Below are 478,158 nucleotides of genomic sequence, written 5' to 3' on the forward strand. Positions count from 1 at the left end.
AAATGGCAAATAAGCATATAAAAAAATGTTCAACCAATCATTACGGTAATGCAAAGTAAAATCATAGTGAGACACTGCTACACACCCACTAGAATGGCTAAAATTAAAAAGACTGACCACATCAAGTGTTTTTAAGGATGTGGAGCAACCAGAAATCTCATACACTACTGGTATGTAAAATTGTTCAACCTCTTTGAGAAGTAGTACACATATGCACAGTCATATGAAAATGTTACATAGGCAACTGTCCTATACATTGAAGTTAATAAAAGATCTGAACACTTAGGAAAATAGGACTGAATAATCAATCAGGTATTTTTTTTTTCTTTTCCTGCAGGTAACATTTCTCAGGATCAAAAAAATCTCTAACAACATCATAAAGGAAAATGCTTTTTCAACAATTTTTCTTCTGTGAATTCACTTTTCAGTTCACACTTCTGGAGAAAAAAACTGAGTGAAAAATTGATGAAAAAAATGTTCATCTAAATGGCAAAATATTCTAAGCTAAGCAAAAAGCATTTTTTACATGCCAGTGATTGAGTTGCCAAGAGTGGGTATTGGCTGTGTACGCCCAGGAGGTCCTGGCTAGGAGAATATCACTGCTGACTCCATCATATGCTGGGATTGTTGGGTTTGCCTGAGAGCAGCGGGGAGAGTTTCATTTTAGAGCACCTCTCTCTCCCCACCCCAGTCTTTTTGTGATCAATAGAATATATTAAAACGACAGCTTGCAAACTATGAAAAAGAGCTTGCAAACCTCACAGAAGAGAAGTCTTTAAAAACTACTTAAAATTTTAAAGACACAGGGTCTTTCCATGTTGCTTAGGCTGGTCCCAAATTCCTGGGCTTAGGTGATCATCCCGCTGTGGCCTCTGTGTAGCTAGTGTGCCATCGTGCATGGTGAAGAGAAGTTTTTAAAATTATTATTTTTGTTTTATTATACAAGTAGTACGAGTTCTTCGGGAAATCAGTTTAAAAGCATATTTCACTATCCAAATAAACATAAAAATATGCACATATATTTATTTTTATTTTTATTTTTTTGAGATAGAGTCTCACTCTGTTGCCCAGGCTGGAGTGCAGTGACGCAATCTCAGCTCACTTACAAACTCTCCTTCCCGGGTTTAAGCGATTATCATGCCTCAGCCTCCGGAGTAGCTGGGATTACAGGCGTGCGCCACCACATCTGGCTAATTTTTGTATTTTTAATAGAGACAGGGTTTCACCATGTTGGCCAGGCTGGTCTCAAACTCCCGACTTCAGGTGATCCAACTGCCTCGACTTCCTAAAGTGCTGGGATTACAGGCGTGAGCCACCATGCCTGGACTACATATTATTTTTTTAACATATAGATATCCATATATTTTCTAAAATATAAGAATCAATATATACATATAGATTTATCCTTAAACTTGTTTTATAACATACAATTTTCCATGTACTTAAATATTCAAAATCACATTTATTAATATTTTATAACATTATTTCATCTGTATATAATTATTTAGTCAATTCCGTATATTTAACAATTAGGTTTTTCCAATTTACAACATTACCAGGATTGTGGAGATTGATATTTTGGTGTTTATTTAATAGATTATTTTTCCATAATAAATTCTCAGAAATGAAAATATTGCTGAAGGATCAAAACACTTTTGAGATTTTTGCACGTGTTGACAAATTTTGACCTAATAGATGGCTAGTAGCAGTGAGTGAGGGTACTCATTTCATCACATACCTGACAGCAGTGAGTATTATTTTAAAAGACATATAAACCCGTCTCTACTAAAAATACAAAAAACTAGCCGGGCGAGGTGGTGGGCGCCTGTAGTCCCAGCTACTCGGGAGGCTGAGGCAGGAGAATGGCGTAAACCCGGGAGGCGGAGCTTGCAGTGAGCCGAGATCCGGCCACTGCACTCCAGCCTGGGTGACAGAGCGAGACTCCGTCTCAAAAAAAAAAAAAAAAAAAAAAAAAAAAAGACATATATGCCAAGTTGATGGAATAAAGTGTTATCTCTGCTTCGTCTTTCATTCCTTTAATTACCAGTCATGTGAGACTTTTAAAACAGAAATGTTTTAATGGTCATTTCTATTTATTCTTTTGTAAATGATCATTCTTTTATTTGATCAATACTTATTGATTGCCCACTATGTGTGAAGCACTGCAGAAGGTGTAACATTCAGCAGCAAGTGAGAGAGAGACAGCCCCTGCCCTAATGCAACATAAAGTTTTTTTTTTTTTGAGGACAGAGTCTCACTCTGTTGCCCAGGCTAGAGTGCAGTGGCGTGATCTCGGGTCAATGCAACCTCAGCCACCTGGGTTCAAGTGATTCTCGTGCCTCAGCCTCCAGAGTAGCTGGGATTACAGGTGTGTGCCACCACATCCGGCTAATTTTTGTATTTTTAGTAGAGACAAGGTTTCACCATGTTGGCGAGGGTGGTCTTGAACTCCTGACCTCAGGTGATTTGCCTGTCTTGGCCTTCCAAAGTGCTGAGATTACAGATGTGAGCCACTGCCCCAGGCCTCTTATGCTGGTTTTCGATGTGAGTAAGTGATATACAAAAATGTAGGAAAATTGGTCTCCCTCTGTCTCTGGTTTATTTCTTCCTTTATCATTGATTAGAAAGATATTTGAAATTCTAGATTATAAATTTACTTGTATTTATTATTTCTTCTGGGTCTCCTGAGTGTCGTTTTAACACCTAATAATTAAATCCATCCAAAATGTACATTATTGTATCTTGTAAGACAGTGATTTATCTTCCCACGGAAACAGTTAACTCTATTTTAGCACCATTTATGAAATAATCCTTCCTCCTCTTGAATGATTAGTAATGCCACCTTTATCATATACTAAGTTCTTTTTGAGTAGATATATATTAGGATCCATTTCTAGGCTATTTGTTTCTACCATCAATTTTTATGTGTGTACTACGTTATTGTAGTGTCATAATATGTTTTATTATCTGGTAATGTAAGTTCACTTAATTTATGTGAGAATCATTAATTAAACTGGTTTTAGTAGCTGTTGGAGTTCAGCCTGACTGATGAGATTGTATGGTTTTTATGATGTCATATAAAGATATGTAAGAGCAAAACCTTTTCTTTTTTTTCATATGGACTTTTTTCCTTTGACTATAATGTAGCACATGTTGTAAAACTTTGGATCGTCCAGAAAAACACAAAGGAGAAGATAAACATCACCCAATTCTGTCACCAGAGATAGCCTTTTAAAATATTTTGAATCATGTACCTCTGGCCTTTTAGAGATGCACATGATACATATTATTTTACATTATCCTGCAGAGATTGTACTTTCTTTTTCTAATGATATCTCAGTGGAGCACTTTCTATGTCATTAAATACTCAGTCTTTTAAAACATTAATTTAATGATTTCATATGACACGTAGAATGTATCATACTATATTTAACCATCCTTAGGTTTATTTGTAGTCTCTATTTTAAATAGTGCCACAATGAACATTCTTAAGGAGTAGGTTGGAGGTATTTGGTCTCCGTTTCACTCCTTATTTTTCTTCTTTCTCCATCCTTTTAGGAAAGAGTTATTTTGGTAAACTGGAGAACAGTGATAGCTTTGATATGCTAAACGCTTCAGACTTATCCCAAGGAAACCCGTTTATATGGTTTGGCTGTGTCCCACCCAAATCTCATCTTGAATTGTAACTCCCACAATTCCCACGTGTGGTGGGAGGAGCCTGGTGGGGTAATTAAATCACAGGGGCGGGACTTTCCCTTGCTGTTCTCTTGCTAGTGACTAAGTCTCACGAGATCTGATGGTTTTAAATACTGGAGTTTTCGCGCCCAAACCCTTTCTTTGCCTGCCGCTGTGGAGGTAAAATGTGACTTGCGCCTCTTAGCCTTCTGCTGTGATTCTGAGGCCTCCCAGCCACGTGGAACTGTAAGTCCATTGAACCTTTTTCCTGTATAAATTATCTAGAGTTGGGTATGTCTTTATCAGCAGCATGAAAATGGACTAATACACCTATTAAGAGTAGCAAGGAATGATGCTGTGAGTAAAAGATGGAGTTAGGCGGGGTCAGTGGCTCAGCCTGTAATCCCAGCACTTTGGGAGGCCGAGGCGGGCGGATCACCTGAGGTCCGGAGTTCGAGACCACCCCGACCAACATGGAGAAACCCCGTCTGTACTAAAAATACAAAATTAACCAGGTGTGGGGGCGCATGCCTGTAATCACAGCTACTCAGGAGGCTGAGGGAGGAGAATCGCTTGCACCTGGGAGGCAGAGGTTGTGGTGAGCCTAGATTGCGCCCTTGCATTCCAGCCTCAGCAACAAGAGTGAAACTCCGACTGAAAAAAAAAAAAAAAGGAATTAGCAGCCGAGTGTGGTGGCTCACACCTGTAATCTGTAATCCCAGCACTTTGGGAGGCCGAGATGGGTGGATCACAAGGTCAGGAGTTTAAGACCAGCCTGACCAATATGATGAAACCCCATCTCTACTAAAAATACAAATATTAGGCAGTAATCAGAAGTTAAAGCATTCATTAATTAATCTATTCATCAAATGGCTAAGAAGTTTCTAAAGTGCTCTCTTCTATGGAATATGAAGATAAATGAGATTTGACCCCTAACTTCAAAGAACCATGATCAAAATTTGTGTCTATGTGTGCCTGTGTGTTTGCGTGTGAATGAGGGAGATACACAACAGGTAATTATGATATAACACGATAACTGATATACAGAAACATGAACATTTTGCTTGATCCGTAATTGATCCAACTTTTTTTTTTTTTTATTTTTTTTTTTTTTTTTTTTTTTTTTTTTTTTTTTTTTTTTTTTTTTTTTTTTATCCCTAATCTCAGTCTCCTGTTTTTACCCACTATTCCATGCTCCTAATAAAAATAACATTTGCAAATATCAACAGGGATATCTAAATAGATACACATTCATGTCCTATGTTTTACAGTATGGTGTGCATCCTACATGTACAGGGTCGATTTTTCTACCTCCCTGAGATAAGCTCCCACGTTTATTTGCTACGGTGCAAGTTTCCTCCCTTTTTCAATGATTCAAAGAATAACAAGCCAGACATCCTTGGCAACTCAAGTCATTTCCATGTATTAAAATCAAAAGATGTACTGGTTAGCTATGGACTGCTGTCTCTTACCCCATTCAGAAAGATGAGGGTCACCAGCAACATTTCTTTCATTTTACATTGTTGATATTACATTGTTATTACATTGTTTTAATCCGTAGTCCTTGTGGAAGGTGGCTGTTGCCTGTTCTACCTTGTGAGGGAGCTTAGCTAATCAACCCTTATTAATTAGTCACTAATATGGACTATGTACCGACAACTGTTTTCACTAAGTGGTGGCAGCACTAATTGATGGGGCATAATGAGCCCCTCCCGAATTACAAAGAAACACTGCTCCGTACCCTCTGTAGATGATCCCTTATAGATGAAGGGCTACCAAGGGAAGGCTGGAACAGGCATGGGATGGCAGGGTCTAATTTGTTTTTAACCTGCTCTTAAGAAGTTGCTTAATTAATATGGGATTAGCACATTTGAAGGCTTGAACAGGTGCAAACACACGCTTGTAACCAGCTGTGTAATTAACCGCAGTGCAACAAGCCAGGGCTGAGCATGCAGACCTCACTAATCACCTGCTAACCTCCTATCTATGGCTGTAAAAAGACCTGTTCTTTCTAGTGCGGGATTCCCTGAATCTGTCTGGAAGGCCATGTGTGTTGGGATGAGTTGACATTTTTGTGTTTTGAGCAAACCTTTGTAAATGGGTTCGTCTCCACATATGATACCCCAGAAACATTGCTGCTCCCCTTTTCTTGGTTTGTTTTTGTGGCCTTACTAAAAATCTGGGGAATCTTGTGGATGTTGTACAGATGCTCCTTGCCTTCGAAGGAGTTATATCTCAATAAACCCATTGCAAATTGAAACTATTATAAGGAAAAAATGCATTTAATACACCTATAGGTTTATCAAATGTCATAGGTTAACCTAGCTGACTTTCAGCATACTCAGAACACTTACGTTAGCCTGCAGCTGGGCAAAATCATGTAACACAAAGCCCAATTTACAATAAAGTGTTGAATATCTCATGTAATTTATTAAATAACATACTGAAAGTGAAAAAACGAATGGCTGTATGAGTACTCAAAGTATGGTTTTTACTGAATGTGTACTGCTTTTGCACCATTAAAAGTGAAAAAAATTGTAAGACAAACCATTGTAGTTGGGGATCATCTGTATATGCTGTGGGTAAATAGGTCTCCAGGCTTAGATCTCAAAGAATTCCAGTGTTCTTGGAGCCTTTAGGAATAGCTACCTAGTCCAGGGGTTGGCAAACTGCAGTGTGGAGCCAATTCAACCTATGACTTGTGTTTAGAAACCAAATTTTATTGGAAAACAGCCATGCTCATTTATGTACTTATCCATGCTGCTTTTGTGTTACAATGGCAGAGGTGAGTAGTTGTGTCATTGAGTATATGACTCCCGGGTTTGCGCCATTCTCCTGCCTCAGTCTCCCGAGTAGCTGGGACTACAGGCGCCCGCCACCTCGCCCGGCTAGTTTTTTGTGTTTTTTTTTTTAGTAGAGACGGGGTTTCACCGTGTTAGCCAGGATGGTCTCGATCTCCTAAAATTATTGGCTATCTGGCTCTATATAGAAAAAGTTCCCTGACCCTTGAGATCAAGGGTCCAATCCATACTATATTTTTCAGCTTTTGAAGTAAAATTAAGTAAATTGCCCTTTAAAAAAGTGTTTTCAAGGAGCTTACTGTCTAGCAGAGATGAATATCCAAAATGTGTATAAATTCCTTCCAAATTGCTATTTTTTCTTACGTGAAATCTGATTTTTCAAAACTTCACTTCTCATTATTTTTTATTTTCCTGCACAATAGATTGGGATCTAGGCTTAAATCTAGTTCCTATTCAGTCTGTGTCACCATACCTAGCATCAGTGTACCACATATTTGTTAATTTGTTTATTATCTGTCTTCCTCTATCACAATGCAAGCTTCACATATTTCTTTTTTTTTTTTCTTTTTTCTTTTTTGTTGAGACAGAGTCTCACTTTGTCACCCAGGCTGGAGTGCAGTGGCCGGATCTCAGCTCACTGCAAGCTCCGCCTCCCGGGTTTGCGCCATTCTCCTGCCTCAGTCTCCCGAGTAGCTGGGACTACAGGCGCCCGCCACCTCGCCCGGCTAGTTTTTTGTGTTTTTTTTTTAGTAGAGACGGGGTTTCACCGTGTTAGCCAGGATGGTCTCGATCTCCTAACCTCGTGATCCGCCCGTCTCGGCCTCCCAAAGTGCTGGGATTACAGGCTTGAGCCACCGCGCCCGGCCGAAAAACTTTATATTTCTTATTCACATATCCCTAGGGCCTAAAATAGCAATCTGAAATATGAAGCCCATTCTCTCTTCTTTCCTGTTAATACCGCCTCCTCTTCTTCCCCTTTTCTTACTACGTAGTCCTACTTGCATCTTCTTTCCTCGTCAATTCAAGGCTTTCAATCGGTCTTAGTAAGACATCTCTTTCTAGATTTAGACAAGAACACACACAAAAATGTGTTTTATGGAATATAAGAAGCCATCAGTTGTAAGCTGTTCCATTATTTTATATACCACTAAGAAAGAAAAAGCACTGGCAATTAATCTATAACACATGCTGAGTCTCCTTGATTGAAAAATACATCCTTGTTCCAGAATTGTTAAAATGTGAAACAATATGCACCTTAAAAGAAATGAAGGAGGAGAATTGTCAAGTAGGTGGGAGAGTGAAGGAGAATTGTCAAGTTGGTGGTGATTTTTGATTTTCAAAGCTTATGATTTTATGATTATGATTTTCAAGGCTTAGCTAACATTTCATCTCAAACCAAATCACAAACATTTATTGAGTAATTGCTTTGTGCAATATTCTGGCCTGGTGCTTCCTCCAAATCATCCCTTACCATAGCACCTCGGGGAACTCCTCGGCGTGCATCCCCCAAGCTATAGAGACTCAGAGTCTGACGAGCCAATTTAGGACTTAATTATATACTCCTTTTATTGATCACCATTGTTTCTAATGACATAGTCTTTTCTCCACAACTAATTTATAAGCCCCTTGAGCACAGGAACTGGTTTTTGAAAAACGATGTATTCTTCACAGTGCTTTCCCTTTCTATTGCCCAGGGAGAACATGGCAATATAAGGGCTCGTGGGATTGAATCTTAAGTACAGAGAAAACCAAAGAATGCTTTTAGATAGACAGATAAGAGACCAGTGGAGAAGAACAGATTGAAGGTGTGTGTGAGAAACGTTTTGTAATGAAAAGAAAATTGATGACATATGCTTCCAGAGGGTGCTGGCGAGATTGATTCAAAAGCATAGGGCTAGGGGACTGAGTAAGGAGAAAGACGTTGCAGATGAAGGATAAATGGACAGGAACAAGAAAGGCCCTCATCATTTAAGAATCTGAAAGAGATAAGGTAAGGAGGGGGCTAAATGGGAAGAAAGGAAGAAAACAAACCTCTTCTAATTTTGTTAGCTTCACTCTTCCAATGTCCTCCCCACCTCTTCTCAAGTCTCCAGAGAATTCGTCTCCAAATGAAGCCCATTCTCTCTTTCCTGTTAATACTGCCTCCTCTTCTCTCCCTCTTCTTACTACTTTCCCTCCTTAGGCCTACTTGCATCTTCTTTCCTTGTCAATTCAAGGCTTTCAGTCGGTCTTAGTAAGACATCTCTTTCTAGATTTAGACATATTTTAGGAATTATGAGGACAGAAAGGCAATGCAGGGGAATATGGGGAAGAAGAAAAAGCCTGTAATTTATGAATCACTTTTTTTTTTTTTGCATCTCCTAGGATCTTTACCTGGACCTTTCATTTAATCACCGGCACCTTCCTTTAAAATTTTAGATACCTGTCCAAGGGTTCACTAACAAAGCTATTGCATAAATTCCAGTCTCTCTGGTTTCAGAACCCATGCCCCATGCTGACTTTTTTATTTGTATAACATCATGTTGCCTTTTTATAGAGATAGTTCCTTCTTCTAATTATGAAAGGTTTGTGCTTATGGGTATTCTTATGTTTAATACCTAGTTTTCATTACTTGAAGAGATTTTGGGAAGATTTAGTACTTTTTAAACATATTTAATTGCACAAGTAATACAGGTCCTCAGGAAAAACAGTCAAACAATAGTGATAGGCAAAATGAAGAAAATGAAAAATTATTCACCATCCTTTGTGCATGGCTTTCAAAATCAGTAAGATGAAAACTAATCCTCCTTCATTACAAAGTATTTTGAATAAGAATATAAGCTTAAGTGCTCATTCAGCAGTAGACAGACATGGACCAATAGCTCAATGGCCTAACATTTCATCCCTGGACCAAAGCATTAGTTTGAGGCCTTCTTGTGTGGGATCTGTGAATTGTTTTTATTTTCTTTCCTAATGAGCAATTGGACTAAAGGATCAGGTTTAATTATAACTAGAGTCCCTTTCTGTTTGTACATCACTGCAGACCTAATTGTAGGCTGGCATCCCTGCTGCGGCCTGAGTGGTCATTAGCTTGCTGATAATGAACTATGCTTGTCAACATGGCCTCATTAACCATTGTTTTTTTTCCAGCAACATGGTTGTAAGGGTTTGAACTTGTGATTGAGGATGTGCTGGACTCATCATGCTGAGAGAAACTTGTCCAGTTACGTGGCTAGAACCAAAGAATTTTGGCTCAGACAAGTGATGCCATCCAAGGATAACTGGATCTATGCTGCAGCCTCAGGAATGTGATGTGTCAGGAAGAACCCTGACCTGAGAGTTAGAGAGTGAGATTCCTATCCCAGCTTTGTAGCTGTGTAGCCCTGTGACTTTGGGCTAATTGTATCACTTTCTGTCCTCCAGTTTTCTCACCTGAAAATAAGAAAGTTCTACTCAATGATTGGTGAGATAACTTTTTGTCAATAAAAATAATTTTGCAAACATTTTTTTCCTTTTTTTAAATCAGTGATTTTATCTTCTTAGGTTATACACTAGAGGGCAGTGGTACATTAATATTATAAACTATGAATGCACTTGGTACTGCACTCAGCTGAAAGTCACAGACATTTAAATTAGGAAGGGATCTTATCTAATTCTCATTCAAAATATAGGAAGCTGTTCTGTAGTGTCCCCAACAGGTATTCTTCATGACACTGTTGAACATTCCTAGTGTTGGGAATTTTGCTACTTCACAAGGCAGCTTTTTTTCTTGTTAGTTCTAGTTATTAGAAAGTTCTTTCTTCAATTAGCGAAAAACCTGCTTTCCTATAACTTTTATCTGCTGGTCTTGCAACATGGCAGAAAACTGTATCGCCTTCTTGTAATGGCATTTCAAATCTTTTATAGAGTCACATTACTGAATAACTATTCTTACCATTTATTGGTAATTAGTAACTGTAAATTGTAATTTATTGAGTATCAACTATGTATCAGCATTGTACCAGGCATCTTATTTCCATTATTTTATTTAATTCTCACAATAAGCTCTGAGGGAAGTTTCATCTTTATCTGTATTTTACAAAGGCTCAGATCAAAACCACATAACTAGTAAGCCATGTAGGTTGGATTTGAACCTAAGTCTGATGAAAACCCCCGTTGCTCATAAAATAACACGTCCTTTTTTAGAGGTGAAGTCAAGACCCAGAGAAGGGAAGCCACCTGCCTGAGATCACACAGTAAATAGGAACAGAATAGGAACCAGATTCTAGATCTTTGGAGAACACATTCAGTTTTTCTTTGCCCTACAGCACAGTGCACTCAAGACCATTGTCATTTACTTCCCAAGTCCTCTTTTCTATATGTTAAATGTTCCTGTTTCCCCTCATTGTTATTCCAATGGTTTCTTTGCTGTCCTGTCATGTCCTCTGAGCGTACTCTTAGTTTGCTGCATCCTTTCTTTTCTTTTCTTTCTTTTTTTTTCTTTTGAGACAGGGTCTCACTCTGTCACCCAAGATGGAGTGCAGTGGTGCGATTTTGGCTTATTGCAGCCTCGACCTCCCAGATTTAAGGTGATTCTCCCACCTCAGCCTCTCAAGTAGCTGGGACCACAGGTGCACTCCACCACGCCTGACTAATTTTTGTTGTTGTTGTTGTTTGAGACAGAGTCTCACTCTGTCACCAGGCTAGAGTGCAGTGGTACAATCTTGGCTCACTGCAATCTCTGTCTCCCGAGTTCAAGGGATTCTCCTGCCTCAGCCTCCCGAGTCGCTGGGACTACAGGCACGCCAGCACGCCCGGCTAATTTTCATATATTTTGTAGAGATGGGGTTTTGCCGTGTTGCCTAGGCTGGTTTTGAACTCTTGAGCTCAAGCGATCCGCCCACCTCAGCCTCCCAAAGTGCTGGGATTACAGGCATGAGCCCATCCTTTCTAAATTATAAAACTCAGAATTCAAAACAGTGATCTGTTTGAACAGGAGAGAAATCACTGAGACTGTATTTCCTGTCATTTGGACTTAATTTTCTATTATTGTCTAAGGTTGCACTAATATTTTAATATAATGTTGGCTTATTTCAAGTATAAGGTCAAAAATACCTCTTGTTCCTTTTAGTTTTACTTTAAATTTTTTTTTTTTTTTTTTTGAGACAGAGTCTTGCTCTGTCGCCCAGGCTGGAGTGCGGTGGCGCCATCTTGGCTCACTGCAAGCTCCGCCTCCCGGGTTCACGCCATTCTCCTGCCTCGGCCTCCCGAGTAGCTGGGACTACAGGCGCCCGCCACAGCGCCCGGCTAATGTTTTGTATTTTCAGTAGAGACGGGGTTTCACCGTGTTAGCCAGGATGGTCTCGATCTCCTGACCTCGTGATCTGCCCGCCTCGGCCTCCCACAGTGCTGGGATTACAGGCTTGAGCCACCGCACCCGGCCTAGTTTTATTTTAATTTTTATGAAATATAGGAACAAGACAGAGTGATCCTGTTATGTTCCTATTGATAGAAAAAAATCCTCCCGATCTGATGAGTCTTTCTGAATTGATAATAACGTAGAATAAATTTCTGAGTTCTTAAGATATTCAAGGCATATGAACATGAAAATACTTGCATTTCTGGGATGATGATTGGATTCATTTTATATGTCAACATCCATTGTTTTTGCTTTCCTATCAGAAATGCTTGCTTGCTGTGTGTTGTGGACATTCATTGCTGTTTCCTTCCTGCCTATTATCTTTTGTCGTAGCATGACTTTGACATCATTTAAAAAAGGATATGTGTAGCCCAAGAGGAGCTGTTGATCAAAAGGGCCCTGTCCTTGTCTAGCCAAGAGTTGGGCAGGCGAAGCAATGCTCTCTGCCCCAGGACTAGAAATCCTGATTCTAGTGGTACGGGGTGGAAAATTAGCAGTGACTGATTCATCCTGGTAATACCAGTGCCTCTGAACAGCCTGGTGACCTGACTTTTCAACATTTCCTTTGATCTGTGAGCCAATAACTTTTTAATAAATATGTACATATATATGTATAATTTCAAAAGTTAGAATCAGTTTCTGATGATTGCAGCCAAAGCAATCCTCACTCATACATTAATATTTGGGATATATTTACTTTTTTTGAAATAGCCTTATCAGAAAGTTCTACCTTTTCATGACATGGCAGAATAGCTCATCTATCCAACAGAGTTTGTTGATGTAATATATCTATTATAGAAACTTTTGTAACAATTTTTGGGATGACAGTTTTTAAAATATGTTTTCCACATCTAACACAATAGATGTGTTCCGAAAAACTAGTGAGAAGTGAAATTTCATAAATTGACTTTACTAAGGGCAATTGCCAGTCAAAAAAAAAAATCAATGTTGACATCCAGTGTTGACTCATTTTGTATGCTAATCATCCATCTGTTTTATAAATTTAAAATTTGATGAATTTAGCTTTTTTTTCCAAGAGGGAAACATTCTTATGTTTTCAATTAAATGCTAATTCATGTTTGAAACCTATTAATATATAATTTTGGTGGTGATATTATATCTTTATTTAAGCAGTGTTTTCTGTATCATAGACATTAAACCATCATAGCAATGGGACCTTTTCAATTCTATTTTTCTTACTGTGTTCTTATCTGCACACTGGGCATCTCTTTCATGTGGGAAAATTCCAAATTCATTTATAGTTTTATTCTTGACTTTCTGAGCTTCAGATTCACATTCTCAACTTTTTGCAGGAAATATTTATTGGATTTTTCTAAAGGCACATACAGTTCCATGTGACATCCTCAAACCAAATTATTTATCTCAAAGTTCAGTATTGAGAATATCATTTGCTACATTCTAAATCACCTCTTTGATGGTCCTAGGTGAAATTTTCTCTCTGTTTTCAGTACAGAGAAGAAATAAGCTTTTCCTAAGTCACTGACTTGCTCTGCTCTCACGGACCCTGTGGCTCTTCCAGAGTTTTGATTATTAATACAAAGACTCATGGCCTCTCTGGCCCACTTGTGGCTTCCACTTACTTTTCTATCCTTGTTTTTCTCTGGCTTCATTGTTTTCTTTCTTTTAAAAATTTTTATCTTGTTATTTTACCTTACTGTATAGTATGCATTTTTGGAAACTTCTGTATATCTTTTTTTCCCCCCATTGGATAGTAAAAACTAAACACATGAATTGGTGCCTTTTTTCCACCTGTCTTTTTCTGTTGCTTAAAATTCATCTCTTTGTTAAAGGCATCTTTAAGCTGCCTGCCTCTGAGGCTTAAAACTTGGAGTCATTTAAAGTGCTTTCTATCCTCCATTCTCTGTGTCTGGTTGTCCTGTCCTGAGAAGTTGTTCAGTTGTGCTTCCATAATATCTCTTGCAAACTGGAGAAAAAATGGAAAGGTGGTCATCTGTTTGGAAAATTAGGGAACAGAAATTGAAGAGATTTAATGATCTCCATCCTTCAGATCACTGATCTTTTGGTAAAATCAGCTGCTTTCCCCCCAGTCTGTTCTATCTTTTACCTTCTTACTATGATTATTCTATCTGGATTAATTAATTCTTCATTACCAGTCATCTGGATGACTAAAATTATTACATAATTGATTTTTTTTTTTTTTTTTTTGTCTTTAGATCAGTAGTTCTCAAACTGGAGTAGGCATCCACATTCCCTGAAGGACTTGTTAAAACACAGATTTCTGGGCCACACTTCCAGAGTTTCTGATTCAGGACATCTGGGGTGGGGCCTATGGATGTGCATTTCTGGCATGTTCCTGGGTGCTGCTGCTACCCTGGGGACCACACTTTGAGAACCACTGCTCTAGACTGTCCCCTTCTCTGTGCTACACACTGCTCCCAGGGTATAGTTCTTGGAGGAGTGCTACTTCTCTCAAAAGTTTTCATTGCCCCTGCATTGTTTATTTTATTTATTTTCACATGTCAAATGTCCTGCCTTGTATTCAAGATCCTGAATGATCTAAATGCAACTTGTCACTTTCATTTCCTGATATTTCTCCCTAGTCTTGTAATACTTCTTCTCTTCCTTTCCTAATCTCTGCTTATTGATGATGCACTCATTCTCTTAGGTCTCTGCTCAAATCACATCTACTTCATGAAGCCTTGTCTGATATTGCCATTTGCCCACTGAAGGTCAGCCTTCTTTTATTCTCTTACAGTGTTTTCAGCATTATGCCTTTAATTATTAGTGTAGTTGTCTTCTCTCTTCTACTGAATTTAACAAACTCCAAAACAAGAAGCAGGGACCTCATGCCTTATACATGGAAGGTCTTTAATTAATTCACTTGAATAGCTACTGTATGGAGGTTTTGGGGTGGGGACATAGAAGATGAATGTTATTATAAAACAGTTGTAGAGTTTTCCTGAGATCAGTGGTAAAAATTATATCATTGCCCACTGTCAGTAATATAAGTGAAATATTTCACGAAACATACAATAAGCAATCAAGACTTAAAGACTCCAAATTATCTCATCATATCATGAGATTTCAACTGAATAGGAATTTTTGTCTCATCTTGATTATTGCCAAAGTTTATTAATTAAATATTATGACCAGTTTATGGACCAAATTATATAGATGAAAGTCTGTCATAGGAGTATACCCTACACTTGCCAGTTTGTACATAATAAAAAGTTATCTTTATATCCAGAAAAGTGAATAACTATATTAAAATAGCCTGGCCCCAAAACACTGTTTCTGGTGTATTAATAAGTGCTGTATGTATAAGGGGGTTTTCTATTACATCAAATACTTTTAGAAAGTTTTAGATTAAGCTATGTTAAATCTTATTGAAGAATCCTCAGAATCCATATGTGCTAATATGTTGTAGAAGGGGGCATATAATATTTACCATTTTTTTAAAAGTTCTTTTTTTGTTCTAATTATTTTATATTACGTGGTTTTTTTTTTTTTTTTTTTTTTTTCCTTTTTGAGTGATGAGGCCTTGCTATGTTGCCCAGACTGGTCTCAAACTCCTGGCCTCAAGTGATCCTCTCACCTTGGCTTCCCAAAGTGCTGGAATTACAGGTGTGAACCACTGCACCCAGCCTATTTTATTTTAATTTGCAGAAAAGCTCATCATGATAACTTCTCTTACATCACATTTTGGGAAGCTAGGTACAAAACTGTTTGTTTGGAAAAGAGGCAATTGCCATTGCAACGATCTGAAACTAGTAGCACTGAGCCTTAGATGTGTACATGCCTTCACCCACGATGAAAATGAATCCCATGGTAACAACCTTGGAAGCAGTTAGTGTATTTCTTTTTTCTTTTCTCTTTCTTTTTTTTTTTTTTTTTTTAACTGAGACGGTGTCTCGCTCTGTCACCCCGGCTGGAGTGCAGTGGCCTGATCTTGGCTTACTGCAAGCTCCGCCTCCTGGGTTTATGCCATTCTCCTGCCTCAGCCTCCCGAGTAGCTGGGACTATAGGCGCCCGCCACCTCGCCCAGCTAGTTTTTTGTATTTTTAGTAGAGACGGGGTTTCACCACGTTAGCCAGGATGGTCTCGATCTCCTGACCTCATGATCCGCCCGCCTCAGCCTCCCAAAGTGCTGGGATTGCAAGCATGAGCCACCGCGCCCGGCCAGTTAGTGGATTTCTTTTGTAATTTCTCTGGTTCTTCTAAGTCACTGGGCAAGAGTTTTGTTGAGGATGGGCCAGGGAGTTGCTGGACAAAAGACCCAGTTGGTTATTTCATTTGACCGCAATGAGCTCTTGCTGCCAGTTCAGGATTCTACTCAACCTCATTGTCTGAGCCGGATCCACATCCTTGACAGAGCTCCAGCAAGACGTCTCCTTTCACAGGTCTTTCTGGAAGATACTGTGTTCAGATGTGTTGATAGCAATTTAAAGCCAAGTGCTAAGATTACTACTATAAGAAGTTAAAGCAAGGACCTGGGAAACCAAGGATTGCTCTGCCATGCAGTTTGTTTGTGGGACCCGAGAGTATGTTGTTCCTGAAGTCATTCCCTGCATTCCTTTGGGGGGTGGGATGGTAGGAAGGTGGGTATGTGGATTGGTATTAATACAGTAATGCATGTCTTTAGCCATTTCCTACTGATTTTCTGGATTATCTACTCTGCACCTAGATTATCTACTGTACACCTCATCTCCTTCTCTTTTCTGACTGTCAAAGAGAAGAAAAATGCTTTTGCATGCTTTGTGAATCTTTGATTAAGAGGGCAGCAACAAATTCTAATCTTTGATCTCTTTACCTTTAACCAGTCTTTTTGGCAGCATTTTCTGCATCTGGTAGCATCTTCTCCCTTTTAAATCTACAGGTTGAGTATCTCTTATCTCAAAGACTTGGGACCAGAAGTATTTCAGATTTCTGTTTTTTTCAGAGTCTGAATACTTGCATATGTATAATGTGATAGCTTGGGGATGGAATCCATGTCTAAATACAAAATGTTTCCTGTACACCTTATACACATAGCCTGACAGTAATTTTGTACAACATGTTAAATAATTTTGTGCATGAAACAAAGTTTTGACTGCATTTTGACTGCAACCTGTCACATGAGGTGAAGTGTGGAATTATCCCCTGTGGCATCAGTGTTGGTGTTCAAAAAGCTTCAGGTTTTGGAGCATTTTGGACTTTGGATTTTCCTCTTTCTTCCTTTCTTCCTTCCTTGACTTTGGATTTTTCCCTCCCTCCCTCCCTCCCTCCCTCCCTCCCTCCCTTCCTCCCTTCCTCCCTTCCTCCCTTCCTCCCTTCCTCCCTTCCTTCCTTCCTTCCTTCCTTCCTTCCTTCCTTCCTGTCTCACTCTGTCACCCAGGCTGGGGTGCAGTGGTACGATCTCAGCTCACTGCAACCTCCGCCTCCTGGGTTCAAGCCATTCTCCTGTCTCAGCCTCCCGAGTAGCTGGGATTACAGGTGTGCACCACCACACCTAGCTAATTTTTGTATTTTTAGTAGAGACTGGCTTCACCATGTTGGCCAGGCTAGAACTCCTGACCTCAAGTGATCTACCCACTTCAGTCTTTCAAAGTGCTAGGATTACAGGTGTGAGCCACCATACCCGGCCTGGATTCTGGATTTTCAAATTAGGGACACTCAACTTGTACCAACGTCTTCTTTGATGTTGATTTGCTTCCAGTTTGGATCTGACATTTACTTTACCATTGCCTACTTTACCTGGATTTTGGATTTTCAAATTAGGGATACTCAACTTGTACCAACATCTTCTTTGATGTTGACTTGCTTCCAGTTTGGATCTGGAATTTACTTTATCATTGTCTTAAAATAAAATGTAGTGTGGTGAAATATTTTTCAGCTACTTGTTGTCTGAGTACCCAGGAATGATATTATGTCTCTTTCCAGGAATATTGTCTCACAATTTTGCTAATTTATTATCCTATATCCCCTTACCATTGCTGTATTTGACTCAGATATTTTCTTTCTGAATCCTACAATCAATGTCCAGATGACCACTACGATGTATCTGTTTCCCTTCATCATGGGGCTGAGAAGCATTTATGAAAGTTTTATAATTATTTCTTCTGACTTAGACATGACGTCCTCTTTTATCCATGTTCCAGCTGCTTTTTCTCTTGTTGGGGGCACACACACTCGTCTTACTGACTGATATTTGAAGCCCTAGGCATTAAATGTCCATAGTGAGCACTTTCTTCCAGTTTGATGGAAAATGACCAAACATTCTTGAACTCTGCTTGTAAATCCATGTCCTAGCCATAGTCTGAGTTTTAAAATTGCTCAACTGGGGATTAAAAACTCCACCAGATTCTCATTTTCCTTTCAGATTTTTGTAAGGTTCAAATGATCTGGTAAATGTGAAGCTACCTGGAGATCTCATATGCTTTTCCCCAATATTCTTGGTCTCACTTAGCCTTTATTCTTGGTCCTTACCTTTGGGTGCTTAACTTTGCAGCCTGACAAACTAACTTCAAAGTAGATCTGCCTCTTGCTCCATTTCCTAACGATGATAAAATAGTGGATGGGCATCAAAATGATGGAAGATTTTTCTGTCCAAAACTGGAAACAACACTGAACCTGTCAAAGTGTGGCTAACGTGTCGTTGTCTTCATGACTTACACTTTCAGAGTTGACAGATTATTTGATACTTGACTAAATAGCATAATCTCTTAGTTTAGGGAGATTTGATTTCTTCAGGTCATTTCGTAAGAAAGAAAAGGTACAGTATTCATTCATAATTTTATTTACTAAAGTCAGCACTAACCTTAGCCTACTCCAAAAAATACTATTCAATTTGGAGTGAGAGGTAGAGAAACTCTCCCTCTGTCTATAGCTCTTCTAAGAACAACAAAACATGATGCTCCAGGAAAGCTACTTCTGCATCTTTCCTAAGAAAACCTCCTTCTTGCTCTAGTTTCTCCCAGATTATCCTCTGCTTCTCCTGAAGGAGAAGGTGATACCACCCAGGATGCTTCCTGAGTAAGGTGTGTTCCTCAGAGGTTAAAAAAAAAGAAAAAAAAAAAAAAAAAAAAAGGCCCCAAATCCCCAAAACCAAAAAGTCAAGACAGCTCCTGTGGAGAAGCTTTTGGGAACTTGCTGGGGCAGGTGAGGTCGTCCAAAGCTTAAATCAGCAGAGCGGTGAGACGCTCGCTCTCTAGAAACTCAGGTCATAGCCACCCCTCTGAGATATTCTTCCCTCCGCTGATGTCATGTGGTGTGGAAACCCTCTTCTCGTGGCTGCAAACAATCCCAAAGAAAGTCAGCCTCATCTGGGAAGGGGGTGCAGCGGGGGAGAATGGGGGAATGTCCCTGGCCAGGAGGCCGGAGGTGCCCCAGGAAGCTGTTTCCTCTGAATAGTTAAATGGCTGCCTCTCAACTTACACAATGTCACATTGAATTTGAAACAGGGAACTTTTTATATTTTTCCCCTGATTGTGCTGGCACCTGGCAGATGCCTATTTACCACAGGCATCAATACACATAGTAATCAAAGGAAATCAGAGGCACAGATTAGCAACAGCTGCAAGTCATTAGTGACAGACACGGGAAAGCACAATTCTGCACCCAACTTTGAAATAACCAATATGAGTATTTCAGAGCACGAGGGTTACCGCAGGGCACTCGCTAACATGAGAGCAGCCAAACAATAGCTGGGCTTGTCTCTTCAGAGAACACACTTCTCAAAGGCAGCACCACACACTCCGTATTATAAACCAATCAATCACATGATATTGGTCCATTGAACGTTAGCCCTTTGCAGCGTCCATGTGCTGATCTGATCTTCTGACCAAAGGTTGTTGAACTGAAAAATAACCTCTGGCCAGTGGAAAACTTTGTTATCGCCTGTCATAATTTTAGTGGTGGGAGTTTGAGTGTATTTCTGATGACTTAATTATATGATTGACCTAGTTGGAAAGGGGCATATAGAGGGGAAAACAAGACATTCCCCTTTCGCATTTAATCTCATTTTCCCCCACATTTCTATTTAAAAATCAGCTATGATTGATAGCCGTTCTCTTGATAGTTACATATTTTCATTGGCAACACTAACCTTAGCCTACTCCAAAAAATACTATTCAATTTTTAGCTTTTCCCTAATCAATTCATTCAGTGCCTCAGTGGAATACAAGTCGGTCATTTAAAAATTTCTAGCTGTTGCCCGATATGTCCCAAAACAAATTTAGCCAGCATGGGTTTCTATTTTAGACCATCTCTGGAAATGCAGATTTACTGTACAACTGGGTAATGGCTTAGAGATAAACAGACACAGTGAGCTGCTGTCTGATTAGCAGGACTGGGCGAAATTTAGCATTATATATATACTGCAATAATTGGACCGTTGCACCATAGGATGTAAAGTAAATTGTTCTCAGTGCCACACATGGGCTCTTCTTCTTTTACTTGATATTAAGGTTGGATTATTTCATTCTGTTTTAGAAATTTCTCCTTTTCCCTGCTCCCCCTACTCAAAATTTATCTTCTGAAGGTTTTTCTAAAAATTCTTCTAAGTAAATTGTTTTGGAGATTAGGATAAGAAGGGGGAAAAAGCTGCCTTTTATCTGGTGCAAAGCCAGCCATTAAATATCAGCTCTTTAACAACAAGCGAAGAGCTATTATTTTAGAAGAAAGCTGCCAGAGAACATGGATCCCATAGGGCATCTGCCACATCATAGGCATTCGGATGCATGTTGTAATAGTCATATATGCTGTTTCTTTCCACTTTGAGAGTCGACAGATTATTTTATACTTGACTAAATACCATAATCTCTTAGTTTAGGGAGACTTGATTTCTTCAGGTCATTTTGTAAGAAAGAAAAGGCAGGGTATTCATTCATAATTTTATTTACCAAAGTCAGCACATATTTTTGGAATGTCTGCTATGTCTCAGGGAATGTTTTAGGCACTGTGGATACAGTAGCAATTTTTTCTTTCTTTTTTTTTTTTTTTGGAGACAGTGTCTTGCTTTGTTGCCCAGGCTGGAGTGCAGTGGCTTAACCTTGGCTCACTGCAACATCTGCCTTCCAGGTTCAAGCGATTCTTGTGCCTCAGCCTCCCGAGTAGCTGGGACATAGGTGCATGCCACCATGCTTGGCTAATTTTTTGTGTTTTTTTTAGTAGAGATGGGGTTTCACCATGTTGGCCAGGCTGGTCTGTAACTCCTGACCTCAAGTGATCCACCCACCTTGGCCTCCCAAAGTGCTATAGCAGCAAAATTAAGGAATAACTTGGTTGTAATGTGCTCAACTGATGGTGAGGATATAGGCAACTTACATATGAGGTGATAGTTTGACTACAATTGTTCACTGCTTAAATCTTCTTTCCCTCCCTCCCTCCTTCTCTCCATTTTTCTCTTTCTCCCTCCCTTCCCTCCCTCCCTTTCTTTGCCTTGTCTCTCTCTTTCCTTCCCTGTTTTTTTTCCTCCTCCTCCTCTCTTTCTTCTCCTTTATTGGTACTTTGTGATTTAGACCTCAGAGGGACAAGGACAACCATCGTTGGTTACACAGGATTATTTAATTAAATAAAATATACAGTTTTGAGAATCTATCTAGTTAGGCTAAAGCTTCTGTAACAGATAAAGCCCTAGATTTTGGTGACAACACAGTAGAAGTCTATTCCTTGCTCATATGAGGAAGGAATAATGAGGGCGTCTAATGAGGGTGTCTTCTGCTGAAGGAGGCTTTTGTCCATGCAGTAACTCACGGTCTTCGACTCCTTCCACGTTGTGGCCTTTCCAGGACTTGGAATCCTCTACTTCCCATTGGTGCAAAGGGAAACAGAGTGTGGAAAAGGCACAGCCATTCTTAACCAACTTGGCCTGAAAGAGGCAAGCATCACTTCTGTTCTTATTCTGTGGGAGAGCTGCCTAGATGGCCCTACCTAGATGATAGGGGGTTTGGGAAATTCTTAGTCTTGTGTTGAACAGACACTTTAAGGTGATGATTTTATGCCATGGAAGCAGAGGACAGGTTTGAATGGACACAGTTATGAGTCAGACATCCTGCTAATTTCAGGAGAAAAAAAAAGTGGGCAAATCATCATCCTTGAGGGGCTTGAGAACCACATAGGTACTCAACTAACCAAACATGATATTCAAGTACCAAATTAAGCCATATGTAAGCACAGACATAGGAGCAAATAATTCACTCAGAAATGAAGTCAGAGCAGAAGCTGTTGAAGGAAAGTAGAGAGGAGGAAGGAGAGAGTGTCCAACCTGAGCAAAGGCATGAAGCTCAGAAGATGTCTAATATATCCCGAGACTGGTGAGCTTCTCGATGTGTCAGGTGACCAAAAGTTTGGGGATAGATGGGACTAGAATAGAGAGGGCCTTGTGGGCTATGCCGTGTGCAGCAAGAACTAGAATTGAAATGATAATGTGTATTGTGAATTGAGGCTGCAAACACAGGTCTTCTGACCCCCCTCCTTTCTTTGGATATTTCATTCCGTATGTGGAAGGATACTGATTTGTAAAACTCGAAAAAGTCATATGTGACTTTTTATGCCCAAAGATGTTTGGTCTCTCACTGTATGTTCTCACTTATGAGTAGGAGCTGAAAAATGAGAACACGTGGACACAGGGAGGGGAACAACACACACTGGGGCCTATTCAGAGGGTAACGGAGGGAAGGGAGAGCATCAGGAAAAATAGCTAATGCATGCTGGGTTTAATACCTAGGTGATGGGTAGCTAGGTGCAGCAAACCACCATGGCACGTGTTTACCTATGTAACAAACCTTCACATCCCACCCTTGTATCCAGGAACTTAAAAAAAAGGTATTTGGTTTCTAAGAACAAAAATATATTCCTGGCAGCCATGTTATTTACTGGGTAAGAATGTGTCATCTTATAAAAGAGGCACATTAAAATGTATTAATTCCCTCATCTGATTTCAAGGTTAATATTTCATCACATATTTAAGTTTCCTCTCCTTTCCTCCCAATAGTTGTAGTAGTGAGTGTGCTTTCTTATGTCAGAGAGAATTTGAAGTTCCAGGTACCAAAAGAGGCTGAGGTTGTCTCAGTTGTTGCAGATGGAGATCACCTTGCACCATTCTGAGTAAGCCTGGCCTGGGAGATGGACCAAAAACTGTGTCATTAGAGGATGAAGGTGGGTGACCAGTGGCAGGACATACACGTTGCCTTCCCCCAAAGTTTTAATAACCACAATTAGGGGCCTGGGAGAAGTTACATTGTTTTGATGTTCCTGTATCCATGACTTATGCTGGTCTATAGCATCATTAATTTTGTAATAAATATTTGCTTTCCTTTTTCTCTAGGTGGTCTCAAGCTAGTTAGCCAGTATGATCACTCTTTCCTATACTAATTTATTTTATTTTATTTTTGGAGACAGAGTCTTGCTCTGTCACCCAGGCTGGAGTGCAGTAGTGCGATTGTAGCTCACTGCAGCTTTGCCCTTCTGGGCTCAAGCAACCCTCTTGCCTCAGCCTCCCGAGTAGCTGAGACTGTGGGCATGTGCCTTCATGCCCAGCTAAATTTGAATTCCTGGCCTCAAGGGATCTTCCTACCTTGAACTCCCAAAGTATTGGGATTATAGGCATGAGCCACCACACTGGCCTATAGTCACTTTTATATAAAGAGAGAGCAGCATAGTGAAGTAAATTTATATGCTTTATTTATTAACCTAAGAAATATTTAATGAACGTCTATTAAAAATTGAGACTCTATCTGGGCCTTGGGGTGGAGATGAGAGAGAGAGAAATATGAGTAAACTGAGGTTTTTGCCTACATCTGGTAGAGAAGAATACAGCTGTATATAAATCATTCCTAATACCACAAAGAGTATGAATATTTCATAAGAAGGAGTGAATAGAAGGGAAAAATGGTTGCTGGAGAAAATCAGGAAAGGTTTAATGGAGTAGGTGCCCTGGGAACTGGGTCTGAACTTCTGGTGGAAGGATGTTAATCTAGAAAGAGAGGCTGGAACTGGAGCATGGAGATGCATACGTATAGGAGGGAGTGTTTGTGGGTCAGGAGTCAGGGCTGCATTACAGGGGGCAGGAGGAGGAGGGAGAAGAGGCAAGGGCTGTCCTCAGTGTTGACATTGGGACCAGACTGTGTAGGGTCTTGAACGCATGGTTAGGAAGCTTGGATCTAAAATGGGAAAGGTCTCCCTCCAAGCTTTCAAGCAGAGAAGGCATTACCCAGATTTTATTGGCAAGGGTTCTGAACCTTAGAGAAGTTACTGGAGGTAGGTCCAAGGTTACCTGGCCAGTTACAGCATGAGGAAGGAATGGTTCAGAAGAAGTGGCTCATTATGAAATGAATGGGGTTTATGACACTGGTCATAGAGAAGGTTTGAAGACAAAGGCCAGAGGACATGAGCCCTTGGCTTTGTACAAGGACAGCACATTTTTCCCAGTGTAAGTCAGCCAAGTGTGAACACATTTAGGGCTCTTTGAAAAAAGAGATGCCCCCACCCCCTCCAGACCCCCAACACAAAGCTTTGGCTTCTGGTCTTTGTTTGTTGTGTTTTTCTTCTGTAAATGCAGGTCCAATTATCCTTATTACTTTGAGCATCAGAGAGAGTTATATGGGTTAGAAGGACTGCTTGTAAAATATAAACACAAGTGATGACTATCAGAAGAAACCTTTTGAGAGAATGAAGAGGCAAAATTTACTATAGCTTCAAATGGATAAGTGCTGTCCAACTGGCATTTTATTTTTTTAAGCTTGAAAAATATAGAATAGGAAATGCTGGAAGATTTCCTTTTTAGAACTTGGTAAAAATTATAGCAGATGAACACTAGGCAAAATCAAGGGGGGATTTTGCTCACATATGAAAGTTTCTAAGAAATCTAGTTGAGTCTGGTTTCAGTATTTGCTGAAGTTTGTGGCTGTGTCAACAAAGATGGGTTAAAGTAAGCATATTTTAGATCCTAAACAGAGCAGCCTCATAGTCTGGAATAGAGAGTAGCTTTAAAATGCTTTAAAATGGGTTTCCTTTTCTTTCCTTCCAGCTGTGCCTAGAGCTAGGGGGAGATAAACTGGCATGTTCTTTGTTACATAGCAACATCTATGTCGCTATCTCCACTACACCAGGCTAGGGAGGTGCATAAGAGCACTAAGTCCTTTCAATCAGTTGTAGTGGACTTGAGGAAAACAGATTGGGAGAAGCTGTGTAACTGTTCAATATGGCACTTTAATACCTGAAACATTTTAGCCAAATTTTCCATAATAGAACTGACAGTCTCATTGGTAAAAGTGGACCAATAAAATGGAGCAGTAATTAAAGTACCCTCACTGACATTTGCCCCTGAATCTTTTGGTCTAACTTGGCTACTGCTATTTTTCTAATACTCTGAATATTTGAATAGCGTGGGGAAGGGCATTAATAGCCATGAACGTCTTCATGTTACTTTTGTGCCTTCTTGATTTTGCTTATCACTCTCTACCCTGATAAGAATGGTCTTTATGTTATGTATTTGATTAGTCTTCTGAGTACCTAGGACCACGTGACCCTTTGATAATCCAATATACCTTTGTTATACATCTGTTTTCTTCCTGATGCAAATTACATTTTCTAATGACTAGAGAAGAATTTCGATCTTCTCTTGATAAAGTGCTTTGCATTTATTGTGCTTAACCATTATTGTAATATAAATTATTTATGAGCTGAAATCTAAGACTGAAGTTTTCTTGAAATGTTTTATGTTTGTTGTCTTCTCCATCCTTATGGTTTGAATTAGAGGAATTTTGTAAAAAATATTTCAGGTTCCATAAGAACAAAGCCTATGCTTTCAAAGCAAAGGATTTTCAAATAGTCTTAGTAGTAGGAAAACTTATTAACATTAACATAAAAGTTAATTTCACAGAATTCTGGGAAGACAATGGTGTAGGAAGGACCAGGAATCTGTCTTCATCTATACAACAACCGCCCTGGCAGAATCTGTCTGATGTAACTATTTTGGAACTCTGGAGTCTTTGAAAGGCTTGCAACTTCCAAGAGAAGGCATGGATAGTAAATTGTGGTTAATTTCAGCCAATTTTATCTCTTAGCACAGTAGCAGCTACCCATCCTGCACACCCAGCCCCATGGCAGGCAGCCATACACTAGTTCCTGAAGGGGCTTGTACACAGCTTATAGGAGCCAGGGATGGCAAAGAGGACACTGTCTTCTAAAACTCAGGAATTTGTGCTCTGATTTCTGATTGCTGCTTCTGATCATATAGGTGCAGACTAAGAGACAACAGCCATTGTTGTTACACCTTCCCGCATTGTTGCAAGCCTCTCCCTCGCTAGCTGAAATGACTTCAGAGCCCTTTCTTTCCTTTTCATTTTTTTTCTTTTCCCCGTTTGGAGCCAGACATTAAAGAATAAGACATTTCAAAGTAACTATGTATACAGGAGAAGTCTAGAAAGTGACCATGCATACTCGGGGGAAGGTACAGGCTCAGAAACGACCTGAGACCTGAGAAAACTTTAAATTTACACCTCAGGCTGATCCTTGGCACAGAGACAGCCTACAATAATACAGACAAAACCAAAAATAACAACAGCCATCAAACCCTGGGGAAGAGGGATAATCTGATTTCCAGAGGTACCACATTATTAGATCCAAATGTCCAGTTTTCAACAAAAAAGTCACAAGGCATGTAAAGAAATAGGAACATACTTTTCATTCAAAGAAAAAAAAGTAAACCAATGGACGCTGTCCCTGAACTAGACCTAGTGGTGGATCTACTAGACAAAAATTTTAAAATAACTATCTTAAAGATGCTCAAAAAGCTAAAGGAAGACATGGAGAAAGTAAAACGGCAACAACAACAAAAACAACGCCTGAACAAAATGAAAATATAAAGAGAATATAAAAAGAAACCAAGAAATTCTGGAGCTGAAAAAAACAATAACTGAAATAAAAAATTCATTAGAGGGTTCAAAGGCAGATTTGAACAGGCAGAAGAAAGAATTAGCAAAATTGAAGAAAGGACAAATGAAATGATTGTGTCTCAGAAAAGGAAAGATTAAAGAAGCATGAGCAGAGCACAGGAACTGTGAGACACCTGTAAGTGGACCAGCATACACATGAAAGTCTCAGAAGGAGAAGAGAGAGAAAAAGGGGAAGAGAGAAGAGCTGAAGAAATAGTGGACAAAAACTTCCCAAATTTGATGAAAGCTATGGACATAAACATCCAAGAAGCTCAACAAACTACAAATGGGGTGAATTCAGAGAGACCCACATTGAGACACATCTTTTAAAAAATCTTTTATTTTGGCCAGGCGCAGTGGCTCACGCTGGTAATCCCAGCACTTTGGGAGGCTGAGGTGGGCGGATCATGAGGTCAGGAGATCGAGACCATCCTGGCTAATATGGTGAAATCCAGTCTCTACTAAAAATTAAAAAAATTAGCCGGGAGTGGTGGCAGACACCTGTATTCCAGCTACTTGGGAGGCTGAGGCACGGGAATTCCTTAAACCTGGGAGGTGGAGGTTGCAGTGAGCTGAGATCGTGCCGCTGCACCACTGCACTTCAGCCTGGGTGACAGAGTGAGATGCTATCTCAAAAAAAATCTTTTAAGTTTGGAGGTACATGTAAAGCTTTGTTACATAGTTAAACACGTCTCTTGGGGGTTTGTACAGATGATTTCATCGCTCAGGAATCAAGACCAGTACTCAATAGTTATCTTTTTTGTTCCTTTCACTCCTCCCACACTCAAGTAGACCTCAGTGTCTGTTGTTTCCTTCTTTGCGTTCGTAAGTTCTTATCATTTAGCTCCTACTTATAAGTGAGAACATGCTGTATTTGGTTTTCTGTTCCTGTGTTAGTTTGCTAAGGATAACATCCTCCAGCTTTATCCAAGTTCCCACAAAGTACATGATCTCATTCTTTTTTTTATGACTCCATAGTATTCCTTGGTGTATATGCACCACACTTTCTTTATCCATTCCGTCATTGATGGGCATTTAGGTTGATTCTATGTCTTTGCTATTATGAATAGTGCTGCAGTGAACATTCACGTGCATGTGTCTTTATGGTAGGATGATTTATATATATTCCTCTGGGTACATACCCAGTAATGGGATTGCTGGGCTGAATGGTAGTTCTGCTTTTAGCTCTTTGAGGCATTGCCATACTGCTTTCCACAATGGTTGAATTAATTTACACCTCCATCAACAGTGTGTAAGTGTTCCCTTTTTTTCTGCAACCTCACCAACATCTGTTACTTTTTGACCTTTTAATAATAGCCATTCTGACTAGAGTGAGATGGTATCTCGTTGTGGTTTTGATTTGCATTTCTCTAATTATCAGTGATATTAAGCCTTCTAAAGTATGCTTGTTGGCTCCATGTATGTCTTCTTTTGAGAAGTGTCTATTCATGTTCTTTGTCCACTTTTTAATGAGTTTTTTTTCTTGTAAATTTGTTTAAGTTCCTTTTAGGTGCTAGATATTTAGACCTTTGTCAGATGCATAGGAATAGGCAAAGATTTCATGACAAAGACACCAAAAGCAATTGCAACAAAAGCAAAAATTGACAAGTGGGATCTAATTAAACTTAAGAGCTTCTGCACAGAAAAAAAAAAAAAAATTCTATCAACAGAGTAAACAGACAACCTACAGAATGGGAGAAAATATTTGCAAACTATGCATCGGAGACAAATTTTATCTAAACTTTTGAAAGCCAAAGACAAAAAAAAGTCTTGAAAGCAGCAAGGGAAGTGACTCATCACAAGCAAGGGAACAATAACAAGATTATCAGCATATTCCTCATCAGAAACTTTAAAGGCCAAAATGCAGTGGGCTGATGTATTCAAAGGGCAAAAAGAAAAAACAAGACTAATTTATCCAGCCATATTGTCCTACAAAAATGAAAGAGAAATTAAGACATTTCCAGATAAACAAAAGTTGAGGGAGTTCATTACCGCTAGAACTGCCCTGCAAGAAATGCTAAAGGGAGTCCTGCAGGTTGAGATGAAAGGACATTAGACAGTAACTTGAAGCCATATGAAGAAATAAAAGTCTCAGTAAAGGTAAAGAGGGGCAATTATAAAAGCTGGTGTTATTGTAACAATGGTTTGTAACTCTGCTTTTTGTTTCCTCCATGCTGTAAGAGACTGATAAATTTTTTAAAAGCAATTATTATTCTAAAAGCTAGTAATGTTATAATTTTGGTTTGTAATTCAACATTTTGTTTCTCTATAATTTAAGAAGTTAATGCATTAAAATTATTAGTTTATGTTTTTGACACACAATATATAAATATATAATTATGTGACATGAAAAATTGAAAGGAGAGTGGACAGAGATGTAAAGGAGCCCCGTTTTTATGTTATTGAAGTTAAGTTGGTATGAATCCCAATTAGAATATATAACTTCAGGGTATTAAATGCAATCCCTATGGTGACTACCAAGAAAATAGAACATATGCAAAAGGAAATGTAAAAGGAAACTATATAAAATTTCACTATAATAAATCAACTAAACACAAAAGATAATAATGCAGGAAATGAAGGTAAAAAAATCTATAAGGTATGTAGAAAACAAACAGCAAAATGACACAGGGAAGTGCCCCCTTATCCATCCACCTTAAGAAGGAAGGAAATTTTGACCTATGCTACAACAGGAATGAACTTTTAGGACACTATGCTAAGTGAAATTTTCCAGTCACATAAAGATAAATACTATATGATTTTATTAATATGAGGAAGTTAGAGTAGTCAAAATCACAGAAACTGAAAGTAGAATGGTGGGGGCCTGAAAGTAAAATGCTGCTGCAGGGGACAAATGGGGAGTTAATGCTTAAAGGGTTTAGAGTTTCAGTTTTGCAAGATAAAAAGAGATCTGAAGATGGATGGTGGTGATGGTTGTACAACAATATGAACATACTTAATACCACTGAACTGTACTCTTAAAATGGTTAAGACAATAAATTTGATATATGTATTTTACCACAATACAAAAAATTGGAAAAAAAGCTAATGTATTAACGTATTGTTTAGGGTCTAACATTTTCCAAGTGCTTCTCTATCTCTGCCCTATGTGAGGGCAGGAGCCTTGCCTCATGTATCTTAGAGATGTGTCCACAGTGCCTGCACAGGGCCAGGTGTTGTGACAGACAATTAAAAATAATTGTTAAATATTGCTGAATGAGTATATTTTCTTATTTAAGTATTACAACTGCCTTATGGGACCATATAGAACATAACTAGTTCTATGTTCTATAAAGTCACCGGGAATACTGAATTAGTGAATAGTGAATACCAAATGCTTGCTCTTAGGGTAAATACAGGGTGAGGTTTCTTTGAGCCTCTGGTCACAACATTTTCATCAATTAATAAATAACCTTGTGCATTTCTGTTTAAAGATGCCTTATTTAACATATATTGTTGATTCATGGACATCGAACTCACAGCCAGCAGCGCTATAACTCATGCCTGAATGAAGCTTATCTAACACAGGCGTTTTCTCTGTAGGGCACATCACAGCCTTCTTGTGCTTAGAGACAGTAGACAACACTTCAGTGCTATGGTTGGGGGTCATTTTAAATAGCAAAATCACCAAGAAAAAGCACAAAAATGTGAAAAAGGTGGCACTAAATAGACCACAAAAAGTATATCTCTTTTCAGTATCAGGGCTAAAGGCAAAAAGCACAGTGTCACCTTGTTCTCCCTCAGCTGAGCACATTCATGTCAGATGACTTTGATTTTTTGCCTCTCTGCATATCTGTGAATGACCATGAAAGCGCGGTGAGTATTGATTTTTTTTTTGGGGGGGGCGTTTATAAATAAATATTAGGGAGCAAGGGAACATGCAGATACAGAATTTGAGAGTGATGATTTCCTGCATTAATAGGTCCTTTTTGCGTGCTTAGAAAATCCAGAAAGAAAAGTTTTTCAAGTTCAAAAAGATTTGTCTGAGGTCATACGAGTAGAACTGAAACCTAAGCCTTCTGATTCTAGGTCAACATCCATGCCAATATCCAATGTTGCTTTCTTAAGAAGTGGAGGGGGGCTTATGGTCAAACTCATGAGCACACAGATAGCACCTATTTTTGAGCAGTAGGTAGTATCTGTGCTTAAAGTTATCAAGTTCTATAATTTGAAATTGCATTGACATTCCTACAAATTATCTATCTTGTAACTTATGTTACCCATTTATAATAAAAACATTTATAAATAGTCACTGAATCCTACCATGACTGTAAAAGGAAAAGTAATTGGGGCTTATTCTTCTCAGATGTGCATTGCACCAGTGCAATGGGAACATTGTGACTCACTGCCTTGTTTGTGGGGGACTGCCAGCCAGTGCTTGTTATATACAAGGTTCCAGTTCTAGGAGGAGGCTGAAGAAAGAAGATAAAGAGGAGATGGGCAACTGCCTTCAAAAGTATCTTGGGGTTATTCTGTGTTGTTTTGGTGCTTTCATCTTCTATAGAGGCCGGCTAAGTCAGGGTGCTCAGCTCTTAAGTACAAAACCTAAATTGGTTAGATTAAGTCTTTAATTTCTTTTTCCATTTTTTCCAGCTTTATTGAGGTATGATTAATAAATAAGAGTTTTACATATTTATGGTGTACAACTGATGTTTTGATACATGCATATATTGTGAAATGATTATCGTGATCAAGCTCATTAACATATCCATCAACTCACATAGTTACCCTTTTTGGTGTGTATGCGGTGAGAACATTTAAGATCTACTTTCTTAGAAAATTACAAGTATACCGTACAGTCTTATTAATGATAGTCATTGTGGATGATTTAGTTTGCCATCCCAAGATGGCAAAACACAGCTGTGTATTCTAATGTTGGGTATGAGAAGGTAATAACTATTCCTTTTGGAATATTAATTGGATGATACTCCACATATTTTCCCAAAGACACTTTCCAAATTGTATTCTGTAGGACATTAGTATTCCATGAGATCTTAAAAGATACACTGTAAAAAAAAAAAGTGTTTAAGGTGAAGAGAGTTTGGTAAACATTGGGTTAAATGAAGTTAAGCAGTTTTCTTTAATGCAGGTTTCTTGGAACCACTAATAAGCTTGTATGTGTGTTCACTCCATCAGAGCAGGTAACTGTGGGACACCCAGAAATGTCTCTTGTTCTGCAGATCATGGTTTGGAAAATGCTGTTGTGCAATATTGTGTACAAAATTCCAGGGAAAGTGAGAGAAGAGAGAGTTAAAGTTTTCATTCTGCTGAGATGGAAAAGTCAGGTGAGATTGAGTTATGTTCTCTACCTTACACTACTGGAGAATCCTAGCAGGTGAAACTACACCTCCAGCAGCAGTTCTCTTTGTGGAGAGACAATGTCCGTCTGCCCCATGCAGTGTATAGTGGGTAAATCTAGTGAATTTCTTTCCTGAACCTAGGGGGTACTGTGGAGGCTGCAGGAAAGATTTCCTCTACAACCAAGAGTCAAGCAAGGACTCTTAGGAGTGTGGGGCTTGTAGTGGTTTGAATGGTGGTCTCCCTTAACCCCAAATTATATGTCTAACTAGAACCTGTGAATGCAACCTTATTTGGAAACAGGGTCTTTGCAGATGTGTTTAAGTAAAGGATCTGAGATGAGACCATCTTGAACTTCTTGAAACCAAGAAGAGGAAAACAGTGTTCTACATGCAAATTTTCTAACATAAGAAAGAAGTTATCTAGATGGACACTAAATCCAAGGATAGGCATCTTTATAAAAGAACAGGCAAAGGGGGATTTGAGACAGAGAGAAGAGGGTGTGAAGATAGAGGCAGAGATTGAAATTATGTGGCTACAAACCAACGAGCTCCTGGAGCCACCAGAGGGTGGAAAAAGCAAGGAATGGATTCTCCTCTAGAGGCTTTAGAGGGAGCACGGTCCTAGTACTGTGGGAGAACTGAAGGAAAGGTGAACATGGACTGTCTGGAGAGCAAGGCCACCACGGTGGGCAGGATGCTCTACTGCATGGTAAAGGGTTAGAATAGGCCACTTCTGGGAGAGTACTCCAGCAAGGAAATAAAATAAATTTCCCTTGCCTTGTAGAAATCAGTTGGGAATCTTTGGAATGGGTGCAGAGTGAAGGCAGCACAAAGCAAGTGTGATCTCTGACCGCTGCTGACTCCCACGTCTTTCACGACAGTGGAGCACTCTTGGGACACTGCAGTATGAGTTTCAGGAAAATGCACCCTAGTGAAAAGACATTGCACATATTCAGCCATTGCAAATGAAGCAGAAAAAGTTGCTAACCAAAAAAAAAAAAAAAAAAAAAAAAAGTGTTACTGTTTCTACCTTCTAGGAGAATGGCATAATGTATTATTTCCAAGGTAATGATTCTATTGCTTTGAAATAGCCCTGATGGGACTTTTGATTGAGAAAAACAAAACTTTCCTGGGCATACTGAGGACAAGTCAGGATGAGACAGAGCTAATGTTTTACTGCTCTGCATAATAAAGTAAAATAGATAGAGGGGGCTAAGGTCTGTGAATGGAAAGGGAAGCGGGGGGTGTGAGGAGGATGGAGTAAGAGTGACAGGTCCTAAGAACATGGAGGGAGGCTGTGTGTGATTGATGGAGAAATATGGTCCTGGGAGATTTCTTGTAGTCAAGAATGGTCCATACAATACCTTTAGTTGGTATTGGAAGGAAGTTGTTTCCTGCTCTGTGCTATAAGTACTGTCTATTACTCTCAAGATGTCAGCAAAATTCTATACACAGCAATCTTGTGTTAGAGATGCTTTAGGAGTTGCAGAAAAACCATGCTATCAAGTGGTGGGGAAGTGGGAGGCAAGAGGATGTCTGTCACAGAAACTGGCGATAGAGGGGCTGGCAATGGCAGAGATGCAGGGTGGAGTGGACTGATTCAGGGGAGGCAGAGGCAGACCTGAGGGAGGTGCTAGGCCTCCTGCTATGTGTGGCCTGGGAGCTTTATCTAGATATTAAAAAGAAGTTTCGGCCAGGCACAGTGGCTCACGCCTATAATCCCAGCACTTTGGAAGGCTGAGGAGGGCAGGTCATGAGGTCAGGAGTTCGAGACCAGCCAGACCAACATGGTGAAACCTCGTCTCTACTAAAAATAAAAAAATTAGCTGGGCATGTAGTCCCAGCTACTCAGGAGGCTGAGGCAGGAGAATCACATGAACCCAGGAGGCAGAGATTGCAGTAAACTGAGATTGTGCCGCTGCACTCCAGGCTGGGTGACAGCGAGACTCCATCTGAAAACAAACAAAAATCCCAGAGGGTTCATCACAGAAAAATGGGGGTCATTCAGATTGAGGGTGTCTGGGCTTCTGAGTAAAGTCAGACGGGCTCAGGATTGGGGCGTGGGAGGGTAGGATTTGGGTGTACTTAATTGAGGCAGATTTGTGAGCTTATTATACAAACCAGAGTTCATTGCTATATTATTTGAACTTAATATAACTCTTTGGTAAAGCACCTGCCCTATATTTAGAATATTCTCATGAGGCTGTGTGTGTCTATGTTTGGAGGGTGGATATTAAGGATGGGGAAAGTGGAAGGAAACTATGCCAATTAATAAATGCCATGAAACCAATGCCCTGTGGAAAACTATGCAAGAAGACTGTTCCTGGTGGTGCAGAAATATGATCTCACTTGAACAAGGAACAGATAAATGGAAAGGCAGAGTAACAAAGGTATTTGTTCAGTGGGAACCACTGACCATGATTGCAGAAGGAAAAGAAAGTTTTAGGCCAGGCACGGTGGCTCACGCCTGTAATCCCAGCACTCTGGGAGGCCAAGGTGGGCAGATCACGAGGTCAGGAGATCGAGACCATCCTGGCTAACACGGTGAAACCTGTCTCTACTAAAAATGCAAAAAATTAGCCGGGCGTGGTGGCGGGTGCCTGTAGTCTCAGCTACTCGGGAGGCTGAGGCCGGAGAATGGTGTGAACCCAGGAGGCGGAGCTTGCAGTGAGCCGAGATCGCACCACTGCACTCCAGCCTGGGCCACAGAGTGAGACTCCATCTCAAAAAAAAAAAGTTTTAACCTAGGAATATCCCATTCAATATTGTATCTGAAGTCATTTTAAGAAGAAGAAAGTGATTGGTTTGAATCTACTTGCTAAAAACTAATCAAAGTGATAATTGATGTTGTTATGTGTGTTCAGTCTGCCATATTGCCATACTTACTATTCTTAGATATAAAGGTTTTAAATATCCAATAATAGGTAAGGGTGAAATATCATCCAAGACCGAGATTCCGTTTCACCCCAGGCTGTCAAATTTGTGGGAGCATAAATTAACACGAAATTAAATATTGTTGCTTTAGCGATTATAATGATATGCTAAACAAGGGCTACTTTGGGAAAAAAAAGAGCCTGCTTGTATATAGAGTACTTTATTATGTCTTCCCACATGATTAGGTTGATGTCTGGGTTTCCGATTCTTTCTGAGGCCTGAGATACGATTAGATCACTCATTCCCAACTGGTCATTTCTCTCTGTGGATGGGAGAATCAGTGCTAATTGATACTTTTTATATTTAATTACACTTAATTACTTCTGTCTGGCTGCCCTGAAACCAAGAAGAGGAAAACAGTGTTCTACATGCAGATCTTCTAACGTAAACATTTCTTAACCTTATTTGCTTCAAGATTGGTCCAAATATAGAATCTTTAAGATAAAAGCTGTTTAAAGTGGTTACTTATCTGTATTTTGGTCCTGTCTCTGGAGCCCGTCTTTCTGGAAACCATTTGTGAGATTTCTGTGATAGGGAATTTGCTCATTTTCTACCTCCCTGGCACCCACTCTTCTGTGTTAGGTCTTAATATATTCATTTTCCAGTCTTTTTGTTAGCTTGCCTAAACTACATCCATAACCTTTAAGTCCATCTTTCTACCTCTGAACCATCAGACACAGGTCTTTGGTCACAGTGCTCTTCCCAATGGCTTTGAGAATATCACCACCCCTCTTTCAAAAGGAAAATGCTTTTTGTTTTTTTTTTTCCTTTTCCTGGATAAAATTCCCTACCTGATCCTAGTGTACTGTTCTAGTTTCCTGCTATTCCCCTGTGCCAGTCAAGCTGTTTTATTTGCCCTCTCCTGATGTCCTGCATTTTACCCATCTGGAACTCACTCTTTTACTCTTCTCTGTCTCTCTGAATCCTGACACCTCTCAAGGGGCAGATCCCATCTCTCCTGCTCTGGATGCCTCCCCTGACCACCCCAAGTCTGATGAAATTTTTGCCGCCTTTAATATCCTAGGAGTTTATTGTCAAGTGCATTGATTTGGAAATCTAGAGAGTCAACTAGGGAGTTCAACAGAAGGAGGCCTTGGAGGCTGGGGTGGGGGGAGAGGGGGTGAGGCGGGGAAAAAAAAAGAATTCCGGTAAAAACTCTGCTACTTACAGGTATAAAGAGTTCAGGTAAGTTTACTAATCTTCATTGATTCTCCTTTTTTTTTATTGCTAAAATGGAGACAGACTACTCTGTCTACTCTTTGTGGTCATGAGGATTAATAAATGTCATGTATATGTAAAAGTCCTTGTAATCTGGAAAGGGCTATACAAGTGTAAATTATGATATATGCTGTTAGAGATCTCTGTTATTGAACTGACTCACTGTCAAAACCTTCCTTTATTATTTAATGCCTCCCATATCTATGTTTAATCAGTATAATCCACTTCACCAGCCAGGGTACAAATACAGTAACATCACATAGTATTTTTCTAATTAATTACTTAACTTACTCTCTACCTACTCCCCTACCATGTCTACCATGATTAACAGGAAGTCTGTTACCTCCCTCTCAGAATTCCCCAATACCCACCTTCTCCAATTGTTTAAGAACTAAGGGTTTACTCAGCCCCCAAAGGCAAATCTTGTTTTTAAAAGAAAGGCAGAGAGAGAGAGGACTAGAAGTTCCAGTGAGTCCACGGTTGAACACTGGTTTCTCCCGGTTTGGTAGATACTTCTGCATTCAGAAATAATCCTCTTGGCTGAGTGCAGTGGCTCATGCCTGTAATCCCAGCACTTTGAAATGCTGAGGCAAGAGGGTCACTTGAGGAGTTTGAGACCAGCCTGACCAATTAGCACTGATTCTCTCATCCACAGAGAGAAATGACCAGTTGGGAATGAGTGATCTAATCGTATCTGAGGCCTCAGAAGGAATCGGAAACCCAGACATCAACCTAATCATGTGGGAAGACATAATAAAGTACTCTATATACAAGCAGGCTCGTATACATGGTGAAACACCATCTCTACTAAAAGTACAAAACTTAGCTGGGCGTGGTGGCATGTGCCTGTAATCCCAGCTTCTTGGGAGGCTGAGGCAGGAGAATCACTTGAACTGGGAGGCAGAAGTTGTAGTGAGCCCAGGTTGTGCCATTGCACTCCAGCCTGGGTGATGGAGCAAGACTGTCTCAAACAACAGAAAAGAAATAATCCTCTTGCAGGCCCTGATGCCAATATATGTGGAAGCTGTGAGTCCCCCATTGTGGCAGCATGGCATTCTGCCAGTGTCTCTGGCAGCCATGGAGGTGACAGCTCAGATCTCCCTCCAGGAGAACATGCTGCAGGCAGCAGAGCTGACTGAGGGCCTCCACTATCTCACCTTTAGATGGGGTGGAGGTGGGAGTAGGAGGCAGTAACCAGAATCAGGACATTTCTGCCTAATGCAGGTGCTTCTAGCAGGCAACTTCGACTCAGACATTTCCCATGAACCTGGCAGAGACTTCTTCAGAGCTTCTCTGTGCTCTGGGGCTCTTCCCGCCTTATCCACCTTGCTTCCCCCTCTCCTTTCACAGTGTCTGTCCTGCAGCATGGTCTGAAGACTCCCCACATCATCATCATCATCATCATCATCTCTTTTTTTTTTTTTTTTTTGACATGGAGTCTTGCTCTGTCTCCCAAGCCTGAGTGCAGTGGCATGATCTTGGCTCACTGCAACCTCCACCTCCTGGGTTCAAACAATTCTCCTGCCTCAGCCTCCTGAGTAGCTGGGATTACAGGCATGTGCCACCACGCCCAGCTGATTTTTGTATTTTTAATAGAGACGGGGTTTCACCATGTTGGTCAGGCTGGTCTCAAATTCCTGGCCTTGTGATCTGCCCACCTTGACCTCCCAAAGTGCTGGGATTACAGGTGTGAACCACCATGCCCGGCCTCACATCTTCTTTTTTCCCCCCTCCCCTTTTTCTTCTATAGGAGCATTCTCCTGACAAATCTCTTCCATCTCTAATCCTGCCTTGGTATCTATTTTTAGGAAGGTCTGAAATGACACAGAAGGGGTCTCCAGCCTCACTCCATACTCACCAGAAAGGGGCTTCGTGCCCCTTCTTTCCGGGATAGCTCCTCTCGGGGACTCGCCTTTCCTGTCAGTGGACCTTGGCAATGTCTACTCTGGTCATTCTTCACAGATGTTCCATCGTGAATCTCAGGGAGCTGGGGTTGCGTTTCCCAAAGAATCCTCAGAAGACTTCAGATTTCTTTGTGCAGATTTTCTCACCCCATCCACAGAGCTGAGCAACACAGGAGAGCCATCTTTTGTGTCTACCTCCAGTACATAGGTCTTGTTCTACGCTCTCCAGAGCAAGGGGGTGCCCATTACCCCAGCATTTTACAATTCAAGGCAGAAGCAGTTTAAATTATTTTTTTCTAAAAATGAACAAACAGAAAACAAAAAGCTGCCCCAGGTGACTTGCTATTTCCACCCTTAGATTATTTAATAGAGGCTCACATGGTTTTAGGCATTCCTCAGACAACATCCTTTTCATATATTTTGTCTTCACTGTATTGCAAGCTTCTTGAGAACTGCTTTTTGGGTTGCAGATTGTTCATTTGTAAAACCGAGGGCTAGATTACATTTAAAGATCCCTTTCAGTTGTGTGATTTCCAAGGAAGATATAATACTAGAGATGGGCTAGTAAATGATTTTCTTCCATTAGATACTGTGTTTATTCTGTTTGATAATCTACCTGACACATAGCATTTTCTAATTTACTCACAGGCATTGCATTGTTTGATCCACATACTTGCCTTGTGAAATGGCAGAGTAAATATCCACTGCCTTTTACATATTAGAAACATGAGACTTGTTGAAGTTAAAGGACAAGTCCTAGATCCTGGAGGAGGCTCTGGGTTTGGTGCCTGTTGTCTGACTAATCCTCTAATTGAAATGCCTTATGATTTTATTTTCATGTCCTGTCCTATAACTATACACACAGCACTCTTCATGCAGCACCTTTATATTTCGCTTATTCTCAACCCTCTATACTTGGAGGCAAGGGGCAAGTAAAGGTATTACAGATCCAAATACCTGAAAGAGCCAGGCAGGATAAGATAGTGAAGCAGGATTAGGCTCCTGCAACAAGAGGGCAGGGGACTCTGGCCAACTGAAGAGCACAGGTTCTGTCTAAAAGGGACAGTCTCTGTTAGCCCTACCGCACTGTTGACACTCAGGAATGCTGGCCCAAGGTTGCCAAATTTTTAGTGCTTCAGGGAAGCTGGAAATATATATATCTTAATGTGAAATTTGCATTTTAAGATATCAAAAAATTTTAATTTTTTTTGTTTTGTTTTTTAATTTTTTATTTTAAAGACAGGGTCGTGCCGTGTTGCCCAGGCTGGAGTGCAATGGCATGATTATAGCTCATTGTAGCCTGGATCTCCTGGGCTCAAGCGACCCTCCTGCCTCAACCTCCTGAGCAGCTACCACAGGCATGCATCACCACATCTGACTAAGTTTTCTACCTTTTGCAAAGATGAGGTCTTGCTATGTTGCCCAGGATGGTATCAAACTCCTGGCCTCAGGTGATCCTCCCACCTCAGCCTCTCAAAGTATTGGGATTACAGACGTGAGCCACTGTACCTGGACAAAATAATTTTAAAAATATTTTAAACCCTGTGAGTCTCAAACACACACACACATATAGATGGTGTTTGGTTCCATAGATATCCAACTTAGATACAACTGCTTTGGAAGAAAGAACTATGTTTAATTGACTTGAGGGGGCTGAGGCAGGAGGATTGCTTGAGCCTAGGAATTCAAGACCAGCCTGGGCAACATAGGTAGACCTTGTCTCTACAAAATATAAATTAGCCAGGCATGGTGGTGTGTGCCATGATCCCGGCTACCCGGGAAGCTAAGCTGGGAGGATTGCTTGAGCCTAGATGCTTGGGTTGCAGTGAGTCAAGATTGCACCACTACACTCCAGCCTGGGTGACAGAGACCCTGTCTCAAAATCAATAAAGAAAAACAAACAAACAAACTAACTTGGCAAGTTTCCCTCCAAAACATCCTATGAAATGATTTGATGAGTTTTGCTTTTATTAAAAGTTTTATATAAACAGCAACAAATAAGAATAGCTGCCGATTGTTGGATGCCTGCTGTGTTCCGGCGAGTATGCTTGATGCTTGACACACATCATTCAGAATTCTTCTAGTGACCTTCTGAGGTGTCTATGATTATCCTTATTTTACAGACAAGGAAGCTGAGGCCCAGAGCTGACCTAATATGTTAAGGGCACAAAGTCAGTAAACCCAGATTTCTGGCTTTTTATTTAGTGTGTTCTTCTTTTTTATTTATTACATCATATTTCCAATATCCTCAGAGAAGAGAAAAAGAGTGAAATGAAACATGTGGCAATGCCCCTATTTTGAAACAAATCAAAGTGGTTTCTATATGAACAACTTAAAAGACAGAGTCTTCTTTTTTGAGATAGAAGAGACATCCTTATCTTTGGGAAAGGCGGAGGAAGGGGAAAGAAAAGGAGATACCTCACAATGTGATGAGCTCTTCTTTCTTTCCAAAACTCTAAGCTAGGAATAGACAAGGCCCCCAGTCAGTTAGTGTCTGGCTGTTGTGTTCAGACTCTCCGTTTGCTTTGACCATAATGTTCTGTGAGATGTCCACTGGCTTACTCCTACTATCTTTTCCTTCTATTTCCAGAAAGCAAACCTCAGAAGGAAAAAAAAAAAAACAACTTTGTTTAGGGTCTGAAGTCAAGTCCAAGTATAACAGGATCCCAATAAGTTCCCCCACCCGCTAGGGTTTCAAACCACATTCCCTCTGCCCAGATGGCTGCTGCAGAAAGATGCAGCATTCACCCACTGCTTCCTCCTCTTGTTGACTGCCCCCTGATTACAGCTAATGACTCCCAGCTGTAGTGCCTCCAAAGACTTGGGAAAGATGAATCTTTAAAAAATAATCGAATAACTAGACTCCTCCAGGGATGGGCGGGGTTGATGCCAATCCCATTGGAGCACTGCCTCATTCAGAATCTAGCTGGGTGGTGTGGTGTGTGCCTTGGAAAGAGAGGAGAGTTGCTCTGTGCATTGTGAAGACCTCTCGATGTTCCCTGTAAGAATGTCGTTGACTCTATTTTCTCACCTTAGTTGAAAAAAAAACTTCGAATACTTAAAAAAAAATTTAATGTGCGTAACATAGACTTTGGCTCCTATACAGAGAATCTGAGGAAACGTCTTTTAGAGCCATGACTATCCAAATTGGGTGTACTTTAGGATCAGTATCAAGGAGAATTTTTCAACATGGTTTTATCATATAAATAAGTAGATGTCTATGAAGTTTTAAAACTTGGCATTCTGGAGTTTCCATTTGTCTTTGAAATGCCAGGTTCTCTGAAAAGTTGACTTTGAATACAGGGATCCATCAGAAAGAAACAAATCAAAACTCAAATGACATCAGTTATGAAAACTATCTGGAATAGCTTGGTAGAGATTGATAGGTATTTTCTTTCTTCTATTTCCCTGATTCCTATTTTTCTTCCTCCTCCTCCTCTTCTTTGTTCTTTTCTTCCTCTTTTTTCCTCTTTCTCTTTCCTCCTTTTCTTTTTTTTTCAACAACAAAAATAACAACCTGAAATGCTGGGTGAGAAAGGCGGGGAGTGAAATTTACCAACCTGAAATTTGATAGTTTTTCTCAAACCATTTTTCTAGAAGTGTTTGATGAAGTTGTCCCCTAAGACTGCAGATATAATTTATTCCATAAGCCCACATTGAACGTCTCCTGTGAACTAAGCCAGGTGCTGAAGTTAGATACATAAATAACTCATTGGTTTCTTCATGTTCTTTCAGAGTAATGATTGAATAAATCACATTCTTGAGCAACTTATGACTCTGTTGTCTAGTTCTGTAATGATTTCTTTGTGGAACACCGTATCTTCCTGGAAGGTCATGTAGTTCACTAAAAAGAGAGTGAGCTTTGGAGTCAGAGCTAAGCTTGAATTGTGACACTGCCCCTTACTGAAACTTTCTTTCCTTTTCTTTCTTTTTTTTTTTTTTTGAGATGGAGTTTTTGTTCTTGTCATCCAGGTTGGAGTACAGTGGCACAATCTGGGCTCACTGCAACCTCCACCTCCCAGGTTCAAGTGATTCTCCTGCTTCAGCCTCCCAAGTAACTGGGGTTACAGGCATGCACCACCACACCCAGCTAATTTTTGTACTTTTAGTAAAGACGGGGTTTCATTATGTTATCCAGGCTGGTCTCGAACTTCTCAGGTTATCGACCCTTCTCCGCCTCCCAAAGTGCTGGGATTACAGACGTGAGCCACCGCTCCCGGCCCCTTACTGAAACTTTCTGAGCTTTACTTTCATCATCTGTAAAATGGAACTTGCAAGATTGCTGTGAGGAACAGCATTCTGTTGCGGTCCTGGCAGGCTGTTGAAGTGCATCCTATAGCCCTCCTTTTAAAAACCTCCATGTGTTGCTTGATGATGGGTGTGTGTCCTGAGAAATGCATCTTTAGATTATTTTATCATTGTGCGAACATCATAGAGTGTACTTATGCAGACCTGGATCATATAGCCAGTTACTATATAGCTAGGCTACATGATACAGCCTTTTGCCCCAGGCTGCAAACCTGTATGGCAGGTTACTGTACTGAATACTGTAGGCAATGGGAACACAATGGTATTTGTGCATCAAACATATCTAAACACAGAAAAGGTAGAGTAAAAATACAGTATTATAATCTTATGGGACCACTTTTATATACATGGTTCGTTATTGACAAACATCATTACGTGGTCCATGACTGTACTTTTATTATGGTCTTCATTATTATACACCCTATTCATTCTGGATTTTCTACCACAGCCCCAATTTTAGTTAAAATGTTTTATAGGGGCAATTTGTTACAAATACTATCTAAAATTAATTATTAATAAATAGGTATGTAAAGAGGAAAAGTAAAATTCACCTGACGTGTACCCTGGTTTTTGATTCAGAAAATATGATGATAGTATTTAGCACAGTTTGTTTTATATTATATTACAATATAATATGGTATGATTATTTAATATAGTTGTATACTTATTTAACAGAATACTACTACAATTCTAACTCAGACCATGTTCCCTAGTCTATTAGGAAATGCAAGAATATTTCATTGCGCTTAAAGATCCCTGTGATTGTCAATGGCTGACATAGTATTTTACTCAAACAAGATGCTCAATAAATATATGTTAAATTGAGTTGAATTTGTGAATTGATTTATCAGCCTATTTCCAGGCAGCAATGGACTCTTTTTTGGGATTCTTTAACCTGAGAATTAATTGCCCCCTGGGAGCTTAGCTTCATTTTATCTAAAACATACACATACTTGAGTTAAGACTTTGTGGCAATGAGCTTCATTCACCTCTTTTTCAAGGGATTTCAGTGACACACACAGTGTAAACAACTTGTCCTAATTTATCCAGAACTTTTCCAGTTTTAGCATGAAAAGTCCTACTTCTTAGGAACCCCCTCAGTTCCAGACAAATTGAGATATTTGGTCATCTCAGTGTAAAGTGAACTTGCTTTTCTTGAAGATATGCTGAGATTGTCAGGGAAAGTGAAATACCATGTTAGGATTAATTATCCTGCAACTACAGGGGACAAGGATTGTTATTTCTGATTTGTAACTAACATAGACTTTTTTTTAAAAAGAAACACCAAGGTGAAGCAGAGTCTTGAGATTTATTATATACATATATAAAAACTTTCTACGTATATACACATCTCTCTCTATAAAACACACTTTCTTTTACTGATTTTATATATATGTATAAAATATATATCAACATATAAGAATGTTTCTATATTGGGAGGCTGAGGCAGGGCGACCACGAGGTCAGGAGATTGAGACCATCCTGGCTAACAAGGTGAAACCCCATCTCTACTAAAAATACAAAAAATTAGCTGGGCGTGATGGCAGGTGCCTGTAGTCCCAGCTACTTGGGAGGCTGAGGTAGCAGAATCGCTTGAACCGGGAAGCAGAGCTTGCAGTGAGCCGAGATCGCGCCCCTGTACTCTAGCCTGGGCGACAAGAGTGAGACTCTGTCTCAGAAAGAAAAAAAAAAGACTGTTTCTATAAATAGGAATATATTAATAGAGACATCTATACTTATATATTATAAATTTATATAAGTATATATTTATATATGTATAATTATATATATGAAATCATTCAAAGGAAGTTTTTATAGTGCTGTCAACTGCCTTAAGGGAAAAAAGATAGGGGAATGTAGAATTTCATTATAAAGTGCTTTCAGTTTTAACCTTAATTTAATTTAATTTAATTTTTTACTTATTTTTTAAATTTTTATTTCATCTTAATCTTCACAGTAATCATGAGAGATAGATACCATTACATTATTTTAAAGACAGGAATTATGATTTTAAAAGCTGTGGCTTGGAAGGCATAAGTCCTTTCCAAGGATCAATACCTTTGGAAGATCTTCCATTGTTTTCATTTTATATAAATGATTAGAAGCCTACAAATTTGAAAAATTGGTCTTCCAGAATTTCTCTTTCAGCTTTGAAATGTCAGATATTTTGAAAGGCTGGTTTCCAGCACTTGACAGACTCAGTGTTCTGCTCCGTTCTAGAATACACTTGAGCATGCATAGTGTAGGCTAATGCACAGGGTCAGCTGAAAAGGCCTGCTGCTGCTTTACAGTTCCTACCAAGGCTCAACCCTTAGAATGCTGAGAAAATCTTCAGCCTGATTCAAGGGACGGCTCTTCTGGGAACGAGTTCAATGAAACCAAAAGAGAACTTACTATGAGAAATTTATTTAAGATTCTGACTTCAATGGAATCTCTTCTTTCTAAATGTGTTATAAAATCCAGAGAAAAATGTTGCATAGTATTATGAATGGCTACTATTTTTGCCAGCTTACTAAAGGGACAGATACAGAACTCAGCAATTCCTTTACACGAGTAGTTTCCTGCCTCCCTTTCTCCCTCCCTCTCTCATTCTCTCCCCAATTCCTCCTTTCCCCACTTCCCCATTCCCTCACTTCCTCCCTTTCTTCCTTTCTCTTTTCCTCCTTCCCTCCCTTCCTTCTTTCCTTTCTCCCTTTCTTCCTTCCCCCTTTTCTTCCTCCCTCCCTTTTTTCATTTATCTCTTTCTTCCTCTCTCCCTCCCTCTCTTCCTTCCTTCCTTCTTTCCTTTCTTCCTTCTTCCCTTCCTCTCTCCTTCCCTTCTTCCTTTTCTTCCTTCCTTCCTTCTTCCCTCCCTCCCTTCCTTCCCTCCTTTTTCCCTCCCTTTCTCCTTTTTCCCTCCTTCCCTTCCACTTCCTTCCTTCCTCCCTCTCTTCCTTCCTTCTTTCCTTTCTTCCTTCTTCCTTTCCTCCCTTTTTTCCTCCCTCCCTCCCTTCTTCCTTTTCTTTCTTCCTTCCTTCTTCCCTCCCTTCCTTCATTCCTTCCTCCCTCCCTCCCTTCATTCCTTCCTCCCTCCCTCCCTTCCTTCTTCCTTCCCTCCCTTTCCTCCTTCCTTTGCCCTTCTCCCTCCTTCCTTCCTTCCTTCTTCCCCTCCTTGCTTTCTTCCTCCCTTCTTCCTTTTCTTCCTTACTCCCTTCCTTCCCCCCTTCCTCCCTCCCTCCTTCCCTCCCTTCTTTCCTCCATCTCTTTCCTTTCTCCCTCCTTCCCTTCCTTCCTTCTTTCCTCCCTCCCTTTCCTCCTTTCTCCCTCCTTCCCTTCCCTCCCTCCCTTCTTCCCTCCATCCCTTTCCTTTCTCCCTCCTTCCCTTCCTTCCTTCTTCCCTCCCTCCCTTTCCTCCTTTCTCCCTCCTTCCCTTCCCTTTCCTTCCTTCCTTCTTTCCTTCCTTCCTGCCTTCCTTTCTTCTTCCTTCCTTCCCTCCCTTTTTTCATTTCTCTTTCTTCCTCCCTCCCTCTCTTCCTTCCTTCCTTGTCTCCTTTCTTCCTTCTTCCCTTCCTCCCATCCTTCCTTCCGTCCTTCCTTCCCTCCCTCCCTCCCCGCTCCCTCCCTCCCTCCCCTCCCCCCCCCTCCCTTCCTCTCTTCCTTTCTCCCTCCCTCCCTCTCTTCCTTTCTCATTTTCTTCCTCCCTCCTCATTCCCTACTCCCTTGCTCCTTCCAGCCCCATCTTTCTTCCTTTTTTCTTTTTTCTTTTTCTTTTTTATTTGGGAGGGTTGTGTGCCTCACACACCCCTTCTGTGATTAAAATCTACTCCTTGATTTTAGGGGGTGTGGGCATGTGATCTAGATTAGGCCAGTCAGATTCTTCAAACAGGAATTTAAATATTGACATCAGGGACAAAAAGCAACTGGAGCTGGGTCGTGGGTGGCTGGGCCGTGGGTGGGTGGTTTATGGAAGAGCTTCTATGCTGACCCTTGGAACTGCCCATGTTTTATGTACCTCCTAAGTTCTAGTGGTCACATTGTCCATAATTTGGTGAGATATCTTTCCACTACATTAATTGCTTTGCTTACCATTAGCCAAAGTTAATTTATGTTGCTTAAACTAACTCAAAGAACCTAAACTGACTAGACATGCATTATCTATCTTAGCCTCTGCTCTAATCCTACATAGTAGGCATTATTTTTCACATTTTACAGATGAGAAAATGAAGCTTTGTGAGGTTAACTGTATGATCTTAATATGTTCAAGATCATATAGTTAGAAAGAGGCAGAACCGGTTGGTGGTCATGTTCAACTTAACCTGATACCTCAAAGCAATATTGCATCTACTATGCTTTAATGGCTTAAAATGGAAAGAAAATGAACAGTTGGAAAAAACATTCACAATATTTGAGACAATTAACAAAGCTTAATAACCATAAAATATAAAGAGTCTTTAGGAATCAATAATAAAAAATTTAACATGCTAATGGCAAAAATGGGCAAAGGACATGAATATCTATTTTCAAATAATTACTAATAATTTCTCGTGAAAAATGTTTAACCTCACCAATAATACAAAAAGGCAAATTAAAACAACTGCATATCATTTTCAACTATCTTATTGATAAAAACAATTGTAAAACCAAGTTTTCACAAAAATTTAGTGATTTAGTGAAAACTTTTATTATATAGGTCAAAGTAGAAAATGGTGCAAACTTTAGAGGGAAAAATTTGTTTAAATACATTTAGAGTCCCAAATTTGTTCAAAGCCTTTGATTTAGACACTTATTCTAAGAAAATAATCAAGAATATACAGAAAGATTTATGTATAAGGGCACTTATCATGTTATTTATAATAGCAAAAGTTAGAAGTAAACTAAATGTCTAATGTAGAAATGAGAATAATTTGGAAAAGCTTATGATGTTACATTTCTAAAAAGTCAATATTTCACTTTCACCTTCCTCCTCCTCTTTTCCTTCCAGCCTCTAGTAACCACCATTTTACTCCCTACTTCTCTAAGTCAGCGTTTTTAGATTCCACATACAAGTAAGATCATGTAGTATTTGTCTTTCTGTGCTGGCTTATTACACTTAACATAATGTCCTCCATGTTCATCCACGTTATTGCAAATGATAGAATGTCCTTCTTTTTAAAGGCTGAATAGTATTTCATTGTATATATACCACTGTTTTTTTTTTTTTTTTTTTTTTTTTGAGATGGACTCTTACTCTGTCACCCAGGCCGGAGTGCAGTGGCTAAATCTGGGCTCGTTGCAACCTCTGCCTCCCGGGTTCAAGTGATTCTCCTGTCCCAGTCTCCCACCCCACTCAGCTGATTTTTTGTATTTTTAGTAGAGACAGGGTTTTGCCATGTTGGCCAGGCTGGTCTCGGACTCCTGACCTTAGGTGATCTGCCTGCCTTAGTCTCCCAAAGTGCTGGGATTACAGGCGTGAGCTACCATGCCCGCCCCCATTGTATATATGCCACATTTTATTTATCCACTCATCTGCTGATAGACACTTAGGTTGCAGTGTCCATGCTTTCATATCTTGGCTGTTGTGAATAGTGCTGCAATGAACATGTGAGTGCAGGTTATCTCTTTGACATGCTGACTTCAATTCTTTTGGATCCATACCTACAAGTAGGATTGCTGGGTCATATGGTAATCTTATTTTTAATTAGCTTGATTTAATCCTTCTCGATTGTATACATATATCAAAACATCACGTTGTATGCCATGAATTTTTTTTAATTGTATCAATGTAAAAAATGAAAAATGTTTAACCTCACCAATTACACAAAAAAGCAAATTAAAACAATTGCATATTACTTGCATCTTACAGATTTAAAAACTATAAAATCAAGTTTTTGCAAAATTTAGTGAAAACTATTATATAGGTCAAAGTAAAAAACTGTGCAAACTTTAGAGGGAGAGGTCTTTAGCTGCCCAAAAGACCGCTTACACACTGGCCTTTCATCCTTACATTGTATCAATTAAAAAAATAAATGAAGAGGAGTTTTTACAAAGTTTTAAGAAGCAAGAGGCTCAAATATTCACTCACTCATTCAAGAATTATTGATTTAGCACGTACAATGCAGAAGGCATCATTCTAGGCATTGGAGAGACTGCAGTGAACAGTATACACAAATACATTTGTGATGTAGGAATTATGATCCCGACTGTGCATACATATAAAGTAGAGTCTAAGGGATAGAAAGGGATGCAAAGGAGGTGGCACATGAACCAAGATCTGCATGCAGTGCAAGAGTAAACTATGAAAACAGACAAGATTCCATTCATGAAGTATTGCCATAATAATACTTGGTAGTGAACCACCCCCAAACCCAGAGGTTTAAGATAAATTAACTCATTATCTCCACATAATTTATTCTCTCTGAGGAAGGTAGGCAGGGTTTAGTTGATTCAACCTGGGCTTGGCTGGGCTGGATACGAAGTTGAAAATTGTGCCCAGGCCTGACCATGTAAATCTTAACACCAGCAGGTCAGTGGGGCATGTTCCTTTTGATGATTGCAGAGGAGGAACAAGAGGGCACATCTCACCACATAAGCATATTGCCAGCTGTTATTTGTGTCACGTTTGCTAACATCCCATTGAACAACATAAGTTGCATGGACAAACCCAATATCATTGGGACAGGGAAGTATATTTCACCCAGAGTAAGAGAAGTAAGGAAGTGAATATTTGGTGAACCATAATCCAAGCAGGTCACACGAGGGAAGAGCATCTCAGGTAGAGAGAAGTGCATGTGCAAAGGTACTATGCTGGAAGCAAGCTTGACCCAACAAGATGGCTGGTGGTGTTAATACAGAATAGGCAAGGAAGAGCGTGAGAGATGAAGCAGGCAGGTCTGGCTCACACAGAGTCTCTGAGGCCAAAGTTAGGGAAGGAGTTTAGATTCTATGGGAGGGTAGTGGGAAGCCACTGGAGGTTTTCAGTAAACACATGATAATCTCATTTACATGTGAGGAACATGATCCTAATTTTACGTAAAGAGATGTACCTGCATAGAAAAAAGAAAAACTGAAAGAATATATACCCAGATAGAAATGGTGGTTATCTCTCAGAAAAGTGACTATGTATAATTTTATATTGCATTGTTTATACTTTGTTGTAGTTTCCAAATATTGATAACAATCGTGAATTTATTTTACCAATAAGAACAAGTATTATCTTAAAATAAAAAGAAGATTCTTATAGGGATCCCATAGAGAATTAATTAGCAAGACACATCAGTGGCCTAATAATCTAGTTTCGGCTCTAATTTCTCCAGTCTGTGGAAGAGCTGATAGGTTAAAGTCAAAATAAATCTGACCATGTTTTGGTGCACACACATATGTTGGTACATATATATACACACATGTACATCTTTCATTTTATTATGTAATATTTCACATACAGAAAAATATAGACACCAATATAACAAAAAATCATGTATGAATCACCCAGCTCAGACATGATTTTGCCTTATTTGCTGCAGATCTATCTCCCTCCCTCCCTTCTCCTTTCCAAATAAAATTCTTTTTTTTTTGAGACAGAGTCTCACTCTATCGCCCAGGGTGGAGTGTAGTGGTGCAATCTTGGCTCACTGCAACTCCGCCTCCTGGGTTCAATCAAATTCTTCTGCCTCAGCCTCCTGAATAGCTGGGACTACAGGCATGCGCCACCACACCCGGCTAATTTTTGTATTTTCAGTAGAGATGGGGTTTCACCATATTGGTCAGGCTGGTCTCAAACTCCTGACCTCATGATCCGCCCGCCTTGGCCTCCCAAAGTGCTGGGATTACAGGCGTGAGCCACCACGCCTGGCTCCAAATAAAATTCTTATCAATATAGTTGAAGCCTCAATAACCAACTAGATCTCATTCCTGTTCTGTCATCCACAGAGGTAACAACTATCTGGAATTAGGAGTTTTAATTCCTGTGAATACTTTACATTTATATTTATATGTATTCATAAACAATTTATAGTGTTGCTTTACCTTGCTTTTCATCTTTACTACATGATACATTCTATGCTTCTCTAACTTCTCATTTTCAAGGCTATTACGGAGCTGAGGGTGGGACAGTAGGGATAGGGGAAGTAGAAATGATATAGAGCTTGCAGTTCTTACTGTTTTTCTTGAATAAGTGCTCCCTGGATTGCTGAAAACCTTTGGCTCACTTCCAGCATTCGGAAAAAGTTGAATCTGAAAATTTTGCCAGTGGTCTTGTTGCATTTATGGAGGAGAGAATTTTCAGAAGTTCTTCCCAACTATTTTCACTCCTGTAACCCTTTGGCTCATAAAAATTTTAATGGTAAAATCTAAATCAAGTATTAACAGGTAAGATGAAGTCACAGAATTTTTTTTTATCCCTTTTTTATGCAATGTCAAAAAATTAATGTTAACTCTGTCATTTAGAGGAAAAACATTTTTTTCACCATTCATGCAATGTCAAAAAATTAATGTTAGCTCTGTCATTCAGAGGAAAAACATTGTTTTTCACCATGTAAAATGAATAATGCTACTCATATGTATTTGGAATTCCAGCCCACTGTGAAAATGAAAGCCAATAGTGATAGACAACTTTTGATGCAACCAGGCAAAGAAATTTGATGAAGAAACTCTATCATTTACAGAGTGCATAGAGGATGAGTACCAGGAAAGGAGACTGAGATGTATTGGTCAAGAAACTAAGTTAGCAGATTGTTAAGTCAAGGAGGCAAGGAGGATCTTTTGGTAAGCGGGAAAAACAATGCTGCATGTTTTGAGATGTCAAAATAAAAATTAAGGGTCCATTGGATTTGATACCATGGAAATCATTGATCACCTTACAGAATTGTTTGGGCATAGGTGAGTAGTGCATGTGAGAGATAAGTCAGACTGGAGTGGATGAGAATTTTAGGACATGAAAGTATAGGGACTTTGACTCTAGACAATCCTTGGAGAAGTTTGCCCAGAAGAGAGGAGACAGTAATAGTCTTTAGTTAGAATGGGGAGAAAGCATGTGAGAGAAAATCTGGAGATATCTGAACATGGTTGAATCTAGTAGAAAAGTAGTTGACCATACAGGAAGATACACTCAATAAACACAGTCCTTGACCATACCAGAGGATGGTATCTGGGATGCAAGTGAAAGAAATGTTGATGTACGTAGGGATGAAAGACAGTTGTGTAAGTGGTCTTTTGGGAAGCTGATGGAGTTACTGTCTGATGGTTTCTGCTTCTCCAAGAGGTCATCTGCTAGATGGTAGAGGAAAGATTGATGGTAGTGAGATTTGGGAATACTTGAGAATCTGTGAAATTGAAGTGGAGAATGGGAGAATTTGGTGATAGGGATGATAATGTTTTGGGGCAAATTTCAGGGGCCGAGTGAAGTTATTAACCATAAATTTATGGTGATTACAGTCAGCCTGGTTGGGCAAATTCCTCTGGTAATACTTAGCAACTTGTGAGACATTCATTGAGATGTAGGATATTGAATTCATATAGATTTGGGATTTTGTTAGGTAGGTGCAGCTAGAAATAGTGGAGCAAGAAAGTTCCTGAAGACTAGCAAGAGAGTGGTTGATATTATTAACCACAGAATTGTAGATAAAAAAAGGAAGGAAATGAAGCCTAGAAGGTGTGGAAAAGGAGAAAGTAAAGTAGGAAGTGCTCCAGAGGTTTCTATAGGACTGATGACATGTGTGTTGAGAATAACTTAGGGTATAGGTGGAACAGCAGTGGCTTGTGGTCAAAACTGCCTTATGCTTACATTAATAAGTAGCTCCAGAGATGGTGCAGTTCAGCAGTTCTGAGTGATGTCAAGTATGGGAGGGTGGCTGGGTGCAGTGGCTCATGACTGTAATCCCAGCTACTCTGGGGCTGAGGAGGGAGGACCTCTTGAATCCAGGAGTTCCAGGCTACAGATCATACCACTGTACTCCAGTCTGAGTGACAGAGCCAGACCCCATCTCTTAAAAAAATTTGGGAGGGTGCTATAGACTGAATGTTTGTGTTCCCCTAAAGTTTATATTTTGAAATCTTAACCCCCAATATGATGGTATTAAGTGGAGGGATTTTTGGTAGTTAATGAGGTCATGAGAGGGGAGCCCTCATGAGTGGGATTAATACCCTTATAAGAGATGCCAAGCTAGGTGCAGTGGCTGACACCTGTCATTCCAGCACTTTGGGAGGCCAAGGAGAGAGAACTGCTTGAAACCAGGAATTCGAGACCAGCTTGGGCAACATAGTGAGACCCCGTCTCCACACACACACACACACACACACACACACACACACACACACAAAAAAAAAAATTAGCTAGATGCAGTGGGTTGCATCTGTAGTCCCAGCTACTCAGGAGGCTAAGGTGGGAGGGTCACCTGAGCCTGGGAGGTTGAGTCTTCAGCGACCTATGACAGTGCCACTGCAGTACAGCCTGGGTGGCAGAATGAAACTCTGTCTCTAGGAAAAAAATAAAAAATAAAAAAAATAAAAAGAAAGATACCCTGGAGAATCCTTTGCTTCTTCTGACATGTGAGGAACACAGTGAGAAGATTGTGAGCCAAAGCGGGCTCTCACCAAACGTCAAACCTGCTGGTGCTTTGATCCCAGACTCCCAACCTCCAAAACTTGAGAAATATTTTTTTCTTATTCGTAAGCTACGCAGATTATAGTATTTTGTTATGGCAGCCAGAATGGACTGAGACAGAGGAGGTAGCCAAAGTGGAGTGGAAGAGGAAGTTTCTGAAGCCATGAAGTGAGATTGGCTGTGAAGATAATAAAGTCACTTAGAATTTAGGGTCAAGAGAAAAACTGCAAGCCAGTTGCCAAAGAAGTCAATGAATACAGCCAATACAGTGAAAAACATGTTGAAATTTGAGTCTGGAGTTCTGGACTATAAATTCTCCAACCATACTCAGTACTGCCGTGATCTTCCTATGTTTACCACCATGAATTATATGATGATAATTTTTAGAGTTTCTCCTTTAACTGATTATAAGCTCCTTTAGGTTCAAAGGTGGTGCCTTGTTTATCATGTATAAATCAGATTACTTGATGCCAGATATGCAATACATTTTATCTTGGTTAAATGAATAGGAGAAAATTAAACAAATAGGTGCCATTTTGGAGGATAGACATTCCTATTTCTCTGATTGCAGTTTTAGACTACGACAGACCTCGTTCTCCTCCTCTCCTTAACTCCAGTGTAATCAGTTAGGCACATATGTTTAAAAAACTAGAACATTTAGAGACTTTGATGAAAATTAATAAAATAAAACAAAACAAGGCCTTCCTTTTATTTACCTTTGATTCCTTGCTTCTCATTTGCTCTGCCACCTGTCAGCATTGTAACTCAGAGTTTCTTAGTATCAAGTATAAAACTGTCAAACAGGATTTAGGGTGGACTCAGATTTTAAAAGCCTCATCTTGGATTCAGTGTTCATTCCCCCTGAAAGCCAAGAGGTGACTAAGAAAGAACAAAATCAGTAAAGAGAAACATTAAAGTCTGCTTCATCTGAGTTTTTTTTTTTTGTTTTGTTTTTTTTGTTTTTTTGTTTTTCTTTTTACAATGCATCGATCTTCAAAGTTTGTCCATATGATGATTAAGCTTTTTAAGGACGAAAATTGTTTTTCATATGGTCTGATTGGTCATTTCCTTAGCATCTTTGCTCATTTAACAAAAGCGATATTAATGTTTTGTACTTAAGAAAATTGTGAAATGGAGAATGACACAGACATACACACATCAATCATATGAGGTCTTACAGCATTTGTAAATACAAGTTTTCTTCCTTAAATTTGAAGGCTAGAGAAAACAAGAAGATGAAGAGGGAGTAAACTGAGTGAGGAAAAGGCAACACATTGTGGCCTAAAGATACAACCAGGGCTTGATTTCTATTGGATGAATTGTGTTCATACTTGACATAGTCTCATACTCCTTTCTGGGATAAAAGAGTAAGTTGGCTTTGACAACCGTCACCACATTGGCCTCTGAGGATGACCTTTCTGGACAGGGGAATGTGCCTCTCTTTCTTTGCTATTCATCTGTGTGCCTCCTGAAACTGCATGTTCTGTTGAAGAGGATAGCCTTTAATTCAATGTTTGGTTCAGTGCATACAAATAACTCAACACACCAGTCAATATTTCTCATACCTTCCTCTGTCTGCTGGTACCTTGGCCCTCCCTTCTCCCAGGTTTTCAGGATTCCTTTATAAACCTTTGGCTTCTCGAAGTCCAGTGTTTGGATGCTTCATGAAGTCTTTCTCTTCTCCAGCATACTCCATGCTTTGCATGTAATTATCTCATTCCCTTCCAAGCCCTCCCGTAAAATTTCCCTTTTCTTGTGATCAATGAATTGACATATGTTAAGTACTTGCTCTGGATTATCAATTTGGCTCCAATGCTTAAAGAACCTATTCTTTTGAGTCAGAGTTTACCTGCATAAACAATCACAAAAAGGCAATTATGGGTCAAATTACATCACCCATAGAAGTAATTTTTTATAGAAAAAAGAAGTCAATGTAGGCTAGTGTAGTTAGAGAAAGGTTAATGGAATCCAAATGCACCAGTATCTGGAGATAAAGGGTTAATGTTTTATTTCCCTACTGAGTAAGTTATTGGAATAGTTAGAACTTAGTGAAATTAATATTTATGCACTCCAGGGAGGTATTAAGTTGGTGCAAAAGTAATTGTGGTTTTTTGCCATTGAAAGTAATGACAATACTGGCAATTACTTTTCCTCCAAACCTGATATTTTTGGTAATAGCTACATATGTCCTTCAAATCACTTAGCTTCCTAAATGGTGCAGTTTCCTTCTATAAGCTGAATCCTTGCAACCCCCAATCTCTTCCAGTTTATGGGGGCACTATGCAGAAGCTGAGAGCTAACATGCACACTGGGGGGTCTGTGAGGGTCGACTGAAGACGAAGATGATTCTGACGATACCATCCCGACCTGAGTCTTTGGATGCCTTGTGTCTGTAATTTGGGAAGGGGCTATGGGCTAACGCTTTTCAAATGCTTGGAGCTTCTCTGATTTTAATAGTTTTTCAGTGACATGAAGAAACAGACTTTCTGCAAACCATTTTCCAAGAATTAGACCGCATACTTCTGTTCCCTCTGGCAGACCAGTTATCCTGCCACTCTCCTCTCTCTCTCTCTCTCTCTCTCTCTCTGTTTTTTAACCTAAATTTGATTTTTGAAGGATTTAATCTCATTCCCTATCACAACATTATTTTTCATAACAGCAGGAAGAAATTTGATAAACCATTCTAGTTTCTTACATTTGTGAATTTAATTCCCACTTCGTCCAAATGGGCTCCTGTCGAGAGAGGAAACCAGATGTACCAAGTTGTTGGAGTCTTAAATGTCTCTCCAGCTTGTTGAAGCAATTGCATTAAAAAATCTTAATAAATATAGTTGCTGACTTTCTTGCTCCCTCTGTGTTCCTGCTGCAGTTATACTATTTACACTTGAGTTTGTGCCACAGCTGGTTCGAACTCAATGATTGTCTGCTCCACTCTGCCTGTTTTAAGTTATTATCCCCCTCAAGGTTTCTCTTCCATGCATGGAGCTTGTTGTGATTCCTTTCTTTGATTGAAAAGAGATGGAGTGGTGTAGCAAGAAGAGTATTGGTGTTGCCCCAGAGATGCCCAGGGTTTGCATCCTAGTTCTGGCATTTATTTGATGCATGATCTTGAGTATTTTCACTTTTTTGACACTCATACTTACCTTGGAGAGTTGTTAGGATTAAATAACCCACACAACAGCATCTGCCACAACAACTTGCATAGAGGAGCATTTACTCTGTTTCTTATACTTATCTTCATGAATTTGGCTATAATCAAGAAACAGAAATTTTGTATTCAGAGGAGGGCTATTCTGAACCTAGTGTTGTATTCCATTTGCACCATATACAGGCTGTTATTTATTTTTCATTCTGATTTTTTAGTGTGCCTATAGTTTAATATTAGTAGTTTATATCGGTATAGTACTTGAGGCTTATAATGTGCTCTTGTGCATCATTCTCTGTGGGGTATTACATACATGGTCTGCTTATGCTGAGCGCCATAATTGTAACTGCAGAGTTTACTTGGTTAAGAAAGTCAATTATAACAGAAGTAGAGCTCTTCAAACTGGAGCTCCATGAAGACAACTGAACACATCTATTGAGCTCCAAGGAAACATGGTAGTGGCTTAGTCTGAATTGTGCCACTTCTCCTCTTGGAAATTATGCAGAACAGTAAATCAAATTTTACAAATCTACAAATTCCATTTTTAGTGAAACTAGGAGACCCAGAATATTCTTGAACTCCAGATTATGTGTACATGCTGCCCCAAACACGTGAGGCCAATGGAAGCTGGCAAGAAGCTGCATGGTAAATGGTGATGGACGATGGAAAGGAGGTGAGGACGCAGCAGCTGTGGCGGGAGTCTCAGAAAACACAGCAGTGTTCACTTCCAGAGCAGAGGGCCCCATCTGGGGTGGTAACTCCCATGAGCAGAGATGAAATCAGAGTGACCAACTCTTCCTAGTTGCCTGGAACTTTACTGGTTTTAGCACTGAAAGTCCTCTGTCCTAGGAACCTCCCCAAACCTGGGCAAACTGGGATGCTGCTCACCCTAGAGGAACTGGAACAGAGTGTGCCACCAAAGGGAGGTGGCAAAGGCCTGGGACCACATGGGTGGCAGAGTACAAAAAGTACAAGTGAAAATAGATCAACAAAAAGGATACTCCCGTGGAAGGTAAGAGATATGTCCCAGGTGGCTGTGGCTTATAAAGATACTGTGACATCACACGGGAAGAAGCCATTCTGAATCTTTTTAAATTTCTTCTTTCTTTTAAAAAATTTCTAATTTTTAATTCTTATGGGTATATAGCAGTTGTATATATTTATAGGGTACAAGAAATATTTTGATATAGGCATGCAATGCATAATCACATCACGGAGAATAGGGTATTCATCTACTGAAGCAATTACACTTTGTGTTATAAACAATCCAATTATACTCTTTTAGTTATTTTAAAATGTAGTTACTATTGACTACAGTTACCCTGTTGTGCTGTAAAATAGTAGGTCTTATTCATTCTTCTTATTTTTTTGTACCCATTAACTGTATCTGCTTCCCTCTCAACCACCCACTACCCTTACCAGCCTCTGGTAACCATCCTTCTACTTTCTATGTCCATGAAGTTAACTGTTTTGACTGTTAGAGCCCACAAATAAGTGAGAACATGTGATGTTTGTCTTTCTGTGCCTGACTTATTTTACTTAACATAATGATCTCCAGTTCCATCCATGTCGTGGCAAATTACAGGATCTCATTCTTTTTTATGGCTAAATAGTACTCCATTATGTATATGTACCATATTTGCTTTATCCATTCATCCATTGATGAATACAGGTTGCTTCCAAATGTTGGCTATTGTGGACAGTACTGCAACAAACATGGGAGTGCAGATACCTCTTCGATATACTGATTTCCTTTCTTTTGGGTATATATTCAGCAGTGGGATTGCTGGATTATATGGTAGCTCAATTTTTAGTTTTCTGAGGAACCTCTAAACTGTTCTTCATAGTGGTCTGACTAATTTACATTCCCATCAACAGTGTACAAGTGTTTACTTTTCTCCATATTCCACCAGCATTTGTTATTGCCTATCTTTTGGATATAAGCCATTTTAACTGGGGTGAGATGACATCTCATTGTAGTATTGTTTTGCATTTCTCTGATGCAATGATATTGAGTACTTTTTCATATGGCTGTTTGCCATTTGTATGTCTTCTTTTGAGGAATGTCTATTCAAATCTTTTTCCCATTTTTGGATGGGATTATTAGATTTTTTTCCCATAGAGTTGTTTGAGCTCTAAACTGTAGAGCAGTTTGCAAATATTCTCTCCCATCCTGTGGATTGGCTTTTCACTTTGTTGATCGTTTCCTTTGCTATGCAGAAGCTTTTTAACATGATGTAATCCCATTTGTCCATTTTTGCTTTGGTTGCCTGTGCAACCAAACTAATGTCCTGGAGATTTTCCTCAATTTTTTTTTTTTTTTTGGAGTGGTTTCATAGTCCGAGGCCTTAGCTTTAAGTCCTTAATCCATTTTGATTTGATTTTTGTTCATGGTGAGAGATAGGGGTCTAGTGTTTATTATTCTGCATATGGATATTCAGCTTTCCCAGCATCATTTCATGAAGAGACTGTTTTCTCCCCAGTATATATGTTCTTGGCACCTTTGTCCAAAATGAGTTCACTGTAGGCGTGTGGATTTGTTTCTGGGTTCTCTATTCTGTTCCATTGGTCTATGTGTTTTTATGCCAGTGTATGCTGTTTTGGTGACTATAGCTCTATAGTATAATTTGAAGTCAGCTAATGTGATTCCTCCAGCTTTGTTCTTTTGAACATTAAAGGCAAAGAGAATGTGGTTGCACAGAGGCATGATTTTTAAAGGAAACAGTCTGTTGTAACAGAGGAGGATGCCCATTATCTGTGAAGCTTAGAACCCTGGATGTCCTCAGTCCTTCCCTTCTGTGCCCTAGTATTCTTTGTCTAGCTGGTTCAGGAAAATCAAACTCATTCAAATATGAGTAAACAAAAAAAGAGCTGGCATACAGAGATCTATTAAGTTGCAGAAAATAATAGAAAAAGTTCCTATAGAAGAACGAAATGCACCAGAAAACTATTGCCGAGATGCAGATAAAGCTTGTAACTTAATGTCCCATGAATTAAAAATAAAAAACTTAATGGAGTAATAACTGTTATTATTTTTAAATTTAATTAAATTTAATTTAAAGTTCTGGGATACATGTGCAGGACATGCAGGTTTGTTACATAGGTAAATGTGTGCCATAGTGGTTTTCTGCACCTATCACCTAGGTATTAAGGCCCACATGCATGAACTATTTATCCTGATGCTCTCTCCCTTACCCACCCCACCAACAGGCCCCAGCGTGTGTTGTTCCTCTCCATGTGTCCATGTGTTCTCATTGTTCAGCTCCCACTTATAAGTGAGAACATGCAGTGTTTGGTTTTCTGTCCCTGTGTTAGTTTGCTGAGGATAATGGCTTTCAGCTCCATCCATGTCTCTGCAAAGAACATGATCTCATTCCTTTTTATGGCTGTATAGTATTCCATGGTATATATGTACCACATTTTCTTTATTCAGTCTATCATTGATGAGAATTTGGGTTGATTACATGTCTTTGCTATTGTGACTAGTGTGGCAGTGTACATATGTGTGCATGTATCTTTATAATAAAATGATTTATATTCCTTTGGACATATACCTAGTAATGGGATTGCTGGGTCAAATAGTATTTCTGGTTCTAGGTCTTTGAGGAATTGCCACACAATAACAGTTATTTTAATGAAAGTATACAAAGCAGAAATATGAGGACTCAGGACTGGACAACAGAAAATGAGGAACAAATTAAAGGAGAAGGTGAAATGGGATTTGGTAGAAATCATGAAAGAAATAAAAAGAACAAATCAAAATTATTTCAGAAGTAAAGACTAATAAATTAGATTCAGCACAAGGAAGAGTAGACACCATAGAAAGTACAGTGAGGGACAAAGGAGATAGACATGACAACAGCAAATGAAATGAACAAGAAGAAATATAGAGATAAAGAGGATTAGAGACAAAATTATAGGAATAAAGCACAAGCAAAGGAGATCAAATACATTCACATAAAGTCTACCAAGAGAAAACCAAAACAAAAAAACAGAACAAATATTTAAAAATACAATATTTAAAAATACAATTCAAGAAAACTTTTCAAATATAGAATAAGGCGTGTATCTGCATATTTAAAGGGCTTACAGTGGACCAGAAAAAAATGCTCTAGAGAAGTCAAGACAAATCCTAAAATGATTAGAATAGAGAATGAATATTTTGAATGAGGCTGTAAAAATACCAAGTCACTCATGATGGGATGAAGTTGGGCAGGAGTCAGACTTCTTTAAAGATATGAATCTACCCTTAGAAGATTTTTTTTTTTTTTTAAAGAATGAGCCAAAGATTTTATATGTGGTTAAAATATCTTTTACATCTGAAAGAGTCTAGAAAAACAGATTGCAATGTGCAAGAACACAGGAGACATTATTCATGTCAGCCCATTTTGAGGAAATGATTAGAGGATGAACTCCCGCCAACCAAGCAATGGCTGGGGAAATGTCGGTGAAACTGGCAGTAAGCATTAAGGCAGTAGATTTAAGTCCCAAAGCAAAGAAAGGGAAAACCCAAGGGGCAAAGTCTGAAAGCAGTGAAGGGAGTAAGCCCCAGAATATATCTGAAAGGGCCGAACCTTGATTGGCGATGACATGCCTCCTTCATTGGACAAAAGGAAGTAGGAAAAGCTGATTAGATGAAGGAAGACAGTTTCTATTTTCTCTGTGATGTTAAGGTTAAGTCTGTTCACCAAAATAAGTGGCTAGGACTGGGGTAAGGGTCAACAATGTAAAGAAAAAAAATGTATGGAAGAGAGTGAGAGATCAAGCTTCCAGAGAATTATAGTAGAAATATGTATAAGTAGACTTTGTTGCTTAAAGAAAATCTGTAATGAATCTCTTAGTTACAGCATACTATTTATTATGAGGTATTTGAATTTATTTATCCTGTCAATTGGATGTTGAATAGTGTGCAGAAGTTTAAAGTAGAATTGTGTATTATTTTGCATCTGTAGATATATTTCTTTCCATTTTAAAGTGCAAATCCATTCACTTAGTTTCATTTTTCTACTGTATTACGATGCACTGAGGATAAGGGATATCTTTTTATGGCACCCATCTCAGTACTGTGGCCACTTCATGTGTTCATTCAGTAAATATTTGGTAAATTAATAAATGAAACACACCTATAGTATTTCATTCTGCTTAATATTTATTTTCTAACACTCGTCCTTAAAGATCCACATGAAATGAGTCTTACTTTTAATAATAATTTAATTTTCAGGCTCTGAGAAAGTAATGTATAAACTTGAAAGTCCTGGTGAAGGTTAGAATAAAATTGCAGTGAAATTATAAATGCTAAGTTGCATAGACTTCTCACTTGATTTGCTTGATAGATTAAGGTATATATGTGTCTCAATATCCCTCATCCAGAAAGTCTGGTGTTTTTTTTTTTTTTTTTTTTTTTTGACAAAGTCCCACTCTGTTGCCTAGGCCGGAGTGCAGAGGTGCAATCTCAGCTTACTGCAACCTCTGCCTCCCAGGTTCAAGTGATTCTCATGCCTCAGCCTCCCGAGTATCCGGGACTACAGGCGCACACCACAATGCTCGGCTAATTTTTGTATTTTTAGTAAAGAGGGGGTTTCGCCATGTTGGCCAGGCTGGACTCGAACTCCTGACCTTGAGTGATCCACCTCAGCCTCCCAAAGTGCTGGGATTACAGGCATGAGCTACCACGCTTGGCCTGAATTTTTGAATAAAACAAAAAGTCAAGTATGGACTTTATATACAAAAAGTATGTGAAGCACTGTGTTCATATAAGAACTGTTTCAGATGAGCCAGCCAGGGAGGGATTCAGTAGCAGCTATGAATTAAAAAAGGCCATTTGCCTGGTAATTTCAGGATTGTTAAACAATCAAGCACCACACAACCGTAGGACTACACTATCCAAGGGTGAGAATAGGAATTATTTTCTCGGGGACCTTTAGATGAACTGTGATTGAATTGTTTGCTTACTGGTGTGGCCAAAGCATTTCCAAGTCTTCCTTTCCAGTTTCCCACGGACCCAAAGAAGATTTTCCAAAGATATTCTCTCAATCCAACTGCAATCAAACCAACGTATACTAGACGCTATTTTTCTTACAAAATTTGTAGTATACATTTTATTTTGTTGTTAATTTACTTTGAAAATGTCATTATTCAATAAAGCACACTATTCACAATTTTGTGTGAAAGAGAAAACACTGGAGGATTAAGCAACATCAAAGATAATTTACGGCTACCAAATTATTACTTACATAAGTAAAAGGAAGGCTGAGATGGCGAAAAGTAAGCAATACAGGGAAGAACTGAAGAAAGTGTGGATATGCATTGTGTAATTTATGTCTTTAGTGAGGAAAATTTCAGAATGATAATTCAGAACATCTGGAACAATAGCTATGGCTTGGTATAGAAGGATTCCAAAGCTCAAGAGAAAAGGATGGTCTGATTCAACATGAGACGGCCCTTTCACCTTGACATCTTGTTATTTGACTCTTTAAGAAGAGCCCCAGATCTACTATCCACAGCTTTAATCACTGCATGTTTTGGGGAACAAGACTGTGTTGTAGTTGAAAGAGAACAGATTTTGGAACCAAGAAGAACTGGGTCCCAGTCTTCTCTGCAGTGTATACTAACCATGAGGCCAGAATTTGACAATACTTTCTCTACAGAAGTGTTATTTAATATTACCAATAATGTGAGCAAAGCACTTAGCAGAGTACTGGGCACATAGGAAGTCTGGGATGAATGGTAACTACTATTATTACTCTTACATGGAGAGAAATTGTATTAGGGTTAAAAAAAAGCTCAGAGTAACTAAACATCCACAAATCTCAAACAGCCATCTGTTTTGAGCAACATTCATATTATGAAACTCCAACTCACTGAAATGATTTAGACGCCCTCTTAAAACTCACCATAATGAGATTTGGCCTGCACCAGAGAAAAGTCATTAATGACCTAATTGTCAAATCTGATGGCCTGTTTTCAGTCATCTTTTTATTTATCTCCTCTGTGGCATATGATGCTATTGACTATTCTTAATTCATTCATTTGGATTCCTTAACAATGGTCTCTCCTGGTTTTTCTCTGATTTCAGGCTCCTTTCCTGGGGCTAAGATTTCACAGAGGACTTTTCTCCACTTCCTGATCTCATTTTCTGTGAAGACTTTACTTAGGTTTGCTGGGCAGAGTCAACACAGTTCAACAAACTTTTATTCAGTAGCTGCTACATCCTTGCCTTTCTTTTAGGTATTGGAGTAACAATGACAAATGAGACTGGAGTGATGGAGACTTCCTATGCTCAGTCATAATGAATTCTTCTCTCCTTCCTGAACACACTGGAAGGTTGTGCCTCTCAGCCCCTTGCAGGAGATGAGGCCATGCAGCTAGTTCTAGCATGAAACGTGAATGCAATGATATGAATGCAAATCCTGGGCAGAGACATTAAGAGCTACGGTGCTGCTTTCTCACTCTCTCACCCATGGCACCATGACTGCAGAAATGATGTGTTGAGCTAACAGTGTCACAGTGTAGAGGGAGCCTGGACCTAGGATTGCCAGATGGAGGGAATTCCTACCGACTTGCATCCAATTTTGCATGATTGAAAAATAACTTGCACTAAGCTGCTGAAATTCAGTTTGTTACCACACTCTATTCTACCCTATCTGCTCCTAAACTGCTCAAATACAACATACTTGGAGGAAATGTGTATATGTGTATAAGCAGATACTACCAAGAAAATGTGCTACAGGCTATCACGGAGTGATCACAGGATATTTCTGGAACATTGAGAAGGTGCAGTGAGCTTGTTTGAGGGAGAGTGTTTAGGGAAGGTGTGACTTCTTGGTTCTAACTCACCCCTTTCTTCCCATTTTCCCATCCCTGAACCCAACTTAGAGCAGATGTCAGGGGAGGGAGGGCCATTCTGGGTAGCAGTTTGCCTAGATTATTGTGAGCCAGAAACCTAAGCCTGAGCATCCATTTTTTCTCAGTGCAGGTTCCTGATACCTGAGGCTTTCTTACAGGCATGATGACTGAAGAAACTGGATGAGATAGTGAGGATATGGAGCTTCATGACTTTTTACTTAGCACTGCCCAGTCCAAAGTCAGCCAGAGAAACAACATTGAGCTGAATCTGAAAACTCTCTTGAATACACAGTCTTTATGGATGGCTTATTCTTTTAATTTGTTTCTGCATTCTTCATCTGTGTTCCTAATTCCTCACAAATTTCCCTCCAGATCTTCCCCTATGGTAGAGCTAATTGGAAAATGTGTGACTTGTAGCTATCCTGTATTCATTTACACGGATTTTTTCTTGTTATAATGCCATCACTATAAGGTTTGGATCCGACAGCCAGGGAAAATCTTAGTTTAAACCCTAACCTAATTTATACCTCATTCTATAGTAATGATTTTTCTGTTTGTTCATTATCTTTTTCTCTCCTCAAGGTGTGTCCTTTTCTTTTCTTTTCTTCTTTTTCTTTGTCTCACTCTGTCACCCAGGCTGGAGTGCAGTGACACAATCTCAGCTCACCGCAACCTCTGCCTCCCAGGCTCAAGCGATTCTCCTGGTGCAGCCTCCCAAGTAGCTGGGATTACAGGTGTGTGCCACTACTGCCCAGCTAATTTTTGTGTTTTTAGTAGAGATGGTGTTTCATCATATTGGCCAGGCTGGTCTTGAACTCCTGACCTCAAATGATCCACCCACCTCGGCCTCCCAAAGTGCTGGGATTATAGGCGTGAGCCACTGCGCCTGGCCTGTTCTCTAGTTTCTACTGAATTTATTAGTGAAATTCTTCAGTGTCTTCCCCACTTCCTAAAGCTACAAGTTATATGGGTGAGGGGACACCTGAGATGAATTTGGAAGACCCAGCATTATTTAGCCAGGTGAACAAGGGTTAAAATACCAATTCAGACAGAGTGTGGGCATGAAATACTATGGAGGTATTAACCCTTTTTTCCATTTAGAAAAAAAAAAGTGCATCTCATTGCCAGCTCTCATTTAGTTTTGCATAAACACGCTCTTTGAGGCTGAAGCAAATCTGACTGATTTTCAATGTAAAAATAAAATATAAAAACTGTTCTTGGAGTTATTTCTAAACAGAACACACAGAATTGTCTGAATCATCGAGATCGTCTATTTCGGAAAAATCAGATTCATCAAATGAATATTCGGCCGACAACCATTTGAGAACAATGTTAACATCACATGTAGGAACGTTACGTTTTCTAGGAGTTGACATTTTCAGCGATTGAGAATTACTATATTTTGTAATGGAAATACTACTACTAAAACCAGAATGCTGTAAATAGAATGATGTCTTTTGTTGCCAAAGTCAATATACTAGAGCGAAGTGAAAATAATAATAAAGGTGAGATAGTTCATGGCAAAGTTATCTCGGAGTAAATGCTGCAGCCGCCATGCCACCAGTGACTCTGGGAACATGGGAAGAGTAAGGGAGATACAGGTAACTTGATATGGAGAGAGTGTATATTAGGACTGGAGGTATCGTAAGGGCTCACTCCTGAGTGCTGAGGCTGCTTTCCTTGGCTGTTGGTTGAGTCACAACCTGGAATTGAATTGTAAGGGTGTCTAAGAATTAGTGTAGGATGTTCATTCCCAAAGCAAACAAAAAGTCCAAGAACTGGGGATTAAGCTAAGTCAAAGTCGGTTAGAAGAAAGTCTAGGTTTAACAGAAAGATAGACTCTAGATACCAGACTCAGAAGGCCTGAATTTGGATCAGGTTGGAGTCATAGAGCCAGGGGAAGAGGAAAATGGAGCAGAGTCAGGTATGGATCAGGCAACAGGGCTGGGGTTCATCCAGAGGGAGAGCTCTAGAACCCAGCGGGTATTTGTGGCTTGTCTTTATGAACTGGTGCGTTCAAAAAAGGACGGTGGTGGCTGGGTGTGGTGGTTCGCACCTGTAATCCCATCACTTTGGGAGGCCAAGGCGGGTGGATCATCTGAAGTCAGGAGTTCGAGACCAGGCTGGCCAACATGGTGAAACCCTGTCTCTACTAAAAATATAAAAATTAGCCGGGCATGGTGGCACTCACCTGTAATCCCAGCTACTCGGGAGGCTGAGGCACAAGAATTGCTTGAACCCAGGAGGTGGAGGTTGCAGTGAGTCCAGATCACGCACTCTAGCCTGGGCGACAGAGTGAGACTCCGTCTCACAAAAAAAAAAAAAAAAAAAAAAAAAAAAAAAAAAGACCATGGTGGGATTAGGTTGTGTTACTGGCCTACGGCAGGGATATAGGAGATAAGACTGGTAAGAGAGCTAAAGATCACACCATGGAGAAGTTTTAGCTAAGGGACTTACAACTTATTTTACAGGCCATGCATATAGAGTAAGTAAAGGATCTTAAACAGGAATGAGGAACGGTCTGATTTACATGGATGGTAGCCTTCAAGCAAGAGTAGGGAGACTGGACTGGAGGATAATGAGACAGGAGGCAGGACAATCTGCTGGAGAAGAGGCCATTGCAGTTGTGCAGGTGAGAGAAGAAGGAGCCAGCCCAGGGCAGGTTGTGGGAGAATGAGCATTGATCATTTACTCGAGCAGGGGGAATTGAGATGGTAGATTCAAAGGCATCTTTGTCTCGTTGTGTGTATGGTGTGAAGGGAAAGCCGACTAGCAGATTTCTAGGTGGTTGGTGTTATCAGTAGCAGAGACAGAGAAGTCCAAGGGGGAGAAGTTTTCCTGAGGAAGATGTTGAGTTTCGCTTTGGACATGATACTTTTGTGGCTCCCACAGGATAGTGAGGTGCAGAGATTGGCAGATCACTGGACTACAAGTCAAAAATGACAATAGAGGAGAACACAGACATACGATTTGATGATGCTGTCAGAGAAGAGATGCTCTAATCCAGAGAGAACATAGTAAAAAGCAAGGTAAAGATGAATCCCAAAGAGGAGAGTGTTTAGTGTTATTAACCCTGATTTTAGGTTAAAGATATGAGAGAAAACATCTGGAAAGAAGGAGAGGCGATGGCACCAAGGGCCAGAATGGACGAATTGGTCTTGAATGGGAGAGGAAGCACCTTTATCTACTTGGTCTACATAGGCATAGATGGCAACAGAAACAGGTATAGACTTTTTAATAGGTGCTGGGTCAAAATGTTGAGGGAACTCATCACATAAGTGAGAAATACTGTTTTTTACTATTCACTAAAATAGGGGTAAGCAAACTGTTTTTCTGAAAAGCTGGATAGCCAATAGTTTAGGCTTTGTGGGCCCTAGAGACTCATTCACAACTTACTATTCTCATTATAGCATAAAAGCAGCCATATACATTAAACAAATGGTGTGTTCTAATAAAACTTTATTTAAAACAGGTGGTGGGCTAAATTTAGCCTGCAAGTCATAGTGTGTTGACCCCGTATAAGACGGTTGAGACCTGGGCTGAAGATTTGAAGTGAGTGTCAGAGGTTTGGCTTTGTCTTTGCAAAAAAAACAGGAGAGGGCGAGTGCCAATCAGAGATAAAGAAGAGGATAGGGTGGAATGACCGCGTGACTTTAGAAAGAATGGGTGGGCTGGGGCTACACTTACATTGCTTTGCTAGTCTCCAGTGATCCAGAGTTACTCCCTCTCTGTGATCCCAGAGTGTTGCTTATATTTCTGGCTAATCAGGGGGTGTCCCTCCCCCTAAACTGTGGGCATTTTGAGAGCAAGGTCCTTGTTTTACGTATTTTTTAAGTAGCCTGATTTTCCTCATTTTCCAGCTTAAAGATCATTTTCTTTAACTGTAGACATTTGTCCCTCACTTCCCTGGGACACAGTGAGAGCCATTTCCCAAACCTGGACTGCAAATGCCAGGCCTGTCTCACTTCGTGTTGAGTCCACCCAGGCTTGTGTCACCCTTTGAGGGCTGGTGACTAATGTGGTAACTTAGCCAGTCAGAGAAGCTGAAGTCATGTAGCAATTATGGCTCTCCACACACACACACCCACTGTTTTATCTGTCCCCCTCTATCTCCCCCCATCTTCCTGTCATTGGAACAAAAAAATTCTCTGACTTCACATGGCCAACACAGCTGTCCAACTGACTGAACACACAGAAGCAAATGAAGTCAGTGGAAGAATGAGTCACTACACAGCAGTGTCTTTTACACTCGCCTCCAGCCTCCCCCACCTGCTCCTGACTTGGGGTTGACTGCTCCGGAACCAGCACTTCACCCCCTCTCCAAGGGCAATGTGCACGGAAGAGCCCTTTTGAGACAGGAAGTAACTCACTTGGCAAATTTGTTGTTCATTCCTGGTCCACCTAGTTCAATAACATCATTAAGATCCAATGAGGAGATAGTGGGGCTTAAGGGGCATAGACAATTGAGCAGCCTACTGGTGTTTAAATATTTTCTAGAAAAAAGACAGACAATATACAATTTAAGAACCGCATCCATACATTTAGTTATAGCCTGATAATGTTTCTTGAGTCATCACGCGGAGTGAATCTATAACCAGGAAAACACATAGGAACCAATGCTAATCTTATTCCTGAAGCTGTTGTCCATATGAATTCACGAGAAGTCCTGAAAGTAAGCATCTTGCAGGGCAGATGGTACTGCCTGATCATCTAAGTTGAGGTTGGTAGTTTTCGTAATGATGGTTTTATCTGGATCAGTGTTGGCATGGATTTAAAATCTATGAGTCTAGATCTTCAATAATAATATCAATGATATGATCAACAAGCAATTTCTTTTCTTGCCGTGATCCCTGTTTTTCTGTTGTGAATTTCTCCTATCTTGAGGATGATGTGATCACAAAATGGGAAGGTGAGACTGGTTGATATTTGTCTTATTCTCATGTCGACTACATTTTCTCCTTTTTTGTGCCGTTGGTCAACCATCTGGATCTCCCTTGGATCATAACCCTTGGATCTCCCTCTTTCAAAGTTCTCTTTCTTCTTCTTTGTAGCAGGCCTCCCAGGGGACATGCTTAGATTCTTAGGCCAAGGAGGAGAGAAATATACAAGACTGAAGCTGGAGGAGCAGCTGCTGGTTTACCCGCTGCCAAGACTTGGCAGCAGGTTCCTGGGGAAGCAGTAGGCACCTGGTTCACACAGGACCAGCACAGCTGGTCCAGGTTTTGACTGGCAGAGCGTGGCTTCCTTTGTCACCAAAGTGACTGGCCCTATGATTTTGCTACAGCCTGCAGAAACCGAGAGGGACACAGTGAAAGCCGTACACCTCCACGAAGCAGGTGCAAGTCACATTTCACTAATGAACAATGGGCACTTTGCACACAGGAGGCTTTTATCTGAGTGCTAAAAAGCCCTTCTGTTGGACAGGCTGTTGGCTGAGGTAGGCAGCAGTGAGAAGCTTTGGGAAGGATTCTCTATCCAAGAAAGTTGGTGCAAGAGCTGTCATCAAATAATTCTTGCAGAAGCAAACATTCTCATTCTCAGGAATCTTCTTGGAGGAAAGCAATGTGTTTATGGGGGTAAAATGTTCATGAAACCATAGATGCCCATGATTGACAGATGTAGTCCAGACCTCCATTTCTGCCCTGACCACCTGTGACCACCATATCAGTACGATCTGTTTGCTTACCCCATGCTTAAATATTTCTGATAAACATAGATCCTGGTAATTCTATTAGTCCCTCAATCAATGGATTCTATATTTGGACCATCCCCCAAATGAATAAAATATTTCTTCCATATTAAACTTAAGTCTGTCTTCTACCTATTAGTTTTAGTTTTGTCTTATGGAGAGATATGGGACAACTGATCTTGAGAAAGAGGGCATCCCTGTGGGAGCCTTTCATGTATTTGAAAGCCACTCTCATGTCTTCCAGCAAATATTAATAGGGTATCTTTTAATAAATTAAAAGAACAAAATTAAGTAAATACATTTTTACATAAAAATAAGATAAATGGCTACTTTTGTGTACTAAATGGTACCTTTCCCCTCCACAGTGATTTCAAAGGCTCCATCCAAATACATTGTCTCCTCCCCTAAAAAATCAGCATAATTGCAGGCTTTTTATAATGCAAAAGATCTTAGAGATCCTCTTGTCTAAGCCTTCATTTCACGGATAGGGACACAGAGGTTTATCAAGGTAACAGCAATTTAGAGTTGGGACAAGAGGCCAAGCCAGTGTGGGGTTGTTTCTGTAGGTCTTGTTGCCCTGATGAGGTCTGCGATCAAGTGCGAGAGTGACTCTGATTCCATATGCAAATTGTCCATCCCACTCTTTAAGCACATAGGACTTCCATTGTCTCACTCTTCTTTCTCTACAGCCTGCTCTCAGAGGATAATCTGATCTGAGGCATCATGTGAATTTCAGCCCATGGGTTTCTATTCTTGTGAATATTTGAATTATTTCCTTTCACTTTTCATTGAGAAGCATAGAGTGTTGAGTAAGGGATTTGAGGCCTCATAAAGCAGATGAGGGAGGGGCATTTAGGGAGAGAGTAAGGTGGGTATGTCTGCAGGAGGATTAGGTCTTCTTGGGGCAAGGACTAGGGTATTTCCGAGTCTGTAAGGACATGTTTCGTATTGCCAATGCCAGATAAACAGGAGCATATTCTGTCCATATGAATCCTATGGCCACAACTGATGAGTCTAGAGGCAAACCCCAAAGAAGGACTAGCACAAGCAAAATATTGTTCAAAAGCTGACTATGGGTCTGGTGCGGTGGCTCATGCCTGTAATCCCAGCACTTTGGGAGGCCGAGGTGGGTGGATCACGAGGTCAGGAGATTGAGACCATCCTGGTCAACATGAAGAAACCCTGTCTCTACCAAAAATACAAAAATTAGCCGGGCGTGGTGACAGGCACCTGTAGTCCCAGATACTCAGGGGGCTGAGGCAGGAGAATGGCTTGAACCTGGGAGGCAGATGTTGCAGTGAGCCGAGATCGCGCCACTGCACTCCAGCCTGGGTGACAGAGAGAGACTCCATCTCAAAAAAACCAAACCAAAACAAAAAAACTGACTATGCTGGAGCCAGAGAGGTTCAAGGCAGTGAGAATAGAATCACATGGTCACTGTCCATGGAGTTGTATAATAGAGCGACATGGCTGCAGACACTGCACCTGAGCGGAGTAAGTATGCCAGGGGCAGAGGAAAAGGAGGAAAAGGTCTAACTGGACATGTGCAGTTGAGAGAGGGTTATTCAGTATTGAGGCTTACAAGGAGAAGGGTGTGTGTGTGGAATAGGAAGGGGTACATGAAGATCCCCTGAAGGAAAGAGAGAGAGACATGGGTTCAAAGCCTCATATGGGAAGGTTTTGAGCCATTGTGTGAGCAAGGATCTTTGTGCCTGGGAAGGCTTTCTGTATTGCCATTCTCGGGTAGGCCCAGAACAAGTGGGAATATAACGTTGCAGAGACAAAACCATCACTGTTTTCCAATCCTGGATCAAATCTTGGAAGATAAACTTGTTTGGGTGGATAGTCTACAGTAGATAGACTGACTCCCATGGTTACTCTACCACCTAATGAGCTTCCTCTCCTTGTTGGAGCTGGCTCAGGACCCAAACAGCGTCAAACCTGGGGCTATCAGGTCTTTGAGAATTTAGCTGAACAGGGTCTAGGAAATGCAGGGAATGATATTACAGGTGTTGGCAGCTGCACATTTTCTTATTTTTCTCTTTTTCTCACCTTATCAAAACAGATCTGTCCTATGCATCATATTCCCTGGACCTAGCTGTTTGTTAAGGAACTAATCAATTAATTTTGCAGGAACATTATGACTAATTAGAGTATAATGTCATTATCAGAACACATTTGGCATAGATGTGGGAATGGAAATGAGAAGTGAATTTACTCAGAGGAATGGGCAAACTGGGGATCAGGGTGTATGTGAGTGTGCGTGTATGTCTATGAGAGGCAGAGAGAGAGGGAGAGGGAGAATTAATAAACCTAAGAAAATGATTCCTCCATAAGAACTGGAGTTCTGAGTTCTAAGACTGAAGATACATTACAGATCTCTCTCTGTCTCTTCAGGCTCTGCACTCTTCTTTACCCCCCAGACATTATTGCTCTCCGGTGGTTTGCCATTTCCCCACTGCTAATAGGTTTCAAGACCGCCCTACTCCTTAGCAATGTTGTTTTGCCTAATCAATTACATTTGATCGGGGGAATATATATATATAAAATTTTTTTTTGTTTGTTTGAAATTGCCATTTTGAATTCAGTTGATATTTGCCTCCATTTAAAAAAGAAGTTTTTGGCCTGGCATGATGGCTCATGCCTGTAATCCCAGCACTTTGGGAGGCCGGGGCAGGTAGATCATTTGAGTCCAGGAGTTTGAGACCAGCGAGGGTGACATGGCGAAACCCTGTCTCTACCAAAAATACAGATTAGTCAGCTGTGGTGGTGCACATCCGTGGTCCCAGCTACTTGAGAGGCTGAGGTGGGAGGATCACTTGAGCCCAGGAGCTGAGATTGCACCACTGCACTGCAGCCTGGGTGACAGAGTGAGATCCTGTCTTGAAGTAAAAGTAAATAAATAAACAAATATTAAGGAGAAAAATTTGAGGCCGTAAACCTTCCCTTCGCTAGTTTTAGCACTTTAAAAATGCATAACTGAGTTGGCAGTGTGCAGTTTTGTTGTTTCCTTTTATTTTTGGAGTGAACTCTGCTCTTCATTCAAAATTGTCATAGTAGATTTGGGCCCATGAACTCCTAAATATCTCTGCCTTTCTGCCTCCTGGTGAGCCACATGCACCGCTTTCTTAGACTTTAAGTTGATGAATGCCAATTCTTTTTCTCCTGGTTTTCTCAGAGAGGTTGGGAGGGGGTGGAAATGGTGTTTAGATGTACTCACAGATTTTACTTTTACTGCTAAACTTTTTATTTCAAAATTTTCTGCCACTTGACATTACTTCATCCATTTTTAGGGGGTCTCTTTCTCAATTATTTTATTTATTTCTGCTTTGCTATTGTTGGAAGGTTTGCAGGGGGATTTTCGACCTTTATCCTGACATTTTGCAATTTGTATTTTTATATCATTTTGCAATTTGTAATTCGAGTTTTGTTGCAATCCCAAGTTGCGTAAATGGCATCCAGCCCTCAGGATTGAGGTTTATAAATCATGTAGATTCATGTTTTGAGCCAGTTCACCTTCATTTTCATCAGAGAGCCCATGGGTTCAGGTGGGGAAGCAGATGAATGTCCCCAAAAGCCTTCCTCATTCATTTTGGACTCACTGGTCAGTTTCTCATTCTTCCTTCAACATGGTTCTGCTTGGCTCTGGTTGCCCTGACAGAGAATTTGGGGACAATTAGAGAAGAGCCTTGAATTCATCACATGATGGAAGCAAAATTCCAGGAAGAGCATATTTCATTTTCATGGTAAAGTGGGGAGTGGGTGAAGGGAGTCAGAGTAGAGTGAGGTCTCTTGTCCACCCACTGAGCTCTAGTCTCATGTTGTACATAAAATTGTTCTCGAGTTTTTGAGCTTTGAGGTGCCTCCCACCCCAGAATCCCTCTAGCATTTATTGCCCATTTCTTTCCTCTGTTAATTGGAATGTTTTCTGTATTCTAGGCTCCAATCAGCTTAAAGTCCTTGCAAAGAAAGAAATTGTGCCCTGTCTCTCAGCATTGACCACAGCAGAGAGCCTAGGATGTGAATGGGTGTCAATATTCATCTGCTGAATGAATAGGTAAATATTTTTTTGTCCCCAATGCAATATATGGTAGGCATTCAATAAACATTTATTAACAATTACTAATAACATATTTAAAATCACTGGCCATTTATATAGCTCCACACTTTTTTGTTCTGTGTGAAGCCTGCTGATTTTTCCTTGATTATTGGTAATTCTTGATTTTGTTTTTTGGAAACAAAAAACAACTGGGATTGTTCATTTTTTTTTTTTTTTTTTTTTTTGAGCAGAGCTTATGAGAGCTGGACTGATAGACTTAATACCACATTGGGAATGTATTTAGTAACAAACTTGGCTAAGATAAATATTAGTTCTGAGACTGTTAGGAGGAAGATGGAAAGTCATCAGTTTATTGTATCTGTGCCAAGAATCAGCTGACCTTGAAACTTTCTCTGTTGCGGTCCCGTTGATTGATCAGTAAATCAAGAAGCTCACTGCTAGAATTTCTGTTTCACTTCATGTTATGTAGACGCAGAAAAGGTATGTTTTCTTGCCCATCTTGATAGTAGATAATTCAGGCCAACTCAGTGCTATCCTTGAAAATATCACCATCACTAGAATAGAAAATCGTAAAATGAGTACTTTATCTGAGGTTCCCAAGAATTAATTGTTTACTTGAAGCTAGAGGGCGTAAAATGCAATGCTTTTGGATAATTCTGTTATGAGGTAATCTCCTGGTGTTTCAAATGGTGGCACAGCTGCTGTTCTTATCTTTTAGTGTACGTGTCTCCCTTTTTCATTTTGTGTCCCCACCTTCCCCAGTCAAATACTCTTTCAACCAAAACCTGAAACATGGCTGTCGTCATCTTGGATGAATTTGAAATTCAATTGTAAATTATATCAGTAGGCATATCTGCAGAATTTTGGGTTGTGAGAATAATGAAGAAATAATAAAGAAGTACTCTGAGTACCTGGCACATAGTAGGTGTGCAATAGCTGTGAGCTTTGTAAATGAATATTCGTGCTTGAAACACAACTATAGAAACATAGGCAGCAGCCAAGAATCGTTACTTGTGGACCGAATTCAAGTGCCTCAGTGACACGAAGCATTAGAGGTGATAAAATGCTGTGTGTAGGAAGTAATCCCAGATTGATGCAGGCAGCCCTTCGGAAACCCAGAGAGAATCTTCCAGAATACATGGAGCTAAGTGGACTCCATATGAACTTTAAGTAAGTAGTGGTTATGGCTGGAACCAGGCAAAGGACACTCTGGCCTCAAAGTCTTGTTCATCTTTTTTGGCCAGGCTTTTATTTTTATTTATATTAAATGTTTTATTTCTTGAGGAGTGGAAAAGCAATATTTTTCAGGAAAATGAGCACTGAAACTAAAGCATTAACCAAGGATCTCCTCAATTTTCTAACGGTCTCATTGTGCTCACACATTGCATCTAGGTTTTTTTTTTTTTCTGTTGTTGCTGCTGTTTTTCTCTAGATTATTTAAAACTCAAGAGAAAAACAAACTTTGCTTTTTTTAGGGGGAAAGGAATGAATCTCTCATTCTGATGTTATATTTCTTCAGTTGATCAGTGGAAGATGCTCTCACTCTCCTGCCCACCAGTTTCACTCAAAACCAGTCTTCGCCGTTGCTAAATAACAAGTATCCTCATTGTGATCGTAGAGCCAGATAGAAAGATTGGGTCTTGACCTTGTGCCCGAGGACCAATAAAGTTGCAGTCATTCAGAAACATTTCCAGAGCCAAAGCTTCCCTATTTAAAGTGCCTACATCCAATTCTTTAGAGATTCAGCTTGGTATCAAGTTGAGCCTTCCTGTCACCTCTTAAGGGACAGTGGCAAGCTCTTATGTAGCACTTGTCCTAATTTTCTTGCTGATATCCATGTCCCCAAAACATTCCCTTCAGTTGTGTGGGAAGGTACTTCTTTCTTTGTTCTGCCTGTAGTTCCTGGAATGATTTGAATGTTTGTTGCATGCACAGTATGGGCTTTCTTCTAAATCAGGCTTTTCACTCTGACTTTGTTCTTAATTTTTTTTTTTTTTTTTGAGATGGAGTCTTGCTTTGTTGCCCAGGCTGTAGTGCAGTGGTGTGATCTCGGCTCACTGCAACCTTGACCTCCCGGGTTCAAGTGATTCTCCTGCCTCAGCCTCCTGGGTAGCTGGGATTACAGGCACGCGCCACCACTCCCGGCTAATTTTTGTACTTTTAGTAGACCCGGAGTTTTGCCACATTGGTCAGGCTGGTCTCGAACTCCTGACCTCAGGTGATCCACCTGCCTCAGCCTCCCAAAGTGCTAGGATTACAGGCGTGAGCCACCACGCCTGGCCTGTCCTTCATTTTAAGCAGTGGCTACAGAACACTATACAAATAGATTGAAACATTCAGCCTGATTCCAAAATTACTTGACCATTCTCACTTCCCATTATTCCCTTTCAAGCAGGACTGTTTTTTCCTGTCTATGCCTCTCAAATCCCCTATGAATTGGAGCCTTTGCTCACGTGGTTAGCTCTGTCTGGAAGTCTTCCTCCAACTTTGCATGTTTAAGTTTCTAAACATTCTTCAGTGATCAGCTACTGGCCCACCTTCCCCATGAAATCCTTCTGGATGTTTGTAGCTGGAGACACACTCTCCCTTCTTTGCACCATCACATCTATTCTACAGCATGTTGTGCCAATAGTGTTTATGTCTTGGTGGACCTAGGCTGTCACATTTTTGGAGGCGGGACTTTGCTTTCTTGAGGTTGGTTTCCAACCAAGAACCCTCTTAGAGAAGTTGCTCATAAAGGTTTATTCAGGCCAGGCGTGGTGGCTTATGCCTGTAATCCCAGCACTTTGGGAGGCTGAGGCTGGCGGATCACCGGAGGTCAGGAGTACCAGATCAACCTGGCCAACATGGTGAAACCCTGTCTCTACTGAAAATACAGAAATTAGCAGGGCGTGGTGGCGGGTGCCTGTAGTCCCAGCTACTTGGGAGGCTGAGGGGGAGAATTGCTTGAACCCGGGAGGTGGAAGTTGCAGTGAGCTGAGACCAGGCCACTGCACTACAGCCTGGGTGACAGAGTGAGACTCCTTCTCAAAAAAAAAAAAAAAAAAAAAAAAAATTGTTTGTTCAATGGATACATAAATGCATGTTGGAATAAAATGATCTGTTTGCTAGACTATTTTCATCTAAATTTTGGAAGTACATGGACACAGCAACAGTAAAGGTAAAGTGATTTTCCTCATTCCCAAGGCCGGATGCATAAACCAAAGTATAAAGAAACAAGTGTGTTTGTAGGTGCATTTCTGTGCTTTGGAGAAAACGTAAGTTGAAGTTAAAGTATGAAGCAGGTGTGTGGCCAGCTGCGGTGGCTCACTCCTGTAATCCTAGCACTTTGGGAGGCCGAGGTGAGCAGATCACCTGAGGTCAGAAGTTCAAGACCAGCCTGGCCTACATGGTGAAACTCTGTCTCTACAAAAAATACAAAAATTAGCCGGGCATGATGGCAGGTGCCTGTAATCCCAGCTACTTGGGAGGTTGAGGTAGGAGAATCACTTGAACCCGGGAGGCAGAGGTTACACTGAGCTGAGATTGAGCCACTGCACTCCAACCTGGGTGACAGAGCGAGACTCTTGTCTCAGGAAAAAAAAAGCAGCAGATATGTTTGTGGGTGTATGTCTGTGCTTTGGAGAAAACATAAGTTGAAGTTTTGGAAACTGGTTTAAAAAATAACAGTAACTTCATAGTATATGTAGTCAGTTATTTCTGGCAAAGTATTCCATGTCCTGGGAATAGATGTCTTGGTGTTCTCCAAAACCTGAGAGATGTGTCGCCCCTCTAAGTTTGGCTTCAATTCAAATTTCCTAGAGTTACAACTCTAGGCCCCTCAGGAGCTGATTCATGATTACTGTTCACCCTTATTAATTTTTCTAGCACCGAAGCATGTACTTTGACTTTTTTTTTTTGTTTCTTAACATAGTCACATCAGAGAACTTTCTCCAACTTCTTTCCCCTCAGTATGCACTATTCCAAAGTATTTTCATAGTGGAAGGCAGCAGTTTTATACCCTCAGAGTTAAATTTAATTGCTACTTTATAAACTTCCAATGCAATTCTCTTTTCTTCTTTGGAAACAGGGAATCTTTATGGCACAAACCTTTCTAGTGATTAGCAAAATTTCAGTAGTAAATTTACAAATAAATAAATTTGATTCAGAAAAGCCATGCACTGCACATAATGAAGTTACTTATAATAGGAAAATCTAAAGAACTAAAATACAGACTCTGCCCTCAAGGAACTCAAGGCAGCAACTATGACAGATACATTTTAAAAAAAGAAACATAGTCCTATGTCATATGTATACAATATAGCTATTAATAAAGAATATACAAAATGAAGCATTTAAGAGTCTCACAAGGATACTGTCATAATTAGTGAGATAATGTGGAGATACCTTGATGAAACTGAAGGTCCATTTCTGTTTAGTGGGGATATCAATGGCAGTTGCATAGTAGGTCTATTTTATGGAATAAATGAGTTAACAGGGCTAAGGCCTTTAAATACTGGCTGGTACATGTTAAGCTGTCAATATGTGCTAGCTATTTTCAATGGTCATTTCTCTTTGCTATGAAAAGAGCTATTGCAAAGCTCTTCATAAACAGATGATAATGCCACCATTTCCCAAGTAGGGAGAAAGACTTGGTAATAATAGTTATTCAAAGCATATAGAATATGTTGCAATAAAGGATTATGCCACTTAGAACTGTAGAGTTATCACTATTGAGAAAAAGAAATCCTGGTCTTTTTTTCCCCATTACAACTCAATTAAAAAAGGAGACCCTTAGCGTCAAACACGTAGCCTGCACACAGAAACATGTCTGATTGACTTTCAAAGACTCACATAAATTAAACAGCTCTTGGATAACATCAAACCTAACCAGTTAGTTCCCAGGTCTCTATATAAATTGCCACATAACTTTATGCCAAAATGAATGATGGTGGCTATGTCTCCTGGATGACCAAAATCAGACTTAAGGAGTGAAAAAATAAACACAGCACATTCTTTATGGCCACATCAACAAAATGAAACAAAATGATTACTTATTTTTTTGGATTATGTTGATGATAGATATTGTAGGCATATCCACTCACTCTCAATTTTATTTTTAGTCACCCAGTACAGTCAGGGTTACACAGTGAGGAAAAGTCCAGCTGAGTGACCTCGGAACAGTTGCTATCAGTGCTGGACATCAATCTCACCCTCTCAGATCAGAATATACCTCTCTTGTTCCTTCTGGAACTAAAAAGCTACCACCCAAAGAATATAATTATATTGTGGATACAATGATTTGGCATTCATTTCAAAGTTTCTTTTAAAGGAATAGTTTAAAGTGTGTGTGTTACAAAGTGCAGAGCATTGCTCAATGTTGATTTGTCAAAAGATGACAATTTAGCCCTTGAAATAAACGTTTCCCAAAATAGCAGCATTTGGGAAACTTTGAGCTCTGTTTCAGTCCTTTCACAGAAACTAAGAGGTCTTTCACATTCTCAAGGCAGAATACTGAGCAATAGAAGAAACGAGAAGTCCTCTGTCTCCATCCCTCTGCCTGGGGACCCACTGGACTATTATTAGCATGGGATACAAAATAGATTTGGTAAACATTGGAAAAGTCTTGCCAAGCAGTGTCTCAAAGACATAAGGTCTTTTGTAAGTGCCATGATCATTATAAACAAGCAAGATGTTCTAATTAAGGAAAAGTCTTTGTAAGGCAACTTGTTCTACAACTTAGCATTGAGGTTCCAAAATAGATAGGCAAAACTTTGGGGGTTGGGTAACCCCTATTCCTTCTTCAGCCGGACTCTTAAGACTGAACCGGAGAGCTGCCATCTCTACTTTGACCACTAGAGGGAGGGCAACTACGTGAAATTGCTCAGTGAGGCGGCGGTTTCTCCAATCCACGCGGTCACGCTTGCCTTCTCTCCTCGGTCTTCGCAACAAATCAACCAGTGGTGGAAACTGATCTTTAGCTTTTTGAGAGAAGGGGAATGTAAGGAATGTGCTTCATCAATGCATAACAGCCCTCTCTTTCAACTTTAGTTGGGCTTATAGTGTGGGTATTACTTTTTCATTTTTACAAACCTCTGTAAACAAAGCACAGATTTGGTGGAATGAGGGAGTAAATGGCCAGTCTTCTAAGTCCTGCCTTGTGGAGTGTGCCTGGATTTTCTACTATAAAATGATCTCTTTTGGGTTGTCATTAATCTTTATAATGATTTCATGGGATAGAGGTTGGACTGGAAGAACTTTGCTAACTCTTGGAAGCCCAAAATTCTGATTCTGTATCCTTCAACTGGGGTATGAACTTGTCAAGGGTGAGTAAGGAAGTATGACTTACTTACAACACCTACTGCCAAGGCCAATCCCTTAGCAGATGCTCACTAAGGAGTCGATGATTGATGAGACTGGTTGGTTTATATGATTACCTGCCATCTAGAAGCACCCATAAAGAATGGGACACAGTTTTTGTGCCCAAGATGTATATTGTCTCAAAATTGTTTTGACTTGTTGAAACTTAGGACAGTAGTGGCTACACAAAATTCTTATAAACAGTATTCCTTTTCTTCTCTCTGTAACCTCCTCCCTCAACATATGTACAAATATATACCCATCACAGGCAATAAACCCCACACACCAAATACACACACATGAGCACACACACATTCAAGTTTTAAGGCAAAAATCTTTCCCAAAAGACAGTATGCTAGAAAACAAGCAATTGTGGGAACGAAAGTCTTCCTTATCCTCCTAAAGCAATAAGGAGTACAATAAATAAGAAAACAGAACTATTTATGATTCACTGCAGAAAGAGGTATTTATAGGTCTTTTATAGCACCATATAATTATAATCATAAAAGGTAGAGACTTAGAAATAATTCAGAGATGATAGCGATGTTAGAAATCAGCCTTCCTCTTTGGATTCTTTTTTCTTTGAGACAGGATCTTGTTCTGTCACTCAGGCTGAAGTGCAGTGCTGTGACCCTAGTTCACTGCAGCCTTGACCTCCCAGGCTCAAGCAATCCTCCCACCTCAGCCTCCCAAGTAGCTAGGACCACAGGTGTGCACCACCATGCCCTGCTAATTTTTGTATGTTTAGTACAGACAGGATCACACCATGTTGTCCAATATGGTATTGATTGAACTCCTGGGCTTAAGTGATCCTCCTGCCTGGGCCTCCCAAAGTGCTGGGATTACAGGTATGAACCACTATGCTGGCCTTTTTTTTTTTTTCTTCCCAAAGCAGTAAACTGATGCTGAGGAGCTATAAAGGTAGTTATTGGTGTGTGGGGACCACGATGTAGGTCTTTTTGCTCCAAGTCCATTCTGTTATATCTTGCAGTAGAAATATCTGTGCAAGGCCAGGGGCAGTGGCTCATGCCTGTAATCCCAACACTTTGGGAGGCCGAGGCGGGCAGATCAGGAGGTCAAGAGATCGAGACCATCCTGCCCAACATGGTGAAACCCTGTCTCTATTAAAAATACAAAAATTAGCTGAGTGTGGTAGTGCGAGCCTATAGTCCCAGCCACTTGGGAGGCTGAGGCAGGATAATTGCTTGAATCCTGGAGGTGGAGGTTACAGTGAGCCGAGATCGTGCCACTGCACTCCAACTTGGTGACACAGCGAGACTCCATCTCAAAAAAAAAAAAAAAAAAAAAAAAAAAAAAATCTGTGCAAGCTGTCCCTAGCATTGAGAAGCTGATCTTTCTATTAGGTTATGAAAGCCAAACTACATAAGTAACAAGAATCTGGAAAGGAAGTGGAAAATATTGCCAAATAAAAAATGAACTAGGACACAAAAAGTAAGCCTTCCCTAAAGAGAAGAATTCTAATAGGAACAAAAAATGCCTAAAAATAAACTATGAAATGGAAGGCTGTATTGTTACTAATTTAGAGGCATTAATAACAAACATGTAGACACTAAGTAAATGCATGGTTTATATCTTGCTTTTGATTGAGCCACAGGAAGAACTATGAATGAGGATACAGAATAGACTTAAGGCTGCTGTGTCTTTAATTTGATACTGCCCCTTTAATATAAAGAATGTAAAAATATCAAAACCTACCACAGTAATCTGAATAGTAATAATAGAGTTGCTGTCTGTGTTTGGTGAGACTACAAATTCAATTAATTCCAATGCTGGTTCCAATAAGCTCTTTATGAGTCTAAAGGGATTATTAACACTGCAAAGTTTGAAAGATTGAATCACAATAACAATTTCTTGCAAGATTTCTGAAGCTTTGAGCAGGCTTGCTTTCATGGAAATAATCATCTATTAACCTAAAGTAGTAGAAGGAGCAAGCAGGAAGAGAGGGAGCAAAGGAATGAGGGATAAAAGGTGGAGAGGGGAATCACATGTCTCATTCTTACTCATCTGCCAAGTCAAAGACTGAGCTCAGTGCCAACGTCAGGTTTGTTGGTTGGTTGGTTGGTTGGTTGGTTTTTTGGATGACTCCAAAAGACCCCAAAGGATGAGTTTTGTTTAGGATCCATTTTGTAAGACTGGGATATTTGACAAGACTGAATAAGGCTGGGACCTTTTTGAAGTCGACATACGCAACATAAATAAACTGCCTTGGTCTCTGTCTAGGCACCTAGACTGGGCAACGTGTCTAATTGGCAGACGTGGTGCTGCTGGTGGTGGTGCTAGTGGGAGCAGGGAAGCGTCACTCCATAATCTGGCACAGAAAAAAAAAATAACAGGGCTAGGCCTGGTGGCTCACGCCTGTAATCCCAGCACTTTGGGAGGCTGAAGTGGGCGGATCACGAGGTCAGGAGGGACCATCCTGGCTAACACGGTGAAACCCCGTCTCCACTAAAAATACAAAAAATTAGCCGGGCGTGGTGGCGGGCGCCTGTAGTCCCAGCTATTTGGGAGGCTGAGGCAGGAGAATGGCTCGAACCCGGGATGGGGAGCTTGCAGTGAGCTGAGATCCGGCCACTGCACTCCAGTCTGGGCGACAGAGCAAGACTCCATCTCAGAAAACAAAACAAAACAAACAAAAAAAGCCAAAACAAATTATTTGAGAACACCCTTCAAAAGAAGTAGGAGCTAAGTCCCTACTGGTTTGTTAAATGATTAATTTAGGTCTAAATATTACATTATCATGGACAAAATACTTCCACGCAGTTAGGGTTCAACACAGTCTTCACTCATGGATGGCTAGAGGCAAACCTCATCCTTAGCCTGAGTCTCTACTTTTGTTTTATTTAAAATGCATTCAAGTCTTTAATAAATTCAAGGCCTGAATTGAATGACTCTTCTATTTCATGAGAAGTTATGGAGGCCCATATTTTTCCAGTGTCTTATTATGTGGTGTTAGGGTCGTGCTATCTTTGCTATAAAAATGCCTTCTCAGCCGGGCACGGTGGCTAACGCCTGTAATACCAACACTTTGGGAGGCTGAGGCTGCTGGATCACCTGAGGTCAGGAGTTTGAGACCAGCCTGGCCAACATGGTGAAACCCCATCTCTACTAAAAATACAAAATTAGCCAGGTGTGGTGGCACACGCCTGTAATCCCAGCTACTAGGCTAGGGCAGGAGAATTGCTTGAACCCGGGAGACGGAGGTTGCAGTGAGCTGAGTTGAGATCATGTCATTGCACTATAGCCTGGGCAAAAATAGCAAAACTCAAAAAAAAAAAAAAAAAAAAAAAAAAAAAAAAAAAAAAAAAAACCAAAAAACCAGAAACAAACAAAACCAAACCAAAAAACCAAAGAAAGAAAATGCCTTCTGCAACACATTTCCTTCTCTCAGCCTTTGCAGGTGTATAAATCACATCGCCCTGGACTGGGATGGGGTTCTCCCGGTCTACTTTTATAGGAGTCTGAGCTATTTCTTCAGCCTCCTGTTCCCAAGGACAGGTCTCAGACATGCCTCCACTCTGGCTGACTGCCCACGTACTGATGTAGTCATTGGTCCTGTCTATCTTTTCTGGACTTGATAAACTCTCCAGGCTTCTCTACCAATACTACCAATTTGCCACACACCAATTAACCTGTGCCCAGGGTTGGGATGACCCCTCATCTGCTGCTCTGTGGACGTCTCATGTGTCATCTTTTCTGATCCACAATGTCTGGGAACTGCTCCTCCGCCCATTGGAAAGTGCTGGGAGTTTCCTCCCCTAGTGAGAGAAGGGATGGCAGAGCCTGCAGGCAGCAAGCTATTAGAATGACCGTTTCTTAAATACAACAAGCCCTTTCTTTAAGCCCTTTCCTGTTTCTCCGCTTCCCAAAGACTCCTTTGCTGTATCTATCCAGGATGAAAGTGTTGCCTCAGGCACCTCAAAGATCATTAAAGTGAAAAGCCGGGGAGGGGAGGGGGCCTTTGAAAATCCTATTGCTCCACCCTTCCCTCTGGTCAGTACTGTGGGTCACACAGACCTCACTGATGTCCCTGTGTTTTCTCTCCCATCATCTGTCTTTCTTCCTGGCATGGGGCAATCATGGAGCTGGGTGGGTCCGCCAGAGGGAGTAGGAAAGCATTCATTGCCCAAATGTGGAACCGCTTTCTTACAATGCCTTTATTTTGAGCCATAGGGAGGGTTATGGGAATTAAAAATACCCACTATCCCTTGTAATGTAGAAATGTTATATTTGGGCAAGTTTGACAAATGATGAGAAGAGAAAATGGAAGTGGGGGTAGTAAGAAAACAGACTTCTTGGCACTAAGATTTCGTGGGTCTTGGGCAGCGCAGTTAGATCAATCTGCTTTGCTAGGCTGTGGGCCTGCTGGTTTGCCATAGGAGAGTCAGCTTTTATCACTGCATTTTCATTCTGGTCCCAGGAATCAGAGAATGGAGAAGGAGAATTGCTCACATGCCAGGTAGGCTCCCTCATTTTCACCTGGAAACAGTTGTAGGAGCCATTTCAGCATCTCCTGGCTATTGTTCGTTCAAAGTCCTAGGAAGAGAAGAGGGAGGAATACAAAACCAGAGGGAGAGACTCTGTTTACCCCCAGAGGCTGCCTGCCTACAGAAGGCTGTCCCATGGGCAATGCCATCCATGAGTGATCTCTGCACCCTGAATTCAAAGATCCTGGAGTTGAAAAGACCCCAGCATCATGATTGTTGGGAGAAACATGAACTTTTAAAGTGTCCAGAAGGCCAGGGGAATAGGTGAACTATGTGAACAATAAAGTCAAGAAATAGAGAATTAAAGCAAAAACTGCTTAGGCCATCCCTGAAACCCACCTTCAAAAAAGTGATTACCTGGAATGACTTGACTCCCCATTGCTCTCTACCTGGTCTTGAGCTGGAGTTGCTCTCAGTGAGCCAGGAAAAGAAATAACCTTAAATGTGGGGCAGAGGAGAAGTTGTGTGCTTGGTCTCAGCCTGACTGGTGGTTCCAGTGGCCAAGAGGACAGGATAGAGTTTGGAAGAGAGGAAGAGTGCCGAGTAGGATGGGGTGCCAAGGAGATGCTGCTGGCGATGGAGCAGCTGGCATCCTGCTCTCACTGAGATTGGCTGGCCCAGGAGGATCCTAATTACAGCACAACTGCTGCCTCCATAATCACTGTGACAGGAGCAGTGTGGGCCGGAAGGAGATGTGAGATGGAGTTGGTGGCTGCTGAAGAGGATGTTGGAATCATTGTTCTTTGCCGAGGCTTCATAGGGGGCTGCTGCCAGCTGCCTGCTAAGGTTTAAACAGCTGCCACCAAAAAAGGGGCCAGCCCTTCCTGCCTCATCTCCAGAGGATGCACCAGCCCCAGCCTGCAGGTCTGCCTCCGGGCGCTCTGGCTAGAGGGGGATGGCAGGCTTCCAGGTAGGCCTTTTGAGTAGTTCTGTTTATGGGAGGCTACAGGGAGAATTCAACAGGATGGTGAGGGGGTTCCTGAGAGTTGGCTGGGAAATGAACCCAGGTTAACAAACAACAAAATAATACACTTCTGTGGAATTATCATCAAATCAAAGGAAAGAACTGTGAAATTAATTATTTGAAGATACTGTTTAGGTGATCTCCTGGAGTCGTGTCATCAAGGAAAAATAAATCCCATCCTCAGCCCTCATGCTTCACCTGAGAGATTTTGTTTCTTTGTTTGTCTGGACAAAGTCCCAGGTTTAAGGGTGAAAAGTCTCTTGAATGGTGACTAACAGTATGCTTAGGCCACCTTTCCAATGGAGTATGAGAATTAGCTGGGGGCTTCAGAGATAAACCAGGGGTGTCAGAACCAGGGTGAAATGCGTGTGAATGGGAAGGGGGGCACCTGTGGATAGGGATGTATGCCTTGCTTTGATTTGCTTGTGTTTTGCTTGGCTCTCAGAAAAATACTAAGACTGACCCCTTACAGGGACTTCCAATAAGGCAGTGTTGTTCTCTGCAAGCCTTTTACCAGGTTTTCTGACTTTTGATACTAAGGAAACTTCTGGAAGAAGAAAAGGCATAATGCGTTTGTTGGCCAGTCATGTTCCCCTTGGGAGACAGGCATCTGGTTACAGTGGCACTGACATGTGGCAAGGTGACCTGGTGATGCTCAGAATGGGCTCGCTGGGGGAGAATCTCTGCGCAGTCCAAGAATTTAATAGCTTCTTCCTCCACTTTATTCAGCATAGCACCCATTTTATTGAGCCTCCGGCTCCAATGCATTACATAATCATACTATTTCCCATTGCAGTATGTTGGGCCTTCAGGCTCCTACGTGTCAAGCCAGTCACTCTCATGCAGTCTTTTCAGGATCCAGGATTTAGCTCTAGATTATGGCTCCTTTTCAGTTGCTTCACTAGATAATAGAACAAAAGTGGTGAAGCTGGGAGGCTGAGATGTCCACATCCTAATTCTTTGTATAAAAAGCCACTTTATATTTTGAGGGAAGAAACTTTTGTTTCCCAGGCTTTTCTGTTTATTCCTTACAAATCCTTTTCACTTAGTTTATAAAACCAAATGAGACTCTAATAACCATTCCCCTTGAAAAGCAGCCAGTGACAGCATCTCTCACATGTTGTGATCAGAGACTGCAATTTCACTGTGAACTTTTAGTTGAGCCTTTGCAGAACATTGGGAAGAAAAGGGGACTCAAGTTTCTTTTCCACACTTCTAGCAGTGTTGTAGACCCTGATGACATTCGCAGTAGCCATAAGAGAGATTTGGGCTTTGGATAGGAAGGTGGAATTGGAATTTGGAATTTGGTAGAAGAACCATTTTAATGCAGAACTTTTAAGAAGAGGAGCAGGAATTTCTCTTCTGCTAGTGTGTGCTACATTGTAAATAACCATCCCACCTCCTCATCTTAATGCGCTGTCACTGCTATAACATTTCATGTATCTTTCAGCTTTAAAAATTACAGAATCATTAGAATGATGATGTATTAGGCGAACTGGGCATGGTTTAACCGCAATATGTTTGGCTGCATGGCAGCTGGTTTTTCTCTTAAATGATAATCCAAACAAAGAATTTCAAAGAAGACAAGAATAGAATGGCTGTTGGCACTTTAATGAGTATCATTTTGGAAACAATAATTAGAATCATGTATTCAGGCGACAAAGATTAATTAATTAAGTAACACCATATACATATATATAGTTTATGGCTGGCCCCAGTGCACCATGAATCAGCTACTATGTGTTCACACATGGAATCATTTATGGCCCTTCGAGTAGGTGGAATGGAAACCACGCAGCCTGGATGGTGCGCTGTTGACATTAACCACTGGAAAGTGTTATTTTCTTCCTCTGGGTATTAGAATCTCCCCACCCCCACACTAGCCCAGTATGGTTTTGGCATTGACTACTAGGAATGGGATTGAAGTTAGAGGTGGAAGTCTCCCTGTTCCCCAGATTCACCTACAGACCACTCAGACTAATTTAGTTCCCTATAACTTCAAAACTCTGTTTTCCATGTAGGCTAAATAAATTATGTAAAGAATTATGTGATTACTTACTGTGTTGTTCTGTTGTACTTTAATTGGCTTTGTACATACGTTTTAAACGTGCGTATACATATTTTTATCATAGCTGATCAAACAGTTGATTTAGTATGGTGTTAACTTGATATTTATATATCAAAGTGTTGAATAACAGGTGAAGTTATGTAAACTAGTGTATATACGTGTGGATTAATATATAGACATTACTAATATTTATGAATGCAAAAATTCTCAATATATGACATTAAGTACCAAGATGATCAGGAACATACCACTATTAGAAAATGGTTTCTAAAAAAAGTATGGTCTGAGGATATTTTTACTTTCATTGCCTTCTGTAGGCACATAATCTGCCAGGAATTGGAGGCCTGCCAGGGGGCTTAATAAATGAGGTTTATAAGCCTTTCTTCCATTCATATTGGTAGCAGTTCCTTACTAAGATGTAAATACCATGGCTGGTGAAGTGGAGCCATTAGCATTGCGGAGCAGGTTGAGGGATTTGAAGAAAGGGTTAGGAGAACCATCATGGGCTATGATTGCAGGTCAAATGCAGGTCAAAGGCAGGAGATGCTCTTTCCTCCATCCTCTGAAAAGATAGGAAATATTAGCTGGTCATAGGTGGAGAGGAGAAAATCCTCTTGCTTTAAGAGCTGACCGCAGAATGTCTTTTGTAGGAAAGTGCTATTGTTTGGCTTGACCATTTTGGTTGGGTAAAGAAAGCTGTTATAGCCAGGATGATCTAAGCAAGAGAAAAGTCTTAGCTGAATGACTCTCAGAATCAGATGGGACATTTGGAGTATAGGAGCAAGTGGAGTACAGAGGAGAGAGAAGGAGGAGGAGGTTAGGGGTGTGGGTATGGTTAGCAATGGAGAGTCTTAATAGAAGACAAAAAATTCTGTAGTCATGATAGAGTGATGGTGATATATGACAGCTGCAAGGCTTTTAAGAAGAGCAGGAATTTCTCTTCTGCTAATGTGTGCTACATTGTAAATAACCATCCCACCACCTCAGCCAATGTGACCTAGAATTTTCAGTAAAGAGTCTGCTGTGTGCCATGGCCATGTGTCAGTATTCCTTTTGCAAAATAAAAAAGAAGATGTTGCATCCCATGAATGAGCTGACATAAAAAAAGAGAGAGGGGAATGACCACAAGAAGAGAGACATTAGGATTTTGGTATAGAATTGGAGCCAAAGATGTCAATATAAAACATAAGCCTCCCAAGAATCCCCAGAAATACTGAGAGGCTTGCTGGGCTCCCTGCTGCATTTAGAATAAGGTTTGAAACAATTTGATCAGAATCTCAAAGGCAGAATCACCCCAGTTGACATCTGTGTTACATTTGCACTTTTGCAAAAGCAAATATTTCATAGTTAATACTTTCAGGTTAATTGACTAATTGATTTTGGCTAACCAAATGCCTAGTTCAGGAAAAACTCAGTCCAAAGTTTGGACATTTATCAGGTCCACGTAGGTTTAGTCTTTCTCTGCTTGGTTTAAGTGATACAATTTGTAGTTGAGACTTGCAACTGTCAATTATCTGTTCTCCTGGCAATATTTTAAAAAGTAGGCATGGGAAGAAAATAACCATAAAGACATTTAATCAGTTAGAAGAATGGGGCTTATTTCTCCCTACCGGGTGATGTTTTCCAAAAAGTCTTCAGAGAGTTTAAGCTGATTAATATTCGTCACATCAAAACCACATAATTGCATTTCAGCCGATTAGAATGCCCATATCTTATGGCACAGGGCACAGCAATCAACTTGTCACCAAAATTCCATTTGTTTATTACTCAAACAAGTAAAAGAGCAGAATTGAATATTATGCCTGCTAGTAGTGATTTTTGGGACTCTTATTTTTCCCTGAGTAATTGAAGTGTTAGATCCGGGATATTTCCAAGTGTAAAAGCCAAATCCGTGAGTATGGTAATGGAACACATCCTGGCTATCAGCTATTAATCAAGGTACTGAAAAGTGATGGTGAGAGACCTCATTTTGGACACTTCAGTTTCTTATTCATGAGTTCAGAGGATTTTCTTTTTTTAAATGTCTTTTCCCCCCCTCTGTTCTCTGTTTTTTATTAGATGATCTCATTTTATTGGGACCAACTAGGAAAAATGAGTACATAGGGATTATCTGAGTTTAAGAATGCACATTTATGGAAGTGTAATTTCAGGTTGAAGTATTATTAGACAAACTAAATATGGCATACTAAAAAAGGAGTAGAGAGTAGGAGGTTTGGCTTTAGTTTATGCTTTAGTTTTTACTTTAGTTCTTGCCAGCTCTGGGATGTTGGGCAAGTCACTTAGCTTTTCAGTCACTCACTTATCTAATCTACTGGATGGGGATAATGATACATGTCCTACCTGCAGACAACCTTCCTGCCCTATCTATATAGCACTTTCCCTCCACAGCCCCTTACCCCACTTTATTTTTATTCATAGCATTTATCACTGCCTGACCTTTCACTAAGTATATGCTTGATTTTTTATTATCTGTTGATCCAAATAGAAAGTCAGCTCCATGAAAACAGAGCTCTCTCTGTGTTATTGCCAGTACTAGGACAGTGACTCGCATGTAGTGTATGATCAATAAATATTTGCTGGAAAGACAAATTCTAACTCTAAGATCTAGGATTATAAAACAGAAAAGAGAATCTTGTGTAGTCTGGTGGTTAAACTCAGTTGTCAAGATGCCATAGTTCAAATCTCAGCTCCATCATTTCTGGTTGTGTGACCTTGGGTAAATTAATTAGCTATTTAGGGCTTCAATTTTAGCTTTTGTTACAGGTAAGATGGACCTAATAATATGCCGCATGACTCAAAATTGTTAAATAAATACAATAATTCGTGTAAAGTAATCAGCACAGGATCTGAGTTTAGGTCAGTTGTTGCTATGAGTGTCTGGGTTCACAGAGCATGGACTCACCTTTTCCAAGCTAGGATGAAAAAATTCAGTGGTGTCCCAGAGAAGACTTACAATGACAAATGTTTGCTGTTGTCTTATAATGACACCATCTCCTAGTAATTCAATTTTTAAGATGTAGTTATGTTTGCACTTTTGAGTTGGGAGAACAGACTGAAAGTTCTTTTACCGGATGACCTCCTGTCACTATCTTATTGTCTTACCGCATGGTTAGTTAAAGTGACAATCAGGATGGGGACAGGCCAAGTTGAAGTAGGTTATGAATTATTTTGAGGTCTGTTGGCTGTTCTTGCATTGCTATAAAAAATACCTGAGACTGGGTAATTTATAGAGAAAACAGGTTTACTTGGCTCAGGATTCTGCAGGCTCTACAGGAAGCACAGTGTTGGCATCTGCTTCTGGAGAGGCATCAGGAAGCTTACAATCATGGAGGAAGGCGAAGGGGGAGCAGGCATCTCACATGGCAAGAGAGGGAGCAAGAGAGAAAGAAGGGAGAAGGGGAGGTACCACATACTTATAAACAACCAGATCTTGCAATAACTCACCACCAAGGAGATGGGCTAAGCCATTCATGAGGGATATGCTCCCATGATCCACTCACCTCCCACCTGGCCCCACTTCCAATACTGGGGATTACAATTCAACATGAGATTGGTGGGGACAACATCCAGATGATATCATTCTGTCCCTGGCCCCACAAATCTCACTTCCTTCTCACATTCCAAAATACCATCATCCTTTTCCAATAGTTCCCCAAAGGCCTCAGCTTTTTTCAGCATCACTTAAAAGTCCAAAGTCCAAAGTCTCATCTGAGACAAGGCAAGTCCCCTTGCACCTACAAGCCTGTGAAATAAAAAAACAAGTTGTTTACTTCCAAGATACAATGGGGGTACAGACATTTGGGAAACATTCCCATTTCAAAAGGCAGAAATTGGCTAAAAGAAAGGGTCTACAGTACCCACACAAGTCTAGAACCCAGCCGGGCAGTCATTAACTCTAAAGCTCCAAAGTAATCTCCTTTGACTCCGTGTCCCATATCCAGGGCACAGTAGTGTGAGGGGTGGGCTCCCATGGCCTTGGGCAGCTCTGCCTCTGTGACTTTTCCATGCTGAGGTTGCAAGCTGTTGGTAAATCTACCACTCTGCGGTCTGGAAGGCAGCAGTCCCTTTTCCACAGCTCCACTAGGCAGTGCCCCAGTTGGGGAGTCTATATGAGGGCTCCAGCCCCACACTTCCCCTTGGCACTGCTCTTATAGTGTTTCTCTGTGAGAGTTTTTCCCCTGCAACAGGCTTCTCCCTGGCCACCCATGCTTTCTCATACATTCTCTAAAATCTAGCTGGAGACTGCCAAGCCTCCTTCACTCTTGCAGTCCGTGCACCTGAAGGCTTAACACCACATGGAAGCCATCAAGGCTTATGGCTTGCACCCTTTGTAGTGGAGCGTAGGCCTGAGCTCCTCTGAGCTGCTTCTGGAGCTGGAGCAACTGGGATGTGGGGAGCAGTGTCCTGAGGCTGTGTAGAGCAGTGGGGACCTGGGCCTGCCCTCTGAAATCGTTCAGTTCTGCTAGGCCTCTGGGACTGTACTGAGCATGACTGCCTCTTAGATCTCTGAAATGCCTTCCAGGTCTTTTCCCCATTGTCTTGGATATTAACAGTTGGCTCCCTTTTAGTTAAATAAATCTCTCTTACAAGTGATTGCTCCATGACCTGCTTGAGTTCCCCTGGCAATAATGCTTTTTCTTTTCCACATAGCTAGGCTGCAAGTTTTCCAATTGTAGGCTCTGCTTCCCCTTTAAATATAACTTCCAACTGTAGATCATTTATTTGATCCCGTATCTGAGCATAGGCTGTTAGAAGCAGCCAGACCACATCTTGAATGCTTTGGATTCAAGGATTGATTGAAGATCAAGTCAGATGGCCCTGAGCTTGTACAGGACTTAGCAGGATGAAGCTGTGCTTCTGCTCAGACCCAATTTTATTCCTCTGCTGTCTTGAACCCACGGAAACCCCAATAGCTGAAGGAGATTAGGGAGGAATAAGAAAGGCAGGAAAGTAACTTAGCACCCCTATTTGTCAGTTACTGTTCATCATTTTAAAAAGTGATTATCTCATCTAGTCTTTATAATAATTCTTAAAATAAGAATTTTATTTATTTAATAAAGACCTGAGGCTGAGGAAGGTTAAATAACTCGCTCAGCATCAATAGCAAGTAGAGACTTGTATAGAAGTTTGAATTTAGACTTTTCTGACTCAAAAGACTGTGCTCTTTCAATGTAAGAGTCTGATCTCCATAGAGAGGGACAGGACCAGGTGGGCTCAGCACTTAGATCTAGAGGAACTCATGCAGAGCATATGCAGCAATGGGGAACACTGAGCCAACCTGCTTTTTAGGTGGGTCTTCCATATTTCCCTCCAGCTTAACATCTGAACTGGACATAGCCTTAAGGTAAAATCATATAGGCTGATGGAGAAGCAGAGTTTAAACTCTGACTTGTCCTGGCCCCTCACTCCCTAAGACTATGCAGATTTAGGTACTTTTCCTGTGCACTCCCATATGGTACTTTGTGAATGCACCCAGCTCTGTACTTGACTCATTGTTTTCTATCTTCTTACGTGTCTGTCATCTGCTCTAGTATGTGATATCCTTGAGTGCAGGGGCAGTAGCTTAGTCATCATTTTGTCCTTTCTACCTAATACATTGCCTGGCACAGAGTTGGTATTCACGGCTACTGAAGCTTTGAGTGAAGAGAGTGGATGGGAGTCATAGTTGGAGTTGGCCCTGAAAATGTCAGCAGCTGTTGCTTTGCTTCTGTTATGATGACTCTGTTTTAGTATCTTTAGTTCCATGATCTTCCCTCCTGCCTCTACTCTTTCTTCCTGCAGACAGGAATAAAATTGGCAGCAGTGGTTCTAGAAGCAAGGGCACTGTTCTCTCTGTGGGAGAGTGCGGGAAGAAGCTGGTGGTGATAAGCCAAGGCTGTTCCATGCACAATTTGTCTGTCCTGGGCTAGGTCAAGAAGTTATGCCTTGACTAGGAATGGTTTGCCAGAGTTGAAAAATACTATAGAAGTCACTGATTGGAGAGATGCAGGGTATATAAAAAACCACAGATGGTACCCATGGGAAGGAAACCTATTATGGTGTTGTCTTTGGTCAAGCATCATATTTTAATTGAATACCAGCAATTTTTATGTGTACAATGTAAACTTCTGCCCTGAAGCTAGAGAGGCAGTTTAGTGGAGTAGTTATATGAATGGACTCTGGACCTAGTCTGCATTTGAACCTTGTTCTCATACTTACTGGCTCTTCTTCTGGTAAATGTCGGTAAGCTCCATGTTTTAGTTACCTCATCTGTAAAACGGCAATGTTTAGAGGATTACATAATTTATATGACACCCTTAGAAGTATGTCTGCCACTTTGGAAGCATTATTGAGTACATTATTATTATGGGATTTTTCAAAACTTCATAGAAGGATTGTCATACAGATTTCAAAACTTTGAGGATTTGCCTGTCAAACTGGACAGTGTGCATTGATGCTCACTTTATGCTACAGTTTTCAGTACTAAAAAATGAAAGAAGCAAATGATGGATAAATAACTTAAGTGTAGTGGAACAATCAGTAGAATCCACTAGATTCAGAGTTGAAAGTCCTGCCACTAATAGCAGCATGATCTTGAAAAAGTCCCTTGATCTTTTGGTCTCAATGTTCTTTTCTTTTATTTGAAATGAAACTGTTGAATTAGATCTGAGATGGCAAATAAGTACAAGTCAGTTGCTAGTTCACCCACCTGTGGCCATGGAAGGCATGGCTAATAGATATCATCTCACTTTCCTGCTGCGTGTAATGTGACTCTAGACTGCAGGCCAGGAAGCCATTACCAGTTGATTGGTGTGGGCAAATAAAAAGACGGATTTTCCACTCATCATATCATATGTTCTTGAAGGTCCCTTCTTGTCCTATATGTCTGATTTAATGACTCAAAAATGAGTGAATATGTTAGAGGTGGATTTTTACAGATTTCGTATAGCTAGCATTGGGAGATTTCCAGAAGGCTGAAGGGTTCAGGGAGATTGTAAAGCTTTCTTCAAAGTCAGGATAAGAAAATGTTCCCTGATTGTTTACCATGATTCTTATGTTTAAAGGGGAAATCTTCAGAGGTAAAGGAAGACCCATAAGGAGGAAGTCTGGATGTTCAAAATTGTTTCTTTCTGGTATTGCCCAAACCTGCTTTTTGGAAAGGACTGCATTTGGTTTCAGGTAGGCAAGATGCAGGCACTTTGCCCTTCTGACTGAAGACATTTGAGGGTACTAATGATAGATTTTGATGCATTTAAAATGGAGAACTTCCCATGAACAGGGCTGGCTTCAGATCTGTGAGTTGAAAACAAACCAACACAGGGGAGTAATCAGAGGCCAACCATCTTTCCTAGTTTCTCTATATGCTTTCTACGGATTTCTTAATCAGATTTTTGACAAGCAACTGATCACTGTGGGTAGAGCCTGGCTTTGTGACAAGGTGCTGTTTATTTGGAATTCAAGTTTGGGACTCTAGCCTATTTGTATAATTATATTTCAAAAAAGTGATGATGTGGACATCTTTCAGAGAATGGTGTACATTTCAGAAATGGCTTCGTTGTTGAGTTCCCCTCTAACTCACATATTGCTGAACTCTCATTTCTCCTCTGGTTTTGGAGGAAACCTCTGGTGCACACATTCCTGTTCTTGTAATTTCTGAGCTAACAGTTTCTGCATATCTGAGACTGGTAAATAGCAACTGCTGAGAAATCAAGAAATGTAGAACTGAAGAAAGTCACTGTCATAGTGCATTTGGGCTGCTACAACAGAATACCTTAAGCTTCATATTATAAATGACAGACATTTATTGTTCACAGTTCTTTGATCTGTGAAGTCCAAAATCAAGATGTCAGTAGATTTGGTGTTTAGTGAAGGTCATTCTCTGCTTCCTAAATGATACTTTCTTTTTAAATTTTTTTCTAAATGACACTTTCTTACTGTGTCCTTGCATGTTGGAAGGGGCAAACAAGCTCCTTCAGGCCTCTTTTATAAGGGCACTAATCCTATTCATGAGGGCACCTCCCAAAGGCCTAAGCTTTTAATACCAACACACTGGGGATTCGATTTTAACACACGAATTTTGCAATGACACCCACTTTTACACAGTTGTGCATGAAGAATTTCCATCATCCAGATTACCTCCTTACTAAATCTTATTTTAATCACTTGGAAATTTTCTTCCTTTAAGAGTAAGATTCCCATATACATAAGAAATAGATTGAATTTACTTGCTCTGAATGGGTAAAACACTAATTTCAGCTCTCTGTTGACTCAGAGAGAAATGTTTTATGAGGGATCTGGGTCTACAGTGATGTGTTTTGGAACTTGTGCCTTTGCAGTTTCACATCCATCAAGAATCTCCCCAAATAGATAGCTCTTGACTCCTCTGTGTGAGAGCAATGAGTGGAAGACAATTGTTACCTGAGAGTCAAGGTATTCTTTTTTAAATTTCAGTGTAACTTCATTGCCTCCAAAGAAATTTCTCATGCTCATATTATTTATACCATTTATGATTTTGTATTTTCTTTGCCAATTCTGAAAAAGACCAATTTTCTCTATACCAACCTGAAGCTGCAAAGAATCCTCTAGTACTGCTGGAGCAGTTTTGGGCTTTCCTGAAATTTACATCTGTGGATTCCTCTCACTTGTGTGTGTTTTTTAAATAGAAAAGTCTTTTCTCTTTGTGTTTCTTTGAGATGATTGGTGAAACTAGAGCTGAAAATGGTATAAGGAGAAATAGATAAAGTGAACCCACTATTGGAAGGTGGGGATGGTAGAATAAGATAAGTGAAGTGTGTTTTGGGGTCTTTCTAGTTCCATCAGTTTTGTGAACAAAACTGAATGTTAGCATTTTTGTGTGTCCTCATCGCTAACTTTGTCAAACCTTTGCTTTCTTACTGGCTCTAAAATATAAGAGACTGGTTAATCTTAAAATGTCTCCTTGCTTGGACAACATCCTCTTTATTATTCTGCAATCACTCTGGGAGTGGTTAGCAACCACGATAATCACACCCACAGTGAACACTTTCTGATCACTCATTACATGTTAGGTGCTGTTCCAAGCACTTTCCATGCTGTCTCTTACATCCTCCCGCCACTTCCTTATGTGTTTGGTATAAACGCTCATTACTGTCTTATAGATGGAGCTTGTGAGGGCTATCAGATAACTTGCCTGGGCTCACGTAGTTAATACATGGTGGAGCTGGGATTTCAACCAATGCACTATCAATAATGTTCCAGAAATTGTTCTCAGGATATCACCTGATCAGGGTTGTTTGATGACATAATGAAATGTTGCAATTGGCAAGGAGAAAGTGAAGGTGGCTAAATATTTTGTTTGGACCATAAATGAATTATAACCTGTGTGCTTGGCCTTCTGCTTTCAATGGGTTCTCCTTGCAAATGTGGTAAGACGTCTGAGAACAAAGCAGCCATGGAGGAGAGAGGAAATCATGGTAGGCTGACAGTGAGTGTGGAAATAAAACAAATATTGGGGTGTCCTTAAAGTCTAATCACTAGTCTTATACTCTAAAGGGCAACTTTGATACCAAGCATGAAGAATTTAACCCTCTTCATCATTCTGTATACTGGGCATATAATTTGTGTGGGGATTACAACCTGAATCTTCTTAGGTACCTCCGGTTTCTGACACAGCAGCAGTCTTTGAATCACGGAGTGTTTTTGCGCTGCCACCTAATCTTTGTAGCAGCCAATTTATAGACGGGAGGAGTTTTTACTTTATCTGTGCCAACCACACTTCCACTTTATACCTTTGTACTGGGAAGCAGCCTTGGTTCTCTGTGGCTCAGTGTAGGTGTGCCAGTGTGAGTGCACTTTCGTGTATGTGTATCTGGATATTCCTAAAGATGTTGGAAATAATGGTGAACAAGTAAGGGAGGGCGAGGACCTTTATTGTGTAACAAACTGAAGGCACCAAGGAGGCTCCATTTATTGTGAGTCAAAAGGTTTATACAAAGATTTTCTTAGTAATGTCTAAGATTTTAATAGGGTAATTAATCTTTCTAAGTGTTAGTGCCAGATTATGGGATCAGCTATTATCCCTGGTTGCAGAGTGGTCCTTTGTGTGTTGCTATGAACAGGGCTAAGTGAAGAGAATACTCAGGTTGCCAAACAAAGATATGGATGCAGCTAGCTTGTTTAGGTTTTAAAATGTATTTTCTTGTGCAGTTAAAAGAATTCCTGTTTCCGTGGGACTATCATTGCTCTTTAATAGCCATTGAGTTGGAGGGAGAGAGAGAGAAATAAAATACAGGCTTTGTGCTTTTTACTTCTTAACAACCAATTATTATTATTTTTAAAATAACGATGGGTATCTTCATTCGAGACCTTATTTTAAGTCAGGAAACACAATTTAACAGAAAGAAAGCTCTAAAAGAATAGGAGCAAAAGGTTTTCATCTGATTTAAAAGTTCGACCTGTTTCTCTCTTCTTAACCTAAGTTCAGTGAAAATTGTCAAGCAATCCAGCAAGCCAACAAAAATCGAAGGGAAAACACAGCAGCTAATGAGACTTGGCTGTGGCCTTTAAGCAAGAGTGATTATTTAATATAGCTTATCAAAATATTGATTAAAAATAGATGGCTTGTTTCTTTCAAGTCCATATGAAATAAAAAAAGTTGAGAACATACTGCATCATGTAAAAACCATATAGGTATAATGATACTGTTGCAACCCAGCCATGACCTCTGCTCTGGCTTTGCTTAAACTACCCCTTGGCTTTGACTTGGATTTCTGCTCTGGCTGTCTAAAAGAGGCAGTTTGTCAGAACCACATGTCTGTTGGTTTGGCAATTGATTGTAGTTACTGCTTATTTTCCAAACTGCTCCAACTATTTTGTTTACATGAACTATTGTGATTCTCAGCTGCTAAATACTGCTCTAGACAAGGTTTCTCTTTTGAATTGTAGCTCTTTCCCTGTCCATGGGGCCACACCCTTTGTCTTAGCTCCTTTATTGTAACCAGCTGTGTACCATAGGAAAGCTTCCTAGGTTCGCCCCTTCCTCCCTCCTTTCCTTCCTCCCTCCCTCCCTCCCTCCCTCCCTCCCTCCCTCCCTCCCTCCCTCCCTCCCTCCCTCCCTTCCTTCCTTCCTTCCTTCCTTCCTTCCTTCCTTCCTTCCTTCCTTCCTTCCTTCCTTCCTTCCTTCCTTCCTTCCTTCCTTCCTTCCTTCCTTCCTTCCTTCTTATTCTTTCTCTTTCTGCCTTTCCTTGCCTTTCCTTTCCTTTTCTTTCTCCCTTCCTTTCTCCCTCCCTCCCTCCCTCCCTTCCTCCCTTCCTTCCCTCCCTCCCTCTCTCCCTTCCCTCCCTCCCTCCCTCCCTCCCTCCCTCCCTCCTTCCTTCCTTCCTTCCTTCCTCCCTCCCTCCCTTCCTCCCTCCCTCCCCTCCTCCCTCCCTCCCTCCCTCCCTCCCTCCCTCCTTCCCTCCTTCCCTCCCTCCCTCCTTCCCTCCCTCCTTCCTTCCCTCCCTCCCTCCCTCCCTCCCTCCCTCCTTCCTTCCTTCCTTCCTTCCTTCCTTCTTTCCTTCCTTCCTTCCAAGTCTCGCTCTGTTGCCAGGCTGAAGTGCAGTAGTGCAATCTCGGCTCACTGCAATCTCCACCTCCCTCAGGCTCCCAAGTAGCTGGGGCTACAGGTGTGTGCCACCATACCCAGATAATTTTTGTATTTTTAGTAGAGATGGAGTTTCACCATGTTGGCCAGGATTATCTTGATCTCTTGACCTTGTGATCCTTCCACCTTGGCCTCCAAAGTGCTGGGATTACAGGCATGAGCCACCTTGCCTGGCTGGTTTGTTCTTTCTTGAATAACATCTGTATTTGGGGCATTACGTTATAGTTACGTTTGAGGTATGCCAGAGGTTGCTGGTGGACAGTGGGAAGACATTGTGTAATTTTCTTGCCTTTTATATTGAAGTGATATGAGAATGATGACTTACACAAGATGTACTCAAGTGTTCTCCTGTGTAGAGCAGAGTGATGTGTTTTATGGAAAGTTTTAAGGAGTAAGGAAGAACTTGAACTGAATGTTTTGGTGGTCTTAGAGTCATATTAGTGCCTTAGACATATCTCTAAAGCAGCGGTCAGTCATCTCTTCCTGTCAAACTTACAGTACCTGAGCTGGTGGGAGGAGGGCCAGAGGAAGAGGGAAAGATGCTCATGAGAGTAAGAGGATGGTTGAGATGCAGGGGCATGTCAGACAGCCTACGTGCCAAAAAAATGGGTTATGCAGCAGCCTGGGGTTGGGGTGCATGCCAGTGTAGCCCATATATATTAGGTGATACTTGCAAGTGATATTCCCAGACTGTTGCTGCTCTTGAGGGAATATTATGCAGAGACTTTCATAATATTATTCAATGATGGTCAAGTAAGAAATTATGTTTCTCAAGAAAAGGGGTTTAAAAATGTTCTTCTCATTGTCACACCTTGCGGAATATTGATTATGCTGGACAGGTGAATCTACATAGTACATGCAAAAAAGTGTGTGAGTGGCTGCGACATCTGGCAGTCATTCTTGTTAATAAGTAAAAGTAACTGCTAACATTTTGCACATTTTGCACATCTAATTGGTGGGAGAAAAGCATCCTAGATAAATCAATAATACTGATTCAGGATTTAAAGTGAGTATTAGCCTTTGTGGATGAAAAACCCAAGCTTTTAGGGCAATTCTTAGGGATGAGCATGCTGAAGCTATTCAAGAGACAGGAAGAGGGTCAGCACTGCCTGGAAGAATCCCAGGTGGAGAAGAGGAGAGACAATTTGCTAGATGAGGAGGAAGTGGATATTGAAGTTAGGAAACACTGTATACTTCCTATTAGTGGTTTTACATTAGTGTGTGCACGTGGGTTTTATTTCAGTGTATGGCTTGTAACACATCCTTTTGTTTTACTAAAACTCTGAATGTTGTTGAGTACCTGGTTGGGTGGACTGTTCTTGATTTTTCCGGGCAAGATTCTGGGTCCAATGTCGGCTCAAATGGAGAAGTAGGAGCTCAGATAGAAAGCTGCCTTGTTAAGCCTTACTTCTGAGTGAGAGTGCTCAGTACCAGCATAAGTGAATAGTCACAATGGTAAAGTAAATAAAAAAATCCTCATTTAGATTGCATTTGAAATGTTGCTAAGGACATGCTGTCAATGTGGATAGGTAGAAATCTTTTTATGGCTTTTTGTTTGTTTTGCTAGCCATTGTAGAGGTGAAAAAAATTGAGGGGAAGAAGTGATAAGGTGAGATTGAGAGAGAAGGTGAGCTTCAGTTCCCTCAATGGATAGCAGGTGCATAGAGTAATACTTTATTCTGCTACGGCCATTTATCTTGTTAGGTCAAGTATCCACAGGTTGGAACTCAAACTTTTCTTTTCCTGTGCTTTTCTTTAACAGCTCCAGCACAGGTCACCAGGAATAGCGAAAAGCAAGCAGAAATCAACCTGTTGGTGGGAAGAATGACTACACTTTCATGTAATTTATCATAGTTTCTCATGTTCCAGAAAATTCCAGATACAGAATTATTTTATGGATGTCAATATATTTATCAACTCAGTTTATGAGAGTCCTAGAGGTTTTTTTCACATCAAGCAGAGGGAAATAATAAATCTCTTTTATGTAGAGAGTTTATTTTCTTTTTAATATCTTCAGTTGTTTTTAAGGATAATTCATGGCCATGGCCAAAAAATCAGAATTAACAAAATCATATAGTTAGATATAGCTAAATACTAAGAGTTTTTTTATTTAAATGTTTTTTTGGCAGAGTTTGTGTTGCCCTCTTGCATTTTCTAAATAAATAGAAATCACAAATATATTATTGGAAATATATATTTCCAAGCTTTTAATTTGGAAGCTTCTTCTTTTGCTGTGTTTTATTTTTATTTCAAAGCTCAAATGTATTGGTTAAATTGATTTACTTATTAATGGTCTTAGAAACTTTTCTGTGATCTTGGAAAATGTCCATCAGGTGAAGTTGGAGTTTGGGGCCTAATGGGAGTTTGTGTTAGGCTGTTCCTGGCATTGATATAGTGAAATACCTGAGACTAGGTAATTTATAAGAAAAGACGTTTAATTGGCTCACACTTCTGCAGGCTACACAGGAAGCACAACACTGGTATCTGCTTCTGGGGAGGCCTCAAGACGCCTACAATCATGGTGGAAGGTGAAGGGCGTGCAGATGTCTCACATGGTGGGAACAGGAAGGTGCAAGAGAGAGAGAGAGAGAAGTGCCACACACTTTTAAACAACCAGATCTTGCATGAAGTCACTGACTTTTTCAAGGATAGTATCAAAGAGATGTTGCTAAAGCACTCATAGAAACCCACCCCCATGATTCAATCACCTCCCACCAGGCCTCACCTCCCATCTTGGGGATTACAATTCAATGTGATACTTGGGTAGGGACAAATATCCAAATCATATCATTCTGCCCTGATCCTCCAAAATCTCTCATTTCTCCCATTTTAAAGTACAGTCATCCCTTCCCAACAGTCCCCCCAAGTCTTAACTCATTACAGCATTATTTTTAAAGTCCAAAGTCCTCTGTCTCATCTGAGACAAGGCAAGTCCCTTCCACCTATGAGCCTGTAAAATAAAATACAAGTTATTTACTTCCAAGATATAATGAGGGTCTAGGCATTGGGTAAACATTCCCTTTTCAAAAGGAAAAAAATCAGCCAAAAGAAAGGGGCTACAGGCCCCACTCAAGTTTAAGACCCAGCAGGGCAATCATTAAATCTTAAAGCTCCAAAGTAATCTCCTTTGATTCCGTGTCCCACGTCCAGGGCACACTAGTGTGAAGAGTGGGCTCTCAAGGCTTTAGGCAGCTCTTCTCCTGTGGCTTTGCAGGGTTCAGCCCCTGCAACTGCTCTCACAGTGTTGGGTGTCTGCAGATTTTCTAGGTGTAGGGTGCAAGCTGTTGGTGGGTCTACCATTCTGGGGTCTGGAGGATGGTGGCCTTCTCACAGCTCTACTAGGCAGTGCCCAAGTGGGGACTCTGTGTGGGAGTTCCAATCCCACATTTCCATACCACATTGCCCTTGTAGAGTTCCTCTGTGAGGGCTCTTCCCCTGCAACAGGCTTCTGCCTGGACACCAAGGCTTTTCCATATATCCTCTGAAATCTAGGCAGAGACTCTGTGGCCAGGAAGCACAGAGCAGTGTCTTGAGGCTGCACAAGGCAGCAGGGTGTGGGGTCTGGCCCACAAAACCATTCTTCCCTTCTAAGCTTCTGGGCTTATGATGGGAGGCATGACATGAAGGTCTCTAAAATGCCTTTGAGACCTTTCTCTGATTGTCTTTTCTGTTAGCATATGGCTTCTTTTTGGTTATGCAAATCTTAGCTAGTAAGTGGTTGCTCCACAGCCTGCTTGGATTCCTCTCTGCAAAAAGCTTTTCCTTCTTTGCCACATGAGCAGGCTGCACATTTTCCAAGCTTTTATGCTGTGCTTCCCTTTTAAATACAAGTTCCAACTTCAAGCCATTCCTTTGCTTCCACATCTTCACATAGGCTGTTAGAAGAAGCCAGGCCACCACTGCTGCTTAGAAACAACTTCTGCCACGTACCCTACATTATCACTCTCAAGCTCCAACTTCCACAGATCCCTAAGGCATAGACACAATTTAGCCAAGTTACTTCGTAAGGCATAACAAAAGTGACTTTTGCTCCAGTTCCCGATAAGTTCCTCATTTCTATCTGAGACCTCATTAGCCTGGACTTCACTATCTGTATCACTATCAACATTTTGGTCACAACCATTTAATCATTCTCTAAGAAGTTTGAAACTTTTTCTCATCTTGTTGTCTTCTGTTGAGTTCTCCAAACTCTTCCAACTTCTGCCTGTTACTCAGTTCTGAAGTTACTTCCATATTTTTAGGTATCTTTATAGCAATGCCCCACTCCTGGTTCCAAGTTTTTTGAGTTAGGCCATTCTTGCATTGCTATAAAGAAATTCTTGAGAGTGGGTAATTTATAAGAAAAGAGGTTTAATTGGCTTATGGTTTTGCAGGTTGTACAGGAAGCATAACAGTGGTATCTGCTTCTGGTGAGACCTCAGAAAGTTTATAATCATAGTGGAAGGCTAAGGGGCAGCAGGTGTCTCACATGGTGGGATTAGGAAGAAGCAAGAGAGAGAGAGAGAGAGAGAGAGAGAGAGAAAGCAAGGTACCACACACTTTTAAAAACAAGCAGATTTTGAAAGAAGTCACTGGCTTTCAAGAGGACAGCAACAACGGGGGCAAAGGGTGCTAAACCATTCCCATTCATGAGAAATCCACCTCCATGATTCTATCACCTCCCACCAAGCCCCAACTCCAATACCGGGGATTACAATTCAACATGAGATTTGGGCAGGGACATATAGTCAGACTATCAGCAATGTCTGGGTCATGGGGATGGATCCCTCATGAACAGATTAATGCCCTCCCTAAGGGAGGGGAAGTGAGTGAGTTCTCACTCTATTGGTTCTCATGAGAGCTGGTTGTTAAAAAAAAAAAAAAAAACCTGGCATCTCCCCCTGCCTCTTGCTTCTTTTCTTACCATGTGATCTCTGCACACATTGGCTACCCTTCACCTTCTGCCATGAGTGGTAACCTAAGCCCTAAGAACTTAGGCTACCTGCCCAGGGTCATCAAAATATGTTTGTCAGAGCCATGTGCAAAATCCAGACTTTGGACACCCTAACCTTTCCCTATTACAACACTGCATCATGTATTTGTTTGCGTGTCTTTTAGCCAACCTGATTTTGAAAATTAAAAACATAGAAAAACAAAGAATGGTACAAATTATGATCAGTAGTATACCAGTATACTCTAGATTAATGGCTAACATTTTGCCACATTTGTTTCTCTCCATATGTATACATATGTATGCATGTTTGTATATATATGTATGCATATGTATATCTTTTTTACACTTTCCTTTTTCTCTAACCTATTTGAAAGGAAGTTGAGCCGTCACCTTTATATAGTTCAACATGTGTCTTCTAAGAATAAAGGCATTTTCGTCTCCATAAGCAAAATAAATGATCACAACCAAGATTTTTAACATTGATACATTGTTATTATTAGATAATATTTAATTTCTATTCTGATTTTTTAGCTCTTCATATAAATCCTTTAGTTTTCCTTTTTCAATTTAGTGATCTGAGTAGGGATCACACCTTACTTTTAGTTGTCACATTTGTTTAGTTTCTGTTAATCTGGAATAATTCTCCTGTCAGCTTTTTAAGGGTCTTTTATAACACATTTTTGAAGAGTTAGGCCCAGTTGTCTGGTTGAATTTGGATTTGTCTGATTGTTTTCCCGTGATTAGATTCAAGATAAGCATTTTAAAGGCAAGAACACCCCATAGGTAATGCTATTTTACTTCCCATTGCATTACATTTACACACATATATTGTTGGATTGCCCCATTATTGGTGAGCATAATATTTACATTTCTTTCTAATAAATCTGTACAAAAAAGACATTTTAGGGCATGAAAAACACTGTGAGAAGAAAATAATCTCACCCAGATAATTCTATATATTTGTAATAGAAAAATCACACAATCAACACAGACTTAGAATTAAATTTTGAGTTACTCAAAGCAGTGTGTCTTGCGTCTAGGGCATTTAAATCTGATGACTGTTGCTGTCATCCAAATGTCGTGAACTCCTCCAAATTTATATGTTGAAACCATAAACCCCCCAAGGTGATGGTGCTGGGAGATGGGACATTTAGGGGGTGATTAGATCATGAGGGCAGAGGCTTCATGAATGGGATTGATGCTCTTATAAAAGAGGACCAAGGGAGCTTTTTTCCCCTTCTACCATGTGAGGACACAATTAGAAGACACCATCTATGAATCAGAAAATGGTCCCTCACCAGACATTGAATCTGCTGGCACCTTGATCTTGGATTTCCCAGCCTCCAGGGCTGTAAGAAACAAATTGCTGCTGTTTACAAGCTATTCAACCTCTGGTATTTTATTATAGCAGCCTGAGCAGACTAAGACAACTGTATTCCAAGATACCGATTTGTCCAAAATTCTCGAATTAGGCATAATTTGAGAACTACACTAAAACTACACTCTCAGCTGTACTAATTCTGGCATTAGCAAAACCCTTCATTAGAGGTTGTCATTCACAGTGGGAAGCAGAGTGGAGTCTGGGGGCAGGGTCCCACAGGAGAAAGATCATGAAGAATTGGGTAGTATTGGAGAAGAGATAGTAGTAAAAGTATTTACACTGGCTCAGGCAATTCATAGGTTTAAAGTTCATCCTTTATTCCTTTGATTCAAATGCAAGTTAACAGTCACTTATCACTCAATCACTGAAAGATGAAATGTAATGAATAGTTCTTTAACATGTGAGTCATGCATTTCAGTTATTTCTCCTAAGCCCAGTCGAAGTCTTTAGGGAATAAAAGAGAAATCCCTCTATATTATGGAAGAAATTGAATGAATGTGCTACCTTTCCTGGAGTCTTCCACATTACCACCTCTAACTTCTGTGCCTCGCTTTGCTTTCCAGACCATGCTGTCCATCAGTCACTTTTTCTTTGACTCATTGGCCAATTCCATGCAAGTTAGCTTTTCCTGTCTTCCATCCTCATTTTACTTCCTTGGCTTGTAGTCCTCTCAGACATCTTTCAGAGAAATCCCCTCTGTGCTAACTTGCCTCTCATATACCTTGCCTCTTCTCATATACCTCTTCCTCTTACAGCCCTTATCTAGCCCTACAGATAGGATCTGGAAAATTGCCTTGGTTTCTAGAAGTGTGGCATCTGGGCTTTAGTCATCTCACTGTCAATATATAATACTTTTATTAATAAATATCAGATGCTGAGATCACAGTGCAATCTGAGTTTCTCTTTTCCTTCCATATAGAAATTGCTTTTGTTTTTACCTCATAACATGGATTTCTACATTTAAAAATATTGAACATCTCATGTCTTTTTATAATTGGATAACTGTAGGAATACTCAAGGATACCTTGAATAAATTATAAACCCCAATTCAGAATGACTGGGCTCATTCATGCTAAGCGCAGAATGGCATTAATCCTGAGAGCATGATTTTAATAAAAGGAATACAAAGTGTTAAGTGTGTATTGATATGTACTGCATTCACATGAATTCTGTGTTCAGAACTCACAGGGATGCATTTCAGAAGTGAAGAGATTGGTTGCTTTACATGTGGTACCTTATCTTTTTCTGTGTCCTGCCCCCAACAAAATTGATCAGTCTTGCAAGCTGAAGACTCTGCTATCAGCTAGCTATGGCTTAATCACTAATTCATAACTGAAAATCTTGAGTGCTAACCTTTTGAGGAGTAATTACAATGTCTTTATGTGTGGCTGCAAAGAACTGGTGGCAGAACACAACTAGGAAGGTTTTTTGTTTTTTGTTTTTTGGTAGGGGAGGTAGACAGGAAGAAGGCTTTGTTTTGTTTTGTTTTGTTTTTGGTCTTATAGATCATGTCATTATCAAATAACCTGTATCTCCCTCCCTCACGTATTTAGAATAGAGAATCTGAAAATGTAATTAGTTTCATGATTTTTCTTGACTATCTAAATGGCTATTACAAAAAAGATGTCCAGACTCTCTTGATTTTGAAGAAAAAGAACTGCTCAACCCCGTTTCAAAAATAAAACCTATTGCTATTCTTTCATTTATAAAAGTCATTCAGACTCTTTATAAGAAATTTTAGAAAATATAGAAAAGCAGAAGGCAGAAGGAATATCATCTAGTCTTTTGCAACCATAATAGTTTTGGTGTATTTGACCTTTTTTTCAGCAAAGAGTTTTGCTGATTTTATTACATAGTTGTTACTATATGGAATATGTACATTTTCTTTTTTAAACAAAAATTATAATTTAAGAATCTATCATAGCAAATTCTTAGTAATTATTATTTCAGTGACTGCATAGCATTCTAGTATAATGATGAGCCATAATTTATTTAATATTCTAGTTTGTAATTATATAGTTGCTATCTAGTCTTAATTATGGGTAAATCTACAATAAAAATCTTTGTAACTAGATATGTTCCTGCATTTTAAACATTTCTTTGGGATGTTGTGAATATTGATACATAGCTTTGCAAAAGAGTAGGGGCAGGTTATATTTCTGTTGTCAATATCTGTCATCACATGATGTATGCATATGTGAATAGATAGGCAATAACTTTACCATCAGCATTGTATATTATGTTTAGAAAAAGGCTTTGCTAATTTGATAGACAAAGCTTCCATAATATTGGAATATTATGAAGTTGTAGCCTTTTCCATGTTCTGTAATCCAGGTGTATTGCCTCTTTCATGAATTATCTATTCATGTCTTTTTCCATTTATCTTTTGGAAGTTTTGATGGTTTGAATATTAAATTTTATGTACTTTTTAATAGAACAAAGACAAAAGTCATTTGTCTATTTTATTTATTATAGACAATACTTTTGTCTTGTTATTTGCCATTTTGCTTCATCCAGTTTTATCTCTATCTTTTCTATGAAGCAGAAAAACATTTTCACTGGAAAGATTGAAACTAACATGAGTGAAAAAGAATTGAAGCTCAGGAAGGTGAGAAGCACTTTGCTTTTTCAAATGAGAGAAACTGTTTGTTCTTTGATCAGGTACTTTGTAAGGTAGTGAAAAAATAAGAAAATAAGTGAAATCAATATGTTGAAGAGATATCTACACATCCATGTTCATTGCAGCAGAATTCACAATAACCAAGAGGGAGAATCAACCTAAGTGTCCATCAGTAGATGAATGGATAAAGACAATGTGGTATGTATACACAATGGAATACTGTCCTGCCACAAAAAGAAGGAAATCCTGTAATTTGTGACAACATGGGTAAACCTGGAAGACATTATGTTAAATGAAATAAGCCAGGCAGAAAAAGACAAATACCTCATGATCTCACTCATATGTGGAATCTAAAAAAGTTGATTTCATAGAAGTAGAGAGTAGAATGGTGATCACCAGAGGCTGGGACAATTGGGAAGAGGTTGGAGAGTTGCAGGTCAAAGGCTACAAAATTACAGTTAAATACAAGAGATCTATTGTACAGCATGGTGACTACAGCTAATCATGATTTATTATATTCTCGAAAAATGCTAAGAGAGTGGGTTTTAGGTGCTCTCACCACAAAAATGATAACTATGTGAGGTATTGGATATGTTTATAAGCTAGAGTTAACTATTCCACTATGCATATATGTACTTCAAAACATCATATTGTATACAATAAATATATACAATTGTATTGTCAATTTAAAATTAATTAACGTAAAAAATTGTAGATGTAATTAAGGAAAGAATATTTCTAATCTTTAAGGAAGAACATTTTAAAAATCACATAAAAACATGAGCTCTAAGCTCAATAAGACAATAATTTGATGGCATTGTGGCAAAATTCTAGGTGAATTGTTTATGAATTGATGAATTGGCTTTGCAAGAGCAAACACTGATGAGTTAGGGGCAGAATCCATCTTTAAACAACAGTTTATGTTAAAGTAACTATTTTTGCATGAGTTATTAGGCTGAAAATAGAAATTTTGTGAACATAAACTATTTTATTTCTGCAGGGCATTCATTGGAAAGTTTTATAATATTCTTGCAGGCAAGATGGAGAAGTATGGGCTGAGTGATAATCCTGTTAGGTGGATTAACAACTGGCTAAATAACTCACACAATGGCATGCAGATTGATGGGAGCCTCAAGTGTGCTCAACAGGGCTCCAATATGAGCTATAGTTTAATGAACATTTTTCTAATTACTAGGATAAAGAGATCAAAGCTTTCTTATCAAATATGTATAAGCCCCAACCTGGAAACCTTAGTGAATATACTAGATGAAGAAAACTTGTTCAAAAATATCTCGATTGATGGAAATCATGGTAGTGGGCATGCATGTAAAGTATAACAAGCTCAGTTTAAAACAATGAATTGAGCAAGTATCAGATGGGGAATCTTCATGGAAGTGAAAGAACTGAATGCCTCCATTGCCTGAGAGCTCCAAGCAAGGAGCATAAGAATGTGACCTATTTTTATTTTGTATGAGTCAGGATTCTCCAGAGAAAAACAGAATCAATAGGTGACACACATATACACACACCTGTACACACACACACACACACACACACACACACGAATTGACTCACAGGATTGTCAAGGATTAAATCAGGCTGACTGGAAATTCTGGCAGGAGTCAATATTGCAGTCTTGAGACTGCAGGCAGTCTGGAGGCAGATATCCTTCCTCTTTTGGGGACCTCAGTCTTTTCTTTTAAGACTTTCAACTGATTGAATGAAACCCACCCACAATATGGAACGTAATTGGCTTCACTCAAAGTCTACCCTTCACAGCAGCATCTAGGCTGGGATTTGACCAAACAGCTGGGCACTGTATCTTAGGCAAGTTGACACATAAATTAACCATCACAATATTATTCATGGACTATTGAGCTGCAGTGGTATAATTATTTTATCCAGGTTAGTAAGGTCAATATTTATTGTACTGCTCAGAGGACATTTTATATTTAGGTCTGGATAACATAGTTCATGAAGCTCATTTCCAGTGGAGCAAGTCAAGAGATGAGATGATTGAGATGGTGAATATCTAGGAATACTTGCCACTTAAAGAATAATTGGAGAAACTGTGATGCTGCTTAGGAAGGATAAGACTGAGACAGGCTCTATTAGTCAGAACTCTTTTGGTTGGAAATGATTCATATTGACTTAAGAGAAAAGGGAAATTGATTGACTTATGTAACTGAAAAAAACAAAAGTAGACCTGACATCAGGATCAAATGATATCCGGATATCAAACCATGTCTTATCTTTTTCTTCTGTCTCTTGGCTTTCACTTACTTGGTTTTATTTTCAGGAAAATAACTCTGCATGAGGTGATGCCTGAAATTCTGAGCTTGTATCATTCTAAAACTTAAACAGTGAATAATAAGAGAGATTCTCTTCCTGAAGGACTTCATAAAAACAACCAGAAATGTCATATTAAAAGGATGATTCACCATGATCAAGTGGGATTTATCCCTGGGATGCAAGGATGGTTCAACATATGTTAGTCAATAAATGTGATACATCACATTAACAGAATGAAGGACAAAAACCATATTATCATTTTAGCAGATATAGAAAAAAAGCATTTGATAACATTTAACATCCTTTTGTGAAAAAAATCCTCATCGAACTAGGTATAGAAGGAATGTATTGCAAAACAATAGATTATATATTATAAGCTCACAGCTAACACTACACTCAGTAGTGAAGAGTCAAAAGCTTTTTCTCCAAGATAAAAAATAAGACACAGATTTCCACTGTCACTACTCTTATTCAGTGTAGTACTGAAAGTCCTAGACACAGCAATTAGAAAAGTGCAAAAAAAAAAAAAAAAAAAAAAAATACAGACAGACTTCCAAATCAGAAAGGAAGAAGTTAAATTGTCTCTGTTTGCAGATGACTTCATGTTATATATCAAAAGCCCCTAAAAATGCCACCAAAAAGCTGTTAGAACTAATAAACAAATTCAGTAAAATTGCAGGATACAAAATCGATATATAAAAATAAGTAGTATTTCTGTATACTAACAATGAACTATCCCCCCAAAAACCTAAGAAAACAATACCATTTACAATAGCATAAAAATATTTAGCAATACATTTAACCAAGGGCATCAAAGACCTATACTCTGAAAACTCTAAAGCCAATAAAACATTCATGAAATAAATTAAAGAAGACACAAATGAATGGAAAGATATCTTGTGTTCATGGTTTGGAAGAACTGATATTGTTAAAATGTCCAAACCACTCAAAGCAATCAACAGATTCAATGCAATCCCAACAAGATTACAATGAAGTTTTTCACAGTAATAGAAAAAAAAATTATTAAATTTGTATGGAAGCACAGAAGACCCTGAATAGTCAATGAAATCTTGAGCAAAACAAAAACAAAAACAAAACAAGACAACAACAACAACAAAGCTGGAAGCATCCCGATGCCCTGATCTCAAAATCTACTAGAAAGCTGTTGTAATAAAGACAGCATGGTACTGGCACAAAAACAGACATGTGGACCGATGGAACAGAATTAACTGCCCAGAAGTAAATCCACACATTTACAGTTAAATGAACTTTGACAACAATACTAGGAATACACAATGGGGATAGGATCGTTTCTTTCTTTAACAAATAGTGTTGAGAAAACTGGGTATCCATATGTAGAAGAATGAAATTGGGCACATCTTACCCATATACAAAAATCAATTCAAAACAGATTAAAGAATGATTTCAGTGTAAGGCTAAAAACTGTAAAACTGCTAGAAGAAAACATAGAAAAAACCTTCTTGACATTGGTCTGGGCAGTGAATTCTTGTATATGACCCCAACAAAAGTAAAAATTGACATATGAGATGGCATCAAACTAAAAAGCTTCTGCACAACACAGAAAACAACAGAATGAAGAAACAGCATACAGAATGGGAGAAAATATTTGCAAACTGTACCTATGATAAGGAGTCAATATCTAAAATATGTAAAAAATCTCAAATGCATAACCTGATTAAAAATGGGCAAAGGACCTGAATAGATATTTCTTAAAAGAAGACATACAAATGGCCAACATGTATGTGAAAAAAATACTCAATATCAGCAATCATCAGGGAAATGCAAATTCAAACCACAATGAGATATAATTGCAAAGTTGTTAGAATGGCATTTATTTAAAACAAAACAAAAGATAACAAGTATTGCCAAGAATATCGAGAAAAAGAAACCCTTGCATACTGTTCATGAGAATGTAAATTAGTGCAGCCATTATGAAAAACAATACGGAGTTTCCTAACAAATATTAAAAATAAAACTACCATATGATCCAGCAATTCTGCTTTTGGGTATATATCCAAAGGAAGTGAAATTAGTATCTTGAAGAGATGAGGTACCTTTACTCCTGTGTTCATTGTAGCATTCTTCTCAACAGCTAAGATATGGAATCAACCTAAGTGTCTTTAAATGGATGAATGGATAAAGAAAATGTGCTGTGCATGTGTGTGCATACACACAGTGGAATACTAATCAGTCTTTAAAAGAAGGAAATCTGTCATTTGAAACAATACAGATGAACCCTAGATGACGTTATGCTAGGTAAAATAATCCAAATACAGAAAGACAAATTCTGCACGTGTACGTAAAATTTTAAAAAGTCGAACTCAGAAGCAGAGTAGACTGATGGTTACCAGGGTCTGGGGTGGATTAGGGGTGGGTGGAAAGAGGGACTGGGGGGCTATTGCTCAAGGGCACAAAGTTTCAGTTAGACAGGAGGAATAAGTTCTAGAGATCTGTTGTACAGTGTGGTAACTATAGTTAATAATACTGTATTATATTCTTGAAAATTACTGAAAGAGTAGATTTTAAATGTTCTAACCACAAAACAAAAAATAAGCATGTGAGGGGTGAGTATGTTAATTAGCTTGAGTCAATCATTCTGCAACGTATACATATATCAGAACATCATGTTATACCCATGTATGTACACAAAATATATATATATATATAACTTATTTTGTCAATTAAAAAACAACAGAACAACATCTCATTGATTTAGCTCTCGTAAGATGCCTAGTTATAAAATAAGTGTTGGGATAGGAAATTTGTATGTATTTCTTGGCAGGCCTGTGTTACATAACCATTCCAGCCATATGAACCCTCAATCCCTGCAAACTACCCCATGGATTAAAGTGAGAAAAGTGTGGCACTAAAGGAAAATTCGATATCATTACCAGTAGGGAGATGAATGGGTTCTGGCTAGGGAAAAATGGCATCGTTCACTAAAAAGGACTTGGTATCTATTTTCAAACATTTGTGGTACTATAGTATATGGAAAAGATTAGGATTTTTCTAGGTACCCCCAAAGGGAAGAGCTGGCATCAATGGGAAGAAGTTAAGGGCACACAGATTTAGTCTGTACCTAAGGAATAATAGTCTCATAGGTATGTGGTGTAAGGTAACCAGTGTCCTGCCCTAGAAGAATTTAAGAAGAAACCTGATGGATATGATAGAGGTTTATTCCTGTTTTGGACGCAATAATTGCTTAGACACATTAGACAATTCCTTCTGTTTCTACAGCTTCTCATTCTGTTCTGCCCACATACATGTGTGTCAAGGCATGCATGCAGCTTTGTGTTTATTAGATACCCTAAGAGGGATATTTACTCCAGTTGCCTGATAAGGGTATTATCTAATGTCAATTGTTGTTGAATTGTTACTTCTGTGCTTGCTGACTTGTCCCCACATTTTTCAGTTCTTGTTAATATAGCCTTACCCAAGACATAAGCAGCTTCAGATGTGGCATGTGAATTTAGTGCTGATTAGGAGAAATGGAGTGGAAAGATAAAGATAGATGGGTGGGGTTCACTTTCTCCCTGTGTACAGGTGAATTCCACAAATGAATACAATATTCAATTTCCATTTTATATTTTAGATCTGGTACCAAACACTGAGAGAATATAGACTATAAGGAAGAAATAACACTAAAGGGAAGCCCTCAAAGATAATTCCATCATCCATAACACTAGGCGCTTCCTGGCATTATGACTAATAAAACTCAGCTAAAAACATGTTCTAAATATTTTTATGTGCAAGAAATAGAAAATTGTAATAAAATAATGGCTGTTATTTTAAACCATGATTATAAAATGCCCCGGGACAAAAATGCCTAATTATGAAATAAAACAACTTTTGTATCCCTCAGGCAATGTTTTCAAACTATTGCTGTCTCTACAGTAGTCACTATAATTAGTCCAATTCCCGTGAAGAAATGAAAAGTGTAGAGGATTTCATTTAGGGCTGTAGTGCAGGGCTGTGTCTTGGATTAGGACCAAATGGACTAGTTAAATGTTAGTGTGAAATAAATGTAACAGTATCAGGGGTCAGAGGAAAACTTCTATCAGGAATTAGCTAATATTTCTTTGAGTCACGATATTCGTATGTTTGCCTTTCAAGCAGGTGAATGGAGAGTTATGAATTCTAGAAGTTGAATGACCTTTGGTGAAAGTTTATTCCCAACACAAGTTAGCTGTGCCATCTCTCCATGCCTCAGCTTTCCCAGCTCACAAATGGGGTTAAAAATGTCTCTGCCTATTTATAAACATGCAGGCTTAAAAAAAATCTAAGAGGCAGAAATTGGAGGGAAACTTTCAAGATTTCTTGTATGTTTCTCCCTGAAATAGCTTACTTACAGTACTATAGTATTAGATGGGGCAAATATTCTAGAATTATGAACATCATTATTAGGATAAATCTTTTAAATTTTGCTACCTGGAATTTATTCCTACTGAATTATTTCTAAAGATGCTTATTTAGAATTATTTTGTGCATTATTTGTTAAAATATATTGTATGATTTTTTTCTATTCTAAAGTCAGGCAGTGCAATCCCACATTTTAAAAATAAGTTGTATACTTTCTAGCTCCCAGAGATCATTGTCATTTTCTCAAGCTAAGATGCTGTGCCTTCTATATGGGTTTCCTTTAGTTGACTTTGGATCTGTGGCTATGTTTCCCTCTTCTTGATTTGTTCTCAGAATGGTAGTTGAATACAGTCTATGTGTTAGTAAACTGGGTAATTCGAACAGATTTTGACAAAGGGACAATTTACAACAGTGTGTTCAGATGATAGAGAAATGACAAGGTACAATCCAGAACGATCGAAAGGAGGAGTTCCAGAGTCCCAAGAGAGAGACTTATATGGAGAGGTTGCATGACAAAAGCTTTGACCTTCAGTCTAGGGACAGAGCTAGCCTGTGGTGACACTGGAGAGAGGGAGCTGGATGAATGAATACTGACCTCCATCTTTTCCTCTCTCTGATTTCCTGTCTACTCTAATGAGCTCTTCTCACTGGAGAACCCAACTGGCCACCTGAGTAGAGGAAGCGTGCTGATGTGGAAATCCGTACAGGTCAGCCTCCCAAGCACCCAGTGGGGAAGAGTGCACGGTGAATTTGGATGGGGCTAGCAGGAAAGGTCCAGTGCTTCTATAGTAACATCCACTTTTCAAAAGCAGAAATGGAATAATAGGCTGCTATCATATTTGACTAGGTTTGAAATGAAACCTCGGAGGTGGCTGTAGGAAAGTTTCATTTTCCTATTAGAGAATAAAACACACATTTAGACCTCTGGTCAAGGGATGCAGCCTGAGAGTTTATCAAGCCATGGCTTGCTGTAGCAAGCCCCCCACAAGATCCAGTGCTCAGTCTTCCTGCTTGCTTCCTTCTGGTTCTTATTTTCATCTTCTGCAACATGAAAGAAATTTGCCTGGATTTAGAAATATCACATATTAGAAAGGTTTGAAAGATAGGTGTCTTAACACTGGTCAATCATCAAAACAGGCTGAACCAGTTTTCAAAAGACTGTGGAGAGGATAAGACGCTGAGAGCACTATAGGTGACAGCTCAGAATATGAGCTGATTTAAAAGGTTACCTATGGCAAGAAGGCATATCCGGGGAGATTTTCCCCTGTCTTTCCCCTCCCCTTAGTGAATCCTATGAAAATGAAACATTTTTAAGAGGATAATACTAAGTCTAGAAAACCAACCATCTTATTCTTTTTTGTTTTAGTCTTTAAAATTAGGTAATTCATTTTTGGAAGGATTTTCTCTACTTCTTAAATATTGGCTTCACTCCGAAAGGGTAATAATTTCAATAATCATTTTCTTTTTCTTATCCTTCTTTGTGTGTGTGTGTGTGTGTGTGTGTGTGTGTGTGTGTGTGCGCGCGCGCGCACGTGATGGAGTCTTGCTCTGTTGCCGAGGCTGGAGTGCAGTGGCGCGATCTCAGTTCACTGCAACCTCCACCTCCTGGGTTCAAGCAATTCTTACGGCTCAGCCTCCCGAGTAGCTGGTACTACAGGTGTGCACCACTACACTCAGCTCAGTTTTGTATTTTTAGTAGAGACGGGGTTTCACCATGTGGCCAGGTTGGTCTCGAACTCCTGACCTTAAGTGATATGCCTGCCTCAGCCTCCCAAAGTACTGGGATTACAGACATGAGCCCCCATGCCTGGCCCAATAATTATTTTATAATTATTATCTGGTTATATTATCTTAACTATTATATCACTTATGTTAATTTTACAAGTAACAAATATCTTCAAATAAAATATCTATTTTAAGGGGTCTCCTTAAACACAAAGCTATATCTGTTATTGTTTTCTTCAAAATTTGTATTTCCTCTCTCTCACGTATCTTAAATCTCAAATCTGGGGGAGATGGTGTTGATTCACCCATGGTTTCAAAGTTTTCGCAATTTACTCTTGAATCACAGATATATTTTGAGAATAAATAAAATCATACCTGTGAAAGTATTCTGAGCCTTGATGGAGAGGAGTTATATGAATTCAAGGTGGCATTGTTAACCAAAGGAGCTATTACTTTCCAAACGCGAGTACAGGCAGAGCATAGGAAGATTCCTGGGAGAATATCATCTTTCAAAACCTGCAGTTCATTTTACAAATAACAAAGTAAATGAGCACTGTCTGAATTGTAGGGTAGATGCCTGCAGATACGAGGGACATCTTGTGTGTGAGGCCTTATTTGACAGAAGGGAACAATATAGAAATGCATCTCTGACTCTGACGTTCTTTCCAAGAAGATAAAATAGGATTTAGTCTACTAGAGTGGACATCTAGTCAGGCTATGATCATGATTTAAACTTTGAGGCTGCCCAGGACTTGTGAATTCAGAGATTAGCCCCCGGGATTGCTCATCAGTTATGAGTCATAGGACTGTGCCCTTTCTCATGTTGTCATGACGGAGAGGTCACAAGAACCAGAAAAATCTAACTGGAGATTAGTCTTAGCCAAATGGAGACTGACAAACTCATCAGGGGAATTGAGATCAATATTTCTCTTCATGTGTTTAGTTCTAAGAGCTTCAGAGAAAAAAGGTTTATTAATATCTCAGAGCATAGTTGGTCTTACGAAAGCTATCAGTACACTGAAAATTGTGGAAGAGAAGTTAATTCAAATTGTGGAAGAGAAGTTAATTCATTTCCCGAAGTTAGCATTCTCTCTTGCTTTACCTAAGTCAGTAGAAAAGTGTGACATTGGGTTGGTATGAAATTTATCTTTCTAATCAGACCAGTTGGGTTATTTTGAAAGCTTTTTTGATGTGATGTGGCATTATTGGAAGAGAATTTTTTTCTGGTTCATTTTCCTTTTTTTCTAGATTTGGAGAGAAGATGCTGAAACTATAAGCTTGTGGCTTAAAGTTTTTTTGAAATTTATACTTGAAGGCAGAGCTCTATCTGTAAGAGATTTATGTGTTTTTAAAAAATAAAAAATAGAATGATTTATAGGGACATGAATGGAAGTGGAGGCCATTATCCTTAGCAAACTGACACAGGAACAGAAAACCAAATACCACATGTTCTCCCTTATAAGTGGAAGCTAAATGATGAGAACACATGGACACATAGAGGGGAACAACAGACACTGGGGCCCGTTGGAAGGGAGGGAGTAGGAGAAAGGAGAGGATCAGGAAAAATAACGAATGGGTACTAGACTTAATACGTGGGGGATGAAATAATCTGCACATCAAACTCCCAAGACACAAGTTTACCTCTGTAACAAACCTGCACATGTACCCCTGAACTTAAAACAAAAGTTAAAAAATTAAAAAAGAATTTTAAAGTGTTCAGCTATCTAGTTTTGAGAAGACGTAAACCTGAGTAAAGAGATCAGGAGTAGGCATGAAAAGGGAGGGGAAGCAGGAGGTATTATAGAAGAGAATTGCCTGAGTGTCCTGGTGGGGAGGGAAATCAGAGATAATTCCAGGGCTATGTGTCTGTGGGTACCTGAGAGAATCCCATTAACATGAATAGAATAAGGAGGTTTGAGGACAACTTGTTTCTAGAGGGTGAAGGTAAGATGGGGAAAGAATGTATAGCAGAATCTTGACATTAACAGATACAACTTTTACAGCATCTATTCCATAATGACATTACAATGTTTCATGATGTATTAGTTTGTAACGGTGATGGTAACTCCCTTACTGAGTTGTGAGGATTAACTGAGACAATGTATATAAAGTGCTTAGGGGTGATGATTATGATCATCATCATGGCAAAATGTTAAGCAAGTATTGAACAACGATTATGTGCCCGATATCGCTGTAGGATTGTTGCACATAACTAATTTAATTTTCCAGTGGCTGTAAGAAGTAGGCACTGATAGTATCTCATTTTACAGATGGGAAGATGGAAGCATAGTGTGAGGTAAAGCAACTTGCTTGAGTTTATATTAAGGAGCAGATCTCAGACTCAATTCAGGTAGTCCGACTCTAGAATTCAGCTCCTAATAGCTCTCTTCTAGAGACTCCTGGGCAGAACTTGAACTGACAATTCTACAAGACTGGAGTTCAGTAGCAGATTTTCAGGAGTAATTCTAGCGAATAGCCCTGCATTCATATCTCAGTTAGTAAACTCATGAATTTGAGGCTGCTCAGAGGATCCTGGGGAAGTCAATGGGCCTATGAACATAAAAGAAAAGGCTTTGGCACTTTGTTTGGTAAATGTATAAAGATACCTAGTCAATTCTTTAAAACACCCAACAATAAAAGTGTTCACAGTAATGTAATCATAATTTGGGCTCTCTTGGTGTTAATTTATTTGACAAATTGTTTTGGAGAAGCACCTGTTGCAGTGCTAAACACTATGGGGCATTTCATGGTAAGGAAGAGCATCCTTTCTCTTAGCGAGCTCACTGTGTAGTGGGAGAGACCGATGAATGCAATGCAAATACAATCTTGTGACGTAATGAGTAGGTGGAAATAAGTAGTCAATTAACTTGGTCTTAGGAGGGTCAAATGTAAAGCTTTCTGGAAGGAATGATGTAAAAATCTGGAACTTGAACAATGAATAAGGGATTAGTGCAGGCAAAATGAGAAGGGAAGTGGGGAGGTGAGACAGAACAGGCTGTGCTGTGCTTTTGAAACTAAATAGTTCACTGTGGCTGAAAGATACAATTTGCTGGGGGTGAGCATCAGATAAAGCTGGAGAAGTGCGCAGCAGCCAGATCACGAAGGCTTTCGAGGATGCGGTGAGGAGTTTGATATCTATCTTGAGAACTAGTAGAAGCTGCTGATGTGATTTAAGCAGAGAAGTGCTATGGTCCAGTAGCATGCTTGCCATATATCCGACACACACATAGATATGCTGGTCTAGTACTAATCTTGCAGGGCCTGTGGAAAGTACATTATTGTTTATTCCAAACTCACACTGAGAACTCTTAACATCTATGAAGAGCTTGTAAACTCTGTGAAGGAAAGAGAAACCTGCACCTAAATCTTAGCATGCAGCATGCCCTCATTTTCTAATCAGCATGTTTTCATTCTGTTGTAAACAGAAGGAAAAATGTGTACAGTCAGATTGTTTCACTGCAAAACCACCAGCTATTTGTCCGGAGAGGTGAGCGAACTTGATTCCTAGCCTTGACTGTGCTCCGTAACGTTGGGACGAGTCAGTTAGCCATCTTAGGCCTTGGTTTTCTTATTTGCAACATGAGAAAGTTGAAGTGAACGACCATGTAAGTTTTCTTTAAATTCTAAAATTCACCTACTGTGGTTTGGAACTTCCCAAACATACAGTCATGTGGAAAGGGAATATTTTTTATAACACGCTACTCTTTTCATTGTTTCTCCCTCTTCCTCTTGGGTGGTTTCAGTGATGGTTCTTGTTGCAGAAAGGAGCTGAAATGACGATAGGATATTCAAGCTAACCATGAATTTAGAGACTCTCTTGTCCATTATTACATGTGATGGACGAGGACACTGAGGCTCCTTAATAATGTGACTTATACAAATTTCAGTAGTATGTCAGCGACAGAGTGAAGTCCAGAACCCCAGAGTCTTCTGACCACTACCCAGTCCTCTTTCAACTCTTGGGGACCACGTTCCTCACCTCTGCCAGTGATGTAGGGTGACACTGCAGGTAATCAACTGGAAATAAAATTGGGTACCATGGATGATTTCAGCTGCTCTTAAGTAGAAGTGACTGTATCACTGCCAGTTAGGGCTGCTGTTCATTTTTCTGGCTTCAAGTTGCCTTAACATTTTTTTTTTTCCTCTCTTAATCTTGATGAATGATTCTTCCTTTTGTCCTGTTATCCTCTCTAGTTTCTCTGAAAGGAATTTTTTCTCCTCCCCCCACCCTCAGTTCTCTTACATCAGCAACAGAACGATCTTCCTTTTAGTTGGGGAAGCTGGCAGCCTCCGATCTGCAGCCTTTAGATAACCAGCTAATTAAGGGGAAAGCAGGTGTGGATGAGTCTATTCAGCCTGTAAATAAGTGCCAAAAATTAAAGTTATTGGTCTGTGAGTGCTAGCAGGTGGAAGCACTGCTTTATACCTTTAATAGACGAGGGAAGAAGAGGGGGTTAGGAGGCCTTAAGTGTAGGGAGGAAAAAAATTACTTTTATGACTAAAAGCTCTTCAAAAGGGAATGTGTCTATTTCTAAATCATTGTCTTGTTTGGGATTAATCCTAAAGACATATAATTGCCTGCCCTAAGAGTATAATGTTCCCTGAGCAGGGCTCCATGAACTGTATGGCTTGAGCAGAAATAATTCATAGTCTCAAGCTGATACTTACTAGCAAACCCCACGATTGACTGCAGACCAAAGTGCCTGTGTTCTTTTTTGATTTCTCTTCCCAATTTCTTACATATGCTCAGATGCCCAAAGTTCCCTATCTGCAAAACCCCTCACTTAAATGTTGAGAAAAAATGATCTACTATTGCATTACTTCATGCATTACTTAATAAAGCAGTTTGAAAATAAAATTTATATGAGGAATTGAGTTCCTGGGAGCATACTTCTCCCTTTGTCATTTCTTTTCTACTCCTGATTTTTTGTCTTTCTTTTTTTTTTCTTCCTTTGTGTTTAATAATTTATTTCAGCTTTTTAAAACAGGAGGACATTTTTCAGTAGGGTGTTATGGCAGAAGACCACCAAAGCATCATATATTACTCATTCAAAATACATTAATATACAACTGAAATGCTAACCCGTACAATAGAATAATTATAGTGTATCTTCATTGAAATTGTACACATGGCTTTGTGATCATGCTCATTAATTTAGATCCAAATGAAGCAAAATTATTCTGCATGGCTGCTGAGTTAATTTATGTGATATAAGTATAAAGTTAAATAAAGTGTGATAGAAAATGAGATTGAGGCTCAGCAATTAGGTTCAGAAGAAGAGGTTCACTCATCTCCCCAGCCTCCCTGGTCCCTCTTTCCTGCAAGGATTATTCACGTTATTGCAAAAATCTGTCCATTTTAATACTGTATCTTAGAATGTCTTGATTGACATTCTGAAGCATCTTCTTCACAGCTAATCTTTTGGGAGGAGGAATAAAGCACCAGTGTGATAGACGCTTTTGCTTGGGACTATTCAAATATCCAGGTAAAAGAACACAATAGTTTTTCTATTGATGTGAGCCTGAACTCCTGGCAGGATAGGGAAAATGCTATGCTATTCTGAGTGTTAATTTTAGGGGCTTGAACAACTTGCAAGTGAAGTACATGTGTGTCTTGTTTCAAATAGACAAAAAATAGGCCGTTTTTTAATTTAAAAAGGAAAACTGTGTCACCATGATTTTCTACTAGTGCAATAATGTATGTAGGACAGGTCTTAGAAAATGCTCACCCATTGCTTTCTATCTTATTCCAGCCCATTTCAAGTGATAACTAGTTTCAATTTTGTAATCAGTGGAAAAATAATTTATCTTACAGGATAGAGGGGTGATGATATTTCTATATATAGAAATAAGACCGATTTTGAATCTAAATACCATTTGAAGGCAGGCATCCACAAAAGCCTCTATCCTTCATTTCTGTGAGAGAAAAGCAGATTTAATTCAATTAGAAAAACTTTAATTGGCCCCAATTCTGGAGATGCAAAGATAAATAAGACATGGCCTGTACCCTCCGGATTGCTTGAGTCTAATAGATCAGAAGAAAAGAAGAGGACATGCAAATAGTGAACAAACTCCTGACATAGCCTGGAGATGGTTCAAGTGACAGTAGAAATAGTCAAAGAGAAATACTTCAGATCTAAGCTGGGTGAGATAAGGACAGGTTTCACGAAGAAAATGACCTTTGGTGTTGACCTCTAAGGATGGCGTGGGCTCTGATAGGCAGATAGGACACACAGACTAGGGACAAGGGTGGTACATAACAAGGCAAAGTCATCAAGAGTCCTGCAAGTTGTTGGAGTACAGGGTCTGGGGTGGCAAAGCAATCATGAGAGGTGATTCTAGGAAGGTAAACTGGGATAGCACTGTGGTGATTCTGAAGGCTGGGTTGAGGCATTTTTATTTGACTTGGAGGCAAGGAAGAGACAGTGAAAGTTTGTGAGTAGGTAGGTACTGTTAGTGATAATGGGGGTGGATTAAAACAATTACTTTGGATGCTGGGAGGTCATTCGGAGATTATAGCAACTCCTCAGGCAAGTGGTGGTGAAGCTAGGAAGATGTCAGTGGGAATGATACCAGGGAAACTGTGGCAGAGGGATTTGCAGACCCAACTGGTTGGATGTTGGGGGAGGGGGAATGAGAAGAAAGGGCTAGATGGCAGTGCTTTAACAGAAATCCAAAGGAGTTGCAGATTGTGGTGAGAAAGTAAATTCAGTTGGAAACATGCTTTCTGAGGTGCTTCTGAAACATTTAGCAAAGATGTATAGGAGTCAGTTGGAAATTAAGGTTTGAGCTACTTTGAGAACTTGAGCCTAGAGGGAGACTTTGGAAGGTCAAACACATAATGATAATGGTCGAAGCCATAGGAATGAATGACATTGCTGTGGGACAAAAAGTAGAGTGAGAGTAAAGTAAGATGTAATGACTTTGGAGAGAGATTAATTCACGTGGGGCAAGAAGCAGAAACGGAAGGACAGAGAGGAGTCATCAGAGACACAGGGGACCTTGAGGATGTTGTAACTTCAGTGAAGTGTGAGAACAGAGTTTCAAGAAGGACAAGGCAAAACAGGGTGGCTGACTAGGAGGACCACAGAGGCAAGACTACTGAATCTGGCATTCCGAAGGTCGTGGTCACTTCAGTGTAACGATGGAGACGGAAAACAGATTGTAAGCTGCTGAGGAGCAGACTGCATGAGGAAGTGGAGCAGTGGCTGCAGGGTGCCACTCTTTCAAGGTGAATAAAGAATGCTGAGATCCACCTAGAAAAAGGGTTCTTTTGGAAAGACTTGATGTAGATCTTTGAGCCTTCCCTAACGGATTTTCCACTGAAGCCCCCTGCTCCTTTGGGCATGGACTCCATCCCATCATTGATTCGCTCATCTTTCACTAAGATTATTCAGAGTAGGGAGGTCGTTTCTCAGTAAGAACCCTCTCCTCTCATATATTGACCATGAACATCTTTCTTATATTTAAAGACTTCATTTTCACATCTACATGTTGCTTTTCTGCTATGTTTCTGCAGAGTCTCCTACCATTGGTAAAGTTGAGGGTGATGATTTTGGAATATGGCAGCTCATACAGGTAGGAGTGCATTTAACTACCACACAAGGATAGAGAGCCAGTTAGCCAAGAACCAAATTTCAAACCGACTCCTACTCTTCCTGGAGTCTTTTTCAAGAGTTTGCCTTCCATTCAATGGGGTTTTATACCTCAGTCTACTTTGGAACTCTTAGATCTGTTCTCTCACAGGGACCAGTTATAAAGCCTATATAACATGTGAGTAATATTTTGGTGAGAGGAATAGGAAGGAAAGAGGAAGAAAGATAATAAGGAAAACAATTAAATGGAATAGAATAAGTACAGATTCCAAATTTATTTGACAAGGCTCTCCTTTCAATTTTTATCATGAATGGAGCAATTGTCCACTGCCTCTTTTGCCTTTTATTTTATCACTCTATTAACAATATTTGTTGTTAATGCTGCTTTACTTAATGTAGAAAATACAATATCAAGGACTCAAAAAAAAAATTGTCAAATCTTTGTTCCCAAGAATCTAAAGATAAATGACAATACTTTCTGGCACTAACTTTTTACTTTAACCTTTTGGAATGTTTTATTTCTCATTCTATTCTGTGCCACATGATTTATTTAATTATTGCCTTGGTTTAAGGCACTTGAAAATAAGGTCCTCTTTTGCATCCCAAGCAGTGTACAAAGTTTCAAGCATTCTCTCAGATATTATGAGATTACTCTGGGGAAAAGTGCTGCCTCAGCAGAAATGTTGTAGCTGTCACTGATTTGTGGAGACATCAAAAGGCAATGAAGGGAGACCAAAGACTGAATAAAGCAGTCATTTCAAGTATAAGTAATCCCAAGAACAAAGTTTTGCTCATTTATAGTTTCTACAATTTTAGAAAGTTAGTGCCTGGGGATTTTCCTTGGCCCCTTCTGTTTGTGTACAATTATCTTGAGATTGATTTTCTGGCAAATGATATGCTCAAAAATGAGAGTAATTCATGAGAATGTATTTATTCAGTGACTCATTAAAACTACATTCACATTTTTACTAAGCTATACAGTTTTGATTTTCTATGTGAGCTGCTTGGCATAGCAAATATATATATATTTTTGCTTTGGAATATTTATATTTAATTCTTATGATACTTTGGCCACTATTTCATTTAAATTATCAGTCTAATTTTAACTTTAAAAAAAAACCTTAATATAACTCCCTTCTTCTATCTCTGTTCCCTTCTTCAATTAGCTCTAGTTCCCTATCCTCCTCTTAGGAATTTAAATGCCTCCTTTAGTAGCCTAAATTTGCCTACAATTAAAAATTCTGCCTCACGAAGCATGGTTTGTGCCCGCTCACAATTCCCTGTTCTGACTTATCACTCTCTTGCATGACCTCTGTACCACCCTATATCTCTAATGTCTTCCTGTGCTGACCTTCCACCCGTGACTCGGATATACTTTGGCTTTAGGTTTGGGGAGTCCATGATAAGTATTTTTTTTCTCTGTTGTGAGCTGAATCACATCTCTTCAAAAGGTATATTCAAATCTTAAGTACCTGTAAATGTAGAAATAGGATCTTTGCATACGCAAGCAAGTTAAGATGACGTTGTACTGGATTGGGGTGAGTCCTAGTCCAGTGATTAGTGTCCTTATAAGAGAAGGAAGTTTGGACATAGACAGACACACAGGGGGAACACTGTGAAACAGAAGAAGAGATTAGAATCATGTACCTACAGGCCAAAGAATGCCAAGAATTGCCAGGAAACCATCAGAAGTTGTTTTTCCTTTCTCCTGGGGAGAGAGGCATGAAGCAGATTCTTCCTTAGAGTCTCCAGAAGGAACCAACCTGGCCAACCCCTTAATTTTATACTTTTAGCATCCAGAGTTGTGAGGGGATACATTTCTTTTGTTTTAAGTGATCCAGTTTATACTACTCCTAGGACAGCAGCCCTAGGAAATGAATACACCTTTCTTTTATACATTTATAACATATTATCTAATGTTAACAAAAATAAAATTAGGCTTCTGGGTATCAAATAATGGAAACTGATGTTTGCCATTTTAACTAGAAATAAAATGTATTGGGATGATAACATTAGCTTATGGAATCAACAGGAAAGCTGGAGAACTGGGCTGGAGACCAGGGCACAGAGGCAAGCCGTGGATCAGTTTTGAGGCATCATGGCTACTGAACATACCCTATGACTGTGGTTGAACTCCTTTGTCTTCACAGTAAAGTCCATCTATGATTTTGCTGACTGCGAACTTGAGTTAACCCTTAAGGAGTTCATCTACCAGTGAGAGTGTTACAGGTTGAGCCCCAGCCATGGGTCTGTGCCTTGGCTGGGAAGGGATAGGGACGCATCTCTTGTGACTCCAAGAGTAGGGAGCAGTTGTTTCTGGTGACTCTTATCTGAACTTGTCTAAGAATCTGTTTAAAAAAAAATTCCCACAGACATTTGTTAAAGATAGCAAGACAGATTTTATTCAAGCTATTGCAGTAGGGGAGAGAGATGTCAGGACTGAACTGAGCTCAACTCTAAATACAACAAGGACAGCTGGGACTTATAGCCAACAAGCAAAGTGAAGGGGTCAGTGGATGAAAAATGACAAGAGGAACTTGATCATATATCAAAAGTGGGGGAACTTACTAAACTGACTTTAACAGGAGTCTTTGCTAAAAGTGAGCTCAACAAGACAAAGTTGAGGCCTGGTTGAGGAGAGAGCTCCAAGGGGCCTGACTAAAGTTTGGCCAAGGGGAGAGTCTTCCTCGCCTGTTCACACCCAAGGGATGTGAATAAGAGGATAATGGCCTAGTTGTCTTGATAGTGATCTATTAGGAACTTGAAAAAAGAGGCAAGCAGCACCTTTTAAAGGGAATCTGCCTTGATTTGAAAATGCGTGTTAAGTGCCACTAGTTGGAGTCTGAAATAACGTTGCTTGATATTATTTACCCAGCATGATTTGGCCCTTACTTAGACTCTCCTGTAATTTGTCTGGTTGTGGGAAATTGTGTTTCTTTTTGATGTTTCCTTTTTCTTTTAAAACTTCCAACCTTCTTCAGCATCTGGAGAAGAAAGGATAAACCTGTCCCCTGTGTGGGTTTTTCTCCATTCGCCCAGACCAGTTCTCTGCCATCTTCTCCCAACTCGATTCTTCAGGAGGCTCCTCTGCCTGGACTGGCTTCCCACTGGGGTTGACCAGTGGGAAACACTGACAAATTGAAGAGCAGAGGAGAGAGAGGTCTTGGCTCTCTACTGTAGGGGGCATGGTTGTGGCAGCAGTTACATCTTCTGTGTCCATGGCTCCTGGCGAGGATCCAGCTTTCACTGGAGCCCCATAACAGCTTCTTCCATTTACTCATTCAGTCTAAGTATGGAAATTATTTCTCTCTGGTTCCCTTAATCCTATCAATAACTCTGCAAGTAATCTCTTTAAAATCTCTTTTGTTGAGCCATCAGATCTCTATCATTTCCTATAAACCCATTGGGAGCTTGGCCCAATTATCTTCATACTTCGCTATTCTCTTCTCTCAACCATTCTTTCTCAAAAATATTGAGAACTATTCTTTCTCAATAGAAAGAACAGAATATTCTTTCCATTCTTCAAAATTTCAGTCAAAACCCATTTTCTCTTTAAAGCCTTCCCAGAAAGCTTTGCTACTTCCAAAAAATTTTCAATGGGTATACTTTCTTTTGAGCTATTTGTATATTATGTACTTTTACTTCCAACTTGCTCAACTCTATAATTAGATTTTAAGTGCCTCAAGATTGGGAACTGTGTATACGGTCTAATTTAAAATGCTCTTTTTAAAAAATACCCTGCCCCATAGGCCTCTACAAGATCTTGCATATGCTGTATGTGGTAGGAAAAATTGACTGAAAAAATCAAGTCCAAGAGTATAAAAAAATCACATTTTTCAATATTGTAGTCATGGAATATGTTGCATTTAATATTTATTATAGGAGATGCTTTGAATTTCTGGAAAGCAAAGTATAGGCAATTATATTCTCAAGTTTTTTATGATTTAAGGAAGCAGGGAAAAAGACAGTTTGTTTGTTCTTAAGTCAACTACTATGCCCCTTTTAACTAGCTACTGTGAGCAAGAATCATGAAAACCTACAATATAAGGAAAAGAAACAGTTACATGGCAGGCAAGTGTCACGCTATTAATAGTACATTAGAAAAAGAAGCCAGAGCTTTGTACTTCTCTCTTAGTGCAAAGACAACTTAGCGTGGTAGAATGTACATAGACCTTGGTATTACATAGACTTGAGTTAGAATCCACTTTCACAGTGTAATACTTAGAAGATTTCCTAACTCTCTGGGCTTCAATTTCCTTACTGGTAAAGGGAGGAAATCCATCTACTTTTCAAGACTGTTATGAGGAATAATGAATCATAACTTAATGTCCATAGACACCTGGCTAATGGAGTGGCTGGCAAATATGTTTCCTTCTCACCTCCTCTTTCTGCCTATGCAACTGGCCTGTATAATTTTTCAGCTGTCTGTGTTGGTCCATTGCATTGGGTCAAGTTCTTTGCAGAATGATTCCTGCTATCTAATAAGTGATGGTGTTATCCACGGACTGGTGCATGTCGAATGACCCTTTTCACTATGGTAGTTGGAAACTCAAAGAGGGGGATGATTATGTAACAGAGCTTCCTCTGAATGTTTGGAGAAGCAATTTTTATGTAGCTTGTTGTACTTTTTCCTTGTTTAGAATCACTATTGAAGTCTCACTAGAAATGGAAAGTTAGCTTGGGATAATGGGGAGAACAATACTTTAAGTCTGAAAGTTTATTTTGAAGATCAAATGGGATCACACACACATATATATACACACACACACATACAGGTTAAGTATCCCTTATCCAAAATGCTTGGGACCTGAGGGGTTTGGGTTTCAGATTTCTTTATTTTTGATTTTGGAATATTTGCATTATACCAGTTCAGCATCCCAAATCCAAAAATCTGAAATCTAAAATTCTCCAATGAGCATTTCTTTTAAGCCTCATGGCAGTGCTGAGAAAGTTTTGGATTTTGGAATATTATGGATTTTGGGTTTTCAGATTATACACACACAAAGTGCCATGTAAGGAACTGAGGAGGGAAACAGCCGACTATGTCAGAATGGCAAGCTTCCTGCCATACATATGAAGATGAAATCCTAAGCTACTAGCAGTGTGACTCTGGGCAAGTCACTTGTCCCCCATGAGACCCTAATGCAGAGTCTTTGCTCATTTGAATTCAACATATATTTATTTAGCAACTGACTCATTTAGGTCACTTAACTAGAATAGGAGCTCTACCTTATGTCAAGGCTTTCGTCCTACCAGGTGGTCTATTGAGTTAATTAGCTATCTTGAATCCTATACAAATGTTTTTAGTGAACTCTTATAAAACAAACAAACAAAAATCCCACTTAGACTGGAACTATGTAACAATAGTTTACTTAAGCATATTCAGATACTTTCTAATTTATGTACTCACTTTTCTTAGCAAAATGAAACAGAACTCTAACTATGTCCTTTAGTTGGATTTCCTTAGTTCCCATAATAGTTGAAGAAATAGTCCCAATCTCAGGAAGCCATGGCCCAAGAAGCTCTACTCAGAATCAATTATCTTGGTTAAGTGGAATTGGTTAGCGCAATCTCCGTCTCCTACTACCACGAGTCATGCTATGGGAAAAGGAAGTTGGCAGATAGACTTGAGGATGCCTCTCTCTGCTGATATGCACATCCTTGTATATTTCCTCCTCTTGAGTGTGGGTGGAAGCTGTGACTTGCTTCTGACCAATAGAATAAAACAAAGATAATGGATGTCACTCCTGCGATTATGTTATAAAAGATTCTGTCTTACTAATAGTCTTTCTCTAGAGACTGTCTCCCCTAGCTGGATTTGAGAAAGTAAGCAACCATGTTGGGAGGTACATGTGGCAAGAAACTGGGGTAGCCTCTACGTGCTGAGGGTAACCTCCAGCTGACCACCAGCAAGAAGCCAGGACCCTCAGTCCTATGGTAAGGAAACAAATTCTGCCAACAATCTGAGTGAACTTGGAAGTGGATTCTTCTCCAGCTGAGTCTCCAGAGGAAACCTCAGCCCCAGCTAACATCTTGAACAGCTAAGACTTTACAGCTCTGTAAGGCCCACAGCAGAGGACCTGCTAAGCCATGCCTAAACTCCTGTTCCACAGAAACCATATGATATAATAATAAGTATGCATTGCTTTAAACCTCTACATTGGTGGTAATTTGTTACCCAGCAGTAGATAACTAATACAAGAAAGTAGGTAGTCTATATTAAGCAATTTGTTATATAGCTATTTACGACCAGAAAAATACATTGGGACTCTACATTTTTTCAATATTTTAAAGCTACTTTCTTTTTAGTATAAGAAGCCAAGAAGAAAATAATAGCTTCTTTGCAAACATTATAAACCACACCTAAAGCACCATGCTTTTAAATCTGTTTTAGTCCTTTAAGGATACAAAACAGTTGTGAGCTAGGAAAAGCATGTTTTATTCTTTATGCATGTAGTCTGATACACAAACATTTGGGATTAGGAGGGAAAGAAGATATTATTAAATGTCCACTGATGAGTGTTATGTTGATTGCATATGACAACTTCCTTTCAGCAAAATATAGTGCATCAACCATTTTGAACTTTATTTAACATTTTTTCTCATTATTGATGCTTTTAGTTTGATAACAGATAAATTGGTAAAAACAGATGGTTTGACAAAAGTCTGGGCTTTTGAGGCCTTATGAGCAAGACACTGCCCTCATACAGCGTCAAAGAGCTTCCGTGGGCAGGAATCTTTTTTTATTGTGATCCACAAGAACCTCCCAGGCTAAGCCCCAGAGATAGGAAGCTGGGGCCCAGGCTAAAGTTTAATGAGTCAGCCATGCAGCAGCAAGGAGAACTAGCTCCTCAGAGGCTGAGAACATTTCTGCTTAATAGCACAAAATCACTTAATAAGAATATGTAAAACTTCCCTTTCCTTTTCTTCAAGAGAATGCACAGAATTTATCAGAATAGGGAATATACACTCAAACTCAAAGTGTTTTTTTTTTTCAAATAGTATATCAATGAATATAACCATTTGCCAGTAGCCATAGTACATTTTATCAATAACAAATACTAGTGTGATATTCAAATCTTGTTAATCTTATGAGATACTGTTGCTCTGGGCATTGCCATAGGAAGTCTTTGAGCACGACATGTAAACCAGTGATTCTCAGTCTTAGCTGCATATCGGAATCTCTGCAGAGCTTTAAACATCTCAATACCCAGGTCACAGAATTACATTAGAATTTCAGGGGGGAGTTGAAGTCATCACAACTTTTTAAAGCTCCCTAGGTGATTTCCAAGGTGATGTAGTATTGAGAACTACAAGAACTTTATAGTTACATTAACACTTTCCCTGTGGTCACACATTTAATGATTTGAACTAAAAGGTAACTTAGGTAAAAACCACAGAGCTCTGTTGTCCAGGCTGGAGTGCAGCGGTGTGATCATGGCTCACTGCAACCTCCACCTCCCCAGGATCAGGTTGATTCTTCCATCTCAGACCACAGGTGTATACCACCACACCTGGCTAATTTTTAACTTTTTAGAGATGGGGTTTCACTATGTTGCTCAGGCTGGTCTCAAACTGCTGGGCTTGAGTGGTCTGCCCACCTTGGCTTCCTAAAGTGTTGGGATTACAGGTGTGAGCCACTGCACCCAGCCTCATGTAGAATTGTTAATCTGCTGACTGATACAGAGAAGTTAATAATTGGAATTTCAATAGTAGAAACATTTTTGCATAAAATATAGGGTGTTGGATAAATGCAAAGGAGAGGAACACAGGGCTAGGGTATGCAAAAGCTTATTGAATTAGTTGACACTTTATCTGAGTCTGAAAAAAAGGAGATTGATGGAGAAGTGTGGACAAGAACTACAGGCTTAGGAAACAGGAGGATACAGATACAATGGCAAGTAAGAACATGGTCCCTGAGGTAGGCCCCTCCCCTGTCTCCTGCAAGATGTCCATATCCCAATCGCTGGAACCTGTGGATATGTTATGTTACATGACAGAGGAGATTGAGTTTCCTGATCAGTTAACCTTAAAATAAAGAGATTATCCTGGATTATTCAGATGGACCCAATATAGTCACCAAAGACCCTTTAAAGTGGAGGAGGGAGACAGGGGAAGGTCAAAGTCAGAGAGAGAAGTAAAATGCTATGCTCCTGTCTTGGAAGACAGGAGAGGGGGCCAGGAGCCAAGGAATACAGGTGGCCTCTAGAAGCTGGAGAAGGCAAGATAATGGATTCTCCTCAAGGGCCTGCAAAAGAAACATAGCCCCACTAACACCTTGGTTATAGACTTCTGACCTCCAGAACTTTGGGATAATATAGTTGTGTCATTTTTAAAGCCATTAAGTTCATAGTAAATTGCTATAGCAGCAATAGGAAGCGAATACAGTTCTGCTCAGGGAAATGCAAGTGAGGATATGTCTGGAATAAAGTATTAGTAAACCATTGAATGACTTTTGGCAGGGAAAGAAATGAAGCAGGATCATATTATAGAAAAGCCCTACTTACAGCAGTAGTGATGACAGTTTGAAATAGGGTCAACTACAGGCCAGGCGCGGTGGCTCATGCCTGTAATCCCAGCACTTTGGGAGGCCCAGGCAGGCGGATCATGAGGTCAGGAGATTGAGACCATCCTGGTAAACATGGTGAAACCCTGTCTCTAGTAAAAATACAAAAAAATTAGCTGGGCATGGTGGTGGGCGCTGGTAGTCCCAGCTACTCAGGAGGCTGAGGCAGGAGAATGACGTGAACCTGGGAGGCGGAGCTTGGAGTGAGCCAAGATCATACCACTGCACTCCAGCCTGGGTGACAGAGCGAGACTCGGTCTCAAAAAAAAAAAAAAAAAAAAGAAAGAAATAGGGTCAACTCCAGAAGGCAGCAGGATATGAGGAAGGAAGATTAGAGAGGAGACTGATGTAGTAATTTGAGTAAGAATATTTAAAAAAAAAGGCAATAGCTGCTTTTTATTGAAGGTTTATGCATAACCCTGTATTTTATAGCTTAAATCTAATCTTTTATTCTTAAAAAAGTCTCAAAGGAAGTATTAATACTCATATTTTACAGAAGAGGTAACTGAGGCTTAGAGAATGTAATGAAGTTCCTCAAGATTATGCAGCTAATTAGTGATGAGCTAGGTTTGGGATCAGGTCTGTTGACCTTAAAGCACGTGTTCTTTCCACTACATCAGTGTGCCTGAAAAGAAAGACAGATAGCAGCTCACTGAGGAGTCAGTGAGAAAAATTTTTAAAGTGCAAGAAATCAGGGCCATTGGAAACAGTCTTCAGTACCACGGAAGCATTTGAAGGTTTCAGAATAATAACCGAAGTTCAAGAAAGTAAGTCTAAGTAATGAAGGAAAACAAAAAGGTTAAATATTGACTTTCTTTTTCTGTTAAATTCTCAAACCCTTTATGACTATGCCAATAACTTTTACCAGTGTATAAAAGATTTGCTGCCATTTGTATCCACAGTGTTTGGTGCTGTCTAATGGGTGAGAACTGAGCTGATACAATTAGTGTAGAGTGGGTGGAACTCTGTATGATAGGTAATAGAGTATAACACCAAATCCAAATCAAGAAAGGTGCTCACTTTCTGGGAAAACGGAACTTTCTGCAGGATACTAAAGGAGATTTGTTGTTGTTGTTGTTGTTTTTTGAGGTGGAGTCTTGCTCTGTCGCCCAGGCTGGGGTGCAGCAGTGGTGTGATCTCGACTCATTGCAACCTCTGCCTCCTGGGTTTAAGTGATTTTCCTGCCTCAGACTCCTGAGTAGATGGGACTACAGGCACACACCAGCATACTCGGCTACTTTTTTTTGTATTTTAGTAGAGACGGGGTTTCACCAGGTTGGCCAGGATGGTCTCGATTTCCTGACCTCATGATCCACCTGCCTGGGCCTCCCAAAGTGCTGGGATTACAGGCGTGAGCCATTGTGCCCAGCTCTAAAAGAGATCTCCATCAGGGATGCTCCTAGCTCTCTACTTAAATATCTACCTAATTCTGAAAGACAACTAAGTGTATAGTGGATAAACTCAACGTCTTAAGTGTGTCATCAACATTCAGATATTCGAAAGTGCTCATCAAAACTCAAAAAGGCTGAGAATTACTGGAATATGCTTTGTTCATCTCTATCTCCTCAGTGCCTAGTCGGGGACATGTTGATATGTATTGACTTGACTAAATGAAACATGTTCAGTTTTCATTTTTCTTGTTATTGTTACTGGTTTGCTTATATATAGTGCCAAGATCTTAGCTCTAATCAATTATAGCTCCTGCCCATTTATTAATGATCTCTAAGGAAAATCCAAATTCTTAGTTGTACTATTAATTCATAATGAGTATCGTCTGAAGTAAGGGTGCCTTTGATTAGGTTTGGATATAATATTTTCTTTTATAATCCAAGAAGATTTTCATTAAATGACTGTTTCAGTGGGATATGGTCTGTGTTATTGCTATGATATTTGGGTTGAATATGGTTTGGCCCACAGGACCACAAATGTTTTCTTTTTAAAAATGATTTATTTATTTTATTTTGAATGTGCCGTATTTTTTGAGCAGTTTCAGGTTTAGGAAAAAAGCTGTGCAGGAAGTTTAGAGAGTTTCCATATATCCCCTCTGCTTTCACCCTCTCGTTTCCAGTATTATTAACATTTTGCATTCCTGTGGTATATTTGTTATAACTGATGAACCAATATTGACACATTAATATCAACCGAGTATACAGTTTACATTAGGGTTCACTCTTAATATTGAACACAATTCAGGTTTGGACAAATGCATAAAGTCGGGTATCTACCGTTACAGTATAATACAGAACAGTTTTGTTGCCCTAAAATTATTCTGCATTCCACCTATTCATTCCCTACTCCCAACCCCAAGCCTCTGCCAACTACTGACGTTTTTCCAGTCTCCACAGTTTATCTTTGTCCAGAATGTCTCGTAAGTCAAATCATACTTTTCAGACTGTCTTCTTTCCCCTAGCAATATGCATTTAAGCTTCCTCCCCATCTTTTCATGTCTTGATAGCTCATTTATTTTAAGTCTGAATAATACACAGCTGTATTCTATGGGGGGTCATAAAAAGAATTAATAAGGAACATCTGAAAGGGGAGAAAAAAGCAAATAGTACTTCACCATTGTGGTCTCAAAACTGAACACACACCAATGTGAAGATGGACAGAGACACAAAATCCCCAGAACCGTAGGAGGAGAGTGAAATCGATGAGCAGACTTAGAAAGTGCAGAGCAAAACAAAACAGTGCAGACTGAAAAATAGAGAAGCTGTCAATAGGTCAGAGGCTGAGAGATGCTGAGTTAAAGAGATATGACACACTACTGGGATGGAGAAATTCTGCTCCCTGATAGCATGGATCAATATGAGAGATGCTGCTAAAATACCTCCTCCATGTCACGTTATCATAAATCTGTCCAAAGAGAGTCTCCCTTCAATCCCCAAGCTGTTCATCTTCATCTTGCAGATGCCAATTTTACTATCAAGCTTAGCTTCTGTCATATTTCCAGTGTATATGCTTTTAGTGTCGGGTTTGCATTAAGGATTTATGAAATGTTGAGATTAATTGAATTCTCTAATTATTTATATTTAGGGCAACTGAATACATTATACCAGTTTCTAGAGGTCCCTTGGTTCAGTGGTCCCCAGATGCTGACTCAGAGATTAACTGTGTCAGAATCCTCTTGAAGGAATATATGAATGATAGCTTTGTAGCTCTTGCCCCTGGAGAGTCTCATTCACTGTGTCTGATGGTGCCCAAGTATCTATGTTTTTATAAAGTGCCTCAGGGAACTCTAATGCAGGGATTTGTGAGCTCAGCTTCTTCTGTAGAGGGCAAGAAAGTAAGTATTTAAGGCATTGGGGCTACATGGTCTTTGTTACCACCACCAAACTCTGCCATCTTAGCATGAAAGCAAACGCAGACAACATATAAACAAATGAGCAGAGCTGTGTTGCAATAAAACTTTATTTATAAAAGCAGACAGCAGGTTCCTTAAAAAGTTAAACAGCCCAGGCTCTGTGGCTTACAACTGTAATCCCAGTACTTTGAGAGGCTGAGGTGGCAGGATCACTTGAGCTCAGGAGTTTGAGACCATCCTGGGCAACACACTGAATCCCTATCTTTACAAAAAGTAGCCGGGCTTGGTGGCACATGCCATGTTGCCAGCTGTTGGGGAGGCTGAGGTGGGAGGATCACTTGAATCCAAGAGGTTGAGGCTGTAGTGAGCCATGTTCGTGCCACTGCATTCCAGCCTGGGTGACAGAGTGAGATCCTTTAAAAAACAACAACATAAAAAGTTAAACATAGACTTACTATATGGTCTAGAAATTCCACTACTAGATATATACCCCCAAATGATTGAAAGCAGGAACTTGAACATATATTTGTACACCAATGTTCATAGCAGCACTATTCACAATAGCCAAAAGGTACAAGCAACACATGTCCATCAGCAGATAAATGGATAAACAAAATATGATATACACATACAATGGGATATTATTCAACCTTGAAAAGGAAAGAAATTCTAATGCATACCACAACATGGATGAACCTTGAGGATAATTGCTAAGTGAAATAAGCCAGACACAAACAGACAAATATTGTATGATTCCACTTATATTAGGTGCCTAGAATTGTCAAATTCATAGTAAGAGAAAGTATAATGATAGTTTCTAGCAGTTGGAGGGAGTGGAGAAGGGGCAGTTGTTTACTGGGTGCAGTTTCAGTTTGGGAGGATGAAAAAGTTCTAGCGATGGATGGTGGTGATGTTTGCATGACAGTCTGAATGTGCTTAATATTACTGAATTGTACACTTGAGGAAGACTAAATGGTAACTTTTTTTGTTGTGTATATTTTACCACAATAAAAAATAAACGAAAAAACACGATTAAGAAGGAGAAAATATAAATGAAAAACAAATGGAAGGAGGCATGAATCTAGCCCATGGATGTAGTTTACTAACCTCTGGTCTAATGAGCAGCCAGGGTATGGAATCACCAGCAAGAGTTTATTTCCTCTTGGAGTTACAATGGCAGCCAAGTCCACCTTTATTTTCTTTTGATTGGGAATTATTTCTGGAGATGGAAATCCCTGATTTTTTTTTTTTGTTGTTGTTGTTCTTGTTTTTGTTTTGTTGCTGTTGAGACGGAGTCTTGTTCTGTCGCCCAGGCTGGAGTGCAGTGACGCAATCTCGGCTCACTGCAAGCTCTGCCTGCCCCTCGTGATCTGCCCACCTTGGCCTCCCAAAGTGCTGGGATTACAGGCGTGAGCCACCATGCCTGGCTGGAAATCCCTGGTGTTTAACAGCATGCATTCTTTGCCAATTTCCATGGAAAACAAGGGACTCTTAGTGTCATATTCCGATCAAATGGCATTCCTTATGATTATGATCTACTTCAGTATGCCAAAATCTACCTGCCACCAAATACCAGATAGGGCTTCTCATGAGGAGGGATTCCAAGTGCATTATTTGCCTTCAGAAGTTTTTTATTCCGTATCACCTCCCTCTCTGTCCCTGTCTCTCTCCCTTGATTCTTGTGTCAGTTAAATTTCTTCTCTTCCACACAGAAAAGCAAATGAGGAGAGACTCAAAAGGTTTTTCTAAAACTACTCCCTGTTGGCTGTGGAACAGAAGTCTCTCATTTGTGGAGACATGAGGAGTTTGGTGACAACCATTCCCCCTTCCAAATGCTATTAATTTACTTATCTTTTCCCAGTGATAGTTTAATGATCAAACCTTAGCAAAGTGCCTAGTCAATTACAAATTTGGAATTAGCAAATTAGTACAAATTAATGAGGCTTTATCATTTATAAAGGGATGACATTACTTTTATATATAAAACTAGAATGATATTTAAAATGAGGCAACCATAGGCATTTTACCTATAGAAGTTTCTTTAATTCAACAAAATTTTGTACTTTCAAGACTGAAGTGAACTAAAACTGGTTTCCTTATTCAGAACAGTGTCCCTTGTCCCCTCAGTTTTCTGATCAGACATCTCAGAGAGTCATAAAATGGCGTGTCCAATCAGCTTGGTAAAATAAATCACTTATTAGCTTGGGCATAGATTAATGCTTAAAGGAATATACTTTTTAGGTTCACAGCAAAACCTCACTTTAAAACTAAAAACTGCTCTAAAAATGAAGTCTACTGAAGAAAAAAAGAGAGATTTTATTGGCTCAATTGATAAGTTTTTATCTTTATCTCATTGCTTGTTAACATATACTAGTTTCTTTTTTCTATTTTTGTTACTGAGGCTTATACACCTCTGGTTCCCTTAAAAAACTGTAGAAGAACAATTAATGGTGGGAGTAAGGAATTAATGGAAGAAGGTGTGTGTGTGTGTGTGCTGAATATGCAGTTGTTGTAAAGCAGCTTAGTGTAAGAGAGGTGGAAATTTACATATCTTTCCATGTATTACATTAAGTAAATTTCTGTACTGCTGTGGTCTGAATGTTTGTGTTTCCCCAAAATTCCTATGTTGAAAACTAATGCTTAATGTGATGGGTATTAGGAGGTGGGACTTTTGGGAGGTAGTTAGATCATGGAGGCACAGCCCACATGGATGGGATTAATGCCCTTATAAGTGGCTGGAAAGACGAGAGATCTTCCCTTTCACCATGGGAGGATCTAGCAAGAAGGCACCGTCTGACAAGAAAGTGGGACCTCGTCAGACACCAAATCTGCTGGTGCCTTAGTCATAAAACTCTCAGCCTCCAAGAACAGTGAGAAATAAATATTTGTTCTTTATAAGCCATCTAGTTTATAGTACTTTGATAGCATTTTGTTATAGCGTCCTGAATAGACTAAGACATCTATCTACCTGGCCTAATCGTGTTCCTACGTCTTATTTCAGTTTCCCTGAGGGATTTTGAAATGGCATACTATTTTACAACTCTCAGGTAGTCCTCCTAGACTTGGCGGTTATTTCAAAACTCCTTTTCCTGAGGGAAATATCTATGGTGGTAGTCAGGCCATCTGAGCAAGCTGTGGTCTACACAAATTTACATGCTTAAGCGCAGGCACTTCATTTGTGCTTCATTTGTTCACATGTTTATGCGACAGCAAGCACTTCCTTTGTCCAAGGAGGCAATGTGGTAGAACTGCCAGGGGTGGGGACACAAAGAAGGCATGATTGCAGGAGTAAAGGCCCTACCCTGGATCAGAGGTGGGGGAAATAAAAAAGAGCAATTGAAATAAGGATTAGAAACCCAGCAATGACCTCACAGATAAGGAGCTCATCTTATTGGCCAATCCCACACAAACTGCTTAACAGACCCACATTCTTTTAGTTCTTTTTTTTTTTTTTTTTTTTTTTATTGTTTTCCTTCGTTTTTTTTTTTTTTTAAATTTATTTATTATTATTATACTTTAAGTTGTAGGGTACATGTGCATAACGTGCAGGTTTGTTACATATGTATACTTGTGCCATGTTGGTGTGCTGCACCCATCAACTCGTCATTTACATCAGGTATAACTCCCAATGCAATCCCTCCCCCCTCCCCCCTCCCCATGATAGGCCCCGGTGTGTGATGTTCCCCTTCCTGAGTCCAAGTGATCTCATTGTTCAGTTCCCACCTATGAGTGAGAACATGCGGTGTTTGGTTTTCTGTTCTTGTGATAGTTTGCTAAGAATGATGGTTTCCAGCTGCATCCATGTCCCTACAAAGGACACAAACTCATCCTTTTTTATGGCTGCATAGTATTCCATGGTGTATATGTGCCACATTTTCTTAATCCAATCTGTCACTGATGGACATTTGGGTTGATTCCAAGTCTTTGCTATTGTGAATAGCACCGCAATAAACATACGTGTGCATGTGTCTTTATAGCAGCATAATTTATAATCCTTTGGGTATATACCCAGTAATGGGATGGCTGGGTCATATGGTACATCTAGTTCTAGATCCTTGAGGAATCGCCATACTGTTTTCCATAATGGTTGAACTAGTTTACAATCCCACCAACAGTGTAAAAGCGTTCCTATTTCTCCACATCCTCTCCAGCACCTGTTGTTTCCTGACTTTTTAATGATCGCCATTCTAACTGGTGTGAGATGGTATCTCATTGTGGTTTTGATTTGCATTTCTCTGATGGCCAGTGATGATGAGCATTTTTTCATGTGTCTGTTGGCTGTATGAATGTCTTGTTTTGAGAAATGTCTGTTCATATCCTTTGCCCACTTTTTGATGGGGTTGTTTGTTTTTTTCTTGTAAATTTGTTTGAGTTCTTTGTAGGTTCTGGATATCTAACATCGCAATTAAAAGAACTAGAGAAGCAAGAGCAAACACATTCGAAAGCTAGCAGAAGGCAAGAAATAACTAAGATCAGAGCAGAACTGAAGGAGATAGAGACACAAAAAACTCTCCAAAAAATCAATGAATCCAGGAGTTGGTTTTTTGAAAAGATCAACAAAATTGACAGACCACTAGCAAGACTAATAAAGAAGAAAAGAGAGAAGAATCAAATCGACGCAATTAAAAATGATAAAGGGGATATCACCACCGACCCCACAGAAATACAAACTACCATCAGAGAATACTATAAACACCTCTACGCAAATAAACTGGAAAATCTAGAAGAAATGGATAATTTCCTGGACACTTACACTCTTCAAAGACTAAACCAGGAAGAAGTTGAATCTTTTAGTTCTTAACAACACCATGCAGGTCCTATAATGCCCATTTTACAGGGAGCATGAATAGCTGTCATTACTGGTAGAACCGGAATTCAAACCCAGTATTTAATTCCAGAGTCTAAGATCTTAATCTTATGCTCTTTAGCAAAATGCTGCCATTGTCTTTATATACTTTGGATGGGCAGAAAAATGCCACTACTGGTGGTGCGGGAGCTAATGCCTTAAAAAAGTGACAGAAAGTGACAACATAAGGGTATCTAGCAAGGCAGTAGAGTGTAGATTGGCTCTATGTCCTAACTCAAGGAAGCTTGTGCTGACATCCGGGTCCATGGGAATATTGCTTAACCCTTCATGTTTCTCATTGCTTAACCTCATGCTCCTCAAGTGTGATTGGATGTCAGCTATATAGTTCATAGGATTATCATAAGAATTAAATGAGATAATACACAAATAGTGCCTTGCTCAGTATGTGGCAGAAAAAATAGGAGTTCAATAGAAACTGCTCTGTTTTGATGGTGATTAAGATGAAGTGTGCCTGGCTAACTCCATACTCCAGAGTTACTCTGCCATTGATTCTGTTTGAGTAAATGATTGGTAATCATTGTTCATCATTTTTTCTATGGGATACTTATTTGTTTGAATAAGGGGCATAGAAGTTGGAAACTGAAATCAAACCCAATACAGTTAAAATGAAAGAAAATCAAACAAATAACGATTGAGTAATCTAACCCATCACTGATTTTTGGTAACAATGGTAGGACATAAAGAGCATACTTAAATTTCATTTCAAGTCATGGCAAATAATTCGTGGTGTTTTAGAGAGCAGATCCCCTTCTCAAAGACTTCTGAGCATGTGGCTGAAATATCTTAAACATTCCTCAAATGAGGTTCAAATTATGGCCATCCTATTTCTCATCTAGTGACTGTGGTGTTCTGGCAAGTCTGTAGTCTACATTTGCTATTTCACTTCATCAAACAAAATAAATAATATTGTTAGACTCTAATGAATGAAGAATATACAATGTGGCAGCTACTTAGTACACATTCAATAGCAGTAAACTTTCACCTTTCCTGTCACCTCAAAATAATATGAAATCCAATAACAAAAACGTTTTCTTGGGTGGGGCCAAGATGGCTGACTACAAACAGTGGTGATCAGAGGCTCCCATTGAAAAGAACCATAGTTAGCATGTGAATCCTTCACCAGCAACCAGGGCATCCAGGTTCTCTCATCAGAACTGACTAGGCGGCTGGCGTGACCCACGGAGAGGAAGGAAGAGCAGTGTGGTGTGATGGCCCACCTCAGAGCCGCACAGGGCAGGGGAGCCCCCACCCTCTAGCTAAGGGAGGTGGTGAGCGAGCATGCTACCTGGCCAGGGGAACCGTGGTTTTTCCACAGAACTGTGCAACTCATAGATCGGAAGATCCTACTCGCAAACCCACGCCACCAGGACCTAGGGTCCCAACCCTGGAGCCGGGCAGATTCTTAACAGCCTCTCAGCTGGAATACGCTTAAGCCTGCCAAGCTCCCGGGGGAGGGGTAACTGGCACCACAGCTGTGGCTACCTGCTGCCTAGACCATTTGAGCTCTTTGGGGGAAGGGCAGCAGCCAGCACTGGGACTCATAATTGCCTAACACGCCAAGCTCCCCGGGCAGGGGAAGGGCGGCATCCATCCACCAGGCTGTGCTTTTCCTCTCCTGGAGCCAGGGAGACTGGGCAGCTTGGTCCCCAAGAGGTGTCCCCCACAGCCCAACACACTGGCTGCGGCAGACTACGGCCAGAGCACCTCTTCAAGCCTGACCCTGACACATCCTTCCTCACTGGATGCGGCTTCCCTGCAGGAACTCCAACAACTCTAGTCAGAGGCTCAGGGACAGAATCTGGATCTCCCTGGGCCTGAACCCCTAGGGGTAGGGGTGGCCGCAGTCTCTGTGGAGCAGTAGACTTAGCCTTTCCTCCTGGTAGTTCTGAGGAATCCGGGCAGCCCAGAAGAGTGGGTTTCCCCCAGCAAAGCACACCCCCTCCACCAAGGGACAGTCAAAGTGCTTTGTTAAATGGGTCCTGTTTCCCATGCAATCCAACTGGTGAGACCCTCCAACAGGGGTTGTCAGACACCCTATACAGGAGTGATACTACTGGCATCAGGTTGGTGCCCCTCAAGTTCAGAGATCCCAGGAGAAGGAGCAGGCACCCATCTTTGCTGCTCTCCAGCCTCTTGAGTGACATCTCCAGGCAGGAGAACAAACCAGATAAACAGGGCCTGAAGTGAACCTCTGGCAAACCGCCACAGTCCTACAGAAGAGGGACCAGATCATTGAAAGAAAAAATAAACAAACAAACAGCAACAACAATAGCATCATCAACAACAAAAATTCTCCACAAAAACCCCATCCAAGGGTCAGCAGCCTCAAAGATCAAGACTAGATAGCCTCATGAAGATGAGAAAGAATCAACAAAAAAAATGTGAAAACTCAAAAGGCCAGAGTGCCTCTTGTTCTCCAAATGACTGCAACACCTCTCCAGCAAGGGCGCAGAACTGAATGGAGGATGAGATGAATGAATTGACAGAAGTAGGCTTCCGAAGATGGGTAATAAAAAGCTCCACTGAGCTAAAGGAGCATGTTCTAAACCCAGTGAAAAGAAGCTAAGAACCTTGGTAAAATGTTAGAAGAGCTGCTGACTAGAATAACCAGTTTAGAGAGAAAGATAAATGACCTGATGGAGCTGAAAACACAACATGAGAACTTCATGAAGCATAACCAAGTATCAATAGCTGAATCGACCAAGCAGAGGAAAGGATATCAGAGTTTGAAGACAATCTTGCTGAAATAAGGCATGCAGACAAGATTAGAGAAAAAACAATGAAAAGGAATGAATAAAGCCTTCAAGAAATATGGGACTTGGTAAAAAGATTGAACCTACAATTGACCTACTTGAAGGAAACAGGGAGAATGGAAACAAGTTGGAAAACAAACTTCAGGATATTATCCAGGAGAACGTCCCCAACCTAGCAAGACAGGCCAACATGCAAATCAGGAAACACAGAGAACATCACTAAGATAATTCATGAGAAGATCAACCCCAAGACACATAATCATCAGATTCTCCAGGGTCAAAATGAAGGAAAAAATGTGAAGAGCAGCGAGAGAGAAAGGCCAGGTCACCAACAAAGGAAAGCCCATCAGACTAACAACAGACCTCTCAGCAGAAACTATCCAAGCCAGAAGAGATTGGGGGCTAATATTCAACATTCTTAAAGAAGAGAATTTTCAACCAGAATTTCATATCCAGCCAAACTAAGCTCCATAAATGAAGGAGAAATAAAATCCTTTCCAGACAAGCAAATGCTGAGGGATTTTGCCACCACCAGGCCTGCCTTGCAAGAGCTTCTGATGGAAGCACTCAATATGGAAAGGAAAAACCAGGCCAGCCACAGCAAAAACACACCAAAATGTAAAGACCAATGACACTGAAGAAACTGCATCAACTAGTATGCAAAATAACCAGATAGCATCATGATGACAGGATCAGATTTACACACAAAAATACTAACCTTAAATGTAAATGGGCTAAATGCCCCAATTAAAAGACAAGGACTGGCAAACTGGATAAAGAGTCACGACCCATTGGTGCGCTGTATTCAGGAGACCCATCTCATGTGCAAAGACACATATAGGATCAAAATAAAGGGATGGAGGAAAATCTACCAAGCAAATGGAAAGTGGGAAAAAAAAAAAGCAGGGGTTGCAATCCTAGTCTCTGGAAAAACAGACTTTAAACCAACAAAGATCAAAAAAGACAGAACAGCATTACATAATGGTAAAGGGAACAATTAAACAAGAACAGCTAACTATTCTAAATATATACGCACCCAATACAAAAGTACCCAGATTCATAAAACAAGTTCTTAGAGACCCACAAAGAGACTTAGACTCCCACACAATAATAGTGGGAGATTTTAACACCCCACTCTCAATATTAGATCAGCAAGACAGAAAATTAACAAGGGTATTCAGGACTTGAACTCAGCTCTGGGTCAAGTGGACCTAGTAGACATCTACAGAACTCTCCACCCCAAATCAACATTATATACATTTTTCTCAGTGCCACATGACACTTATTCTAAAATTGACCACGTAATTGCAAGGAAAACACTCCTCAACAAATGCAAAAGAACCGAAATAATAACAGTCTCTCAGACCACAGTGTAATCAAATTAGAACACAGGATTAAGAAACTCACTCAAAATCACACAATTGCATAGAAATTTAACAACCTGCTCCTCAATGACTCCTGGGTAAATAATGAGATTAAGGCAGAAATCAAGAAGTTCTTTGAAACCAATGAGAACAAAGAGACAACATACTAGAATCTCTGGGACACAGCTAAAGCAGTGTTAAGAGGGAAATTTATAGCACTAAATGCCCACATCAGAAAGCTAGTAAGATCTCAAATCAACACCCTAACATCACAGTTAAAAGAGCTACAGAGGCAAGAGCAAACTAATCCAAAAGGTAGCAGAAGATAAGAAATTACTAAGATCAGAGCAGAATTGAAGAAGATAGAGACACAAAAAACTAGGAGCTGATTTGTTGAAAAAACTTAGCAAAATAGATAGGCCATTAGCTAGAGTAATAAAGAAGAAAAGAGAGAAGAATCAAATAGACACAATAAAAAATGATAAAGGAGATATCACCAGTGACCCCAAAGAAACAGAAACTACCATCAGAGAATGCTATAAACACTTCTATGCAAATAAACTAGAAAATCTAGAAGAAATGGATAAATTCCTGGACACATACAACCTCCCAAGACTAAACCAGGAAGAACTCAAATACCTGAATAGATCAATAACAAGTTCTGAAATTGAGACAGTAATTAATAGCTTACCAACCAAAAAAAGCCCAGGGCTAGATGGATTCACAGCCAAATTCTACTAGAGGTACAAAGAGGAGCTAGTATTATTCATTCTGAAACTATTCCAAACAATTGAAAATGAGGGACTGCTTCATAACTCATTTTATGAAGCCAGCATCATCCTGATATGAAAACCGGACAGAGACACAACAACCACCACAAAAAACTTCAGGCCAATATCCCTGATGAACATCGATGCAAAAGTCCTCAATAAAATACTGGCAAACCGAATCCAGCAGCACATCAAAATCTTATCCACCATGATGAAGTTGATGTCATCCCTGGGATGCAAGGCCGGTTCAACATTAGCAAATCAACAAATGTAATCCATCACATAAACAGAACCAAAGACAAAAGCCACATGACTATCTCAATAAATGCAGAAAAGGCCTTTGATAAAATTCAGTATCCCTTTATGCTAAAAACTCAATAAACTAGGTATTGATTGAACATATCTCAAAATAATAAGAACTATTTATGACAAACCCACAGCCAATATCATATTGAATGGGCAAAAGCTGGAAGCATTCCCTTTGAAAACTTGTACAAGACAAGGATGCTCTGTCTTACCACTCCTATTCAACATAGTATTGGAAGTTCTGAACAGGTCTGTCACGCAAGAGAAAGAAATAAAGGGTATTCAGATAGGAAGACAGAAAGTCAAATTGTCTCTGTTTGCAGATGACATGATTTTATATTTAGAAAAGTCCATCTTCTCAGCCCCAAAACTCCTTAAGCTGATAAACAACTTCAGCAAATTCTCAGGATACAAAATCAATGTGCAAAAATCACAAGTATCCCTTTACACCAACAATAGACAAGCAGAGAGCAAAATCATGAATGAACTCCCATTCACAATTGCTACAAAGAGAATAAAATACCTAAGAATACAGCTAACGAGATGTGAAGGACTTCTTCAAGGAGAACTACAAACCACTGCTGAAGGAAATAAGACAGAACACAAACAAATGGAAAAACATTTCATCCTTATGGATGGGAAGAATCAATATCATGAAAATGGCCATACTGCTCAATTTTAATTTATAGATTAAATGCTGTTCCCATCAAACTATCATTGACATTTTTCACACAATTAGAAAAAAACTATTTTAAATTTCATATGAAATCAAAGACCTCGTATAGCCTAGAGAATCCTAGGCAAAAGGAACAAAGCTGGAGGCATCACGCTACCTGACCTTGAACTATACTGCAAGGCTACAGTAACCAAAACAGCATGGTACTGGTACCAAAATAGACATATAGACCAATGGAAGAGAACATAGACCTCAGAAATAACACCACACATCTACAATCATCTGATCTTCAACAAACCTACAAAAACAAGCAATGAGGAAAGGATCTTCTATTCAATAAATGGTTTTTGGAAAACTGGCTAGCCATATGTAGAAAGCTGAAACTGGACCCCTTCCTTACATCTTATACAAAAATTAACTCAAGATGGATTAAAGACTTAAATGTAAAACCTCAAACCGTAAAAACCCTACAAGAAAACCTAGGCAGTAGCATCAGGGCATAGGCATGGGCAAAGACTTCATGATGAAAATGCCAAAAGCAATTACAGCAAAAGTCAAAATTGACAAATGGGATCTAATTAAAATAAAGAGCTTCTTCACAGCAAAAGAAACTATCATCAGAGTGAACAGGTAACCTACAGAATGGGAGAAAATTTTTGCAATGTACCCATTTGACAAAGGTTTTATGTGCAGAATTTTGCAAGGAACTTAAATTTACAAGAAACAACTCCATCAAAAAGTGGGCAAAGGATATGAACAGACACTTCTCAAAAGAAGACATTTATACAAACATGAAAAGAGCCCAACATCACTGATAATTAGAGAAATGGAAATCAAAACCACAATGAGATACCATATCATGCCAGTCAGAATGGTGATTATTAAGAAGTCAAGAAACAGTAGATGCTGGTGAAGCTGTGGAGAAATAGGAATGCTTTTACACTGTTGGTGGGAATGTAAATTAGTTCAACCATTGTGGAAGACAGTGTGGGGATTCCTCAAGGATCCTGAATCAGAAATAACATTTGACCCAGCAATCCCATTACTGGGTATATACTCAGAGGAATATAAATCATTCTGCTATAAAGACACATGCACTCATATGTTTATTGTGGCACTGTTTACAATAGCAAAGTCATGGATGCCCAGATGCCCACCAATGATAGAATGGATAAAGAAAATGTGGTACATATTCACTATAGAATACTACACAGGCATAAAAAGGAATGAGATCATGTCCTTTGCAGGGACATGGGTGAAGCTGGAAGCCATCATCCTCGGCAAACTAACAGAGGAACAGAAAACCAAACACCGCATGTTCTCACTCATAAGTGGGAGTTGAGAAATGAGAACACATGGACACAGTGAGGGGAACAACACACACCAGGGCCGGGGGTGATGTGGGATGGGGGAAGTGGGGAGGGAACTTAGAGGATGAGTCAGTAGGTGCAGCAAACCATCATGGCACACGTATACCTATGTAACAAACCTGCATGTTCTGCACATGGGTCCTGGAACTTAAAGTAAAATAGAAAAAAAATACAATAAAAAAGTTTTTTTAAGTTCTTTTCACAAAGCAAAAAATGTTATAGAAACCTCAACGTATGAGTCTCTTGCGTGTCATATTGGTCTTGAAGAGACTCTCAAAATACTGCCCAATTGCTTTTTTCAAGATTAGTGTTTCCAGAACCTTAATTAGGAATTTTGCTTATCGATTTTATGATTCTTAGGAAAGGAATGTATTTTCCAGTTGAGAGGAAAAGTGTCTTATAGCCGGTAGCTCAGCTGTACTAGGGAAGGTATTGTTATCTTGCCCAAAGCAAACGTCTAGGTCCGTCTTTGTGTCTTGGGGATGGGATAGCCAATGACTGGAAGCCAGGAAAGCAGAGGTAAGACAAGCTACATTCAGCTTTTTCCAACCCTGGAAATCGGTCAGCCCAGCCCAAGCATATTGTTGGTGTTTTATTAAAAGGGTTGATTTGGGGAATGTTGTGCTTGCCATGCAATGTCATGCCTCAAAGCCTTGGTTTCCAGCCTTTATTTATATGCTTAATTGTTGCTATGGAAATTCAATATTTAAAGAGGTAATTATTGCTGATCTTGTTGCATGTGTCCATTTCTGATGTCCAGCTGTTAGCTCTTTAGCTCCAGTCTAGCAGATTAATTACTGCTATTGATTACTTTGAGCTTCTCTCTTCACACCTGCAGTCTGTGTAATTAGCTGGTGGCCTCCTCTGAAAATTAGGAGCAGTTTCATTCTGGCACTTTGCCATTTCCCAGCCATGTGCACTGCACTGATGAACAAAAGCAAATCTATTTTAAATAGAGATATCTGGGTAATGAACTCTGTGTGTTTTTGAACTATCCGTGGATAATTCAAATTACCCTCTGTTAGCAAATATTGTACCTCATTTGATGACTATCTGCAAAGAAAAAAATTCCAAAACACTGGTTTTTATTCCCATTTCCACCTTGCTGAAATTTGCTCCTGTGTGTGGTTTAAAAAAAATCAAAACAACTTTCTAATTCTGCTGCTGAGAGTATTGGGGTACTGAAATAGGCTTCCTAATGGAGCCCAGTGGAAGCAGCTGAGTTTACACTCTGAGTATTGCAAACATCCAGGTATTAATGTGCATCCCTTCGTTAGATTCACACTCCTAGTTTGAGAGACAAATCGCCATTCTTGGGAGTCACTGATATGCATTGGGAATAAAAAAGTTTCCTATTAAAAATAATTGAGTCAGAGACATGAGAGAGATGGTTGAAGAGGCTTTACATTTTTCTTCCCAACTTTATTCCAGTTAGTAAGATTTTTTTCCCCCTCCTGGCTCATTGGAAACTGAATCTGGCAATGCCAAACATTCAAATCTAGAGTTCTGTGTCTGATGTCCTGTTATCATACTTTCTCATCTGTCATGTGTTACTGCTTAAACACTGAGGAAATACAAGTTGGTGGTAGAATTGGGAGTGGACTTCCCAAGTAATGATATGCAATGATTACTAACATGGCCAGCTGTTCCTTTCCATGCTGACAGGGCCCCACTAATGTTCCCTTTAGCTATTTAACTTGTGTTGAGTTATTATCCTAAGGGTTATTGCTTATTGTAGAAAAAAATAAAGTGTTTTCCTCCTGCCCATGGCATGCATCTGCCAGCTTTCATTTGAAGCTTTAAGTGGGTAAGTATGTCCCAAAGCCCACTCAGCACATGGAAGGAAAAAAGTTCGGACCGTTACCACTTGTCAGAATGATAAAAGTGTCATTCCACTACAACAAGCACAAATGTGTTTGTTGGATCACAGCAACGTGGGAATGTTCGATCAGCTCCAAGACAGCCTCCACAGAAGCAAAGAAACAGGATCTCCTGAGGTTCCAGGCAATCAGGTGGGCGATGGTATGCGGCAGAAAAGAGTAGAGAGAGAAGGGGCACTCACTCATCAACTCAATGAAGCTTTGGGGCATCTAATCGGGAGGCTGAACACCGGCCCTCAGACCAGAAGGTCCCCAGCTGGAATCTCATCATTTCTACTGCTTCCAGATTAAAATTTAAATTGTGTGCTGCCATTTGGAGGCCTTCTGGGCAGGGTCTCACAGAGTCACCAGTTATTAGGAATGCCTCCTATTATCACAACCCTAAAAGCTATTTGAACAGCAGCCTAATGTGATTGTGATTTCCAAGGACCATTTGCTGTTATTGCAGCTCTGCTCGGATGTGAGTGGGAGCGACTAACCAAAGTTGCCTTCTCATAGTACCAGAGAGGAGAATCAGAGGCACCAGAGAAAGATTTAACTGGCCATAAATGTAAATTCATCCCAAGTAAACAATCTTTTGTTTCCCCTATTTGGGCAAGGTCATCTCTCTTTCTGGCAAACAGCAATACTCTTTCCTGTGCAAGAGTGAAAACTTTAGAAATTTATACTAATTATAATTTCAACTCCACTGGAAATATGAAAATTAGGAAAGCATAGTTTTAAAGAGGTACTACAGTAAAATACGAAGCAATAGTTTTGCATAATATTCCATCCTTACGGGTGATAGGGATTTATACATGTATATAGTTTCTCTTTGAAGTCACTGCAAAAATTAAACACACTAACCTTATGAATATATGAGGCCGTGCACAGTATATGCGGTATAATGTCAGACATGTCACAGATCTCTGATGTATGGAGTTACTTCAGTTATTGGTTTTTCACCACCACCAGAGGAGAAATACAAAGTATCTAGTTTAGTTTTTTAAACCTGATTTTTAAAACCAACTAAGCTTTTTTTTTTTTTTTTTTTTTGAGACAGAGTTTTGCGCTTGTTGCTCAGGCTGGAGTGCAATGATGTGATCTCGGCTCATCACAACCTCTGCCTCCCAGGTTCAAGCAATTCTCCTGCCTCAGCCTCCCAAGTAGCTGGGATTACAGGTGCCCACCACTACACCCAGCTAATTTTTTGTATTTTTAGTAGAGACGGGATTTCACCATGTTGGCCGGGCTGGTCTCGAACTCCTGACCTCACGATTCACCTGCCTCAGCCTCCCAAAGTGCTGGGATTACAGGCATGAGCCACTGCGCCTGGCCAAAACCAGATAAGTTTTTAAAAACATGATGAAGAATACGTGTATGTGTGTATGTGTGTGTGTGTTCAAAGTTACTGGGTGTGTATAACCTGTACTCCATTATACCACCATAGGCTGTAATAAAAAGTTACCTGAAATTAGAATTGAGAAATTATCTGGTGAATGATAAAAATAGTGCAGCATATAGGTATGAAGTACATATTATGTGCAAGGTATTGTGCTAAGTGCTTTGAATAAATCACCTATTTTAATCCTCACAGCAAATTATCTGGATTTTACAGAGGAGGGAGGACATTGACAATTAGAGGTTGCATAGCCTGACCATGGTTACATCTAGTAAGTGACTTTTTTTTTTTTTTTTCTAAGCCAGACTTTTGTCTACTTCTGGTCATTTTATTCCAGTTTTTTAGCCTTGATGATGTTTTGTACAGTCTTGATTCATTTATGTGAATTCTGTAATATTTTAATGAAATATCCATTCTAGATGTGGTGTCCTTGGGCCTAATATTATATAAGCCTTAGTCTAAAACTTAGTTTTTTCCTTAATTTATTTTTACTTAGTGCAAGCAGTTGCATAAGGATTTCCAAGGTCCTGTTATCTTGTCTACGAAGAAAGAGTTCATATAACCAAATGGGGAGAGAGCAGAACTGGGCACTTGTGCCACTGTTGCTTGACCAGGGTCAGGAAGAACACTCAGTGACTGTCATCAGTTCTCCCGTGGGGAAGCCTTTTGGCTGGAAGAATACAGATTATTATTGATTCCATTACTGGAAATGCAGGAAAATCTTCTTCCCCCACAGCCTTGCTGCTGTTTCTTTCTTGGTGCATACACTTATTTTTGTTTCACTTGGATGCTTGAAAAATTTATTCCAAGAAAACAACTGAATAATATCTCTATATTTGTATATAACACATATGTACAATATGTTTTACTTTTCTACATATATATGGAAAAGTAAAATCATTTCATATATAAGTATATATAAAAATATATTTACATATATCTGTGTGCATTGCTCTTCCATACACCATGGACACACAAGTGCGTGCATAACACGCATACACACAATTGCAGTTCCATGCAGTGTTTCTAAGATGTTTTCTGGCAAGAGCTTTTGAAAGAATAAAGGGCAGAGCCTCCTCGGTGTCAGTACATGTGTAAATATCTTCAGATTCTATGAAAACATCTTCAGTTTTTCAATCATAGATTGTTTGAAGGGCAGTTTTATGATCTGTAGTACACATTAGATAGCCTTCAAGGAATTCTCCTGCAAAAACAGAGGAAGTCAGAATATTTTAATCTTTTTTTTTCCCTTTCTATGTTCCAAAAATGACCCATCTCCAGAATCAACTCTTGCCCTAATGAGCTGAAACTGCATTAGCGAATCTTAGGCAGATAAATGGATTCAAACCTTGGTTTGATGATCCTACTGAAGACATTCAATTAATTCTGTTTTGCTACAAGCTAATTTATAACTTTGTATTTATTCAAAAAATGTTGAACATACAAAGCAGTGGGAGACAAAGTAATGAATTATTCTACCTTCCTTCATGCGCTCTCCTGTGTTCACTACAGTAAGGGAGGAAGAGAAACAGGAAAGAAATGCTTTTGATGTAAGATATATGGGTATTTTCTTGTCATATGAGGCAGCCTTTCACTGATATAAACACATATACAAACCCTGTAGGAGATGCTAATTAATACAGCAAATGTTATTTTATTAATTGCTGTTACGATTTTCTTTATTTACCCTATAAAGTCTTTTTCTCCTTCCTTTCTTCCTTTCTTGATTCTTTCATTTTTTTTCCTTCCTTCCTTACTCCCTCCCTATCTTCCTTCCTTCTTCCCTCTTTCCATCCCTCCTGTTTCCTTCTTCCCTCCCTCCCTGCCTCCCTCTCTGTCTTTGTTCCTTTTCTTTGTGATAAGACTCGGTTTAACATAGTCATAAAACTTACTTGCTTTATGGTGGATCATGAGTGGCAGCTTAATACAACTGTGATATATTAACAGATACTATGATCCACTTTTCTGAGGCAAAGCTTAATAATTGATTTGTATAATGTGAGAGAGAAGAAAAATCTGAGAGCTTTAAAGTAATTTACAGCCCCATGCCATACTCGGTGTGTTTTTAATGAGCTTCTCTAGATCTACAGGCAGTGAAAGTTTTCTCTGCTGATGTACAGGGCAACTTGTCAAGACATCCTGCAGGGAAGTGTGTTCAAAGAAGGTCAGCCAGGGAATGGAACTGCATGAGGCGATGCTGTGGTACATAATTGACTTCCTGTTTCTCTGGAAAGTGATAGAAGGTGAGGTTGAGAGGAAGCTGCCCCTTCTCAATTCCCTCTCCCTCTTTCTCAGTTTATTAAAACTGCTTTTCTTATCTCCCCTTCTACTATTTATCTTTCCTCTTTGCATTCTGCAACCTAAAACTCTAATTGCAACCCATGTTGCTTTTGTTGCTGAATTAAGAATATGAAATATTTCTTATAAATGACCCCATATTTCCAGACTGCTTTGTTTTAGAAAGCTCACATTTTTCATCTATTTTTCTGAGGGCAAGCAAAAATCATGTTCCTCTCCCCAGCATGACAGGCAACGTTATTGTGTGAGATGAGTTAATCTTGCTATGCTGCAAAAGAGAGTCATATTCTTCGGGACTCTTTGCTGTGACATTTTTTGCTGTCTCCGGTCCTGTACTCTGGAGGACTATCTCCACCTATCTTGACAGACTCCTCCTCACCCTATAATCAATGACCATGCACAAAATATACATTTGTCAAAGACTTTCTGCTTATATCAATATTTCTGCTTATACCAGTTGGAAAAATAAGTGCTTAAAATGAGCATATTTCAGTCAATTTAAAATAAAGTTCGTCTTCATGGTGTGAAAGAAAGTAATTGTGGAATACGTTTCTTTTGTTGCATTTTTAAAATGTAGTCCTAAGTATCTATTATGTTAGACAGCATTCTGTGAAACACCTGCCTTCTTCTCTCCCGAGAAGTTCAGAAAGTGAACTTGGATAGAATCAGTCATAAAATCAATTGCCAGCAGGGTGATATAGGACCTTGATAATGCTGGTAAAAAGTACAGGCAAGTGAAGATAATGCACAAGGATAGCCAAGGAACTGATTTTCCTCCCCTTTACTCTTTGGTGTATGGAGAAGGCTTCCAACGTTCTCTTGCCTGGCTGTGTTGATAGAGGGGCTGTGTGGTGTGCTTGCTGGTCTGGCTTTGTCTTGCATTTTCTTGTTAGGACTTCTGGAATAGAGAGCTTTCCCTGGTTGTTCAGAGGAGGACAGAAACCAAACATTCTTTCAGAGCTGTCCAAGGTGAAAGTGGTGTGGAAGAATAAGAACCTCGGTGCTCGGCATGAATCTGTCTTGTATCACCTTGAAGCTCGCCATGGGAACTGAGTCTCCTATCATACTCCTGGTTTTCCAGTTGATGAAAGAGGAAGTGAATGAGGGGTGTTTCTGATGAGGTCTTAGAAGTCATCAAGACATCAAGGAAGATGTATCTGAACTTTTGGCTCAACATTCCTGATTATCTGGATGTTTAAAACATTGGATGTTTGAAAGATTACTTTATAAAGAAAATGGTGACAAGGGAAAAGAAAACATTTTTTCCTCTAGAGGTTCCCTAAAGGATGTGCACGTGGCTCTGCTCCTCCAGGCTGGATTGCTCTGTGGTCAGTAGAGATAGCATGAGATGGAATGGCAGATGTGGTGCAGGTGCTAGGAGGAGCTAGGACACTGGCATCATTTATCTGTATCTCACTTCCTCATTTTACCCTTCCATAATCACAATGAACAACTAGGTACTCACATTTAGGTGCTGTCTTAGGACTTGGCCAAATTAGAAAAAATAAATTTCCCTTCTAGGAACCAAGACATTAAATTGCTAATACCAGATGAGGCAAACTTTCATGGGCTTCTATATTGGGTAAGTTGTTATGGATCCCTGACTGGCATTCTTCGGCACAGTTGCATTTCATGTGAATCAAGCTATGATGTCTGTGCTACTCTCCAAGTGTATTCAAACTGCTGTTCCTCGCGTAACTCTCTCAGGTCCCACTTTTTGAACCCTGTACTCTGGAGACACTGTTTTGCCTGTTAAGTTGAATAATCAAGATGGACTTTTCTGACTTTCTAGATTCACCTTATATGCTGTTTGATCTTTATTACTTGCAATATGAAGCCGTACTTTATTTTACCATTTAAAATGTAGCCATAGGAATAGATCATATTTTAGTCCTGATGTTAATCTAGACTTATCCATAGAGACAGTATTTTTTTTTTTTTTTTTTTTAAATTTATTTATTATTATTATACTTTAAGTTGTAGGGTACATGTGCATAACATGCAGGTTTGTTACATATGTATACTTGTGCCATGTTGCTGTGCTGCACCCATCAACTCGTCATTTACATCAGGTATAACTCCCAATGCAATCTCTCCCCCCTCCCCCCTCCCCATGATAGGCCCTGGTGTGTGATGTTCCCCTTCCTGAGTCCGAGTGATCTCATTGTTCAGTTCCCACCTATGAGTGAGAACATGCGGTGTTTGGTTTTCTGTTCTTGTGATAGTTTGCTAAGAATGATGGATTCCAGCTGCATCCAAGTCCCTACAAAGGACTCAAACTCATCCTTTTTTATGGCTGCATAGTATTCCATGGTGTATATGTGCCACATTTTCTTAATCCAATCTGTCACTGATGGACATTTGGGTTGATTCCAAGTCTTTGCTATTGTGAATAGTGCTGCAATAAACGTGTGCATGTGAGAGACAGTATTTTTTCTTCATGGGAACTCCTGCCAATTTTCACAGTTGTATTTTTATGCATAATTTTAAAACCCCAAACTTTGAGTTAATGGCTATTCCAGTTATTTCTAGTAAGGAAGATAATGATTATAGTTATAAATTATAGACTGAAAAAAAGTTCATTTTAAGGTGAAACCATGGATGTTATGTGAGTTCTAAAGTGACCTGTTTAAGACTTGGTCTTCAAACTGATATGTCTAAATTTAGTATTATAGTAAACTAGCTATTCTTAAACATGGTCAGGGAATGGATATTTGAGTTGAACAAATCTTGGGCTCTGGAAAGGGCCATGTAGCACGAATGGTGTAATTTTGTGTAGAAGAAAATAATATATTCTTTGTTCTAAATCTATATTAAAAATAATTTAAACCTTTTATTTATAAAGCTTTTTTGGAATTTTGCAATGCTTAACAGTTATTAGACACAATAATTACTATATTGAATTATAGGCAATGTGTGTGGAATATATATTGAAAGTCTTGGGTATTGCTCTATTTAAATAGTTGGGTATTTGCACAAGGCAGTGATGTATAGTGAGAGCCTTTCTTCTTTCCTTCCTTCCCTCCCTCCCTCCCTCCCTCCCTCCCTCCCTCCTTCCCTCCTTCCCTCCTTCCCTCCCTCCCTCCCTCCTTCCCTCCTTCCCTCCTTCCCTTCTTCCTTCCTTCCTTCCTTCCTTCCTTCCTTCCTTCCTTCCTTCCTTCCTTCCTTCCTTCCTTCCTTCCTCCCTCCCTCCCTCCCTCCCTCCCTCCCTCCCTTCCTTCCTTCCTTCCTACCCCCCTCTTCTTCCCTCCCTCCCTTCCTACCCCCCTCTTCCTCCCTCCCTTTCTTCCTTCCTCTATACCTCTCCTCCCATACCCTATCCCACTTTTCCCTCCCCTCCCCTCCCCTCCCCTCCTCTTCCCTTCCCTTCCCTTCCCTTCTCTCCTCCATTCCTTTCAGAAATATCCACCAAATGCCCTCTCTGAGCCAAGCATTATGTTGTGGAGATACACAATTAAGACATGTAAGTCAATTACTATCTGCTTTGTCTCTTAAACCTAGAACATAAAAAGTTAATTCTTAATTCCTTCCCCCGCCTTTTTTTTTTTTTTTTGCTCAGCTTTTATAGCCGTCAGAATGCTTGTTGACTCTACCTCCAAAATATATAACCTGGATCTGTTACACCAAATCAACTGCCGTACCTACCCACCTTAGGGCCGTGCCATCATCACTTTCACCTCATCTATTACAATTGTCACCTAGCTGGTCTCCTGGCATACACGGTTACCTTCCTTATCATTTATCTTCTAGTAGCCACAGTGATGTTTAAAAATATAAATCCTATCATGTCATCTTCCCGCGTTTTGTAACCCTCCAGTAACTTCCAATGCTTTGTATTTCATGATGAGTTCCTAATTCTTTCCTTTGTCCTTACATGGCGTGACTCCTTCCTACCTCCCTGATCTCTTGCTGGTGACTCCCTCTCTCGCACACTACTCTCCAGTGATACTCATGCACTCTTTGATCTTCAGAAAGCTTGTGCCTGCCTCAGAGTCATTGCCCTTGATTTTTCCTCTGTCCAGAGTGATCTTTTCCTCATTGCTATGGCAGGTTTCATTTCTTCATTCATGCCTTAGCTCAGATGCTAGCTTTCTATAGAGACCTCCCATCACCTGGCTCCCCTCTTCATCACTGTCTATCACATTGCCTTACTTTATTACTCATGACACTACTGCTAACCAAAGTTACTTTATTAATTTATTTGTTTGCACAGTTATTATTTATGTTTCTCACTAGAATGCAGTCTGTATGACAGCTGGTCATTTTCTGTTTTGTTCATGACAGCATCCTTATTCATGACTGTATCCCCAATGCTGAGACCAGAGTTTAGCATATTCAAGCAGCTGGTTTCTTATTTTTCTTTCATAAATCTGATGAAGGCTGATGGCTTCTGTTCAAAAAACTTATATTAGTCCTTTTACAAAATTTAAGTCTAATATAACAAGGATGTATCAGTCTGCTTGGGCTGCCATAACAAAATGTCACAGACTGGGAGGCTAGAAGTTCAATATCAAGGTGCTGTTAGGGTTGATTCTTCACGAGGCATCTCTTTCTGGCTTGTAGACAATTGCCTTCTCCCTTTGTTTTCATGTGGCTTCTCTTCTCTGTGCACGCTCAGGATTGCGGGGGGCGGGGAAAGAGAGAGAGAGAGAGAGAGAGATGGATCTATCTCATATCTCTTTCTCTTCTTACAAGAACACTAATCCTATGGGATTGGGGCCCCTTCCTTATGACCTTCTTTAACCTCAGTTACCTCCTAAAGGTCCTGTCTCCAAACACAATCACATTGGGGGTTAGGACTTCAAAATATAAATTGGGAGATGAGGACACAATTCAGTGCATAACAAAGGGTGAGGAGAAAAGTCCTTTTATTTTGGTTGTCTAAACTGTAATGAATTTGTGCAATTCTACACAGGAGCAATCTGAGAATTTGGCATGTATATTTGGGCCAAAGTATCGCTTGACTTGTAGTTAGTATGTCTCAGTGCATGTTATGGCACAAATTGTATATTTTAATGGGATATTTTAGTAAGCTTCTCCTTGATATGCACAGTGGGGCATAAACACGCTGATAATTTAAATTGTGATTTATTTATTTATTTATTTGCTGCAGAAGGGTTTGGCTAGGTAGCATGCTTAATTGTATGGAGCTCTTCTTCTCAGGAGTCTGCCTTCAAAAACTCCTTGAAGCTTTATGCTTTCAATGAGCATTAATATTATGATGTGCAAAACTTTACCATGGGGCAAGCTTAATTCCATAAAGGCCAGATAGAAGGCTTCAAAGAAAGATAAAGAAACAAATTATGAAAAAACTCTTTTTCTTTTCCTCTTTCTTTCTTCTCACCATGTTTTCTCTTTCTCCTCATGCTTTCTTCTTTAGAAGGAGATCCTGGGTGAGAGATGATTTCCTTAATTCACTTTATTGCCTATTTCCCTAGGCATGAATATTTAGGAGGTACCTAAGGATGGTTTCTAGGCAGTGACAGAAATGGAAATTATCTACCCTGGGAACTCTGCATGTATCCTTGTTAACTCATTCTTATACTGTTAAATGAATAACATATTGGTGGGACCAGAAGACTTGGAAGCTCTCCATCATCCACATTCCATTTTTATACTCTGTTTTTAGGGTGACAATCTTGTTTGTTTACCTAAGTTGCAAGATACCCCATATCTTATACAAATGGGAAAATTAACTGGGCAGATTCATGCGTGAATTAAGTTGTTGCCTTGTTTTGTATCCTTTCCGGAATCTCAGGTTAAATAAATGGGCCTGCATGGATAATTAGGAGTTTTCAGTGGCTGAAATTTAAATTTCTTATTGAATGACTCAGTTTTCAGTGGCTACATCATTCAATAATAAATTTAAAACGTTACATAAATATGGTGTGATTATTATGTGCACATCATAAAACCCAGTACATTTTTAGAGTAAGTGAAATTCAGATAAAATTGGAGGGGGTTGCTTAACTACTGAGAAACTGCTAGAGCATTGATTGTAGATTAGAAATTTTGAAAACCTTCACATAGATTGTGATAAACTCGCTGCTCTCCTGTAAATGAGATAATGTGGGGCAAACACTTGATCTTGTTTTCAAATCTGACCTGAGAAGCTATACAAATATTGAGGTGTATAGAGAAATTATCATATGCATATCTAGAGGCATATAACTAAATTTGGTACTGAAAGTGATTTGACTGGGATGTGGTGAAAATGTTCACCAGGTTTGAATTTTCTTAGGAACTTGAAGAAAGAGAACCCTCATGTTTTATGAGATCTAATCTATTTATTTGGGGTGCATCTGAATGAATGAGCATCTTATTTAACTGGGCAATCCTGTGTGTTCCAGCTGCAGATGAAGAGATTGCTTCGCTTCAAACCTCCTGACTGCCATGGAACCATCTGGCACATGCACGTGTGTGGAGAGGTGAGACACCAGCTAACACTAAAGTCTTCAGCTGGTGTAAGTTGTTTCTTATTTACCACTTCATACCACATCTGGGTACAGAGGCAGAATTAAAACTCATCTTGAGTCCCTTCCACCCACCTTAAAGCTCATTCTTTTCTACTTTTTAACTTACAGGAAGCTACCCATTCTTAGATAAAATAGTTGGAATAAAAAAAATTAGCAATTACAGTTGAGGAAATCTAAAGATTTTATTTCATTTCATTCACACTTAGAGGTTTATCCCCAATTATTGCTTTTAATCAAGGGGAAAAATGTTCGCATGTTTTTCCCCTATGTGCTACTTTGAGCAATATTCATATGTTATGTGAAATGATTATGCTAAATGTATGTCAGAACTTGAGTCTTGGTGTGGATATATATTGAGTCTATGGGGCCCAAAAGAGAACAACAGGATGAAGGTAGGAAAGTCAAGGGATTGTGAAAAAATGAAGAACTAGTAAGTGATGGGTAAGTGGGGACTTGAATGAGAAATTGGGTGGTTTGAACAGATTGTGTATATGTTTTCCTCTCTGAGACCCATAAGATTCCTTGTACATTGCATGGGGAAAAATAATCTTTGCCTTCTTTTTTGTCTCTTAACTATGTACTTTCATCATTGCTGTACATTCTTTTAAGCTTAGCTCAGAAAAGAAGGGGTAATATAATACAGAAGCTCAGTTGAAAACTGGCTTTAGATCTCTCCCTAGCCAGGTGAGACACAAAGGAGGTCATTAGTAACACATGTTTTCTTGTTAAACTGGATGTATTACTACAGTTGAAAAGAGTGGTCTAATGCCTAGCACATCATTTTTCCTCTTTTTTATAAATCATTCCACAAAGAGAAACAGCATCTTTAAGAACCGAAGACTGTCTGGACATGTGTCTTATGGTGTAAAATGCAGACAAGCATGGCCCAGGGGCTTCCTCTGTCTGGTTGCTCTTCACCAAAGTGCTGGAAGTGCCTGATTCAATTAGTAATCAGAGATGTCGTCATTGCTATTTTGTGACTTTAAGAGACTTGATTGTGAATTATATTCACAGATTGCAAATTTATTTCTAAATATGGCCCTTTGTATTTGAGTACCTCAAGAGTCTTACGGTCTGTGATAAAATCTAGTTTCCTCCATACATTAGACATCATTGTATTCATCAAGATTTTGGTCAACAGATCCAGGCAAAATCCATGTGTGTGAGTAATGTATTTGCCAATATTTTGTTTGTGAGAATAATTTTGTTAGCTATCCTCCTCCTGCCCTACCCCAGCTGAGATATCTAATGACTAACACATATAATTCCAAAATGGGAACATCTCAGGTTTTAATGTCTGAAGCTAATTAGTCCACAAAAGTTGAGCCTACCTTACTGATGACACTGTGCTGTATGTGATGGGGCAACCAAAAAGATACGGTATGGTACTAGTCCTGAAGGAATTTTCAGTGTTTGGGAGGTCAAGCTGTATACAGATTTAAAAAATAACTAATTTTGAAAGTTGTGTTACTAAAGTGCCAAGTACATGCTACTTATTAAGTAGTTTTTTTTAGGAAGGCTTTTTTTCTGCACTGCAGAGTTTAGTATGAACTTATCCTAAGGTGGATCTAAGTGCTTTTACCATGTAGTTTGAGAGCCATTCTATCTATGAACTGGTACATAAACCATTCTATCTATAAACCAGACAACTATGGAAGGTTGTTAAAAGCAAATACGATATTTTAGATGGACACTGCTGAAAGTTAAAGAGTTATTAAAGACACCATAAGAAGAGTGGATATTTAAGTCTTCCTGTCTAAAAAGACCTAAGTAACAAACACCTAGGTATTTCCACACTCATGGCATCATTGCCATATGGTCTCATCACATGATTTATATTCATAAACACATCAGAAGTTGGGGAAAAGCTGGCAGTTTAACCCTTTATTAAAGTCACTGATTTTGTTCTATCGCATAAGAGAACTTTGCCCATCAGAAAAGCAGTTAAGACAGGTTTTGCCTATTTCTCTCCTCCCAGAAAATTTAGTACATAATTCCCATGCTTAAAAAATGCATCAAAGAGAGAAACACCAGCTTGCTGACACCCTCATAATGGAGTATGGCCAATGCAATTGTTGATCTCTTACAGCTTTTTGAAGCAGTTAAGCTCTGAATAGGTCCACCCTTCTGTTATTTAGCCAGCAATCTGCTCCCTTCCAATGAATGAAATAAAAGCTGAGAGGCAGGATTTCATTTCTGTTCAAATTAGAAACCTGTCTCTTTAGGACCTGAGTCCTTTCCTTCTCCATTAAATCTTCTACTACCAAGGAGAGAGAGAGAGAAAAAAGATTTTGGATATGCAGCATAATGATCATTCCATCAGCTAGCAACTTCACTTTGTGAGGGTTTTTTTTTCTTCTTTAATTGAGTACGAGGAGATCCAAAATGTGAATGCTATAAGCAAATCCATTATTCTTAGTACTGCTACCTATAATTAACACCGCCCAATGGAATTTAAAAAATATTTATAAAAAAGGCAACAGAGTAACAATTACCATTATCCCCAACTAAACTCCTCCTCCTCTATGTTTTCATCAAGAGAGTGGTGTTGTTACTTCAACAGGCACAGTGTTGTGGTGACTTTTGTGATACAAATAAAGCAAGACTAAAATTTTAATTGTGAAATTTAAAAGGAAAGTAATTGCTTAGTGTTGGCTAATTCCATCTTTGTGCGATGACAGCAGCTGCGTTTCCCTGCCTTGTGTATTTTAACAGATGGCATTATTTCTTATGGAGTGTTACAGTAGCGACCGAGGTGACACTGAAGGAAAATTCTGTGACAGTATGTTAAGTAAGATATTACTGACAGCCCTGCTGAGTGGCGATGCAGAACTGCATGTCGTGGATCTATTCTCACCTCTTCAGCCCCCACCAAATGGTCTCCATTTGTGGCATGTGCAAGCAGAATGGAAACATGAATGGAAAATCATGTTCTTTTTTTTGAATTCACTTGTTTGCATTCCATTAATAGGGCTGGGATGGAGGCTCAAATCTGGTATAAAAGATACATTTATCAATCCTGTATCATACTGTTGTACCTTTCTACCAGAGGTAGGAAAATGGAGAGGCACCAATAGGCCTGAGTTCTAGGCCAAGATCTGCCACAAGTCACCTTTCTCCAGGATTGGTTTCCTTTGCATAAAGTACTGGGATTGGACTATGGCAGCACAGTCCCTAGGGCCCTTTTCAGCTCCAACTTTCTGTGATGCTGAAAGTCCTGTGCTTTGTATTTTAATGGCACAGAAGACAAAGCAAAAGTGCTTTGTATTTTAATGGCACAGAAGACAAAGCAAAATGCAGGATGGAAACTAGATTTTGCAGCATAGAGAAAAGATCATTGGGTCACAGGTCAGGATCTCTGGTCATGGTTCAGCCACGAAACAAGTCCCTGAGCCACTCGGTGTCGGCTTCTCCACTTCCTTCACAAGGCTGCAGTCAAGAGCTTATGGGATGCTGCTGCTGAAAGATGCTCATGAATCCAAGAAACATTGCACAGCTGACCTGTGCTAGACACTGTGCCAAGGACTGGGGATTCAAGGGTGGGTAAAGCGGGGTTCTTATTTTGGAGGAGGATATCTAATGAAGGAGACAGGTATGTACATGCGTAATTACAGTAAGTGTATTAGAGGCTTTGATGGGCACAAATACAGGGTGATAGAAAAGGAGGTGCAGCTCACCTGGTAGGAGCCATAGAAGGCTTCCAGAAAGAAATGGGTTCTAATTTAAGGCAAAGCATAAGTAGAGGCAGGAAGAACATGTGCCAGAAGCTTCTTGAGTCAGGGTTCAGAAATCATTATGGTTTGCTTTTCCTTTGCCACTGGTCTTAAAAACAGGAGCCTGCCAGCATCTTGGGTCTTGAAGATCAAGGAGTGCTGTTATTTAGATATTCTGCCTCATTTCTAAAACATTTGGGTTTGAATGTCTGAGGAATGATATTTAAGGGAATATCACCTATGACTTGCAGACTCTAAATGTGAACTTGAAACTTCCTCTCCAGATCTTCCTCTTCACAATTGCTTGTGTGAGGCCCCAAGAGTAGTGGAGTGTGCCTTGAAGGCAGGTAGGATGGAGCGACTTTGACTGGTAGATGGAGAAATGATGGTGGCTTTATATACTATGAAGTTTTGTCTTTTTAAAACAATCTTTTCTGAGACAAGGGCTACCAACTTGCTGCTTAGTGACAGATAAACCTGACTCATATCCTCTCCCTATAGGCTGCTCCTCCTCCATACTAACGTTTGACATTCTACAGTTTAATTAAGATCACCCTCTAAGCAGCATACGTGTAAGAGAATGATGGATTTTCTTCCTGCAATGTGATAGGAATGGCAATTCAACAAGTCTGCCACTGAGCCACTTTCTGTGGAGCCACGTGAAGATGTAAGAGTGACATCCTTGGTGAGAACATGGTCAAGTGGGTGATACGATTTGGACATTTGCCCCTTCTAAACCTCATGTTGAAATGTGATCCCAGTGTTGGAGGTGGGGCCTGGTGGGAGGTGTTTGGATCGTGGAGGTGAATCTCTCATGAATACCTTGGTGCTGTCCTTGCAGTAATGAGTGAATTTTCACTCTATTACTTCATGTAAGATCTGGCTGTTTAAAAGGGCCTGGTGCCTCCTCCTCTCCTTCTTGCTCCCTCTCTTGCCATGTGTCACTGCTGCTCCCCCTTTGCCTTCCACCATGATTGTAAACTTCCTGAGGTCTCACCAGAGGCTGAGCAGGTGTTGGTGCCATGCTTGTACAGCCTGCAGAACTACGAGCCAAATGAACCTCTTTTCTTTATAAATTACCCAAATTTTTGGGGGAGGAGTAAAAACTCACTGTGGGATAATTCTACACCAACTCACTATACCACATAACTACTAATCATGAGGTGGAATCAAAAGGAGCATCATGACTGCGCTACAGCATCTCTAGAAGACATGACTGTGGTAGATTAAAAGTGGCTACAAGTTCTTTATTACAGCTCTCGTCAAGAGCTGATGTGTATTTCCCTGTTCCATGAATCTGAGCTGGCTCTGCAACTGGCTTTAATCAGTAGAACATGGAACTAGAGTTGTTGCAAAATATCTGAGGCTGGGCTTTGAGGGACTTGCAGTTCCCTTTTAGGCTATTTCCTCTTGGAAGCAAGTGGCTTCAGAGCTACTGCTGTTCTCTATCTGAGACCATAATGCTGCAAGTAATCTTAAGCTAGTTACTTGGAGAGAAAGAAAGGCATATAGAGGTGCACTGGGGCACTAGACATGTGAGTGAGGACTTCTTGGACTTTTAGCATAATCCATTCACCAACTGAATGTAGCCAAGGAAATGATTTCAGTCAACATTACCTGGAGTAGAAGAACCACCCAACTGAGCCTTGTTTAAAATATTGACCCATAAAATTATGAGCAAATAAAATGTTTGCTGTTAAGTCACTAAATTTTGTGGTAATTTTTATGATGATGTGAAGGTGAAAGGACGAAGCCACATGGTTCTAGAAAAGATGTTTTCAGTAGTTCTGCTGATATTTGACCATAAATACCATAACTACCCAAAGGTATGATGGACTTTACATGACACAGAATTCATTACTTCTATGATCACTCCAGGATTTTTAGCAAAAATTAGCTGTTGTAATGAAAAAGAGAAAAAAGTAACTGCATCAAGACTTACTACAAAGCTATCATAATCATGGCAATGTGGTATGGGGATAAGAATAGACAAATAGATCAATGGAACAGAATAGGAAACACAGAAATCGATCCACATGAGTGTAACCAACTGTTCTTTAACAAAAAGTGAAGATAATATAATGGAAAAAAGATAGTCTTTTCAACAAATGGTGCTAGAACAACTGAACAGCCACATGCCAAAAAAAAAAAAAAAAAAAAAAAAAAAAATCTAGACACAGACCTTACACCTATCACAAAAATTAACTAAAAATGGATCATAGACCTAAATATAAAACACCAAACCATAAAACTTCTACAAGAAAATATGGGAAAAATCCTAGATGACCTTAGGTGTGATGATGACGTCAGATAAAATACCAAAGCATGATCCATAAAAACATAATTGATAAGCTGGGCTTATTAAAATTAAAAATTTCTGCTCTGCAAAAGACAGTGTCAAGAGAATGAGAAGACAAGCTACAGACTGGGATTAAGTATTTGCAAAAGACATATCAGAAAAACAAATGTAATGCAAAATATACAAAGAACCGTAAACATTCAACAAGAAGAAAACAAGCAATCTGGCTGAAAATATGGGCCAAATTAACAGACACTTCACCAAAGAAGACATATAAATGGCAAATAAGAATATTAAAAGATGCTCTATATCATATATCATTAGAGAAATGCAAATTAAAATACAGTGGCATACTACTACACATCTATTAGAATGGCCCAAATCTGGAGCACTGACAACAGTAAATGCTCAGCAGAATGTGTAGCAAAAGCAACTCTTGTTCATTGCTGGTGGGAAGGCAAAATGGCATGTCCACTTTGCAAGAAAATTTCGCAGTTTCTTACAAAGCTAAACATACTCTTACCCTATGATCCAGCAATTACACTCCTTGGTATTTACCCAAAGGAACTGAAAACTTATGCTCACCCAAAAATCTGCATGCAGATATTTATGGCAGCTTTATTCATGATTGCCAAAACTTAAAAGCAACCAAGATATCCTTCAGCAGGCAAATGGATAAACTGTGGAACATCCAGAAAATGAAATATTAATTAGTGCTAAGAGAAATGACTGTGCAAGCCATGAAAAGACAGAGATAAAACTTAAATACATCTTACTAAGTGAAAGAAGCCAGTCCAAAAGGGCTACATCCTGTATGATTCCAACTACATGACATTTCTTTAAAGGCAAAATTATGAAGATAGTAAAAATGATCAATGGTTGCCAGGGGCTGGGTGGTAAAGAAGAGGAATGAATAAGTGGAGGATAGAGGATTTTTAAGACAGTGAAAATACCCTGTATGATACTATAGCTGTAGACATATATCACTATGTATTTTTCTAAACTCAGAGAATGCACAATACCAAGAGTGAATGTTAATGTGAACTATGGACTTTGTATGAAATGTGTCAATATAGGTTCATCAATTGCCACAGACATGCCCTCTTGTGGGGATGCTCTTGGGGTAGCAATGCATATGTAGGAGTTGTGGGTATATAGGGAATCTCTGTATCATCCTCTCAATTTTGCTGTGAACCTAAAGGTACCCTAAAAAATAAACTGTTAAAAACAACAAACAACAACAACAAAAGTAAACATTATAGTAAAAACTATAGTCCTGATGTTAAGAACCTGTATGACAAAGTGGAAAAAATAATGAATATTAATGTAGTCTTGATGGTTTACTCAGCATATTTCATTTAATTCTTCTGACAGTTCTCTGAGGTAGACCTTTTTTGCATTTCATAGATGGGGAAACTGATTCTCAAGGGCCACATAGATTCTATATTCAAAGCCATGTATTCTTCTTTTATTTGTTGCTTCCTAAGTAAGTTTGAAATCAGTCAAGGCAAGTCTTGAAATATCTCCCTATTAGTAATTTAACAGTTGTTGAACATGGAGTGGCAGGAACTAGGCAAATCTCTCTCAATACTTCACTGAAGCATATCTCCTAATCTATGCTATTGTAATCTGACCCGTTGCTTGAACGAGAAATGGCACAGGTAAAATTGAATCCTTGAACCAAACTAAGTAAATTCAAAACTACTGCCAGTATCTAGCTTGTCTGAAATTTGCGTTCCAAATAATTGGATCAAAAATTCGCAACAGAGGTTTATGATGGAATTAGTTCTTTAAAAGGAAGCCAGTCGTAATCAACAAAATCATCCTTTGAATTTTGAAAGAAATTATGATTTCTTAACCAAGGCTTCTTAGTTACTTTTCATGTTAGAGTAAAACATATCTTTTTTGGATCATGCTCAATAACGTGGCATGTGCAATTCTACTTTATTTTTAGTATTATGATCAATTTCAGATCAAAATATCTTCCCTATCCTAAACTTTGGGATGAACAATTTCTAAGTACATTGCTTATAGTGTGACCTAGATAATGTGATGACAGCCCTTTGGAATGATGTCAAGACTGCTCCATGTGTGTGCCCTTTATGAGCAGGCATTGCAAAATGACAGATTGAATTACACACAGAGTTTTTCTTAGGTTACTATATAGCCAAACATCTCCCAAACCCACTTCAAAACATGGACCAATCTGAGATGTTTCCTGCTTAATTATACAATTTGACCAACTGGGAAAGGCAGTAGTCTTAGATCAAAACTCTGAATGGAGGAGACAAGGCAATAGTACTTGAGAAGTCAAGTAAGCCATCATGTGCAATAGATATGAAGACAGCACTCAATGGCCATTATAAATATGGCACACAATTCAGTCTTCCCTGTGTGCAGCATACAGGAAGTGTTGACTTGTGATCATCAAACATTTTAATGGCATATCCACAAAGAGCACTGTGGAACTTCTTTACCCTATTGATGCCACTATTTGTACACAGTTTGGTTCTGAAAATTGTCATTTTAATGAGAGTTAACATTAATAGATTTTAATGAGAAACATGTAATATCTATATTCAAATTTATCTGGCTTCTTATTGTTTGGACATGTAACATGCATTCATGATTTTAAAAATATTTTTTCTGTTGAAAACAGTGTTATATTAGCATTTGTAAATAAATTTTTATGTCTACCCAAGAATTTCTTTAGTGGAGATTTCTAGAATTAGAATGGCTGGGTGAAAGTGTTAGGCATTTGAAATGCATTGTCATAAACAGTATCTATTTAAAGTGTCTGATATTGTTTAGGATAGTCATTGTCTTCCATATTGGTTAAATTTACGCAGTAGAGAAAATAATCCAGATTACCTTCAATATTTAAGGACAGAGTTATGGCCCAGACACTAATGTAAAAGACAGCTGACCTCCTTGAACTGACATTAGAAATGAAAATAAGACCTCTAGGATATTTGTTAAATCTTAGAGAGATCAGGATTAAGCATTATACAGCGCTTCCTGAGGGAGACAAACCTGGGTCAGTGTTGGAACAAGTCTCTGACAATATTAAGGCACCAATAAATATTTAACTTTAATGCTCATCTCAGTGCCAAATGTTGCACCTGGAGGTAATATCTGACTGGATTTGGACCAAAAGGATAAATGAATGAGCACTGGCTATGAGCATTTGATTTACTTAAATTGTTCTTTTGCACGGTTCCTCCAAATTCATCCTATCCTGTAATTCTTGATTTTGAATTTTCAATTGTTTTCTGTTTTCACCCTTCCCCTTAGCATCTCTCATGGTTTCCATTCCACCTCCTCATGCTCAGTGCTTGTTATCTTGCTTCCGTCTGCCTCTTTCCCTTCCTTTGCATGCCACACTAATGCTTTGCTTGAACACGAGCGATCCTTAAAATATACTGATGTCATATTACTTTTACCTTCTATTTTGTCTCTTTCTAAATATCCAAAAGAATGCTGATCTAAAATGAAATTCAGTTACTAAAACTACTAAAAAGAAAACGAAATAATGGTTTTACATTTGGATTATTATCAAATTCTTCCTGCTTTCTGCTTCTCCTCTGTCTCTTCCAAAGTGAAGAGGGAAAGGAGTAAAGACATTGATCTTAATAGAAAGACAGCTCCAAGAAGACATGTTTTTATGTAATCACTCACATACTATTAAATTCTCATCTCGTTGGATGACTCACATTTAAAAAGTAGCTTTATTGCTTTAAAACTGAGACATGCTCATTATTTTAAAAATTCAAACTATTAGAGAAGTATAAAGGTTAATGTAATAATAATCACATAGAATTTTTTCACTGAGAAATAACCACTGTTAATACACTGGTGAAAACTCTTCTAGATACCTCTTCTGCATGCACACACACACACAGGTGCCTACACACCCAATGTTGTATAATTAGGATCACACTATTCAAACTGTCATATATATATATGACAGTTTATATATATATATACACACACACACACACACACTTATAAATAATGTATATATTTAAACAGATTTTGAATATTCATTCATGACAAAATATTTTACATGATCATTTTAACGGATGCAGGGCATTGCGTTGTTTATTTCACAATTTACTTCCTCTCTCTCTCTCTGCCTTCCCTCTCTCCTTTGTTCACTTTCTTCTCCCTTTTTTTTTTCTCTTTTCTCTCTTCTTTCCTGCTAGGCGCCTACCGAAATGATCTCTAGAACGGGCATATTAATTGAAATTCTCGTTGATAAATCACATGTATCTGATTTTCTGTTCCCTTTTTAATACAGATTTTGATATTATTCACCTTTGCCAATCTACTAATACATATATGGTTGCTTTTATCTGCGTTTCTTTGATTAGAAGAAAGAATATCTTTTTATGATTGCTGACTATTTTAAAGTTTTTCCTTTGGGTAATTGCCTGCTCTTGTCCTATCACATGTTTTAAAATCCCATATAATTTGTTTGACCTCTTTAAATATTAAGGCTAATAATCCTTTGTCATATGTTTTACAAATGTCATTTCCCAGTATGGATTTTTATCTTAAAAATATGTTGAATATGCTTTATTTTCTTCTTACAATGTTTTAAGTTTATAGGATCAACTTATTAGTGTTTTTGCTTTATGCTTCTGAGGTTTTATGATATGCTAAAAGATATTTCACATTTTTTTTTTTTTTTAAGAGTCAGAGTCTTATTTTGTTGTCTAGGTTGGAGTGCAGTGGCGTGATCATAGCTCACTGTGGCCTCTAACTCCTGGGCTCAAACATTCTGCCGCCTCAGCCCCTGAAGTAGTGAGGACTATAGGTGCATGGCGCTGTACCTGGCCAATTTTTAAATATTTTGTAGAATCAGAGGTCTCACTTTGTTGCCCAGGCTGGTCTCAAATTCCTGGGCCCAAGCGATTGCTTATGACCCTAATGACTTTGAACAATAATTGGAAATAGTTTTAAACTCCATTTTGCCAAGTTTTCAAAATTATTAATTTGAAATTTTGAATGGGCATTTGAATACATCCCTAAAAATTTTTAATTGAATTCAATATAGATTGATATAGAAATATTTATGTTTTTATAATGTAATATCTATTCAAGAGAACATTAATTCATTTATTCACATTTTTTTCTGTTGTGTCCTTTAGTGGAATGTTAAAGGCTTGCTGGTAATTTTGTCAATTTATTGAGATGATATCTAGTTGCTTATTTCTTTGATAATAAATGAGAAAGAGCATTGTTGATATTCTTGTTGATCATTTTCTTTTTTTTGTGGACTCAGTAGTTTATGTCCTTTTGAATTAAAAAATAATTTGTAAGAATTATTTGCATATTAAGGTGAGTAATTCATTTTTATATGCTTTGTAAATGTTATTTTCCATTTTAATTTTTGTTCTAAAAATATGTTTATAATGCTTTTAGTTTTCCACTATATGGAAGTGCTTAATTTTATATGGTCAATTTATCAGTCTTTTTTATTTAATGTTTCTTGATTCTTATGACAAAAGAACATTAAGTTTATTCTGTATGGTGAGATCTTTAAATTTCAGCCATCCTAGTGGATATGTAGGGGTATTTTATTGTGACTTTAATTTACAAGTCTCTAATGAATAATAATGCTAAGCGTCTGTTTATGTGTTTATTTCCCATCTGCATATCTTCTTGGTGAAGAGTGTGTTCAAATATTTTGCTCAATTTTTACCAGGTTGTTTGTCTTCTTATGATTGTGTTGTACAACATTATTATACATTCTAGGTTACTAGCCTCTTTGTTGGGTATATATTTTGCAATTTTTTTCCAGTCTGTGCCTTGCCTTTTCCTTTTAATTGCATTATTATTTGAAGAACAAAGGACTTTAAACTCAATTTATCAGTTTTTTTTCCCCATGGTTTGTGACTTTTGATATACTACTTAAAAAATACCTTTGCCAAGCTGAAGGTGTCTAACATAGTGTTTTATTCTATACATTTTATAGTTTTAGTTCTTGCATTTGGTCCTAAGTTCTTATTTGAGTTAATTTTAAATATTTTGAGAGTTCAGAATGAAATTTCATTTCATTTTTGCACATAGCTATCTAATTAATTGTTCGAGCACCATTTGCTGAAAAGATTATCCTTTCCCCCATTACATGTTCGGGACATGTCAAAAATCAATTGATGATTTGTATGTGGGTCTATTTCTGGGTTCTATTGATCTTTGTGTCTATGTTTACACCAACACCATACTGTCTGGATTACTGTAGCTTTTATAGTACATCTTGAAATTAGGTAGTGTAAGTCTTCTAACTTTGTTCATCTTCTTAAAAGTTATTCTAAGACCTTTGCATTGTCATATAAATTTTAGAATCAGCATGTCTGTTTCTCTAAAAAGGCCTGCTAGAATTATACCCGTTCACATATTGTATAACAATCCTACAACCATATACTTCTATTCCTTTCTTCAAGCCTTTGTGCTACTTTTGTAACACACTTACTTTTACATATGTAATGAACTCATATTTTACTATTTTTGCTTTAAACAATTGTCTTTTAAGCTGATTTAGAGAAACACAAAACATCCTTCATATCCACCTTTATATTTACTATTTCTGGTGTTCTTCACTCCTTTGCTTAGATCCAGATTTCCTTATCGTTTTGCCTGAAGGATTTTGACATCGCACCTTTTGCTTGAAGAATTTCCTTTAATATTTTTTATAGTGCTGATCTTGTGGCTATGCACTTTTTCAGCTTTTTTATGTATAAAAATGCCTTTATTTTGCCAATGACTTTGAGGAATATTTTGACTTGAAAAAATGACTTGAAAAGTATTTTCTCTGGGTATACATAGGATTCTAGGTTGACAGGTGTTTTTTTTCAGTACCTTAAAGTTGTTGTTCCACTGTGTTTTGGCTTGCATTGCTTCTGATAAGTCTGATGGTATTCTTTTTCCTCCACAAATAATGCGTCTTTTTTTTTTTCTCTGTATGCCTTTAAGATTTTCATTGTTCCACTTTTTTGAAACAATTTGATTATAATAATCTTTGGTATCATTTTCTTCACCTTCCGTGTGCTTGGGGTTTGTTGAGATTCTGGAAACTGCACATTTGTAGTTTTCATCAAATTTAGAGAATATGTGACCCTCATTTTTTTGAATATTTTGTTTCCTTCCTCTTATCTTTCTGGGACTTCATTTAAATGTGTATTGAAATAATTGAGGTTGTCTTACATTTCTCATGTTCTCACAATTTTTTCCCTATTTTTTTTCTTTTTCATTTCATGTAGTTTATTTTGTCGTGTGCTTAAGCTCACTAATGTTTTCTTCTGGAAGATCTCATCTGCTGTTTATCCCATTTGAAATATTTTTTAATCTTGTACATTGTATTTTTTCATTTTTAGAAGTTTGTTTTGTTTCTTTTATTTTCTGTATTTCTGCTTAGAGCACTTATGCTCTCCTCTCCCTTATTGAACATATGCAGTATATTCATAATTGTAGTTTTATTATATTTTCTACTCATTCTGTTATCTGTGTCATTTCTGGGTCTGTTTATATTGCTTATTTTTTTCTCATCATATGTGTTGTGCTTTCCTACTTCTTTGAGTTCCGGATATTCTTTTTAAAAGCTTTTATTTTTTATCCTTATAAAATTGTACTGACTAGGGTCTTTTTTTCTCTCTCTCTTCTTTTTTCTCTTTTTCTTTTCTTTTCTGTTTTTTTTGAGATGGGGTCTTGCTCTGTCACCCAGGCTGGAGTGCAGTGGGGCGATCTCAGCTCACTGCAATCTCCACCTCCCCATTTCAAGCAATTCTCCCACCTCAGCCTCCCAAGTACCTGGGACTACAGCCATGAGCCATGGGCCCAGTCGCATGCCTGGTAATTTTTATTAGATGTCATATATTGTGAATTTTATGTTATGGGTTCTGATTGTTTTTAAGATATTTTAAAAATATTTTTGGGTTCTTGGACTTAAAATTTAAGTTACTTGCAAAGAGTTTTTGAGGTTTGCTTTTAAGCTTTGTTAATCAGGACCTGCATTTTGACATGAATTCTTTGACACCAAAGGGGTTGTCCTACCGTTCAATCCAATTTTGACACTATGGAATGTAGTGTCACTCTGTGGCTACACATAAGGTCCACAGGCCACCTGAACTTCTTCCTGACTTGGCTACAAATTCAGGGACTGCCACACCTCCAATCCCCCCTCACTCCCAGGATCAATAATTAGGTAGAAAGACATAATTCAGGATAGTGCTATACTTGTCATTACAGTTTTATTAAAAGGGCTACAACTCAGAAATAGCCAAACAGAAGAGACATGTAGGGCAGGATTGTGAGGGAGGGTGGTTCAGAGCTTCCGTGCCCTTTCCTCAGGGAATCAGATGCATCATCTTGCCAGCATATCTATTTGTTAACCAGGAAGCACTCTAGAGCCTTAGTGTCCAAGAATTTTCATCAAGGTTTCATTGCTTAGTTTGTATTTCAGGTAGCTAGGGCTGCTGTAACAACATACTGTGGACTGGGGGCCTTAAGCAACATACATTACTTTCTGACAGTTCTGGGGGCTGGAACATCCAAGATCAATGCGCCAGCAGATTTGGTTTCTTGTGAGAACTCTTTTCTTGTTTTTTTGACAGCTGCCTTCTTGCTAGGTGCTCACATGGCCTTTCCAGGTATGTGTGCCTGGACAGAGGGAAAAATTTATGTTTTTTGTTTTTTCTCATAGTGATACTAATCCCATCATAAGGGTCCCACTGTTTTGATATGAGCTAAAGCTAATCACTTCCCAAAGGCACCACCCCCACACACTATCTCATTGGGGTAACCAATAAATATATCTCATACATTAAATAGAGGAAAGCATAAGTGCTCTAAGTAAAATTATGAAAAATATAAAAAAACAAACTTCTAAAAATGAAAAACACAATGTTTGAGATGACATGATCATAATTTAGTAATGATTCATTAGTTATTTTAGCATACTGCCTCATTTAACTTGCTAATATTTTATTTACATTGCTTTTGCATCAATCTATTAATAGGATAGGGCTTTATCAAATGCTTGATGTATACGTACATAAAAAGTTCATACACAGTACTTTATTGTTAGATAAATTAGCACTCTTCATTCTGTTTCTCTCCCAACCCCAGACCACTGTATTTTAGGCACTGTGTTGAGCAAGAGGCATTCAAAAATAAATACCCTGGTTTCTCTCTTGGAGGAACACACAGTCTAGTAGGAGAGAGAGAAAAGGAAATACATATTTACAAAATCATGTGAAAGTGCAATAATAAAGGCCTGTTCCAGGTGATCTGGGAGTACAGGGAAGGATGTTTTTGGCATAGAAGTTGTTCAATAAATATTTGTTGAACTGAATTCACCTTATTTAGAAGAGGATTTTTAGGAGACATTTCCTAGAGCTATTGACTTTTGATATTATTGATAAATAAAGAAATAGAAGCCAAGTTTTCTCCTCTGAGAAAAGTGAACTCCTTGGAGAAATAGGAGGTAGAGGGACCTGATTTTAATGTATCTTTCTTTATTGTAAGCAATACCTGCAATTTCAAATAGAATCTGATTGTTTTTCTTTCATGAGTTTATCATGAGTCATAGTTAAACGTCTGAATTGTCTCCCAATCCTTTACTAAAATCAACTACACATGGCTATGCCATGAGTTCATCAAAATATTTTGGAAAATCATTTAGTCTTTAAGTAATTTGAATGCCAGAGAAATTTAGCATTGAGATTCTTCTTACCCATTGATTATTGGAAATGATTTAGATTGAAAGAAAATGATTCGCATGTTCTTGATATCATATGCTCATATTTCCTAGGATGTCAGCCTTCATTTCTGCTTTACCTATTTATTTTATTCTTTTTTTCACTGGTCACATTTCACAGGGTAGGAAGAGGGAGAAAATAATGAACATGTCTTGACATGTCTCTTGTGCTCTACATCGCTGGGCAGGTCACAGCATCCCTATGAAGGACATATTCTTGTTATCCTTATTTTCTTAGCTGCACAGAGGCTTTGGGTAGCTTACCCATGGTCATATGACGTAGTTTTGATGAAGCTGAACTTCTAATGCACATGTGTCAGAGTCCAAAGGCTACAGCCTTCCTACTATACCATAGAAAGATTTTTTTTTCAGACTGAAATATGTATTTCTATACATTTATGACATACTTAACCTTTAAAAAATCTGTACAGGTCTAACAACTATTTAGCTGAAATGTAAGACTCACTTGGGGGAATTTGATAGAAATGCATATTACAAGACTTCATCCTCAGAGACTCTGATTCAGTTAATCATCTGTGGTGCCTTGAAATCTGCATTTTAAAGATGTTCCTCTCCTAAAAATCCTCTTCTAAAGTTCCTCAGTTGATTCTGATATCAGGCCAGATATAGAAATGAGAAATTATGCCACTGCCCCCCGTGGTTGAAATTACATTGTGAATCTGAATTCATCAGTGCCTTGCAGCATGATTGCTGCACTGAGAATGATCTATAGAGTTCATCCACGTGAAGCACTGAAACAGAGAAGGTAAATGTCCCTATGAAGGAAGATGTTGACTACTCATGGCACTTGTGGATCTTTGTGGGAGAACCCAATGTAAAGGTGTTATTCCATAGCTGGGACTCCCATTCACCATCTTCTAGGACAGGTCTCTCAACCCAGACTGCACATAAGAATGACAATGCCTGGGCCCCAACCCAGTTCAATTAAATTGGAATCACTGCAGTGGGGCCTGAACAACAACAGTTTTTAAAGCACTCCAAATGATTCTAATGTATAGTCAGGGTTGAGGACACTTTCTCAAGTAGGGTAAAGTGAGTAAGTAACAAACTCTTTCTCTGCTGGAAATTGGAAAAATTCCTACTTAAAAATGCTGACTACTTTCTTCTATTTATTTATATTATTGAAATTTTCAATATTAAAGGAATCAAGGATAAAAGAATGACCAGTAAAGTAATATGTTTGACTGAGCACTTATTCTATCAACTTTACTCATCTGCAATGAACACAAAACCATTCCCATACTTTTATACTTTCCGAGATATGTCTTAGGTTTTTTAAAAGGCAGATTATAGGTAATCCAGAAGTAATTGTGAATGGCTCTATAAGGAAAACGAAGTTTATATCTGCTCATTTAGGCTTAAATTGATCGACTCAGTTTTCCCCCACTTGTGTATTCAACAAATAGCTCATGCCAACTATGAGATAGACACTGCTGGGTCCTGGGGAATGACTGGACACACTGTGCAGTTCCTGTCTTCACTGCTGTCTGATGGGACAGACAGAAATAAATGAGATAAATGTCACAGGAAGGTAACTAGAGGATGCTATGAGGAAACTCAGGAAGAGAACCTCACACGAAGACATTTCAGAAATCTCCAAAAATCTATTATCTTGCATCTTCTGTGCAAAGGCTAGAGAAGGAAAATTAAAGTGAGCATTTCTCTGTGACAAAGGAATAATACGCGCGCGCGCGCGCGCGCACACACACACACACACACACACACCTCTCAATGTATGTGTGTGTACATTCTTGAAAAGTGTCCTGGTAATTAATTTCTCTTTGCTGTGGAAGGAATCTTTGTAATGATTTTTAGAAACTATTTTTTGTTTACCTGTACCATGGTTTAATATGATACGATTTTCATTATTCCTTTTATACAGATAAGGTAAATGAGATGCTAAAATTTGCACTTCTTTTCCTTCCTTTCTCCCCCTTAATCATCTCAAGGGTTGGCAGGTTGGAACTAGAATTCTTATTCTCTGAGTTTCAGAGTTGGGACAAAGCTCACTGTGCTACATTGGCTCACAAAATGCAGTGTTAGGGCCCCATTATTATGTGAATAAATATCATATGTTTATTTTTATGGTGTGTTCTCTTTTATTTCACACCTGCTGACTATCTACACATCAAAGATATGTTGGATCTCTTATATTTTAAGTGGTATTTGAAGATAGCTATACTAAATGATATTTTCTAAGCATTGCAACTATCCTTCCTTTTCTTTCCAAGTAAAGCAATTGCCCTTTGTAACACAAAATTCTCATTAATAACCATTGAAATGTCATTTTTTCTGTAATTATTTTTCTTGGAAGTTTGAGTTCTGCTTATTGATTTAATTTTTTTAATGCCCTGAGGATTTCCCTTTATAATAAAAAAAGAAGACCACATAACAAGGATGGCATTGTCTCTATGAATACCTGTGGCAAAAGAATAAAGTCAGTGTCAGGATTATCATTCCTGCCAATATCCTTTCAGGTATATTTTGTAGGATAAATTGAGAATGAAGGACAAACAAAGGCTGGAAGTCATAAGCACATGTATTCCTTTTTGGCTCAAGATATTTCAAACTAACTAGAGCAGAATTTTATCCTAAAAAATGATTTTTCTGATAATCTCTTTGGGCAAAGATAACCTACCAAATGATACCAAAAAACTTTTTATACTAGATAGGAGTGGAGTTCTAACCAATGCAAAATGAAAGAAAGTATTTTCTCTGAAATGGCCTGCATATGCATACTCTGGAAGTCTATTTGGGTAATCCAGATAAATCTGTATTAATCTTCTTTCTCTTTTTATCAATAGAGATATCATTAAAAATTAAACTGAGAACTTCTGTGGGGAGGAATATTTTGTTGAGTTATGAAAAGTAAAGCCTCACCTCTTCTGATAGGTTTGAGGTAGATGCTTCTAAAATAAAGCATTTTGAATATACACAAGATGCTTAATTGGTTTTGTTACATTGACTTTTAGGATAAAAAGGTATTTATTGGACTCTGTTAAAGAGGAAATAACTGTTAAAAATGTTTGCACCTCCATCCAAAATTATATTTTCAAAAATTATTCGACCCCCAATCATATTTGTTTATTAAAAAATTATCAAATCAATTTGTCTGCTGGCTTAAATCTCCACATGTCTTTTACTTTCATAGCATGATTTTTAAAAAGTACAAGGGGATTTTTTTGTGATGCTGAAACTATGAAATGTTCTACAGTAAGGAGTTATCGATTGTGGCGAGTCATACAGGGACCACTAGGTTATGACTCTTTCCCAGCCTTCCCTGAGACTTCCTTTGATCTGTCCTCATTTAATGGAATGATACCGTCTCAGCATGGACACTGCAGACCAACAGAGGTGGCTACCTTTCCAACCTCTTCCCCTGATTCACACCCTGAAGGGGAACAGAAATGTTGTATAAATAGATCGAACGTCAGAGTTTGCTCTGAGAGAGCAAAAGTTTACAATTGTCAGGGCAAAATGAAAAAGTATGGGAGATAGCGAATGCTGGGTGCTTGGAGGTAAGTGCCACCGCCCCCAGTCTAATGGGTAATAGAGTCATTAATTCTGCTGATTAACTTGGCCTTGGGGTTCATGGAAATGACATTCATCTCTTTTTTTTTGTTATAAGCGCACACTGTGGAACGAGGAAGCATAAAAAAACAAGCTAATTAGGGAGAAATCAGGAGAAAAGAAGCAGAGAGAAAAGAAAGACAGTTTGAGCATTAATGAGACTTGTTTGGGGAGAGACTGTGACAGGCTCTTCAAAAGTATTATTGTCAAATGTGTCACTGTTTCATAGATGGCTAGAGCTACCTTTGAGCTTCATGCTGATAGTTAATGATTTGAAACTATAAAAAGATTGAAAAGGTAAAAGGGAAAATGTCAGACTCAACTGGATTTTAATGAGCTTATTATTATTTTTTCCTAAGAAAAACAGTGCTGGAAAGTAGAGAAGGTTCGCATTCTTTCTATCCCTTGCTCTCTGGATTTCCATTTCTTTCTTAGAGGTACAGTTGGCAAAGGAACAGTAGGAGAGGAATATCAAAAGTCTAAACTCAAAGACCTGGGACGTTTCACTCTTCTGTGAGGATGGGTGGTGATGAGGGCAGCGCCAGGGTTTGGATGACAACAATAAGGAAAGATTGATGGAGAGGACAGCAATAGCGCTTGTTTGTTTTTTGGTGACGTGCTGAGCGGAAGCCATCTTCACACTGTGAGATGTAACAAAGAAATCCAAAGTGATTACGCAGGTTCATTTGTCAGTATCACTGCTCCAGCTATTGCTGTGTGCAACAATGAGATGACAAGGCATTTATGGCTGATGGTTGGTTATTAGTGGCATTATAAGAAACATTAGAGCAGAGTAGGATCCATAGACCAGGGAGACAATAGCTTTCTGGGCTGTGAACTCAGCAGGGTAGCCTTGTCATTAAATTTGGTAGTGCCAGTTTAATTTTTTTAAAAAAAATAAACCTAGAAGAAACTTTGAAAATGAATTCTGTAGCCCCATTTTTACCTTAATAGGAACTGTCAGGATTTCAGTCCCTGGGCTCTTAGTTATGTGTTAGTAGGCTGAGCACATAGAGAAGACACATATTTTCAAAAGAATTGAATGCTAGTGGAAAAATCAGAACCAAATTTCCATTCTTTTCTAGATGATTTTCTTGTAGTCCTTGAAACATTAAATTCTGATTATAGTACAGTACCTAGGAACAAATTACTAAGCAGGTATTAGGGTCAGACCAACAGTCTTACTAATGAGTTTCTGATGAATTCTTTTCAGAAAGAAGACACCTAGTTTAAAGATTTAAAAGTGGGTAGCCCAGTTCATTGCGAAGCAAGGGGGCTGCATATAAAATATAGACCTGAATTCCTTTGTGTTCATTCAGAGTTTGTCAGCCGGAATCCACTGATGCAAATAACCCTGAATTCACGGTACACATATATCTAGATTTGGTATATGCAAAGGTGTATTTTTTTGATCCTCATACTTGTAGAAAGATTGTAAACAGAACAGAAATGAAAATACCCATCTGAAGAAGATCTTAGGTCACCCTAAGCCATTGAGAATATGCAGGAGAGATTTTTTTTTTTTTAAGATATCTCTTTTATTGACATTTTTATTCCAGAGCACTGTTTTTTTTTTTTTTTTTTTTTGAGACGGAGTCTCGCTCTGTCGCCCAGGCTGGACTGCAGTGGCCGGATCTCGGCTCACTGCAAGCTCCGCCTCCTGGGTTCACGCCATTCTCCTGCCTCAGCCTCCCAAGTAGCTGGGACTACAGGCGCCCGCCAGCTCGCCCGGCTAATTTTTTGTATTTTTTAGTAGAGACGGGGTTTCACCGTGTTAGCCAGCATGGTCTCGATCTCCTGACCTCGTGATCCGCCCATCTCGGCCTCCCAAAGTGCTGGGATTACAGGCTTGAGCCACCGCGCCCGGCCTCCAGAGCACTGTTAAGGCACTAATTAATTGTCAGACCAATTTCATTTATTTGAAATTAATGAGATAATTCTGCTCTTGGGCAAAGAAGGCATGGTGGTTTAAATAAATGTAGACAAGTTTGTAGTCATTAGCTAACTTACGACTCACAGCTTAGAAATATTTTTCAGAACTTCTCTTATGTTTGCTCAACATTAGGTGTTACACTGTTACTAGTTTTCAATGGCTTTCCTTTATACTACTGTGGACCATGAAAATAAAATTTCTGCAATTACAAGCAAGATGGAGGCACATTAGGCCTCCCCTTTGAGAAGAATGTGGTCCCTAGAAGAACTAGAAGCCCTGAAAAAGTAACGAGGAAGGAAGAGAAGATCAGATAAGTGTACTGGGGGGTTTGCTTCCGTTTGTTTCACATCACAGTGTGCTGTCCTCACTAGCGTATACCTTGTTACCTGCTAAAATCCAGGGTTCTGTGTTTTTATCTATCTTTAGGCAGGAGGCTGTAGATTGACTAGGCTGGTAGAGTGGCATGGAGCAAATTGCCTTCATTTTGAGATACTCTTTGTTTTTTTAAAAATTTTATTATTTTATTATTTTTAAATTTTAAAAATTTTTTATTATACTTTAAGTTCTAGGGTACATGTGCACAACGTGCAGGTTTGTTACATAGGTATACATGTGCCACATGGTGTGCTGCACCCATTAACTAGTCATTTACATTAAGTATATCTCCTAATGCTATCCCTCCCACCTCTCCCCACTGGACGACAGGCCCCAGTGTGTGATGTTCCCCACCCTGTGTCCACGTTTTCTCATTGTTCAATTCCCACCTATGAGTGAGAACATGCGCTGTTTAGTTTTCTGTTCTTGTGATAGTTTGCTGAGAATGATGGTTTCCAGCTGCATCCATGTCCCTACAAAGGACACGAACTCATCTTTTTTATGGCTGGATAGTGTTCCATGGTGTATATGTGCCACATTTTCTTAATCCAGTCTGTCACTGATGGACATTTGGGTTGGTTCCAAGTCTTTGCTATTGTGAATAGTGCTGCAGTAAACATACGTGTGCATGTGTCTTTATAGCAGTATGATTTATAATCTTTTAGGTGTATAGCCAGTAATGGGATGACTGGGTCAAATAGTATTTCTAGTTCTAGATCTTTGAGGAATCGCCACACTGTTTTCCACAATGGTTGAACTAGTTTACAGTCCCACCAACAGTGTAAAAGTGTTCCTATTTCTCCACATCCTCTCCAGCACCTGTTGTTTCCTGACTTTTTAATGATCCCCATTCTAACTGGTGTGAGATGGTATCTCATTGTGGTTTTGATTTGCATTTCTCTGATGGCCAGTGATGATGCATTTCTTCATGTGTCTGTTGGCTGCATAAATGTCTTCTTTTGAGAAGTGTCTGTTCATATCCTTTGCCCACTTTTTGATGGGATTGTTTGTTTTTTTCTTGTAAATTTGTTTGAGTTCTTTGTAGGTTCTGGAAATTAGCCCTTTGTCAAATGAGTAGATTGCAGAAATTTTCTCCCATTCTGTAGGTTGCCTGTTCACTCTGATGGTAGTTTCTTTTGCTGTGCAGAAGCTCTTTAGTTTAATTAGATCCCATTTGTCAATTTTGGCTTTTGTTGCCATATTCTTATCCTAACAACTCAAATGTGAAATGACACTGAAGTTTCACTTCTCTTGCACCAGCAGCATTCTTAACTTGATGTGTTATGCCCAGATTACACATAACTTAAAATTCAAATGTTCTCCTCATGGCAGAAAGCTTGATCTCTGACTTCCAGAAAAAAAGAGCAAAGGATTTTTTTTTGTGTTTGTTCTAAGAGAGATGTGCAAATACCCATATACTTTTGTTTACCTTAAAAGAGTTAGCACCTGGAACTGAACCATTTATGTTCACCGAGGCTGGGCATAGAGAAAGGTCTACATGAATTATAGAAGATATTTTTACAAAGTTTATTGGAGGAAATAAGAGATGGATCTAACTGGAAAGCAGACTCTTTCTTGGAGAGTACCATTTCCCTGAGGGCTCAGTTTAGGAATTTCCTCTTTTAGAAGCCCTTCCTGATTCCTATCAGCTGGATTATAACTCTTCTTTGCACTTTTCTGTGATTGCACTTAGTCACTTAGTACATTTTATTATAATTATTTGTTTATATCGCTGTGCCCTTTTATTTGAGGACACAATAACCAGAAAAGAAAATAGGTAAAAGTGTTTAAAATGGCTGTTCTTGTGAGGACAGCTATAAAATAAGAAAATGATTTAGATAAATCAATTTCAATCTTATATTTTTCTTGTTGTTCATCTTTTTAAACTTCCTTTATTTTCTCCAGTTTTTCTCTTTTTTTTTTTTTTTTAATGGAGTCTCATTCTATCTCTCAGGTTGGAGTGCAGTGGCTCTGCTCACTGTAACCTCAGCATCCTGAGCTCAAGTGATCCTCCCACCTCAGCTTCGAGAGTAGGTGAGACTACAGGCATGTGCCACTAGGCCCGGCTAATTTTTATATTTTTTGTAGAGATGCAGTCTTGCTATCTTGCCCAGGCTGGTCTGGAACTCCTGAGCTCCAATGATCCACCAGCCTTAGACTCCCAAAGTGTGGGATTACAGGCGGAAGCCACCGCACCTGGCCTCCTCTGGTCTTATTCACAGAAAGTCTTAGAGACCTCCTCCCCCTGTCATTGACCTTTAAGTGATTGATATCTAAAGGATACCAAAGAAAAGGTTTGTTTGAAGGGACAAAATTTAATCTTTCTCCAGTATTTTGTGTTTCACAGTCATGCTATAGAATATTATGAGAACGTTTTTTGGGAACAGAAAATACTTGATTTTAGAAGTGACCAAGATAGGTCCCTATAAGGAAGGAAAATGGAGACCCACACATTGCCACTTTTTGGAATTGCTTTCATGGGGTTTAAAATAAGATCCTGTTTTAGTTAAACAACTTGGCTGCCATATGTGAGGTGCTGTGTAATTTACAATCCCCTCCATGTATATTTCATTAGATTTTTTCCCCCACAGCAATTCTATAAGCTAGATAGGGTAGGGACTATATTCCGGTTGTGCAGAAGGGTAACCTGAGGTATAGAGAGTGTCTTGTATATGGTCAAGCAGGCAAGCAGTTGCTAAATGACTGGGCCAATGCTTAACCTCTAGTCTTCTTGCTCTAGTACTTCTATTCCAATGCCCCCTTTTGCATTAGGAATTCCTCAGAAAAGGGAACTACATTACTACATGAATGAATCTCAAACCTTGCCTTTTTAGTGCCTATTCCTAAAAGTAGACAAGCTCTTCTAGAGATGTACAGATGTTAAATGGAAGAAATAAAGGCACATTAATAATACAGATGACACTGGATTCAGGAGGAGCTCAATAGGGCTGGATATAAACCTGTGTGTAATTTCAAGTCAGAGAATAAAATAAAAATATTTCTAAAAGTAGTTATAAAAGAAAAATACTACCTTGACCATTCTGAAGAGAATGAGTTAGTGTTCTTAAGGATACAAGTGCAAAGCAAGTTGCCTTTGTGTGTGTGTGTGTGTGTTTGTGTAAGCTTTGCCAAATTTTTGCCAGTGGTTCTAAATAGGAGAATTATTGAGCAATCACAGTGAGGGTTCCAGCGTCCTACAGCTGGAATCTGTGCAGGTGCAGCTTTCTGGTTGCAGGCCAGCATTATTTTGCAATGCTGCTGGCAGTAACCATTTTTAAATAGAAACATGATTGCACTTTATTTTAATATTTCTCCCTTCCATTTTTTTCCTCTACTGTAAATCAGTTCTGCTCTGAGCATAACGTTCTTGCCAAGGTTTCGGGTAACAGATTAAGCCCACTGGGCTGAGACTCTTTTCAGTGGTTGGAAACACAGTGAGTAAGTATACTGCCAGTTAGTATAGTACACGTGACTGAGTGAGAAAATGTTAACCACGCAAAGCAAACTTTTCTTAGACTTTTGTGACACTCGGAGATGAACTATTTCGCTACTCCCAACACCATGGCAGGTAGCAGGCATATGTCAACTATGTGATCATAGTTCTCCTGGTTTGCTCTCTTCCTCTATGGGTTCTGGGGAGATTGTAATATAAATGAAGTCATCGGTGTCAAACAGATCTCTCTGCAGAATAGTAATTAAAAGAAGCTTACACTTATGTAGCACTTATCTGTTCCAGACATTATTCTAAAATCTTTACATGTATTAATTCATTACATCCTCACACCAACTCCAAGAGAGAAGGTACTATTCTTATGTGATTTTTATGAATGGGGAAACCAAGGCACAAAGAAATCAAGTAACTTGCCCAAAATCCTATAGATAATAAGGGCAGTGGGAGCTAGGATTTGAATTTAGGGAGTTTAGGGTTACAGTCTGTGCTGCTTACCAGGTGGCTACATAGCATTCTGTTTTGGAATTTTAAGGCTATCTAATTTCACACCAAGCCAAGGTCAACTTCCCCATTCCCTTCAGGTGCTGTTTGTGTACATGTCTATCTCCTCGAGTAAACTGTGAGCTGTGTAAAGGTAAAGGCTGGGCTTTTAATCTTTATATCTGCTCTTGCCATCTAGAACTAGACTTTTCTATAATAAGTATTCAACAAGATACCTGAAGCAGACATTTCAGGGATTTGAAAAGAATATGTACCAGAATGTTTGATCATAGTGCAGAAAATCAAAATAACTAGGAGATTTGTTTTAAAGTTCAAATACAGTAAGTTCAGCATCAAGTGAGTGTCAATTTGTAGCACATTTTCCCACAGGACCAGGCCTCATGTAGTTTCTTACCTGATCTTAAAAAGACACAATCACATTTTCTGTTCTTTGTAACATACGTACAAGCCAATTGTTTCTATGCAGGAGTAAGCATCCTTAGCGGTGTTTTTTTTTCCCAGTTGGATGACATAGTACTTGCTTTTGAAATAACCCTGTCTTCAGTTAGTCTCCTTAGAGCCTGGCTTTGTCCAATAAGTACATCTTGACTTAGTTCTTTGGAATACTTATAATAAACCCAAGTTACCCATACTTGATAATAGTTTTCCAAAACAGCTAGTTTTTGCTCCTGGTTCTGTGACCTTAGGTATCAGTAGAAATGACTGACCCTGCGTGTTCCTGGAAGAGGTCACCAGGTCTGCCCTTTTCTGGTAAGCCATTAGAGATGCCAAATCTCTATTAGAACCCATGTATTTCATTTTTTTCTGTCAAGTTTTATAATTGGAGAATACTCCTTGAAAACTAAAGGTTATAAATGGAAAGTCTTGCTTAATACTGTAGAAGACAGACAAAGCAGTGAATTGGGAGCTTAGAGTTTATGATTTTAGTTCCAGATTTCCGGTGATTAGCTAAGTGGCTAGCCAGGGGACCCTGAGCAATCAAAATGAGATAAATTTCCTCGTTACACTAGAGAGTGAAATTACATAGCACCTTTTCAATCCTCTTCTTCTAATCTAGTCTGTATAAGAAGTCCCCTTATCTCTGTATCCTGATCACCATAACTTTCCACCAAAGATCTTGAAGGAAAGATAACTTTAATAGGAAGTATAAGTTTGTTTTGGTAAGTAAAATCCTAACCATTGACAAGTTGAACCATGACAAGTGTTGAAACTTTCAGGAAGCTGTTACTGGATTTCCCATGGACAAATTTAGATTTTGGATTTTACTATTAGATTGGTGCAAAAGTAATTGCGGCTTTTGCCATTACAGTAGTTAGAGTACCATAAATTAAATTAATTTTAGAATTAGAAGTTAAAGGAAGGTTTCTTCCTCTACTGGTGACTTTTTGAATAATCTTAAGAATGTATGCATGCTTATGGTTGCTAAGGAACCTTCTAATTCTGTTTATTTGAAGCAGTATTAATACTACTCTGACTCCACCTGGAAATGGACACCATCTACCTTCACATGTTTGTTCTCCAAATTTTTGCTACTCAAAGTGTGATTATAGAACACCAGCTTCAGCATCACCTGGGAGTGTGTTAGAACTGCAGAGCTACTGAATCAGAAATGGAATTTTAACAAGATCCCTAGGTGATTTGTGCTCACATTAGTGTTTGAAATGTGCTGCTCTAAATCACTCAGATTGCTGAAAGGATTTTTCTCTTAAAATCTCACAATGTTCTGTTTGATGTGGGGCTACCTGAATCAAAATTTATTAGTATGCAAGAAACTCAGATCTTAAGCTTAATTTCATAACTAAAAGAGTGTGTGTGTGTGTGTGTGTGTGTGTGTGTGTGTAGCAGGAGTAGTAGTAGTAGTAGTGGAGAAGAATATAACATTATCTTCAACCCATAGAAGGATAATGGTTTCTCAGGTTGGCACAGGCCCACAGGAAAATTTGGGTTTAGGGTGTGTTATCACTCAGTCTATTCACGTTGCACATAGAGAGGCATTGCCAAGAGAGTAGAACTGTGGAGGAAAGCTGTGTGTATGAGGGGCCATATGTGATCTAATGCTCTGCATAGGGTTAGAGTTGAAGACCTATTCAAAAGTTAAGGAACAATTAAAAGCCATGGTCACCCCTCCTCCATGTTGTAAACCTTTCATTGTTAATCAACTAGCCTTGTAGGACATTATTTCACTCTCTTAATTTTTGTAGTTAAGGCTTTTACAAAGGCAGTGTTCTCTCATGAGCCATGGGGTGTATTCTGACTCCTCTGCTAAGTGAGGAAAGAACAATGGGAAGGCTGCCCATTAGCACACTGGGTCCTTTTTTTGATGACCTCCTCACTCCAGTTTCAGATTTATCTTTTTTGTTTCTTTTTTTGTCACTGCTTTGACAGATATTCAGTGTCTCTTGGTGCTCTTGAGACCTGGCCTTACTGTGCCTGCTGCTTGTTTTCTCTCTTTCACTCCTCACCATTCTTCCACTTCTAAAACTCACTCTCCATTTTCTCTGAAATTGTGATATGCAAAGTGACTTGCAAGGCTTGAGCATCTTTCTCTCTCTCTTTCTCTCTCTAATTTCTGAATTTGAACAACAATTAAAAATCCTGACTTTCTCCAAGTAATTGCCTCTGCTGGGGTCGGTCTTTCAGGCATTAATGCAGGTGAGTGGAGGAGATAATATTAAGGGAGAAGGGTAGCAGCCTGTTCTCAATGCCTCTCAAACCCTCCGCCTGGATGATACCCCCTTTGTACTGGGTCCAGGTGTTTGACATAGCCACACAGAAAGTGGGAAGCTTGCTTCATGAAAGTTAAAATGTAAGGTCTTAAGAGCATAAGAAACACTAAGTTTACATTGAAGACGGTCACTGTAGACTGTGGATTTATATCTTGGACCACACTTCGTATTGGAACACTAAGATAGAATAGCGTTAAGTGGAGTAGGCTGTGGACCTAGGGCAAGTTGACCTCCCAGGATGGTGATGAATGAGAGTCTGAGAAGCAATTCAGTGTCTGCTGAGGATCTCTACTCCCCCCTTTGACTGGTACTCAGCTGGGCTTGAGGATCAAAAGTAAGATGCATGTTCATTATTTCCATTAATAACCTAGAGATGGTTTGTGTATGTCAATGTATGTTTTCTTCCTTTGTCCAAAGCAGGAAAAGGCTTACACAATCTGAAAAAACCCTTTCCTGAGCAGGCAGTGAATTGACGTGAGTCATTCCCCACCAAGTACTCTGGAGTACAGGGAAATGGGCTGTGTCTGCCTTTTCCCCCTTTGGCCATGTTACCCCGATACATTTGTAAACTTGAGTAGATAAATTGGGGTCTTAATCTGATCTTGCAGTGAAGCTGTGTGTGGCTTCTGCCCGCCATTCATGGCCCATCTGAGATGCTGAACTCTTCAGTCTTGAAGAGAATCATTTGGCTATGTACGTTTAGAAAACATCTACATAGTTAAAAGATAACTGACATGTCTTGAGTGTTTGCCATGTTGAATAATATCTGAATTATTTGGCACAGCTTCCATATGAGGCAAATACTACTTTCCCCATTTTACAACTAAAGAAGCTGAAAGAAATGTTCAAACTTGCCTAGAATCACCAGGCACAATAAGGTTGTTTTTCTTAGCCAGATTGTTTTACTCCAAAGCCTATGCCTTAAACATCTATGCCACTCAAATCAGAGAATGATTTTGTGTAACTTTCCTCTGTTGGTATAGAATATTTTTCTCCTTATTATATGGATTACATTAAGACATTTGCAACAAAAATTCTTACCCCACATTATTTTAGTTCACTCTAGGGTCACTTCTCATTCAATTCTTCATATGTCCATCTCTGGGCATTTCTATGTCTGAAAAGTTTTCAAGAAGGTGACCTATGCTGCCAGGAAACCTCTCCCTGCTCTTTCTTTTCATTTTTGGAAGCAATTATACCTTTCACTCAAGGCTAACAAAGTTAATGTAATTTATTTTCAGTGGTTCATTTGGCTTGGAAACCACTTGGATATTTCTATTGAATACATTTCAGAATAAACATATTTGGAGGAAAAAAAACTACATTCTTCATTCAACAAGTTTTGAGTTTCTACCTTTTTTTTTTTTGGTAAGACCCTGAGTTGAGAGCTATGGAGCATGCAACATTCAGTACAAAGTTCTGTGACCAGAGATGTGATGATAAATTTTGTGTGTCAACTTGCCTGGACCACGGGATGCCCAGGTCAAGCATTATTTTGGGTGTGTCTGTGTGAGGCTATTTCTGGATGAGATTAACATTTGAATCAGTAGACTGAGTAAAGAAGATTGCCCTCCCTAAGTCAGTTGAAGATCTGAATAGAATGGAAAGGCTGAGGAAGAAGCCTCAAATTGGCTGGAACATTGGTCTTTTTCTACCTTCAAACTGGAACTACAATTTTGGCTCTTCTTGGGTCTCAAGTCTGTAGACTTTTTGACTGGAATGACACAGTTGGCTCTCCTGAGTCTCCCATCTGCCCACTACAGATCTTGAGACTTCTCAGCTTCTATAATTGCATGAGTCAATTCCTTATAATGAATCTTTGTTTATAATATACTGTGATGATTAAATTTATGTATCAACCTGACTAGGTTGAGGGATGCCCAGATAGCTGATAACACATTATTTCTGAGTGTGACTGTGAGAGTGTTACTGGAAGAGATTAGCACTTGAATCAGTGGACAGAGTGAAGTAGATCTGCCCTCTCCAATGTGAGTGGGCATCAATCAATCCGTTGAGGGTCCGGATAGAGCAAAAATGCAACAGAATGGCGAATTCTCTCTCTTCTTAAGCCAGGACATCCATTTTCTCTTGCTGTCAGACATGAAAGCTTCTGGTTCTTGGGCTTTCGGACTCCAGGATTACCAGGCCTTTGGCCTTGTACTGGGAGTTACAATATTGGCTTGCCTCGTTGTTAGGCCTTTGGACTCTGAATGACAGCATGGACTTCATGGACAACATGGACACATATGTGTGTGTGTGTATATGTGTGTGTGTGTGTGTGTTTATATACACACTTTCCAAACACATCCTTTTCTATGAGAAGTGTCTGTGCTTGGAAGTCAACTTATCCAAGATAGATTAGATGAATTTCAAATAGGTTTTGTTTATTGAGTTTTGTAGGTATAAATCATGTAATAAGTCAGTCTGGGGAAATGTACAATAGCAATAATAATTGGACACACTTCAATTGGTACATTGGACAAAAACCTCTTCATAGGGATCTTTCTGTAAGAGTTGTGGCAAGTCTGAAAATCGAAAACAGTATTTCTATTGTTTTCTGAGCTTCAAAAGGAAGGAAGATGTTAAATGCCAACTGCCAGGCCCCAGAGGTACAATCATTGTTGGCTAACTGATTGCAGGCCAAAGCTTCCCTGGTTTGGGAAGATGATTTTTTAAATGTCTCTGAGTATGATTATGATACAGTTTCCATGTAAGAAGTACAGAAAAGAAAATATGTTTTCCTATGGACTTGGAGGTTGATTTTTCTAATGAACAATAAGCCTTTCCTTTTCAGAATTATCAATTTCATTCTAATATAACTTTGGTTTTAATTGAGTGGAATTCATACAACATAAAATTAACCATTTTAAGGTAAACAATTCAGCAGCATTTAGTGTGTTCATCTCTGTCTAGTTCCAAACATTTTCATTGCCCCAAAAGGAAACTCCATACTTCTTAGAGTTGCTCCTGGTTCCTACCTCTCCATACCCCAAACCCTAGAAACTCTATGGATTTATCTATTCTAATCTGCTTTTAAAATAATACTCTGTACAAAGAAAAGCTCACAGCATAGAACATAAGTTATGTAATGGAAGGAGTATATTAAACTTACAGATAGTTTTAATATTAGTTGCAAGTACTTATAGAATTTTTATTTTTATTGTTTATTTTCATTTTTAAATGTATGATTGACATGAAGTAATTGTACATGTTTTATGGCATACAATGTGATGTGATATTTTAACACATGTATAAATTGTGTAATGATCATATCAGAGTAATTAGCATATTTGTCACCTTAACCATTTATCTTTTCTTTGTGATGAGAACATTTAAAAAGCTAATTTCTAGCTATTTTGAAATGTGCAATATACTGTTGTTAACTCTAGTCACCTTACTGTGCAATAGACCACCAGAACTTATTCTTGCTATCTAACTGTAGTTTTGTACCCATTGACTAATCTCTCACCTTCCCACTTTCTCCCCTCCATCCTCCCCTCCACCATTCTACTCTCTACTTCTCTAAGAACAACTTATTAGATTCCACATATAAATGAGATCATGCAGTATTTGTCTTTCTCTCTCTGGTTTATTGCACTTAACATAATGTCCTTGAGGTTCATCTATATTGCTGCAAATAACAGAATTTCATTCATTTTTGTGGCCGAATAGTATTCCATTATGTGTATGTACTGTGTATGTATCACATTTTCTTTATCCATTCATCTGTTAATGAACATTTAGGTTGATTCTGTATCTTGACTATTGCGAATACTGCTGCAATAAATATGAGAGTGCAGCTATCTCTTCAACAAACTGACTTCATTTCCTTTGGATATGTACCCAGTAGTGGGAGAGCTGGATCCTGTGTTAGTTCTATTTTGAGTATTTTGAGGAATCTTCATACTGTTTTCCGTAATGGGTGTACTAGTTTACATTTCTACCATCAGTCCATAAGTGTAGACTTTTATCTACACCCTCATCAATGTTTGTTCTCTTTTGATTTTTTTGATAGTAGCCATTCTAACTGGAGTGAAGTGATATCTCATTGTAGTTTTGATTTGCATCTCCCTAATTAGTAATGTTGGGCACTTTTTCATAAAACAACTGTTGACCATTTGTATGTCTTCTTTTGAGAAATGTCTGTTCAGGTCTTTTGCCCATTTTAAAATTGAGTTAGTTGAATTTTTATTGTTGAGCTGTTTGAATTCCTTATATGTTTTGGATATTAGCATTTTATTAGATGTATAGTTTGCAAATATAATCGCCCATTCTGTAGGTTATCTTTGCTCTGTGGTTGGGTTCCTTTGCCATACAGAAGCATTTTAATTTGATGTCATCCAACTTGTCTACATTTGCTTTTGTTGCCTGTACTTTTGAGGTTTTATATAAAAAAAGTCATTGCCTATACCAATGTCATGGAGTTTTCCATGTTTTTCTCCTAATAGTTTCAGTTTTTACATTTAACTTTTCAATCTATTATGAGTTTTGTTGTATGTTGTCATAGGTAAGGGCCTAGTTTCATTCTTCTGCATGTAATATCCAGTTTTCTCAGCACCATTTGTTGGAGGCCAGTCTTTCCTCATTTTGTGTACTTGGCACCTTTGTAAAAAATCAGTTGGCTGTAAATGTGAAGATTTATTTCTGGGCACTTTGTTCTGTTCCATTGGTCTGTGTGTCTGTTTTTATGCCAGTACCGTGCTGTTTTGGTTACTATATAGCTTTGTAGTATGTTTTGAAGTCAGGTAGTGTGATGCTTCCAGTTTTGCTCTTTTTGGTTAAGATTTGCTTTGGCTATTTGGAGACTTTTGGGATTCCATATACATTTGTGGATTTTTTTTCTATTTCTGTGAAAAAATGTCATTGGTCTTTTGATAGGAATTGAATCTGTAGATCATTTTGGGTAGTATGGACATTTTAACAACATTAATTCTTTCAATCCATAAGCAAGGAATAATTTTCAATTTTTTTTGTGTGTTCCATTTCTTTCATCAACATTTTAGGCTTAATTGTGGAGATCCTTCGCTTCCTTGATTAAATTCACTTCTAGATATTTTTGTAGTTATTGTGAAAAAGATAGCTTTTTCAGTAAATTTGCTATTGGCATGTAGAAATACTACTGATTTTTGTATGTTGATTTTGTATCATGAATCTTTGCTGAATTTGTTTATTAGTTCTAACAGTTTTTTTGTAAGAGTCTTTGAGGTTTCTATACAAAAGATTATGTCATCTAGAAACAGAGACAACCTCTTTTCCAATTTGGTTACCTTTATTCCTCTTGCCTAGTTGCTTTGACCTCCAGCACTATGTTGAATATAAGTGGTGAAAGTGAGCATCTTTATCTTTTTCCAGATCTTAGAGAGAAAGTTTCCAGCTTTTCCCCATTCAGCATGATGTTAGATTTGGGTTTGTTACACATAACCTTTATTATGTTCCTTCTATACCTAATTTGTTGAGAGTTTTTGTCATGAAGGGGTGTTGAATTTTATCATGTTTTTCCTGCATCTATTGAGATGATAATATGGTTTTGTCCTTCATTCTTTTAATGTGATGTACTATGTTTATTCATTTGTATATGTTGAACCATCCTTGCATCTCAGGGATGAATCCCACTTGATAATGGTGAATAATCTTTGTGATGTGCTGTTAGATTTGGCTTGTTAGTATTTTGTTGAGGATTTTTGACTTTATGTTCATTAGAGATATTGGCCTGTAGTTTTCTTTTTTTGTCATGTTCTTGTCTGGTTTTGGTATTACAGTAATGCTAACCTCTTCAAATGAGTTTGGAAGAATTCTTTCCCCTTCAAATTTTTGGAGTAATTTGAGCAGAATTGGTATTAGTTCTTCTTTAAATGTTTGGTAGAATGTAGTAATGAAGCCAACAGGTTCTGGGCTTTTTTTTGATAGGAGGCTTTTTATTACTGATTCAATTTTGATACTCATTATTGGTCTGTTCGGATGTTCTCTTTCTTTGTGGTTCAATCTTGGTAGATGGTATGTGTCTGGGAATTTATCAGTTTCTTCTAAGTTTTCCAATTGGTTTTCGTCTAGTTGTTCATAAGTCTTTAATTATCTTTTGTATTTCTGTGATGTCAGTTTTAATTATTTCTTTTTTGTCTCTTATTTTATTTGTGTCTTTTTTTCTTAGTCTGCTTAAAGGTTTGTTGATTTTGTCTCTCTTTCAAAAAACCAGTTCTTTATTCTGTTGATTTTTTTTGTATTTTTTAGTCTCTATTTCATTTATTTCTGCTCGGAACTTTATTACTTCTTTCCTTCTACTTGTTTTGGGTTTGGTTTTTCTTGTTTTTCTAGTTCCTTGGGTTGTAATGTTAAGTTGTTTATTTGAGATCTATTTTTTTTGTAGGCATTAATTGCTATAAACCTCCCTATTCACACTGCTTTTGCTGCATCTCGTAAGTTTTGGTATGTTGTTTCCATTATCATTTATCTCAAGAAATTTTAAATTGTGTTGCTTAACTTCTTCACTGACCCATTGGTCATTCAGGAGCATGTGATTTAATTTCCATTTATTCGTATAGTTTCCTAAGTTCTTCTTGTTATTGATTTCTAGTTCTATTGCATTGTGGTCAAAAGACACTTGATATGATTTCAATTTTTGAAAATTTACTGAGACTTGTTTTTTGACCTACCATGTGGTATAGCCTGGAGAATGGTTCCATGTGTGATTGAAAAGAATGTTCCTTGTGCTGTGTCTTCTGCAGTTACTTGGCGAAATGTGCTGTAGAGATCTGTTAGGTTGATTTGCTCTAGGGTGCAGTTTCAATTCCATTGTTTCTGTTTGTTTTTGTGTTGGATGATATGTTATTGCCGAAAGTGAGGTGTTATAGTTTCCTAATTACTGTTGGATTAGAGTCTGTTATTTTCTTTTAGGTCTATTAATATTTGCTTTGTATGTTTAAGTGTTTTGATGTCAGGTGCATAGATAAAAGACTAGCTTCATATGTGAATCCAGCACTCTCCACACTATGGCACAGTGTGAGTTTGCAAGGATTTCTCAACAACCCCTGGCAAGACAGGGAGGCTGCAGTTGGAGCAACTCTGGCAGGTCCTCTCAAGAAGAAAATACAGGGAAGAATGCCCTTTTGGCATCCTTCTTGGCCACATTTTGGCTGCCAGATACATCAACATACTGCACACAAGCTTCAGGATGGGATCCACTGCTTTCCAACCATTTTAGTTTTGATTAGTACAGAACTGAGAAAGTCTGTGCAAGGACTGCTTTTTATTTCTGACAGACTCTTCTCATAGTCTCTTTTCTCTTTAGCCATCGGTTATCATAGTTGTGGTTTTGGCCCATTATCTGTGTACCTTTCTTTTCTCACTTTAAAATATTCTGTTCAAAACAACTAGAAATTTGACTACAAAAATCGCTAGTATTTTAATATATGTGGATTCTTGGCTGTGATGAGCTCATTGCTCTATTTTCCAAGCTGAGGTGCTTATGTATAGACGAGGCTTGTCCACTTATTTAACTCATTTCACACCCTAAGTGTGAGAGGCCATTTGTAGTTGGTGGCGATTTTCCTAGAACCAGAGAAAAAGTTTGTTGGAAAGTGGGAATTGCCCACTCTGGAAAACTATTTCTTGAAGATTAGGAAGGGAAAGCATGTATTCTTCACAGGCTGTTGGATGGCCATTTAAAGAGTGATGTTTGTAACTCTTGATGTGCTCTACAGATTCATGTACAGGAAAAATTGCCTTACTCGAATCGGGAGAAGGGTCTTCTGCTGTATAGGGCTGTGCATGGTGTACTCTCTGCATCTCTAGTGTGGGCCTTTCAACAGAGAATTGATGTCAAGGGCTTCCTCCCAAGATTTCCAACTCTTTTCTTCCCTTTTCCATACTTAAACCTGTAAGATACTGGATTTGAAAAACCACCAGAGATGTTTATACTCAGTTTCTTAACCAGTTGAAATCTCCCTCCATGTAATTTCTATCTGGTTGTCTTGGTTCTTTGCTCTGCATGGAGAGAGGCAAATGGTCTGTCTTAGTTAATTTGGGCTGCTGTAATAAACTCCCATAGACTGGGTGGCTTATAACCAGCTGATATTTATTTCTCCCAGTTCTGGAGGCTGGGAAGTCCAAATTAAGACACTGGCAGATTCAGCGTCTGGTGAGGGCCCACTTCCTGGTTCATAGAGGACCATCTTGTTGCATCCTCACATAGATTGCACTGTTGCATCCTTAGGTAGTCTGCCAGGCCTCTCTTATAAAAGCACTAATCCTATTCATGAAGGCTCCATCTCTATAACCTAGTCACCTCCTAAAGTCATCACCTCCTAATAACATCACCTTGGCTGTTAGGATTTTGACATAAGCACTTTGGGAAGACACAGTCATTTAGTCCATAGTATGATGCTTCTTCATTGCCAGTTTTCCAGACATAGGAATATAGAAATCATGTCCTCTAACGTCCTCTACAGGTGTTGCCTAACCAGTGAGGATGAAACAAGGATCACTTCTCATTGCTGTTTCATCAGGTAATAGCTTTTGCATTAGTGACATCAGGTATTGATTCCCTCTTATTGAGTAGTTTATTGAAACTTTAAAGGTCTTCTTTCAATTGATAATACTATCTCCTAGCTTTTCCGTGATGCTTTACAGTTTACAAAGTATTTTCACATGTCTCATCTGGCATCAAAAATAATTCTGATGCAAGCAGTGAAGATGATAGTGTATGCATCTTATTGACAAGGAAGCTAAGCACCAGAGAACTTTGGCGGCCAGGGCCATACCACCACCACATCCAGTGCTCAAAGATCAGGTAGTTCCTAAACTTCTGTATTATTATTATTTTTTCATCGGGAATCCATTTTGGGAAACTGTTGTCCATGTCAGGTCCCCCTAAGTTGTACTCGTGCAGTTGATTTGCTGGAACTAAATGAATCCTGTTAGATTTTAATGACAACAATTTTGTAATGCAATAAAATGAAGGAAACAAGTCTGTGTTTTCCAGAACCAATTTAAAATTTACTTTAGAGAACAACATTTGTCCAGCTCCAGTCTTCTTTTTAATACTATTTCTTGAAATCACAACTACATAGATTTGTTCTTTCCTCTTTTAAAAAAATCCAGATTTTAGATTAATTAATTAATTAAATTAATAAATAAATTATTAATTAATCCACATTAATTAATTAGCTAATTAATTAGATTATTATTTTTTGAGACAAGGTCTCTCTCTGTTGCCCAGCTTGTGTGCATTGATGTGACCATGGCTCACTGCAGCCTCAGCCTCCAGAGTAGCTGGGACTACAGGCACATACCACCATGCTAATTTTTAAATTTTATTTTTGTAGAGACGGGATCTCGCTATTTTGCCAGGGCTGGTCTCAAACACTTGGCATCAAAGAATCCTCTCGCTTCAGTCTCCCAAGCTGCTGGGGTTATAGGTGTGAGCCACTGTGCCTGGCCCACATTAATCTGTTCAAATAACTGATTTATTCATTTCAGTTTCCTTACTTCTTTTGCATTTCTAGTTTTTCCTACCTCTGTGTGTTCTACCTTTCTGAGTTTAAAGGCATAATCTGCATTAAAATGCATCAGCCTTGATTCATCTTTTTCCAGATGCCCTGTACACCCACAGAGATTTTCGCTCTTGTTTCTCTAGTTTCCTCCCTCGTTCCAATCCCCCTCCCCATGTTTCTACTACCAAATTCATGGCTTTTTATACATGCGTGTAACTTCTTTCCATAGAGTGTACAACTTATAACACTTGACTCTATTCAAATCTGACAGTATGCAAGCTAGATTAGAATAAAAACATATGTTCACATGAAGAGGTTGCAGCCTCGAGGATTTTAGAGTGATTATTATAGGATTGCAGACGTCTGTTATTAGATGAAAGTTAGGTAAGTTAATTGTATATTTTAAGTCTCATTTTGAAAATAATTTATTTGATGTCATTTGAAAAAACTTGAACACAAAAAAAATCATCTGAGAAGATAAATGACATGTTTACAAGTTGATTTGTAGGAAAAATATCTATTTGCGGTGGATCTTGAAGGCCAAAAGTATGTAGTTTCAGATGTTTGGATTTAAACTCTGGATTCAAAGTTGGGACAAAACTGAAAGCCTTTGAAGTTTGTATGGTTTTGGCTCCAGAAACGTTAAGTTTTGCAAAGTCTATGGTTTTTCTCTTATCTCCGCTAACGTCCACACTTGTTACAATGAGAGGAGAGAAGAATTTTATCTTCGTACCTAGGCTGCCAAATACTTTTTAAGAAAAATATAAATTTCTCAGGAAATAATGCTTTTAAGTTAAGAGAAAATATTTTGCAAATATTTTTACCAAAAGTTGATGACACCAAAATTTACATAGATAAATGTCTTCATACCAACACTCAAGATGTGTGGTTACATAAAATACCTTGACTAAGTTCTCATGTAGATTATTATATTCCTTTTAGATTAATCTGAGCAGTTTCTTGCTTAATGTATTGTTTAATATGTCTGATAAATGGCGAAAAGATCTTAAAATCAAAGTATGTATTGTCATTTTATTATAAATATAATCTATTATATATAAACTTTACAAGGTAGGTGTCATTCAATTAACCAACTTAAATGCTTAGCTTTTTCCCTAGAGTAATCAGAGTAAGTGTTGGGGCAGGGCTTCAATCTGTGCCCCTTTTCGTTGTTAAGGAGTCTGCATTTTCACACTGCAAAGGATTTAATTCTCTGAAGTATTTGTGTCGGGTATCTCTACTTTGAGCTTACAACAGACTTGACATCTCTATTAAGAAAGGAAGTCAAAATACAGCACATGGAAAACAATTGATGATGGAGAATAGCAAGTGAAGAAAAAGAGGCCACAGTCTGAGTTCTTATGAACACAATGTGTTCTTATCAAACACATTTGCAGAATGTCCATGACTCAATTTTTGGAGGTTTGTTTGCTATCTTTGCCTGCCTTGCTCCGGGTAGAGACTGTAGGCTCTTCTAAGCTAAGGGAGAAGGGAGAATGTGGGTTCTGACAGCCCCGAAGCCAGCAAGCAGCCTTTATATTCGGGTGTACAGCTTGCACTCTGAGTTCTTATTAGAGGACGTGTGTAATATATATATTTTTTCTCTCATAAATTTATATTTTCCTTTCCAGGAGAAAAGCAAAACTGCCACAGTGATGTGCACATAGAAGAAAAGCATCGTTTGAATAAATACTGAATTTTTCTCGTGGAGGCCGTTGGTCATTCATCTTGACTTTAGACACTTGACTAGCTTGCAGACCTCTGCTTTTTTGTAATTCGATTAATGATTCAGATTCCCTCCAGCCCTTCTCTCTCCTTCACCCCCTGCTTCTGATTGCTATTGATTGCTTTCTGCCTATTGCATTGGAACAGTATCCAATAGGACTTTCCAATTTGATGTGGAGCCTGAGCAGGCTTGCTTCCAGAACTTTCCTCCGTGTGTTCCCGACTCTCTCTGGTTCCTCTCTCCCACCCTAACTCTCTTCTTTAGTATTACCCAGATTTGTATTTACAGAAGCTCACAGGCTGTTCTGCAAACGGTCTCTCTGCTGCCTCACTCCTTTATCATAGCAACTACCGCCACACTATTTTGTTAAAACGATGCTTGGAAGCCAGGCCACTCGAGTGTGCAGTAAGTTGAATTGCAACTGCTCCCTGCTGTTCTTGTGATAGATAGTACCATAAAATGGATGTGATGTGGTTATTAGGCTGTGATTCGGTTCATACTGAGCTGTATTGATTGGTGTTGGTTCAGTGCTTGCTATACATTTTATCAATTGACCTTCTAGATTGTATCCTGCCTTTGCTTCTTTTACTTCTAATTCTACTTTAGCTCCAGTTTTGTGACTCCTAATTTTCTTTTGACTGATTTCTCATAATATTTCTTTAGTTTTCTATTACTCAGAAAGACTTGTCTAATGAAACCATATTTTCCCTCTCACCATGCTTATTTACTTATTTATTTATGTAGCTGGGTTGGCCTTTGTTATTCTGGGATACCATTTCTGTCCTTTGAGTTTCCAAGTTTTAAAGTATTTCTGACTGCACACAGGACTTTTCCTGAAACTTTCCAGTCCCACTTGCTGGCAGAGCTCAGCAGAGGGCGATTTGATTGCATAGGCTCAAAGTCCTATTTGCAGTTATTCTCCATAACAAGCAGTCAGCCAGCCTTCTTTTGCCCTAGTGCCATCTTTTCATTTTGAAGTTCTTTCTTTCTTATATACATATTTTTTTCTTAGTGAGGGTTCTGGGGATTTCTTCAGGTGTTTGTATAAAAATATTAGATAATTAAGCAAAGGTAGATATGGAAAGTAGGAACCTTGGCTGCAGAGAGGGGAGACACGAAGAGAAAGGGGGTAGAAGATGGAAAATGGAAGAGAAAAAGGAGGGGAAATGTCAAGGGAAGAGGAGCGAGCAAAGCTGTTTGAGAGAGTGGGTAACAAAACAGATGTGATCCGTGTGTAGGAGGCTGGATAGAGTTATTTTTGGTATATATATATATGAAGATAAAGGGACAAGAGTGAAGGTAAAGAGGGGAGGGGTTGATGAAGTCAGTGCTGGGAAAGTGAGATTAACATATTTTTATAGATTGTAAACCCATTAGGGAAAGTACATGTTTAGTATACTGCTGAGCACCTTGTCAAGTACCTTATAATTAATAATAATTACAGCCATTATTTTAAAAAATCATGGAGAAAAATTTGTGTCCCTTGAGGAACAGTGTTGTGACACTGCATTACCTATGACTGGTAATTTTTCAAACACTTGATTCTTATGGTTATTGCTTTTATTTTTCATGGAGGCAGGCATTAAATAAAACATATGACCACTTGTTGCTTCTGACACCAAGCAAATATTATTTGACCATTTTGTTTGAAAGGAACTGAGATTTTTATGGCTAGTTTTTTTTTTTTTTTTTTTAAACTATGAACCAGGCCGGTTGTGCAAAGTAATTTCCATCTGAATAGTTCTTAGTGGCCCAAGTGGAATTAATACATCCCTTCGAAAACCAACACCTGCTTACCTGAAGTTAATTTCTAAATAATAATTTAGTAGTCCCTTGTATAATTTACTAGATTCTAGTTCCTTGTATCAACCACAACAAAGTGGGTAAGGAGTGATGTCATGAAGCCAAAGGGTTTTCTGTTCCCAAGGAAGCACTTAAAAAAAAAAAAAACTCATTAGTATTTATTTATTTATTTTAAAATTTCCAACTTTTAAGTTCAGGGTACATCTGCAGGATGGGCAGATTTGTTGCATAGGTAAACATGTGCCATGGTGATTTGCTGCACAGATCATCCAATCACTTAGGTGTTAAGCCCAGCATCCATTAGCTATTCTTCCTGATCCTCTCCCTCCTCCCACTCCCCACCCTCCAACAGACCCCAGTGTGTGGTGTTCCCCTCCATGTGTTCTCATCATTTAGCTCCTACTTATAAGTGAGAACATGTGGGATTTGATTTTCTGTGCCTACGATAGTTTGCTAAAGATAATGGCCTGCAGTTCCATCCCTGCAAAGGACATGATCTTGTTCCTTTTTATGGCTGCATAGTATTCCATGGTGTATATGTACCACATTTTCTTTATCCAGTCTATCAATGATGGACACTTATGTTGATTCCATGTCTTTGCTATTGTGAATAGTGCTGCAATGGACATATGCGAGAAGCACTTAAAAAAAAAAAAAAGACAAAAATAGTCCAGGAATAAGGCAACATCTCCTGTGTCTTTATCATAACACATGTATGCACAAAGCTGCTTTTCAATGACCAACCCACTCCATGTGTGAAAACATGTGTCACTTTATGTTCCTTCATAATGTGCCTGTAAAATGGTTAAGGAAGAGTCTCTGCTTTATCAACTGAGAGACATTTTAACCTCCTGTTTCACTGACTGTTCCATATCAAGGGACTCAAATGAGGAGCTGGGACACCAATGGATGGCCCAGATATTTCTAGTGTTTTTTTGAAATTGGAGCTATCCTTGGGCTTTGCAAGCAAAGGACACCTCAGTGCACTCCTACTTGGTTTAAGGTCAGCTACAAGGGACTTTCTTTACCTGGGCCTTTGACCAGCCATGCATTTGACACTCTCCTTTTCATTCCGTGAGCATGGAGGTAATGACTCATTTTCCCTGTCTTCTTTCAATTAACACCCCATGAAAAGAATGGGGTGGCATCAACTTTCTTCCCATTCTCCTCCGAGTTTGCTTGTAATTGGACTGGATCATTGTATACTTTTGTCAAATTGAAGAACTTGTTTATGCTTTTAAAACAATCCTCTTTTATTATTTACCACAATGATCTCTTTTGCCCTTGAAACTGAAGGCAAACAGCCTTTCTTAATGTGTCAGAACATAGATGCCATCTTGGTGAACTTGATAATTTGTCATCAGGTCTGGCTTGTGGAGGGCTGAGGCCTAGCAAAAAAAATAGTTTGAAGCATCTAAGTTGTGTGTCCTCCAGCAAAACTCCCTGGAAAGGACCGGATTACAGAACTGCTGGATCTTGGGGAGGTACCAAAGGATTTATCATAACACTCAATGAGGAACTGCAAGCTTACAAAAGGGCCTTGTTTACACCCTGTCTGGGGACGGGGGATTTGTAGACTACTGTGGAGGGTTGGAGGACATTTATGCATAAAACCCACCATGGTTTTCATTCCTCAAACTGCTGTTGAAACTCCATGTTCAGCAAATAGAGTCATTCCTGCTAATAACCCTTGGGGTGCAGCTCAAGACTAACCTCCATTGTCTTCATTCAAACCTATCTGAGGATGTACAGGCAAAGAAATCTTCTGGTTACTCATTTTAACTACACTCAAGTTAATCTTGCTGAGAATTCTGGAACTAGCCCACCACGTGACTTCTTTCTTGCCTTTATGGCTGAAGTCCTCAGGTTCATGTGTGAGTGCAAAACTGAGAATTATACAGACCAGGGTGTATTATATTCTCAAATTGCTTCTTTATATTTCACTTAGATTTTCTAGTTGGGCACCATGGTAATTGAAATGGGGTTTGTTCAGAGTTATTTTGTGATAATGAGGGAATGCTCGTGAAGGCCTGATTGTTGCTTCCTTTATAGTTGGTTCCACATCCCAAAATATTAGAATCCTTGGAAGAAAAATAGTCAAAACACAAATAAAAGAGATTTATACTTTAGTAGTATGAATATAATGCTGCTGGTACACTTTTACTTCTCAAAACTATCTGTTTATTTTTAAATAAGTGATAACACTATTACTAGTTAATGCATTTTTATTGCTGAGGTAAATAATTCCTTAAAATGTGATGGGAGTACTGCTATGAGTTATTCGCATGCCAAATATGATATCACAATACTGACATGATAAGTTGGAATCCCTACTAAGGAAGTTGATACAATTTTGTAAGGAAAAGACACAGACAATGGGCCTCTGCATCCTTTCCAGATCTGCATTCTGAGGCTCAAGCCAGAACCATCATTTGTAGGTCTGAGACAGAGTCAATAGTAGGATTCAATATAATTCCTTGAAGTCAGTGTATACTGACATTGCATAAGATGTCCTGTTGGTAGCTGAAATTGCTGTTTAAGATCTGATTTCACTCCATGTTGTGATGGCTGAAACATTCATAGAGAAGAACCTTAGTTGTTTAAAAATAACAGTTTTCCCGGGACTTATAGTGGAGTTTCTTAGGCTTTTCTGTAGAAAAAGTGTAACAATGCTTCTCACACTGTTTTTAAGAAATTATCACTATAGTATAAAATATTGAGATGATTAATTTTGTGTTAACTTAGCTAGGCCACAGTGCCTAGATATTTGGTTAAACATTATTCTGGAACTTACTGTGAAGGTGCTTTTTTGTATGGAATTAACATTTAAATTAAGTAGACTTTGAGTGAAGCAGATTGTCCTCAAAATGTGGGTAGGTCTCATCCAATCAATTGAAAGCCTCATTAGAAAAATATTTACCTCCCTGGAAGAAGAGGGAGTTTTGCCAGCAGACTGTCTTTGAACTTGGACTGAGTACTTCTCTGGGTCTCCAGCCTACTGGCCCACCCTGCAGATTTTGGACTTGCATCTCCACGATTGTGTGATCCAGTTTTAAAAATATCCCCTCTCTCCATACACATATATGTGTACACATATATACACATGTATATCTTGTCGATTCTGTTTCTCTGAAGAAGTCTGACTACTAATACAAGTATTATCAGAATTAAAAAGGAGCTCAAAGTCATCTAGCCTAATGCTCTTCTTTTTAATGATGAGGAAAAGAGATATTCAGAGAAACAAGTGAATTTACCTAAATTACCCAGCTAAGGAGTTACACTTCCCATGTATCATATTTATTGCACATATAAGTAAGCAGCAACTTCTCTTCTTTGAGCAACAATACTCAAAGCAGAGAGAATATATACGTATAGGTGACTGTCTAAAGTTTTTATATAAAGATTGCTGTTAGTGGGTAGATTAGATGAGTGATCAAATATGGCTTACTCTAGTGCTGTTTGTCCACCATTGAATTTAGCACAGTTATCATTGGTTGCCCTTGAAGAAAAGCAAAAATTTAGAAAAAGTTAACCTGCATTAAACTCTGACCTAGTTCAGAAATGCCTTCGATAAAATTTAACAAAACAATTACTTCAAGCATGTATCTGAGGGAACTGGCTTCATTTCAATTTATTTAGGGTTCTTGAAGCACTTTTAAAAATATGCCTTAAAATCCCATTTCAATTATCTTTAATAAGATCAACTTGTCTGATATAGGTGCAATATGAGAGGCAGAGCAAAAAATACTTCCCTTTTCAAATAATTCTTTCTAAAACAATTATGGTCCATTTTTTTAAAACCACCTCAGGGTGGTAAGTCATGTTTGTCATTTTTAACTTTCTTCTGTCTTAGGAAGAACTCAGATGGAATATCTCTTGGCTCCAAAATGATTTCTATAATGAATATCTGATGGTAGGAACTTGCTAATAACACTATGATAAAAAGGCAGTATTTTTGTCCCAATCTCAAGGATATATTCCTGGGAGTAACTTGAGAGCATTTTTGTACACGATTATTATTATTATTACTTTTTATTTTGTAATAACTTTAGATGCACAAAATGGTTAGAAATATAGTGCAAAGAATTCCCTTAAACCCTGCATTCAGGAGGGATACCAGTGTTACAATATTTTTCCATATTTGCTTTATTTCTCTCTCTCTCTCTCTCTCTCTGTGTGATTTTTTTCTGAACTGGTTAAGAGTAAGTTGCAGACATAAAGATATTTTTATCACTAAACATTTCAGTGTGTATTTCCTAAAACAAAGACATTCTCTTAAATAACAATAGTATAATGATCAAAATCAGGAAATTAAGCTTGATGTAGTAATATTATCTAACATACAGAGCTTATTCAATTTCATCAGTTGTCCCACTAATGTCCTTTATGGCAAAAGAAAAATAATTTTGGCTCAGGAGGCAGATTGGGTTTTAAACTTTAAAAATGATAAAAGTCAATGGTTAAAGGTTTGGGTGGAAATTAACCATCTTCCTTCTCCCCAACTGCAGTTCTACCCACCCCCCCAATGAATCAGGGTCATGTATTCTTTGGTATTATCCATAGTCATACTCCTACACACATGTAAAGTGTATTTGTTTCTTTTTGAGTTTGTGAAAAATAAGAAATTTACCACAAACATTAATGCATCATGGCTTTTTCATTTAATTGCACATTAGGAACATCCTTTGAGAGAAACAGATCTATGTAACCCTGTTTTATTTGTTTTTAAAGGTCTTTTAGATCAAAGTAATATACACATATTGTTAAAGACAAATGTCATTAAAGGCTTATAATGAAGAACACTGGTATCCTTCTCCACCAGTCTCACTTCTAATAGAAAAATAGTTTCAATTATTTTGTTTATATCAATTTTGCTTATATTTTGATATATATTTATATCAATTTATATTTTGTTTATATCAAAGTAATTGAAACTGTATTATAAATGATATTCTTGTACTACTATTGCTTGGGTCATCATTTTTAGAGGTATTTTATCCACTTCTTTCTATAGTACATGAGAATTTGGTCTTTCTCTCTCCCCTGTCCCTCACCCTATTTGCTGCCCTTCCTTTCCAATGTAATTCTATTTCAAGTTTTTTGTTAATAATATTTTTAAGTTTACATTTTATGATTACAAAATAGCATAATATTTCATGAAGTGTAACTCACTCTGAGTCACATATTAAAATCTATGAGGATTTTGTCTTCTAATACGTTTGTTTTCCTGCTGTTAAAAATTGTCTCAAATTTTTTTTTGCTTAGTTCATATGAAACTAATTCTAATTCTCCTCTTATTCCCAACAACTTCAATACAATTATCAGGTGAATGGTTAGATCCTTATTTTTCCTCTTTTGGGCTCCTCAATTCACTTGCTTCCAACTGGACAGCTTTCTTTCAGGCATCCTGCACAACTGCTGTCCTGGGACTTCCTTTTGCCTTCATTCAGGAGATTCTCTCATCCTTATCCTTCTCACCTCTCTCTTTCTGTGCAAAATGGTTGGATGACTGGTAAAAAAAAAAATCACTGTTTATCTCCTCTGTAAAGTTCTAATTAATGTGAAAAAGGCTCCTAAGCTGTAGCAAATTTGGTGTGCTTTGTGTGTCTTCTGTATGGTTTTGTCATAAAGAGGAGTACGTTAGGATAGAACACGGGCTTCGGACACCATAAGCTCACTATTCAAGATGGCCCAGCAAGCTGGTCAGTAACAAACTTTACTGCAGGTACCTGAAACAAACAAAAAACTGGATGAGGTTTCCATCTTGTTTTATGTCCTTGGGAATTTGACCTCGTAACCCTGTGGCAGTACTTTCTCTTGGTCTCTGCCATCTAGGGAACAGGAATTGGGGGGTTCATGTCATAGTTAGCCCTAAAAATTATTGAACAATTAAAAGCCTTTGTGACTATACCACTGTACTCCAGCCTGTGCAACAGAGCAAGATCTTGTCTTTATTAAAAAGAAAGAGGCCGGGTACGGTGGCTCATACCCCTAATCCCAGCACTTTGGGAGGCCGAGGCAGGCACATCACTTGAGGTCAGGAGTTCAAGAACAGCCTGGCTAATATGGTGAAACCCATCTCTACTAAAAATACAAAATTTAGTTGGGCATGGTGGTGCATGCCTGTAATCCCAGCAACTCTAGTGGCTGAGGCAGGAGAGAATCACTTGAACCCAGGAGGCGGAGGTTGCAATGAGCCGAGATTGCTCTACTGCACCCCAGCCTGGGTGAAAGAACGAGACTAAATCTAAAAAAAAAAAAAAGCTTTTGTGAGCTCAAATTTAACTGCTCTAGAATCCTTCTAGGCAGAGCAATGGAAACTGCCCAGTGTTGTAGTTTAGTAGCTAAGGCTTTGTCTTTTCACAGTGGTAGCCCGGGTTCAGTCTTGGCTTAGGGAGTGAGTCCTTTTTGGTGATATTTGCATGACCTTTACCATTTGTTGAATCCCCTCCCCTCCATGAACAGTCTTGAATTTTCCTTTCTTTCAGCACCTAGAAGGTTACCTTTGGTAAAATTCAAAAGCCAGAAATATTGGCCATTTGGCCTAGCTAAAGTCAGGTAATAAGAGGATTTAAAAGGACTTTTAGAGTGCTATGGTTAAAAGCAGATAGATCCCTCTCAAAATTTAAGGCTCTGTTTTGTTTTACATTGCATTATCTGACAATTTTTGACTTTTGGGGCTATCAGAAATTACTTTGCATTATGAGAAAGCTTTGGTGTATAATATATAATTTTGGGGATAGCCAATGGCCGTTAGGGGGGAATACTCAACTCTTTGCACCTTTGAATCGGAGAAGCATGCTCTTGGCCACCTAGAAGTATGGAAATGTTGCTACCCACACTGAGATAAGACTCCCACGGGGGATGGGTTGATCACAGAATGGGCTGATTGGCTTTGGGTTGCTTTGTAATAAAATGCATGATAAAAACATTGCATTGTCTTCTCCCATAGCATTTCCTCTTTTTGGGAATCCAGGATGTGGTATAAAAGTGGGACCCTTAATTTGGGAGATCTGTTTTTGCTTTCCAGCTGTGCCCGCTTATTAGGCTATAGAAACTGCATGATTTCCTGGTTCTGTTTCCTCCAAGGGCACCACCCTAAAGCCAGTAATCCAATTAAGAAACTGGCAAATCAAAAATCTTACAACTACTGGTTCTTCTGTCTGTCTGTGTATTTATATGTGTGTGCCGTGTGTGTGATGTTTAATATAAAAAAGCTCTGATTAATTGGCTTAAAAATAATAGGTGCTTAAATCAAATATTGTCAGAAAAGTAAAAAGTGTGATGCCTTTTAGTTCATACTTTTTAATCTTTAGTAATCTTTGGAAAATAACAGCAGTTTTAAAGATTATTGGTAAAATAAAGATATTTGGTCTAAATTATGCAGGTCAGGTATTAGGTTTACTCAATGCTTTAATGTCATAAACTGCTTCTTTGGCTTTTGAAAATTGTTCAGCTTGTCTGCTTTACAGCTAGGTAAGACCTGGGGACATGTGGAGTTAGCCATTAGCCGTACCCCTAGCTATACTGGAAAGAGTCAGACTTTACCTGCACTTCTGCCTGGTGTCCTAGGCTCCAAACCTAGTACATAATGAAAATCGCTTACTAACCATTTTTTCACTAAAAATTGCTAAGAGTTAATAGTGTAGCATGTAATTGAGACTACTGAAGAAACAGTTTTATGTGCAAGGTGTGTAAGGGAAGTGAAATGTGTTTTTGGTGAAAGAGTATAAGAAGGTAGGTTAATGCAGATTTTTTTTGACCTAGATTAAAGGGTTAAAGGATTGCTTTTAGTTGGGATAAAGCTGAAGGTTTGAGCAAGTTATGGAAGGTTTGTGAAAATTGATCTTGTAAAAGAAATTCTGTGTGTAAACACACTGGCTAACATTAAAGGTGTATTATTCAGTATTTTCCATAAATTGAACATTGGAACAAAAACACAACAGGGTTTTCTTAGGGCACTGACTTGCTCTTTAACAAGAATTTGTCAAGGGTTATAAAAGATTTATGAGAATCTCACCTTTTGATCAAACTGATTAAAGCTGAATAGATTTGTCTGTAATGTTTTATTAGAAATTGGGATTGACATTAATAGTACCCCAATACAAGGGTGAAATTTGACTTTCTCTCTTGAATAAGATTTTCATGTAATATTAAGTGATCATAAAAATTTTTGTTTGCCTTTTAAATAAACTACCAAAAATAAGAAGGAAAAGACAAGAGACATTGTTTGGAAAGCTAAGTCTTCCTTCTATCAATGAGTAAAGGTTTTTGCCTTTTTAAAATTTTTGAGTCATCACTTTGGCTAAATGAATGACTTATGGTGACCTGGAATTCTATTTCATAATATCAAGTGTTTTAAACCTTTAACATATTTAATAGGCTTCCAAAAATAAAATTTCAGCTTCAACATTGTCTTTTCTAACCTCTAACCTAGGTTAGGTTGTACCTCTAACCTAAGATGCTACAAAGGGCTCCTAAAGCATTCAAAAGAGAGGTCAATAGGATTATTTGACATGTTAAATTACATGGGAAGCATTGCCAAAATAAAAAGTAATGTTTAACATTTAACAGGGTATCCCTGTTCTAATACAGATATTCAGGACCTATACTTGACACTTGAACAAATAGAACTAACAAACATCTACAAAATCCTCCACCTAATAACAATAGAATGTACATTCTTCTCATTTGCACATGGCACATACTCTAAAATTGATGACATGCTCAGCCATAAAGCAATTCTCAACAAATTTAAAAAAATCTGAAATTATACCAGCCATAATCTTGGACCACAGAGAAGAAGAAAATCAAGACTAAGAAGATCTTTCAAAACCTTACAATTACATGGAAATTATACAATCTGCTCCTGAATGACTTCTGGGTAAATAATCAAATTAAGGCAGAAATCAAGAAATTCTCTGAAACTAATGAGAACAAAGATACAACTTACCAGAATCTCTGTGACACAGCTAAAGCAGTGTTAAGAAGAAAGCATATAATGCTAAATGCCCACATCAAAAAATTAGAAATATCTCAAATTAATAACCAAACATCACACCTAAAGGAACTAAAATAAACAAGAACAAACCAATTAAGCTAGGCAAAAAAACACAAACAAACAAAAAAAACAAACCAAAAAACTAAAATCAGACCTGAACTGCACAAAATTGAGACATGAATGACAATACAAACGACTAACAAAACCAGAAGTTGTCTTTTTGAAAGAATATGTGAGATTGATAGACCACTGGCTAGACTAATACAGAAATAAAGAGAGAAGATCCAAATAAACACAATCAGAAACGTAAAAGGGAAGTTTACTACCAATCCTACATAAATAAAAAAACAAAACAAGCAAACAAACAAAAAACAAACCGCAAACCCAGAGACTATTGTGAACACCTCTATGCACACAGATCAGAAAACCTAGAAGAAATGGATAAATTTCTGGAATTGTAGAACCTCCTAAGATTGAACCAGGAAGAAATTGAAACTCTGAAAAGACCAATAACAAGTTCCTAAATGGAATCAGTAATAAAAAACCGACCAACCAAAAAAATCCCTGGTACAGATGTATTTATAGCCAAATTCTACCAGACATACAAAGTAGAGTTAGACCAATCCTACTGAAACTATTCCAAAAAATTGAGAAGTGGGACTCTTTTCTAACTCATCCTATGAAGGCAGCATCATTCTGATACTAAACCCTGACAGAGATACAATAAACAAAAATTCAGGCCTGGAATCCTAGCACTTTGGGAAGCTAAGGTGGGCAGATCAGGATGTTGGTCAGGTGCTGTGGCTCATGCCTGTAATCCCAGCACTTTGGGAAGCCAAGGTGGACAGATCTGAGGTCAGGAGTTCAAGGTCAGCCCGGCCAACATGGCAAAACCATGTCTCTACTAAAAATACAAAATTAGCCGGGAGTGGTGGTGCATGCCTGTAATCCCAGCTATTCGGGAGGCTGAGGCAGGAGAATCATTTGAACCAGGGAGGCGGAGGTTGTGGTGAGCCGAGATTGTGCCATTGCACTCCAGCCTGGGCAATGAGAGTGAAACTCTGTCTCAAAAAAAAAAAAAAAAAAAAAAAAAAAAAAAAAAAAAAAAAAAAAAAAATCAGACCAATATCCCTAATGAACATAGATTTAAAAATCTGCAACAAAATATTAGCAGATCAACTCCAGAAGCATATCACAAAGCTAATCCACCATGGTCAAGTAGGGTTTATTCCTGGAATGCAAGGTTGATTCAACATATGTAAATCAATAAATGTGATTTCATCACATAAAGAGAACTAAAAACATAAACCAATGATCATCTCAATAGATACAAAAAAGGCTTTTGATAAAATTCAACATCTGTTTATGTTAAAAAACCTCAAAAAACGAGGCATCAAAGGAACATACCTCAAACTCATAAGAATTATTTATGACAACCCCCCAGCCAGCATCATACTGACTGGGAAAAAGCTGGAAGCATTCCCCTTGAGAACTGAAGTAAGACAAGGACGTCCTCTCTCACTGCTGCTCTCAACATAGTACTGAAAGTCCCAGCTAGAGCAATTAGGCCATAGAAAGAAATAAATGGCATCCAAACAGGAAGAGAGTTAAGTCAAGCTACTTCTCTTTGTAGATGATATGATTCCATACCTAGAAAACTCCATAATTTCTGTCCAAAGGCTCCTAGATCTGATAAGCAACTTCAGCAAAGTTTCAGGATGCAAAACCAATGTATAAAAATCAGTAGCATTTCTATACACCAGTAATATCCAAGCTGAGAGCCAAATCAATATTATGATCCCATTTATAGTAACCACAAAGAGAACAAAATACCTAGGAATACAACTAACCAGGGAAGCGAATGATGTCTGCAATGGGAATTACAAAACACTGCTGAAAGAATTCAGAGATGACACAAACAAATGGCCAAACATTCTGTGCTCCTAGACAGGAATAATCAATATTGTTAAAGTGGACATATCGCTTAAAACAATTTACAGATTCAAAGCCATTTCCATTGAACTACCAAGAACACTTTTCACAGAATTAGGAAAACCTATTGTGAAATTCATATAGAATAAAAAAGAAGCCTGACTAGCCAAGGCAATCCTAAGCAAAAAGAACAAATCTACAGGCATCACACTACCTGGCTTTAAGTCCAGAGTAACCACAACAGCATGGAGTGGGTGCAAAAACAGGTACACAAACCAATGGAACAGGTTAGAGGTCCCAGAGATAAAGCTGCACACTTAAAACCATCTGATTTTTGACAAAGTTAACAATAAAAAGTAATAAGGAAAGGAATCCCTTTTTAATAAGTGGTCTGGGATAACAGGCTAGCCATATGCAGAAGATTGAAAGTGGACCCCTTCCTTTCACCATATACAAAAATCAATTCAAGCTGTATTAGAGACTTAAACATAAAACTTAAAACTATGAAAGTCCTAGAAGAAAATCTAAGAAATACCATTTGGGCACAGGCCCTGGCAAGGATTTTATGGTGAAGACTCTAAAAACAATTGAAACAAAAACGAAAATTGACAAGTGGGGCCTAATTAAACTAAAGAGCTTCTGCACAGCGAAAGAAAGTATCAACAGAGTAAACAGGCAACCTACAGAGTGGGAGAAAATATTTGCAAACTGTGCATCTAACAAAGGTCTTGTATCCAAAATCTTTAAGGACCTTAAAGAAATCAACAAGCAAACAAATAACCACATTACAAATGGGCAAAGTCCATGAACAGACACTTCTCAAAAGAAGATATACATGTGACCAACAAGCATATGAAAAAATGTTCAACATCACTAATCTTCAGGGAAATGCAAATCAAAACCATAATGAGATACCATCTCACAACAGTCAGAATGGCTATTAAAAAGTATAAAAAGAACAGATGCTGGTGAGGTTGTGGAGAAAAGGAAACACTTATATACTGTTGATGGGAATGTGCTGGTGAGGTTGTGGAGAAAAAGGGACACTTAAAAACTGTTGGTGGGAATGTGAATTAGTTCAGGTACTGTGGAAAACAGTTTGGAGATTTCTGAAGGAACTTGAAACAGAACTAACATTTGATCCAGCAATACCATTACTGAGTATATACCCAAAGGAATACAAATCATTCTACCATAAAGACATATGCATATGTATGTTTATCATAGCTCTATTCACAATAGCAAAGACATGAAATCAACCTAGGTGCCCATCAACAGTGGACTGGGTAAAGGAAATGTGGTACATATATGCCATGGGATATTAATACTATGCAGCCATGAAAAGAAACAAGATCATGTCCTTTGCAGCAACATAGATGCAACTGGAAGCCATCATCCTAAGTGAACTAATGCAGGAACAGAAAAACAAATACCACATGTTCTCATTTATAAGTGGGAGCTAAACCTTTAATACACAGGGACACTAAGAAGAGAACAATAGACACTGGCACCTACTTGAGGGTAGAGGTGGTAAGAGGGTAAGCATCAAAAAAACTACCTGTTAGGTACTATGCTCATTACCTGGGTGATGAAATAATTTGTACACCAAACCCCCAAGACACAATTTACCCACATAACAAACATGCACCTGTGCCCCCTAAACCTAAAAATAAAAGTCGACAGGAAAAAAATCATAAAATGGTACATGTATCTCCAAGAAAGTCTTAGGCAGCAACCAGATGTGCTACTACTGTGCCAATATTGGTTTCTATTGCAAGGTTGGAAACACTGGCTCAAGGCAAAATTACAAAGCAGGTGAATTTATTTTTTTGTGATTGACATCTATCTTTGTACTACCATCATGATCCAGTTCCTCCTTATTCCTCACAACCCATGGACTTTATGTCACATCTCACAACAATCTCTTGATTTGCCTACTTTTTCTCAAAGTTTTCTTCGTTTTATTCCTCTTCTTCCTTGCTGCAAATCAAGTGTCTGAATTACTTAAGTAGTTACTGGAAAGAGAAAGCTCATTGGCACATCAGAGTAATTCACTTTAAAATGTTAATGTGAGCACTTAGGAACTTCAAATCTTAGCCTAGTCATTGCTAGTAATATGAACATTTAAAAATCCTTCAACCTCTTTATAATCATTAGTTTCTTTATCTTTGAAATAGGATAAATTGTTATGGAAAATACATAAACTTCTTGGCACAGTGCCTGGAAGATTGGAATCATCCAAACACCATTAACAGCTGTTGCCATTACTATTGTTATCATCATTATTATCAAGATAGGTGAGGCACACTTGCCAGAATATTTCATATTAAGAAATATGTTAATACCAATTACAATTTGCTGGAGAGAGACTCCTATATGAAATGTTCTATACTGTCTTACAGAAAATCAGGTGTCAGAAAGCTAGTTTCTGAGCATCTGTTCAAAATACTTTTTGAAGTTATGTTACTTGGTGCATTCATACCATGGGTTGTTATGTTCTCCTAACTTTAACATATTCTGTGTATTGAAGTCTCCTTTTCCTGATAATAAGATAACCATACTTTTTGATTTCCAGTTGTTTGGTATAACATTTTATACTGTCTTACTGTCAGCATATGTGTTTCATATCTGTGATATGTATTTACTAATGTGTTTCGTGTAGAAAGCATATACATTTGGGGGCCTTTTTAAAATAGTCTGACAAACTCTGGCTTTTTATTTCATTTACATTTAATCAAATATTGTTGAGTTTAAGTCTAACATTTTGCTATTTGTACTATCTACTCTTTGGTACATTGTTTCTCCTTTTTTGCTTTTTTTTTTCTGGTTTCTGTGACAGAAGCAATTATACTTCATGACTTTCTATATGTCATAGTTAGATTCCTGGCACTGGAATGAATATTTTGATTTATAAAAACTTTAATTTTTCTCAGTGATATGTAAGCCTTTTAACATCATTCAATGAATTCCTTGTTTCAAGCACTATTATATCTTAAGAAGCAAAGTTATTACTGATTTTTGATTGACTGGATTTTTCATAGTTGTTGACTAGAGAAAAATTCTCCTGTTTCTTCCAGTGTCCATTTAAAACCAATTTATCTCTTTGGAGACCCCATTTTCAGGTTGTTTCCTAGGTTTTATGCTGCAACTATTTCCCTCCCTTCCTTCCTCCCTTCCTTCCTTCCCCCTTCCTTCCTTCCCCCTTCCTTCCTTCCTTCCTTCCTTCCTTCCTTCCTTCCTTCCTTCCTTCCTTCCTTCCTTCCTTCCTTCCTTCCCCCTTCCTTCCTTCCTTCCTTCCTTCCCCCACCCTTCCTTCCTTCCTCCCTTCCCCTTCCTTCCGTCTCCCTCCCTCCCTCCCTCCCTCCCTCCCTCCCTCCCTCCCTCCCTCCCTCCCTCCCTCCCTCCCCCTCCCTCCCTCCCTCCCTCCCTCCCTCCCTCCCTCCCTTCCTTCCTTCCTTCCTTCCTTCCTTCCTTCCTTCCTTCCTTCCTTCCTTCCTTCCTTCCTTCCTTCCTTCCTTCCTTCCTTCCTTCCTTCCTTTTTTGGAGCAAAGTAGTGTTAAGAGGCCATGTCTTTACTTAATGGGCATCTATTGGAGTCTACCCAAAACTAAAAAGATTGTAAAAGTACATTATAATATTCCTGTGGACCAGATGATGAAATGTGAGATGTATAGTAATGAAGTGAGGTGGTTTCATGGGCTAGTCGGCAGCTTCATCTATTGTGTTCCTGTAGAGATTGAGGTCAGTCTGGACAGGGTCCTCTAGCTAAATGCTACTGAGCTTCTGTCTGGGTATATCCTATTCTTTATATTTTGGATTCAATAAATTAAATCAATACTTTAAAAAATATGTTTTTTTTTTGTCCTAACCTATGGGAAATCTACCTGCACTTTAGGGGCATAGCATGCTAATTTAAAGAAATATTTTTTGTAGGTACCTTGCATAGCATTAAATCTGATACTATAAAAAGCAAATGCAAATACTTTTCTCCTAATCATGTTCATCTCCACTCCCGTTCGCACCCTTGGTTTTTGGGCTCAAGATTCAAAATTATTTTAATAGGTAAGAGGAATTGACATTGACCAGGTAAAATTTAAGTAGAAAAAGATCAAATTTGATATTTAAGAAATTACCTATGTAAATATTTTTAGCAAATGTATAGAAGTATAGATATAGAGAGAAATATGTAAATACACTTGCATATGCATTCACACACATGCACACGTGCACACACATACAGGAATGCTTATCAGAAATACCTGGGATTTGTAGCTTTATCTAAATAAATATAATTGGTTTGCAGTCAAAACCAAACATGGGATTCAAGAGTTAAAAAAATTCTAATTAAGTGTTAGAGTACACACATAAAAGCATACATAGTTCAGATCATGCAAGAACATCTGGGAATACCTGGAGTGTTATAGCTGCCCCATTACTTTTATTTTATTGCAAAATGGAAAGTAAATAAAAAAGTAAGACTGGGATAGTTAAGACCAAAACCTATGTCATATACAGAATAATTAGGGAAAATAAAAATACTTATTATGACAATCAGAAAACTTATAGGGAACATGAAAACATTGGAAGCCATATAGACGATTTTGTATAGACTATACAGGCATGTTTTTTCCTGCTACTTTAGATGAGAAGTGATTTTTAGATTTTTCCCAAAGTATTCTTAGTGATACTTGTCAAATTTCTTTGAGAAGTCATATTTCATTAAAAATATTATCCACATGTTTCATTCTATACCATAATGTGTTTGTGTTGGTATAATGTAAATAAATGATTTCTCTTCCTTCTCTTCGTATCTTCAGGGCAGAGCATTTATATTTATTCTGTGCTATCAGGCTTAGTCTCTGGAATGTGCAAATAAGTGCACCTAGGTATCCATACTATAGGGTGAGATATGACCAATGGGCATGCATTCCTAAGAGTTATATTTTTCATTTATTACTTTAAAAGATCTTTCAAAACAAAAACCAAAATATAATTTTCTAAATGTTTATTGTGTTGCCTTGCAAACTTGAAAATGAGAGACCAGAGCCTGAGTAGCCATTTTCACATTTTTTTTGGATCAGGTGTAGAAAAGATTCCTACAGTAGATTTAAATTGTAATAGATAATTCAGAGTTCTTTGAGTCTATAATAGGTTTAAGATTGGAGATTCCGTATGGTACTCAGAGAAAGAAAAGAAGATGGGAGAAACTAGAAACCTGAAAGATATTCAATTCAATTAAATGTCAAATATTAAAATTTTAGCCTGAAGGAATGAAAATTTCAGGTTATAGACAATGATGGAGACCTTCAGGTAGCCCAGGAAAATGACTGTTACTGAATTTGGATCTCTCCACACATCCTCCAGAAAACTATACAGACCAGTAAGAAACATAAATGCAACCCACATAACCCACAATGTCAACCAAACCAGAAGAAAAATAGCCCCCCAACTTCGAATTACTTGTTAGTAGAAAAATATAAGCTGAATTTCAGCAGAACATTCAACTTAAGCTCTAGCCACAGGTCTTTGTGGAGAGGAAGCAGTATCCCAATTGCCCCACCCCATCTTGTCAAAGTACATAAAAGAGGAAGAACTGAAGGGCCAATATTAAACCTGCACATCATAAAACCATCTGAGTTAAAACTCTTGAGTGAAATGGCAAATGCAAAGAGAAATATAGAATTCTTAAGACTTAATAATAATGAAAATATTATGTATCAGAACTTATAGAACACTTTTAAAGTAGATATCAGAGAAAAATTCATAGAACTAAACACTTTTATTAATAAAAGTGAAATAGTGAAAATAAAGTAAATTCTCAGCTGAAAAGTTAAGAACCTCCCCCCAGCAAAGTAAAGACAATTAAACAAACCAAAGAAAGAAACAGTAAAGATAAAAGTAGAAATTAATGAGCTATAGAAAAATAGTAGATCTAAGATACAGTTAACTTATTAAAATTCTGTTTCTTGAAAACAATTGGTAAATAGAAAAAACACCAGCTAACTTAGTCAAGGGAAGAAAAGGAGAAAGAAGACACATACATAAACACAAATAAAGAGACGGTAAGGGTGAAATAAACATTGAAATCAGAAGAAATAAAGAGATATTATCGATTCAGTGCCATCCCCATCAAGCTACCAATGAGTTTCTTCACAGAATTGGAAAAAAATGCTTTAAAGTTCATATGGAACCAAAAAAGAGCCCGCATCTCCAAGACAATCCTAAGTCAAAAGAACAAAGCTGGAGGCATCACGCTACCTGACTTCAAACTATACTACAAGGCTACAGTAACCAAAACAGCATGGTACTGGTACCAAAGCAGAGATATAGACCAATGGAACAGAACAGAGTCCTCAGAAATAATACCACACATCTACAGCCATCTGATCTTTGACAAACCTGAGAGAAACAAGAAATGGGGAAAGGATTCCCTATTTAATAAATGGTGCTGGGAAAATTGGCTAGCCATAAGTAGAAAGCTGAAACTGGATCTTTTCCTTACTCCTTATACGAAAATTAATTCAAGATGGATTAGAGACTTAAATGTTAGACCTAATACCATAAAAACCCTAGAGGAAAACCTAGGTAGTACCATTCAGGACATAGGCATGGGCAAAGACTTCATGTCTAAAACACCAAAAGCAACGGCAGCAAAAGCCAAAATTGACAAATGGGATCTCATTAAACTAAAGAGCTTCTGCACAGCAAAAGAAACTACCATCAGAGTGAACAGGCAACCTACAGAATGGGAGAAAATTTTTGCAATCTACTCATCTGACAAAGGGCTAATATCCAGAACCTACAAAGAACTCCAACAAATTTACAAGAAAAAAACAAACAACCCCATCAAAAAGTGGGCAAAGGATATGAACAGACATTTCTCAAAAGAAGACATTCATACAGCCAACAGACACATGAAAAAATGCTCATCATCACTGGCCATCAGAGAAATGCAAATCAAAACCACAATGAGATACCATCTCACACCAGTTAGAATGGCGATCATTAAAAAGTCAGGAAACAACAGGTGCTGGAGAGGATGTGGAGAAATAGGAACACTTTTACACTGTTGGTGGGATTGTAAACTAGTTCAACCATTATGGAAAACAGTATGGCGATTCCTCAAGGATCTAGAACTAGATGTACCATATGACCCAGTCATCCCATTACTGGGTATATACCCAAAGGATTATAAATCATGCTGCTATAAAGACACATGCACACGTATGTTCATTGCGGCACTATTCACAATAGCAAGGACTTGGAATCAACCCAGATGTCCATCAGTGACAGACTGGATTAAGAAAATGTGGCACATATACACCATGGAATACTATGCAGCCATCAAAAAGGATGAGTTTGTGTCCTTTGTAGGGACATGGATGCAGCTGGAAACCATCATTCTTAGCAAACTATCACAAGAACAGAAAACCAAACACCGCATGTTCTCACTCATAGGTGGGAACTGAACAATGAGATCACTCAGACTCGGGAAGGGGAACATCACACACCAGGGCCTATCATGGGAAGGGGGGAGTGGGGAGGGATTGCATTGGGAGTTATACTTGATGTAAATGACGAGTTGATGGGTGCTGACAAGTTGATGGGTGCAGCACAGCAACATGGCACAAGTATACATATGTAACAAACCTGTACATTATGCACATGTACCCTAGAACTTAAAGTATAATAATAATAAAAAAAAATAAAATTAAAAAAGAGATATTATCAAATGTGACTCTTTTTCACACTTCCAAGCCAATGAATTTGAAAGCTTAGATGGATAATTTTCAAGGGAAATTTTATTTACTAAAATTGGACTCAAAGAAAACAGAAAGCTTAGAAAGACACTAGGAAAATGTGATACGCTGAATGTCCAGGGGGAAAAAAGAACAAAACAATTTTTAATTATGTAACAAGATAGTTGATATTATGGAAAAAATAAATAAATTTTAAAAATTGAAAAAAATGTATGAACTATGATGTTACCAACAATAGTAACCGTACTAGTAATGGCAATAAATATATATTTATTAATAAAAAATGCTCATATTTTAAACTAAGCTCCATTTATAAGAGACAGTTAAAACAAAATAACCAAAATTACTTTAGTAGAAAAATGAGGCTGGGCACGGTGGCTCACTTCTGTAATCCCAGAACTTTGGGAGGCCAAAGTGGGTGGACCGCCTGAGGTCAGGAGTTCCAGACCAGCCTGGCCAACGTGGTGAAACCCTGTCTCTACTAAAAATACAAATTAGCTAGTCGTGGTGGCGTGTCCCTGTAATCCCAGCTACTCGGGAGGCTGAGGCAGGAGAATCACTGGAACCCTGGAGGCAGAGGCTGCAGTGAGCCAAGATCACGCCACTGCACTCCAGCCTGGGTGACAGAGTAAGACTCCATCAGAAAAACAAAGCAAAAACAAAAAAACAAACAAGCAAACAAACCAAAAAAAAAAAAAAAAGAAAATATATATCAGGGAAACACAAACAAAAATAAATTATGTGTACCTCTACTGATTGTTAACTGGCCAGCCACCCTTCGTGTTTCTCTCCTCTTTCTTTAATTCTTACATTGATATCCAATAAAATTTTTATTAGTTAAGTTGTATTTAAGGGATGCGAGAATGATGTAGCATTTTAAAAATATTAGTGCATCAAATTAATTGATTAGAAGGGAGAAACAAAAAAGCTTCCAAACACATTCTGAAAAGGTATTTACTAAAAGTCAATATGTAATCCTCATCTTTAAAAAATTTTAGCAAATTAGATACCTTGACATTAAGAATATGTCTATTTTAAGCTGAAGCCAATATAATACATAATAATGATATGCTCCCAGAGAGTTCAGTAACCAAGGCAAGGATACCTACTATTATCATCATTATTTTACATTATTCTGGAAGTTCTCATTAATGCACTGAGGTAGAAAACCATAGTAATTAAAATACCTATGGGAAAGGAAAATGCAGAATTCTTACAATTATAGGTGGTGGAGCTAGGAATTCCAAGGAAATAAAATGCTAATCAAATTGAAAGACAGCTCAGATATTTGACCGGATTGAAAACCACACTGGTATCAGTAACTTTCCTATAAACCAGAAATAACTGTTTAGAAAATTTAATAAAAATCTTACTCTGAAGAGTAGCAAATATATAAAACATATGCAGGAGTGAATTTCTAAAAAGGTAGCAAAGCCAAAAGTTTGCTAAATAACACAAAACAAAATTTTAATAGATAGAGTAAAATGGTGTGGTAAGGATTGATAAAAAAGTAGACTTTTCCAAATGTATTTATTCAGCGAATACAATTCCAATAATAATCTAAGCCTCAATTTTTAAATAGGCGACGGACTTAAATTGACCTTCTCCAGAGAAAAGATACAAATGGCCAACAAGTATTTGAAGAGATGCTGAACAGCACTAGCCATCAGGGAAATGGAAATCAAAACAACAGTGAGATATCATTTCATACCTTTTAGGATGGTTATTATAAAATAAAAGATAATAGGTATTGGCAAAGATTTGGAGAAATGGAAACCCTTGTACATTATTGATGGGAATGTAAAACCGTACAGCCTCTGTGGAAAACAGTATGGAGTTTCCTCAAAAGAAATTAAAAATAGAATTACCACATGATCCAGCAATCTCACTTCTGCGTGAAGGAGGGAAATGGGGAGTAGTTCAATGGGTATAAAGTTTCAGTTATACAAGATGAGTAAGTTCTGGAGATTTTCTCTACAGCATAGGGATTATAGTTAATACGGTATTGTGTACTTACCCATTTGTTAACAGTGTAGATCTCATGTTATGTTTTTAGTACAAAAACAAAGTGGCACACACACAAAAATACCTTTGGAAGGTGGTTGATATGCTTATTATCTTGATTGTGGTGATCGTTTCACAGCCATATGGAAATGTTCAAACTTATCAAATTGTATACATTAAATATGTGCAGTTTTTAGTATATCAACTATACCTCAATAAAGCCATTGAAAAATTTAAGGATATTTTTCAAACAAAATACTTCCTATGTATGTATGATGTATGTATGTGTGTGTGTATCTTTCTCTATATATATGTGCATATATATGTGTGTGTGTGTGTGTGTGTGTGTATAATTTATTTTTTTGAGACAGAGTCTCACTCTGTCGCCCAGACTGGAGTGCAGTGGCATGACCGCTCACTGCAGCCTTGACCTCCTGGGTTCAAGTGATCCTTCCACCTCAGTCTCCTGAGTAGCCGGGACTACAGGTGCATGCCACCATGCCCAGCTAATGTTTGATTTTTTTGTAGAAACAAGATCTTTTTATATTGCCCAGGCTGGTCTTGAACTCCTGGCCTCAAGTGATCCTCCTTCCTTGACCTTCCAAAGTGCTGGGATTATAGGCATGAGCCATCGTGCCCAGCCTCAGAGTATATTTTGAATAATAAATTGGAAAGAATATTTGGGAAATTCCTAGGAAAAGACATAATAAGGATAGATTTTCCCTATGAGATATTGATGTTTTATATAAAGCTAAAATATTGAAAACATGGAATTCTATGGGGTCATAATAAAATAAACATCAAATTTACTAAAAATTAAAATAATTTTAGATGCTTTTTCCTGGACTTCAGAAGGAAAAAATGCTTTTTCAGGAGTTACTGCATCCATCCATATCAATCATGAAAAGTTACCTTCTAGAATGATTCTGTCCACAGTACACAACAGCAAACACCAAGGTACCAACCATTAGGAGTATCTCCTACATTTTACATACCAAAACGTGCAGGTCAGATGACAAAAAGGGAAATGTATTTGCAACATGACAAATGGATAATATCATTGACCTATTTGTGTTTATATATATAACTAATATACAAAGATTTCTCACAAATCAATAAGAAGAACTTCCTTTAAAAAAAGAGAATGGTCATTTTATCCTCACAATAATAACAAGTGGTAAAAAGTTCATTTTTACTAGTAATATAAAATAAAATATGTTTACAATTTCTTTTCATTATTTGAAATGTTAATGTTCAGTATTGGCAGTTATGGGGGAAATAGACACCTGCTTTTGTACACTGCTGATAGGAGCACGTGTTTTATATGTAATACATATATATATATCCTTAAAATATTTATACTTTTTAAATTAATAAATTCTCTCTAACAGTTTATTGAAAGGAAAGAATAAGAAAAGCCAAAATGTTTTTATCTTTTTTTAAAAAATGTATTTGTTGAATGTCTTCAAATTATACTAATACATTTCTGTTGTAATACATTAAAAGATACAATATGAAAAAGTATAAAAAGAAAGTTAATTATCTCTCCCTGCCTGCTTTCCATCTATGCTTCTCATTCCTTGGTGGAAACCAATTTTAGTAGTCTGGTATGTACCTTCATACCTATCTCCTTGTTCAAATGAATATATATAGCATATTATCTAAAGGGCTTTGGTTGGTTAATTGTTAGTGCTGAAATGAACTTTAAATTCATGCATTATTCTGTAGTATGCTTCTTTCACATGTCCGTATACTGTGGGCATTTCTAGAAGTCAGTAAATATAGATCTAAGCTTGCTTTATTAACTTCCTAAGGTAGACAAAAGCAAAAAAAATTATATATCATTATAATGGTATCATTTTTATATTCAGTTGTATTATAACCATATGATTATATTTTACATATTATATATTGTATCATATATAATTATACATAATACACATATTTATATATAACAGTTAAAGTAAATTCATAAATTCTCTTTTTTACCTTTTTCCTCTCTGTTCATTCATTGAGGAATTATTTAGAATATCAAACTTCCACAAAGAGATAACCATCCAATAAAAGCAGAACTACTGTGTCATTTGTGGAATACATTTTTATACATTTTTGTGTAATTTGTATGGATTACTAGGCAGCCATGAAGAAGCCATGTCTTTTGCTCCACATTTTCTTAGATTCTGTATTTGACATCTGCTCATCACAGGGCAGATTATATTAACTGTATTTTCTTATTTTCTGTACTTTTGATGCTCTGGCATTTCTTGCTGAGTAGGGAGAGATTGCCCCTCCCAGGGCTAGCGTTTTCCTAGAAATAACCCTGGGCTGGCCGGGCGTGGTGGCTCACGCCTGTAATCCCAGCACTTTGGGAGGCTGAGGTGGGCGGATCATGAGGTCAGGAGTTTAAGACCAGTCTGGCCAACATAGTGAAAACCCATCTCTACTAAAAATACAAAAAATTAGCCGGGTGTGGTGGCAGGCAACTGTAATCCCAACTACTCGGGAGGCTGGGGCAGGAGAATTGCTTGAACCCGGGAGGCGGAGGTTGTAGTGAGTCGAGATCGTGCCATTGCACTCCAGCCTGGGCCACAGAGCCAGATGCCTGAAAAAAATTAAAAAAAAAAAAAAATAAAATAACACGGGGCTCAGTCTGGGAGCGTGTTTTTTGTATGCAGTCAAACCAATCCCCAACCATTTCCCCAGCCATCTCCTTATCTAATTATCAGATACCAAGCCATGTCCCTGGCCCTAAATTATTACAGGGCTAGTTACCAGGAAACTAGATGTCACCCCAATGCCCCAAAGCCCAGTATAATTCTTTAAACTAGCCAGTCCGAAGATTTTTCCTCTGTCCTGCCTTGCCAAACCCCAGTCAATGCTCTGGCCTAGACTTTGCTCTCACTCCTGCTTCTACCTCCTGACTACCCCAGTGTTTTCTCCTGGGCCCTGTGTGGCATACGGTGACCCCCGCCTCTGGAACCTGTAAGGGTAATAAACCTCTTCCTTCTAAGACTCATTCTCATCTTCTCCTGTGGACATGCTGACTTCACCATGTCAAAGCCAATGCTTACATTCTCAGGACATTTTTCAATGGTATTTGTATAACGGGCAAATTACACAAAACAATATAAAACACAGCACTCCAATTTCTAATGAATATATGTGTTTGCATACTTAAGAAAAATGTGTTAGAAGGAATTATACCCAAATGTTAATAGAGATGATCGGGGTGGTGTGATATGAGATAACTTCAATGTTTTCCTTTGTATTTTAATCTATTTTCCAAAGTTTCAACAAGTTTCATTATAAATGTAAATATGTCCATGAACATACGTCTCTATCTCCATCTATCTATTATTTTACGTTCACAACACTGAATTAAAACCAGCTTTCCAAGTTCCAGAATCTATTTCATATAACAAAATTTCAAAGTGAAGACCATCCTAGACTCGTGTGTGTGTGTGTGTGTGTGTGTGTGTTTTTGGATTATGACTCTGACCTCCTAAATAAATAAAAGGGCAAAGAATGACACATATCTCCTGGCCTCTTTGATACAGAAAAGATACCATTGTGAGTATGGTTTTTGTCCAATGAACTGTTAGTTTCCAAAACAAAAACTGAGTAACAGCAGAAAACATTACAAGCTCCAATGCAAGGATTATGACTCAGTCTTTGCCCTCTCTGCAAAATGAACTCTTTGTAAACTACTACCCATGAATGTTCAAATACTTGGGAAATATTTTCATATGACTTCTGATGTAATTTTGACTCATGCTTAGTGATTTTTTAGTCCACAGTGAGGTAGAGTCCAGTGGCGAGTGGATGCCTGCTGTGGAAAAGGGCTTTGTCATTTTAATTGCAACCAACTGAAATAGAAACTTTAATGGACGTTCAAACTATTTGATGTCTCATGCCTAAAATGAACATAATCAAGAATTTTATAGATGAACATAATAAATAACTTTATGCCACATTCATAACATAAATAGAAATGTTTTAAAAGTGATGAACTAACAAATTGTGCCAAACTAATGAATCTGGAACAGGGTGTACAGGGGATGTCTTTGTAGTCTCCCTGGTTATAGGAACTCACTTTTTGAAAATCAGAGGCCAGAATAATTTTGTATCATGTAAAATATTCAACGATTATAAGTCAACGAGAAATAAATGTATACAAAAATGTCAAATACATGTCAATATCAGTGTGAATGTGAGATTCTATTCCAGTGAGTTCTCAAAAGATATATATACTTCTTAATAAATTTGCTTTTCTATACAAGAATCTAGGGATGTATGTATGTGTACATATTTATTGCAATATGCAGTAGTAGAACTAATGAATAAAAGTGAGAAAAATAATCTTTGGTGATCAGTCAAACTCTTACAAAAATTTCTTTAATTTTTTTTGTTAAAAACTCTTATCAGAAAAATAATGTTTATCTACCTTGGGTAATCTGTAATCTCTGGTCATAGTGGAGTGGTTTTCTATACATAAAGTTATATGTTTCCTTAAAAGTAAGATCTGTGATTACAAGTGTTCTGTATTTGTGACAGAAATTGGAAATAATTTACAACATTTATAGAATTATAAGCCAATTATCTGTAGAGATGACCTGATTAAAGAAAAACCTGTTTTAAAAATTATTTTATATAAATATAGATATGCTCTGTATTAACAGTATTAGAGAAAAGTAAACATATATTGATAATATTCATTTAAGATTCATATGATTTTCTGCTATAGTAATCTAAATCTAAGATTTTAACTCTACTTGCAAGCTAAGCAAGTAAAGTAAGCTTGTTAGTGTGGCACGGTTTTATGAATGTTGGTGGAAGACATATTGTGATTGTCTTTGGGGGCCATGTGGCAAGGAACTGTGGATGAACTCTAGGAGCTGAGGGCAGCTCCTGACCAACAGCCAGCAAGCAACAGGCACATCAGTCTCATACTGGAAGGAGCTGAATTCTGCAGTGAGGACATAACACTGGAAGCAGCACCCAGCTCCAGATGAGAATGCAGCCTGGTCAATACTTTGATTTCAGTCTGTGAGAAACTGGTAAGAAAACTGTGCCCTGCATGGACTTCTGCCCTACACAACTGTAAGCTAATACACAGGAATTGTTTTAAGCCAGTAAGTTTATGGTAATTTGTTATGCAGCTTTAAAAAAACGAATATAAGTGAGAAACTAGGTAGAGAATTCCTGGTTTGTTACACATTAACTATAATTTCCTGCTTCTTCACTGAATATTTTGTTATATAACCTATGGTGATGATTCCAATCAACTACAATCCTTTTTGTAGTCTGCTCTTGACTTTTCCTAAATTGCAAATTCTTGATCAATTCCAAATAAAACCACCATTTATTGGACTTCTACTATGGCATAAGCACTAAGCTTTTATACATAATCTCATTTAAACCTCAACAGTCTCGAAAGGGAATATCTCTATATTTAAGAAAAAGAAACTGCAATTTTGAGGGCTAATGGTACTTAGATTAATGAATCGTGAAGTTGAGATTCTCACCTCATTGTGTCTGACTTCAAATCGTATTTTTATGTGCTGCATGGTATTACCTTTCAATACTGAAGACAATCACTTATGGTATGCAGTTACTAATATCAAGTACCGCTCAACTTCAAAGTACAAGTACAGGGATTGTACTTCCCTGCCCTCTTGAAGTTAGGTATTATCATGTAACTAGCACTGGACGATGAAATGTGAGCCATTGTGACACACATAACTTCTGGGCCAAAGCATTTAACTGCGGGTGCTTGATTCTGCAATTCTCTCTTTTCCTGCCGGAACAATCCTGGAAGCCAAGAGTTAAGATATGGCCCACGTTAGCCTTGGTTTCTAAGTGGGTCTGATGAGCAGAACTTTCCATACTGGATGTGTCATATGAGCAAGAAATAAACATTTGTTGTTTTAAGCCACTGAAATGTTGAAGTTGTGTTGTTATTGCAGCACAACTTTGTCTTTCTGACCAGTGTGTGTGAATCAAAAGTTATAACCAACAGTGTCTGCAATTCTTACTGATAAATTTACACTTATTTTGGCACTCATTACTCATATACTATGCTTTAACTTTATTGACCTGCTTGCAGGTCCCTGAATGCTTGGTGTTTTCTCATATCTCAGCACTTTGAACACCTTCTTTCCTCCGCTTGAAATAGAAAAGATTTTAGCATCGTGGGTGGTTAAAAATGGGCTGTGGATTCAGGCTAGACTAGATTTATATCCTGACACTTCCACTCTCTGTCTATACTGACTTGGGCAAGTAACTTAACCCCTTTTTTGCCTCCACCTGCTTATCTGTCAAATGGATGATAATAGTACATTGATCATGGGGCTGCTGTGAATATTAAATAAAAAATAAATATGAACCATTTAGAATAACAAGGTTGTTATTATTACTACTATTATTAAAAACTCCACTTAGATACCATCTTTTCCAGGAAGTCGTCTTGATACTTCCAGGTTCGATTAGGTGGCCCTTTGTTGTGCTGCTGTAACAGATTGTCGAGACATTTATCCAATTATGTCACATGTCTGTCTCTAATGTAGACACCTGAAAAATATGAATTAAAAATAGAACATTATATTTCTAGCACTTAGTAGTCAATAAATGTTTTCTGAATGAATAAAGAAATTTAGAGTCAATAGCTGTGGGTCTAAGCTAGTAATTACTAAGGAAATAATTATGAGCCTCAAGTAAAATTAATCTTACAAATGATAATTGCATGAGTTAATCTAGTTACAGTTTAACTAACTTGATGGATTGAAACTTCGTTCTTCTAGAGTTAGGTTAAATGGGATGTAATTTTCAAAAATTGAGATCATTTTTGATTTTCTCAAATTGCTGAAAGCACAAAGTTTGTATTACAAACAGTTTGAAATACAGCTGATCATTCTGTCATTAGCACCCTGGATTATGTTTAGAGAGGTACTGTACCCATCACACTTGATAATAAATGCCAACAGTTAGTATTACTGTTTGTAAACACCTCAAATTGCTGCAAAGCAGAAATAAGGCTTAAATGTATCATCTTTATCATCTAAAATAATTGACGTTTTTATTATTGTCCTACTTACAATCATGGATTGATTTAGACATTTGGGAAAACTGACCCCGTTAGCTTAGTGAGAAAGAAAGCCCCCACATTTTTGGTTTTGATAAGTTTGTAATTTCTCAGAAGAAAATTGCCAACTTTTTTTTTTTGTATCCAGTTCTAAAGTTGATGACTTACCTTCTAGTATCATCAAACTCTGTGTAGTCTATGATGCCTCCCCCTACAAAGCTAACTGTTCTAACAGTGATCTTCCAAGTTAAAACTTTTGAAACATGGGGAATACATTTTATCGTGAGTATGAAATCTTTATCACATTAAAGTTGGGAGACATTTTTCATTAACAATATTTAGAGTTTCTACCCCCACCATTGCAGAACTATCTTTCCTATTGTCTGAACCCTGCATGCAAAGCAGGAAGCTCATTTTCTTGTGGTTGAGCAAAAATGAAGGTTCTTAGTGGAGATAAGAGGTAAGTAGGTTTTCCTTTCCAGTATAGAAAGAAATAATGGTAGTAAATAAATTGAGAGGAGGAAGGAAAGCCAGGAATGAACTCGGGAGATGCCACTGGGCCCAGGTGTGCCCGTGAGGAGGAGGGACAAGGGGTCATAGCCTCAAGGCATCTTACCTGTAGGCAGGGAGGGATGCTCCTGTGGCTTCATTAACTGTTCTTTCTGGGGTAGAAGGGAGGGATCTGTGTACGGAAAAAAGAACTTCAGAATTTGTTTTTGTTCCCCCTCTGTTACATCTGTGCCGATGATTTCTGCCACAACCGATATGTGTGCATTCCCTTTCTCCATTACCGAGCTTCAGTTTGGTTGTAAGCTCCAAGATCGCTTAATACTTTCAATGAACCTAATTCTATTCTCTCCTAAAGTATCTCTTTGAATAACCATTTAAAGGAGCTTACAGTCTTACAGCAGAAAGCCATTGTTTGTGAATTCAACAAGGTGGGAGACCACTGTGTTTGTTTCAGTAGTGCAGGGCGGTGATACTAAGCCCCTGGAAGGCCCTGAGCTCTACGCTGGTGCAGGCTAAGGAGAAAAGATTAGGAGCTGGGCTTGAGAGCTGCTCTTCTGGGTCCTTGAAGCAAGCGCTCACAGTAGGCAGTGGAAGTGTTATGTCTACTCCTGCACAGACGGGCCATGGCTCTGGCTGCGGGTATTTCTGGTAAATGCAGGTTTGAGGGCATGAGGATGGTGCTTTGAGCTTCCTCTGAATGTCTCTTTCCTCTTATCTAACATAAATGGTACACATTCCAAAATTTTGTGATAGAATGAGTGGGAGACATTGGCAGTTGTCAATAAGACAATTGTCTGTGGTAGTCCTTATGGAACCAACTGGATTTTTAAAAGCTTATTTATCTTAAATTTTATAATATTTTAACCCGTGTTTTTTCCCTCTCAAGACATCCAAATGGCTAAAAAAATCTATGAGCAAATTATTCAATCAGTCAATAAAATAAAAAAATTATACCTTTTAAACTCCTTTTTTTATGGTAAATATGTAAAATTTCAAAGCACACTGTGTCTTGACTTGTATGTTTGGTTGGGATTTATATGCGACTTTTAAAAAGTGTCAAGAAAAGCGGTTTTTCTTTTCTAAACTTTCTTCTCAGTTAAGTTCTGTTAAATGGTCCCCCAATTCTTATTAAGTCTAACAGCTGCTATTAAAACTTTAGATGCATAATGGTTGAACTAGTTTACAATCCCACCAACAGTGTAAAAGTGTTCCTATTTCTCCACATCCTCTCCAGCACCTGTTGTTTCCTGACTTTCTAATGATTGCCATTCTAACTGGTGTGAGATGGTGTCTCATTGTGGTTTTGATTTGCATTTCTCTGATGGCCAGTGATGATGAGCATTTTTTCATGTGTCTGTTGGCTGTATGAATGTCCTCTTTTGAGAAATGTCTATTCATATCCTTTGCCCACTTTTTGATGGGGTTGTTTGTTTTTTTCTTGTAAATTTGTTTGAGTTCTTTGTAGGTTCTGGATATTAGCCCTTTGTCTGATGAGTAGATTGCAAAAATTTTCTCCCATTCTGTGGCAAACAGTATGGCGATTCCTCAAGGATCTAGAACTAGAAGTACCATATGACCCAGCCATCCCATTACTGGGTATATATCCAAAGGATTATAAATCATGCTGCTAATAAGACACATGCACACGTATGTTTATTGCGGCACTATTCACAATAGCAAAGACTTGGAATCAACCCAAATGTCCATCAGTGACAGACTGGATTAAGAAAATGTGGCACATATACACCATGGAATACTATGCAGCCATAAAAAAGGATGAGTTTGTATCCTTTGTAGGGACATGGATGCATCATTCTCAGCAAACTATTGCAAGAACAGAAAACCAAACACTGCATGTTCTCACTCATAGGTGGGAACTAAACAATGAGATCACTTGGACGCAGGAAGGGGAACATCACACACCGGGGCCTATCACGGGGAGGGGGGAGGGGGGGAAGGATTGCATTGGGAGTTATACCTGATGTAAATGACGAGTTGATGGGTGCTGACGAGTTGATGGGTGCAGCACACCAACATGGCACAAGTATACATATGTAACAAACCTGCACGTTATGCACATGTACCCTAGAACTTAAAGTATCATAAAAAAATTAAAAAAATTAAAAAAAATAAAATGAATGCCGTCCTTAAAAAAAAAAAAAAAACACTTTAGATGCATGTAGTTAGCAGATATGTTGAAAAAGTTTAAAACATTAAAATACCAGATATAGTTAGCATTTATAATTACAAGTATTTTATTCCTCCATAAATAATTCCAGGATTGATTAAGTAGTAAGGTGACACTAGCCAGTTTTTGGTCTTTGGGTTTTTTTTTTTTTTTTTCTCACGATCCTCAATCTTCTTTTCTTTTCCTTGATTTTCTTATTGTCTTTCTCCAGTATTTCCTAGTTCCATTCCTATATTCTTTCCTTTTACAATTTTTCCTCTGCTTTTTAATTTTCTAATTTCCCTTTTCCCTGTTTTTTATTGTTACTTTTCTTTTTCCTTTGTTGTATCTTAAAAGAAGGAAGAAATAAACTGTCCACCAGAGGGCAATCTGATCCTGCACACACACACGCGCGCGCACACACACACATACACTCACGCTCTCTCTCACACACACACACACACACAGCCATTTTCTCTCATTTTTCTTCCTTTAAAACTTCCTCCCAGAGGAATATGATGGTTCAGAGAGTAGGTAGTAAAAAAAACCTTTTATTTATAAACTCCTTTCGTTATAGCTTCTGTGTGGGTGTGTAGTCTCAATGATTTGATTTGTGAAGACTCAAACTGTCATAGGTTTCTAGAAGGAGTATGTAGACCCTTATTCTAACAGCCCTAAGAAAACAGTATCATTATTTGGGGTTATCTTAGAAGCTGCCAAAATACATGGTGAAAATGAAAACTTGAGCTGTGAGGTTTTGGATGTATAAGACACGGAAAATCAGCAGACTAATTTCTTGGGTCCCTTTAAATATATATCACTCTAGCATTCAAGAATTTTACACTCTCATTTAAAAAAATGTGCAAGTCATTATTTTTCTATATTTAGCCATGAAAATGTATAATAGGAATTAATACAACATTGAACAACCTATTTGTGATGATCCTTTTGAATAGTGGAGCTACAGATAGAGTAGAATTCTGGTTAATAAAATATGTTTTAAAAATATGATTCCTAAGTAGTTGCAGAGTGACTTAATACAAAGTGATTTTCCACATCTTTCAGGGCCAGCTCTGCCTCTTGAGCTTGGTCCTACCTCTGTTCTCAGGTAAGCTGCTGCAATTCTGTGAGCCTTAGTTTACTTCTTCGTAAATGGAAGTATTTTCAACTCAGGTTGTCGTAAGCTCTCTGTATGTTAATATGTAGTGGCAGGTCAATGTCAAGAAGGTCTTGAGTCAGCCCTCTTCCTGACCTCGCTGACCTGCACACGTCCATGTCACCTGAAAATGCCATTCTGGATCCCTCAGAGGTTTGAGTAAAGAAAAGACATTTTCTGCATAGATTAGGTGATTTTTCATCCCAAATATGAAAGAAAGTCTGTTTTAACTTCATTATCTAGTGCAATGAGAGGCAAAATGAGGGGCTATATAAATTCTCTGAAGAAGGACAGGTGGCTAGGAGACCCACTCAAATGCTGAAATGCTGGGGGCAGAAAGGAGAAGAGAGTTTCATGGTTTGGGCTATATTTGTGTTCACAAAGGCAAATGCTGAATTATCCAGGTGAGTGGGCTTAAACATTTACTGGCCTGTCAATACTCTTTGTCTATGAGCTCACCAAGTTCTCAGTGTTCCGTCTGCCAACATCATAAGCAACTTGGGATTACAGCTCTGTGGTGTGAGAAGAAGCCTGAAACTATTATAAAAACTTTGAATGAGGGCTTCAACTTTTACTAAAGCTTTTACTTTTCATTGTCTAATTTCATATGCATTAGTTAAGTCAAAAGGAGAAAAAATGTATTTGGAGATACCCCATTACCTCTGAAGAAACATTGCTAGAAATAGTATTAGACCTAAACAAAGCAGTAGACCTAAACCAAGTGGATGGAACCATTTCTCTGCATGCCCTGTCTTGCCAGTCCTGATTCAAGATATGTTCTATGAACACTTCATGTCTCCATGCTTCTAAAAAATTGGATTGAACTCAGTAATCCAAGGCTTGACTAGCAGTCTTTCTTATGTAATCAGAATAAACTTTGAAATGTATTGAAAGCTCCCAACAAATTTAATAGTACAGAGGATATTTAGAATTCACTAGTTTGAGATCATTAGGCTGTTAATAAACTTGGCCATTCCAGTATTACATCTAAATAAAGTAAATGGGGAAAGTACCTATGAAAGTAAATTTTCAGTTGAATTTGAATGTAATGCCCTCCTAGCATGCTTTCCAAGAATTTCAATGGATAATTTCTGCCATTGGTTTAATTTATCAATAGATGTGATCTTTATGCCAGGTAGAATGTGACCTTTTTCCACTGCATGACTTATTCTGGAAGTTTCTGGGTTGGTAGATGTTTTGGAATGTGAAATGTGGTTGTGAACTTCTGCCTGCAGAAACACCAAGTAGATAACAAGTTAAAAGGTATTTTCAATTTGGTGCTGATCCAGATTATAAAATGTGCTAAAGGGACTGAGCTCAGAATTTAAAGAGTTTACTTCTAATCTGAGTGTCACACCAGGTGCTAAACATGTTGACTCAAGTAGAAAATAGGGATCTATGTCATGAAATTTTAAAGCTAGAAGGAACCAGGATTTTTAAGTGTATTTCCATATTTCACATATGACTAACTGAAGTCTACATAGATTAAAGCAAGCTGTTCAATAATTGTAGTGATCATGCATAAGATTTGGTCCTGAAAACTTAAATCAAGAGCTAAGATACCTAACTAATCTGTAACATAACCACACATGCATAGCTGACTACTTCAAATATTTTTTAGGTCACTGTTTTATGGTTCAGCTGATGGCTAGTGATTCTTCATTCTATATAAATTAAGATTAAGTTTCTTCCGGTACGAGGGTGACATTAAAGAGGTATATCCTTAGTGAAGAAAATGCTTTTTACTTGGCAATGAACTCCTTAAATATTCTTACACTAAAGAATTTACTACAAACCCCCACATATTACTGTGATTGAATAAAACATTGATGTTGATGTATATAAGGTTTCACGCTCGTGTTTCAATGACTGACTTAGGTGATCATAGGTAACATATCTTTGCTTTAAATGGCAAGGGGTAACTATTTCTTTCGGGCACTCTCCCTGCAATTTGGGTAGCTGTCTCTAGCAAGGCGATTATCTAAATATGGTCATCTCCCATTCATTAACAGCATCAGCATCACCTAGGAACTTGTTAGAAATGCAAAATCATCCAGTCCTACCTCAGACCTAATGAATCAGAAACTTGGGGAGAAATGGTGCGAGCCCAGCAATCTGTGTTTTAACCGCCCTCTATATGATGGTGATGCTTACTCCATTTAAAAATCACTGCCTTGGGAGAATCATGGTGTTGGTTTATGAAAATCAAAGTCTTCTGACTTTGATATTTTAGACTCTTTTCTGCTAAACGAGTGATTTTTGCAAAGGCTCAAACAGTTTCTTTTTGTAAGAGAAAAGTATGAAAACCATGAAGACAGTTCCCTATTCAGATTTTTAAATTCCTTCCCTTTGTTCCTTTATTTGTGGATTCAAAAACTGCTTGCTCACTGCATTCTTCTTTGTATGGATATGCACGGACCCCTACGCAGACAGGCCGGGCTGTGGGGTTGCCATCCCACATTTATTTTGCCGCTCTCCTAGCTGCTCTCTATGGCTTTCTTACTGGAAACTGTCCCTCACCCCTTGTACTTCTGTGGCTGGTTCTGTTACACACAGCTCTCAGCAAGGCAAGATTGTCCTGTTCTAAGAAGCCTGCAAAGCGTTTACCCAGAGACTGGTGTCATCAAACTCCATTACTAGAAGGTTCAACATTTCTTCCAATTAGTGATGTGAAATGTAAAAAGCCTTACTTGAGTTTCTCGAAGCTCAATAATGAAGCTCTGAAGATATAGTCAAGGGATTGCGCTAATTAAAATGCAGCAGGGTACAGAAGTAGAGGTAACTGCGGCTCGCTACGCCATGTCCCTGGTAATCAGCGGTCTCCGGTCTCCCCACAATAATTGACAGGAGATGCAGTGCTCCTGAGTGCACACACAGCGCACATTAATGGAGCCGACACACGCTGCTCTTCCTGCCTGACTCCTCTCATTATCGACCTTGAACTGGCAAAGGTCAGAGGACGGTGCTGCTTTCATCAACATGACAGGTGTCTGAGGAGCTTCCCTCTGTAGTCTAATAATTTGGCAGTTGTCTTATCCTGTACATGAATTAGTGATCTGATGCTTGAGGTATAATGGCTAAAAAGAATCTGTCAGCTCTGGGCAGGGGACATAGCTCTGGGCATCTGTATTAGCGCCATCACTAACACAGACTGGACGGTGTGTGTTGTAAGGGTGCCTTTTTTGTCCTCCACAGAGAAAGAATAAGTCTGTTTGTGGCCATTACATCAAAAGAGCATTTGTTTTTTCCAGAAAATTTGTATCTATGGAAAAATGTTTCAGCAAGGTATTAACATTCACAAGTCAATTTCTTTCTACCAAGTGCACATTGACATCTGACACTTTTCCAGTGTGGGCATAATGATAATGATAATGAATGTTCTTTGAGAAGACTTAAAATCAATTAGTGCATCCCCATGTGCTGGAGATGATTGCAGAAACTATGTGAGGGTACAAAAGAGATCAAAGGTGGTACATGCAGTGCATATATGTGTACCATGTTATATGCACACCACACACTGAGATCTGCCAAATATAAACATATTACAAAAAATAAAGACTGTACTCAAAGAAATATATGTGTATCTATTTATGTAAAGGGGACAATGAAACACAGCATCCTCACTTGGCAAAGATCTAACAACATTTATAAGTGACATTTCAGTGAAATACCTTCTTATGGGTGAGCTGCAGACCAGAGGAGTGAATTGGAAGGGCAAATGAATGAATAAAGACAAGAGAAAAGAACGTATTTTGCATGTTTCCATTGAGTATTTTTCCTCCTTTGTCAACTTGTAAAATTTCTATCTAATATCAAATTCTACCACAGAATTAACCACCCTATTTAAATTTCTCTGAACCTATTCCAAAGAACAAAGTTGACCATGGCTGCTTCTTTGACATTCGTCTATGTGGCAGATATTTTTTGTATCACCTGTATTGTTGTGGGTTGTAATTATTTGTTCCCATGCCTACTTTTATTGTGTAATGCAGTGTAGTATAATTCAATATATCATGGTAAGATTGGAGACAGAGTGTGGACTTTGGAATCAGATGAACAGGGGGGAAAATTAGATCTCTGCTTTTTGTGAATTGTTTTTCTCATGGTGATTTACTTAATCTCTTTAAATCTCAGTTCTCTCATCTAAAAAATGGGGGTAATAACAACTAACTCACAGAGAAATTGCGAGGCTCACATAAGATGATGTATTCAGGTTTTCAGTAATGCCGGTTCCTCTCTCGGCTCCATCTTATTCCAACTACAGTATTTACAATCCTAGAGGATAGAAATAGTGTTTTGAGAAATAGTGTTTTGCTCCTCTCTATAGCCTCATTGCTTAATACTGTATCTGGCATAAACAGGTGTTCAATGAAAGTTTGCTGAATTAAACCAAGTGGCCTAAAATATTCATGTGGACTGATTGCATTATTCAAATTTGACTACAATTTGTTTCATGGACTCAGAAAAATTTATTCTTAGCATTATCTGTTGTTCCCTTTACCTTTATTTTACTATATGTATGGTTGAGGGAGTTTTGTGGACATTTCAGACTTGTGGTTAGCCAAGTCTGGAAATAATTTATTTTGGAAACAAATGTTTCTTCCAAAAATATGGATAAATGGAATTTGTTTTAACTTATCTGAGACAAAAATAAAATACTCCAAAGTTTCTGTCCTTATATTTAAAAATCATTAACTATCATGTTTAATTAAATATGTGGGTATTTGAGAAAATATATGAAATAATATAGCAGTATGAGTATTGTTTTATTAATGTAGTCATCATATAGGAACCATATACTTGTTCCATTTATGTTTGCACATTTGAAAAGTTTCTAAAACAAGTCTTTTGAAATAATATTCACAAATCATGTAATTTTAACATTTTTTATTGTGGTACAATACATATAACATAAAATTTATCATGTTAACCATTTTTAAGCATACACTTCAGTGGCATTAATTACATTTACATTGTTTTGGAACCATCACCATTATCTATGTCTAGAACTCTTTTCATCTTTCAAACTGAAACTCTATACCCTTAAACAATAACTCTCCATTCCCTTCTCCCTGTAATCCTTAGTAACCTCTAATGTACTTTGTGCCCCTCTGAATTTGACCACTCTAGGTATCTCATATGCGTGGAATCATGCTATATTTGTCCCTATGCGACTGGCTTATTTTCCTTAGCATGAAATCCTCAAGGTTGTTGAGCATGTCCTCAACATGCTTATCCATATTGTAGCATGTGTCCGAATCTTCTTCCTTGTAGGTCTGAATAATAAGATTCCATTGTATGTTTATACCACATTTTGTTTATTCATTTATTCATTAAAGGATACTTGGGATCCTTCCAACTTTTTTGCTATTGTGAATAGTGTTGCTATGAACATGAATGGACAAATATTTCTCTGTGTCCCTGCTTTGACTTCTTTTGGTTACATACTGGGGATTGCAATTGTTAGATCTCTGTCTAATTTTGAACAACTTCCCTACTATTTCCCATAGTAATTGCCCATTTTACATTCCCACCAGTAATGCACAAGGGTTCAGTTTATCCATGTCTTTACTAACACTCGTTATTATTATTTTCCCTTTGATAGTTAGCTATTCTAATCGGTGTGGCAGAGCTTGTATAATATTGATTATCTTCAGTGGGTCTTTAACCCCTGAAATAATGGTATTAGATGGTACAGCCTTTTAAGAAGTGATTAGTTCATGAGGGCTCTTCCCTTATGAATGGAATTAGTATCCTTATAAAGGAGGCCCCGGAAAGCTGCCTTGTGTCTTCCACTATGTGAGGATACAGCAAGAAGATACATTCTATGAAACAGAAGACAATGAATCTGTTAATGCCTTGTTCTTGGACTCCCCAGCCTCCAGAACTATAAGAAATAAATTTATGTTGTGTATATACCATTCAGTCTACAGTTTTGTTATAGCAACCTGAATGGACTAAGATATACTTCATATACCCTTGACAAGAGTCCCAACTATTTCAGATTATGCTTCCTTCCTACCTCCCTTCCTGCCTTCCCTCCTCCTTTCCTTCCTGATTAATCCAGTATCAAAAGCGATTAGGTGAGGCTGAGCAAGGCAGTCATCCATGTCTGGGGGTAGTGTGCAGAGCACTCCAGCATGGTTGTCAGTGCCTGAGTATGGCGAGGAGGCACCATGCTATGAGTGTGGTAGTGGGAGAGGCTCACTTGTCTTCTGGGCAGAATGGGATGGCATCTACATGGCATTGGACCAGAGTGCAATGTCCAAGGTCAAGAAGGTAAGGAGGATGCATGTCTGCATGAGTTGACAGTGGTGATGGTGGTGATGAAAAATTGCACCCATTTAAAGGGATTGATCAAATAAGCAAATACGTTGAGCATAATTGGAGCCAGTTGCTCACCATCAGAGAAAGGAGTTACAAATTTGGAATGGGAGAAAAAGATCATGAATAATTTAAGATTGGATTGTAATTGATGGTGTCCATGTGAACTTATGCAGTATCTTGGGAACATGAACAGCCTAATAGCAATGGGCACACCCAGGGCCCTCATCATGGCTTGTAAATCCCTTTCAGCACTCTGCAGCTCTGTGGAGCAGTGACTGATTTCAAGGCAGGGACAGGAAAAGTATAAGATGAGCCTGGAATATTTTGTTGTACTAGGAAGTAAAGTATTCAAATAATGTTATAGACATATCAAAATGTCACAGAAGCCAGCTTGAAAGGGCTCCACTGGTCAAGGCTGGGACAATCTGAGCAACAACAACACATTGTGACAGATTATAACCAATTGTTTAAAATAATCTATGCATCTGTACTGATACACGCAAATAAAAGAATAGGATATGGGGAGAAGAAAAGCTTTTTTATGGTAGATTGCTAATGAATAAATGTAGGAAAAAATGATGGAGTTAGAAAATAGCCACTTGATAAATAACATAGTGATAATTAATTCAACCAAGAAACACCCGTGGATGCTAAGACTAATGGGTAAAAGCTGGACGAAGAACTGGATAATTCGCAGACTCAGAATCCCTCCCCTAATACACTTTTTCCTCACAGGAGACACATAGAAACTTTATAATGGAGAAACCTGTCAGACAAGGTTAACAGCCCCAGTTACATAACATAGCAGCATCATGTGTCACATGTCAAGAAGCAACCAGAAGAATCCAGCATTACTTTCATACTATTCTTGACAAAAATGCATAACTTGAAGCAGGAAGAAAGGTCTGGGAAACTTAAACTAAGGAACCTTCTGCAAATGAACTGGCCTGTAACCTTCCAAAGTGTCAAGGACTCAAAAGTCGAGGAAAAACTGAGGGACCATTCCAGATTAGGTGATCAAGCAGATACAGCAATGAAATATGCTTTATTTACCTGGGTGGATCTTCTGTTTGGAAAGAGTCTCTTTGGCTAACCTGATTAGAGTCTGTAAATTATTATTATTATTACTATTTTGAGACAGAGTCTTGTTCTGTTGCCCAGGCTGGGAGTGCAATGGCTCAATCTTGCCTCACTGCAACCTCTGCCTCCTGGGTTCAAACGATTCTCCTGCCTCAGCCTCCTGAGTAGCTGGGATTACAGGCATCCACCATCATGCCTGGCTAATTTTTGTATTTTTAGTAGAGATGGGATTTCACCATGTTGGCCAGGCTGATCTTGAACTCCTGACCTCAGGTGATCCGCTGGCCTCGACTTCCCAAAGTGCTGGGGTTACAGGTGTGAACCACTGTGCCTGGCTGCTATTATTATTATTTTTTATTTTTGAGGTGGAGCTTTACTCCCATTGCCCAAGCTGGAATTCAGTGGCATAATCACAGCTCATTGCAGCCTTGACCTCCCAGGCTCAGGTTATCCTCTCACCTCAGCTTCCCAAGTAGCTGGACTACAAGTGTGTGCTTCCATGCCTGACTTATTTATTTATTTATTTATTTATTTATTTATTTATTTTTCAGACAGAGTCTCGCTCTGTCACCCCAGCTGGAGTGCAGTGGTGGGATCTCAGCTTACTGAAACCTCCGCCTCCTGGGTTCAAGCGATTCTCCTGCCTCAGCCTCCCAAGTAGTTGGGATTACAGGTGCCCTCCACCATTCTTAGCTAATTGTTTGTATTTTTAGTAGAGGTGGGGTTTCACCATGTTGGCCAGGCTGGTCTCAAACTCCTAACCTCAGGTGATCCACCCGCCTCAGCCTCCCAAAGTGTTGGGATTATAGGCATGAGCCACTGCACCCAGCCTATTTTTTTGTGTGTTAGGAGAGACCGGGTTTTACCACATTGCCCAGGCTGGTCTCAAATTCTTGGGCTCCAGCAATCTGCCTGCCTTGGAAACTGTGAATTATTAATAGATGGTCACAATGTAGCAATGTCAACTGCATGGTTGTAGTGTGGTTATGCAGCAGAAAGTCCTCGTTGGTAGGAATTACACACTAGTATATTCAGCAGTGGTGGAGCCTTATATTGGCTACTTACTCTTAAGTAGTTCAGGAAAAAGTGTTACTTCTACAATTCTTGCAACTTTTTAAAAATTAAAACTAGCTATGTAAAACTGTGAAAATGAAATGATGATAGCTTCATTGGAAAAGGAAGTCTCTAATGGAGACTAGTTTGAAGACAGTAGCGTTTAAAATGTAACTGCTCAGATGTTTTAAAAACGTTATTTGTATTCAAATATCACTATTCTCGTCCTTTATCATTTTTGAAAGATCAATAACTAAGGAGAAAAACCATGATAAAACAAACCAAGAGCAATCTAAATAAAAATATAACCAAGACTATCAATAAGTCGTGTTGTTAACAAGTACCCTCTGCCAGGATGCAGTGAGAATGCTACTTCATCTCTGTAGTATTCTTCCCCTAAAACTCTATCTCCAGTCTAATCATCAGTAAACATCAGAAAATACAGAGTGAAGGACATTCTGCAAAATGCCTTACCAGAATGCTCTTTGGAAGCGTAAAGGACATGGAAGACGAAGACTGAGAAACTCACTGACGAGAGGAACCTAAGGAGGAAGGTCGCTAGATATGATTGTTACCCTGGCTTAGATCCTGGGATAGAAAGAGAACATTAGTAGAAGAATTGGTATAATTTGAATAAAGTCAGTAGTTTTGTTCATAGTATTGGATGAATGTTAAATACTTCGTTTTGATAAGTTTACTTTGGTTTTGTAAAACGTGAAGGTTAGGGAAGCTGGGTATTGGAATGATCTGTACTGTCTTTGCAACTCTTCTGTAAATCTAAAATTATTTCAGAATAAAAAGTTTAAAAGTATATATGCCCCAAAATGCACATATCCTCTCGAAAATGCGAATATACCAATGGGGTATATTCATGTCATGAATTAGCCAAATGTATGTGTTGGCTCTACTATTTTGAACCTACAATGACAAGAAAAGTGTACAGACTCAATTCATCACCAGAAATAACACAAGCTTAGGTTTGCCTTATCTCTTGGAAGCCAGATGATAATATAAACTTTTCTGTGAAAGAAATATTTATAGGAGGCAGGAGGTAGGATCAGTAAAACTGATCTCAGTTGGTTTCCTATGTAGGGTTGAGTCCACCTACTCTGGAATTTGGCCTCCCATGTCCATTGTTCTCTATCCTTCCTTGGGATCTCTGCTTCATCCTGCTGCAGCCTCTCGCATTCAAACAAACAGGCCCAGTTACCCTGAGTGCTCATATTGTTTAGACTCATAGAACAAATAAGCCTCCTAAGTGTATCTTTCACTAATTAAGTTTTTGTCTCTCATAGCATAACCTTGAAGCATATTCCCATTCAGGAAAATCTTCTCTTAGGAACGAGAATGAGGAAAAACAAAGATGGTGAAGGTAATAGAAAATGTCATCTTGCCATGAGTCTGAATTTCCTTCTTAGGTAGGTGTTGGCCCAGTATTAAAAGGAAATACTGTGAATAGAGAGAAATTAGAATTAGAATTTTATATTTGAACATAAAAACACTACCATTAGCAATGTATACCCTAAATCAAAAAACGCAAACAGAACAGCAAAACAAAAAGCCTCAAAGAAACAAATAAACAAACAAAAACCAAAATAACAATAAAATAACTCTGGAAAGCTAATGCCTAGGAAGCCAGACAAGAAGTCGGGAAGGATGGAGATTTGTATGGCCAGCGCTAGGGTATACTCAGTGAAACTGGCTCACACACATTGCTGGAGGCAGGATAAAATCATTCAACGGTTTTGGAAAGCAACTTGAAAATGTGTACCAAAACTCCTTACTGTGTTTGAACCTTTTACCTCAAGCATTCCACATCTGTGAGAGTAATCTAATTAAATACTAATTCAAAATATGGTAAAATACATCCATTGCTGTATCATTTATAATTGTGAAAAAATGGAGTTAACTTGGATGTTCAATAAAAAGTGAACAACTAGATAAACCCAATAGCATATTATGAAAGTATGAAAGATAATAATTGCAAAGCTGAAAACTCTTAGAAACACAGAAAGGTACACTCACAGACTGCATTGTCCAGGATGGTGGCTACTGGTACCCTGTGGCTTTGAGCACTGGAAATAGGTCTTGTCCAAATCGAGGTATGCTGTGAAAGCAAAAGACGTTGGACACTGGATTTCAAAGACTTGGTAAAATTGTTAAATATTTCATTAACAATCTTTTGTTATTGCATGTTGAAATGATAACATTTTAGATATATTGTGTTAAATAAAATATAGTAGCAAAATTAATTTCAATCATTTCTTTAAAAATTTGAACTTGCATATTTGGCTTGCATTATATTTCCATTGAAGAGTGCTTGTCTGGACTATGAGCCCTTTGAAGACAGGGTTAACTCTTGGTCCATGACTCCCAGTTTGTTCTCATCAATTGTTTTGTTAACCACCTGATAAATGAATAATTATAACATTGATTTTAAAATGTATGCAATTACATGTGCAGTAAGCTTACACCTATGTAAAATAGTCATAAAAGACAGAAGGTGATCTACAAAATTGAAGGTGCTGGTTGTCTTAGGATGGTGTGATTATGGGTCACTTTACTATTTTTCAAACTTTCTGTGGAATAATTTTCTTTTCATAATGTAAAGGAAATATTTTTTAAAGAATGAAGCCAGGACTTGTGAGGGTTTTTGTTTGCTTGTTTATTTGTTTGTTGTGGGGGCAGAAGGATACACGTATGAACCATCTTCAAAGACTCCTGACCATGGCTGATTCCAGTGGTCTCTCTAATGTGGGGGAGGACATACCTCATAGAGGGCTCGGAGGGGTGATTCTTGAGTGTTGTAGCACACCATGGCTAACAGCAGCCTGCTCTTGGTGCTGGGCAGAAATCTCTTTGGCCCAGAGCAAGCAATGAAGATTTTATATTCTTCATCTTCTGCAAGGAACTACAGTTGTTTCTCAAGGTCAGGTCAGAAAGCATCCTGAGGATGAGGAATAACAGTCCTCAAAGGGCTTTCCATCTTGGCAACGGTTCATAACCATATAAAGCTGATAACAAAATAATTCCAAAATAAATAAACAGTGGGTGCCTAAGTGCCCTCAGAGATCAGTAAATCTGAGCACATGTAAGCTGCCAGTGTGAGAAGCAGATAAAACCTCCTTCTAACATCCTGATGCATTAAAGCAGATGGAAACACCATATCAGGGTGCCTAGAGAAACAAAACAAGACAAAAACTTTCTTTGCCTAGAAAAGCAAAGTAGCTCTTAAACCAAGGCAGAGTGAAATTCCTGACCATTTAACAAATTCTAGACTGTGACAAATTTAATTGATTCAACAGAGATTTATTGACCCCTATTTGTGTTCTAGGTATGGTTTTCAAGGCTGAAGATACAGCAGTAAACAATGCTTGCAAAATTCCATGCCTTCCCATTATTTATGTTCTTATGGGATAAATCAAGGCAATAAACAAATGTGTAATTTAATGTATAGCATATAAGATGACTATAAATACCAAGGAAAAAATAAAGCAGAGAATGAGGGTGCAAGACAGCTGTGGAAGAGTAAGCTGCAATTTTAGAGTGGGTGGCCAGGAAAGGCTTCTGAGGAGGTGGTATTTCAGTGAAGAAAACTTGAAGGAAGTGAGGAAATAAAACACGTAGATTTTGGATAGAAAAACATTTCAAGAAAGGAAACAGCAATTATAAGAGCCTTGAAGTAGGAGCTTGCCTGGCATGTTTGAAGAACAACAAAAAAACAGTGAAACTTAAGGGAAAGAGGTCGGGTGCAGTGGCTCATGCCAGGAATCCCCAGCACTTTGGGAGGCCAAAGTGGGTAGATCACCTTAGCTCAGGAGCTCAAGGTCAGCCTGGGCAACCTGCTGAAACCCCTGTCTCTACAAAAAAACAACAACAAAAATTAGCCAGGTGTGATGGTATGCACTTGTAGTCTCAGCTACTGGGGAAGCTGAGGTGGGAGGATCAGTTGAGCTCAGGAGTTATAGGTTGCAGTGAGCTGATGTCGCACCACCTCACTCTAGCATGGGCAATGGAGTAAGGCCCTGTCAAGGATGGACGGACGGATGGACGGAAGGAAGGAAGGAAGGAAGGAAGGAGAAAGAGAGAGAAAGAAAGAAAAAAAAAAGAAAAGAAAAGGAAAGAAAAAAGAAAAAGAAAAAAGAAAAGAAGAAAGAAAAGGCTGGGCACAGGGGCTCATCACTTTGGGAGGCCAGGGCGGACGGATTGCCTGAGCTCAGGAGTTCGTGACCAGCCTGGGCAACACAGTGAAACCCTGTCTCTACTAAAATACAAAAAATTAGCTAGGTGTGGTGGCATGTGCCTGTGGACCCAGCTACTTGGGAGGCTGAGGCAGGAGAATTGCTTGAATTGGGGAGGCGAAGGTTGCAGTGAGCCGAGATCGCGCCCCCGCACTCCTGCCTGGGCGACGGATAGGCAAAGGGGAAGTCAGACTTGGGGAGCCTGATTGTGCAGAGTATTTTAGGGGATTACCAGGACTTTTGACTTTTACTGAGTGAAATGGGAGGATTGCAGGATTTTGAGCATGAAAATGAGATGATTAACCTACACTTTAAGCATCTGAGTTCAGAATAGTTAAACCTGAAAACCAGTTTGGAAGTTTTTGCAATAAAAAAGTTATGAAGATCTAATGGCAAATGTAATCAGTGATTTAGGTTCTGGATATGACTCAATGGTAGATCTGATTGTTTTTTTTTGACTTGCTGGATATAGGGTATGAACAAAGTAGAGGAATTGGTGATGATGCCAGACATTTTCACCCAACTTATTGGGAGGATGGATTTTTACCATTTACTGGTCATACAAAGTGCTGGTGAGGATGTGGAGGAACTGGAACTCACACGCTTCTCACGGGAATGTAAAATGGCACAACCAGTATGAAAACCACTTTGGTAATTTCTTCTACATTTAAAACATATGTTTACTATATGACCAATCATTTCATGCCTAAATATTTGCCAAAGTGAAATGAAAACTTATGTTCATACAAAAACCTGCACATTAACATTTATAGCTGCATTACATTTAATCACAAAAACTTGGAAACAGCCCAAAAGTCCCTCTCCCCAGGGATGAATTAACAAACTGTATTACATCAACACATTGAAATACTGTTAAACAATAAAAAGGAGCAAATTGCTGATTAACATAAAAACATGGATGGTCAGTGAAAGAAGCCGGTTTCAAGAAGGCTGCATGCTATATAATTCCATTTATATGATATTCTGAAGAAGGCAAGACCATAGAGGTAGAACACAAACCAGTCGTTGCCAGAGATGGTGGTGAGAGGGGGAAATTTGACTACAAAGGGGTGAAGGGGAATATATTATGGGTGATGGAAGCATTCTATAGCTTGATCGTGGTGATGGTTACAAATCTGTGTGCACTTGTCAAAACTTGCAGACGTGTACAACAAAAAGGGCAACTTATATAGTATATAAATTATGGCTTCATTTAAAAATGGTAAAAAACGGAGGTAAAATTATGAGGGATATTTTTAGGTGAGAGAAATAATATCAAGGTGGAGTGTGGATGGGAAAGAAGTGGTAGAATGGGAAAAATTAATGTTGCAAGAGGAAGGAGAGGGAATTGAGCAATGACCTGGAACAGATTAGAAAGGATAGGAGCTCATAAACAGGTGGAGGGGTTGGCCTCTGTGGGGACTTGCAAGGGGTAGTTCACCCAGTATAGTGAGACAGAAGGCAGTGGGTATGGGTAGAGAGGATAAAGGCAGGGGTACAATTTTTTAGTAGATGTGATAGTGCTGGGAGCTTTCCAGTGTTTTCCTTGAAATTAGATTTTTGTAGTGAAGTAGAAAGTGAGCACATCAGCTGAGACTGATGATATAAAAGAAGTGTTGGATGTTTGAAGAGACAGGAGAAGATATGAAGTGATTGTTTAGGACAGGGGTCCCCAGCCCCCAGGCCATGGGCTGGTACCTGTCTGTGGTCTGTTAGGAACTGGGCAGCACGCAAAGATTCACCTGTGTTTACAGCCACTCCCCATCATGCGCATTACCGCCTGAGCTCTGCCTCCTGTCGGATCAGTGGCGGCATTAGATCTCACAGGAGCACAAACCCTATTGCGAACTGTGCATGTGAGGGATCTAGGTTGTGGGCTCCTTATGAGAATCTAATGCCTGATGATCTGAGGTGGAGCTGAGGTGGTGATGCTAGCTCTGGGGAGCAACTGCAAATACAGATTAACATTAGCAGAGACATTTGACTGCACAGAGACCATAATATTAAATCAGTTGCCTGCAGACTCATATCAAAACCCTATCAGTGAGTGGCAAGTGACAATGAAGCTGCATCTGGTGGCAGGCTGTAGAGTGGCAAGTGAGTCTGTGTACTTCAGTCGTACAGCTGCATCTGGTGGCCTTAAAAGTATGTTTGAGGCAACTTCAAATCTCCGTATGTTCTGAATTAAAGTCCAGGTGGAATATCCTGACATTGCCACAAAAGCACTGAAAAGCCTGCTTCCATTTCCAGCATCCTATCTTTGTGTGGCAGGGCATTCTGCAGTGACAGCAACCAAAACAGGGTTATAGAGTAAATTGAACATAAGCAACACCCTTTGGGCGTCACTGTCTCCCATCACCCCCAGAAGGAACTTCCGGTTGCGGGAAAACAAGCTCAGGGCTCCCACTGATGATTCTACGTGATGGTGAGTTGTATAATTCTTTCACTATACATTACAATGTAATAATAATAGAAATGAAGTTCACAATAAATGTAATGTGCTTGAATCATCCTGAAACCATGCCCCTCCCTGGTTTGTGGAAAAATTGCCTCCCACAAAACTAGTCCTTGGTGCCAAAAAGGCTGGGGACCACTGGTTTAGGAGAGAGAGGAATGAATAACTAGGAAAGCACAGTGGGCTTGCCGGGGACGTTGAGGACCACCTTGAAGTTCATCATGAATTTATAGCAACATTAGAACTGTGGTTGTGTGTTCTCTTCCAGCTATGGGGATGGAGTAGGCAAAGAGTTGGATTTAGCCAGGGTTGGGATTTAGCCAAATGAATATGTTGATAATTGATGCAATTAATAAAAAGTAAGCCCCTGTCCAATTTTAGGTTAAGGCAAAGCAGGAGGTGGTGGCAGTGTGACTTCCCCCCACCCCAGATCGATCTTTCTTTCTTTCTTTCTTTCTTTCTTTCTTTCTTTCTTTCTTTCTTTCTTTCTTTCTTTCTTTCTTTCTTTCTTTCTTTCTTTCTTTCTTTCTTTCTTTCTTTCTTTCTTTCTTTCTTTCTTTCTTTCTTTCTTTCTCTCTCTTCTCTTTTCTTTTCTTTTCTTTCTTTCTTTCTCTTTCTTTCTCTCTCTCTCTTTCTCTCCTTCTCTCTCTCTTTCTTTCTTTCTTTCTTTCTTTCTTTTTTTCTTTCTTTCTTTTTCTTTCTTTCTTTCTTTCTTTCTTTTTCTTTTCCTTCCTTCCTTCCTTTCTTCCTTCCTTCCTTCCCTCCCTCCCTCCCTCCCTCCCTCCCTCCCTCCTTCCTTCCTTCCTTCCTTCCTTCCTTCCTTCCTTCCTTCCTTCCTTCCTTCCTTCCTTTCTTCTCTCTCTTTCTCTCTTTCTCTCTCTCTTTCTCTCTCTCTCTCTTTTCTCTCTCTCTCTTTCTCTCTCTCTCTTTCTTTTCTTTCTTTCTTTTCTTTCTTTTCTTTCTTTCTTTTTCTTTCTTTTCATTTGAAGTCTGAATGTCTATTCAGAAAAAGCCCTGGGCAAACTTGAGACATTAAGCAGATTTCTCAGCATTCTCTTTGTGCCAAGTTCACCCACACACAGGGGTGTGCTGCAGCCTGCCCATTCTTGATTATGGTATCTGATTGCTAAATTGTCAGGAATTTTGCAAGCCAGTTGTTAAGGACAGTTTAAATTTGGTCATGGTAGAAGTATTTACACCATGGAAATCAGTAAATCCTACAAATCTTCAGGGAGTCAGTTGTTAACCATTTACCACACACACTCCTGCCTTTCAGGCCCATCTATCTTAATTTACTGGCCTTCAAGGTTATTGTTTCATCACCTGTGCTGGCTTGGCATCCACAGGTAGAAACTGCTATTTGAGGAATGTCCTCGATGTGGACATTCACTGGTCTCAAATATCTTTCAGTCCCTACTTGCTCATTCTACCTGGCTGAGCTCATTAATTTATACTATTGTGCTGAAGGTAGAGGAGGCTAGAGGTGTCTCTCAAGTAATTTGTAACCTTTAAATAAGGACTTTCTGGAGACTTCACCAGTTTGACTTTCAGCATTGGTAAATCATAAAGAGGTAGGCAGACACAGAGTCAGACTAGTAGGGAAGAAGGCTGGGACTGAAGGAATCTTTTACTCTGTATCAAAACTCTTTCTCTGCTGATCTGATTCTTGCAACACCGGACTGCTTTGCACACTGATCAAATCCGCTAAAAGAAATTGCTCCATTTCCACTCACTTCCTCTGTGCTCTTTGTTTTTTCTGCTCATTTATCATCAATCACAGGTCAAGCAAATGTTGGTTTGATGGGTCGTGACCACATTCAGGGAGCTAGCGAAAGGCCTGTGGTGGTCCTGATAGTTTGAATTACACAGGTGCTGTGTGGCTCCGCGACAGGATGTATCATAGGAGCCTCACACTGATCTTGTGCAAAACTCCTCTCTTGATTCTCCCATTCATATCTACTTCTCCTTTGGTAGCCCACACCTTAGGGAATGGCTCCCCTAACATTCCGGGTGCTCATACCATAAACTGGAGCCATTCTTGATTTCACTTCTCCTCTGCCTATTACTTCAGTGGCTACTGGCGTTCTAGCTCCCAAACTGTGAAGTGAACTGTGTCCACTCTCTCCATTTCTATGGTCATCATCTTAACTGAAGCCATGGTTGTCTTTCTCCTGAATTGCTGGCTAAGCCTTCTAATTGTTTTCCTGTCATTCCTTTATATGCTCTTCTGTTATCTAATTCAAACAGCAAAGAGTGTATTTTAGGACGCATGTAAGTTTTGTCCGTGCCGTACATTTAAACTCTACTTATTGCATTTCAAGTGGCCCCTTTGGGACTGCCCAGCCACCTCTCAAGCCACTGTAGTCTCACTGAAGATGCATCATCCCTGATGACTTTCTTTTGTTTCCTCTTAATGCCAATCTCTTTCCCGAATCAACCTTCACAGTTGATCTCTCTACCAGGGACGCTTTTCCCCATCCTCTTCATCTGCCAAATTCTCCTCTCCTTTCAAGTTTAAATTTACATGTTAATTTCCTCAGGGAAGTTTTCCTTGACCCCAGAGACTTAATTTAAACTATTAACTAGTTTCTCAGGACTCTATAATCCTCCTTCAAAACATTTATTTAAATTGTAATTATATATTTATTATTTTAAGGTCTTTTGACAATGGCATCTACCTTTATATTTCTGCCCATTCTAATTATTCTTTTTTTCTCTTCTGTAATCTTAATAAAAGTAAGGACCTTGTCTTTCTTGTTTATCACTTATATCCCCAGCGCTTTGCATGGTGCATGACATCGAGTAGGAGATCAATTAATTGAATAAATGAATGAAGTACAAAGACATAAAGAGAAGAGACATTCTGTTGAATCCATGGGGGAAACAGTACACCAGTTAAAAAGCACTGGTATAATTAGAAAATAAAAGCAGCGTATAATAGGCCCTTAAATGTGTGCTGGATAGGAATTTAGAAATCAGCCCATTATTTTCAAAGGAGGAAACTGAGCCAAGATTGCTTGTGACTTATTCTGCTGTCACACAACGAATAGGTAACAGAATAATAGGCAGCCCGAGATATCCTGATTACAAGCCTTGTCCTCTTTTCAGCACACAATCCAGCTTCTGTAGCACCTGAGAATGCTAAATGAGAATGTAACTGGATTTTGTATGAAGTCCTTCATTTCCACAGGAATATGGAGTGGGGCATCCTGAAGTAGACCCTATGTCAATTTAGCTAGGTGTTCTGGAAGCTGTAGTAGTATCTGATGCACTTTCAAAGGTGAGTTCTATGTGAATCCTCTTCCACTAATGGTTTTTCCTCATACATTTTCCATCACTTAATATTTGCTGCTGGGCTGCTATTTACATCAGTGGCTTTTAAAATACGTATTATCTGTTAGGTGAATATGTTCTTCCTTTAATTGTTCTTAATTTGCACTGCTCAGGAAACAAAGGCTTAGAGAGGCAGTCTAGGAGTGTGGAAGGAGCATAGGTGTTGGATCCTGAGTTTGAATCCTGGCTCTGCCCTCCAAACATCAGCTCTTTCATCTCTAAATTGCAGGGACATTTGTGCCTACCTCCTAACTCAATTGTTGTAAGGTAAAATAAATTAATGTAGGTAAAAAGCCTGACACATAGAAGCATAATCAATTAATATTAGTTCTATTTCCAGCCTAGTATTCTAGATTTGGGACACGAATTATTTTACTAATGTGTCTGATATTATTCTAGATTTTGATCACAAATCTTTGAGTTCAGCCTTTTCAAATGGCAGGGTCCCAATCTCTTTAGTTTCTGTCTTGACAATGGCATCTGCCTTTATATTTCTGACCATTATAGTTGTTCTTTTTTTGATATTATCTATGATTGATGCACCCTTATAATATCTTACTCAGTATTCCAGGAGCAGGCCACTAAAGTTTAATAGGAGGTAGGTTAAAGTTTTCAGTGTCATCGTGGATGATTAATTACTGTAAATATCAAGAAGGGAAATTTCATAAAATTGATGAACTAGGGCTTCATCCATTTATTTCTTAAGTTTTTATTCATGATCTATCTGGTACATAAATTAGGGCTGCCAGATTAGCAAATAAAAATACAGATGCCCAGTTAACTGAATGCCTTGTATTTTGACAACTCTAACATAGTTTTCATAGGGCTGCTCTCTGTGGCGCAGTTGCTCACGCCTGTAATCCCAGCACTTTGGGAGGCCGAGGCAGGCAGATCACAAGGTCAGGAGATTGAGACCACCCTGACCAACATGGTGAAACCCCGTTTCTACTAAAAACACAAAAATTAGCTAGGCATGGTGGCACGCGCACCTGTAGCCCTAGCTACTTGGGAGGATGAGATGGGAGAATAACTTGAACCCAGAAGGCAGAGGTTGCAGTGAGCTAAGATCGTGCCACTGCGCTCCAGCCTGGCGACGGAGCGAGTCTCTGCCTCAAAAAATAAAATAAAATAAAATAAAATAATAATGATAAAGAAAAAAATAAGACGTGGTCTATAACCCAAGGGAATTTTTATGCAAGGTGAGAAAATCAGCATAAAGTTAGAGATAGGTGGTAGAAAATGCATGGAAAGGGAGGGTTATATGTCGATGGCATGTTAGTTTCCCATGGCTGCTATAAAAAATACCACAAATTGAGTGACAACACAGCAGAAACCTATTCTCTCACAGGTCCAGAGGTTAGAAGTCTAAAATCAAGGTGTGGGCAGGGTTGATTTTTTTCTGAGGTTTTTGAGAGAGAATCTGTACCATACCTCTCTCCTAGTTTCTGTCAATGGCCAGCAATCCTTGCCTTGTGGATGCACCACTCTAATTTCAGCCTCTGCCTTCACATGGCATTCTTTCTTCATGTCTCTTCTCTCTCTACAAAGCCAGCAGTCAAATTGAAGTAGGGCCTACTCTAATGACTTCATCTTAACTTGATTACATCTGTAAAACCTGTTTCCAAATATAGTCACATTAGACAGTCCCAGGAGTTAGGACTTTAACATATCTTTCTGGAGGATGCAAGTCAATCTATAACAGATGGTATTGGTATTGAATACCATAGAGCTCAGAGATGGGACAATTTGTTGTGAGGTGGAATGATTAAAAAGGCCAGAAGCAGTGTCAAGAATGAACAGAGCTGGACTTCAAAGCGTGGGTAGACATTGTTGGAGAGGAGGGGAAGGGCTTGAAATAGATGATGAACAAGGGACTAGGGGAGAAACTCATCTTCCGGGGATGACGATACTTGCTGAAATTTACTAAGAGCAATAACAAGCATGCTGAAAACTCTGAGAAAAGCAATAATAATCAAACTTCCTTAGCTCAGAAAAGCAACAGTGCCATTTTAAGGCAGATTTTATTGGTGTCTAAGATTCCTCTCTAAAGTTCAGGTTGCTCGGTGTTAATTTGGTTTTGGCACCAGCCCCAGAGATACTAAAGGAACATGCCTGGGAAATTATTACCAGCAATGTCTGGATTCCTGATACACCGAGCCTGTTACACTAGAACCCAACTCAGGGGTTATATTTAAAATCAAACATTTGTATAAAATAAAGTGTAAATTGTAAGCAATCAGTACAGTTAGAATGTTATCATTATTTTGAGACAGGGCCTTGAATCAAACATTTATGTAAAATAAAGCATAAGTTGCAAGCAATTATTACAGTTAAAATGTTATTATTATTTTTTATTTTTTGAGACACAGTCTTGTTCTGTCCACCTAGGGTGAACTGCAGTGGTACAACCATAGCTCACTGCAGTCTTGACCTCCTGAGCCCAAGTGGTCCTCCCACCTCAGCCCCCTGAGTAGCTGGGACTACAGGCCTGGCTAAGTTTTGAAATTTTTGTAGAGGCTGGGTTTCTCTATGTTGCCCAGGCTGGTCTCAAACTCCTGGGCTCAAGTGGTCCTCCCAGCTCAGCCTCCCAAATTGTTGAGATTACAGGCATGAGCCACCACATCCAGCCAGAATGTTATTTTATAGGGATTGATTAAGCTTTCCAACTTTTTAGGATGTGTCCATTTCATAAAACTTCCAAGCTTTGTTTATTGTGTGAGAAGCCAGTGCAGAAGGCATGTTAAGCTGGATCTATAACGTTGTGAGTGTGTACCATGCTACAGAACACCATAGTCTATACCATATTTTCATATGGATGAACAATTTCCCTTCCCTCCTTGTTAAAGGAACCAAGTGAAATTCAATTTAAATAGCAATTCATAGAAGAAAAAGCCTAAAAGTAAAGGTACGAGTCACGAGGACCACAGTGTTTTGTGTTCCGTTGCTGAATATGAATATAATTTCTTGCATTTTCATCATTATTAATCAATTAAATAAACTTTATGTGAAGTTCATTTTATGTTAGTTTACCTTAGAATTGAGTACATTACTGAATTGCTACAAGGCTATAGTTTTCTTCTAGTTGATGTTTCAAAAAATTATTTGGGCCAGGTGCAGTGACTCACACCTGTAATCCTAGCCCTTTGGGAATCTGAGGTGGGCAGATTGCTTGAGCCCAGGAGTTCGAGATCAATCTGGGTAACATGGTGAAACCCCATCTCTACAAAAAATACAAAAATTAGCTGAGCATGGTGGTGTGAACCTGTAATCCTAGCTATTCGGGAAGCTGAGGTGGGAAGATCCCTTGAACCCAGGAGGTCAAGGCTGCAGTGAGCTGTGATCACGCCACTGTACTCTAGCCTGGGCAACAGAGCAAGACCCTGTCTCAAACAAAAACAAAAAGAAAAATCATTTGAAAAGGAAGAGAAAATCTAACAGTTGGGATGAGCTCTTGCTGATTTACCATCTAGTTACCCTGTTCTCTGGGTGTTGCCCACTTGTAATCACCAAACAAGGAAGCTGGGCAAGTACAGGGAAGCATCGTGCAGGGAAGCTCTCACTTCATTGCCACTTACAGCTCTGTGACATTTGCTGCCAGCAAAGATTTGGGTTTGTCAGGCTAATATCCACCGACCTATTTATTTCTTCCTAGTTACCTTCAGATTCAGATAAAGGGCCACAAGGCTGGGGTCTGGGGGGCTAAAAAGGTCAGATTTACTCAGTGAGAAAACAAAGACTTGCCTGCTTTCTACTCAATATGCCTCTTCTTAGACAATAAGTTTTTATTAAAGTGGTGAACATTAATATTTTAATCAATTACATCGTTGAAAATTATGTATAGCATAGGGTAAATGTGAATCAGTCAATCAAGCAATCACAATTGCAAAGAAACCTAGGGCTGGTTACATACCTTGTTTGTAATCTGCAACTGAGACCCGAAAAGCTTCTGCTGTCTTGGTTCTCTCCGGGCATTAGTAAATCCGACTCAGTCGGACTCGCGGAGTTCTGGGACTCCCTTTGCACTGTAACCATTGGCAAAGTTCCTGGAGTCTTTTTTTTCTGCCAGATGCCTTTATGTAAACCATCTTCCTTTTGGAAAGAATGATTTTCCTGCTCACTGCTTATGTGAAAAGTGTTATTTGTCTTTCTAACTCTTGAGGACATCTTCAAGGTTCCTTTCTTAGCCGCAACCTTACTAGCTCATGTGAAGATGTCACATCCCCAGGTTATTTGTGATAGATATGCACTTAACTGGCCTTCTTATCTGCACAAAAAGAAACAGCTGCTCAGGATTGAAAAATAATTCTCTCTTCCCTACAGGACTGAAAAAAACTTGTTTATTTTAGAACGTCTTAAAAACATGTAAAGGAGAAGGGGAAAATGACCCAGAGTACCGTTACCTAAAGGCAATTATTATGAGTATTTTAGTTTATATCCTTCTAATCTGATTGTTTTCTGTATATTTTATTTTATAAAATAGTTGCACTTGCATTCTTTCTAAAATGGTGTGTGTGTGTGTGTGTGTGTGCACATGCGCGTGTATTGGCTGTTTGTTTTTACTTAGTGCTATTCATCAGAAGTGATATAGCAAAATGGTCATGAATGTATAAATGTGAAGGCAGTGTGTGGGTTCAAATCCTGAGTTCCCCATCTTTGCAAACTTGGGAATGTGATTCAGTTTCTTTAAATCTCTTTTCTCTCCCCAAATATGAGTATAACAATTATATGCACTTCAGCGAGCAGTTAGAAAAATCCAATGAGTAAGTATGTTAAGCAATCACATATTATGTATACCTGACGTATAGCAGATGCTCAATAAATGTTAACTCTTAACTTTCTCCTATCATTATAAAATATTCAGGAATATAATTTTACATGACTGCATACAATAGTATCTTTTGTACCTAGTATTATTTGGTTATCTATCTTTGGATATTTATGTTGCTTATAGTTTTTTTTTTTTTACCTCTATACATAATCTTGGAATAAATGTCTTGGTATGAAAAGATTTTTCTGTAGTTCAGCTTATTTTCTGAATTATCTTAATTCCAAAAACAGAATGTCTGAGTCGAGCAAGATGAATATATTGTCAATTTCTTCCTAAAGAGGTTGTGGTTATTTATATTTCCATCAGCCTAGTATGAATAGGATTGTTTCACCATAGTCTTGCCAGCAGTGTGTGTGTGTGTGTGTGTGTGTGTGTGTGTATATCTATATTATTTGATAGACCAATTGATATCTCATTCTTTGATTGCTGGAGAGTTGTGGTGGTGTAGATATTTTTTAAGGAACTTGAACTCATCTGGAATTTATTTGAGTACTGTGGGGTTGGAGTCTAAATTGATTAGCTTCAACATAATGGGGCTGGAGTACTCTGTAGGCTCAACCAAACTGGAAGTTGCTCAGTCACATTAAAAATGTTTATAATAGCAACTTCAATGATGTCATCACTACCTTATACCTTGCTGTATCATATTTCCTAGCTCATACACCCTGCTTTGTCATATGTTTGATGAGTTAGATAACATATTAGATGAGTGTGGCCCCTGCATTTATTCAAATACAATCCTCTGAGGAGCCACATCTCCTGACCCTTCCACACTTTTGTAGCCTCTCCCTGTGTAACTCATGGAATGTGATGGAAGTGATGCCACATTGCATGCCTTTTGAGGCTAGGCATGAGAAGACTGGCAGCTTTCACCATGATCTCTTGGAGTGTGTATGCATTCTGGTGAGGAGTTAGTTGTTACTCTGCAATTGCCATGCACTGAGAGATCTCAAGACAGTTATGTAGGGAGGTCATGTGGAGGGAGATGTCAGCTCCCAATTTGTCCAACTCCTCCAGCTGAGGCCCCCGAAATGGGAGTGTAGGCTGGGTGCCATGGCTCACACCTGTAATCCCAGCACTTTGGGAGGCTGAGGCGAGTGGATCACTTGAAACCAGGAGTTCAAGACCAGCCTGGCGAACATGGTGAAACCCCATCTCTACTAAAAATACAAAAATTAGCTGGGCATGGTAGTGGGTACCTGTAATCCCAGCTACTCAGGAGGCTGAGACAGGAGAATCGCTTGAACATAGGAGGAAGAGGTTGCAGTAAGCGTAGATTGCGCCACTGTACTCCAGCCTGGGTGACACAGTGACACTCTGTCTCAAAAATAAAATAAATAAAATAAACAGAAAGAAAGAGATGTGAGCTTAGAAGCCATGTTGGACAGGACACTCCAGTCTAGTCATATCTTTGGATAACTCCAGTCCTAGACACTATCTAACTATGACCATGTGAAAGATCAGAAGCAATAAGTACCCAGTGAGCCCAGTCAACTCACAGACCTGTGGGAGGTAACAATAAATTGTTGCTTAAGCCACTAAGTTTTAGGATGGTTTGTTATGCAGTGATAGAAAACCAGCACAATGAATTAATACAGAGGAAGCACAGTTCTTTGGTTTGAAATATTTCTTCTTTGAAAATTAGCAGGAAGTAAACATTGGAGTTAATAATGATAGCTTTTACCAAAATAGAAAGATAGAAGATAGCATTCCAAATTAATTGATGAGGGGAGTGGAAAAGCAATATTAATTGAGAAATATACAGACATAGGTTTTACATGGGGTTGGTGGTAAAGAGAATTGAAAGAAGCCTGATAATGTGGCCACTGAGAGTCAGCTGAGTGTAGCATACATGTCAAGGGCTGGGGTGACTTGGGGATTTGCAGGTGTAAGAGAAAAGATGTTCTGACAAAGGGAAAATGAGTGGCTAAAGACTTTTTGCCTGGAAGTGTCTCTCTCTTGGTAGATTGATAGATTTTTCTTTCTGTCATACAAAGTATTAGAAGAAGGGCCAACTTTCACATTGCAAATTTCATAGTTTGGTGCTTAGTAACATGATGCCTTTGTATTTTAGTGCCTATAGATTTTTTAAAAGTATTATCTTTGTGAGTTTTGGGGTACATACTAACTCCAAATTTTATCATTTAATTTGCTTGAATTCTACTCTGCAAATCCACCATATGTAATTGGTAGTTAAGTTTGGGCTACATAGGATGTGGCAAAATTTAATTGACTTAAAAATACATAAAATGACAATATAAAGAGCTTTCATTTTATTTAGTGTCTTAGTCATCTTTTATCTTCTTTGTTGGCTTCCAAACCATATTGATTTTATGAGTGTCTCTGAGGAAGGTAGAATATGAAGTTTACGAAGAGGAAACTCTTGCAGTAGCACTAATAAAACCATATGTAGGCCAAGCTTCTGGATGATTGAGGAGCCAGATCCAGCTCCCTGGAGCTTTCCTTGAGAGATGCAATCCCAATATCAAAATTAGTGTTGAGACACCTTTGTTCTTGACACTGAATATATTGCCAATTTTGTTCTACTTCTAATTTGCAATCAAAGTCATCTCTTGCCCCAGTGCAGGCTGTTTATTTTTTTTTAAAGAGTTTTGTTAAGATTTTTACTACATGGACTTAATTATGTAATTACATAACAGATCTGGTAACTGCTTCAGAGGAACCATTCTAATCTACGAGGTACCTAAGATAGTCTTTAAAGAACATCTAATTACATAATTACAATGCCTAATAGACCAGAATAACAGGTAGCAAGAATATCTTTGGAGCCATAAGAGAAGCTCTGTGGCCTTTAGGGTATATAATATCAGTTATGAAAATAACCCCATCACTATGTCATTATGTAACAGCACAAAATGGCAAAGAAGGTATTAATGCTGGATATAATAAATAGATGCATTTTGCTATAAATGACTTTCTTTAATTTTCAAAAAATGTGTAGAAGCAATTGAAAATATCTTAAACCATGAGACAGAAAAAACTATGACATTTTAGATACAGGATGGCAGTGACTTTTGAAAGCAAAATTTAAAGAGATTGAAGACATATTGAGTTAGTTGTAAAAGTAGGCATATTAATGTCAAAACCACAAAAATGCATTTAAGATATAAAAGACAGAAAATTCAAAATATTATATTCATATGTTTCAAATTGGCATACTATGTTTTCTAAGTAATAATGAAAAAAATCAAGAATGAAACTAAAACACGTTAGAGTTTTGAAATACTATGAATACTGGGTGTTAAAGGCTCTGTTAAAATCTGAAGAGTGAATCAGAAAAAAGAGCGAATTTTAATCAAGGCCCATGTTCAAATATTTTGGTGTTGGCAATATTATTCTGCAATATCTATTGGGAAATATACAAGAAAAACTAAACTTTATGAGTTTATAAAACTCATAAAAATCTGTCTTAGTTTTATGAGCAAGAGGCTTTGTTATTATTGTTGTGTGTTTTAAAGGATACATTTTACAAAAATAGCCCCAAATATGTAAAAGTATTACATATTGAGTATTCATTACCCACTAAAATTTTATACCAAAGTTCATGATTCTGAGACCACTGGTATGTAGAAAAATAGTTGGCCTCTGTAAATGGACATCTCAAATGTTTCACAGACCAAGAGCCAACAATTTTGGGAAAATTTTAAAGCCAATTTTCTGATAAAAATTATGTGAGCTTTAGTCATGACAAATATTTAAACAATGCACATTTAAACAGTACACTCTTTATTCACCTAGGAACAGTTATAATAAAGTGTCCACATGCTTTTGCAGTGTATCTTGTTAAAAAAAAAAAAAAAGCCAAGTTTTGTTTGAGACATATAAACTTCCTCTCCTTACATATCTTTCTTCCCCAACAGAATTTGAGTGGCATTCAAAACTTGCAATGTTGCAATGAGCTCTGCACTTGGGAATATTCATATTTATAACCTGTATATTTTAGCCAACATGGTTTTTTGTTTTATGAGACCTGGAAATATTTTTTCAATTCAATATCAATCCATTCTTCAAGATGGACATGAGATATAATATTTTATATATGCTAGCCCTACATTGTGAGGTAATGCTTAATGGTCTTCTCTTCCATGAGTCTCCCCAAATGCAACACAACCACCACTACGAGCATAAGAAAATATCCTGTATACAGTTCAAAATCATTCCTTTTCAAAATTCAAGGTAAGAGATTTCTAAATATGGCCATGAAGAAATAACAGGGACCAGATTTAGTCTCTCACCTTAGCCAATTAGGAAACCAGACAAAATATATAAGGCAATTGTTTTCAGACATGTGATAGACAGCACAGGATTATTAGCCCTGATTACAAGGTAAACTATATAATTACTCCAGTTTTCTACCTAGGTATTCCCTCTGCTGTGCAGGGAGAGAAGAAACAAATTAAAAACAAGGAATCTCACTGAGTTTTAGAGACATTGATTGTAGTTCAGGGAGACATTGGTGGAGCACAGGGAGCTTCACAAAGACAGAGCTTGGAAGATATGCAAAGGTGTCCCTTTGAGTTTTTGGTGGAGTACTGATTTGCTCATGCATGAGAATAAATTATCCAAGGCTGGATATACGTAGGCTGGACATTGGAAGTGAGTAGGCTGAACCATTCCTGAAGCTAATCACAGGCTGGAAATATATTCTGTTCCTGTCAGCAAGAGCGGAGGGATTTCATAATAAATGAGGCATTGAGTAGACTATTCAGAAGGCTAAATTATCCCTAGAATAAAGGCTGCTCTGGACATGACCTAACACAGCTTAAAAGCAATGCTGCATAGAAACAAAGCAATTCCAAATAGTCTGACTGCTTCCTAGACAAAAAAAAAGTCAATACCATTTAAAGCAATGCAACAAAATGTCATACCCAACAACATAAAATTTAGTGTCCAGTATCCAAAAGAGTACTGCCAGACATACAAAGAATTGGGAAATTATGACCCATAACTCAGAGAAAAATTAATTGATAGACTTAGACCCAGAAATAAGTGGAATTGTGAGATAACAGACAAAGATGTTAAAATAACTATTGTAAATATGCTCTATATTCCTGAAGGTTTGAGAACAGCATGAGTTTATACTCATGCTGTTCATGAGGAGAGATATAGAAGATATAAAATGACAAATAAAACTTCTAAAAATTAAAACTAAAATGCTTGGAATAAAAGAGTACACTGGCTTGGGTTCATGGCAGATTAAACCTTGCAGGAAAAAAAATATCAATGACTTTGAAAACATAGCACTAGAAAATCTCCAAAATAAAGCAGAGAGGAAAAAACAATTAAAGAAAAATGAACAGAGCCTTAATAACCTTTGAGGAAATATCAGAAAGTCTGACATAGGAGTAATTGATATCCTAGAAGTAAAAAAAGAAAAAAGGGGGACAGAGAACACACTGAAGAAATAATAGGCAGACTATTTTCAAATTCGATAAAAATTAGAAGATCACAGATTGAAGAAGAAGCTCATTGCACTCAGAGTAGAGGAAGCAAAGAAAAATAGACAGGACACATAATAATCAAACAATCAAACTGCTGAAAACTAATGACGAAAAGAAAATCTTTTTTTTTTTTTTTTTGAGACACAGTCTCGCTTTGTCACCCAGGCTGGAGTGCAGTGGCCAGATCTCGGCTCACTGCAAGCTCCGCCTCCCGGGTTCACGCCATTCTCTTGCCTCAGCCTGCCGAGTAGCTGGGACTACAGGCGCCCGCCACCGTGCCCGGATAATTCCTTGTATTTTTTTAGTAGAGACAGGGTTTCACCGTGTTAGCCAGGATGGTCTTGATACCCTGACTTCGTGATCCACCCGCTTAGGCCTCCCAAAGTGCTGGGATTACAGGCGAGAGCCACCGCGCCCACCTAATGAAAAGAAAATCTTAAAAGCAGCCAGAGAAGAAGACATAAAGAACTAAAGATAAGGAAGACAGTCAACTTATCACTAGAGGCTACAAAAGCCAAAAGACAATGAAGCAGTTTAACCTTGATTAGCTAAAGCCACATAATAATTATCATGCCTCAGTTTTTAATCATCATTATTTGGAGTATAGGTGGGTTTTTCACTTCTTAATCAATGTGTTTAATGATTATGGCTTTTTTTCCTTTTTTTAAAAATAAACTTTATTAATTAGGGCAGTTTTAGATTCACAAGAAAATGGAGCAGAAGATACAGAAAGTTCCCATCTATCCCCCATACCTACGTACACACAGCCTCCCCCATTATCAAAATCCTTAACTGAAGTTGTTCGTTTGTTGCAATCGACCTACATTGTCACCTGAAGACCATAGTTTACATTACGGTTCGCTCTTGGTGTGGTACATTCTGTGAGTTTGGGAAAACAAAATTACATGTATACACCATTGTAGTATCTAACAGTGTTGTTTCACCGTCCTGAAAATCGTCTCTGCAGGGTCTATTGATCGCTTCTCCCTTAACCCCTGACAATCACTGATGCTTTTATTGTCTCCATAATTTTGCCATTTCCAGAATGTCATACAGTAGAAATGATACAGTAGAAATGATGCATCCTTTTCAGATTGGCTTCTTTCATTTAGTAATATACATTGTTTCCTCCATGACTTTTAATGGCTTGACAGCCCATTTCTTTCTTTTTTAATGCACAAATACTTTAAATTAGCACACATGTAATTTCAATGTCCAATTAGTTCTGTCCTGATTCTTTTTACAAGTATTTTAAAAATAGATCCCTTCCTTTTCCTCCCCTCCCCTCCCCTCCCCTCCCCTCCCCTCCCCTCCCCTCCTCTCCCCTCCCCTCCCCTCCCCTTCCCTTCTTTCCTTTCTTTCCTTCTTTCTTCTTTTTTGGAGCAGTTTTAGATTCACAGAAAAATTGAGTTGCTGGTACACAGTTTTCCCATATATCTGCTGCCACCAAATACACACAGCCTCTCCCATGGCTAACATCTGCTTCAGAATGATACATTTGTTACAACTGATAAACCTACACTGACACATCATTATCACCCAGACTCAAATTATTTACTATCTTTCTGCTAAAATATGCCTTTAATGGTTATATAGTGATTATTTGTCCCTAACACTGTATTTATAATAAAGTTATATATTTTAATATCACCAACTTCTATTTTGAATAGTATTTGTCTTACTTTTCAGTATTTTATTACTATCACTTCGATATGGTTATACTTTAGGTGTGTCTCCTTTAATAACAAAGAACTGAATTTTGTGTTTTTAAATCTATTCGGACAATTCCAGATTTTTAAAATTTAGTGGGTTTAGTCTATTTTTATTTATTGTGATTAATGATATTTGGATTATGACTACCACCTTGCATTTTTTCTTATGCTTTTTCTACTCCTTTAATTTGGACTCATGAAACACACCCTCTCTACTTTCATCTACTGGTTTAGAAGTAATACATTCTATTTCTAATGTCAATGCTTATATTACTTTTTTTTTTTTTTTTTTTTTTTTGAGACGGAGTCTCGCTCTGTCGCCCAGGCTGGAGTGCAGTGGCCAGATCTCGGCTCACTGCAAGCTCCGCCTCCCGGGTTTATGCCATTCTCTCACCTCAGCCTCCCGAGTAGCTGGGACTACAGGCGCCCGCCACCTCTCCCAGCTAGTTTTTTGTATTTTTTTTAGTAGAGACGGGGTTTCACCGTGTTAGCCAGGATGGTCTCGATCTCCTGACCTCGTGATCCTCCCGTCTTGGCCTCCAAAAGTGCTGGGATTACAGGCTTGAGCCACCGCGCCTGGCCTTACATTTTTAATTTAGATATTTGTTTTAAAAACAACCCACCCTGGTCACCTTCTCCTGTATCCCAAGCATAGTCATTGTTATGCTTATTTCTTAAATGTACAGTTGATGTTTGTTGAGATTTAGGTAAGTGTTACTGATTTTTTTGCCACCTTGTACTTACATCTATGAAAATTCTGTGAGGTGGCACGGTGGTAGGCAGCAGCATTCACACTGCAGGGTGTGAAGGGTGGCACCCAGAGCCGTGCCTCGCAGCGACACAGACATCAATATTCCCTTCTAGGTTCTATTTCCTTTTTTCTGATGTGGAGATTTTCGAAGTTTCTTAAGAGAGCTTGTGTAACGGTACATTTTCTGTTATTTTTCTTTATTTTGTTGTCTTTCTTAAGTAAGAGTTTAGCTTGGTATGTAATTTTAGGTTGAGAGCGATTGGCAAGCTGAAAATTATTCAACTGTCTTCTGGCTTTTATTGTTCCTTCTTGAAAAGTGTGTCACTAGGTTTTTGTCATTGGTTTGAAAGTAAACTCCAATTCTCTTTCATTGCTACCAAGACTCCTTCTGTTCTATGTTTTGCAAATTATTTGTGATGCTTGTGGGTATGAATTCATTTTTACATATCTTGTTCAAGATCTGTTGTGTTTCTAAATATGAGAATATCTGCCTTTTGTCAATTCTTCAAAAATTTTAGTGATTATCTCTGTATTTTCTCTTCCTCATTTTTTGTGTACTCTCTTTCTACAACATTTAATGTACATGGGGGCCATCTTGTTCTATTCACCATATTTATCATTTTGTTCATCTCTTTATCTCTCTAAATTGCTATTTGACCAATTTCTTCCTCTGCATTTTCCAATTTGCAAATGATTTCTTCAGCTGGATCTCTTGTGCTAACTCATCTATTCAACTATTTCAAAATGTAATTAACTTAATTCTAGTTCTGTTTGATACATTTTCAAATCTCTTTTTAAGTACTTGCCTCTTTCTTTTTTAATTTATGTTTTAATTTTAATAATGTTAATAATAAATACCAATATTAGTAATTCCACATTTGAAGTTTTAGGAGATCCAATACTACTGTTGTTTCTATTCTTTTTTATTCATGGTGGTCTGTACGTTTTCTAATTTTGAATAGGAAGCTTATATCCATAAGTTATCCATGAGAATTCTCTGAACTTGGGTTGAAGGGTACATCTCTCCAGAGAGGATGCACAATTGCCTCTGCCAGACCCTGGGGTGCTACGAATCTAGGACTATTAAATTAATTCCTTGCCTTAGGGTTTTTAAGATCATGCTGACAGTCTATATTGTAGCCCCAAACATGCATGTTTCAAATTATCGAGGAGATTATTTTTGTCTTACACATTGATTCCATGATGAGACAGAACAGTTATTTTTACCTTATTTTTTTTTCTAGTAGGAAAATATTTCTCCAGCTAAATTTTGACTAAGAGTGTGACCTCCTGAAGTTTTGGATTTATTCTGGTAGTAGGTAGTTTCAAGTCACTAAGTTGTGTGAGCCCAAGCATTACTATCACATGCCATTACAATTCAACTCTCTTGACTACTGATATTAACAAATAGCCCCAAGGAAGTCAGCGTTTTACAGCCTGCTAAATACTCTGGTTTTAGCATCCTGGTTCCTTATGTTCATTTGCACATTTATTTATAAGGATGTTTGTTATGTTTATCCCCTAGCAAGTTTAGTTTCTTTGTTTGGCGTAGAAAAATATCTAGTCTGTCAAAAATCTGAAAATAAAAATGCTGCTGAAGGTCTTGAAAACTTTAGAGTTCAAATAAGATTTAATAATGGGAATAATTGATTTATGAAAATTAATAAAGAAAAAGCATTCTTTAGTTTTCTAATAGATTATCATGTGTCAGTTCTAAAGAGTATTATCAACAAACTTGTCAAAAGATTGGTAGGAAATAAGCAGAAATTATTAGGGTTCAGAATGAACTTATTAAAATTAAGTTACAACATACATATCATTTTTGGACAAGGTCACTCATTTAATAGGGCACCAGATAATAGTATTGTTTCTACAATATTTAGCAACAAGGAGAATTGAAAAATGTCATTGGATGAATAAATATGGGTAATGGGATTGATATTATGTATCTCAATTTGAGCAAGGCTTTTGAAAAGAAGTCTCATGCAGTCTTACTGGATGAGCTGCAGTGTAGCAGATGTTGGTCCCTTGTCCATATCCCCTCAGCACTCAGCATTCTGATAGCTCATTACTCCAAGCACCTGCCGCTTTCTGCCTGAGGACTTCTCTGTCCCCAAAAATGTGCTTGGCCCCTGTACAGACCTGGGAGTTCACACCCCTGTGAACAGCACTCAATCATTGAGAGGAGAATTGGTGGATCCATACCTCAGCTTCCTCCTCCTCCCTCCACAGAGCATCCCATGTTGGTTTCCTTCTTTCCTTTCCCTGCCTAACTTCCCATTCTCCTCCACCAGCACTTTCTGAGAAAAAACCTCATAAGCAAATGGCCTTTCTTCAAATCCTAGTCTTACAGCATGCTTCTTGGGGAGCCCAGTGTAACACATGGAGAAGTACGGACTAGATTCTAAAACAAATAAAATTATTTCATAATCCAAGTAAAATAGTTTCATAACCCAGTGATTGCTACTTGGTTTATGTAAGTCAGAAGGAATGTTTCTAATGTTACACTGGGAGGGTATTTTTTCCTTATCTTTCTCAGTCTTATCAATACTTGAATAAAGATGTAGAAAGTTTTGTAATGAATTTGGAGATGACATAGTATTGGTGTGGTGGGTGATGTCGTGAATATATTAGATGACAGAATCAGGACCCACACAATTTTCATAAGCTAGAAAATGGATAAGTGTAACAAAATTGTATTAAAGGATTAAGATATTGCAATTGAGTGTTCTCAAATGTGAAACGTTATTTTGTGATAACATTTTAGAGACATTAGTTAACAATAAACCAGGTTAGTTAACATGATGTGTGGCTGATAAAAAAGCAGATGTGATTTGGGGTTAGATTAATAAAGTAGTAACTAGACCAAGGAAAGTGATAATTATGTTTAAATGATAATAAACAGACAACAGTGTCTAAACATTATGCTTTTTATAAAAAAAATTCAACTTTTATTTTAGACACAGGGAGTATGTGTGTAGGTTTGTTCCATGGGTATATTGCATCCAGGAAGTGCGCATGGAACCCAATAGTAGTTTTTCAACCCTTGCCCCCATTCCTACCTTCCGCCTCTGGTAGTCTGAAGTGTCTGTTTTTCCCATGTTTATGTCCATGTGTGCTCAATGGTTTGTTCCCACTTATAAGTGATAACATGTGGTATTTGATTTTCTGTTCTCGCATTGATTCACTTAGGATTATTCCCTCCATGGGCATTCATGTAGCTGAAGAGGATACAACTTTATTCTTTTTTATGGCTGCATAGTATTCCACGATGTATATGTACCACATTTTCTATGTCTGATCCATTATTTATGGGAACCTAAGTTGATTCCATGTCTTTGCTATAGTGAATAGCATGGCAATAAACACACAAATGCATACGTCTTTTTTGTATAATGGTCTATTTTCCTTTGAATATGTATCCAGTAATGGGTTTGCTGGGTCAAATGATAGCTCTGTTTTAAGTTCTTTGAGAAATCTCCAAGCTGCTTTCCACAGTAGCTGAACTAATTTATATTCTTACCAACAGTGTATAAGCATTTGCTTTTCTTTGCAACCTCACCAGCATCTTTTGTTTTTTTTTTTTTGACATTTTAATAATAGCCATTCTGACTGGTGCAAGATGATATCTCATTGTGGTTTTAATTTTCATTTCTCTCATGATTAGTGAAGTTGAGCATTTTTTCATGTTTGTTGGCTACTTGTATGTCTTCTTTTGAAAAATATGTCTGTTCATGTCCTTTGCCCATTTTTTAATGATGTTATAAATATTTCCTCTTATTCTGTAGGTTGTCTGTTGATGGATAGCTTCTTTTGCTGTGCAGAAGCTCTCTAGCTTAGTTAGGTCCCACTTGTGAATTTTTGAACATCATGCTTTTGATAGGATAGAAACAATCTTCTGAAGACTAGAAAAAGGAGGTTGGATACATTTGGAAATATTATATGAAAAAAATGAACTAAATATGGTCATTTAGCATCAGGAAAAGAAGAATTAGAGAAGCATCTCTTCTACTGTTTAAAGATCTGACCTGGGGGAGAGAAATCAGACATCCATGAATCATCTTTAATGTCTATATGCCCAGGGTCTAATCCAATGCTTTATATATAGTAGGAGCTCCATAAATGTTTGTTGGATGAATTAACAATTAATGGCACTATATATTCATCTCATTTAGCTGAGAGAGGACAGCTACTTTTTTCATTTTCCTGTATCTATCCATCTTTTTTATCTGTCTCATATTTGAAGCCATTCTGTGGATGGTGAAGTCATATGCAGGACCAATTTTCTGTCCTACGCAGAATCTTCACGTAATCATAATTCTATACATGCAAACTATGAAAATAATGATATTGATGCCTCTCGGTAAATATAGCCCCTAGTTTCTTGGTCCCTTTCATATGAACTGTCCTTGTGTTCATTATCTATAGCAGTGACAAACATTTGTGGTAATATTTGCTTCAGTCTCTTGTCCTGGCTGTTTTTTTTCCCCCCTCTGTATTCTATTTGTGTTGTCTCATACTTTAATCTGCTTAAATCTTCTTAATATATCAATCAAATTTAGGATAGAAAGGGATAAGTCTATTGACTTCTGTTATCCCCTGCTCTGAGATTTTCCCTTTATCCCAATTACTTTATTCTTTTTAAAGAACATATGTCAGGTTGTAAATTAGATGAAATTAGATAATGAAAACTATATAAAGAGCTTCTTTGTGTTTGAGCGTTTGGAGGTCCTCTTATCTAGTTCAGTGGGATAACTAGTTTTTGGAATTTTCTTTTTACAGACATGACAGCCTTGAGCACACAGATGCTTGCTTGCTGTGGAGTTGGGAGAGAGCTGGCTTCTCTTGGGCATGGTTCATATCCTGCTTTGATGGCCCTTCCTCTCAAAAGCTTGCCTCGTTGTGACTTTCTCCATGAGCTTAGCAGCATCTCTGGAGGGCTCCTCAGCACTGTCTCCTGTTGCATCAAGGTTTGCATCCCATTGTTGTGTAATGTCTTTTTACTTGTCTGCACATCTACCAAACACCGAAGGTTATATTCTTAGGTTTAATCCTGTGCCTCCTACATAATAGGCACTCATTGACTACATGATGAGTGTTCGTTTAGAGTTTATCAAAAGGTACGTTTGGCTGTATGAAGGTGTTATTATCCTATTTGTAATATTATTTCTCATTTTGTTTTAAGTCTCATCATAGTTGGACTCCAAATTATAACCAGTTGTATCCCTAAATTATCATGTATGTTTTGCACATGGTTTCACAATTCTTTGTATTTTTAAGGAGTTGATTCGCTCAAAATATTTCAATTTGTATTTTTAAGGAATTGATCCACTCAAAATATTTCAAAAACAATTTTCTTAAAGAAAACTAGACTTGGAAATGTACCATGTCCCTTTTAATAGCTATGTTTAGATGTGATGTGTAACCTGGGACAAATTAGCTAACCTCTGTGGACCTCAGTCTCCTTACCTGCAGAAGAAGAAAGGACTGGATCATCTCTAAGGAATTTTCAAAAGAAAACATTAATTCTGTGATGGAGAAAAGTCTCAAGTAAAACCTTTGTATTTCCTCACCCTCTCCTTTCCACTCCCTGCAAAAACACCCTGATCTTTTCTCCTTTTCTTTGGGACTGATTGTCTCTTCTTGTTTATAGCTGCCACTAATTTGCTCGTTTGCTTGCTGGAAAATAGCTAATTAAAACCCACTTCAGCTAACAAGCTGACTGGGACCATGCAAATGTCACTCTCTGCTGTCTGCTATTTCCGTTTATACTTTACATTATTAGTGTTGTTTTTCCTCTCTCTGTTATAATGAATGCAGGGATAGATTTAGCGCCCTCTTCACAGGTGTGCACTGGTACAACAGCCTCCATCCCAGGGAAGTGCGGTTGCTTTACTGCACTTCAGCACTTTGAGTGTTATTACCCCTGACAGTTAATGGTTTCAGACTACATTGCTTGTTAGCTAGATTTTTGAACAGCTTCATCTATCTTTTTGTTTTTACAGTGACTGGCCACATTAAGTGTATGTGTCTGAGCTATTAGTCCCGTCTGTTCGTCACATGCATTTCATTTGGTTTAGGGTTCTTTTCTTCTAAAATTAGTACGTATTGTCATCCATATACTTCAACACATCGACTTTTGTTATAATTATGCTGTCATCATTGTGCTTCCACATATTTGCTAATTTATTGTCGCTAAATTAGACCTAATATTAGCAATTTTGCAGCTGTTCCTTTAGAACATACATGGCCATATATTTGTATGCTAGTTGGTAATTTTATTTTTCAGCAAAAGAATGGACCACATTTTCAGGAGGGAAAGAATGGGAAAATGGGGAAAAGGGGATTACATCAAAACAAACTCACCTGAGAGTGGAAAAGAGAGCAAGGAAATAGAGAGAAAAATGCATTACAGGAAGGAGTTAGGGCAGATTCCAGAGTTAATTAATAGCAGCAAATGCTTATGCAGGGTTGCACAATTCAAAGAGCTTGTATAGTAGGTCTGACACTGGCAAAGAAGAAAGCATCTCTAGGCAGAGACTTTCTCTACTACATTCTGTTACTGTGAATGTGCTACCACAAAAAATTGATGGTAGGCTCTTAAGTGAACTGCAAAGAAAAGGAAAGTAGTACAGGCTGTATGGGTACTTCCATGAAAATGCGGTACACAGTCTATTGACGTACAAAGCTTAAATGCTTTGGTTTAAATATGTGCCGGAATGGGAGAATGTGAGGATAAGGAAATGATAAGTTTTTAAATTTTTGTTTTGTTTAGAATGATGCAGTTTCCTGCTTTGTTTATATCTGGAGATGATATTTGAAGGAATATGAAAAAGTATTTTCAATACATGCCTGTGTGTTGTATGTGCATGTGTGAGTGGGTGTGAATATTTTGTATTTTAGTTTGGTTATGAGACTTTAACATAATGCAAGCATCTAAAATTATGCAATGCCAGTTTTGGTATAATGTGTGACACAAGGTAAATGATCAACAAGACAGATTCTCCTAGGACAACATACTGTCTTGTATGAGTGGTTGAGTATTGTGTAAAGCCACCTGGGTACTGTTTAATATATTGAGTTGGAAATTCATCTGATGAGACCCTCATGGTCTAAAAGAATTAATGAGAATTCTCAGAGTACATGGATCTATTCCTAGAAGGTAACTTACTAGAAGAACCTAGCTCAGTAAGTATTGGTTGTTATGGATACTGTTCTGTTTTAATGGGTCTAAAACATTGTGTACAGTGATTTGAAACAAAATAAAACAAAATTTATAATGGTATTCATGACTTGAACTTGAGGATATATCTTAAGCATGTTCTGTTTTCTTGGGAGTAATACCCTACATAGTATATTAGAGGTTTGGTTGCACCAACCCTCTTAGATATCTATATTTTCATTCTGGTTGGGTCATAAGAGATAGATTTTTGTAACTGACTATCCATCACTCTGACTGCCCTCTTCTGCTTCTTCCTCAGTAGAGCCGAATATCTCATTTCTCTTTTTTTCAACTAATGAAATCCTGTTCTTCAGCTCGTAGAAAGCAAAGCAAGTCAAAATGGCTAAAATATATTACAGCATACTCCTCCCTGGAATCTTACATTTTTATAGGAAATTCCCTTAAACTTAAAAAAAAAAATTGATGTTTTAGTAATGGAATTAGAGGAGAATCAATTGGTGGGGAAGCAAAAATTTGGGGAGAAATCATGAAACCAATGCACAAACTTAATTTTTTCCTTTAAAAGGATAAGTCTTACTAGAACTTGCAAGAGTAAACATATCCTCAGCCGCACAGGCCGTGGGCTGTTAAATCGTAACATTGTCAACATTGTGAGACAATGTTGATTTAATTCCTAAGGGGTTGAGAGTCAAAGAGATAGCAAACATCCAACAGCATCAATAGAAAATGAAAACAAACAAACAACAAAAAAACCCCAAAACCCAAAACGCACCAACAGTGCATAAGGTCCTCTGCATGCCTTGGTATTGTCCCTCTCAGCTCACCTTGGGTTGAAGCACCACTGTGAGATGTTCTTTGCATGAGTAGCTTCTTGAGTACAAAGTTCAAGTAGAATTAAAATGATAGGAGATGGCCATTCTCCTGATAATCCTCTACAGAGTCTAGGCCCTTATCTCACAGAAATCTACTACCTTAGCTTAGCTTCCATCAGGGACAGTTCATGTTGAGCACTGACTCTATCACCTGTATCAAGAATCTAAAACAAAATAAAATTTTCCTTCCCCGCCCAGCCCCCGCACAGTTCACCTACTCTGGTTCATAGAAACAGGAGGATATTCTCATTTGGTTTTCTTTGTCCTGATCTATTTGGCTCCAGGACAAGCTGCTTACCCAGATAACATGGCAAGAGAAAGTGGTTGACGAAGGCAGCATCTGAGTCCATTTTGTGTGGTTATAAAGGAGGATCTGAGGCTGCATAATTTATAGAAAAAGATTTATTTGGCTCATATTTCTGATGGCTGGACAGTTCATGATTAGGCATCTGCATATGGTTAGGGCCCCGGGCTGCTTCCACTCAAGGTGGACAGTAAAGGGGAGCTGGCTTATTCAGGGATCACATGGTGAGAGAGTGAGTAGGACAGAGGAGGGAGGTGCCAGGATGTTTTTAGCAATGAGCTCTCCTGGGAACTGATAGGGTGAGAATGCACTTACCCGCAAGGGAGGGCATTAATCTATTCAAGAGGGATCCACCCCCAGGACACAAAGTTCTCACACTAGGCCCACTTCCCACATTGGGATCAAATTTCAATATGAGATTTGCTGGAGACAAACAAACCATATCCAAATTCTAGCAAGCCGATAGTAGACTTTGAGATTTGGCAGATCTTCTGAAAAATTTGGAGTCTAAGCCCCACAACAGAGCCTACATTCTCAATGAATCAGACACAGAGACAGTGGGAAAAAAGAAGTCATCCATCAGAGTTTCACTTAAACTCCTTCCTTCCCTCTCTTCCTTCCCTCCCTCCCTCCCTTCCTTCCTTCCTCCCTCCCTCCCTCCCTCCCTCCCTCCCTCCCTCCCTCCCTCCCTTCCTTCCTTCCTTCCTTCCTTCCTTCCTTCCTTCCTTCCTCTTTCTTTCTTTCTTTCTTTCTTTCTTTCTTTCTTTCTTTCTTTCTTTCTTTCTTTCTTTCTTTCTTTCTTTCTTTCTTTCTTTTGTTTCTTTCTCTCTTTTCTTTCTCTTTCTTTTTCTTTTCTTTTTCTCACTCTTTTTTCTTTCTTTTTCTCTTCTTTCTTTTTTCTTTTTTCTTTCTTTCTCTCTCTTCTTTCTTTCTTTCTTTTTTCCTTCCTTCCTTCTTGCTTTCTTTCTTTTTTTTCTCCTTCCTTCCTTCCTTCCTTCCTTCCTTCCTTCCTTCCTTCCTTCCTTCCTTCCTTCCTTCCTTCCTTCCTTCCTTCCTTCCTTCCTTCCTTTCTTTCTTTCTTTCTTTCTTTCTTTCTTTCTTTCTTTCTTTCTTTCTTTCTTTCTTTCTTTCTTTCTTTCTTTCTTTCTTTCTTTTCTTTCCTTCCCCTGCCTTCCTTCCTTCCCTCCCTCCCTCCCTTCCCTCCCTTCCCTCCCTTCCCTTCCTTTCTCATCCTTCCCCTTCCCCTTCCCCTTTCTCCTTCTCCTTCTCCTTCTCCTTCCTTCCTTCCTTCCTTCCTTCCTTCCTTCCTTCCTTCCTTCCTTCCTTCCTTCCTTCCTTCCTTCCTTCCTTCCTTCCTTCCTTCCTTCCTTCGTTCTCTTTCTTCCTTTTCTTTCTTTCCACAGGGCCTTGCCCTGTTACACTGCAACTGGAGTGCAATGGTTCTGTCATGGCTCACTGCAACCTTGAACTCCTGAACTCAAGGGATCTTCCTGCCTCAGCTTCCCAAATTGCACTACCATGCCTGGCTAATTTATTTTTATTTTGTAGATATAAAGTCTCACCATGTTTCTCAGACTGGTTTTGAACTCCTGGCCTGAAGCAATTCTCCTTCCTTGGCCTTCCAAAGTGTTGTGATTACAGGTGTTCACCATCTCACCTGGCCTGAAACCCATTTCTGTTTGACTCCATGACTGTACCACTTCCTTATCTGAGGTTATGTGGCAGATTGTATTGTGTGGTGACCAGAGCCACTTTAACAATTTATTTCAGATGATATGGCTCTGGTTGTTGGTTTGGTTCCCTACTACACTAGCTTTGACAATTTTGGTTTGCTTTTATGTTTATTGGTAGGTTCATTACTAGGTTTAAATTCTATTTAACTCTGGCTAGAATTAATCCATCTAATATTTATTCAGCAACTACTCAATGCCTGGCATTTGTAACTTATATGCAATTGTGACATACCAACAGAGAATCAGTGTTTGAAGTGCCCAATATTTTATTGGCTTCATTCACAACTTTTAATTTTTCTGCCTTCACATTATTTAAATGGGCAAATATACTCATCAATGACCTTAATAATAGTATGCACTGTTTTTCCATAGAGAATAGAAGTGGAGAGTGGGGCAAAGTACTTCACCCTAGTGTGATTCAGAATCTTCTTGGGCTCAAAAGAATGCCACTGCCTCTACCTCCAATCCTCAACATCTTGCCGGAGATTTTGATTCATCTTTCTACAGCTTACAATAGGTATGTCCTTTCTTTTCATTTTGATAATCATAGCACTCTAGGATGGCCACAAATAAATATGTATATCAGTAAGATTAGCATGTTTGTTATTTTAACAATAAGCAAACAAACAAAGCAAAAGAAAATATTGCCTTGCATAGTCACCAGGCATGAGGAAAGCAATGTAATTGAATGGATCACTCAATGAGTGAATTTTAAACTGAGATGAAGACTAGAAAATAAGACAATTAGAGTCCTTGTAGCTGCTGCAGTAGGGACTCTTTGAAGTCCAGGGGGACATGGATGCCTAGAAGCTGGGCAGATGAGTTGAAGCAGAAGGAAAACATTTTTGAAAGCTTGTAGGACCAAGTTAATTAGGCCTCATCTTTTTGCTATAAGTCATCTCTATCTTCAGCAGAGTGTTTTGTGGGAACCTAGCTCCTGAAATTCTACATTTGGTCCCTTGGGCCTATTGTCCCAAGAATTCTCTCTCTCACTGTTTGTGTGTGTGTGTGTCCTTGCATGAGAGAGAGAGAGAGAGAGAGAGAGAGAAAGTTACGTGTCTAAAACTGTGCATATGCATATGTAGAGAGGTTCAAGAATAACTAAGAACTTTCTCACAGAGATGAACATGCAGAAATTAAGATGCAAGCTCACATAAGACCCCCAAACTCAGGACTAGTCAAAGGCTAAAAGCTATTTGATCTTTAGATTTTCAGATATCTTCCACAATGTCTTAGGTTATAAGGTAAAACTGCAATACTCTCATTCACTGTAAGATGTTACCATAAACAGTACTTTTCAGACTTTTCTACTGAAGTAATCTTGAAGAATTCTCAATGGCAGAGAAAAGGGAGCAAAGAATGGGAGCTGGCTGCAGTCAGATACCAGCTGCTGATATCTAGATATCAGAGATAAAATATGTTTTTGGAGACTAACATTTTATCTTAACAATTAATGTGAATTTTTTGTTCTATTTAACAATTTATTCATGCTTCTTGTAATTTTAAATGTTTTCACCCCACATCTTTGATTACAGGAATAAGTTCCATATTTTGATGTTATAATGATTAAGAAATGATTTATCTCAAAGAACAGCCGCATATGCAGACTGTATCCCATTTTGAGAAGAACCACCTCAATTTATTATTGGTTTCTGAAAGGAAGTCATGGGAAAAAATTAAGAATGAAGAAAGGTGAATTTGAAATTTTCTCAAAGGTCATTGGTATGATTATCTTGGGAAAAAACAATATGAGAGCTATGAACTCACTTAGGCCTCAGAATGTACTCTGTAATGGAGATAGCTTTCTATGGGTGTGCAAGATTTGATTATGAGAGTGTTTTCTTTTCTCCTGCCTCACTCTTTTGACATAGCCACTTGGGAAGATAAATCAATGAGAGGTAGAACCTGGTTTTGATGGAGAAGAGCAAGGAGAGGGAACCCGTAGAATCTGAGCCATAGCTGTGAGGTCTGCCTAACATACTGGCATCTTCTTCCTTCTCAGATGGGGCCCTGACAATGGCCTTCAATTCTTCCCAGTCAGTAGACTTGGTAGAGGCTCATCTCCTTTGAGGGCCTCCTGGACCATGAACTTCTGCTGTCTTGGGACCTTGGGTGGGAGGCTTGACATGCAGGTGAGAGGTCACAGAGGGTTGGTGTCCCATTCTTCTTCGTCCATGATTTCAATAATTTGCCTCTTTTCACTTTATAAAAATGCCTACTGCTAGGAAGGCTCAGTTTGATTGGTTCATGTGCAAGGGTTAGGCTCTTTCCCTATTTTGAATTCCCCTAAGTTGTAGACTGAAATGAAATGAAATAAACAAAATCTAACATTTATTGGATCTCATGTGTGTAAGACTCTCTGCCAGCCACTTTCAGAGCCTAACACAAAATAATATCAAGTGGCTACTTTTGAGGTATAACCTTCTCCAGAGTGTATAATGAACTGAAGCCAATTTACTAATCAGACTGACTATGCTTATTCATTCAGGAATATCAGGAACATGGGAAATTCAGAAAAATACACTCTGTATGAACTAATACTGGCTAGCTCCTGAACATTGTGACTCAATGTCACAATATTGGCTAGCTAATCTTAATATCCTGAACATTGTGACTCAATGTCACAATATTGGCTAGCTAATCTTAATATCCTTTTGTAAGCTGAAAAACATTGTGAATATATTTTCTTAACATGAATGGAGATAATGCAAGTTTTCTTATAGCGCCAGTTCTAAAACCTAATTCCACAGAGTAAGGACTCTGGAAGCAAAGCACACATCAGAGTTAAAATATCTCTTCAAAAAGGAAAAGTGGGAAAAGCCATTAGATGTCTCCTTGCTTGGACATAGTGTGTGTGCTTCGGACTCTATTTCTTTTTTAGGATTTAAAAAAAAACTAAGTAAGATTGGTTCACAATTTTCCTTTCTCATACTGACTACATCATATCTTGTTATCAAGATAATACTGGGTTCATAGTCACTTGGATAGCTGGTATAGGAATTATCTGTTCCTACAGGTGTTATGAAACTGGTCTATTAAGTCATTTGCATCTGCTGGGTTTTTTTTGGTGAGGGCATATGGTGAAGGTTTTTACTACCAATTCAGTTTATTTAAAGGCTACTGTTTTATTTACATTTACTATTTCTTTTTGAATCAAGTTTTGCAATTAATATTTTTACTAGAAACTTATCTCCTTCATCTAAATTATCCTCCCTAATTCATCTAGAATTAGATGCATCTACTTCATCTAATTCACACTTATATATGAAATTGCTGCTTATAATATTTTCTAAAATATCTACAATGTGAGTAGTGAAATTTCCTAATATATTCATTTGTACTTTTTCCCCCTTTCTCTCTTTTTGTTGGTCAGTCAGGACACGTATTTGAGTATAAATGCTAATGGGAACAGAAAAGTGGAGATTACTGAGGAGAAGAGCTGGTGGGACAAGTAGAGGTAGGAGCAGATGTCTGTGGTTTTGATTTTAAGATGAGAGAAATAGCAGTGATTTTACATGCTGATGGGAGCTATCCATTAAAGACAAAATGTGATGTGAAATTAAGATGGGGAAATTGCTGGAGTGTTGGCATTCTTGAGTGAGTGAGAGGGCACCAGGTCGGGGGGGCAGTTTCTAGAGGGGAGCACAGTAATAAGCAGGAAGGCAGGAGGTGTGGTGCAGACTGTGGAAGGTTGATAGATATGGTGGGAGATGGTGACATTTCCCTTGATTGCGTCAATTTTCTGAGAAAGTCGAATCATCTGCTGAGAGTAAGAACAGGAGATGAGGTATTGGAGGTGTGAACAAGAGAATAAACATAAGAGTAAACTGAAGACTATGGTCTGGGGAAATGTACAACTTCTGGCTGAATTCAGGGCTCACTTGAGGTTCATGAGTCCTGACATCATGGTTCTGTGGTTCACTTCAACCAAGTTAGGCCTATAATGAGAGGAGAGTTGGATTTAATCAAGATTGTGATTTGTCAAGCTAGCACATTAAAATGTGAGAGGTGTTGAGGAACTGAGGATGTATACAAGGGGGTTACTTTGTAATGACTGACCATGAAATTTTAGTAGAAGGAAGAATGGGCACTGATAGAATTAATACATCAATATCCAAATGTGGTTTAAAATTACTGTAATTGGGTCTGTTATGGAGAATAAATGGAAAAGCTATGAGCTTATAGTAAGAGAGTGGAATGCTGTAATAAAGATTAAAGTCATTGCAACTATTGCTAAGGACAAGATGAGGGTACAGTGGCAATGTGTGATGGAGGTAGGGTGGAGGACAAGATCAAGAGGAATACAAGGAATGGAGAGGTCTGACTACTGAAAAGATGACAACTAGGAGTGGAGCTAAAGACTGAGAATGAGCTGGGAGCTATAGGAGCAATGGGGAGTGACCTGGAAGTTAGGGGCTGAAGGCAGCAAGGTGGGAGAGTGGCTGGAATAGGGGTTTAGGAAACAGAAAAGATCTGAAAGTGGTGATGAGAAAATACTAGGTCAAATGTTTCAGTAGATTTGGGAGACAATACAGCATTCTTGAGAGATTCAGAAGAGATAAGTTGTCTCCAGAAAGACTCTTTGTGACATGATGTGGATAGGAATATAAGAAGTCTCTTGTCTACTAAATCAAGCATGTTTATCTGTTCTGCACATTCAATGAAGTCACAAATCCTTTTTCAAATATTTTGCAATAAGGAAAAACAAGATGTGTTTTTCTAGCACTTTCCCCGCAATCCACATTTTTTTGGGGGAGGCTATTTTTGGTTTGTTTCCACTGGACTCATCAAAATGTTTATGGGACTCATCAAAATGTTTATGGGCAAAATCTATTTGCTAAAAAAATTTTCTTAGTTTTTTTTTCTTAAAAAGAATTAAAAACCTTTCCTCACTCCTTGTGAATTAGAAGTAAAATTGGAAACTTTAGATATGAAGACTCTGGCTTCAGATTTTTTAAAGGATACTAAAGGAATAAGAAGGTTGTAAATCTAGCCTTTTTTTCCTTTTGGTTCCCAGGTGAAAGAACAATTTTTTTTTTCAAACATTAAAACAAGTGCTCTTTTCTATATACTTAAGGTAGAAGTTCAGCTGAATCACCAGATCTGACTGCTAATTTATGAGGCCATAAATTTTTTTTATAGACTTTTTTTTTTTTTTAAGATTAGGTACACAGCAAAAATGAGCAAATGGCCAGAGATTTTTCATATGCTCTCTGTCTCCACACATGCACAGCTTTCTCTGTTAACATTCACCATCAGAGATGTACATCCAAAAGTCCTTAGTTTATATCAGGTTCACTCTTGGTGCTGCCCATTCTGGGAGTTTTGACAAATGTGTAATGACATGCCTCTGCCATTATAGTGTCATATAGAGCAGTTTCACTACTCTAAATATCCTCTGTGCTCTGTCTTTCCCCCCCCTCTCCTGTCAATCACTAAGCTTTTTACTATCTCTATAGTGTAAAATATCATACAGTTAGAAGCAGAATATATAGTCTTTACAGACTGGCTTCTTTCACTCAGTAATATTGATTTAAGATCCTTCTGTGTCTTTTTATGGCTTAATAGCTCATTTCTTCTTAACAGTAACTAATATTCCATCATTTGGGTGTACTGTAGTTTATCCATTCACCTAATGATAGGCATCTTAGTTTCCAATTAACAAATAAAATCTCTATGACTTTCTGCATGTGGGTTTTTTTTGTAGACATAAGTTATCAATTCATTTGAATAAATTACAAGGAGCTAGCTTGCTGCACTATATGGTAAAAGTGTGTTTAATTTGTAAGAAACTGACAAACTGTCTTCCAAAGTGGCTATACCATTTTGCATTTCCACCAGCAATGAATGAGAGTTCCTGCTGCTCCAAATTTGGTGCTGTTAATTGTCCTGGATTTTGATCATTCTAATAGGTATGTAGTGGTGTCTCATTGTTTTAATTTGCATTTCTCTGATGACGTATAATATGGAGCATATTTTCATGTGCTTATTTGCCACCTGTATATTTTCTTTGATGAGTTGTCTGTTGAGACCATTGGCTCATTTCTGGTCAGGTTGCTTGTTTTGTTGTTGTTGAGTTTTAGCAGTTCTTTACATATTTTGGATAATAGTCCTTTACCAAATGTCTTTTGCAAATATTTTCTCCAAGTCTGTAACTTATTCTTTCATTCTCTTGACAGTGTCTTTCACAGAGCAGAAAATTTTAATTTTAATAAAATCCAGCTTATCAATCCTTCCTTTCATAAGTCATGCCTTTGATGTTGTATCTAAAACATCATTATCATATGCAAGGTCATCTAGGTTTTCTCCTGTGTCATCTTCTAGGAGTTTTATACTTTTTTGTTTAATATTTAGGTCTGTGAAATATTTTCAGTTATGTTTTTTGAATAGTGTGTGTCTGTGTCTAGATGTCTAGATTCTTCTTCTTCTTCTTCTTTTTTTTTTTTTTGCATGGCGATGTTCAGTTGTTCCAGCACCATTTGCAGAAAAGATGATCTTTGCTTTATTGCCTTTGTCAAGAGTCACTTGACCATGTTTATGTGGGTCTATTTCTGGGCTTTCTGCTCTGTTCCATTGATCTATTTGTCTATTGTTTCACCAATACCACACTGTCTCGATTTATGTAGCTTTATAATAAGTCTTAGAATTTGAGTTGTATCAGTCTTCTGACTTTGTTGTTCTCCTTCAACATGAGTTGGCTATTCTGGGTCTTTAGCTTTAGAATCATTTCGCTGACAGCCACCAAACAACATACTAGTATTTTTATTGGAACTGTTAAGACTATAGATAAAATGAGAAAGAATTAACATCTTGATAAAATTGAGTCTTTCTATTCACAAACATGATATATCTCTATTTATTTATTCTTTGATTTGGTTCCACAGTTTTATACTTTTCCTCATATAGATCTTATATATATTTTGTTACATTTATACCTAAATATTTCACTTTTGGGGGTGCTAATGTACATGGTATTATGTTTTTAATTTTACACTCCATTTGTTTTATTGCTGGCCTATACTTTTGTATATTAACCTTGTAACCTGCAACCTTGCTGTAATCATGTATTAGTTCCAGCAAGGTTTTTTTTTTTTTTTTTTTTTTTTTTTGTCTTTTTAAACATCTTCTACATAAGGAATCATGTCATCTAAGAACAAAGATAGTTATATTTTTCTCTTACTAGTCACTATAATCTTTTCTTCTTTTCCATTTTCTCTTTTCTCTTATTTCATTAGTTAGGACTCTCAATGTGATGTTAAAAAGGAATGGTGAAGGGGGACATCTTTGCCTTGTTCTTGATCTTGTGTGAAAATTTCAAGTTTCTCATGATTAAGTGTAATGTTAGCTGTAGGATTTTTGTAGGTATTCTTTGTTGAGTTCAGGAAAGGTCTATCCCAAGTCTGCTGAGAGTTTTTATTATAAATGGATGTTTAATTTTATCAAATGCTTTCTCTTCATCTATTGATAGGATCATGTGATTATTATTATTTAGCCTGTTGATGAGATGGAGTATATTAATTTTTGAATGCGGAGCCAGCCTTGGATACCTGGAATAAATCCAACTTAGTTGTATTGTATAATTCTTTTTATATATTGTGGAATTTGATGTACTAAATTTTGTTGAGGATTTTTGTATCCATGTTCATGAGAGATATTTTTCTGTAGTTTTCTTGTAATGTCTTTGTCTGGTTTTGATATTAGGTAATGCTGGCCTCAAAGAATGTATTAGGAAGTATTTTCTCTGCTTCCTTCTTCTAAAAGTAATTGCAAATGACTTACATTATCTCTTTTTTAAATATTGATATACTTTATCAGTGAATCCATCTGGGCCTGGTGCTTTCTGTTTTGAAGGTAATTGGTTATTGATTTATTATCTTTAATAAACTTAGACCTACTTAGATTATCTATTTCTTCTTGTGAGAGTTTTGGAAGATTGTATTTTTTAAAGAATTGGTCCATTTCATTGAGCGTTTTCAATTTGTGGGCGTAGAATTGTTCATTGTATTTATTTATTATACTTTTAGTGTCCATGAGATCTGTAGTGATGTCCCATCTTTCATTTCTGATATTAATAATTTGCCTCCTTGTGCTTTTTTTCTACTTAGCCCAGCTAAAGGTGTATCAATTTTATTGATCTTTAAAAAAAATTAGATTTTGGTTTCATTAATTTTCCCTATTGATTTCCTATTTTCAATTTCATTGATTTCTGCTCTAATTTTATGCTATATTTTCCTCTGCTGATTTTAAATTTAATTTGCTCTTCTTTTTGTAATTTCCTAAGATAAAAGCTTAGATGATTGACTTTAGATCTTTCTTCTTTCCTATTATATTCATTCAGTATTACAAATTTCCCTCTAAACATTGTTTTTACTATACCCCACAAATTTTAATAAGTGGCATTCTCATTTTTCTTGGTTCAAAATATTTTTTACTTTTATTGAGAATTTCTTCATTGGCTCAGGGGTTGTTTAGAACTGTGTGTCGAAATATTTTGGGATTTTCCAGCTTTCTGTTATGTATTTCTAGTTTAATTCCACTGTGGTTTGAGAGCAGACAATGTATAATTTCTATTTTTAAAATTTGTTAAGGTGTGTTTTATGGCCCAGAGCATAGTCTATCATGGTGAATGTTTCACGTGATCTTGGGAAGAATGTGTTTTCTACTGTCAGTGCATGTGGTAGTTCATAGATTTTAATTATACCCAGTTATTGATGATGTTGTTGAGTTACTGATATTCTGCCTACCACATCTGTCTATTTCTAATAGAGGATTGTGGAAATATCCAACTATAATAGTGAATTCATAATTTCTCCTTGCAATTCTATCAGTTTTTGCCTCATGTATTTTAATGCTCTGTTGTTAGGCACATGCACATTAAGGATTGCCATATCTTTTTAGAGAATTGACTCATTTATCATCATGTAATGCTTCTCTTTATCCCTGATAAGTTTCCGTGCTCTGATGTCTGTTCTGTCTGAAATTAATATAACTACTTCTGCTTTCTTGTGATTAGTGTTAGCATTGGCTGTTAATTTAAAATTTTTTTTCATCAAAGTAAGGGCTTTGATAAAAAGCCTTCACATGACTAAAATTCAAATAGTACAGAAGATATTTTCATCAAAAACAATATCATTCTTCTTTTACCTACCCTCTCCATTAGTTCTCCTCTTCCAGAACAAATGCTGGTTTTAGTTACACTCTCAGACATTTTGTCCAATATCCTCCTGGATTATTTTTCCCTACATTTGCTTATATGTCTTTATTTTTAATTTATTAATTTTTGATTTTGTTTATTACTGCTGTGATAAATAAAGATTTAACTTTCTTATAGCACACCCATTTGCTTCCTCTTTCCTCTCAACTTAGTTATTTAGTATTTTTATACTTACCACTACAATTTTAGATTACATTTTTAGTTTCCATTTCTTCTTCCATAGGCAGCATCTTTTGACTCCTTATTTTGTATTGTAAACTATATCTAGTTGTCTTTCCAGCTTATATCCTTCTAACAAATTCAAGATTTCTCCAACTCTAACTTTACTTTTATATAATCGAAATTCTTGACACTAAACTTTGTCGTGTAACTCTTGTCTATAGGTTGACTACAGAGGGCTAAAATCCGCTCCATGTATTATAGTACTCTGATTTCCACTAACCCATTGAGACCTATATAGTGTTTTGATCCTGTTATCTTTTCAACTTCATTTACCCTCATGGCCATAATTTCTTACTTATCTAGTTTATTTATTTTCATTTTTGTTTTTGAGACAGAGTCTTGCTTTGTTGCCTAGGCTGGAGTCCGAGACCTATACTGGATAGCCGAAAGCATGGATAGTACATAATTATATATATAATTAGGTACTATGACATATGTCATATATATATATGGTCAAAGGGAAAAAAGTTTCAGTTAGACAGGAGGAATAAGCTTTAGAGACCTATTGCACAGCATGGTGACTATAGTAAATAATAATGTATCACATATTTCAAAATTGCTAAGTGTGTAATTTTAAATGTTCTCAACCCAAAAATGGTAGGTATGTAAGTTGGTATATATATTAACTAGCTTGATGTAACCATTCCATGATGTAGACATACACCAAAGCATCACATTACACTCCATAAATATATACAATATTATATATATTATATATACGTATATATACATATACACATATATAGTATATATACATATACACACATACGTATTATATATACGTATATATGTATATATAATATATATGTGTACACACACTGTTTTTTCCATATATATGGAACATATGTACACATACCTATGATAAAATTTGTAAAATTTGTACATACATACCTATATATACATACACATATATGTCAATTATATGTATACATTTGTGTGTGTACACACACACACATCCCGATATACACACACATATCCCGATATACACACACACACACCTCTGTAGGTATAGGTATAAGTATAAACTTTATATACTTATAAACCTATATGTTGATATATATGTCTGTATATATACCTATGATAAGTGTATATACCTCTGATAAAGTTTAACATAAATGTTAGTCAAAATAAGAGATTAATAATAACTAATAATTAAATAAAACAATTATAACTATGCTGGCCTCACAACTTTTGTGCTTTGGGGTCATTATTAAGTAAAATGAGGGTAACTTAAACACAAGCACTGTGATATCATGACAGTTGGTCTGATAACCTAGATAGCTACTAAGTGACAGTGTGGATACACTGGGCAAACAGATGATTTACATTCCAAGTGGGATGGGGCAGGATGGCATGAGATTTCATCCCACTTCTTACAACAGCACACAATTTAAAACTTATGAATTGTTTGTCTTTAGAATGTTTCATATAATATTTTTGATTGACCGTGGGTAACTGAAACCATGGAAAGTGAAAGCATGGATAAAAGGGACCTACTGTATATGATATCCAGCAGTGTCTCCCTGAGGTTAGCAAATACTTGGGTTCTATTTTTCCCTGCAGATTTCTGTCTCTCCTCAGATTACAAGTTTGTTGCTTTCTCTAAACTCAGTTATTTAATGGGTTCAATAAAAGTTATTGATTTTGAGGAGTTTGTACAGCTATTTTTATGTTATAACCATGGGAGCAATGTTCTTTCCAGTTCTCTGCATGTTCAAGCTCATAATGGCATGTTTAAATGTATCTTTTCTTTTTCTTTCAATCTGAAGATTCAAGACTTAGAGCTCTGATATTTTATTTTGAATTGTAATTGACAATCTAAATCATATCTATCCTTTGGAATGTCTAATTTTCATCTTTTTGTCATTTTTATTTGATTTCTAGGGAAGGCTTTTAACTTCATCTTTTGGTTATTCTGCTGAAATTTTTTAAAGTCAGATTGATTAAGTCATGCTTTTCCATGTAGTAAAATTTACTCTTTTTAGTATACAGTTCAATGAGCTTTGACAAGCATACACAGTAATGTAAACATCATTATAATGAAGATATAGATTAGAAAAAAAAATTCCCTTTTTCCTTTGTAGTCTAATCCTCCTCCTACCCTTAGGTCTACAGATCTGTTTTCAGTTCCTATTGTTTTGCCCTTTTGAGAATGTCGAGAAATAGAATCAAAGAGTATAAAGACATTTAAATCTGGTTACTTTTACTTAGCCTAATGCATTTAAATCTTACCCATTTTGTTTATTATCAATAATTTGTTACCTTTTATTGTTCAGTAGCATGCCATTTTATGGACATACCACAGTTTAGATGTAATTTAGAATGAATTCACATGTTGAAGGACATTTAGGTATTTTCCAATTTTAGATGATTATGCACAAAGCTTTTTATGTAAAAATGCGTCTTTATTCTCTTGCCTAAATACTAAAATTTAAAAATTAACCTTGTTATTATAAATTTCTAAGATGTTTTTCTTATTCTCTGGGCATGCTTTTTTGTTTGTTTGTTTTCCGTAGCACTTAGTCCTGGTTTTATGTATAAAATATCTTTTCAAACATCTCTGAGGATTCCAATGAAATATTTAACATATAAATCAATTTCTATTCTTTGAACATTGTTTTGTTTCCTTTGGAATCTTTTTCTGTTCGTTTTTCTAGGTATATCATTATTTAGTCATTTTTAAACAAGTTGGTATTCTTTCATTGCTCATATTTGTTTAAGAATGAGACAATAAATATTTTCATATGTCCTAACACATATTAGGATGGCTAGTATCAAAAAGATAAGAGAAACAAGTGTTAGCAAGAGTGGAGAAAAGGGAATTCTCCTACACTGTTGGTAAAATTCTTAATTGATACAGCCATTTTGGAAAACAGTATAAAGGCTCTTCAAAAAAGTAAAAATAGTGCAGTGCTGTTCATAATAACTAACCTTTGGAAGGTGGAAGCGAGGGTAGAATGGGAAATGGGAAGATATTGGTCAAAGGGAAAAAAGTTTCAGTTAGACAGGAGGAGTAAGCTTTAGAGATCTATTGCACAGCATGGTGACTATAGTAAATAATAATGTATCACATATTTCAAAATTGCTAAGTGTGTAATTTTAAATGTTCTCAACCCAAAAATGGTAGGTATGTAAGTTGGTATATATATTAACTAGCTTGATGTAACCATTCTATGATGTATACATACACCAAAGCATCACATTGCACCCTATAAATATATACGATTACTATGTCAATTAAAAAAACTTAAAAGGTAACTATTTGAAGTGATGGATATGTTTAATTTGCTTGACTGTGATAATCATTTCACTATGTGTATGTACATCAACATATTATTTTGTATACTTTAAATACATAAAATTTTAAAAATAGTTGCATGTGTGCTCCATATATTTTCATGAAACTTGTTGATTTGGATGGAAGAGATAGGTCAGTTGGTTTATTAATAATTTTAGAAATAAAGATTTTGACTTCATCTTCCAGTACTAATTCCATATTTCCTCCTCTGTGTCTTCCTGAGACTCTTCCTGGAGTCTCCCCTTGAGGTTACATTTGCATGCCTTTCCACCATAACCTTCTTCTCCACATAAGACAACCAACTGAAAGAGAGACAGATTGGGGATAGAATATCAGCTTTATTCCTGAAAAAGTTGGGTGAGATGAGGTAGGTTGGACTTGTGGCAGCACTGGCTTTTTATTATTAGTTCTCCAAAAGCCTATATTTGAACCCAGTTTAAATCTATACACAGGATATACATTTACCCAGTTTAAGATCCCACAGCCACTGGGTCTTAATACTGATAAGCTTCCAGTCTTGGACATATGTGTTCCTTCCACGTGGAACACAGTGGGAGTTCTTTAATAGACTGGCCAGTCTCTAAAGTGACCACTCAGAGACACTGTGTTCAAATATATTCCTACCAGTTATATAATTTTCTCTTCTTTTGATTCAGGAGGGTGGAAAGAAGGGTAGAGTCCTTCCTTGGCTGTATGTGCCTTTGGCTGTTTTTTAGTTATGGCTTATTTTGATATGCATCTTTTAGTATTACCACATCCAAGTTATGTTGAAGGTAAATTTACTGAAAGCACTTGTCCACTGTGGTCTTTTCCCCATTTTCTTCATAGTTCTCTACTTATACCTACAACCTACAGTATATTTTAAATTATCATTTGTGGAGTCAAAAATGGGAGAAAAAAGGTGACCGGGTTTATTTCTCTATTTTGAGCTAGAAACTACTAGTTGTGATTTTAATGTCATTTAAGATATTTATCAATTATTTGATGAAAATTTGTTTAGATCAAAATATATACCATGTGGTGTGCCAAGATTTAGAAGCTTAAAAATGAATTAAACATTACTTTCCTTTAAAAAACTTTATGAATAAATGCGAGTGATAATATGTGTGTAAATGATTATTAAACACTGTAACTCAGTCTGTTATCAAGGTAAATCATTAACAAAGAGGGCATTTTAAAATAAATTTATCACCTACTATGAGATTAATCTTCAAAAACAATTACTTTAGGGTGGTGGTTCTCAAATCCAGCTATGCCTATGTCACCTGGGGAGCTTCTGAATCAGAATTTCTTGGAGTGGATCTTAGGAATTTGTGGTTAATTTGTTTTTCCATGTGGGCCAGATATTCTGTTAGGCTTGGCTACCTTTGCTTTGGGCATACCACTTCCTTGGTCACAAAACTGTAGTTCCTTCGTATATCTTATAGATTCTAAAGTCATTGCCTTGGCATTCCAGTTAACAATTCCATTTCCAAGACTTATCTTTCTCCTTTATCAAGCCCTTTCGGTCTGATTGGGCAGCCCACTATTTGTAACTAGTATATTTGGACAGTCTTTTTCCTTCCATGAAATTCCAGTTTTTCAAAGTTTCCTCTTTATCGTACCTACTCTTTAAATCTCATTTCTCCATAAAGACTTTACTGATCATACTAATAAACTGTGACTTCTCAATTTTTTGAATTTTTGACACATTTTCCTGTCATTTCTTGAGCACCAACTATATGGCAGGTGTACTGAGCGCACATGGATAAATAAAACATCTTTTGAACATTGGGGATTTTCAGGCCAGTGAGAAAATAGACAATGATACAACAGTTATATGACAGTAGGGTAATTGACATCTGAGATGATTCTTGAAGGATGAGTTTAACTTACATAGGTACAGAAGCTAGAGAAGAGGGCAAATGCAATTCAAATAGAAAGGAAAATATATACAAAGCCATAGAGAATATAGGGAATATATTATATTAGGGTAATTGCAAGTGGAACACTTGGATTCCTTCCAAAGTCACCAAGAATGATGAAACTTCAAGGTCACCAAGAATGATGAAACTGAAGAACCTAACGGGGATTGTTAAGGGCTTTGAAGTTCTTAGTAAATATCATAAGAAATAGGAAACCACTGAGAGATTATAAAATGGGGGAAGTGACATGATCAGTTTGCATTTTGTCCATCTACATTTCTGGTGGAAGCATTGAGCTGGACTCTTAAGTTGTAAGATCAGAGGCAGTGAAAGCCATTGAAAGAGTATCTTCGTAATCACAGTGAAAGATACTGGTGCATCTGAACTCTCTAAATGAAGATGTTGGCTGTGGATATTCAGAGAAGGAGACAGAGTAGAGGTACACAAAAGAAAATTAAACAGGGTGGGTGGGAATGACCCCAGGAGGATGAGAACCTGGGTTGGTAGGGTATTATTCCTGAAGATACAGAACTTTGGATCAGAACCTGTGAGGCACAAAAGAGAATGTGTTCACTTCTGAATTAATTGACTTCAAATTTAGATTTTTAGTAGGCAGATGAATATAGAGATCTGGAGTTTCAATAAGAAAGCAAGGTGAAAGTACTGATAGGTGAGGTAATGAAAGTTGATAGTATGAAAAGAACCAAGGAGAGGGTATGGTGGCAGTGCTTGGGTGACTGCTGATGTTTAATGGACAGGCAGAGAAAGATGAGCTCACACACAACCCTGAACAGGACTGGCCAGAACAAGTAGGGAAATAGGAAAGCAATGTTTATTATAGAAGTCATGGAAGTAGAGAAGCTCAGGAAATCAGAAATAGCCAAATGTAAAATTCACAGAGGAATCTTCCAAGAGAAAAATGTAAAAGAAACAAATGTATTAGGTCTGGCAGTCAGGAGTTCATTGGTCACTTTGGTAAAAGCAATTTTAGTGGAGTGGTGAGGTTGCAAGTATACTGTAGTGGATTTAAGCAAGAGTTATACATGAGAAAATAAGGACAATGAATGTAGACAACAGATCTGCTGGGACAGGAGAAGAGAGAAATTAAGAAAATGGCAATTCAAATTTGATGTTTTTATTCGTTTCCTCAGATGTGTAAGATTGAAACAAGTTATGTGTGAAGAATAGGCAATATTGAAAGGAGATATAGAGAGAAAATGGTTGTTGAAGAGAAGAAATGATGATAAAGGCATGTCCTAAGCTGATGGGAGGGAAGGTAATGGAATCTAAAGCCCAGGAGCAGGGATTGGCCTCAGGAAGAAGAAACATTTCTTCCACTGATTTTCAACTGGTAATAGAAGAAAACTTTGTGAATTTTAATTCCAATGGTTGAACCCAACACTGTAAACATAGCATTAGAAAATGTTAAGTAAACTACTGTATTTTAGAACTTTATTGAATTCTATACACATTTACTGTGTTTCATTCGTTACATGTGGGGAAAACTTGGGCAACTGTAACATTTCTTTCTACTAACATTTCTTAGTAGAAAACATGCTATTTGGGGGAAGTGAAATTAGTAGAGAAATGAATAGCCATTTTTAATGATACCAGTGCAGTAACGAGATTGAAAACAACAATACAAATGACTGAGCTAACTGTCATCAAGTAGAAAATTGATCTTACTTTTTGGTACCACGAAGTGCATGATCGAAGATAAGATCGATTTTGAAAATCACTTCATTTAAAGACAGCTAATAATCTTAGATGATAAAGTCAATGTAAAATTATAATTTCAGAATCAACATCTTGACAACATTGTCAAAAATAAAAAAGTTAAATTATGTGAGCAAACCTGTGAATCTTGTCTGCTCTGCTTGCTACAATATAATGAATTACGGTTTTTTAATTATGTCAATTGTTCAAAAAAAGTAGCATCCAGTTTTGACCTGAAAGTGAAAGAGCAAACTAGTCTTTTCCTTTCCATGGGAAAATAATAATCAAGCTAGAGGATCTTGAATTAGGTGATTTCTTTATGATCCTTATTTATCTGAGGCACTAGTACACTGTTCTGAATACATATTTAATAACCTTAAAAACTTGTAGTCTGACTGATTTTCTGAGATTTCAAAGAGATTCCTGTGACAACTTAGTTTCTTACAATTACATCTGTGCTTTCAAGAGCAAAATGGAAATTAGGAATATAGATAATCAGGGTAAATAAAAAATTTTATACCAGCAAATATAAATTAATTTTTATATTCAAAATTTATAAAGCATTTAGTTTTGATAAGGGAAATAGTAGGATGAACATGTCTGAGACCTTCTCTTGTAAGTTACTTAAATAATGCTTCTAAATAATGCTTCTCTCAAACTTGACAGCAATAATCTCCAGGTGAATAACCAAGGGCTTATGGCATATTAATTTTCAGTTGTCAACCAGGGAAATAAAGTTTGTAAACATAAATTTAAAACTAGATTAAAATGCAGTGCTTTAGGTGTGATTTTAAATGTGTATGATACAGTTATATGGTGGATATCTTAATGTGATGATTTCTAGCCACTTTCATTCAGGATAAACTAGCTCAGAGAAAGTGCTTCTATTTTATAACTTTTAGACTAAAGTCAGTTCCCCAAAAATATCCAGATAATACTCATGGCCATTTTTATAACAAATGAGGTAAATAAATTATTGGAAAATGTAGTATCAATCAATCCTTTCTATGTTATTGTGGTTGTTGTTTTTGATCAGCAAAATTATTCCATAATGGAGTATACTTTGGTGGTTCTTTGATAGTGTTCTTCAGATCTTCTGTATTGTTACAATTTCCAGTCTTCTTTCTGTATTAATTATTGAGTGAGAAATGTTGAACTTTTCAACTTAATTGTGGATTTTTCTTTTTTTTCTATTAGTTTTTGCTTTATGTATTTAGACGTCTTATTATTAGGTGCATACATATTTAAGAATGTTAAGTCTACTTGAATTGTCTTATTAATTATCATAATGTCTCTAGCCCTGATAATCTTATTCTGAAGGTTATTTGACATGATAGTAGCACAGTCACTTCAGTTTTTTTTTTTTTTAATGAGTATTTGCATGATATTTTCACCTCTTGTCATCTCTGTTGTTATATTTTAGGTAGATTTCTTATAGTCAGTGTAAAGTTGGATCTTGGTTTTGAAAAATCTAACCTGAATGTCTGACTTTTGAGATGTCTGACCATTTCCATAAATGTAATTATTAAATCTTCCTTCTTCCTTTTGCCTGCTCTTCATCTTGTTTTTTTTTTGTTTCCTTTTTCCTCTTTTTCTTTATTCTTTTGAATTGAGTATTCTCAAATCTTGTTGTCTCTACTATCAGTGTATAGTTATATCTATTTTGAGGAGATGGTTGCTCTATGACTTATGATATATATCTTTAGCTTAACATAGTCTTTCTTGTAATAGCATTATACTTCCTTAAAGTAAAAGACTTACAATTGCATATTTCTAGTTCCTCACTTCCATTCTTTGGGTTACTTTTGTTATACAGTTACTTTTACATATATTATTTGTAAAATATACATAATAGTTATTATTTTGATAATCAAATACTGTAAAATATTAATAGTAATAAAAACTGTATTTATCCCCATTTTGCCAGTTATGGTTTTCTTCAGTTACAGGCATAGGTCCAAATTTCCATGTGATATCAAATTTTTTCTTCCTGAAAAACTTTCTCTAATGTTTTATTATGTATGTCTGCTAGAAATGAATTCTCTCAGATTCTGGATGTCTCAAAAGTCTTCGTTTTACCTTCATGTCTAAAGGATTAAAGGATATTTTTAGTAGCTGGTCTATACATATGTGTGTCTGCGTGTATGTGTGTGTGTTGAGGTTCCCAGAAATTCTTGATGCCGTCTTTTAAAATTATTATTTTCCTTCATTAATTTTGGAAAATTCTTGCCCATCATCACTTCAAATACTTATTTTGCCTGCTCTCTCTCTTTGCCTTCTGGGACTCCAGTTACACACATATTAGCTTTTGGGTACTGTTTCATTTATCTCACACCTTTGTGTTTTAGTTTGGATATTTTCTATTGACATTTCCTCAAGTTCACTCATTGTTTCTTTAGCTATATTCAGTCTGTTAATTAGTCTGTCAATCCCTTATACTTACTCTCTTGTGTCTATTTCACTCTTAAATTCCTCATTTAAGAGGAATTTACCTACTTTACTCACTTTCCACCATACGCTTTAATGTAATAATCATAATTCTTTTAAAATACCAAATAAAACATTGTATAATGAATAGTCTATTGCCTGGAACTCAATATCAAAAGAAAACATTCCATTGTTAGCTGGGTTTGTACATGAATCTCTGCTTCAGAACATCAGCAAACTGAGTTGGACCATATGGCCTATGCTAAACAAGGCCTAAGGGGCTCTGTCTTCCACTAACTAAAAGGTGAATAATACTACCAGTTACCAAATGGATCTAAAAACAAAGAGAGGAAAGTATTAGTTCAGCTTATGGTTCTGCAACATCGATGGAATGTGAAGACAAGAATAGAATCTGGCCTGGCATGTTGGCTCACAACTGTAATTCCAGAACTTTGGGAGGCCAAGACAGGAGGATCACTTGATGTCAGGAGTTAGAGACTGGCCTGGGCAACATAGCAGGATCCTATCTCTACAAAAAAATTTTAAAAATTAGCTGGGCATGGTGGTGCATGCCTGTAGTCTTAGCTACTTGGGTGACTGAAGTGGGAGGATCACTTGAGCCTGGAATGTCAAGGCTGCCGTGAGCTGTGATTGCACCACTGCATTCCAGCCTGGGTGACAGAGTGAGACCCTGCCTCCACTCCAAAAAAGAAATCATAGATGGTGCATGGCTTTTAAACCACAGTGACCACTCTTCATTTAAAATTTGGGCAAATCAACATCTTGATATTCCTGGAGAAGGGAAGTAAGCTGTGTTAGAAAGAAGAACCTGAAGAGGTTCCTCTCCTTAGATGCTTATGCTTAACAGAAAAGTAAATTAGTTTTGTGTGTAATTTAAAAATTCATACTATATTAGTTTCTCATATGTCTGGATAAGGCTTACTCTATTTAGATTGGGGCTAACAGCTTTTAAGTGTTATTTTACAAAGGGGTTTTACACCTACAAACAAAACCAACCATAAGTGAAAAACCAGTTATTTAGAAGGTGTTTGGATAAAATAGCAATATAAATGTGAAGCAAAAAGGAAAAATCATAAGAAATGCAGAGAGTGGAAAAATACATGCATAAGTAAACTATAACATTTAAAATTTTTCATACAGGTCATTTCATTCAAATGAAGAAGCATATTCATAATTTGTACTGTGAGTGGCAACATCCATCAAGGTTAAGTTTGACCAGGTTCTTGGCTTATTGCATATTAAGAAATTTTAATCTCTACATGTTTACAGATACAGTATCAAGAAGTACTCACTGATGAAAAGTCATGCTTTGGGCAGTTTATTGAAAATTAGGTATTATTATGGATGGAATGCATCCCTGGGGAAAAAAGGAGAGCATTGAGACAGAGGAAGGTAGTCAGGAACTTGTGGAATCTTCACAACAAATCACTGTGAATGCAAAGTACTCATATGAAAGAGAGACTCGTCATTTTTGACCCAACGCTGAGTTATAGATTATCTCCTCCAACATGCCACATGACATGTATGTATAATGTGATTTAATTTTATCTTAAATGAAAGATGTACACATAAACTAGCCACTGAGTAGAAAACAATGAAGTAATTTGCAAATTTTCCTACGGCATAATAAATTAAGCATGGAAAACACTAGGAATGCAATTTGCAGTCATTTATAATGCAGTGTTTTATGTTAATAATTCAAAATCACATGCTATTTGGAGACACTTCTAATTAATGTATTTATGAAATTGTCAACTGTGACTGTTTTGGTTCCATTTAGCTAAACATTTCAACAGAATTTGCTTGTTGTTATTTAGTGTTTGCTTGATGGCACCAGCAACATCAAATGTAAGATAATGGAAGTTGATTGTGCATTTTTTTCACATTGTTAAAGCTTCTTTCTGATCACACCTCTGAACAACTTAAGCCAATGCCTGCCTCTCCTCCAGTGCCAAATTCAAATGCTTGAGACACTTTGTTTAAAAGTTTGAAGTGAAAGAGAGACAAGTGCCTGAATCAATATAATTAATTGAAGAGGCAAGTTCATACCTTGTTAAAGAGTCTTTTAAATATTAAATGCATTTCATATCTCAAATCCATAGACACTGGCATTTCTTTAGAGTGGGTAATTATGCCTGTTAGGGACCATTTCTTTTTGTTCTCATCTTTATTTGGATGAGTTTGAATGTGAGGAGAAGGCTAAGTATTCATAAGTTGGCATGTAGAAGTTATGATAATTGGAATTTGACCAAGCAAAGTTTAATCCTCCTGAGGGTATTTTAGTAAAACTAAAGAACAAAACAACCTCAAGACCAAGAGTAGTTAATGCAGGATTTCAGAACTGACTGTTGTGGCATTCTGTAAGTTCATAATAAGGAAAATGCTGCTGTCTTTCTTGCTCTATGTTCAGGTGAGTCAAATATTAATTTCCTAGTCTTGGAGATTCTGTGAGATTTTGTATGACCTGAGTAGAATTTGATGTACTCTTTTTTCTCACCAAGGGAGGAGGCATTTTCCGTCTTTCACTTGGATCACGATGTGGCCTGAATCGGACAGAATAATTCAGATTATGAGTTCTATTTACATTATACACTATTGTCACTCACTTGACAGCATGGGGAAGTAGCTGCTGGACAGCACCAAGCTTAATCCCTAATAACCTAAAATTGTCACGTGGAAAAGAGATAGAGAGGAAACAGCAAAATGGCCTGGTAGGTCAAAGTTACCATTTTCATATCTGAAACCTACTTCTGATTATACAATGAAACCGGAATACTGAATAATGTGATATTGGGGAACATATACTGATGATTATAGAAAGATTCAAAATATTAGATAACCTTATATTAAAAGGATGTTCTAGTTTTTGAATGGAAAACAGATTATGTTACAAATACACATGAACAGGATTTTAGACACAGAACGTTCTTTTAAAATTGTGAATTTAAAAATTCATTCTAAGCCTGGGCAACCTAGCAAGACCTTGTCTCTAAAAAAATGTAAAAAAAATTAGCTGGGCATAGTGGCATGTGCCTGAAACTACTCAGGAGGTTGAGGTCGGAGGATCACGTGAGCCCAGGAGTTTGAGGCTGCAGTGACCTATGATATCACCACTGCATTCCAGCCTGGATGATAGAGTGAGACCTCATCTCTAAAGAAATAAAAATAAAAAGTGATTCTGGTATTAAAGAAAGAAAATACCTTAAAAATATCAAAATGCAACAGGGACAATGAGAAAATTTTAACATTTAGCAAAAATTTAATAAAATGTTAATCTAGAAAAATATCAAGATAATAAGTACATTTTCATGCCTTAAAATTATTAATTATCAAAGTTACTCTATAATGTTTTAACTGGTCACACACATACAAATCTGAAAATCCTTGGCTTTTACATTTTAATTTATTTTCTTCCTCCATAAAATAGCTAAGTTAACTTTAAAGAAACTAGAAGTGCTTTTGTGTTGTCTTCAGATTTTTAAAGAAATATATGTGGAGTCTAAAACTAGTATGAAATACTAGGAGCTTCAAATTGGTTTAGTGACAGAAATTTCTCTACAATGCAGAATTTAATAAGATGGGGTTGTTTATTCTACAATTTCTAATTCTAATACCACTTGTCCTTAAATTAATATACATGAAAAAAAGTGAAATTTGTGGGAAAATAAGGATAGGCAGATAATGGAAGAGAACACTAGGAAAATGAAGTGAAACCAGGGATAGAGTTAGGATATAAAATGAATATGTATCAAAGAGCAAGTAAAAATGTAGCTTTAAAGTTAGCAGAATCAAAAATAAAAAATAAAATATTTACAGTTAGAATATTTACAGTGTCCATATAAACAAGTTAATCTAAAGAAATTCAACATTACATTACATTTCAAAATGTTTCCTGTGATTGCTTACAAAGGAAGCTCTATGTAATGTAGTGGTCTATGTTTGCAATCACACAACAATAACATTAGCTGTGTGTTTGCATGCTAAGTTGTTCTTCAGTGAAGCCTGATGGGAAAACCACGAGCTTATAAGATGATACGTGGCTGCCTCAGTTTACTATAAAAACTCATTTTATTGTATTTTTCTCAAATGAAGATTTCTCAAAATGTAATTAACAGTTGCGTTTTAAAAAAAGTTTTTTAAACTTTATTTTATGCTGGGACATGGAAGGATGTATAAGCTTAATTAAAACATATATATATATTTTTGGACTTGGAAAATGTATCATTTAATATGGACTAAGTGAAATTAGAGCTATACAAATGGTGATGACAAGAAATTATATTCATAAGGTAGCTCTGGAAAAAAATTTAGAATTTTAACTCTTTCATGTTATAAGGGGATTAATAACTAATCCTTTAAGATCCAAGTAACCAAAAAAGTACAAAGTTCATTATTTATTACCATATAGGCATGGCTTATTTCTTAGTCTAAATCAATGCTTTTCAAACTTTAATATGCATAAGAATCACTTGAGAAGTTTATTGAGAATAGCAGAGTAGAGGGAATCTACTCCTAGAAATTTCGTGTTGTTGGTTTAGGAAAAGACTGAAGAATTTTGATGTAGAAATCTAAGAACCACACTGGAAAACCTGTCAAATAGATAAATTACTTTTTTCTAAGGAACTCAGAAAAGTTGACAAATTTTTTCCTTATTGAGATTTCTTTCCCATGAAATTGTAGTTTTCCAGCTCAGCTTTGGAAATCTCTTTGTCCAGTGGAAATTGTGACAGTAATTTTTGTCATTGAATTCCACGCTTAGGAAAGCAATGTCTACTTGTTTCTGACCTTGCCTAAAATTCACCACTCATCCTCCTTCTTGTTGTAAAGCAGAACAGACAGTCAAATCCTGATCACAGACTAAATGACTTAAAGCCAAAACACTCAGAAAACACAGTATAAAATCACTCTTGCTGCCAGTTTGCTTTGTGCCCCTTATAATTCCTTTTCCTGAACACAGTGGTTACTTGCCCCACATCCTTTGGCCCCAGATCAGTGCACTGCTGTTCTATTATCTGCTGACAAATTTTGGTGGTTACATATGGCTTCCTTCCGAGGCTCTCTTGCTCCAGAATTACCAATGCAGACTAGCCCACTTGTTTGCCAGACTACCAATGCTTCCTTTTGGAACCTCTGTCTTTTTGATTGTTCATTCTCCTCTCAACCTTTTCACCACAACATTTTCCTATTGTCTGTTACTGAACCTTCAAATATCTTGTTCCATTGCTTGACTGGATCTATGTCCATCATTGGCAACTAAATCAGGTGCTCCAGTGCCTTCTGTAGGACGGGACGAGAACTAATTCCAGATCCTTACTCCCCTCTGTTTTCAGTTTAATGCAGTTAAGCCTGTTTGCCTGTATGTGCCAAACTACTATTTTTCAAAATCATCATGTTGAATGTAAGAAGCCCCACACCAAATAGTATATATTGTATTATCCCATTTATATAAAGTTTAATATCAAGCAAAACTAATTTCTGTTGATAGAAATTGAAATTATAGTTACATTGGAGGTAAGTAAATAGCGACAAGGAAGTTTGTGCTGATTGGCTTATTAAAGATCAATAATAATGTGTTATATATTTGTTTCAAAACATGTATCTCCAAATATTGTTAGAGGCAGTGGTTAGGATTGAGGAAATGCAATCAGAATGGGCTAGTTACACAAATGTAAAGAAAGTTCTGGGACAAGAAGGGCAGCTGACTTTAAAAGGTTCAAAAAAATTTCACACAATAAAGTTGAGAATCAAGTATTCTGGGTGAAAAAGGGAACCAAAATAAGGGATCAATTCTGCATTGGAGATTTCTTTACTTACGTTGGTATGAAAACTTTACTGAGCCTGAAAGGCTTAGATTTAATGCTACAGACCTCTGGATTCATTTTATAAATTGGGGCATGGAGTACGTTCAGTAAACTATACAAATCTCGAGTACACAGCTTTGCAAATGGTTACATGTGGATGTGCCTGTGTAACTCTCACCTGTATCAAGATGCCACACATTTCCATGTCCCCAGAGTCTCCTGGTGCCCTTTCCCTATCAGGAATTTTCTTCTCTCCAACTACTGAGACTTCTGTTCCTTTTGGTTAGTATTACATATTCTCGAAGTTCATATAAATTGACTCAGACAGCATTATTCTTTTCTATGGTGGGTTTTGTTTTCAGATTTATTCCCCAACCAGAAATTTTCCTATGCATGTTATCGCTGGGTCTGGGCTTCCCTGGCTCAAGTTCTTCAGAGATCTTACTTCTTCTCCTGCAATGTGGGGTAGAGATTTTTGCCGTCTATACTGAATGCGGGTGGGACCCAATTTCTTTTTACAGAGTTTCATACAATCCTTTGTTTTAAGCCTTCCACCTGCCATGGCTACAGATGTCTCCAATTTCTCAGTTTCTCTGGAACTCTGTTTGTTGAAATGGTCTGCTTCTTATCACTAATAGGTAATCTATTTCTGTTCAACCATTATTTTCCTGAAAATTTGCCCACAATTTTACTTTACAATAAATGTGACAGAGAAGAAGGATTTCGGGACAAAGAATTAGACAATGTGCGTATTAGCTCTGGTTCTTCCATTGACTAGCCAAGTGACCTTGGGCAAATCATATAGCTACTCTGGTTTGAAATTTGTATGTCCTCTGGTTTGTAACCCTATATTACAGGATAGTGCTGACAGTAAAAGAAACTTGTGACTTATCCAAGGTAATATTGCTACTAAATGGCAAAGAACCCGAGTCTATCTGACTCTATGTACTATGGTAGTGGAATTCAGGAAGTTTTGGATTTTCTATTGTTGCTGTAATATTGGCTATTCAGTAAATGAAATATGCTATTTTGAAAAGAACATAGTTGGGATAAGGAAGTTAGACTGACATATATTCAAGGATTTTTCTATCACATTAGTCTGTAATTTTATGAAATTTATGTAACTTTCTTTCTTTCAATGAAAGCTTCCATTTGGTCAGTTCATATGTCCTTAAATTTCATACTTCCAATTACAACTCTTATCGTTTCCTCCACAGAAGCCAAGTCAATTTACCTGTAATCTCTCACCGACGTGTCTATTCTTCAATTCCTGAAGTACTTCTAAAGGTTTATTTAAATTTTTTATTTTAATTTTTGTGGGCACATAAGTATATATGTTTATGGGTTACATGAGATATTTTGATATAGATATTTTGATGTTTGATATTTTGATGTTCTTATTGTCCTTCCCTTCATACAATGCATAATAATCACATCAGGGTAAATGGAGTATCTATCGCCTCAAGCATTTATCTTTTCTTTGTGTTACTAACAATCCAATTATACTCTTAGTTATTTTAAAATCTACAATAAATTATTATTGACTATAGTCACCCTGTTGTTCTATCAAATACTAGATCTTATTCAGTCTAACTGTATTTTTGTACCTGGTTAACACAGGTACCCTTGACCCTTTCCAGCCCCTGGCAACCTGCCCTGTGCCACCCCAGGCAGCTGCTCCTTGCATCCTGGGCCCTCTGGTTCCAGCCTCAGCTCAAAGGGCACCAGGTACAGCTGGGGTCACTACTCCAAAGGGCACAAACTGTAAGCCTTGGTGGCTTCCATGTGATGTTAAGCCTGTGGGCATGCAGAGTGTGCAAAAGTGAAGAAGGCTTGGCAGACACCTGCCTCCTCTTCACCTTCTTCCTTGATTGTTACTTCCCTGAGGCTTCACCAGAAGCCAAGCTGATGCCAACACCATGCTTCCTGTAAAGCCTGTGGAACTATGAGCCAATTGAACGTCTTTTCTTTATAAATTCCCAAGTCTCAGGTATTTCTTTACAGCAATACAAGAATGGCCTGATACAGGCCACTCCTTTTGGGAATATGCAGGGTTTGAAAAATTCAGGTTAGCTGTTTCTTGTACAATTTTCTTAAAATGTTCTTGACAATGGTCATTTAAGTTTCAGTGTTCAAGAACTGATTACTTCACAAGTAGCCCAATGCAGTTGTGGGCAGTGCTAACAACCTTATAATTTGTCCACCTGTAACTTTCTAGTCTATTATTTATAATGTAGCAAGATGAGAATAAAGTATTTTTAGTGGCCAGAATCAGTGAAGGAAGGACACTATCTTAGTTTAAGAAAATATTCTCTAAAGCAATTTAAGTGTGGAAGGTGAATATGCTCTGCACTTAAAAAAAGTCTGCAAGAATTGGAAGTTCAGTGAGAAATAATGGGAAAGAGAAGAGGGAGAGGAAGAGTTTATGGGTGGGAGGTTCTTATCCAAGGATTTGGACTAGCAATGGACAGTGGCTACTGGGCTGTGCAAGAACCAGTGTTCAGCAGCGCCACCGGGGCAGTCATAGAGTCACTTGTGGAACAACAGATTAGTTGCAGTTCTCTTTCTTCCCATGGTACTCGGAAGCAAGAATTAAAGCTTTGGAATAGATTGTGTGAACCTAGGTGTGTGAAATGCCATTAAGGGGAGAGGAAGCTAGGAAAGAGTGGACTTCGAGGAAAAGATACTAGACTTCCATTTTTTAGAAAGTGAAAGAGGTTTTACCTTCTCAGTCCTTATATTGGTGAAGTGAACCACTTTTCAGACATATTCAGGCAATATTTTTTCCATTTCCAAAGCACCTTTTCTTAAAATACTCCCTTATTCCTGTGTTTTTTGTCAAGACATATTCAAGTTTGTCACTGCATGCTCAGAAGTTTGACAAACAACATGCAGATACTGATTCCCCTGTGCTGGACCTACACTTCTATTCCCACTCATCACTCCTCAAGATGAAGGCCCATTCCTTCTATGTTTTTTTTTTTTTCTGTCTCATTTATGTTTGAGAATTTTCATTTTTTTTTGTGCTTAGCATTAGTTCAGTCTCTGTTGTTTTTCGATCTCTTTAAACAAATAATTACCCATTCTTTTTCTTTTTTTTTTTGAAACAGGGTCTGTCTGCATTGCCCAGGCTGGAGTGCAGTGGCGTGATCTGGGATCACTGCAATCTCCACCTTCTGGGTTCAAATGATTCTCCAGCCTCAGTCTCCTGAGTACCTGGATCACAGATGTGTGCCACCATGCCTAGCTAAAATTTTTTTTTTTTTTTTTTTGGTGGAGATGAGGTTTTGCCATGTTGCCTAGGCTGGTCTCATACTCCTGAGCTCAAAGTGATCCACCCATTTTGGCCTCCCAAAGTGCTGGGATTATATACATGAGCCACTGTGCCTGGCCTACACATTATTTAATAATTATAGTAGTTCTATGAGTTGGAAGAAATTTTTAAACATTTTCAGGTGTGCTTCCTCTGTCACAAAATGAGGGTATGTTATGTGCTGTTTGATAGAAATGCAATACGAGCTACAAATGCAGGCTACATAGGTAATTTAAATGTTCCTAGTAGCTACAGCTTTACTAAAACAATTTAAAAAGCAGACAGGTGAAATTAATTTTATAATATATTTTCTTTAACCCAGTATGTTCAAAATATTATTATTTCAACATGTGTGTGAACTAATATAAATATTATTAATGAGACATTCTTTTTCATATTCCTTTGCACTAAGTGTATTTTATACTTATGATATATCTGAATTTGCACTAGCTACATTTCAAATACTCAATAGCCATAAATAGCTTGTAGCTACTGTCTTGGCCAGTGCAGCTCTAAACAATTGATCTCTAAAGAAAATTAAGATTAATGTTGAACATTTTTTTATCTACTAAACCTCTACACAGCTAATACACTGCCCTGTGAACTATTCTTATTGTCCTTCCCTTCATACTTTTAACATCTGCATCTAAAAGTGCCTTCCTCTGTTCTGGTTTCTTAAGAGCTCGCTCTTCTTTTTTCTTCTGGGATTATTTACAGTCACACAGTCAAAATTTCATATTGCAAAACCTTTTGCATGCAAGTGGCATTCTACTATATGGTCTCCTATCCATGGCACCATCTCTCTCTCTTTTTCTTTTCTTCCTGTAAACTCCCTGAAATAGATAATCTAAAATGTAGGGTATGTATCTGTCCATTTCATATTAATGAACCAATTCTTCCTTGTTCATCTGCATCTTACCTATAATGTCCCTCTTGCTCCCTCCATTTTCTGAAAGATGTAATCGTCAGCAAGACAAGCACTTATCAGATGCTCTACTTTTAGAAGAAAGAGACTCCAGTAGATACCCTGATAGTAGAAGTGCCCCATTGTTTTATCTTACTTCTGTGTCAGTTTCGTAATTGCTTTTTTTTTGTTTTGTTTTTTGAGACCAAGTCTCGCTCTGTTCCCCCAGCTGGAGTGCAGTGGCGCGATCTCTGCTCACTGCAAGCTCTGCCTCCCGGGTTCATGCCGTTCTTCTGCCTCAGCCTCCCGAGTAGCTGGGACTACAGGCGCCTGCCACCATGCCCGGCTAATTTTTTGTAGTTTTAGTAGAGACGGGGTTTCACTGTGTTAGCCAGGATGGTCTCGATCTCTGGACCTCGTGATCCACCTGCCTCGGCCTCCCAAAGTGCCGGGATTACAGGAGTGAGTCACCGCGCCTGGCCGAGTTTTGTAATTTCTATTACAAAAATATTATCTTGTAACCTTTATTTGTCTGGGTTAGCCATGAAATCTCTCACAATTGTATTAATTTTCTCCTGTATGCTCAAGGAATTGCTCAGTTGGTGAATTTAAACAGAAGTATATAGAGCCTTTCTAATATACAAAATTTTCTTCCTCCTCTTCCTTCCAGATTTGTGACTGTTCAGACATAAGTCACACACCATCAAATATCAGTAGCACATCCCAAATTTCACCTGGAGGCCAAAAGAATCTTACCATTTAAATCTCTAATTTTGTAAGATTAGGACACTTAGGTCCAGAAAGCTGACTTCATGCTTATATACCTGACACTACTGAGACTCTTGATAGTCCTTTGTTAAAATTTAAATTCACTTTGTCAACCCTATAATTTGTATCAGTTGGTAGACACCTAAGACCAAAATCTTGCCTTTAATTTGTATTTATAAATATATATATGACATATATATATAGCATTTTGACTTGAAAGTGCCTTGGCATCACTTCTATTCTGCCGGTTCTTCCTTTGCACCATAGTAGCCTTTGCATAATGGAAAATGAATGTCACATCTCTTCACTTCCATAATATTTAATTTTATATGAACTTTTTCTTCCCATCTTAAGGTTCTTTTCAAAGTCTTGGTTATGCCAGAGTAAAAGTGGTCTTTACAGTGGCCCAGAAAGTTCGAGGCCATTCCCCATCCTCTGACCTTACTCACTGCCACTCCCCTCCTTACTCAATCAGCTTCAGCCACCCGGGCCTCCCCGCTATTCTTCAACACACCAAGCACACTTCAGCTTCAGGACGTTTACACTTGGAGTTGCTTTTGCCTGCAGTAATCTTCTCATAGATACCTAGATAGCCACTTGGCTTGCTTCATCACATTCTCTCTCCAAACCATCCTATGTAAACTAGAAAACACCCTCTCCTATCCCCTGCATTCCCTCTCAGATGCTGCTACATCAAGAGCTAAATCAAGTCCCTCAAAAACTGTTCTGTCAACTTCTGGCACTTGCCACTATAACCACTGGAGATTAATTCCCATCTAAGAAGCTGAGCCTCCAATAGAGTCCATGTTGGTGCCTCACTGTCCTCATCTCCCCACCACTCAACTCATCCTTCAGAACTTGTTCTTCCTAGATGCACTTCCGTCTTCCCCACAGAGCATTTTAAATTTTCCCACTTCGTCATCATTGCAGAGTTTTGACTGATGGGTGATGACAAATTTCTTCAAAGATGTTGATTTTTATGCGGGGACTATGCTTTATATTTTAAAAGTAAAAAACCCATTAAGGAAGCTTTCTAGGAATGAATAGAGGTCTGCCCAAGTAGTTACTAAAATGTAGATGGTATGAAAATGGGAGTATATACAGGTACAACCTTTTATTTTACTTCACTTTCTAAAGCAGTCTTTTTTCCTTTTCTTTTTCTTTCTTTCTTTTTTGGCTTTCTGGACCTTTCTTATGCTGAGCACATGGGGATAGAATTGCAGAAAGCCAAAGGGACTCAGTTAACCTCTCTAAGAAGAGGTGAGGAAGAGGGAGTAGCAGGTAGATAGCCAGTGACAGATGGCTGAGGAATGAGGAGTTTGTTGAGGAGGGTTAGACTGACATAAAACAGCTGCAGGACAGAATGGAGTTTTAGGATAAAGGAGATAAGAGGATGTTCAGAATTCAAAGTGTGTGTGATATAAAGTCTCACTCTGCCTCCCATGAAGAAACCTGTGGTATATCAGAAATCCTCTTAGCCTAGACAGGCTGGACAGACAACTGGTTTATTTATTTAAAAATACATAATTATTGTGGGATTAAAAGTGACTCATGTAGTAGTTTTATTTAACTTGAAAGTACATACTTTGAGGTAGGACCAAGGCCCATTAAGTCAATTTGAGCCAGTCTGACGAAGATATTTGCATCTTACTTGCATTAACTCTACCCACAATAATTTTAATTAATTTTCTTTAAAGTAGAGCAAGTCCTTAGGAGTACCCTATGAAGTAATTTAAGTACATAATTTAAGTAACAATTATGTTTTTATGTTTAATAATTATGTTTTAAATAGCTAATTTAAGTAATTATGTTTTTCATAAAATCTCTGATTTTAACAGTTGTCTCATTAAACAATAGTTTAAGTGATTTTCAAGTATTCTAAAGCATTCAAACTTGTTTTATCTTTTTAAAATACAATCAATGACTCTTTCTTTTCACACTTCTCATTTCATTGGTTTATCTAATAATAAACTGTGTATTTGCCAAAACAAGCACAACTAGTGTGAGCCAGTTTGGAGACAGACACTGCTGATTGTATATGAGCAGAGAACTTTAACTGGTGGTAGCAGAAATATGTCGGTACCAGAGAGTTGAATAGCTCTTTCTCTGCAGGTATCCAGAATGTCATGGTTATCATATAGTTTGATATAAAGAATGAAGAACATCCTGGTCACTTCAGTGCTTCTTGGAGTCTAACTTGTGTTTCTTTTAGAAAGAATCAAATTCAAGTTCATCCTGTATAATTAAAATTAAACAAATCTCCACTGCTTATAACATAGAGGATTGTGTAAGGCTTGGAGTCTATCTTTTCTAGGTTTTATACTTGTCATCCAGGTTTCAGATGTCTTAGGGCTAATTTTTGCAAAACACAAATTACTGTTACATTCCATACTGCCACCAGTAGTCATAAGAAGAGACATGAAGGTGATAAAAGAACTATTTCCTCTTATGCTTTAACTCCAGGCATAATTGTCTTTTTCATATTGCACTTTGATCTTTGTATAACTACAAGTCTTTCTCACGTTTCCTGTAAATGATTTTTGAAATGGCTTGTATTTTTATCATAGTAGTTCTGGAGGCGATAGCATGGTTTAATAGACAGAGTTAGGCAGACAGAAATTTGGATTCCTGGAATTATAGCCCTGTGATGTTGGGCAGTTTGATTGAGCTTTGTTATCCTCACCTTCAATAGGTGTTAATGTAAGCCATATCATCGAGTTGTGAGAATAAATGACACGATATTTGCAAAGGAGCTAGCACAGTGCCTGGCACATAGTGGGCATTTCCATCCAGGCCATCTATCATTAGTAACTACTGTCTTTCTCAGTTTTCATTCCATCCCAGGGATGATGTTATCAGTTTTCAACATATTACTATTGTAACTCACTGTTCTTTGAAAATTACATCAGCTATATACCTAGAAGAAGTCATATGGGGCAAGGAAAACAAAAGACAAGATTGAGGACATGAACCCAGCCTCTACTTCTGACTTATACAAGTAAACCACTTGAATAAGAACATTTATTCTTATTCAGCAAAAACATTTTGATGACCTGATTTAAAAGTATCAGTGAAGCAATGCCTTACTTTCATATCCCTATATGATTTATATTTTTGTTTTGATATTTTTACTTTGCACAGTTTAAGTGTCTCCTCCATTCAATTGATTCCATTTGAAAAGATGGTTTATTTTAAAGGAAAGTGCTTGGGTTGTAAAAAGGGTCTGCACTACATCAAACACATCTCCAAGGCCAGCGTAGAGTGCTCCTCATAGGCATTAAATAAAGCTTCAAACAGGCTGCATTACTGGGCTCGCGCAGCTTGTTCTCCACAGCCAGTTTCAATTTCACTAAAAGGAAAGAATTGGTAATTAATTATCTAGGCCATGTAATGAGTTTCCATTACTTGGAATTCAATAAAGCTCTTTCATTGTGACCAGGCTGATCAATAGCACTGAAGGGTTAATAGAAACCATAGATACAGCTGGGATAATAGAATGGCTATAGGAAATTAGGCTGGGTCCCTGAAGCACTCTTTCTTCTCTCTAGGGAATGGAAGCTGCTCAGTAGCTCCTTTTTTTAGAACACTCTGTGAGGCATTGTGAAATGAGTAGGCTATTGTGTTACTGCACAAGCTAATGGAAATTACCTTTACAAAATCCATACGCTCTTGGAGCTGGAATGGCTTTGGTGGTTATTTAGTTATGTTACTCATGGATCATCATGCCTTTCAGTTGGACATTTTTTTTTTTTGGACCAAGTGATGCCATCTTTATCTTCAACACCAATCTACCCATCTCCTAACTGCTATAGCTGATTAGATAAAAAGTGTAACTGACAAAAAAAAAAAAAAAAAAAAAAAATAGCCAGTCATTGGAGTGGCAAGAGGCTTATGCAATTGCTGCAGTGAAAGGAAGGGGGTGGGCAATTGATTTTCTATGGAATTTTAATCTGCAACTAAGGAGAGAATGTGTTTAACTAGGGGTTAAAAATGATGGATTCTGCAGAGATACTGGAGAGTGTGCCTATGAGGAAGATTTAGGACAAATCAGATTTATGAGCACAGCACTCTCCCAAGAGAGGAAGACCACACATTCCAACATTTCAATAGAGGCCAGGGGGCATAGCTGGTGCTTGAGGGCTTTCTTGTTTTAGTGGCAATCTGTTGTATTTTTCTATAAGAACTATGTTTTTCTTAAGGTAACTTGGAATGTGTCTCTGTTTCTTGCAACCAAAAGATTCTAAGTAGAACCCTGGTCCAGTTCCTGCACTTCCCAAGTGAAAAGACCAATTCTTGAGAGCATGATATAATAACAAGGTGGATAGCAACTTTTCCAGGATATGGTCATGGTTTCCACACACAGCTGCAACAATAAAGGCTAATCGGCATGCCCTTCTGCAACGTGATCTTGCCACTTCTTCATATAGAGGCAGAGTGTATTTCTCCTCTCTCTTGAATCTAGGCAGGCTCTGAGTGCTTTGACCAATAGAATATAGCACAAGTGACATTGTGCCAGTTCTGGGCATCGTTCTTAACTGGCCTGGAAGCAGTAGTTACTGCTTCCTCCTCTTAGAAGCCAGCATCATAAAAGAAGCATGCCTTCCTTGAGAACACAGAAACCCCAGGCACATGGAGACTCCCTGGATGATGAGATGCTGCATGGAAAGACATTCCAAGAGAAAGAAAGAGAGAGGAAGGGAGGGAGGAAGGGAGGAGGAGGAGAGAGAGAGACCAAAGAGTACTGAGATGGTAGTCACATTAGCAATAAGCCATCTTGGAAGTGAATCCTCTAACCTCAGTCACTCCAGTTGCTGTCACACAGATTAGAGATGAAGCTCTCAGCCAAGTCCTGTCCAAGTTCCTGACCTATAAAATCTTGAGCAAAATAGAATACTGTAGTTATTTTAAACCATTCAGGTTTGGGCTAGTTTGTTATGCAACAACAATAATCGAAACACAGGGCCACTTGGCTTTCAAATGAGTTTTCTGTCTATGATGTCTCAATTTTATTGGAATAAAACAAGGTATTTAGCAACACATCCAAACACTTTTTCAAGCGAACACTTTCTTTGGTAAACAAAACAAAACAAAAAAAACAGGAATGTCACCTTAAAGTCACAGAGGCATTTCAGACAAAAAATCAAACGGTGTGAGGCATGTCATTTCATTAAGCTTCATTTACAAAACCATGGAGGAAGATATAATTTGACTTCACTGTATGGGTGGAGAAGAAGAACAATTTAGAAACATAGCCTCAAGATTCTACCATGTGTCAGTGATGCCAAATTTTCAGATTTTCTCACTGATGGTTACTCATTGTCTGGGTTCCAATAGCTGGAGATGCTTATATTTACATCATGGGAGTGTTCTTGGATGCCCATGCCATAAAATTGGCAATTGGTCAGATTCCATTTGTGTTACCAATTTGTGACTAATATGTGATTGGTCAGAAAGAAACTGCTTCCAATGTTTTCAAATCCACATCAACACATGTTATCATCTGTCTTTCTTATGTTAGCCATCCTCATGGGTGTTAAGGGGTATTCCTAATGACTGATGATGCTGATTATCTTTGCATGCATTTATTAGCCATGTGTATATCTTCTTTGAAGAATGTTCCCATTTTTAAAAATTCAGTTATTTATCTTTTTATTATTGGATTGCAAGAGTTCTTTACATATACTGCATATTAGACCCTTATCAAATGTATTATTTGCAAATATTTTTTCTCCTGTAAGACATTGATTCTTAACCAATTTTTGTATCATGTGCAGCATTTTAACCATCTGATGAAGCCATGGACACTCATCCAGCCAAGTGTACATGCCCATGAAATTTTGAATACAATTTCAGAGATTTTACAAAGATCCCTAAGCCTTAAGAAACCCCAAGAGCTTGTGTCTTTCCCCCATCTCCCCAGGTTTTGCTTTTCTCTAGGATTATGTAGATACAGTCTGACAAAAGGAAATGCCTTGCAATGAGAGGAAGAAAACAATTCTTTTGGTGGGTAGCATGAGGATTCCATTTGGCGACAGAATAGCCTTATTGGGACCAGGCAATTCTCTATAAGGCTGAGTGTGCTGCGTCTTCAGAGAAGAGAGGAAAACTGTGTATGAGACAAGCAGATATTTTTTTCTCCTTCTGAATGGATTAGGAAGAAGGGAGAGAGAGAACTACAGGAAATGGAAAAACCGAGAGGGGGTTGGAGAAGATAATTCCCAGGGCATATCCTGATAAATTGCAAGTAAATGGATGTTTTTCTAGGGCTGATCAATGGCACTTGCTTAACTACCTTTGGCATGTCTGCTTCTCAAATGGAGAGAAAACAATGAAGTGGAACAGTGAGAGCTATTTAAACAGACAACTGGGAGCCAGAGGCTGAGGAACGTTTAGACCTTCCTATTTTTCTAAGGTCTGGTGGAAAAAAAGTATCATCAATCCAAATACTAATTTTTTTAGACATGCAAAGTTATCATTTAAGCCAAACTCAATGTCTTGTGACAAATTTGCTCCATTCTGTCTAATATTGTTATCTTTGGTTTAAAAAAAAAACCAGAAAAATTGTGCTCATTGTTTCAGAATCTATCAGGAGCTTCAAGGCATCACAGAAATTTAGCATTTAAATGTTAAAATTTAAGCCTTGTACCTAATTCCCTACTCATCACACCTAAGATTTTACATCAAAATCTAAAAGGTCATTTAGATTTTGCTTGAAGGCTTTTGATGATGGGGAAGTCACCACCTCATAGTAAGCAATCCAGGTGATTTGATCTTTGAGCAGTTCTAACTCTTAGAAAATTCCTTCTTCACTGAGCTGAATTGATCCTTTACTATTATCACTGATATGTAGCATCATACCTATGTTCCAAATGTCATACCTAGTGGACATAAACCATAGGTACTCTTTATGTAGCACCATCTATAAGTCAAACACTTACGTGATAGGTGCTGTATATTAATATGTACTTATGATTAATCTTTACAATTCAGAAAGGCAGGAGTATCCTTCTTATTCAACAAGTAGGATTGAGAATTACATTCATGTTTCAGAGATAATAACTGAAAAACTGGAATTTGAACCTTGGTCTATATGATGCCAGAGTTTGAATGATTGCTACCATGCAACGCTGTCTAGCTAAGAATGGTCTTTTTTTTTTTTTTTTTTGAGACGGAGCCTTGCTCTTTCACCAGGCTAGAGTGCAGTGGTGCAATCTTGGCTCACTGCATCCTCTGCCTCCTGGGTTCAAATGATTCTCCTGCCTCAGCCTCCCGAGTAGCTGGGACTACAGGCACGTGCCACCACGCCCTGCTAATTTTTGTATTTTTAGTAGAGACAGGGTTTCACCATGTTGGCCAGGATGGTCTTGATCTCCTGACCTTGTGATCCACTCACCTTGGCCTCCCAAAGTACTGGGATTACATACTTTGTTTTTTACCTGAAAGGTTTAAATAATAGAAGACCATGCTGTTTTCACTGTGCCTATCTTCTGTTCCCTCCTCAGCAAGCAAATAGCATTAGATTCTTTGAACTAAAATCATCTGTTGAATATTTTTGTTACAAAGCTCTGTGCCAGTTGCTCTAAACAACATGATTTTTGAGTGGGAATTTGGCTTCTTAATGAATTAACTCACAACCTAGTAGCTACACCAGAAAGTAATACTATTAAGGACTATTTTTGTGGGACAAAGAACAGTGGAATATATATGATGAATAACCAGGTCCATTATATACTCTGCCTTCGGAATCATTTTGTTAGCTCATCCTTTTTTTATTCTCTCTATAGCTTCAATTTTCACTTTCTTGATGTTGCCTTTCTGTTAGAAATAAATAGATACCTAGTCAGTAGCTGGACAAATGGTAATATCTTTTTCTTTGTTCTGGTGGGCAGCTAGATTTAAACACAAGATTTAAACAAGCAAGCTGGGAAATTTCTATTTATCAGTTGAGTTAGATGTGCATCAAGGCAGATGGTCCTAAAGAGATGGAAGTGGAATTGAGAAGTCTCCATTCTTGATGAATACAGTCTGTAGAGGTATGTGGCCAATGGGGTCTCACTTTTAACCACAAATTTTTAAGTTGTAAAAGTTAGTTTACTCGTATTGATATTACAGAGCAGGCTCTTGAATAACGGGTGCTAAATAACTGTATCTGTAGGCCTTGAAGATTTCTTGAAGATTTTCTACACTTGGCATGGACTGTTAAATGGAACTTTCATTGTATTCCCCATCTTGTGATGCGTAATGGGGTCTTATATTAGTTGAGAGACATCGTAGATGAGTGCACACTAGGACATTTATGGGAACAAGAAAGTATATTGATATCATATTTCATATATATTTATGCCTTTGAACTCCTCATGGACTTGTTCTTAGACTTTTGACTAGAAATAATTTCTTCACTATTTAAACAATGTTTTCCCAAACCTTTATGTACCTAGCACCATCCAATTTCTTTTTTATGCCTTGTTATCTCATGGACACAGTGGGAATTGAAAACCAGTGTTTTTAATAAAAAGGTCTTATATTGGTGAACAGGGAATTGAGGACTTGGAAGCTTCTAATTATGTAGCACAGGCAATGAATGCAGGCTACCTCTGAGTTTACCCTGGTTCCTTCATCCAGCCTGGCAGGCACTGTGGAGGGGCCTTGCACAATTTGTGCTGGGAAGGCATCGGGGGAGAAGAATCTTTTACTGGGCAGGCAAGAATAAAAGGGGTAGAGAGAACTAGGCATGTGACAAAAGCACATAAAATCTGTTTAAATATATTTTTAAGATTGCTTTAAAATATTTGGTTCTGGCCTTTCAGAAGAGTCCTGGGGTTTTCAGACTTGAGGCAGAGAGACGATTGTATGAGTCAAGCTGCCTCAGGATGTTGTTTATAAAGGATAATTTCTTCATTAGTTCTCATTAATTCATTCATTCTGCCAATATTTGCTGAGTGCCAGCCGCTGTCCTAAAGCTGGAATTCTAGTGATGAACAAGATTGACACAGCCCCAACTCTCATGAAATTCTAGAGACTCTCAGAGGCGTGTGGCCTCTGATCTCACAAAGTAAAAAGAACCCCAATTTCAGATAAAAAGGCATTTATTTTTGGTTAAAAAATATTCCTTTAAAAAGCTATCTCCATGTAGTGCAATAATGTCACAGGATTTTAGGATTGAAAGGCTCATGCATTCATGTGATAAATATTTATGAGCTACTATGTTACAAAGCAGTGCTACCATCTCAGCTAACATTGTTAAAATGGTCAAGACATACTGGTCTGGTGTCCCCCTCTCCAATGAAGGATGGGACTTTACATGTCTATGCTGCAGTTCAAGATGTGTTGATTATGTATTTTGATCTCAGATAGCAATCTCCTCTCACCCCCCAGTAATTTCTGAATTCTAGAGAAAGCCTTAATGTAAGCTCCAGGTATTCACAATTTGTTGGGTCTGTCACATGGGATGTCTTGGGGTTGTAGCTAATAGGAGAGGAAGAATGAAAGACAGTCTTAAAGTTTATTTATTCAGTTCTCTCATTTGTAAACAAGTTACCTGAACTCAAGAGAACACAAGGCACATAGGAGTGATAAAGCCAGGCTGTCCAGTTTTCAGGCAGGTCACCTTTCTAGCTCACCATCTTTGTATTTGGCCATTATGATATTTCTTTGGAATAAAAATTGCTTACCAGGATAAAGGGCAGGTCTTTGTTTCTCTCATTTACCACTGTATCCCCAGTGTCACAATAGTGCCTGGTATGTAGCAGATGCTCAATGATTTTTGGTGAAGGAATTAATAAATGAATGATATAAAGGCTTTTATCACAATTAGGTATGACTTAGAGGATATAAAGAAAAGTCAATTAATCCAGCTTTGCCAATAACATACAAAATCAATATGCACGTAGAGTTTGATTTTTTCATTGGCTTTACTGATCTTTACTATGAGTGTCTTATTAGTCATCTAAATCCCTTTCTGCTGCCTGTATTTCCAGAATATAACATCAGGAAGGAGGGTTCCATGGTGTAATGGTTAGCACTCTGGACTCTGAATCCAGCGATCCGAGTTCAAATCTTGGTGGAATCTTTCATATTGGCTGGGTGCTGTGGGAGGCCAAGGTGGGCAGATCACTTGAGGCCAGGAGTTCAAACCCAGCCTGGCCAACATGGTAAAACTAAAAATACAAAAATTCAAAAATTAGCCGGGCATGGTGGCAGGTGCCTATAATCCCAGCTACTTGGGAGGCAGAGGCTGCAATGAGCTTTGCCACTGACATTCAGCCTGGGTGACAGAAGGAGATTCTCTGTCTCAGACAAAAGAAAAGGGGTCCACACAATCAGAAATTATTCTTTCATCCAACAGGCAGTTGGTCATATACAGAAATTCCAAAGGAATTCCTTACAGATTCTTATTTTTAAAATAACATGAGTTAGAGAGGAGAGGTCATGGGATGGTGTAATTCATGCCGTGTACCCTGGCCCACAGACACTTTTGACAACTAGACTGACACATTAGTAAGGGCAGTGATGGGTTGTATAATGAGGTTTCAGCCAATGATGAACAGCAGGTGTGGTGGTGGTGCCATAAGATTATAATGCATATTTTTACTGTACCTTTTCTGTGTTTAGATACACAAATATTTACCACTGCATTCCAATTGCCTACAGTATTCATACTGTACTATGATGTACAGATTTGTAGCCTTGGAGCCATAGGCTATACCGTATAGCCTAGGTGTGTAGCACAGATGGCTGTGCCATCTAGGTTTATGTAAGTACACTCTATGATGTTTCCACAACAATGAAATCACGTAATGACACATTTCTGAGAATGTATCCGTACTGTTAAATGGTGTGTGACTATAAACGAAACCCCAGAATGGAGAAGGTTGCTTATGTAAAGAAGATTGCTGTTTAACTAGAAGATGCAGTTGATAAATGCAGCAGTTATTTGAGAAAAGAGAAAGGACTCAGTTTCTTTGGGACACTACGCTGGCAGTTAAATAATCTGTTTTTAATTTTGTCTCCCTTATCTAATGACCCAAAATGAAGTATTTCTTGGCATATGCACTGAAGAGAAAGGTTCCAACTTGTCCTATGTACCACAGACTATTCCACATTTATTTCATCACCATTTACAGTGTCCAAAGAATGTTTGAGGTTATGAATGGAATCAGTTAAAGAATAGCCTGTTATTTATGCACCTAAGTTAGCTGAAAGTTAACTTATGCCCCTAAGTTAGCTGAAAGTTAACTTATGCCCCTAAGTTAGCTGAAAGTTAACTTATGCCCCTAAGTTAGCTGAAAGTTAACTTATGCCCCTAAGTTAGCTGAAAGTTAACTTATGCCCCTAAGTTAGCTGAAACATATTTTGTGAATGAAATATGTTTTTCTCTATCAAAGTTATTTAATAAGGTACAATTATACCCAAAGGCAGTTGGATTTGATTTTTATAAATGATAACATAGCAGGGACCCATGTTTAAGTAATTCGGACTTTATGTAAGTCAGCTGTCTAGACAATTAAATGATGCAAGTTCTGATTCTAGGCAATTCATTACCTGATTTAGTAATCTTCTCTGCTCCTTTGCCTGACTTAAGAATTAGGAGACAGTATATTTTGTCTCTATTCTGCCAATAACATTCTGTATGACCTTGGAGAAGCCACTTAGATATTCCATGTCTTAATTCACTTATTTATAAAATGGAAATAATAACCACACCAAGGCCACTTATTACAGGTTGAATTGTATCCTTCAAAAATATATGTCAAAATTCCAATGCCAGGAACTATGAATGTGACCTTATTTGGAAATAAGGTCTTTGCAGATGTAATGAAGTTAAGATGAGGTCATTAGAGTGGACCCTAATCCAATTTGACTGCTTTCCTTATAAGAAGAGGGAAATTTGGCCACAGAAAACACAAAGAGAGAACTCCATAAGGCAACAGAAGAGAGATTGGAGGGATGCAGCTGTACACCAAGGGATGGGGGCACCAACGGCACCAGCGCAGCTGGGAAGATGCTACCGAAGATGGTGTAATGGATGCTACCTGGAGTCTTGGGAAGGATGGGAAGGATGGTACCCAGAGTCTCGGGGGGAGCATGGCCCTGCTGACACCTTGATTTTGGACTTCTTGCTTCCAGAACCGTAGGAATATAAATTTGTGTTGTTTTAAGCCACCCTATTTGTGGTAATTTGTTACAGCAGCCCTAGGATTTGATTTTTATGAATGATAACTAGGATTTGATTTTATCAAATCAAATCTAATAAATTGCCTAGCTAATAAACTAATAAATCGCCTAACTTGTGTGGTGGTATGAAACTAATAAATTGCCTAACTCATAGGGTAGTATGATATGATATTAATACTATATGTAAAAATATTTCTACATCTGTTGGAGCAGGATAAATTGCTGTGACAATATATAGATCACGTTATCTTTCTTAACCCCAAGAGATATCCAAAAGGAACTTCTCTAAAGCAGACAGTGTTAGGGAAAATTAAAAACTCTGTTAGAAATGCTTTTTATGATTAAAAGAAGATTTTGTTAACAAGATTTTAGAATTAACAAATTATCTCTAGTAGAACCCTGAAAATACAGCATTTCACAAACACGTTAGAACAACTATTTTCTGCCTTCTTTGATTTTTGTGTTTAAGCCATTCTTTTCCCTGAGTATATGAGTTTTCTTCAAGGAAATTTGAGTGCCTTACTCATTACACTTAGAGTGTTGGCTTTGCCACAGGCTACACAATAATCAGAAAATAAAAATGTAGAAAAACTTTTAAAAAATTTTATGATCTTTAGCCACAAAAATCCCCTCCATGGGTCTGATTCTCTATTAACCACCCTCAGACAAACCATGGTAACGAAATTCTATCACACTGCAGTCATTGCACAATTATCTCTGTTGACCTAAAAGAATCATTAGTCCAAAAAACGTATTCATCATTTAAAAAAGGATATTCACCTTTAGAAAGTATTGTAGCATATTGCCCCTTCTATATACACATATGAAAGGAGTGACTGTTGTTTTATATGTATATATACACACAAATGTACACACGTGTATATAATAATTATAGATAATTGTTATTAGTTCCTTTTTATTTTTCAGAATTTTCTTCTACTTCCATTGGTCTAATCAGGAGAGAGTTAAATGTATCAGACTGAAACTGGAGAAACTTTGGAGGTCATTGGGCTTAAATCCCCTCATTTTAGAGATAAGGGAAGCAGAGCATAGCTTTTCAGTGACCTGTTGAAGGTTGCACAGGGATTTGGTGACAGAATAGATTTCCAGTTGCCTGACTTCCAGTCTGGCGCTCTTTCTTCTCTAAAACCATAGTGGTCATACAGACTTGTATTGGTTCTTAGATCTCTCATTAGCTCCATGACCTTGGATGAGACTCTCAAATTCTCTAAACATGCCTTTTCTTGTTTGTAAAATGAGAATGAAAAAACCAGGCTGGTAAAAGCTGGAGTACAGCCAAAACAAAAATATGCAGGCCACACAGTATTACTCAAGCTGAAAAAAGTTCAGCTTCCCACCATTCCATCCCCACACCACATGAATGACTACTTGTCCCTCTGCCTCAGCTAAGTCATCAGTTTCTGGGGCATTTCTTCATTGACCCTTGGGGACTTGCACAGGATCCTTCTTTCTGAGCTTATAGTCCCTGGAGCTCTTCGTAGTATACATGTACCACATTACTCTAGTCCAGTTGCCGCGTTATTGGGCTGTAGGTACTTGATAGCAGAAACTATTTATACTCACTATTATACCTTGGCACTTAAGACAGTACTTAACAAATAGGAATTGCTCAATGAATGATCAATCAATAAATAACAAATACTAGGGGTAGATATATTGAAAATAGGTCTGTATTCTCATGGAAGGCATTCCATACCTGCTTCCAGTGTAAAGGTTGGATGAGCTCTCACACATTGTATGGACCATTTTTTCCAAATGATATGACTTTGTAATTATATTTTGCTTAGGGTGCTGATAAAATGAATTTCCTTGTAGTGCTTGAGTACATACTAAGAGTGGAGCAAAGATAGCTAGTTTAGAGCAATCCTAGTTTCACTGCAGAAAATTCAGTTTAGAATCATGTCCTTGCTGAGTATCAGCCATGGCATACAGTTATTTGTAAATAAACTGAAGATGCCTGAAGTGTGAGAAGTGGTTGTAGAAGAGGTGAAACAGCTCCAAGGTTGTTGTCAAATTTCCTGGGCCTGAGTCTGCGTTTCAGTGTCCTATTCATAATGCAGGGATAACAAAGTCCACCTCATAACATTTTTGAGAAGAACCAATAAGAAAATGTTAATGAACACACCTATGAATGGGAGGATGTATAATTATTAGTTTGATTACACAACTGGCAAATAACCATGAATTACTCTGCTTGCTTTAGTATCTGGGGTGAGAAAATTAAGAAAATTGACCATTTAATCTTATTAAAAAGGCTTGGAATCTGTTGACAGTATGCTAGGGTTTGCTCGGCCGTTGATGCTCAGTGACTCCAGGCAGAACTTAGCATGGACAGAGGTTAACTGCTAGAACATCTGATGCTAAGAGTAGAGATCTGAATAAATAGTAGCACTCTGCCTTTGATCCTAGAGCTCTGTTCTAACATGCATTTCAGAGGATTAAAGTCTGAAAATTTCAAATTATTTCTTTCCAAGGGACCTTTTATATGGACGGTTCCTGAAATGTGAGTTTACGTCTGCCCCAGGATACATGTAGCTGAAGGTCATAACGCCAATCATACTTGCCTGAGAAATTCAGGTAGACTCTATTGTGCATAGAGTTCTTCCGAGAGCACCATACATCAAGCCAGGTCCCATGGACTGTTGTATGAAAAGTCCCATACCAGTGGACAGAGGCAATGGTTTTTGGAAGCAATGAATATCTCCAGCTATTACTAAAACATATTCTGAGAATGATACCATTGAGTCAGTCTCACGGTTATCAAGCAGAATCTCCTCTATCATATCCACGTTGTCTTCCAAGAACACAGGAGACCTTTGGACTTTTTCCTTCAAGTGTTCTTTAGTTTAACTCATTGTAGACAAGTCGTTTATGGATTGATTAGAAGAGACACAGCCACTATCACTAACATGCACACCTGGTATAAAATTCTTTATTTCTTTATATATATTTTTAAGATGGAGTCTCGCTCTGTCCCCCAGGCTGGAGTGCAGTGGCGCGATCTCGGCTCACTGCAAGCTCCGCCTCCTGGGTTCACATCATTCTCCTGCCTCAGCCTCCTGAGTAGCTGGGACTACAGGCGCCCGCCACCATGCCCGGCTAATTTTTTGTATTTTTAGTAGAGACGGGGTTTCACCGTGTGTTAGCCAGGATGGTCTTGATCTCCTGACCTCGTGATCCGCCTGCCTCCGCCTCCCAAAGTGCTGGGATTACAGGCGTGAGCCACCGCGCCCGGCCACCTGGTATAAAATTCTAAGGATACTTGGCATATTTAGCCAAAATACAGAACTTCCCGTAAGTGAGGAGGGTACACCAGGTAGGATCAGATGCAGTGCCACTTTAGACAAAGGGTCTTCTTTTGTCTCCAGATGCCGTAGCTGCTGACATTCTCTAAATAGGTGAGATCCCATCAGAATTGAGAAAGAAGTCGAATTCGTGCTAGGCTACTACCCTTTTATGTTCGGGCTTAAATTTTCAGTTCCTCAATTCTGGGAGAACTTATGTTAATCACTTATGCCTTCCACTTAAAGGAATATTTACAAAACTATGCCCTTCTGATTCTCAAATCAAATATATCAGCGACAAATCCACAACCTCATCTAGGCAACAAGAACAGATTAAGTATTCCTTGAACAAACATGTACAGTTTCAGCTTCTTGGTGTCCTGTAAATCTTATATCGTTTATACCTGTTGAAAAATATCCATTGGTGGAAGTTGTAAGGATGAGGTGGGAAGCATCGAGTATAATTTTCCCATAAGTGGAATTGGAGGGGTGACTATGTTACTGTGCTCTCTGCAGAATGATACCTTGGAGAGGGTTCAAAACTTCCATCCCTTGGCAGTTATTGTATCTCCTAGCCATGGGCATAGAGGATGGGAGATGCTGTGTGTTGTGAAGAAATCATTCTACTGAGTTAGTCTACTGCTGACACTTGCTCTTTTGGTTTATAATGCACAAAAGAGGGTTTTCTTTGTTATCTCCCTAGAGCTTTCTTTCATTTTTTAGAGAATGTGAAAGTTAAAGGAAGGTTTCTAATATTTTAATACTAATGTTTTTTAATGCATTTTCACCCTTTTTGCAGAAGGTTTATAGAATAGGATGTATAGATTGCCTCATCTCTTTGTTTTTAATTTTTGGGTAAAACCAGGTAGATTTCCAATATAACGACTGTTTAAAAATCTCCCTCTCCATATATTTTATCAACTGTTATATAAAGACATTTCTCTTTTATATTACAGATGAGCCATTATAGATTTCAGCACATTTTTTGAATGTTGCATGCGATTTAGTCATTTCAATTATGACTTAATATTTGAGTAATGCCACTACTCTCCAAATCTTCTATAATTACAATTCAATTTGTCAGAGTTTACTTAATAGCCATGTGCCTAAGCATAAGGGAAACACTTGGTCTGTTTAGCAAACCTTCTGTCAGAGCAGAAATACAAGAAGATTGTAGCTGGTGATTATTGTTTTAGTGTGGGTAGGGTATGCCATATGATGCAAGATGACTTCTGCCAACTAAGTCAGCAAAGGATTTTGTTTAGCAGAATTCTGTTTAATAAAAGAAAGAGTTTTGATAAATAGTCTTGTCTCAGATGGATTAAACTATTGATTTACCAATACTGTTCCTATCTTGACCCAAGGGGACACAGTGGATGCCACTTAGAATATTACAAACCCTCTGCCATATGCATGTTGTCTAGCCCATGCTTCAACCCTATCACCTTTCAGCAGATTGCTTTAGACAAGAGATCTCATGGGCAAGGAATCTGCAATGCATATAAGCTTACTTGCTGATTTAATACAAGAGAGTCCTAGACATTGACCTTGTCTTGAGTTATTCTAACTTGGCAGGGCTGTAACACTGCGAAGACCTGCAAATCCCTTTTTAACAAGGCTACCTGAACCAAATGGAACTGATCCAAATACATGAAAATTTAAAGATGTCCAGGAGATCAATAGCTTACAGTATTAAAGAGTAGGAAGACTGACACTGCACTTAACTCAGGTCTACTTATTTATCCAGTCAAGGATTCTGTCTTCAAGCATAATAGCTGCTCTGTTATCACTTTATAAATTGCTGTGCATATCATTTCAGTAATGAACTGAGAGAAGGCATTCTGTTTGAAGATGTTAAAGATACTAAATGCCCCGCTAATATCCCCAGATGTTCAATTATTTGAAGGAAATTATTTCATCTCTAAGCAGGTTGTATTTTTAATTTTCCCAAAAACAGCAGGTAGGATGGATATTATAATATCCATAGAGCCCAAGGTGTTTGAAGCACCCACAGGCATTGTAGGCCAACCAAAGCAGTTCTCAAGGCAAGAGGCAGTCCAAGAATGGGACGCAGGTGCTTACAATTCCCTTCTTTCATCATAAAAAAATTGTAAAATTTTTCAGGGTGAGAGAGAAATTGGCAATATCTATTAACTTGGCACTAAGTAAATCTAAGTTGGCAAGAGTGATAGTGTACCCAGTGCAGAAGAGATCACATGTGTGCGTTACATACCATGTCCAAAACGGCAGCCTAACACACTGCTACTGTAACAACAATATATTTTGCACAAATGCCCTGTGAGTTTTGTGTGGAGAGTTTTCCCTTGGTGATGTGTTTCTAACACATCTCCATTATGATGTGCTGAAAATATCAGTTGTCAAAACCATGGTAAAGGAAGCTCACAAGTATATATATATATATACACACACACACACACACACATATAATACACACACATATATATACATATATTTGCTTCCACAGCGAGGCATTTAAATTTAAATATTAAACATTCTATTGTTCTATTATATAAAGTTTTCTTCAGATTCCCGTTATAGTCTAGGTTTAACATTCCTAATGAAAAGCAAAAAATAAAATTAATGGGTACAAATAAAGGGCTAGAGAATGGCAGAAACAATATCACTAGAAGAGAAGGCCTGGGTCCTAGTGGTAAGCATCCTATTGATATTATGTGTGCTCTAGGAAGTATCTTTCTTTAGCAGAGCTTCAGTTTCCACATTGTAACATGATCAAATTTGAGTAGGTGATTTTTAAAGTTTATATTTAGTCTAATTTCTATAATAACTATGGTTAAACCAGAACAAATGTGTAAACAAACCTTTAACATTACAATTCTGTATTCACATGCTGTTCATCCACTTGGTCCATTAAGTTCTCAGCTTTAAATGTGTCCATGTTATTACAAAGACAGATAAAGGACTTTTCTGTGAAAAGGTGTTTGGGGAGGTATTGATGGTTGAGTGCAAATGAAGAAGGGAATGTGCTTTCATTTTGGGTTGGCAGGCACCCCACCAAAAATGAAATAAAGGTGTAATGGGTTCATTGAATAAGATAGGCTCTGTAGAGCACAAGCATAAAACAAGGCAATGTCATTTTCCCTTCAAAGTGCGTCTTCAGTCTCTTTTAGTACTCTCTGTGGATTCGTTCTTTTTCTGCCCCGAATGAACCCTTAGGCAGGTTTTACTTCTCCAGTGATAAACAAACGGTCTCTTGTTTGGGGATTAAAAACTTTAGTCTGATCCAATAATCACACAAATCCAGTCCATTGCAGAATATTAATCAAGACTTCAAATGTGTATCCAGGTAAATCTTCTTTCTCCCGTCCTGGGCCTGGTCCAGTCATGGAATCCTAGAGTCCAGAGAAAGGTCAGGGTTGTTTCTTCAATCCTTCCTGATTGTGGTTTTTGACCCATCTGGCTTTGGAGAGGATGATGAGGGAATTAATAGGGAAACAGCAGAGTCTTATCCACTTGGTTACTGCTGCCATCTGCCCTTGGTGCCAGCTACATCTGGGCCGATGTCCAAAAGTGAACCTATCTTTTGGTGAGATTTTATGGGTTTCCAGAGGATCTGCTACTGAGATTTATGACTGCAGTTCCCTTCGTTTGGTAAGTGCTTCTCTTTCAGCTGGTCACAAATGTCTCCTACCTTAGCTTCTGTGCTTCTTGTGATTCATTTTTTTTTTTTGGAGAGATAGAAACAAGGCTTATTGAATGAAGAAGATGGGGTAAGGTTTTGAACTGGGCTTAGGGTTAGACAAGAGAGGTGTAACAGAACATGCCCCTTACTTTATAAGTTTCCAAGCCTGGAGGAGCCCTGAGCTAAAAGACAGGGGCAGTTTTACACTGGATAAGAGTTTATAGTTTTGAGAATTGCCCTGGGTGAGACTAAGATATTTAGATTGGACAAATTCTTAATGCCCAAACTAAGAGACAAGTTGTTTATTATCTTGATGTAATTGTTAAGTAGTCTGACCTATTTCTCATGTTGCTTTGAGACAAAAAAAAAAGGAGTTGCATTTTGCATCCTATTTTAACTGTAAAATCATTACACCACATAGTTAAGATTAAGGTTCTTAAAATATAACTTGAAGTTTGAACACTGTCTCTCCCATGTCATTAATTAAATATCACCATCAACAATGCCATCACTGTTTCTGTAGACTAAACAACTTTTTGTGCTTTCTACTTTGGGCTAAGATTACCCCCTGTGAATCCCCAGTGGTCACTGAAAAAGATGATGAGAAATCTTAGGAGATATAAATTTGTAAGAAACATTTTGAAGATGGATTGGTTCATCCAGGTGTCTGATACTACAGCTTCTTCTTTATCTCCATGTCATCTGCTATGATGACTTGGAAATGAGCAGCTGCAACGAGACAGCACATTGTCTGAATGCATTGGAAAGGGAACATCTCTAATAATAATGCTAGCACTAATGAGCTTCACATTAATTAATGACAGTGACAGTAGTTTAATCTTATTCAAATAACATGAACACAAATAAAAACATGCCCGGGCTTGCTTGTCACACTGCTGCACTGAATGCTACAGTCTGTTAAATAGCTGGGCAACAGCCAAATACCTGGAGTGCATCACAGAATACTACCTGATAAGTCTTCAGTCAGTTTCTGTACAAATGAACACTACTCTTTTATGGCCTTAGGTACAAGAAGTGAAGTACAGGCTAAGCGTCTATATTTGTAGCACGAAATCTTCTCCTATATTTTCCACGTAACTGTAAAGTTTCCATTACCGGGGGTTGTTACTAACACCATTTTACCAACAGTGGTGTCCTGAGATTATGTCTGTAGGCTTGTCTCAGAAAGCTAGTGAATTGCTTCCAGAATTATCTTAGAGAGCAGGGTAGGTCCCTCAACAGATCATTGTAAAGTTCTGAGAATATGACTTCTGTGTTCCCCTGTAGACACCTGGATTTTGCTTAGACATGACGTGCTGTTGTATCAACATGTGCAAATGTCCTGTGGTTGCAACTTTACGTGTGCTGATTTTTGCAAGGTTCTTCCCAGTGGGCAGAACTCAGTGGGTAGAATTTTAGCATCTAGCTATATATTTTTCCTTTTTGGTACATGTTCCCTCAAACTGGAGTATTTGACTCTGCATTGCCGGAGAATTTCATGAATCCCTGTAGGCTAAGGTTTCTTAGAGCAGGGTTTCTCAATCTCAACACTATTGAAATTTGCACAGGATAATTGTTGTGGAGAGCATCCTGTGCACTCTGGGATGTTTTGGAGCATCCTTCTCCTCCACCTATTAGATGCTAGTAGAAACCCTAGCCCAATTGTGACAGCTAAAAATATCTCTAGATATTGCCAAATATCCTCTGGGAGGGGAGCAAAATTATTGCATACCCCTATTTAGGACCACTGCCTTAGAGGGAGGGTCTTCTTTCTTATTCAAGGACTTTCCAAAGAATATTAACAGAGCACCTATGATTCACATATGTTAGCAAACCTGAAAATACCCTAAAAGGCCCTTGCCAGAGTCACCTTTTAAACTGCAAAATGTGAATAATGCCGATTTTTAGAAAGAATGTGCTTTATCTCAGATTCATTGAGATGGGAAATATGGTTTCAGCCTTTAAATAGATAATGATATTTTTGAAAGAGCAGGTGCATTTTAATAACATGCTTCTATTTTTGAATGACAACACTACTAATAATGCTACAATCCTAATATTGTAATGATTCAGATATTACCGTTAGTAAAATCATCCAGCGAGATGCATTTGTGCATTCTGATCTTTTGATTATATATACATAATGCAAAATGTGAAAAAACTTACAGAATAAAATGTTACTACAGATTTTTTCAAAAGTGAAAAACAAATTTATCTGTTATAGGAATAGGGCTGGGAAACACAAAAAAATGAACAGAAAACTTTAATTGTTGTAGAGATAGATGGTAGGCAGAAGAGGAGAATAGATGAGCAAAGTGGCCCAAAATAATTATGTTCAAGAGAAAATGGTTTAAAATGGTTCTTTTCTCAGAGCTCCAAGTAAGAATTGTTGTGCACAGTTTAGTTTTGGGGAATTTACAGCTCGGAATGTCAGTGCAAACCTTCTCTCCAAGGGAAGGGCATTTACTGAGTGTCCGTAAACACATTACCTATGCTATCTAACTATGCTATCTAATTTAGTAATCCTTTCCACGAGTCTGGAACATTCGGAGCTTTTCTTTCTTTCTTTCTTTCTTTCTTTCTTTCTTTCTTTCTTTCTTTCTTTCTTTCTTTCTTTCTTTCTTTCTTTCTTTTCTTTCTTTTCTTTCTTTTCTTTCTTTTCTTTCTTTTCTTTCTTTTCTTTCTTTTCTTTCTTTCTTTCTTTCTTTCTTTCTTTCTTTCTTTCTTTCTTTCTTTCTTTCTTTCTTTCTTTCTTTCTTTCTTTCTTTCTTTCTTTCTTTCTTTGTTTTTTTTTGGTTGCTGTTGTTGCTGTTGTTGTTGTTGTTGTTTTCTCAGAATAAGGGTGGGTGTAAAACCTGAGATGTCCCTGTCCAGAAACCCTAGGGATAACGCCAAAATGGATATAACTGAAAATACATCACAATGGTACAAGTGATCTAAGAGCTTTCTCCGCCCCACCTTTAAAAGCTGCTTGTATCTACCCAGGCTTCAGCAGTGATGATCTAACCACTATGAAGTTTCTAATCATGATTGTTAGTAGAAAATACCACCTACACTTTTAGAAAATAGGAATATGCATCCTGTTGCTGTGGCTCACGCTTGTAATCCCAGCACTGTGGGAGGCTGAGGTGGGCAGATCACCTGAGGTTCAAGAGTTCGAGACCAGCCTGACCAACATGGAGAAACCCCATCTCTACTTAAAAATACAAAATTAGCCAGGTGTGGTATGCATGCCTGTAATCCCAGCTACTCAGGAGGCTGAGGCAGGAGAATCACTTGAACCAGGGAGGTGGAGGTTGCAGTGAGCCAAGATCGCGCCATTGCACTCCAGCCTGGGCAACAAGAGCGAAACTCCATCTCACCAAAACAAACAAACAAACAAACAAAAACAAAAACAAAAAACAAAACAAACAAACAAACAAACCCTATTTTGCCTTCCTTGCCAAAAAAAACTGCTTCTCTTTAATATAGGAAATGAAGCTTCTATGCCATGAGCATATTTACAGGTTGATTAGTTTATTTTCCTTTGAAGCATTTCCAAAAATATTTTCCTTTCTAATACCAGCTTACTAACTTGAATGCATTCTCATCAGACCCTGTCTTGGTTCCTGCGTAATTCTTAAAGCAGAGGGCTATCTGCTAAGTATCCTAGGAGCTTATCAGAGTCCCACAAAGTTACTAAGGCTGACAGAATTGTTTATACAGTATGAACAAAAATACTTTATGCACTGTGATTATAAACCACTGACTCTCAGTTCACACTATAAAAATTATTCAAGAAGCTGGTATTTTATTTTTGCATGAAAATTACATTCAGATACATTTCAACCTTATAGGACTAGGAGACTAAAAATATTGAAACTCAGTTACAAGTAGGGAATTTACTTTAATGGAAAAAAAGCATAAAATTTATTGTGGGTCAAGAGACATGAATGAAAGTGTCATCTAGCCTATGTATTTGTCATGTGTCGTAGGAAAGATACTCTTATGTTGCACAGTTTATAAGTATATTTACTCCATTTCCATCTTTGCCAAAGACCTGCTCCTCCATTTGAGTTAATGGTGCTTATTCTTTGAGACCTTGTATCAGACTAAGTATTAGTCTGATATAAAGTATGAGATTTTGTATCTGTTCTTCCATACCTTTCTGGGGATTCTTGACACAGAATGTAGTCCTCACACCAACTGTATTGCTTAATTTTTGTAACTTTTTATTTTGAAGTAATTTCAAACTTATAGAAATGTTGAAAATATAATATAAGACACTCATATACCATCTACTCAGAAATCCCAATTATTGACAATTTATCACATTTGCTTTGTTACTTTCTCTCTCCCTTTCTCCTCCTTCTTGTGTGGGTGTACACAGATGTAAACACAAACAGATGCCATTTTCTTTAAACAGTAAGAGAGTAAGTTGTAGAAATGAAATCCCTTTACCCCTAAATACTTTTGTGTATATTACTTAAGAAAAATCATGTTCTCTTATATTACCACAGTATAATAATAAAAATCTTAGAATTGCATTCATAAAATATTAATATCTAATTTAGAGACTTAATCAAATTTCAATCACTGACCCATTTAAACATTTTATAGAAAAAAATTGTGGTCCAAAATCCAGTCATGGGTTGCATTCAGTTACTGTCTTGTCTACTTTTCTCTGGAACAGGTTCTTGGGATTTATTTTTTGGTCTTTCATGATTTTGATATATTTTTATATTATAGACAAGTAATTTTGTAGAATGTCTATCAATTTGGGTTTGTCCAATGTTTCCTCATTATTAGATTTAGGTTATAATTCTTTGCAAGAATACCTTGTGATACTGTGTCCTTAGCACCTTGTACCAGGAGGCACATGATGTCATTTTAAACATTACTGGCGATGTTAGTTGTGATCACTTGGTTAAAATGGTGTTTACCAGGGTTCTTCACTTTAAAGTCACCCTTTTTTTCTTTGCAATTATTAAGTATTTTGTGGGGAGATACTTTAAAGTTGTATTTAAGTATCCTCTTCCTTATTAAACTCTCCACCCACAGGTTTTAGCATCCATTGATGATTGTTGCCTGAATCAATTATTATTATAAAGATTAACAAATTGAGATCTAACGCCATAATTTTCTCTTCATTTATTAGTACTAAGTACTATTTTACACCAAATGGAGGCTGAATCCCCGAAGAATGGCTAATTCCAGGGCAAGGGATGGAAAAGGCAAAATAAGTCTGAACTATCTTGTATAGCAAGAAAGCATGGAGTTTCCATAAAAATGATGGGGATATGTCAAAATGATACCAGAGCTGGCCTGAAGGGGCTCTATTCAATGTATCTTGGATAATTAGAGCACCACAATCAATACAATAATATAAATAATGGGCTATAATCCATTGGCTAAAATAGGAATAATAATATAAGAATCTATGAAGCCATTACATGGATGGAGATGGAAGCCATTATCCTTAGCAAACTAATGCAGGAACAGAACACCAAATACCACGTGTTCTCACTTACAAGTGGGAGCTGAAGGATGAGAACACATGAACACATTGCGGGGAACAACACACACTGGGGCCTGTCAGAGTGTGGGGGTTGGGAGGAGAGAGAGCATTAGGAATAATAGCTAATGGATGCTGGGCTCAATATCTAGGTGATGGGATAATCTGTGCAGCAAACTGCCTTGGCACACATTTGCCTATATAACAAACCTGCACATCCTGCACATTTACCCCTGAACATAAAATAAAAATTGGAAATAAAAATAAATAAAAATTTAAAAATAATGAATGAATGAATAGAATAGGAATGAATGAATATGAATGAATAGAATAATGAATGAATAAATAGAAAGTTGTAAACATAAAGCTCTTTCTATTAGAAAGAAAAGAAATCAGACTAGAATGCCCATTTTCCTTTTAAAGAGCCATTGGTTTGATAGAAGTGTGTTAAAAATCTAGTGAACAAGCCAGAGCTTCATTACCTCTTCAAAAGTTACTTCCATCACATTCCTGAGAGACATAAGGGCATCCTTGCTACAGAGAGATGTGAAATTATTGAGAGGTGTCTTTGCTATGAGACAGAAAAGAATACTGAGCCACTGCCATTAGTTCCGGGGAGCATGACACAGAAAAATATTTCAGGGGCTTTTAATCACCAAGTTAAGACTTCTAGTCTTATGCCTTTAATAAGAGCTACAGTTAAATATGTTTTATAATACTCCAAGCTGTAATTTAAACCTTGATGCCTCTACCTGTTGACAGATAAAGAGGCTCACTGCTTAGTCACAACCCTGGCCATCACCTAGTGTTTACTGCTGATAAGTCTGTCTGTAACATTTTGGAGACTGGGATAGGAAGCTCACTTACCATATGCCTAAATATTTACAAAGTTATATCTCTAGCTAACAATTTTTCTAAATAAAATATGTTCCACCTTCCTATTCTAAAAAATGTGCCATCAAAATTACAAATGAAAGTGTTAATATATGGCTTTTGTGTGACTAAAAATAAGCAAAAAAGCAAAGCTGGGTGAATTTTAGTATTATCGCACATACCTGAACATTCTTTTGATAGTACAATGATGTTTCCCACCTGAAAGCAGGTTCTGAGGAAAGGACTCTGGTGCAGGCAAACATATTTAGGTGGTTTTCCCAGGAAGTACAAGAGAGGGAGCAAGAAAATTGAGGCAGGAAAGGATGAAAAACTAAATAAGTATGTGTTAGTCAACAGTTTACCACCATGGAAAACTGGGCCTTAGTTCCACTGGAGGAAATCTTTAACTAAAATGCCCTCCACCATCCTTGCCTTTGTACATATACATGAGGTTGTTTTTCTTCAATACATAGTTCAAGTTTAGGAAATTAGTTTTCTATGCCAAAAGTATATTTGCAGATTGATTAGTTTATTTTCCTCTAATACATTTCTGAAACTATTTCTTCTTTCTAATAATAGTTGATTAACCTGAATGCATTTTTGTTAGTGCAGTCCACATCTAAGAATTGTCGCACACTGAGACAGGGAAAGCTTAGATATTTTAAAATATATTTTGACTCTCCTTGATTGATGATTGTCTCTGAAAGTATTAAATTCTCAGTACTTCAGGCTATTCCATTCATTGTCTGAGCAAGACCCCCATAGCACTAGAGAAAGCTCTCAGACAGAGAAGCAAGAAGTCACAAGCCCTTGAGTTTTTTTTCCAAAAATTATTTTTTAGACTTTATAATCAAGATTTTTATATGTGTTCTATCCCAAGTAATAAGCTAAATGCATTTTAAGTTCACAAAATTTATATTTTCATCAAAGATGAAATTCAGAGTAAGTATAAAGTTAAAAATAGTAATATTTCCAGAATTTTAAAGGTCTTTGAAAAAATATTTAAATGACAAGGCAAAGCACAAATTATACTAACATCAAAATGTGAAATCAAAATCAGTTTTAGACAGGTAATTTTTTTGTTTTATTTTGAAAACTGATTAAATCTTTTAAGATATTTTTAAATAACCTATTTTGTTATAATTTTATATTTACAAAAGTCATAAAAATAATGAGATAATTCCTCACCTCGTTGCCCCTATTGTTAACATCTTACATTACCATGCTATATTTGTCACCATTAACAAACCAACATTGGCACATCATTATGAACTGAATTCCATACTTTATTCAAATTTCACCAGTTTTCCACTACTGTTCTTTTCTGTTTTAGAATCCAATCTGGGATACCACATTGCATTTTATTTTTGTGTCTCCTTAGTCTTCTCTGGTCTGTGATGGTTTCATAGTCTTTCTCTCTTTTTCATAACCTTGAAAGATTTTAGGAGTACTGGTGTTTTGTAGAATGTCCTTCAGTTGGGGTTTATCTGATGTTTTTCTCGTGATTAGATGGTGGTCATGGATTTGAGAAGAATACCAAAAAGTGAGGTACTCTTCTTGCCATATGTCAGGGGACACCTGCTATCCACATGAGAAGCTGATGTTTGCCACTTCTTCAATGTAAGTTTACATGCTCTATCTTTTGGAGGTGAGCCACTAAGTCCAGTTCATAATCAGGAGGATGGGGGAAATTAAGATTTGTTCCATATTTTTTGTTGTTGTTTTATTTTAGGCTCAGAGGGTACATGTACATGTTTGTTAAATATATATTGCATAATGGTGAGGTTTGGGTTTCTAGCGAACCATCACCAAATAGTGAACATTGTACTCAATAGGTAATTTTTCAACCCTCAGCCCCTTCTAGCCTTTCCTCTATTGGAATCCCTAGTGTCTATTATTTCCATTTTTAGGTCGATGTATACCCATTGTTTAGCTCCAACTTATAAGTGAGAACATATTTTTTATTTGGACTTTGTATTAGTCTGTTCTCACACTGCTATAAAGAAATAACTGAGACTGGGTAATTTATGAAGGGAAGAGGGTTAATTAACTTGCAATTCCACAGGGCTGGGGAGGCCTCAGAAAACTTACAATCATGGTGGAAGAGGTAGCAGCAGAGAAAGAGGAGCATGTGTGAAGGAGGAACTGTGAAACACTTATAAAACCATCAGATCTCATGAGAACACTGACTATCACAAGAAAAGCATTGAGGAAACTGCCTCCATGATCCGATCACCTCCAACCAGATCCCTCCCTCGACATGTGGGGAAAATGGGGATTACAATTAGAGATGAGATTTGGGTGGGGACACAGAGTCAAACCGTATCGTATTTTATTTTCTCTTTCTGAGTTATTTCACTTAGGATAATGGTCTCTAGCTCCATTCATGTTTCTGTAAAGGCTGTAATTTTATTCTTTGCTATGGCTGCATAGTATTCTATAGTGTATATGTACTATGTTCTCTTTATTCAATGTACCATTGATGGACATGTAGGTTGATTTCATTACTTTGCTGTTATGAACAGTGCTGCAATAAACATTTGAGTGCAGGGGTCTTTTTGACAAAACTATTTCTTTTTCTTTGCATAGACACCCAATAGTAAGGTTGCTGGGTTGAATGGTAGTTTTATTTTTACTTCTTTGAGAAATCGCCATACTGTTTTCAGTAGAGATTGAACTAATTTATAGTCCCATCAACAGTGAATATGCATTCCTTTTATTCCACATCCGTGCCAACATCTGTTCAACTTTTTAATAATAGGCACTCTAACTGATGTGAGATGGTATTTTACTATGACTTTAATTATTTTTCTTTGATAATTAGTGATGCTGAGCATTTTTTGTATATTTATTGGCCACTTGTATGTCTTCTTTTGAGAAACTTCTGAAGGTTCATGTCCTATGCCTACTTTTTAATGGGGTTATTTGGTTTTTTCTTGTTGAATTGTTTGAGTTGCTTATATATTCTTGATATTGGTCTTTTTGTTCTGATTTTTATAGACTTATAGTCATTAATCCTTTGTATTTTTTTGGTCTCAATTTCATTTAGTTTTTCTCTCATCTTTGTTATTTTTTTTCTTCTGCTAGCTTTGAGGTTTTTTTGTTGTTGTTGTTTGTTTTTCTAGTTCCTCGATGTGTGATGTTAGGTTGTTAATCTGAGAGCTTTCTTTTTGCTGTAGGCATATAACACTATAAACCTCCATCTTAACACTGCTTTTATTATATTCCAGAGATTTTGGTATTTTGTGTCTCTATTTTCATTAATTTCAAAAAAATTTGTTTCTGTCTTAATTTTATTGTTTACCCCAAAGTCATTCAGGAGCAAGTTGTTTAGTCTCCTTATACTTGTATGGTTTTGAGAGATACTGTCAGTATTGATTTCTAATTTTATTCCACTGTGGTCTGAGAAGTTACTTCATGTGATTTCATTTTTAAGAAATTTGTTGAGATTTGCGTTATGTCCAAGCATACAGCCAATTTTAGAGAATGTTACATGCACAGATGAGAAAAATATGTATTCTATAGTTGTTGGGTAGAATGTTCTATAGATGTTTATTAAGTCCATTTAGTCAAGAGTGCAGTTTAAGTTCAGTTTCCTTATTAGTTTTCTGTCTTGATTATTTGTGTAGTACAGTTAGTGAAGTGTTGAAGTCCCCCACTATTACTGTATGGCTGTCTATCTCTTTAGGTCTAGTAGTATTTGTTTTATAAATCTGAGTGCTCAGGTGTTGGGTGTTTATATATTTAGGGTAGTTAAGTCTTCTTGTTGAATAAATCCTTTATCATTAGACAATACCTGTCTTTGTCTTTTTTACTGTTGGTGGTTTGAAGTTTGTTTTATCTGATACAAGAATAGCAACTACTGCTCTTTCTTGTTTTCCATTTGCATGATATATATTTTCCAACCATTCACTTTGAGCTTGTGATGTCTACATGTTAAATGAGTCTTTTGTAGGCAGCAGATGGTTGATTTTTTAAAAAAAAATCTAATTTGTGAATCTATACCTTTTAAGTGGAATATTTATGCTATTTATGTTTAAGATTAATATTGATAGTGAAGTTTGGTTCCTGTAATAGTTTCATTAGCTAGTTAGTTTTTAGTGTCAACTGTGTAAATGCTTTACAGGAATTGTGAAATTTGTTCTTATGTATGTTTTTATGGTAGCAAGTATTATCCTTTTGCTTCCATGTTTAGAACTCCTTTGAGCATTTCTTGCAGGGCTGATCTAGAGGTGATGAATTCCCTTAGTGTTTGCTTGTCTGTGAAAGACTTTATTTCTTCTTTATTTATGAAGCTTAGGTGGGCAGGATATAAAATTCTTGACTGACATTTTAAAAAAATTCTTTTTTTTTTTTTTTTTTTTTTTTTTGAGACAGAGTCTCGCTTAGTCGCCCAGGCTGGAGTGCAATGGCGCGATCTCGGCTCACTGCAAGCTCCGCCTCCCGGGTTCACGCCATTCTCCTGCCTCAGCCTCCCGAGTAGCTGGGACTACAGGCGCCCGCCGCCTCGCCCGGCTAATTTTTTGCATTTTTAGTAGAGACGGGGTTTCACCGTGTTAGCCAGGATGGTCTCGATCTCCTGACCTCGTGATCTGCCCGCCTCGGCCTCCCAAAGTGCTGGGATTACAGGCGTGAGCCACCGCGCCCGGCCAAAAAATTCTTTATGGAGGCTAAAAATAGGCCCCTAATCTCTTCTGGTTTGTAAGGCTTCTGCTGAGAAGTCTGTTGTTAGTTTGATGGGATTCTCTTTACAAGTGATTTGACCATTATTTGACCCTTTTCTCTAGCTGCCTTTAAGATTTTTTATCATTGACTTTGGATAATCTGATGACTGTATGCCTTGGTGATGTTTGTCTTTATGATATTTCATGGGCATTATGTGAATTTCTTTTGTCTGGATGTCTACCTCTCTAGCAAGGTCAGGAAAATTTTCCTGAATTATTCTCTCAAATATGTTTTCCAAATTTCTTACTTTTTCTTATCTTTCAGGAATGCATATAAGACATGGTCACTTGATGTAATCTCATATTTCTCAAGGGCTTTGTTTCTTTTTAAAATTTTTTCTTTATTTTTATCTGACTCAGTTAATTCATAAGACTAGTCTTCAAGATCTGAAATTCTTTCTTCTGCTTGGTCTAGTCTATTGTGAAAGCTTTTATCTGTTTTAAAATTCCTTTAGTGAAAATTTTGTTTCTAGAAGTTCTGTTTTTTTTTTTAATGTGGCGATCTTGTCTTTAATATCCTGAATTGTTTTTCTGTTTTTTTATGTTATCTTTCACCTTTCTCTTGGATGTCATTGAATTATCTTACAATCCATACTTAGAATTCTTTATCTGTCATTTCACAATTTTCATTTTGGTTAGAATCCATTGCCCAAAAGCTAGTGTGGTCTTCTGGAGGTGTGAAAATACTCTCGTCTTTTTGTAATGCTGGAGTTCTTGTGCTGAGTCCTTCTCATGTGAAGGAGCTGTTTCTTCTTAATTTTGAATTTACTGTCATTTGATTGAGGCTTTTTATTTGTTACATTTTTTCTCCTTGAGGGTGTGACTATAGTATACGTTTTTTTTATGATCACTTGACTTTGTTTCTGGATGCTTTCAGGGGCCAAGTCTGTATGGGTTCCTTGGTTATGGGTAGCTTTTGTGAAGTGACTTTCTCAAATGCTCCTTGTTATAGAGATGCATTGCATATATGAGCTGACACACTGTCTTCTGCGGGGCTAGGAGTGCAGAAGTCTCAGGATGCTTATCTTGGACGCTAGCACTATGCCCTTCTGACAGAAGTTTTTTGTTTGGTGGTACAGTTCAATCTTCAGTCAAGTAGGTGGTGCTTAAGGTTACGATCTGGCTCATCCTTAGGTAGGCTGGTAATGAGTGGAAGCACCCACTGTCATGGTGTGGGGGAGTGGTGAGGAGATTTTGTATTAGGATGCACTGACGTCTCTTGGATAGGGGTAATGCAGGGGGCCTCACAAGCAACTTGCCATAAGCAGGCAGGAATGTAATCCCCTTTCCTGTCATACCCCTGTTGCAGAGCTTACCACCTTCAGTTCATATAGCCATTGTCTTCTGACTCCCAGCTGCAATGCAACTAAAGTCTGGAGGAATGCCCCTCTGGCAGCTACCTCTGAAATGGGCTTGGGGCAAAGGCTCTTCCTCCAGTCCAGAGCAGACATCTCTGTGACTTGTCTTCCCTCTATTGCTGGGACCCTGCTGCTCTCTGCAGGGAAAGAAAGATAGGCCTTGCCTTTCATGCACGCCTGAGTGGTACAGGCTCACTTTAAACAGGGGTGAAGTTGATGTGAAATGTCCTGGAAAGGCTATCTCCAAGTGCACTCACTCCAGCCCCCAGCAAGGAGAGCCTCTGCTGTGTCTGCAACAGTGGATTGGGGAGTGGGAGTTGACCCACTTAAAAGTAATTAAGTAGTCATTTGGGGAAAATACAAATAAAACCACAGGTGATATTATTCCATGTCTATTAGCAAGGCAAAAATTAAAAGGACTGATGATACCAAATGTTGGACAATATGTAGAGCACTGGAATTCCCATACACTGTTGGAAAGAGTTAATTTGGTACAATTGCTTTGGAAATCTGGCAGTATCTACTAAATCCAAATAGATGGCAATTTTATTATCCAGATATTCCACTCTTATTTACACAGTCTCAGAAATGCTTTTATTTCTTCACCAAAATGTATAAGAATGTTCATAGCAGCTTTACCAAGCAATAGCTGAAAACTTTCAACAAGCAAAATGAACAAATCCAACAAATAGAGGGTAGAACTCAGATGTTAATGTGATTTTATGTGGGTTATATGGAAGAACGAGGAGTCCATGATGAATGTCAGGTTTCTGTCCTGGCAACTGAGTGGAAATGTGATGACACTTATTGCAAGCAAATACAGAATATGGAGCTGATTTGAGGGAAAGGATAAGCTCCTTTTTGGACCTATTGACTTTGAGGTGCACAAAAATCCAGCCAAATGGAAATATTTAGTAGCATAAGGGTATAAATCCCAGGAGAAGAATCTGAATCATAGATGTAGTTTTTGAGATATGAACTTTTAGTTAGCAATTAAAATGAATAACATCTCCCATAGAGATTGTGCAGATTGAGATGTTGAGAGGACATATGACAGAACCGAAATGACATTTAAGGAAAAGTACAGAAAATAAAAGTCCACAAAAATCTATTAAATCATTCAAAATTTAGAAAGTACTTGAACACCTAATATAGGCCAACCACAGTTTCAGGCAATGGAGATAAATAATTATACTGAACATATAAATCCTTGTCCTCATGTAGTTTATATTCTATTGGGAGAAACAGACAATAAATAAAAAGTTTTCATATTACTTGCCAATAAATGCTGTGATGAAACAAAAAATGGGAAATAAACATAGAGATGTTTTGGGGGAAATTTTTAACTTTTAAATTTTTTATTGTGGTAAATTACATGTAACATAAAATTTACCATCCTAACCATTTTTAGATGTATAGTTCAGTACCGTAGACACCTTCATTTATATTGTTGAGCAACAAGTCCCCAGAATTATTTTCATCTTAAAAAAATGGAAACTTAACACCCATTAAATAACTCTCCATTCCCCACCTCCCAACCCCTGGCAATCACCATTCTACTCTCTGTCTCTATGACTCTGACAACTTTAGGTACCTCAGACAAGGGGAATTGTATAGCTGTTTGTCCTTTTGTTCCTGGCTTGTTTTGCTTATCATAATGGCCTCGAGGTTCATTCACATTGTAGCATGTGTTATAATTTCCTTTATTTTTAAGGCTAAGTAATATCCCATTGTACATCTATGTTACATTTTGTTTATTCATTCATCAGTGAACACTTGGATTTCTTCCACTTTTTTGTGATTGTGAATAATGCTACTTTGAACATGGGTGTCCAAATACCTGTTCAAGTCTCTGGTTTCAGTTCTTTAGGGTATATACCCAGCAGTGAAATTGCTAGATCGTATGATAATTCTATCTTTTATTTTTTGAGGAACTGTCATACCGTTTTTCATAGCAACTGCACCATTTTATATTCCCACACACAGTGCACAAGGGTTCAATTTTTACACACCTCACCAACACTTGTTACTTTCTGTTGGAAATTTGCACTTTTAAATAGGGTGATGGAGGTAAGCTTTATTGAGTTGGTAAAATTTGAGTAATGATCTTAAGAAAGTGAGGGAATACTCCAAATTATGGGAAAGAATAGGTAAATGACAAGTGGAGTGGGAAAAGAAAGAACAAAAATGAAGAGTCTTCCAAAAAAAACCAAGAGAGGAGGAGAAAAACTTAATGTTCAAAAGAGAAAAAAATCAGTACTAACAATTATCCATTGATTCATCACCATGAACATCACTGGTGGACCTGACAAGATCCATTCCGGTGGAGCAGCATAAGCACAAACTCCATCATAGGAGATTGAACAATGAATGAATATGGGCTGTTTCCATGCAGAAAATGTTGACGATTTTTTCAAAGTTAGTTGCAAAAGGGAAGACAGTGGTAGTGAAGTTGCTGTGGGAGATAGCAGGCTGAAGAAAGGTTTTGTTTGTTTGTCTTTAAGATAGGAAAGTCTTGAGTATGTAGAAAATATTGATGAGAAGAAGCCAGTAGAAAAGAAGAGTTGGTGGTAGAAGATACAGGAATAAGAGGCTAACCAATAAGACCAATAGGTCTCTGAGGAGACTGGAGGGATTGAGATCTGAGCCATGAATCTGAATGTATTAGGCCATTCTTGCATTGCTGTAAAGAAATACCTGAGACAGGGTAATTTATAAAGAAAAGAGGTTTAATTGGCTTATGGTTCTGCAGGATTTGCAGGAAGCATGGTGTGGCATCTGCTTGGTTTCTGGAGGGGCCTCAGGGAGCTTTTACTCATTGCAGAAGATGAACCTGGAGGAGACATGCCATGTGGTGAGAGCAGGAGCAAGAGAGAGGTGGGAGGTGGCACTCATTTTTAAACAGCCAGATCTTATGAGAACTCACTCACTATCATGAGGACAGCACCAAGCCATGAAGGATCCACCCCCATGACCCAGACACCTCCCACCAGGCCTCACTTCCAATACTGGGGATTACATTTCAACATGAGATCTGGTGGGACAAATATCCAAACTATATTACTCAGTGAATATCTTTGATGGAAGGCAGATGGAGGAGTTGTTATGTGTGGATGAAGGGAATTTATGTAGCAGACATTTCATGGCTGATGATGTCTATTTTCACTGTAAGGTAGGATGAGTTCATCTGCTCAGACTGGCAGCAGAGATGGTAGGATTGAATGTTTAAGACAAGGAGATCAACAGTTTGTGAGTGTTTGTGAAGTATCTGACTAGAAAAAAATGAAAGGCTTTGTGGGCAACATTGAGAGTACATTTGAAACAGAAGACTGTAACTAAATTTTTATGCTAGCTATTTAGTAATTTATAGATACTAAATCATACCTGAGGAAAGCCTAGGCAGCTGTTTTATTAACCCCTAACTTGAGTTAGGAACCTCTGTTTATCTAATGACAGCTACCTGTGTTGGAGGAATAATGCTGGGAAGGTAACAGTTCAATCCAGTAGGCTCAATCTTTTAATCTCAAACCAGAAAAGTGATGGAAAAGACACAAATATGAAGTGAAAAGAAGTAAGAATACTTTAATTCATAATAAACTTTTAAAATGTAAATGAGTATTTACCAGTTTAGAAACTGCACTTTCAAAATACTTCTGTTATCTTTGCTGCCATAGGAATTTCTTGGTGAAAGACTGAACTAGCAATTACAAACTTTACAAATGAGGAATACACATGTCCCCTGCCTGGTATCTGTTGCAATTGCCCTTTATTCAATCACCCACAGCTGGAGTAATTGGATCTTTAGGTACAGGTTAATGGGATAATTAGGCAAACACGATCAAACTTGTATACTATGAGGAAATGGATGGCTACTGTCTCTGAGCCTCCTGTTGTACGCTGTGCTTGTGCAACCTGTTCTTCATTTCTATGGGCAATAAAGTAGGAGATAGATTAGCTGCAAGTGATTTCGTCTGTCTGTAAGTGGAAGTGTGGTTTGATTTAAATGATTTTTAAGAGGCAGCTACTGGAATAACTAGCTAGAGATGAAATGGATGAGGTATGCCTGCTTCACAAAGAGCCAAAGTAATTTGGCCCTGGTATTTCATAGTCTTTTGGATGCCATTTTCTCCCTAATACATTAATAGCATGCTTATCCAGGAGGCTGTTTTCTCATAGATCTTATAGAGGAAATAGAAAATGACATGATTCCATGGAAGAATATAATAGAAAGCAAACACCCAGCAGTAAATGCCCAAATAGAGTAAAGCCCATGAAATGGGGAAGGCCCATCACACTGTCTTCTGAAGATTAATATGATTTCATTTATCTTTTTCATGGTTATTTCTATGAGTTCTGACTGCCTAGAACTCTGTGTTATGAGAAATCATGGGAAAGCTGGTGCCTGACTTCCCATTGCCTTTCCAGAAAGATAGACCTACTTTAGGTGCACAGCTATACATATGGGAGTGGGGACTTAACATCACCTATCTTGATATGCACCTGCTACTGAACTCCACCCCTCTTCTTCCTAGTTTGACAACTCCACCATGGGAGTGTTAAGTCTTATCCCTAATGGCTACACTTGAAATATCTTATGTTAACCTGAAGTTGCTTTTTTACTTTCTTCTGTTACCATAGATTTGCTTGTTGAGTGATGATATATGGGCCAGTAATAGGACTTAAGGTAGGAGTCTAATAACTGGTAAAAACAAGCTCTTTCAGAGAAAGGCACTGAGATATGACTATCAGGTTTAGACTAATTGTACTCTGGAACAATAATTGGGGTCATCAGTTTGGCACTATGCGGACACTCTTTGACTCACAATGGGGTTGGTTTCCAGTAAATCCACTGTAAGTTGTAAATGCATTTAGTGCACCTAACCTAGCAAACATCATAGCTTAACCTAGCCTCCCCAAAACATGCTCAGAACACTTACATTAGCCTACAGTTGGACAACATTGTCTAACACAAAGTCTATTTTATAATAAAGTGTTGAATATTTCATGTAACTTATTGAATACCATACTGGAAATGAAAAACAGAGCGATTGTATGGGTACTCAAGGTATGGCTTCTACTGAATGCATATTGCTTTTGCATCATTGTAAAGTGAAAATATTTTAAGTCAAACCATCATAAATTGGGGACTGCCTGTGTAAAATTTTCATATATTTGGCTCTGCCCAGGGTCTACTTCACATTGTCAAGAATGTAGAAAATTAAAATAACAACATTTTATTTATTAAAATAATCCTTTCCTTTTAGAATTCTTACAGAATGACAGAATTACTGTGAAGATAGTGCAGAGTTCCTGTATACTCCATACTCAGTTTCCCCTGTCATCTTACATAAGTATATTCCACTTGCAACAATTAATGAACCAATATTGGCACATTATTAATAAATGGTCATAATTTATTCAGATTATCTGTTTTTTTTTCTAATGTTCTTTTTCTGCTCCAGGATCCCATCCAGTGTACCATGTTGCATTTAGTTGTCATGTCTCCATAGATTTCTCTTGGTTGTGACTGTGTTTTTAGACTCATTTTTAATTGATATTGATGGTTTTGAGGAACATTGATCAGGTACTTTGTAGGATGTCCCTCAATTTGGGTTGTCTGATATTTTTTTCTCATGATTAGACTGGGGTTATGAATTTTTGGGAGGAAAACCAAAGTTGAAGTACTGTTCTTACTGCACCATATCAAGGGTACACACTGTCCATATACCTTAACACTACTAATGTTGACCTTGACCACCAGGGTTGGCGTAGAATTTTCCAAGTTTTTCCACTATAAAGTTGCTCACTCCCCCTCCACTTTCGCACTATGATCTTTGGAAGAAAGTCGCTGCACACTGCTAACGTGTAGAGTGGGGTGTTATGCTTTACCTCTTTAGTGCAGAGTATCTACAGAAATTATTTGGAAATCTTCTGCACAGGAATATTTTTCTATTCTCTCCATTTATTTCTTTATTTAGTCACTTATTTGCATTAATATAGACTCGTGGATATTTATTTTATACATTGGGTCATAACCCAACAATGCTATTTTATCATTGTGGAGGAGTGATTTTTTTTTTTTAGCACTTTCTTTCTGGGTGATATAGTCTGGATATTTGTCCCTGTCCAAATCTCATGTTGAATATAATCCCAGTGTTGGAGGTGGGGCCCAGTGGGAGGTGACTGGATCATGGGGGTGGGTCCCTTATGAATGGCTCAGGCCATCCCCTTGGTGATATGTGAGCTTTTGTTCTGGGTTTACAGGAGATCTGGTTGTTTAAAAGTGTGTGGCACCTCCCCACTCCATGCTCTCTCTCACTTGTTTCTACTTTTGCCATGTAAGCTGCTTGTTCCCCCTTTACCTTCTGCCATGATTCAAAGCTCTCTGAGGCTTCACCAGAAGCTGAGCAGATACTAGCACCATGCTTCCTGTAAAGTCTACAGAGCTGTGAGTCAATTAAACTTCTTTTCTTTATAAATTACCCTGTCTCAGGTATTTTTTATAGCAGTGCAAGAATGGCCTAATACACTGGGACTACGAGAAATTCTAATATCATCATGTGTGTTTCTTTCTTTAGTCCTACAACCAGCAATTTCTCCAAGAAACTTTTAAATGTCATCTGGAGCCTTTACTAGGTTTCCAGCTTTGTTTCCTTTTCTGGAAATAATCTTCATAAATGCACTAATGTCCAGTTTTTGAAAATTCAGAAACATTAATAAACAAAAACATTTGAGGAAATATAAATTGAGTAAAAGTATGTGGAGAACAGAGGGATCTTAGGGGAGTGACTAACTCTCTATGAGACGGTAATGATGGAGACACATCATTATACATTTGTCCAAATTTATAGAATGTACACACCAAGAATGAACCCTAATGTAAACTATAGATTTTGGGTAAAAATGATATGTCAGTGTAGTTTATCTACTGTAAGAATTTAAAATTGACTCTGGTGGAGGATGTTGTTAATGGGGAATCTATGCTGTGTATGGGAAGGGGGTAAATATAAAATCTCTATATGTTCCTCTTAATTTTGCCACGAACCTAAAACTGCTAAAAAAATTGTCTTTAAATTCTAAAAAAAGTGCAGTCATAAAGTTGTTGCTACCTTCTCATATACCTCATCTGTACAGTGCTGTGAGAGACCAAAGATCAAAAATAGAAACTCTTAGGATAAGGCTTTTTGGCCAGTTACTAAGAAATTTTTTTAAAAAAAAAGTTAAAAAGATGATTTGGTGAGAATAATACTGAACCAACATGGGTAGGGGTACTTCAGATAAAGCCTTGGAACCTCTCTCTATTTTGCTTTTTATTTGAGACAAACCAGAGCAATAACATGCTTAATCATAGTCTATCCATTAGCATATACAAATACAGTTATCATTAACTATTTCTAGAAGTCATACTGGAATATTGGGATGTATAAATTGGCCTAAAAATTGTTGGTTGTCTAGCATTCTAAATAAATCATCTTTTTTCAAGGTTTTTTTTTTTGCTGCAGAAACCTTTTACTTTTTTTTTGGAATAGGGTAGTTATGAATGTCTTTCTAACTCCTGGTGGAGGTGGTGTTCTGTTATAGAAGGTTGATACTTTATTTTGAATTTTCGAAGTGAGATATGGCAAAGATAAGAACTGCTTGACACACTGACTTTACAATAGTTTGTACAAGAAAATTACCTTCCAGTCCTGAGGCATTCTAGATGGAAAGATCAAAGTGAGTAGCATCTTGACATAGAATATGCTCTTCTACTTCCAAGTCCTTTATTGCTGCTGTCACGCTGACAAAAAGTAAAGTCAATGTTGAGTTACCCATGAAGGGGTCTAAGGCTATTTTGAGTGGAAAGGGGAGAAGATTGAATGAGGTAACAATGCAAAATGGGCTGTCTAGATTTTGCAATTGACTTTCCATTTCCTATTCTTTTACTTTTTAGGGCTATACATTTTATCAGTTTTCATAGTGATTAATGTACAAAGAGAAGGCATGGTGGAAGACACCTGTGGAAGGCTGGTGGTAAAACCAGAAAGAGGACTGGGGCACATAAAATAATAAAGGGTATAGTAAAATATTTAAAGAGCCAGACAGCCTCTCCTCGCTGCCTACCAAAATTCTAATATTCATACAGCAAAGGGAAATATGTAGGGACAGGCATTTAAACATCACAGGGAAACTGCTGTAAAGTCTGTACCATCTGTGGGAGAAAGCCATGAAACACACATGAAAATTATGGGAGGAGTTGCATGAGGGCAACACCTTGGAAAAGAAAAGGTATAGATCATTTTTCTTTCTCCTTTACACTGAGTAAATGCAATCACAAGAAAGAGGATGGAACCTGGGCAGGAAAAGTGAGGAGAATATAGTCCTAGAAAAAAAGATGAGGATTTTGGTCATAGATCTAAAGTAGGGTTCCTCAACCTCAGTGGCATTACTGACATTTGGGTCCAGATAATTCTCTGTAATGGAAGAGACTGTGCTGAGTGTTAGAAGATGTTTAGCAGCATCTCTGGCCTCAACCCACTAGATGCTACTAGTATCCTGCCAATTATGAGAACTAGAGATTGGTGAAATGTTCCCTGTAGGACAAAACTGTACCCACATGAGAACCATTGATTTAAAGGCTTCCAAACAAAACTTTAAGTGTGTATTTGATTCTTTCTCTTTATATATAAGCCAAGTAGGATGAGAATAAGGAATATATTCACATGAAATTTCTTGTTTAAAGTGTTTAGCAAATAGTAAATGCTCAATTAATTTTAGCCAAGATGATTTGATGCAGGGATTAAATGTTACAGTTGTGTAAGTGATCTGGCATATGTAAGGGACCTTTGATAAATGGTATCAATTTCTTGCAACTCTACTCTCTAACACAAATTACTATTTAAAAGCTTAATAGGAGTACAGTGTGATATAGTTATTTCACCTATAATAGTACTTTAAGTGCTAAGTGGGAAATGAACACATAATACGTAGAAATGTATGATATCTACAGATGTTTTTTATGTTTAAGAATGCACACAGCACATAAGTCTTGATTGCATAATCCTTTGTTTGGTCACAAATATATTTTAGAAATATCTAGGAGAGAAGTGACAGATGTAAGTTTAACTTTTTAAGAAAAAAACAGTTTTCTAAGTTACTTGTATTATTTTGCATTCACAAGAAGTTACAAATCCTCTCCAATACTTAGCATGATACGTATTTTAATTTTAGCCATTTTTGTGGGAAGTAGTGGTATTCCATGTGGTTTGAATTTGCATTTTCCTGATAACTGGCAATGCAGCTAATATTTTTAGCCATTTGTTTGTTTTCCAGAATGAAGTGTTTCTTCAAATATTTTACTTTTTTTTACCATTTGTATATTTTCCATTGTGAAGTGTCTCTTCAAATATTTTACTTTTTTTATTGAGTTGTTTATCTTATTGTGGGTTGAAAGAGATTTCTAAAACCATGGTAAAATATACATACCATAGAATTGAACACCTTAACCATTGTCAAGTGTTCAGTTCAGTAGTGTTAAGGACATTCACATATTTGTGCAACTAATCTCCAGAAGTCTTTCCATGTTGTAAAACCCATTGAACAAAACTACTTATTGTCCCCTCTCCCCGGCTGCTGGCAACCAAATTCTCTATGAATTTGACTACTACAGGCACTTCGTATAAGTGATATCATACAGTATTTGTCTGTTTTGTGACTGACTTATTTTATATGGTATAATGTCCCTCCGGGTTCATCCATGTTGTAGCATGTGTTAGAATGTCCTTCCTTTTAAAGACTGAATAAATATGCACCTAACACAGGAGCTCCCAAATTTATAAAACAATGACTAATAGACCTAAGAAATGCGATAAACAGCAACACAATAATAGTGGGGACTTCAGTACTCCACTGACAGCACTGGACAGTTCATCAAGACAGAAAGTCAACAAAGAAACAATGGATTTAAACTCTACCTTTGAAAAAATGGACTTAACAGACATTTACAGAACATTTCATCCAACAACTGCAGAATACACATTCTCTTCAACAGCATGTGGAACTTTCTCCAAGATAGACCATATGATAGGCCATAAAAGAAGCATCAATAAATTTAAGAAAACTGAAATTATAAGAAGCACTCTCTCAGACCACAGTGGAATAAAACTGGAAATCAACTCCAAAAAGAACCTTCAGAACCATGCAAATACATGGAAATTAAATAACCTGCTCCTTAATGAGCATTGAGTCAAAAACAAAATCAAGATGAAAATTTAAAAATTCTTCAAACTTAATGACAATAATGACAGAACCCATTCTGTCAAAACCTCTGGGAAACAGCGAAGGTGGTGCTAAGAGAAAAGTTCATAGCCCTAAGTGCCTGCATCAAAAAGACTGAAAGAGCACAAATTGACATTCTAAGGTCACACCTCAATCAACTAGAGAAACAGGAACAAACCAAACCCAAACCCAGCAGAAGAAAGGAAATTACCAAGATAAGAGCAGAACTAAATGAAATTGAAACAAACAAATATACAAAAGATAAATGAATCAAAAAGCTGGTTCTTTGAAAAGACAAACAAAATTGATAGACCGTTAGCAAGATTAACCAGGTAAAGAAGAGAGAAAATCCAAATAACATCACTAAGAAACAAAACAGGAGATATTACAACTGACACTACAGAGATACAGTAAAAGATCATTCAAGGCTACTATGAACACCTTCACGCACATAAACTAGAAAACCTAGAAGAGATGGGTAAATTCTCGGAAAAATACAACTCTCCTAGCTTAAATTAGGAAGAATTAGATACCTTGAGCAGACCAATAACAAGCAGCAAGATTGAAATGGTAATTAAAAAATTACCTAACAAAAAAGTCCAGGACCAGTTGGATTCACAGCAGAATTTTACCAAACATTCAAAGAATTGGTACCAATCCTTTTGACACTATTCCACAAGATAGAGAAAGAAGGAACCCTCTCTAATTCATTTTATGAAGCCAGAATCATGCTAATACCCAAACCAGGAAAGGCCATAACGAAAAAAGAAAATTATAGACCAATACTTTTGATGAACATTGATGCTAAAATCCTTAACAATATACTAGCTAACTTAATCCAACAACATATCAAAAAGATCATCCACCATGATCAAATGGGTTTTGTACCAGGGATGCAGGGATGATTTAACATATGCAAGTCAATAAATGTGATGCACCACATAAACAGAATTAAAAACAAAAATCACATGATCATCTCAATAGATGCTGAAAAAGCATTAGACAAAATCCAGCATTCCTTTAGGATTAAAACTCTTAGCAAACTCGACATATAAGGGACATACCTTAATGTAATAAAAGCCATCTATGACAAACCCACAGCCAACATAATACTGAATGCGGAAAGGTTGAAAGCACTCCCTCTGAGAACTGGAACAAGACAAGAATGCGTAGTCTCACCACTCCTCTTCAACATAGTACTGGAAGTCCTAGTCAGAACAATCAGACAAGAGAAAGAAATAAGGGGTATCCGAATCGGTAAAGAGGAAACAAAACCGTCACTGTTTGCTGATGATATGATCATTTACTTTGAAAACCCTAAGGACTCCTCCAGAAAGCTCTTAGAACTGATAAAAGAATTCAGCAGATTTTCTGGATACAAGATGAATGTACACAAATCAGTAGCTCTTCTATATACCAACAGTGACCAAGCAGAGAATTGAATCAAGAACTCAACTTCTTTTACAATAGCTGCAAAAAAAATAAAATAAAATAAAATAAAATAAAATAAAATAAAATACTTAGGAATATACCTAATGAAGGAGTCTAAAGACCTCTACAAGGAAAACTATAAAACGCTGCTGAAAGAAATCATAGATGACACAAACAAATAGAAACACATCCCATGCTCATGGATGGATAAAATTAATATTGTGAAAATGACCATACTGCCAAAGCAATCTACAAATTCAACACAATTCCCATCAAAATACCACCATCATTCTTCACAGAATTAGAAAAACAATTCTAAAATTCATATGGAACCAAAAAAGAGCCCATATAGCTAAAGCAAGACTAAGCAAAAACAACAAATCTGGAGGCATCATACTACCTGATTTCAACCTATACTATATGGCCATAGTCACCAAAACAGCATGATACTGGTAGAAAAATAAGCACATCGACCAATGGAACAGAATAGGGAACCGAGAAATAAACCCAAAGACTTACAGCCAACTGATCTTCGACAAAACAAACAAAAACATAAAGTGGGGAAAGGACACCCTTTTCAACAAATGGTGCTGGGATAATTGGCTAGCCACATGCAGGAGAATGAAACTGGGTCCTCATCTCTCACCTTATACAAAAATCAACTCAAAGCCAGGTGTAATGGCTCAAGCCTGTAATCCCAGCACTTTGGGAGGCTGAGGCAGGTGGATCACAAGGTCAGGAGATCAAGACCATCCTGGCCAACATAGTGAAACTCCGTCTGTACTAAAAATACAAAAATTAGCTGGGTGTGGTGGAGTGTGCCTATAGTCCCAGCTACTCATGAGGCTGAAGCAGGAGAATTGCTTGAACCCGGGAGGTGGAGGTTGCAGTGAGCCGAGATTGTGCCACTGCACTCCAACCTGGTGACAGAGCAAGACTTTGTCTCAAAAAAAAAAAAAAAAAAAAAAAAAAGAAATCAAAATGGATTGATTAAAGACTTGAACCCAAGACCTGAAACCATAAAAGTTCTAGAAGATAACATTGAAAAAACCCTTCCAGACATTGGATTAAGCAAGGATTTCATGACCAAGAACCCAAAAGCAAATGCAATTAAAAACAAAGATAAACAGCTGGGACCTAATTAAACTGAAGAGCTTTTGCACGGCAAAAGGAACAGTCAGTAGAGTAAACAGACAACCCATAGAGAGGGAGAAAATCTTCACAATCTATACATCTGGCAAAGGACTAATATCCAGAATCTACAATAAACTGAAACAAATCAGTAAGAAAAAAAAAATCCTATCAAAGTGGGTTAAGGACATGAATAGACAATTCTCCAAAGAAGATATATAGATGGCCAATAAACATATGAAAAATGCTTAGCATCACTAATGATCAGGGAAATGCAAATCAAAACCGCAATGCAATACCACCTTACTCCTGCAAGAATGGCCATAATCAAAAATTCAAAAAACAGTAGATGTTGGCATGGATGCAGTGAACAGGGAACACTTCTATACTGCTGGTGGGAATGTAAACTAATACAACCACTATGGAAAACAGAGTAGAGAATCCTTACAGAACTAAAAGTAGAACTACCATTTGATCTAGCAATCCCACTACTGGGTATCTGCCCAGAAGAAAAGAAGTCGTTGTATGAAAAAGATATTTGCATATGCATGTTTATAGCAGCACAATTCACAAGAGCAAAATCGTGGAACCAACCCAAATGCCCATCAATCAACGAGTGGATAAAGATATATATATATGATGGAATACTATGCAGCCATAAAAAGGAATGAATTAACAGCGTTTGCAGTGACCTGGATGAGATTGGAGACTATTATTCTAACTGAAGTAACTCAGGAATGGAAAACCAAACATCGCATATTCTCACTGATATGTGGGAGATAAGTTACGAGGATGCAAAGGCATAAGAATGACACAATGGACTTTGAGGACTTGGAGGGAAGAATGGGGGGAGGGCAAGGGATAAAAGACTACAAATATGGTGCAGTGTATACTGCTTGGGTGATGGGTGACCAATATCTCACAAATCACCACTAAAGAACTTACTCGTGTAACCAAATACAACCTGTACCCCAATAACTTATGAAAAAATAAAAAAATTAAAATTAAAATAGAATAAAATCTTTATAATGAAAAGCATTTGAAAGGATGAATAATATTCCACTGTATGTATAGACAGTTTGTTTATCTATTTATCAGCTGATGGTCCCTTGGGTTGGTTACTTCTACCTTTTGGCTATTGTGATAATGCTAATGTAAATATAGGTGTACAAATATCTTTTCAAGACCTCACTTTCAATTCTTTTGGGTGTGAACTCAGAAGTGGAATAACTGGATCATATGGCAATTCTATTTTTAATTTTTTGAGTAACTGTCATACAGTTTTCTGTAGCAGGGACGACAGTTTGCATTCCTTTGAAAGAATATTTTATGCATTCTGGGTGCACGCCTTTTTTTTGATATGTGCTGCAAAAATTTCTCCCAGGCTATGGTTTGCCTTTTTATTTTCAAAATGATATATTTTGGAGGGTAAAAGTTTTTAAATGTTATTCAATTTATCAATTTTTCTCATATTGTTTATTTATCTTCTTTTATGTAAGTTGTCTACCCAGAATCTCAAAGATTTCTTCTTGTTTTCTTTTAGAAGTTAGTTTTACAATTGAAACTCTTGCATTTAGTCTGTGATTCATTTTGAGGTATGTTGTGTGTATGGTATGAGATAAGGCTCAATTTACAAGTTTTTTTCTGTATGAATATTTGGTTTCTATATGAATATTCACAATATTTAGTAACGACGTTTTTTTCCTCATTGATTAATCTCAGCATCTTTGTTGATGTCAATTGGCCATAAATGTGTGGGACTGTATTTCTGTACTCTGTTGTTCCACTGACTTATTTCTGGCCTTTCACTAACACCAAACTGTCTTGATTTTTACAACTCTATAGTTAGTCTTGAAATCGGATAGGGCAAGTCTTCCAACTTTGTTCTTATTTATAAAAATAGTTTTATTTATTCTAAGCCCTTGATTTTCCATGTACATTTTAGATTTGTCTTGCCAATTTATACAAAAATCTTAATGAAACTTCAGATTGTAGCCAATGTATAAATCAATTTGGGGAGAATTTTCATCTTAACAATATTAAGTTTTCCAATCCACGAATGTGATGTATTGCTCCTTTTATTTAGGTATTATTTTTTTTTCTCTTTTTAAGTAATGTTTTGAGGTATAGATTTTGAAAATTTTTGTTAGATTTTTTCCTAAATATTGTATATTTTTCAAGCTACTATGTGTGGAATTTTAAAATTTTCCATTTCCAGTTGCTTACTGCCAATTTATGAATACAATAAATTTTTATAATTTATTTTTAATTGGTAAAAATTATATATATTTGTGTGTACAACATGGTGTTTTTATGTATACATTGTGGAATGACAAATCAAGCTAATTAACATATGCATTACCTCATGTACTTGTCAGTTTATTTGTAGTGATGACAATTAAAATCTACTCTTTTAGCAGTTTATAAGTATACAGTATGTAGTTATATTAACTAAAGTCACCATGATATACAATAGAGCTCTTTAACTTAGTTTTTTCTGTAAAGCTGAAATGTCGTGTCCTTTCACTAACATCTCCTCAATTTTCCCCACCCCCCAGCCTCTAGTGACCACCATTTTGCTCTCTATTTCTATGAATTTGATTTTTTTAGATTCAGCATATGAGTGAGATCATGCGTATTTGTCTTTCTGTGCCTGGCTTATTTTATTTAATATAATGTCCTCCAGGTTTATCTATGTTGTGGCAAATGATAAGACTCCTTCTTTATTAAAGCTAAATAGTATTCCATTTTGTATATATACCACATTTTCTTTATCCATTCATCTGCTGATGAACCCTTAGGTTGATTCCATATTTTGGTTTTTGTGAATAGTGCTGCAATGAACATGGAAGTGCAGATATCTGTTTGACATTCTGATTTTATACCCTTTGGATGTACACCCAGTAATGGGATTGCTGGGTCATGTGGTAGTTCTACTTTTAATTTTTTGAGAAACTGATTTTTGTATTTTAACCTATTTCCGGTAACTTTGCTAAAATCACTTCTTGCTTCTGGTAGATTCCTGAGATTTTTCTCGGAACAATCATACCTTCTGCAAATAGAAAAACAGGGATAGTTTTTATCTTTTTAAATAATGTTTATGATTTTTCTTGATTAGTTTTGCCCTGTTACAATGACTAATACTTCCAATTCATTATTAAAAACAAGTGGTTAAATTGTGTCTCTTTGCCTTGCTTTTGATCTTGGGGGAACAATTTAGTCTTTCCCCATTAGGTATGATGTTAGCGCTGGGTTGTTTGCAGTTTCCCTTTTTCAATTTAAAAATGTTATTCCTATTTGCTAGTTGGTTGAGAGATTTTTAGAATGAGTTTTGTCAAATGGTATATGTACATGTATTGAAGTGATGAAATAGTTTCTCTTTTATTCTTAATATAGTAAATTACATTGATTTTCACATGTTAAAGCAACCTTGAGTTCCTATAATACATTAATTATTATTGATGTGTTATTGGATTAAGTTTGTGAATATTTGGTTAAGGATTTTTTATCTAAAGGCATAAAATGATTTGTGTAATATTCTCTGTTTTTTGAAAAATTTAGTGTAAAGTCAATTTTTAAAAAATTAGTTATTATTATTATTATTATTATTATTATGAGACTGAGTCTTGCTCTGTCGCTTAGGCTGGAGTGCAGGGGCACCTTCTCAGCTCATTGCAATCTCTGCCTCCCGGGTTCAAGTGATTCTCATGCCTCAACCTCCCAAATATCTGGGACTACAGGCTCCTGCCATCATGCCCGGTTAATTTTTTATTTTTATTTTTTCGTATTTTTAGTAGAGATGGTGTTTTGCCACATTGGACAGGCTGGTCTCCAACTCCTGGGCTCAAGCAATCTGCCTGCCTCAGACTCCTGAAGTGCTGGGATTACAGGCGTGAGCCACTGCGCCTGGCCAGTATTCTTTTTGACACTAAGTATTTATAGACTTTGCTAGTGAAGCCACCTGGAACTGAAATTTTCCTTTTAGAAAGATTTTTGATAGTTAATTCAATTTCTGTAATAGCTATTAGGTTATTCATATCATCTGTTTCTTCTTATGTAAATTGTATTTTTCAAAAAATTTTTTATATCTCATCTAAGTTTTCAAATTTGTAGGCACAAAATTATCGTAATATATATTGTTATAATATATATAAGATAATATTAAATATTATCTTATTATCCTTTTACTATCTTAGGGATCTGTGGTGTAAATCTCTTTTTCTTTCCCAATATTGGAGACTTTTTTCTCTTTCTTTTTGTCTTGATGAATCTAGCTATGAATTTGCTTATTTTATCATCTTTTCAAAGAACTAAGTTTTGGCTTTGTTAATTTCCTCATTGTTTTTCTATGTTTTTACTGGATTGATTTCTGTACTTACATTTGTTATTTCTTCCTTTTACTTGTTTTAGGTTTACTTTGTACCTTTATTGCTTTTTAAAATAGAACTTTAAGTCATTTTTAATGTTTAATATGTACATTTAAACCTATAAATTTCCCTTTAGCCACTGCTTTCCACAAATGTTGACATGTTTTATTTTTGTTGTTTTCTGTTCAAAATACGTCTTAATTTCTGTTGTAATATTGTCTTTGACCCAAGCATTATTTCAAAGCATGCTATTTAGTTTTCATACATGTGAAGTTTTCTGAGGTATCTTGTTATTGACTTCAAATTTAATTGTTTTGATCAGCAACTTGCCCTGCATAATTTTAAACTTTATGAATACTAATTTAATGGTCTAGCATATCATCTAATTTGGTGAGTATATCATGAGACATAAAAGAACATGAAATCTGCAATTGTTAAATATAGTATTCTATAAGTATCAATTAGGTAAAGGTGGTTTATAATGTTGCTCAACTATTCCATGACCTTACTAATTTTGTTTTATTCAATTATTCAATCCATTGCTAAGAGAAGAATGATATAATCTATTATTATTATCTAGTCTTGCCTCTAACTCTTTTTACTTCATTATTTTGAAGCTGTTTTATTAAGCACAAACACAGTTGCAATTTTTGTCCTCCTGTTGAACTTTTCTTTTATCAATATGAAATGTTCCTCTTTATGTCTGACAATTATTTTTCGTCTTGAAGTGTATTTAGTATGCTATGAATTTATCTACTGCAGCCTTCTCATACTTACTATTTGCATGGCATATGGTTTCCCATTCACTTAGTTCTAACCTCTTTGGGTTTTTTTATTTAAAGGATTTTCCTTAAAAGTAGTACTTACTTGCTTCAAGTTAGTTCTACTCCATTAATTTCTTTGTTTTCTGTTTTTCTTTGTCTCTCTTCCCACTTTCCTTTCTTCTTTTGGATTATTTGAATATTTTAAATATTTTAATTGACCTGTTGGCTTTTTTGATACTATTTCTTTGCACTGTTTTCTTATTGGTGTCTCATTGGGGATTATAATATACATATTTAATCTTTCATAGTCCACTTAGAGCTAAAATTGTACCATGTCGCATAAATGTAGAAGCCTAGTAAAAAGGTCCCATTGCCCAAACCCACTCTGGTTTATGCTAAATTTTTATATTTATTAACTGTATGTGTTTTGACAACCCCATCAGATGTTATACTTTTGCTTTAAATATTTACATAAATAGTTAAATGTAGTGTTTTATATTAACCCAGATATATACTATTTTTGAGCCTCTTTTTCAACTTCTGAAGATCATAGTTTCCCTCTGGGGTCATTTTTCTTCAGTTGGAGGAAACCTTTTAACCATTCTTTGTGAACAGGTTTGCTGATAACAAATTCTCTTAGTTTTACTTTGTCTAAAAATGTTTCCTCTGAAACTTTGAAGGATACTTTATGTAGGGATAAAATTTTGTTTAAAGTTTTCACTTACAGTCCTTTGTAAATGTTCTCCATTTTCTTCTGATAAGAAATTTACAGCAGCATATCATATTTTCTCTAGCTGTTTCCCATACTTTGTCTTTGATGTTTAACAGATTGATTATGATGTATGCAGGCATTGATTTCTTTGAAATTATCCTGTTTAGATTTGCTGAGCTTCTCAAATTATAAATTTGTAAATTTATATTTTTCACCTAATTTGAGATTTTTTAAATTATTTCGTGAAACATTATTTCTTCCCAATGTAGTCCCAGTGGAATTCAAATTATATATATTTTTAATATTATCTCACAGGTTTCGGAGAACTCATTTAATTTTTTAATCAATTTTTTTTCCGTTTTCCAAATTGGATAACTTCTTCTATGAACAATCCTCAAGTTAACTAACTTTTTCTCTTCAATTCCATTCTGATATTAAGTCCATCTGATACATTTTAAAATTCAGATATTTTATTTTTAAATTCTTAAATTTCTTTTGTATGTTTATATAGTTCCATTTCTCTGTGGAAATTTTCTGTCTTTTCATGTATAATCATTTTTTTCTACATTGTTCTTTGTTATCCTCGCTGTTTTAAACTCTTTGTCTGATAATTCCAACATCTGCTCATTATTTTTTCCCCTCCAGTTTTTCAGGTTCTTTTTTTGTTGAATAAGTTTGAAATGTAACCTGGACGTTGTAATTGTGTTATGTAGTCACTGGGTTCTCTTACAATCCTCTGGAAAATCTTGAATTTTTGTGTTAGCTGGATATTAACTCATTTAGTTCAGACTGCAAATTCTCTTTCACCTTGTGTGTTTAGTTTTTCAAATCTCAGTTTAGTTCTCAAAGACTTTGCTATGAAGATTCAAATTTTCCATTTGATTTTAAAGATAAAAAATCCTATTTATCTGCTGAAATTCTGATTTTATAATGGAAATTAATTTTATAATGGACATTAATTTTATAATGGAAATTAAATTTTATAATGGAAATTTAAAAAATTTTGTCTTATTGTCATTGTGCATTTTAATTTAAAAAGTAATGGAAATTTAAAATTGTACTTGATGTCATTGTGCATATTAATCACAAATATCTTAAATTCCATGTTTGATACCTGTAATATCTCTACTTTTTTGGTCTATTTCTTTATATTTTTCCTTTTGGTTTTTGGTTACCTGTTTTTGTCCTGATAATGCCTGGTAATTATTTCTTAAATGCACAACATTACGTAATGTTATATGAACCATTTTAAAGAAATTTGAGGCTATGATGTTATTTTCCTAGACAGTTTATATATATATATTTTTTCCTTTTGGGCAGTGTTTATCACTTTTTCCAGTGGTTGAGTTTATTTGAAACTGATCTTCAGTCTTTATGAAAGATGGTTAATTCTAGTTAACCTTTTGGGATTATTTTTGAGAATCCCAAGCAAACAGCTGTTATGATTATCAGACTTCTTCTCTTTAGAGATCCTGAACCCATGCGGCTGTCTCCGTAATCACATAAGACTGTTGGAATCTCTTCTCAGTTTTTCTCACCCACCATTTCTTGTTTACCTTCTCAGCTTGTCAGTCACTGCTTTAGAATCAGCAAATGTTCCAATAGGAAAAGTAGACTCAAACTGTCATGTTCTTTTTCTCTTCAGATTTGGCTTCTCCTGTCTTTGCTACCTTGGTAGTTTTCCAGTGTACTCAAACAGATGTTTTTTTTGTTGTTGTTGTTTGTATTTTCTTTCTAAATTTTATAGTTGTTCTCAAAATGAGAAATTGTCTGTGAGAGACAGGTTTGCCAGTATTGAAAACAGAAATCTCTTGGTAGTTAACTTTTTATCTACAGATAAATCTTTGTGTATGTTGTCTATGGATTCAATGTTTAAAAAGTAGAAAAATTGTGGTCGTCATTTAAAAATATTAGACATTATATTTTAACGTCATCATATTTATCCTCATGAACATCACAATCATCATCATCATCATCCTAGGCAAAGTGGATCACATGAGGAAAGCCAAACAAAACAAATTTTCTAAAAATACAAAGCAATTTAGTATGACTTGGGCATAAATGTTGAGACAGGAAGCATGAAAGTAGCAGTGGGAATCAGATCATAGGTGGCACCATATATCCAGAAAAAAATTAGAAACTTATTCTCTGAGGCATGTAGAGCCTTTGAGAGGTATAAAGCAGATTATCAGTGGTGGCCATATAATTTTTAGAAGAGCAAGTTTTAGATTTCATATTATCGAGGGGACTGCTGCCACTGAGTAGGAGGGTATCCTGGATTCTACTTCCCTTCAATGTGTAGGATATTTTCATATCACAAAATAATTTTTTCTTTCCCTTATGTGACTTTCAAATGTTGGATGTTCATTTACATTAAAACTGAGTTATAATAATCTGAACCTAGACTTTAACTCTGTTTTATATTTAAGTGCATACTATTTGTTTTAATATACATGAAATTTTCCAGGAATGCAACTACCATGTAAATACAAAAAAATTTTTATTGCATTACTGGTAACTTTATCAAGAGTTCATATTTTTAAAGGAATTATGTCCTAAATGTCAGTGATACACATGCTATTTGTTCATAACCACACATACCTGCATCCAACTGTATTTGTCCATTTATCCACTGAGATTCTACATGTGGGTCCAGGTGATAATATACTTAATTATGTCTTTGGGAATATTGGTGCCTGAGCATTGGTATATGGAAATATATTATCATATCACAAATTACATTTATTTTATTTCATCATTAGTGTTTTTATGTTATTTTATTAGTTTTTGAAGTTAAGCCCACTGATAGGTTAAAATATCTATAAATTTCAATTTATAACAGTAAAACTACATTAAAAAAATCAAATCATATTAAAAGGAGATGTTATGTCCCACAGTACCTTTGGTTGGAAGCACTGTTGTAACATGTATTTTTACTCCATAAAAATCATTCCTATGGCTATGCATGAAACATATATATCATAGATAAAGTAAAAGAAAAGGTGACCAGCTTAGTGACCATTATATTAAATCATGCAAGGTAAAATTCTGAAAAAATCAATGAGTGTGGTGATAGAGAGAAAGAGATGTATTGATGGTATATGAAAAAGTACAAATGGAAAGTAAGTAGGACTTGAAGCAAATCCAAGTTGGGAAAATGTTTTGTCCTATATAGACTTTAATATACCACTTTTTTTTTTAACATAAAAGGCTAGGTATGCATAGTCCTAGAAATATGCGTGTACAAGGCAGCTTTGCTGTTTTCTAGCCCTGTAGAAACTCTTGTTACTGCACCTAGTTGTCACCAATAGACTGCAAAAACATGCATATTCCAAAAAACCTCAGTATCTTCCTACTTAAACATTTTATCCCTATGCTTTCATAACTGATGGTGGATGCCATTACCAACTATTTAGTTACTCAAACTGAAAATCAACATTATGGCCTTTTATCATAACCGCAATTCACCTTTCACCAACTTCTATTGGATACTGATATGGTTTGGATCTGTGTCCCCACCCAAATCTTGCCAAGACCATCGGTCGTGGAGACCCTAACCCAGTGGTGCTAGGGGAATTAAAGACACACACACAGAAATATAGAATGCGGAGTGGGAATCAGAGTGCTGACAGCCTTCAGAGCTGATAGCCACAAACAGAGTTTTACCCACATATTTATTGACAGCAAGCCAGTGATAAGCATTGTTTCTATAGATTATAGATTAACTAAAACAGGAAAAAAAAGGGATGGCCTCTGGCTAGTTATCTGCAGGAGGAATGTGTCCTTAAGGCAAGATCACTCATGCTATTGTTTGTGGTTCAGGAACGCCTTAAGTGGTTTTCTGCCCTGGGTGGGCCAGGTGTTCCTTGCCCTCATTCCAGTAAACAAACAACCTTCAGCATGGGCATCATTGCCATCACGAGCATGTCACAGTGCTGCAGAGATTTTGTTTATGGCCAGTTTTGGGGCTTGTTTATGGCCAGATTTGGGGGCCTGTTCCCAACAAAATCTCATGTCAAATTATAATCCCCAATGTTGGAGGCAGGGCCTGGTTGGAGGTGATTGGATCATGAATGGTTTAGCACCATCCTCTTGGTGCTGTTCTCATAAGAGTGAGTTCTCATGAGATCTGATCATTTAAAAGTGTGTAGTATCTCCCCCCTCACTCTCTCTCTCTTGCTCCTGCTCTGGCCATTTAAGACAGCCTGCTCCCACTTTGCCTTCCACCATGAGTGTAAGCTCCCTGAGGCCTCCCAGAAGCAGGTGCTTCCTGTACAGTATGCAGAACTGTGAGTCAATTAAACCTCCTTTCTTATAAATTACCCAGTCTCAAAGTGTTTCTTTAAAGCAATACGAAAATTGGCTAATACAGATACTCTTTAGAAAGATTCATCATTTATCTCATTTCTCTCCTTACTGCCCTCTCTACCAAGTATAGGTCCTTACCATCTTTCATTAGACTCATGAAACTGCCTTCCGAAAGGTTTATGTGTCTCCAGACTTTACAGCCCAAACTGATTCTGTCCATTGTGCAGAGTTGCTTAAAACTTCAATCAAATTATGTTTTTCTCCATTTAATACACATTAACCAGTGGACACTTCCTGACTACCTTTTACTTTAGGTGAAACATTTGCAACTTTTATAATCTAAGATGGGTTCCAAAACAATTTTCTATTTTATCTTCTAACTATTCCTTCTCTTTGTCCAGTCCTTGGCTCTCACCATAGTAGATAATTTTGAATTCACCAAGCACATCATGTATAATCCCCATTCCATACTTTTGTTTTCTTCTTCATGCATTCCAGAGGCCTAGTGCTGGGTTCATTGTCCCATACCAATTGTAGATTAAATAGGGTGTTTATGGTTATTTCAATAAAAAGTATTGGGCATCATGCTGTTGGTAAGAAACATAATTGCCCATTATGTCACCTTATTCCATGTGAAAATAAACTCTAACTTGTATCGTTTGACCTCCTACTCTTATATAGAACAAAATTTTCTTAAGGCTTGCAAGTGTCTATTTCAACCAAATCAGACAAAAGTAGTAAATTATTCCTGCTAAACAGATTGTAGTCCTCAACAAAGCCCATAAAATGTGTTTAGCTTAATCAACTATTATTGGAAATGAGAATCATTTTCAAATTGCTCCAAAGGAAAACAAACCAACAAACTTGTAAACATGTACTTGGCACAGAAATTCAGCTTAATTGAGCTGAAATTTTAAAGAGAGAGAGAGTGAAAGAGAGCTAGAGTGAGAAGCATGTTTGATGAGGGCTGGAAAACCTACATGTCAGCAATAATAAACTTGTTATTTAATAAGGTTAATAATAGATAAAGTAACCTAAAGATGAATTGTTATCACAGTTGAGGACCATTTTATTAAAATGTTAATGGCCTGAGGCGAAAGCAAACTGTTCTCTTAATCTGCCAGAGAACTGCTTTTTTTATTTTTAAGGAATTATCATACCCCATAGCACATGGGATTTGAGCAAGCCATGATAAGCATATTTGAAATTTGGACTAGACACCACTCCTGAGATCTTAACTTGACTTAAACTATGAATGCCTTTCACATGCTCATTCATGGTCATACCTCTTCCTGTTGTCAGCAAAATGTATGAAACATTTTCACACATGGAAATTTATTGAAAGAAATTTCTATATATGAGTTTCATTTTCCTTTTCAAGGTTGAAAGGCGTAACTAGCGAGGTTTTATTTTGTTTTGTTCTGTTTCTGTTTGTTTGTTTTTTTTTTCTTCTCACCTACCTCCATGCACATAATAGCAAGCAAAAGACATTCTCTAGCAAATGCAATTGCCCACACCATACAATGGGCCTTTTCTATAATGGCTGGACTAAAAATGAAAGTATTCAGCAGCACTGTCAAGGACAATCAAGTGAGTCAACCCAAAGCTGACTGCGTATAAATGTGATGAATTACATTGTGATTTGTTTGGGCCCGTGACTAGAACCCCGAAAGACCTCTGTCAGATAATGGTGTTTTCTACCAATGTGATATTAGCTCAGATCACAAAGAAAACAGAATTCACATTCAATTCTTTCTTATCAACATTTTTCACAATATTTTTCTTGTAGATATATAGCTATATGTAGTGTATGTCAGTGAAAAATTGCAAATTATAAATATGACATAACATTAACTATAGTATTGTGTCTCTGAAAGAGGAATAATAAGAACTATTCAATATATTTTACATTATAAGTGATTTTACATTGTAAGTGATGGGCGGTTGCAAGAAGATGAAGTTGACAGCTATGAAAAGCTGTCATGCTAGAGTGAGAGGAGCATCAATTCAGGGCAGGAAAAGACCTGGAATCTACCTTTTCTAAGGAGAGCTAGTGAACACCCAAGGTCACATGCTAGAGTTTTAATACAGAAATCCCATAATAAAGAAGCAAAAATCCTCATAAGTCCAAATATGAAGAAAAAATAGAAAATCCAAACAATTGCTAGACCCAGGGAGTAGGAAGTAGTCTATAAGACCCTGAAGTATGATCAGCACAAGCAAATTGGACTGTAGCATCTGATCTTGTATTTATGTTCCTTAATACCTTGGAGAAAAGGGTGGGGTAGAGATTTTGAACCTAAAGGCAATTATCTATATGTTTAATGATAATATTTTTATTGTTGGTTTTGTGACTATAAAAAATACATCATTAAAAAAACATTAGGAGTTTGATTATGTGTATTTCATAAATATGTTTTCGTGCTAATAAATACATCATTTATTATGTATTGAGGTAAAAGGAAAACATGGCTATGGTGTTTTTCAGCTTCTCCCATCAAAAGGCAAAACTAAGTCTTTTTCCTTCCTTCCTTCCTTCCTTCCTTCCTTCCTTCCTTCCTTCCTTCCTTCCTTCCTTCCTTCCTTCCTTCCCTCCTTCCTTCCTTCCTTCCCTCCCTCCCTCCCTCCGTCCTTCCTTCCCTCCCTCCCTCCTTCCTTCCTTCCTTCTTCTCTCCCTCCCTCCCTCTTTCTTTCTTTTCTCTCCCTCTTTCTTCCTTCCTTTCTTTTCTCTTTCTTTCTCTTTATTTTCTTCCTTCCTTCTCTCTTTCTTTCCCTTTCTTTCCCTTCCTTCCTTCCTTCCTTCCTTCCCTCCCTCCTTCCTTCCTTCCCTCCCTCCCTCCCTCCGTCCTTCCTTCCCTCCCTCCCTCCCTCCTTCCTTCCTTCCTTCTTCTCTCCCTCCCTCCCTCTTTCTTTCTTTTCTCTCCCTCTTTCTTCCTTCCTTTCTTTTCTCTTTCTTTCTCTTTATTTTCTTCCTTCCTTCTCTCTCTCTTTCTTTCCCTTTCTTTCCCTTCCTTCCTTCCTTCCTTCCTTCCTTCCTTCCTTTTTCTTTCTTTTTTTTCTCTCTCTCTCTTTCTTTCTTTTTTCTTTCTTTCTTTCTTTCTTTCTTTCTTTCTTTCTTTCTTTCTTTCTTTCTTTCTTTCTTTCTCTCTCTCTTTCTTTCTTCCTTTCTTTCTTTTTCTTTCTCACTCTCTTTCTCTCTTTCTTTCCTTCTTGTTGAAATGCATAGTTTTAAAAAATCATCCACATTTTTGTTTTTGTTTATTTTTTATTTTGCCTGCTATTTTTGAAGCTATAAATATACATTTTATTTGTGTTTTTGGTAAGCCTCAGTAAAAAATTATTTGCAGTTTTAAATACAAAGTTGTTTTAACAAAACACCGTGAATATTCATGTGCCCATTAATGAATTCAATAATAAAAAGTTACTGATAGAGTTGAAGACTTTTATACTAATAAAATCCCCCTTGTCTGCCCATTGCTCATAGAGCACACCATGATTCACTTTTGCACTCTTATATATACAATATCCACTTTTTTGCTACTACTTACAGTGCTGCTAGAAACTTCCTTTTACATGTCTTTTGGTACATACATATATATGATAGGTTTATATACATAGAAGTGATATTACTGTTCATAGGATATAAAAAGTTCAGCTTTTTGTTGATGTTCCCAAATACTTTACAATGAGTTGCAAAGAATTTGTGCTGCTTCCCACACAGAATAAGAATTCTAGTTATTTAAAATTCCTTGACAAAACTTGAAATCATCATTTTTTTCACTAGTTCTATTTGGTTTGTATACTTTTTGGTTTTAATTTGTATTTCCCTTATACATAATGAAATTGAGAACTTATCATTGGTCCTTTGGACCATTTTGTTATTTTACTTGTGTAATTTGATATTAAAAAATTATTTGAAGATCTTTTATATTTATTAAGGAATAAACAAAAATTTACATTCTATATAGCACACTTAAAAAATTTGCAGGCTAATGCCAATGTAGCCATGTGCTATGTAACGACATTTGGTCAGCAATGGACCCTAAGATTGTAATGGAGATGAAAATTCCTATCTCTCAGTGGCATCATAGCTGTCTTAATGTCATAGTACAACACATTACTCACATGGCTGTGGTGATGCTGATGTAAACAAACCTACTGCCAGTTGTATAAAAGTGTAGCACATACTATTATCTATAGTCTACAATATTTGATAATAATCATAATAAACAACTATGTTTCTTGTTTATATATCTACTATAGTATGCTTTTTATCATTATTTTAGAATGTACATCTTCTACTTATTAAAAAAGTTAACTGTAAAACAGCCTCAGGCAAGTGTTTCAGAAGATATCCCAGAAGAAGGCATTGTTATCATAGAAGATGACAATTTCATGCATGTTATTGCCCCTGAAAACCTCCCAGTGGGACAAGATACAGAGGCTGAATGCAGTGATAGTGATGATCCTGCTCCTGCACAGGCCTGGGTTCATGTATGTGTTTGTGTATTAGTTTTTAACAAAAATTTGAAAAGTTAAAAAAAAAGAAAAAACTTTAGAATAAATATATAAACAAAGTATTTCATAGTGATATAATGTGTTTGTGCTTTCAGTGAAATGTCATTATAAAAGGATCAAAAAGTTAAAAAAAATTTAAAAGTACATAAAGTAAAAGAGTTATAGTAAGCTAAGGTTAATTTATTATTAAATAAAGAAAAAAATTAAGTTAATGTCATGTAGCCTAAGTGTACGGTGTTTGTAAAGTCTACAGTAGTGAACAGTTTATGTCCTAGGCCTTCACATTCACTCACTCACTGACTCACCCAGAGCAGGTTTCAGTCCTGCAAGCTCCATTTGTGGAAAGTGTCCTATACAGACGTACCACTGTCTTTTATCTTTATACAGTATTTTTACTGTACATTTTCTGTTTAGATATGCAAATACCATTGTGTCCAATTGCCTGCAGTATTCAGTATGGTAACATACTGTATATGTTTATAGCCTAGAAGCAATAGGCTATACTGTATAGACTAGGTGTGTAGTGGGCTATATCATGTAGTTTTGTGTAAATACACTCTATAATGTTTGTGCATCCACAAAATCACCTAATGAAGCATTTCTCAGAAGGTATCCTCATCATTGAGGGACACGTGACTGTAATTTGTCTGTAGATTCTTGTAAATTTTATGAGACAAGTTTTATTTCCTTCCTTCCTTCTTTCCATTCTTTCTTCATTTCTTTCTTTTTCCTTTTTCTACTAGTTATGAACTTTAATAAAATATCAAATAAAAGTAGTGATTGAAATCCGAGGGGGATTCTATATTTCACCATTGAACTGGTTTTAACTGTTTATATCTTTTAGTCTTAATTAGATTAAGGGAGTTCCCTTTTTCTTCCTAGTTTGCTAAGGGTTTTATGATGAGTGGATGTGACAGTTAATACTGAGTGTCAACTTGATTGGATTAAAGGATACAAAGTATTGATTCTGGATGTGTCTGTGTGTTGCCAAAAGAGATTAACATTTGAGTCAGTGGTCTGGGGAAAGCAGACCCACCCTTAATCTGGTGGGTACAATCTAATCAGCTGCCATCAAATGTAAAGCAGGCAGAAAAACATGAAAAAGAGAGACTGGCCTAGCCTCCCAGTCTACATCTTTCTTTCATGCTGGATGCTTCTTGCCCTTGAAAACTGGACTCCAAGTTCTTCAGTTTTGGGACTCAGACTGGCTCCCCTGCTCCTCAGCTTGCAGACAGCCTATTGTGGGACCTTGTGATTGTGTAAATTAATAATTAATAAACTCCCATAAAATATATATGATATATATGATATATAGATCTATATGATACATATATATCCTATTAGGATAGCTATATATCTATATATAACCAATAGGATATATATATATCTTATCAGTTCCTATATAGGAGATTTATATATATATCCTATTAGTTCTATTCCTCTAGAGAACCCTAACACAGTGGACATTAATTTTTAGTTAACTTTTTAATCAAAATATAACACATACACAGAAGTGTACAACTTATAAAGATACAACGTAGGTGTACCAATAAATTCACATTATCAGTAAAACTTGGTATTATCTGTTATTTTCATGTGGTATTATAGTGGATATGCAATAGGAGTAACGTTTAGTTTACGGTTTACTTTTTTTTTTTTTTTTTGAGACCGAGTTTCACTCTTGTTGCCCAGGGTGGAGTGCAATGGCAGGATCTCGCCTCACTGCAACCTCCACCTCTTGGGTTCAAGCGATTCTCCTGTCTCAGCCTCCTGAGTAGCTGGGATTACAGGGACCCCCCTTCACGACACTTGGCTAGTTTTTGTATTTTTGTAGTAGAGACAGGGTTTTACCTTGTTGGCCAGGCTGGTCTAAAACTCCTGAGTTCAGGTGATCTGCCCGTCTTGGCCTCCCAAAGTGCTGGGATTACAGGAATGAGCCATTATGCCCAGCCTACATTTTACTATTAAGTGATGACATTGAGCACATTTTTTCTATGTGTATTGACCATGTGGATATCCTCCTTGGTAAAGAGATAAAGTTTTTCTTCCATTTTTCTATTTGGTATTCTGTCATATTCTTATTGATTTGTAGGTTTTCTTTTTATATTCTGATGTGAAATATTTGTCAATTCTATGTATTGAAGACATCTTCTCTGCTCTGTGACTGGTCTTCACGCTTTTGTTAGTGGCGTCTTTTGATAAACAGCCATATTTAATTTTATAGTAATCTAATTGAAATTTCTTTATGCTGATAGTTATTGATTTAGGGTTCTGTTTGATTGATTGTATCTGTATGAACATTATAAAGACATTCTCCTGAGTTATCTTTTATAAGACACATACACATGCACACATATGTTTACTCTTCACACTTACACCTATAATCTGTCTGGGATTTATTTGTGTGTGGAGTGAGAGGGGCTAATTTTTTTCCATGTTGATATTAAGTTAATCTAGCTCAATTTCCTGGAACAACAATTCATTATTCACTGCTGGATTCTTTTTTTTTCTTCATCCATTTTCCTAGCCCTATACCAACATCAAATTGTCCAATTTATAATTTTGGAAATAAATATCTTTATCTTTTAGATTGAGTCCTCCTGCTTTGTTATTTTTCAATATTTCCAAGTTTTTGGTTTTCCTTTATCAACTTCAGAATCTCTTTTGTTGATTTAAGCAAAAATCCTTTTGAAATTTTTATTGTAATTACATTTAATCTGTAGATGAATGTGGTATAATTGATGACATTCCTATACTAGAAAAAAATACAAAAGCAAAAAATATAGAGTAGAAACAGGCACATGGAGATCACAATATTGAAGTGTTCATGAATTTAAAAATAACTACAATTAATATGTTCAAGGAAATGGAGCAAAAGAGAATTTTGGCAGAAAATTGGAAGCTCTAAAAGTTATCAGATAAAAAGGAAATAATAAAAACTTAAAACTACAGTAAATACAGTAAAAAATAAAAATCCAGTATCCAAAGAGAAGACCTTCTGAACAAAACAGAACAAAACAAAAAAAATAAACTACATCTCTGGAAGAAAGGACAGAAAATCCTGAAGAGAATATGAGACACATGGACACATATACACAACACGAGTATAATTGGAGTCTCACAAAGAAACACTATTTAAAAATTAAATAGTTGAACAATTTTCAAAGTCCACTAAAGACATCAAACTATAGATTTAGACTTTATGTATTTTTAATGTAGGTATATTAAAGAGAAACAATACCTATGTACATCATAGTTACACTATCATTATAATTTCTGAACATAGAATCAGAAAGTCTAAAACAAAGTACTAGTAATCCAGAGTAATAAATAAAAGGTAATGCATCATTATAAACATTTTATTACAGAAATGCAAGATTAGCTTAATGTTATAATATCAATGAAGTCATCAAATATAGAAAAACCATATGACCACCTAAAATATATAGAAAAATCATTTGATTAAATTCAACATTCAATCATAAACCATTTAGCAAACTAAGGATGGAGGATAACTTCCTTAATTTGGTAGAGAGTGTCTTTAAAAATTTCCAGATAATATCTTACTTAATGGTGGAATATTAGGATGTTCCTCTCTTAGATTTGGTATGAGAAGAAATGCTATCAAAATTTTTATTCTTTATAGTCCTGGAAGTCCTAGTCAGTGCAATAAAACAAGGGAAATAATATAAAAATTATAGATAAAATTGTTCTTATTGTCAGATAACACTATTGTGAATTTAGATAACTCAATTCACAGTTAAAATATTCAAGCTAATCAATTAATTTAGCAACGTTCTGGCTTACAAGTTCAATATAAACATTAGTGAAGTTCCGCATTCTACCAACTACAAAATAATATCACTTGTAATAGCATCAAAATGCATACAAATAAGAAACTGGAAGCAAACTACGCATTCAGCAAGTTAGATATATTTTAATATTTCCATACTCAAGTGTTACTATGTAGAAAAATGTTGAAAAGAATAAGGTAGATCAATAGTATTGAATTAGAAAGATTTGTAATGATATACATGCATATTTTTTAAATCGTAGTGGCTTCAGTATCCAGTAGAATGTAGAAAATTGTGTTGTCAGTCAATAAATAAATGTATTCTGATATAGTTTGGATATTTGTCCTCAACAAAATCTCCTATTGAACTGTAATCCTCAATGCTGGAGGTGGGGCCTGGTGTTAGGGTCATGGGGGTGGATCTCTCATGGCTGGGTGCTATCTTCTTGACAGTGAGTGCATTCTCATGAGATCTGATTGTTAAGTGTGTGGCATCTTCTGCCTCTCTCTCTTGCTCTGGCTCTGGCCGTGTGATGTACCTGCTCCCCCTTCACCTTCCACCATGATGGTAATTTTCCAGAGGCCTCCTCAGAAGCTGAGCAGATATCAGGACCATGCTTCCTATAAAGCCTGTATAACTATGAACTAATTCAAACTATTTTCTTTAGTTACCCACTCTCAGGTATTTCTTTGTAGCCATGCAAAAATGGCCTAAGGCATATTCAAAATGAACAAATGAATAGTGAAAAATAAATACTTATTGACTTTAATTATAGGACTTATGCACAAACTGTGCTTAGCACACCCATTTTCTCTACTTCTTATAAAGGTTTTCTTTTTTTTTTCTGTTACTAAAAGTTTGGATTTCCTGTATTAATCTATTTCTCTTTTACAAAGATTAAAATGATCTAGTGTAGGGAATGAGAATATCCATTAAAATATTATAATAGAAATTCTGAGTAGAAAAGTGGGAGGAGAAACATAGATCACTTTCTATTTTGGCAGCCCATAACCTGCGGAAAGATGGCAAGAAACATTCATTGAAAATTCTGAACTCCAGATCCTGTGCTAATTAAATGCTTCATATGTATCAACTGTCTTTCTCCTCTTTGGTAATGCATGTTACTCTTTGTACAAAAGAAGAATATGACATTTAAAGAAGTTTGGAAATTTGTCTAAAGTCAAAAGTCGTGAACTCATCTGAGATCTCTGTGGGGCTAAAAAAGTCCAGGCTCATTCTTTATCCCAAAGCTACTTATATTATCATGTATATCTGAAACACCTAGAGATCTTGGTAAAATGTTGGTTCTGAATCTGTAAGGATGGAGTGCAAAATACTGCTTTTTCAACAAACGCTTAGGTGGTACCAATGTTGCAAGTCCAAGGTGCACACTAGGAGCAGCAAAGCAGTTTAGAACTTATTACACGACATTTTGATGCAGGCAAATCCCCAGATCAGGGCTCAACTTCGGAGGGTTCTTGGCTTCAATCAGGAAAAAATTCAACAGTGAGCCAACAGTGGAAGAAAGCAAGTTTATTAGAGCGATAGTGTGCAGCAAAACTGCTGCTCCATAGACAGAGCAGGGGTATTCCATAGGCAGAGTAGCACTCCTGGATTGCGGACTAGCTATATTTACACGCACTTCTAATTTTATGCTGAATCAGGGGCGGATTATTAATGAGCTTTCTTAAAAAGCATCAGGGAGTTCCCAGAACCATATACGGTAACTTCTGGCCATTGCCATGTCATTTGTAAACGGTCATGGTGTTGGTGGGAGTGTCTTTTTTTTTTGAGACGGAGTCTCTCTGTCACCCAGGCTGGAGTGCAGTGGCCGGATCTCAGCTCACTGCAAGCTCCGCCTCCCGGGTTCACGCCATTCCCCTGCCTCAGCCTCCTGAGTAGCTGGGACTACAGGCGCCCGCCACCACGCCTGGCTAATTTTTTGTGTTTTTAGTAGAGACGGGGTTTCACTGTGTTAGCCAGGATGGTCTTGATCTCCTGACCTCATGATCCGCCCACTTCGGCCTCCCAAAGTGCTGGGATTACAGGCATGAGCCACGGCGCCCGGCCGGGAGTGTCTTATAGCATACACATGTGTTATAATTCCCAGTCCTGGCTGGTTGGCTGGTGTCTTTGCTACATCCTGTTTTGATCAGCAGAGTCCTGAAAACAAGTCATGTTGATCTCCTACCTCATTTAAATTAACCAAATAATTGAAATGCAAAATAGCATTTGTAATAGAACCTAAAGAATAATGACATAAAATATGAAAGGTAAGTATGTAAAATAGATACAGTTGTTACATGGATAAAACTCAGGTGTTTTCACAGAATTTTTGAATCCTTTATAAATCTAGGACTTAACTTTTCTAAAAGTGTTTGCTTAGCCATTGCAAGTTATGGTTATACTTCTTTCCTGTCCTGATGCGTTGGTAGAGATTAACTTAGGTTTTATTTTCCATCATTGATTTAACTAGAAATAATCATTTCTAAAAGTAAAAATACATTTTAAAAACAGGACCAAGATTAGTAATTCAGGAATGATTATAATAAGAATTAGATGGGAAAGGAATGTATTCTCTTAAAAGAAATATTTCACCCTGAACTTCTTACAAGTTGCTGTTACATATTGCCTAGAGATCACTTTTGAGTTGAAAAAGTGGTATTTTGTATACAGTAATCCAGGAATCGTTCTGACCCCTATTCCTTACAGCTAAATAAACTGCAAAGCATGCAGACTTTGGTGTTCTGCCAGCAGGAGCATTGAGATAAGAATTCCCACTATGAATACCGTGTTATCCTTTTGCCACTATCTACTGATTAAACCTCAAAGGCCTTTTCAGACTGTCAGGGAAAGCACACACAAGGCGTTCTATGTGGACATGTGTGGCAGGGAAGGGCAGGGAGTTCTTGAATTCTACATTTTGTGAATACCTGACTTTCATCCTTAAAGCACCTTGTGTCCCAGTTTTTGGACATAGTGCAGGATTGTAGCTAGGAAGCTGCAGGACGTAGCCTGCTAGGAAGGCTTCTGGTAATCAAGAAAACACCAGGTGCATGCTGTAACTAGAACTCGGGGGAAATTATTAGACTCTAGCATATGAGGCAGTTGAGGGTCAAGTCCAGGGCTAAGTAGGAGGGAGCTTAATTTTGATTAGCAAATAAACAACTTAAACCTATTAGGTCACAGGTGGCAGGAAGCTTATATTATCAGCAAAGGGAAAATATGTATCACAAGGGAAGCACTCTGAACTGGAATGTGTAATAGACGTTTTCATCAGTTAGATAAGGGTGGGGAAGGGAGAAGTTTAGAAATAACTTTTAAAAAATATATCAATTAGATTCTCAGATGGTGAACAAAAGTGCCTGTGGATTTAAACACAAGTAATACCATTCAGAAAACTGAATCATTTAATGTTATAGATACCCCGAGCAAGGGAGATTTTTTTTTTAAATTTATTTATTATTATTATACTTTAAGTTCTAGGGTACATGTGCATAACGTGCAGGTTTGTTACATATGTATACTTGTGCCATGTTGGTGTGCTGCACCCATCAACTCGTCAGCACCCATCAACTCGTCATTTACATCAGGTATAACTCCCAATGCAATCCCTCCCCCCTCCCCCCTCCCCATGATAGGCCCCGGTGTGTGATGTTCCCCTTCCCGAGTCCAAGTGATCTCATTGTTCAGTTCCCACCTATGAGTGAGAACATGCGGTGTTTGGTTTTCTGTTCTTGTGATAGTTTGCTAAGAATGATGGTTTCCAGCTGCATCCATGTCCCTACAAAGGACACAAACTCATCCTTTTTTATGGCTGCATAGTATTCCATGGTGTATATGTGCCACATTTTCTTAATCCAATCTGTCACTGATGGACATTTGGGTTGATTCCAAGTCTTTGCTATTGTGAATAGCGCCGCAATAAACATACGTGTGCATGTGTCTTTATAGCAGCATAATTTATAATCCTTTGGGTATATACCCAGTAATGGGATGGCTGGGTCATATGGTACCTCTAGTTCTAGATCCTTGAAGAATCGCCATACTGTTTTCCATAATGGTTGAACTAGTTTACAATCCCACCAACAGTGTAAAAGTGTTCCTATTTCTCCACATCCTCTCCAGCACCTGCTGTTTCCTGACTTTTTTTTTTTTTTTTTTTTTTTTTATTTATTTATTATTATTATACTTTAAGTTGTAGGGTACATGTGCATAACGTGCAGGTTTGTTACATATGTATACTTGTGCCATGTTGCTGTGCTGCACCCATCAACTCGTCATTTACATCAGGTATAACTCCCAATGCAATCCCTCCCCCCTCCCCCCTCCCCATGATAGGCCCCGGTGTGTGATGTTCCCCTTCCTGAGTCCGAGTGATCTCATTGTTCAGTTCCCACCTATGAGTGAGAACATGCGGTGTTTGGTTTTCTGTTCTTGTGATAGTTTGCTAAGAATGATGGATTCCAGCTGCACCCAAGTCCCTACAAAGGACACAAACTCATCCTTTTTTATGGCTGCATAGTATTCCATGGTGTATATGTGCCACATTTTCTTAATCCAATCTGTCACTGATGGACATTTGGGTTGATTCCAAGTCTTTGCTATTGTGAATAGCACCGCAATAAACATACGTGTGCATGTGTCTTTATAGCAGCATAATTTATAATCCTTTGGGTATATACCCAGTAATGGGATGGCTGGGTCATATGGTACCTCTAGTTCTAGATCCTTGAAGAATCGCCATACTGTTTTCCATAATGGTTGAACTAGTTTACAATCCCACCAACAGTGTAAAAGTGTTCCTATTTCTCCACATCCTCTCCAGCACCTGTTGTTTCCTGACTTTTTAATGATTGCCATTCTAACTGGTGTGAGATGGTATCTCATTGTGGTTTTGATTTGCATTTCTCTGATGGCCAGTGATGATGAGCATTTTTTCATGTGTCTGTTGGCTGTATGAATGTCTTCTTTTGAGAAATGTCTGTTCATATCCTTTGCCCACTTTTTGATGGGGTTGTTTGTTTTTTTCTTGTAAATTTGTTTGAGTTCTTTGTAGGTTCTGGATATTAGCCCTTTGTCAGATGAGTAGATTGCAAAAATTTTCTCCCATTGTGTAGGTTGCCTGTTCACTCTGATGGTAGTTTCTTTTGCTGTGCAGAAGCTCTTTAGTTTAATGAGATCCCATTTGTCAATTTTGGCTTTTGCTGCTGTTGCTTTTGGTGTTTTAGACATGAAGTCTTTTCCCATGCCTATGTCCTGAATGGTACTACCTAGGTTTTCCTCTAGGATTTTTATGGTATTAGGTCTAACATTTAAGTCTCTAATCCATCTTGAATTAATTTTCGTATAAGGAGTAAGGAAAGGATCCAGTTTCAGCTTTCTACTTATGGCTAGCCAATTTCCCCAGCACCATTTATTAAATAGGGAATCCTTTCCCCATTTCTTGTTTCTCTCAGGTTTGTCAAAGATCAGATGGCTGTAGATGTGTGGTATTATTTCTGAGGACTCTGTTCTGTTCCATTGGTCTATATCTCTGTTTTGGTACCAGTACCATGCTGTTTTGGTTACTGTAGCCTTGTAGTATAGTTTGAAGTCAGGTAGCGTGATGCCTCCAGCTTTGTTCTTTTGACTTCGGATTGTCTTGGAGATGCGGGCCCTTTTTTGGTTCCATATGAACTTTAAAGCATTTTTTTTCCAATTCTGTGAAGAAACTCATTGGTAGCTTGATGGGGATGGCATTGAATCTATAAATTACCTTGGGCAGTATGGCCATTTTCATGATATTGATTCTTCCTATCCATGAGCATGGTATGTTCTTCCATTTGTTTGTGTCCTCTTTGATTTCACTGAGCAGTGGTTTGTAGTTCTCCTTGAAGAGGTCCTTTACATCCCTTGTAAGTTGGATTCCTAGGTATTTTATTCTCTTTGAAGCAATTGTGAATGGAAGTTCATTCACGATTTGGCTCTGTGTTTGTCTGTTACTGGTGTATAAGAATGCTTGTGATTTTTGCACATTAATTTTGTATCCTGAGACTTTGCTGAAGTTGCTTATCAGCTTAAGGAGATTTTGGGCTGAGACAATGGGGTTTTCTAAATATACAATCATGTCATCTGCAAACAGGGTCAATTTGACTTCTTCTTTTCCTAACTGAATACCCTTGATTTCTTTCTCTTGCCTAATTGCCCTAGCCAGAACTTCCAACACTATGTTGAATAGGAGTGGTGAGAGAGGGCATCCCTGTCTTGTGCCAGTTTTCAAAGGGAATTTTTCCAGTTTTTGCCCATTCAGTATGATATTGGCTGTGGGTTTGTCATAAATAGCTCTTATTATTTTGAGGTACGTTCCATCAATACCGAATTTATTGAGCGTTTTTAGCATGCAGGGCTGTTGAATTTTGTCAAAAGCCTTTTCTGCATCTATTGAGATAATCATGTGGTTCTTGTCTTTGGTTCTGTTTATATGCTGGATTATGTTTATTGATTTGCAAATGTTGAACCAGCCTTGCATCCCAGGGATGAAGCCCACTTGATCATGGTGGATAAGCTTTTTGATGTGGTGTTGAATCCAGTTTGCCAGTATTTTATTGAGGATTTTTGCATCGATGTTCATCAGGGATATTGGTCTAAAATTCTCTTTTTTTGTTGTGTCTCTGCCAGGCTTTGGTATCAGGATGATGTTGGCCTCATAAAATGAGTTAGGGAGGATTCCCTCTTTTTCTATTGATTGGAATAGTTTCAGAAGGAATGGTACCAACTCCTCCTTGTACCTCTGGTAGAATTCAGCTGTGAATCCATCTGGTCCTGGACTTTTTTTGGTTGGTAGGCTATTAATTATTGCCTCAATTTCAGAGCCTGCTATTGGTCTATTCAGGGATTCAACTTCTTCCTGGTTTAGTCTTGGAAGAGTGTAAGTGTCCAGGAAATGATCCATTTCTTCTAGATTTTCCAGTTTATTTGCGTAGAGGTGTTTATAGTATTCTCTGATGGTAGTTTGTATTTCTGTGGGGTCGGTGGTGATATCCCCTTTATCATTTTTAATTGCGTCGATTTGATTCTTCTCTCTTTTCTTCTTTATTAGTCTTGCTAGTGGTCTGTCAATTTTGTTGATCTTTTCAAAAAACCAAGTCCTGGATTCATTGATTTTTTGGAGGGTTTTTTGTGTCTCTATCTCCTTCAGTTCTGCTCTGATCTTAGTTATTTCTTGCCTTCTGCTAGCTTTCGAATGTGTTTGCTCTTGCTTCTCTAGTTCTTTTAATTGCGATGTTAGGGTGTCAATTTTAGATCTTTCCTGCTTTCTCTTGTGGGCATTTAGTGCTATAAATTTCCCTCTACACACTGCTTTAAATGTGTCCCAGAGATTCTGGTATGTTGTATCTTTGTTCTCATTGGTTTCAAAGAACATCTTTATTTCTGCCTTCATTTCGTTATGTACCCAGTAGTCATTCAGGAGCAGGTTGTTCAGTTTCCATGTAGTTGAGCGGTTTTGATTGAGTTTCTTAGTCCTGAGTTCTAGTTTGATTGCACTGTGGTCTGAGAGACAGTTTGTTATAATTTCTGTTCTTGTACATTTGCTGAGGAGTGCTTTACTTCCAATTACGTGGTCAATTTTGGAGTAAGTACGATGTGGTGCTGAGAAGAATGTATATTCTGTTGATTTGGGGTGGAGAGTTCTATAGATGTCTATTAGGTCTGCTTGCTGCAGAGATGAGTTCAATTCCTGGATATCCTTGTTAACTTTCTGTCTCGTTGATCTGTCTAATGTTGACAGTGGAGTGTTGAAGTCTCCCATTATTATTGTATGGGAGTCTAAGTCTCTTTGTAAGTCTCTAAGGACTTGCTTGATGAATCTGGGTGCTCCTGTATTGGGTGCATATATATTTAGGATAGTTAGCTCTTCCTGTTGAATTGATCCCTTTACCATTATGTAATGGCCTTCTTTGTCTCTTTTGATCTTTGATGGTTTAAAGTCTGTTTTATCAGAGACTAGTATTGCAACCCCTGCTTTTTTTTGTTCTCCATTTGCTTGGTAAATCTTCCTCCATCCCTTTATTTTGAGCCTATGTATGTCTCTGCGTGTGAGATGGGTCTCCTGAATACAGCAGACTGATGGGTCTTGACTCTTTATCCAGTTTGCCAGTCTGTGTCTTTTAATTGGAGCATTTAGTCCATTTACATTTAAGGTTAATATTGTTATGTGTGAACTTGATCCTGCCATTATGATATTAACTGGTTATTTTGCTTGTTAGTTGATGCAGTTTCTTCCTAGCCTCGATGGTCTTTACATGTTGGCATGTTTTTGCAATGGCTGGTACCGGTTGTTCCTTTCCATGTTGAGTGCTTCCTTCAGGGTCTCTTGTAAGGCAGGCCTAGTGGTGACAAAATCTCTAAGCATTTGCTTATCTGTAAAGGATTTTATTTCTCCTTCACTTATGAAACTTAGTTTGGCTGGATATGAAATTCTGGGTTTAAAATTCTTTTCTTTAAGAATGTTGAATATTGGCCCCCACTCTCTTCTGGCTTGGAGAGTTTCTGCCGAGAGATCTGCTGTTAGTCTGATGGGCTTCCCTTTGTGGGTAACCCGACCTTTCTCTCTGGCTGCCCTTAAGATTTTTTCCTTCATTTCAACTTTGGTGAATCTGGCAATTATGTGTCTTGGAGTTGCTCTTCTCGAGGAGTATCTTTGTGGCGTTCTCTGTATTTCCTGGATTTGAATGTTGGCCTGCCCTACTAGGTTGGGGAAGTTCTCCTGGATGATATCCTGAAGAGTGTTTTCCAACTTGGTTCCATCTTCCCCCTCACTTTCAGGCACCCCAATCAGACGTAGATTTGGTCTTTTTACATAATCCCATACTTCTTGCAGGCTTTGTTCATTTCTTTTTCTTTTGGTTTCTCTTCTCGCTTCATTTCATTCATTTGATCCTCAATCGCTGATACTCTTTCTTCCAGTTGATCAAGTCGGTTACTGAAGCTTGTGCATTTGTCACGTATTTCTCGTGTCATGGTTTTCATCTCTTTCATTTCATTTATGACCTTCTCTGCATTAATTACTCTAGCCATCAATTCTTCCACTTTTTTTTCAAGATTTTTAGTTTCTTTGCGCTGGGTACGTAATTCCTCCTTTAGCTCGGAGAAATTTGATGGACTGAAGCCTTCTTCTCTCATCTCGTCAAAGTCATTCTCCGTCCAGCTTTGATCCGTTGCTGGCGATGAGCTGCGCTCCTTTGCCGGGGGAGATGCGCTCTTATTTTTTGAATTTCCAGCTTTTCTGCCCTGCTTTTTCCCCATCTTTGTGGTTTTATCTGCCTCTGGTCTTTGATGATGGTGATGTGCTGATGGGGTTTTGGTGTAGGTGTCCTTCCTGTTTGATAGTTTTCCTTCTAACAGTCAGGACCCTCAGCTGTAGGTCTGTTGGAGATTGCTTGAGGTCCACTCCAGACCCTGTTTGCCTGGGTATCAGCAGCAGAGGCTGCAGAAGATAGAATATTTCTGAACAGCGAGTGTACCTGTCTGATTCTTGCTTTGGAAGCTTCCTCTCAGGGGTGTACTCCACCCTGTGAGGTGTGGGGTGTCAGACTGCCCCTAGTGGGGGATGTCTCCCAGTTAGGCTACTCAGGGGTCAGGGACCCACTTGAGCAGGGAGTCTGTCCCTTCTCAGATCTCAATCTCCGTGTTGGGAGATCCACTGCTCTCTTCAAAGCTGTCAGACAGAGTTGTTTGCGTCTGCAGAGGTTTCTGCTGTTTTTGTTATTTTTACTGTGCCCTGTCCCCAGAGGTGGAGTCTACAGAGACAGGCAGGTTTCCTTGAGCTGCTGTGAGCTCCACCCAGTTCGAGCTTCGCAGCAGCTTTGTTTACCTACTTAAGCCTCAGCAATGGCGGGCGCCCCTCCCCCAGCCTCGTTGCTGCCTTGCCGCGATATCGCAGACTGCTGTGCTGGCAATGAGGGAGGCTCCGTGGGCGTGGGACCCTCCCGGCCAGGTGTGGGATATGATCTCCTGGTGTGCCTGTTTGCTTAAAGCGCCGTATTGGGGTGGGAGTTACCCGATTTTCCAGGTGTTGTGTGTCTCAGTTCCCCTGGCTAGGAAAAGGGATTCCCTTCCCCCTTGCGCTTCCCAGGTGAGGCGATGCCTCGCCCTGCTTCAGCTGTCACTGGTTGGGCTGCAGCAGCTGACCAGCACCAATCGTCCGGCACTCCCCAGTGAGATGAACCCAGTACCTCAGTTGAAAATGCAGAAGTCACCGGTCTTCTGTGTCGCTCGCGCTGGGAGTTGGAGACTGGAGCTGTTCCTATTCGGCCATCTTGCTCCGCCCCCCCCCCCCCTTTTTTTTTTTTGAGACAGAGTCTTGCTGTGTTGCCCAGGCTGGAGAACAGTGGCTATTCACAGGTGTGAACATAGCACACTATAACCCTGAACTCCTGGGCTCAAGTGATCCTCCTGCCTCAGCATCTTGAATAGCTGAGACTATAGGCATGTGTTAACTGTGCTTGGTTCTCAGCAGAGATTCTTAATTCCGGTGGGAATAATCGTTTGCTGGGGTGTCTGTCTGGCTGACAGACATTCGCCTGAGACCTTATTTATCTAAAGACGGTTCTTGAGTTTTGAGATTGTCTCTGCTTGAAGATCCGGACTGGTGAGTTGTGATTTATAGGAAGGGATGACTGAGAGAGAAGAGAGAGCCTGTAATAGCTGGGGAGCAGTCTGACATTCTGTCACTAACGAGGCCCTAGTGGCCCCTATGGTAGTTACTCCACCTGCCTTAAAGCAGAGATATAGCTGTTTGGTCCTTCCTTACCCAGGGGCTTTGAAACTGATATGAGATCATATTTATTGCAGGGCTTTTCTTCTTCTAGATTTCGTAACAAATACTCTGCTGACATTGCTTATCATATATCATACCACCTGAATGAGAGATGTCAGGAAAGAAGACATGTACTTTTTCCCTCATTTAGAGATTAAGCTACATATTTTCAGATAGGGAGAAATGTCACTGGTTATGAAAATTTTATATGAAACGGTCTATGTCCAAACACAAGTTATTACAATAACATGATCTTCCTATACCTCCCTTTCAAATATGTGTTAAGTTCTGGATTCGGGTTTTTCATTTAATTTTGACTGTTTCTTTCCTCTCCACTGAGGGCAATCCTAGATTTGAAGATGGAAAGACTGTAGGCATGATCTATTTTAGCAGTGGCAAATAAAACTCAGATTGCTTGCCAACTCTGATACCAGTCCATGGCCCATTAGCAAACAGACTGCATAGCAGGGTTAGCGGCAGGTGAGTGAGCAAAGCTTCATCTGTATTTACAGCCACTCCCCATTACGTGCATTACCTCCTGAGCTCCTCCTCCTGTCAGATCAGGGGTGGCATTAGATTCTCATAGGAGCACAGACTCTATCGTGAACTGCACATGTGAGGGATCTAGGTTTTGTGCTCTTTATGAGAATCTAATGCCTGATGATCTGTCACTGTCACCCATCACCCTCAGATGGGATGGTCCAGGTACAGGAAAATAAGCTCAGGGCTCCCACTGATTCTACGTTATGGTGAGTATATGATTATTTCATTATATATTACAGTGTAATAATAATAGAAATGAAGTGCACAATAAATGTAATGTGACTGAATTATCTCAAAAGCATCTTCCCTCCTGGTCCATAGAAAGTTTGTCTTCCACAAAATCGGTGCCTGGCACCAATAAGGTTGGGGACTGCTGGTATAAATGACTTGCTAGATAGTAAAGGAGGGCCAGGCTTGGTGACTGATGCCTGTAATTCCAGCATTTTGAGAGGGTAAGAGGGGAGGATCACTTGAGCCCAGAAGTTTGAGACCAGACTGGGCAAAATAGTGAGATCCCATGTCTATTAAATAAATATATAGATAGATATTCTATATAAATATAAATATATCGTATATACATTTATTTATATACATATATGCCACCACAATTGTGTGTGTGTGCATATGCCTGTCGTTCCAGATACTTAGGATGCTGAGGTGGGAGGATGGTTTGAGCCAGGAGGTAGAGGTTGCAGTGAGTTGTGATTGCACCACTGCAGTTCGGCCAGGGTGACAAAGTGAGACCCTGTCCCTTTCATGCAAAACAAAAGAATAAAAGTAAAGGAGATACATTTAAAAGCTATGGAGACTTACTCCAATCTCTGTGTTCTTTCCATTACACCATCCAAATTATGTCTTTTACTTTTGATGTCTACAAAGAAAATGAGGTAATAAAAACTAGCCATGATTTGTCAATTATCATACACTATTGGGAAGAGACTATGGTGTCGACTCACACATGCTTATCTCCCCTCCATTCATCCATGCACTTTCTCAATGAAGGCACACTGCATTATTTGGAGAATGCCATAAATACCAGTATGACCTAGGGATAAACATTTGATACTGCAATGTAACTGAAACTTGTGGTAACATTTTGAAAGGTAGGAAGGAATGTTTGGAGCCACTGATTAATGGGTCATTTCATGTTTACATATGGGTATAAATGAGAAAGCAGAATAGTGTAGTGGAAAAACACTGAACTAAGCAGATGTGGGTCCACACCTTGGAACTGCTGTGTAGATGTCCATAAAGTCCTAGGAAAGTCATTAAATTTCTCCGGGTCTTGGATTCCTCAGCTGGAAAAATTCAGTTAAAAAAATGCCTTTTATAATTATTCTAAGGGTTGGAATAATATATCTAAAGCTCATGGCAGTGTAACTGATGAAAGATAGCCACTCAGTCAATATTAACTTTTACTATATAAAAGCTACACATAATTAAATAAAAAATAAAATTCCAATGAATTAGGAAAATTATGTTTTTTAAAATCTTCCTGATGCTCGGGCATTAACAGCAACTCCTAAATGCACTTAAAACAGTGCATTTCCAGAGTCACTGGGAACCTCTTATCGTCCTACCTGCAAATCTTGTTAAAAATAAAGGTGTCTAGGGGTTGTTCCATTCAAGATCTACTACATGAAAATATCTGGGGATAACGCATTGTTGCTTATATTGCTTAACACACTCTATTCTTATTGGGCCTCAACAACCCTCGTCACCTCATGAATTAGAAAACAATTGAGAAATAAGAAAAAGGAGTCAAAATATGACATCAATTACTTTCAAGATTTAGGTTGGAAGAGGTAGTTTGTATCTGTGGGCAAGTGTGCTTTCTAATGCTGAGCCCCAGAGTTAGAAAAGCATCTCTTCAGTCAGAGGCAATGCTAGACCAGGAAGGGCTCACAGGGCTGCAGACTTTCAGAACGGAGAGAATGTGAGCCCCCTAAGGCCATCCATCCTACCAGGAAAAGCAGAATCCCTTAGGCTAACATACCCTGAGTCAAGTAAACTGTTTTATTTCCTACAGATAAGAAGGGGCAGGGATGTATCAAATAGCCAGGATTATCACTTTAATTTATACCCCTTCCTATACACATGAAAGGAAAGCTCATTAGTGGAAAAAAAAAAATCTACCACCACCCCCTCACACATCTCCTGGCCAATTTTTATGCTCATATTTTTAAAGTTTTCTGCTCTAAAGAGTGTACATTTCTTTCTTTTCTTCTCTTCTCTTTTCTTTTCTTTTTTTCTTTTTCTCTCTCTCTCTCTCTTTCTTTCTTTCTCTTTCTCTCTCTTATTTTTATTTTTATTTTTTTTGATGGAGTTTCACTCTTGTCGCCCATGCTGGAATATAGTGGTGTGATCTTGGCTCACTGCAACCTCCGCCTCCTGGGTTCAAGTGGTATCTCCTGCCTCGGTCTCCAGAGTAGCTGGGATTACAGGCACCCAGCAGCACGCCTGGCTAATTTTTGTATTTTTAGTAGGGATGGGGTTTCACCACATTGATCATGCTGGTCTCGAACTCCTGACCTCAGGTGATTCACCCGCCTTGGCCTCCCAAAGTGCTGGGGATTATAGGGGTGAGCCACTGTGCCCAGCCAAGAGTCTACATTTCCGTTCAGTAGCCCTCCACAAACCATTCCAAGTGTAACCCTGATGTAGGCTACACCACATTGTGTGCCTGAAATATTTGCAGGGCCTGAGTGTACAAGTAAAAATGGAGCCGATGCGATGCCGCCTCCGCCGTCCTGAACGACTGTTATGTGTGGGTCTCTTCCCTGCTCCTGGGACACCTCTGACTCTGCTTACCCTCCTCCCAGAGTGGTGAGAGGCCACGGGGAATGAAGGTTTAATGTGCCTTTGTCAGTTCACCATATTTTCAAACACCAAGATTTTAAAGAGCAAGGAAAGTGGAAATAGAAGGAAAAGAATCAACACATACATAAAGTAATAGATATGAGGAAAAATAATTACTATGTATGAACACAAATGACATGGAAAAATCCAGATGTTCTCTGGTCCTGTATCACCAAAAATTCATCATATACACAAAATAAATGTACTTATTTTTTATTTGTGGACTTTTTTCTTTTGCAAGATGTTGGCAATAAAGGCCTCATTTCAGCATTACTGTTACCGTTATTACTACTGCTATGATACAAAACAGTACTACAGGTTATTTCCTGTTTGAAAGATGAAACCTAGAAATGGGAGAATGAAGTGGTTTCATGGTCTGAAAAGGGCAAGAAAACAAAAGAGCTTCATGTTTGCTACTTTCAATCCCAACTCCTCCTCTATCATTCTTTTATTTTTATTATTTATTTATTTTTTATTTTTTTGAGACAGGGTCTAATTCTGTCACCTAGGCTGGAGGGCAGTGGCTCGATCTCAGCTCACCGCAACCTCCACCTCCCGGGTTCAAGCAATTCTCCTGCCTCAGCCTCCTGAGTAGCTGAGATTACAGGTGTGTGCCACCACACCTGGCTAATATTTGTATTTTTAGTAGAGACAGGGTTTCACCATGTTGGCCAGACTGTTCTCGAACCCCTGTCCTCAAATGATCTGCCTGCCCCGGCCTCTCAAAGTGCTAGGATTACCGGTGTGAGTCACTGCACCTGGCCACTATCATTCTTTTAATAGTGTGCAGCTATGAATTATTTAAATTAGAATGGGGTCAGGCGCGGTGGCTCAAGCCTGTAATCCCAGCACTTTGGGAGGCTGAGATGGGTGATCACGAGGTCAGGAGATCGAGACCATCCTGGCTAACACTGTGAAACCCCGTCTCTACTAAAAAAATACAAAAAACTAGCCGGGCGCAGTGGCAGGCGCCTGTAGTCCCAGCTACTCGGGAGGCTGAGGCAGGAGAATGGCATAAACCCGAGAGGCGGAGCTTGCAGTGAGCTGAGATCTGGCCACTGCACTCCAGCCTGGGCGACAGAGCGAGACTCTATCTCAAAAAAAAAAAAAAAAAAAAAAAAAATTAGAATTGAGTGCTTGGTTTCAAGAAGACATTTGCAACATCTCTGTTAAAGATGAGTATAAAACACATAAGAAATAATTCTAAAATATGCAAGAGAAAGATAAAACATTCTATAGATAATCTGACAAAAGAAATAATCAATTTACAAAAAAGAAATCTGAATGGCTAAGAAATACATGAAGAGACATTCATTCTCATTGATAAAGAAGTGAAAATAAAGATAAAACATCAACTTGTGTCTATGATTGGCAAAAAACAACTCAGACAATATCAAGTGCTGGCAAGCATGAGGAGAAATCAGTATCATCCATCACTGCTGATTGTCGTGAGGGTTTGTCTAGCCCTGTTGAGGTGCAATTTAACTGTGAAATTAAGTTAAAAATGCTCTGTGCTTTGACAATTATTTTATGGTTTTTCTACAGGGAAAAACTATACAAATATTTTTCTGTACAAAGATGAAGTACTTTGTTGAACTACTACAGATTGTAGCATAGAATTGAAGACAACCCAAGCTACCATCTCATGAGTAACAGGGAAGTAAAGTGTAGAATATGCACAAAAAGTGATTGTGTACAGGAGGAATGATTGTATACAGGAGGCTTCTTTAGGAAGAAAGTGAGCATCCCACTTGGCACAAGCTATCATGGGCTTCATGTGGTTTTCAGAAGACCTCATGGAAAAAGTTTTAGCTCTTCGAAGTCTGAGAGACCAAGCACCCTCCTCTTTCATCCCATAAGGAGCTGAATTCAGAAGAAGGAAAACAGCCAAATTCAAGAGCAAACCAGAGGAAGCAACCATGAGAATGCTTGGGACCCAGCCGAGGTCTCCTGCCAGCAGCCAACAGTGTTACAGAGAAGCTAGCTCTGCGTGTACAGGTCTTGAGGGTACAATAGCCATATTCTGGTTTTTAGCTCAGTCTTTAAGAAAGTGATTTTCCCCCAGGTTTCCCCTTTGTGGGAGCTTTCTTTAAACTCATGCCTGACACAAAGCTTTGACCAGCTGAATGGTAGAGTCATTAAGTAAAAATTGCGTAGATACCACACCCCCATCTACATAGGAAAACATGGATAGATTTCAAACATATAAAGCTGCAATGATAAAAGATGAGAAATATGAAATTGGTAGCAAAATCAAATTCATATACATTTAAAAATACAGAATATAATGTTATATTTTTTTCATAGAAACACATATAAGGAAGAAAGGTCTGAAATGTAGAATGAATAGACATACCTTAAATATTTGAGAATGAATGTCAAAGGGGAGGGGGGGATTGGATATGAAATGCAGCAGAGAGAGAGTGAGAGTGAGAGCGAGTGAGAGAGAGAGAGAAAGAGAGAGAGAATGTTGCAACAGTTGATAATGCTAGCATGCCAGGAATAAGAGATACAATTATTGTAATTCTGCGCATTTGTGTATTACAAATACACAATTAAATATTATAAATAACAGAAGCATAAATAAAATAGAGATCAGTGAGCAGTTCCTGATGCAGTATCTCACAATTGTCCCCTAAAATACTAATGTGGACAAAAAAAAAATAGACAAAAATAATACAGAAAACCTGTTGCAGAATCTAGAATGAATTTCTACTCTTAGGTCAAAGAAGGTGGAATGTAACTATATTATGGCCTGGTAATATTTGGCTTCATAGCATCTGAAAGAAGTTAGGAAGGTGTATTAACCTGACTCTCGAATCCTGTCTCCAACCCCTGGCTTCTAACTGAATGACCAGGATGTATGTTAATTGAAAAACTGGACCACTATCCCTTGATCACAAAGGGTCTGTTCATAGAGATGACCAGAAAGTAACCTCAAATCTCACTTTGTATGTCAGAGGCTATCCAGAAGCGGACCAAAAATTATCAGGCACATCTATGTGCTGCAGCATGATTTATAATTGTTGGTTCCTTAGTCCAGTTTTGTTGCTATAGCAAAATACCTGAGACTGTGTAATATATAGACATTTACTTCTCATAGTTCTAAAGGTTGGGAAGCAGCCCAAGATCAAAGTTCTTGCAGGTTTGGTGTCCTATAAGGACCGTTCTCTCTGCTTCCAAGGTGGTGCCTTGTTTCTGCATTCTCCAGGGGCAACCAATGCTGTGTCCTCACATGGTGGAAGATTGAAGGGTAAAACGGGATAGAGTCCTTCTGTCAAGCCCCTTTAATAAGGGGACCAAATCCTGTTCATGAGAGTGGAGCCCTCGTGACTTAATCACTTCCCAAAGTCCACACCTATTAATACTACAGCATCAGAGATTCAGTTTCCACATGAATTTTGGAAGGGAGACTATCATTCAAACCACAGGAGTAGACTAAAAGCTCAGTAGTCAGCTGAGAAATAGTAAAATAAATTATAGCCATCTGGTGGCATGCAATACACGCATCATAATCATGTTTTTGAAGAAGAGTGAGAAACATTAGAAAATATTCACGATATTACCCGAAAAGTACAGAAAACAAAAGTTATATAGTCTTGCACTATTTTTGTTTAAACATTAAATACATGTATATGTGTGCTAAGGGTAAATATACCAACATAATGACAATGGATTATATTTGGATGTTAGGAATGGTCATGGTTTTACTTGTTGTCTTTACTCATCTATATTCCTCTAATTTCTGATAATTAATAGCAATTTATTTTATAAGTGGTAAAAGTAAAAGACAGTGGCAGCTAATGCTAATTGCTTACTCTATGCTGGGCACTGTTGTAAGTCCTGTGTATACTTCATGTGTATAAAGTCTTTTTTATCCTTGTAACAGATCTATGAAGTGAGTACCATAATTGTACCTGTTTATCTGCAGTTGGAGGTCCCTGAGATAGAAGCTGCGCTCAATGGCACTTGGGCTCGGGAGTCTCACCAGTGTCCACGCTGTCACCTAAGTTTCTTTATTCCACACTCGGAGATAAGTCTTAGTGTGACTTTACAATGTAAGATGGTGGTTTCACAATAACAGCTTTGGGGCAGGGAGAGTTCAGTGGTACCAGGTGAGGAAAATAAAAGAGGGAAGGAAAAGCAAAAGCCTGAAAGACATCAAACTCTTTTTCAAGCTAGTGCTCTCATTTCTAAAGTCGAGTAGCAAACACCCAGTTGTTTAAAGGAGAAAAGTAATTTGTTTGGTTTAGTTTTGTTTTATGTACTTCTTCCAAGAAGACAATGTAAGAAGCAAAAGAGGCATATATTAGCTCCATGGTTAGCCACACAAACATCTTCTGAGTTGCAAGTTGCATGCTTTATTAGACACTGACATAGATTTTTTTTTTTTTGAGACAGGGTCTTGCTCTGTTGCCCAGGCTGGAGTGCAGTGGCCTGATCATGTCTCAATACGGCCTGGACCTCCTGGGGTCAAGTGATCCTCCCACCTCAGCCTCCTGAGTAACCAGGACCAAAGGCGTGTGTCACCACACATGGGAAATATTTAAATTATTTTTGCAGAGACAGGGTCTCACTATGTGGCCCAGGCTTGTCTTGAACTCCTGGGCTCAAATGATCCTCCTGCCTTGGCCTCCCAAAGTGCTGGGATTACAGGCATGAGCCAACATGCCTGGCCCTGACATTGGTTTCTGATGAAGGGAGGTACTCAGTGGGGGGTCTACTTTGGAGAGACCACCGAATGCAGAATGCTTCACCCTTGGGGAAATTCACAGAGAGGCAGGTCTTCATCTCTAGTGAGATTTTGACACAGAGATGGGCCAATGTGACTCTGCCTCCAGCCTACTCCATATGTAACAAGTCCCTGGTCTAGCTGTTGCTCTCTTTGTTTTGCTTCATTTATTTGCAATTTCCTGATGGGAAATCCCAGTAAATGTCAGGGTCCAAACAGTAAGGTGAGTCTAGATAAACTGACTGACTCAGACAAAGCTTGCCTTTCATACCTGAGTAATGATCAAGTGCCGTGGTTCAAATCCATTCATTGCTCCTTCAGCAGTTGGGGTAACTGAAAAGATGTTTGTGGTCACCATGTGTTTGATGACCTCATTCTGCCCACTGTGAAAGAGCTAGCCTTTCATGATGGGCCGACCAAAGCTATTTGCCTCAAGTTCTGATGCTGGGATCTTTTACTGCCCCCAAAGACCTGATTAAACTTTTAGGTGCTTCATCAGGGCTGTAGGCTCTTGTTAACACTAACCTGTTGTGGTGCCCTTCGAAGTACTTTTTCTCCAGGGTTGCAGTGAACTGAGAGATCTTATTTAGCATTTATTAAACAGTAAATAGCTAATTACTCAAAGTAGCTATTTACATATTGAATTTATTTTTCTTGGCATCTTTAATGTCTGATTAACATTTTCTTCCTACAGCTGGAAGATACTTACACAGAATAAAACATTCCCTTATTTAATCTCAAGTGGAATATACTATAAGTGTGATCATTTTAATTTGTGTCATTTATTAGCAGGAGAGAGGTATCGTACAGGTGGGATGCTCTATCACATGCCAGTTAGCAGGTGGCTTAGAGGGCAAGAGGGAAAAGTCTTTTACCAGGGGGATTATAGAAGTCACAGAAGGAGAAGTTCAGCTATGGGAAAGATAGAAGAAATGACATTGGGATGCCTAATTTTGGAGACTGGGAACAGAGCTTAAAGCAGTGACAATAACACTGTACAGACATCCTAAGAGAATACTTAAAATAGAAAGTCTGCCATCCTCTTTGTAAAAATCACTATTTCTTTTTCTAATAAGATGAGAACCAAAGTTAATGCTAAAAGAGGCCTGACTGACCTAATTAAAGTGTGTTATATAAATGAAGAAATGAAGGCCTAGAGAAGTCTTGCCCCAGTGTAGTTTAAATCAGCAATGTGGATAGATGTAAAAAACTCACCTGCAGTCTCCTATGCCACTGAATGTTTTGGGAACCCATATGGCAGGATTTCTTGCCTGTAGCATACTTTTCTCAATTGCTTCCCGATGGCCCACATCAGGATATTTGACTATACTGCACTTATATCTGGTAGACTTCCAAAGTATGTTTTTAAAAGAGGAATGTGGCAGGTTCCCACATAGGAAGAGAGCAAAACAAAATTTCTCCAAGCAGCACATGGCTTCATAATTTAGAAATAGCATCGTGGGAAAATGGTGTCCACCACAAAAGGAAGGAGGAGTCAGTTTTGCAAGGGAGCACAACTCGTTTACTGTTCTTCTCATTGACCTGTTGAGCTTCTTTTATCCTCTGGCTCCTGGCAGCCAATAGTTCATTGTACATTGAAGCAGTCCCTGTTAGGAATAACTCAAGTGTTCGGCTTATGGCTTACCCAGACCACAGCTGTTTGGTACCCTTCCTAGTCAGATTGGAAAACTAAAATATTGCAAAGCAACTTCTCATCTTGGTATATCGTAAGTACTCAATAAATATTTCTCGAGTGAGTGAATGCAGAGTGCCTTTTATGATTTAAATAAAATGGAGGTTGTGCTTCAGAGGCCCAGCCAAGGGGCATAAATGGGAACAGAAATCCAGCTGCCCTCTGGGTGCCAAGCCAGGTGCCCTGGCATGTGGCTGCTCCCCAATTCCTGAAAGAGGTGCTGTTTGCTAACTGGTTCACACTCTGAGATGTCTTTTATTCTAATTTGCACAAAGATACAAGACAGGCTAGCTGTAACCTGGAAGAAATTTATGCAACCTGTGATGAAGGGGCAACCTGTGATGAAGGGGGCAGAGCTGACTGTGAGCTTCATGCCCTGCTAAATATAAGTAGCTTTTCAAAGTGCTGCTATTGCAGTGGGAGCTCCCAGAAATGTGTAAGGGGTCTAGACAAGTGTCTGGGAATTGCCGATGTTTTCTTCCTGTGCACATATTATTCCTTTTTTATGAATTTGTAATATTCTTAGAGTTGGCACCACATCATTTAATAATATTTTTTCTCTATCTCTCTTTTACTCTTTAAGGTTTTCAAATGAATCTTTTACTGTTATATTTATTTGAATGCATAGATGCAATATCTCTGTGTCCTTTAACACATATTAGGAATGGAACAAATATTTCTTTAAAAAACTAGATTGTAAAATCCTTGAAAACAAGAAGTATGTCATATGCTTCTGTTCGAGCCTCTTCATTTTCCAGCACTGTGTGCAGAATTAAGTTTGTTAACTGTTTAGCAAAGTACATTGAACTGACTGAACTCAACACTGCTTTCAGAAGTTTTTGGAGACTCCAACCTTCCTCCCTGGATTGGTGTATTTGGGGCTGATTTTCCTTGGCGTGCTGCAGGTTTTCTAAAGAAAGTCTGTTACTTAAAGGCAGATACCTTCAACTGGATTTTCTGCCCTCACTCTGTACCATTCTCTACCCTACTCCAGGCATTGGGAGGCTGATTCATATCAACTATACAACCAAACTCTCATGTCCTCAGGCTTCTGGTTGGATTTAGTCCGTGGGGAGTCCTGGTAGGAGATTGGAGGGGAGTGGATATTGAGATCTGGTTGTTTATTCCTCTAGCTTTCTCTCTGAGAAGTCGCTTCAAAGTTGTCTGTGTTCCTCCACCTAAGGTCTCAAGGTCTACAGTCTCACCACTCTCTCTTTCTAAGTAATAATGACTGTTCCCTTGTCTCACTCCATGGGGTCCAGGAATAATGGTGGACTCATTGTTTCTAGCAAGTTATTTTGCTATTCCTTGTAGTTTTCCTACATCCCTACCTCCATCTTTATAAAGAGTTAATATATCATGCCCTCTTTAAATTACCCTTGTTTGAGTGTGCCAGTTGTTTCATCTTGCACCCAGTGTCAGATTGACTAGCACCATGCTAAAACATAGGTAAAAGATGTGAAGCAGCTGGAGTCCCTGCCCTGCATCTTTGTCCTACCGTTTGCTCTCTTAAAATAACCCTCTAACTTGGTCTTCTGTGTCCTCTCATTTTTAACCCCATGTTCAGCCTTTGTATCTTGGTTTACCAGCTTTCTTCATGTGACCCTCAGCTCTAGGGTCTGGTGCAATGTTATTTTCTTCACTTGGATTCAACCATATTTGGAATGACTTTACCTCCCTTTCATAGCCCCAGAGAACATGACCCAGAATTTTCTGGGACTTCTGTCTTTATAAGACCAACCCCTGAAGATAGATTTCTGACACAACTGCATTAAGAGTGAGCAACTTCTACACCCCTTTTCTTATTTACAAGGTGACAGTTGTTGAGAGTGGTCTCACCTTTTTCCATTTATAAGAAGACCACTTCCTATATTGCATCAGCTTTAACTTCAGTCTGCTCCCTGCTACCCAGGGTTAGTGTCTTGGAGTACATATTTTACAAAGTGACTGGCCCTTAGTCTAACAGAGCAACAACTTTAACAGATTAATTCCTTACATTTGGGACCTTGGGTTATATAAAAGTAAATGAGTTCCCTGATGTTATCAGTTCTATAAATCCAACATTCTGTTATATTTACATAAAATGAAGGTTCATTAAATTTTATCCTCCTTGTACTGTATCCCCAAAATGGTATTATAAAGTTTCTTCTGGAGTTCTTAATGATCCAAAATGTACTCTTTAAGGAGATCCACTGGCAATGTTCTGAAATACAGAAGTGCTGCCCCTAACTGTAGTAGTAGTTGTTGCTGTTGTTGTTGTTGTTGTTTTTGTTTTTTAATAAAAGATCTGGCTATTGCTTTTTGTGGATTCATCTTGAAATCTGTGTAAGTGAAATAGTAAATAATACTAAATGCTGAGACAGGATAGATGAAAATATTAATGTCTCTTTGTTTGCATGTAAGGTGAGAGTCCTTGCTCCGGAAATATTTATGAGAAGGTAAAAGGCTGTTGGAGAAACGGGGTTGATACACTCCTTAAATGTCAAGTCAGAATCAGTAGCAGCACTGAGACTTGATCCTAGTAGCAATGAAGTATAAGAATGGGATACGCTCCAGTATAGCCTTCTGCAGGGCACGAATGGAGGAGTAATTGATGAGGACCTATCAATAAAGAATTCAGGTGATTTTGAGTTCAACACTAGTATTTACTAGGAATCAGAGTGGGTGTCTGACAGACATGAAGATACAGAATCTGCTAGAGATCTCACTGACGTGTACGTTTGAGTCACAACTGCCCTCTAAGAAGTTATAAGATTGAGAAGGTTTTCCTGATTTCACTGGTTCATGAGAGTGGTATCCTCATGAGAAGAGATCAAGAAAATTTCAGGCTACTGGTAGAGTACCCCATCATCTAAAAGTCTCCAAGGCATTAAAAAGGCCCCTAAGATGATCCCCTGAAAGTTATCAGAACTTGAAATTATAGAAAAATGTTTTTACCTCAGAGGCCTCTGAGAATTTTTTAGGGGAGAAAGGAGAACACCTACCTATCTGCTTTGTGATCTACTAAACTGTACTAGAATAGGTGAGGAGTAGTGACAAAAGAATGAACATTAACTATTTATAATAGCAAAGACTTGGAACCAACCCAAATGCCCATCAATGATAGACTGGATAAAGAAAATGTGGCACATACATATCATGGAATACTATGAAGCCATAAAAAATGAGTTCATGTTCTTTGCAGGGACATTGATGAAGCTGGAAGCCATCATTCTCAGCAAACTAACATAGGAACAGAAAACCAAACACCGGATGTTCTCACTCATAAGTGGGAGCTGATCAGTTAGAACACATGGACACAGGAAGGGGAACATCACACACTGGGGCCTGTCGGGGGTTGGAGGGCAATGGGAGGGATAGCATTAGGACAAATACCTAATGCATATGGGGTTTAAAACCTAGATGATGGGTTGATAGGTGCAACAAACCACCATGGCACATGCATACCAATGTAACAAACCTGCACGTTCTGCACATGTATCCCAGAACTTAAAGTAAAATTTAATAAAGGGAATATTAAAAAAGAAAGAAATTTAATTCACATCCAAGAAAAAAAAAAAAACAAAAACAAAAACGAAAGAAGGAGCATTAATTTGCTGGATCTGATCATGACAATGGAGGGTTGGAAAGGGTGGGAGGCCCAGAAGCAGATGGGTAGCAATGTTGTTATTGGTATGCTTGGATCAGAAACCAAACATAGGGGTGGCTTCAGAATGTTTCTTTCTTAAAGAAAATAAATAGAAAGCAAAAAGATATCTTACTAGCAGCCACCTCCGGTTGTGCCAGAGTGTCTTCCCTAAACTCTGTAACTTCCCGTCTCTGCAGCATTAAGTACTTCCCTTTCTCCTCCAGAAAGCCTCTTCTGACTAACCTGGCCCACTGTAAATTCACCCAGGTGTTGACTCTCCTTCAACACTTACGTGTTCCTGTCTTGTATGTTTGGTCAACTTACACTTAGATTACAGTCTCATGAAATGAGGAGCAGAATTTCTCAGGCTTCTTTAATTCTCCTCCATCAGCTCTAAGTCTGCCTTATAAAAGTAAATGCTTGATAAATACCTTGATTGAAAGGCTAATAAAATAATATATAATAAACGCACTGGTTGTTAAACTGATCCTGACACTGCCATTGTATTTTAGAATATTCCCAGTGAGTTGTGGCCATGAACATTGGCTAGTTATCTATTTGTCTATTGCTGATATTGTGCCAGGCATTTGATCTTAGAGAGACACCTAAAATATATTGCACATGTATTAAGTTTTCTGGGTGTTCTGTCATATTCAATATTGTATTAAATTATTGAACAAAAAATGGATGCTTTGCTAGGATGGCCTGCTCTATGAATGTATATTGAATGAATAAATACAGTAAGGAACAAAAGGAAAAATTAATGAATGATTAATTGATGACCCTGTATCCCTCTGATCCCTCTAATCATTGGAACGGAGTCTTCCACACTGTAGGTTGAGCCTCATGCCAGACCTTGTTACGAAGGACAAGGAGTGAGAGGAATCCTGTCAGAAGGTCTTAAATTCATGATCAACCTAGTCCTTCTGCTGGTCATGCTTTGAATTGGTAACTCAGTTCCTATGTGGCGTGTCTGTGACAAAGCCTTTGTTCAATGCTGTGTCCCAAACTGGATTTCCTATCTCCAAACTTCAGGCTCCTCTTTACTGGATCTCTGATTCCTCATGCTATGCTTCCTAGTGCCATACTAGCCCAGTTAAGGGGATTAGGTTTGATCCTATAGTCATTGGTAAGGCATTGAAGGGCTTTAAATCTAAATGTGTTCATCCTTCAGTCAAAGCCCACTGCTGTTTGGATAAGTTCCCAGCTCTTCAGCACAGCACACAAAGTTACTCAGCATCCAGACAGTGTCAAACTCTCCTGCTTCTTTCCCTGACACTCTTCCCAGCAGTCCCCATTACTTCTAGAATTTGCCATGTTTCTTCACTTCTGACCTTTCCAATATGGACTATTTCCCTCTCGTCTTCTCCTGGTTAACTCCTACTCAGTCTCTAGATTTTACCCTTAGATATCACTTCCTCTGGTAAACTTTCTGTGATAAAGCCTCTGGTATATTCCCAAGGTACCACATAATTGCCTCATCAAAACCTAGTATCACCTTGGTTCTGAATACCTTATATTTCTATTTTCTTCGTTAGATGTTGAGTTTCATGAGAGCTGGGACCGTGACAGTCTTCTGTACCATTTTATCTTCAATGATTAATTTTTGAATTGAGAATAGTTGTATGGATGAATGGATGGTGATATGGTTTGGTTCTGTGTCCCTACCCAAATCTCTTGTTGAATTATAATTTCCAGTGTTGGAGAAGGGACCTGGTGGGAGGTGATTGGATCATGGAGGTGGATTTCCCAGTTGCTGTTCTCATGATAGAGAGTGAGTTCTTATGAGATCTGATGGTTTAAAAGTGTGTGGCTTCTCACTTTACCCTTTTTCCCCCTTTGCTCTCTCTTTCTCTTTCTCCTGTCACCATGTGAAGATGTGCTTGTTCCGCCTTCACCTTCTGCCATGATTGTAAGTTTCCTTAGGCCTCCCTAGCTGTGCTTCCTGTACATCCTGCGGAATGATGAGTCAATTAAACCTCTTTTCTTCATAAATTACCCAGTCTCAGGTAGTTCTTTATAGCAATGCGAGAATGGACTAATACAGAGGATATCAATCTCTTTCCTACTTAGATATCCTGTGATTATATTTTAGATTCCTGAAATAGTATAGAATCCAAACATAATCTAGAATAAGGAAATGTATCTGGTTTTCTTGTAGGCTTTTAAAAGGGCAAGTGTCACAATGACAGAAAGAGAAAAAAATGGAGATCAGAGCAGGTGTCAAGAACCCAAGCAAAACTTTATCTTACTTAATAGAAAATGTGTGTTCTAGATATGTACTCAACAAACTGAATTCTTACAAAACTAAATAAAGCTACTTAAAATAAAGGGGCATTTGACAGATCGTATAGCATGGTGATTCCTACCTAAGCCCAGGTGTCATCTTGTCTGCCTGTTCTCAACATGGGTAAAACACTCAGAACACTCAGTTTGTCAAGTGACAGAAATCTTTTGGCATGGGTAAAATGTTCCATCAATTTCAGAGACCCACTTCTTTAATGAAACAAAAATCTACTTTTCCTGATTTGTAAATTTAGGGCTTTACAAAATGGATTTTCATTAAGGACTTATTGATGACTTAGAAAAGGCTTGTTGGGTGAATTGACAAATTGATGAAGGTGAAATGGTTGAAGATAAAACAGATGTGAGGATCGTGCAGGGACACAAAAGTCTCTTTGGGTCTCCTAAAATCACTGTAGAGAGCAGATGATCAGATAGGTTGAAACAATGATGATTCTTCCCAAATTTTTCTTTGGGTTTGGAATATGTCATTCTTAAGTATTCAGAGTGTATAAGGGCTCTTACCTTTGTGGAAAGGGGAGTGGGTTCTAAACTGAAATGGCACTTGACTTCTTAGATGGCAGGGACATGCTTTTGTTTCAGAGAAACTGCCCTTGTAACTGACGCAGAGCAGTGTTGCCAGGAGCAGGCTGCTGGACCCTGCAACAGATGCCGCTCTGCATATGGCTGCCTTCTCAACTTTCAAGAAAACAGGTTACCCAAACACATCTACGTGTCCTTCTTCAGCTGGTGTGTACAGTTGAAAGGAAAACAGAGTGTCCTGAAGGGAAATAAATTGGTGCTTTATTCTTTGGGATTTTATATAACTCTTAACTCCAGGATGTTAGAAATACCATGTTTCCCAAACACTTCTCACTTTGAAATGTACACCTTGGCCATGCTGAGAGCCTTAGGGCTCCGGCTTTCCATTTTTACTCATCATTCTGTTTTGCCATTACATAAAGTGTGAATTTAGGAGTGTGGCTGTCTGAGACACGGGGAAAAGGCAGCTTTTGAGTCATTAGATTGGCTGAAAGCCAGTTCTTTTCTCCTCCTTTGCTGTGGCTCTGAAGCTAACTGCTTGCTGCCATTTCTTAGGGTGAAAACAGGGAGCTGTCCCTTCCAAGGATCATGAGTCTAGGACCCCTTTGCTTTACCACCTGGAAGCTCTACCACTCTTACCACCCTATATACTTTTGCTTCCATGAAAAACTCAAGTTCACAAAATGTGAGAGAAATTCAGGATTTTGTCTGTATGCAATTGAGGCAAATTGAACATAGCATCTCATGTTACCCAGTACTTTTTAGTTTGGGTTTAAAGTATTAAATTTGTTCCTTCTGTTTTCAATCCTTTTATTCTTTAGAGTTTTCTCTCAGATTCCAGTTGCTTCAGGGAAAGATCTGGTCAGTTTACTGTACTTTCTCTCCTGTTCTACTCTATGACCGAACTATCTTTATGTAACTTTGATTTCTGGAGGAATGTATTATTTCTTATTTGGATACAACACAGTTCAGGAGCCCTCAAGACCACTCTCACTTCTAACACTAACTGCACATTTGAGGGACTCCCCAAGATCACACTCATATCTAACATTAGCTGCAAGTTCATGGTTTCTCAAGACCACATTGAGGTTCAATAAGTTGCTAGATGGACTCAGAGAACTCACTGAGAGCTGTTATACTCATGGTTATGGTTTATGCAGCAAGAGGGTACATTACAATCAACCAAGGGAAGAAGGGCCTAGGGCAGAGTCGAGGAAGGTTGCAAACATGGAGTTTCTAGTTGTCTTCTCAGTGGAGTCATGTGGACAACACTTATTAGTTTCAGCAATGATGTGTGATGATACATATAAAGGATTGACAACCAGAGAAACTCATCCCTTCCTTGGTGTCTAGAGTTTTATTGGGGCTCAGCCTTGTAGACATGGCTGACCACCAGGGTGGCCGACTTTAGTCTTCAGCTCCTCCAAAGGCTAAGCTGACACTGCATCATGGTCTGAAGCCCCCTCACTATAAATCACATTTTTAACATAGACTCTGGCATGACCCCAAGGCCCACAGGTAAACAAAGACATTCTTATGAGGCAGGACATTCTAAAGTGTTAGATGTTACCTCCTAGGAGCGAAACCTGTCTTTGTGCAAGATGAATCCTTTGCTGCACAGATGCTTTATGCCTCCAGTTGAAAATGTCTGGTTTTCTAGTTGTTTCATTAATTCAACTGGTATCTGCCACTTATTTTATGTCTTTTTTTTCAGAGCTTTTTTTCTAGCCTCTATTATGAAACAATTTTGTTCTTACCCAACTGTTGGTTTTCTTATGGTTTTGTTGTTGTTGTTACCGTTGTTTTATTTTTTTAACTACTAGAAGCTTTGTTTGTTTGAGATAGATGAAGATTTGGGATCTCCTTCTTGACAACTTTGTTATTGGGTGGCATGATTCAGAAGGCAAGTCTCCAACTGAATTCTCACACATACAAATTCTTATTAGCAGGCAGGTGAGAAAATTAGTTTTTATTTTTTTAAAAAATAGCAGAACCTTTTAAAACTTGATAAAGACTTGATTTTCTATCCTTTTAAGGTGTTCTGCAACTTTGAGCAAAGGTTTACTTGAGGTAGATGTGAAATATTCTAGCTTCATGACTCAGGTAAGTAGTGAGGTGACAGAATCCATTTGAGTCTGAATATAGAACCCAGTGCTGGGCCCAAGGTACCTTTTCTGAGGGCTGTGGGTTGCCATTCTCCTCAGATCCTTATACTCAGTCCAGCAAAGGCTGAGGTACTGATATGATATACTGCCAATCTTGAACTCACTTCACCAATGGAAAGCTTTTCTTGTGTAATTATAAAACCATTCAGGGATGGTAAAGCCATCAAGAGAGTTGAGGTTGGTTGCTTTCTGGAGTGTGGACTCCTGATTATTCTTTCAAATCTTAACTAAACACTGTGTAGTGTGTAATCCGAATTAGAATACACCAAATGTTAACTAACGGCCCTTAGGATACACATGAAAACTAGCCTGTGAGTATAGCACAGTCTGTGCTGGAATACTTTAAAGTACACGTTAGATAATATAAAAGGCCCTTCAAGAACTAGCTGTTTCTTCAGCTTCTCCATTTTCACAAATTTCCCCTGGATTCTTTGATTCTCTTTCTTTCTTTTTTTTTAAATCTGTCATTTTTGCCAAAAGCCTTCTTGGCTCCTCATATCTCCCTTCTCTCACCATCACTTCTCTAGTCCAGTTTGGGCCCCTCTTATACAGGCCCTAGGCAGGAAAGTATCACCCATTCTAGCAAATTTGGTTGGTGCATCATTCTTAAAGCAGTTAAAGAATCCCACACTTAGAGCTTTCCTATTCATTCAACAAATATCTATAAAAACATACTGCTTGTCCACAGACATCTTTTTTTTGTTGTTGTTAAGGACAGTGGTTCCCAAAAGTGGTCCATTGACCCCGGTAATCTTCAAGACACACTTAGGGGGTCCATAAGGTCAAAACTATTTTTATAGTAACTCTAAGGTGTTATGTGCCTTTTTCACTTTGCTACATTTGCAGTGATGATGACTAAAAAGTAATAATGGGTAAAACTTCTAGTATCTTAACATTAATCAAGACAATAACACCAAACTGAAGAGAGCCCATTGCAGTTTTTACAGCAATAATAATAATCAATTAATTAAAAAGCCAAGTTTTTCTTAATGTCTTTAATGAAACAATACAATTCATTTTATTAAATTTTGACTCTCGAGTATAGAAATATTTTGTGTGACAACATGAGAAGTATCCATAGGGAATTTCTGCTTTATATTGAAGTACAAAGGTTGTCTTATGCTTAAGTTGTGATACTATTTTCACTGAAAGAAAACACTCATACATAAGCTATGGCTTGTCAGAGTTAGGCATTTGATAGACATTTCCTTGAAAATGTGAATTCAAGAAAATAGACCATAGTATTTGTTGCCAATGATAAAATTGGAACTTTCAGGTAAAAATGTGACTTTTTCAAAACTTGTATCCATCAGCTTTATGACTTTCCAATTCTTAATGATTTTCTGATAAAGTCAATGGCAGTATTAACAAATGTGACTTTTTGATATTTTATAATGAAAGATACATATTTTTCATATTGAACATTTGGAAGATAGGCATAACTCAGTAACCGATATTTCCTAACATATCAATGCATGATATCACAAATTCATGTGTAGCAAAATACGATTCCATGTACAAGGTAGACAAATGGATTTTAATGTAGTAGAGTAAAAATGTTTACTTATGATTTAAGATTCCACATTGTATCTAAATTTTAGGAAACTTTAACCTAATGAGTTTTGGTGTAGTTCCAAAAAAGAATACCTAGAATTATCTGAAAAGGGGTATTAAAGTACTTCTCCTCCTTTCCTCAAATATTTATCTGTGTGAATTCATTTTTTTTTTCATATGCTTCAGGAAGAGAAGCATGTCTCCACAAATTGAGTACAGAACCATATATGTGAACCCGGCTGTTTCTATGAAGTCACACATTAAAGAGATTTGCAAAAATGGAAAAGATCATCACTTTTCTCACAAATTTTTTCTTTTGGGAAATATAATTATTTTTATAAAATATTTTTGTAATATTGTTCATTTTAAATAAATAAGTGAATATGTTTACATTTTTTAGTTTTAATTCTAATTAAGTAAATAGCGACAACTATAACTTGTATAAACAAAACTCTTCAGCGCCTAGATAATTTTAGACTTTTATTCATGTTCTGCGACCTGCATTTTGACAACATGGTTTTAGAGAAAGGGAATCAGCAGTAGTAGTCTGTCATACAACCCTTAAGAGTAGAAAGTGGTCAGATTTCTTAGAAGTTGATTGTGATTTCATAGCAGTGTTGCTGTTGTTGTTGTCATTGTTGTTTAGACAAGCTTAGTCTGGAGGGCAATGGTACAGTCAAGGCTCACTGCAGCCTTGAACTCCCGGACTCCAGTGATTTTTCCACTTCAGCCTCCCAAATAGCTGGGACCACAGGTACGCAAAACCATGCGTGATTATTATTATTATTATTATTATTATTTTCTGTAGAGACAGGGGTCTTGCCATGTTGCCCAGGTTGGTCTCAAACTCTGGTGCTCAAGTGATCCTCTCACCTTGGCCTCCCAAAGTGCTGGGATTACAGAAGTGAGCCACTGCGCCTGGCTGCAATTAAATCAATTGAGCCTCAATATGTTCTCAGAGAAATAGACAAGAATGATTGAAGATATTTGAAGAGTAAAAAAAAAATTGCCCTTATGCTTAGCAATATTTTTGGAAGAAATTTTAATTTTTATCTATAAAATGATTTCTTCCAAAGCATATATAGAGTCACCTTTAACTACTGTGAGTGTTTCTATATTTTTTCTATTCCTGAACATAAGACCCAGTATATATTACCTCTTTGTTGGATATTCCTCTGAATTGGTTTGTTTTACATAGAATTTTGTTTTACATTTAATTTTTAATTCCAAATGTTCGTTATTTTTCTCAACTGAGAACTAATTAAAGTATCAAGTTGTTTGATAACTTTCTGTGCTCACCAGTCTTCATTGTCCTCTGAGGTTCAGATTTCTTCTTGTTGATGTATGAGTTTTAATAATTCTTTCAGATAGACTTGACTGCAGGTGATTAACTCTTCATATGCTTCAGAAGTAAATGATAATTTTCTATACAGTTTATTTTCACAGTTACATTATTAGCTTTTAGTTTTTTTTTTTTTTTGATAATGACAAATCTAATTACCATTCCTTGGTGTACAACCTGTTTTTTTTTTTTTGGGTGGGGGGTCTAAAAGTAGGCAATAAAAAAGAAAACGTAGGATAAAAAAGGGACATATTTGGGGCAGGGGATGCTTCCAAATCCCACTACATAGAAAAATGTCAACTTTGCTTCTGAAATCTGAATTAGACATATCCCTGAGGCCTATTTCTATTCCCAGTCCATAAGAGATACTTAGTTTAATTTTTTGTTGTTATTTTGTTTTACTTGTATTTTTAAAAGTAAAACATAAGTAGTAAATAAATGAATGAATGAAATAATGGATAAATGGATAAGGCTTGCTAACTATGTTGACAATAATTTAAAAATTCAAGCCTATTGATAATGGAGATGTTGTTGAAGGATCTTTCTCTGGGAGTTTAGACTCTAAAGCATTTGTTGATCATAGAGATAAATTAAGAAGTCAGCTTAGTGGTCATATTGGTAGAAATCTTGTGTTTCATTCCCCTTTGGAAGGGCTCATGTTTTCTCGCTAAGTCTTGCAGGCTGGGTCGGAGTGGGCTTCTGATCCAGAGTGGTCAGAAAGAGGTGTAATTAGAGGAGCTAGTACGCATCATGCCTAGGAGTAAAGTCCTCAGGAATATTTCACAGGCTTGAGTGAAAGACAAGAAGTCAGGAACAGAAGGGCTCAGAACTCCATCAATGAATGAAACACAAGTTGATATGAGAGCAAAAGGTCTAGGGTTATAGACCCAACCAGAACAAGGGAGCTATATGCAAGCCATGGGGAAAGGTAACCTGGTTCAATTATAGTCAGATCAGATATCTTGGCAAATTTATTGTGATACCATGCTAACGGACTTTGCAAACTAAATTTAAATTTAGAGAAATAGTTCTTAATTTCACTTCTCTAAAAATCAGTTTGTGTATAGGTGGTCAACACCAGATGTTTGTGAAATCCTAGTATCTGATTCTGCTTGTTAGAATCATACTCTAATTCTAGTATTCTGCTCTGTGCATTTTGTAGGTAATATTGTGTGGATTAACAATGATTTTTAAAATATCTTTTAATGCTATATACAAGGATATATAAGCTATTATACCCACTGCTTAAATCTCTCTCTCTCCTTCTCAGACACAGACACACACACACACACACACACACTCACAAGTGTACTTAAGGATAGGTCTAGGGAGATTTAATATTGCACGTGGAAACACGAAGCAAAATCTTTGAGGTTGATAAACTAAAATTTTGTCAGAAAACACACACACAAAATATTTACAAACCGTCTTTTAAAATAATGCTCTGCCTAACTACCCCCCACCCCCACCCCAGTTCAGGTACACGGCTTAAGTGCTGCTTTGTCTTTAATGCCATCTTCTTGTCAGTTGCTCTGTATGATTAAATCCCACTGCACTCCTTCCCTGTATTATTTATCTCCAGCTTTTCCCTATTGTCAAGCTCCGCCTCCCAACCCTATTGATGCAAATGGGGTGTCATCTTTTTGTGGCATTTGTTTTTGTGATGATCTTTGACCCTACTCTCCTTTTCTTGAGCGACAGGGTCAAAACAGTTTTCTGGTTTTGTTTAGTCTGGAGGTGGAAATGTACATTTGTCTTTAAATCCCTCCCTGGGAAAACCTTGGTTTCCCTTAGAAGCTGGCTAACCCTGCTCCCAACTCACACCTGCTTCCAGCTGCCACATTTCATGAGCCTGCTGTGCTAAAACACATTCAAATGGCAGGTGCTGACAATTTTACATGATCCCAAAAGCCAGGGAAGCTGGATCAAGAGGAAGCTTTTTACCTTGTGAAAATCACACTGAAGAGAAGTGAAAGAATTCAGCTCTTTATTAGTCATTTTGAGTTCTCTGTCTTGAAGAGCTGAGAATGCATGCCTCCATGAGCTTGAAGCAGAGTGTTAGGTGATAATGGGACTGAAATTCATAGGCAAAACTCGAATGTACAGAAGGGTAGCTTTATTTCTCCCAAAGTGGAATCTGTTTCCTAAGTCAGTTTAAAATCTCAATCAAGGCATCTTCCCTTTTCAAATATTCTTCCCTCCTCTTCTTCCGCATGACAATATGGGGATGGAGAATGAGAAGTTCCATAGGAACAAGGAGGAGGTTTCCGCTTTGCAGACTGTCCCTGCTCCTTGTGTCCTTCTTCCCTCTGCTGAGGTATGTCCTCTCCCTGGGGCTGTGGTTATCAGGTTCTGTCTCTTATGCACTCCCTGCTGAGGGAGCCAGCCCATTGTTTGTTGCTCTGAGTGAAGATGCCAGGACTATTCCAGGTTGCTGGGCCATCTGCCGACCAAATGCCCCATCTCAGTTCTCAGGGTACTCTTTTTTAGTTCAATGACACTATCTACCTGACTCTTGGATTTGAACTTATTCTGAATTCTCTGTTAGGAGACCTCCCTGCCCCCTTGCTTTGTCAACCTCTGGTAGAAATTCCACTCTAGATTCTTAGCTAACCCGTGTACCCATCTTGGGCTGGTGAATGAATTGGGTGATAGGAATTTTTCCAAATATTCTCCATGCCACACTAATATTATGGGAGACCAGGGGTAGGTATGTAGGGGAGCTTTTTCAGGCCCTCACTGCCCACATCTGTCTTCCCGCTTACATCTAGGGTGCTTGCGCAAGGCTGGGCTGGGCCTGCAATTAGTTCTGTAGACTAATGGGCGTGAGGGCTTGCTGTGCTTTCCTTACCCAAGAGACCTCTTTTATTTGCTTTGTTTGGGTTCATAGGACCTAGGAGTAGGAGAATTTTAATAAGCATAAGATCTTTAAAGAGTCTAATTCTGGGCATAAGAGCACCTGAAACTTTGGTCCAATGTAAAATTTAATATCCATGCACATAATGTATTTATCATATTTTCTGTACTCTTTAGACCATCACACCTTGAATTTAAAAATTCTAACTTCCAAATAGCCCTTGGTGGTTCATTGTAACTTCTAATAGTTAATTTTACATGCTAATGTGTTCTAGTCATCTATGATTTGGTAATTTGCTTATTTAAAAAAAAAACCATAAAATAACATTTAAAGGCCCTATCCATGCATCAAGAATAAAATACAATTTCTGGTAACCTTGGTCACTTGTATTAAATCTGTTCCCACATGAGCAGCTATTTAAAATAATTTATCTCAGTTGATGATGTAACAAAAGAAGATGTAGTTCAAATAACTGAAGCAGAAATCGGTGAGGAGATTCAGAATTTTTAGAAGTTTGAATATCTGCTTGCTGTCCTCTAAACCTGCAAAGTATAGGGCTTCGGAACTGGACTGTAGCATCTCAGATGCTGCAGTAAGTTCAGAGAAACAACTATCTCTTTTGATTTGACAATGTTGGTCTCTTAACAGTACCAGGAAAGATGTAAGGTGAGTTACAAATTAAAACATACTCTGAGAGAATTATCTTCAATAAACATAAATGACTCTATATGTGTGCCTGCATATGTTAACTTTTATTGGAAATAAGGTACTAGTCTTTCTTTCCTAGCCAGATAACAGAAAAATAGTAAATGTATTTGAAGATGTGCATGTTTATAGTTTTGAATCTAGGAACACATTCCTACTCCTAAGTGGAGGAGGAGCATGCTCATTGTTATTAGAAAGTTAATTGTAATGCAAGAGCCAGTTTAGTACTAGAGTTATTAATACAAGTAGCATTTGTATCACAATGTATAGCTTATAAAACATTACTATTTGATCCTCACAACAACATTTTGAGAGAAGAGAAAGTTCCGATAATTTACTAGTTAACACAGATGTTGACACTTTTACAAGATAAATCAAGTAGGAAATAAAACAGGATTCAAGTTTTCTAACAATTATTTTGCAAAATAATTTCCTAATAATAGATATTTGGCTGCATTTATGTACATTATTTTATCTAATTTTTTAAGTGGTGAGATAATGTCACCTCTATAAAACAATGTTGTTAACGAACTTGGTTGGTTAACTCAGATTCATTTGTTAGAAAAAGTTAGAAAAAATTTAAATACATAGAAAAGTAGACAGATAGTATAATGAACACCCATGTATTCAGTAGCTAAATGTAATAATTGTGTGTCTTTTACCATACTTTCTTTATACCGTTTTACTATATCACTTAAAATAAGTTATAGACTTTATGGTATTTCATTTCTAAATGCTTTAGAAGTCTTTCTCTAAAAATAGATATATTCCTACTTCACCACTATTATATAATGAACTCTAATTCCCCAATATCTTTTTTCTATTTTTAAATTTTTTATTTTTGGGGCTACATAGTAGGTATATATATTTATGGGTTACATGAGATATTTTGATACAGGCATACAATGTGTAATAATTACATCAGGGTAAATGGGTATATATCACCTCAAGCATTTATCCTTTCTTTACAAACAATCTAATTATACTCTTTTAGTTATTTTTAAATGTACAATAAACTATTGTTGGCTCTAGTCACCCTGTTGTGCTATCAAATACTGTATCTTATTCATTCTAACTATATTTTTGTACCCATTAACCATCCCCACTTCCTACCCTACCCCCTACTACTCTTTTCAGCCTCTGGTAACCATCCTTTTACTCTCTATCTCCATGAGTCCAGTTGTTTTAATTTGTTGCCCCACAAATAAATGAGAACATGTGATGTTTATCTTTCTGTGCATGACTTATTTCACTTAACATAATGATTTCCAGTTCTATCCATGTTGTTGGAAATGATAGAATCTCATTCTTATGGCTGTGTAGAATGTAAAAATTTACATTCTCACCAACAGTGTACAAAGTTTCCTTTTTCTCCACATCCTTGACAGCATTTGCTATTGCCTGCCTTTGGATAAAAGTCATTTTAACTGGGATGAGATGACATCTCATTGTACTTTTGATTTGCATTTTTCTGATGATCGATGATGTTGAGCACCTTTTCATATACCTGTTTGCCATTTCTATGTCTTCTTTTGAGAAGTGTCTACGTAGATCAGTTTTGTCCATTTTTTTAAAATCAGATTATTAGATTTTTTTCTATAGAGTTGCTTGAGCTCCTTATATATTCTTGTTATTAATTCCTTGTCAGATGAATAGTTTGCAAATATTTTCTCCCATTCTATGAGTTGTCTCTTCACTTCATTGATTGTTTTCTTTGCTTTGCAGAAGTTTTTAACTTGATGTCATCCTATTTATCCATGTTTGCTTTGGTTGCCTGTGCTTGTAGAGTATTACTCAAGAAATCTTTGTCCAGACCAATGTCCTAGAGACTTTCCCCAATGTTTTCTTTTAGTACTTTCATAGTTTGAAGTCTTAGATTTAAGTCCTTAATTTATGTGATTTTTTTTTTTGTATACTGTGACAGATGCAGTTCTGGAATCATTCTTCTGCATCATATGGATATTCAGTTTTCCCAGCACTATTTATTGAAGGAATTATCTTTTCCCAAATGTACGTTCTTGACAACTTTGTCAAAAATGAATTCACTGTAGATGTATGGATTTGTTTCTGGGTTCTCTATTTTGTTCCATTGGTCTTCGTGTCTGTTTTTATGTTGGTACCATGCTGTTTTGGTGACTACAGTTCTGTAGCATAATTTGATGTCAGGTAATGTGATTCCTCCAGTTTTGTTCTTTTTGCTTAGGATGGCTTTGGCTATTCTGGGTCTTTTGTTGTTCTGTATACGTTATAGGATTGGCTTTCCTATTTCTGTGAAGAATGTCATTGGTATTGTATAGGAATTGCATTGAATCTGTAGATTGCTTTGGGTAGTATGGTTATTTTAACAAGATTGAATCTTCCAACCCATGAACGTGGAATATCTTTTCTTTTTTGTGTTCTCTTTAATTTATTGCATCAATGTTTTATAATTTTTATTGTAGAGATCTTTTACTTATTTGGTTAAGTTATCCCTAGGAGTTTTAATTTATTTGTAGCTATTGTAAATGAAGTTACTTTCTTGATTTCTTTTTCAAATTGTTCACTGCTAGCATACAGAATTTTTGCTAATTAGTGTATATTGGTTTTGTATCCTGCAAATTTACTGAATTTGTTTATCAATTCCAATAGTTTTTGGTTGAGTCATTAGGTTTTTCTAAATATAAGACTATGTCATCTCTAAACAGGGATAATTTGACTTCTTTTCCATTTTGGGTGCCCTTTATTTTTTTCTCTTGTGTGATTGCTCTAGATAGGACTTCCAGTATTATGTTGAATAACCATGATGAAAGTGGGCATGTTTGTATCCACTGATTTTTCAGCATCAGTTGAAATGATCACATTATTTTTGTCCTTTATTCTGTTGACATGATATATCACATTGATTGATTTTCATATATTGAAGCATTCTTGCATTCCTGGGATAAATGACACTTGGTTGTGATAAATTATCATTTTAATGTGTTGTTGAATTCAGTTTGCTAGTATTTTGTTGAGGATTTTTACATCAATATTCATCAGGGATATTGGCCTGCACTTTTCTTTTTTTGATGTGTCTTTGGTTTTGGTATTAGGGTAATACCATCCTCATAGAATGAATTTAGAAGTATTCCATCCTCCTCTATTTTTTTTTTTTTAAATACCTTCAGTAGGAACGTATTAGTTCTTTAAATGTTTGGCAAAATTCAGCAATGAAGCCATTGAGTCCTGAACTTTTCTTTGTTGGGAGACTTTATTACTGCTTTGATCTCATTACTTGTTATTGGTCTGTTCAGGTTTTGAATTTGTTCATGGTTTAATATTGGCAGATTGTATGTGTTTAGGAATTTATTCATGTCTTCTAATGTTTTGGGATATAGTTGCTCAAAGTAGGCTCTAATGATCCTTTGAATTTCTGCAGCATTGGTTATAATGTCTCTTTTTTCATCTCTGATTTTATTTGCATCTTCTCTCTTTTTTCTTGTTTAGCCTGGCTAGAGTTTTGCCAATTGTATTTATCTTTCCGAAAAACCCACTTTTTGTTTCATTAAACTTTTGTATGGTCTTTTTTGTTTCAATTTCATTTATTTCTGCTATGATCTTCATTATTTCTTGTCTTCTACTAATTTCGGGTTTGTTTCACTCTTGATTTTCTAGTTCTTCAAGATACATAGTTAAGTTGATTATTTCAAGTTTTCCTACTATTTTGATGTAGGTACTTCTTGCTATAGACTTTTGTCTTAGTGCTGCTTTTATGGTACCCCATAGGTTTTGGTATGTTGTGTTTCCATTTTCATTTAAATACTTTTTAAATTTCCTTCTTAATTACTTCATTGATCCACTGGTCATTCTGGAGCTTGTTGTTTAATTTGCATATATTTGTATAGTTTCCAAAATTCCTCTGATTGTTGATTTCTAGTTTTATTCCATTGCTGTCAGAGAAGATACTGGATATGATTTCTAATTTTTTGAAAGTTTTAAGACTTGTTTTATGACCTAAAATATGGTCTATCCTTGAGAAGAATACATATGCAGAGAAGAATGTGTATTCTGCACCTGTTGGATTAAATGTTCTATAAGCATCTATTAGATCCATTTGATCTATACTGCAGATTAAGTCCAATGTGTCTTTGTTGATTTTCTGTCTCTATGATCTATCCAATGCTGAAAGTTGGATGTTGAAGTCTCCAGCTATTATCATATTGGGGTTTATCTCTCTCTTTAGCTCTATTAATATTTGCTTTAAACATATGGGTGCTGCAATGTTGGGTATACATCTTTACAGTTGTTATACCCTCTTGCCTAATTGACCCCTTTATCATTATATAATAACCTTCTTTGTCTATTTTTATAATGTTTGTCTTGAAATCTATTTTGTCTGATTAAGTACGGGTACTCCTGCTCTTTTTTTATTTTTGCTTGCCTAGGATATCTTTTTTCATCTCTTTATTTTATTTCTATGCATGTCTTTATAACTGAAGTGTGTTTCCTATATGCAAGAGATTGCTGGGTCTTTTCTTTTTTTTAATACTTTCAGCCATTCTGCATTTTCATTGGCAGTTTAGTCCATTTATTGTTATTGATAAGTAAAGACTTACTTCTGGCATTTTGTTATTTGTTTTCTGGTTGTTGTGTGGTCTTGTCTTCTCTTCCTTCTTTTCTTCCTATCTTCCTTTCAGCGAAGGTGATTTTCTGAGGTAACATAATTTAATTTCTTGCTCTTTATTTTTTGTGTATTTGTTGTATGTTTTTTATTTGAGGTTACCACAAGGCTTGCAAATAATATCTTATAATCCACTATTTTAAACCGATGAAGACTTAACACTGATTGTGTAAAGAAACGAACAAATAAGCAAAGAGAAAACTAATAAAAACTCTGCACTTGTACTTCATCCCCCGCTTGTAAACTTTTTATTGTTTCTATTTATGTCTTATTATATTGTCTATGTCTTAAAAAGTTGTTGTAGTTATAATTTTTGATTAGTTCATCTTTTAGTGTTTCTACTCGAGATACGAGTAGTTTATGCACCACAATTACAGTGTAATAATATTCTGTTTTTTTTCTGTGCACTATTACCAGTGAGTTTTGTACCTTCAGATAATTTTTTGTTGCTCATTTAATGTCCTTTTCTTTCAGATTGAGTAACTCCCTTTAGCATTTCTTGTAAGAAAGGTCTAGTGTTGAAGATATCCCTCAGCTTTTGTTTGTCTAGGAAGTATTTCTCCTGCATTTTCTGAAGAATATTTTTGCTGGATGTACTATTTCAGGATAAAAGTTTTCTTCCTTCAGCACTGTAAATTTGTCATGCCAGCTCTCCTGGCCTGTAAGGTTTCCACTGAGAAGTCTGCAGCCAGACAGGTTGGAGCTCCGTTGTATGTTATTTGTTTCCTTTCTTTTGCTGCTTTATCATCCTTTCTTTATCCTTGACTTTTGGGAATTTGATTATTGAGTATCTTGAGATGGTCTTCTTTGGGTTAAATCTGTTTGGTGTTCTATAACCTTCTTGTACTTTACTGATATCTTTCTCCAGGTTTGGGACATTCTGTGCTGTAATTCTCTGAATTATCCCTTTGATGGTTTATTTTGGCCATCATCTTGCTCTGCATTTCGCTCACTAAGTCCTCAATATTAAGTAATATTCTGTCTATATTCAAACTTCCTGCATTAGCCTTAAAATAGCTTTTAGTGTTGGTGTGTTCAAGGCAAGATCTAGTTCAGGTTCACCCATACCATTTGGTTATTGTCTCTTAATAGTTTTACACTGGGAATCCGTACACCCTACCTTCCCCCTTCCCTTCCATGCTGTGTACTTGTTGAGCTGACCTAAGCTATTATCCTATGGAAATTTCTACCCTCTAGATTTCTCAGGTTGCTTTTTTGCTTAACTTGTTCCTCTGATGGCTGCTGTTCCTGTAAACTGGAAACTAGATCCACAATCTCAATGAGGTTCAAGTGGGTAAGGCACAAGGAACAGAGGTGTGATTGGTCCAGCCTTAGTGATGCTGATATTAATAACAATATGAAGGTGATTGGCATTTGCTTGTACTGTATTTTTTGCATTTTTCATACTTCATAATTAGCTTTACTTAATTCTGGACTTGAACACATATACACATAAAATTTTAGAAGTCACCTTTTACTTTAGGATGTTGCTTGGGTTGTGTAGAGTGTGGTATATAAGTGTTTAACCAATACGAAAAGAAACATGCTCTGGAGAGTGTATTTAACTTATCTTTCAAGTCAAATTGAAATTACTATCCTTTTCTAATGAGATGTTTACAATGAAAGAAGAAATAGCCACATCTAGACTACTACTTTTCATTCATTTTTTCCCCCTTCAGTGACCATCTTTTTTTTTTGGCAAACCATATTCCTTGAGCAGCTTCACATGTGAGCTCTGCCTTACAAACACTTTAGAGTTCACAAAAGCAAATGCAAATGTTAAAGTTTTCTTTTATCCTCTTCATTTTTCTCCAGCACATACATACATATACATATACATATATGGAGAAAGATAATTGAAAAAAGTAACTAATTTACTCAATTTTATGACATATTTTTCACCTTATAATGATAATCAGGATAGGTCTCATTATTAATGTATACATTGGTGTGTATGTATATTCATATGCACATATGTACACACACACATACGTATATGTATACACATATGTATACCCATACACACACATACATACACACATGGTCACACACATATATACATATTTATGTCTGTCTGTCTATCTATCTCCAAAAGCTAATTTGAATCTAAGGTGTGCCTTGTGATTGATTAAATTTTAGAATCAAGGTAATATGTGAGAAAGCCTGCATTAGCTCGATTAAGATGTTTAAAGAGAAATCTCTTTGCTCTATATTCTGTATACTCACATACTCTTCTACACAGTGGTCCTGATGTGTTAATAATTTTTAAAGGAGTTTTGCTTTCACTGAGAGTAGCACTTTTACAGCTCTTTGGTGGAGGGACATGTGGCCTGGCTTCACTGATCTGCAAACAACTCCCCCTCTGAGTACTATTATCATCCAGACGGTTTTCTTACTGAGCAGTTATGAAGGTTTATGACCAAGTTATAAACAGGAGAAGGAAGCTTATGTTAATGAGGTCAACACTGTTTCTGTTATGTCTTTGACTTATTAAATAGTCTCCCAAAGGGAATACCTTTTCTAAATGGGCTAAACAGAGAAAGTTTTACCAGCTGAAGACTTAAACTGCAACTGTGCTTAATTATGTGGAACTGCATCTTCATCTACATGTAACCATACAATGATACCTACTTTAATACAACTAGTATGTTAATATTTATTTATTATTTGTACATATAATACTTTATATAGCTGTATCTTTGTGTCAGTCCCCTTGGGCTGCCACAACAAAATACCGCAGACTAGGTGGCTTAAACAACAAGATTTTTTCTCACTGTTCTAAAGGCTGAAAGCCCAAGATCAAGGTGACTGCTGATTCAGTTTCTACACAGGACTCTTTCTGGCTGCCTTCCTCACATGCAACAGAGAGAGAGACAGATATGCAACAAGCTCCCTGGTGTTTCTTCTTACAAGGACACTAATCCTATCGTGAGGGCCCTGCCTCGTGACCTCTTCTAACCCTACAAAATGGGGATCAGGGCATCAGTGTATAATTTTGGGGAGACACAAACATTTGCTCTATAATAATCTTTATACTGAGAGTGAGTGAATGAAAGGAAATACTTATCTCTATTTTGTTGGGTAGATTGATTTACAAACCATCCTGTGAAGATTTGGATTGTATGTGTCTTATTCTCTAGCCGCTGGCTTCTGTATCAGAGGAGGTGCTTCAGTTATGGTAAGGTTGATACCTGATCAGGTGAGAGTGTGCACACCATCGAGTGAGAGTAAGGGCAGGCATTACAGAAAAGTTCAAATATTGAGTGTATGGTTGACTGTCAAAATAGATTAGTTTATCTTAGCACAGTGAATAAGAGTCTGCTGGTTGCAATTTTGTGGTCAATGTGTCGATGCTTTGTCAATTGGCAATTACAGTCTTAGTCCACGATGTATATAGCCTTTGATAAGGAAGTCACCAGCTTGCTACTGGGTGGGATGGATAACCAGACAGCTGCTCATGCATACCAATGAAGGTTTTGTGAATGCAATTTTGGAGAGCCCTTGTAACAATTTAACCCTAAGTGTCTACTTTTAGCTTCTGTGTGAAATGTGATATGAGACCACTTAATCAGCAAGTTTACCTCTAATTTTAGCTTCACCTGAATTAAAGTTGGCGTGATATTGCATTCTGTCACAGATATTAGCAACTTTAAAGAGCAGAAAGAAAGAACCTGAAATTAGATGCAGACCAAGGGAAGAATCACAAGAAAGTCACTGGTGGTTTTGTGTTGTTTTCAAAATTTCACAGATCTCTGATGAATATTCTGGTAAAAGAAATAATTTGCTTCTTCACGGGAACACATTTTTAATGCCATTTATTTCCTACTTTGGCAGCTTAAGACAATCTGCCTACATACAAAGGAAGCAAAACAAAACAAAACAAGCTGTTTGGGGAATTGATTCTCCAACAAATCCCTCTTGAATGAGCCAGTGTCCCCAGTAAAGAGGAAGGATGCTTTATATCCCCTACTTACCACTCAAATGCCTGACCATTGGGCAGCTGGAAGGTTTCATCAACCAAGACGACTGAAAAATCATTGTTGTACCATTTTGTTCTGGATATGTGGCCAGCCCAGAGGTGTGAGCTTTGTTCTTTGTGTGAACAGAAAGAGAATGCAAGCTTCTCATCTCTCCCCTGTTAGAATATTGAAGAAGTGACTGCTCCATGTATTAACGTAGCATTGCTGCTTCTCTGTAAATCTGGCAGGACTGAATTCATCTGCAGCCCGATAATGTTGATATCCACATGCCAATAAAGCAAATTGAGACTTACCCGAAGCAAACATAGGATTGTCCGGAGGATGACAAATAGGAAAAGGGATAGTTACAGTTACATAATAACAGCAACAACAATAACAACAAAAACCCAGGAAACAGCCTATAATTAGGAAAGGCTACCTCTGCAGGAATTTATGGTAATAAGTGATCAAAGAAATATTTATTTTGTGCTGGGAAGTATTATAAGATTTAAAGACCTAAAGATGTTAAGGTATTGTTTCTACCTTCAAGGGACCAGCAGAGAGGGAGATCAACATGAAGATAAATGAAAGTGTTATGCAAGATGTAATACGAGTTTGTACCATTCACAGGAGAAACTCTTAGGAGAGAGCCAGGTCTCTTCCTGAGGAGGTCAGGAAAGGCTTCAAAGGAGAGGCAAGGCGTAAAATGTTGAAGGGGAGAAAATTTACAATAAATATCACCAGATAGTATATGAGAAATTTATATGAAGACAGCAAAGATCCTACTTAATAAGAGCTTAGAGAAGGAAAATTACTTCCATTGGAGAAAGATAACATATAGAGGAACATATAGAGGAAGAAACTGAAGCGAGTCTTGAGTCTCTTGTGTGGTCTGAAGGTGAAAGAAATCTTGAGGTTGAACTATGCTTACATTGCCTTAGTCCCTTCTTGTGTACAATCTTTGGGGGTCCAGATCTAGTGATTCTAAGATATTTGGGGTAACAGAAAGTTGTTCCCTTTTGGATGTGTATGAAAATAGGAAATATAAGGCTAAGTCATCCCAAGCTGGCTTTGAAATAGCCATGTGCTTTGTTTTTTTACATAGTGCCTTTTGTTTTTGTTTTTAAACATGCACAGAAATGCATACAGAACTAGCTTGTCCTTCATTGCAAAATAGCTCCCAGTGAAACAGCAAGAGGTAAAAGTTATATAGCAGGCAACAACATTATAATACTAGAGAAGGAGAAAGGTGAAGTTAATTTCCTTTAAAAATAAATTCAGGGGGGAAAAAAACATCTCAGTTTTCATTTTGAATTTGACTCTGTGGCTCCTAGAATATTCCCAAGAATTTTTTAAGTAAATGAATCATTTAGTACATCTTTTAGTCCTCGAATTCCTGAATGGATTACTGTCCCTCTATGTGTTAAGTGAGATATCCTTACAACTGCGTAAAGAATGGGTTCTTGGCTGGGCAGACTATGTGATCGTTAATGATCACTGAGGATCAGTTCTCAGTTTGACATGAGATGGGAGTAGGTTTGTCAGCTTTCTTCAAAGATATCTCTTTCCAACTGAGGAAATTTCTCATGCTTAGGCAACCACCCACCCACACGTGGAAGCCCCAAATAGTAATTTCTGAATATGAATGTGTGCGACTCCTGGATGTGTGTGGCTTTCTGTGGAAAACGAGCACCCTGTAAATGGTTTGATAGATTAAATAGAGACTTAAATCGGTATATTACATTGGTTACATTTTCATTAACTCTTCCCTTTCAATTTGGAAATAATTCTTTCTCATACAACAGTGCATGAAACCATTGTGAGAAGGTTTTATGGTGTGGTAGAAAAACCCTAGGGCTATAGAAGCAGTTGGATGAAGCCCTCATTTCTTAGCTGTGCCTTGAATTACCCTGTGAGACCACAGCAAGCACTTCATTTCAGGAGCCTTTGTCTTCTTTATAAATACATGGGAGTGAGCTAAATTAATGATATAAGCAAATCCTCCATATTCACTATTCTGTGATTCTTTGGGATTCTGTAAATAAATTGGAGTGACCTTAGTTTCAGAAATGTGACTTTTAGAAATACCTCTGAAATTCTATCTTTAGGAATATTTACATCGTTGGGTTCCTACAGTGCCTAATTCAACTTGACTACCAGGACACAGCTCCCTATCACATTGTTATGAGACTGATAGAGAGTTTGGCAATATTGTTTGGATTTTGAAGTTGCGTCACTTAGAACATAGATAGGAAGAGATGATTTACATAAGGTCATATTTGTCATGTGTGTAACAAAACCTGTTTCAGGATAAAGCCACCTTTCTCTGCAGCTCTTAGCTGCCTCAGAGGAGCTTTACTTCTGCCACTATTTCTATTATCTGCGTTTATCCTATGGTGACCGAAAAATTAATAGGTGATCATGCCCCTTTGGTAATTTTGGGTAGCTCTATTATGTAATGGTAGGGAGGCTGTTAGGTTGAACCAAAACTTTTTATTTGGAATCTTGTGGGAAACCAATTTGCAAGATTCATCCCATTAGTACTTTGCTTAATTTTCTATGTATTTAGCTCGTGATATCAACAATTATTTTCATCCTAAAGCATTAATTACTTGCCATTATGTGCAAGGCATTGTTTTAAGCTCTATGGAAAACACAAGGATGACCCTTTTCTTCAAAAAGAAAAAAGAAAATGTAGTGAGGATGATTCAGTATATGGTATGTATTTATTAATTATTATTGAAAAACATAACTATGTTATGCTATTTATCTTATTGATATGGTAAAATAATACCTAAGAGACACAGAGCAAAATTATAAAGATGTTTAGGTTTTTTATTTATAAGTGATGTTAAATCATGTGATAGGCAATGACTAGTTATGTTCAGAAACCTAATCTACTGCAGGCCTGAAGGATAGAATCCCAAGTGACCCATGAAAAATTCTTGCATATTAGAGCTACTTTTTTCATTTGATGGAAAGTGAATAATTTAATTTTTTCCAACTTGAAATATATAGGAAAATTAAAGTACACTAGTTTACTTCTTAAGAAACTATAATTATTTGGCTTGCATGATGCTCTGTCATTTAAAATTCTTTCACTCTATAGCTTTTCACTCTTAGTTTTTCTAGTCCAATTTCAAGTCATAGTGTGTGGATATTGATACTTTTGAGATTGATATTTCAATTAAAGCTTAGGATGTGGACAATGGTAAGTCAGAAGTATAATTCTCTTTTACTTATGAATGTAGAATATATTTGAACCTCTTTCCAGAGTTTAAAGATGATGACAGGAGACAAAAGTTCCTTGTCTTCTAAGAGTAAAGCCTGCAGGACCATGGGCCAAATAAACCTCTTTTCTTTATAAATTACCCAGCTTCAAGTATTCCTTTATTGCAATAAAAATGGACTAAGGCATCTGTTTGGGGAAAGATGAAATTGAAAAAAAAAAGAGTCTATCCATAGGAACACATTTCAGAATACTGGATGAAACTGACAGCTACGTCTATGTCAGGTCTTCTCATAGTCTTTCATCTGCTAGTGCTCATTATGAATATCCTGGTAGGGGATACTGTGGGCATGGTCTTCAAAGCTTATTTGACCAGGAATCACTTTTCTGTTAGACATCTATTAAATATGGAGGAAGTAAAATTTTGAGGAGAAGAGTGCGGACAATGCTGCCTTAGCAGCCACAGAATTTCCTCCTTAGGTGAGGAGGCTCGCATGAGAAGAAAGATCTGGAAGGCTCTAATGGTGTCAGCAGACAGGGTGCTTCTTCCCTTTCTGCTGTAAAGCCTCTGCTGCACTCAGCTCCAGCCTCCTGCAACTACATCAACACTCTCTGCTGCCTCTCTCATCTCCTTTGTTTGAGAAAGAAACTTTCTTTGTCTCCATGAATTTGCTCCAAACTCGCTGGCTTTCTGTCTTGTGGCTCACCTCAACACTATCTGAAATGGAGTCTCCATGCATTTGGGCATCTCTAGTGTCACTTTCCTAGGATAGTCTTTCTTCCATTCATCTCTCATTTTTAATCTGGTCCTTGGGAATCTTCTTGCCAGAGATATTTTTAGTGACTTTTAAAAATAACATTTAAAACCCTTATCTGAATTCATTAAAACAGTTGTTATATTCTGTATGATTTGTGTGTGTCTATGTTTGCAATAGCACCTTTTTTGAACATTTGTCTCCTTTATTTTGATGCCAGTTTATGAAGTACAGAGCAGCAAATATTAGGCCATGCTTATTGTATTATGGATGCTCATGAATGTATAGCAAGCTAAGAACAAGAATGGAATTCTGTTATTTTTTTTTCTTGAAATATAAGTATGAAAATGCAGTGTCTAGTTTGTCTCTAGGATTCTGCCCCTAACTAGGTCTGTAACTTTGTGGAATGTAACCACTCTGTGCTTAGGTTCTTCATGTGAAAAGTAAGGGTAATTGGAAAGATTAGATGAGAATGCACATACAAAACATAGAGGAAGGTGCCTGGCATTCCAGAGGTGGTGTTTGTACTTCTGTCTTTGTTTTTGCCTGCCTTGTTGACTGATATGGTTTGGCTCTGTCCCCACCCAAATTGAGGTTCCTATAATCCCCACATGTCATGAGAGGGACCTGGTAGGAAGTAATTGAATCATGAGGGCGGTTACCCTCATGCTGTTCTTGTGATAGTGAGTGAGTTCTCATGAGATCTGATGGTTTTATAAGGGACTTTCCCCTCTCTTCACTCGGCACGTCTCCCTTCTGCCATCATGTTAAGACGGATATATTTGCTTCCCCTTCCACCATGATTGTAAGTTTCCTGAGGCCTCCCAGCCATGCTGAACTATGAGTCAATTAAACCTGTTTGTTTTATAAATTACCCAGTCTCAGGTATGTCTTTATTAGCAGCATGAGAATCCGCCGATACATAGACCTTGCAATTGATTGGGTTCAGATGACGCCCCGAATGTTCCACTGGGAGAATTCAGTTGGTTTCAAAGTCAGATCAGTGCAGTTGGGCTATAGGAAGAAAGCCAATTTCTGATTGTCTGCTCTAAGACTTCTTTGTGGGTAAAGGCTTCTGTGTGACATGGTTAGTCCAGAGCATGGCTCCCGGTGACAGAGTATCGCAACATGAATCAGCAGAGACATCTCTGAGGGGCACAGCAGTGTTGGAACTATGTTTGAAGGTCATGATAACCGGTAGGTACTGGCGTACTGACTGCAAACTAAGGGCTCAGACATAGGCCCATACGTTTCACTGCCTGGTGCAAAGCTGTTGCATAGTAAACTGTTCTTTCACTGCAAAAATGGAAAGCAGCCATTTGAACATAAAGGTGCAGATCAGACAAATCCAAGACCGGCCAGAGGGCCCAGGCTACTTCCTCTCAGTGGTCATAAAGGAATATAACTTTTCATTTATTTTCATCCACTTAGAAAGTAAGATATCTCAGAGTTTCTGAGATTTAATGGAAATATACACGAAATTAACACATGTAAACAATATATACAAGTTTGTTCTCCAATAGGTTTGGTTTGCTCTCTCTCTCTCTCTCTCTGTGTGTGTGTGTGTGTGTGTGTCTGCTCCTTTGTGTCTTTCTGCCTATTGCACTACCCTCTCTTTGTGCCTCTGTTTCTACCTTTCTTTGTCTCATCTCTCTCTCTTAGTGTCTCCTCTTTCTCCTTCTCTTAGCACATAGAAATGCAGCTTAAAAATCTTTTCTCCAACAATATTTGAAAGAAAAAAATTTTTTTAAAAATATTCTTTTACCTGTAATTGTTACACACTAAACATCACAAGGTAAGTGATACTTTTCTTTGCCCGAGAGGAAATACCTAATATTTTGGAAACATCCAAATATTTTGGAAACACCCACTTATTTTTTGAAAATAATAATTTTCATTTCTGTGGTATTCGGTGTATAATTTACAAAGAATGTCCACATACCTAATCTCATTTAATCCTTACTGATATTGTTATCATCTCCACATTGTAAATGTGAAAAATTTAGGGATTTTCAGAGTGCTGAATGAAGCAATTTATGTGAAATACCTTAATAAGAGTCTTGAATGTGGTAGGTGGCCCGAATTTCCTTTGTCTTTCTTTCTTAGATAACAAGTCCAGTCTCAATTAACAATTTTCTTACAACAAAGGACAAAGCTCTTTCCACATTAAACCATAACCTCTAAGATAAAGCAGTTAGTTGAGCTACACACTTCTGGAATAGAAGAAAGAGGTCAGCTACGTGATCTTTTTTTCTACCTCTTTGTGTCTGCTGTCTGAAAGCATTTCTTCTGTAGATGTAAAGGGATGAAGCCCATGAGTGGGCAATTTGGTAAGAGAGAGAAAATGTATATGCTTTTGATTTGTTTGTAAACTTGAAATTTCAGTACACACATCTGTAGAAAGAGATAGTTTTCTATTTTATTTGCTTTTTCCCCATCTATTCATCTATCTTAGGTGGACTGCCATGCAGAAAACACCATAAAATATCCTCCCCTGCAGAGCCCTGAATTTGAGGCACACTTGGGGATATGAGAGCCATACACACAAATACAATGTAAGCGGTAGCACAGAACAGTGAGCGCCAAGTGGTCATTTTTGTTGGAATGCTTCACAGAACAGATGGGCTTTTATGAGTTTTCTGAAGTTTGTTATTATAAATCTAAACTGTTGTTCTGAGGATTCTTTTCTTCTATATACATTTTAATATCTCTCCTTGCATTTGGTGCATGTGAAATGCAAAGACAATTCCTCCTTGGAACTGGGCATCTCAAGGCAGAATAAACTTCCCTTGCTAGTCTCTCCAGTAATCCTCACTCCATATATTCACTCCATGTATCCTCTTTCTTCTATTCCAGAAGTATGTAGCTCAACTAACTGCTTTATCTTAGAGGCTATGGTTTAATGTGGAAAGAGTTTGTCCTTTGTTGTAAGAAAATTGTTAATTGAGACTGGATGTGTTATCTAAGACAGAAAGACAAAGGAAAAGACTTGGTTGTAGAGTCTGTGACCACACCTTAGGTATTAGTTAGCAGATCTCATAGTTCACCCAAAGTTTATCTTCTGCTTATGCATTCTAATCCAAGTTATAGAGGTGCAGGATAGGGATTGGGGATGGCACTCTCCTCCACGTGGTCACTCAGGGATCCAGGCTGACAGAGGTTTCAACATTGCCAGATGAGGCGTCAGGGTTTGTTAGAGCAAGAAAAGAAAGGACCTGGAGAATCATGAACAGAATATCCATTGCCATAGCTCATGCATCATTTCTTCCCCAATTTCACTGGCCAGAAGTAGTCACCTGACCTTGTCTGTGAACAAAGGGATTGGAAAGTATAGTTTTCTATAAGTTAAAAAGGAGGAATAGAAAATATAATTTGATGAACACTGATCTTTTCCTCAGCCTTATTTGATGTTTGGAGAAATAGAAAGTTCAGCATTATTGGGGATTTTGCCATAGGTACACACTTTGCAGCCTTCTTCTTTATTCAGAATAGAAATACATGTAAAGAGGACAATCATATAATGAAAACATTTATATTTGCCTTAAATTAACAATTATAAAATAACTAAAATTTCTACATGACAGTCACATTTTGATGGTTATTTTCTTACATTCTCTCAGTACACATTAATGATTGAGGCTGGGTGGCCGGGACAGGCCAAGCTGGCATAAACTAGATGTGTCTTTAATATTAGGCTCTTGACATTTAAAAATTTAATGAGATGGGATTTGAAATCAGAATTTTTGGTATTTCATTTGCTGCTTCAGGCTGAGAAGGGCACTTCTTAATAGTTTTTTTAAATGCATATTTTCACCCAGTTTTAAATATAGGAAAAAATTAAAGGCAAAGTCCAAAAATCTGAAGGTGAAAGGAAATCACTTGTCTCATGCATTTCTGGTAGTATTATAAATTAGTAACTCCTTTGGGAAAATAATTCAGTAAAACATATCAAAAGTTTTGCAAGTGCAGTATTGCTACCAATATGTCAAGAGTCATAAAAATGCTCATAACCTCACTAATCCCACCTCTGGGAACCTGACTCCAAGAAAACACGGTAATCCCTTATCAACCATCTCAGGTAACATTCATGAATGGCAGAGTGGTTGGTCACTGCTCCAAAAAACTATTTAGGTGAGGTTATGACTTGATTGAAATTAATGCATTAGGGATATAGAAAATATGGCATTATATAGACTTTTTCAAAATTGAGTAAATAAACATTCTAGAAAGCATCTATTAGCCAAAATAAATAAGCAAGTAGCCTATTTGGCATAGACCCTGTTTCTTCCTTTTTTTTTTTTTTTCTTTTTTTGCAAGATGACTGTTGATTTTGTAAGCTTCTGTGGCAGATTCACCCAGGAGTTTTCTTTTCGATAGACTGTATCTCTCCAGTTGCTTTTTTTTTGAGATGGAGTTTTTTGCTTTTGTGGTCCAGGCTGGAGTGCAATGGCACGATCTCAGCTTGCTGCAACCTCCGCCTCCCAGGTTCAAGCAATTCTCCTGCTTCAGCCTCCTGAGTAGCTGGGACTACAGGCGCCCGCCACCACACCCAGTTAGTTTTTATTTTTTTTTTTTATTTTTAGTGGAGATGGGGTTTCACTATGTCGGCCAGGCTAGTCTCAAACTCCTGACCTCAGATGATCCATCCGCCTTGGCCTCCCAAAATGCTGGGATAACAGGCGTAAGCCACCGTGCCTGGCCGTATCTCTCCAGTTTTTTAAATAAACTTGTGCTGGTTGGAAATCTGAAGTGTTTTTCGCTTGCGTTCTTGTGTGTTTTATGTCTTAAGTTTTAACTAAGTGGCCTTATGCTCCATATTGGCACATTTTTCTAGGTCGAGTCTCCCATTCACATATTAAATAAACTTACTGTCCTCACGTTATGTCTATAGTCTGTCACATAAAGGGTAGAAATTATGCTGGGTTTTTTGGCTGTGTTTTGTTTTGTTTTAGGGGAACAGTTTGAATGGGCTATTTATACAGTGCCAGGTTAAATTTTTGTTTATCCCTAAACTCTAGTTTGTAAGAAATTACCATTTCGTAATTTGGGCAGAACAGGCTGTTTGCCTAAGAAACATTTTATGTTTATTTCAGCATTATTTATTTCAAAGGAAATAAGTACCCTCAAATAATAAAAAAAACAAAGTAATAAATGATCTACCATTAGTATATGAACTATTACGAAACTGAAATAATTGTTATGACTATGACTCACCCCATTATAATGTAAATTCTAAGGAATAAAAATAACAGTTCCTTTCTATTGTCTTTTACTCTGTGCCAACTATGCTGTCTCTTACCCCACCCTAACCCTAATGTAAACATTTATCCTAGAGAAAATTCACTGTTGGACTGACAGAGGGATCTAAGGTGAATAGCCAGGCTTTGGGCAGCAACTGTCCTTCCCTCCTGCGCATACCTAAGCCACTCCCTATTTCAGAGTCTCTGGATTCCCGAAAGCTTGGGTACATAGTGAATCCGCCGCAGGATAGAACAAGTTCCGCTTTCAAAGGCTTTTTCAAAGCCTCCAACCCCAACTCTAACCTGTAGGTCGTATCACTAAGACACCTTGATGTATGACTTGCTGTGCAGCTGAGCAGAAATTGGTTCTACTGTTCTACCAGACACTATGAGAAGTGCAAGACTCAATGTGTAGGTTTACATTGAGGGAAGATCTAATACAAAACAGGAACTGCAATAATGAAAAAGGGCTGCAATATGAGTTATGAGGAACCCACATTTATTTAATAACCTGTGATATTAACAGACATGACAAAATTCAGGTTTTTTTAACACAAAGACAAACTGTAAGCTAAATGCTTGAAAACACATACAAACCAAAAGTCATAAGAGGCTTGCTTCTGTTAAGTATCCAGGGATCCCTTTGGTTTTTCTGGATTTGACTTCTTAAGAGATCCCATGAGGCTTCTGAGCACAATCTTGCATAAATTTTCTTTCAGCACTCTCAAAAGCATCCACAAAATAACTCACTAATGTTTGAGAATCTCGCTTTATAATGTCTTGATCCTTAATAAGGTTTATTTCTCTTAATAAAAATCAATGGAAATCCTGGTTTCCCACCAATTTCTTTTTTTTTTTGAGACGGAGTCTCGCTCTGTCGCCCAGGCTGGAGTGCAGTGGCCGGATCTCAGCTCACTGCAAGCTCCGCCTCCCGGGTTTACGCCATTCTCCTGCCTCAGCCTCCCCAATAGCTGGGACTACAGGCGCCCACCACCTCGCCTGGCTAGTTTTTTGTATTTTTTAGTAGAGACGGGGTTTCACCATGTTAGCCAAGATGGTCTCGATCTCCTGACCTCGTGATCCGCCCGTCTCGGCCTCCCAAAGTGCTGGGATTACAACCAATTTCATTTTTAGCGAAGGTTTAAGCACCTGCATCACATATCTCACTTCAAGATAGCTAAGGATTTCTCACTTGGGAGCTAAAATGGAGGTTCAGACTCAATGATTCTTTTAAGACCAGTAATTCCGGTGGTTTCATTTAACAGTGAGGAAGACATTGAGTTGTAACACTTGTCACAGTTCTATAGAGCTCTCTCTAAGTTCACATACCTAAACGATTTGATTCACACATATTTATCATGAGATATGTAAAAATATTGACAACATTTCTTTTGATAATTTTCCCAGAAAAAAAATGTCTCCCTCTCATTTTTCTCTGTTCCCAGAACTATCACAAACTCTGTCAAGAATGTCCCATTTAATTATTTACTTGGAATATTTTTTACCTTTCTGTAAAGCAAACACCTTGTTATCTCATCTCCCTATAATTACATTTCCATGAAGCTTTGGTCTAAAAGGATATATGACAGGCACCACAGAGGCTTAGTAGTTTTTTTGTTTTGTTTTGTTTTGTTTGAGACAGAGCCTTGCTGTGTCACCCAGGCTGGAGTGCAGTGGTTTGATCTTGACTCACTGCAACCTCCGCCTCCTGGGTTCAAGGGATTTTCCTGCCTCAGCCTGCAGAGTAGTTGGGATTACAGGCACCCGCCACCAAACCTGGCTAATATTTGTATTTTAGGTAGAGACGGGGTTCATCCATGTTGGCCAGGCTGGTCTCGAACTCCTGACTTTGGGTGATCTGCCTACCTTGGCCTCCCAAAGTGTTGGGATTACAGGTGTGAGCCACTGCACCCAAGTCTTAGTGTTCTTATAATAGTAAGCTGAAGGAGCAAGTCTGTTATATTAATTCCATTTCTACTAGAAAACAGAGAGAGAAAACAATTGTTTTTAATGGAGAAGCTGCAAAACTATAATTTGCAAGTGAAATTACTTATTTGAAACCCCAGTGCCTAGATAAGTGGCAGACACCTAAAAAGCATTTAATTTCTGTTTGTTGAACAAATGAATTAATATATGCCCTAGAGATTCATTGCATGGCATTGATCACCACAGGCGTGAAGGATGCTACACACAGCAAAGTAGTTATAATCAGTGCAGATATATATTTATATTATTTTAGATTTTTGTTTTTTATTTTTTCCTAAAAAATAAAATATCACCATCCATATTTCTCATGTAATTTTAAATGCCATTACAAATTGGTATTTGCAGCCATATTTAAGCAAATAATGAAGAGTAATTTTTAATGGATCAAAAAGTAACATATGTAATACAGTGAAAAATCTTCATTTCTTTCCAAGTAGTTAAGTGAAAAACAGGAAACTAAAGCTAATCATGTGTGTGTGTTTTTGGTGTGTGTATGCACTCTCTTCCACTCTGTTGTTGTCCCATGAACATTAACATATTTAATCCTTTCCATAACATGCTGAGGCAGTTACTATGCTTATTTTCATTTTACAGTTTTTTACAGAAAACTGAGACTAAGATTATTTAAGTAACTTACCTCAAATTATATAACTGAATAGTGGTAGAACTGAGGTTTTAAATCAAACAGTGATTTTGGGACCCATGCTTTTAGCTACTATTCTACATTCTCTTTCTACTAGAATAGTAACACTTCCATAGGCTCTTGGCTAGAATATTACAATTTTAATACTGTGTAGGAAGTTCAGGAATTAAAAAAAAAAAAACAGGGAAACAAAAACTGTAAAAATGGATTTCACTGTGACTCACTGAATTCAGAAATAGTTTCCCAGAAATGTGACTACTGGAATTTATCTCTGGGAAATAAATAATAATCTTTCTCTTTTTTTCCATTTTGCATCCTTAAAAACTCTATTTCAGTGTGTTCTCTGAATGTTCTGGTATCTCTGTGCTTTAATTAGCAGCTGTTTCCAAGTGTGATAGGTGATTCATGCTAGTCTTAATATTGTATATAATTGGATCTCTAAGGCAAATTTATCTGTCAGAGTAAAATTGATCTACAAGTAGCTCCCTCTAGCTAATACCTAAATTAGTTTCACCTGGACTCTGCCCTTTGATTCTTTCTGAATTATACCCAAGGAAGGAAAGATAACAGCTGGTGTAGGAAGCAGCAGTTTTATCCTAAAGATTCTAAGGTGAGTCCAAAATGATTATAAAAGGAACAAGAAGACTAAACATATTTATAGGCCAACTTTGGAAAATCAAGCTTACTACCCACTGTATCTTAGAATATTTAGAACCCACTATTCAGAATGGAGAGTTTGAAGAGTACTAGCCAAGACTCTTACATCAGTGAACAGAAGAAAATTATGACTAGGGGTTTTGGATTCCATTATACCTTTTTCTATGGTGTAAACATAGATCCTATGTATTTGTCTGTTCCTCATGTTTTCTTCATAGTTTTAAGTAACTACAAACCTACTTACTCTTCTTGGGCAAAGTACACAATGGTCTCTCATTAAACAGAAAATGAGTGAGGCTTACTCAGAGGTAGAGCAAATGATGGTTTCTTTGCCACGGTTAGAAAAGACCCTTTCATTCCCAAGTTATATTATAAGGAGTCCCTTGCTTCACTAGGGTGGTGCCCCTGAGCTCCGTGCAAAATTTGTCACCTGGGCTCCATGTCTCGTCTCCTCCCATCACCTGCAGAACCTCCCCATAATAGTCATCTTTCTTATAACAGATATCTCAGTATACTTATTGCCTGGAACTGGTCCTGCTAGGTTATAAATTATCTTAAATTCTCTTTTTTAAATATCTAACTCCCCAAGCAATGATCTCCCAAAAAGGTGAGAATTTTGTCATCACTATTTAATAGAAAGAATGCTAAAGAAGAAATTGCAAGACCCAGACTTTGGAAATTGCATTCGATCTCTCTGATCATCAGTATATTCTTCTGTCACATTTAAGATACTGGCCTCACTAGTTTTTCCCAATGTGTTTTTTGAAGAACACTAATTTTGTTAGATACTCTGCAAACAAAATGACCCTGCTCTCAAAAAATTTGGAAAATACTCATGTATTCCTTTTAGACATCAGTGACATATGGGTAAGGCTCTCAGAAATCCTGCAGTTAAAAAATAATACAAACAGGGATTAGGTTTATTTTATACGTGATTTTCCCCAAATTGTAGACCTCTTTTAAGAAAACATATTAGTATCTTATAATACCAGGATTTCAAGAGAGAATGTTAGGGACAATGAGTCTGCAAAATCTCTTCCAGCATAAAACCTTTGAAGATTACAATCACTGTGTACCATCCATCAGCATATCACTGTTAAAGTCAAAATATACCTGTGGAGGTAAGATATTAATTGGTTGCCTAATATTAACCTTGCATTTATATTCACCTGAAAAATTGTTCCGTAATCATTATGTAGTAAAACCGATATTAGAATGAATTGATAAGGAGATGAAATTAGTAGGACTTTACCAAAAGAAGTTTAGATGTAGAGGGAGGAGACCAAAGTATAAAATATAAGAACAAGCGAGGAGTGGTGGCTCATGCCTGTAATCCTAGCACTTTGGGAAGCGGGAGGATGGCTCAAGCCCAGCAGTTCCAGACCAGCCGGGGAAACATAGCGAGGCCCCCTCTCTACAGAAAAAAATAAAATAAAAATAAAAATAAAATTAGCCAGGCATAGTGGCAGACTTATTTAGTCCCAGCAAATTGGAAGGCTTTGCTTGAGCCCCAGTGTTCAAGGCTACAGTGAGCTATGATTGAGCCACTGCATTCCAGCCTGGTTGGCAGACTGAGATCCTATCTCCCTAGATTTAATAACAGTAAGTATTCTGATGGAATTATATATGGAGTACAATGGAGATACAGGGAATGTTTGGCTAAACTGGGGACTAAACCGACTACATCAACATAAGAAGGTGTGTCTGGAGATGAGCATTAAGAAGGAGCCAGGATTTATCAATGAAGAACAAATGATTTTCTCAGAATATGATCATCCCCAGGGTGGAGGAAACAAGATGAGATGGAACAAGAAGCAGTGGTGAAGCATCAGAAAACTGCTAATGGGAGGGGAGAAAAATTCAGGGCATTGCCTGCAGGGAATATATGGGGCTGAGATTTTCCAGTTAGGCAGCTTAAACGGGAGTTGAAAATGTATGCAAGACACAGGCACATTTCCCTTGAAACCTTGGCTGTGATAAAAAACAAAACCTATGTAACAAATTCAGATTTCTAACTTTAAATATCCAAAAGGCTTGCTTTATATGATTTAGTATAACAGGGTGACATTTCATTCAGCTGCTTCATAAAAATAGAAAGTTACCTTTTCTTTTCTTCTAGGCTTACATATATACCTTGAGGGTATCCAAAGTGTTTCAGAGCAGACTGTATAATATGTTGCCCTGAGGTAGATAAATCCAAAGATGAAGCAAAATGTAACCAGCACAGAGGTCTGGCCTGATTTTAAGAACTATTTTCTAGGGAAAGGGAATGTAATTCATAATATACATTTCTGGGGAGATAGCATTCCCAGCAAAGAGACCTATATTATTGTAAATATCAAGCAAGCCCAATCCTCTGCTTTCTCCTTACAATTTATCCGCCTCAGGTTGATCATAATAATAATGCATTCACTTCTACAGCATCTCAAATCCAAGGATTTCCGAGTGCTTTGTAAATGTGAATCAATTCTTAAGACACTCCTGCGAGGCAGGTAAAAACTGTTACTAATATTTTATAAAGAAAGTAATATATGAGAGACTTAACAAGTTCGCCGTCATTTATTTCTTGGTGCCTGAGATTCTGTGATGAAAATATGCATGCCTGTGTACACACATACACATACACAGAGCGGGCCCTGACTTCTGTGGGACCACAGGTTAGAAAGAGGCATGTGTTTAAAAAAATCATTGTGATAAAATAGAATGTGAGTTACAGGATGCAGCCGTGTCTCAAAGGATGCCATGATCACCTTTGCTTGTAGAAATCAGCACGAGCTTCAGAAGGAACACGGCATTTGGTCACACTCATGAAGGATGATGAGGTGTTCAAGGCACAGGAGGTGAAGGAGGCAGAAGATACATTGTCTAAAAAGCCATGAAGACATGAAACTGCATGATGTATGTGAAGAACTGAAAGGAGTCTTGTATGGCTAGAGCAGGGGCCACAAACTCACATGCCTACCAGGCAGGCAAATCATGTAAATGGTAAGTATCTGCATGGAGATTCTGGTGACCTGTAAATCATGCCTTTGCCTCAGAAGGCAGGGGCTGCTACTCATTTCCAGCTGGGTTGTTGCCCTATAGGATTGGAGGCTCAGTGGTGTCATACATCCTGCTTTTACAAGATAAGCCAGACGTCAGAGTTTTGAAATCCTCCTAGAGTGGGAAGGACGGTGTGGTCTATCCAGTTCCACAGTGAGAGATGCTAGGGTCTTGCCTCTCATCGCAACTCACACAGTGAGGAAGGATGTTCAGTGCTAGGTGGCACAAAATGAACATTTTTTTTTACCCAATGTATATTGAGATGGTGGTATAGGCAGCACTCATCTTGGCTTAGAAAGATTACTTCTTGTGTGCTTGAAGGCAAGTCAGTTAACCTCTCTGGTCTTAATTTCTATATCTGTAAAACTGAAGGGCTTGGGTCAGAGGAGCTCTAATAGTTCCCTAAAACTCTTTAATGTAATTGTTTTCATTGGCATTTCCACACACATAAAGAAGTCCACAAACGAGATACAACTTCTGTGAAATTTCCACAGTTCATAGTCATTATTAAGATAATATACAAGAATCCTAAAAAGGAAAGTTGGAAAGACAAAAAGAATGAACACACAGAAAACAAAGCAGTATACCTAATTTTAATCACATTACAAACTACATAAAATATTAATGAATTATGCATGCTAATTAAAAGACAAAAATAGAACAGATAAAATGTAAGACCAACTTTATGCTGTAAACAAGAGATACAACTTAATACAAAGTCATATATGGCCTGAAAGTGCATGGGAAAAAATATGTCAAGAATAAATATAAGAAGGCTGTAATATCTATATTAGTATCAACTAAAATAAATGTCAAAACAGTGAATATTACCAAAAGATAAAAAGGAACATTTAATAATGATAAAAGGGCTAATTAATTAGGAAGAAGTAATGGCCATATGTTTGTATTTACTTAATAACAGAACCTAAAAATGTTGAAAGCAAAAATTGACAGAAATGCAAGGAGAAATGAAGATTTCTGCAAGACCACAGGGGGAGATTTGAACTCCAAATTCTCTGCACTAGATAAAGATACCAAGAACATGCATTAGGGAAAGGACAGTCTCTTCAATAAATAGTGTTGAGAAAGCTGGATATCCATTTGCAAAAGGATGAAACTAGACCCTTATCTCTTTGTGCTTAACAGGACAACTAGACAAAACAATCAGTAAAGACCTACATGATCTAAACAGCACTATCAGCTAAATTGAAAAGAAACTACAAAACATATTTTTTTCAAGTACACATGATACATGATACAGTGTCCAATATATACTATTTATGGGGTCATGAAAGAAGACTCAGTACATTTAAAAGAACTGAAATCATGCACAGCATGTCCTTTTACACTGAATGCATTAAAACAAAAATTAATAAAAATGAGTTATCTAGGAAACCTTCAAATATTTAGAAATTAAACAATACATTTTAAGTGATCTATGGGTCAAATAGGAAATTATAGGCATTTTAAAATAGTCTGAAAATAATAAATATTAAAACTCAATACATCAAAATGTATGAGATGCAGTTAGTGTAGTGATTTAAAAAATGTATAGCTTTAAATGATTTTACTAGAAGTGAGGTCTAAAATTACTTGAGATGATCATATGATTTTTGTCCTTTATTCTGTTAATATAATGTATTTTGCTTATTGATTTGTGTGTGTTGAATCATTCTTGCATTACAGGAACGAATTCCACTTGATCATTGTGAATGATCTTTTTGAGGTGCTGTTGGATTGGGCGGGCTAGTATTGTGTTGAGAATTTTTGCATCTGTGTTCATCAGGGATATCAGCCTGCAGCTTTTTGTTGTGGTGGTGGTCTTTTTTTCTGGTTTTGGTATCATTGTAATGCTTACTTCTTGCAAGGAGTTTGGAAGAATTCTCTCCACTTCAATAGTTTTGTAATAGTTTGAAAAGAATTGGCATTAGTTCATTTTTAAATGTTTGGTAGAATTCAGCTGTGAAGTCTTGGATCCTTGGCTTTTTCTTTTTAGTTTAATTTTTAATTTTTGTGGGTATGTATTAGGTATACATTTTTATGGGGTACATGAGGCATTTTGGTACAGACATGCAATGCACAATAATATCAGGAAAAATTGCATTTATCCTTTGTCTTACAATCTAATTATACTTTTTCAGTTATTTTATAATGTACAATTAAATTCTATTTACTGTTATTTATTTATTTAGTCAAGGTAGAGTCTTGCTCTGTCACCCAGGCTGGAGTGCAGTGGTACTATCTTTGCTCACTGCAACCTCTGCCTCCCGGGTTCAAGCAATTCTCATACCTCAGCCTCCTGAGTAGCTGGGATTACAGGCATGTGTCACAACACCTGACTAATTTTTTGTATTTTTTAGTAGAGATGGAGCTTTGCTATGTTGGCCAGGTTGGTCTTGAACTTCTGGCCTCAAATGATCCACCTGCCTCAGCCTCCTAAAGTGTTGGGATTACAGGCATGAGCCACCATGCCCATCCAGTTAAATTTGTATTGACTGTAGCCCTCTTGTGCTATCAAGTATAAGGTCTTATTAATTCTTTTTATTTTATTTGTACTGGGATTTTTTGATGGGAGACTTTTTGTTACTGATTCAATGTTGTTACTTATTATTGGTCTGTTTAGGTTTTCTGTTTCATCATGGTTCGGTCTTGGGAGGTTGTATGTATGTAGGAATTTATCCATTTCTTCTAAATTTTCCAATTTCTCAGGTTGTAGTTGTTTATAATAATCTCTACTGATCCTGTGTATTTCTGTGGTATCAATTGTGAGGTCTCCTTTTTCACCTCTGATTTTATTTGAGTCTTCTCTCTTTTCTTCTTAGTCTAGCTAAAGATTTGTCTATTTTGTTTATCTTTTCAAAAAACCAACTCTTCATTTCATTGGTCTTTAGTGTTTTTAATCTGTATTTTTGTTTATTTCTGCTCTGATCTTTATTACTAAGCATCAGTGAACTGCAGATCAAAACCACAATGAGATATGATCTCACCCCAGTTAGAATGGTTGTTATCAAAGAGACAAAAAAAAAACAAATTTGTGCAAGGATATAGAGAAAGGGGAACTCATATACTGTTGGTGGGAATGTAAATAAGTGCATTCATTATTGGACTAGCACATTCATACTGTCCATCAAGGTTCCTCAGAAAATTAAATATATAAGTACCATATGATCCAACAATTCCACTGCTGCATATATGTCTGAGGGAAAGGAAATCAGTATTTCAAAGAGATATCTGCACTCCCATGTTTATTGTTGCACTTTCACAATAGCCAAGATATGGAATCAACCTAGGTATCTATCAATGAATGAATGGATGAAAAAATGTGGTATACATAGGAATACTTTGCAGCCATAAAAAGAACAAAATAGTATCCTTTACAGTAACATGGATAGAGCTGGAGGCCATTATCCTAAGCAAACTAACACAGGAACAGAAAACCAAATACCACATGTTCTCATTTATAAGTAGGAGCTAAACAATAAGAACACATGGATGCTAGGAGGGAAACAACAGATCTGGGGCCTACTTGAGAGTGGAGGGTAGGAGGAAGGAGAGGATCAGAAAAAATACCTATTGGGTACTGTGCTTATTACGTGGATGATGAAATTATCTGTACCCCAGAGCCCCGTGACACACAGTTTACCTATATAATAGATCTGCACCTGTACCCCTGAGCCTAACTTAAAAGTTAAAAAAAAATCAAGAATCTTTTTAAAAATGTGATACACACACACACACACACACACACGCACACACGCACACACAATGGAATGCTATTCAGCCATAAAAATTAATAAAATCCGGCTAGGCACAATGGCTCACTCCTGTAATCCTAGCACTATGAGAGGCCAAGTCAAGTGGAGATTGTATCACTGCACTCCAGCCTGGGCAACAGAGCAAGACTCCATCTCAAAAAAATAATAAAAATAATAAATAAAATAATGAAATCCGGTTATTTGTACAACATGGATGAGCCTGGAGAACATTATATGAAGTGAAATAAGACAAGCACAAAAGGACAAATACTGCATGATATCACTCAAATGTGTAATCTAAAAATGTTGATCTCATGGAAGTAGAAAGTTAAATACAGGTTACCAGAGGCGGAGGAGAGCAGGAGGGTGGGAGGGATGGGGAGAAGTTAGTCAATGGATACAAAGTTGCAGTCAGATAGCAGGAATAAGTTCTGGTGTTCTATTACACAGTAGGGTAACTATAGTTAACAATGTATTTTGTATTTCAAAATATCCAGAAGAGATGATTTTGAATGTTTTCACCACAAAAAAATGACAAGTATTTAAGGTGATGGATATTCTAATTACTCTGATTTGATCATTATACGATGTATACATATATCAGGACATCACAATGTACCCCATAAATATATAAAATTATGATATATTAAGAAAATAAAACTTAAATTAATTACTTAAGATGCTAAAACAATATAGTCCAATTGGGAGAAAAAACCTTTTCAATAAATAGTGCTGGAATAATATGGAAAAAATAAGCTTCAACCCTTACCTCACACCACACATAAAATTTAATTTGAAATAGATCATGGGTTTACATGTAAAGAATAAAACCGCAAAACTTTTAGAAGACTCATAAGAAGATTTTTCATCACTTGAAAGTAGGCAAAGATAATTTAGATAGGTCACAGAACAAAATAACTGTGTAGTGAAATATGGTATATTAGTCTTCATAGAATCTACAAATTCCTACTAATAAAAAGCACAATTAAAATGAATAGATAAGCTGCACAGTCAGAGAAAAACACTTGTAATATATATTGGACAAGGGACTGATATCCAAGATTTATAAATAATTCCTAAATTTAGAAGAAAAAAGGCAATGCAATTAAAATGATCAAAAGATTTGTCCATATACTTCCTAAAAGAAGATATATGAAGGAGCAATAAGCACATAAAGAGATGTTTGATGTCATTAATTATTAGAGAAATAAAAATAAAAACTACAGTATGTGTTATTACATACCTGCTAACATTTTAAAACTGGACAAAACCAAATGCTATCGAGGATGTGGAATAACAAGAACTTTTGTACATTGTTGGTTGTGATATAAGATGGTTCAGCATCTGGAGATAAAATTCTGGTGGTTTTTATCAAAATAAATATACCTACCTCAGGACGAAGTAACTTTACTTCTAGATTTCAACCTAAAATAAATTAAAACATATTCCCAAAACAAATACAATCATGTGTCACTTAATGATGGGGATATGTTCTGAGAAACGTGTCGTTAAACATTAGAAATGCATCATTAAGTAATTTTGTTGTGTAATAACAGAGTGTACTTACACAAATCTGGATGGTACATACATATATATGGAAACCAAATGTCCTAGCACCATTACTGAATATTAATCATTTCACCTGCTTGATCTGCAATGCCAATATCAAATGACAGGTATCAGCTTTCTATATGCTTCATTATAATATTATGGGACCTCTATTGTATATGCTCCATCATTGACCAAATCATGATTATGTGGCAAATAATTGTGCATGAATTTTCATGGCAGTTTTATTCATAATGGCCAAGAAACTGGACATAGCTTATTTATTGAAGAATGGACCAGCAAACTGTGGTATGTTCATGTGTTAGAGTAGTATTCATTCAAAAGAAAGCAACAAACTACTGTTACATGAAAAACCATTAGGCTAAGTAAAATAAGTCTTATGCAACTGATAAACTGTTTGATCAGAGTTATATGAAATTGTGGAATATCCCAAACAATTTTATAGTGTTAAAAAGAAAGAAAGGAAAGGAAGGAAGGAAGGAAAGAAGGAAGGAAGGAAGGAAGATAAAGAAAGAAAGGAAGAAAGAGAAAGAAAGGAAGAAAGGAAGAAAAAGAAAGAAAGAGAAAGAAAGAAAGAAAGAGAAGGAAGGAAGGAAGGAAGATTGCTTCTCATGTTCTCAGCAGCAGGGGAAGAATATATTGCAAAAGGGTTAGATTGATGATAATGGTCTGTATCTTGATAGGAATTTCAGATATGCAGGTACATGTATTTGTCAAAACTCAGTGAATGCACATGTAATATTTGTGCAATTATTTGAATGTATGGTTTATATCAAAATAGAAATAAGATCAAATATATTGAATTCAGTAGATGATATGCATGTTGAAGTACAAAGACAAAGTGAGGCCTGGTGTGGTGGCTGAGATGGGAGGATTCCTTAAGGTCAGAAGTCCAAGACCAGCTTGGGCAACATAGTGAGGCCTTGCTTCTACACAATAAACAAACAAACAAACAAATAAAGACAAAGAGAAATCATATCTGCAGTTTATTTGGAAATGAATTAAAACGTATGGATTAGATGGATAGATAAGTGGATAGATGGATAGATATGTGATAAACCAATTACAATGATAGCAATAGAATCAGTGATGATATATGGAAGTTCTCTGTAAAATGTTGCTGTTTGAATATTCCCTTAAAATTGTGAAAATTAATTTTATTTTGAATACTAGCAATAAAAAAATGAACAATAAAATTTAAAAATATTTTACTATTACAGCAGCATTAAAAAGAAAATAGGAATAAATTTTAAAAATATATATGTATAAGATCACATACTAAAAAGTACAAAATATTGCTGAGTGAAAGACCTAAGCAAATGAAGACACATGCTTTGAGTCACCAGGGAAATGCAGATTTCAACAATGGGATACCACTCTACAACCACTAGAAAGATTTAAAAAGATAGAAAACATCAAGAGTTGGTGAGGAATGGAGAGCAACTGGAACTCTCATATATTGTTTGTAAGAAGGTAAAATTTTACAAATTCTTTGGGAACATTTAGGCAGTTTAAACTTAAGCATGCACGTACCATGTGACTCAGAAATTCTATTCCTAGGTGTCAACCCCAGAGAAATGAAAACATGTATCTACACTATGTCATAATAGCTTTATTCATAATACCACCGAAGTAAATATAACTCAATATTCATCAACAGGTGAATAGGTAAGCAAGTTATGTTTTATTTATAATCTAGAACTATATTTTATTTTATTTTATTTTATTTTATTTTATTTTATTTTATTTTTTGAGACGGAGTCTCACTGTGTCGCCCAGGCTGGGGTGCAGTGGCGCGATCTCAGCTCACTGCAAGCTCTACCTCCCGGGTTCACGCCGTTCTCCTGCCTCAGCCTCCCAAGTAGCTGGGACTACAGGCGTCCGCCTCCACGCCCGGCTAATTTTTTTTTTTTTTTGTATTTTTAGTAGAGACAGGGTTTCACCGTGTTAGCCAGGATGGTCTCGATCTCCTGTCCTCGTGATCGCCTCGGCCTCCCAAAGTGCTAGGATTACAGGCTTGAGCCACCGCTCCTGGCCTATATTGTATTTTATAATAAAATTTGTATCTGATAAAACATACAGAATATTGATATACATAACAACATGGATAATTATAAAAACAAAAACAACAACAACAATAAACACAGAGTGAAGAACTCTAAACACAAATTTTATTCATAGAAATTCTAAACAAGACAATAATTTACCATGGGAGTGCACCAGTGATTGTTTAGGGTCACGATTAGGGACTTGATTGGGAAGGGCACAGAGGAAGTTTTTTGCATGATGGAAATGCTCTATAGTTGATTGTTGTAGTGGTTACTTAGGCTTATGCATTTGTGTTGAAAATGTCATTCTTCCTTCAAATCTCCATCTATGACCTAATCTCTTTCTAAACTTTTTCATATTAGCAAATGATACCACCATCTACTTGATTGATTGAGCCTATATCCCATGCATTCTTCTTGACTATTTACTTATGTCCTACATCTAAAACACACACAGTTTATGCTGTATTTTGAAAATATTATTTAATCAGTTCACTTCTGTTTCTTTGTAGTGCTACTCTTCTTCTAAGTCATCATGATCTCTAACCTAAATTACAGTAATAGCCTCCTAATTGGCTGTGGTCTTCTATTCTTGGATTCCATAGCTCATTGTTTACACAACAGCTAGAGTGGATGTAAAAAAATACCTAATAAATAAACAAATAATAATTCAACTTTTTTTGTGGCCTACCTGGACCTCCTTGATCTGGCATTTCCTACTTCTCAGCCTCTTCTCCTTCTTCATTGTACTCTAGCCACACTGAGCCTCTGTCTGTATTCTGAATTTGCTGAGCTTGTTGCCATCTTTGGAATACTGTATTACCATTCTTTCTGTCATCACTCTTTCACAGTCTCATTGAATGGTTCTTTTCCATACTTCAGGTCTCAACACAAATGTCTCCTAAGTAATGTCCACTTAGAGCATCCTTTTGAAATTAACTGCTTGCCTCTCCCCACCGCACACACCTCTTATTCTCTATCACGTCATCTGTTCTTTTTTATTTTACAGTATATTGCATTCTGAAATGACTTATTTGTGTTTTTGTTTAATGGTTTATGTTTTCTGTCACTTGAATGAAAACATGTAGGATAATTGTCAGCCTTGTTTACTGCTGTATCTTGAGAGCCCAAAACAATGCTTTGCACAGAAGACTTTCATAAATATTTGTTGTATGAATAAACATTATGACCAGCACTTTGATTAAGTATAGGAGGAAAATCAGATGAGTATTTAAAAAATTATTACATTTTGTGATTATTAAAGTAACAATCACTGAAAAAATTTGAAAAATATACAAATCATAAAAGGGCAATAAAACCACTATCTAGAGGTAAAATATGTACAATTTTGGTGACTGTCCTTCTCGTTTCTGTCTCTATCTTCCCTTCTGTCTCCCCATTTCCATCAAAAAAGATTATTCTGAATTACCACTATTGGTCCTTACCTATACATATCATGTATTTTTTTCAATTGATTAAATATTTATATAAAGCATGATTTTTAATGGATGCATAGTAATCAATTCCAAGCTGGTATTTACCTGCTTTCTTATTGTTAAACATTAAAGTCTTTGTGCCTCATTTGCAGATTGGGATAATAAGACCCATCACTCTCTAGGATTATCATGAGGATTAAAAAAGTTTAATGATTGTTAATTGTTTAGAACAGCTCCTGGCACAGCACTCAATAAAAATGAGATGATGATAATAATTGTTAAGATTACTAATTTTTTAAGTAAGTTCTATAAAACTTTTTCTTTTCAGATCAAGCTATAAAATGTCATGAGAAGCATGGAACCCGAATAAGCCAATGGGCCTAATGTGAGTACCACATGTAAGGACAACATATGACAGACATATCAAGGACTTGTGCTTCTTTCTTCTTCATATTCTAGGGGCTATACTGACTGACTCTGAGATAGCTTGATGTAGAATATAATTATTAATAAATAGTTCAAGCCTTTGAAGTGCCACATAAAATTCCAGAGGAATGTATCTCCAGGAGTCTCAATTTCCCAATTTAGTATATAATTAATTTAAGCTTCATAGAGGAGAAGTGATGTGGTCACTTTTAATATAAGGCATTCGTTGCTGGGGTTCTCATTTCTCTCATTGCCTGTCTCCTATAATATTTAGCTTCCTTTAAAACATTAATGCTCTATGAATGACTTAACATAAATATTTGAAGAAAGGATACTACTATATGGAAAGAATTATAACAATCCTGACTTTAACTCTTCTACTTTCTTTCTGTGGATGGCTTGTTTTGCTTTCTCAAGAACCCTCTTCTCATGAGGATTTAGCCTCAATGGTCACTGTGTTGTCTTACTAAGACTACTTTTCCCATCCTGGAGCTTCGGACCTACAGGCTTTTGGTATCCTCTAAAGACATTTTACATGTGTGGTAAACCCAGATTCAGGTTCTGATCATTGTCTGAAACCTCTCATTTATGACATTGAGTTCGTTGTTAATTATATGTATTTGGGGTAGAGTGTCATCTAGCTGATTGCTTGCTGCTTTCTCTATGAGCTGCTGAACACAAGTTTCATTTCATGTTTTTAGTAGCTGTAACCAGGAAAATGGATTACTGAAAAGATAACAATCTAATGTAGCTCTATGTAGGAAATTGTATATGGTCCATTTTTTCAAACCACAAGAGAAAAACAGAATAAGTACCCTTTGCAGGTACTTATATTTAGACTTACCATTTTAGAAGTGGTTTTAAGAGGAGCCCATCCTCTGCCTGCAGGGATGAAACCTATCGAAATCCATCCACCACACTATTCATGTTTAAGGGTTCAAGTGCTCAATAGCCACATGTGGGTAGTGCCTACTGTATTGGATGTTTCCATCACCACAGAAAAATCTAGCAGATTCTAGGAGATTCATGGCTTATGTTTTTCTGTAAATAATTTGAAAAGCAAGTGAAAATTACTACTGATGTGGGGGTTGCTAATGGGCTAGCCTCTGGAGGAGGGAGTCAGCAAGGCCATAGCTAGTGACAAAAGGAGGTGGAGGCAGTACATGAGCCCAAGAAAGTGGGCAATGAAAGTAGTGCTCACTAGGCGAATGTAGATACGTCGGATATTCTAGAGAGGCAGAATGATAGACCTGAGCTGAAGAATAAATTATAGAAGAAACCAAGATATTGTCCAATTGCAAGTTGGATTAGTGATAGCTTTTCACAATTCCTTCAATAATCTTTATAGTGGGTTAAATAACTTTATATATTATATACATATACATATTTATAATGTATAAAAATACTCTAGTCAAAATTCAAAAATAAAAGAAGGAGGAACATGGGCATTCAACAGATTGTAAGACCGAATCTCTTGCGTCATTCATGGTTGTGGGATTCGAGACAGACAGAATGGCCATTTGTCATTAAAAGGCTGGTTATGTGCAAAATCAGAGCTTCAGACTGAACACTAAGTGACCCTTCAGCGAATGCACTTGCAGCTGCATTGAGCTGGGGCCCAGTGAGATCTGAACAGAGGCTGGCTAGGCATTAACAGACAAGGAAGGAGTCAGGGAAAATATTATCCTGGAGAAGTAGCTAATGAGTGTAAGATTCAGTCTGTGACACATGGGTGTTCCGAGCCTGGGAGCCGGCATCCTACGTTTCTCAACCAATGGGCAATTCCATGACTGCCTTGGGGCTGAAATGGTGGAGAATAAAAACAATTGCTAATTCTCAGGCTTATTTATAAAGGGATACAATTCTATTAGAACCATTTTAACATGTTCCTAAAAGGAAAGGTAGTATACTGTGTACTTTTGTCACCCCAAATCAACGTACCCCGCCCCCCCCCCCCCGATTTCCAGCTCCAACAATGATACCTTCTCCTTTTCTGAGTCAGAATGGGAGCTGGAATTTTCTATGAGGGTCATTCTGACCTTCATTCCCCTCAGGCACAGACTGAGAAGAAATGAAAACTCAACTGTATCTCAAAGTCTGTAGTTTGGTAAGTCTCAGCCTTTTCCCGCCATCTTTTGCTGGCCCTGCATTTACCATGTTACTACCAAATAATAGTAAGAAGCAGCAGCAGATCTAGATCATCTCAAGACTGAAGGTGCAGCTAGGGGAAATGGATCTGCTTCTAATGGATTTTCATACAAATCTCACACACTTCTTTGGGGTGGTGATTCCTATTTGGGAAACTTTTCTAGATTAGTGGTTTTATTTCTTGTTATTTTTAATTAGTCAAAAATGTAAACATAAAGAATTCTTTTCAATACTTAGAGGCCTGGATTTTAAATGAAACCTGAAAATTTAGTGTGGTTTCCTCCGTTTACTGAAATGCATAAGGAGAAGGTTCTTTTAGTTTGTTGAGATATTTACTCTATGATACTATAGTATTTAGAATGGGGACTGAATGTTATCAAGAAAAAATCAAATGTTTAGCAAGGATAAAGTGTGTGTGATGTGTGTCAGAAATTTTCATCTGAAATGACTAAAATATACACTAGCTTTTTAATTATAGAAAAATTTAAACATATACCAAAGTAGAAGAAATAAGAAAACCCCATGTGCCTATTGTCCGGCTTCAACAATTATCAACATGTACAATACTGTTTCACCTACAGCCCTTCTCTCTATAGCCCTACCTCTCACTGTTTGAGTTTGCTGGAAATCCTAGAAATTATATCATGTCATCAGCATGCATATCTGAAGCATAAGGACATTTTTTTTTAACATCACAAGCTTCTGGTTTTAACTACAGAAAATACAGGATAGCACATTAAAGGGTGTCAAAAGAATACAGTCAGCAAAATTTGCAATCCTGAAAATTCTACATGGTGAAAACTCAGTTTCTTTAACAAATAAATTACAATGGATAAAGTAAGATTAAGAGAAAACCTATAAGTGGAAGAGATGCAGACACACATTGATTCTAATCAACAATTATGAGACAATTAGGGAAATTTAAACAATGACTGGATATTTGATGATATTAAATGATATTAAGAAAATACCACATACTTTCCCCCCTCTTTTTTAAAGATAGGCAAGATAATGACTTTATGGTTGTGGCAAGAATGTAGTTTAATACTTTGCCATTGAAAAGTAATATTAAATCCTCATCTATCTGGACAGGTTGATAACCCAGAATGATTCTTAACTGAAGAGCTGTGGGAAATTCTTCTTTCTGTGGTAATTTTCATTTACTAAATAGGAGAAAAGTGACAATGAAATATAAAATAAAATAAGAAGTCCTGAGCTCGAAGGTAAACCTACTGACATCCGATTTCTTTTGTTTTGAGAAGCCAAGAGCTGGTATTTTTTTTAAGGGTTAAAGAACAGTGCAGGGAAGCCATTGCTATTTAAGTGTTTTTTTTTTTTTTTTTTTTTTTTTTTTCTAATACATCTAGAAACAAACCTGGCGTTTAATAGTACTTCTCTGCTTTTATGAATTTTGGCTTATTAAAAGTGGAGGAACCTGTTATGTTGTGAATACAGTTTACACACCCTCCTCTGTCCTGCAGGGGTGACATAGGCAATTGAAAAAGGCACAGAGAAGATTTCTTGGGCTTTTTTTTTTTTAAAGCTTTCCACACCATGCCATATATTTAAATAACAGGCTAAGATGGGGAGTGATGAGTCTCTCAAGGAAATAAAGACGGTGCACTCATTAGAAGGCTCATTAAGAATAAAGTGCAGGAAGGGGGCTCTGAGAACAGACTCTCATCCTGGTATTTATTAGGACAAAGCACTCTCTTTAATGGGGCACCTAAAAAGCTCTCTGCTGCAGTTATTATTAGGCATTAGTGCTTTTACTAACTTCTTGGGATCGACTTTGCCCTTCTCTCTGCCTCGGTAAATAGTTGACAACAACACCCTTGTGTTCCAGGCTCCTGTGGCAAATTCATTTTCACTTTTCCTGTCTGTGCTCAGGAGTCCTATGCTTCGAGTCTGTGAGGGCACTTGAAAATTGGACCTCCCTTCAGAGCAAATTGAAGGATGTCACCACACTTTATTGCTTATTTCTTCTCCTGAGTCCTTCTTTTTTTCCTTCATTGTAGATACAACTCAACTCGTTAGCTCCCTTTTTTTCTCTCTCCCCAAAGGCAGCTGTTGGCAAACTTTTGGAAGGATCCAATAATACAACTAGTAAAGAGTTTAAGCTTTGTGGCCCATAGGGTCTCCGTTGCATGTGGTAGTGCAAAAGCAGCCACCGACCATACATAAATAAATGTGTATGGTTGTACTTCAATAAAATTTTATTTACAAAAATAAGTGGTGGCCAGGTTTGGCCACAGGCTGTAGTTTGTTAACTTGCATTATAATGTTCTAAAAGGGAAGTTCTCATTCCACTTATGAAATAAAAGTAGCCATGTAGTATTTTCAGAGTTTTAATTTTGTTCATATGATAGTTCATCATTTAAATTTTTTTGTTTTTGTTTTTGTGAGATGGAGTTTCACTCTTGTTGCCCAGGCTGGAGTGCAATGGCACAGTCTTGGCTCACCGCAAACTCCTCCTCCCAGGTCCAAGCGATTCTCCTGACTCAGCCTCCTGAGTAGCTGGGATTACAGGCATGCACCACCACACCCAGCTTATTTTGTATTTTTAGTAGACAAGGGGTTTCTCCATGTTGGTCAGGCTGGTCTCGAACTCCTGACCTCGGGTGATCTGCCTACCTCGGCCTCCCAAAGTGCTAGGATTACAGGCGTGAGCCACCACTCCTGGCCTGTCATTTAAGTTTTTAATATTAGCTATGTGCCAGGCTTTGTGCTAGGTACTGAGAATACAGAATCATAAAACCCAAGAAGATTACCATCTTGTAAACAGTTGGACAGACAAGCAAATAGCTACAACGTGATCTACTTAGTGCTATAATAGACACGTGGGTTTTTGAGACTGTATGTTAAGTGAATGGAAGCATTCTTGAGACTTAAAGCATTAAGAAGATTTTACCAGGCAGTGGGCATTTTGAGAGGAAACAGCCTAGGAGAATGCATAGAGACCCAAGAAAATATACCTGTTCCTGGGCCTTTGAGAATTTGAGTGTTACTATAGCACCAGTATATGTACGGGCTTTAAGAAAGGAGGCAGCAGGCTTGGGAAGACGAATTATTTAGGAGAACAGGAGGCTGGGCAGTAAGGAAAGTCTTATGCTCTGTGCTAAGGCGTTAAGCTTTTATTTTGTAGGATATGGGTGCCGTTGAACAATTTTCATCATAGGAATGCCACGGTCAGGTTTCTCTGCTAATTGCTGGGAAAGAATGTGAAAGAGGCAATCCATAAGTCCTTAAAGGCTTTGACTGTTCCTCTGGAAAGCTGTCAAAAAGAAGCAAAAGTTTCCAGAACTTGGATGTAGAAAACCAGGAAGGCAACTTAAATAGTATGAATATGTTTCCTGTTCACTTGAGCTCCCGGGGCCAACTACATTAGCAGTGGCTGGTAAATGTTTGTTTGCTACAGAAAGGAATAAATCTCACTTAGTTCAGTGACAAGAGGAGGAGAATCATTAGGGCTAATAATTACAAGATCTATAGTGAATAGCTTCCTTCTGAATATGATTTGAGGGCTACTAGGAATCCCTTTGCCCTGAAATGACGTCCATCCAGCTTCTGCAGCATCTAAAATTACACAACTGGAGATATGACTTCTTCAGGTGAGCGTTGCCCTCTCTAGGAAAGGTATTTTAAGATGCAAATACTCCTAGGAAATGTGATATATGATGTCAATCATAACCTAGTGTGAATAAGGATATAAATCGACAGAGACTCAGGAAAACATACACCCCTGAAAAGGAAATTAGGAGAAGACTTTTAAAATAAGTAAAAGACTACATAACCAAAGATGCAGAGAGCAAAGGACAAAGACTAACTGCCTCCTTCTCAATATGGCCTAGGGCAACGTTGAGCGTAATAAGGTGGACAAGGACAGGCATAAAATAGCAACTGATTAATAAACATGGGCAAGAGAAGTGTGTATTTTTCAGACTCAATGGAATTTTCACTGCTTAACAATTCCAGAGCCAATTTGTAAAGCTGTCTGGGAGTGTTCAGTCTGTGTGAGGCAGACACAGGAAAGGGGAGGGAGACAATTAGGAGGTAAAAGATGCTTCAGACAAGGAATGGGCTGCAAGTGACAACTGAATGAACCCCCTCTCTCACTTCTGGCAGCACTTATTCTTTTCCCAACAAGCTCGTACTTGCTGCTTTGTCTTCTGAATGCAAAACTAAAGTGCTTGGGTGAATAAACAAGAACTCTTTATCAATGAGAGACAGTGCCCAGTTTCTCTGGGCTTGGTGTCTATTCCTGTGTGAGACCCATTGATTGGAAGCTGGTGAGAGATGAGGGCACATTGCCTCCTTGATGACAAAGCAACCAAGTCTGGGACGGCAGACTGAACTCATCAGAAATTATCCATCTACTTCTGGCGGCATGATGTGAACCTAAGAAATATAATTCTGAAGCAGATGCCTGCCTAGATAAGGCCAACAAACAACCTCAGGGTTTCTTGATTAATTCATTCATGCATTGAACATTTAACCGCATTTACTGCAGACCCACTCTATGTGCATGTCCTGATTAGATGCTGAGGACATTCAAAGGCACATGCTGGGATTACTATAACACAAAGCAGGTGCACAAGAGTGGTGGAGAAGTATGTGAAATAACACAGAAGCAAGGTTATCGTCTGAGCATAAACAAAGGATAAATAAAAGCTGATACTCCTCAACTGCAGAGGCAACCTAAGAGATGGTACAAGTTTGAAAGAAGAGTCTACGTGATAACTTAATGCGCCTAGCAATGTGATTTGAGGTAATATGAACAAGTCTGACTGGAATGTGAAGTAATTCAGGAAGTTGAAACCAAGGCCAGCTATATAGTTGCCTGGTCTTATGCAAATCAAAAATGCAGGACCCCTTGTTCAAACAGCAGGAAATAAAGGGCATTTTAGTGCCCTTAAAGGTACTAAAGTATGAAACATATTTCTTTCTTACATAGTGTCTCTCCTGGCCTTTTTCTTGTCTTTTTGTATTTAATGTCATGTTCCTTGGGAACAGGGCTACATGCTGGCTGAGTGCAGGTCGTCACATATGCCCAGGGCCCTGACCCATGACTCGGCACGTGACAGCACAAGACTCACCAGCTGCCAGGTTTTGTGTCCCACCAGCCACCCCACAGAGGCACCCTGTGACATCCAGGGTGGGGAAGTCAGTCTCCACTTCCTGTGTGTCTGCACCTCAGCCCATCAGACAGGTGTCCCCCAAAGGATTTCACCCTCCATTCAGAGACATACTTATTTGGATGGGTGTGGGCAAGAAGCTCAGCCCCATTTCCTCTACTGGGTCAGTGCTTCCATCCCCCAGCTGCTCTGAGCATTGGACCCTTCTCCAGAGTACTGTTCGCAGTCAGTGGTGCTGCCTTGACAAGAGATGCCTAGGAAGTCATGCATCCCCTCACCTCAGGATTGGGGTGGGGTGGGGGGTGGGGAGCTAGCCTGTAGACAATTATTGACTGATATGGGGTTGTCATTGTGCTCAACATAGGACAACTCTGAGGTACCATTTGCACGCTAGGCTAGACCTCCCACGGACTCGGGCCAGCATTCTCCAAGTGAATGCACATCGTTGTCTAGCTTCTTTCCCCACCGTATCCTGATTCTCTCTCTCCTTCAAGTTTCACCTGAAAACACTCCCTAATTAAATCACTTGCACAGGAGCCTCAGTCTCAGATTCTGCTTCTAAGGAAATTCAGCTGAGACAAAGTGAAAACGGAATCAGATGTGCTCATAGTGGGGCTGGGGTCATGTTGCAGGATTAAATAGAGAGTTGGAATAGCCTTCATTGAGAATGTAAGCCTTTCATCAAAGACCTAAAGAGGATGAGATAAATAACCAAGAGTAGAAACATTCCAGGCAGAGGGCACAATTAGAGTAAAGGCTCTATAGTAGTAAGAATAATACACACTGCCACACCTCCCATTGCCAGATTAGATGTCTTAATCTGCAGAACTTGTGAATATGTTAAGTTACACAGCAAAGGGAAATTGATGTTGCAGATGAATTAGGGTTGCTAAACAGCTGACTTTAAGATAGAGAAATAAGCCTGGATGATCCAGGTGAGCCCAGTGTAATCACAAGGTCCTTAAAAGTAGAAGAGAAAGGCAGAAAAGGAGGTTGGAGGAAAGTGTGACCACAGAAGAAAGGCATGGAGATGTAATACTGCTGGCTTTGACGACAGAGGAATAGGATGTGAGTCAGAGAATGTGGATGTCTCTGGAAACTGGAAATGGCAAGGACATGGATTCTCTCCTAGAGCCTTCAAAAGGAAATACCTTGATTTTAGCCCAGTGAGATTCATGTTAGACTTCTGACGCACAGAATTGCAAGGTAACACATTTCTGTTGTTTCTAAGCCAATAATTTTGTAATGATTTGTTATGGCAGCCATAGAAAATGAATATAGGCCCTAAGGCAGAAGCATACCTGATATGTGAGATGACCAGTAAGGAGGTGTATTAGTCCGTTTTCACGCTGCTGATAAAGACGTACCCGAGATTGGGCAATTTACAAAAGAAAAACGTTTAATTGGAGTTACAGTTTTACCTGGCTGGGGAAGGTCTCAGAATCACAGCAGAGGGTGAAAGGCACTTCTTACATGTCAGTGGCAAGAGGGAATGAGGAGGAAGCCAAAGTGGAAACCCCTGATGAACCCATCAGATCTCATGAGATGTATTCGCTATCATGAGAATATCACAGGAAAGGCCGGCCCCCATGATTCAGTGAACTCCCCCTGGGTCTCTCCCACAACATGTGGGAATTCTGGGAGATACAATTCAATATGAGATTTGGGTGGGAACACAGCCAAACCATATCAGGAGGCTACCATGACTTGAATGAAGGGAATGAGAGGAGCAGTAGGAGAGGCGGGTAGCGAGGTGTGGTGGACCAGGCTGTGGCGGGCCCCATGGGTCATTGCAGGCAAGCAGGGAGGTGTTTAGTCTGAAGTGAGGAACCAGAGCACAGTTTTGAGTGATGAAATCTGACACAACTGTTAACAGGTTCCCTATGACTGTTATAAGACTAGGCAGCAGCGAGCAAGGGAGACCTGTTAGGAGGCATTTGCAATCATACAGGTAAGATATAATGGTAGCAAGAATCAGGAGGATAGCAGGGGACGTGGTACAAAGTAAATACATTTTGAAGATAGTGCAGCAGGATTTTCTACTAGGTTGAATGTGGGAGTGTGAGAGAAAGGGCAGGCAAGGGCTGCTCTAAGGATTTTTCTTGAGCAACTAGAATGAAGCTGCTATCAATAGAAAGGGCTTGGAAGTAGAGCTGGTTTTGAATGTGGAGCATGAGACTGAGTGTTCTTTCGAACTTGTTTCACTGGAGATGTCTGTTCTAGCCAAGTGAAGGTGTTGAGTAGGCAGTTGAGGATACAGTTCTGGAGTCTGTAGACATTTGAACTGTGCATAGACATTTGGGAAGGTCCATCATACAGATCCAACTTAATGCCATGGAACTGAGTGACATGACCATGATAATGAGGGGACAAGAGGAACAAGAAGTGAGCCTGAAGAAAGGCCAACATTAAGAGGTTAAAGAGAGATAAAGGAGACTAAAAAGGGGTATATAAGGCAAAATTAGATTCAGGAGAGTGTGTGGTCCTAGAAGTGAAGAGAAGAAAAAGTAACAGATGAGCTGCATAAAATACATCAAGGAAGACAAGGATTGGTCAGCTACCTGGTAATAAAGTTATGGGAAACCTTGATGAGAAGAGATTAATGAAATGATGGGGAGGAGAGCTTAATTGGAGTAGGTAGAAGAGAGAATGGGAAGAAAAACTTGGAGTCAGCAAGAATAGATAAGGATTTCTGGAAGTTTTGAAATCTGCAGGCGTACTGGAAGGCTGGAAACTCAGGGGACAGTAGATGTTGCAGCTGGAGCCTGAAGACAGTCTAGAGGCAGAATTCATCCTCCTCAGGGGACCTCAGTCTTTGCTCTTAAGGCTCTCAACTGATTAGATGAGGCCCACCCACACATTATGTAGGGTAATCTGCTTTACCCAAATTCTACCGATTTGAGTGTTAATTATGTATAAAATACCTTCATAATAACATCTAGACTGGTGTTTAACCAAAAGCTAGGTATCATGGCCAAACCAGTTTAACACATAAAATCAGTTATCACAGCCATGGTGAAGAAAAGTTGTTTGTTTTTTTTTATGACGAGGATAGATGTGTATATCAATGAAAATAATCCATGAGAGAGACAAATATTTGATAATGTGGAAGAGAGAGAGACTAGCTAGAAGACTGTCCTTGAGAAGGAAAGAAGGATGGGATCTAATATGTGGTGGAGGGATTGAGTTTAGATAAAGCTAGTTCATCTGCTATAACTGGCAGGAGCATACAGTCTTCAAATACAAATACTGCTTAGTGAGAGGAGTTCTTCGGATTGCTTCAAGGATTTCTAATTAAGAAGGAAGCAACATCATGGGATAAAGGCAGAACAGAAGATGATGTAGTGGGAGATTGAGGAAACTGAAAGTGTCTAAAATCATCCAGTTGGAAAGTGACAAAGTGAATGGACCAGGTATATAATGTGCTTGCCTGGAAGTATAGAGGCTCACTTGAAATTTGTGGTCACGAATTTACACTGGTGTCAGTCAGTGTGGACAGCCATAGGGCTGTCAGCATGACTAGGCAGAGAACTGTAATGTTGTTGAGTATGATGAAAAGAGTGATGGCAAGGGAGGTAAGGGGGTCAAGGGCATATATAAGAAAGTGATTATAATATTTGGCTAGGGAATATAAATGGAATAGGAAGGGAGCCAGTGGAGGGAGGGAATTGGGGTAGGGGGTATAATGAGTTGGGAAAACCAAGTGATAAAAATGTAGAGCCAGCAAATCTGTAGAGATAGTAAAAAGATGAGGTGGTTGCTAGTGTTGAGGGAGAACAAATAGATGGAAAACAGGAGATTTATTTTTAGGGAAGTGAAATTATTATATATGATACCTTAATGGTAGATAGTGCCATTATACATTTGCCTATACAATGTATAATATGCAACACCAAGAATCAACCCTAAATAGACTGTATTTAGTAATAATGTATCAATATCAGCTCATCAGTTTTCACAACTGTACCACAAAAATAGATGATGATAATAGAAAAAACCTTGGGAGTTGGTATAGAGGAACTCTGTACTTTCCACTCAATTTTTCTATAAATCTAAAACTGCTTTTAAAAAGATTATTTTTTAAATTGTAGGACTGAGTATAATTCTCCATGAGACTACTTTATTTTTTTTCTGCATCCACTACAGCAAATAGAACAAAGCCAGACACATTCGATAATCAATAGTGAGTTAAACACAGTTCCATTAAATTCAACGTTGTTTCCTTTAGATTAAAGGAAACAATCAACAGTAAATAAACAACCTTCAGAATGGGAGGAAGTATTTGCAAACTATTCATTAGACAAGGGACGGAATATACAAGGAACTCAAACAATTCAACAGCAATAATAATAATCTCACTAAAGTGGGCAAAGGATCTGAAAAGATATTTCTCAGAGATGAAATAGAAATGGCCAACAAATGTATGAAAAAAGGCTCAACATCATTAATCATCAGGGAGATGCAAATCAAAACCACAATGAGCTATCATCTCACCCCAGTTATTAGGGCTATTATCAAACACAGAAAATAACAGATGCTGGTGAAGATGCAGAGAAAAGGGAATTCTTAAGCATTGTTGATTGGAATGTAAATTAGCATAGCCATTATAAAGGCAGTATGGAGGTTCCCAAAAAATTAAAAATAGAACTATCATAGAATATAGTCCAGTTAAAACTAGAACTATCATATGACAAACATTGCATGTTCTCACTCATATATGGGAGCTTAAAAAGTTGATTTCATGGAGATGGATAGTAGAATGATTAGTTACCAGTGGCTAGGAAGGGTGTGGGGGATGGCGAGGAGGAGAGGATGAAAAGTTGACTAATAGCTACACATATACAGTTAGATACATGGGATAAGTTCTAATGTTCAAAAGCACAGTAGAGTAACTATAGTTAAAATCAATGTATTGTATATTTAAAGACGGCTTGGAATGTTCCCAACACAAATGATGAAAGCTTCAGATGACAGATCCTAAATACCCAACTTGATCATTACATATTCTATGCATGTATCAATATATTATCCATGTATCCCATGAATATGTACAAATATTATGTATCAACAAAAGAATTATAAAAATATACTTATCCAGCAAATCCAATAATAGCAATAAATAATTGTAACATTGAATTTTTAAAACATAGGGTCATGGTGTTAAAAGTGAATAAGTAAGTAAAAGTAAATAAACCTTTTTAAAAATTAATTTTTGGGTTAGAGAGGCCACACACTTCTTTGCTGGTTTTCAAGTTGGGAAAATGATAAAATTTGAATGTTTAAGGGAGGAATGTCAAGGGAGGCAGTGAACCTGGAGGAAGACACAATTCCCAAGCCTTGGTCTTCCCATCCAAAGAAAAAGGTACTTTTGATACCTTCTACACAACCTCTAACAATCTATAAGTCACAGACTGGGATGATAAGAATTTATCTGAGGCCTAAGAAAAGGACCTACTGAGGCCATGTGATCACCAAACTCTCCAATTCCTTAGTGAAAGGTGTACATTGCAATTTTACCAAATACTGTATGTGCCTCTTTCTTTACTAGGATTTAATGATGAGGTAGTTTTACTTGAATGATGAAGCTGGTTTAAACATTTTCCGTAACAAGCTCTCTAAATACTAAATTCTGTGAAATTCCCACTTGGCTTAAAATAAGAAAAGACATCGTCATGATGGTAATGGTAAAGGACCTTACACTTTACTGAAAGAGATCATTGTGAATGCAGTCCTTAAGTGATCAAAATGTATTAAAAGGCTTATAGCATGTGTAATAAAGTTACGTTAACTAATTAAATAATTTTAGATGCAATTAACTTGTTCTTTCATAAAATTGTTAGAAAATATTTTCTCAAGCATTTGGTTCTTCAGAAATCATTGTATTTCAAAAATTAAATGGTGGTGATGATAAATTAATAGTGGCATTAGATGCATATTAAGTTATCTGTATTATCCACACACACAGGCATATTAGCACGGACTCATCATTCAATTAATTGCTTTTTGCTACAGTGAGCTTTCAGTCTTGGAAATGCAACGATCATACACACAGAAAACCAGATAAGCTATTTGGGCCACATTTTAGAAATAAGAAATCAGATTTTCACTGCTGATGCATATTGGGTCTCTCTCTGAGTGACCAGCAGATTTTCTGTACTAAATCCTTTCAACTATTGCCATATGTTCTGAAGGAACACAGTAGTGAGGCCAAAATGGGAAATTCTCCATCGACTGGAAGAGTATTTAATTCCTTGTTTTGTTTGTTTCTATTAGATTAAAAACCCATTAGGGTGAAGGAGGAGATGAGAGATCATCTATTCAGTCCTGCAAAGAATCTGTCTTGTTTTCTAAAGTGCTTTAGGAAAGGAACTTGCCCAATCTCATTTAGGATCAGATATTTCAGGATCTCATGCTGTCTGGTAACCTTTATGTATGTCTCATTTAACTGCCTCATGCTGCTTTTTAGTCTGTCCATACTTTTCTGATTATTGGAAGTGGAGAGTAGACTCGTACCAATCTGTAAGTGAGAATCTTGATATATTTGAAGATTTGTTATTAATGTTCTATTCATTTTTCTTTTTCATGGCCCAATTTTTCATTGTTTAGGCTTTGAATGATTATGTTTATGGCTTGCTTTATGTTGTTTCTGAAAGTCTTCTGTGTCTTCCAGTGTTGTGGCATTCAAAATGAGACAAGTTTAGGGGAATGGTAAAAACCTAGTTCTGATGGACTGCGCATATTTATAAATAATAGAGCTATATTGTTTAGAAGGGGTATATTCTAATGTCTTCCAAAGCCCCCCTCTGCAGTAATATTTGTTGACCATTCCCCCTCTTTTATTTTTGTCCTTTGTTTTTATGTATATTTATTTCATAAGTTATTGAAGGACAGCACCATTGCTTTTAGACAACCTTGTATAATGTGAATAATTTCCCGTCTATAATTGTGAAATTCAGTGGATTACTTCCATATTTCAATATTAAATCTTTGCAGAAAATATAAGTAGTCCTAGAACTTTGTAAAGGCATCTTCAGGTGCAAGTTAGAAGCAACCATAAAAATACAGGTGCACCTCCTATTCTTTTTCCTTATTCACTCAGTCAATAAGTAATTATTGAGTGCCTCTTCTGTATCAGGCAAAGATCAAGGTAGACATTGTCTTTGACTTTATCAGATGGCCTCCTAAAGAAGTACACTGAAATATATCTTTGTAACTTGAGTCATATTCTAGAAATAAAAGATCACAATGTAAAGAGAAACTTGGTGACTCTTTTGGATGGGGGGAAGAATTACTTTTTCAAATGATATACATGATATACATGAACTAGTTTTTATAACTTAGTCTTAACATCCAGATAGTAAATACAGCATGTTGGGACGTAGCATCTTGACTTTTCCTCAAGGGACTAGCTGTCTTCGAGGCACATAGTTTGTGTCGCTTGCATACACTAATTTGTAGGATAGTGGTTGTGAATGTTGTACATGAAAATCTAGTGAAAGCCATGGATTCTCATTTCAGGAAAAATAATGAACTTGAAACTTCAAGATGTTCCTGTGGTCCTTGGAACCCATTTATAGAGTCTAGGATAATAACTATTGACGGCTCAATATCTTTGTACTAAACCCACTTTCACACCATTTCAGTTGAACATGGACAATATCTCAGATGGGTCAAAACGAGGCTTCGGGGACCAATATGGGACCTCAAGGGGAGAGTTATAATCTGGCAGAAATCACAAAAATCCATTTTGCCTTCCTTCAGGCATGAAAGGGTAAGATGGAAGAATCAGAGGACCACAGTGGAGACTAGAGGGAGGTGTTACACAACTCGAAGTTCAGGCTTGCTTCTAGTCTAAGTTTTCAGCTACAGGGATACAGATGGCCTTTGAGTCTCATAATATTCTAACTGGCCCATTACTAAAGCAGTACATACAGAGGAAAATTTGGAGCCAAATCTCAGCTATTTCATTCATTCATCAAATATTCATTGAGGGGCTGCAATATCCCAAGCACTTGGGGAGACCCAGTACCTGGTCTCCCGGAGCTCATTTGTTCCAACCCTTGTGATTCATTGATGCAGTGGTGGTTTAAACAACAACAACAAAAAACCACTACTTGGAGATACAGAAGCTCCTGATCTTGGTCAGCTCTGGCATGACCATCAATAGGTGCTCAATGAATACTGGTTGGTTGATTGGTTTATTACTTTCCCTGATGCATTCTTTTTGTTACAGAATCAGAACAGCTGGGGTTAATAAAAAGAAAAGTTTAGTTTTTAGAGGAGCACAAAGCTACATATACTAATTATAATAAAATATTAAAAAGCTACTTAGGGTAACATAGTTATGAACTTGAAGTGCATACTAATGTGAGATTCATTTTGATGTAAAGCATTTTCAAAATCAGCTATCTATCCTCAGAGTGGCCAAAATAGCAGTCCAGAGACGGACACGGAGCATTTCAAATTCAGCAGTATGCTCTTATTGGCCCAGGGATGGCAATAACACAAGCAGCAGCTGGTAAGAATCTGAGTCTATTCTGACTAGATCATGCTGCCTGAGAGTCTAATTTTGCTTCAAAAATAGTCTAATTTTGCTCATAGTGGAAAAAGTGGTATATTCCTTTAGTGTCAACAGACCAGATTGCATCTCCAGTTTGTTTGATGGGAGAACTTGGTTCTGTTCCCAGATACGGCTCTCCTTCATGGATCATTGAATTACACTAAGTGTTTTGAACAAAGTCAGTTTCAAAACATACTGCTTTCGTCCAAAACCTTGGAATTTCTCTTCATACCAAAGTTCTAAGAGCCTATGCTAGTAGGAAGAGAATCTGCAAATACAGGTCATTTTGGTTCCAGCCATCAGCGTCTTCATCTGTGGATAGGTAAACCCAAAAGACCCTTCAGAATCTAACACTCTAGGATTTATAGTGAGTCCTAGAGTTTCTGATATTCTGAAATTTGTGTGAAGGTATGTGGGTTATAAATCTACAAATTGGTGGATAAAAAAATGTAAGTCATTTATGTAAAAAAAAAAAAAAAATACCCAGATTTGAGTATATTATACTTTGGCTTTCAGTGAGGAGACTTTTGATACTGTTCTATTTATCGTCCTTCACATTTTTTCAGGCAGTAACTATATATAAAAGAATGTATTACTTCATCAGTTTTTGTTTAGAGTATTTCTAAGTGAGGGCCCAATACCTGCTTCTAATTCACTTAGTTTCAAACTCTCTGGTCCTAAGTAATGAGCCGTGAAGGAGACCAGGTTAGAGAATGACCCGGGAAGGACTTGCAGCCTCCCCAGGGCTCAGGCTTGTTGTCTGGGTGAGGTGCCCTTTCTTTCCAGGCTGTGCTCCTCTGTGCAGCCGCCTGTGGCTGTGACATATCCAGGAACCTTGCTCCAGGCAGACCAAGTTCCACTGAAAACCTGACTTTCTTAAAAATGAACCTGGAAAACCTTGCAGATGATATATCTTTCCCTCTAATCCATACCTCAGGAGCATGAGACTGAAGGAAAACTATGGGGAGGATTGATGAGCAGCTCTATTTATATTCTATTGATGGGCTAATCTTGCACACACCTGGAGGTGATCTGCGCTGCTTCTACCCACACAAAGGGATCCTGATATTGGTTCTGGTGCTAACAAGTCCAAACTGAGCTCGGGCACAGTGGGGCTGGAATGGGTAGGCGTATTACCTGGATTCTCAGGGGGACCCAGCTGAGGGTACTCTAGCCGGCAGTTGACCTTGTCCGGTAAGGGGTGGAAAGAATGGTAAGAAAGGGATGACAGTTCCTGAAAGGAAGCTCCCTGTGACAATTTAAGAGAAAAGAATTCCTTGTTCCTATTCCTTCATTTAAAAAAAATCCCATTATGTTTCTAGGGTTTTGGTTCTTTTGCTTTTCTCTTTAATTTTTAAGAGTCAAAGAATGTGTCACTTAGCTTTATTATATGATAAATGAAGTTTTATTTTTCTTTAACAATGTCTTACTTCATTTGGTGCCACTCAGAATGGTAGGTTCCCTTTATGTAACACCTAGGGTTGGATTTTACTCGATCCCATTTCTGAAATCCACTGAGTATTTAGAATTCTTAGCTTTTCTTCAGAATTTCTGGTTGGACCAGGCATACTCACAGGGAGAAAGCTTTTGGAATGTGATAGAAAGCTGTGCTGTGCGGGCTGTTCCCTTAAGACTTATTTGGATTGAATAAAGCCAGCTACAGAAGTGGGTGAAGCTATCCCTCACACTGACATTTAATTTACCTGGGAGTACAATAATCTGAGGAAGAATCAAATACTTGAAAATTTTGCTTCAGTGAGCAAAAGCTAACTGTTTGTACCATACTGAAAAGTGATATTTTCTTTGGAATTTAAAGAAAGGAAAAGAGTAACACATTCACTGATGAAAAGCCAGAGGAAAGAACAGACCTCTTCTTTGGAATATTCACAAATAGGAAGTTGGAGAAAACATTGAAATTTTGCATATAATCATTTTTCAGCTGCTGTTTGATAGAACAAGGTCAATGAGGTCTAGATAAAGGATAGGGTGATAAAGCCTTAAAAAGAAAGGGTGTTTTTAAATGTGGCACAGAAAAGAAAGCAGCTGGAGTTAATATCTGACAATATGTGGGAGGTGAAAACATGTTGAGTCTTGTACAGAAGTTTGATCAGAGAAAGAGTAGGTAATGTTGCTGTCCAAATCAAAATAACCACTTATAATTAGTTCCACCTGTGCTAAAAAATATGCTCAGACTATTGTCAATTCATTGAAATTCATGATCATACAATGTTATGAGTAATAGTTACTTCTGAACCAAAGTTAACATGCATGTCTCTATTGACAAAACAAGTCTATATTTTATTACTCTTTGTATCCTCAGCCACTGACACCATACCTGATACCTAGTAGATGTTCCACGTGCTGACTACGTGAATGAAATGGCAAATCTATAGTACACTTAAGCTCTCTGGTTTCCCTTTAATATAGATCTGGCTAGTCTTAATTGTTTGCTTTAAAGAGTTGAGTGATTATTTTGGTCTATGGAAATCTGGCACTGTTGTCATACTTTTTTGCCATGCATTAATAATTGGGCATTTGAAGCTAATGTCTGCTTTAGATCAGACTTACAAGGTGTAGTCATCATGATGGCAAATAGAATATTTGAATGAAATGACCAGATTTCCAATATGCCAAAGCAAGGATCATGGTCAATATTATTTTTCCTCACCTGCCTTTGTGTTTCATGACCACATGCTCATTCAGGATCATGCTTCCAGAAGGTAAGAGCAGGTGTTCCAGCCACCATTCCATTGCATACCTCTCCCTTCCCATCAAATGTCTTTCCCTATGTCCTGGACCTCTGGAGGTGGTTTGTGGTGGCACACCAGACTGTCTCATAGTGGCACATACTATCTTCCCACAACTCTCCCAAAGGTGAGTAACTAGACTTCTTACCACAGCCTGGAATAATTCTGATATAGCCAAGATCTACATAAGTTATAGAGAGACCAGTTTTACTGCTGTCCTACAAATCAGGAATGTTAGCTCTTCCATGTGAGACGTGCAGTTCAGTAGTCAAAACTTCTGGTCTCTTAGCTATCTCAATTGCTAACTAAAAAATGAGTCTACCTAACACGTGACGTATCACATGCAAAAAGACCTGAAACTTAGCTGTGCATACAGTTTCAAGGAATGCATAGCCCTAATCTATGCTGAAGCAATATATCAAAAAATTTGGCAGGGCACAGTGGCTCATGCCTAGAATCCCAGCATAGTGGGAGGCCAAGGCGTGTGGATCATGAGGTCAGGGGTTCGAGACCAGCCCGGCCAACATGATGAAACCCTGTCTCTACTAAAGATACAAAAAATTAGCTGGGCATGGTGGCATGTGCCTATAATTCCAGCTACTAGGGAGGCTGAGGAAGGAGAATCGCTTGAATCTGGGAGCTGGAGGTTGCAGTGAGCCGAGATTGCACCATTGCACTCCAGCCTGGGCAACACGGTGAGAGTTTGTCTCCAAAAAAAAAAAAAAAAAAAAAAAAAAAAAAAAAAAAACAAAGATTTTGGAGCTAGACAAACAAACCATGTCTTTCCATAAGCTGTGGGACCTTGTACAAATCACTTAGCCTCTCTACATTTCAGTTTTCTCATGTGTAAAGTGATACTTTTTAAAAATCAGTGGTGGTGGATTGTAAGGATTCTATGAAGTAATACATATAAAATGCTCAGCAGAGCATCTGGAAAATAGTCGTCAAAAATTTTACACAATCATCCTCACCACCATTATTTCATCATAACATAATCTATGAGAATTCCCAGTAGCGCCATGGTAACTTGAGTCTGAGTTTGCAAAGTGAAAGTTTCCAGGAGATGGAAAAACATAAGAGCTGCCTCAGATGGTAAGATTACCTTGAGTCTCCTACTGTTACCATCACACACACCAAAAGGAGACCCTTGCAGGGTAAAACTTGCCATGAGTGGAAAGCAGTGGTAAGGGCACTTAATAGCCCCTCTACTACAGTTATTCCCCTTGGGCTGTAGTATGTGTGATTCATTACATAATGCATATAAACTCTCCCAACAGTGAATAAGCCCCATTTGGGCATCTGATGATCCGTGAATTGAACCAAAGAAGTAATGATATAATCAGCCTGTAAAATGATCAACCCATTTTAAGAACTAAAAATCTATTTTTAAGTAGAACTAAAGCCCATCAACTCCTTACTGGTGTCCAGATTAATTTGCAGCTACAGAAATATGTGGACAATGATAATAATTTCTTCAAGACCAGAGAAAGATGGAAAGAAAAACTCAAGAAAGCCTTATAAATAAGAAAACCTTACAAATGAGAATGTTCAGAAAGTGCTTTACTCGATGTCTTTATGCAAACTGCACTAATTAATCTCATACAAACATGGATATTTTTGTAAAGCATAAGCCCAAGTGCCATTTTATGACCATATAATTTAGAAGTCCTCAAATTACATTAAAATCACCACACACAGTGTTTACAGTTAATTACATGGTTATTTACCATTCCCAATCAAGTGTTATTCATTCAGTACCTCTTTGCCTGATCTTACCTAAAAAAGAAAACACTTTTATGCTGGATTTGAGTGGTAAACATTCAAACATGGCAATACTCAAAGGCAACAAAGATGTGATTTGGAGTAAACAAATTCCATTGACCGATTTCAGAGAATGTCCAGGGAGAAAGAATGAAAGAGATCAACATTTACTAAAATAACATTTCTTTGATTGTTTCAGTTCTACTGAGAAAAGGAAACTTCACTATCTACTGCCCAATATTTATGTAAAGCCAGTTAAGACTATTATCCATATTTTACATTATAAAGATATAGTTCTTCAGTTAAGAAATGTTTATTAAGTGCCATACACATTCCAGATTCTGGGATAAGAGAAAAGTGTAAAAATAAATAAAGCATGGCCCCTTGATGAACTCACAGATTAGATAACCACTAAGTGTGTTATAGGCATTTCCACATGTAAGAAATATTTACTTATCATCATCCTTTTGTCCTTTAACAATACCGTCCTGAAATTAGAAAGTCTCACTACCTACCACCATAGAATATCTGTCTTCAGGAATCTTTCTAAGGCTTAGTCTGTAAAACATGGAGGTGGGGAACATAATAGTAGCAATTTTCCTTCAATGGTAATATGATTGTAAAGGCTGAGTAAGACTAAAAACTCTCTACAGATTCCTTCTTTGGGATCTGCCTCTGTAGCTGACTTACATTCCTACCAGGGCAAACCGAAGCCTTATTTGCTTTCCTACGTTGCCTAGCAACTCACAATGCCTCATACCCCTGTTAGGATACTAGACAGTTATATCAGGAAACAGTTATTAGATAAATTAACTAAAATGACCCTTAATTCCTAGGATATAACTTTGAATTTTGTCTTTGGGGAGCTAAAATTTTTAACAAAGTGGTCCTCATTATGAAGTCCTTAGACCACCTGCATTTACATTTTATCACATTTTGAAATAGTCTTAGGGAATAGACATTATTATCCACATTTTCAATGGAAAAATTGTTAAAGCAGTTAAATAACTTTCTAAAATTTACATGATTAGAAACTGGGATTCAAACTGATGTCTGCCTGTTTGTCTAGCATATTACCTTTGTACTACATTGTCATCTTTGGAAAACTCAGTCTTAACAAGTTGATGATTAATCTAATTTCCCAATTAATTGCTCAATTTTCATTAGGCATTAGCACCTATATAGATAATAATATATTTTATTCAATATTAAATCACAAAAAAATCTGTAGACCATATATAGCATACATGTAATATGTATCTATACAACCACACACATTTTCCTTTAGAGAAATAAGAATTATACATGTAAAATGGTATTTATGTTCTTCATCAATTTTCAAAACAGTGTCCCCTTCTGTCTGTAATACATGCAAGTGAAATGTGGCAAACTGAGGTGATTACCTTTGGAAATTGTTGGCCCTAAGATATAGATATTTAAATGACTTTCAATCTGGAAAGTACATTAAACATATGACATGTCATGACCATCCAACAATTATCCAAATGGAATCTGAAATATAAAATTATTTCCGATGCTAAGGCTTTGGGGAAGCTTTGGAAAGATACGTGTAGAGGCATATAAGTCCATTTTGTGCAGTGAATTTTTATAATTGAGTCAAGAATGTAGTTACAAATTCTATATCTCCTACTTTATATCTGGCTCTAAATCAAAGAAACTAAGTATAAAATGAGAACATAGGATTTAGAGACTGGCATAAAACTGGAAGAAAATAAAAGACAATAGGCACAGGCCTCAGTTTTTGTGAAGTATCAGTAACTGAGGATTTTCTTTGGGCTCTGGCTGTGGAATATTACATATCCATACATCTGCTGGAAAGTTATTTAGTTGGTAGTCCTTTAGATGATACATGTGTTATAAAGCATATATGTTTCAAACATGTACATGATGGCTAAAATACAAGATAAGTATTAATATTAAAAAATCCATAGAAGATTTTTAAGGATGTATTTTTTTTTCTAGGTATGTGTTATCAAGTGGACTTTATGGATAAGCTGTTGTATATCATGATTGGAACATGTCATTATTAAAGAGTGATTAATATTTTAACCCAGTAAAGGAAAATTACAATTAAAGTTTTCAGAGCTGGAAAACCTTAGAGGGGATCTTTTCTGACTCTTTGATTCACAAGTGAGGAAACAGATTCAGGAAGTTAAATGATTTGTCTAATGTCGCTCAGCTAATAGATGGAGGAAGAGATGGGGCTTGAATGATCTTTCTGGAAGAACATTCTTTCCAGTTCACATTTTTCATGTAAATGAGTAAAAGAAACAAAATAGCTTTTGTCAAAACTAAATTTAAAAACCACAATTACTTACAAAAAAGTCTTTCTGAATCCATACTGTATGCTGTATGAATAGATATATCCCCCCAAATTTTACTGGATGTTAAATGGTTAAATTTCTACCTCTCATATTAAACATTACTATGTATATGTAGAGTACTGCACCGTTAGAGCAGAGAAAACAAGTTAATACAAATTGTGTTTTTCAAAGATCATATAGTCAGTGAAAAAGCTAGAGCTTGTATTTAGGACCTTTTGATTCTAGAACACACATCCTTTCTGCCTGGCTAAGCTACCTTTCACTGAGGTGGACTAGGAGAACAAGAAACTTATAACACAGATCTGGATAACAAAGTGACAATTTTAAAAAACTTAGAGAAAACAAAGAAAAATAGAAAGTGAGAAAAGAGCTGGGGTAAACATAGAGGATAGGGAGAATGATCCAAATGAAACATAATAGGCTTTGTCTTTATCATCAAACATTTTGTCATCATATAAGTATAATTCATTTGAAGAATCTCAGTGCTGTGCAAAAATGTAGAATATTACAATCAACTTAGGAATTATTGTAATAAAACCCCTAGGAAAAATTACAATTAACTCGAGTCAATTAGATTTCTCAAGGATCCCTGACTCCAGCTCTGGCTAACAGGAATCCTAATGAGACAATTAATATTAGCTAATATCAGTATGATTGATTTAAAGGGAACATATAATTATATAGATGTGTGTATATAAAAGTATAGGTTTCTGTATGACTGTGCTTTACATCTATCCAAGTATTCAAAATTCTCAAAATATTTTGAAAGCATGAAAAGATAAGAAAATTCTCATTCCATAGATAAAAAGCTGAGGTTTGAAAATCATGCATACTAGGGCTCAGAGGCAAGGTAACCAGCCTTAGAAAACCAGGCTTTTGTGTGAGCCAGCCTATTGAAATGTCAGTACAGTTAAGGAGAAAGTTTGGTGAATATTGAGTGCCAACCGTGTATCCGTCACTTTCAGCAAATTATCTCCTTACTCTTCACAGTCTCAGAGGGAGATGTTATTATCCCTGTTTTACAGATTAGGAAACTAAAGCTAAATAAGCTTAAATAATGACCAAAAAGAGTGATCAGCACTGCCGTGTATGACTGTATACTGCACAACAGCATCTGGTAGCGAGGAGAGGCAAATTGGGTCTGCCATACGTTTGTGCTCTGCTTGTCCAGATCTCTGGTGTGGGACTGTTATTACAGAGAAAGGAGGTGCCGCTTTCTAATTTGCCCAAAGGTCAGCAGTCTCACAGAATAATGGAATAAAATTTGATTTTTATGTCTGAGGCATAGATCAAGCTTTTTCTACCATGTCTTGAAGCCCCCGGCCCTGCTTAGAAAGATGCAATCAGAATAAGTCATGAGTAGTGGCAGCCCATCTCATTCTGAAAGGGTTGGACAATCTGAATCTTAAAGAGTTACTGAGGACAATGAAGAAAACTCTCATGGAATTCTCCCCTGACTCTTGTCTTTGAGACAAAACATTATCTGACCTTGAGATCTGAGTATAGATAGAGGGGGAGGAAAAAAACACAATTTAATTTTGATTGGGCTGTTTCATTTGTACGATTTTCTAAAATAATAGAGTCACTGTACCATAAATCATCCTTTGTGGTTTCACAAATCAATGACAAGAGAATTGGCCCCATGCCTGGCACATAACAGGCACTCAATTCACATCATTATCAAATTGTACCAAAGGATTTCTGATGTTCTCATCAGTAAGAAAAGTGTTTGAGGATGGTAATGTAAATGGAGGTATACTACTATTGATGCTAGAGACTTCATATCTGGCTAATGACTAAACTCACATGCAATATGAAAGTCACAGTGGCTGCACAAGAAAAGAAAGCCCAGGAAAAGGATTGGTGTTCACACTTTTCTCAGCCCTGGCATCTTGGCATTTTCTGTCTCCACTAGTCTATAAATTCCTTGGGGATAAGGCCCATGGAGAATCTAGTTTATCTTCAGCAGTTCACACTTAACAACTGCTCTGTGCATAGTAGGTGCTTAGTGAATGCTATTGAAGATATCACTGTTTCTGTCTCCTCCCTCTCCTAATACTCAGAGTCATAAAAGTTGCCCTCTGGACACTCACACCTCATATTCTATGTTAGAAAAAGTAGACGAAAGCTATGAAGAAAGTCTGCTTGGGGAGCAAAGTATTAAAGAGCAATGGAAAACAGATTGTGTTTATGTTCTGCAATGCGTGATCCAGAAATAGCCAGGACTCAGAGAAGAGAGACATTCCAAGAGCTCAGGTTGCTAGAAAAGGTCAAAGTAAAACATAAGGATAGAGATGATGGGGACAAATTGTGCAGGAAGAAAGAGCATCATAAGTGTAGAGAAAGGGGTTTAGAAGAATGAGTGTTCAAGAAAGGACTGTGAGAAACTATTGACCTGGAGCAGAAAATCCTCACTAGAGGTGTTAAAGTTAGAAATTTAAACCTTAAATCCATAGGACCCTTAAACTTGACCTTCTATCTATAGCGAGAGGAGTAGAGTAGGGTTAGGGGTGAGCCACAAACAGCTCAAGTGCTTCAGACAGTTTTATTTGTTAATGTTTCAAAGTTTTAGATGATATCATGATTTGCTTAATATTATTTTACTCCATCCAGGTTAAATATTTCTGTTTTAACGAACAAATGTTTCTATTTTAACAAAGTTCTATAACAACTTTGTAGGAAACAATATCTCATCCCAAAGTCAAGACGATAGTCAGGAGAGTGAAGAGGAAATATTTTTGAGTCTTTGGGCTTTTTGGAGTACTTTTAAAATTGTACTTTGAAAGGGAAAGTCTACTTGCAACTATGTACAGACTATATTAAGTTTTCTTAAATTGAATCACAGTGTTGGTCCACTATATGGGAGGCAAGATGTGCATGAACTTGGAGTGACATATTGGTATTACCACCATAGGTACTGCCAACAGCCTGAAAAGTCACAAGAGATCTGTCTGTTCCAGGTTTCACTTCAGAAGCATTCATCTTTGCCTTCCTGCTTTTCAGTTAACCCACGGCTAAAATGGTTTTCACTTTTATAAATTGATTTAAAGATGATAGGAATGCAAATAAGTCTAGTCCCCAATCAGCAGTCAGTATCAAATAATGTTGTACTGTTGCCTATTAGAATACTATGCTATTATAAAGCCAGATGTAGGAAAATGAGCGCCAGTTTAGGAGGGTGATCACCCAGGTTTGAATCTCACATCTGTCATAGACCCACTGCCTGGTCACTGTGTAGTGGTGGCGGCCAGTAACGATTAGTATCAGAGCTTTTAGTTGTATCATTTCAGGGAAGGTAATCCAATTCTTCTCAGATCTGTATAGCAATATTTTGTGAAATATATTTCCATGATAACAGATTTGAAATCCCAGCACACTAGAAATGTAAATATAATACAAACTGTTGCCATTGGACATTGGTTTCTCCATAGATTTGCTCTAGGGTCCTAGAAAGCAAGTTGCAGCATATACAAGTTCTACAAATGCAGTGTTGACTGACTTGGGATAAACTGCCCCTTCGTCCTGTATTTATTTGCATGAATCACAAGTTTATCTCTTCTCTATGATCTTCCTTTCTTTCAGAAAGGGAGGGAAGCACAAACTGTAAGTTTTATTAGGCAAAATGATATAATACATTCCAGAGAAGTAGCTTTATTCTTCAATGGACATATAGAAGTATTAATCTTTGGAATAATTTAAGACAATTTTAGGAATTGAAAGATTTCCAGATATGAGACTTGTCTGTGATATGGTCAGAGTATGTTATAGGTGGGGAAGACCCTAGTCCTTTTAGGACTAGAACTAGTAGAAATCTCCAAATAAGCTTGGGACTCAAAGGCAGAGAACTGTATTCTTGTTTGAACTTTGCCATTGTCTCTGATACCCTGGACCAATCACTTAGATCTTCTTTGTTTTAATTGTTTTAAAATTGGGGAAAGAGGGTTGAAAACACTGGGCTAGATTATTTAGTTTTAACACTTGCCATTTTAAAGTCAATTTCATTTTTGGATGGGCAAATAAATAGACCTCAATAAAATAAACTTTAACAGAATAATGTTTGCTCTTAAATAGCGTCTGTTATCAACTTCCATACCATCTGTTGATCCTAGACTCCTCAAATTTCTCAATATGAATGCTGGTATTTTTCTTATTATATCGTATAAGTATCAGCCATTTTCCTTGAATATTGTGGTTTAAATGCTCTGAACAGGTCAGAGGTAATCAGTGTTGTATCCTTTTTGTTTCTACCATCCAACCCATCTTTGAAGGTTATTTGAAGGCTTTGTTTGGTTGTTTCGTTTCGTTTTGTTTTGTTTTTTTAGACGGATTCTCACTCTGTTGCCCAGGCTGGAGTGCAGTATCATGTTCTCAGCTCACTGCAACCTCCGTCTCCCGGGTTCAAGCAATTCTTCTGACTCAGCCTCTCAAGTAGTTGGGGTTACAGATGTGTGTTACCATACCTGGCTAATTATTTTGTATTTTTAGTAGAGACAGGGTTTCGCCATGTTGGCCAGGCTGGTCTCAATCTCCTGACCTCAGGTGATCCACCCGCCTCGGCCTCCCAAAGTGCTGGGATTACAGGCATGAGCCACTGCACCCAGCCCTTTGAAGATTTTCTAAGTAGACTGTGGCCTATGCCTAAACATAGTTTTTTATATGAAACCCCTTGGGCACTTTCTGCTCTCTCACCTGTGGTGTACTCTCTGCAGCCGTTGAACACCTTGAAAGGTATCGCTGATATAGAATGATTTGTCTAAGTCACACTGTTTCTCCCCTAAGGCTTGTCGCTTCATAGCACATTCAGGTGTGTCTGGCTCTACTGGAAGCAGGGCAAATAGCTGGTTGGGGTTATGCTTTTCTTGGAGGTAAGATGAATGACTGTGTTGTTTGTCTAGGTGGTTTGATTATTATTGTTCTTTTTAAACTTATTATTTTATGAATGGCTTTACTGTAATTAGCTTGTCTAAAGGTTTTACTTTCCAACAGAACTGATTTAATGTCCTCCCCACATTATGTGATTTCATCACCTACCATTAGAGCAGTATTTTACCTTATTCACGATGACCTAGGTTCCATGATTGTTGAAGATACAAGGAAAATGGAGATAGTATTCCCTGGAAATGCAACCTTGGACCACGGAGCTCTTGAAGCTGGTTTCTATATGCTATGCTTTTATGGAGCTTGTGTGAAACTTAAATGGACAAGAATGATTTCAAAAGTATGCCTGCACAGAAAGTCCAGTGTGAAGCAGAGCCTGGAAAAGATTGAACAGATGTAGCAGGTGTAAACATGTTTCCTTATCTTGGTTCCTGGATTTTACATCCTCCTAGAAGACTCTCTGTACTGCAGAAAAGGGTTATTGGTACAGATGGTAAACTGCTAAAATGCCCAGAAGGTTCAAGCTCATCTGTGCTTTTAAAGAAGGGGAGGTTTGTGTGTTGTCTGACTCACAGGTGTTTGGAAGGCTCCAAATTACCTTCAGGTTTTTCTGTTTTACTTTGCTTTAACAGATGTCTTGGGTTATATGTTGGAAGCAGCCACTCCTTATGGTGTCCAAGTGTTTAAAATTGGAAAGAGTGTCCCAAGAGCAAGAGGGTGGAGTTGAGCTATTGGCACACAAGCCTGTGCAGTCATTGCAAATTGAGGCTCTGGGCCTTTCTTGTCTCTGGGCTTCTGCCACTGATTTTTTCCTCTGGTCACTGGTTCTTTATTTTCCTGCATTGCAGAGTCTGTATTGTACAATCTTCTTGGCATAGACACTTTATTATTCCTGAACCTTAATGTGTCTTGTTCCTGTTTCTTTCTCAGCCTGTGGCTGCAACAGGGGCAAACAGGCTATGACCACATGCTTTCAGGTGCTCTGTTAGAGTGATTTCTGTGAAGTTAGCTGCCCTTCTGTTACAGCCAAAGACTAGCACTGAAAAGTATTAGCTTCCTTTCCCAGAACAGGAAACTTTCAGTGAAAAAAGTAAAGCTAAATTAGACTAACGTATAGTACACCAGCCTTCATTCTAAAACCTATGCCAATTCTATCATTCAGCCTGAATGTTTGTTCCTACCATTCATCTCTTCCTACTTTGAATAAGAAGATGTAACATTTCCAGAGAAGAGCATTTTCTAAAACGTATTCCATGGGAGTTTTAATATGTCATATTTGGGAAAAATTCTATGTTGTCAAAAAGTTGGGGAAGTCCTGTATCATATAAAAGTAAACTTTTTAAAAAAACTCTAGGATTTCTTGTGGCCTTTAAATATACTAATTTGTGAGTTGAGATCTTGATAAATGCATTATGTAGGATTTACCATTATTTAAACAGGATTTTTTTTTAAGTATGTCATGAGACTAGCACTCCTTAGAATACACTTTTGGAAATATTTGCTTAGACAAAACAATAAGGCCCAGGAGACCCATATCTAGTAGCAGTTTGCCCTGGGGAAACTCAACACACTATTAATGATGTTTTTAAAAATCGTCATTAATTTGATGGGTAAAGGGAACGTTTAAGGGTTTAACAGTTTTTTGGATTTTCATGAACATTTTGGTTGATTCCCCAATACCTTTCTCCCATGCACTTTTGTAGTCAAATTATTTGGAAGAGATTGTTCCAATTCTCAGCTACTGTTATGGGCTAAGTGCTGTCCTTCAAATTCATATGTTAAAGCCCTAACCTCCAATGTGACTATATTCGGATATCGGACCTTTGAAGAAGTATTTAAAGTTAAATAAGGTGGTGAGATGGGAATCCAATCCAATCCATGTCTAAGGACATGACTGATGTCCTTAGAAGAAGAGGGAGGGACTAAGTCCTTATAGACAGACAAGAAAACAGAAAAAAATGCATTTGGGGCTCTGATTAGTCCCTGCCTGAAAGCTGAGGTTTTCAATTATGTGGACTAAGAAGTTTCTTCTATGGCTTAAACCACATTGTATTATCTGAAATGAAAATCACTGTAACTTATGTACAGTTTATATACTATAGGGGTCATAGTGAATCAAGCTTTGATATCAGGTTGTATGCTTCCATTTGTGGTTCTTTGGGGTCTTTTAACTAGAGGAAAGGCCAGGTGAGGGCGCAGTAGGAAAGTATCATCTGCATGCCAACGAAAGAGGCCTCAGGAGAAACCAGGCCTGCCGATGCCTTGATCTTGGCCTTCTAGACTCTGAAATTGTGAGAAAATAAATTCCCGTTGTTTAAGGTACCCACCTGGTCTACGGTACCTTGTTACAGCAGCTTGGCAGGCTAATACAGTGCCCATGGGGCCTGTACTGGAATATCAGGGTAATCCTTCCCATTACCCCACTACAATTGCTTTATATAACCCTGACCTAAGCCAGTCAGTCTCATGATATTTCTTTGGACACGAGGATTAATTTAGTGGTACCATTATTAACATAATCCTTGGACTTTTGTTTAATAGTGTCGAAACATGCCCTTTTGTTCCCCATGCACGTGACTGAGGAAACACACAGCTTCAGGTGCTGCAGGCAGTCATCTTGTGAAGCTAGCCAGAGGATGAGGGATGGAAGAGACACAGACAAGAAAACAGAAAAGAAATGCATTTGGAGCTCTGATCAGTCCCAGTCTGAAGGCTGAGGTTTTCAGTTATGTGAACTAGTAAGTTTCCTCTATTGCTTATGCCACATTGTGTTGTTTTATTTGCAGTGAAAATTATTCCAGCTGATACACAGGCTACACAAGGGCCATAGTGAATCAAGCTTTTATATTAGGTTACCTGCCTCAATTTGTGGTTCTTTCAGGTCTTTTAATTAGATAGATTTCTAAATCCTTTATAAGTAATTAAATTGTAGGTTTCAAAGTATGATCCCCTTAATGGGTATAAGGCCACTAGACAGTCTAATAGTGGACATATATAGAGGTAGGAACTATGTCTGTTAAGATTCAGCCAGTTATGAATAAAATCGGGCCCTGGAAATGTATAAGATGAGAAAGTGTGTCCCACTTAGGCTGTAGAAATTAGGGTCTTCTCAAGACATTCAATAATATGAATTTCTAAGACCTGGGTGGCCCTTGATGCTGTAAAATGCATCTCTACAGCTTAATTCCTGGTTTCACTTGGGTAAAGCTGGCAAACTGGATCCACCCATATTGGCTTTTGTTTTAAGCCAACCACACGTAAGCTTTCCTGAGTTTAAAAACAGAAATGAGGTCACCGCTGGAAGTAGACTGAGTCAAATTTTTCACAGGAGAGGGACGTGTTAGCTGGACAATGTCTTATGCACTATCAAACACTGCTGTCTCCAATTCTGGCTTGATGGCTCACTCAGTTTCTTGGAATTGGTCACTTTTTCATTTCCTGGATCTAGGTTTGGTCAACCGTATTTGTCATTTTTTGTCAAAATTAATGATCCTGACTCAGGTTTTGCCCACAGGTAAAATTCAAAGGCTAGCAATAAAAACTTCAATCAATAAATATTCGTTAAATATTTACTATGTGCCAAGCATTGTTAGACACCGAGGTGTGTAAAACAGATAAAAATCCCTATACTCATAGAATTTAGAATTGTGTGTGTGTGTGTGCGCGTGCACATACGGGTGTACAAATCTTTATAATTAAAGTATACAGTATGTAAGATGGAGAAAGGGGTTAAACACTTGTAGGTTTGTACTGTGTCCAACTGCCTGAGCTGGAACAGTGTTTCCCAGCATCCCCTTCCTCGTATGGTTCCCGGGTAGAGTTGGCCAAAGTGGAATTTTCACAAGGTTTGGAAATTGGAAATGAAGCAGCAGCCATGCTATCTGAACATCATCATGGTTACATGCTGTGAAAGACAGATGCAGAGGTGCCAGAGCCTTCTGCCTCCTCCTCTCCCCTTGCTCTGTGTCCAACTCTTGCTCCTGTCTGTCCTGCTGACCTATGGCAATCTCAGGTTGACCAACAGAAGCAGAGGCAAGAGCCTTCTGCTGACTTTACCAGCTCTCCTATGCTGCCCAATTCCAGCTCCATGTGCCTCACCACCAGTATTCTTTTGGAAAGCTCCTATTTGTCCATTATCTGCAACAGTGCTTCAGGAGGGCTGCTTCAGGTCATTTCTCTGGCCTCCCAGTTCCCTTCTCAGAGTCTTTTTTCCCCAGCTGTTCTTTGTGTAAGGTCTTATTTCTATAATATACCCATGTTTCATCCCATTCTTTGTGGTCCTGCTTCCCTAGCTGAACTGTGACTGATACAAGCATTACGGAAAAGTAAGTAGGGTTAGAAACAGGAAGTGCTTATGGGAAGTGAGCTGTACTTTTAAATAATATAATCAGAGAAGTCTTCACTAAGAAAGAGATATTGGAACATAGAGCCGAAGTGGTAAAGAAAATAGTTTTTAAAAATCCTTTCTCAAGCACATGAAGACTATTCAAAAGTATAATCAAAATAATAAAAGATTTGGCGGAGCAACACCTACAACTCTATATATCTTATAATGCTGCATAAATATAGTAATCGCAAAAATACTCTATGATTTTCTTCAGAGGCTTCTTTTGAAGTTGTATTTTCTTAAACGTTATGGCATCTTGCTGAGGCAAAATCAAGACCAGAATTGTTCTTTGAGCTTTTAGAAGGAAAAGAGCTCTGCAGGTATGAAGCCATAAGGATAAAATATCCTCATTAAGTCACATTGCTCCCTGACTACTGGAGCTCAGCCATCTATTTTCCCAAACACACTCCTCCAGCTTTGTCTCGCGTTTGCAAGAGCAACTATGAAAAGCAAACATGAAGAGTGTAAGGAAATCAGGGGAGACAGCCCCTGAGAAGGAGAAAGTGATATAGGAAAGTGTCTCCACTGGGATTCGTGGACATGAACTTCTTGGCTTTAGAGTGTTAAGACAGGATCTGCACTCAGCTGGTGTGCTAGAGAGAGACGAAACCGCCTAACCAAACAGCGCACAGAAAGGAGACCCTCTGCTCCTGTGTTTTTCTATCAGCCTCACCAAGGGGTTGGTTTCCTGGCAACCTGCCATGGTGCCTTCCCTCCGCGGAGGCTCGTCTGCCCCTAGGGGGAGCCAATCGGCTGTCAGCCTCCAAAAAGTGCCTTCTGGGATGGCAAGCTAGCTGTCTTGCAGAGCGCAATTAAAGCATCTGCCAGGAAAGGATTGTTTTGAGGCAGGTATGCATTTGATAAATTGGTGTTGCCGGCCTCCCATGCCAAGGTATAGACGGTTGCTAATAGACAATTGTGAACTTTCTTCAGACTGAAGTCTTAAGTTAAATACAGGGCGGACGCCTATACACAGTACTCTTTAGATTGTGGCAAATAGGACTCTCACCTATTTGATAATAAATCTGCCAAATTCCTGTTTTGCAATGAAAAATGCTTGTTTCATTCTTGGTTTGGGTTTTTCTTAACTAGCTAAAGTTGGTTGAAATGAGTATGTAATAATTTCATGCATTTTAACACTTCAAAACGTATGACATTTCGCACAATGTTCTCTCTCTTTCTCTCTCCTTTTTTTTTAAAAAAAATATAGAGACGAGGTCTCATTATGTTGCCCAGACTGGTCTTGAACTCCTTTGTTTAAGCAGTCTTCCCGCCTCAGCTGCCTAAAGTGCTGGTATTACAGGCAAGAGCCATCATGCCTGGTCTCGAACGTTCTCTCGAGGAAGCAATACGCACAAACTAGAAAGTGGGCAGACAGGGAATAGGAGTTTTCACTTTGAGAGGTAAAAGCTGAACATGACCTTCTATGCATATGGAAGGCAACTTGGCAAAGACAAATGTGTCCTACCTACATTTTCTGGTTCTACAACTTCACTTTTTGGACCCACTAACATCAGCGCAGAAGCAAGTTCTCCCCCACACACCGTGGATGTAGCTAAAATCAAGTCAAAGGAAAGGCCTAAGGGCTGGAGTAGGAAAGCGCCTAACCTTTCCATATGACAACTCACCCAATGACTCGCCTATTTAGAATGGTTTCCATTTACTCAAAATTTGGAAAGAAAGAAGGAAACCAAGCCAAGTTCATGGCAAAGTTCAGCACTAGGAAGAATCACTTTACTTTAATCTCCTCCCATCTTCTTGATTTGATTTTTCACACATTGATTTATTCATCTTACATTCCAGAGAAACTTCTGGTGTAGGCCAAGACAACATCTATAGTTTCACAGACACTACTCATTGAATTGAAGTAAACAAAATGGAAAGCAAAAGCCAAACAAGCTTGTCCAATCTGCTGCCCATGGGCTGCAAGTGGCCCAGGGCAGCTGACAATACAGCCCAACACAAATTCAGAAACTTTCTTAAAACTTTATATCTTTTCATGATTTTTTTTTTTTAGTATATTTTATGTGTGGCCCAAGACAATTCTTCCAATGTGGCCTAGGGAAGCCAAAAGATTAGACACCCCTGGTCTAGTAATTAGTCTGTTTAAACTGTTTCACAGAAGCCAGCAAGAGATAATAGCTGGATTATGAACATCACATAAATGTTTCTTACCTGACCACACTGCTCAGATATGTCAATTCCCTCCCCCATATATAGTACAAGCTTGCTCCTAGGACAGAATAGGAAAATATCTAATATTATCCTTTGAGTTCAGAAACCTCACCCTGCACACTGATATGCTAGTTTTACATCTTAATGTAGTGAAAATCTAATCTTCCCACCTATGATAAATACACGTAACTTGACCTGTAACTAGCTACTTTTCAAATAACAGTGAACGGGCATTCATTCTTTTGAAAAACCCTCTTCAGTGCTAGCTTCTTCCATTCCTTCTGTATTCACTTGCATATGGGAAATGAAACAGTCCATTGTCTCTACTGTGTTACCATCAGGATCCCATAGGACTCCCTCTTTACCAAACAAGCAGGGACTATATAACTAAAATGAGGGCAAATTTTGTAGAACAGCAGGAGAGAAGAATATGAAGATATTTTTTCATCTTTTTTTTTAATTCTTATTTGCAAGTTTGCAAATCTTTCCTTATGACCGAGTAGCTGGAACTCCATTTGGCATACTAAGATTTAATTTTTATCTTATTCATCTTATTGAGAATTAGCTTTAAAAAGGAAAAAATATGTATCCTCTTGATATTAAGTTAGTAAAGTACTGTTCTAAATAGTCATTTATGCTTGAGTCAGTTTGTATCACAAGTATGCTTAGAATAAGAATGCCTTACAAGCATTTACCTTTCAAAATAAAATTGTTTTATGATTTTAAAATATAACATTAAAAAACAAATTCTAAAAAATTATTTTTACATTTTCCACAGCTCTCCCTAGCTCTTACTTTAATGCTTTATGATGTTTACAAGGCTAGAGTACCAGAAGCTTGCTTTTTTTTTCTTTCTCATAATTATTCATGAAATTCAATTAACTTGTCATCAAATGAACTATTATGTTATCTTGGTCTTTTTGACCCTAACACTCAGACGTCCTATAGGATACTTGAATCAAAGTTTTACCTCATTTTCCTCCAAATTTTATCCTTTATGGAAATTAAACCCTTTATGAAGACATCCAAGCATCATTTTAAGCAAACTATTTACAAATCAGCAAAATTATTTATAGCAACATTTAAATAATATAAACATAAATATATATTAAACTCTCTATCCTAACCCTATTTCCCACAGAAATTTTTCAGAAATCACTCTTAGTCTATCTCTGATTAAAAACAGCAACAACACTTTCTGGGCCTGCGTATAGCTTCAATAACATTTTTGAACATTTTTGACTTAATGTCAAAAACCCTCATAACCAGTGTCTCTTCAGTGTCTGCCCTGCAGCAGGAAGGACATGCTGTCTCCTGCTCACCTTTTAAAAGATACAAAGACCTGCTTGCCTGTCCATATTTCCCTGACTTTCTCCCTGTTCCCCCTTGCAAAAAAAAAAAAAAAAAAAAAAAAAGAAAAGAAAATCTCAAAAATAATAAACAAAACTAGGGAAGACAATAAAGGACGAAGTAAAGAGAAAGCCTCAAAACAAAAAGAAAAAAGTATGCAGCAGTGCAGTCCTGCTGGTGTGCATGAAATACCCTGTGATAGCCTTTTCCTAATCATTAGGGAATAATTTTTTCTTCTTAAGTGAGAGACCTTCTTAGCCCTTTGAAACCTGGGTTGATGTTTACTAATTAATTTATGTAGAATGGTCCCTTAGCAACCATTTCAAACAGATCTGCTCTCTGGGTTTACAGGAATGCATCCTTTTCCAAGACAACTGTGTTTGTAAAGGCCAGCAGCATGCAGCAGTATTCTAGAGACTGGTATCAAGTAATACTTCCACAATAATTCAGTGATGAAAGAACATCTTAGAAACTGTGATGTCGCTATTTGATGGTGAAATAAGCTTTTCATATCACTTAATTTGTAGTTATTGTTTTACCAGATGGGAAGACTTTTAAATCAATAAATAATCACTGTCTGCCATGCTGTATATGTTTACTTATTTACTGGCTTGTCATCTCTCACTTTCTCTGAAGTATATAAGCTCTACAAGGAAATGATATTCAGTCTGTTTTGTTCATTGCATGCTCAGAATCTAGTCCCTGGCATAGAGTAGCCACTCAATAAATATTTGCGAGCTGAATAAATGAATACATGAATAAGGATTTCCCCATATTTTGATAAGAGGATAAAGGACAAAGATGAATAATATTTACAAATTTCTTAAGTCACTGTTTGAAGGGATTTTTAATGAATGATTATAAGTGCTTCCTAGGGATTTACAAATTATAATGGGAATTTGATTTTATTTTCACTGTGGTATGTGTTACCATGAGATCCTCCTATAGTGAACCTTGTCACCTAACCCATATCTCCCTGCCCTACTTATGTTTTTTTTCTTTTAATAGATTTTATTTTTTAAAAGCAGTTTTAGGTTCATAGCAAAATTGAGAGGAAAGTACAGAGATTTCCCATATATCCCCTGCCCCCACATATGTGTAGCCTTCCCCATTACCAACATTCCTTGGACCAGAGTGGTACATTTGTTATGAACAACCTCATTGTCACATCATAATCACCCATAATCTACAGTCTACATTCAAGTTCACTCTTTCCATGTGGTCCAGGGGTTTATTTGGTTGATAGTTTTTTTTTTTTTAATCACTAATTCAATTCTGGAATTCAATATCGTTCTGTTCAGGGTTTCAATTTCTTCCTGATTCAATCTTGGAAGATTGTGTTCCTAGGAATTTATCCATTTCCTCTAGATTTTCTAATTGTGTGCATAGAGGTGTTCATAATAATCTCTAAGGATCCTTTGTCTTTCTGTGGAATTATTTGTAAAGTCACCTTTGTCATTTCTCATTGTGCTTATTGGTTCTTCTATCTTGTTTTCTTTGTTGATCTAGCTAGCAGTCTATTGATCTTGTTTATCCTTTCAGAAAACAAACTTTTGGTTTTCTTGATTCTTATATGGATTTTTGGATGTCAATTTTGTTCAGTTCTGCCCTGGTTTAGTTCTTCTCTTCCTCTAGATTTGGGGTTAGTTTGTTTTTGATTTTCTAGTTCCCATAGGTGTGATGTCAGATTGTTAATTTGAGATTTTTCTAACTTTGTAAGGTAGGTGTTCAGAGCTATCAACTTTCCTCTTAACACCACTTTTGCTGCATCCCAGAGATTTTGATATTGTGTCTCTGTTTTCACTGATTTCAAAGATTTTTTTTCATTTCTGCTTCAATTTCTTTTTTTACCCAAAAGTCATTCGAGAGTGAGTTGTTTAATTTTCCTGTAATTGTGTGGTTCTGAGAGGTCTTCTTGGTATTGATTTCTATTTTTATTCCACTGTGGTTCAAGAGTATGGTTGGTATGATTTTGATATTTTTGCATTTATGGAGACTTGCTATATGACTGAGCATCTGGTTGACCTTAGAATATGTTCTGTGTGCAGATGAGAAAAATGTATACTCTGTGGTTGATGGATAGAATATTAGGTGTCTGTTATGTCCAATTGGTTGTATCGAATTTAAGTCCAGAATTCTTTGTTATTTTTCTGCCTCAATGCTCTAACACTGTCAGTAAGTGTTGAAGTCCCATGTTATTATTGTCTGGCTGTCTATGTCTTTTTGTGGACCTAGAAGTACTTGTTTTGTAATCTGGGTGCTCGTAAGTTGGGTGAGTATGTATTTAGGATAGTTGGGTCTTCTTGTTGAATTGAACCCTTTATCATCATGTAATGCCCTTCTATGTCCTTTTTTACTGTTGTTGGTTCAAAGTCTGTTTTATCTGATATAGAAATAGTGACCTTTGTTCTTTTTTGTTTTCTATTTGTGTGATAGATTTCTCTCTAGCCCTTTACTTTGAGCCTATGGGTGTCATTAGATGTGAGATGTGTCTCTTGAAGACAGAAGATGGATGGGTCTTGCTTTTGTATCCAACTTGCCACTCTATGCCTTTTAAGTGGAGTGTTTAAACCATTTACATTCAAAGTTAATATTGATATGTAATGTTTTGATCATATTGTGAAGTTGTTAGCTGGTTGCTTTGTAGTTTTTATTGTGTGATTGCTCTCTAGGGTGTATGGGCTATGTACTTGAGTGTTTTTGTGGTAGCAGATATCGTTATTTTATTTTTATGTTTAGAACTGTCTTAAACATCTCTTGTAAGGCTGGTCTAGTAGGAACAAATTCTCTTAGTCTTTGCTTGTCTGGAAAATATATTATTCCTCCACCTATGAAGCATATTTTGACAGGATATGAAATTCTGGTTGGAATTTCTTTTCATTAAGAATGCTGAAACTAGACATCCAGTCTCTACCAGTTTGTAAAGTTTCTGCTGAGAAGTCCACTGTCAGCCTGATGGGGTCCTCCTCTTCATGTGTGATCTGGCCTTTTTCTCTAGCTGACTTTAAGAATTTTGTTTGTTTGTTTGTTTGTTGGGTTTTTTTTTTTAGCATTGACCTTGGACAGTCTGATGAATAAATGACTTGGGGGATGCTCTTTTTTTTAGAGTGACAGGTGTCCTCTGGATTTCTTGCATCTGGATGTCTACCTCTTTATCATGATCAAGGAAATTTTCTTGAGTTATTTTCTCAAATATATTTTCCTGGTTTTTTAGTTTTTCTCCTGTCTCTCAGAAATGCTAACAATTTGTAGGTTTGGTTGCTTTATATAACCACATATTTCTTGAAGACTTCGTTTATTTTTCTTAATTCTTTTTTCTTTATTTTTATCTGACTAGGTTCATTTGAAAGGCCAGTCTTCAAGTCCTGAAATTGTTTCTTCTGCTCGGTCCAGTCTATTGATAGAATTTTCTATTGTAATTTTTTTTTTCTTGAGATTGAGTCTCACTCTGTCACCCAGGCTGGAGTGCAATGGCATGAACTTGGCTCACTGTGCCTTGGCCTGCCAAAGTTCTGGGATTACAGATGTGTGCCACCGTGCCCGGCCTTCAATTGCATTTTGAAATTCCTTAGGTAAATGTTTCAATTCCAGAAGCTCTGATTGATTTCTTTTAAAAATGTTTATCTCTTCCTGTGTTTCCTGGATTGCTTTAAAAGTTTCTTTGTGTTGATTTTCAACCTTACCTTGCATCTCATTCAGCTTCTTTGCGGTCCATGCTTTGAATTTTTTACCTCTTTGTCATTTCTGAGTTTCCATTTTGGTTAGGGAGCATTGCTGGATAGCAAATGTGATCTTTTGGTGGTGTCACTACATTCAGATTTTTCATAGTGCCATAATTTTTGCACTGGTACCTTCTTATCTGGAGACACTGACACTTCTAGTTTTTGTAATTATTTTTGTGTCCATAGGAAATTTTCTTTTTCTTTATTTCCACATAATATTATTGTTCTTTTTTCTTCCTCTTTTATTTCTTTTTATAATTTTTTCTTTTCCTTTCTCTTTCCCTTCCTCCCTAAGGGCTGAGACTGTAGAGAATGCTGGGTAATGTCTTTTGGTTTTGCTTCTATAGACATATGTACTTCTATTGGCAGGTTCTTTATTGGGCTGTGTTGTATGACCTGTAAACCAGTAAATGGCACTTAAGAGTAAGTGCTTGCTGTGGCCATTGTGGCTGGATATACACCTGATCCTTGTTTACTGGGAGACGCTCTCTGTTACTTCAGACAGTGGACTGATCCATGAAGTGCACATGGCCTGAGCTCTCTGCCCAGCCCTGAGGAGACAAGGGGCAAAATTGATGGGGACATGTAAGGCAGGTCTGCCTACAGGTCCCCTAATGGCAGGCACAAGCATCAGCACCAGCTCTAAGGGATAATTCAGTAGGCATCCACAAAGCACTCAGAAGCATGCCTAGATGTGAAGCTGGGAAACTCCCTCAGCTCCAAGTTCTTGCACAGGGGGAGCGGGACAGCCTAAACCCCTAATCCAGGAGAGTAGGTGCTCCAGAGGCCTGGAGAATCTCCCTGCGTGTGGAGTGTAGAGTGCCCTCCTGTACCATAATCTCCAGAATTTTTAATATTAATGATTTCAAGCTTATCAATTCTTTATTTCATGGATTGTGACTTTGGTGTCGTATCTTGAAAGTTATCCCCAATACTAAGGTCACCTAGATTTTCTCCTAAGTTATCTTCTAGAAGTTTTAGAGTTTTGCATTTTACATTTAAGTTGGTGATCTGTTTCAAGTTTATTTTTGTGAAGGTTGAAGGTTTGTGCCTAGATTCATTTATTTTTTGCATGTTATTGTACACTTCTTCCAGCACCATTTGTTGAAAAGATCACCTCTTCTCTATTGTATTGCTTTTGCTCCCTTTTCAAAGATCAGTTGCCTAAATTTATGTGGGTCTATTTCTGGGCTCTCTCTTCTCCTCCATCGATCTGTTTGTCTATTCTTTTACCAGTGTCACACTGTCTTGATTACTGTAGTTTTATAGTCAATCTTGAAACCAGGTAGTGTCAGTCTTCCAACTTTGTTCTTCTCCTTCAATATTGTGTATTCTGGGTCTTTTGCCTATATATATAAACTTGAGAATCAATTTATTGATATTCACAAAATAACTTGCTGGGATTTCTATTGGGATTGCGTTGAATTTATAAACCAAGTGGGGAAAAAATGACCTGGCTCATGAGTCTTCCTATTCATTAGCATGAAATATCTCTCCATTTATTTATTCTTTGATTTCTTTCATCAGACCTGTATAATTTTTAGTATGGTTTTTTAAATGCCATCTTTACTCAGTTCTGAGGTTCTGGATAAAAGTCAGTGAATTCGTCTTCTTGATCAGCCAAATTAAGTGTATACCCCAGTCACCTCCATTATGGAATTCTCATACTCAGCCCATGATCCCCTTTTCCTAAGCACCTCAGGGCCAGGTACCAGACAACTAAAGACAGCCCCTGTGCACCAGTGCTTGCTGAACTTATTCAGAGTAGCCAATCCTAAACTCAGTTACCCTCTCTTGCCCATTCCTTCCCTTGGAAACCAGCTTGCTTGCCCACAGTTCTGCTTTCTCCCTCTGCCTCAGGACTGATCCTGGTGCTTCCCCTGAGTGGTCTTTTGTTAGAGGTAGTGAGGTTGGGGGGTGTCTGTGTTCTGCCAAGAAAATTGTGTGGGCATAAAACTACAACTCTTTCCAATTAGCGTCTCTTGATCTATGCATGGCCTTACCGTACTTCACCCAAGGTAACAGAGTTATTAATGAAACATACCACCATTGCAAGATCTCCAACTGATGTACCTGTGCTTCTTTTTGTGGGCTCACTCTCTTGCTGCTGGAGTGAACTTTGCTGTTCATACAAAAAGCTGAAAGTTCTGGAGAAATAACACCCCCGGAGAATAGCCCTCAGTGAATGGCTAACTGGAATAAGGGTATAAATTCCCCAGTTCCCTTCTCCTCAGATCCATTAACTCCGAGGCATGCATTTTATGCCACCTCCCAGCCTTTCCCCAGCATCCATCTTCTTACATTGCTGGCTAGATAACCATCTCTATTGCTTGCCTCCTCATTGCTGTGCCACTTTCCCATTCCCCAACCCCTGTTTTCCTTTACCTTATTGGTAAACTACTTGGAACTTACTTTAGTTTTCTGTGGTGGCCATGATAAATTGACACAACAAAAATGTATTCTCCTACAGTTCTAGAGGCCAGAAATCCTTTTGCCAGCTTTACAGGAGCATCCTTGCTTACCTCTTCCAGCTGCTAGTGCCTTCACAGATAGCTTGGCTTGGGCCAGGATAACTTCAGTCTCTGCTTCCATCATCACATTGCCTTCTCCTCTCCTATAGTCAAAGATCCTTCTGTCCCCATTTTCTAAGGGAAATTGTCATTGAACTTAGGATCCCCTAATTAAGGATGATCTCGTTTCAAGAACCTTAGCTTAATTACATCTCAAAGGCTCTTTTTCCAAATAAGGTCACATTCACAGGTTCTGAGTGGATGTGTCTTTTGGAGGAGAATGCCATTCAACTCAGTGTAGATCTGAATCCTTGTGTAAGTGTATGCTTCTGGAGGGAACCCAAACTATGACTTTTGTGTCATGTAAAATGAATTTAGATTGTTTCAGTTAGTTAAGAGTTCACAATCTTGGGAGGCCGAGACGGGCGGATCACGAGATCAGGAGATCGAGACCATCCTGGCTA

General features: G+C 37.9%; 2 long non-coding RNA genes and 1 other non-coding gene across 5 annotated transcripts; 2 read left to right on the forward strand and 1 right to left on the reverse strand.

The window, feature by feature from the left end:
- Window positions 1-3,816: 3,816 nt before the first annotated feature.
- On the forward strand, window positions 3,817-276,114 carry LOC126951987 (uncharacterized). Of its 2 annotated transcripts, XR_007724756.1 has the most exons (6): window positions 3,817-3,921; window positions 73,588-73,705; window positions 159,992-160,105; window positions 269,119-269,306; window positions 274,801-274,945; window positions 275,964-276,114. It is a non-coding gene; the product is annotated as an uncharacterized LOC126951987 (long non-coding RNA). The 2 variants fall into 2 exon arrangements; XR_007724757.1 differs by lacking the exon at window positions 275,964-276,114 and having other exon boundaries at window positions 274,801-275,040.
- LOC126951986 (uncharacterized) lies at window positions 237,996-255,563 on the reverse strand. 2 transcript variants are annotated; one of them, XR_007724755.1, is made up of 3 exons: window positions 255,494-255,563; window positions 244,325-244,501; window positions 237,996-243,003 (listed from the first exon to the last, which is right to left on the reverse strand). It is a non-coding gene; the product is annotated as an uncharacterized LOC126951986 (long non-coding RNA). The 2 variants fall into 2 exon arrangements; XR_007724754.1 differs by having other exon boundaries at window positions 244,325-244,568; window positions 255,494-255,560.
- Window positions 276,115-314,013: 37,899 nt separating the features above from the next.
- On the forward strand, window positions 314,014-314,085 carry TRNAQ-CUG (transfer RNA glutamine (anticodon CUG)). The gene has a single exon. It is a non-coding gene; the product is annotated as a tRNA-Gln (tRNA).
- Window positions 314,086-478,158: the final 164,073 nt, after the last annotated feature.

The sequence above is a fragment of the Macaca thibetana genome, chromosome 4 (genome assembly GCF_024542745.1).
Source record: "Macaca thibetana thibetana isolate TM-01 chromosome 4, ASM2454274v1, whole genome shotgun sequence".
Lineage (NCBI taxonomy): Eukaryota > Metazoa > Chordata > Mammalia > Primates > Cercopithecidae > Macaca > Macaca thibetana.